This window comes from Mustela putorius, unplaced genomic scaffold (genome assembly GCF_011764305.1).
Source record: "Mustela putorius furo isolate JIRA1106 unplaced genomic scaffold, ASM1176430v1.1 tig00000174_pilon_pilon_pilon, whole genome shotgun sequence".
NCBI lineage: Eukaryota > Metazoa > Chordata > Mammalia > Carnivora > Mustelidae > Mustela > Mustela putorius.
Genome location: NW_025421304.1, coordinates 402687 through 979402, shown reverse-complemented (window position 1 = coordinate 979402; position 576716 = coordinate 402687). Strand labels below are relative to the sequence as shown.

The 576716-nt window shown below is 38.6% G+C and overlaps 10 protein-coding genes, 4 long non-coding RNA genes, 1 other non-coding gene and 3 pseudogenes across 50 annotated transcripts; 7 read left to right on the top strand and 11 right to left on the bottom strand.

The window, feature by feature from the left end:
- The first annotated feature begins 11413 nt into the window (after positions 1 to 11413).
- Positions 11414 to 97444, top strand: LOC106003388 (zinc finger protein 345). 7 transcript variants are annotated; one of them, XR_006605666.1, is made up of 6 exons: positions 22188 to 22287; positions 46852 to 47018; positions 48968 to 49056; positions 74518 to 75303; positions 76124 to 76201; positions 96295 to 97444. XR_006605666.1 is itself a non-coding variant. In XM_004764978.3 (5 exons), exons 1-5 carry the CDS (start codon positions 11461 to 11463, stop codon positions 94310 to 94312), a joined length of 3198 nt encoding a protein of 1065 aa, XP_004765035.2. In that variant the 5' UTR covers positions 11414 to 11460; the 3' UTR covers positions 94313 to 95537. The 7 variants fall into 7 exon arrangements, 4 of the variants coding, with proteins under 4 accessions (XP_004765035.2, XP_004765038.1, XP_044932487.1 ...); XR_006605667.1 differs by lacking the exon at positions 96295 to 97444 and adding an exon at positions 89920 to 89968; XM_004764978.3 differs by lacking the exons at positions 46852 to 47018; positions 48968 to 49056; positions 74518 to 75303; positions 76124 to 76201; positions 96295 to 97444 and adding exons at positions 11414 to 11488; positions 19853 to 19938; positions 31750 to 33427; positions 93034 to 95537 and having other exon boundaries at positions 22161 to 22287.
- On the bottom strand, positions 52681 to 68177 carry ZNF790 (zinc finger protein 790). Of its 3 annotated transcripts, none has more exons than XM_004764974.3 (5): positions 67828 to 68177; positions 61055 to 61139; positions 59734 to 59860; positions 59361 to 59456; positions 52681 to 55228 (listed from the first exon to the last, which is right to left on the bottom strand). In XM_004764974.3, exons 2-5 carry the CDS (start codon positions 61061 to 61063, stop codon positions 53562 to 53564), a joined length of 1899 nt encoding a protein of 632 aa, XP_004765031.3. In that variant the 5' UTR covers positions 61064 to 61139; positions 67828 to 68177; the 3' UTR covers positions 52681 to 53561. The 3 variants fall into 3 exon arrangements, with proteins under 3 accessions (XP_004765031.3, XP_044932466.1, XP_044932465.1); XM_045076531.1 differs by having other exon boundaries at positions 59734 to 59857; positions 67828 to 68176; XM_045076530.1 differs by lacking the exon at positions 67828 to 68177 and adding an exon at positions 62716 to 62766.
- Positions 97445 to 130052: 32608 nt separating the features above from the next.
- Positions 130053 to 131865, top strand: LOC101686696 (zinc finger protein 420-like). Its single transcript, XM_013062767.2, has one exon. The coding sequence runs from the start codon at positions 130206 to 130208 to the stop codon at positions 131529 to 131531; it is 1326 nt and encodes a 441-aa protein (XP_012918221.2). The 5' UTR covers positions 130053 to 130205; the 3' UTR covers positions 131532 to 131865.
- Positions 131866 to 148534: 16669 nt separating this feature from the next.
- On the bottom strand, positions 148535 to 154806 carry LOC101687183. 3 transcript variants are annotated; one of them, XR_200393.3, is made up of 4 exons: positions 154692 to 154806; positions 153885 to 153964; positions 151782 to 151913; positions 148535 to 149875 (listed from the first exon to the last, which is right to left on the bottom strand). It is a non-coding gene; the product is annotated as an uncharacterized LOC101687183 (long non-coding RNA). The 3 variants fall into 3 exon arrangements; XR_001181630.2 differs by having other exon boundaries at positions 151782 to 151904; XR_001181629.2 differs by lacking the exon at positions 151782 to 151913.
- A 137-nt stretch (positions 154807 to 154943) lies between these two features.
- On the top strand, positions 154944 to 250371 carry LOC101688321 (zinc finger protein 420). 8 transcript variants are annotated; one of them, XM_045076529.1, is made up of 6 exons: positions 154953 to 155247; positions 172133 to 172200; positions 172996 to 173122; positions 173817 to 173915; positions 183377 to 185008; positions 247461 to 250371. In XM_045076529.1, the coding sequence occupies exons 2-6, from the start codon at positions 172192 to 172194 to the stop codon at positions 249098 to 249100; spliced, it is 3507 nt and encodes a 1168-aa protein (XP_044932464.1). In that variant the 5' UTR covers positions 154953 to 155247; positions 172133 to 172191; the 3' UTR covers positions 249101 to 250371. The 8 variants fall into 8 exon arrangements, with proteins under 8 accessions (XP_044932462.1, XP_044932464.1, XP_044932463.1 ...); XM_045076527.1 differs by lacking the exon at positions 247461 to 250371 and having other exon boundaries at positions 154944 to 155247; positions 173820 to 173915; positions 183859 to 186235; XM_004764985.3 differs by lacking the exons at positions 154953 to 155247; positions 172133 to 172200; positions 172996 to 173122; positions 173817 to 173915; positions 183377 to 185008 and adding exons at positions 202759 to 203743; positions 205238 to 205288; positions 224589 to 224677; positions 226166 to 226295 and having other exon boundaries at positions 247170 to 250371.
- On the top strand, positions 191347 to 194947 carry LOC123391029. Its single transcript, XR_006605670.1, has 2 exons — positions 191347 to 193016; positions 194610 to 194947. It is a non-coding gene; the product is annotated as an uncharacterized LOC123391029 (long non-coding RNA).
- A 5785-nt stretch (positions 250372 to 256156) lies between the features above and the next one.
- Positions 256157 to 295556, top strand: LOC123391030. Its single transcript, XR_006605671.1, has 3 exons — positions 256157 to 256580; positions 291959 to 292057; positions 295052 to 295556. It is a non-coding gene; the product is annotated as an uncharacterized LOC123391030 (long non-coding RNA).
- Positions 260875 to 295974, bottom strand: ZNF570 (zinc finger protein 570). Of its 6 annotated transcripts, XM_013062775.2 has the most exons (6): positions 295556 to 295660; positions 294630 to 294815; positions 294417 to 294504; positions 289141 to 289267; positions 288722 to 288817; positions 260875 to 264136 (listed from the first exon to the last, which is right to left on the bottom strand). In XM_013062775.2, the coding sequence occupies exons 4-6, from the start codon at positions 289172 to 289174 to the stop codon at positions 262779 to 262781; spliced, it is 1488 nt and encodes a 495-aa protein (XP_012918229.1). In that variant the 5' UTR covers positions 289175 to 289267; positions 294417 to 294504; positions 294630 to 294815; positions 295556 to 295660; the 3' UTR covers positions 260875 to 262778. The 6 variants fall into 6 exon arrangements, with proteins under 6 accessions (XP_012918229.1, XP_012918226.1, XP_012918225.1 ...); XM_013062772.2 differs by lacking the exons at positions 294417 to 294504; positions 295556 to 295660 and adding an exon at positions 295896 to 295974 and having other exon boundaries at positions 260876 to 264136; positions 294630 to 294811; XM_013062771.2 differs by lacking the exons at positions 294417 to 294504; positions 295556 to 295660 and adding an exon at positions 295896 to 295971 and having other exon boundaries at positions 260876 to 264136.
- Positions 295975 to 306094: 10120 nt separating this feature from the next.
- On the top strand, positions 306095 to 356308 carry ZNF569 (zinc finger protein 569). Of its 4 annotated transcripts, none has more exons than XM_013062725.2 (7): positions 306095 to 306482; positions 308420 to 308575; positions 316875 to 316929; positions 342089 to 342269; positions 346556 to 346682; positions 347029 to 347124; positions 353227 to 356308. In XM_013062725.2, the coding sequence occupies exons 5-7, from the start codon at positions 346649 to 346651 to the stop codon at positions 355044 to 355046; spliced, it is 1950 nt and encodes a 649-aa protein (XP_012918179.1). In that variant the 5' UTR covers positions 306095 to 306482; positions 308420 to 308575; positions 316875 to 316929; positions 342089 to 342269; positions 346556 to 346648; the 3' UTR covers positions 355047 to 356308. The 4 variants fall into 4 exon arrangements, with proteins under 4 accessions (XP_012918179.1, XP_012918180.1, XP_004765048.2 ...); XM_013062726.2 differs by having other exon boundaries at positions 342089 to 342277; XM_004764991.3 differs by lacking the exon at positions 342089 to 342269 and having other exon boundaries at positions 306098 to 306482.
- LOC123391028 lies at positions 343242 to 406089 on the bottom strand. Its single transcript, XR_006605669.1, has 5 exons — positions 406035 to 406089; positions 404638 to 404713; positions 397959 to 398180; positions 344171 to 344279; positions 343242 to 343942 (listed from the first exon to the last, which is right to left on the bottom strand). It is a non-coding gene; the product is annotated as an uncharacterized LOC123391028 (long non-coding RNA).
- A 7666-nt stretch (positions 406090 to 413755) lies between these two features.
- On the bottom strand, positions 413756 to 413873 carry LOC123391052 (annotated as a pseudogene).
- Positions 413874 to 422156: 8283 nt separating this feature from the next.
- ZNF527 (zinc finger protein 527) lies at positions 422157 to 447432 on the bottom strand. Of its 5 annotated transcripts, none has more exons than XM_004776262.3 (5): positions 447228 to 447432; positions 443841 to 443915; positions 438919 to 439045; positions 438234 to 438329; positions 422157 to 424161 (listed from the first exon to the last, which is right to left on the bottom strand). In XM_004776262.3, exons 2-5 carry the CDS (start codon positions 443871 to 443873, stop codon positions 422591 to 422593), a joined length of 1827 nt encoding a protein of 608 aa, XP_004776319.1. In that variant the 5' UTR covers positions 443874 to 443915; positions 447228 to 447432; the 3' UTR covers positions 422157 to 422590. The 5 variants fall into 5 exon arrangements, with proteins under 5 accessions (XP_004776319.1, XP_012903185.1, XP_012903186.1 ...); XM_013047731.2 differs by having other exon boundaries at positions 438246 to 438329; XM_013047732.2 differs by having other exon boundaries at positions 438929 to 439045.
- A 32131-nt stretch (positions 447433 to 479563) lies between these two features.
- Positions 479564 to 512163, bottom strand: ZNF875 (zinc finger protein 875). 2 transcript variants are annotated; one of them, XM_004776263.3, is made up of 5 exons: positions 512044 to 512163; positions 511560 to 511648; positions 501767 to 501893; positions 501175 to 501270; positions 479564 to 484239 (listed from the first exon to the last, which is right to left on the bottom strand). In XM_004776263.3, the coding sequence occupies exons 2-5, from the start codon at positions 511590 to 511592 to the stop codon at positions 482564 to 482566; spliced, it is 1932 nt and encodes a 643-aa protein (XP_004776320.2). In that variant the 5' UTR covers positions 511593 to 511648; positions 512044 to 512163; the 3' UTR covers positions 479564 to 482563. The 2 variants fall into 2 exon arrangements, with proteins under 2 accessions (XP_004776320.2, XP_004776321.2); XM_004776264.3 differs by having other exon boundaries at positions 479564 to 484236.
- Positions 488655 to 488752, bottom strand: LOC123391082 (annotated as a pseudogene).
- A 9275-nt stretch (positions 512164 to 521438) lies between the features above and the next one.
- Positions 521439 to 521545, bottom strand: LOC123391085. Its single transcript, XR_006605711.1, has one exon. It is a non-coding gene; the product is annotated as a U6 spliceosomal RNA (small nuclear RNA).
- Positions 521546 to 537940: 16395 nt separating this feature from the next.
- Positions 537941 to 539328, top strand: LOC101685796 (annotated as a pseudogene).
- A 5171-nt stretch (positions 539329 to 544499) lies between these two features.
- Positions 544500 to 557022, bottom strand: LOC123391019. The gene is made up of 3 exons (XM_045076513.1): positions 556959 to 557022; positions 555312 to 555626; positions 544500 to 544828 (listed from the first exon to the last, which is right to left on the bottom strand). Exons 1-3 carry the CDS (start codon positions 557020 to 557022, stop codon positions 544593 to 544595), a joined length of 615 nt encoding a protein of 204 aa, XP_044932448.1. The 3' UTR covers positions 544500 to 544592.
- A 4354-nt stretch (positions 557023 to 561376) lies between these two features.
- Positions 561377 to 576474, bottom strand: ZNF383 (zinc finger protein 383). 6 transcript variants are annotated; one of them, XM_013047707.2, is made up of 6 exons: positions 575966 to 576474; positions 575049 to 575112; positions 572399 to 572485; positions 567404 to 567530; positions 567001 to 567096; positions 561377 to 563638 (listed from the first exon to the last, which is right to left on the bottom strand). In XM_013047707.2, the coding sequence occupies exons 3-6, from the start codon at positions 572405 to 572407 to the stop codon at positions 562443 to 562445; spliced, it is 1428 nt and encodes a 475-aa protein (XP_012903161.2). In that variant the 5' UTR covers positions 572408 to 572485; positions 575049 to 575112; positions 575966 to 576474; the 3' UTR covers positions 561377 to 562442. The 6 variants fall into 6 exon arrangements, with proteins under 6 accessions (XP_012903161.2, XP_012903163.2, XP_044931837.1 ...); XM_013047709.2 differs by having other exon boundaries at positions 572399 to 572454; XM_045075902.1 differs by lacking the exon at positions 575049 to 575112.
- Between the last annotated feature and the right edge of the window lie 242 nt (positions 576475 to 576716).

The following is a 576716-nucleotide window of genomic DNA, read 5'->3' as shown; positions in this document are numbered from 1 at the left end:
GGCTCCCAGCAAGCGGTGGAGCAACGGAGCACAAAATAGGGACTTTTAAAAGTCCGTTCTGCTGAGGGACATCGCTCCAGAGGCTAAACCGGGGTGAAGCCCATGCGGGGTCAGCGTGGCCACAGGTCCCACAGGGTCACAGAAGGATTGGGGGTGTCTGAGTGTTGCAGAGCTTGCAGGTATTAAAACGGGGAAGCCAGCTACAGAGACAGAGCTGAGCAGTGAGCTCTCAGCTCGGGGTTACCTTGTACCAGTCGCAGCCTGGATGAGCTCAGAGCGGGGCCGGAGGCCAGGGAGACAGGAGTTATTGGGTGCTATTCTCTGAGGGCGCACTGAGGAGTGGGGCCCCGAGCTCTCGGCTCCTCTGGGTCGGAGACTGGGAGGCCGCCATTTTCATTCCCGTCCTCCAGAACTCTACGGAAAGTGTTCAGGGAACAAAAGCTCCCGAAAGTGAACCCGAGCGGATTACTTAGCCCGGCCCCTGGTAAGGGCAGTGCAACTCTTCCTGGGGCAAAAACACTTGAGAATCACTACAACAGGCCCCTCCCCCAGGAGATTAACAAGAAATCCAGCCAGGACCAAGTTCACCTACCAAGAAGTGCAGGTTCAACACCAAGGAGAGCAGCAGGATTCCAGAGGAGGAGAAAGCAAAGCACGGAACTCATGGCTTTCTCCCCATGATTCATTAGTCTTGCAGTTAATTTAATTTTTTTTTCAATTTTTTTCCTTCTTCTGCTAAATTTTTTAAACTTTTACCTTTTTCTTTTTAAACGTTTTTAAACTAGTTTATCTAATACATATATTTTTTTCTTTTCTATATTTTTTCTTTATTCGTTTTCTTTTTTTTTTTTACTGTTTCTTTTTTTTCTGAACCTCTTTTTATCCCTTCTACCCACCCCCCCGCCACGATTTGGGGTCTCTTCTGATTTGATTAAAGTGTATTTTCCTGGGGTCTTTGCCACGATTTTAGTATTTTACTTGCTCCTTCATATATTCTTATCTGGACAAAATGACAAGGCAGAAAAGTTCACCACAAAAAAAAAGAACAAGAGGCAGTACTGCAGGCTAGGGACCTAATCAATACAGACATTGGCAATATGTCAGATCTAGAGTTCAGAATGACAATTCTCAAGGTTCTAGCCAGGCTCGAAAAAGGCATGGAAGATATTAGAGAAACCCTCTCAGGAGATATAAAAGCCCTGTCTGGAGAAATAAAAGAACTAAAATCTAAACAAGTTGAAATCAAAAAAGCTATTAATAAGGTGCAATCAAAAATGGAGGCTCTCGGGACGCCTGGGTGGCTCAGTTGGTTAGGCAGCTGCCTTCGGCTCAGGTCATGATCCCAGCGTCCTGGGATCAAGTCCCACATCGGGCTCCTTGCTGAGCAGGGAGTCTGCTTCTCCCTCTGCCTCTGCCTGCCATTCTGTCTGCCTGTGCTCGCTCTCTCCCCCCCCCTCTGATAAATAAATAAAATCTTAAAAAAAAAAATGGAGGCTCTCACTGCTAGGATAAATGAGGTAGAAGAAAGAATTAGTGATATAGAAGACGAAATGACAGAGAATAAAGAAGCTGAGCAAAAGAGGGACAAACAGCTACTGGAACATGAGGGGAGAATTTGAGAGATAAGTGACACCATAAGACGAAACAACATTAGAATAATTGGGATTCCAGAAGAAGAAAGAGAGAGGGGGGGGAGAAGGTATATTGGAGAGAATTAGTGGAGAGGGGAGAAGAAGGTATATTGGAGAGAATTATTGTAGAAATATTTCCTAATGTGGCAAAGGGAATAAGCATCAATATCCAGGAGGTGCAGAGAACCCCCCTCAAAATCAACAAGAATAGGTCCACACCCCATCACCTAATAGTAAAATTTACAAATCTTAGTTACAAAGAGAAAATCCTGAAAGCAGCCCGGGAAAAGAAGTCTGTAACATACAACGGTAAAAATATTAGATTGGCAGCAGACTTATCCACAGAGACCTGGCAGGCCAGAAAGAGCTGGCATGATATATTCAGAGCACTAAATGAGAAAAATGTGCAGCCAAGAATACTTTATCCAGCTAGGCTATCATTGAAAATAGGAGAGATAAAAAGCTTCCAGGACAAACAAAAACTGAAAGAATTTGCAAACACCAAGCCAGATATACAGGAAATATTGAAAGGGGTCCTCTAAGCAAAGAGAGAGCCTGAAAGTAGTAGATCAGAAAGGAACAGAGACAATATACAGTAACAGTCACCTTACAAGCAATATAATGGCACTAAATTCATATCTCTCAATAGTTACCCTGAATGTTAATGGGCTAAATGCCCCAATCAAAAGACACAGGGTATCAGAATGGATGAAAAAAAACAAAACCCATCTATATGTTGCCTACAAGAAACTCATTTCAGACCCGAAGACACCTCCAGATTTAAAGTGAGGGTGTGGAAAACAATTTACCATGCTAATGGACATCAGAAAAAAGCAAGGGTGGCAATCCTTGATCCTCAGATCAATTAGATTTTAAGCCAAAGACTATAGTAAGAGATGAGGAGGGACACTATATCATACTCAAAGGATCTGTCCAACAAGAAGATCTAACAATTTTAAATATCTATGCCCCTAACTTGGGAGCAGCCAACTATATAAACCAATTAATAACAAAATCAAAGAAACACATCAACAATAATACAATAATAGTAGGGGACTTTAACACTACCCTCACTGAAATGGGCAGATCATCCAAGCAAAAGATCAAACAAGGAAATAAAGGCCTTAAATGACACACTGGACCAGATGGACATCACAGATATATTCAAAACATTTCATCCCAAAGCAACAGAATACACATTCTTCTCTGGTGCACATGGAGCATTCTCCAGAATAGGTCACATCCTGGGTCTTAAATCAGGACTCAACCGGTATCAAAAGATTGGGATCATTCCCTGCATATTTTCAGACCACAATGCTCTGAAGCTAGAACTCAATCACAAGAGGAAATTTGGAAAGAACTGAAATACATGGAGACTAAACAGCATCCTTCTAAGAAATGAATGGGTCAACCAGGAAATTAAAGAAGAATTGAAAAAATTCATGGAAACAAATGATAATGAAAACACAATGGTTCAAAATCTGTGGGACACAGCAAAGGCAATCCTGAGAGGAAAATATATAGCGGTACAAGCCTTTCTCAAGAAACAAGAAAGGTCTCAAGTACACAACCTAACCCTACACCTAAAGGAGCTGGAGAAAGAACAAGAAACAAACCCTAAACCCAGAAAGAGAAGATAAATAATAAAGATCAGAGCAGAAATCAATGAAATAGAAAGAAACAAGAAAAAAAATGAACCAATCAATGAAACTAGGTGCTGGTTCTTTGAAAGAATTAATAAGATTGATAAATCCCTGGTCAGACTTATCAAAAAGAAAAGAGAAAGGACCCAAATAAATAAAATCATGAATGAAAGAGGAGAGATCACAACTAACACCAAAGAAATACAAACAATTATAAGAACATACTATGAGAAACTCTATGCTAACAAATTTGACAATCTGGAAGAAATGGATGCATTTCTAGAGACATATAAACTACCACAACTGAACCATGAAGAAATAGAAAACCTGAACAGACCCATAACCAGTAAGGAGATTGAAACAGTCATCAAAAATCTCCAAACAAACAAAAGCCCAGGGCCAGATGGCTTCCCAGGGGAATTCTACCAAACGTCTAAAGAAGAACTAATTCCTATTTTCCTGAAACTGTTCCAAAAAATAGAAATGGAAGGAAAACTTCCAAACTCATTTTATGAGGCCAGCATCACCTTGATCCCCAAACCAGACAAGTATCCCATCAAAAAAGAGAACTACAGACCAATATCCTTGATGAACACAGTTGCAAAAATTCTCACCAAAATACTAGCCAATAGGATTCAACAGTACATTAAAAGGATTATTCACCATGACCAAGTGGGATTTATTCCAGGGCTGCAAGGTTCATTCAACATCTGCAAATCAATCAATGTGATACAACACATTATAAAAGAAAGAACAAGAAGCATATGATACTCTCAATAGATGCTGAAAAAGCATTTGACAAAGTGCAGCATCCCTTCCTGATCAAAACTTTTCAAAGTGTAGGGATAGAGGGCACATACCTCAATATTATCAAAGCCATCTATGAAAAACCCACTGCAAATATCATTCTCAATGGAGAAAAACTGAAAGCTTTTCCGCTAAGGTCAGGAACACGGCAGGGATGTCCATTATCACCACTGCTATTCAACATAGTACTAGAAGTCCTAGCCTCAGCAATCAGACAACAAAAGGAAATTAAAGGCATCCAAATTGGCAAAGAAGAAGTCAAACTATCACTCTTCGCAGATGATATGATACTGTATGTGGAAAACCCAAAAGACTCCACTCCAAAACTGCTAGACCTTGTACAGGAATTCAGTAAAGTGTCAGGATATAAAATCAATGCACAGAAATCAGTTGCATTTCTCTACACCAACAACAAGACAGAAGAAAGAGAAATTAAGGAGTCAATCCCATTTACAATTGCTCCCAAAACTATAAGATACCTAGGAATAAACCTAACCAAAGAGGCTAAGAATCTATACTCAGAAAACTATAAAGTACTCATGAAAAAATTGAGGAATACACAAAGAAATGGAAAAATGTCCCATGCTCCTGGATTGGAAAAACAAATATTGTGAAAATGTATATGCTACCTAAAGCAATCTACACATTTAATGCAATTCCTATCAAAGTACCATCCATTTTTTTTTTCAAAGAAATGGAACAAATAATCCTAAAATTTATATGGAACCAGAAAAGACCTCGAATAGCCAAAGGAATATTGAAAAAGAAAGCCAAAGTTGGTGGCATCACAATTCCAGACTTCAAGCTCTATTACAAAGCTGTCATCATCAAGACAGCATGGTACTGGCACAAAAACAGACATATAGATAAATGGAACAGAATAGAGAGTCCAGAAATAGACCCTCAACTCTATGGTCAACTAATCTTCGACAAAGCAGGAAAGAATGTACAATGGAAAAAAGACAGTCTCTTCAACAAATGGTGTTGGGAAAATTGGACAGCCACATGCAGAAAAATGAAATTGGACCATTTCCTTACACCACACACAAAAATAGACTAAAAATGGATAAAGGACCTCAATGTGAGAAAGGAATCCATCAAAATCCTTGAGGAGAACACAGGCAGCAACCTCTTCGACCTCAGCCGCAGCAACATCTTCCTAGGAACATCGCCAAAGGCAAGGGAAGCAAGGACAAAAATGAACTATTAGGATTTCATCAAGATCAAAAGCTTTTGCACAGCAAAGGAAACAGTGAAACAGTTAACAAAACCAAAAGACAACTGACAGAATGGGAGAAGATATTTGCAAACGACATATCAGATAAAGGGCTATTGTCCAAAATCTATAAAGTACTTAGCAAACTCAACACCCAAACACAAATAATCCAATCAAGAAATGGGCAGAGGACATGAACAGACATTTCTGCAAAGAAGACATCCAGATGGTCAACAGACACATGAAAAAGTGCTCCACATCACTCAGCATCAGGGAAATACAAATCAAAACCACAATGATATAATCACCTTACACCAGTCAGAATGCTAAAATTAAGAAGTCAGGAAATGACAGATGCTGGTGAGGATGTGGAGAAAGGGAAACGCTCCTACACTGTTGGTGGGAATGCAAGCTGGTGCAACCACTCTGGAAAACAGCTGGGAGGTTCCTCAAAATGTTGAAAATAGAACTACCCTATGACCCAGCAATTGCACTACTGGGTATTTACCCTAAAGATACAAACGTAGTGATCTGAAGGGGCACGTGCATCCGAATGTTTATAGCAGCAATGTCTACAATAGCCAAACTATGGAAAGAACCTAGATATCCATCAACAGATGAATGGATAAAGAAGAGTGGTATATATACACAATGGAATACTATGCAGCCATCAAAAGAAATGAAATCTTATGCTTAGCAACATAAGTCAATCGGAGAAAGACAACTGTCATATGATCTCCCTGATATGAGGAGGTGGAGATGCAACATAGGGGGTTAAGGGGGTAGGAGAAGAATGAATGAAACAAGATGGGATTGGGAGGGAGACAAACCATAAGAGACTCTTAATCTCACAAGACAAACTGAGGGTTGCTGGGGGGAGGGGGTTTAGGAGAAGGGAGTGGGGTTATGGACATTGGGGAGGGTATGTGCTATGGTAAGTGCTGTGAAGTGTGTAAACCTGGCGATTCACAGACCTGTACCCCTGGGGATAAAAATACATTATATGTTTATAAAAAAATGTAGTTGCTATCCTTTGGATATTCATAATTGAGCAAGAAAGATGTAATCTTCTTAGGGATAAATCTGAAGTAGTGTGATAAAGGCCTCCAGAAAAATTAGATGGTATACCTCTGAAGATGTGAATGAAAGACTTTCTGGCAAGTTGCAACTTAATTTAAATCCATAGGCTCTCTAGAGGTGAATGGATTTATGCAGAAAGCTACATGCCTTACACCTCTTATTAAAATGACATGAGATGCAAAGGAAGATTATTAGGATAAGATGTTTGAAGAATATTTTGAGGAACATTATGTCTAGAAGGTATTTGGAAGCAAACAAACCCATTTAAGAAAGATATGGGAAAAAACAGCAATGAATCCTTTATCAATACATACATCACTCAGGAACTTCTAGACGTAATTTCCTATGTAGTAATCTAACATACATCTCGATCTGGGTGGTGGTTACTCTCGTATACACACAAGTGAAAAATATCTGTATACATCAGTGTGCTTTATACACTTTTGGGGGGTTTTATTGTCGTGGTTTCTCAGGCATGGACTGTGTACTCCTGTAGCTGGTACAGCTGCTACTTCCGCTGCTGTTGCTTGGTCTTCGTTCTTCTGGTCATTCAGCAGGTACGTGTCTTCTTCTTCTTCTTTTTTTAATTATGATTTTTATTTATTTATTTGATAGATATCACAAGTAAGCAGAGAGGCAGGCAGAGAGAGAGGAGGAAGCAGGCTTCCTGCTGAGCAGAGAACCCTATGTGGGTCTCCATCCCAGGACGCTGGGATCACGACCTGAGCCAAAGGCAGAGGCTTTAACTCACTGAGCCACCTGGGTGGCCAAAGCACATGTTTTCTTGAGCCATAGATCCAGGGGTTTGTACTTTCCCTTGTAGAATTCCCTGAGGTTCTCATTCTGTGTCTGGTTGATGACAGTAAGAATACAGGGGTTAGATATGGAGACAACTTAGATCTTGGAGAGCTTGGAAGCTGTGCTGCCTGTCACCTTGGTGCTGTTTATTAGGGACAGCTCTACCTTTAGGTCTCACAGCTGTTTAAGCAGCTTCTTCTTGCCACAAAGGTCTTCAACCTTAATCTTGGCCATGTCTGCACAATCCACTGCTGCTGCTGAGGGAAAGATGATGAGGCCCTTTATGCACTTTATTGTGTGTGTATTATACCTCAATTTAAATAATCAAGTGGAAGAAGAATGAGACTGTATGGTAGTTGCCTCTTTATATCTCTTCTAAGTATAACCTAATGCATATGTGTTGTGGGCACCTGGTCCTTCAACAAGGTAGGTCTGGTAATCTATGGTGTGTGTGTATTTTTGTTTGTTTGTTTTTTGGGTTTTTTTTGTTTGTTTGTTTAAGTAATCTCTGTGGCTTGACCTCAGACTTGGAGATCAAAAGTCAACCAGCTATGCCAGCCAGGTTCTTCACACTGTTCTTAATCTCATAGCAGGGAGTGATAGATTAGGGCTTTGACCTATAAAAGGAGAAAAAAAAAGGACCAAAAGTATTTATTTTTGTCTAGAGATCGTGGCCACGATTTCATCCTCTGAATACTAAGTGAGATTGGTGAGCCCTGAGAGCTCTGGAAGTTGTAATCCTGGCTAGGAAAAAGGCTGCACATGGGTAACGTGTAGTTTAGTCACTGCCAGGTGTGGTCTGTGCAGTTTTCTTAGTTCAGATGTGGAAAAACAGGCAGTTTCCCAAAGCCTTAAAGGAGCTTCTCCATGGATGAAATGGTCCCTCCTAAAGCCTGGAAAAGGAAGTCTGAACAGTCTGGTCACAAGTGCAGCTCAGCATCCCAGAAGAGAAGACTTCTGGAAATCCTGTTAAAGTGCTGACTTTTGCTTTTGTGCAGGAGAGCTTCTGCTAGAGTCCACCTGTTTTATATCAGAGTTCTCTGGAGTTTGAGAAAAGTATAGAGATATCTAAATTCCTGCTAATCTTCCCAGTGTATATATGAAGGTGGGGGGTAGGTTTGGAAAAAAAGAAAACGGGACATTTTATTAACTCCATGGCAAATTTGGTCTCATTTTTTCCTCCTTAGGGATATGGCTTCCCTGGATTCTAGGCTTCTCAAGTAGATAAACTCCAAGAGGCACTGTTTGGTTCTTGCAATTCTAAAACTATGGCTCAAGTAAGTTGGTTTTCAATGTTTAATTCTGGTTATGTGAAGAGTTTAATTTTTTACTCTGAAACTTCTTTATGTACCAGAACTGCTCCCCAGTTCCTCCCATTTTTAGAGGGATGTCATCCAGGTCCCTCCTATGTGCCCCAGTTTTCTTAATATGTGTACTAAAAAATCCCTTCATATGTGTACTAAAAAGTCAGCATATCCTCTATACACAGTCTTTGGCCTAGAGCAGAGATGGAGCAAAAATGAAGTCCCTTCAGAGAGATACTTGACCATCTCTTGTCAGATCTCCATTTGATGATAAGGAAAGGATGATCTCATTTGATGGCCCTCAGAAAAGTTGACTGGCCTCAGTTTAAGTATGTGGTGAAATCTCAGACTTTTTGAGTCCTTTAATGGTGGGTATGGAAATGATTGGAGCCTGCTTACAGATTGGTAAAGGGGTCTCTCCTGGGGATCCTGAGAGATGAAAACCTATAGCAATGTTCATTTTTTATCTGAAGAGGTACATATTTCAGGGACATGTTCGTTACTGGATTAACCTATAACAGTATTCTCTGGCTCAGGCACGAGCCAATGCGGGGCTCAGGCATGAGAAATTTGGGGAGAAATGGAAAATGGAGTAGCAAGTAAGAATATATGGTAGGATGCTTCTAAAACAACTTCCAGGAATGCCTGCCTCCAAATATTCACATCCTATTGTACTTTCTTTCTTTTAGTGTGGGTTAGATTTAGTGGCTTGCTTCTAATGAATAGAACATGGCAAGAGTGATGGGATTTCACTTTTGATATTAAAGTGATACTAAAGTTACAGTTAAAGTCTGTAACTTCCGTCTTGCTCACACATTCTGGTTCTTTGTGCTTTCTGGCTCTGATGAAGTAAGCTGCCTCCCTGTGAGCTAAGGATAATCTCTGGCTTGCCAATGAGGAACCGAGGCTCACATTCCAATAGCTATGAAGACTGAATTCTATCAATAACTGTAACAGAGAACTTTGAAACAGATCTTTCTCCATGTGAGCTTTGGCATGACTGTGGCCTCAGTTGACACCTTGATTGCAGTCTGTGAGAGATCCTGAAGATGAGCTCAACTGCAAACAGATTTCTGACCCAAACTGATTTGTTGTTATTTGAAGGCATTAAGCCTTGGGATCATTTGTTACATAGCAATAGGTAACAGAGAAGATCATCCAGATAATCACAGCAATAACACCAGAGGACAAATGTCCTGGAGCCATTTTAGAACTCTGCCTACCATACTATACACATCACACAAAGGCTATCATCCAGATTCAATTTCTTTAAGTTAGAACAACCTAAAGGAATTTCTGAAGCAATCTGAGGGAGAAGCCATTCTTGATTTCAATGTTTCCACCAACATTCTGTTGTTGTCCTATATACACGTGATTTGATAGCAATTTTTTTTAGCAACTGTAATTATAACTAGGATTTCCAAAGATTTTAGCTTGCTTTATATAGATCGAGCCAATTGTCTTTTCACATTCATAATTATTAATAATTATTTTTAAAAAAGATTTTATTTATTTGACAGACAGAGATCACAAGTAGGCAGAGAGGCAGGCAGAGAGAGGGAAGCAGGCTCCCTGCTGAGTAGAAAGCCCAATGCAGGGCTCCATCCCAGGACCCTGGGATCATGACCTGGGCTGAAGGCAGAGGCTATAACCAATGAACCACCCAGGTGCCCTATTAATAATTATTAAATATGACCTGTCACTTGTTTTGGTAAGGCCAATGACCTCAGAAAGTTTCTACATTTTTTAAAGATTTTATTTATTTATTTGACACACAGAGAGAGATCACAAGTAGGCAGAGAGGCAGGCAGGGAAGCTCAGGGGGTTAAGCTGCTGCCTTCGGCTCAGGTCATAATCTCAGGGTCCTCGGATGGAGCCTGGCATCAGGCTCTCTGCTCAGCAGGGAGCCTGTTTCCCTCTCTCTCTCTGCCTGCCTCTCTGCTTACTTGTGATCTCTCTCTGTGTCAAATAAATAAGCAAAATCTTAAAAAAAAATGAAAAATTCATTCCTCAAACTAGCCATATTTAAGAGGCTCAACAGCCATATATGGCTAGTGCCTACTGTTCTGGACAGTGCAGATACAGAACACAGAACCTAGTTGTTCAGAAAGTTCAATTGGACAGCGGTGCTCCAAAACATTACATAAATGTCAACCTCATTTTACAGGTGAGGAAACAGAAGCTTAGAGATACCACTATTACTCAGTGCTGCATGCGCTTCTTTCCCCACATTCACTGCTACAGGTGAACTCTGTGTATCATTCATTTAACAAGTTTAGAATTACATAGGAATCTATTCTAAATTCATAACCATGCAAACATAGAAAAAGCATTTTCTTTGTTAAAAGTTATAAAAATACTTAGTTGCAGACTGTCTGATTAATCCCAGACAGCAGCCTTAGAGTCAGTCACACCGTCCCCGAGACGCGCGCACAAAATCCCGAATGGATCCCACGCTTATTAAACAAACATCCCTCTCACAGTTGCAAACACCATCTGACACATGGCACACTCCCCACAGTCCCCGCATCCCCTGTAGAGGACACTTGGATATAAACACGCTTCCGTGAAGTAAGCGTCAAACCCTCAGTGCCTCTTGAGCAGAAACCTGTAGTCACAACTACTGCGACGGAGCCAGAGCTTTGGTCTGAGAAACCCAGACCCTACCTACTGGCCTTGCGCAGCTTTTCAGATCCGGACTACATTTCTCTGAAGGCATCACTACAAGACCCAATTTCTGGGAACCTCCATGGGATTTTTCTGGGGTCATGTGAGTGAAAAGGAAATAGGTCGGCTCACATCTGAGTAGCGCGAGATCCCCCACTGGAGCACGGGAGACTCACGGCGCGCCCGATTAAGGGCTGAATGTGGCCACTGCCTCTGCATCTTCTGGGATCGAGCGGGGGTCACACTTTTGACTACATTTCCCGGAGGCCACCGCGTCCCTGCGCCATTTCGTCCACTTATTCCGTTACGTCTTGATGCAAGGATCCAGTCCGCAGCGGCCAGGTGAGTGGACCGCTTCACTGGGACCCCTACGCTGCATTTGGTTTGTAGCACCCAGAAAAAAGTTGCCGCGTGGTGCTGGGAATACTGGTATGCCGGCTGGAGCTCGGTGCTGACAGGACCCAGGACGACCCTGGCTCTGGACTACATTTCTCCTGAGTCGTAGCGCTCCAGATTAATTCCTTACGGAAGTCGGCCTTGCGCTTGCCGGGTACCTGTGCCCTTCTCTGCCGCCAATATCCGCGCCGTCACTTCGGTTCCGAGCGGCAGGGGCGGGGCGTTATTAGTTTCGTTCCTTCGCCCGGGTTATAGTGGAGTGCACTTGGCACCCCTCTCCGCTGGCAAACTCAGCACCATGACTTTCGTTCCGGGAGGAGGGAATCAGGAATATGTTACCCTTAACGTTCCACCGCGCGGTATGTGTGTGTGTCCCCATCTGTGACGCCACGATAGGCTCACCTGTCGTCATCTAATGCTTTTGGCGGCTGGGATCCTTCGCACCTGTGTACTTAACCCTCCTCTGTAAGGGACAGAGTCCCTTTGGGAATCGCGCGGTTCCAGCTGCTGTAATTCCTTCGCCTTACTGTGCAGAGAGAACGTGCCTATTTTGAAACTGCCTCTATAATGAGGATTTACACCTGGAAGTGCCCTCAGAAGGGAGATCATCGTAACAGGACGCCCTTTTCTACTTGGAGAGTCCTGTGGGGAAAGCCAACCCCTTTCTCTGGCTTGAAGTTGTAGGAGATGATCCTAAATTGTTTTGTTGGCTCTGATTGTTTTTTCCGTTCTTTTAACAACAGGTCCACACAGGAAAGGAAAAATAATCTTGCACGTTTAAAAAGCTTACCTAAAATAACTTGTCATTTTCTTTCTTCCCTCAAATTTCTTACTTTTCAGGATATTGCTACCTCCATCAACAAACATCCTAAGGAGGAACCAGCCTTTCAGTGATTGGTCATTAGGCTTAGCTGTCCCCATAAATGATGACGCTGCAGGGATGAGCTCACAAAGCTAACTCCATTCTCCAACTACACTACTCCTCTCCTTTCCACCCAATGATAGATCAGCCCTTTCTAGCCTGAATTTTGATGAGAGAGAACTAGACTTTCTGGAAGAAATCTGAAGATTTTTATTTTAATTTAAAAATTTAATAAAAAATTAAAATTTATTTTAATTTGATTATGGAAATTTTAGAGCATAGAAGAAAATAGTATGAACCCCAATGTGCTCAACACCCAGCCATAATTTAAAACATTTACAAATACGCTTATATCTATCCTTTCTCCTTTTTTCTGTAGCATTTCAAGAATTACATAATTTTATCCATGTGTATGTATATGTAACCAAAACCAATATCATTTTTAGATAATATCTGTGATGTTATCCCAACTTTAAAAACAGTTAATTCCATAATAGCACATACACAGTACATATCCAGGTTTCTCCATTTCTTTCAAAGATAGGTTTTTACAATTGGTTTGTTCAAATCATGCTCCAGATAAGGTCTACACAGTGCATTCCGTTGCCAAGCCTCTTAAATTTCTATAATCTACAAGTTTCCCTTCCGTTTTTTGCTTTTATTGTATTTTAATTGGTATCACTGTTTTGTAAAAAAAAAAAAAAAACAACAACAGAACTAGGTTTTTTATAGAATATTCTACGTTTTGCTTTTGGCTAATTACTAACTTGTGGTGTCATATAATTTGTTTCCCATTGCCCCATATTTCTGTAAACAAGTAGTTAGATCTAGGGGCTTCATCAAATTCAGATCATATTTTGCATAAGCCATATATTTGGGCAAAAATAATTCATAGTTGGTGTTGTATATTTCCTATTCACATCCTGCAGCTTTTAGAGTCTGAAGTCCCACTTGTGGTGATGCTATATTGATCAATGTTCAAGTGCTGTCCACTTAATCCTTTTATAATGTTCTCCCTTCCTTTTATACCTATTAATAGAAGAAGGTATTGCGTACCCCCCCCACACGCCCTACCACAAGGGGCTAAAACTTGGTACTTAGTAGGGAAGGGTACAATGGTTTGTGGCCCTTGAAGCCACAGAGTACACAAACACATAAATACAGTATATTTGTAGTATTAAAATTTCATAGTTGGTGATAGGGAAAAAAAGGTTCTTTGGGAACTAATAATGAAAAATAAGGTTAAGAAACACTAATCTAAAGGTTATAACATCCATTTATGATTGATGGTGAAATCTGATATTCCATTAAGGATTTCACTATATCACATATAGTGATATTTATTTGTTTGTTTATTTGCTTGTTTATTTATTTATTTATAAAGGAGATGGAAGTTTATTGAATATACCAAAGGGGGTTGGTGGGCAAGACAGCAAAGCAGAGGCTGTCTGCCTACTTTTAGTGATTTTTTAAAATTCTCTCACTTCCTTCTGGATTTCTTAGTTGGGGTTCTATAAATAAGAACTTTTCTTTGTCAGCTATTTGGTTATCTTAAAATTTAGTTACATAGACAAAAATCTATTTGATTCTTTCCCTTTATGTATTAGTTTTCAGAGAAATTAGTTGGTGTCATACAACCTCCTAAAGAGTCCCAAAAGTAAGTGAGTCTGTTTATTTTGAGTACCACCTGACTCCTGCTTTTTTTTTTCATTTATTTATTTTCAGCATAACAGTATCATTATTTTTTCACCACACCCAGTGCTCCATGCAATCCGTGCCCTCTATAATACCCACCACCTGGTACCCCTACCCCCCACACCCCTGCCACTTCAAACCCCTCAGATTGTTTTTCAGAGTCCATAGTATCTCATCATTCACCTCCCCTTCCAATTTACCCCAACCCCCTTCTCTTTAACTCCCCATGCCCTCCATGCTTTTTGTTATGCTCCACAAATAAGTGAAACCATATGATAATTGACTTTCTCTGCTTGACTTATTTCACTCAGCATAATCTCTTCCAGTCCCATCCATGTTGCTACAAAAGTTGGGTATTCGTCCTTTCTGTTGGAGGCATAATACTACTCCATAGTGTAGATTTTGTTTGTTTACTTGACAGAGAGAGACACATCAGGAGAGGGAACACAAGAGGGGGAGTGGAAGAGGGAGAAGCAGAGGGGGAGTGGAAGAGGGAGAAGCAGGCTTCCCACTGAGCAGAGAGCCCTATTCGGGGCTCGATCCCAGGACCCTGGGATCATGACCTGAGGGGAAGGCAGAGGCTTAACCAATTGAGTCACCCAGGTGCCTCTGTTTTGTCCTTTTTAATAACGATTTTTAATTTTTCTCTTTTTTTCTCATTTTTAAAATGAAGCTCTTTTGGTCTTAGGAAGAGTCACTCTTTTTTTTTTTTTTTTTTTAGGTTGTCGATATCTTCTCCCAATTTATTTGTGTTTGTATTCTTTTCTCTAGGCAATTTTTAAATACAGTAAAATGTATTCATTTGACTGTAAGAAATAGAAAGGCTTTTCACCTCTCAACCTAAAAGGAACTCAACCATTTTTTCCCTTAGCATGCCTGTGCGCTGAATGTTTGACCCTTCTCAAAAAACTCATATGTTGAAATCCTAATGCCCAGAATGATAGTGTTTGGAGGTGGAGTCTTTGGGAGGTAATGAGATCATGAGAGTAAATTCCTCATGAATGAGATTAGTGCCTTTATAAAAGAAGCCCAGTGAGGATACAATAAGTCTGTGACCAAGAAGAGGGCTCTCATTTGGCCAAGCTGACTCCCTGATCTTGAACTTCCAGCCTCCAGAGCTGTGAGAAATAAATTTCTGTTGTTTGTAAGCTGCCTGGTCTGTGGTATTTTGTTATAGAAGCCCAAATGAACTAAGATTGGTATTTTTATGATTTCAGGTTTTAATACTTAGATCTCTTAAACATTTGGAGTTAATCCTGGGATGTGGTATAAAATGTGGGTCCAATTATACTTTTTTCAATAACATTAAATAATCTGTCTTTCCCTAGAGATCAAAGGTTCTACAATTCCATTAATCTGAATGTCTATTCGGGTGCCAGTAGCCAGTATTTTAGTGATAGAGATTTTTTAGTATCTTTAAAATCTTTGTTCTCTTCCTTTTTTTGGCATTTTCTGGCTATTCTTGCTTTTTTATTTTCTTGCTTAATGAATTTAAATTTAATGTGTCTATTGCCATACTTGTTAGTATTTTTATTTGGAGCATATTTAATTTACAGTTTAACTTATATATCAAATATCCCATCCATGTTCAGAGAATTAACCTCTTTAATTCAGAGAATTAACCTCATTTTAGCCCATGTGTTCTCAATAAGGGTGATACCGCTTCCTAGGGGATGAAAACTGGTGTTGGGTGGGGATGGAGCAAGGAAATCTTAGCTACAGTAATGGTTTGTGGCTCTCCGAAATGCAGTTCAGCCAACAAAATCTTTTTCTTCATTATTTACTCTCTCACTGGCGTTTCTTGGGTATCATATGAACAGCACCGACATTGAGGTGATAGAATATGTATTTTTGCAAGATAAATGCTACCACAAAAGATCAGTGCTCCAAACTGTGGCAAATAGGTGTCTGGAAATGGAGAACTTTCTTTCAAATGATGGCTCAATCTTGAAGTTGTATCACAAGAGGAGGCCTTGCATGGGCCCACTGGCTGCCTTTGATCATGCTTCTGTGTTTGACTTGGGATTTGAGGATTAAATAAAAAGAATGTTTTATTATCTATAAAGTTATTCAACATGTCTCATAAGAGACAATTTGGACTTAACTAAGGAATGACTTTGTTCAAAGGATCACTGCAGTGAGGGGAGGAAGACTTGTAATTGGGAGAACATTACACCCAATTATAGATCTGCAGGCATTTAAAAGGTCAGGCAGAAAATAATTTTCTTTTATAAGGAAGGTAAACAAGGCCAGAAAGAAGTGGATGTGGCAGTGTGGGATGAGTGGGTGGTTAGTTGTGTAGATTGTGTTCTTTGCAAGTCAGCTGCAGAGGGGTTTGAGTCATTGTTAAGAGGGTTGTTTGCATCCTGTGCTGACTCAGAACACAGGGTAGGCCTGTGAAGTTCAAGGGCCTGAGAGAAGGAGAGAAATCTGACCAAAGTTTGGTCAGGTGAAGTTATCAGGCATTTTGTCCAGATTAGTCAGTGGCGTCCAGCAGCTCAGCTAGTCATTTATGAGACAAAGAATAGCCATTTGGAGGCTCTGCCTGGCCTTGTAGGTTGGAAAACGGGGGAGGGGTCATCCTCCAGTCATATCTAAGTTATGTGGGGAAAGGAGATTCATTTGTTTCCTAATCCACAAAGATTGAGTGGGTATCTCTCATCGCGGCTATTTTTCAGGATCATAGATCTTGGGTAAATTTTAATATTGTGAAATCTATCAATTATGTCAAGCGCTGAGAAGTTAAAATGTTGACAATATAGGAATGAAGATCAAGCAACTAGTTGAAGGATTCTTCTATCTAGTAAAAGTTAAGTTCACTAAAAATTTTAAGAAATTAATTTTTCAATTGTTTTACTTTTTTCTGGAAAAGAATGGTTTGAATGATATGTTAAAAATTTGGTTACATTGTTTATATTATATACTTATATAAGTACGTATCTTACAGTATACCTGTCCTATTAAAATTTCATGGTGGAGGGGGACAGGAAAAAAAGTGTCTAAAATGGCTCTTCAGAGGAGTAATGATGGAAAAAGTTGTTGAGAAATGCTGTTCAAACCATTTGCTCAAATCTATTTTTAGGTCTTTCAGGGGTGGTTCAAGTTTTTCTTTCTTTCTTTTTTAAAATTTTTTAAAAAAAGATTTTAATTACTTATTTGACAGAGATGATAAGTAGGCAGAGAGAGAGAAGGAAGCAGACTCACTGCCAAGCAGAGAGCCCAGTGCACATCTTCATCCCAGGACCCTGAGATCATGACCTGAGCGGAAGGCAGAGGCTTAACCCACTGAGCCACCCAGGTGCCCCTCTTTCTTTATCTCTCTTTCTTTTTAAAGATTTTATTTATTTATTTGACACAGAGAGAGATTACAAGTAGGCAGAGAGGCAAGCAGTGAGAAAGAAAGGGGGAAGCAGGCTCTCCACTGAGCAGGGAGCCTGACTCGGAGCTTAATCTCAGTACTCTGAGATCATGACCTGAGCCGAAGGTAGAGGCTTAACTCATAGAGGCACCCAGGCGCTCCTCAAATTTTTCTTCTTGCACGTTTTATGCATTTCTTGTCAAGCTTGGGCCTATGTATTTCATCCTTTTTTGTGGCTATTGTTTATTATATTTTCTGTGTGATTATTGTTTTTTATATAAAGGTCATTTCTTTTCATGCTAGTTTTATATCCTGCTAATTTACTAAGTTCTCTTTTTATTTGTCGTCACTTTTTCTTTCATTGCACTCCTGGGATTTTAGGCATGCTGTCATATCTCATAGAGGGAGTTTTGCTTATTTTCTATTCTTGTTGTCTTGTTGATTTCTCTTGCCTATTTATATTGGCTAATATAATAATACAGTGATAAATGACAGTGAGAATAGTGGGTATTCTTGCCTTGTTTCTACTATTAACCTGGAAATAGTGTGCTTCAATGAAAGGCAAACAAGCATTTATTAGGATAAAAAAATTTCAATTCAGGGAGCACAAACTCAGGCAGAAACCAAATAATGTCCCACTTGGAGAGTGAAAGCAAGGATTTTTTTTTCCTACATTAGTTAAGAGAAAAAAAAGAAAAGGCTAAGCTATCCTTGGTTATACACTGAATGACTACTGATTATCTCTTTAGAAAGTCTATAACCATCAGTCTTATGATCAGACTCTGTTTTCCGGCTGACATTTCAAGCAGTTGCCTGAAACAATTGCTGTTTTGCTCAGTCTGCAGGTTTTGGGCCAGTTCAAAAGGAGAGGCATAAGACAGTTTCTCTCAAGTGGTCCGTCTGGCTTCATTTTAAAAGGCTTCATTCATGTCAGTCTTTCCAGCTATCATTAAAATAGTCATCAATTCCTATTTCTTATTGTGTTCTTATCAGAAGTGGATCATGAGTTTTGGGAAATTTGGGGGGTATTTATGAAGATAGTATGATTTTCTTCCATAGAATGATTAATATCATGGATTATATTAGTGAACGTGGTAATATCAAACCATCTTTTTATTACAGAGAAAGTCCCACTTAATTATGATAGTTTTTTAAACATGCTGTTGGGTTTTTGTTTGCTGGTATGTCAAATTTTGCATTAGTATTTGTGAGATAATAATAATATATATATATATATATTAAGATTTTATTTATTTATTTGACATAGAGAGAGAGATCACTAGTAGGCAGAGAGGCAGGCAGAGGGAGAGGAGGGGAAGCAGGCTCCCTGCTGAGCAGAAAGCCCGATGCGGGGCTCGATCCCAGGACCCTGAGATCATGACCTGAGCTGAAGGCAGAGGCTTAACCCACTGAGCCACTCAGGTGCCCCATATATTTGGTTTTTATCCCTAGTTCTTGGCACAGAGCTCCTAACACCCTTTTCTGATAGGAGTGTCTTTCATTTTTCATAACAAGCCCTGAATTTATCCTAATGAAGTGGCTAGGGGTGGGCCCCTATATTGTCTCAGAATAGAGTTGGGTTCACCAGAAAGACTGAGTGATTAGAGGATTGGAACTTTCCAACCCATCCACTGACCTCCAGGAAAGGGGTGGTTGGCCCTGGAGGTTAAGGGCCATAAAAACTCTTTCACTAGGATATTTGCACTAGGATCTTGCACTAGGAGCTTCTGGATTGGTGACACACTGAGTTGTTGTGAGGGTGGCATTCCTAGAGAGGGCATGGAAAGCTCCAAGCAGTCCCCCTGCCAATACCTTGTCCTATGCATCTTTTCCATTTGGCTGTTCCAGAGCTGTATCCTTTATAATAAATTCATAAATGTAAGTAGAATACCTTCCTGAGTTACGTGAGCTATCCTAGCAAAGTATAAAACTTAGCAGGAGATTGTGGGAGCCCCCAGTCTATAGCTAGTTTGTCAGAAGTACTGGTGGCTAGGGAGTTCAGTTTGGCTTCTGGAGTTAGGCACAGCCTTGTGGGATTGAGCCCTTAAGCTGTGGGAACAAAGCATCTCACTTTATCCTTGTATGTATGTGTGTGGGGGTGGGGGAGAGATACCTGGGGCAGCTGTGCTCCCTAGGGCTTCCTAGGTATGCCCCTATATCAGGATGTGAGATACCCTAGAAAACTAGCACTCTCTGAAGTCCTGTTCTGCATCATGGGGATTAAGGAAAAGTCTGGCCTGAATTCCTTGTGCCACAGCTATATTCCACTGGATTTGAAGGAAGGCTAAGATTTTTCCAAACTCCTTCAAAGAGGTGAGATAAAGGTAGTCCCAAGGTGCTCATTTTGTAGGCTCTGAGGCAAGCCTGACCTCATGGATTCTTTTTCCCTCTCCAGCCCTGCCTTCTCTGGACTCCACACATCTCCAGAAGAAGAAGCCAGAAAACCGATCAGTCCTGACAGTTCTAAAAAACATGCCCCATGTGAGTTGCTATTTCATTTTTCCTCCTTCAAGTGCAGTCATTTGTTGTGTGATGTGAATACCAGATTTCTTTATCTCAAAATGTTCTGCCTTCCTTAGTTCCCTAAGGGAACTGTTCCCAAATTTTTCCCATTTCAGTGACTGATCCTAGCAAAGAGATCCATTCTTCTCTAAATGCTTTCCCCCTCATCAGTGTTTAGGTGTTTTTTTTTTTTTGTTTGTTTGTTTTTTACATTTTTTTTTTGTCTTTCTTTTTAAAAAATTTTTTAATTTATTATTTATTTATTTATTTTCAGCATAACAGTATTCATTGTTTTTGCACCACACCCAGTGCTCCATGCAATCCGTGCCCTCTCTAATACCCACCACCTGGTTCCCCCAACCTCCCACCCCCCCGCCGCTTCAAACATTTTTTACATGCAAAGTCTTCTGCCAGGAACCCTAAGGAAACAGAAACGTCTCCCCTTAAGAGCAATATTAGTATAACGGTTTGGTGAGGTAGTTATATGGGACCCATAACACTGATCTCTACAAACCTAGGTTTCCCACTTGGAAATGACAGCATTTCTGCTGGATGTTCCAGGTCTCAGTATATGATGACATTTTCTGCGAGGCTTTTAAGATTGAGTCTGAGAAGGAAGAGATCTTGCCTCTTGTATAGTTTCCTGTTGATGTTGTCACAAATTTTCACAAACTTAGTGACTCGAAACAACCCAAGTTTATTATCTATAGTTTTGGAGGTCAAAGTCTGAAATTGGCTTTATAGGCTAAAATAAAGATGTTGGTAGGTCTGTGTTCTTCTGGAGGTTCTAGAGGAGAATCTATTTCCTTGCATTTTTCCAGGTCCTGTAGGCTGCCCACATTCCTTGGCTCATGGCTTCCTTCCATTTTCAGAGCCAGCAGTCATCATTCTGACATCTGCTTTCATTATCATATCTCCTTCTCTGACTCTTCTGCCTGCCTCTATCACTTAAAATACCCTTATGATTACATTGGGCCCAACCAGATAATCCAGGAAAATCTACCCATCTAACGTTCCTTAATCACATCTACATTTGTCATATAACGTTACATACTCAAAGGTTCCAGGGATTCAGATGAGGACATCTTTGTGGCAGGGGGGGCTGTTATTCTATATACCACAACTCTCTTGCTCCAGAACCAATGAAAGGATGATCAGCAGTCAGGTTTATCTTGGAGTTGGCCAGAAATGTGTTCATGGTGCCTATTACACCTAGATTGGCATCCATCAGCTTGCACAAAAGGAAGTAGAAATAAAATCTGCCAGATGCCTACTCTCTTGAAAATTGTAGATTCTTAGGGCTCAAAGACATTAGAGAATTTAATTGAAATATTCCCAAATAAGCAGATCATTTCATTCATAAAATGGAAATGTCAGTTATATTCAGTGACATAATATTGGGACTTCAAGAATTTGAATCTTCAAAAAATTCTTTTTTTTTTTTTAATATTTAAAAAAAATTGTTTGGAGAGAGAGTGTGTGTGTGTGAGTGGGAGGAGGGGCATAAGGAGAGGGAGAGAGAGAATCCCAGGACCCTGGGATCATGACCTGAGCCAAAGATCAGATGCTTAACTGACCGAACCACCCAGGTACCCCCCAACCCCCCAAGTCCAATGTTTTAGCCTACAGATTTCTTTTTTTTTTTTTTTTTAGGATTTTATTTATTTATTTGACACAAAGAGAGAGAGATCACAAGTAGGCAGAGAGGTAGGCAGAGAGAGAAGGAAACAGATTCCCTGCTGAGTGGAGAGCCCAATGTGGGGCTCTATTCCAGGACCCTGAGATCATGACCTGAGCCGAAGGCAGAGGCTTTAACCCACTGAACCACCCAGGCGCCCCAAGAACTCCTATTTATTGAGAATTTACTATTTTGGGGGATTTGAAAGCTTAATATGCATATACTATTTCATTTAATGAGAGAACTGCATTCATCTGGCCTTTTGTATTCCTGGACTTTTCTGGTTAATAGAATTATCCTATCATACATAGGAAGTTTTGTCTTCCTCTGTGCAATGGAGTGATCAAGGATCTCGTTGACACTATAGTACAGGGGCTTAATTTCCTTTAATGTTACAAGGTGTTCAGCCATGGCCCATTTACTGTGTCATCCCCTTCCTTCATGGCCTGCTCTTTTTTTCCCTCACTTTACCTCAAAGTCATTGTCATATTTTTACCAATAACACGTGGATTTGTTGTTTCAGTGGTTGGTGACTTTCAGGGATGTGGCCATCAACTTCTCTCAAGAAGAGTGGGAATGCCTTAACTCAACTCAGAGGGACTTGTACAGGGATGTGATGTTGGAGAACTACAGCAACCTGATCTCACTGGGTAAGATCATCTACAATACTCAGAACTTGACTCCCACATTTTCTGCCTGTGTCATTATGGTTTTCTGATTTTTATTCCCTAAGGAAAGGTTTGAGTTTTTTGGAGGTAGAAGTGTAATCAAAGTCAAGTAGTTCACAGCATGGCCTGCAGCAGATCAAGCACAACCCAAAGGAAATGTTGAAAGCAAAGACCTTTTTATTATTTGTTACAAGTAAGGACTCCGGGAGATCGCTCTGAAAGCACTGTCTCCCTGTGGGGTTAGTAGAGGAAGTTCTTACGCAGTGTGGCAGGGCGCTGGGACAGGGGACTCATATGTGCCCTTCTGGTTCAGTTGGACATGCCTGGCATTTCAACATGCCAGTGTGTGTATTGTATGTTCAAAACATGGCAGAAAATTCCACTCACAGGAGGATGTCTTTGTATATTTTTAAATTTAAATTCAATTAGCCAACATAAAGTACATCTTAGTATTACAGCGGGCTAAAGGTAACTTCAGGTCAGCTCAGCTAAGGCTTCTGTACAGGTCCTTAGCTCCCTTCCAGCTCAAACTGACTCTTGCGAGGGGCTATCTGGCTGGACACACTTAGCAAGGGGCTCTCAGGTGAAACACCTACTTAGGTGTCTCCTTGGCTGGAACTGGAACTGTGGATTCTACAAAACAAGACACATTCCTTCCCTGCTTTTGTCTCTTCTCCTCCTTTCTGCTGATCACTTTAAGACACATTTGTTCTTTGAATAACTTCCCCTTGCATCCTAACCAACAGAAGTCAACAGCTCCACTGTGTGCCTTCTTGTTTTTCATCCTTCAGATCTTCATGTTGTCCTCTGTCACTTCCTTCGGTGTCTCTCTTTGATGTCCAATGGCCTGGATTTGAATCTGGGACTCCTATGCCATGACCATATCACATTTCTTTTCTTTTAAGCTGGATGTTCGATCCCTAAACCAGATGTGCTTTCCTTATTGGAGCAAGGGAAGGACCCCTAGATGGTGATGAGAGCCATGATAAGAAGAAGGAGCTCAGGTGGATAAGAGCTAGTCACGTAGGAGCAGCTCTTGCTGACAATAAGACAGTTGGTCTGTGAGGTGGCCGCACTTCGAGATGTTTGTGTGAAGCTCTCTTCAAAGGCCTGTGGAAAGAAGTCTAAGGTCTCAGCAGGAAAGTGATATCAGTATGAGTTTTCAAAGGAACTTCCTTTCCAACTCACATTTACCACTCTTCCTCTCTCATATTCCCCTTTAATTATTTCCCCCTTTAGGGTTTTTTTTTTTTAAAGATTTTATTTATTTATTTGACAGAGAGGGAGATCACAAGTGGCAGAGAGTCAGGCAGAGAGAGCGGGGGAAGCAGGTTCCTTGTTGAGCAGAGAGCCCGACATGGGGCTCGATCCCAGGACCCTGAAATCATGACCCGAGCCAAAGGCAGCGGCTTAATCCACTGAGCCACCCAGGAGCCCCTTTCCCTTTTAGGTTTCTTTTTTTCATGTTCTTTTTTTTTTTTTTAAAATAAGCATATAATGTATTTTTATCCCCAGGGGTACAGGTCTGTGAATTGCCAGGTTTACACATTTCACAGCACTCACCATAGCACATACCCTCCCCAATGCCCATATCCCCACCCCCCTTCCAAACCCCCACCCCCCAGCAACCCTCAGTTTGTTTTCTGAGATTAAGAGTCACTTATGGTTTGTCTCCCTCCCAATCCCATCTTTTTTTTTTTTTTTAAGATTTTATGTATTTATTTGACAGAGAGAAATCACAAGTAGATGGAGAGGCAGGCAGAGAGAGAGAGAGGGAAGCAGGCTCCCTGCCGAGCAGAGAGCCCGATGCGGGACTCGATCCCAGGACCCTGAGATCATGACCTGAGCCGAAGGCAGCGGCTTAACCCACTGAGGCACCCAGGTGCCCCCCTCCCAATCCCATCTTGTTTCATTAGTTCTTCTCCTACCCCCTTAACCCTCCATGTTGCATCTCCACTTCCTCATATCAGGGAGATCATATGATAGTTGTCTTTCTCCAATTGACTTATTTAGCTAAGCATAATACCCTCTAGTTCCATCCACGTCGTCACAAATGGCAAGATTTCATTTCTTTTGATGGCTGCATAGTATTCCATTGTATATATATACCACTCTTCTTTATCCAGTCATCTGTTGATGGACATCTAGGTTCTTTCCATAGTTTGGCTATTGTGGACATTGCTGCTATAAGCATTTGGGTGCACATGCCCCTTCGGATCACTACATTTGTATCTATAGGGTAAATACCCAGTAGTGCAATTGCTGGGTCATAGGGTAGTTTTATTTTCAACATTTTGAGGAACCTCCAAGCTGTTTTCCAGAGTGGTTCCACCAGCTTGCATTCCCACCAACAGTGTAGGGGGGGTTCCCCTTTCTCCACATCCTCGCCAGCATCTGTCATTTCCTGACTTGTTAATTTTAGCCATTCTGACTGGTGTGAGGTGATATCTCATTATGGTTTTGATTTGTATTTCCCTGATGCCGAGTGATGTGGAGCACTTTTTCATGTGTCTGTTGGCCATCTGGATGTCATCTTTGCAGAAATGTCTGTTCATGTCTTCTGCCCATTTCTTTCTTTCTTTCTTTTTTTTTTCCCATTTATTTATTTATTTATTTATTTAAAATTTATTTTTTAGTTTCAGCATAACAGTATTCATTATTTTTGCACCACATCCAGTGCTCTCTTGATTGGATTATTTGTTCTTTGGATGTTGAGTTTGCTAAGTTCTTTATAGATTTTGGATACTAGCCCTTTAACTGATAAGTCGTTTGCAAATATCTTCTCCTATTCTGTCAGTTGTCTTTTGGTTTTATTAACTGTTTCCTTTGCTGTGCAAAAGCTTTTGATCTTGATGAAATCCCAATAGTTCATTTTTGTCCTTGCTTCCCTTGCCTTTGGCGATGTTCCTAGGAAGATGTTGCTGCGGCTGAGGTTGAAGAGGTTGCTGCCTGTGTTCTCCTCAAGGATTTTGATGGATTCCTTTCTCACACTGAGGTCCTTTATCCATTTTGAGTCTGTTTTCGTGTGTGGTGTAAGGAAATGGTCCAATTTCATTTTTCTGCATGTGACTGTCCAATATTCCCAACACCATTTTTTGAAGAGGCTGTCTTTTTTCCATTGGACATTCTTTCCTGCTTTGTCGAAGATTAGTTGACCATAGAGTTGAGGGTCTATTTCTGGACTCTCTATTCTGTTCCATTTATCTATGTGTCTGTTTTTGTGCCAGTACCATGCTGTCTTGATGATGACAGCTTTGTAATAGAGCTTGATGTCCAGAATTGTGATGCCACCAACTTTGGCTTTCTTTTTCAATATTCCTTTGGCTATTCGAGGTCTTTTCTGGTTCCATATAAATTTTAGGGTTATTTGTTCCATTTCTTTGAAAAAAATGGATGGTATTTTGATAGGAATTGCATTAAATATGTAGATTGCTTTAGGTAGGTAGCATAGACATTTTCTTAATATTTGTTCTTCCAATCCAGGAGCATGGAACATTTTTCCATTTCTTTGTGTCTTCCTCAATTTCTTTCATGAGTACTTTATAGTTTTCTGAGTATAGATTCTTAGCCTCTTTGGTTACGTTTATTCCTAGGTATCTTATAGTTTTCCCTTTTAGTTTTAATGAGGGGGCTACTTTTGGTCTCTTCCAGAGATAATTCTCTTACTTATTTTTTTAATTGGGTTTGTATTTCCAGTCAGCCAATGTTTGTGGAGAGCTTGCTGTGTTCTTAGATTAGGACGATCTCCCAGAGGAGGTAATTTTGAACTGAGGCCTGAATGAAATTAGCCATGCCAAAAAAAAAAAAAAAAGTGTGTGTTGAGGCAGATGGTGCAGAAATGCAGAGGTCCTGAGGAGATGCTGTACTTCACTTATCTGAGGATCAGCAAGAAGGTCAGTGTGGTTAGAGCAAGGAGAGTGAAAGTGGAAATTAATGATGAATTCAGAGAAATAGACGGAAAACAGATTGCATAAGGCCATAGGCCATTGCAAGGAACAAGATTTTATTCTAAGCATAAGAAGCTGTTGGAGGGAGTAAGGGATCTTTGTTTAAAGATCACTCTGGGTGCTTGTGTAGGATGAGGGTAAGAATGAAAGCAGGAAGACCAGTTAGAGGGCTACTTCAGAATTCCACATTAGAGATAACAGTGGCTTGGAATGGGGTTTAATATGTGAAGGTGATGAGAATGGGTTATATTCTGGTTATATTTGATGGTACAATTAGTAGGATTTGCTGAAGGATTGGAAATAAAAAGCCATCAGAGTTTGGAAGCCTGTAGAAGGAAGTCAAGAGTAATGCATTTGAGGGGCGCCTGGGTGGCTCAGTTGGTTAGGGCTTCAGGTCAGGTCATGATCCTGGAGTCTCAGGATCGAGTCCTGCTTTGGGCTCCCAGCTCCAGGGGGAGTCTGCTTCTCCCTCTGACCTTCTCCCCTCTCATGCTCTCTCTCACTCTGTCTTTCTCTCACATAAATAAATAAAATCCTTTTTATTTTATTTATTTATTTTTAAAGATTTTATTTATTTATTTGAGAGAGAGCATGAGTGAGGAGAAGGTCAGAGGGAGAAGCAGACTCCCCGCGGAGCTGGGAGCCCAATGCTGGACTCGATCCTGGGAGTCCGGGATCATGACCTGAGCCAAAAGTAGTCATCCAACCAACTGAGTCACCCAGGTGCCCCTAAAATCTTTTTTTAAAAAAAGAGTAATGCATTTGAGATGGCCAGTATATGTCCTTAATAGAGAAGTTAGATAAGCATTTAAAAGCCTACAGGATGATAGTCAGGACTGAGGGATAAATATGGGTTAATCTCTGGATAATGGGGTTAGATGAGATTATGGAGAGAAGTGATCTAAAAGGAAGTCAAGGTGAAGTCCAGGGACTAAACCATGGGGCATTCCAGCATTTAGTTGGGAAAAGGAAAATGATTTAGCAAAGGAAATTCAGAAGTAACATAAGTAACCTATGATCTAGGATGCAATCAGGAAGGCAGAGGGCTGGAAGCCAATGACAAACACAAGGAGGGATGACAAACACAAGTGACAGATACTGCTATGAGGTCAAGGAAGATGAAGGATGAGACCTGGCTACTGGATTTGGCAAGCCAAAGGGTACTGGTGACCCAGACAGAGTGGGTTTGGAAATGAGAGGAATAACAACTTGATTGTAGAGGATTACAAAGAGAACAGGGAAGAAATAAGCCAACAATAAAAACTATTGTGGGACAGTGACTTCACTCACCAGGCAGTGTTGAGGGCCCATTTGAGGAATTCTCAAAAGTATAAATAGAGTTTTAAAATGTATTAGAAGTTTTTTATTAATTTTTTTAAAAACTTTTTTTTTTAAAGCTTTTATTTATTTGACAGAAAGAGAGAGATCACAAGTAGGCAGAGAGGCAGTCAGAGAGAGGCAGCAGAGGCAGGCTTCCTGCTGAGCAGAGAACCCAAATGCATTGGCTCCATCCCAGGACCTGAGCTGAAGGCAGAGGCTTAACCCACTGAGCCACTCAGGCACCCCATATTAGAAGTTTGTAATAATAGTGCTATGATAATTAGGACAAATAAGTGTGAGGTGTGATTCGAGTTTGTATATGTAGTAGTATTTCAACTGCATAAAAGTGCAAGGGAAAGAGCCTGGAAGGAAATATGGCAAAGATGTTAGTTAAGAGGGTGGGAGAGAAAGGGGAAGAAAAGTATTGACAGGAAATACAGACATTTCTTTTGAGAAGTTTTACCAGGAAGGAGTACAGTAAATGAAAAAGAGCTGCAAGGTGAACCACAGAATCAAAGGAGAGGTTGTTCTTTTTTAATTTCAAGGAAGAGTCTTTAAGATGGAGATGAATATTGGAGAGATGGTACAAGAGTAAGTGATCTGGAAATATGGGTGGTAGCAATCAGAACGGATCATTACTCAAAATTGAGATTTTGGAGGTCTTGCCATAATTGGAGGTAGCAAGGTCTGTTATGTGTGTATTTGATATTAGAGAGAAATACAGGTGTAGCATTGCTGGAGTCTGTGACTGGGGACAGCTTTTCAGGAATAGCAAAGGGACATGAAGTTTCAGGGGAGCCCTGAAAGGATGTAAAGCAGGTGGGGAGGCTGAGGATAGAGGGAAGAGCATTCTTGGCAGAGGCAACAGTGTCCTGAAGGCCACAGGAGGATGGAGCTTGGTGTAATATGAGGTATCCAGAGAAGGCCCTTGTAGTTGGAGCCTAGTACAGGACAGGTGCCAGGTGTGAGTTTGGAGAGTCTGACAGGGTCTAGGCCAGAAAGAACTTTCTAGGGTTTCTAAAAATGACTCAGTGGAGGTTTTCAGGTGGCTCAGTTGGTGCATCTAACTCTTGATTTTGGCTCTGGTCATTATCTTGAGGTCCTGGGATGGAGCCATATCACTGGAGAGTCTGCTTGAGTATTCTCTCCATCTTCCTCTGCACTTGCATGCATTCTCTCTCTCTCTCTCAAATACATAAACAAATCTTTAAAAAAATGACTTGGTGGGTTATGAGCAGCATTTATTTTTATTTTTTTGGTTTTGTTTTGTTTCTTAAAGAAAATAACACAGAAGAGAACATTTTAAAAAGTATCAGAATACATCCCTGTAGCAAAGATAATTTCATGACCTATTTGTTTTATGTTTATGTATTGGATCATAATATAACATGTATTTCTTATCTTCGAATTTTGTCCCCGAAGCATTTGCAAGCTAATGAAGAATCTTGAGTAGGACAGTGAAACAATGCAATTTACATACTTAATTTACATCACTCTTGACTGCCAGTTGGAGATTAGAAGAAAGGGTCTCAGGACATGATGGAGTGGGTTATTGTTCTGCTTCAAATAGGAGGTGCCCTAGGCTTCCTCAGAGTGCTGGTAGTGGCACTGGGGATAAGGAAACAGATTCAAGGGCAATTTAGTAGATCAGTTCAGCAGGAGTTGAGGGGGGCAAGAATGAAAGAGGTCTCCCAAACTCCTGCTTTTCAGATTCCATTTTGTCATCACTTCTTATTCACTTTTCTTGTTTCTTCCATTTATTTAATACAACAAAAAGAACTGTTTAATCATGTTATTATAACTTGGAGAGCACTTGGTTCTAAACTGGATTTGTTTGATCCCTTACACTGTTCCATTAATCACCATATTCCAGTTGGGTTCTTTCCTGGTGGTATGTGGTTTTTGTAAGCCATATTGTGCTTCTCTTTCAAAAACATAGTAAAACCCAGATACTCTCATCCCAGTACATTTTGCTGACATGAGTTGATGTTAAACTGAGCTGCGTGAGGATTTCTGTTTTTGTTTATAATTTCTTTCTGCTTTTTAGCAAAAGCATGCTCCTTGGATTTCTGACTCATTTCTTTTTTTAAGAAGGATTTTAGAGTGGGGAGGGGCAGAGGAAGAGGGAGAGAGAATCTTAAGCAGGGTCCATGCCCAGCAGAGCCCAATGTGAGGCTCCATCTCACAACCCTGAGATCATGACCTGAGCTGAAATCAAGAGTCAGATGTTTAAGTAACTGTGTCACCCAGGCGCCCCTCTGATTCATTTCTAAAGACTGTTTAAACTTGATTTTGCTGGTTTATGTTGATTTTTTGCTCTTAGTACCATCCTCTGTTACATTCTACAGCCTATGCGCAGTGTCGTCAGAGACTGTGCCTCACGCTCCAGTCCTATTGGATAGCGTTCTACATTTAAAAGGGAAGGAAGACCTAAAAAAATGTGTAAAGAGAGAAAGAAAATACTGCGTATGCTTTCTGTGTTCTGGTGAATAGCTAAAAACAGGTATATTTTTTCTACACTTACAAAGCTTGAGGAGTAGGAAGATCAACATAAACAAATGAAATACAATTCCAGAATTGGCAAAATTGACACAAGAATGAGGAATAAGGTAGATGTGTAGAGATTAAGATAAAGCACGGACCAGGTAGAGTTTTCTGGGATAGTCTTCCTGAGCAGCCATTTAAGTTAGGACATTTCTGACAAAAAGGAATTGGCCATGCAGAGAGCATTTCTGGAAGATGGAACAGCATGTGAGAATCTGAAATGGGAAAGAATTTGATATGTTCCAGGAACTTTAATAAAGCCAGTAAGAGCATTGTTTCTGAAGATAGTAATGGTTCAAAATGAAGTCAGAAAGATAATCAATGAATGGATCATGCAGAGGCTTTTAGGCCGTGAACAGGAATTTGGATTTTATTTGAAGTACAAGGGGTAAACCACTGAAAGGTTTTAAGCTGTATTTTCAAATTTTTTTCCTAGACCAGAAGCATCTGGGGAGATTGATAAATGAAGGGAAATTTGCATTTTTCAAGTTGTCGATAAATATTGAGTGTCAATAATGTGCAAGTAATGGTTCTAGGTACAAAAAGTAAAGCAGAAAGTGAAGCAAAGTCATTGCTTTGACTAAGCATGGGGGAGACAGACAAGGCACCAACTTTAAAAATAATGTATCCGTTAGTGATAAATGTAATATAGGTGCAATTCTATATTAGGTATTTTGATAATGTGACATTTGAGCAGAAAACTGAAGTGAAAAACAATCTGAGGGGTTTGAAGTGGCGGGGGAATGGGAGGTTGAGGTACCAGGTGGTCGGTATTATAGAAGGCACGGGTTGCATGGAGCACTGGGTGTGGTGCAAAAATAATGAATACTGTTATGCTGAAAATAAATAAAAAATAAATAAATAAAAAGAAAGAAAACTGAAGCGAGAGAGCAGATATCTGGGGAAAGAGCATTCTAAAAGGTAAACACAGAGGCATATGCTTGGCATTTTTGAACAGCAAGGAAGCCATTGTGCTGAGAACAGAATGAATAATTAGGAGTGGTAAGAGACAATATCAGAGAAGGGCAAACTCTTGTAGAGTAAGCTCTTGTGGGCCATAATAAGTAAGGACTATTCTGAGATGTAAACTCTTAAAGATTTTTGCAGGGGAGTAATATGATATGAATTACATTTTCAAAGAATTCTGGCTTCTGTGTGAAGGTAGGGGCCAAGTTCAAAGAACAGAGACCAGTTAAGAGGCTATCACAGTGAGAGGCAGGTGGCTTGGCCTTGGGTGATAGTAGTGGATGTGGTCAGATACTTGATAAACTTTTAATAGGAGAGGTAATAGGACTTGTTGATAGATTGGATATCTACCCAGACATTTGATCGAATGTTTCCAGTTGATGGTTTTTGCAGTTATTTTATAAGCTCCCTTGGTTGGATTCTAATCTACTCCAAAGTTTAAGCACCACACACTCATGTTTCTATAATTACTTTCTTCCCTATAAACTCCCCTTATTCTATGTTTCCTCCTTGTACCTTTTATTTTAATTGCACAAAATCTTTCAGCACTGTTTCAGCCATTGTATTCTTGTAAGAACTTTTACTTTATCTATCATTTTTACTTTAGAAGTTTCATTTCTCCTTGTAAACAGAAGCAGCAGGAATTTGCTTTCTTGTTATCTTCTAGACTTGGAATCCAGTTGTGAGACCAAAAAGTCATTTCCAGAAAAGGGAGCTTATGAAATGGAATCACTGCAATGGGAGAATATGAGGAAACCTATCAGCCATAACCTTGATTACAGTGGTCTTAGAGATACAGTGGAGGGCAAAGGAATGTTTGAAGGTCAACAGAAAAGTCAGGAAGGACTTTACATGCACATGAAAATTACCTATGGTGAAAAAGCCACTCAGAGCCATTCTATGTCACCTACTCTTCAGATAAATCCTACCAAGGAAAAATTGTACAAATGTAAGGAATGTGAACAAGCTTTCAGCTACTTGCCATGCCTTACTCAACATGAGAAAAGTCATAATAAAGAAAAACACTCTGAAGTTAAGAAACATAGGAAGACCTTCAGCAAAAAGCCAACCTATATTCAACATCAGAGGATTCAGAATAGTGTAAAGCCTTATGAGTGTATGGAATGTGGGAAGGCTTTTGGTCGTAGTTCTGATCTGATTCAACATCAGAAAATTCATACTAATGAAAAACCTTACCAGTGTAAGGCATGTGGGAAGGCTTTTATTCGTGGTTCACAGCTCACTGAACATCAGAGAGTTCATACAGGAGAGAAACCATATGAATGTAAGAAATGTGGAAAAGCCTTTAGTTATTGTTCACAGTATACCCTCCATCAGAGAATTCATAGTGGTGAAAAACCCTATGAATGTAAGGAATGTGGGAAGACCTTTATTCTTGGCTCCCAGCTTGCTTACCATCAGAGAATTCATAGTGGTGAGAAACCCTATGAGTGTAAGGAATGTGGAAAGGCCTTTATTCTTGGTTCACACCTTACTTATCATCAAAGAGTTCATACTGGTGAAAAGCCTTACAGATGTAAAGAATGTGGGAAGGCCTTTTTATGTGCCTCCCAACTTAATGAACATCAGAGAATCCATACTGGTGAGAAACCCTATGAATGTAAGGAATGTGGGAAGGCCTTTTTTCGTGGCTCACAACTAACTTACCATCTGAGAGTTCATACAGGTGAGAGACCCTATAAATGCAAAGAATGTGGAAAAGCCTTTATTTCTAATTCTAATCTTACTCAACATCAGAGAATTCATACAGGTGAAAAACCCTACAAATGTAAAGAATGTGAGAAGGCCTTTATTTGTGGCAAACAACTTAGTGAACATCAGAGAATTCATACAGGTGAGAAACCCTTTGAATGTAAGGAGTGTGGAAAGGCTTTTATTCGTGGTGCATATCTTACTCAACATGAGAAAATTCATGGTGAGAAGCATTATGAATGTAAGGAATGTGGGAAGACCTTTTTTCGTGCCACACAACTTACATATCACCAGAGAATTCATACAGGTGAGAAACCCTACAAATGTAAGGAATGTGACAAGGCTTTTATTTATGGCTCACAACTTAGTGAACACCAGAGAATTCATAGAGGTGAAAAACCCTATGAATGTAAGCAATGTGGGAAGGCTTTTATTCGTGGCTCACATCTTACTGAACATCTAAGAACTCATTCCGGTGAGAAACCCTATGGATGTAAGGAATGTGGGAAGGCCTTTAGTCGTGGCTCGGAACTTACTCTACATCAAAGGATCCATACTGGTGAGAAACCTTATGTGTGTGTTCAATGTGGTAAAGACTTTAGACGTCATTCACAACTTACTCAACATATGAGGTTTCATAATTGAAAAAGCCTTGAATATGATTTAATATAAGAAAGGCTTCCAAAAAAAGAAAGAATGAAAGAAAGGAAAGAAAAGAAAAGAAAAGAAAAGAAAGGCTTCCATGTCTTCAACAATTCTAGAATGTCAGAGACCCATGTTATGTTCATAATGAATTTAGAACATCTTCTGCTTGTGCTCAAAATCGATTAATTTTTAGAAAGCTTATATTAATGAATGCGGAAGTAACTTCTGGAACCCATTAAACATTTTTAAGAATCTCTACACCTAGGAATGTAATGCTGAAGTATACCCTTTATTGAACACCATTTCTATTTCACCATTTTCTGTGCAATTGGAGAAGTTACTTAACTTCTCTATACCTCAGTTTATTTGTGTAAAATAATGTAATGATATCACGTTGATTAAATTATAAATGATTAATTGTATGCAACTCCTGATGGAAGGTATCTATTATTGCCATTATTATATGCTATTAGAGAAGTCAAATGGTAAGAATATTTTTGAGTACAGAAAGATGTAAGCATTTTATTACTATCTATCTCGTTTTTTGTTTTTGCTTTAGATTTCATTTGAGAGAAAGAGAGAGAGCACATGTGCACAAGTGAGTTTGGGGGGTGGCTGAGGGTGGAGCCTGATGAGGGGCTCAATCCCAGGACCCTGGGATCATGACCTGAGCCAAAGGCAGGTGCTTAACCAACTGAGCCACCCAGGCACACCCCTTTTTGTTTTGTTTTTACCATCTATCCCTTTTTGAACACCAGATAATTTATTCTATGTCAGAAGCTTTAGAATGTAATAAGGGCAGGAAGCTCTCCATTTTAGAGCTCATAAGTTTTGCTGCATCAGATAATAAATACTGCAAACAAATTATAGAAGAAATTCCTTCAGGGTTATAGAGCTTTTTTATAAAATCAAGGACAGTTGATTTTTCTGAAGCAAATTCCAAAAGCAGAAGTTGTTATTTTACATTTTCTAATTAATATTTTAAGGGGAAAATAATATATCAAGAAAATGATAGCCAAGTAGCTCCATTAAAATTTAAAAAATTACTAAAAGAAGAAAAACTATGTAAATTACTACTGTCTTAAATGAGAAATCAAAATTTACCAACTATAGTTTTTTCTCATTATCTGTATCTAATCCATTCCTGATAATATATTGAGTAGTACATTTTCAGAGGCCCAAATTTCAGAGTCTACATTGCATTATTTTAAATGGGAAAAATGATAATGTGTTTTCAGCCCATTCAAATGTCCTGATTAGGGGGCACCTGGGTGGCTCAGTGTGTTAAGCCTCTGCCTTCAGCTCAGGTCATGATCTCAGGGTCCTGGTATTGAGCCTCGCATCGGGCTCTCTGCTCGGCAGGGAGCCTGCTTCCCTCTCTCTTTCTCTGCCTGCCTTTTTGCCTATTTGTGATCTCTCTCTCTGTCAAATAAATAAATAAAAATCCTTCCCCCCCCAAAAAAAAACCCCACAAATGTCCTGATTAGGTTTAAATTCAACTTTAGCCATCTACTTGATTGCTCTCAAAGATTTCAGAATAATAGAAAACATTTTAAATCCAGTAAACAAGTAAATAATTAGCAGATGTGATTGTGCATGCAATGATTTTATTTTTTAAATGATTTTAAAATCATTTAAAAAATAATGTAAGGAGAGAGAAAGAAAGCATTTGAGAGAAAGCATTTGAGAGAGAAAGAAAGCATGAGCAGGGGGAGGGGGAGAGGGAGAGAGAGAAGCAGAGTCTTGCTGAGCAGGGAGCCCAACATGGGGCTTGATCCCAGGACTTGAGATCATGATCTGAGCTGAAGGGCAGATGCCTCACCTGCTGAGCAACCTAGGTGCCCCTACATGCAATGATTTTATTTCATTTTTTTTAAAGATTTTATTTATTTATTTGACAGACAGAGATCACAAGTAAGCAGAGAGGCAGGCAGAGAGAGAGGAGGAAGCAGGCTCCCTGCTGAGCAGAGAGCCTGATATAGTGCTCGATCCCAGGACCCTGAGATCATGACCTGAGCCAAAGGCAGAGGCTTTAACCCACTGAGCCACCCAGGTACCCCACATGCAATGATTTTAAACATAAAGTATGGATTATGTTTTCCTTCTACACTTCAAGAAACAGATACTATGATATAAATAATGCAATGCATTAGTACATAATGGACACAAATAATAATTAAGAAAATAAAATAATAATAATAATAGTAAAATAAAAACTACTGATAGAGTAATTGAAACAGAAGTTCCCCAAACAATACTTAACCTTTTCTACATGTGATGTGCTCTGCTGTTTTCTATTATATTGTCTGTAATAAACACTACAGTCCACTCCATTGTATTCACAACTTAATACTGTTCATTATCCCCACTCTGAAAGATACTGCTTTTATAGTTTATTGTACAAAATTATAATCCAGGGCCCCCTGGGTGGCTCAGTTGGTTGAGTGTCTGACTCTTGATTTTGGCTCAGGTCATGATCTTAGAGTTACGAGATTGAGCCCTGCATGCACACACTTTCTCTCTCTTAAGAAAAATTATAATCCAAGTGCTAATTTGCCATTTTTAAACGTATAAAAAAATTGAGAACCATCAGAACTCCCCTAATCATTAGAGTAACCACCGTGATGCTCATGCAGTTATGCATTCCCTGCTGAGATTGGACAAACTATGGCATCATTACCACATTGAATTTAAAGAAAATGTAAATAATGAAATGTAACTAAAACTTTATTTGCTACATTTATTGTAAGTCATTGGTCTGCATCTGGCATGTAACATATTTGCATATTAGCAGAATATACCCTGAGTCAAAATCTCCCAAAATATGTTCAAAACATAATAACCTCCAAATACCACTGGAGAAGAGGGGCTTGTCTCATTGCATTCTGCAGTGTATAACTGAATTCCCTTACCAGCCAGTGAATTCCACTTGAACAAGCCAAATTAAAAGGCTATGAGAAGACCTGCAATAAAGAAAATATTACCATTGTTTAACCCATTGTTTCCCAGTCCTGACCATGAATGCTTTCTCCAAAATACTTACTATCGTTGGGTTATGAGCACACTTTGAGAAAGCCATTGCTGACCAAAAGGAATAATTATGAGAGGAAATTTAAGGCATGATGGCAGTTAACTAAATTTGGTGGGTGGTATAGTACTTTTCTGTTCTACAATTAGTACACTATACAGAGTCCCACTAGCTCAAGTTTTCACAACCCTTTCCCTGTTCTCTCAGTCTAGATTGATGTAGTTAGATTTTTATTCTTTATGCTGTTGTTATGAGATTGTTTAATGTGAAACTTGAATGAATATTAATTATCTCAGTACTTTTTATTTATTTCATAAATTGTTTTCAAACTTAGGATTTCTCTGTTGAGGTAGTGGTGAAGGGAAAGGAATGTACACTAATCAAAGAATTAATAAAGACAAACAGAAGTGACTGGTACACTGCCTTAATTGCTATTTTAAGTTATATTGATACCATCCCACCCATTCAAAATTAAGTTTTATTTCCCCTACATGCATATAATTCTTAAAGGTCATTACATTTACCTTACAAAGTTCCATAACAAAGTTTACCCCATACCAAAGGAACAGTGCAAATTAAAAAGAGTCACATTCAGTATCTCCCACCCATCTTCTGTCAAAACTTTGTTTTTTATCTTGTGATGTTTCCTTCTATACTCAAATATGGTCCACATTTGAGTCTAAAAAATAGTTACGTTTTAATGGGGTAACTATCCACCGTAACTTCTTTTATTTTGTTTTGACTTTTTATTGTAGAACATTTCAAACGTAACAAAAATAAGATAGTAAAATGAACGCCATGTATCTGTCACACATTTTTATTTTTTAATTTTAAATCCAGTATAGATAACATAAAGTATTACATATTTTTAATAATCGCTCCTATTTTACCTTTCTTGTTAATCTTCCAAATGTTTTTGACTGGGATATTTTAAAGCCAAGTCTACATATTTCAGTATGTATCTTGAACAGATAAGGACTTAATATCTAGTAATTTTTCAGATATTAATGATTATAATTGGTTTATTTGAGTCGGGATTTAAAAGACATCTGCTCATTGCATTTTGTTGGTATGTCTCTTATACGCTTGCTTTTCTGACTTAAAATGCCTACAGAACAAAACGTGAACATAGTGACAGCAATGCCATCATATAGCCTTCCTATTCCCCCCAAACTGAGTGTTCAGGTTATTTCTCTGTTGCTGCAAACCACTGCAATAAATGTCCTTATATGCTTATTCTTGCACATTTGTGTTTTTATTTCTGCAGAATATATTCCTACAGATTAGACAAGTCAAATTATGTGTACATTTTAGAGTTTTAAGATTATGCCAAATTTTGAAATAGTCAGTTTACATTCTCATCATTAATGTATGAGAGTGCTCATTCCCCATACCATCACCAGGAGGAAAAAATAAGGACTTCCTTTGGAGCCACGATGGAATAGCCAATTTAAACAGAGACTGTTATCCCCAACAAAAGAGATACAAATTAAGTGAGCACTATGATTGCACCAACTTTCTACCTGGAGACACATTCTAAATAATGAGAAAAGTTATCCCAGACAGAGCATGCTGGTCAGACCATGTTGAGAAGATGGACTCAAAGAGATTGATGTGTCTGGAAGTTGCAGAATGGTTCCAGAGAGAAGGAAGCTGTGCAGAGAATTTCAGAAATGTGTGAAAGTTCCTCTTCAGTCTTTCCAAATATTAAGTACTACATGTATAGGGTGTGACTCTACAAGATGGAGCAAAGTATTATCAGAGTGCTGCAAGTTGTAAAATGCCCAGAGCTGACACAGGGCAGAGATACTCTAATTCTGACCCAGATGATCACCCATAGCATTCAGTAGATAGCCCAGAAGAGTCACACAATAGGAGTAGAGGTCAGCTATCTCTAAAGCACTTTAGACCTGTCCTAAACTGCTTTTTTAAAGTTTCAAAAGAATCAAGCAAGTAACCTAGCTGCCTACAGAGCAGAGCTCAACACTCTAAAATAAATGTAACAATAGCCATCATTCAAAAATGTGAATGTCACAATGTCCAGTATTTATATAAAGAAGGCAAAAAAGAAAAAAAAAGTAACACAAAACTAGGGAAAAAATCAATCAGTTGGCCAACTGAAATGTCAGGAGAAATGGTATCAATATAAAATTACAAAAGCTTTTATGCTCAATATGCTTAAGAATTTTTTAAAATCACAACATAATGAGGTCAGATATGGAGGATACCAAATGGAATTTCTTGAAAAGAAAAATATCTGAGAAGAAAATTTTATTGGAGATTAAACACAAAGAAAAGAAAAATTCAATGAAACTTGAAAACATACCTGGAAAAATGAAGTGCAGGGAGAAAAAGACTGAAAGAAAAGAACCTCAGTAACCTGTGGGCAAACATAAAGCAGGATACAACATATGCAAATGAGATGTCAGCAAGATGGTAGAATTGGCTGTCCTGGACCCTTTCCCCACCATCAACAATTTAGCAATTCATGGGAAAATTCCCTTTGCGAGAAATCCAGGAACTGACGAAAGGCTTCTGCACCCAGGGAGAATGCAAAGCCAGACTCATCAAAACCCAGAGAGTAATATGGGATCCCTCCCACCAGAGTCCTGATATATGGTGTAATACCGTATGATCAGTGAGAGACCATCTGGCTACAAGCTTCACCCAGGGGAGAGAAGGGGATGATTTACTCATCCTCTACCTCACATTTCCTGAAGAAGCTCAAACACTGATTTTGGTGCCAGTTGTGGAGTTTTGACAGGTTCAGTAAAATCTAATCACTGGGTGAAAATAAAGATGGTGAGTCGGGCTGGTGGATCTTAACTCTATTCAGCACAGAGCAAACAGTTGAAAAATCCTAGCCCTCAGCTTCCCCATGGGGAAGAAAAGAGTTCATCTATGTGGCCAACATCCCAATGTTGCCATAGCTGCCCAACAAACTGGTATTTGACTTAGTGTCAGGGCTCTGACAGGGCTGGCATAGTCTATCCACCTGCGGGAGAATAGAGACAATGGCTTCAACTGATAAATGCCGCAAACCTCCAATTGTAAGTCAGCACAGAGGGAGTGTGCAAAATTAATAGGTGCCCACTTCTTCCTGGGGAAAGGAAGAGTACCAATGGGTTCCCAGATAAAGATGGAGACTGGCAGAGAATTTTAAAATATGACTCAACTACATATTGGATACAAGAGATACATTTTATTTTTATTTTTTTAAAGATTTTATTTATTCAACAGTGAAAGAGAGAGATCACAAGTAGGCAGAGAAGCAGGCAGAGAGAGAGAGAGGAGGAAGCAGGCTCCCCATTGTGCAGAGAGCCTGATGCAGGGCTCAATCCAAGGACCCTGAGATCACGACCTGAGCCAAAGGCAGAGACTTAACCCACTGAGCCACCCAGGTGCCCAGGAGATACATTTTAGATTCAAATATTAAATACTAAACGAAAGGACAGAAAAAGATATACCATGCAAACAGCAACCATAACAGAACTGGAGTGGGTATACTATCAAATCAATTAGACATGAAGACAAAATTACCAGAGACAAAGAAGTACATTTTATTATCAAAAAAGGTTAATCCAGTTTTAAGGGTCAGTGACCTTGGCTGGGTTAGAGACCTGAGGGCACTGTCCTACTCCTGGAAAACAGGCAGACAAACAACGTGGATGAAGATGGCATGATTTGAGGCATGTCTAAGGAACCTGAGGGGTGGGGAGGTAATTGCTCTTGGTGTGCATCTATAACAGATGGCATTCACAGAGATGCCTCTCCAGAGACCAAAGAGCTGGCAGGTGATGTTTCCCTCCCTTGCTCCTCAGCAAAAACACAGAGAGCTACCTGACCAGGGCAGCTTAGCTCCATCACTGGCTGTCTAGCCTGCTTGCTCCAAATCCCAGACCCCTGCACTCTGGTGCAACTGCCCTTCTTGATCAAAGATGCATCTGGCCCAGTGCAGCAAGACCCTCCCTCCAAAGACCAACACAACCCCTGCCTACACCATGTTCCTAAAGTTTGCAGTTTTAAAAGTCAGCAGGCTTGGCTGGGATAGACCCAGGGGGGCACTGCTCTGCTCCTGGAGAGAAGGCAGGCAAATAACACTGAGACAGACTGTGTGACCTGAAAAATGCCTGGGATGCACAGCAGGGATATTATTTGCTCTTCTGGGAGTGCTTCTCTGAGAGCAGCAAGCATGGAGACTTCTCTCCAGGGACAAAAAAGCTGGCTAGCACCATTTTTCTCCCCCACTGCTCAGCATAAGTACAGAATGACCTGTAGTAAACAGCATAGTCCCAACACTGGCTGACTAACCTCCTTATACCAAGTCCCTGCACTTGGACAGTACTGACCTTCTTGGGAAAGTGTGCCTCAGTCCCAGTACAACAAGTCCCTTCCCCAGAACACCAGCAGAAAACGCCATCCACACCATGTCTCCTGACCACAGAGTTCTGCAAGGCATCAGTTCTATTGGAAGTAGCATCAGGTCTCATTTAACAGGTAGACCAGAGCACACCTCATTAAAATTCGCCACACTCTGGACAAGGTCCAAACACTGCCCACTGCAGGCAAGGAGAACCTCTGCAGATGCCTGGCCTGAAGGACAGAGCAGCCAAAACACAGCAACAGAGTGCATGCAGCACACACCAGAGACAGTCCCTGAAGCATCCCCACTTAACACCCCACCTACATCAATGGAGAGATCATCCAATCAGAAATTCAACAAGGAAATAGCAGCTTTGAATGACACACTGGACCAGATGAACGTATCAGATATATTCAGAACATTTCATCCTAAAGTAACAGAATACACATTATTTTTGAGTGGACGTGGGACATTCTCCAGAATAGATCACATACTAGGTCACAAATTAGGCCTCAACAAATAAAAAAAGGTTGAGATCATGTCGTGCATAATTTCTGACCATAATGCTATGAAATCTGAAATCAACCACAAGAAAAAATTAGGAAAGACCACAAATACATGGAAGTTAAAAAACATGCTACCAAACAATGAATGGATCAACCAGGAAATCAAAGAAAAAAATAAAAAAATACATGGAAATAAATGAAAATGAAAACACAATGGCCCCAAACCTTTGGAATGCAATGAAAGTGGTCTTAAGAAGGAAGCCTATGAATTGCACTACTGGGTATTTACCCCAAAGATACAGATGTAGTGAAAAGAAGGGCCATCTGTCCCCCAATGTTTATAGCAGCAATGGCCACAGTCGCCAAACTGTGGAAAGAACCAAGATGCCCTTCAACGGACGAATGGATAAGGAAAATGTGGTCCATATATACTATGGAGTATTATGCCTCCATCAGAAAGGATGAATACCCAACTTTTGTAGCAACATGGACGGGACTGGAAGAGATTATGCTGAGTGAAAAAAGTCAAGCAGAGAGAATCAATTATCATATGGTTTCACTTATTTGTGGAGCATAACAAATAACATGGAGGACATGGGGAGATGGAGAGGAGAAGGGAGTTGACAGAAATTGGAAGGGGAGATGAACCACGAGAGACTATGGACTCTGAAAAACAATCTGAGGGTTTTGAAGGGGCAGGGGGTGGGAGGTTGGGGAAGCCAGGTGGCGGATATTATGGAGGGCACATATTGCATGGAGCACTGGGTGTGGTGCATAAACAATGGATTCTATTATGCTAAAAAAAAAAAAAAAAGAAGGAAGCCTATGTAGTAATACAGGCCTACCTCAAGAAGTAAAAAAAGAAATCTCAAATAAATTACCCCACCTTATGCCAAAAAGAGCTAGAAAAAGAAGAACCAATGAAGCCTAAAGTCAGCAGAAGGGAAATAATAAAGATTAGAGGAGAAATAAATGATATTGAAACAAAAAGGAACAAATTGATAAAACCAGAAGATGACTCTGAAAAATTAATAAAATTGATAACCCCCTAACTAGACTTATTAAAAACAGAAAGGGCCTAAGAAATAAAATCATAAATGAGAGAGGAGAAATAATAACAACAACAACCAAAAAACCCCACAGAAATACAGTTACAAGAGACTATTATGAAAAACTATAGGTCAACAAATAGGACAACTTGGAAGAAATGGATAAATTCCTAAAAACACATAAACTACCAAAACTGAAACAGGAAGAAATAGAAAACTTGAACAGACTGATAACCAGCAAATAAATTGAATCAGTAATCAAAAAAAACTCCCAACAAACAAAAGTCCAGGACCAGATGGCTTTACAAGTTAATTCTACCAAACATTTATTGTTTAAAAAATAAAAATTAAATTTTATTTAAATTAAATTTTAAATTAATTTTAATTATATATATATACATATACATATATACACATGTGTGTGTGTGTGTATTTGTATGTATATATATTTTCCAAAGCTGTTTTACCATTCAAATTCCCACTGGCAGTGTATAAGATCCAGCTCCTCCTCACTCTTGCCAACATGTGATATAATCAGCTTTTTATTTTTTTTTCAAGATTTTATTTACTTATTTGACAGACAATGATCACAAGTAGGCAGAGAAGCCAGCAGAGAGAGGAAGGGAAGCAGGCTCCCCGCTGAGCAGAGAACCTGAGGTGGGTCTCTATCCCAGGACCCTGGGATCATGACCTGAACTGAAGGCAGAGGCTTTAACCCACTGAGCCACCCAGGCGCCTCTATAGTCAGCTTTTTAAATGCTAACTATACTCATAGGTGTATACTATTAGCTTATTTTGCTGTAATTTGCATTTCAGTAATAGCACGATGTTGAATATCTTTTCATGTGCTTATTTGACATCTGCATATGTTCTTTAGTTATATATCTGTTCAAATCTTTTGCTCATTTAAAAATCAGGGTAGGGGTGCCTGGGCGGCTCAGTGGGTTAAGCCACTGCCTTAGGCTCAGGTCATGATCTCAGGGTCCTGAGATCTAGTCCCGCATCGGGCTCTCTGCTCAGCAGGGAGCCTGCTTCCTCCTCTCTCTCTCTGCCTGCCTCTCTGCTTCCTCCTCTCTCTCTCTGCCTGCCTCTCTGCCTACTTGTGATCTCTGCCTGTCAAATAAATAAATTAAATCTTTAAAAAAAATAAAATATAATAAAAATCAGGGTATTTGTTTTATTATTAAGTTAAAAATTTTTTATGTTCAAATCCTTTATCAGATATGATTGGAAACTATTTCCCCCAGTTGGTGACTAATCTTTTCATTTTAATGGTTTCTATTGAAGAGTTTTCAATTTTCATGAATTATTATCAACTTGTTCTTTAAGGATCACACTTTCAGTAGAACATTTAAAAAAAAAAAAGTTCTGCCTAACCCAATGTTCTGGACGTTTGGTTTTAGGCTTTACATTTTACTTATTTTTTATATGGTGTGGCATATAAATCAAAGTTATTTTTTTGCATATGCATACCTAATTCATCCCAGCACTATTTGTTGAAAAGACTATCTTTAACCCACGAAACTGCCTTTTTGCTTTGTCACAAGTCAGTCCTCCACATATGTATGTGTCTATTTCTGGACTGTATTCTGTTCTGTTGACCTATTTGTCCATCTTGATGGCATAATACACAGTCTTGATTACTTTAACTTCATAATATGTCTTCAACTTAGATAGTCCATGTCCTTCAATTTTGTTCTTTTTCAAGATTGTTTTGCTTTTCTAGATCCTTTGCATATCTATGAATCAGTTTCCATAAAACAAAACAAAACAAAACGCTTCTTGATATTCTGGTTGGCACTTTATCAAATCTACGTGTCAATTTGGAAAGAACTGACATCGTAACAATATTGACTATTCCAATCTCTAAACATGGTGTATCTCTGTTTATTTAGGTCTTCTTTAAGTTCTCTTGGAAGTGCTTTTTAGCTTTTCTGGTATCCTTCTTTTTCCAAGTTTATCACTCAGTGTTTCACACTCTGTGATGTCATAACTGGCACTTGGTTTCTTTTGAAATTGAAGTTTCAGGGGCGCCTGGGTGGCTCAGTGGTTAAGCCGCTGCCTTCGGCTCAGGTCATGATCTCAGGGTCCTGGGATCGAGTCCCGCATCGGGCTCTCTGCTCAGCAGGGAGCCTGCTTCCTCCTCTCTCTCTCTCTCTGCCTGCCTCTCTGCCTACTTGTGATTTCTCTCTGTCAAATAAATAAATAAAATCTTTGAAATTGAAGTTTCAGATTGTTCATTGCTAGCAAAAAGAAAATTTGATTTATGTATATTAATCTGTATCCAATAACCTCACTAAACTCACTTATTAGTACTAGTAGCTTATTTGTAGATGCCATAGACATTCATTTGTTAATAAAGATAGTTATAGGTCTTCCTTTCCAATCTGGATACCCCCTCCAGGCTTTCCCCCTCTTTATTGCCCTGGCTAGAGCCTCCAGTACAATACTTAGTGGAAGTCAAGACATCTTTTTCTTTCTCCTGATCTTAGGTCTTTCAGCATTAAGTATGATGCTAGCTGTAGAATTTTCAGATACTCTTTATTGGTTGAGGAAATCCCCTTCTCTTTTTCTTAGGGGATGTCTTCTCATTAATGGATGTTAAATGTCCAATACTTATTTCCTAGATGCCAGAAATAAACTTTGCCATTAGGTGCTGCATATTTTTCTATTCCTAAAAATATTCTTGATCTTTGTTTGGAATACTGTTATTTGGAAAGTTTTATTCTTTTGGAGTTTTCTTGTAAGCATTGTTAAGTGGGATCAAAGTAGTGGTTAGTCTGTGGCAAATTTTCACCTATTAAGGTAAAATCCTCTGAGTACTCTACTTCATTATGTGAGGTCAGGTTGTCCACTTTGACTGTTGGGAGCAGGAATTACATCAGGACCTCTGTGAGTTCTGAGAATTGTTCCCTCCAATTCTTTCAGGTGGTGATATCCCCCTGGCTTCAGGTAGTTTCCTCACATAAATGTATTGATTAGTATTTAGCTGAACTTAAGGGAAATCTTCTGCTGATCTCAGGACATCTTTGGTGTTCTGTCCTGTAAACTCAGACCACATTGGCCTCATCATCCCATCATCAACAAGAGGGAACAACTGGGCTCTGCCTGGTTATCCCTCCCATTCATAAGCTGGGCAATCATAGGGCTAACCTCATGATCTTTGGATATCACTGTCCTTCACTGGAATTGGACACTTCAAGGTGTTCAGTGTTTTGAAAACCATGGTTTCACCTATAACGTTTTAGTTATTTGGCCAATTTCTCCATCTTGGCCAGTGGCAATCAACTGTTCACTCTTTTAAAGTTGACTGTTGATTAACAGAATTAATGAACTTAATGCAAATAGAGAACACTATTCCTTTATAGTTATATTTAAAATACTTTCTCTTATGAAATAGTCTTAGCTGTTTTCTAAAAATGTTATTTTTGTCTTTTGTTGTAAAGTCATCAATCCATCTGGAACACATTTTTATTGTATTATTTCACAGTTGCCCAATTGCATTCTTTTTTTTTTTTAAAGATTTTATTTATTTATTTGACAGACAGAGATCACAAGCAGACAGAGAGGCAGGCAGAGAGAGAGGGGAGGAAGCAGGCTCCCCGCTGAGCAGAGAGCCCGACGTGGGGCTCAATCCCAGGACCCTGGGATCATGACCGGAGCCAAAGGCAGCGGCCCAACCCACTGAGCCACCCAGGCACCCCACCCAATTGCATTCTTAAATGGATACTCAGTTGTTCTAGAACAATTTATTGAAGAGGTGTTTATTCCCCCGAGCTCTGCATTTCTGCCTCAATATCTCAAGTGCCCCTGTAAGCATGGATCTATTTCTCAGATCCTGTTTGGTTTCACTGGTCTATTTATCCATATATATGATACCATATTGTATTATTATCTATACACTTATGTTTTAGTGTATATTGAATGTCCTCCCACGTTGTTCTTATTCAAGTGTCTTGCTTGTTTATGACACTTTGTATTTCCATATAAACTTTTAAATCAGCTGGTTGTTTAAAAATTTTTCTGTTGTGATTTTTCTATTGAGTTTGCTTGATCTCTAGTTTGATAACTAGCAACTCTACAATATTGATTCTTCCACACATTGAGGTATACAGCTAACTTTATCCAAGTCTCTAATTTTCCCTCAATATGCTTTTATAGTTTTCTGTATAGACGTTTTAAACACTTTTTTAAAAAAAAGATTTTATTTATTTATTTGACACACAGAGGGAGATACTGAGACAGAGAGCAAGCAAAAGCAGGAGGAACAGTAGGCTCCCAACTGAGGAAGGACCCCAATGTGGGGCTCCATCTCAGGACCCTGGGATCATAACCTGAGCCAAAGGCAGTTGCTTAACCCACTGAGCCACCCAGGCACCCCAAACATCTTTTGTTCTATTTATTACTATCAGTTTTTAATGCTGTTGTAAATGTCCATTTAAAATTTTTTTTCTTTCCTTAATAGGAGAACCAAGAGAAGACTCCTACAATTTTGAAACACAAACGTCTTCCACGTGCCTACTTTTACCTTATTAAACAGCTTCTACCTTGCTGCTGGATCCTAGGAGAGACTGCATGGCTAGCCATAGGACAATATATGCCCGCACCTGTTGAATCATTCATCATTAACTGGTTGGTGATATTTGTTCTTTCAATACATGACCTTATGTCTGAACCTGCCCTTTTGACATTGGGGGCCCTTCAGGCTACTGACAAAGAGGAAAGGAAATATGTCAAGGAATGATATCCATAGATTTGCTACCCACTAACAAAAATTTATGATTACAATAGCAACTCCAAAGAGAGGGGATGAATAAAAGCTCAGATCCTTCAGGATTGGAGGTTTTTAATCAACCCAAAGAGAACTCCCAGATGAAAGTATAGTAAAATGTTGGTAGTAGATTTAGGTAGTGGGCATACAGAATTTACTGTAATATTCTTTTGGCTTTTCTGTATGTTTGAAATTTTCATAACAAAATGTTGAACAGAGAGGGAATACAATCTGAGATGCTTTTAAGGAAGAAAACATGAAACAAATATCTGAAGGAAGTATTAAATACTGATTACAATCTCAAGACTTGTTAAAAGAACTACAGTAGCTCTACATTCTTTCTTCCCTGATTGTGTGTATGAGTGTGTATGAGTGTGTGTGTGTGTGTGTGCATATTTCCTCCCTTTTCCTCTTTCTTGATCCTGATTTACATAAGGTCTTTTGATGGTGATTAAAGATAAAATATATATTGTAGCTTAAACTAGAGTGGAACTATGACTAGAGAAGAGGAATAACCACTGCAATGACTATGCGTATTCCCTTTTGGGAGAGGGTAGTTATTTTAAAAGTTTTTTTAAAAAAATTATGAACAATTTAAAACATGCACTAAAAGAAAAGAGTATAGACAACTATTGATACTTTGCTGTCATTCTTCTCCCCCTCACTTCCTCCTCTCCCACTCCTCCCCCTCCCCCAACTCCTCCTTCTTCCTTTACTCCATCCCCTAATTTTTTCTGGAGTATCTAAATGCAAATCATATCATTTCACTCACAAACCCTTTAATATGTCTGGCAAATAAAGATCTCCATTTGAAATAACTGCACTCTCTTTACCACATCCAACCACATTAACAAAATTACTTAATATCTAATACCCAATCCATGTTCAATTTTTCATGACTTCCTTAAAATATCTATTCAGTTATCTGTTCAAGGCTGGACCCAAGAACGTTCCAGGGGATTTCCAAAGAATTTCCAAAGGAAATTCTTCCTTTCTTTCCCTCCTTACAATCACACTAATTTATTGAAGAAATTTAGTTACTTGTCCTGTAGAATTTTCCACATTCTGATTTGGCCAATTGTGATCTTCACTATACCACTTAAAGGGTTTTTAAATTCATTTTATTTCCTATCAACTGGCAATTAGATCAAGAGGCTAAAATAATGCAGGTTCAATGTTGGGAAATATATCTTAAGTAGTACTTTTTACTTTCTATGGCATCGTATTAGGAGGCATATTAATACCATATTGTTCTAATTTATTTTTGCTAAGATTGGCCAACTAGTTCAGGTGTTGTCAACCTGATTACCTTTTGAAATTCCCAGTCACCCATTTATTATGGATTGTTGCTAAATCCATTATTTTATTAAAGGATGCCAAATTTAACTTTCTAATCCTGTCATTCTTTCTGAATATATTAGCTAATTATTTTATAATAAAATTTCCTCTATTTGATTATAGCCTGTACAGAAAAATCATGATAAATGCTTGGCTCTGTGTCTTATTGAAATTTCAGAATGAACTACTATGCTGGCAAACCCCATAAAGGGCTCTATCACATTTTTTCATTTTGAATTTAGGAAGTTTTACCTACAATCATGGTTTCAACCCAGTGCAATAGTTTTTGATGCTTAAATTATTCTATTTTTGGTCAGTTTCTTTTGGTTGATGATCCTATGGTCTTTGATAGCTTTATTGCTTTTAGGCACAATAAGATGTTTCATGATAACCATATATACATTTCTTCCCCTTGACCTCTCTTACGTCATTTCTTCAAGGAGCCCTTGCTTCTTTTTTTTTTTTTTAATAGAAAACAGAATTTGGAAACTACAGTCTGGATAGTTGGGGAGCTCACTCCTTCTGTGTCATGAAAGCTTTTGAATCCTTTGGCAGACAGAGGTAAGAAATACATACTTCCAATTCAAATGAAAGATTAAGATATTTTACTTCTTTATGTTTTTCTTTAAAAAAAAATCCTGAAATTAAGTTATGTAAAATGAAATTAAGTTACATAATTAATTTTGGACTCACCTAAAGTCCAATATTACTATTAACAAGACTAGGAAAGGCTATAAATATAGCATGATGTGGAATCAAATTCATTGTTTTTGATATATAGGTTTGCTGTTTCCATTTGACTTCATTTTTTAAAAAAGATTTTATTTTAGAGAGGGAAAGCACATGAATGGCGGGGTGGTAAGGGCAGAGAGAGAATCTCAAGCAGACTCCCCACTGAGTGTGGAGCATGACACAGGGCATGATCTCATAACCCTGAGATCATGACCTGGGCTGACCTCAAGAGTGGGACACTTAACCCAACTGAGCCAACTGTCCCAACTTAATTTTTAAAATAAAATATCTACATGGGTCTGAAGTCAAAATAGAAATCAAGGTATAACCAAAGATAACTATCTTTCATCCTTGCCCTCTCCTAACTGTTGTTTCATCTTGAGATTTCTTGTTGAAAGTACATGCATATACTGTATTCCTCTCTTCTTTCACAAATATTAGCATAATTACATATAATTTTGAACTTACCTATTTTTCATTTAACATATCCTGAAGATCACTCCCTAGAACATAGGTACACAATATCCCACTGTATATTCATATAATTAATTCAGCCAGTCTTTTGCTGGTCATTTGGGTTGTTTCCAGTTTGTTGCATTTACAAATAGTGTCTTTTTTTTATTTTATAAAGAGTTTTAAAAAAATTTATTTATTTGACAGAGAGATAAATCACAAGTAGGCAGAGAGGAAGCAGAGAGAGAGGGAGAAGCAGGCTGAGCAGGGAGCCTGATGTGGGGCTTGATCCCAGGACCCTGGGATCATGACCTGAGCCGAAGGCAGAAGCTTAACCCACTGAGCCATCCAGGCACCCCACAAATAGTGTTTTTTAAAAATTCCTTTGTGTATACCACATTTTGTAATTTTACCAGTGTATATTTGGGATAGAAGCAAGGTTGCTGGTCTTATGATAAATGCATGAGACTACACATGGACATTACTTGATTCCCTCCTATATGAATTGTACTATTTTCCATCTTCATCAGCAATTTGAAAGTCCTTTTCTAGTCTTGCCAATGGAGTATATAAATACACTTTTTTATTTTTGCCCATCTGATTGGGATGAAGTGGTATCTTAGTGTGTGTAACTTTCATTCTTATCTCAATTTTTAGACTCTTTAGGAATATTAGTCTGTGATATAGTTGCAAATATCTCCATTTTGTCATTCTCCTTTAACATTTAGTCCTATAAAACTACTTTTTTCCTTCTTTATTTTTCCTGGATTTTTTTTTTAAAAGAAAGCTTTATTTATTTGACACTTAGAGAGAGAGATAGCAAGAGAGGGAACACAAGCAGGGGAATTGGGAGAGGGAGACACAGGCTTCCTGCTGATTAGGGAGCCTGATGTGGGATTTCATCCCAGAACCCTGGGATCATGACCTGAGATGAAGGCAGACACTTAATGACTGAGCCACCCAGGTGCCCTTCTTCTGGATTTTTGAGACATAATTGTTGATAACTCCATTCGGGACTATAAAGGAATTTACCCATATAGTGCTAATAAAGTTTCCTTTTTTAAAAATATTTTTTACATTTAGATATCTTGATTTGTTGGGAGTTCATCTCATGTTAAACTGCCAAGGATAAATCTATTTAATTTTCTTTCCCATAAATTTTATCCAACTGTGCAAATAGTAATTATTAAAAATTCTTTCTCAAAATGATTCTAGCAGAATGGTTACTGCAAAGAAAGGTGATTAGGGAAAAACTAAGGAATGTTCTGTCATCTCTAAGGTAGACTAGAGAAGACACTATCCAAATTCACAAACATACCAATGGAAAGGGGTTCAAGAAACGTACCTGCAGCATTCAGGGAGATCCAGGAATTCACAATGGAGACAGAAGTACCCGATATGCACACAGATACTAAACTCAACACAGAAGTTAAGGTGAAAGGAAAAAGGAAAGCCCCACATTTACTGTATATGGATGTCCAAAAAGTTATTTTTCTCAATATATTCATCACCTTAAAAAAATAGTAAGCATGAATGAAAATGGGTGGTTTATTAAAAGTAATTTAAGAAAAAAATTTCATTTTTACCATGTGAGTTGAGAAATTCCACAGAAGACAATAATTTTGGAGGGAATTACTGTTCCCTAATACTATTTAGTTACTGTTAAAGAACTGAATTATAAATGTGCTAAATACATGTATATAAGCTGAACATTCTTTAACTTATGTAATACTAAAAGCTACCAAGAAGATACTCTTAGAATAAATTAAGTACTGAACTGATAAAGGTACATCTTCATCATTGCTATCTTTCAGTTTTGTGTAAACTACAGAATTATCACCCATCCATATCAGAGTTTAAATGTTCTTGGTAAATATCATATGACTACTGTGTTAGTTTTTTTCTATGTATGTTCACGAGTGAAATTATTTTGGGATTTGTTTTTCAAGGGCTACTCCGTATCTAATTTTATTATCAGAATATTGTTCATCTTTTAGCATCTACTCAGAATTTTTCCAAAGGATCTTCTGTCTTTCAGGGGGTAGCCTGTACAATTATCTGTACAATGTTCCTACATGATTTTTGAAGATTATTAAAGATTTTTTTCCAATTACTAAGTTTTTTTGGCCCCTTCCAGTTACTCTTAAAATTTAATCATTTAAAGTGTTTTCCTAGAAAACAAACCATACTCTATTTAAAAGTTGGGTCTCATAAGGTTTATATATATTTATATGACCATGAAAAATATCCTCTAAAACATATACCAGAATTCTCCTTTCTTATCATAATGGGAAGGCATTGCCAAAGCCTAGTAATAATAGTTTCCTTCAAAGAAACATTTTAACTTAAAATTTAAAAAAAAAAAACACCCTACTTTTTATTGTTCTTTATTCTATGATTTTTGCTTTATTTTCATCAAAACTTTCCATTAATTCAAATGCCCATTGGGGCACTAGCTTGTTTACCTCAGTAATCATTATTTGACAAATATTTGGACTCCACAACATGACAGGCACTGTCATAAGTGCTGGAGATATAGTGGTGACAAGGAGTAAACTGCCCTTAATTGTTTCAGTTACATACACAGAGTAATTGCCATTGAGAACTGCCATGATCATGTTCATAGGATTTGATATATGAGATTCATTATCATTCACAACTAAATAGCCTATAATTTCACTTTTGATTTGCTTATTACTTTGATAATTATTTATATATGAAGTAATCCATTTCCAAGAGGTCGGAATTCATTTGGCCATTTTCTAATTTCTAAATCTTAATTGTGGTGATAAATGAATAGGACATTTGGCTTTAGAAATTTGTTAGAGACAGATCACTTCCAAATGCCTTTGTTTTTTAAAAAAATATTTATTTGTTTGTCAGATAGAGAGTGCACAAGCAGGCAGAGAGGCAGGCAGAGAGAGAGGGGGAAGCAGGCTCCCTGCTGAGCAAGGAGCCTGATACAGGACTTGATCCCAGGACCCTGGGATCATGACCTGAGCCGAAGACAGCAGCTTAACCGACTGAGCCACCCAGGCGTCCCCTAAATGCCTTTAAAAACAAAACAAAAAACATTGCTGGGCATTCAACAACCCCACTTTTATTAAAACAATAAGGCTTTCTTTATAGTATGGATTTTTTGGTGCAGCAAACGAATACTGATTCAAAGCTTTCATCCCTTCATTCTGTTTTACTGGTTTTTCTTCAGAATTATCCTACTGTTCCATAAGACATGTATCTTATTTGCATATTTGTTTATATTCATTATACTGTCAAGGTCTTTCTCATAGAAATGGTCCAATACTAAAATTAATGATGGTCATGATGTCATTTAAGTAGTCAAGCTCATTTAACCCTTATAATCAAATAAATAAGCAAACAGACACAGATTTGAGTTACTTTCCAAAAAATACAGATAAGATTTGTTGGAACTAAGGCATACCAAAGAAGGTGAATGACATAGTCAAGGCTTTCCAAGATTAATTACATAAGAGAAATTCACCTTTGGTATAATTTTATGAAAGTGTAACAAGATTTAAATAGTGATGGAAGGTTGCCCTATGTGAGTTAGATTTAAATTCTATGCAGCATAATATCAATGATGTGGAGAATGTTTTAAAAATGATTCAGAAGAGATTCACAGTGTCATCTTATTTATAGGGTTTTACTCTGATATTCCAAATGGAAAACCATTCAGTAAATGCTTTCCTGTATTAATGCAGTTTGCATTATGAATTCTCTGCTGTTGAGTGTGTTGTGTACTCTGACAGAGTTTTTCAGTATTACTTACACTTGTGGGGTTTCTCAAAAGAAGCAATTATTGGACATCAAGTAATGAGTCATGAATAAAGACTTTCTTATATTTTTATATCATTAAGATTTTATAAGAGTGAAATAAAGTGAGAGCTTGGAGAAAATGATGTCTCAAAATTTTTATATTCATAGGATTTCTCAAAAGTGTAAATATCCTGGTGTTGAGCAAAGTCTGAGTCCTGACTAAAGGTGTTGCCATAGTCTTTCCATTGATAGAGATTATCACCATTGTGAATTTTCTGTTCAGTAAAATATGGATGGTGACCAAAGATCTGTTTACTTTCCTTACATTCATAGGATTCTGTGTCAGTATGAATTTTCTTGTGTCTTGTAAGTTGCGAACCCCAGATAAAAGATTTCCCACATTCTTTACATACATAAGGTTCCTCACCAGTATGTATTCTCTGATGTCGAGTAAGTTGTGAACCCCAGAGAAAGGCTTTTCCACATTCTTCACATTCATATGGTCTCTTTCCAGTATGGATTTTCTGATGTCGATTAAGTTCTGAGCCACGAAAAAAGGTCTTTCCACATTCCTTACATTCATAGTTTCTCTCACCAGTATGAATTTTTTGATGTCGATTAAACTCTGAGCCATGAAGGAAGGTCTTTCTACATTCCTTACATTCATAGAGTTTCCTCTCATTATGAATTTTCTCATGTTGAGCAAGATACGAGGCCCAAATAAATGTCTTCCCACATTCCTTACATTCATAAGGTTTCCTACCAGTATGAATTCGTTGATGTCGAGCAAGATGTGAACTCCAGATATAGGCTTTTCCACATTTCTCACATTCATAGGGTTTCCTGCCTACATGAACATTCTGATGTTGAGCAAGATTTGAACCACGAATAAAGGCTTTTCCACATTCCTTACATTCATGAGATTTCTCACTAGTATGAGTTCTCTGATGTTGAGTTAGGTGTGAGCCACGAGTAAAAGCTTTTCCACATTCCTTACATTCATAAGGCTTTTCACCAGTGTGAATTCTCTGATGTTTAGTAAGATGTGATCGCTGACTAAAGGCCTTCCTACATTCATTACATTCATAGGGTTTTTCTCCAGTATGAATTCTCTGATGTCGTGTAAGATCTGAGCCACAACTAAAGGCCTTCCCACATTCCTTACATTCATAAGACTTCTCGCCAGTATGAATACGCTTATGGACACTAAGTTGAGAATGAAATCTGAAGGCCTTCCCACATTCCTTACACTTAAAAGGTTTTTCACCAGTATGAATCCTCCTATGACCAGTAAGACTTGAACGCAAACTAAACGCCTTCCCACATTCTTTACATTCATATGTTTTCTTAGCAGCATGAACTGTCTGATATTGAGTAGGTTCTGAGTCAGAAAGAAAGGTTTTCTCATATTCTTCACAAAATTTCTCCCTAGTTTGAATTACTTGATGTTGAGTACAGTCTGAGCCAGAAGGAAAGGCTTTCCCACATTCTTTAAATTCATTCAGTTTCTTTCCTGTATTCTGTTTGTGATGTATGTTAAAAGCTGTGTGATCGTTAAAAGTGGCCATTTTTTCATTGGTGAGTATAACCTGCTTTAAACATTCTTCCTGATTTTCCTGTTGTGTTTCAGACTGATCTTTGCTTTCCCAATCACCCCTAAAACATAAATATTCAAGGCTGTATTTTTTACAAATTTCGAATTGAGTCAATTCTCTCTCAAAAGTGATGTTTTTTGGTGATAACTTCTTGCTCTGACATCTGGACTGCATGTCTGAAAAACAAGAAAATAAATTCATACTGTTTTACTGTCCAAAAACAAACAAAATGTCTAATGTAGATATAAAAAGTAATCATAGGGGTGCCTGGGTGGCTCAGTGGGTTAAGCCTCTGCCTTCGGCTCAGGTCATGATCTCAGTCCTGGGATAGAGCCCTGCATTGTGCTCTCTGCTCAGCAGAAACCCTGCTCCCCCCCCCACCCCGCCTGCCTCCTGTCTACTTGTTATTGCTGTCAAATAAATAAATAAAATTTTAAAAAAAGAAGAAGAAGAAAAAGTAAATCCTAAAATACATAAGGCACACAAGTGAATGACTTAACAAATTCTCAAATTCTGGGCAATATGAAAAAAGGGCAAAAAATAAATAGAAATTTAAGAGAACTAATAAAAGTTGAGGTTATTAGATATATAAAAGCTTTGTTTTACTGAAATTCATCTGAGTAGTTAAATTAAAAACATAATTATTAAAGTACCACCCAGTCATGAAACGCCAGTGTAAAGATAAGACTGTTTCACTCAGTATGGTAAATCAACCCTTAGCATATGTTAGGCATTAAGAAAATAATTCTGTAGGGGCGTGTGGGTGGCTCAGTGGGTTAAAGCCTCTGTCTTCAGCTCAGGTCATGATCCCAGGGTTCTGGGATCGAGCCCCCACATCGGGCTGTCTGCTCAGTGGGAAGCCTGCTTCCCTTCCTCTCTCTCTGCCTGCCTCTCTGCCTATAAAAAAAAAAAAAGAAAGAAAATAACTCTGTAAAAAATACATTACAAGACCAAAAAAAAAAAAAAAAAAAAAAAAAAAAAGAAAAAAGAAAGAAAGAAAGAAAGAAAAAAGAAAAGAAAGAAAGAAATGGGGAGAATTTAGGATAGAATAAAGGATCTTGCAAAACCAGGTACTGGGAGGCACAATTGGGATCATTTAATCATAGGATTAATGTCACTTCCATCTTTACTGAAATGAGTACATATACTGCTTCCATATTACTTTCTGTACAGATAGAAGGAAATAAAAGTATATCTAAACTAACTCAAAGACAAATATGCAGAAATGTAATCAGGCTTACTTAATCATATTTCAATTTGCCTTTGTACAAGCAAAGACTTCACCCTGCTTATTTCCTCCACAGTGCATAGCCAAGTTCAACTTTCTGTCACATGACTCCACCAAGTTGCTTTTGTCTTCCTAAGAATAGCTGTATTGTTCATCCATTCTGCTTTATGCTTTCAAGCCCTTCCCTAGGTCTCTTCTTTGCTGTCTATGCAAAGCCACTGAAAATATTATAAAGTATCTACAAATTTTCAAGTACTTTGGAAGATACTATGATGAATGTTTTATATAATTCTGAGCTTAAAAACAGTAATGTTGGGAAACAGAATATCAGTCTAGTATGTGGGAAGTAATCTAGTCTAGAATTAACAGAGAGTAGGAACTCAGTAACAAAGGTATGTTGCATTTAGGTTAAAGGACATAATTATGGGTGATAGTTCAAAAAAGAAAATGGTTTGAGAAGTTGCCAAGGGCAAAGAGTCTGGCATGAGCTGGGAACAAGCAGGACCACTCTGTGACTCTTTTTTTAAAAAGATTTATTTATTTATTTATTTATTTATTTGACAGAGAGAGAGATCGTAAGTAGGCAAAGAGGCAGGCAGGGTGGGGGTGGGGGCAGGAAGCAGACTCCCCACTGAGCAGAGAACCCGATGTGGGCTCAATCCCAGGACCCTGGAATCACAACCTGAGCTGAAGGCAGAGGCTTAATCCACTGAGCCACCCAGGTGCCCCTGTGACTCATTTTTTATATGTGCCAGATCTGATGAAATTGTCAGATTTCATCTGTGGTTATTTTATAAATTCTCTACCAAATCTGTATTGGATATCAAACTTACTGGTAAAATATTTTAGATGAACAAAACAAGAAAATACCTCAACTACTATTACTTGAACATACTGAAGGGCTCAGCCAATTTTTACTATTCGTATTGTACTGATACTAGCATTTGGCTTAGAGATTGACAGACCTTATCTTAGGGGCTGAGAAGATAGAGATTAGTAATCAGGGTCTGTCAACAGGGCAGTCCTAAACATTCATCGTGTTTAGATACAATGGAAGGGCTATAATCATGGAATATGGGTAAAACAGAGGTAGATATACAGGAACTATAGCTCAGTTTCAAACCATCTCAGTGACTCAGGAGGGTGATGGATTGAAAAAGCAACCAAAATGTTCATGCCTTCAGGTACCTGATAGAAGCAAATAATCCTCTATGAAGGAAGGTACTTTAGGCAATAGTTTTACCAGTTTTACCACAACGTTTTGCAAACGCTATCTGGCACAAAATTAAATAAATAACCAGATAATATGAATGCAAACAGACATAGTATACATATATATATATAATATAGTGTATATTACATATAAAATAAAATATATATATATAATATTTTCAATCTTTATAATTTAGTGATTTCCAAAATGTTCTATAAATGGATTCATTTAGCATGTGACCTTTGGCATTTTTCATTCAGCACAATATCCTGGAGATTCATTCAAGTTGTTTCGGGTATTGATAGCTCAGAAAAAGAATGATTTTAAAACAAATATAACCTCTGGAATTTAAAAACATGATTCCAATAAGGAAATAAAACTTATTTTCTTTCCTTGATATTTCAAATTAAAAACAACAACAACAAAAAACCTCCTAAATAAGCAATTAGCAAGTACTGTGGGGGAAAAAAAAAATCTCCAAGAGTATGTTATTTCAATCTGAGTCCTGCCCATAATAGAAAATTCATCAATTAGCCTCAGCTTGCCAAATATGTGCCTTGTTGCCTTGTTTCCTTTTGACAGCCAAGACTTGTCTTTTATGACATTGCACTCTCTTTGTTGTCCTCCATTAGCCTTCAACTCTCTTCTGCTGCTCACTATTCACTGTAACCAGAAGCCACTTTCACCTATTATCCTGATTTTTTTTTAAATTTTAAATTTTTATATACATATATTTTTATCCCCAGGGGTACAGGTCTGTGAATCGCCAGGTTTACACACTTCATAGCACTCACCTGATTTTTTTTTAAAAGATTTTATTTATTTATTTGACAGAGATCACAAGCAGGCAGAGAGGCAGGCAGAGAGAGAGGGGGAAGCAGGCTCCCCTCAGCAGAGAGCCCAATACAGGGCTTGATTCCAGGACCCTGGGATCATGACCTGAGACAAAGGCAGAGGCTTAACACACTGAGTGACTCAGGTGCCCCTATTATCCTGATTTTCAATTAAGCAGCCTATCAGGCCGCTCTTAATGTAGAGCCTATTTTGCCAAAATTTATGGGCATGTTCCAGTCACAGAAGAGAATACAATTTCCTTAATAGATTATTTACTCTTTGTTAACCCTTCTGATCCCAAAATGAAATTGGAAAATCAATAAATGTTGGTTAAAAGAACAAATTGCTGGGATGCCTGGGTGGCTCAGTTGGTTAAGCAGCTGCCTTCGGCTCAGGTCATGATCCCAGCGTCCTGGGATCGAGTCCCACATTAGGCTCCTTGCTCCGCAGGGAGCCTGCTTCTCCCTCTCCCTCTGACTCTGCCTTCCACTCTGTCTGCCTGTGCTCGCTCTCGCTCTCTCTCTGACAAATAAATAAATAAAATCTTAAAAAAAAAAACAAATAAATTGCTAAGTGCAGGAAATGCAGAAGCAAGGAGAATTTAGGCAAAATAAGAAAAATTTAAGATATAGTAGGTAAGATAAAAACAGGGTCAAATATTTTTTTGGGGGAAAAATTTATAAATCTCTAAATGAAGAAATTTACAAATATCTAAATAAAAAAAGAGAGAAAGAAACTGTGTTAAAGCATTGATAAATTGACTACTGGAAAAAAAAGAATGACACCTTTTTATAACATGAGGGAAAGAAACTGAAGAGCCCTGAATTGGAGTGGTATTTGGAGGTGAAGAGAAGGGCCATTTGGAAATGCATGGTGAAGAGTTCTTTGACTCTAGGTCTCAGACTGTTAGCCACAGGTTTTTATCCTTTTTGGAGACTCGAGGCCAATATTTCAGAGATGCTGTTGTCTCACTAAACATCTGGGCTCTTATCTACAGTGATGGTTTCCCTGTGATAGCTCAGCCCTCACTCACCTGGGCAAGGTCCTCCTGTCTCATCCTGAGAAACCATCCAGGGCTCTTTCCCCTTCTCCAGTAAAGAGAACACATCTGGCTGATAAATGCAAAGTCCTGATCGGAGATAAGAAATAGGAAATAACCATGTGGTAAAGATTTCAAAATCTGCATCTAGTCCCTCAGTTACGAAGGAAGAGAGACAATTATAGGAACAGCAAGAAAAAGGCATGAAGTATTTCTAAAGGATAGAGCAGATGGAGGTTCCCAAACTTACCAAGCATAAACCATTTTCCCAGAAAGAAATCAGAAATTCCCTTAGATCCTTGAAAGACAATTAAAAAATTCACAATGAAGAAATCAGAAATTTCTAGGGTCAGGTTCTGAATCTTACCCAGTGAGATCATGTTACTGTAGTTCTCCAACATCACATCTCTGTACAAATGTCTCTGTTCCAAGTCCAGACACTCCCACTCCTCCTGAGAGAAGTCTACAGCCACATCCCTGAACATCATCAACTGCTGAAACAAACAACACAAGCATCATGGTGAAATCTTTCAAAATCTTTTAGATACAAGGGGGAAGAAATGAGAAGGGCACTGTGGGAAGTATACTCACTGAGCAAAAACTGAAGTTGGCTGCCTGTCGTATGGGGGAAATGACATGGAAATTAGTGTGACTGAAGCTGAGTGCCTATATACTCTTACAGTCTTCAGTTGTTCAGTCACAACATCCTTATGACCTTCCAGTGACAAGCACCAGACAACAGGATGGCAGTCCAGAATTAAGAGTTCTTTGTTGATACCGCTGGGATGCCATGCCAGGCTTACATGACTAACTCTAGATTTATTATGTGATAAGTGCTTCCCCCCTTAGGCTACTTTTAGTTGAATTTTCTATTAGCTGAAGTTGAAAAGATTCTTAGAAGACACACTTCTTAACTGAATACCATTTTCTGTGGGACTGTATAAAATCACAGGGTTCTAGGATAAGTAGCTGACAATCAGCACATGTCTTGTTTATGATATTAATCTCGCTAGGGGCGCCTAGGTGCTCAGTGGGTTAAGCCTCTGCATTTGGCTTGGGTCGTAATGTCAGGGTCCTGGATCAAGCCCTGCACTGGACTCTCTGCTCGGTGGGGGGCCTGCTTCCCCCTCTCTCTTTGCCTGCCTCTCTGCCTGTGATCTCTCTCTGTCAAATAAATAAATAAATAAATAAAATAATATTAATCTCTCATTGATTTCCTAGCAAGATCCCTGATCTCTCTGAACTTAACCTTTCATCAATCCTCTATTTAAAAGCATGATAAAGTGCCAATGAATAAAATGAATACCAACCAACACCAAGTCTCACCTCTACTGATTGAAACACCCTATCCTACAGAATAAATAGAAGTTTTCATGTAGTGTATCCCTTTGAGCCACTCAGTTCCACCTTGTTAAGCCACAGGTTTGAAAAGATAGTCTCTACTATTTCTTTTAAGGGAAAGCATTTCTCCTCATTCAGTGCTCTGCCAAAGTATTGGGACATGGGAGGTGCTGAATGCCATGCTGGAGAGAAGAGGGACACCTAGGAAAGGCAGTGGACTGTTTCACGAATATCACTTACCACGATGAATAGTGACTCAAGTAAGCAGCTTAAGGATAAAAAATAAAAGTATTCATCCAATGTGATATAAATGATTTTAATTTTGGCGAGAGGCAATTCCAACTCACATGGGCCATGATGACTTAAAATTCCAAGAATCGATCAGTCTTCTAGACTCCTCTCCTGGTGAAGTAGAGTCCTGAGAAAGCAGAGCTAGAAGGAAGGAATCATGAGAGGTCACGTTTTCCTCAGAGCTTTCAAATGGACTAAGAATGCCATTTTCTCCCTGAATAAAGGTCAAAGTGAGTCTACAGAAATCCTGGCCCAAACCAAAACCCAAGTGACTCTCATTCTCCCTCCCTTTCAGTCCTAAGTAACCACTATTTCACTTTCTGTCTCTATAGATTTCCCTATTCTGGACTTCATATGAATGGAATCATACAATATGTGAACTTACTGTGACTAGTGTCTCTCATTTAGCATAAATGAAGGTATTGGCTTTTGTCAGATGCTTTTTCTGTATCTATTAAAATAACCATGGGATATTTGTTTTTTATTCTATTGATATGATATATCCTATTAATTGATTTTTGGATGTTAAGACAACCTTACATTCCTGGGATGTATTCCACTTGGTCATGCTGTATAATTCATTTCATATGTTGCTGGATTTGGCTTACTAGTATTTTGTTGAGATTTATTGCACTCAAATTCTTTTTTTTTTTTTTAAGATTTTATTTATTTGACAGAGATCACAAGTAGGCAGAGAGGCAGGCAGAGAGAGAGAGGGGGAAGCAGGCTACCTGCCAAGCAGAGAGCCAGATGCGGGGCTCTATCCCAGGACCCTGGGGTCATGACCTGAGCCGAAGGCAGAGGCTTTAACCCACTGAGCCACCCAGGTGCCCCTGCACTCAAATTCTTATGAGCCATGCTTTGTCTGGTTTTGGTATCTGGGTAATACCAGCCTCATCAAGTAAGTTAGGATCCTAGTTGTATTCCCTAAAAATAAAACTAAAAACTAAAAAAATAAAAAATAAAAAGTGAACTCAATAACCCAACATGGGACTCAAACTCTCACAACCCCAAGATCAAGAGGCACATGCTCTTCCCACTGTGCTAGCTAAGCACCCCTGGCATATTCTTTAACTGCAGCAGAGAAGACACTGGGGAACTCAGAACTGATAGTAGGAGTCCTTCTGAACCAGGTTATGTTCTGAACTACAAAAAAAAACCTGGCTGTTCAAAGGAACCATATTTTATTTATTTATTTCTCATTTAAATTTTAGGAGTTAAGGGGCGCCTGGGTGGCTCAGTGGGTTAAGCCACTGCCTTCGGCTCAGGTCATGATCTCAGGGTCCTGGGATCGAGTCCTGCATTGGGCTCTCTGCTCAGCAGGGAGCCTGCTTCCTCCTCTCTCTCTGCCTGCCTCTCTGCCTATTTGTGATCTCTCTCTGTCAAATAAATAAATAAAATCTTTAAAAAAAAATTTTAGGAGTTAACATACAAGGCAATATTGGCTTCTGGAATAGAAGTCAGTGATTCATCACTTATATACAATACCCAGTGCTCATCATAACAAGTGCCTTCCTTAATACCCATCACCCATCTTGCCCATCCCTCCCCCACCTCCCTCTGTCAACCCTTAGTTTGTTCTCTATCATTAAGTTTTTTATAGCTTGTTTTACTCTCCCCTTTTTTTCATTTCCCCTTCCCATATATTCATCTTTCTTTCTTTCTTAAATTCTACCTATAAGTAAAATCATATAGTATTTGTCTTTCTCTGACTTACTTCACTTAATGTAATACACTCTAGCTCCATCCATGTTGTTGCAAATGGAAGATTTCATGCTTTATGATGGCTGAGTAATATTCCTTTGTATATATAAACACATCACATCTTCTTTATCCATTCATTGGGTGATGGACATTTGGCATCTCTCCATAGTTTGGCTATTATTGATAATGCTGTTTGAATCTGTATTTCTGTATCCTTTGGGTAAATACCTAGTATTGCAATTGCTGGGTCACAGGATAGTTCTGTTTTAAACTTTTTGAGGAACCTCCATATTGTTTTCCACAATGGCTGCACCAGTTTGCATTCTCACAAACAAGGCAAGAGGGTTCCCCTTTCTCTGTAGAGAAACTGTATTTTATTATTTTATTATTTTTTAATTTTTTAAAAGATTTTATTTATTTGACAGACAGACTCAGCAAAAGAGGGAATACAAGCACAGGGAGTGGGAGACGGAGAAGCAGGCTTCCTGCTGAGCAGAGACCCTCCCCCCCAATGCGGGGCTCAATCCCAAGACCCTGGGATCATGACCTGAGCCAAAGGCAGAGGCTTAACAACTGAGCCACCCAGGTGCCCCAAGGAACTCTATTTTAAAGAAATTGTTTTTTATTGTAGTTACAGAGGAAGGAACTCTTGAGCAGAAGAAACTAAAAACTACCTTTTCACAAGGAAAGCACCAGTGATAGCTATTCTGAGATAATCTATCACCTTCCAAAAAAATAACAAAATTAGAACCATTGTGTCCCAAGATATTGTTAGATATGCTTGAAAAGAGTGCTAAAAATACCCCTATGTATGAAGAAAACTGTCTAAAAGACATCAGAGAAGATTAAAATTATTATCCAACATTCCAGTATGAGTAAAAAATAAATAATTTATGATATAATCACAGCTCTGAGGCAGGACTACATGCACAAATGTTGTAATGATTTCAGGAATGGGGAAGAAGTGAGGGAGAGACTATAAGTGAGAGTTCGTTAAATACAAAAGTGAAAGAGGACATAGGCTGAATCACTTTAGAAATGAAGAACAAATAAGCACAAGGTATGACAAATACCACAGAAAGTGCATGGACAAAGAATACAGAAACTACCCTTTTACGAAGATGGCACCGAAAAAAGTTAAGAAGGAAGCCCCTGCCCCTCCCAAAGCCGAAGCCAAAGCAAAGGCTTTGAAGGCCAAGAAAGTGGTGCTGAAAAGTCACACAAAAAAAGAAGATCCACACATCACCTATGTTCCCATGACCCAAGATTCTGCATCTTGGAAGGCAGCCCAAATACCCTCAAAAGAGCGCCCCCAGGAGAAAGAAGCTTGATCACTATGCCATCATCAAGCTCCCCATGACTACTGAGTCAGCTATGAAGAAAAGAGAAGACAACAACATGCTTGTGTTTATTGTGGATGTCAAGGCCAACAAGCACCAGATCAAACAGGCTGTGAAGAAGCTCTATGACACTGATGTGGCCAAGGTCAACACCTTCATCAGGCCTGATGGAGAGAAGAAGGCATATGTTTGACTGGCCCCTGACTATGATGCCTTGAATGTTGCCAACAAAATTGGGATCATCAAAACCGAGTCTAGCTGGCTAAATCTAAATATAGTTCTTTTTCATCATAAAAAATATATACAGAAACTAGTGAGCACAACAAAATAAAAAAAAGAAAGAGATGACAATTATTGGGAGAAAACCATGAAAGTCAGAGATAATCCAACTTACAAATAAGCAGACCCAAATCAAGGAAGAGAATATTAAAAACTACATTTTTAACATTAACAGTAATTTCCTGAGATAAAACATGAATTTACATAATGAAAGACATAGTATACTGCAGGGAAAAATGATTCAGAACTGAGTGCCAAAAATTTTAGTCTAAAACCCATGGGAAATCAAGATAAAAATATCAAGTTACCTATGAGAAAAAGGAAATTTATTTGTTAACACTTCTCCACTGCTAAATTCAGAGCCCCAAATAGTGAGGTAGGAAAATAAATGACAGAATTGAAGATTTTATATGCAGCCAAGCTGTCCTTCAAGTATAATGGATATAAGAAGTTCTATGCTGCAACAGCTTAGGGAGTATTTTTCACAAGAGTGTCTTCTAAACTACTATACGACATATTTCCACCTTAAAAGAGAGAATAGCGAAAATTTCAGAAAATTTTTGATTGTATCATCACTTGGCTGTATATCTGATAAACTTTGATAAAAAACTCATTTTACAAATATGGGGAAAATATAAAGAGCAAATGCAAACTAACACACACACACAAAAGCAATGGCATCAGGGTGGTAGAGTTGGTTACATGTCTGACTCTTGATCTCAGCTCAGGTCTTCTCCTTAGGGTTGTGAGTTCAAGAACCCCACTGGGCTCTACACTGGGTGTGGAGCCTACTTAAAAATTAAAAAAAATTAATTAAAAAAAGAAAAGCAATTTGTTTATTAAAAAAAAAAAACAGGGGCTATGATCTTGAGCATGCTAAAATACTAAAGCCTATGATTCACAATAAAAATAATGATGACTATCTAGGTACTCCTGGGTGGCTTAGTTGGTTAAGCATCCAACTCTTGATCTGTGCTCAGATCATGATCTCAGGGTTGTGAGATCGAGTCCTGCATCAGGCTCTATGCTGGGCATGGAGCCTGCTTAAGGTTTGCTTTCTGCCTCTTACCTCTCCCTCCCCTTCTCTCTAAAAATAATTATTATTATAATGATGATGATGATGAATATATATCAACTAACAGCAGCAACTTTAATAAAGCAGAAGCTACAGGTTATGTAAGATAAAACTTCATTTACAGAGTATTTTAATGCATTTTTGTCAAGCAAAGACAAATTAAGTGGAAAACAAATACTACTGACTGGACATATATTAGATCACAAAGAAAAATTGATTAACTTCCGACATTAAAAATATCATAATACGGGGCGCCTGGGTGGCTCAGTGGGTTAAAGCCTATGCCTTTGGCCCAGGTCATGATCCCAGGGTCCTGAGAGCGAGCCCTGCATCGGGCTCTCTGCTCAGCAGGGAGTCTGCCTCTCTGCCTACTTGTGATCTTTGTCTATCAAATAAAAAATATATATATCATAACGCAGTAAAACTAGAAATTACAAGCAAAGAGGGGGCCTATGTGCCTTACCTGAATTCCTCAACTTTATCAATAGGGACTGAATTCCCTTAATGTCATAGTACTCAAGACCCCTTCCATAGCACTAAGGCTAAGACACTATACCACTGTATTAGTTTTCTATCACTAAGCAACAAATTAGCATAAACACAATGGCTTAAAACAATACAAATTTATTACCTTACGCTTAGGCAGTTAGGCAAAAGTCTGAGTTTCTCACCGGGCTAAGATCAAGGTGTCAGCAGGGCTGTGTTCCTTTCTTTATGCTTTAAGGGAGAATTATTTATTTCCTTATGTTCCAGAGTCTAGAAGCCACCAACATTGGCTCCCTTCCTTCAGCCAACAATTTTATTATCTCTGATCATTCTTCTTTGATTCTAGCTCCCTCTGACTCTAAACCCTTGGGAAAGGTTTACTGACTTTATGAATCCACTGGGCCTAATTGGATAATCTAGGATAATTTCTCCATTTCAAGGTCCTTAACTTAATCTTGTATGCAAAGTCCTTTTTGCCCTTCATGTAAAGCAAAATATTCACAGGTTCCAGGGATTAGGACCCATCTTTGCAGAGAGATGACTTTGCCTACCCCAACGACCCTTAAAGCTTCTGTCCTTGGCTCCTCTCTTCCTGATGGATACTCAAAAATCCACCTCTTTCTATTCTATCACTTCCTCTCCAACAGTCTTGAACCCAACCCAGAATAAACATCAATATTCCCTATATCCATGTTTATGTCCATCATAAACCTTAGATTCTCTAATAATCTCTCTTTTCAGACACTGTACTCCCACCCAATCAGTTGGATGTACCCCCTTTTCAGCCATCCCCAAATCTTGGCACTTTTTAGTATGCTCTCCGGAATTCATAATTAACTAATAACAAACCCCTCTTCTATATCCAACTTTCATTTCTTTGAATATTCCCTTCACGTTTGGGTCTAAGGGAAACGTGGCTCTCCCCAAAGGACTCTGCAGCCTTTTCAACATCTCCTTTTCCTACCCGCACCCCCTCTACCCCCACAGCTTCTTGCCATTGGGTCTGGGGGGGAGGGTATCATCCTTGTTCTTCTTACTTTCAGACTTTTCTCTTTTTCTCCTTCTAAAAATCTCTAGTTTGGAATTTCATGCCCTGAGATTATTCATAATATACCTCACTGCTGCTGACATCTACCAAATACAGGATATTGCTCCTTGTTCTTTTGAAAACCTGAGCTCACCGCTCACTCTCAGCAACACTACTACCCTCTTTTATTCTTGCAGTTGCACTACATCCACACAGATAAGCCCTTGCTTAATCATTCTTATCTGTATTTCTACTTTTCCCTCTCTTGTGACTCATTATCACCAATATACTGCAACGTTGTCATTCCCCACCCCACCCCCACTAGCTGGTGTTCTATTTCTCTGCTCGTATTTACAGAGAAATTCTTGGGATGTGTTCTCTACACTGTCCCCTATTCCTCTCCCCACATTCTGTATTACCCGACTCAACCCAACTAATGGCCATCACAGAAACTGCTCTCCACACATTTAGGAACAAGTGTAATTGTTACTAAAGGCAATATTCTTTGTTTCTGGCTCCGCAGCTGCTGCTACCACATTTACACACACGGTCAGGCATACAGTGGTGCAGTCACAATCATATACAAGCACAGTCACACCTGAATAGTCATGACAATCACCTACAGCTCCCCTCACCATCGGGCGCATGCAAACACACACACGTACACGCCCCCAACCCTACAGCTCCTAAGCGATTACCCCCACATCCCGCTCCCGTTACAATGTAGCACAAGCACACACAGATCCCATCCTGATCGCGCGGGAGCGGACAAACACATACACAGCTCCCTACAACCTTCTTTCCCACACCCTCTTGCTGGCAAAGTCTGAGACTCAGAAACATTAGTCCCTCACTGCTCACTCAGTGAGCCTTGGCTCCTCAGGGGTCATTGCGCTTCTGAGTCTTAGACTCTCTTACCTGACCCTGCGGTCCCTACAAGAATGTTCCGCGGGCACTCGGGCGCAATGCTTCCTACGGTCCTGAAAGCGTTGGTGCGCGGACAGGAAGCTGCCTTGGCTATGGTGGACATTGAAAAATGTAGTCAGTGCCTGGACAGCCTTTCAGAGCCCAGAGCCGACAATCTCAATTCACAGGCCTTGGCTTCGGCAACGACCGTCGCCCTCATAACTGCTCACATCCGGGGAAAAGGGCTTCCATGAGCTCCAGGCCGCGTTTGGAACGCAAAACTCCACCGAGGCCTCCACGCCGCTCCTCCACAAATTTGTGTCCAAGTGTGGGAACATGGACAATAAACCAATGCGGCCGTTACCGGAAGTAGCCTTGGACGCGATGGCCCCTGGGAAATGTAGTTTAGAGTTCCAGAACTACCTCAAAGGAAGGATTAATTCTTCCCGGCTTGGGTTCGCGTTCTGGGCATCTGACTGATACCGCTTGACAGAAAGGTCCTGTTAGTGCCAAGCGACCTGCAAGTCCTTACCATTCCCCGGTCTGAGCCTTGGCCTGGCCTGGCGGATCTCTCTTATCCCACAAGCATCGATCTGGGGGTGGGATGAAGGGGCCGGATCCCAGGAGGGTCCCTTCTCTGCGAATCCTTGGGAGCTCCTTTAACCGGGGTGTAGTATCCCTTATATCTTCAAACAAATCCTTTCCTTATTCTTATCTTCCAATTGCCATTAAAGAGTATAGTTTAAATTAATATTCAAGCTTACATTGGTGTTTTGCAAATGTTGTTCATGTCTTGGCCTTTTTTTTTTTTTTTTCCCCGAAGTTACTGCTTGCCAGCTTTTAATATTTGCTTCCTTTTCCCTGATCCTTTAGATGGACAGTATGTCTAAACTTTCTGGAAGAGGAGTAACTTTTTCCAGTCCTTTCAAATTCATCCTTTAAAAATAATTTTTTGGGGCGCCTGGGTGGCTCAGTGGGTTAAAGCCTCTGCCTTCAGCTCAGGTCATGATCCCAGGGTCCTGGAATTGAGCTCTGCATCGGGCTCTCTGCTCAGCGGGGAGCCTGCTTCCTCCTCTCTCTCTGCCTGCCTCTCTGCCTAGTTGTGATTTCTCTGTCAAATAAATAAAATATTAAAAAAAATAATTTTTGAAGATTTTTTTATTGTAAAATAGGTGCAAAACATATTTTTATTGTAAAATACCTGAAGAAAAGTGCATAGAATGTGTACGGTCAGGTCAGTGTATCTCAATACTCCTGAAGAGTACATTGTTGGTATCTCAAGAAGAAATGGTCTGTGCATGCGATATTTCTGATCCCAGTCCCTAGCTGACCATTATTCCGCTTGACTATTACAGTAAAAAATATTGTAGAGGCCGCTTTTAGGCAATCAACTTGAACAATGGAAACCTGAGTAAGATAGAAGGGTCCACAGTAACTCCCTGGCTGAATACAAACAGGCCCTTCAGGAGACCCACCTGAAAAGAATCATAAGCACTAGCTGACCAATGGGTGGATACAGGTACCAGAAAAGAAAATTTCATACTTTCCATTACCTTCTCATCTTCTCCCCATAACTACAGCCCCCCAGCCTCAGAGCAGTCTGCTTTGCTGTCAATAAACTTCTATCTCCCTTGTTCTGCCTTGGGTGAATTCTTTCACTGCCTGTGCATCTGGCTTCCACCAGATTACCCCACATTTGGTGGCCCCCATTGGATTGGGGGACCCCACAAATATCTTGGTTGTTAGTTATCTATTTAGATCACTAAATTTCTTTGAAATTTATATAAGTGCAAATCAAACTGTATGAATTTATCTTGCTAGTTGTTAAAACTCTTCATTGAATTAACTTAAAACTCCACACTAAAGGCTTTGCCAAAGGAATAGTGTGCCCATTCAGGGATGAAAATTATTTTCCTCAGTTACTACTGTGTTGTGGGACCAAAAGATCAATACTCCCTCCAACGTTGAATGATTCACTAGGAGAACTCACAGTGAAACAATACAAAGCAAAATTAGCAAAGAGGAAAGATGCATGGAGTAAAGTCCAGGAAAAACCAGATGCATAGTTCCCAGGATCCTTTCCAAGTAGAGTCACACAAGATATTAATTTCCCTTGCAACAAGTTGCGACAAAACATGTGAAATGTTGCCGACCAGGGAAGAAGCTCATTAGAGACTCAGTACTTAGAGTTTTTATTGTGGGCTGGTCACATAAGCAGCTTCTACCAAGTGTGCATACGAGAATTTCAGAAGGAAAGCAGGTGTTTAATATAAACTGTGTGATTTGCACAAACAGGCATAGTGAGCCACTCTTATCAGGATGGCAGGACCTCCCTCTGGAAAACTAAATTCTAGATGCAAGCCAAGCACTAACTGTGCAAGCAAACCTTCTAAGGATAAGAATTCTCAGTTCTACTAGGTTAAGGCTTTTCTGCACCCTACTGTCCTAAACAAAATGTCTTACTTTCAACAACAACAAAAATTTTTAAGACCTATGAAAAGACAGGGGAAAAAAATCAAGATGATCCCGAGATTAAAAAAAAAAAGAACTAAACTCAGGGGTCCTTAGCTTGTTGCTGCATAACTTCAATCTTCACCTCTGTCTTTACATGGCCTTCTCTTGTATGTCTTTTCATCTTCTCTTATAAAGACATTTGAAATTGGATTTAGGTTACACACAGGTAATCCAGGTAATCTCACATAGAGATCCTTAACTTAATTTCATCTGCAAAGACCCTTTTACCAAGTAAGGTTGATGAGGGAGCAAAAGGACAAAGCTGAGGACAAAGCACAAGCTGACATGGTCCCACCCCTAACTCCCTGGTGGGATATATTGACATTCCTCAGGCACTTCTGGCTGCCCTGAAACTAAGGGAAAGGAAAAACAAATGGTTAACTGATAAAGATCACAGTTCTTCAGGACAAGATTTCCATCAATTTATAAATGTCTTAGTGATAATCAAGAAAAATCATTCTTATCAATAACCTAACTTTAAGAGACCTATAACTCAATTTCCTAGAACCCTAACATCACCTTCCCCTCCCCGAGTGATGTGGGAAACAGAGGCAAAAGGGAATGTAAACAAAATTAAATTTCTTTAGACTGGCAGCCCACCAACAAATACTTGAGATAGAAAATCCTTTTGGTAACCTCCCTTTTCCTTACCTCCCCCAACTCCCAAGTATATAATCATTCACCCCTTCCACTTGCAATGCATCCCTTTCTGCCACAGGTCCTGTCCCCATGCTTTAATAAGAATTATTTCTTAGCCATTGACTCTGGACCCCAACGTCACCCAAAACTACCTCAAGGTCACATTCACAGATCTTGGGGGTTAGGATATGGACATAGCTATGGGGTGCCACTATTCAACCCACTACAACATGTTACTATATTTAGTCTTACCCTAATAGATTTCCCTAGAATTCTCATCCTCTTGCTACTATAAATGATACCTAGGTACTGACAACATGCAAATGTTTCTCTTTAACATGGACTATCTCAGTGCTTTAGGAGATTAAAGACAAAATTCTTCATCTCCCCCTAAAGCTTGCTCATTCCATAGTTTTTTAAAAAAGATTATCTATCTATCTATTCATTTGAAAGAGAGAGAATGCTTGCGCATGCATGGCACACAGAGGGAGAGGGAAAGAATCCCAAGCAGACCCCCTGCTGCTCCTTGAATATACAGGCTTGTACCCAACCCATATCATTTATGTTTTAGTGTTTTCTCTGTTTATAAATTTGCTTTATCCAAATATGTTCAAATGTTGCTACTCCTTCCTTTTGGTTTGCTCAAATATTTTCTTCTTAGTTAAGCTTTTCCTAACTATTCTATTTAAAATTGCAATTCCCAAAATAAAATAAAATACAATAAAATTACAACACCCAGGTTGCCTGGCTATCTCAGTCAGAAAAGCATGCTACTCTTGATCCCAGGGTTGTGAGTTCAAGCCCTACATTAGGTGTAGAGATTACTTAAATAAATAAAAGTTTAAAAAATGTAATTTCTTTGGTACTATCTAATTTTTAAGCTTTCCTTATCTCTACAGAGTTTACCTTTATCTGGAATGCTATATATTTCATTTACACATTCATTGGCCACTTTCCCTGACTAGAATGTAAACTCCTTGAGGAAAGGAAATTTGGCATTTTGTTCACCGATGCTTGGAATGGAATAGAACCTGGCACAGATAAAGGACTCACTAGGTCACACTGAGCTGCTAAATGAAGAAATACAGTGTTTGACCAGAACAGGAAATAGGCACTCTCATAAATTTTTTGGTGGAAATGGAAAGTGATTCATCTTATGTGGATTGCAAATATTTATACATAACCTCTGGCCCAGCACTTCTTAAAGGAATTTGTTACAAAAGTGCATACACATCTATACAAAACCAAGTATATATATTATTCCAGAATTGTAGAAACCTGAAAACATACTAAATAGTCACTTATATGCTATTAAAGTATGACAATTTCCCTACCACAAAACACAATACCACCATACAAAAGAATAATAAATATGTATTAATATGGGATGTCTTCTAAGAAATAATAGTGAGTAAAAAAACCTAAATGTTTTATAGTATACTAACATTTGTGAAAAATAAAGATGAGGGGCTTTATATACATAGATATGTTGTTGTAAATATAGAATTACTCAAAGAATTTTATATATGAAACTAGTTAGAGTAGATGCAGATGGAAAAGAGAAATTGTTGAAAGGGAGACTTTTTTCCACTATAACCTTGTTTAAATATTTAAGATGAATGAGATAATTCCTTCACAGACAATTGTGAATAAAAAAGGTTGACTGAAAAGAGAGCTGGAGGAAAGCAGCAACCATTTTTAAGCTAGTAGCTTCAAGAGGTGATGAAAGTTGCTGAAATATGGCTATGGGAAATATGAGACAATTGGAAATGCAGATGTAAAATATAATCCTGAGTTTTAGTGATAGAAAGATAGAAAATGGAATGTAATAAAAAAAAGAAACTTCAGTGTGCAACAATACTAGTTTTGAAATACTAAAGATTAAACAATTTTTATTTATTTATTTATCAGAGAGAGAGAGAGAGAGGGCACAAGCAGGGGAGCAGCAGGCAGAGGAAGAATCAGGCTCCCCACTGAGCATGGAGACTGATGTAGGACTCTGTGGAACTTGATCCCAAGACTCTGGAATCATGACCCCAGCTGAAGGCAAATGCTTAACTGACTGAGCCAGGCATCCAAGACTGAAGATTTGTGAAGGACTGACCTCATATGTAGACTATGACAATGAAGAGAATATGGTCCTCTAGGATTACTTAAATAAAAAAGGGCACTGATGGAAGAAGAATGATAACAGAAGGATTCACATCAGCTAAGACTCAAGGAGAGTAGGGCCTATAAAGAAAAGCCTGAAAAACATTTCAGTGGTGTCAGCTCTCTCACTGAACATCTGTGTTCTGCCTTAACCCAAGCATATCTGCCTGGTTCTCAGTAACTCACTTGGAGAGAACTTCATTTACATTTCCTCTCTTCACTACCCATGGCCTCTTTTCTTGTTCCAATTTAAAGATTTTATCCAGTTTGGTGATGTGATAGCCTATATATAGGAAAATGACACAAGACTGAATTTTAATTCAAGCACCATCCCCAAAGTCACCACATAAAGAGGAATAAAGTAGATACCTTTTACCTTAAAAGGTTGAGCATATACAATTATATGGCAGAGGGCTTGAGGATACCTGAAACTTGTTATCTCAAAGCTGAATCTATTATGCTATGTAAAGGTTCTAAATATTTCAGAAATGGAAAAGAGACAACACTTTACTTTCAAAAGTTGAATTATACAGTGAGCTATCCATGTTTAATATGACCAGGTTGCTCTAGTTCGCCAGCATCACATCCCTGTACAGCATCCTCTGAACATCTTTTAATTGTGGTTGGTACTTCTGGTTGAATTGAACAATTACATCTCCGAACATTTACCCTACCAATGACTCTCAAAAAACAGAAAAGAGTAAATGGGGCAAGGTTATAGACAAAACAGGTACCCCTATAGCAAAATCTGCCCCGTTTAATACGTCATACTGATTTGTTATTCTATTCCAGAACAAATGGTTGGAATCTTTAGCGTTTATATAAAAATGCTAAAGTTATTTATTATATAAATTAAAATTTAGGTTTTCCCTCTTAAAAATCAAAGCTCCAGGAAGACACACACTATTAATAATTTGAAGAGAAAATGAGGCTTGTAGGATTCAGATTCCTCCCCCACCTCAGGAACCCATGCTGAGATGACCTACATTCAGGTAATCATGCAAATACTCATACTGGCAGGAATTCAGACGCTGTTGTCCCACTAGCTGCACTCAAGTACCTCAACCACACACACCCATGATGTAACCTTCCAGCCTCCCTAAGCCCCACATAATCTTGATCCACCACTCCGTCACACTCATCAATTTTATCCACATGCAGTTTCTTTTTCACTCAACTATCCTCCCTCCCCCCTCAACCAGTCACACACGTAATCTCACCACTGTCTCACATAGGACCTCCTTTGTCCACTTTCACATACATGACTGGTCTTGAAGATTCCTCCCTTTCAAACTCCCCAGGCTGGTTTGGTCACAGATGCTCAGGTCCCCGTTTGGGTATGTTCCTCTGACAAGGTCCGCAGCATCCTGCCTCAAGAGCATCTGTTTGTATTCCTAGGGCAAAGCGGAATTCTGAGCATCATCCCCCAAAGCACTTAAGTGCGGCCAGAGCCTCGCCTCAGTGCCTAGAGGATCCAGCTTACCTTGGCCAGGTACATCGCTAAGTCCAGGACTGCATTTCCCAGGAAGCTTAGGGCCCAGTGTGTTGCAGGGTGAGTCGTCAAAGAGCTGCCCTGGGGGCTTTGTCAACGAAAACCTGCACCAGGTAAGTTAAACAGGTAAGGAAGACTTTATTGAAGACTGTCGCAATGGAGAAGAGAGACTGAACTCAACTCAGTATTTAATAATAGCTGGGATTTTTATCCAAGGGGCACGGTGAAAGAGTCAGTGGATAGAAAACTACTAAGAGGAGCTTGGTTAAATATCAAAAGGAGGGGGATTCTTGCAGAACTAGGGTTAGCAGGTCAAGGACTGGTCAAGAGAAGGGCTGGGAGGAGGCTGACTACAGTTTGGTCGACGGAGTCCTAATCAGCTGAAACTCGCAGAAGCCTCCGTTGCTCTGCTCAGCCGGAAGACGCAGTTTTGACTGAGTCCAGGCTCTTTGCTACAGGAGAGTCCAGATATCCAGGAGATCGCTTTTAAGCAACCGGTCGCTACATCTGTACTACATCTCCCAGAGGCCTCTAGGCTCAGTGCTCCCTCCCGCGAGAACTAGCCCCTCTCCCGAGGAGTAGGCGGGATCTTCTGGCGGGTTCAGGCAAACGGCTTTGGTTGCTGCGGAGCTGTAGCGTTCGAGTAGTTTCAAGTAGAGTACAGGGGTGCTGACCCTTCGAAGGAGCCGTAGGTGAGGTGGCCTGGAGCCCGGGGTTGGCGCCGGGTGGCTGGAACCTCTGGCCCGTCCGGGGTGTGTGGGGGAGCCTGGTGAGCAGGGGAGATTGTGAGGAGGGTGTGTGTCTAAATGTGACTGTGTCTCTGTGTCAGTGTGAGCGTGTACGGAACTGTGAGGGCGGGGAGGAGGGCTTGATTTGCGGTTATGATTGTTTCATGTGTGATGAGGCTTAATTGTGTGACTGGGTTTTTGCGAGTGTAGTGTTCTTTGACCGCGTTTGTAAAGATGGGTGTCTTCTCCGTGCGTGTTAGTTTATGACCATTTGCTGAACTGTGGGTGTGGGATGCCTTAACTGTGAGATCTGTGATTGTGTTTACCCATGGCGTATGTATTTGTGATATTATTGGTGTAGGGTGCGTGTCAATTCATTGTTGTCGCTGTGTCCCCATGAAGTGTAGCAGTGGGACTGGGAGTGAGTGGGGTGCCTATGACTGCGATTGTGACTGTTCTGTTCCCGTGGTGTGTATGCTTGTGTGACCATGTGTAATCCGTTGTGTCCCCGTGGTGTGAGGTGGTGGGACTATGTGTCCGTAGAGCACTGTAGTTGTGGGGCGCCTTTGTCTGCCTTTGTGACTCCAGCGCTCCGTTCCCGGGGGACCTCTGTGGGCTCAGGGACAGAACCTGCCCAGAACTGCAGTGACCCTGCTCTTGTCTTGATGCTGGTATTGAACAGGATGCCATAGTCTTGCCTGGCTACATTTATGCGTGGCGGGGGTTGGTTGACCTGGGCTCCCAGAAGAACCTGGTATTTCCTGACTCCTGTCTTCTTCCTCAGCTCTGCTTTGATTAGCGCGCAGTGGCTTCCAGAGTGGAGTAAAGAATGGCTGTTGAACATCCACCAGGCTCCTGCAAGGTAGTTTGTTTCCCCTTGTTTCCGGAAATCCCCCTTTCTTTGGCAGGACTTGACTTGCTTTTTCTCCTGTTGAAAATTCTTTCCCATCCGGTGACTTGATCCTGGAATTTCCCCTTTGAGAATATAGGATTGGCTGCAAACCCTAAGCCTTCACAGGCAACTGATTTTCTCTTACTAATTTGTCAAGTGGTTTAATTTTCCTTATGCTTTTTTTTTAAAATGCTATTTCTTTCTATTTATAAAAATAAGACATGACTATTTTAAATAATTTTAGAAGTACATCTTTTGAAGAAAATTTCAATTCCCAGTTAAAACCAATGCTCATTTTTTGGTATTTTCTTCCTGGTCTGTTTTATGTACATATATAAAATGTGATTTTTAAAATTCATTCAGCATTTACCATTATAGCCATTTTACATAAAATTATATTTAAGTATTTTCCCACATGATTTAATATTTGAAACATTTTTAGAAGTGCATATTTATTTGAATGCCTGTGGCTTTTTTTTTTTTTTTGCTCTCAAATTAGATACAGAAATGGCATATCCTACTCATTTGTGTCATTTAATACATAATTCTAAACACTCAAAATAGGGAGTATACAACCATCTCTAAAGAAATCTCTGATATACCTTTCCACATTCACAAACAATTGTGTTCCTCTGGTGGTGGCCACTGTGATCATTTCTTTGTCTTTCATTAGAACTTTAGTGTATGAATTCCAAAATCATAGAAGGTTTAGTTTATGTGTTTTCTTTGTATGAACAGACATTCTTTTGTGCCTTTTTCATAAAAATATGAGCTTCATTCATGTTTCCTATAGCTACAGTTCATTCTTTTTCCATTGCTGTATATATATTATCTTTCATGGTAACATCACAATTTACTGTTTACCCATTCTACTTTTCATGGATATATGAATTTCTTCCAGTTTTTAACTGTTACAAGTGATGTGACTATAAATATTTTGTGCACATATTTTGGTACATGTGTGCTTGCATTTCTTTAGCATATATGCTAAAGTTGTGATTAAATTGGTAAGGAATGTAGTTTGTATGTCTTCAGTTTTACTGACAATGTCAAACTGTTCTCTAAAAATATTGAGCAAGCTTTTACTTGTATCAGCAGTTTATAAAGGTTCTTTTTGCTTCACATCTATGCCAGACCTTGGCATCATCATACTTTTAAATTTTTGCCAATTTGGTGGATGTCTAATGTTATTAATCACACAGTTAATTGGTATTTCCTTGATTGTCAATGAAAATGGACACCAATTCTTGCCCATTTGGTTGCCTTCTTTTGTAAAATGCTTGTTCAAATGTTTTTTCAATTTTTAATTGGGTTCTTTTTCTCTGATTAAAACATATGTATCTATATGTCTATATAGCTATAGATATAGATATCTATATATATGTCTTCTGTATAATAGTGACTATTTTCTTCTTCTCTGGTTTGGTTTTTCATTTTTGTGCCTTTTGATGAATAGAGGTTTAGCATTTAAATGTTATGAAATCTTTTTCCGTGGTTAATGTTTATTTAAGAAATTTTCTGCTACCTTGAGGTAATGAAGATTTTCTTATGTTCTTTCTAAAAACTCCCCAGTCTTTGACTCTAACATGTAGGTCTTTACATTACCTGGAATTGATTTCTGTAGGTAGTGGTGTAATTCCATTTTATCCCCCCGTATAGGTATTCAGTTGTTCCAGTATCAATTTTTGTAAAGTTAATCTTTTCTGCACTGATCGGTAGTGCCATTTTAGTAAAAAATGAAGTGATTATATATGTCTACATCTATTTATGGACATTATATTCTGTTCCATTGCTCAGTTTTTCTCTTCTTGCTTCGATATCATGCTATCTTATTCACAGTGATGTTGTAATATGGAGCAAATCCTCTTACCTCTTGTTCCTCAAGAGTGTCTTGGCTGTTTGTGTTCCTCTGCATTTAAATTTTTTGAAATAGCTTTGTTACATCCAAGCATCTTTTGTGATTTGGATTGAATTGTACTTTATCTATAATTGAGTAGAAATTTGGTGAATCTTCTAATAATATGAACCTCTCAGTTATTTTAGGTCTTCTTAAGGTTATTTCAACAAGATCTTGCTTATCTCCTGTAAATAGTCCTAGACAGATAGAAACCATATAATCCATTGTATAGTATTTCCCTTTTGCATTGACTGCCAGGAATCTGAGCACTTCAAATAATGATCAGTCATAGTAATAATTTTAGCCTATGTTTATGATATTGAGTACCTGTTACCTATGACAATTGTGTATGATTAGAATTTTTTATTCTGTAATTCTTAGCCTCCTCAAATACATTTTTAGAAGTGGGGATATAAAGATTAGGTATGGGGCGCCTGACTGTCTCAGTCAGTGGAGTGTGCAGCTTTTTTTTTTTAATTTAAAATTCTAATTTTTTAAAATTTAATTTTATTTTTTCAGTATGGGGTGTGCAACTCTTGATTTCGGGGTTGTGAGTTGAAGCCCCACATTGGGTGTCAAAATTACTTAAAATTAAAAAAAAAAAGAAGTGCCTGGGTGACTTAGTCAGTTAAGCATCTGTCTTCGGCTCAGGTCATGATCCAGCATCCTGGGATGGAGCCAGCATCGGGCAGGGAGTCTGCTTCTCTTTCTCCCTCTGCCTCCCAACCGTGGGCAGGGAGCCTGTTTCTCTTTCTCCCTTGCCTCACTTCCAGCTTGTGCTCTTTCTCTCTCAGTTGCTCACTCTGTCTCCCAAATAAATAAATTCTTTAAAACATTAAAAAAATATGGATAGCCTTACATATAGATATAGGTATCCATCGTCTAAAATGTTTATTTTAGTAACATTCTGGTCAAATCAGTTCTGCTTTTTATGTTACCTTTTACTATTCTTTCCATATTATATTTCCTTTTTATTTGCACTTTCCTCTTCCTCCTACTTTCTCCTGTCCTTTATCAGATAGTTTTTGCCTTTTCATCTTTGCCATCTAGTCTTATTAACTGTTTGGTTTAAATTTTGGCTTCTCCAGAATAAAAAAAAAATCATATCTCAGATTATTTTACCTGTGCTAGTCTCACTGTAACATGGTGTAAAAAGCATGGGCTCTAGTATCAGATGTGGCTTCTGTTTTCAGCTGCACCACTTGTGAGCTGTTTAACCTGTAAATGAGAGATTCTTATTCTCACTTAATATTGAGAATGAAATAACATATGTCTAGAACACTTGGTACACATCAGAAGTTCAATAAATGGGGGTGCCTGGGTGGCTCAGTGGGTTAAAGCCTCTGCCTTCAGCTCGGGTCATGATCCCAGGGTCCTGGGATTGAGCCCCGCATTGGGCTCTCTGCTCCATGGAGAGCCTGCTTCCTCCTCTCTCTCTGCCTACTTGTGATCTCTCTCTGTCAAATAGATAAATTTAAAAAAATGTTTTTTAAAAAAAGAAATTCAATAAATGTTAGCTCCCTTTCTCCTCTACTTTTCATTCTTGGGACCTCTATATCAATTACAGAATAAAGCACTTAACTAAAGGCCTTTTGATGGTTCCTAAAGGATTTTTAAAAAAATTGAGGTATAAATGACATGTAACCTTATATTAGCTTCAGAAGTACAATGTAATGATTTGGTATTTGTATATGTTTTGAAATGACCCCACAGGAAGTCTAGTTAATATCCATTACCATATGTAGTTTTATCTTGTGATAAGGATTTTTAAGATTTAGTTTATTAGCAACATTCAAATATACAGTGCAGTATTATTTACTACCCATGACTAATTTGTTTTTTTTTTTTTAAGATTATTTATATATTTATTTGACAGACAGAGATCACAAGTAGACAGACAGGCAGGCAGAGAAAGAGGGGGAAGCAGGCTCCCTGCTGAGCAGAGAGCCCAATGTGGGGCTCGATCCCAGGACCCTGGGATCACGACCTGAGGCGAAGGCAGAGGCTTAACCCACTGAGCCACCCAGGCGCCCCTGACTAATTTGTTTTATAACTGGAAGTTTGTACCTTTTGAACCCTTTACGCATTTCGCACCCCCAGCCCCAGTCTATGGCAACTACCAACCTGTTCTCTGTGTCTACAAGCTTGACTTTTATTTGTTAGTTTAAATTCCACATGTAAGTGAAAGTATATGGTATTTATTTTTTCTGGCATATTTCACTTAGCATAATAACACCAAGGTCCATCCATGTTGTCACAGATGGAAAAAATTTCATTCTTTTTATGACTGAATAATATTCCAGTAATCTTTATTCTTCCATTGCTGGTCACGCAGATTGTTTCCATATCTTGGCTATTGCAAATAATGCTGCAGTGAACATGGGGGTGCATATATCTTTCTGAATTTGTGTTTTCATTTTCTTTGGGTAAATCCTCAGAAGTGGAATTGCTGGATCATATGGTAATTCTATTTTTAATTTTTTAAGAAATCTCTATACTGTTTTCCATAGTGGCTACACCAATATATGTTCCTATCAGCATGGCAAAAGGGTTCCCTTTTCTCCATATCCTTCTCACACATTATTTCTTATCTTTTTGATAATAGCCACTCTAACAGTTGTAAGATGATATCTCATTGTAGTTTTGATTTGCATTTCCCTGATGGTTAGTAATATTGAGCATCATTTCACATACTCTTGGACATCTGTATGTCTTCTTTGGAGCAATGTAATTTAGAACCTCTGCCCATTTTTAAAATCAGAATGTTTATTTGCTATTGAGTTGTATTACTTCCTTATATATTATCATTTGCCCTCTAATCTGGTATATAATTTGTAAATATTTTCTCCCCTTCAGGAGGTTACCTATTTTGTTGATTTCCTTTGCTAGTCAGAAGCTTTTTAGTTTGATATAGTCCACCCAATTTATTTTTGCTTTTGTTGCCTTTGCTTGTGGAGTTATATCCAAAAAATCATATCTAAGACCAATGTCAAGGAGCTAACAGCCTCTCTTTCCTTCTAGGAGTTTTACGGTTTCAGGTTTTACGTTCCAGTCTTTTATCCATTATGAGTTAATTTTTTGTATAGTCTAAGATGGTAATCTAGTTTCATTCTTTTGCATGTGGCTGTCTTGTTTTTCCAACACCATTTATTTTTATTTTATTTATTACATTAATATATAATAATATATTTTTATAATTATATATTATTATATATAACATATCATAATATATTATATAATATATAATATTTAATAAATAAATAATCTTTAAAAAATAAAAGAATTCTTTCTTTAATGTGATCTTACTATGGCCACTGACCTGTAACCCATCTTTATCATGCCAGAATACATTATGAACAACTGTCAGCCTTTTACACACTTGTCTTTACTATGAGCTGTAATGGTCTCGTAGTGTTGGCATCTTATCAAGCCCATTTTGTTGAATATGGTTTGCTTACAAACTTGCCTTTATAAACAAGTATCTCCTTAGCCTAAATGCTAGTGTTTTCCTTTTTTTAAAAAAAAAAAAAGATTTTATTTATTTATTTGACAGACAGAGATCATAAGTAGGCAGAGAGGCAGGCAGAGAGAGAGCAAGGGAAGCAGGCTCCCTGCCGAGAAGATACGGGGCTCATCCCGGGACCCTGGGATCATGACCTGAGCCGAAGGCAGAGGCTTTAACCCACTGAGCACCCAGGCACCCCACACAACAAGATTTTTTTTAAACCAATCTTTCTTTTTTAAAAATTTTATTTTCTTATTTGACACAAAGAGAGAGACAGCGAGAGAGGGAACACAAGCTGGGGGACTGGGAGAGGAAGAAGCAGGCTCTTTGCAGAGCAGGGAGCCCAATGTGGGACTTGACCCCAGGACCCTAGGATTATGATCTCAGCCAGAGGCAGATGCTTAATGACTGAGCCACCCACGTGCCCCAAAACAACAAGATTTAAAATTAAATTCTGATATAATTATAATAGAGAATCAGGAACAAAAAAGTAATACATTATCTGATAATTCACTGGATGAAATGTCTAACAGAATACTTTTTATTATGATTTTGTGGACTTACACAAAATAACCATATAGCATAATAAGATAGGGATAATTGATAAATGAAAGTGCCATTTCTTTTCTTTCTTCTTATTTTTTTTTAAGATTTTGTTTATTTATTCAACAGACAGATATCACAAGTAGGCCGAGAGGCAGGCAGAGAGAGGGGAGGAAACAGGCTCCCTGCTCAGCAGAGAGCCTGATGCAGGGCTCAGTCCCAGGACTCTGAGATCATGACCTGAGCCAAAGGCAGAGGCATAACCCACTGAGCCACCCAGGTGCCCCGAAAATGCCATTTCTTGAGCCTTATTATGTGCAAGGCACTATATATAATACCTTGTAAACTGTAGATTTTTTGCCAATATTCTATAGAGGAGAAAAGTGAGTTTTAGTAGGGCAAATAATTTTCCCAAGGACATAAGTGTTGGGACCTAGATTTTAGGACCTGGATTGAAAGCTGGCTTGTCAGACTTCAGAGTTAATGATTCTTAAGCAAGATAGTTTGGATCTAAATCTCCAGGAAAGGTATAAGAAAATTAAATTAACTAACATATCATGGACAAAATGGAAGTTTATTCTCACTTAGGGAAAGGCAGTTTTCTTGAATCTTCTCTAACTCTTCTTTTCAGTTGTACTAAGAAAAACCAAAAAAGATTAGTTTCACCTAACAGTGCTGTACATGTACAATGATTCTTAATTAAACAGCATGCACATACATATATATCCAGATATGTATGTGTATATATATACATTGCTGAAGAGGAGGGAGATTAGACAGGGTTCTCCAGGGAATCAAAACCAATAGGAAAAATATATAAATATATAATAAGGAATTGTGTCATGCAATAATGGAGGTTGACAAGCCCTAAGATCTACAATCCACAATCTAGAGAACCAGAAGAGCTGATGGTAGCATTCCAGTCCAAAGGCCAGTAAGCTTGAGATCTGGAAAGTGCTGCTGTTTCAGTTGGAGTCTAAATGCAGGAAGAAAATGGATGTCCATCTAGAAAGCAGTCATGCAGGAAAAATTCCCTATATTCATTGGGGTTTCAGACTTTTGTTCTGTTCAGGCCTCAGTTGATTGTATGAGGCCCACCCACATTACGAAGGGCAATCTGCTTTACTCAGTCATTTATTCACAAGTCAGTTTACTTATTTAAATGTTGAACTCATTATAATACACCCTCACAGGGGCTCCTGGTGACTCAGCCAGGTAAGCATCTGCCTCTGGCTCAGGTCGTGATCCCTGGGTCCTGGGATTGAGCCCTGTATTGGGCTCCCTGCTCGGCAGGAGTCTGTTTCTCCCTTTCCTCCCCACTCATGCTCTCTCTCACTATCTCTCTCTCTCAAATAAATAAATAAAATCTTAAAAAAAAAACACCCTCACAGAAACAACTCAGTAATATTGACCAAAAAAATTTTTTTTGAAGGAATAACCCATATAACTATCATGCAGTTTAAAAAATACTTTGCTGTTACCTCACATCCCTCTGCCTGCCCAAAGAAAATTAATCTTTTTTTATTTCCTACTGAAGTGTAACCATTAAAAAGACTTCAGTAAAAGTATCTCCTCTGCTATTATAGACATCCATTTTACCAACTTTTTGTAACAACCTAAGGAATGTTTTATAATTTTGCCTGCTTCTAAACTTTTTATAAATTAAATCATACTGTGTGTTTTGTTAATTTTGTATTTAATATTTTAAAAATTAATTAATGTGGAATAATTCAGATGTATCTTGATTTTCACTGCTGTGTGCTAGTTCATGTCAATAGCTGTACGACTATGTCATACTTTACTGTAGTATATGTTTTTTGTGGATATTATGGTTTTCATCTATTTGGTCTTAATAAAAACTGTTGCTGTAAACATTCTAGGAAATGTTTTTCCTAGGAGTGTAATTGCTGAATCATAGGGCTTTGTATATTAACCTTAATAATAACAAACTATTTCAGAGTGGTTCTGTGAGATTCTGTTTCTAACAGCATATGTTCACCTACTGCTTCATATCTTTGCCAAGATTTGGAATCCTTACACTTTTTATCTGATGTATTTATAGTGATCTGTCATTATGGATTTAACTTATAATATCTTAATTACTAAAGAAACTACAGCTTCTCATTCCAGTTTTCTTTTGCCTTTTTTTCCCCAAAGGTTTTTCTTATTTAGGTGAATTCACATAATAGTTAACTATTTTAAAGTGTACAATTCAGTTGTAGTTAGTGTAAATTCCATGGTATTTAATCTATCTTCACAATGTTGTGCATATATCAGCTCTCTCTAGTTTCAAAGTTTTCTTCATCCCATAAAACACCTTTAGCTGTTTGAAGCACAAAACCTTTGACTTTGATGAATTAAAATGTATTTTTTATTACTTATACTTTTCAGAGTACAAGTAATATTTGTCAAGTACTTGGAAATAGTATGATTACTAAGAATAGATAGCCAATTCCAAGGTCATAAAGATTTATAAATCCCTATGTTTTCTTGAAAGAGTTTTAATATGGACAGTGGTGTGTCTCAGTTGGTTAAGTGTTTGCCTTAGGTCCTGGGATCAAGCCCTGCATTGGGCTTTCTGCTTACTGAGGAGTCTGCTTCTCCCTCTGCCCCTCTACCCTGCTTGTACCCCTGCCCTTGCACTCTCTCTCTCAAATACATAAATAAAATCTTCAAAAAAATAGTTTTATGGGTTAGCGCTTATATTTAGGTTATTGATCCATTTTTAAAAATTTTTTAAAAAACAATTAAATTTAAATTTAATTTACAATTAATTTAATTTGTAATTAAATTAATCATAATCACAATTAATGCAAATTAATGTAATTTACAATTACAATTAATTTAATTTAATTTAAACAATTAAATTTAAATTTAAATTCCATTGATCCAATTTTTTAAATTATTAAGCCAATTTTTATGAAAGAGGACTTTAAATTTTTTAAAATTCTAGTTCAATGAACATACAGTGTAATATTAGTTTCAGGTGTACAATAAATTTATTCAACAATTCTATACATTACTCAGTGCTCATCACAATAAATGTACTGTTAATCCCTTTCATCCAGGGATTAATCTGTTAATCTATTTCATCCACTATTAATCTATTTCATCCATCCTCCTGCTGATCTCTCTCCCCTGATGACCACCAGTTTGTTCTGTATATTTGAGTGTTTTTTGTCTCTTTATTCTTTCTTTGTTTCTTAAATTCCACATATGAGTGAAATCATATGGTATTTGTTTTTCACTGATTTATTTCACTTAGCATTATACTCTCTAGATCTGTCCATGTTGTTGCAAATGGCAAGATTTTATTCTTTTTTATGGCTGAGTAATATTTCATTATATGTATATATACCACATCTTTATCCATTCATCTATTGATGGACATTTGGGTTGCTTCTATAATTTGGCTGTTGTAAATAATGCTGTAATAAACATAGGGGTACATAGATCTTTTTTTCCTTTTCTTTTTTTCTTTTTAAAATTTAATTAATTTAATTTTTAAATTAATTAACATATAATATATTATTGGTTTCAGAGGTAGAGGTCAGTGATTCATCAGTCTTACATAATACCCAGTGCTCAGTACATCACATGCCCTCCTTAATGTCCATCACCCAGTTACCCTACACCCTGTTCCCCCCAAACCCGCTGGCAATCCTCAGTTTGTTCCTATGATTAAGAGTCTCTAATGGTTTGTCTCCCTCTCTGATTTTGTCTTGTTTTATTTTTTCCTCTCTCCTCTATGATCCTCTGTTTTGTTTCTTAAATTCCACCTATGAGTGAGATCACATAATTGTCTTTCTCTGACTGACTTATTTTGCTTAGCATAATACCCTCTATTTCCATCCATGTTGTTGCAAATGGCGAGATTTCATTTTTTGATAGCTGAGTAGTATTCCATTATGTATATATACCACATCTTTATCCATTCATCTGTAGATGGTCTGTGGGCTACTGTGGACATTTCTGCTATAAACATTGGGGTACAGGAGCCCTTTTGGATATCGCTACATTTGTGTCTTTGGGGGTAAATACCAACTAGTGCAATTGCTGGTTCATAGGATAGCTCTATTTTCAACTTCTTGAGGAACTTCCATACTGTTTTCCAGAGTGACTGTACCAGCTTGCATTCCCACCAACAGTGTAAGAGGGTTCCCCTTCCTCTGCATCCTTGCCAACATCTGTCCTTTCCTCACTTGTTAATTTTAGCCATTCCGACTGGTGTGAGGTGATAGATCTTTTTGAATTAGTGTTTTCATATTCTTTAGTTAAATACCCAGTAGTGGATTTACTAAATCATATGGGCATTCTACTTTTAATTTTTTTGAGGCGTCTTCATACTGTTTACCATAGTGTTTGCACCAATTTGCATTCCCACCAACAGGGCCCCAATATTCCTTTTTCTCCACATCCTCACTAATACTTGTTGTTTCTTTGTTACTGATTTTAGCTATTCTGACAGGTGTGATGTAGTATCTCATTGTGTTCTTACTTGCATTTCCCTGATGCTTAGTAATGTTGAGCATCTTTTCATGTGTCTGTTGGCCATCTGTAAGTCTTTGGAAAAATGTCTATTCATGGGTCCTGCCCATTTTTTAATTGGATTATTTGGTTTTGGGGTGTTGAGTTGTGTAAGTTCTTTATATATTTTGTATACTAGCCCTTTATTGGATATATCATTTGAAAATGTCTTCTTCCATTCAGTAGGTTGTCTTTTAGTTCTGTTGGTTGTTTTCTTGCTGTGCAGAAACTTTTTATTTTGATGTAGTTTATTTTTGCTTTTATTTTCCTTGCATCAGGAGACCAGCATCATGAAAAATGTTGCTGTGACTGATATTGGAGAAATTACTGCTTGTGTTCTCTTCTAGGATTTTTATGGTTTCTAGTCTCACATTAGGTACTTAATCCATTTTGAGTTTATTGAGGGTGAGAAAGTGGGTCCAATTTCATGAATTAATATTTTTAAGGATTTCATTTATGTGACACAGAGAGATACAGCAAGAGAGGGAACACAAGCAGAAGGAGTGGGAGAGGGAGAAGCAGGCTTCATGCAGAGCAGGGAGCCTGATGCGGTACTTGATCCCAGGACTCTGGGATCATGACCTTAGCTGAAGGCAGACACTTAAAACTGAGCCACCGAGGCAGTCCTCATGAGTTAATTTTTTATATGAAGATTGGGGGTTTGACTTCATTCTTTTGAATATGTTTATCCAGTTGTCCTAGCACCATTTGTTAAAGAAATGTTTCTTTCCTCATTGTGCGCGCTCTCTCTCTCTTAAATAAATAAATAAAATCTTTTATAAAAATTGGTTTTTTATGCCTCTCCCTCTGCTTGTGCTATCTCTCTGACAAATGAATAAATAAAATCTTTTGTAAAAAAATAAAATTGGTTTTTTATATAGGTGGCATGTAAGAATGGATAAATTTGTTAAGCATGTGAGTTCTAGTATATCTGAAAAGGGCTTTTTCAACCAGTACATTGGTTCTTTTACAGGACAGGAATTCTACTTGAAATTACTTTTCTCTAGAACTTTGTAATCATGACTTCCTGCTTAGAATATTATTGGGAACTCCAAAGCCGTTTTCATTCCTGCTCTTTTATTTATGCCCTGTTTTTAGTTTTTGAGCCTTTTATGGTTTTTTCTTTGTTCCTAGTGTCCTGGAACCTAATGTAAAATCTATCTTAGTGTGAATCAATTTTATTCTTTATGATACGTATCAAATGAGTCCATTAAATGTGGAGATTCATGTCCTTCAAGTCTGGAAAATTTCTTTTTTTTTTTTTTAAGATTTTATTTATTTATTAGAGAGAGAGAGATCACAGGTAGGCAGAGAGGCAGGCAGAGAGAGGGGGGAACAGGCTCTCCGCTGAGCAGAGAGGCCAATACGGGTTTTGATCCCATGACCCTGAGATCATGACCTGAGCTGAAGGCAGAGGCTTAACCCACTGAGCCACCCAGGCGCCCCCCCCTTTTTAAAAGATTTTATTTATTTATTTGACAGACAGAGATCACAAGTAGGCAGAGATGCAGGCCGAGAGAGAGGAGGAAGCAGGCTCCCTGCTGAACAGAGAGCCCGGTGTGTGATGTGCCGAAGGTAGAGGCTTTAATGCACTGAGCCACCCAGGTGCCCCAAGTCTGGAAAATTTCTTAAATGCTACTTTCTAAAACAATCTGTAATTTCTGTTTTCCTTGAAAATTTTCTAATATACAGCAAAATTGAGAGAACATTTCAGTGTACCCCATATACCCTATTTGGTCTTCACCTAAAATTGCCAAGTGAGACCATTGATAACATTTCACCACATTTGCTTTATCTTTCTGAACACACACTCACACATGTATTTCTCAACCTCCTCCCCTCCGAATCATTTGAAAATAAGTTGGGGACATCTGGACATTTTAAACCCTTAATACTTTTAGCATGCATCTCCTCGATATAAGGATATTTTACAAACAATAACAATGACATAGCAAATCTTTGAAAATTTGCATTAATTCATTAATATCTCCTCAAGCATTTTGTGTTCAAGTATTTCCAGTGGTTCCCCAAAATTTCTTTTTTATTTTATTTTTTTAGCTGGTGTAATGTTTTTTATTCATTTATTTGGTTACTTGTTTGTTTGACCTAGGATCCAGTCAAGATTCATGTATTATTTTGGTTGTTGGGTCTCTTTAGTCTCTTTTAATCTAGAACAGACTTTATTAATTGTTTTTAATATGACACTGAATGTTTTAGACAATTCAGGACAGTTGTCTTGTAGATTGTCTTAACAACCTCCATTTGTCTTTTGGATGGCTTTCTCATGTAAATTAGAGGCTTAGATTCAGCCTAAGTATTTGGCAAGCATACTCTGTAGGTGGTAGGATGGTATGCCTTTTATTACATTACATTGGGAGGTATAGGTTGTTGCACTATTGGTGATGTCCAGTTTTTTTTAAACTTAAGATTAAAGGTGGTGTATACTAAATTTTCCCAGTATAAAGGTATACTTTTCCCTTTATAATTAGCAAATAGTCTGTGGAGTGATACTCTGAGACCATTGAATATCCTTTTTCTTAACAACCATTCACTTTCTGGTTTTAGAATTTATGGAGAATACTTGCCTAAATCAATAATTAGAGTGGTGTTTTCAAAATGATGATTTTCAGGTTTTTTTATTCCTACTAACACCCTGAAACTTGGCAGATACTTAACACACTTTTAAAAATGATCTTTTTGGGGCGCCTGGGTGGCTCAGTGGGTTAAAGCCTCTGCCTTCTGCTCAGGTCATGGTCTCAGGGTCCTGGGATCGAGCCCCGCATCGGGCTCTCTGCTCAGCGGGGAGCCTGCATCCTCCTCTGTCTCTCTCTGCCTGCCTCTCTGACTACTTCTGATCTGTCAAATAAATAAATAAAAATCTTTTAAAAAATGATCTTTTTTCATTAGATATTGAGCTGCCTTTCATGACCTTCCAATTTTCATTTATTTTCCATTTCCATATCTTGTACTTTTTTTTTTTTAAGATTTTATTTACTTGTTTGACAGACAGAGATCACAAGTAGGCAGAGAGGCAGGCAGAGAGAGAGAGGAAGGAAAGCAGGCTCCCCGCTGAGCAGAAGGCAGGGTTCAATCCCAGGACCGTGGGATCATGACCTGAGGAAGGGAGAGGCTTTAACCCACTGAGCCACCCAGGTGCCCTTGTTGTACTTTTATTTTTTTATTTTGTTTTTAAAAAATATTTTATTTATTTGACAGAGAGAAATCACAACTAGGCAGAGAGGCAGTCAGAGAGAGAGGAGGAAGCCGGCTCCCCGCGGAGCAGAGAGCCCGATGCGGGGCTCGATCCTAGGACCCTGGGACCTCGACCCAAGCTGAAGGCAGAGGCCCTATCCCACTGAGCCACCCAGGTGCCCCCCTTGTTGTACTTTTAAAAGAGTTTTTTTTTTTTCATTTATCTTTTCATCTTTGTAATTACTTGCTTTTATTCCCACTTTATATTTTCATTTCCTAAGATCTCATTCCTTTTATGTCATCTGATTTTTTAGCATGTAAAATAACTTCTCACATCCTTCTTAGGATATTAATGGTGGCTTCTGAAATTTTTCTTCTTTTCTTCTGTAGTTTCTCTTTTAAGTTGTTTGGGACTTGTTTATTTAATCATTTTTTACATTATAGGGTTTCCTTAAATATGTTATGATATTTGCCCCTCTGTAGTTTAGAACGGACATTATGAACCTCACTTTGCTTTCTGTATGCCAACTGTACATTAGTACATAGTGCCTCCATTTCTTAAGCCTTTTTGAGGGTTCTGCAGCATAAATCATCCTCCTCTGGGTTTTCCTTTTTGTTTGATTTCATTATTGTTTGGTTTGTTGAGTTAGTCATCATTTATTTGTATGCTTTCCAACTTCAGAAGTTTTGTTGCTTCTATCTCTTCTTTAATTCTCCTTGCCTAAGCACTTGGTCCTTTTAAAAAATCCTTTTCATTGATTTCAGTGAAGAAATGGGCAGGAAAAACTGCATGTGATTGACTTGTCCTCTTTGAGAGAACAAGAGAATTCTCTTTCTAGACAAATCTTGTTTTTAAATGTTTATTTTTAAGGATAATGAATTTTGAAATTAATTTATTATATTAGGCATCCATTAAATGTATTTTGATCTTTCTTCATGTGCCAGAGTTCAAGTGGATTAAAATAACATACATTGTCTATCCTTCCTTCTTGAAGATTGGTTCTGTTGTAGCAGACATACATTAAGCAAACATTCAATATGAAATTTACAATTGTAGGAGACAAATGTGTAATCAACCTTTACCAAAATAAAAACACAAAGAATGGAAGGAAAAAGATGGGGGAAAGTGCTTTGAGAGGTAATGATAGGATGTGCATAATTAAGACTGAGTATTCAGAAAAGATATTTATTAGGATATGCCACTTAGCAGAGACCTTAACAATGTCCAGGAACTGGTAAGGCCAAGAGAGGGCAGTGGAGAAGGGAATATGGACAAATATTTAGAGCAGATGAAATCATTTTGTGTGTGTGTGTGTATGGTGGGGGGAGTGTAACAATTTAGTGCATTTGAAGAACTGAAAAGACCAGTATAGCTATAAGTTATTGTTGAGGGGAGAGAAGTATCAGGTTGAAGAGGCAGGTGGGAGGCAGATTACTGAGGAATTGTTAAGACCAAGTTAAGGCATACAGATCTTATCCTAGGGACAACAGAGAATCACTGAAACATTTTTAACAGAACAGTGCCAAGCTGAATATCACTGTAGCTGCTAAGGGTGTAAAACTGGAAAGGCAGGGCGCCTGGGTGGCTCAGTGGTTAAGCCGCTGCCTTCGGCTCAGGTCATGATCTCAGAGTCCTGGGATCGAGTCCCGCATCGGGCTCTCTGCTCAGCAGGGAGCCTGCTTCCTCCTCTCTCTCTCTCTGCCTGCCTCTCTGCCTGCTTGTGATTTCTCTCTGTCAAATAAATAAAATAAAAATCTTTAAAAAAAAAAAACTGGAAAGGCAGACAACTAAATAAAATACTGCTTTTGTATCCAAATCAAAGTCTGGGCCTGGATCATTTATTGACAGTGGAGATGGAAAGAATTTGAGGACATATTTAGGCCTACCCCAAATAATCTTGCTGTATAAGTGTTACAAGAAGAGACTAAAGCTCAAATGTTTTCATGTTTGGAGTTTGATGTATGTGCTCAGGGACTTAATTGTTATATTTAAATCCATTCTTTTTCCTAGTCTCTCTTCTGACATGCAGATCTTCCAAATTTATAGCCACTGAAAACTGTGCAGTTACCTTATACAACTTCATAAATGTATTATGTATTATGAATGATTTCAGAATCATTCAATAATAATTGGATCTGGGGTTCAGAATATATATCTATTTGCATCCTTGCAACCTGTCAACAGTATCACATTACCTATCTCTGCTCTTCCCTTCTCACAGACTTTAAAACTAGATTCTCCATTACAGTAGCTTTTGCTACTTTCTTTGTTCTCCCAAGTTTAGCCTCATAGACTTGGGTTTTACCAAATGGCATAAATAAGCCATATTCTAAACACCATAGATTCTTCCTTCTGCATTGCTCATTAGTCACATTAATCTTTAATTAGGATACTGCTATATCTGGAGTAACATTCTCTTCTATTTCCTTCAGATTATATGCAATTTATGTTTGTTACTTGATTATTTATCCTAGACTTTTCCTTCTAGTTGTAGTTTCTTAATGCTGCAAACAACCCTAAGAAATGGGTTAAATGGTAATTTCCCTCCTTTTAAAATGTATATGATGCTAGATTTATTCTTTAACAAAATTGGGGGAGAGTCTAGATGTCTTTATATTTATCAACCTCCCTGTGTTTGAAGGGGGTTTTATTTAAATCACTATTTAGGAACAACTGATTAATCTGTTTTCCTAAATATCTCCTTCATCTTCCAGTGTGACTTCTCTTTACTTTCCTTTTCTGTTTGTCAAATTGCCCAGTCATATTTGAGAATGGTATAAGCTACTCAGTTTTTATGAAAATTAGTTTCAGTTAAGTCTTTTCATTTCTATTATAAAAGTTTTTTTTTCTCCCAGAACACAAAAAAAGTGAATGTTTGCTTTTATATTTTCTTTCAGACTGTGAATCAAGGTTGAGACCAAGAAATTATTTCTGAAAAAGAATATTTATGGAATAGAATCATCCTGATGAGAGATAATGGAAAGACTTATAAAAAACAGCATTGAGTGTTCAAGTTTCAGAGGTGATTGGGAATGTAAAAGCCAGTTTGAGAGAAAACAGGAATCTCAGGAAGGACATTTCAGTCAAATGATATTTACTTCTGAAGACATGCCCACTTTCAATACCCAGCATCAGAGAATACATACTGATGAGAAACTCCTTGAATGTAAGGAATGTGGGAAGGATTTTAGTTTTGTATCGGTCCTTATTCGACATCAGCGAATTCATACTGGTGAGAAACCTTATGAATGTAAAGAATGTGGCAAGGCCTTTGGTAGTGGTGCAAACCTTGCTTACCATCAAAGAATTCATACTGGTGAGAAACCTTATGAATGTAGTGAATGTGGAAAGGCCTTTGGTAGTGGTTCAAACCTTACTCATCATCAGAGAATTCATACTGGTGAGAAACCATATGAATGTAAAGAATGCGGGAAAGCTTTTAGTTTTGGATCAGGCCTTATTCGACATCAGATAATTCACAGTGGTGAAAAGCCTTATGAGTGTAAGGAATGTGGGAAGTCCTTTAGTTTTGAATCAGCCCTTACTCGGCATCACAGAATTCACACAGGTGAGAAGCCTTATGAATGTAAGGATTGTGGGAAGGCCTTTGGCAGTGGTTCAAACCTTACTCAACATCGAAGGATTCATACTGGTGAGAAACCTTATGAATGTAAAGCATGTGGGATGGCCTTTAGTAGTGGTTCAGCCCTTACTCGGCATCAGAGAATTCATACTGGTGAAAAACCATATATTTGTAATGAATGTGGGAAGGCTTTTAGTTTTGGATCAGCTCTTACTCGACATCAAAGAATTCACACTGGTGAGAAGCCTTATGTATGTAAGGAATGTGGGAAGGCTTTTAACAGTGGCTCAGATCTCACTCAACATCAGAGAATTCACACTGGTGAGAAACCCTATGAGTGTAAGGAATGTGAGAAGGCCTTTAGAAGTGGTTCCAAGCTTATTCAGCATCAAAGAATGCACACTGGTGAGAAACCCTATGAGTGTAAGGAGTGTGGAAAAGCCTTTAGTAGTGGTTCAGACCTTACTCAACATCAGAGAATTCATACTGGTGAGAAACCTTATGAATGTAAGGAATGTGGCAAGGCCTTTGGTAGTGGCTCAAAACTTATCCAACACCAGCTAATTCACACTGGTGAAAAACCGTATGAATGTAAACAATGTGGAAAGTCCTTCAGCAGTGGTTCAGCTCTTAATCGGCACCAGAGAATACACACTGGTGAAAAACCCTATGGATGTAAGGAATGTGGGAAGAATTTTAGTACAGGCTCAAGCCTTACTCAACATCAGAAAATTCATGCTGGTGAGAAACTTTATGAATGTAAGGAATGTGGAAAGGCTTTTGGGAGGGGTTCAGAGATTCAGCAACATAAAAAAAGTCATACTGGTGAATAGCTCTGTGAATTGGAAAATTATGTTAGGATTATGTGGTTAAGGAAGGACACAGGACACATAAGAAAATGTGTATTAGGGAGAGTCACTACAAATGTAATTAAGGTACAAATGCCTTACTTATGCTTTACAACTTCATCTGAGAGAATTTATACAGGAAAAGAAAAACCACTCTGAAGATCTCTATCTATATTCATTCTTCCATTATTTTTGGAAAATTCATACTTGTGAATATTAAAAATTTTAAAACTGCTTATTGCATTTTGCCTTTATTTTAAACATTGAAAAATTCATTTGGGGGCTAACCCTGCTATTTTTGTTTACTGATCCATCTCAAAATTATTTTAAGTTATTTATTGAGGGTGTAAATTTGCCCGTCTCCCTCTTTCTCATTTGAATGCCACTTATTTAATAGCCATATCTATTTTTGTATTTTTTATTGCCTGTTTGATGGTAAGTTATATTTTTATACATATGAAGCATGGATATCACGTCAGTCTTCATTTTTTAAATTTGCATATCTGTGTTTGTATCTGTGTTCCATTTTGTTTGTGTTGTTACTGTTACTTTTAAGTATTTTTTAATATCTTGTGGCTCTGTATCTTTTGTTTTGGAGTATTGTTTTACTTGCCTTTTATAAAGTCTATACTCTTTTTACAGAATAATTCTCTATATTAATGTAGATATGAACAAAAATAGTTATCTGTAATCATACCAACCATAGACAATCATTGTCAGATTTTTGTAGCAAATTCTTTAAGACTATGTCATTGTTTTTTAAAGAAAGTGTGATTGTGCTATACTATAACCAGCCTTTAATATTCTTTGTAAATAATATTGTTACTCTTCTATTGGCTTGAAGGTATTCACCTGTCTTTATCAAGCCCCTATTTTGTTAAGTATGGAAAATTTTGCCATTATAAAGAGTTATCTTGATGGCTCCTTTTGAATGTGTCTTTTTTTTTTATTGTTCATTTCAGAGAAAATGTATGAGGTCTTTTCTGCTTTTAAAGATTTATACTATAATGTATAAGTTCTGCTTCCCTTGACCAACATTGTTGACCCTAGTTATTTTCCCAATGTTAACCAACTTATTTATTCTCCCAGATCTTTTTATATGCATATATAATGTGCTTATGGTAATGTGGGCATAATTAGCTCACTTCAGAGGCTTGTTATGTGGATTCTACAATTGTGCCTATCACATAATAAAGCTTGCTTAGTATTAGACTTTGTCATTATTATATTTTCGATTTTGTTATGGAAAAACCTGTAACTAGTATCCATGTTTTACTGAACATTAAAAACATAATGGAAAAGAGACATTCATGTAAATGAATATAAGTAAAGTTTGACCAACACCTATTTATTATGACAAGAGATAATTCATCTTAAAGAAAAATATGTGATGGTTAAGTATAAGAAGGAAAAATTCATACCAAGGTAAAAATAAAAATTCTTCATAGAAATTTGAATTTTGAGGAATGACAACAGCATCATGACAGCATAAGTCGGCTACCCTCAGTTGACCTCCCCATGATTAACAAGTAAAAGTGCCTCTGTGGTTGTTGTGGAATCCAACCCAAAAGCTAGGGGACCTACGAGGAGTCTCACCCACATTGAGTAATAAGCTGACAGTCTTTGATACAGGCTGTGAAACCAGAAGTCTGAATCAGCTCCAGCCCCTCTTAGCACAATTAAGGGCAAATGTGGAGAGTGCTGAATTAAGTAGATACTCACAAATGAGAGAGCCTTTGTAGATCTCCAGATTTCCTGAGGAGAGAGTCTAGCACTGTGTTGGAAAAAAAGAAGGAGGTGGTGGGGGGCAGGAAGGAACTTTACCAGTGCTACCCCTGCCCCAGGGTGGCATATCATGGAACTGAAGAGTCAGAAATGATTTCTTCCACAGGGGAAAACAGTGGGTGATTGCCTAGCTTCCCTACTTGTATAGGATGCTGCTGAAGAAACTTGTTTCTCTCTTGCAGCACCCACAGTATTGAGACAGTACCTGCATGACTGCGGAGAGAAGAGATGGGGCTGTAAGAATATCAGAGTGTATCAAAAGAGTACAATTCCTCCTAGCTGCATTCAGGACTCCAGGAAGAAGCCCACCACAAACCGCTGGGAAAACCTTGAGCAAGGATCCCCCACTTGGCCTGCAGGCATCCCCAGTGCCCCAAACGTTAAACCCACACTCAATTCTTCAGCTAGATCTTTGTGTATGCTCCCATGTATTGCAGTTAGGGCCAGTTTTGGTAGACCGAGACCATGCAGGTTTTCAGCAGCCAGAGTGGTGAGTTTTAAGCTTGAGAGAAGACAAAGGAGCTTAATATTTCTGCCACAAGGGGGCAAGAAGCAGGGAGCACATGTATTCCTACAGGGACAGAGAAAGTCCCAGTTATAAGCAGGACCAATAAAAAGTATATTTGACGTGAAGGTATCTAGCAATATTTGGAGGAGGTGACTGCTTCAAATGAGAAAACAGCAATGCAAAACTCTAAGAAACACGAGGAATCAATGAAACATGACATCACAGAAAGATTTCAGCAATCCTCTAGTAACTGAACTCAAAGACAGAATTCTGTGATTTACCTGATAATTCAAAATAGCTGCTTTAAAGAAACTCAATGAGCTACAATAAAACATAGAACTGAACAAGCAGGAAAGCATTATATGAATAAAATGAGAAATTCAACAAAGAGAAATAATATAAAAACAAATCTGGAGCTGAAGAATAAATGAAATGAAAAGTGCAATATAGAACATCATAAAAATCAAAGGAATAGAGGATGGGAGCTTTGAAATACCTGAGGCAGAGGAGAACAAAGAAAAAAGGAATGAAAGAGAGTAAGGAAGCCTACAAGATGTGTGGGACATCATAAAACAAACAATATAAAGAATAACTCATCTGTTAATGAATTAATATAAAAAGTAAAAAATAGTAACATCAAAAACATAAAAAGGGCAGTAAAAGAGTAGAGCTTTCCTATGTGATTAAAGTTGCTATCCATCAGCTTAAAATGGACTGTTTTATAAGACTTTTTTAAAGACTTATTTATTTTAGAGAGAGAGAATAGGGAGAGGGGCAAAGGGAGAGGGAGAGAAACAATTTTCAAGCAGACTTTTCACAGAGTGTGGAGCCTGATGCAGGGCTTGATCCCAGGACCCCAAGATCATGACCTGAGCCAAAATCAAGAGCCAGCTACCTAAATGACCAAGCCACCCAGATGCCTCTTATAACAGGTTTTATGTAAGTCTCAATAACCACAAAGCAAAAATCTGTTGGATTCACAAAAGATGAGTGAAGGGAATCAGAGCATACTGCCATGGAAAAGGAAGAGGGTAAAGAGCAATGGAACTACAAAATAAGAGAGTTACTAGTAAGATGGCATTAGTCTGCATGTTAATAATTTCTCTTAATATAAATGAATTGGCTTTACCAATCAAGAGGTGTAGAATGGCCAGATCGATAAGATTCAACTATATGCTACCTACCAAAAGGCAGTTCAGCTTTAAGGTCATACATAGGCTTTAAGTGAAGAGATGGAAAAAGATATTCCATGGAAGCAGAAAGTGGGATTGGCCTTGCAGTGTTGGCCCATACATATGTAAGATAAAATAGACTTTAAGCCAAAAATTATAATGAGACAAAGATATCATTATAAAATGATAAAGAAGTCAATTCATCAAGAAGATATAACAGTCATAAATGTTTATGCACCCAGCATTGGAACACATAAATATGTTAAGCAAATACTGACAGATCTGAAGGGAGAAATAGGCAAAATGAGAACAGTAGGGGATTTCAATACTTTAAGTAACGGATGGATCACTCAAGCAGAAAATCAATGTAGAAACATTTGACTTGAATCATACATTAGATCCCTGAACCTAACAGGCATATATAAAACATTCCAGTCAGTAGCAGCAGCAGAATACTCATCTTCTCAAGTGCATATGGAATATTCTCCAGGATAGATCATATGATAGGTCACAAAACAATTGTTAGGCAATTTAGACTGACATCATACCAATATTTTTTCCAACCACAATGGTATGAAACTAAAAATAAAATAAGAGAAAGCTGAAATTTTTACAAATATGTGGAAACTAGGCAACATATTCCTGAATAACCAATGGGCCAAGGAAGAAATGAAGAGAGAAAAAAAAATCCCCTAACAAATGAAAATGGAAACTTAATAGACATGATGCTGTAAAAGCCTTTCTTAGAGGGAAGTTTATAGCAATAAATGCATGTGTATATCTATGCCCCCAACGTGGGAGCAGCCAACTATATAAACCAATTAATAACAAAATCAAAGAAACATATCAACAATAATACAATAATAGTAGGGGACTTTAACACTCCCCTCACTGAAATGGACAGATCATCCAAGCAAAAGATCAGCAAGGAAATAAAGGCCTTAAACGATACACTGGACCAGATGGACATCACAGATATATTCAGAACATTGCATCCCAAAGCAACAGAATACATATTCTCTAGTGCACATGGAACATTCTCCAGAATAGATCACATCCTCGGTCCTAAATCAGGACGCAACCGGTATCAAAAGATTGGGATCATTCCCTGCATATTTTCAGACCACAATGCTCTAAAGCTAGAACTCAACCACAAAAGGAAGTTTGGAAAGAACCCAAATACTTGGAGACTAAACAGCATCCTTCTAAAGATTGAATGGGTCAACTGGGAAATAAAAGAAGAATTGAAAAAAATCATGGAAACAAATGATAATGAAAATACAACGGTTCAAAATCTGTGGGACACAACAAAGGCAGTCCTGAGAGGAAAATATATAGCGGTACAAGCCTTTCTCAAGAAACAAGAAAGGTCTCAGGTACACAACCTAACCCTACACCTAAAGGAGCTGGAGAAAGAACAAGAAAGAAACGCTAAGCCCAGCAGGAGAAGAGAAATCATAAAGATCAGAGCAGAAATCAATGAAATAGAAACCAAAAAAACAATAGAACAAATCAATGAAACTAGGAGCTGGTTCTTAGAAAGAATTAATAAAATTGATAAACCCCTGGCCCGACTTATCAAAAAGAAAAGAGAAAACACCCAAATAAATAAAATCATGAATGAAAGAGGAGAGATCACAACTAACACCAAAGAAATACAAACTATTATAAGAACATACTATGAGAAACTCTACGCCAATAAATTTGACAATCTGGAAGAAATGGATGCATTCCTAGAAACATATAAACTACCACAACTGAACCAGGAAGAAATAGAAAGCCTGAACAGACCCATAACCAGTAAGGAGATTGAAACAGTCATTAAAAATCTCCAAACAAACAAAAGCCCAGGGCCAGACGGCTTCCTGGGGGAATTCTACCAAACATTTAAAGAAGAACTAATTCCTATTCTCCTGAAACTGTTCCAAAAAATAGCAATGGAAGGAAAACTTCCAAACTCATTTTATGAGGCCAGCATTACCTTGATCCCAAAACCAGACAAGGATCCCATCAAAAAAGAGAGCTATAGACCAATATCCTTGATGAACACAGATGCAAAAATACTCAACAAAATACTAGCCAATAGGATTCAACAGTACATTAAAAGGATTATTCACCACGACCAAGTGGGATTTATTCCAGGGCTGCAAGGTTGGTTCAACATCCGCAAATCAGTCAATGTGATACAACACATCAATAAAAGAAAGAACAAGAACCATATGATACTCTCAATAGATGCTGAAAAAGCATTTGACAAAGTACAGCATCCCTTCCTGATCAAAACTCTTCAAAGTGTAGGGATAGAGGGCACATACCTCAATATCATCAAAGCCATCTATGAAAAACCCACCGCAAATATCATTCTCAATGGAGAAAAACTGAAAGCTTTTCCGCTAAGGTCAGGAACATGGCAGGGATGTCCATTATCACCACTGCTATTCAACATAGTACTAGAGGTCCTAGCCTCAGCAATCAGACAACAAAAGGAAATTAAAGGCATCCAAATTGGCAAAGAAGAAGTCAAATTATCACTCTTCGCAGATGATATGATACTGTATGTGGAAAACCCAAAAGACTCCACTCCAAAACTGCTAGAACTTATACAGGAATTCAGTAAAGTGTCAGGATATAAAATCAATGCACAGAAATCAGTTGCATTTCTCTACACCAACAGCAAGACAGAAGAAAGAGAAATTAAGGAGTCAATCCCATTTACAATTGCACCCCAAACCATAAGATACCTAGGAATAAACCTAACCAAAGAGGCACAGAATCTATACTCAGAAAACTATAAAGTACTCATGAAAGAAATTGAGGAAGACACAAAGAAATGGAAAAATGTTCCATGGTCCTGGATTGGAAGAATAAATATTGTGAAAATGTCTATGCTACCTAAAGCAATATACACATTTAATGCAATTCCTATCAAAGTACCATCCATCTTTTTCAAAGAAATGGAACAAATAATTCTAAAATTTATATGGAACCAGAAAAGACCTCGAATAGCCAAAGGGATATTGAAAAAGAAAGCCAACGTTGGTGGCATCACAATTCTGGACTTCAAGCTCTATTACAAAGCTGTCATCATCAAGACAGCATGGTACTGGCACAAAAACAGACACATAGATCAATGGAACAGAATAGAGAGCCCAGAAATAGACCCTCAACTCTACGGTCAACTCATCTTCGACAAAGCAGGAAAGAATGTCCAATGGAAAAAAGACAGCCTCTTCAATAAATGGTGCTGGGAAAATTGGACAGCCACATGCAGAAAAATGAAATTGGACCATTTCCTTACACCACACACAAAAATAGACTCAAAATGGATGAAGGACCTCAATGTGCGAAAGGAATCCATCAAAATCCTTGAGGAGAACACAGGCAGCAACCTCTTCGACCTCAGCCGCAGCAACATCTTCCTAGGAACATCGCCAAAGGCAAGGGAAGCAAGGGCAAAAATGAACTATTGGGATTTCATCAAGATCAAAAGCTTTTGCACAGCAAAGGAAACAGTTAACAAAATCAAAAGACAACTGACAGAATGGGAGAAGATATTTGCAAACGACATATCAGATAAAGGACTAGTGTCCAGAATCTATAAAGAACTTAGCAAACTCAACACCCAAAGAACAAATAATCCAATCAAGAAATGGGCAGAGGACATGAACAGACATTTCTGCAAAGAAGACATCCAGATGGCCAACAGACACATGAAAAAGTGCTCCACATCACTCGGCATCAGGGAAATACAAATCAAAACCACAATGAGATATCACCTCACACCAGTCAGAATGGCTAAAATCAACAAGTCAGGAAATGACAGATGCTGGCGAGGATGCGGAGAAAGGGGAACCCTCCTACACTGTTGGTGGGAATGCAAGCTGGTGCAGCCACTCTGGAAAACAGCGTGGAGGTTCCTCAAAATGTTGAAAATAGAACTGCCCTATGATCCAGCAATTGCACTATTGGGTATTTACCCTAAAGATACAAACGTAGTGATCCAAAGGGGCACGTGCACCCGAATGTTTATAGCAGCAATGTCCACAATAGCCAAACTATGGAAAGAACCTAGATGTCCATCAACAGATGAATGGATCAAGAAGATGTGGTATATATGCACAATGGAATACTATGCAGCCATCAAAAGAAAATGGAGGATTTCAAATAAACAACTTTAAATGTCAAGGAACTAGAAAAAGAAGAATAAACTAAGGCCAAAGTTAGCTTCAGAAGGAGTTAACAAAGATCAGAGCTGAAATAAGTCAAAGCAATAGAAAAGATTAGGTAAAATCTGTTTTTGAAAAAGATAAAATTGATAAAACTTTAGCTATCCTAAGAAAAAAAGCAAAAAGGGACACCTGGGGGGCTCAGATGATTAAGGGTCTAGTCTGCATTTGGCTCAGGTCATGAGCTCCAGGTCCTGGGATTGAACCCCAGGGCCCAATCAGGCTCCCTGCTCAGTGGGCAGTCTGGTTCTCCCTCTCTGTCTGCCTCTTCTCCACCCCCACTTGTACTCTCACTCAAATGAATAAATAAAATCTTAAAAAATAAAAATAAATAAAATTGTTCTAACAACACATTATAAAAAAAAAAAGAAAAGAAAAAGGAGTCAAATCAGAAATGAAAGAGGAAACATTCTAATGGATACCACAGCAATACAAAAGATCATAAGAGTCTACTATGAACACTTGTATGCTAACAAATTAGATAATGTAGAAGTGGATACATTCCTAAAAACATACGACCTGCCAAAACTGAATTATGAAGAAATTAAAAATCTGGAGAGACCAATTACTATACTAGTAAGGTGATTCAATCAGTCATCAAAAATGTCCAGTGAAGAAAAGCCAAGCACCAGATGGCTTTGCTGTTGAATTTTATCAAACATTTAAAGAATGAGTGCCAATTCTCAAACTCTTAAAAAATTGAAGAGGAAGGAATACTCCCAAGCTTATTTCACAAGGTTAGCTTTACCCTTATGCCAAAACCAGAGGACACCACAAGAAAAATCTTAGAGGCCAATTGAATATAAATGCAAAAATTCTCAAGAAAATATACTGAATTCAGTATATACTGAATTCAACAGGACATTAAAAGGATCATACACCATGATTAAGTGGAATTTATCCCTGTGATACAAGGATAGTTCAACATAGTCACATCAATAAATGTGATATATACCACATTAATAGAATGAAGAATAAAAATATGATATCTCAACAGGTGCAGAATAGCATTTGACAAAATATAACATCCTTTCATGATAAAAAACACTCAACAGATTCAGGTATAGAAGGAATATTCCTTAAACAATAAAAGCCAAATATGATAAACCCACAGCCACCATCATACTTGACAGTGAAATGTGGAAAGTTTTCCTTCCAGCTCAGGATAACACCAAGATGCCTACTCTCACCACTCCGATTCAACATAGTATTGGAATCTCTAGCCAGGGCAATCATAGGAGAAAACAAGTATAAGGCATCCAAATTGGATGAAGTGGAATTTTCTCTGTTTAGATGATATGATCTTATATCGAGAAAATCCTGAGGACTCTACCTTAAAACTGTTAAGAGCTAATAAAGTTTCAGGATACAAAACATACAGAAATGGGGCACCTGGGTGGTTCAGTGGTTTAAGCCTCTGCCTTCAGCTCATGTCATGATCTCAGGGTCCTGGGATCGAGCCCCGCATCGGGCTCTCTGTTCAGTGGGGGAGCCTGCTTTCCCCTCTCTCTCTCTGCCTGCCTCTCTGCCTACTTGTGATCTCTGTCTATCAAATAAATAAATAAAAATCTTAAAAAAAAACATACAGAAATGAGTTGTGTTTTTAGGCAGTAGCAACAAAATACCTGAAAAAGAAATTTTTAAAAATCTTATTCACAATAGCATCAGAAACAATAAAACATGTAGAAATAATTTTAACCAATGAGGTGAGCAATCAGTGTGGTGAAAACTACAAGACTGATTAAAGTAATTGAAGAAGACACAAATAAGAGATACCCCATGTTCATGGATCATAAGAATTATTATTGTTAAAATGTTCATTCTACCCAAAGCCATCTATGGATTCAATGCTGTCTCTGTCAAAATTCCACCTGGCATTTTTCACAGAAATAGAAAAACAATCCTAAAATTTATATGGAGGCACAAAAGACCATAAATAGCCCAGGTAATCCTGAGTAAGCAGTACAATGCTGAAGGCATCACACTGCCTAATTTCAAACTGTACTATAAAGCTATAGTAAATAAGACTGGTTGATACTGGCATAAAAATGGACATATAGTCCAATGGAACAGAATTGAGAACCCAGGAATAAAACCTTGCATATACAGTCAGCTAATATTTGGCAAGGGAACCTAGAATAATCAGTAGGGAAAAGATAATTTCTTCATTAAATGGTGTTGGGAAAATTGGATATTCACATGGAAAAAAATGAAATTGGACCCATATCTGTACCACTCACAAAATTAACTCAAAATCGATTAAAGACTTAAACATAAGAACTAAAACCCTAAGCATCTAATAAAACAGGAAAAACCTCTTTGACATTGGTCTTGGCAATGATTACTTGGGTATGGCATCAAAACACAAAAATTAAAAAAAAAAAAAGACTTAAACATAAGAACTAAAACCCTAAGCACCTAGAATAAAACAGGAAAAACCTCTTTGACATTGTCTTTGCAGTGATTACTTGGGTATGCCATCAAAACACAAAACAAAAGCAAAAATAAATATATGGTACTAAATAAGTAAAAGTTTCCTGCACAGCAAAAGAAAAAGTCAACAAAATGAAAAAGCAACCTATGGAATGAGAAAAAAAATTGCAAATCATATTTCAAAATAAGTTAATATTCAAAATATATAAACATATATAAACAACTCAGTGGTCAAAAAAACCCCAATAAATCTAACTAAAAAATTGGCAGAATCAAGGAGACACTTTCCCAAAGAATAGATAAGATAGGTAGCAGGTACATGAAAAGATACTCAACATCACTAATCAGGGAAAGGCAAATCAAAACCACAGTGAAATTTTCCCTCATACCTGTTAGAATGGCTATTACCAAGAAGTCGAGAGTTAACAAGTCTTGGTGAGGTTGCAGAGAAAACTAAATCCCTGTGCACTGTTGGTGAGAATGTAAATTTGTACAGCTACTATGGAAAACAATATGGAGGTTCCTTAAGAAATTAAAAATAAAACTTCCATAGGATCCAGCAATCCACTTCTGGGTATATCAAAGGAAACAAAAACTGGTATCAATAAGATATCTGTACTTCCAGATTCTTTTTTTAAAGTGCTATATTTCATATTTTAATGCTGTATTTCTTTCCTGTTTCAAGTTTTTATTTTATTATTTATTTTATTTTTATTTATTTTATTTTAAATTTTATTTTATTTTCTGTTTCAAGTTTTTATTTATTTTATTATTTATTTTATTTTCTATTTCAAGTTTTTATTTAAATCCTAAGTTAGTTAACATATAATGCAATATCAGATTCAGGAGTAGAATTTAGTGATTCATTATTTACATGTAGTATAACACTCAATGCCTTCCTTAATAGCTGTCACCTATTTCGCCCATTTCCCCACCCACCTCCCCTGTAGCAACCCTTGGTTTGTTCATTATACTTAAGAGTCTACTTTATGGTTTGCCTCTCTCTCTTATTTTTTCCTTCCCCTTTGTTCATGTTTGGTTTCTTAAATTCCACATATGTACACTTCCATATTCTTGCAGCATTATTTATAATAGCCAAGATATGGAACAACCTGAGTCAGTCAATGGATGATGAATGGATAAAGAAGAAGTAATACATATATATACAATAGAGTATCATTCATCCATGAGAAAGAAGGAAATCTTGCTATTTGTGACAACTTGGATCAACTCTGAGGGCATTATGCTAAGTGAAATAAGCCAGAGAAAGAAAAATACTATAAAACATCAGTCATATGTGGAATCGGAAATAGGCGAATTCATAGAAACAGTATAGTGGTTTTTACCACAGAATGGTGGGAAACATGCAGAGATGTTGGTCAAAGGGTAGCAACTTCCTGTTATGAGATGAATAAGTTCTAGGGATCTAATGTTCAGCATGGCAACTAAATATTGTGAGTAGATTAGTAAATGTCTCACTGCAAAAAACGCAATGGTAATTATGTTACACGATGGAGGTGTTACCTAACCCTGATGCTAATCATTTTGGAATATATGTGTATCATGTCAACATGTTGTACACCTTAAACAATATTATAAAGCTGGAATTAAGTTTAAAAATTTAAAAGCTATACAAAAATAAAATCACATATCTTTAATTAATAGGGAGAAATTATATTTTATGTATATGTGTGTGGCCTTTATTATTTTGAGGTATTTCTTCACCATACCCCACCTTGTTAGTTTTTTTTTTTTTATCAGAAATGGATGTTGAATTCTGTCAAATGCTTTTTCTGCACTTCCTGGGATGATTATATGATTTTTATCCTTTATTTTCTTTCTTTTTTTAAGATTTTTATTTATTTATTTATTTGAGAGAGACAGAGAGAGCATGAGAGGGGAGAAGGTCAGAGGGAGAGGTAGACTTCTCATGGAGCTGGGAGCCTGATGCAGGACTTGATCCGGGACTCCGGAATCATGACCTGTGCCAAAGGCCATTGCTTAACCAACTGAACCAACCAGGTGCTATATTCTTTATTTTCTTTTTTTTAAATTATCTAATTTTTTTTTTTAAATTTTCAGCATAACAGTATTCATTGTTTTTGCACCACACCCAGTGTTCCATGCAATCGTGCCCTCTCTAATACCCACCACCTGGTTTCCCCAACCTCCCACCCCCCGCCCCTTTAAAACCCTCAGATTGTTTTTCAGAGTCCATAGTCTCTCATGGTTCACCTCCCCTTCCAATTTCCCCCAACTCCCTTCTCCTTTCCATCTCCCTTTGTCCTCCATACTATTTGTTATGCTCCACAAATAAGTGAAACTGTATGATAATTGACTCTCTCTGTTTGACTTATTTCACTCAGCATAATCTCTTCCAGTCCCGTCCATGTTGCTACAAAAGTTGCATATTCATCCTTTCTGATGGAGGCATAATACTCCATAGTGTATATGGACCACATCTTCCTTATCCATTCGTCTGTTGTATATGGACCACTTCTTCCTTATCAATTCATCCGTTGTAACCTTCTTAAATTTATTAAGACTTGTTTTATGACTGTGTGTGATGTATCCTGAATAATGTTACTTATTTAAGAAGAATGGGTAATCTGCTGATGTTGGGTGAAATGCTCTGTATATGTGTGTTAGTCATTTAGTGTATTTTGTTGTTCAGTTCTGCATTTTAAAATTGACTTTCTGTCTGGATGATCTATATCCACTAATGACAGTGGAATGTTGAAGCTTCCTGTGATTGTTGTATTGCTATTTTCCCTTTAAAGATCTGTTAGTATTGGCTTTCTATATTTATATGCTTTGATATTAGGTGCATATATATTTATAATTGCTATATATTCTTGTTGTATTATCCCTTTTATCAAAATATGACATTGTCTATTGTGAACATTTGTGACTTAGAGTCTATTTTGTTGATGTAAGTATAGCCTCTCCTGCTTTGTTTTGTTGCCACGTCCATGTCTCCACATCACACTTTCAGCCAATGTATGTTCTTAATTCTGAAGTGAGTCTTTTATAGACGGCATTTATTTGGGTCTGGGTTGTTTTTTTTTTTTTTTCAGTCTGTTTTTTCAGCTACTCTATGTCTTTTGGTTGGGAAGTTTAGTCCCTCTACATTTAAAGTAATTATTATTTTTTAATTATTTTACTATTACTATCATTTAACACTACATAAAAACCAATATTATATGCTGGCCAACTGAATATAACATTTAAAGTAATTATTAATAGGCAAGGACTTTAAATTTTCTTAATATTTTGTCTTTTTTGTAGTTCTCTTATTCCTCTCTTGTTTTCTTCATTGTAGTTGATGAATTTTTCTCCGGATATGCTGTGATTCTTTTCTCTTTGTTTGGTTTACCTACTATATGTTTTTCCTTTGTGGTTACCATGAGGCTTAAATCAAATAATTTATAGTTATAATAGTTACTTTAATCTTCTAACAACTTCAATTGCATACATAACTTTACACTTTATTTCTCTCCACACACTTTATGTAATTGATGTTAAATTTTGTTTATTTTATATTGTATTTCCATTAGCAAATTTTATCTGGTTATGGTTATTCTTAATACTTATATCTTTTAACTGTTTTACTGGTGTTAAAATATACATGACACCATTACGGTATTACAGTATTTTGTCTTTGTCCTTTCCAGTGAGGTTTACATCTTCATATGCCTTTTAAAATTAGTTTCAGAGGTAGAATTTAGTGATTCATCAGTAGCATATAATACCCAGTGCTCCTTACATCAAGTGCCCTCCTTAATGTCCATCATCCAATTATCTCTCCCCCACACACACATCCCCTCCCCTTCAGCAACCCTCAGGTTGTTTCCTAGAGTTCAGCATCTCTTATGGTTTCCTTCCCTCTTAATTTTCATCTTATTTTATTTTTCCTTGCCTTTCCCCATGTTCATCCATTTTTTTAAATTCCACATATGAGTGAAATCAGATGGTATTTGCCTTTCTCTGACTTATTTTGCTTAGCATCATACCATCTAGTTCCATCCATGTCATTGCAAGTGACAAGATTTCATTCTTTTTGATTCTGTCGTGTGTGTGTGTGTGTATACATACCATATCTTCTTTATCCATTCATCTGTTGATGGACATCTCAGCTCTTTCCATAGTTTGGATATTGTGGACATTGCTGCTATAAACATTGGGGTGTCCATGCCCCTTTGAATCATTATGTTTGTATCATGTTGCTTTTAAAATTCATTTCATTAAAATTGTAAAATGTCCTTTACCATTTCTTATAAGACAGGTCTTCTGTCTTATAACACACCATCTTATAACACAGAATTTTTGTTATTTCTTGACACATTGCTTCTTCATAGATTCACACCCACCTGTTACTGCGCATGTGTGTGTGTGGGTGTTGTGTGCGCACGCGCGTGTGTGTGTGTGTTTAAGACTATTTTTTTAAGAGAAGTCTTAAGTTCACAGCAAAATTGAGAAGGTACATATATTTCCCATATACTCTCCGGCCTTACATGTATCAACACCCCCATTATCAACATCCCTCACCAGAGTAGAACATTTGTTATAACCTACATTGCCATATCATCACCCAAAGTCCACAGTTTCTGTGAGGGTTAGTTCTTGAGGTACATTCTGTGGTTTAGGACAAATATATAATGACATATATCCATTGTTATAGCATCCAGTGGAGTTATTTTCACTGCCCTAAAAATCTGTATTCTGCCCATCTCTCTCCCATTGCCTATCTCTCTCACTGCCCTAAAAATCTGTGTTCTGCCTATCTCTCTCCCATTGCCACAGCTCGTGTAATCACTGGTATTTTTACTGTCTCTAGTTTTGCCTTTTCTAGAATGTCATATAATTGGAATTATATACAGAATATAGTCTTTTTACATTGGCTAAGTCTTTCACTTAGTAAAATGCACTTAAAAGTCCTACATATCTGTTCTTGTCTTGATAGTTCATTTCTTTCTAATACTGAATAATATTGTATTTTCTCAATGTACTATAATTTATTTACCCATTCATCTATTGAAGGACATCTATTTTTTTTTTTTCCAAGTCTTGGAATTTCTGAATAAAGCTGCTATGAACCTCCATTGGCAGTTTTCTGTGCGGACGTAAATTTTTTTTTTTTTTACTCCTTTGGGTAAAAAAGGAGTACTTTTTTACTCCTTTGGGTACCCAGAAGCCCAATTTCTTGATTGTGTGTTAAAAGTATATGTTATTTTATAAGAAACGACCAAAGTATGTGAACCATTTTGCATTTCCATTAGTAATGAATGAAACTTCCTGTCATTTTTTCATTCTCACCAGCATTTGGTGTTCTCAGTGTCCAAGATTTTTTCCATTGTAATAAGTGTATTGTAGTATCTCCATGTTATTTTAATTTGCACTTCCCTGTTGACTTATGATGTAGAGCATTATTTCATGGACTTATTTTCTATCTGCATATCTTCTTTGATGAGATTTCTATTAAGGTTTGGCCCACATTTTTAAATGTGGTTGTTTATTTTCCTATTGTGTTTAAAGTGTTTTAAAAAATATTTTGGACAATAGTCTTTTTTTTTTTTAAGATTTTATTTATTTATTTGACAGAGAGAGATCACAAGTAGGCAGAGAGGCAGGCAGAGAGAGAGAGAGAGAGGAGGAAGCAGGCTCCTGCTGAGTAGAGAGCCTGATGCGGGACTCGATCCCAGGACCCCGAGATCATGACCTGAGCCGAAGGCAGCGGCTTAACCCACTGAGCCACCCAGGCGCCCTGGACAATAGTCTTTTATCAGATTGCCTTTTGCAAATTTTTTCTCCCACTCTGTGACTTGTGTTCTCATTCTCTTGAAATCATCTTTCAACAGAACAGTTTTTAATTTTAATGAAGTCCAGCTTATCAGTTATTTCTTTCATGGATCACACCTTTGGTGTTATATCTAGAAATTCATCACCAAACCCAGAATCTTCTAGACTTTCTATTATGTTAACTTCTAGGAGTTTGATAGTTTTACATTTTACATATAAATATGTTGTCCATTTTTAGTTAATTTTTGTACAAGATACTCTATCTAGATTCATTTTGCATGTGGATGTGCAATTTCCCCAGCACCATTTGTTGAAAAGTCTGTGGTTCCATTATATTTCTTTTGCCCCTTTCTCAAAGATCAGGGATTATGTGATTTTATTTATGTGCAACACTTTCTGGACTACATTGTTCCATTGATCTTTTTTTACTGAATAAATTTGAGATATAACATGCCTAAGTTTAAGGTGTACAATGTATTAGTTTCTTACATTTTTGTATTGTAATATGATGGCCAATGTAGCAATATTTATCCCATAATTATAGTATAATATTATTGTCTATATTCATTATACTGTACATTGGATTTCTGTGGCTTATTTACTACTGACTGCAAGTTTGTACCCTTAAACATCTTTGTTCTTTTTTTTTTAAAGATTTTATTTATTTGACAGAGATCACAAGTAGATGGAGAGGCAGGCAGAGAGAGAGGAGGAAGCAGGCTCCCCGCTGAGCAGAGAGCCTGATGTGGGGCTCGATCCCAGGACCCTGAGATCATGACCCGAGCCGAAGGCAGAGGCTTTAACCCACTGAGCCACCCAGGCGCCCCTTAAACATCTTTGTTCTTATCCACTCCCACCATCCCCTTGTATCCATTTTACTCTATTTTTTACACACTTAGTTTTTTAGGTTCCATATATTAAGTGATATCACACAGTAATTGTCTTTGACTTGTCTCTTTTAGAATAATGTGCCTAGGGTTCATCAATGTTGTTGCAAATAGAAGGATATCCTTTCTCACAACTGAGTAATATTCTATTGTGCGTATCACATCTATTCTATCTGTTCATTCATTGAGGGGTATTTGGGTTGGTTCCATATTTTAGCTATTGCAAACAATGCTGCAATAATCATGGGATTGAGTGTATGCAGTCAAATTCTGTTTTCATTTTCTTTGGCTGTATACCCAGCCTCTTGTTGGATTGATTCCTTTATTGTAACATAATGCCCTTCTTTGTATCTTGTTACAGTCTTTTTTCAAAAGTCTATTTTGTTAAATATAAGTATTGTTACACTGTTGTTTTTGTTGTTGTTGTTTCACTTCCATTGAAATGCAATAGATTTGTCAATGTTAATTTTCTATTCTGGTACTCTACTGAATTCATTTATCATTTCTACCATTTTTTTTGGTGGAGTCTTCAGGGTTTTCTATGTGGTATCATGTCATCTGCAAAGAGTGAAAGTTTTATTTCTTCCTTAACAACAGGATGCTTTTATTTCTGTTATCTGATTGCTGTAGCTGGGACTTCCAGTACTGTCTTGAATAAAAGTGGTAAGAGTGGACATCCTGATCTTAAAGGAAAAACTCAGTTTTTCCCCATTGAGGATAATGTTAGCTTTTTGTGAATGGCCTTTATTTTATTGAGGTATGTTCCCTCTGTCCCTACTTTGTGAGGGATTTTATCATAAATGGATGTTGTACTTCGTTAAATGCTTCTTCTACATCTAATGAACTGATCATATAGTATTTATCCTTTCTCTTTTTGATACAATATATCACATTTATTGATTTGTGAATATTGAACCACCCTTGCATCCTAGGGATAAATCCTACTTGATTGTGGTAAATGGTTTTTTTAATGTATTGTTGGATCAAATTTGCTAGTATTTGTTGAAGATTTTTACATCTCTGTTCATCAGGGATACTGGCCTGTAATTCTCTTTTTTAGTGATATCTTTGTCAGGTTTTGGTATGAGGGTAATGCTGGCCTCATAGAATTAATTTGCAAGCTTTCCTTCCTCTTCCATTATTTGGGTTAGCTTGAGAATAGTCTTCTTTAAATCTTTGGTAGAATTCACCTGTGAAACCATCTGGTCCTAGACCTTCTGTTTGTTTGGAAAATTTTTGATTAGTGATTCAATTTATTTGCTGGTAATCAGTATATTCAGATTTTCTATTTATTCCTGATTCAGTTTTGAGAGGTTCCCCTCCCTTTCCCTTCCTTCTTTTCCGTTCTCTTTTCTTTGTTTTTTTCTTTTCTTTCTTTTCTTCCTTCCTTCCCTTCCTCCCTCTCACCTACCCTGTATCCCTCCTTTCTTCTCTTCCTTCCTTCCTCTTTCTCTCTCTCCTGCTCCCTCCCTCTCACCCTCCCTCTCTTCCTTCCTTTTTTCCTTCCTTCCTTTCTCTCTTTAGCTCTCTCTCTCCCTCTCGGAGGTTATATGTTTCTAAGAATTTATCCATTTCTACTAGGTTACCCAATTTGTTGGTATGTAATTTCGTGTAATATTCTCTTACAATCCTTCGCATTTCTGTGGTGTTGGTTGTTATTTCTCCTGTTTCATTTATAATTCTTTAAGTTCTCCCTCTCTCTCCCTTCCCCCGGTCCTCCCTCCCTCCCTTTGATGACCTTGGCTAAATGTATAACAATTTTGTTGATCTTTTCAAAGAACCAGCTCTTGGTTTTATTGATCCATTATATTTGTTTGTTTGTTTGTTTTTAGTTTCTATTTCATTTATTTCTGCTCTCGTCTTATTATTTCATTTCTTCTGTTGGTTTTAGGTCTTGTTTGTTCTTTTTCTGCCTCCTTTAGGTGCAAGATTAGGTTGTTTATTTGAGATTTTTATTGCTTTTTTTTTTCATTTTTTAAAAAATTTATTTTCAGTGTAACAGTATTCATTGTTCTTTGCACCACACCCAGTGCTCCATGCAATCCGTGCCCTCTCTAATACCCACCACCTGGCTCCCCCAACTTCCAACTTCCCGCCCCTTCAGAACCCTCAGATTGTTTTTCAGAGTCCATAGTCTCTCATGGTTCACCTCCCCTTCCAATTTCCCTCAACTCCCTTCTCCTTTCCATCTCCCCTTGTCCTCCATGCTATTTGTTATGCTCCACAAATAAGTGAAACAATATGATAATTGACTCTCTCTGCTTGACTTATTTCACTCAGCATAATCCCTTCGAGTCCCGTCCATGTTGCTACAAAAGTTGGGTATTCGTCCTTTCTGATGGAGGCATAATACTCCATAGTGTATATGGACTATATCTTCCTTATCCATTCGTCCTTTGAAGGGCATCTTGGTTCTTTCCACAGTTTGGCGACCGTGGCCATTGCTGCTATGAACATTGGGGGTACGGATGGCCCTTCTTTTCACTACATCTGTATCTTTGGGGTAAATACCCAGTTGTGCAATTGCAGGGTCATAGGAAGCTCTATTTTTAATTTCTTGAGGAATCTCCACACTGTTCTCCAAAGTGGCTGTACCAACTTGCATTCCCACCAACAGTGTAAGAGGGTTCCCCTTTCTCCACATCCCCTCCAACACATGTTGTTACCTGTCTTGCTAATTTTGGCCATTCTAACTGGTGTAAGGTGGTATCTCAATGTGGTTTTAATTTGAATCTCCCTGATGGCTAGTGATGATGAACATTTTTTCATGTGTCTGATAGCCATTGTCTTGTAGATAGTATGTCTTCATTGGAGAAGTGTCTGTTCCTATCTTCTGAGATTTTTCTTGCTTCTTAAGGTAGGCCTGTATTGCTATACATTTTCCTCTAAGTACCATTTTTTCCCTGCATCCCAAAGGTTTTGGACTGTAGTTTTAATTTCAATTTGCTTTTTATTTCTTCTTTGATTTCCTGGTGGACCCATTCATTGGTTAGTAGCATGTTGTTTAATCTCCATGTATTTGTGGTCCTTCCAAATTTTTTCTTGTGGTTGACTTCATGTTTCATATCATTGTGGTCAGAAAATATGCATGGTATGATCTCAATCTTCTTGTACTTTTGTTGAGGACTGATTTGTGAACTAGTGTTAATCTATTCTGGACAAGTACCATGTACACTTGGAAAAAATATGTATTCTGCTGCTTTAGGATGAAATGTTCTGATTGTATCTGTTAAGTCCATCTGATCCAGTGTGTAATTCAAAGCCATTGTTTCTTATTTTCTGCTTAGATGATCTGTCCATTGTCCATATGTTAAAGTCTCCTACTATTACTGTATTATTATCAGTGAGTTCCTTCATGTTTGTTTCATTTTATATATTTGGGGTGTCCCATGTTGATGCATAAATATTTATAATTGTTAGTCCTTCTTGTTGAATTGTCCCCTTTATTATGATACAGTGCCCTTCTTCGTCTCTTTGTTTTAAAATCTTGTTTGTGGAGCTCCTAGGTGGCTCAGTCAGTTAAGCATCTGCCTTTGGTTCAGGCCATGATCCCTGAGTCCTGGGATCAAGCCCTGCATTGGGCTTCCTGCTCAGTGGGGATTCAGCTCCTCTCTCTCCTTCTGCTCCTCTCCCTGCTCATGATCTCTCTCTACAATAAATAAATAAAATTTTTAAAAAAAGATTTGTTTATCCAATATAAATATTGTTACTCTGGCTTTCTTTGGACAGCCACTTGCATGATAAATGGTTCTCCATCCCCTCACTTTCAATCTGCACCTGTCTTTAGGTGTAAAATGAGCCCCATGGGGGTACCTGCGTGGCTCAGTTGGTTAAATATCTGATTTTTAAAAAGATTTTATTTATTTATTTGACAGAGAGAGAGATCACAAGTAGGCAAAGAGGCAGGCAGAGAGAGAGGAAGGGAAGCAGGCTCCCTGCTGAGCAGAGAGCCTGATGCGGGACTCAATCCCAAGACCCTGAGATCATGACCTGAGCCGAAGGCAGCGGCTCAACAGACTGAGCCACCTAGGTGCCCTTAAATATCTGATTTTGGCTCAGGTCGTGGTCTTGGGGTCCTGGGATCAAGCCCGTGTTGGACTCCCTGCTCAGGAAGAAGTCCGCTTATCTCTGTTCCTCCTGCTCTGCTCCTCCCTCTGCTTGTGCTCTGTTTCTCTCTCAATTAAATAAATAAAATCTTTAAAGATAAGTAAATAAAATGAATCCCTTGTAGGCAACATATATATGGGTCTTATTTTTTTAAATCCATCCTGCACCCTATGGAGCATTTTAGTCCATTAAGTCAGAGTAATTACTGATAGATATGTATTTAGTGCCATTTTATTACTTGTTTTGTCATTGCTTCTGAGATTTTTCTCGGTTCCTTTCTTTTTTTTTTTTTTAAGATTTTATTTATTTATTTGACAGAGAGAAATTACAAGTAGATGGAGAGGCAGGCAGAGAGAGAGAGAGAGGGAAGCAGGCTTCCTGCTGAGCAGAGAGCCTGATGCGGGACTCGATCCCAGGACCCTGAGATCATGACCTGAGCTGAAGGCAGAGGCTTAAACCACTGAGCCACCCAGGCGCCCTCTCTGTTCCTTTCTTATTTTTGTCACTTTTGGTCTTTTCTTTCCACTCCAAGAGTCCCTGTTGACATTTCTTGCAGGACTGGTTTAGTGGTCATGAACTCCTTCAGTTTTTCTTGTCTAGGGGAACTCCTTCTATTCCAAATGATAGCCTTGCTGGAGACAGTATTCTTGTCTGAAGATTTTTCCCATTCAGCATGTTGAATATATCATGGCATTTGCTTCAGCTTGCTAAGTTTCTGTTGAGAGATCTTCAGCTAGACTTAACAGGTCTTCACTTATAAATTAGGGACTTCATTTGTCTTGCAGTGTTTAGGATTTTTTCTTTATCACCCTATTGTGCAAACTTAGTTACAACATGTCTTGGTGTTGGCTTGCTTTTGTTGATTTTTTAAACATTTTATTTATTTATTTGACAAACAGAGATCACAAGTAGGAAGAGAGGCAGGCAGAGAGAGAGGAGGAAGCAGGCTCTCCACTGAGCAGAGAGCCTGATGCGGGGCTCAATCCCAGGACCTTGGGATCACAACCTGAGCCAAAGGCAGAGACTTTAACCCAGTGAGCCACCCAGGCCCCCCTTGATATTAGTTCTCTCTGCCTCTTGAATCTAGATGTCTGTTTCCTTCCCCATATAGGGAAGTTTTCAGCTTTTTCTTCAAATAAATTTTCTTCCACCTTTTTTCTCCTTCTTCTGGGACTCTTATAATACAAATGTGATTACATTTGATGAACTCACTGAGTTCCCTAAGTCTATTCTTGTGTTCCTTTTCTCTTTTTTTCAGCTTCATTACTTTCCATTACTTTTTCTTCTATATCATGTATTCATTCCTCTGCTTCTCTCAGCCTGATGTTCGTTACATCATACGTGTTTCTAGTCTCTTATTGCACTCTTCATCTGTGATTAATTACTTTTTAACTCTTTCTCTCTGTTCTAAGTGTCTCATTGATGTCTTCTGTTCATTTCTCATGCCTAGTGGTGATTGTTGTTTCTCCATCAGGTATATTATTTATATCATTTCATTTACATCCCTTTCCCTGGCCTTATCTTATTCTTTCATCTGGGATAAATTTTTCTATCTTTGTGTTTTCTCTAGGCATCTGCCTTCTTGTCAATGTTAGAAAGCCAGTTATATCTTCTGCTCCTGAAAGTAATGATTTTCTGAACGAGGTCATGTAGTGCTTAGGGCCTGGTGCTTCAGGAAGATCTCTGGCATGTGCTGAGTATGCTCTGCTGTTGTGTTTTGGCTGCTCTATCCTTCAGGCCAGTCATCTGCAGAGACTCTCCTTGCCTGCAGTGAGCAGTGTTTGGCCCCTGGCCTCAATATAATAAGTTTTAATTAGGTGTGCTCTGGTGTGCTTGTGAAATCGGAACTGACACTACTTCCACCAGAACTGATGTCCTGCAGAACTCTCTGGTTGGGAGACATGGTGTCGTCTGGGGTCTGTCCTGGTCTTCTGGGGGAGGGACCAGCTGCACTAGGACTGAGGCAAGCATGACTGAGAAGGGCAGTCTCTCCCACACACAGGGGGCTCGGACTTGGTGTTTTCAAGTTGGGCAGCCAGTAGTAGAGCTGTGGTGCCTCCCATGGTTGGCTCTGTGTTTATGCTGAGGGGCAAGGGAGGGTAATGGTACTGGCCATTTGTTTATAGAGAGGTGTCTCTGTGAATGCTGTGTCTTATTGATGCACTGAGCAGAGTGAATAGTCTCCCCACTCTGTGTCCCAGGAGTTCTTCAAATCACTGTTTCTGTGCTATATGTCCCTGGGTCATTTGCCTACCTTCTCTCCAGGAATAGCACGGAGCCCACCAGACTCTATCCCAGCCAAGTCTGCTAACTTTAAAAACTCCAGGCTTTAAGCTCCACTGATTTCAAGAACTCCCAAAATTCAGCCCCTCGTTTTTCCCTAAGCCAGTGGCTTTGGGGAAACTTTATCCTTGTGTGTTCCCTTGTGTGCTCCTCTCTCTCACACTTCTTTATGATTATGGCTCCCTCCCCTCTGCAACACCAACAATCTGTTTCTCACATGAAGCATGTCTCCATACTTCTACCTTCTTCAATGTGGCCTCTTTTCTTCCTTTAGTTGTGTAGTTTGTTCTGTCCGTCTTCAGGTTGATTTCTGGAGTATTTAGGATGATTTGATAGTCATCTACTTGTGTTCATGGGACCAGGTGAGCCTAGGATTCCCCTACTATGCCACCATCTTTATCTGTCTGTGATTCTATTGAGAATTTTATCATGAATGCATGTTAGATTTTGTTGAAAGCATTTTCTGAATCTTTTGATATGATCATGGGATTGTTTTTAAAGATTTTATTTATTTATTTGCCAGAGAGAGATCACAAGTAGGTAGAGAGGCAGAGAGAGAGGGGGAAGCAGGTTTCTCGCTGATCAGAGAGCCCGATGCGGGACTCGATCCCAGGACCCTGGGATGATGACCTGAGCCGAAGGCAGAGGCTTTAACCCACTGAGTCACATAGGCACCCCGTGATCATGGGATTTTAATTTTTTAGTCTGTTCATGTGGTGGATCACATTAATTTATTTTCAAGGTTTGGACCAGCCTTTCATACCTGGGATAAATCCTATTTTGTCATGCTAAATAATTCTTTTTATATATTCTTGGATTCAGTTGCTATTATTTAGTAAGGATTTTTACATCTATGTTCATGAGAAATACTGGTCTGCAGTTTTCTTTCTTTCTTTCTTTTTTTTATAATGTTTTGTCTGGTTTTGGTGTTAGATTAATATTGGCTTCAGAATGACTTAGGAAGTAATCCTTCTGCTTTTATCCTCTGAAAGACATTATAGAGAATGGGAACAATTTCTTCCTCAATTATTTGAGCGAATACATTTGAGTGAATGTATTTGTGAATACATTTGAGTGAATACATCTGAGTCTGGTGCTTTCTGTTTTTGAAGTTTATGAATTATTGACTCAATTTCATTTATAGAATTAACACCTATTCAGATTGTCTGCTTTATCTTGTATGGGTTTTGGCATACCTTGTCTTTCCTTCTTTCTTTAAGATTTTATTTATTTATTTGACAGACAGAGAGATAGTGAGAGAGGGAACATAAGTAGGGAGAGTAGAAGAGGGAGAAAGAGGCCTTCTGTTGAGCAGGGAGCCTGATGTGGGGCTCCATCCCAAGGTCCTGGGATCATGACCTGAGCCGAAGGCAGATGCTTAATGACTGAGCCACCCAAGTGCCCCAGCATACTTTATCTTTCAAATAATTATTTCATTTCATCTATTTATCAAATCTGTATGCATAATTGTTCATAGTATTATTTTATTATCTTTTCATATTTATGCAATATGTAGTGCTATCCCCTCTTTCATTTATGATATTAGTAATTCATGTCTTCTGTATTTTTTCTTAGTTAGTCTAGCTAGAGACTTATTTATTTTATTGATCTTTAAAAAATATCCTTTGGTTTTATTGTCTTCTATGTTGATTCCCTGTTTTCAATTTCGTTGAGTTCTGCTCTCTTAGTATTTCTTTTTTTCTCCTTCCTTTGGATTTTTTAAAAGATTTTATTTATTTATTTGACAGAGAGAGAGATCACAAGTAGGCAGATAGGCAGGCAGTGAGAGAGAGGAGAAAGCAGGCTCCTCGCCAAGCAGAGAGCCCAATGCGGGACTTGATCCAAGGACCCTGAGAGCATGACCTGAGCCGAAGGTAGAGGCTTAACCCACTGAGCCACCCAGGCACCTTTCCTTTGGATTTAATTTGTTCTTTTTCTAGTTTATTAAGATGGAACTTAGATTTTTGGTTTCAGACTTTTCTTCTTCTCTAATATATATGTTAATTGCTATAAATTCCCATCTGGGCACTGCTTTTACTGCATCCCATAAATTTTGATAGTACTGTATTTTCATTTTCATTTAGTTAAAATATTTTAAAATTTCTCTTGAACATTCTTCTTTGACCTATTAGAAATATGTTGTTTAATCTTCATATATTTTTGGATTTTCTAATTAGCTTTCTGTTAGTCAATTTCTAGTTTAATACCATTGTTATTTTAGAGTAGACATTGTCTCATTTCTATTCTTTTAAGTGTTAGGGTATATTTTGTGGCCCAGAATGTGGTCTATCTCGGTGAATGTTCCATGTGAGCTTGAAAAGAAGATAATATTTTTTAATAATGCAAGCCCAGGAGTCCTTTGTGGAAAAGATTCTCAAGTATGACTTTTTGCCTATTGTACAAGTGACAAACTATGATACATTTGTGGCAAATTATAACTTATTACTAATCTCAATAAGAGAAAAACACTAACTTCATTAAGAACTGGCTAGACTATAAAAAAATAATTCATACTATAGGAACTGCAGTAAGAACTAGGCAGAAGTAGTCAACCTTATAATATTATAAAAATAATTATCAACATTATTTGAAATGTAAATGAGAACTTCCATTTTTACTTCTCATATTGGCAACAATATAGAAATTAGGTATTAGTGTGAGAATATGCTTACACGCTCCTGGTGGGCAGGGTCAATTGATAGGTACTGCCTCACTAGGGTTCAGTTGGAAATTTCCAAATGTAAGATTCAGTAGGACTTCTTCAAACTAAAAATCTTCTGTGTATCAATGGAAACAGTTGACAAAATGACAAAGCAATATATGGAATGAGAAAAAATATTTGCAAACCGTATATCTGATAAGCCATTAATATCCCAAATATATACGGATTTATATAACCCAATGGCAAAAAAAAAAAAACCCAAAAACCAAAAAACCCCCCAAATACCCTGTTTTATAAATGGGAGAAGGACCTGAATAGACATTTTCCCAGAAAAGACATAACTAATGGCCAGCTGACATATTAAAGGTGCTTAACATCAACAATCACTAGAGAAAGTTGAAGATTGCAATGAGAGATCATCTCATACCTAGGATGGCTTTTACCAAAAAGACAATAGATAAGTGTTGGTGAAGAAGTGGAGGAAAAGGAACATTTTTACACTGTTGGTTGAAATATAATGTGGTACAGCCACTATGGAATACAGTGTGGAGATTTCTCAAGAAATTAAAAATTGAACTACTATATGATTCAGCAGTCCTACCTCTGGGTACAAATACTAAGAAATCAAAATCAGTATCCTGAAGATATATCTGGACTGCCATGTTCATTTTCACTGCAGCATCATTTATAATAGCCAAGGTATGGAAACAACCTAAGTGTCCACTCATCAGTGATAAGCGATGAATGGATAAAATAGATGTGAGGTATCTTTATAGATATCTAAATAGATAGATGATAGATAGATAGATAGATAGGCAGACAGTGACATATAGTGAAGATTCAATATCTTCACTGTGACATATAGTGAAGATATAGTGAAGAAGGAAGGAAATCCTTCCACTTGCAAAAACATGGATGTTATCTAGAAGACATCATGCTAAGTGAAATTAGCCAGAGAAAAGCAAATACTGTAATGATCTCACTTATGTGTGAGATTAAAAAAAAGAGTCCAGTTCACTGAAAAAGAATAAAGTGGAGGTTGCTAAGAACTGGGTTGGAGGAGGTAGGGATATGCAGGTCAAAGGGTACAGGCCTTCAGTTATAGATGAATAAACTCTGGGAATCTAATGTACCTCATGATGATTATATTTAATCATACTGTGTTATGGACTTGAAATTTGCTGGAATAGTAGACCTTGGAGTGTCTGGTTGTTTCAATTGGTTAAGCATCTGCCTTTGGCTCAGATCATGATCCCAGGGTGCTGGGATCTGCTCAGCAGGGAGTCTGCTTCTCCCTCTCCCTCTGCCCCTCTCCCCTGCTTGTGCTCTCTCCCTCTCTTTCTCTTAAATAAATAAAATCTTTAAAAAAAAAAAGGGTAGACACACACACACACACACACACACGGTAACCATGTGAGGTGATGGATGTGTTAATTAACCCAATTGTGGTAATCATTTCACAAAGTATACATATGTCAAATCATCATGTTATACACTTTAAGCATATATAATCCATTTGTTGATTGTACGTCAATAAACTGAAAAATCTGGTTTAAATAAAATAATTACTATATGTTGGCTAACTGAATTTAAATAAAATAAATAAAAGAATAAAAAACAACAAAATAGAAAAGGTACACAGGAGATACATATTTGATTCTTTGCTTCTCTAGAAATGATTTATACAACCGTGCATTTGTGTGAATTTTGGCTGGTTAAATGACTCTAGTCAACAGTTTATTCCCAGTATTGCAAAATTTTTACATTTTAAATTTTGTTTTATTTCTCCATTTCAGGGCACTATTTTTTTTAAAAGATTTTATTTATTTACTTATTTGTCAGAGAGATAACACAAGTAAGCAAAGGGGCAGGCAAAGAGAGAGAGAAGCAGGCTCTCTGCTGAGCAGGGAGCCCAATGCGGGGCTCAATCCCAAGGCCCTAGAATCATGATCTGAGCTGAAGGCAACCGCTTAACCAACTGAGCCACCCAGGTGCCCCTTCAGGACACTATTTTGCAGAACATTGTGTTTCTATTTTCTGGTACCTTTCATGTGACCTGCTTTCTGATTGTTGAAAACATCAGGATCTTCTTTATATTCTTACTATTCCAAAATTTTATCCTCTCATACCCTTCTAAGAGTTTACTAATTATTTATAACTTGATTTTACAAGGGGGAAAGGGACACGTAAGGGTATTTCTCTTTACTGAGAATATACTATATACCAGCTAGCTGTTTAACTGGATATTCCTCTTAATTGGATTTAGTATAATTTTAAATGAGAATGGATCTTGGAATTCTCTTTGTGCACAGGAGTTTTTATCTGCAGGAGCTGGGTTATGTGAGGCCTGCTCATTGATTAACACTAACTCTAGTTTTCAACCACATCACGGGTATTGAGCCCAACCGGTTTGTGCTCCATTTCTCTCCTTCTCTGTAAAACTCGCCTTTATTTCTCCTTTTATGTTTCTCATCTTTCCTACCTCGAAGTCATTTATTTTCGTTACATGAGTGTAACTCAGAGCCTTTTTTTTTTCAGGGATTTCTGATATTCAGAGACGTGTCTATAGACTTTTCTCAGGAAGAGTGGGAATGCCTGGACTCAACTCAAAGGAATTTATACAAATATGTAATGTTGGAGAATTATAGCAACCTGGTCTCAGTCGGTAAGTATACCTTTGTCCAAAAAGTCTAGAGCCCTTTGGAACATTTTCTTCCCTTGAGAAGACTTTCTCAACTCCTTTCATATATCCTATCCATTTCTTCTCCCTGTTCCAACAGACATAACTTGAGCTTTTTAGAGTTGGGAATGTATAGCTTCATTGGACCTAAGGCTAAAGCTCCACCTTCTCTGCTTTTTTGTGGCCCTTCCAATTTATTTGCTGATCACAGAATAGGATTTGTGTCCTGGGACACCTACAACCTAAAAAGTCTCCTTTCCTCTCTTATGAGTAGGTCTTTGCATTCCTAAGCCAGATGTGATCTCGTTGTTGGAGCAAGGCAAGGAGCCTTGGAGTGTTTTTGACAGTGAGCTGACAAGAGGCTTGTACCTAGGTAAGTGACTGACGATTATATAAGGGAATGTAGGATCTAAACCTGCTGTTCAGTGAAGAGACCACATCTTTGAGATATTTGGAGGAATCGCCCCTCAAAGGCCTACAACTATTAAGAAAAGTAAAGTTATCATGAACTTCCAAATGCCCACACCTTCTCCTTGATACTATCAATGCTTCTTTTCTCTCATACTTTCTGCCTGTTCTTATAAGTGATTCTAATGAGAAACATCTACTTTTAAGTGAGATCTAATTCCCATTCCCTAGCTCTCTCTCTCTTTCCTTTTGGTCTATACACATATCACTCCTTTAAACATTTTGGTATTAAATATGTTCAGGTTCATGTATTCATTCTTTCAGCCAACATTTCATTATATTCTATGTTATAGAGAATATTTTTATTTTCTTTAAAAAATATTTATTTATTTATTTGACAGAGAGAGAGAGAGATCACAAGTAGGCAGAAAGGCAGGCAGAGAGAAGGGAGAAAGCAGGCTCTCTGCTAAGCAGAGAATCTGATGTGGGGCTCAATCCCAGGACCCTGAGATCATGACCTGAGCCGAAGGCAGAGGCTTAACCTACTGAGCCACACAGGAACCACTGAAGAATAATTTTCTGGGATATAAAATTTATAAAATATATCAGCTACTAAGAAACTTATAGCCTAGGGTTTGAGAAAAGTAGGTGATGGGGATTAAGGAGTGCATTTGCTGTGATGAGCATGGGGTATTACATGCAGGTGTTGAATCACTATATTATACACCTGAAATTAATATTACACTGCATTTTAACTCACTGGAACTTAAATAAAAAACTTTTAAAAAAATATAAAAATCTTTCAAAATGTAGAATTAATTGTAATTGTAAAATTAATTGCAGTTCAAATACCACAACAGGAAAAATGGCTAAAGATTGAAAAGTGGAAAAGCCTCACAGAGCTATAATGGTTGGAGTCCTGGGAGTGATTTCAGTCACCATGGTAGAGTTTTGGGTATAAAAGTTATGTGCTTGCAGTGGGATAGCAGAGGTTGCAAACAAGAAGAGATTGAGGCAAATATTTGAGATATTTGGAGGAATCGCCCCTCAAAGCAATTGTGTGATGCATGTAATCAACATAAAATAGAATGGGAGAGAGGGAAAAGGTCATAAAAATGGATGATTCATAATAGAGAGCACCGTAAGTACAAAAATCCTGAGGCAGGCAGTCTCATTGTGTATAAGGAGCCCAAAGGTGGCCAGTATGGGGGCAGTGAGTAAACAAAGAGGAGAGAATCTGGGATCTGTGATCAGAAAGATATATGCTGGAAAGAGTCGTTTTATAATGACCTTGTAAACTGTGGTTGAACTTTTTCTGAGTGAGATGGAAATAAGTAGATTTAAGCAGAGCTGTGACATGATTAGATTTTTATTTTTCAAAAATACTATTTTTTCCTATTTACAGAAGAGGAAACTGAGACAGAGACACTTGAAATAACCTGTCCAAGGTCAACAACTAGTAAGAGTTAGAAATAAGTTATACGTCTCTTGGCTCCTAAGCTATTTTTCCTAAGTTAAATCAAAGGGGAGTAGATATAGTGGACATGATTTCATCTGAAATGCAGGTGAACAGATAGAAGTTAGCTTTTTAAAATCAATTGTTAAGTGAGTTTTTAGGTCCCGTATATAGTCAACTATAGCACACAGACTACATGCATTTATATTACATATAAACATTAGATGCATATAAATGCATCATGAATTTTCTCTAAAACAATATATAATATACCTTCCTTTCTTAATAATCTTTTAGAAATATCAATATTATAATATGGATATACTTAGATAATGAGGTTGTCTTCCAGATTCTTCCAATTTCAATTTCTTTTTTTTTTAATATTTTATTTATTTGACAGAGAGAGACTCAGCGAGAGGGGAAGCACAAGCAGGGGGAGGGGGAGAGGGAGAAGCACGCTTCCCACTGAGCAGGGAGCCTGATGTGGAGCTTGATCCCAGACCCTGAGATCATGACCTGTGCTGAAGGCAGAGGCCTAACCCACTGAGCCACCCAAGGGCCCTCCAATTTGAATTTCTAATTGAAACTTCCTTTCTTCTATACATTCTTTTGTAAATGAATTTTTCTCATATTTTTTGATTGATTTTTTAAAAGACAATTTTAAAGGCTTTTTCCAGCCATGTATATAATGCATATGTTCGATTTTTTGCATCACCTTCAGGAATGTGTACCTTATTTTAAAAAGATTTTATTTATTTATTTGAGACAGAGAGAGAGAGACAGAGATAGTAACAGTGATAGCGAAAGAGAGCACAAGCAGGGAGGACAGGGAAAAGTAGGCTCTCCACTGAGAAGGGAACCTGCGGGGTGGGAAGGGCTCCATCCCAGAGCCCTCATGACCTGAGCCAAACAAAGGCAGTTGCATAACCAACTGAACCACCCAGGCACCCCAAATTTGCACCTTTTTTTAAAAATAATTTTTAATTTTTTATAAACATATATTTTTATCCCCAGGGGTATAGGTCTGTGAATCGCCAGGTTTTTAAAAATAAATTATTCTATGTTGTTTTAATCTTGGAATCAAGAATAATATTTTGCCTATTTTTTGTTGTTTTTCAAAATAATATTTTTAATAGTGAAAGACAAATTATCCTGTAATGTTTTACATTCAGAATTTATCTAATTGCAACCCCATGATTAGATTCACATTAAGCAATTTTATCTGATCTGATATTTAATTAAGTTTTTACACTTAAGAAAAAAAGATTTGGGGTACCTGAGTGGCTCAGTTGGTTAAGCAACTGCCTTTGGCTCAGGTCATGATTCTGGAGTCCCGGGGTGGAGTCCCACATCAGGCTCCCTGCTCGCTGGGGAGTCTGCTTCTTCCTCTGACCTCTCCCCTCTCAATCTGTCTCTCTCTCATTCTCTCTCTCTCTTAAATAAATAAAATATTTAAAAATAATAATGAAAAAATATATTTATTTTTTAGAGAGAGATGGAGCTCAAGTGGGAGGAGCAGAGGGAGAGGAAGAGAAAATCCCTAGCAGACTCTGAAGGGAGTGCAGAGCCCAATGTGCGGCTCATCTCAGGACCCTGAGATCACAACCTGAGCCAAAACCAAGAGTCAGATGCTTAATTGACTGTGCCACCTAGGCTATCCTAGGGTCATGCACTTCTTAATTCATTATACCAGGAGGCAAAGCCAAGTCTTCTCATTACATTGATGATAATTTTGATCAGGTGGTGGTTGAAGATGACTACCAGGTCTTTCATTGGAAAGGTACATTTCCCCCCTTATCACTACTAAATAATCTGTGCAGTGATACTTGGAGACTGTATAATTGTCTGTAGAAATCTTTTACCCAAAATGTTTGGTATTCATTGGTTCTTGTTCAAAACAAATTACACTGAGCTTTGGGAAAGGTGAAGTTCTAATTATATCACATCTTTTCTGCATTTATTAGTTGGTCTTGCTTTGTTTAAAAAAAAAAAAGCTTCTCCTCTCCACTTTTGTTGAGAACACTACAGATTCATTGATTCTTTTTTTTCATTGATTCTTTTAAAAATCAATATCTTATAACCAATTGTAATCATTCTTCTTTTTGATGATTAAACTGTCATTCATAGATGGCCATTGAAAGCCCCTTGCAGCTGGCTTCTGCATCCTTTTTCATGTATGCATGAGTCTTTAAAGACCTTCTTGTTTTCTGGCACAAAAATATGTTCCAATCTCATCTTGTATTTTTCTTTCCCCCAACTTGGAATAAGCCAACTCATTACGAAGAACATACATTTTAGGGATGCCTGGGTGGCTCAGTTGATTAAGCCACTGCCTTCGGTTCAGGTCATGATCCCAGGGTCCTGGAATCGAGTCCCGTATTGGGCTCCTGGCTCGGCAGGGAGCCTGCTTCTCTCTCCGCCTCTGCCTGCAACTCTGCCTGCTTGTGTGCTCGCTCTCTCTCTCTCTCTCTCTCTGACAAATAAATAAATAAATAAATAAAATCTTAGAAAAGAGCGTTTTATAACTGGATCATACTAATAACTCTAATTGAAGTCCAAAAGATAAGACTCTGTCTCACTTTTCTATGTTTGTTTTGTAACTTTTTCTTTTTTTTTTTTAAGATTTATTTATTTATTTGACAGAGAGAGAGAGAGAGATCACAAGCAGTTAGGGAGGCAGGCAGAGAGAGGAGGAAGCAGACTCTCTGCAGAGCAGAGAGCCTGATGCGGGGCTCGATCCCAGGACGCTGGGACCATGACCTGAGCTGAAGGCCGAGGCTTTAACCCACTGAGCCACCCAGGCGCCCCATAACTTTTTCTTGAACAGTGGAAAACCCTATTTCCCACAACATGAGTATATTTATTCAAGTCTTCCTTTCTAAAACCAGAGAATAGTTTCAAAATTAGTATACTAGCACAACTACTGACTGAAAAACCTACCTGAAATCATATTCAATAATTACAGTTTTCTTTTCCTTTCCTTTTCATTTTTCCCTTAGACTATGTCACACCAAGGATTTCTAGTCAGATTACAGTTCATAAAGTGGCTAGATTAATTCTTTTTTTGTGAATTTTCAACTTAATATACCATTTATCTTAACTGTTAAGTTTAGATTATTTTTAGTTTATAATTGGAATATATAAAGCACTTATATGCTTTAAAAGTCAATATAAAGATATACTTAGGGGGGCACCTGTGTGGCTCGGTGGGTTAAAGCCTCTGCCTTCAGCTCAGGTCATGATCCCAGGGTCCTGGGATCGAGCCCTGCATCGGGCTCTCTGCTCAACAGGGAGCCTGATTCCTCCTCTCTCTCTGCCTGCTTCTCTGTCTACTTGTGATCTCTGTCAAATAAATAAATAAAATCTTTAAAAACATATATATATATATATATATTTTTTTTTTTTTTAAAGTTAGGTTTGTAATCCTATCTGCTTCATTCATTGCCACTCTCTAGGTAACTTTTTGGAAAGAGGGGATTTGGGGTAGTCTGAGTAATCCTTTCAGCCTTTATTTTTTCAGAAATAGAGCATGTTCATATTTATATTCCCAATTCTCCTTCCTTCTTTTACACAAGATATTACAAAAGTGGGGGGAAGGGCAGAGGGAGAGAGAAAATCTTAAGCAGGTTCCAATCAACTTGGAGCCTGAGGCCAGCTCCATTTCATGATCCTGAGATCATGACCTAAGCTAAAATCAAGAGTTGGACACTCAACTGTCTGACCCACCCAGGCACCCTGTCCTGGTTTTCTTTTAATAATTATGAACAGATTGTTTTGGAAATCATTCCATCCAAATACATTGGCAAAAATTTTTTAAATGTGTAAAATTGACTTATCTTTCTTGGTATTATATATTGATTTTTGCCATAACTAATTATGGCAAATATAACTAATTAGTAGAGTTTCCATGCAGATAGTCATAAAATTTGTAAATATTTTCAGTTGTGCTTCTTGCTTTCCTGTGCTTGTAACGTAATGCTCCTGTCTAGTCTTATCACTGTGGCTGTACCTTTCAGGAAGTGTTCGATAGAAACAGCACGACTATGTGGTATTCATCTTTTTTCATGGTTTTTAGAGGCATAACTTTTTTTTCTTCTATAAATTAAAAAAATATTTGGAATCATTTTATATATTCAAAAAAGTTGTAAAAATAATATAGAGAGCTCCTATATTCCTCACCTAATACCAATTTCCCCTACATTTTTGTGGTATATTTGAATTTACCCATCCCCATTGTTTTCATTCCTTCCAATATAGTATACCTTTCATAAACTTCATGATTTATTCTTTCTTTGTTTTGTTTAAAGTGAGCACCTATATCTTCATATATCTCCTTATATAAATGGTAACAGCATACAGTATATATATATATAGTAATATACTATACAGCATATACTATACAGAACTACATCTTGTTCTTCTACATTAAAAATTATGAAGATTGGGGCACCTGGGTGGCTCAGTGGGTTAAAGCCTCTGCCTTCGTCTCAGGTCACGATCTCAGGGTCCTGGGATCGAGCCCCGCATCAAGCCCTGCATCGGGCTCTCTGCTCAGCAAGGAGCCTGATTCCCTTCCTCTCTCTCTGCCTGACTCTCTGCCAACTTGTGATCTCTGTCTGTCAAATGAATAAATAAAATCGTTTTTAAAAAAAGAGAAAAGAAAAAATCATGATGTACATTCAATAGGAATATACAGATACTTCTCATTTCTTTATACAGTTACTTAGAACTCTACTGTGTGCATGTACTATACTGAGTTCAAGTAGTATTAAGTTGGTGGCTATTTGGAGTCATTATAGTCATTTGCTCTTTCAAATAGCTCTGTAGTGGATAACCTTCTGCATAAACCTCTTCAGATTCTTTCCCAAAAGTATATGTTTGCATTCCTAGAATTGGAATTGCTTGCTCAAGGAAAAATGCTTACCTAATTTTGCTAGAAACTGGCAAATAGGCCTGTATGGTAGTTGTACCATTTTTATTCACTACCCTGAATGTATGAGAGAGGTTACTTACCTAAATAGCCTTCTAAAAGACTAAATTATCAGACTTTTGGGTTTTTGCCAAAGTATACTTTGAATTTATTCCAAAATTTAAGAATCACTGACTTCATCTTTTTCCGATCCCTTCCCCCCATGACTTCCTATTTCACTTTTCAATTTCTATACTTTATCTCTCAAATTGCACCACCATATAAGAACTATAAATTCTATTTGCATTATTAACATTAATTTCAATGTAATTCTGCCTTTTATAAGTTTTGTGTCTTCTTCCTCCCTCCAAAAGTGAATGTTTTATTTGTGCTTTCTTTCAGAATATATATCTAGGTGTGAGAACAAGAAATTATCTCTGAAAAAGAATGACTATAAAATAGATTCATCCCAATGGGTTATAGTGGAAGGATATACAAAGCATGGACTTAAACAGCGATCTCAGGAAAGACATTTTAGCCAAGTCTCATGTGCCTCTGAAGACATGTCCCCTTTCATTCAGCATACATCTCTCCCTCGACATCAAACATTTAATACCAAAGAGAAATCTTATGAATGCCAAAAATATAAAAATGCCTATGGACAGGACTCAAAACTTACTACACATCAAGAAGGTCATACTGGCAAGGAATTATATGACTGTAAGGAATATGGGAAGGCCCTTAATAGAACTTCAAAACTTAGTTCATATCATTCAGTGCATATTGGCATAAGACCCTATGAATATGAGGAATGTAGGAAGTCTTTGAATAGTGACTCAGAATTTATGCAACATCAGGTAATTTTTACTACAGAGAAAGCTAATGAATTTAAGGAAAGTGGGAAAGTCTTTACTAGTGCCTCACAGTTTTTTCTACGTCATAGCATTCATACAAGTGAGAAACCCTTTAAGTGTAAGGAGTGTGTTAGAGAATTTAGTAATGGTACAGCCCTTATTCGTCATCAGAGGATTCATACTGGTGAAAAACCCTATGAGTGTAAAGAATGTGGAAAGGCTTTTAGTACTAGTTCAATATTTAGAGTACATCAGAGGATTCACACAGGTGAGAAACCCAATGAATGTAAAGAATGTGGAAAAGCCTTTCGTCATTCTTCATACCTTACTCAACATCAAAGAATTCATACTGGTGAGAAACCTTATAAATGTAAGTATTGTGTTAGGGCATTTAGTAATGCTTCAGCCTTTATTCGTCATCAGAGAATTCATACTGGTGAGAAACCGTACAAATGTAAGGAATGTGGAAGAGCCTTTAGTACTGGCTCAATACTTACAGCACATCAGAGAATTCACTCAGGTGAGAAACCCTACTTATGTAAGGAATGTGGGAAGGCCTTTCGTCAGTCTTCAGACCTTACTCAACATCAAAGAATTCATACTGGTGAGAAACCCTATGAGTGTAAGGAATGTGGAAGGGCATTTCGTCGTTCATCAGAACTTTCTCGACACAAGTTAATTCATGCTGATGAGAAATTGTATGAATGTAAGGAATGTGGAAAGATCTTGAGTAGAGATTCAGTACTCATAAAGCATCAGAAAATTCACACTGATGAGAAAGCCTGGGAATGTAATGAATGTGGGAGAGTTTTCACTTGTGCAACATACCTGACCCGGCATCAGCGAATTCATACTGGTGATAAACCATATACTTGTAACAAATGTGGGAAAGCCTTTCTTCGTTCTTCAGACCTTATTCTGCATCAAAGAATTCATACTGGTGAGAAACCCTATGAATGTAAGGAATGTGGGAAGGCTTTTGCAAGAGGCTCAAATCTTAATCGCCACCAAAAAGTTCATAATGGTAAGAAATAGTATGAAAGAAAGTTTTGTAAGACATTTAGGCATATCTTTCAGGTAACATGAAATGAAAGAGAAACCACAGATATGTAATATAAGAAATCCTAAGAATTTATTGGTAAAATATAGAAATATAATAAATAGAGAATGCCTTATGTGTTTCACAGTTTAACTACCATAAGAATAAAATGAATATTGGAAGGCTTCTACCAATGGCTCATTCCTTTCTAAATTTTAAAAACTTTTTATCATGACTGGAGAAAAGTGAAAGATCTTTTTGTTGCATTTTTCTATTTTAAAATACTTTAAATCCACTTTATTTTTTTATATGGCTATATGTAGTTTGGGTTATGCATAGCTAAAACACTGTTTTATCATAAGTTATACATTAAATTTTTGAATTTATTTTGTTCTCACAAAAATTCTTTTTTTTTTGTATTTTATTTATTTATTTATTTTATTTTTTCAGTTTCCAACATTAATTGTTTATGCACCACACCCAGTGCTCCATGCCGTCCTTAATACCCACCACCAGGTTCACCCATTCTCCCACCCTCCTCCCTTCTGAAACCTTCCAAAACCATCAGAGTCCACGGTCTCTCATGTTTCATCTACCCCTCCAATTTACCCCAATTCACTTTTCCTTTCCTTCTCCTAATGTCCTCCATGTTATTCCTTATGCTCCACAAGTAAATGAAACCATATGATAATTGACTTTCTCTGCCTGACTTATTTCAGTCAGCATAATCTCTTCCAGTCCCATCCATGTTGACACAAAAGTTGGATATTCATCTTTTTTGATGGAGGCATAATATTCCATTGTATTTATGGACCATATCTTTATCCATTTGTCTGTTGAAGGGCATCTTGGCTTTTTCCACAGTTTGGCGATTGTGGCCATTGCTGCTATGAACATTGGAGACAGATGGCCCTTCTTTTCACTACATCTGTATCTTTGGAGTAAATACCAGTAGTGCAATTGCAGTGTCATAGGGTAGCTCTATTTTTAAATTTTTGAGGAATCTCCACACTGTTTTCCAAAGTGGTTGCACCGACTTGCATTCCTGCCAACAGTGTAAGAGGGTTCCGCTTTCTCCACTTCCTCTCCAACACTTGTTGTTTCCTGTCCTGTTAATTTTGGCTATTCTAACTGGTGTAAGGTAGCATCTCGATGTGGTTTTTGATTTAAATTTCCCTGATGGCGAATGATGATGAACATTTTTTCATGTGTCTGATAGCCATTTGTATGTCTTCTTTGTAGAAGTGTCTGTTCATGTCTTCTGCCCAATTTTTGTCATGATTATCTGGTTTTGGGGTGTGAATTTGAAGAGCCTATAGATCTTGGATATTACCAAAATTCTTAACACAGCACAACTTACTCAGTAACTATTTCATGATGCTATTTGTGCACAGTTTTGTGACATTTTATTATATTTTTAGCATTATAAACTTGGACTTAATGAATCTTTTTATATCCCAACATCCAATTTGAAAACTCTTCAATTGATCTTTTTATAATAAACTTTTACCTGCACATCTTTGCATCTGTACCATTTCATTTAAAATATTGTTATTTTAAGTGGTTCCAGACTGGCTCAATCAGAGGAGCATGCAGCTCTTGATCTCAGGGTTGTGAGTTTGAGCCCCATGTTGAGTGAAGAGATTACTTAAAAATAAAATCTTTTAAAAAACAAAATATCATTACTTTAAGACATATATTTAATATTGATAAAGTGATAGAATTATTTCTGTGTATAAATTAATATTTTTATTTCATAAATATGATATTTTATTATAATAATTTTTTCTAAATTTTTAAATTCTACAAAAATCCAATAGAGTTGACTTTCATCCCCCAAGGGGCTATAACTATTGTCAAATTGTTGGAACAAATCCTTTTATAAATTTATTAAAGTGTAATCACATTATTCAAATTGCCTCATAAATTGCCTTTTAATGACAAGATATGTCATATAGGACATTCCATGTGATTAAGTATATTAATAATGTTAATATATATGATTGTACCATTATTTTTACCAAGCCTTTATGGTAAAATACTATGACTGACTCCACTTTTGGTGTTTATAAGGAATGTCATTTTTAGCATCCTACTTGGCACACTGTATTTGTTTGTCTTTTTTTCATTGTTTTTGAAATAATCCATACATACCTTTTACCATGTACACATTTTAAACATGACAGATTAAACTGGCTTCCCTTTGATTGTACTGTGTTATGCCATTTTTCTCTCTTCCCTTCTGTGCAGTTTTTCCTAATGATTTTGCTCAAGTATAATGTGGGGACATTAAATTTTTTAAAAAAATTATTCATTTCCATTGCGATGTATTTCTGTTAAAAACATATTCCTATATATTGTTATACTTTATGTGAAATGGCTAGTGACTATATTCACTAGCATACTTGGGTTTTGTAAGGACCAAATGAGTTAATTTACACAAATGCTTATAATTGAAACTTTAACATACTCATTAAAATAATCCATTGTTAAGATTATTTTTTCCTTTGGCTATTTTATTATATATGGAAAGGCTTTTAACTATGGTGTATATTTGGTTTAATATCAGAAATTTAATATTAGAGAAAAATGCTAAATTTCCAGTGAATATAGCAAAGTCATCATACTTCATTCCTTCTTGGTCATGAAGAAAAAAACATAAAATGTATATGTCAAATCCTAACATTTATGTCAGCATGAAACATTATTGAAAGTGTTATTGCCCATATTGTCTGGCTGATTTAAAAATAGTACTGGATTATAGGAACATCTGACTCTTGATCCAATGCATGTTTAAACTAATATTTTGCAAAGGATGAAATATGAATAAATAGTGATTTCTTTGAATATAAAGTTTGCTGAGAATCCTACACAGGAAAACCTTAAGAGGTGGCAAAATTACTCATAGAACTTATAACTCTAAATCCAGACATATAAAAAATTTTAAAAATCCACTTATGTATTGCAACAATTAATACTTGAAATCTCATACTGGTGCTACAGGGATAAAGAGGAAGTTTCCATTTATCTGGGACTCAAACTGCCTTAATAATGGGGTTTAGCTTGGTTAGTGCAGGTGTCTCTGAGGAGGTCTGATACAGGTGGTTCTGAGAAGTTTGGAACAACTGTGAACTAAAATCAACAGTTTCTACTAGGAACTATGGCCAATAATAGAACTTATTACTTTTCTGTTGCTGCATAACAAATTGCCATGATTTTGGCAGCTTAAATCAACACACAATTATTATCTCAAAGTTTCAATGGGCATATATGAGGGCATGGCTTAGCTGGGTCCTCTGCTCAAGGTCTTACGAGGTGGCAATTGAGCTGTCAGCTGGGGTTAGTGTCTCACTGAATGCACAGGGTCATCCTCCAAGTTCACATGTTTGTTGGCAGAATTAATTTTCTTGAAGCTGTGCAATGGTGGCTTGCTTCTTCAATAGCAGCAGAAGGTATTTTTACTTTTCTCTGACCTATAGATGTTTTAAAAGCTACATCTCTCAGATCCTACGCATTCAGGATAATCTCCTTTTTGATTCACTTAAACTGTTTAGGGACCTTGATTATATCTGCCCAAATCCTTCACCTTTGCCATATAACTTAACATAATTATGGAGATGATATACTGTCCTTTTTGCCACATTTTATTCATTAGAAGCAATATATGGAGGTGTTAGGGCTGACGTACAGAGATAAGATACTAACTGCTTCAGTGGCCTCATTGCTTGTTTTTGAGGCAAGAGGAAAGCAACCATCTTTTCATTTGTGAAGGTAGGAACACACCACACAAAACAACTTTTGTTACCAGGTCTCTCGGTTCTTGTCCCAGATGTACCAAAGTATTGGGAAACCTGAGACCAGAAGGGAGAGATAGAGTTTATTGAGTAGGTAAGTATAGTACACTCAAGAGAGAAAGTGGCCTAGCCAGAGTGAGAGTGGCTATGACCTCCAGAAGCTCTAGCTGCATCCTTTTAAGCCTATTTTCTGCAAAGGTAAATTTGGCTTTGATTGACAATTTTCATTGATGGTGGTTATAGAACATTTTGGTCTCTGCATGTGCCTACCCATGATGCATTCTGTCATAATTGTTTTTACTTATACTTTTATTTATTTACAAATGTATATTTATGAGTTTCTAGTGAACTTTTGCTGTGACCTTAAGGTTACTTAACCTAAAGTGGCACCTTTTGTGTGCATGCTCAGTTCTTGGATGTCCCCTTGTGGCTTTTGAGCCAGCTCTGTGGCTAGGCCACTTGGAGGTGGCTCTGAAGGTGTGGCTGTTAACTCTTGGGGGTGGCCAGCATGTGCTTTATCCCTCCTTTCTCATGCCTAACTAGCTGCCTCACACTTTTAAGTAATTCTTTATCTAAGAAACAATCCCACATCATCTTTGACATCTTTGCTCTTTAGTGTCCAAAACATTAACAAGTAGATACATGTAGTTAGTTAAATTTAGATTTAAAGTAAATAAAATTTAAACTTCATTTTCTCTCTCATTAGGCACATTTCAAGTGCTCAACAGTTGCATGCAGCCAGTGGCCATTGTGTTGGGCAGCATATTGTAGAACATTTTTGTCTTTGCAAGAAATTATACCACACAGTCCCATGGCATAAATTATCTTTCAGTTATTGAATTATAGAAGAAAACTTGGTGTTCATTGGCTCTGCTGCATACCCTACAGTGATATCCATAGACAGGGAGAATTGGCACCAGGTACTCTGTGGCTTCATCTAGATCCAGGAGAAAAAAGTTGTATTTTATCATGCTTTTGCACATTAAACTATCATGAGAGACCAATTTGAAGTTGCCTTGGTAGAAAATTAACATAGAGAAGTCAACAAACCCATGTACAAATATTCTTTTCTAAAATTTTAAAAAAAGATTTTATTCATTTTTGAAAGAGAGTGAGAGAGCATGAGCAGGGAGTGGGAAGTGGTGGAGGGGTAGAGGAAGGAGCAGACTCCCCACCAAACAGGGAGCCTGATGCAGGACTCAATCCCAGAATTCTGGGATACTGACCTGAGCCAAAGGCAGATGCTTAACTGACTGAGCCACCCAGGCACCCTCATGTACAAATATCTTTTTTTTTTTACTTTTTTAAAAAATTTCTTTTCAGCGTAACAGTATTCATCATTTCTGCACCACACCCAGTGCTCCATGCAATCCGTGCCCTCTTTAACACCCACCACCTGGCTCCCCCAACCTCGCACCCTTCAAAACCCTCAGATTGTTTTTCAGAGTCCATAGTCTTTCATGGTTCACCTCCCCTTCCAATTTCCCTCAACTCCCTTCTCCTCTCCATCTCCCCATGTCCTCCATGTTATTTGTGATGCTCCACAAATAAGTGATACCATATGATAATTGACTCTCTCTGCTTGACTTGTTTCACTCAGCATAATCCCTTTCAGTCCCGTCCATGTTGCTACAAAAGTTGGGTATTCATCCTTTCTGATGGAGGCATAATACTCCATAGTGTATATGGACCACATCTTCTTTATCCATTCATCCGTTGAAGGGCATCTTGGTTCTTTCCACAGTTTGGCGACCGTGGCCATTGCTGCTATAAACATTGGGGTACAGATGGCCCTTCTTTTCACTACATCTGTATCTTTGGGGTAAATACCCAGTAGTGCAATGGCAGGGTCATAGGAAAGCTCTATTTTTAATTTCTTGATACAAATATTCTTTTAAAATAGAAGATCCCATAGAAAAAAAAGTGCTTTTATGGTAGTCACAAAAAAATGAGCTATGAAGAAAAAAATTAAACAGAAATGTCCATAATCATTATGTGAAATAAATAAAAATTTTCCAAAGCAATTAGAAAATGAAAAAATAAAAGGATATAACATCTGGAATTGCAGTACTGATATCATTAAGAAAAATCATAATTCCTTAGGTTATAAATGTGATGTAATCTCAATTAAAAATACCCAGGAGTTTTTTTTAGACATATGAACTAATTCTAATGGAAAAATAAAGAAATCAGAATAACCAGTAAAATTCTGAAGAAGGAGGAGAAGAATTGGATAATTGGGACCATCAGATATTAAGATGTATTATAACTCCATAATAATTAGGAGTGTAGCTCTAGCAAAAATTTAATAGAACACTAGAAGTACTTCAAAATCCAGCTATAGATCAAAGCACATAGGAAAGATAGTATATGATAATGAAGGCATTTTGGATCATTTAATACCCTTTGAATCTTGAGGAGTTAGATGTATTATATGTATATGTTATGTATAGGTTTTACAACAAATGTTTTTAGTAGCCATATGGCAAAGATAAGACAAATTTGTATCCATATTCAAACAATCTGAAAGTTCACTTAAAAATAAAAAGAGAAGGCATACTTTTAAATTGATAAGACTGTTGACTACAACCTTAAGGAAATAACATCGGGAATGGGAAAAAGTGACATCAAGTGGCCTCTGATATGATACATTGGGAAGGGCACAATGTCACCCAAGGAGTATTCTTATCAAAAATATTTAGCCTGAAGTTCAACAAGGGGAAATAATTTTCTTAAATGTGTAGAAGAACATTCTGGGGGAGAAAAGCAGTCTGGATACCAAAAATATGAAGTTTTGAGGTACAAGAGAGGTATGAACTGTTCTAGATCTAAGCAGACTAATGAGATATGCCAACTAAATGCAATGCATGACTTTTGTATGTTGGATTTTAACCAACTGAGCCACCCAGGCGTCCCTGTATGTTGGATTTTAAAAGAAACTTTAAAATCATTGTTGGGGGGCACCTGACTGGCCCAGTTGAAATAACATGTGACTCTTGATCTTGGGGTTGTGAGTTCGAGCCCCACACTGGGTGTAGAGATCACTTAAAATAAATAAAACTTAAAAGAACTGTTGAGATAATTGGGAGAAATTTGAATATGTACCATATATTAGATTATAATATTGTGTGATCAACTGCTAAATCTCCAAAGTATATTTAATGTGGTTGTATTAGACAATATTCCAATTTATAGGACATGTGTAAAATACGGACATGTCTGTAAAACATAGATTATACAATTAATGGCATTATCTAATTGGTTAGCCACATGGGAAAGAGAGAAAAAAAAATTGGATCCCTAATGTGCAGCTGCAAGCAAACTAAAATGCAGATGGATCAAAGATGTAGATTAACAATTGAAACCAAGGGGTGCCTGAGTAGCTTGGTGGGTTGAGCCTCTAGCCTTTGGCTCAGGTCATGATCTCAGGGTCCTGGGATTGAGTCCAGCATCGGGCTCTCTGCTCGGCAAGGGGCCTATTTCCCTCTCTCTCTCTGCCTGCTGCTCTGTCTGCTTGTGATCTCTCTCTCTCTCTCTCTGTCAAATAAATAAAATCTTTAAAAAAAGAATTGAAACAAAAAAACATCCTAGATAAAACCATGGAAGAAAATAATAATGTGAAATTAACTTAAAACCATGAAGACATTGTAGTAAAATCTATTTGTCTACTTTAGCATGGCAAGATATTTGAAACACTATTGAAAAAATATAAATTCCAAGCTGAGAGAATTTTTAAACAGGAAACTGTCTACATGTACCCCTGGGGCTAATAATACAGTATATGTTAATATAAAAAAGGAAAACTGTCTATATTACTTAATAACAAAAATAGATACTACAAATCATTAAGAGAAAGTATAACCAATGATCTAACAGAAACCAGGTGAGTATGAAAAAAATATAGAAGAAAAGCTGCAAAGGAATTTTTATTCCTTTGGAAAGATTTTCATCTCCTTTCCCAATAATATATATATAATTTAGAGATGTAGTTTTCACTTATCGGACTGAAAAAATAAATGTGGTATCTAATATTTTAGCCACAGGCTGGGTAAACAGGGATCTACACATGTTGCTGTTGGACAGTTAAAATGCTATAACTTAATAAGGGCAGTAGCAAATACCTATCAAAAAAAGTGGAGGTACACATTTCTCCAAAATTTTTGCAACAGATACCTGGAGACATATCCACAAGAAACAAGAATATAATTTATGGGACTAGCCTAGTAGCAAAAGAGGAGTAGGGTCAATTACCAATAATAAGTTGGTTAAACAAATTATCATACATCTTTTCAATGGACAAGATATAGTAAATTAAAAGAACAAGGTGTGTATATATTAATATGAAGTTACAAATATTTTAGGTGTGTATGATCAGTTAATACGTTTGTTAAAAGTCTACCATATTTTTCTACCATATTTATCAGACACAAACATATAAACAAGCAACCGCACACCTGTTGTCGTGGTTGGAGGGTGGTGAATGCACTGGTTGCTTGGAGAATATTGGGTGTCCAGGAGACAAGTTTGCAAGGTGTTCAGTTTTCACCTTATGTAATTTATCTTTTATTTATCATATGCAAAAATTAGTCAACCTTGGACAAAAATTTTAAATCATTTAAAAAAATCAACCTTGGCGGGGCACCGGGGTGGCTCAGTGGGTTAAACCTCTGCCTTCAGCTCCGGTCATGATCCCAGGGTTCCGAGATCGAGCCCCACATCAGGCTCTCTGCTCTGCAGGGAGCCTGCTTCCTCCTCTCTCTCTCTGCCTGCCCCTCAGCCTACTTGTGATCTCTATCTGTCATATAAATAAATAAAATCTTTAAAAAAAAACCAATCTTGGGTTGTAATCCGTTTCTACTCTCTGGCTATCACTAAACTTTTTTGACCTTGGTTTCTAAAGTCTGTATATAGAACAGAGCAATGTTTCCCCAGATGGGATCGAGTGAGCCAAGGGCATTGGCAGCCTTCTGCCTCTCAGGCAGTGGTCACTAAATAACATTAACTTCTGATTAGCAACAGTATTCTGGAGAACACTGACCCATCTCACAGCGCTGGTTCACCAAGGAGGGCAGTTGGCCCTAGGCATAGGCATTTAGAGCCAACGTGGTGCTGTCAAGGGTAGAGTGCGCTCAAAGGATTCTGGAGATTGTAGTTCAGGTCTCGCAAACGCCTCCAAGTCGCACAGGCTCGGATGCAATTTGTTAAAGAGTTTTATCTTTGGCCTTGTTGGTACTTTTGCTTGTGGCGTCCGCTGAGCTCCAATCCCTTCTTCGCACTGCCGGACTTCTTGGGGCTGAAAGGCTCACTGGTCGAATGGGCACAAGCATAACCTTGCGATTGGAGGTCGTATATCTGGTCAGCTTGTGCATTTGTTGCCGCGGAGTTACCAGCGAGCTGCGCCTTTAACATGGGAAGGTTGATTACGTGTGGGGGAGACTGGGACTGACCAGCTGTGCTTCCGGGAGCCACCGCCTTCTTGAGGACAGAGGTGCCCTCGGCTCTTTGATATGGTACCTGAATTGGGGCGCGTCTCCAGCTCAGGATCTTGATTGCGGCAGGTTTTTCTGCTCTAGGTCTAGTCTCCAGGAGGCCCTGTTCCCCAGCTGTACCAGAGACAGAAAAATGCTCAGAAGCAAGGTGGTGCCGGGTAGGGGCATTCGCGTCGGCATCTCCAGACACGGCCAGCTGCCCAGAGGCCATTCTGCTGCAGCTGGAGCCTTGGTCTCGGGCGGAATTTGTCCATTCTCTGTCCCATCCCTGTCAGTGTATCTGTGTGAAGTGGAGAGAATGGACAACGGGGAAGCAGAGGATAGGGCTATCCTTTGAACCGGGTTGTTCTGGGAATCGAGGCTCACGTTGCTCTGCTAGCCCTGCAGGGCCAGGACTCTGCCCTTTTCCAGAAGGGGAGCCCCGAGGACGACTGCACGTGGTGCAAGACTGAAAGCCAAGATCCTGGTGAGGTGATGCTTCCTTTCTGTTTCCTGAAACACAGTGCGCCTTTGCCTTCTTTATCCTGCTCTTTTCTGGATAGAAGCATCTCTTTCAGGACCTCCTGACCATTTCCTTCCACCCCATCTACTCAGCCGTGCCTAAATGCCCCCTCCGAATGGCAACAAATGTTCACGACTTTTTTTTTTTTTCTATAAGTCGTTGTTATTCCACGTGGGGTAAAGAATGTTGATAGAGAAGTGCACAGAGAGGAAAAGGAGGATATTCTTTGCTAAATGAATCTATTTTACCTGGACTATGATGTGATGAGGTCAGGTAGAGCACTTGAGTGGGAAGTGCTCTTCACATCTGGAAGATTATGATCATCTCCACAGACTGTCCAATGGGAGTTGGGTTGGTGCTGTTCAGCGTTCATAGGACCTCAGCCTCTTTGTGAATCTTTCAACAGATTTTGGGAACTCAGAAACCAGGAACATTTGTTACAGTTTAGTGATGCCTAGTTACAGGTTGGATTATACCAGAGCCCAAGTTGTTTGAAAACCTTGTTGCTAGAGCCCAGACAGGGAGAGGTCTTATTAGTGCCAAATACCAAAATGAGAAGAAAGATTAAGTCAATTAACTGCCCTCAATATTTATACTGGTATTTCCAATTATTCTCATTTTACTGTTTATGGAGGAATCAAGTGTAGCAGTCATTATTCCTTGGCTTCCCTGTGTGTTGGAGTGGCAAATTCGCTTTTCCCCACATTTCTCACCAGGATTATAATATGATTTTTACTTAATTCTATAGTATATGTGTGTAGTTATTACTGTGTAAGTATTAGAGCTGAGCCAAGTAGTATACTAAGCAGACATATTAGTTCTAGAATGATGTTTGTTTGTTTGTTTTCCTGGAACTAGTTATCTTTTAAAGTTATTTGCTCAGTTTTCCACATTTGTGTGCTAACCCATCAGAATGTGTAAAACTTAGTGTCACTTGGCTATCAATAATATTCTCCATTATGTCACGGTCATCAGTATTTTAGTTTTTCAGTACTTTCTTCTGGTTTCCTTTGTTTTACTGTTCCTGACTCCAGTGGTTGTGCTGCAGACTTGCTACATAGCTGTCATCCTGGTACTTTCCTTTCACAGTAGCACTGAATATTCTGTTCTCTCTCTCCTGTGACTCTTATTTCCCATCATCTGGATGCCCAATATACCTCTTCGATGGTTTACTCTGTGGTTTTTATGGAGCACAACCTGTTACTCTCAAGCAAAGATGCATAGGAACAGGCGGGGAATATTTGGAGCCTTTGCTTGTCTGGACTTTAAATTGGTTCTCAACCAGGAACAATTTTGCTCCTACCTGCACCCCCTCCAGGGATATTTGGCAATGACTACAGATATTTTTGTTTGTCAAAGTTGGGATGAGAGTGCTACCAGCATCTAGTGGAGGTCAGGGTTGTTGCTAAACAGCCAACAAACAGTGCATAGGACAGCACCCCCTCCCACCCCCCAGAGAAAGAACTATCCAGCCCTAAATGTCAACAAGGCTAAGTTTGGGAAACTTTGCTCTAAATATGTCTTTATATCATTTTCTAGAGTTTAATAGTGATATTTAGAAGTCCATTGCGTTTCTGATTCCTGATACTTTATGTACAACCTGTTTTTGTCTTAATTTTTTAAAGGATTGCCTATTTCTTTTATTATCAAATTTTATTCTAAGATACTTTTGTGAGGTGATCCCTTTTTCTTTGTTAGGGCTAAATGGGTCAAGAGTGAGCAGAGGGAATTACCCTCTACTGAAAATTATATACCAAGCGTTATTAGACTAAATGATGGCTTATACTATTTCACATGATAGAGAAATTTTACTTGGCTGGTCTTTGTACATCCCAAACCTGGTTGGATACTGGAAATATCTTACTGAGAATGGGTGATCTATCTTCAGGAATTGGAAAGTTTGAGAACATAAATTAAATCATACTTACATCCAGTATGTCAGTAAACAGACCCAGCCTGTTTGTTCTATTTATCCTTTCCTATAAACACTCTTATCAACTGTATGTTCACCTTTATCTTTTCTCCTCCCATGTGAAATCCTTTGTTTTTATTATAACCTTAATACACAGATTTATTTTTTCAGGGACCGATGTTCAAAGATGTATCCATGGACTTTACTCAGGAGGAACGGGAATGTCTCGATTCTGATCAGAGAGATTTGTACAGAAATGTGATTTTGGAAAATTATAACAAGCTGATATCAGTTGGTAAGCATGCCTGTCTCTAAAAATTCAGTCTTCCCTCTGGAATATTTGCTTTTCCCATTGTGCATTTCTCAGCTCCTTTCAACTATCCTATATATTCCATTTCCATGTTCCCAAAGAGAAAGCTTGAGCTCTGTAGAGTTGAAAATGTGCAGCTATGCTGGGGCTGAGGCTCCATCTTCTCTAAATAATGACCTTTCCTCTTTGATTTTGAATTCTGGGCCTCTCATAGTAAAACAGTTTACCATTTCTCTTGGAAGTAGGGCTTTGCATTCCTAAGCCAGGTATGGTATCTTTACAGGAACAAGGAAAAGAAGCCTGGATGATTGGCTGAGAGCTGACAAGGGCCTTGCTTCCAGGTGAGTGTGTGATGGTCAGGCAAGGAGAGAATATTGAAGGATGCAACCCAGCTGCTTATAAAAGAAGGAACTCTGTGAGATATTTTCTGGGACGTTTCTATCAACAGTCAAAACCTGTAAAGAAAAGTAAGACCTCTGTGCCAAATTGTTTAAATGTCCCTACGTTTACCTCTACCTCCCACTTCCATACTTCTCTTTCATGCTTCCTTCCCATTTCTAAGTGGGAAGTATAACCCTTGTGCCTCTTCAGTGACCAGGTTCTACCCTTATTTTGTATACAATTCTTACACAGTTGCCCCTCTTCTTTTGCATTTAGATTTGTGTGTCATTTTTCTCTTTAAAATTTTGAGACTTCTCTTCCCTGAACCAGTTTTCTTTTTAATTCATTATTTTATATATTTATAATTTCTGCTTCCAACCAACAGTTACCGATTTTATAATTTGTATGAGGTACGTTATTAAGTGATGGAAAGATGATAAGATTTTAAACTATTATGTTTATGGACTAAGAAAACCTATGAACATGCCGTAAATAATTTTTTAAAAGTAGAATCAACTAGGGGCGCCTGGGTGGCTCAGTGGGTTAAGCTGCTGCCTTCGGCTCAGGTCATGATCCCAGAGTCCTGGGATCAAGTCCCGCATCGGGCTCTCTGCTCAACAGGGAGACTGCTTCCCTCTCTCTCTCTCTCTGCCTGCCTCTCTGTCTACTTGTGATCTCTGTCTGTCAAATAAGTAAATAAAACCTTTAAAAAAAAAAGTGGAATCACCTACAAGGGGAGTTAAATAGGGCAGTCAGAAGAAAGATGTAAAGATGGGAAAGTCAAAAGCTCCTCTCTCTTAGATCATGGCTGCTATAACAAAGTATCAGAGAATTGGTGGCTTCTAGACACAAATTTATTTCTCACAGTTCCAGAGACTGGGAAGTTCAGGACCAAGGCTCCTACAGATAGAATGTCTGATGCAACTCCACTGGCTCATAGTTGATCATCTCGCTGTATCCTCACAGGGCAGAAAGGAGATCTCTCCGAGGTCTCTTTTCTAAGAGACAGCTTTGCCTGCATGACCTAATCACCCCCAAAGGCCCTACCTCCTAATACTCTCATCTGAGGGCTTAGAATTTCAATATATGAATTAGGGGGAGATATAAACATTCAGTGCATTATAGCCCTCACAGAGATGATGTAAGACCTGGCGCATTGGGAGAGACTGCAGTCACCCCTGTAGAGTATTGGGGATAAAAGGCAAGTGCCTGAAATCCCAAGGCAGAGAACACAGGCAAGGAGAGACTTAGGTGAAGGAGAACCTACTGAGCCACCCAGGCACCCCTGATTTGTCTTATTAATTTTTAGAATACTTCCACAATTTGTTCTTTCCCTGTAGATAAAAATATTGTCATGGGCACCTGGGTGGTTCAGTCAGTTAAGCTTCTGACTCTTGATTGCGGCTCAGGTCATGATATCGGGATGATAAGATTGAGCCTATGCTAGACTCTATGCTGGGCATGGAGTCTGTTTGAGGATTCTCTCTCTCCTTCTCCCTCTGCCCCTCTCCCCGCTCTCTGCATCTCTTAAACCAACAAATAACTAATATTTTCAATTTTTCCCCTGCTTTCCAATGGTTAGACCTTTCTTTCTTTTTTTCTTTTCTTTCTTTCTTTCTTTTTTTTTTCTTTCTGTGTGTGTGTGTGTGTGTGTGTGTGTGTGTGTGTGTATGGACGTGTCTTAATCTTACTCCAGGGCCTGTAATTTCCAGCAAATGTTAAGGAAAAGTGGGGATCATAGGGGCATCCATCTTTTTCCTACTGATTTTTTCTAGAGCACAATTTTAACTTTTCACATCACATGTGTTTTTGTCTTATGTATCTCTAGGTGTTTCTCATGAAAGTAAGAACAATCTGTTTTATTCATAGCTTATTGAGAGTTGATTTTTATGATTAGATGTTCAATTTTGTCAAATTATTTCCCTGTCTTTAGAAATAATTTTTTCTCGGGATGCCTGGCTTGCTCAGTTGGTTAAGCTGCTGCATTCGGCTCGGGTCATGATCCCAGAGTCCTGGGATCGAGTCCCACATCGGGCTTCTGGCTCGGCGGGGAGCCTGCTTCTCCCTCTGCCTCTGCCTGCTACTCTGTTTGCCTGTGCTCGCTCGCTCTCTCTGACAAATAAATACATAAAACCTTTAAAAAAAATAATTTTTTCTCATTCAGTGGTTGATACAGTAAATTTTATAATAGCAACCTTGTGTTCCTAGAATAAAACACGGTCATATTGGTTCATTTTATAGGACATTGCAGGATAGAGTTTGCTAACATTTTGTTCAGATTTTGCATGTCTATTTGGTAACTTAGATTGGCCTATAATTTTCTTTCCTCGTACAGGTTTTGGTTCATTATGTTTAAATGCTTTATTAACTTCATTAAATGAGTATAGGGGTGTTTCTTCATATACATATACTTACACATATACATGTATATACTTATGAACAGAAGCAGGGGGAGTGGGAGAGGGAGAAGCAGGCTTCTTGCTGAGCAGGGAACTGGATGTGGGGCTCCAACCCAGGACACTAGGATCATAACCTGAACCAAAGGCAGACACTTAACCACCCAGGCACCCCCATCATTGCTTTTTATAGTTGGAAAATATATTCCACTTAGTAGATGCACCATAGCTTTCAACCAGTTACCTTAGGATAGACATTTGGGTTGGTTCCAGTCATTGTTATTATAAATTGTGCTTTACTGAAGGACATTTGAGTAAATCTTGTAAAATTTATGTCAATGTATCTTTTTAAAATTTATTTTTTATTTATTTTCAGCATAACAGTATTCATTATTTTTTCATCACACCCAGTGCTCCATCTTTTTTTAAATGTCAATATATCTTGAGAGAAGAGTCATGTCACTCAGATTGCTAGTTTATAAAAGGTTAGGTAAATATGTAATTTGGCTAGGTAATGCTGAATCCACCTCCACAGTGGGTGTTACATTTTGTCATCCAGCTAGCAATGAAGATTAGTATTTCTGTTACATCAGGGAATTTACACATGTGAGGACCCCTGCCTACTTAAGGAAGGTGGGATTTTTTTTTATCATCCCTCAGATCTTACTTATCATCAGAGATTTCATGCCATTGAGAAACCTTATCAATGTATGTTATGTGGAAAAGCCTTTAGTAGTAAATCAGCCATTACTCTGCATCAGAGAATTCACACTAGTTGAGAAACCATATATATGTAGGGAGTGTAGAAAATCCTTTCATAGCAGAAAAGCCTTTCAATACTTACAGAACATCAGAGAATTCACACTGGTTAAAAAGCCTTATATGTGTAAAGAATGTGATAAAGCCTTTCATTATTCCTCAGATCTTCAAAGGCATCAGAGAATCCATGAATGTAAAACCCTATGAATGTAAGAAAAACCCTATGAATGTAAGGAATGTGGCAAGAACTTTAAGGGTGCATCATATTTTTTTTTTTTTATAAATCATAGAATTCATACTGGTGAGAAACCCTATGACCGTAAAAATTGTGCCAAGGCATTTGGAAGTAGCTCAGCCCTTAACTGACATCAGAGAGTTCATACGTGAAAAACCCTATACATATTATAAAGATTATGGAAGGGCCTTTTGTAGCAATTCAAAACTTACAGAACATCAGAGATTCAAATAGGTGAGAAACTGTTTGAATGACATGTGGAAAGACCTTTTATTATAATAGTCCTATACTTACAGAACATCAGAGAATTCACACTGGTGAGAAACTATATGTGCGTAAAGAATGTGGGAAGGTCTTTTATCACCCTTCAGACCTTAGTCAACAATGAAGAATTCATATGGGTGAGAAACCCTATGAAGTAAGGAATGTGGGAAGGCCTTTAGTAGTAGCTCTGCCATTATCTGGCATCAGAGGATTACTGGTGAGAAACCCTTTGGATGTAAGGAGTGTAGAAAGGCATTTCATCATTCCTTAAGACTTTCTCAACATCAGAGAATTTATAATGGTGAGAAACTTTATGAATTCAAAGAATGTGGGAAGGTTTTTGTTTGTAGTTCATGGACTCTGAAAAACAATCTGAGGGTTTTGAAGGGGCGGGGGGTGGGAGGTCGGGGTACCAGGTGGTGGGTATTATAGAGGGCACGGATTGCATGGAGCACTGGGTGTGGTACAAAAACAATGAATACTGTTAAGCTGAAAATAAATTAAAAAAAAATAAAAACATGGGGCACCTGGGTGGCTCAGTGGGTTAAGCCGCTGCCTTCGGCTCAGGTCATGATCTCGCGTCCCAGGATCGAGTCCCGCATCGGGCTCTCTGCTCGGCAGGGAGCCTGCTTCCTCCTCTCTCTCTCTCTGCCTACTTGTGATCTCTCTCTGTCAAATAAATAAATAAAATCTTAAAAAAAATAAATAAAAACAAACAAAAAACCAAAAACAAATTACCCATAGCAAAAGAAACCACCTGATCTTTTTTTAAGTATTTATTTAAATTCCAGCTATTTCATACAGTGTAATATTAGCTTCAGGTGTACAATTTAGTTGTTCACTGCTTACATACAACACCCAGTGCCCTCTTTAATCCCCATCACCCATTTAGCCCATCCCCCCCACCTCTCCTCTGGTAACCATCAATTAATTCACTATAGCTGAGAGTCTCTTTCTTGGTTTTCCCCTCTCCTTTTTTCCCTATGGTTGTTTGTTTTGTTTCTTAAATTCCACATATGAATGAAATCATATGGCATTTGTTTTTCTCTGACATTTCACTTAGCACACTACTCTCTAACTCCAACCACATCATTGGAAATGGCAAGGTTTCATTTTTTTTCCTGGCTGAGTACTATTCTGTCTGTGGGGACCATTTGGAAAATATCTGAGAGTAGTCTCCAGCTGACAGCCAGTTAGGAAATAGGGACTTTGGTCTCGCAACACAAGGAACTGAAATCTGCCCTCAAGAATGAGGTTGGGGGGCGCCTGGGTGGCTCTGTGGGTTAAAGCCTCTGCCTTCGGCTCAGGTCATGATCCCAGGGTCCTGGGATCAAGCCCCGAATCAGGCTCTCTGCTCAGCAGGGAGCCGCTTCCTCCTCTCTCTCTGCCTGCCTCTCTCACTACTTGTGATCTCTGTCTGTCAAATAAATAAATAAATCTTAAAAAAAAAAAAAGAATGAGGTTGGAAGTAGATTTTTTCCAGATCCACTAAATGAGAACTCAGGCCAGCTAACACCTTGATTAAGCTAAAGGGGCCAGGTGACTGCAATGGGGTATCATGGATGGCTGAGGAGTCAGTCCTAGACTACAGCTAAGTAGTTCAGTATTTTTTTCAATGCTTTTATAATAATTTTTGTTTTGTTTTGTTTCAGCTCTATCCTGAGAGGTGGACATTGGGCAGAAAGCCCCATACTTCACCAGAACCTGGATGGTGATGAGAAACTCGCAGAACAGTCTCCCAAGGTCTGACATATAGAGGCAAATGGGAGATAGTCTTATCTCTCTCCTTTAATGGTCTCCCATTCTCTCATGTTTCGGGAGAATCATAAGACATTCTGCCAAGACTCAAATAAGCTATATTTCAAGACTTTGCCTGCATGGGTGCAGGCAAGGTGGCCAAGTTGCCATGGTGGGGCTGTTCCCTACAACTCGACCCTCTGACCTTTCAGTATCCAGCTAAGCATTCTCAGGATTGTGGGCTACCCTGTGGGCTACTCTAATTAATTTTACAGATAAGGGCTTGGACCAAATATGTTCTGTTGTCCTAAGCAACATAGTGACCACAACTACAACTTCCAGTCTGGAGTCAAGTCAGCTAAATATGTCTCAGCTGCTATCAAGATCAACCTGGGAGAGGCACATTACTTTCTAAGGTGAAAATGGGTTGCTACTTATTAATTGATCATTTGTAGCATGAAATATTAGAAATTGCCCATGTATTGCCTATATTGGCCAGCAGGAAGTCCAGGGAAATACAGTCGTCATTACCACTCATCTTTGTTTAGAATCACCAATAGTCTGAAAAACAAGAAAGCAGTTAGAATAGGTTAGAGAAAATCATATCAATGTCCAGAATGATAGCCTTGTTCTGTCATCTCAGGCAGAGGCTCTTACTTTCTGAAGTCAGTAGTTGTTGGAAGGTTTATCACTTGTTTGTCAACAGTTAAGTTGAGGGGCACCTGGGTGGCTCAGTGGGTTAAGCCTCTGCCTTCAGCTCAGGTCATGGTCTCAGGGTCCTGGGATCAAGCCCCACATCGGGCTCTGCTTAGCGGGGAGCCTGCTTCCCCCTTTCTCTCTGCCTGCTGCTCTGCCTACTTGTGATCTCTCTCTCTCTCTCTCTCTGTGTCAAACAAATAAATAAAATCTTTAAAAAAACAACAAAACAAGACAAAACAAAACAACAGTTAAGTTGAGATGATGGTGGCAGTTTGGGATTAACCGGCCAGATGCGAGGCATGGATAAGAGCGGAGACAGATCGCCTGTCCTTACTTCTACCCAGACCTTAAAGGATCTAAAGTGGTTTCTACCCAATAAGAGTTGTTCCTTTTCTTCTACAAGATTGCCCTTCCCCCAGCAATCCGTGCAGCAATCACTTCATTCTTTTCCCAACCTTCCCCATGTCTTACCCCATATGGCATAACTGGTCCCTGGGTTCCTCTGCAATTTCTTTCTATACCTTGGAACATACTAGAACCACTTCCACTCTCTGATGTGTATGCCATGCCAACATTACCCTAGGAGTCATAACCTCATATTTATGATCATTGTCATCAATATCCATAATTGCCAGATCCAGCAAGGACAGCCAGGAGACAAAAGAAGTACTAGGTTAAAGTTTTCCACTCCCGTTCTCCAGAGGTAAGTGTGGGAAGGAAAATGTAGAGTGAGAAGTTAATTATGTGGATTGGGTTTCTTACAGCCTGCTCCACCTTTTCCCTCCTCTTGCTCATAATTAAACATTTCACTCATTCATTCATTCATTCATTCATTCATTTTAAATTCAATTAACCAACATATAGTACATCGTTAGTTTCAGGTGTATAGTCTGTACACATCGTATTTAAATGAAAGGTACCATTTTGGGGGAATTGCCACATTTAGAGCCCAAATTGATCATCTTAAGTGTGTGCTCCACGGAGAGTGGGGGTTGGTTGTCCAATTATCTTTTCCAATTTCTCTTTTAAGAGTCCATTCAGGGCACCAGGGTGGCTCAGTTGGTTAAGCGACTGCCTTCGGCTCAGGTCATGATCCCAGAGTCCCAGGATTGAGTCCCACATTGGGCTCCCAGCTCCATGGGGGAGTCTGCTTCTCCCTCTGACCTTCTCCCCTCTCATGCTACTTCTCTCTCTCTCTCTCTCTCTGTCTCTCAAATAAATAAATAAAGTATTTTTAAAAGCTCATTCAATCTTTCAATGGCACTTGCTGCTTAGCTATGACACGGCCATGAAAGTTCCAATGAATATCCCAGGTTGCTGCCTACTGCTGCTTTTTTGTTGTTGTTGTTGTTGTAAGGTGGCACTATTGTCCGACTGGATATGTTTAGGGAATACAAGTAGATAACTATGTAATGCTGTCCAGCTAGAGCCCTTGAATAGTATGGCCACCCATTTGCTCTATGGACAGGGATGGAAGTATTGGATGCTGAAAAGGTGTCTATTATCATCAATACTCAGCAGTACCCTTGAGTGGAAGGTAGAGAGCCCATATGGTCTATTTTCCAGGACCAACCTATTTTGGTACCCCTTGTTATGTGTCCCAGAGATCTCTCTGCTACTCAACTGCATAGTTGACAGCCTGGTCATATTTGCTGGGCTTTCTTGGCCTCATGAGCTGATATCACTGTGTCTCATTTTTGGGCTCAGTCTTGAATTATAAATTCTCATGCCCTGTGTAATGGGGTATTCAGGTGGATATGGTCCTTACCTGGGTCCTTATCTGATCATCTTGTGGATTCCCTTAATGTTCATCTTTACTAGGTCCTTTACATCCACATGGTCACAAGCAGGATGTGGGACTTGTGGAATCTGCTGCCATAACTCTTCATTCCTAAAGAGGCTAAAATTTGATCATCCAGTTGTCCCACTGCCAGGCACCACACCACATTGCCAGCCCATTGGCTACTGCCCAGGGTCAGTGAAAATGTAACAAGGTGCATTTGGGGGACTATTTTCCAGGGGAGGCACAACAGTCTACAGCTCCCCCCATTAAGCAGAATTCTCTTCGCCACACATAGTTTTAAGCAGTTTTCTTTGAATCTGCAGTGATCCACTACATCCCATCTGCAGTGATCCACTACATCCCATCTGCTTTTACCTTAGCTGATATGTGCATGAACCAGGCCCAGGAATACTCAGGAATGTTAATGTTCCAAAGCTCCTAAGAAGCCTAAGGTGCTGGTCCAGACACTGCCTCTGATATGGCTGTATCTACAGTGATGGGACTCTTGAGCAATCTGGTACGATGGGTTCAGCAAGATTCTCAAGCTTGTGTGAGGTATGGACTGCCTCCAATACCCGAACAAGCCTATCAGATGTTGTGCCTTATTTTGTTTGCTAGAGGTTTTAAGACCTACAGTTTTTCTTTAACAAGGTTAGGGCTTTTTCTTTGAGCATCAGCCCACATGGTTCCCAAGAGGCTTACTTGTGTGGTTAGCCCCAGTATCTTGTTGGGATGCTAATCTTCCAGCTCTGGTTCAGATATGGACTCATCTCATGAAAGGCAGTCTATATGCTGTCTTTAGCCCTTTCAGTCAGAATAATGCCATCAGTGAAATTGACCAGGACACCTCTGGTGATATTTCAGCCTTTTTTGAGGCCTAAGCCTATCCACTAGTGATAAATTATGGAGAATTTAGGATAGCCTGTGACAACATGATAAAATAAAGGAAGTGGAACCTGGGAAAGCAAATTGGCTCTAATCTTCAGGAGGCAATGGGATGCTGATAAGGCATTAGCAATGTGTACAATTGCAAAATAGACACCTTTGGTCTGCATTATGGATTCTGTGATTGTTATATCTAGAACTGCATGTGCCAGTATATTACTCCCACATAGAGAGGGGTAGTCCATGGTGAGGTGCCAAATAATACTGGATTTTCCCCCTGATCACTGAGGGCTATTATGTGATACAGTTTCTTTAAAAACTTCTGGCTCCATTAACTATTTGGTCATTATAGTGACCTCTGACCTCTTCTACTCCCCTGATACCCTTCCCTGGTCTCCTGTACTGCTTCACAATAACTATGTGAACATACTGGAGAGGTCTTATAGGGTCTGAGTCGTGTGTTTGTGCTACTACTATGATTCTAATTGTGGTATTTCCTTGTTGGGAACATCCCTATGATCAAGAGAATTGTTACCTGTAATTAACACCTCTATTTCCAAAGTACACTCAGCAATATTAGTTACAACCACCTGAGCTGATACTGGGCCAGAGGAACCCACCTATAAAGTTATACTGTCCAACTGGAAAAATGATTTCTAAATCCAGCTCAAGTAATTTTTCTGACCATGACCAAGGGCATTTCCTGGTATCACAGTAACTTATATTCCAAGGTCTGTAAGGGCTTAAGATGTTTGGCAAACTTGGTCACTGTCAAGTCCCCAACTTACCTGGACTAATGCATGTGGCCTTGGGTCCCTCTTCAGGATGGAGTCTAAAAATCTGCCTTTACCACTTTCCTATTCTTTTTTTTTCCCTTTCTTTCCCTTTCCTTTCTTTGCTTTTCTCTTCTCTTCTTTTTTTAAGAGAGAGAGTGTGTATGCCCATGCATGTGTGCAAGCACAAGGGGCCAGGGGCAGAGGGAGAAGGAGAGAGAGAGAATCTTAAGCAGGCTCCACACTCAGCACAGAGTCAAGAACTCCAGCTCTCAACCCTGAGATCATGACCTGAGCTGATATCAAGAGCTGGAGGCTTAACCAAATGAGCCACCCAGGCACCCCTCCTATTTCTTCTTAAAGGGGTAAGGTTTGGAAAGAGAGGCAGTACTGAAGATGTTGGATCGACACCAATACATACAACACACACCTCTGCAAGGGGATCTAAATCCTCTTGGACCTTCTCTTGTTTGTCCACAGTAAATGCTAAAGCTGGTTGAGTATCTTTGCCTGTTACAGAAGATATACAAATGTATACATCAAGGGAATTCAAAACAACCACCCACCCACCAGAAAGTTTAAAAAACAAAAGGCATACAATATTAAGTGTGCTAGGATGAGGAACAATTCGAACTATAAATCAGAGCTGGTGGAATTACAGTAGGGGAACCACTTCAGAAAAGTCTGGCAATATCTACTATAGCTAAACATATGTGTAACCTATGACCCAGCAATGCCTCTCCTGGATATATATGTAACCAAGATGACACATATACACAGCAAAAGACTACAAACAAGAATGTTCATGGAGCACTATTCTTAGTAGCCCCAAGCTGAAAACAAGCCGAGACCGTCAACAATGAGAATAAATAAACTTTACCAATTAATCTCACAAACAAAATTTGGCAAAGGAAGTCAGACTCAAGGGGTAAAAGTGTACATACAATATGCTAGCATTTATGTAAAGTTCAAAATCAGGCAAAACTATATTGTAAATCAGATGGAGACCTTTACAGGTGACAGGTGGGGACTTCGGGGATGCTACACGAGTACACAACTCTGGACAATCTATGAAAATGCATCCGGCTTTATTCTAATGATTTGGGCACTTTTTTGTATGTGACATTCAAAAACTACTTTAAACACTCAGCTTTTTTTTTTTTTTTTTTTTAAATCGTAAAACAGGCACAGCAACACAACCACACCCAAGATCATAAATCGAAGCAAACACACTTACACCAGCACTAAAACTTCCCTCTACCTCTCTCTCCTGCCCCACTAAGTCTGGCCGCAGTTAGAGCCCAGGCATTTCTCCGCTGGTCAGAGTCGGATCTCCACCTCCGCAGATCTTCCCGGCTATGCGGCGTCATCTCCCGCAGCCAGCTCCAGGCTGGGCTGGATTCTCCGTCGCCCCGCTCCGCCCTCCGGGGCTCCTAGGCGACACTACAAGTCCCAGAAGTCCCCGGGGCGGAAATAAACGTCCAGCTGAAAGCGAGTTGGGGTGACGGGTGCGCTGCGGCGACTGCGGGGTCGCAGCGATTTGTCTTAAGGGTGGAGGAGCACCCGGTTGCAGGCTGGCGCCCGGTGACGATTACTCGGGTCGAACGCTCTCGGGCGTCTTTCGTGTTCTGGACTACACTTTCCAGAGGCCTCCAGGGGTAACGTCACTTCCTTCTGAGGTGGTCGGCGCCGCTATGCTGGAGCGAACTGCACAGCGCCCCGGCGGAGGAAGCGCGGCCGGTGTGTTCGCTCCGGTGAGGCGGACGGGGAGCCTGACGCCGGGGAAGCTGACGGTGAGGCGCGTCTTAGCCCGGGCGGGGACCGAGAGTGGTCGCGTGCGGATCCTCAGGCCTTCACACATTATTGTGTGAGTGTGTGACGTAATGTGCCTGTGGGACTGCACGATTATGTGTGACCTCACAAAGGCGTGGTAATAATGTCTCCAGCTGTGTGAGTGCTTGCGAAAGCTGTGAGACTGCTTTAATTATGTCGTTGACTTTTTAAGAGTCTGGCGCCTCCCAACTGTGTCTATCCGGGAGCCGAATGGGGTGGGGGGAGCAATGATAGAGAAATGGTCACCCTGAGGCCAGTTGTGGGTTTGAAGGTTTCTGGAAGCTTGTAGTTGTGGGGTCTCTGTGGCTGGCTGCGTTGTTGCAGAAACCCAGATCGGTGGCTGGAAAGGCCAATACTCCAGAGTTTTGACTGGAAAGGAGTCAAATTGCTTTTGAGGAAGGCTGACCACTCCGGAAGAAGGCCGACTCTTGTCCAAAGCCCAGTTTCAGGTTTCTGGCCCAGAGATTTTGTTTGTTTTGCTATTTATTTTGGGTCCAGAGATTTTTAAAGGGGTTTAATCACTTAAGAGAGTGCAGTGGTCCATGACATTTCTTTTCTTTTAGAGATTTTATTTACTTATTTGACACACCGACCGAGCGAGAGAGAGCAAGCTCAAGCAGGGGGGAATGGCAGGCAGAGGAGAAGCAGGCCCCCCGCTGAGCAAGCAGCCTGATGGGGGCTCGATCCCAGGAATCTGGGATCCTGACCCGACCCGAATGAGCCACCCAGGCGCACTGGTTTGTAACGTTTCTTGATCACATGCGGACTTGATGCCAGCTATAGAGTTAATCTTGGGTCCTTGGGGGCTGTGCAAGAAATTCTAGTTCCATGGTGCTCAGAATTTCGGTAGGTTGTGCAAGAAGGTCTGGTTATTTCGTACCCAGGGGTTGCGCAAGTGTACTCCTTTTTTCTGAAAAGGAGGAAATGTCAGTCTGGGCTCAAGGAAAGGCTTTATCCCTTTTTCTTATGCTTCTTTATCCCTTACCATTTAATGGACTTGGCTTATACAGGTGATCAGAGACTAAGGGAAGAGCTGATGTTGGACAACTGAGTTTAATCCAAGGTAAATTGTTATTCTTTCATCTCTGAAGTATTTTCTGGTTTTTCACGATATGGGAATATTTGCTTGCTTTCTTTTGAAACTCCATAACAAAGATGCTTTTAGTATTTTGGTCTTTGGGCCTGGCTATTCCAAAGAATAATAATGGAATGGACCCAAAGTCTGGCCCCAAAGAGGTTATTCCACCCCATTTTGCTCCTTCTAAGATTTTGAATGATTTGAAGGAATGAAATACATCTCTCAGAGAGAAATTTGAAAGCTTTCACTTTGAGTATTTTCAATTTATTGTTTAAGAGATCATCCTCTAAGTATTTAAAAGGTTCAAAAGAGTACACAGTGAATTCTCTTTCTCAGCTGCCCCCCCCCAATACCTGCCCTCACAAGCTTTTCCTTCTTAGAAGGCAACCAGTGTGCCTAGGTTCTTGAGTACTTCCAGGGGAATTCTGTACATCCATTAGTACATGAAGGACTTCATTTATCGCTGCACAGTATTACATAATTCCATAGTTTTAAGAATTAATCCTTATTAATGAACTTTCAGCTGGCTATGAATCTTTCGCTGTTATAAACAATGGTGGGATAAATATCCTTGAATATATGTCATTTAGCCTATCAATGAGTTGGTTGGTAGAATGAATGCTAGTTTCTCAGGTGTTTATGTGTACTTTAAATTTTAATAGTTTTTGCTGTGTTGTCTCTTGCATTATCCCTTTTTTAAACAATATTTTCTGATTTTATGTTTTATTTGGGGTATTTTGCTCGTTGTTGAAAAATTAAAGGAAATTGTTAATATGCTTTTATAGGGTTTTTCAAGCTATGCGGTTGTTACCTGATTTTTATGTGTGGTAGAATCAATTTACTAAGCTCTGATCACCATTTTCCTTAACTCTTCATTGTAAAAAATTCAAACATGTACAAAAATAGACAAAACAGTAATGAATGTCTATGCACCACTTTGCTCAGCTTCAGTAATAACTGACTCATGACCGGTCTTGTTTAATTTGTATGTCTACCTACCTAGGATTATTTTGAAGCACATACCAGAAGCTGTATTGTTCCATCCATAAATGTGTGTATAAATGATAGTCTTTTAAAAACTTAATCAAATACCATTATTCTCCCTAAAAAAATAAGTAGTATTTCCTTAATATCAGATTTACAGTTGGAGTTTAGATTTCCCCACAAGGCAAATAACTTTGTTTTTAATTTCAAGATTTCTTTGAATCTGGGCCCAAATAAGATCCATGTGATCCATGTGTTGTGATTGGTTCATAAGTCTTTTAATAAAGTATTTTTAAAAATCTATAGTTTCTTTTTTTTTAATCTATAGTTTCTTATTCTTACTTATTTGAGAGAGAGAGAGAGAATTTGCATTTGGGTGGGGGGAGGGGCAGAGGGAGACAGAGAATCGGATCCCATGACCACCAGATCGTCACCGGAGCTGGAACCAAGCATCAGATGCCCAACCAATTGAGCCACCCAGGTGCCCTCATTCTTTTTTTTTCTTTTTTTAAGATTTTCTTTATTTGACAGGGAGAGAGCACGCAAGCTGGGGGAGCAACAGAGGGAGAGAGAGAAGCAGGCTCTCTGGTGAGTGGGGACCCTGATGTGGGGCTCCATTCCAGGACCCTGGCATCATGACCTGAGCCGAAGGCAGACACTTAACTGACTGAGCCACCCAGGCACCCCTGGGCACCCCTCATTCTTATTCTTTTTCTGTCTCTCCTTGGAACGTATTTGTTGAAGAAGCTGAGTGATTTGTCCAGAGTGATATTTCCCACAATATGTCATCATTAACATTTTTTTCTATATTTCTCTAGCTAGAGATTAGATGTAGAGGCTCGATCTGGTTCAGGTGGGTTCTCTCCATTTTCACCCCCCACCCTTTTTTTGGGCACAGTTACTACACTAATGCTAATGTATACTTCCATGAAGTGTCTGCTTGCCTCTTTTTGTGATATTTTCTATTATTATTTCATTGGATTGCTAAATAGTTATAGTCAAATTAATTATATTTTTATTATTTAACTGGAATAATTATATATAGTGAAAATTTTCTTTATGAACTGATTGGTTACCTTGAGGTACAGATTCCTTAAGGGAGGCAGGACAGATTTTTTTTTCTCCTAAATTACCAGTTTTTTTTTTTTTTAAAGATTTTATTTATTTATTTGACAGAGAGATCACAAGTAGGCAGAGAGGCAGGCAGAGAGAGAGGAAGAAGCAGGCTCCCCGCCGAGCAGAGAGCCCGATGTGGGGCTCGATCTCAGGACCCTGGGATCATGACCCTAGCCGAAGGCAGCGGCTTTAACCCACTGAGCCACCCAGGCGCCCCCTAAATTACCAATTTTTTTTAAAATGAGGAAGTAATGAACCATAATGAAATGATGGTTTGCTAGTATTCTTTCCTGGGTACCAGTGATTGTTATTTTTTACTCTCATTAGAAAAGTGTGGATTTTTATATACTTATATGTTTTAGTCTATTGCAGTTGTTTTATTTATGTATACTTAAATTAGTATTGTGCTGTATTTACCATTTGGAGCCTATTCGGGTTGGCTCATAGGTTCTTTTGACTTGATCTTAGTCTTTGCTTTCTTGGTTTTCAGTAGATCTTCTCAGTCAGGAGTTGATAAAATTTCTGCAAAGAGTGATATAGTTAGTGTTTTAGGTTTATAGGACACACATTCTGAGTTGCAACTACTCAAGTTTGTTGTAGAGTGAAAGCAGCCATATATAATAATAAACAGAAGGATGCGGCTAAGTTCCAATAAAACTGTATTTCCAAAATCAGACAAGTGGCATACCAAATAGGAGCAGAGTTTAAAAGGTGAAATTCAATATCTGATTTAGTGAATGCTAAAAGAATTGATTTCATTTTGGGTGCCTGGATGGGTCAGTCAATTGACCAACTGCCTTGGGCTCAGGTCATGATCCTGGAGTCCTGGGACTGAGCCCTGCGTCAGGCTCTCAGCTCAGTGGGGCGTCTGCTTCTCCCTCTGACCCTCCCACCTGTTATGCTCTCACTCTTTAACTCTGTCTCTCAAATAAATAAAATCTTTTAAAAAAAGAAATGATTTCATTTTTAGAGAGTAGGTGGCAGCTGCAATTTTTAAGCAAATGCTGCCCACATACATACCTTCATAACACACACTTAATGGAAATCAAATTTCCTATAATACCCATGAAAGAGAAATGCTGTTATTTTGTTTCCAAGCAGTTGCCAGATTTCTAATAGTATTTCTAGTCAGAACCTCACCTTTAATGTGGAAAGGGCTTTTATAGACTTGATAACTTATTCAGGATAAATAGATGGATAGATGGAATTTATTGGATTACATTTGAGAGAAAAAGAAAAACAGAAGGCTCACATTAATATGTGTTATTTTATTCTTACACATTTCTACCTTCTGTTTCTGAACTCATTGGCTGAATAATGCCCCAAATAGGACTTTTCCCATGGCAGGGATCCAGAGTACTTGAATTGTATTGAATTAAATTTAATTGAAATAAGATGTAAAGAAAGCCAAAAATCAAGCATTATTACCATGTTCTAGGTTCTTATTCATTTCCTGATTCAGGCCTCCTTCATATTAATGGAAACAGCATTTCAAGACTATATTCTAGGTACTAGGACTTTCATCGCTACTGGGTTGATCATTGTTTCTGTGACTTTACAAAGCTAGTATATATGTATCTTTTAAAAGATTAAAAAATAAATGTCACAACCCCAAAGAGCTTAGAGATATGAGTTCATGTAATGTGTTCTGGATAGGATCATGGAACAGAAAATGACAGTTCTTATTTTACATAATTTGGAAGAAATATTACGATTCTTTATTCCACACTTTATGAAGAACACTCAAAATAATAATATTCAGTGATTTGACTACTGAAAACAGTCTTCTGTTTTTGTTTGTTATCTTTGTTTATTATATTATCTTCTCGTTCTTTAGGGTATATTCCACTGGGGATATGGAATCAAATTACTATATGCTAGAGTCATTTGGAATGGTTCCTCGTGAGATGTTATGTCACAAGTTGGAATCACAGATTTGCTTGTTTTACTTTTAATTTTTAGAGATCGCTCTTTTAAAATTTAATTTTTCCTATAATTATATAAAGTAAATATGTGGCCCCAAAGTCAAATCTGCACCTCAAGGTTTAATTTTATCTCTTCCTTCACAGTTTATACTTTCTACCTATAAGTAGTCACTTTTTCTATCTTATGTTTATTCTGTCTTTTAAAATCTACTGTAAGAAAGCACATTAGTGTGCTTTAGATGTGTTTATGTACACCATAAGCAACAAAATGAAAAGTAGATAAAAGGACTTCGTCAAAATTAAAAATTTTGGTGCTTCAAACAGCACTTGTCAAGAAGGTCAAAGACAACCCACATATATTATGGGACTGAATTCTTGCAAATCATTTTTCTGATGAGGGACTTGTGCCCAGCATATATAAAGATATATTACAACCTAATAATAAAAAGTTAAGTGACTCAATTAAAAATGGCCTAAGTATCTGAATAACATTTCTCCAAAGAAGATAGATAAATTGCTATTAAGCATATGACAAGATTATCAGCATCTTTAGGGATCAGGAAAATACAAATCAAAACCACAGTGCACTATCACTCATATCGACTAAAATGGCTACAATAGAAAAGACATTGTAACAAATGTTAAGAAGGATATGAAGAGAGGTGCCTGGGTGGCTCAGTCATTAGGCATCTGCCTTTGGCTCTGTTGGTGATCCCAGGGTCCTGGGATCGAGTCCCACGTCAGGCTCCCTGCTCAGTGGGAAGCCTGCTTTCCTCTCTTCCACTCCCCTGGTTGTGTTCCCTCTCTCACTGTCTCTCTGCATCAAATAAATAAATAATATCTTAAAAACAAACAAACAAAACAAAGTGAAGAATGTGAAGAGGGACCCCTAGGTGGCATAGTGGACTCTCGTTCAGGTCATGATCTCAGGGTGGGGAGATCAAGCCCTGCGTTGGCTCCGCCCTGAGCATGGAGCCTCTACCCCCTATTCCAACTCCCGCTTACATGCATGTGTTCTCTCTCTTAAAAGGAAAAAAAAAGGTCAAGAAATTATAGAACCTTCATACAGAACTGGTGATAATATAAAATATAAAGAGAATATAAATATAAAGAGAATATGATATGGTGTGGCTGCTTTGGAAAATAGTCTGGAGGAATGATGACTAATGGTTGCAGGCTTTCTTCTGGGATAATGAAAATGTTCTAAAACTGATTGTGGTAGTGGAGTCTGTGAATATACTAAAAACCATTGGCTTGTACACTTAAAAATGTGAATTCTATGGTAAGTGAATTAAATCTCAACAAACTTTTTTTTTTACTATTTTATTTTATTAAAAAAAATTTTCTTTATTTTCAGCATAACATTATTCATTGTTTTTTCACCATACCCAGTGCTCCATGCAATCTGTGCCCTCTCTAATACCCACCACCTGGTTCCCCAATCTCCCACCCCCCACAGCTTCAAACCCCTCAGATTGTTTTTCAGAGTCCATAGTCTCTCATGGTTCACCTCCCCTTCCAATTTCCCCCAACTCCCTTCTCCTCTTTAACTCCCCTTGTCCTCCATGATATTTGTTATGCTCCACAAATAAGTGAAGCCATATGATAATTGACTCTCTCTGCTTGACTTATTTCACTCAGCATAATCTCTTCCAGTCCCATCCATGTTGCTACAAAAGTTGGGTATTCATCCTTTCTGATGGAGGCATAATACTCCATAGTGTATATGGACCACATCTTCCTTATCTATTCGTCCGTTGAAGGGCATCTTGGTTCTTTCCACAGTTTGGCGACCGTGGACGTTGCTGCTATAAACATTGGGGTATAGATGGTCCTTCTTTTCACTACATCTGTATCTTTGGGGTAAATATCCAGTAGTGTAATTGCAGGGTCATAGGGAAGCTCTATTTTTAATTTATTGAGGAAGCTAAACAACCTAGATGAAATGGATGCATTCCTGGAAAAATATAAACTCCCACAATTGAATCAGGAAGAAATCGACAATCTGAATAGACCGATATCTAGTAACGAGATTGAAGCAGATCAAAAACCTCCCAAAAAACAAGAGCCCAGGATCTGATGGATCCCCTGGGGAATTCTACCAAACTTTCAAAGAAGAAATAACACCTATTCTCCTGAAGCTGTTTCAAAAAATTGAAGCAGAAGGAAAACTTCCAGACTCTATCTATGAAGCCAGCATTACCCTGATCCCCAAACCAGGCAAAGACCCTATCAAAATGGAGTATTTCAGACCAATATCACTGATGAATATGGATGCTAAGATTCTCAACAAGATCCTAGCAAACAGGATCCAATAGCACATTAAAAAGATTATCCACCATGACCAGGTGGGATTCATTCCGGGCTACCAGGATGGTTCAACATTCACAAATCAATCAGTGTGATAGAACAAATTAATATGAGAAGAGAGAAGAACCACATGGTCCTCTCAATTGATGCAGAAAAAGCATTTGACAAAATCCAGCATCCATTCCTGATTAAAACGCTTCAAAGTATAGGGATAGAAGGAACATTCCTGAACTTCATCAAATCTATCTATTGAAAGACCCATAGCAAATATCATCCTCAATGGGAAAAAGCTTGCAGCCTTCCTGTTGAGATCAGGAATACGACAAGGATGCTCACTCTCACCACTCTTGTTCAACATAATATTAGAAGTCCTAGCAACAGCAATCAGACAACAAGGAGAAATAAAAGGTATCCAAATTGGCAATGATGAAGTCAAACTCTCTTTGCAGATGACATGATTCTTTATATGGAAAACCCAAAAGACTCCACCCCCAAACTACTAGAACTCATACAGCAATTCAGTAACGTGGCAGGATACTATGTACAGAAATCAGTGGCTTTCTTATACACTAACAATGAAAACACAGAAAGGGAAATTAGAGAATTGATTCCATTTACTATAGCACCAAGAACCACAAGATACCTGGGAACACTCATGAAAGAAATTGAAGAAGACACAAAAAGATGGAAGACCATTCCATGCTCTTGGATCGGAAGAATAAACATTGTTAAAATGTCTATACTGCCTCGAGCAATGTATACTTTTAATGCCATTCCGATCAAAATTCCACTGGTATTTTTCAAAGAGCTGGAGCAAATAATCCTAAAATTTGTATGGAACCAGAAGAGACCCCGAATTGCTCAGGAAATGTTGAAAACAAAAATAAAACTGGGGGCATCACATTACCTGATTTCAAGCTTTATTACAAAGCTGTGATCACCAAGACAGCATGGTACTGGCATAAAAACAGACACATAGACTAGTGGAACAGAGTAGAGAGCCCAAATATGGACCCTCAACTCTATGGTTCAATAATCTTCGACAAAACAGGAAAAAATATACAGTGGAAAAAAGACAGTCTCTTCAACAAATGGTGCTGGGAAAACTGGACAGCTATATGTAGAAGAATGAAACTGGACCATTCTCTTACACCATACACAAAGATAAACTCAAAATGGATAAAAGACCTCAGTGTGAGACAAGAATCCATCAGTATCCTAGAGGAGAACATAGGCAGTAATCTCTTCGATATCAGCCACAGCAGCTTCTTTCAAGATTTGTCTCCAAAGGCAAAGGAAACAAAAGCGAAAATAAACTTTTGGGACTTCATCAAAATCAAAAGCTTCTGCACAGCAAAGGAAACAGTCAAGAAAACAAAGAGGCAACCCACGGAATGGGAGAAGATAGTTGCAAATGACAGTACAGACAAAAGGTTGATATCCAGGATCTATAATGAACTCCTCAAACTCAACACACACAAAACAGACAATCATATCAAAAAATGTGCAGAAGATATGAACGGACACTTCTCCAATGAAGACATACAAATGGCTATCAGACACATGAAAAAATGTTCATCATCACTAGCCCTCAGGGAGATTCAAATTAAAACCAACAAACTTGTTTTAAAAAAATGTATGCCTTTAAGTAAAAATCAGGAAAAAAGAGTGATGGCTCTACTTCTATTCAACATTTATTTCAGATTATAAGCACTGCACTAAAACTAGAGTAAAACCATTGGAAAGCAACAGAAAATTGATTTGCTGATAATATGATTGTCTACTGGGAAACGACAAAATGTGGAAGTATTCTAAAGCTATTAAGAAAAGAAAATCAACAAAATAATATAAATTTTAAAAAGTTCAGGGACACCTGGGTGGCTCAGTTAGCATTTGGGTCATGATCCTAGTGTCATTGGAACGAGCCCCATGCCCAGCTCTCTGCTTAGCAGGGAGCCTGCTTCTCCCTCTCTGTCTGTCTGCTGGTCTGCCTGTTTGTGCTCTTTATCTCTGTCAAGTAAATAAGTAAAATCTTTAAAAAGGTAAAAAAAGAAAACCCAAAGTTCAACAACATTTATCTTTTGGAATGTTGCTAGCTTTGTTTTATTTTTTTCCTTTTTTAAAAAAAAAGATTTTATTTAGAGGGAGAGAGAGTGAACCTGAGTAGGGGAGGGTCAGAAGGAGAGGGAGAGATAATCTCAAGCACGTGCTTAACACGGATCCTGATGCAGGGCTTAATTTCATGACCCTGAGATCATGATCTGAGCTGATATCAAGAGTCAGTTGCTTAACTGACTGAGCTACCCAGATGCCCTGCTAGCTTATCTTTGAAAGGAATTATAAGGAGTGGGACAACTGGATCACTGCTTAAATGCTTCTGTAATTTCCTGGTTATTGCTAAATTCCCTTCCTTTGAGGTTGTGCATTTACTCCATCAGTATTTTACAACTATTTTCCAATAGGTCATCCAACAGAATACACTGGCAAACTTTTGGGTATTTTCCAATGACTTTGGTCTCTCACTGTAATTTTAATTAACATTTCTGTTATAGTGAGCAAAGTTGAGCATCTCCTTATATTCTTTAGTGTATTTGCATTTGTTTTTTTTTTTATTTTTAAAGATTTTATTTATTTATTTATTTATTTGACAGAGAGAGATCACAAGTAGGCAGAGAGGCAAGTGGAGAGAGAGAGGAGGAAGCAGGCTCCCTGCTGAGCAGAGAGCCCGATGTGGGACTGGATCCCAGGACCCTGAGATCATGACCTGAGCTGAAGGCAGCGGCTTAACCCACTGAGCCACCCAGGCGCCCTGCATTTGTTTTTCTATGAACTGTCCATTTATGTTGACCATTGTTCTATAGGAGTATTCATTTTCTGCTTATAAAGCTATTTTATATGTTTTTTAAAAATCTTTTCTTTGTAATATGTTCCAAATGCCTTTTCCTAGATTGTCACTTTTCTATTGCTAATGGTGTTTTCCCAATTAAAATAATTTTTTGTAGTTAAATATTATTCCCTTATTACCTATAAATTTGGTTATAGCTTGGTAAGTTTCTCTAACTCCTGAATTTTAGAAAAATCCAGGCGTCGTTACTTCTTAAATTATTTCAATTTTTACATTTTTTTTAAAGATTTTATTTACTTACATGAGAGAGAGACATAAAGAGATAGTGACAGAGAGCACGAGTGGGAAGGGGAGGGAGAAGCAAGGAGCCTGGATGCAGGGCTCGATCCCAGGACGCTGGGATCATGACCTGAGCTGAAGGCAGCGGCTTAACCAACTGAGCCACCCAGGCGTCCCTGGGTCAGTTTTTTTTTTTTTAAAGATTTTATTTATTTATTTGATAGAGAGAAATCACAAGTAGATGGAGAGGCAGACAGAGAGAGAGAGGGGAAGCAGGCTCCCTGCTGAGCAGAGAGCCCAATGTGGGACTCGACCCCAGGACCCTGAGATCATGACCTGAGCCGAAGGCAGCGGCTTAACCCACTGAGCCACCCAGGTGCCCCCTTGGGTCAGTTTTTATATGTCACAATTTTCACTGGATTTTCTCTCTATAATTTTGAAAGAATTGAAAGAAATTAGGAGGGCTTATATTTTCCCAAATGGACCTTAAAAGCCATATGAATCAACAAGGAAAACAATTAAAACTGCATATAACAGCCTATGCCTACAGCCTTATTTAGAGCTAGAGGTTACTATAAACTTCAGTTTTTATGTAAGTGGAGAAATATATATCCCAAACAGGCAGATCAACTCTGGTTTCTATCCTAGACTAAAGAGTTAGGGAGAGAAAAGCAAGGGATACATTGCAGTGTTGGGAAATGGATAAATTAATCCCATGAACATAGAGGTCCATCTTGAGTGGGAAAATGCTGACAACATGACTGATCCTATTAAACTGGAGCATTGCCTTTTGATTGAAAGGAAGATTCTTGAAAATGGTGAGTTGAAAGATGGCATTCTTAGGAAATGCCCACTCCTTGAGGAGAGGGAAGGCAACATAAAAAGAAAAGGCATGCCTTTAAGGATGATTGTGAAAGGGAAAAAGGAATCAAGTGTTGGAAACTAAATCCTTTTCAGAACCAAAAGAATGTCACAGATTCAGAAGTGACAGAATTTATGTAGCCAAGAGTTTGGCCTTGCCAAAGAGAGGTCTGGGCTTTTTACTACTTTTGGGAGGTAATCTCTGGGCCCTTGAAATGTGATACATTTGCTTGGAAGCCTTAGGTCACATATTATAATCTAACAATATGTTGTAGGGTGGGGACTGGCCACACCTGTATAGTGTTAGGGTAGTGGTTGGCCATGTGAGAAAGGACAACAGTGTTACAAAGCATGGGGGCTTTGGGTCACATGGTATCAATTGACCTGGACACAGATTAATAACGTGGTCAATTAAGGAGCCATTCCCACAGCTAGAGCTCTCATAAAAACTCAAAAATTGAGGCTCAGGTGACTTTGCATGGCTGGCAGTACTCTATGCATTTTATCACACATTGATGTCAGGAGAGAAGTACATCCTGACTCGATGAAAAAAGACATGGAAGTTCCATATTTGGTATTTCTCCCAATGTGTTTCTTCTTTAAGTTGATTTTAATTTGTATCTTTTTTTCCTATAATAAACTGTAACTGTGAGCACAGTAGCTTCCAGTGAGTTCTGAGTACTAGTGAATTTTGAGCTTGAGAGTGGTTTTAAACTCTCAGTGTCAGTTGGCTTTAGTTGGTTTGGGGAGCTTATCGTTTATGTCACGGTTGAGGGTAGTTTTCGGAGGAATTGTACTCTCTAACTTTGTAGTTAGTCAAAAACTCCTACAAAATCTTACTCCCAAAAAAGAGTCTGTTACTAAGAACATTGCACATCACAGTATCAAAGAAGAAAATGCCCTTGAACTGGGATTTCTACTAAGTTACCCCAAATCGCACATACTTCTCTAATGACATTATATCCTGGTGCAGAAAAAAATCTAAGACTTAAAACAATTAACAGAAAATAGTAGGAAATATATATATAAGCAAAACAGTCAGACAACAAAAAGAAATAAAAGATATCCAAATCGGCAAAGAAAAAGTCAAATTTTCACCCTTTGCAGACAACATGATACTCTATGTAGAAAACCCAAAAGACTCCAACAAAAAATTGCTAGAACTGATACAGGAGTTCGGCAGAGTTGCAGGATATAAAATCAACACACAGAAGTCTGCTACATTTTGATACACTAACAGTGGAGCAGCAGAAAGAGAAATCAAGGAATTGATCCCGTTTACAATTGCACCAGAAATAATAAGATACCAAGAAATAAGCCCAACCAAGGAGGTAAAAGATCTGTACTCTGAAAGCTGTAGAACACTTATGAAGGAAATTGAGGGAGACATAAAGAGATGGAAAAATGTTCCATGCTCATGGATTGGAAGAACGAATATTGTTAGAATGTCTATTCTACCCAAAGCAATCTACACATTTAATATATTCCCTATCAAAATATCATCAGCATTTCTCACAGAGCTGGAACAAACAATCCTAAAATTTGTATGGAATCAGAAAAGACCCCAAATAGCCAAAGTAATGCTGAAAAGGAGAACCAGATCTGGAGGCATCACAATTCTGGGCTTCAAGCTGTATTACAAAGCTGTAATCATCAAGGTGGCATGGTACTGGCACAAAAACAGACACATGGGACCAGTGGAACAGAATAGAGAACCCAGAGATGGACCCTCAAGTCTATGGCCAGCTAATTTTTGACAAAGCAGGAGAGAATATCCAATGGGAAAAAGTCCCTTCAACAAATAGTGTTGGGAAAATGGGACAGCCACATGCATAAGAATGAAACCGGACCACTTTCTCGCACCACATACGAAGATTAATTCAAAATGGATGAAAGATGTAAATGTGAGACAAGAATCCATCAAAATCCTAGAGCAGAACACAGACAGTAACCCTTTGGACATTGGCTCTAGCAATTTCTTACTAGATAGGTCTCCTGAGTCAAAGGAAACAAAAGCATAAATGAACTGTTGGGACTTCATCAAAATAAAACTTCTGCACAGCAAAGGAAACAATCAACAAAGTAAAAGGCAGCTTATGGAGCAGAAGATATTTGCAAATGACATATCTAGGGTTAGTATCCAAAATCTTTGAAGAACTTAACCAAACTCAACACCCAAAAAACAAATAATCCAGTTAAGAAATGGGGAGAAGACATGAATAGACCACTTTTTCAAGGAAGACACCCAGATGGCTAATAGACACATGAAAAGATGTTCAGCATCACTCATCATCAGGGAAATACAAATCAAAACTACAATGAGATATCGCCTCACACCAGCTGGAATGGCTATACTTGACAATGCAAGAAACAACAGGTGTTGGGCAAGGATGAGAAAAAAGGGGAACCCTTTTATACTGTTGGTGGGTGCAAACTGGTGTAACCACTCTGGAAAACAGTATTGAGATTCGTCAAAAAGTTAAAGATAGAGCTACTCTATGACCCAGCAATTGCACTATTACGTATTTACCCAAAGGATACAAAAATGCTGGGGTGCCTGGGTGGCTCAGTGGGTTAAAGCCTCTGCTTTTGGCTCAGGTCGTGATCCCAGGGATCCTGAGATCCAGCCCCACATTGGGCTCTTGGCTCGGTGGGAATCCTGCTTCCTCCTCTCTCTCTGTCTGCCTCTCTGCCTACTTGTGATCTCTGTCTGTCAAATAAATAAATAAAATCTTTAAAAAAAAAAACCTACAAAAATACTGATCCAAAGAAAGGGATACACGCATCTGATGTTTATTGCAGCATTATCAACAGCACCCAAATTATGGAAAGGACCAAAATGTCCATTGATTGATGAATGGATAAAGAAGATGTGGTATATATATCCAGTGGAATATTTCTCATTCATAAAAATGAATGAAATCTTGCCATTTGCAATGACACCGGTGGAGCTGATAGTATTAGGCTAATTGAAGTAAGTCAGTCAGAGAAAGACAATACCATATTTCACTCATATGGAATTTAAGAAACAAAATAGATGAACATAGGAGAAAAAGTGGAAAAGGGGGCTAACTGGAAAACAGATCGTTCACTATAGAGAACAAACTGATGGTTACTGGAGGGAAGATAGGTGGGAGGATGGGTTAAATGAGTGATGGGTATTGAGGGCATTTGTTGTGATGAACACTGGGTTTTGTATGTAAGTTACAAAATATGAAATTCTATACCTGAAACTAATATTATACTATATGTTAATTAACTGGAATTTAAATAAAAACTTGAAGGAAAAAAAAAGCTAAAACCTTGGAAACAAAGATCTCCATTACCTAGGTTAGATAATGGTTTCTTTTATATGACACCAAAAGCACAAGCAACCAAAGGAACAAAAATTATATAAATCGGATTTTAGCAAATTTAAAAACTTTTGAGCTTCAGAAGACACGATGAAATAAGTGAGATTACCATCCACAAAATGGGACCAAAATGTGCATGCAGATTATATGTTCAATTAAGGAAGTATATTTTAGGATATAGGATTTAGTGTAACTTAGGATATATGAGGAATTATTACAAAGCAACAATTAAAAAGACAACCAGATTTTCAAAATGAGTAATTTGAAAACATATTTTTCCAAAGAAGGGATAGAAATGGTTAATTTCATCAGGGAAATGCAAATCAAAATCACAGTGATATACCACTTCAAATTTACAAGAATGACTATAACCCCAAAAGGTGGTGAGAATGTGGGAAAATTGGAACTTTGACAGATTTTTGCTGGAATTGTAAGATGATGCAGGTGTTTTGGAACAGAATTGGGAAGTTCCTGAAAATGTTAAACATAGAGTTACCATATGATGCCACAAATCCATTTCTAGGTATATCTAAGAGAAATGAAATATATGTCGACACAAAAACACATAGCTAAATGTTCTCAATAGCATTACTTATAGTAACAAAAGATGTAAACAGCGCAGATGTGCATCAACTGATGAATGGGAGGAAAAGATCCATACACTGGAATGTTATTTGGCAATATGTAGGCATGAAGTTCTGATGCTTGCTGAAACATAGATGAACCTTGAAACATTATTGTATGTGAAAGAAGCCAGTCACAAAAGACACATACTGTATAGTTTCATTTATACAAAATGTGTAGAATAGGCAAATCTATAGATGCCAAGAGTAGATTAGATTAGTAGATTGTGGTTTGCAGGATCTGGGGAAATGAGAATGGAATAATAGCTAATGCTTATGGGCTTTATTTTTGGATAATGAAAGTATTCTAAAATTAGATAGTGGTGATGGTGGCACATTTCTGTGAATATATTAAAAACCATTCACTTTTATTTTTAAGAGTATGAATTTATGAAATGTGAATTTTAGGTTAGTAAGTTGTTAGAAAAAGAAATGAAGATGCTAGAGCTGGTGGGGGTAGAGAATCGTGGTGGTGGTGGTGGTGGTAGTTAAATTCATAGACCTGTTTGCTAATCAATTAAATGTTAATGTGATTAAGGCATTGAGCACATGATATGCTTGGTGGAAATTATTTCTTGTATAGCTACTTTCTTTTTTTTTTTTTAAGATTTTATTTATTTATTTGAGAGAGAGACAGTGAGAGAGAGCATGAGCGAGAAGGTCAGAGAGCGAAGCAGACTCCCCATGGAGTTGGGAGTCTGATGCGGGACTCGATTCCGGGACTGTGGGATCATGATCTGAGCCGAAGGCAGTTGTCCAACCAACTGAGCTACCCAGGTGTCCCTTATAGCTACTTTCTTAAACCATCTTTAGCTGGACATTTAGAGACAGAATGATGTTAAACGGAGTTCTAAAATTTAGCTAAGGCCATGATTCAGTGCAATAGGCAGTTGTTTTCTGTTAGAAAGTGCTTTGGACTTGTTCCTTTGTTACTGGGTAAGTGTAATGAGATTTTATGTGGCCTAAATGAAGCCTGTGTTTTGCATTCACCATGCTTTCTTGCATTGGAATGTGAGAAGGAGTCAGGAAAGCACCTGAGCTATATAGTATGTTGAGACTGGGAGAAAGAGGCAGATCTTAGTAATTAGAAAGTGTTTTTCCTAGGAATTGGCCTGTATAGATACAAATGATTTCAAAGCCTGAGGGCCCCATCAGTGTCCTTTAGGTGGGTACTACTTGGGTGAATTTGGATCAGGGTCCTCTAGGTTATAAAAGATGAACTGCTAAGGCCAGGTCAGGAAATCCTAACAACATCATGGGGATTTGGTACTGGTTTAGCATAAATTAATTCTTCTACATTTCTGTTTTCTGGAATTGGGGAAGGGGTGATGATCGTTTAGGCTTCTGCAGATTTCAGTATATATTTTGGGGTGTGGAAGGGTCCAGGCATCATGAGAAGAGGTGATACTTAACTTAGTCACTTAGAAGTAGGCCTCTTTTCATGGTTTCCTTTTTCTCCCTGTCTTCTCAGGACTGCACTTCTCCGTGAGGAGAAGCCAGAGGAGGACTCATAAGTTGCAGTTCTAAGACATGCCTTGTGTGAGTTCATGTTTCTTCTTCCCCTTTATATCAGACAGTCATTGTTTTCTAGGATATGAATGGTCAGTGTTCTTATTTACAGACTTTCTGCTTCACCATGTGTTTCTTCTCCCGCTCACTCTTATTCTAGTGAATGATGGGAATGAGTTCCAGGTCTTTCTTAACTGCCCTTCTCTTCTCTAATAGTGTTTTAGGGATCCATTTGCAAATCATGAAATGTATTTGAGGAAAGTGTAGAACCTCTCCTGTCAGAATGTGGTTTGATGAGATGGTACTACACAGAGGGAGAAGGAGAAATAGGCTTTCTCCTGAGTAGGGAGTGTGACATGGGGCTCAATCCCAGGACCCCAGGATCATGACCTGAGCTGAAGGCAGATGTTTAACTGACTGAGCCACCCAGGCACCCACTTCTTTAAAAGGACGGGGAGGAAGGAACTTTCAGTTTATTTGAGGATTTGCATGTGTTTTATGCTAACACACATTATTTCATTTAATCATAAAACTATATTTACCTGGCTTTTGTTCATTCCCTTTGCTGTTCCCAAGAGGCTATGTGATAGAGTAATAGGAATGTTCAAGAATAGTTTAGGTGCTCTGTATTTCCCACTTACTTCCCTTCTTTTACCTACCCACATTGCAAGCTTCTGTCTTCAACATATTTTTCACTGTTTTGGACCCTGTATGTAATACTTTTCTCCTCCTCTTATTACTGTGTGTTGTGTATGTGTTGTGTGTTCATTACTTTTAAATAATATTTCTTTATTTTGCCATTAACACCTGGACTTGTCATTTCAGAGATTGGTGTTGTTCAAAGATGTGGCCGTAGACTTTTCCCAGGAGGAGTGGGAGTGCCTGGACTTGGAACAAAAGGACTTGTACAGAGATGTGATGTTAGAAAACTATAGCAACCTGGTCTCACTGGGTGAGTTTGGTCCCAATAATTCGACTTCAGTCTTTGTGAAATTTAGGAACTATTTCAAGTACCTAGCTGAATTTCACCCAAGTTATTTGTGGCTTATAGACTTTAAAGTGGACAGCTCCATTGAGTACCTTTATCTTCTCTATTCTTCAAATATCCTTCCTCTGAATTTTTAAAAAAAGATTACATATTCATGGGGTGCCTGGGGGTGCTCAGTGGGTTAAAGCTTCTGCCTTCAGTTCAGGTCATGATCCCTGGGTCCTGGGATCGAGCCCCAGATTGGGCTCTCTGCTCAGCGGGGAGCCTGCTTCCTACTCTCTGCCTGTCTCTCAGCCTACTTGTGATCGCTGTCAAATAAATAAATAAATAAATCTTAAAAAAAAAAAAAAGATGATGTGTTTATTTATTTGAGCGTGAGAGAGTGACAGAGAGAGCATGTGAACGCACAAGGTGAGGGGAGGGGCAAAGGGAGAGGAAGAAGCACACTCTTCACTAAGTAAGGAGCCCAGTGCCCGGCTTGATCCCAAGACCCTGAAATCGTGACCTCAGCTAAAGGCCAGTGCTTAACCCACTGAGCCACCAAGGTGCCCCATTCTCTGAATCTTTCTGTAATTGACCTTCTTACTTCTTGAAAAATGGACTCAATTTTAATTCTGGGAAAGCATGGTATAATTATATCTTTTTCCATTCTTATAAGCAGGATTTTCCATTTCTAAAGCAGATGTGCTTTCCTTATTGAAGCAAGGGAAAGAGCCCTGGAAGGTTGTGCAGGATGTGTCAAGAAATCAGAGTTCAGGTGAGTAAGAGATGATTAAACAAGGGGAGGCCATTGTGGAGAACAGTCAAATCGCTTAATTTGTTGGCTACAGCTTTGAGATAGTAGCTGAGAAGTTCTCCTCAAAGACCAGAACAAGACCTGTGGAGTAGAAGCTTAAAGGAATACTGGAAGGCAAAATAACTTTAGCATCAGTTACCAAAGGAAACTCCTTCTTTACCCCATTTACCACTTCCTTGTTTTTCTTTCACATTCCCTTATATTTTCAAATAGGGAATAGTCCTCCTTCTCCAGTGATAACAATTTTACTTATATTTTTGATCCAGTGAGTGAGGGATAATAAAAGTTGAAAATGAAGGCCACCTGGGTGGCTCAGTTAGTTGGGCCACTGCCTTCGGCTCTGGTCATGATCTCAGAGTACTGGTATCAAGGCCTGCACTGGGCTCCCAATTCGTGGGAAGTTGGCTTCTCCCTCTGACCTTCTCTCTGCACATGCTCTCTCTCACTCACTCTCTCTTTCAAACAAATAAAATCTTTTAAAAAAAAAAGTTGAAAATGAAGAGGTGGGGCTAGGTCATGTAGGGACATGTATGCCGTGACAAAAGAATTAGGATTACATTGAAACTACAGTAGCGATTGGCTGATTTCAAGCAGGAGAGTGATGTGGTTAAACTTGTTATTTTCAAAGACAACTCTGGATACTGTATAGAAAATAAAATGGGAACGAGAGTGAAACAGAAAGACCTACCTTAGATATCTCTCCCCTTTCTCATTAGACTCCAGCCACAGGAGCCTTCATTTATTATCTCAGATACATCTAGAATCTATATATCCAGTACATGTGCTCCACCCTCTTACATCACTCACTCTGTCTGGAATGCCCTACTCATTTGACTAACTGCTCTGCTTCTTTGGGTTTCAGCCTGTATATCTCATTGCATCCTGAGAAATCTTTCTTGATCTCATTCTCAGTAATGATCTTTTAGGTTTTCTTACAGTAATTTCTGAGCTATAATCGAATAATAGTAATCCTTGTAAGACCATTCCTCTTTGGCCGCAACACCTGTAAAGGAGATCTGCAGAAATCAGTGTGCCTCTGATTTAAGTGAGCCTTCAAAATCCCATGTGCTCTTGGTAAAATATGTCTTCCGTATTAAAAAAAAAAATTGTGCTTGATGTTACACTTTCCATTCCATTACTCTGCTCTCCTTGATAGCCATGAATAAGCTATACTTCTTCACCTCCCACTCTTCCTTGCCTCTTTCATCTACAGGTATAGCCATTGCTGGATGTCTTTTCTCGTCCTCGCTAGACAGTTTTATAACACGCCCAAGAAATTATTATTTTTTTTTACAAATATTGTAATTTTTTATTTAAAAAAATTAGATTGTAATGCATTTCATACTTTAGATATAGAAGAATCCCTTTGATCTCTAGTTGATGCCAGACTCATTTAATAAATTTGGTATCTCTTAGTCTAATTTTTTAAAAAAGATTTTTAAGATTTTAAGATTTTTAAAAAATATTTTTATTATTTATGTATTTGTCAGAGAGAGAGAGAGCACAAGTAGTCAAAGTGGAAGGCAGAGAGAAGCATGTTCCCAACTAAGCAAGGAGCCCGATATGGGACTTGATCCCAGGACCCTGGGATCATGACCTGAGACAAATTAAGCAGTGGCTTAACCAACTGAACCATCCGGACATCCCAACTTAATCTAGTTTTTTATATGGATTGCCATCTCTTTACTTCTTGTTCTACCACACTGGGCCAACTCAAACTTCTTCAGTTGAAAGGAGAATACAAACATCAGGTTCCAAATTTGCTCTGGCTCCTTTCAGGGAGCTTTAGGGGAAGCCAGTGTTCTTATTTACAGAATTTTCATTTAGTCAGTATTGCTAACATTTAAAAAAGCAGCCACATAAATTTTAAAAATCTTTTTGAATAGTGAAATACACAGGAAAGTGTGTAAAACATGTGTATAGTTCAATGGATAACCACCCATTACAAGAAAGAGAACATTGCCAGGACTCCAGAAATACCCTATGAATATATATATATGACCTATGTATTCATTTCAAAAAGTATTGTTTAATTTTGTCTGTTTTTTAGAATTTTGGTGAGTGACATCATATTGTACATATTCTTTTGTGTAGTGCTCCTTTCATTCATTGTTATATTTGTGAGAGCTGCATTCATAGCTCCAGTTCATTTATTTTTGTAAGAATTCCGTTGTTTGAGTAGACCAAAATTAACTCTTGGTTATTAACTTTCAGTATATTCTTGATTAAAATTTGGGTCATTTTTAATTTGGCTATTAGGGTAATGTGACACATGTCACTTGACATATTTACTCTTATACCTGAGTGTGAGGTTCTCTGGGATTCTATCTGAGAATAAAAGTGCCAGGTCAAAAGATATGGATATTCTTGATTTTACTAGATAATGCCAAGCTATGTTCCAAAGTAATTGTACCTGTGTACACGCCTATCAATAGTATATGAGAATTTGGTTGCACCACATCCTTGAGTGCAGATTTAAAAATTTTTGCGACTCTAGTGGGTTTGTATCGGCCATTGAAATTCTGTTTCCATCTCTTTGATTACTAATGAGTTTGTGTGTGTGTGTGTGTATGTGTATTGTGTATGTATATATACATATACGTGCACCATTTAGAACTTTTCTTTTATAGATTCCTGTTCATGTCTTTGGCTTATTTTTCTATTGGTTTGTTATTTTTTCTCTTCTGGTTAGTGGGTTTTTTGGTATACTGTAGTTACTATATTTGTGTTTTAGGTGTCTTTTGCTGTGTGGCTTGGCTTTTCACTCTTTTTCTAGAACTTTAGATGAATAAAAGCTCCTAGTTTTAAAGTAGTAGAATTGTTAATCTTTTACTTTATGATGGGTATTTTTTGTGAGCTATTACAAAATATCCTTCTGGGAGCATCTGGGTGGCTCAATTGGTTGAGCATCTGACTTTTGATTTCAGCTCAGGTCACGATTTCAGGGTCATGAGATTGAGCCCTGTGCCTGGCTTCATGCTGAGCATGGAACCTGCTTAAGATTCTGTCTCTTTCCCATAGCCCAGCTAGCTCTCTCTCTCTCTCTCACAAAAAAAAAAAAAAAAAAATTCTCTGTACCTTTCATTCATGAATATATTCTTCTATACAAGTATTTTTAAAAAGATTTTTAGTGTTGCCTTCCACATTGAGGTTTTTATCCTACCTATACTTGATTTCTCTCATGATCTTCAAATAGGGGTCCAGTTTCTTATAGTTGTTTTCACAAGATTAATTGTAAAGCTTATTTTCTCCCTTACTAAATTGCTGCTTTTATGAAATACAATTTTCTTTTTTTATATGTGGGCATATTTTTGTACTTTCTATATTTAAACTTTGTGATAATACCACATTATTTTAATTATACTTGTTTTTTTTTTTAAAGATTTTTTATTTATTTATTTGACAGAGACAGATCACAAGTAGATGGAGAGGCAGGTAGAGAGAGAGAGAGAGGGAAGCAGGCTCCCCGCTGAGCAGAGAGCCCGATGCGGGACTCGATCCCAGGACCCTGAGATCATGACCTGAGCCGAAGGCAGCGGCTTAACCCACTGAGCCACCCAGGCGCCCAATTATACTTGCTTTTAATGCATCTTGCTACCTAGTGGAGAAAATATTTTCATCTTCTCTTTAAGAATGGCATGACTATTCATGGTCTTATGTCTTTCTAATTAGCTTGACAGCCCTCTCTTCTCAGATAGGTTGGAATTTTTATTAAGATTGCATTGAATTTATAGATCATTTGGGGAGAAAACTGACATGTTTACAGTATTAAGTTTTCTCATTATGTTTCCTAATAATGTCTTGATCACAGAGTTGTAGATAAAGTAGAAGTGGCCATTGTTGCACCTCCCCAGTTCCTGCAAGTCCCTCCCCTTCTGGCTAAAGTGACTTGCAGTGGATTTAAAGGGCTGGCATTCCTTTTCTCAACATGTTCATTTTTCTTTTTTCCCATTCAGGAGCCAGATGTTAAAGACTAGGACATTCAAAAACAACTACATATATAGGAAAGTTAGAAAGTGACCATGCATACTCAGGGAAAGGCTCAAAAAAGACCTGAGAAGACCTGAAGTTTATATCCAAGGGTGGTTCTCAGCTCAGAAGCCTACAATGATCAAAACAACAAAAACAGTAACAAAAATTAGCAAACCCTGAGGAAGGGGAGAGACTCTGATTTCTAGAGTTAACACATTATTATTAGAATTATATAAAATGTCCAGTGTTCTAGCAAAAAATCATAAGTTATAAGAAATAAGGAAAATATGGCCCATGAAAGGAAAAAAATTAAACCAACAGAAACTGTTCCTTAAAAAGACCTGATGATATATATGCTAGACATAGAGATTAAAACAACAGTCTTAGAGATAGCCAACTAAAGGAGTGTATGAAGAAAGTTACTAAAACTATACATGAACAGAATGGAAATATCAATAAAGCAATAGAAAACCTAAGAAGATGCCAAAAAGAAATTCTGGAGCTAAAAAGTACAAAAATCTAAATGAAAAATTCACTTGAGGGATTCAATGAGGGGTTTGAGCCAGCAGAAACAATCAGTGAACTTGAAGATAGGCTAGGGAATTATATAGTCTGAGGATTGAAAGAAGAAAGGTTCAAGAGAAGTAAATAGAGCTTAAGGGACCTTTGGGACATTATGAAGGAGCCAAACATATGCATTGTGGGAGTCCCAGAAAAAGAGATAATATTTGAAGAAATAGCTGAAAAACTTTCCAAATTTTATGAAAGGCCAACATACAAGAAGCTCAACAAACTTAACGTAGGGAGAATTCAGAGACCCACATCAAGACACATTCTAATCAAACACATTCTAATTCAAATGTCAATTCTAAAACACATTCTAATTCAAATGTCAAAGATGAAGAATCTTGAAAGCAATAAGAGAGTAGCAACTAATTACACACAAGTGATCCTCAATGAGATGACGAGATCTCATCAGAAACATTAGATATCAGAAGGTAGTGGGATTATATATTTAGAATGCCAAAAGACAAAAAACTGTCAACCAAGAATTCTATATCCAGGAAAAGTGTGCTTCAAAAGTGAGGAAAAATTAAGTCATTTTCAGATAAAAGCTGAGGGCATTTGTGACCACTATACCTGATCTGCAAGAACTGTTTATGGAAGGACACTTGACAATAGCTAGAAGCCATATAGAGAAATAAAGAACAAAGGTAAATATATGGGCAATTATAAAAGCTTTTATTGTAACAGTTGTTTGTAACTACTTTTTGTCTTCTGTATGATTTAAAAGACCAACACAATTAGTGAAAGCAACCCACAGTTATTAGTCTAAAAGCTAGTATTTATTCTAACTTGGTTTGTAGCTCCAAATCACGTTTTCTGTGTACTTTAAATGACTAATGCATTCAGAGGCAGTTTGTTTTTTAGCACAAATGTATGAAGATGTGATTTTGTGACATTGACAATCACAGGGGCGAGGACTGAGATGTAAAGGAGTAAAGTATTTGTATATCACTGAAATTAAGCTGGCATAAATTTAAATTAGTGTTACAACTTTAAAGCATGTATTTATAATTTTATAACTTTAGTGTTAGTAAATGTAACACCCCCACCAGTAATAACAAGAAAATAGCTGTACATAAAAATATATACTGTCAACCCTTGAGCAAACTGTTTAAACTGTGCAGATCCATTTATACATGGATTTTTTACAGTACAGTACTATAAATATATTTTCTCTCCCTTATGGTTTTCTTAATACATTTTTTTTCTCTAGCTTGCTTTATTGTAAAAATAGAGTATATAGTATAATATGAAATTATGTGTTAATTAGCTGTTTATGTTATCCTTGAGCTTTTGGTTAATGGTAGGCTGTTAAGTTTTGGGGTTGTCAAGAATAATACGCATATTTTTGACTGCATGGGACCCTTTAACTCCTTTATTGTTCAAGGGTCAACTGTACATAAAAGGATATGAGAAAGGAATTTAAACATTGTTCTACAAAAATCAACTAAAAGAAGTGAAAATAACGAAAAGAAGACAGTAGTAATGCAGGAAAGGAGAGACAAACTTGACTTCCTATAAACTATGGTAATCAAATGGCATCATAGTATTGGTGAAAGAATAAATATGTCCAGGGAACTGAATAGAAACCCTAGAAATGGACCTACACAAATATACTCAGGTGATCCTTGAAAATGAGCAAAGGTAATCCAATGGAGAAATGATAGTCTTTTTCATAAGGAACATACACACATTAAAAAAAAATCTAGATATGATGTTACAGCTTTCACAGAAGTGAATTCAAAATAGATCATAGTCCTTAATGTAAAAATGCAAAATTATAAAACTTTTAGAAGATAACAGAGGGAAAAATCTAGGTGATGTTGGGCTCAGAATGAGTTTTCATATAAACACCAAAAATATAATCATGAACAAAAAAGTTGAAAATTGGTTTTCATTAAATTAAAAACTTCTGTTGAGTGAAAGACAGTTAAGAGAATGAAAAGACAAGCAATGGACTGGGAGAAAATTCTTTGTAAAACAAATGTCTGATAAAGGACTTACAGATAAAATATACAAAGAACTCTTAAAACTCAAGAATAACAAAACAACCCAATTTAGATGTGGCCACGAGATCTGAACAGATGCCTCACTAGAGAAGATAAACTCATGGTAAATAAGTATATGAAAAGTGGCTCAGTGTTGTATGTCATGAGGGTATTACAAATTTAAACAACCATGAGACATAACTACATATTCCTTAGAATGACTAAAATCCAGAACACTGACAGCTTCGAATGCTATCAAGAATGTGGGCAACAGGAGCTCTCTTTCATTGTTGGTGAAAATGCAAAATGATAACAGCTACTTTGTGTGTTTGTATGTTGGTTTTTTTTTTTTTTTTTTTTTAAAGATTTTATTTATTTGTCAGAGAGAGAGAGGGAGAGAGCGAGCACAGGCAGACGGAATGGCAGCAGAGGCAGAGGGAGAAGCAGGCTCCCTGCTGAGCAAGGAGCCCGATGTAGGACTCGATCCCAGGACGCTGGGATCATGACCTGAGCCGAAGGCAGCTGCTTAACCAACTGAGCCACCCAGGCGTCCCTGTATGTTGGTTTTGTTTTAGAGAGAAAGAGTGTGAGTGGGGGTGGGGGAAAAGAGGCAGGGGAAAACAATCTGAAGCAAAGTCCACAATAAGTGCCAAGCCCAATGTGGTGCTTGATCTCATGACACTGAGATCATGACCTGAGCTGAAAGCAAGAGTCAGACACATAACTGACAGAGCCATGGAGGTGCCCCATGTACAGGCAGTTTGGAAGACAGTTTGGTACTTTCTTATGGAACTAAACATAGTCCTACTGTATGATCCAGTAATTGTTCTCCTCGATATTTACCCAAATAAATTGAAGACTTTCGTTTATACAAAAACCTGCCCATAAATGTTTATGGGAAGTTTTGTTCATAATTGCCAAAACTTGAAAACAACTAAGATGTCCTTGTGAATGGATAAACATAAATGTGGTTCATCCATACAAAGGACTATTATTCAGCAATGAAAAACAAATTAGCTGCTGGGTGATGGAAAGACATGAAGGAACCCGAAAGGAGCCAGTTTGAAGAATTTACATACTTTATGATTTCAACTATATCACATTCTGGAAAAGGTAAATAGTGCAGTTAACAAAACAATCAGTGGTTGCCTGGATTTGGGGAGGGAGGAGGAATGGTTAGGTGGAGTGCAGGGCATTTTTAAGTAAATATAAATATATGCCACATCTTCTTTATCCATTCAACACTTGATGGACATTCAGGCTCTCTCCATAGTTTGGTTATTATTGATAATGCTGATGTAAACATTGGGGGCAGGTACCCCTTTGAATCTGTATTTTTGTATCCTTTGGGTAAATATACCTAGTAATGAATGCAATTGCTGGATCAAAGGTAGTTCTATTTTTAACTTTTGAGGAACCTCCAAATTATTCTCCAAAGTAGCTGCACCAGTTTGCATTTCCACCAATAGTACAAAAAGATTCCCTTTTTTCACCCTCACCAACACCTATTGTTTCTTGTGTTGCTAATTTTAGCCACTCTGAAAGGTGTGAGGTGGTATTTCATCATGGTTTTGATTTGTATTTCCCTGATGATGAGTGATGTTGAGCATCTTTTCATGTGTTCATTAACCATCTGGGTGTCTTCTTTGGAAAAGTATTTATTTGTGTCTTCTGCCTATTTCTTAACTGGATTATTTGGTTTTTGGTTGAGTTTGGTAAGTGCTTTATAGATTTTGGATACTAACCCTTTATCAGGTATGTCGTTTGCAAATGTCTGCATATCTGCAAAAACAGGTCATTTTTGGTTCTCTTGGCTCTGTACCTATGAGTGGGATTTCTGGGTTATATGGTAACTCTATTTTGGACACATATAACCTGGCGTGAACTTGAAAGGTAACGTGGCAACTCTGTGTTAACTTTTTGAAGAAGTGCAAAACTATTTTACAAAGCAGCTGTACTGCTTTGCATTCCCATCAGCAAGCTATGAGAATTCCAGATATCCTCAAATTTGAGTATATTTTCATATGGTTAAAAGTTATTTACATTACTTTTCTATCAACTGTCCATTTTCCTAATCCATTTTTATATAGTGCTGATGTCCACTTTTATATCGTAGTCTTTTTTAAAGTGTGATTTTAGAAACTATATATTAGGTATATAATAGGCATATTGCAATTTTGCAAATATTTGTCATTTTATTTACCCTATCTTGTTTTTGACATGCCACCTTTTTTTTTTAAACTATGTTGTGGTCTTTTTAAAAAAATACTTTATTTATTTGACACAGAGAGAGAGAGATCACAACAAGCAGAGAGGCAGGCAGAGAGAGAGGGGAAATCAGGCTCTCTGCTGAGCAGAGATCCTTATGTGGGGCTGAGATCATGACCTGAGCTGAAGGCAGAGGTTTAACCTACTAAGCTACCCAGGCGCCCCTGTTGTGGTCATTTTATCAAATTATGATTAGGAAATTTTTCCCCATTCCTAGTTTATAGAAGAAGTCACCCAACTTTTATTCTAATTATTTATATGGTTTCATTTGTATAAATATGGACACCTGATCCATTTGGAATTTGTCCAACTATATTATATGAGGAGTCAATGCAATGCAGTTTTATCTTTTTTTCTATATTTCTACCCATATGTTTATCAGTTTCATTTATTAAAAAGAGTTCATGTTTTTCCCACTGATTTGAGCTGCTAGCTTTATGGTGTACTAAATTTGCACTTATAATGGTGTTGTTTCTGGATATTTCTTTTCTGCTCCATTGATTCCATTGACATCTTATGAGTATGATAGTTTGAGTCTACTCTTACTACCTTAGAGATTTTTATTTTTCAAGGAATATGAAAATAAAAATAAATAAAAATAAAATTTACTTTCTTGTTATCTTACAGACTGGGAATCCAGGTGTGAGACCAAAAAGCTATCCTCAAAGAGAGGAATTTATGAAATAGAATCATCTCAATGGGAGATAATAGAACAGCTTACAAGACATAAGTGTAAAAGTTTTCGAGATTATAGGGAATGCAAAGACCAGGTTGAAAGCCAATTAGGAAATAAAGAGGGACTTTTCAGGCAACTATTAATCACTTGTAAAGAAATTCCCAATTTTAGCCAGACTACATCCCTTACATTAAAACGAGGAATTCATTTTCCTGAGAAATTCTATGAATGTAAAGTGTGCAGAAAATACTTTATCCATGGCTTTCAACTTACAGAACATCAGCAAGATCATTCAGATGAAAAATTCTATGAATGTAAAGAATGTGGAAAGGCCTTTATTCAGAGCTCAGAACTTATTTATCATCAGAGAGTTCATGTTAAGAAACCCTATGAATGTAAAGAATGTGGAAAAACCTTTATTTGTGCCTCACAGCTTACTTATCATCAAAGAGTTCATACTGGGGAGAAACCTTATAAATGTAAGGAGTGTGGGAAGGCCTTTATTCGTGGCTCTCATCTTACCCAGCATCAAAGAATTCATACTGGTGAAAGACCCTATGAATGTAATGAATGTGGGAAGGCCTTTTTTCGTGGATCTCAACTTACTTACCATCAGAGAGTTCATACTGCGGAGAAACCCTATCAATGTAAAGAGTGTGGAAAGGCCTTTATTCGTGGCTCCCAACTTACAGAACATCAGAGAATTCATACAGGTGAGAAACCCTATAAATGTAAGAAATGTGGGAAAGCCTTTAGTTATGGCTCACAGCTTACTCTACATCACAGACTTCATACTGGCGAAAAACCCTATAAGTGTAAAGATTGTGAGATGTCCTTTATTCGTGGCTCCCAACTTACTGAACATCAGAGGATTCATACAGGTAGGAAACCACATGAATGTAAGCAATGTGGAAAGGCCTTTAACTATGGCTCACAGCTTATTCGTCATCAGAGGATTCATACTGGTGAAAAACCCTATGAATGTCAAGAATGTGGGAAATCATTTATTCGTGGCTCACAACTTACCGAACATCAAAAAATTCACACTGGTGAAAAACCTTTTGAATGTAAGGAATGTGGGAAAGCCTTTATTCGTGGCTCACATCTTACTCAGCATCAGAGGATTCATACTGGTGAAAAACCCTATGAATGTAAAGAGTGTGGTAAGGCCTTTATTTATAGCTCACAATTGACTCAACATCAGAGAATTCATACAGGTGAGAATCCCTGTGAATGTAAGCAGTGTGGGAAGATCTTTATTTGTGCCTCACAACTTACTCTACATCAGATTTCTCACTCTGGTAGGAAACCATATGAATGTAAGGAATGTGGTAAAGCTTTTATTCGTGGCTCACAGCTAACTTACCATCAGAGAGTTCATACTGGTGAGAAGCCCTATGAGTGTAATGAATGTGGGAAAGCCTTTATTCGTGGTTCACATCTTACTCAGCACCAGAGAATTCATACTGGTGAGAAACCATACAAATGTAATGAATGTGGGAAGGCCTTTAATCGTGGCTCACAACTTACTCAACATCAGAAAATTCATTCTGGTGAAAAGGCTTATAAATGTAATGAATGTGGTAAGGACTTCAGACGTCACTCACACCTTACCCAACATCATAAACTTCATAATTGAGAAAATACAAATTTATTAAATCTTTTGTCTACTCATTGGTACTCAGTTTTGGAATATCAGATAATTACAGATTATGGAGGTAGGAATCTCTCTCTACTTGTACTTGTAGGTAACTATCAGAAAATTCAAACAAGGAAAGACTAGATTAATACAATGGAGAATAAGTTTCCATCATATTTCAGTCTTTGTTATATATTAGTGAATTCATGCAAGAGCAGAACCATAGAATGTAGGGTTTTCTTGTTTTGCATCATTCTCTTGTTTAGCATGATCTGAGCCCCACTATTTACTACATGTGTGTTCCTTTGGGAAAGTTAGTTAACCCCTGTTGCTTTAGTTTTTTTCATTTGTAAAACTATCATTCTCATTATAATGGTTTAAAAGACATAAATACATATAAAGGCTTAAAGCAGTGTATAATAAGTAGATTATACTTCATAAACAGTAGTTATTATTGAACTTTTATTTTTACTTACTATTTAAAAATTTTTTTTCCTTCTGGGCTCAAGTAATCTTTCTCTTTTTTCAGTTGAAGTGTAGTTGACATACAATGTTATATTAGTTGCAGATACACACTGTAGTGATTGGACAGTTCTGCACCTTACTCAGTACTGACCACAATATCCTGGTTGCCATCTGTCTTTATACAACATTGTTACAATATTATTACTATGTTTTATTAACTATGCTGTACTTTTAGAGTACAATTTCTGGGTCTTAAATTCATGTTTCCTTTTATAAGAATTGGACAAGTTATTTTTGAAAGTGGCTTTACCATTTTATATTCACACTGGTAGCATATGACTTTCTCAGCCTTTGATGTTATCATCGCTTTTTGTTTTAGCCATTGTGATAGGTGTGTAATGATGTCTCTTCTTGATCTTAATTTGCATTCCTCTAATGGCCTAATGATCTTGAGTACCTTTTCATGTATGTGCTTGTCATCTCTCTATCCAGTTTGGTGACATACCTGTGTCTTTTACTGATCTTTGAATTGTCTTATTTTTTATTGTTGGGTTTTGAAAGAGTATTTTCTATATTTTTGATGATACTAGTCCTTCACTGTGTGGTTGTAAATAATTTTCTTTTTTTTTTAAGATTTTATTTATTCATTTGACAGACAGAGATCACAAGTAGGCAGAGAGGCAGGCAGAGACAGAGGAAGGGAAGCAGGCTGAGCAGAGAGCCCAATACGGGGCTCGATCCCAGGACCCTGAGATTGTGACCTGAGCCAAAAGCAGAGGCCTTAACCCACTGAGCCACCCTGGCACCCCAATATTTTTCTTGATGTGTAGCTTTTTTTTTTTTTCACCTTTTAGTTGGGTCTTTTGAAGAGCAAAAGTTTTCAACTTTGACAAGTTCTGCTTTATCAATTTTTCCTTTTATAGGTTTTGCTTTGGTGTCAAATCTAAAGACTCCCTGCCTACCCAGATTCCAAAGACTTTAACTGTTTTTGCATAAATTTTTATTATTTTACATGTTTTATACATAAGTCTGTAATCTGTTTTGAGTTAATTTTTCATATATGTTGTATGCTTTGGCTTAATGTTCTTAGTTTGTTTTGGCTAATGGATGTCCATTTTTACAAGCATCATTTGTTGAAAAGAGTGTCTTGCCTCCATTAAATTGCTTTTGTACTCTCTCAGAAATCTATTGAATATATTTGTGTATATCTTACTTCAAGTTTTTCTACTTCCATCCAATGATCTGTCTTTCCATCTGCCAATATCACACTGCTGTGATTACTGTCATTTTATAGCATGTCTTAATAGGATTTCTCCTACTTTATTCTTTTTCAAGCTGATTTACCTATTCTTAGTTTTTGCCATTTCAAATAAATACTAGAATAAGCTTACCTATATTTACAAAATCTTGCTGAGGTTTTAATAGGAATTCTGTTTAGAAATAATTTATATCTTTGGTAAGTCTTTTAATCCATTAATCTAGTATATCTTTCCATTTTTAGGTTATTGTTGTTAGTTTGTGTTCTCCAAAATATTCAAGTACCAACTCCCAGTACTTTTGAGTGTGATCTAATTTGGAAATAGGGTCTTTGCTGGTATATTCAAGTTAAGACAGAGATCATATTGGACTAGAGTGGGCACTGCTATAATGGCTGGTGTTCTGATAAGAAGAGGGAAATGTGGACACAAACTCACAGGGAAGGCCATGTGAAATCAGACAGATTGGAATGATGCATCTACAGGCCAAGGAACACCAAGAATTAGTAGTAACTGCTAGAAACTAGAGGGGAAAGAAAGGATCCAACCCCTGCCTTCAGATAAAACATGGCCCTGCCAATACCTTAATTTTTTACTTCTGTTCCCCAAAACTGTAGTAGATTTGTGCTGTTTGAAAACACAAAGCTTGTGGTAATTTGTGATGGCAGCCCTAGGAAATTGACATCATCTTAAAACTTTTTATTGGGATTTGTAATTTTTGGCATACAGATCTTATACATGATTTGTAAGTATATATACTTAAGTATCTCACTTTCTTTGGAAAAGTTCTAAGTAGTGTTATGTTTTTAAATCCAATTTTTACCTGTTCATCATTAGTATATACAAACTATAAAAATATATATCTGTATGTTGATCTGGTAATCTGTGACCTTGCTGCAGAACTCACCAATTCATTCTGAAAGGTTTTGTTTCATATTTTAGTAAATTCCTTGGGGTTTTCTACATAGATAATCATGTCATCTATGGACAGTGACAGTTTTATATCTTCCTTTCTAGTCTGTGTCTTTTTGTCTGTGTCTTTTCTGTCTTTCGTTTGCATTATTATGCTGGCTGTAACTGTTAGTGCTATGTTGGATAACACAGACAAGAGCAGACATCCATGTTTTTCCAAATCTTGGGGGGAAATATTCAGTCTTTCACCATGAAGTACAATGTAAGCTGTTGGCTTTATGTAGATGTTCTTTTTTAAACTGAAGTTCCCCTCTGCTCCTAACTTTTTAATTTTTATTTTTTTAAATAATTTTTTTATTATGTTAGTCACCATACAGTACATCATTTGTTTTTGATGTAGTGTTCCATGATTCATTGTGTGCATATAACACCCAGTGCTCCATGCAATACATGCCCTCCTTAATACCCATCACTGGGCTCACCCATCTCCCCACCCCCCTCCCCTCTAAAACCCTCAGTTTGTTTCTCCGAGTTTATAGTCTCTCATGGTTTGTCACCCCCTCTGATCCCCCCTGTTCATTTTTCCCTTCCTTCTCCTAATATCCTCCATGATATTCCTTGTGCTATTCCACAAATAAGTGAAACCATATGATAATTGTCTTTCTCTGTTTGACTTATTTCATTTACAATAATCTCCAGTTCCACCCATGTTGATGCAAAAGTTGGGTATTCATCCTTTCTGATGGCTGAGTGATATTCCATTATATATATGGACCACATCTTCTTTGTCCATTTGTCTGTTGAAGGGCATCTTGGCTCCTTCGACAGTTTAGCTTTTTTTAAAAATAACGAATGCATATTGGATTTTATTCAGATATATGATATGAATATATGACTTTTTTCTTCAACCTGTTTATATGGTGGATTACATGGATTGATTTTTTAATGTAAAACCAGTCCTCACATAACTAATAAATTTCACATAGTCATGTCATATAATTTCTTGTTGGAATTGATATACTAACATTTTGTTGGAGATTTTTCTTAGATTATAAAAAATAATAATTCTGTCATATTATTTTTTCCTTTCTTCCTTCCTCTCTCTCTCCCCCCTAGTCTTTGTCTAATTTTATATTGTATAATATTGGCTTAATAGAATGAGTTGGGAGGTGTTTCTTTTCTGTTTTCTGAAAGAAGTTGTATAAAATTTGTGTTCATTTTTCAGTTTGTGAAAATTTGCAAGTGAATCCTTTTGGGCCTGAGGATTTTTAGGGAGCTTTACAATTATAAATTCAGTTTCTTTAATGGTTATTCATTTATATGGCTACTTAGGTTATCTGTTTCATCATAGTTGAGATATAGTAGCTTGTGGTTTTTGAGAAACTTAGGCTAAATAGTCTTAAACACTTAAGATTTTCCAGCCTCTTCCCTCAATAAAATTTTTGACGCACATTCCCTTATAATGATAGACATATCATTATAAGAATACAAGAATGGTGTCAAATTAAACAAAAATAAAAAAATTAAAGACCAGATTCCCTTATAATGATAGATATAAATATTCTAAATAAATTATAAATAATATCTACCAATTAAAAGAATACAAAGGAATGCCATTCTTCAGGAATGTCCAAGATTTAATCTGTTATAGATTAATTAGATTTCAAAAGTCTACAAATTATATATATATATATATATATTTAGATTTTATTTATTTAAAAAATTTTTTTTAAATTTTCAGCATAAATAATATAAAGTATTCATTATTTTTTCACCACACCAGGTGCTCCATGCAATCCGTGCCCTCTATAATACCCACCACCTGGTACCCCAACCTCCTGCCCTGCTCCTGCCACTTCAAACCCCTCAGATTGTTTTTCAGAGTCCATAGTCTTAGAGATCACAAATAGACAGGCAGGCAGAGAGAGAGAAGCAGGCTCCCTGCTGAGCAGAGAGCCTGATGCGGGGCTTGATCCCAGGGCTCTGGGATCATGACCTGAGCTGAAGGCAGAGGCTTTAACCCACTGAGCCACCCAGGCACCCCTACAAATTATATTTGTAAGAGATGATTATGATGGAAAAATGATCTGATACAGCCTCAAGTTATTTTAATTCTCTCAGTGAATGGTTTTGAAATATGTGTTTTTCAGTGTTCTAAAAACAGATTACATGACCATGTGTACAAAATTTAAGTTAAAAAATTCATACAGTATTATTACCTGCAAAAGCTCTTTGAAAACACATTTTGGGGCGCCTGGGTGGCTCAGTTGGTTAAGCAACTGCCTTTGGCTCAGGTCACAGTCCCGGAGTCCCGGGATCGAGTCCCGCATCAGGCTTCCAGCTCCATGGGGAGTCTGCTTCTCCCTCTGACCTTCTTGCCTCTCATGCTCTCTCTCACTCTCTCTCAAATAAATAAATAAAATCTTAAAAAAAAAAAAAGAAAACACATTTTGGCTGAATGATTAGTAGTTGAGTTTTAAAATTAATATTTGCCTTAAAACCAATGTACTAGCATAGAATCAACTTCTGGCATTCAGAAAATCTCAATTTAATTTTATGATACATTGTTAAATGATTTCAGGGAATTTTTTTTCATCATGAAATTTTGAGGTTCTTTGATATTTTGCTTTTAGTTATTTCTTACAATATGAGAATTTGCAAATAGGACTTATTGTTGAGATAATAGCCAAGGTAAAATTAAAATAACCTTTTTAATTTTTTTAGATGTTCAAATTATCAGTGCTAGCATCCCAATAGTTCTACAAAGATTTTAATTATGATCTAATTTTTTAAATTTCCTTTTTGTTATTTGAATTATGAATTCATTGACTCTGTAAAGGTATGAAGTTCCTCCTAAAGTCATCTATTTTTTTTTAAAGGATTTTATTTTTATTTATTTGTCAGAGAGAGAGAGAGCACACAGGCAGGCAGAGTGGCAGGCAGAGGCAGAGGGAGAAGCAGGCTCCCTGCTGAGCAAGGAGCCTGATGTGGGACTCGATCCCAGGATGTTGGGATCATGACCCAAGCTGAAGGCAACCGCTTAACTGACTGAGCCACCCAGGCATCCCTAAAGTCATCTATTGAAGATACATTCTCCTAATATTTTTATTGTTATGTGTCTTATTGTTTAACAAATTTTAGGAGCACTTAGGTGGCTCAATTGTTAAGCGTCTGCCTTTGATCCCAGCATCCTGGGGTCAAGCCCCACAGGGTTGGGCTCCCTGCTCAGCGAAGCCTGCTTCTACCTTTCCCATTCCTCCTGCTTGTGTTTCCTCTCTTGCTGTCTATCTGTCTCTCTGTCAAATAAATAAAATCTTAAAAAAATTTTTTTAAACTATTGATACTCACAACTTAAATACATTGTTTATGTGCAACTTGCCAAATTAAGAGTTCAAAGGTTAGTCATTACATACCAAATAAATATTAGAGAACCATAATTCATGAGTATTTAACAGTATTGCTGTGGAGTCACAACAGCTCTCATTGTTACCAATATCACCAGTCTGTTTTGCTCAGGTTTTATAATTTATTACATCATAAATAAACCTTTCACTACTCAATGGATTGCATGATTGTCACATACAAAAAATATATTTTTTTAAAGATTTATTTGACAGAGAGATCACAAGTAGGCAGAGAGGCAGGCAGAGAGAGAAGGGGAAGCAGGTTCCCTGCTGAGCAGAGAGCCTGATGCAGGGCTCCATCCCAGGATCCTGAGATCATGACCTGAGCTGAAGGCAGAGGCTTAACCCACTGAGCCACCCAGTTGCCCTTGTTTTTATAATGATGTAACAGTACCTTGTGCTACCTTAAAATTACTTGTTTTGAATTCTTTTCCTTAGGACCATATCTCTGTGTTGAATTCTACAGATAATATGTTAGCCTAAAATTTCCTGTAGTACTTTTTAAGTAATATGATTCAGATGATATTAGAAAAAAAGATTCTGGGGGCGCCTGGGTGGCTCAGTCATTAAGCGTCTGCCTTCTGCTTGGGTCCTGATCCTGCAGTCCTGGGATTGAGGCCTGCAACGGGCTCCCTGCTCTGCAGGAGGCCTGCTTCTCCCTCTCCCACTCCTCCTGCCTGTGTTCCCTCTCTGTGTCTCTGTCAAATAAATAAATCTTAAGAAAAAAAAAAAAAGATTCTGTGGTCAAACCAGCTTGTAAATGGTGGCATATTTACATGACTTTTTGGAGCAATAAGTTCATTTTATTTTATCAGGGCTATAATAAATATTTTAGGAAAGGCATTTCTCGAAACTTTAACCCCTCATATGCGAGACTTACTTGACCATGAATCCCTTCTTATAATGTCTATTAATATCTTTTGCATGTGAACTATTTTTGTAAATGCTGCTCTAGCTACAAAAAGTAACCACAGAGGTGGAAACTCTAGACATTATAGCTGGAGGCCAACTGAGTTTATGAAAGGACAAGTTGCTTCCTCTAAACCAATCCCATTCTTTTTCTACAGATAGGACCCTTGTCCTCTTAAAAAAGGGAAATTCCTCTGTGTAACAGTCTTCCTTCACAGTCCCTTCTTACTCTTCCCTCTACCCCAATTCTTAGTTCAACTTAATGAGATATTAAAAACAAACACAAAAACAAAATAGGTTTGTGAAATCTTAAAGGCCTGATAATGAAATAAATGTCTTTATCATTGATATAGTTAGGCCATAAATAAAGTTCTAGAATTAGAGATTCTTTTCTAAGATGAATTTTATAACAAATACAAGAATAAAGATTGTCAAATGGGCCATTACGTCATTACTTTTTTCTCTACTTCTAACAGTGTTTAACTTATTCTCAAAAGAAAAGTTAGAAATTAAGTGTATTTTTATGTAGCTTTTTTTCATATTTGAATTACCCTTCTGAAATTACATAATGAATTTCCTGCAAAACAGGAAATTATATCAAATATACATATAATCTAGCTTCCTGGGACACCTGGGTGGCGCAGTTAAGACTCTGCCCACTGTCCTGGGATCAAGCCCCATGTTCCTCGGGCTCCCTTCTCACTGTGGAGTCTGCTTATCTCTTTCCCTCTGTCCCTTGCTTGTATTCTCTCTCTTAAATAAATAAAACCTTAAAAAAAAAAAAAAAGAAAATCTGACTTCTTAAGTCAGTACTTTTGTAGCTTTTGAGTACTTGAGTACTTTTTGAGTACTTTTGAAGATTTTTGTTTAAATGTACATTTTTATGTTTGTACATGTTTATACATTTTTTTTCCTTGGTTGTGAATATTTATATATTTAAACAGGGTCACTGCATGGACATCAGTCTGCAACTTTCCTGCAACATACATAATGGACATCTTTCCAGGTACATATAAATCTAACTTACTCATTTTAGTGTTATTAGCTGCAGAATACTACATATGGAGAGGTATTAAATGTTCAAGTTGTTTCTCTGTTGAACATTCATGTTATTTTGCCTTCTTTGCTATTTCAAACAATTGTCCATAAATACCATTAAACATAAATACTTGTATAGGTATGTTTTTATTTCTGTAAGATAGATTCTTACATCAGGTTTGTGGAACAAAAATAGTGTATTTTTAAAGAATATTTTATTCATTTGAGAGAGAGAGAGAGAGAAGGGAAGGGGCAGAGAATCCTCAAGCCGACTCCCCACTGAACCAGGAGCCTGAGGCGGGCCTCATTCCAGGACCCTGAGGTCATGACTTGAACCAAAATCAAGAGTTGGATATTTAGCTGACTGAGCCACCCACACACCCTTTTATTTATTGTTTTATTGGAATAGTAACATTACTTTCCAGATAAAGCACATTCAGTCCCATCAACAGTGCATCAACAGAGATGCACATTTTCCTACAATTTAATAGTAATTGGTGCTCTTTGTCAATCTAATGAGAAATATGCCATTGCTTTAATCCGAATTCATTTAAATATTGGATAGACTGAGCATGCTTTCATTTGCTTATTGGCCATTTGAATTTTTTGTAAATTACCTGTCAATAGTGTACAATTTCTAGTATTTTTCATTAATTTTTAGAATTCTTTTGTGTTTATGGGTATTTATCATGTGGGTTACAAAAACAATTTATGGTCTATCTAGTATTTTAATATACCCTTTGTTTTGTACTTTTATAGAATCAAATATCTCCATAGAACGTTTCCTACATAAGATTATTCACATTTCCCTAAATATCTTTTTTTTTTGTATTTTAAGTCTTTTCTAGCTAAATTTTCCCACCAACTTTTTGTATTGAAAATTTCTAAAAATCACAGAAAAGCTAAAATAATAGTGAAACATCCATCACATCCAAGACTGACTTAGTTAACATCTGACACACTTTATTTTTATTAACATTTCACTCCTAATTACTTCATGCATAACCTAAAAATGAGATTGTCTTAATTTTAATAGCATGGCATTAGAAAATTAAAAATAATTCCATAATTTCCCAAAGTATCTCAAAAACTGGCTTAGGGACGCCTGGGTAGCTCATTCGGTTAACCGTCCGCCTTTTGCTCAGGTCATAATCCCAGGGTCCCAGAACCCAGTCCCACATTGGGCTCCCTGCTCAGTAGGGAGCCTGCTTTTCCCTCTGCCTGCTACTCCCCCTGCTTGTGCTCTCTCTCTCTCATTCTTTCTCTGACAAATGGATCTTTAGGAAAAAAAGATCCAGCAGGGGCCACTGTGCAGACCAGACTTTGCTCGCTTGTGCATCTTGCTCTACTTCTCTGCGGCCATGTCTAACAAACCCAGTAATAGTGGAGATTGAGAAATTCAGTAAGTTGAAATTGGAAAAAGACAAAAATACAAGAGAATAATCCACTACCTTCAAAAGAAATGATTGAACAGGAGAAGCAAGCAGGTAAATTGTAATGAGGCATTGCCACTTATACGCACTGTATATTCCACAAGCATTACCTTTTTCACTTATTTTAGCTGTTCAACTTTATAAGATGCACAGAGGTTGGATCAAGTTTAAATGACTGTGCTGCCCCTTTTCACATCAAAGAATTACTGACAATGAAGGTGCCTGCCTCTCCCATCTGCCAGTCTGGCTGGCAGGGAAGAAAAAGAACTTGCATGTTAATGCAGGAAGAAGCTGGGTGGGATGACAGTGAAATCGAGAGTTTAAACAAAGCTGGTCCATGGTGTCCTGTAAGCTGTAAAATGCAATTTAATCAGAGTGCCATTTTTTTGTTTGTTCAAATGATTTTAATTATTGGAATGCACAATTTTTTAAATCTGCAATAAAAATTTTAAAACCTTTTTAAAAACTTGGCTTATAAAATGTTTTTCTAAATAAGAATCTGATCAAGGCCCTCATCTTATAATCTTTTAACTGAGAACAGTCACCACCATCACTTTCTTGTAACTTGTTTGATACTCCCATTTTTAGAATCTAGCCTTGTTAGAATGTCAGACTTTTAGGATCTGTTTCCTTATGAATAAATACAGAAGTAGTAGTTTTGGTAATAATATGATGATATGTACTTACTATAGCAAAAGGTATACTCTGCATAACATAAAGCATTAATATGTCATTATATAAGTAAAATATGTTGTCCTGGTATTACTACTGGTATTGCTGAATTTGTTTACCAATTAAGGTAGTTACTAGGCTTTTCCATTATAAACACAATTTTTAACCTTCTAATTAGTATGCAATGAATGGGATGGATAAACTCTTCTGAACAGTTCAAAAAATTTGACAAGGCACTCATGTATTATGTAGAAAGAATACATGTTAACATGTCTTTGCTTTGTATTTTTATAGTAACTATATGAAACATTAACGATAAATGTTAAAGACCCATTGTTTCTCAATCCTATCCCTGTTGTAGATTTAGTGTGTATAATTCAGCCCATATACTTACTTACTTAAGATTTTATTGAGAGTGAGCACACATTAGCAGGGGGTAGGGGCAAAGGGGAGAAGGAGAAGCAGACTCTCATTGAGTAGGGAGCCCAAGACAGGTCTCAATCTCAGGACCCTGAGATCATGACCTGAGGCAGACCACTAACTGACTGAGCTACCCAGGAGCCCCTCTAAGTGGCTTTTTTTTCCCCCCATAGACCTAGGGCCACATCTGGTCCTTGGGAAACATTCATGCATTCTTGTTCTGGATACACTTTGAGATTGTTGGCTGATAGAAGAGCAGCACTAGTTCAAGCATTCTCATGATACTTAGATTTCTCCAGAGAGTTAAGACAGCAATCCACTTTGTTCCCAGATTGTAGCAATCATATTGCCCCCTCCCAATAAGCATGAGAGATGGGCAGGCATTCTCTTCTCTCCTGGAAGATGTAAGACTCAGCACACAGAGTTTTCCCAAATTCTTTCCTCATCTCCACAACCTGATGTTTTGAATGTACTGAATATGGTATATGGGAGTTTCATAGCTTATTTTTGGCAACTTCCTTTTTGAATCCTATCAGGTGCTCTATTTTACAACTTTTTTTTTTTTAATATTTTATCTATTTGACAGAGAGCGAGAGGGAACACAAACCTCGGGAGTGGGAGAGGGAGAAGAAGGCTCCCCACCAAGCAGAGAGCCCAATGCGGGTCTTGATCCTATGACCCTGGGATCATGACCTATGCCGAAGGCAGACACCTAACAACTGAGCCATCCAAGCGCCCCAACTTTTAAAATCTTGTATCTCTTAAATTCTGAAGACTTAGAGTTTCAGCTAACATTCTTCCCTTAGTATCTTATTTAGCATCTTATTTTTCTTTAGTATCTTGTTAGATACCTTCTTACCCATAGGTATTCAGTATCTACCACACTCAGGTTCAGAAATGTGTTTCTACTTCTTCTCTACCACAAATGCTACAGTTAATATCCCTGTTGATGTCTTCTGGCTCATATGTGGAGAAGTGTCCTCTTGCATAGCGGAGAAGTAGGATAACTTTGTATGTATGTTTCTAACTGTGCCCATGAAAATTGTTTATTCTCCCCTGAGACTGATTAGCTTTATAAATGAAAGACAAGATAAACTATGTAATGAATTTTTAAAATTTTATATACTAATTTGTTTTTCCTTTGAAAGATTCAAATTTAAAGCTTAATTCGAAATTATTTCTTCTGTATATTCTAATTGCAGTTTTCTCTTCGTCTTACTAATTTATATTTTTTCCTGACTGATTTCTATCCACTTAAAGAGTTTTTCATCTTATTGTTGAGATTATTGACCTACTTTATCTGCAGTGTGGAGTAAAACAGTAGAAACAAACCAAAAAAACCAACAAACCCCACATGATTTAAACTCACTTTGGACTTAATCATTTCTTCCTGGGAGAGCGTAGCAACCTGAAATGGCCAAGGTGGGTGATGGGTGAAAAGAAGCAGTGAAAAATCAAGCTTACTTAGTAGCTCCAGACAAGTAACACTAGAAATCTCCAAATAAATAAGGTCAAGTACCCTGTGGGAGAAAAATCTTAAGTTTCATCAAAAGCCAAGAATAACCACAGTTTGGAGGCACTAATATATACAAGCATGACTGACAAAAACATATGGAGCTTCATTGTGAATTTTAAAAACAATTTTAAGATTAGAAGTATAATTCATAAGTATTCAAGGTATTTTTAAAGAACACCCTACACTTTTTCTTTTTTTAAGGATTTTATTTATTTATTTATTTGGCAGAGACATAGTGGGAGAGAGAACCCAAGCAGGGGGAGTGGGAAAGGGAGAAGTAGGCTTCCGCTGAGCAGGAAGCCTGATGCAGGGCTCGATCCCAGGACTCTGGGATCCCGACCTGAGCTGAAGGCAGACGCTTAACAACTGACCCACCCAGGCGCCCCCATACTTTTTTTTCTCATCCAATCTCAAACTTAGAGAAAAGTTGCAAATTTGGTGCAAAGAACTTTTCCCCCCTGAACCATATGAAAGTAAATTGCTGACTTAATGCCACATTAGCCTGAAGGTGCTGGGTATTTCCTACAAACAAAGACATGTCCCAAAATATAGAATCATGTATACATATAACCGAAATACAGAATCAGAATCAAGAAGTTAACATTAAAGGGCACCTGGGTGGCTCAGTTGGTTAAATGTCTGCCTTTAGTTTAGGTCATGATCCTGAGGTCCTGGTATCAAGCCCTGAGTCGGGCTCCTGGCTCAGCCAGGAGTCTGCTTCTCTGTCCCCCTCTGCCCCTCTCCCCTGCTCATGCAAATCTTAAAAAAAGAAATTAACATTAATACATTAGATCCCATCCAGGTTTTACCAAGTGTGCCAATGTCATTTGCACTAAAGAATCCAGTTTAGAATCACACACAATGTTGAAATGTCATGTCTCTTTAATCTCCTTTAGTCTGAAAGTTTTTGTCTTGCTTTGACTTTTATAATCTTGACACTTTTGATGATTGTAAGTCAGTCTTTGGAAAATGTCTCCAATTTGGTTTTCTTTGATGTTTCTGCATAAGCAGGTTATGCATTTTGGAAGGTTGCCAACAGAACTGATGGTGTGTTCTTCTCAGGGCATATCAGGAGGCACATGATGACCCATTACTGGTGCTATTCTTTTAATCAGTTAATAAGGCATATCTGCCAGCCTTCTCCACTGTAAAATTAGTCTTTTCCCCTTTGTAATTATTAAGGATTTTATGGGAGGGGATATTCTGAGACGATATAAACATCCCATCCTTCAGCAAAATTTCAGTTGATTAATTTGTATCAACATGGACATGTCATCTATTTCATTCAAAGTTTATATTACTATTAGGTTTGTCTCAGATTTGGCACATGGAAACCCCTTCAATCCAGCCTCTATGGCCTTTTTTTTTTTTTTAAGAGTTTCTTTGTTAGAATGAGCATGAGCAAGGGGGAGGGAGAATCTCCAAAAGACCCCACACCTAGCACAGATCCCGATGCAGTGCTTGATCCAAGGACCTTGACAGCAGACCTTAGCTGAAATCAAGTCAGATGCTTCTTTTTTTTTTTTTTTCAATTTCCTTTCTTTCTTTTAGATTTTATTTATTTGACAGTGAGAGAGGGAACAAGCAGGGAGAGTGGGAGAGGGAGACGCTGGCCTCCCGCCAAGCAGGCAGCCCACGTGGGCTCGATCCCAGAACCCCGAGATCATGACCTAAGCCAAAGGCAGATGCTTAACAACTGAGCCACCCAGGCGCCCCAAGAGTCAGATACTTAACCAAATAAGCCACCCAGGTGACCCTCTGTAGCCTTTTAATAACCAGTCCCTATCATTCCTGATAAGTGAATGTGTCCTCACTTTAACATAAAAGATGTTCTAGGTTCATTTTCTATTTGCTCTGCCCTAAGACTGAAATCAATCATTTCTTGAAAGAGCCCTGGTTTCTATTAATGAGTATTTGGAGGCCATGATCTGGGTACCAGCATGCTTATTGCTACTGCAGTGCCACTGTTCCCAGGCCCAAGTGCACAAAGCTAATGAATATAAATACACACACAGAGTGCATACACATATTTATATCTATACTTATTTTTATATCTATATATAATGAAAATAAGTTTGCATGAGTATAATTCTAATCTAAAATCACTGAGTTCATTCTAGTTGTATCCCTTTTCATCTGTGTAACTCCCTTCGCTGATGGAAGAAATGTTCATTTTATTATCCTTAAATATATAGTTATGTGTATATAAAATATATTTGATTAATCTTCCTGGAGATAATCAATATCTCATTGCCACTGCCATACTCTCCCTGGACAGATACTCTTCACCATGCTCAGGCCCTCACACAGTTCTGTACGGCCATCATGGCTTTACTGAGGTGTATGCCTACCATGCTCAGTTCTGCCAAATGGCTTTAGGATTAAATTGTTAGGAATAAAAAGAAAAGTAAAGATTCTTTCCCATCTAGGTCAGAGGGATGTGATGTGAAAGGGACGAAACCCACTGTTGCTGGCTTTAAAGATGGAGGGAGGGGGCCATGAGCTAAGGTATATGGCAGCCTCTAGGCTGGTGACAGTTCTCAGCTTATAGCGAACAAATGAAGAGCTCAGATCTACAGATATAACTAAATTTTGCCAGTAACCCAAATAAGCAGGAAACAGATTCTCCCCAAAGCCTCCAGAAAATAATACAGCTCTGCTGATAATTTGATTTTAGTGTGGTGAGACCCATTCTGGACTTGTGACCTATGGAACTCTTACGATAATAAATTTGTGGGGTTTTTTTTTTCCCAAGTCACAAAATTTGTGGGAATTGGTCACAGCAGCAGGGGAAGACTAATATAATGGTCATGCTTGTTTTCCTTCTCTCACTGTCAAATAAATAAATAAAATCTTTAAAAAAAAAAGTTCAAATCTTTGTGTTGACATTAAGAACACTGGTGAAACTGCCATCAAGGGTATGCATATCTGTAAAGCCACCAAGTCTCTAGAGGATGTAACTTTACAGAAGCAACATGTGCCATTCTGTCACAACAATGGTGGAATTGGTAGGTGCACCTAGGCCAAACAGTGGGGTTGGACACAGGTTTTGTGGCCTAAAAAGAGTACTGAATTATTGCATATGCTTAAAAATGCAGAGAATAATGTTGGACTTAAGGATTTAAATGTAGCTTCTCTGGTCATTATGCACATCCAGGTGAAGAAAGTCCCCAAAATGCAGTGCAGAACTTACAGAGCTCATATTTGGATTAATCTATACCTGAGTTCTCCCTGCCACATTGAGATGATCCTTCCTGAAAGAGGAGATTGTTCCTAAACCAGAAGAGGAGGTTGCACAGAAGAAAAAGATATCTTAGAAGAAACAAAAACTTGTGGCCTAGGAATCAGTTCAGTATAAAATAAATGGAAATAAAAGTACACTCACATGCATATATGCACATGTGTGCATGGATACACACACATATAACTAAAATATACCACAATGATAGCATGTAACTTGGTAGAAGCAATGATCAGTGTATTCTAACATCATTATACTACTGGGCAGGAAAAATTGTAAGTTTAGACTTTGATAAGTACGTCCTGCTAAATTAAAGATTTCGCAAAGTCACTGAAATAATGCAAACAGAATATATACCTTCCAAAAGAGGACGACATAAAAAATGGGAGAGGAGGGGCACCTGGGTGGCTCAGTGGGTTAAAGCCTCTGCCTTCATTTGGCTCAGGTCATGATCCCAGGGTCCTGGGATCGAGCCCCGCATCAGGCTCTCTGCTCCGCGGGGAGCCTGCTTCCTCCTCTGCCTGCCTCTCTGCTTACTTTGGATTTCTCTCTGTCAAATAAATAAATAAAATCTTTAAAAATAAATAAATAAATAAAATGGGAGAGGAGAACAATTTAAAGAAGGAATAATGGGGGGAAGGGGAATGAAAACATTAAAAAGTTACATATAACATATATAGTGATGTGATAAAATGGTAGAAATAAATACAAATATGTCATTAAATGGATAAATAAAATCTAATTATATGTTATTGTCAAGATACACATTAAAATAATTATACAGAAAGGCTGAAAATGAGGAAGCAGAAAAATCAGTCAAAATACTAATCAGAATAAAGTTGATGTAGCTATATTAACATTGTGTAAAATAGACTTTAAATAAAAGCATTATATTGGGGCGCTTGGGTGGCTCAGTGGGTTAAGCCACTGCCTTCAGCTCAGGTTATGATCTCGGGGTCCTGGGATCAAGCCCAACATCGGGCTCTCTGCTCAGCAGGGAGCCTGCTTCCCTCTCTCTCTCTCTGCCTGCCTCTCCATCTACTTGTGATTTCTCTCTGTCAAATAAATAAAATCTTAAAAAGCATTATAAAAAGATCAGCACAAAATCAAATATTTAAATCTCCAGTAATTTATATAAATCTAAACTTATGTGTTACTAAAAATACATACATTTAAGCCCAAATTACTGAAACTACAAGGAAAAATAACATTAGAGCCATAGTGGGAGATATCACATATTTCTTTTAGTAACTTAATTTAAGAGACAAAAACAAGTATGATTATAGAGGACCTGGACAAAAAATTTACAAACTTTAGTGCATACATTTAAAAAAGTATAATATATATAGTAACTGCAAAAGACATTATTTTTAAGGGCATCTGGGTGGCACCCAGTTCCATATATATACGACAACTTAATTTATGACTCTTGCTAAGAGGGGAAAGGATAGCCTTTTCATAATGTGAGACAACTGGTGTGTGCACACACAAAAAATTACACCCCTCTTTTGTCTTACAGAAAGAGATGGATTCTAAGAAGTTTTATGACAAAAAAAATGTGTAAGGCAAAACTTTAAGAATATAGAAAACTAAAATTATAGAAGATTTTGTTTTTTTAAAGAATTATTTTAAATAAAGAGTACACACATGCACCTGTGCCTGTGGGGGGGGAGGGGCAGAGGGAGAGAATCCTCAAGCTGACTCTCCTGGAGCCTGATACCGGTCTCCATCCCATAACCCATGAGATCGTGACCTGAGCTAAAACCAAGAGCTTTATTTTCTCTCCATTAGCCAAGATAAAATCTTCTCATGTATAAAGTTATTTAACTATTTTATTAGTCAATGGCCTTTCAACCTTACCTAGTAAAACGCTCCCATGATACAATGGGTGCCTGCTTTGCCCGGCTGTGCCAGAGGAAAAAGGAGTTAAGCTAGGCCTGACTTTAACATGTATACTTGATCCAACAGAAAACTCATGTCTAAGGGGCGCCTGAGTGGTTCAGTGGGTTAGGCCTCAGCCTTCAGCTCAGGTCATGATCTCAGGGTCCTGGGGTCCAGCCCTGCATTGGGCTCTCTGCTGAGGGGAGCCTGCTTCCCCCTCTCTCTGCCTGCTGCTCTGCCTACTTGTGGTCTCTCTCTGTGTCAAGTGAATTGAAAATAAAATCTTTAGGAAAAAAAAAAAAAGAAAGAAAGAAAAGAAAAACCATGTCTAAATTATTTGCCAGATATGGACGCCTGGGTGGCTCAGTCACTTAAGTGCCTTCGGCTCTGGTCCTGATTCCTGGGACTGAGTTTCATGTTGGGTCCTTGCTCAGCAAGGAGCCTGCTTCTCCTCTCCCTTGCCTGCCTCTCTGCCTACTTGTGCTCTCTAGCAAATAAATAAAATATTTTAAAAAATAAATTATTTGCCAGATAAATTGATTACCCCCCCCAATCAAATTAGTGTCCAAGAAAGAAACAACTTGACCATCCACCAGGAGGACCTCCCGCTCTCCCTCTCTCCTAGAGTTAAACTTCTACAGACACGAGAAGAGCACATCTGCATAACACAAATCGTCACTAGTCATCACCAGTCACGCAACCACCCTCAATTATGAACACATAATTGAGGGAGGATTGAGGGAGGTCCCTTCCTCCGTCAGACAATCCCACAGTTATGTCATTACCAGGCAGCTTCCAGTACGAGCCACCTCACACCCAACGGCAGGTAGAATCGCCCTCAGAAATACGGAAATACAACCACACACACAGCCGCCGAGGGCCTCCCAGTCAGCTTGTAACCGTCTCGCGTTATCTCACACACAAAAAGGGCCTGGCCAGGCAGAGGGGAGGTCTCTGCGAGTCCGAGGTTCCGGCTAGTCCCTGCCTCAGCCCCAGCTCCTCCACCGCACATGCCCGCCTGAGGGTCCGTCCCACCTTCTCCAGGTCTGATGAGACCCGGGAATGCCTCTCCGTAACTGCGGTCTCAGACCCTAACCGCCCCAGCAGCTTACGCCTGACGCCTGCGCACTGAGTGCAGGCGGGCACTCCCAGGAATACCAGCGGCGCAGCAGTTGCGCGAGCGCGTTTTAGCCGCGGAGTCCAAGAACCTCGCGGAGGTTTAGAAAACTGGGATAAAAAATAAATGTTTATAAAAAATAAAAAATTAAAAAAAAAAAAAAAAAAAAAACTGGGCATCTCAGCGTCCTGGCCGGCCAGGCTACCACCTTCCGGGCGTTGGACTACATTTCCCAGAGGCACCGCGTCCCCAGTGCGGCTTCATTTCCGTTTGTTCGCGCGATTTGGGGACCTCGCGTGGGGAGGGCAGCGTCTGTGGAGGAGCTTGGCTCGGCTCCGGCTGGGCGGGCGAACCCCAAATTGGGCTTGGACCCCGGGCGCCAGATCCTGGATCCTGAACCGCACCTTCTGTCGAGGTGAGGATGTCCGGAATGCCGTGGCGGAAGCGTCGCTGGGATTGCGTGTATGTTGGTCTCCAGCCGTTTTGTGCTGTGAGCCAGCCTGCCTGTTACTGATGTAGGCGAATGAACGTGTGCGACTGTGGTTTTGTGTGTAAGCGTTTGTGTGAGGGTGAGTCGTGACTCTGAGGGTGTAGTAGTACTGCTGTGACAATGTGTTTGTGACCGCGTGCTTGACTGGGAATGTGCCTATGTGACGGTGATTGTGTGTGTACCTCGTATGTGACCGGGGGTTTGCTTGTGTCTGTGAGCTGTGCGGCAGTGCTCTTGTGACAGGGTTTTTGGATGTACTTGGGTCACTTTGAGGTTGTGTATGCGACTGTGTGTTGTGTGTATCACTGAAGTTTGTGACTTTAAGATGTTATGAGAGTGTTGCTGTGACCCGGTATTTGTGACCACTTATTTCTTTGATCTGGTACTTAGTTGCATTTTTCTGTTTGATTGGATGGCTGTGTGTATGCCATATGTATGACTCTTGGGACTGTAAGTGTGTCGCTTTCATGACTGTGTGAAGATAGTAAAAGTGCTGCTGTGAAATGCTGTTTTTTGGCCTCTTGTATCCATGACAGGGTGCTTGGATGTGCTTGAGTCCTTGTGTGTATGCTGTTTATGATTGGATTTTGTTTAATATAAGAGGTGGTCTGAGGATGTAATATTAACTTGGCGATTGTGACTCTGGCTGTGTGGCCACGGAAGTCTGTGTGACTTTGTCTAGTCAATTTGTATATTTTATAGTCTGTGATCTTATGGGCGTTTAGTGAGGTACAGAGATAAAATTGGGTTTTTGTATTTGGGGGGTTCATTATGGGACTGAGTCTGTCAATGTGTCTTGAGTCCCTTTGGCTATGTCCTTACAGAACTTGACATCTTTCTCTTCTGACCTCAGTAATCCCTCTTCACACATGGCCTATACACATGGCCTGTAATGGTTCTTAGTTCACACTGGGATTGCAGATGTAGGTTTCCTTTTGGCTTCCAGGTGTCCTCTCACCTTACAGTCTTAAGAATGTTGAATGCAGGAAAGTGATAGGAAGGAAAGATGTCAGGAATTTGAGACCCTGAATGAAGACAGCTATTTTTAAGTCACAGACCTGTTCTTGACAAGATTAGAGCTGATTGCACCTTCAAAACAGGCTATATGGAAATATAATGGGGAGTAGGAATACTTCTAGAGAATGTGTTAGAGGAGTCAGTCACATACTTTAGAACTGGTAGTGCTCTGTCTCCAGTGGACAGTTTTGAATCCAGCAGTAAATTCTGGCCCAAGACAGCTGGAGTCTTGGACCTTCTATCTAAAACAGAGTACAGAATTGTTCTACTCTCTAACTTTCCTCCAGGGTAAATTAGGGATAGTTTGGGGGGCTGGGTGAGTAAGAGCATGTGTTCTAATTTAGAGTATATCCTAAGAAAGGTGTACTATCTTATGATTCCATTTTCTTTTCCTGAGAGTAGAATCCAGAGAAGGAAAAAATGGCTGTCGTACATTCAAAAGCAAAGTCCAAGGTGAGTAGATGTTTCCTCTTTGTTTCTCTAAATGCCTTTATTTTTTCAGGACGTAGGAATCTTTGTTTTCTTTTTCCTAGTTAAGCTTTCTCAAATAATGGAGGTAGCAAAACAGTTTTCTGTAGATTGGGAGCAAGGAATATGTGCAGTTAATTGAGAGAGATACTTCCCAACAGTGGTTAAATTGAGGAAGAATGGATTTGAGACTTGTTAATTTAAATAGGAGATGATATTGTGTTATTTCTGACACAGCAGCATTCTTTTTTCTCTTCCTTTTTTTTTTTTTTTTTAAGAAAGAATGGGGGCGCAGGGTATGGAGGAAGGGGAAGAGGGAGAGAGAGAATCTTCAGCAGGCTCCATGCCCAGTGCAGAACTTGAGGCGGGACTTGAATTCATGACCCTGAAGTCATGACCTGAGCCAAAATCAAGAGCCTGACATTTAATCAACAAAGCCACCCCAGGTGCCCCTGTTTGGTAGTTTTCAAACTACACAAAAGTATAATGAACCATCATAGGCCCAGCTTAAAAGTTTTCACTTGCCAATCTTATTTATTCTGACTTCAGTTTGAATTCCTTTCTAATTTTCCTTTTGATTTATGGTTTATTTAGAAATATGTTATTTAGTTTTCAGGTATTATGAGGATCTTCCAGAGATCTTTTTGTTACTGATTTCTAATTTCATTCCATTGTGTTCAGAGAATATACTTTTTATGACTTGAGTCCTTTAAAATTTATTAAGAGTAGGTTTGTGACCCAAAATGTGTGGTCTATCTTAGTAAATGTTTGGTGTGCACTTGAAAAGACTGTATTCTGCTATTGTTGGAGAGTTCCATAAATGTCACTTAGGTATAGGTTGATAGTGTTGTTGAAATCCTCTGTAGTACCTTTACTGATTTTCTATCTGTTGCATTTCTTTCTTTCTCCTCGTAATTTCTTTAAGTTTCTCCTTCATGTATTTTTAAGCTCTGTTATTAGGTATGTAAAAGTTTTAGGTAATATGTGCTGTTGGTGAATTGATTCCTTCATCATTATGAATTGGTCTTCTTTATTCCTGGTAGTAGCCTTTGCTCTGAGCATCTACTTTGTCTGATATTTAATGTTACCAGTCCAACTTTCTTTTCATTGTGTTAGCATGAAATATCTTTCACTATTCTTTTATTTTTAAACTGTTTATGTTCGATGTTGGAGTGCATTTCTTGTCAGCTGCATTTCGTTGGATCTTGTGTTTTTATCCAGTTGACAATTTCTCTTACAATTAAAGTATAAATAGACCATTTATATTTATATTATATATAATTTATATTATATTAAATATACCATTTATATTTAGTGTGATCATTGATGTGGTTTGGGTCAAATCCATCATCTTGTCCCATCTGTTCCCTATGCTTTTTTCCTTCTTTTCTCCCTTCTTTTGAATTGTGAGAGAGCTTCAAACTAACAATACTAGTATTTTTACTAATTATGTGAATACAGAAAAACAATCAAGACTTCTTGATGTTCATAGGTTATGACCTATCCTACAGTTAGGCTCATTTGTTTCATCTTGCTTTTTACTTTTAGTGATTGTGTTTTCCTGACTTTGCTTTAATTTCATTTTAAAATTCTGTAAAATATTTACTTATCTCCAAAATCAAAACTACAGAACAGTGGTGAATTCAGAGGAGGCCGATGTTCATTCCTATCCCCTTCAACCTGTTTCCTTTTTCTCTGTATAGGTAATAACTACCTGTACTTTTATTTGGTATATTCTTCTATTTTTCTTTTAAATGACATATGTTTATGTGTATGTGTTTGTATGTATACATAGGTACACATACAAGTATACATTTATTTTTTACATCTCCATTCCTAACTAAAAGGGAGTATTCTGTGTACACTACACTATACCTTTTTTTTTCTCATGTGTTTAATGTATCCTGGAGATCATTCTTAGCAGCCTACAGAGATTGTTCTTACTCTTTTATAATTATCTATTCTGTTATATGGGTGTATTAGTTTATTCACCTAGTCTTCTGTAAGTGGGCATTTGGTTTTTTTCCCCAGTATCTTGCCATTATATAATATAGCAATCAATAACAATGTATGTGGTTTCTATATGTAGATGTTTATCTTTGGGGCAAATTTCTAGAAGTGGCCTACTTTTAGTTTACTTTAATGTTTCTAGTACAAATTCTTCCTGAATCACATCTCTCAAGTAATAATGAAATGGGTGCATTTCCTTATTTTTCCCTTTCCTCATCTTTTTCTCCATTACCCAAGTTAAAAAGAGAAAGGTCTTAGAGTTTATCTTTTTATTTTTAAATATTCTTTTTTCTCAGAATTTATTGAGACTTTTTTCAGCCATTGCATGTCCTTTCTTAAAATTTCACAAAACTATTATTTCCTTGTTTTCTGATATCAAAGTAGTACATGTTTGTTGGTATGACTTAGAAAATACAAAAGAAAGAAGAAAATAACAATTACTCGAAAAAAACTCCTTTAGACTGAATCATGGTTCATATATGGAATCTATCTTTAATTTAAAGTCTTTCTTTTTTAGGGTGCCTGGGTGGCTCAGTGGGTTAAGCCGCTGCCTTCGGCTCAGGTCATGATCTCAGGGTCCTGGGATCGAGTCCCGCATCGGGCTCTCTGCTCAGCAGGGAGCCTGCTTCCTCTTCTCTCTCTCTCTCTCTCTGCCTGCCTCTCTGCCTACTTGTGATCTCTCTCTGTCAAATTAAAAAAAAAAGAAAAAATCTTTTAAAAAAAAGTCTTTCTTTTTTAAAACTTCTTCTTATAGAAAAATTCAAGCATGTATGAAACTAAGAAGTATAATGCTTCCCCATGTACCCTACCCATCCCTGTGCATCAACAAATATACATTTGTAACTAAACATGTTTCATCTATAGATCCACTGCTCCCTCTCCCCACCAAAAAAAATGGGTTATTTTGAAGTAGGTTCCAGATATGTATTTCATCCACAAATATTTTAATATGTGCATCTAAATGATAAGAACATTTTTCCTTAAAAAAATACAACCATGGAGCCTCCGGGTGGTTCAGTCGGTTAAGCATCTGACTATTATTGGTTTTGGCTCAGGTCATGATCTTGTGGTCATGGGATTGAGTCCTGTGTCTGGCTCTGAGCTCAGCTTGGATTCTGCTTCAGATTCTCTCTCCCTCTCCCTCTCTCTCAAATAAATAAATAAAATCTTTAAACCACAAGTCTCAATAAATTCTGAGAAAAAAGAATATTTAACAATAAAAAGATACACTAAGACCTTTTTTTTTTTTAAACTTGGGTAATGGAGAACCACAATATCATCACTATAAAAAAAAGACCCACCTTTAATACTTTCTTAATGTTATGAAATAACAAGTCAGTGTTCACATTTCTCCCATTGTCCATAAATATTTATTAGAATTAAGATCCAAACAATATCTATTTAGTGTAATAATGTGATATGCTTCTTAATCTTTATTTTTCTTTTCTTGCAGTTTATTCCAGAAGCAGTTTTCTCATAGAGCTACCCATATTCTGGATTCTGTATATGTGTGGTGTCATTTTACATGTTCCTGTGTTTCTTCTAAACTGGTATTTAATTCTAGAGGTTTGGTCAGGTTCAGAGTTTTTTTGTGTGTGGCTTTGCTTATTTGCTTTGCACTAATCTTTCATACTTAATGGTGAGTGCTGCATAACATTAGGTTGTTTTCCTTTATGTGATTTTAGTAGCCATTGGTTGTCTTTACTTGGAATTTATTATTTTATCAGAGTTCAAAATGATATATATTTTTTAAGATTCTATTTATGTATCTGAGAGAAAGAGAGTGAGAATGAGAGAAAGCACAAGCAGGAGGAATGGCAGAGGGAAAGGGAGAAGCAGGTTCCCCGCTGAGCAGGGTGCCTGATGTAGCTCAGTCCCAGGACCCTGGGATCATGACCTGAGCAGAAGGCAGACGTTTAACCTACTGAGTCACCCACACGTCCCACAAAATGATTCTCCAATTCTCTTATTTCTTCTGCAATTATTAGTTGGAATACTTCTATAAAGGGAACCATCCTTTCATCAATGTCTTGGTTATTCCAAAGTATAGCACATTTTAAAAAATTAGGATAAAAGCTTGCTTTTACTTATTATTTTTCAGCATCTTCCAAAGTTCATCTTATGTTTTTCTTTTAAATTATTATCATGAATTTGAAGATTTAAATATATTTGATATGTTTTATCTATTGCAGTTATTCTTATTAATACTCAGATTGTTCATCTGTGATCTATGGGATCCTCTTTACTCCCTCTGATTTGGCTCCTTTTGGATTCTGTGGCCCTGGTCCTTGAGGTGGGTGAAACCTTTTGTCTGGTACTCCATTGGCAGTGAAATGATTCCCTGTATCAGTGCTGATCCATCTGACCCTCTCTAGGTACTGTTCCATGGGGAACATGGAACAGTGGGGGAGCTGTTGCTTTCTTTGGGTTAGCTTCTTTTTGTACTAAGTGATTAGTAAGTGATTCAAAGCTTGACTGTTACTTTCACTTTGGATTGTTGTCTTAGTTTTTTTGACAACTGGCAGTTCAGCTATTTTTCAGCTCATCTTTTGATAGTTTGGTGTGGTATTCTTGACAGTGGGGTGCGTTACCAGTTTTGTCAAGGTACTTGATAGTGTTGTGTATAAATCCTCTATATCATTACTGCTATTTTTATCTACTTGTTTTGTTAGTTGCTAAGAGAAAGATGTTAAAATTTCCAAGTCTGATTGTGGATTTGTCCACTTCTTCCTTTAGTTCTCTTAGTTTTTGCTTCATATATTTTGGTGCTTTGCTGTTAAATCTCTACACAATTAGAATTTCTGTGTCTTCTTGATGAATTTATCCTCTTTGTCTCTTGTATTAGTCTTTATTTTGATCTCTGTTTTGTCTTATATTAATACAAGTACATAGGCTTTCTTTTGCTTAGTATTTATATGATATGTCATTTTACATTCTTCTTTGCCATTTTACATTCTTCTTTGTTTTTTAAGTTTTTAATTAAATTCCAGTTAGTTAACATACATTGTAATATTAGTTTCAGGTGTACAATATAGTGACTCAGCACTTCCATACGACACCTGATATTCATTTCAGCAAATGCCCTCCTTAATCCCCATCACCTGTTTTATCAGTCTCCCTACCCACCTCACTTCTGGTAACTATTAGTTTGTTCTTTACAGTTAAGAATCTATTTTTTGGGGACACCTGGATGACTCAGTGGGTTAAGCCTCTGCTTTCGGCTGGGAACATGATCTCAGGGTCCTGGGATCGAGTCCCTCATCGGGCTCTCTGTTCATGGGGAGCCTGCTTCCCTCTCTTCCTTCTCTCTCTCTGCCTTCTTCTCTGCCTACCTGTGATCTGTTTCTGTGTCAAAAAAAAGCAAATAATTTGTTTCTTGGTTTACCTCCCTCTTTTTGTTCCCCTGTTTGTTTGTTTTGTGTCTTAAATTATACATACGAGTGAAATCATATGGTATTTGTCTTTCTTTGACTGACTTATTTCATTTAGGATAATACCCTCTAGCTCCATCTGTGTTGTTGCAGATGGCAAGATTTCATTCTTTTTATAGCTGAGTGATACTCCCTTGTGTATATATACCACATCTTTATCCATTCATCAGTGGATGGATACTTGGGCTATTTCCATATTTCCATTCCAACAATAGGCTATTGTTGGTAATGCTGTTGTAAAACATCAGGGTGCATGTATCCCTTTGAATTAGTATTTTTGTATCCTTTGGATAAATAGCTAGTAGTGCAATTGCAAAAGTCATAGGGTAGTTCTATTTTTAACTTTCTGAGGAGCCTCCATACTGTTTTCCAGAGTGGCTGTGTACCACTTTGAATTTCCACCAACAGTGCATAGGGGTTCCCCTTTAACCACATCTTAGCCAACACCTAATGTTTCTAGTACTGTTGATGTTGGCCATTCTGACAGGTATGAGGTGATATGTCATTGTAGTTTTGATTTGTATTTCCCTGATGATCAGTGATACTGAATATCTTTTCATTTGTCTGTTGTCTTATATTAATACAGGTACACAGGTTTTCTTATGCTTAGTATTTGTATGATCTATCTTCTTCCACAACTTTACTCATCTGTGTCTTCGTATTTAAAGTACATTTCTTGTAAAGAACATATAGTTGAAACGGCTTTTTTTCTTGTCTTGATATTGTCTTTTAATTGGAATGGCTGGACTATTTACTTTTAAGGGAATTACCATTTAGTTTAATTCCTGCTGTGGACAGGAACTTCCCAAATATCTCTTAAGTAGTACTTGGCACATTTTCTAGTTAATTTAAATTTCCTTGTATCTTTAGCTCTGTGATGAATTTAAAGGAGACTGTGATTTTTTTATCTTTTGGATTTTTTAAAAAAGATTTTATTTATTTATTTATTTGACAGAGAGAGAGATCATAAGTAGGCAGAGAGGCAGGCAGAGAGAGAGGGGGAAGCAGGCTTCCTGCTGAGCAGAGAGCCCAATGTGGGGCTCAATCCCAGGACCCTGAACCATGACCCAAGCTGAAGGCAGAGGCTTAACCCACTGAGCCACCCAGGTGCCCCAGTGTGATTTTTTTTTTTTTTTTAATCTTATCTGAAGTAGTTTTAGTTGTTAAGATGGGCACAGTTACCTACTGAACTTCCACATCTGGAAGAAGTAGAATTTTTAATTAAATGCTTATTGAATATCTATATCATATATTTGGGGCAATGGTTCTCCCTGGAGGATGTTTTAGAAATACATCTGCATGCTTGTGAATGTTAAAATAACATTTTGAGGGTGAAGTCATCTGGCTATTGAAGGACTGAAGTAATGCATCCTGATTATAGGGTAGATGACTTTTCTATAAAGGGATAGACAGTAAATACTAAGATATCTGGGCCACATGGTCTCTGTTGCAGTTATTCAACTCTGCCACTTTAGTATGAAAGTAGGCAAAGATAATTTATTAACAACTGAGTGTAGATGCATTCTAATAAAGTTTTATTTATAAAAATAGTTGGTGGGCAGTAGTTGGCTAACTTCTAATCTAGATGCTCTGCAGTACACAGCAAATGATTGATCTATGACCTGCAAAATGGAAGACCATAGCTGGGGAAAAAAATGTGTTTATAATAATCTGGGTCTAGTACTTCTCACATAAAGCATTATTTTTTGCATGATTCTACAAACTGCTGAATTTATCTATGTTACTATTATTGCATGGTTTTACTCTTAATCTTCCAGGAATGCTTGAGAATGATTGAGAATAGACTGTACTTTGTTTTATTTAGAAATGTACTGTGACTTTTAAAGTCACAGCACTGATATCAACACTGCTTGTTAAATTTTCCTTGCCAGTATCCCATACTTGCAGAAGCCTACATTTGTAGATAATGGATTTCATTGAGCCTATGCATACCCAAACACATCACACACAAACATACATATGCATACATACATATACACATATATAGACTTTATTTCAAAATGTCAAATATAAATGAAAGTTTTCAACAATACTTAGTTCAAAACTTCTGGGGAAGATGCCAGAGTAGGAGGACCCTAAGCTCACCTTGTCTCATGGATACAAACTAGGTAACAACTACATCAGTAAAAATGAACCCAAAAATGGCCTGAAGACTGGCAGAACAGACTCTCCATAGCTAAATGTAAGGAATAGGCCACACTGAAGAGGTTAGGAGTGTAAGGATGCAGTTGGGAGCTAAAGGGACCTACAGGACTGTCTGCAGGAGGGAGGGACACTGCAAGCATGTAGAGGAGAAAACAAACAGATCCTCACACCAAGCACCCCAGGCATGGGAGCCGCAGGCACAAATCCCCTTAGTATTTGGCTTTGGATTTCATGAATCCTTGCAAACAGCGGGGCTTAACACCTGGAACTTTAAAAGTAGGCTTGGCTCTGGGAGAGCTGGGAGGGAGAGAAAACTGAGTCCCTGCCCTTAAAGAGATAGCATAACAAACGGCCCCACAGAGGTGCAGCATAGAAGCAGCAGTTTCAAAAATTCCTGGGGTATATGGGAGAGAGATTTGTTTCCTGATCCCAGAACTTGTGCTGGAGGGGCAGGGATTATTGGGAGTCATCTCCACAAACAAAAGAACTGGCAGGCACCATTTTCCTTCCCCATTCCCCAGCCTAGGCACAGATGCTTATGGGAACCAGTGCATCAGTGTTATTTGCTACATAACTTGCTAACGGTGACCATGCCCCTGCGCCCTTCTGCAGATCCACCCCTAATAGCCAAGTCTCTGCTCTAGGTCTCTTCTCGTAGACCTGTGCAAAATTTGCTAACACCCTGCAACACACATGCATACTCCTGTAGACCTGTTCTTCCAATATGCCAGACTAGAGCTTATCCAGAGTGGTGCCACAAGCTTGGCCATGTGCAAACATCCTTGACATGGGCCAGCAACCACTCCAGTGTGACTCCTACTCAGGGGAGAGGAGAAGGTAACCACACACCACAGTCCAATTGCAGCTCCAGCTGGGGGTTGGGTGTAGACATCTGGTCTGACTACAGGCCCTACCCACCAATGAAAACTTCTTAGGGGACAACACATGGAATGCGCCCTGCAGTTTGGTGCTACTTCGGCTCTGGCACATGCCCGATATGACTCAACTTAAGCCCAGTGCAGCCCCATTCTGGCCCACAAACAATGCAGGAACCAAACTTTACACACAACAGGCAGAAAGACATTGCAGACAACTGAACTGAAGGCAAAAGTGGCTCAGCTACAAAGCGGGGAACAGCATGCAACACACATAAAGGATATTCCTGATGTGCCAGATTCTGGTAATCAGGGGACATTGCACTGCAGGGTATTACAGGAATTCTTCATAAGGCCACTACTTTCCAGAGCAGGAGATGTAGCTGATTTTCCTAACATATAGAACAGACACAGAGAGTTAGACAAAATGAGGAGGCAGAAGAATATGTTCCAAATGAAAGAACAGGACAAAATCACAGCAGGAGATCTAAACGAAATGGAGATAAATAATATATACCTGATAGAGAATTTAGAGTAATGGTCATAAAGATACTCTCTTGACTTGAGGAAAGAATGGAGAACTTCACTGAGACTCTTAACAAAGACATAGAAAACATAAAAAAGAACCAGAGATAGAGAACTCAATAACTTAAATTAAAAATACATCAGGTGATGGATGACTGCGTGGCTCAGTGGGTTAAGCCTCTGTCTTTGGCTCAGGTCATGATCTCAGGGTCTTGGGATTGGGCCCTGCATTGGGCTCTCTACTCAGTGGGAAGCCTGCTTCTCCCCTCTCTCTGCCTACTTGTGATCTTTCTCTCTGTCAAATAAATAAATAAAATCTTTAAAAAAAAATACATCAGGTGGAATCAACGGTAGCCTAGAAAAAACAGAAAAACAGAGAACAGAATAATGGAAAGCAGTCAAGCTGAATAAAAGAGAGAAAATAATAATAAAAAGTGAAAATAGAGAAACTGAGCATAACCATCAAGCGTAAGTAACATTCACACTACAGAGATCCTGTAGAAGAAGAGAAAAAAGGAGGCAGAAGTTGTATTTTGAAGAAACAATAGCAGAAACTTCCCAAATCTGGGAGAGGAATTAAAAATTCCAGATCCAGCAGGCACAGAGAGCCTCCAACAAAATCAATACATGGCAGTCCACACCAAAATATATGGTAATCCAAATGGAAAAATGTAGTGATAAAGAGAGAATTTTAAAAGCAGCAAGAAAGGGGCGCCTGGGTGGCTCAGTGGATTAAGCCGCTGCCTTCGGCTCAGGTCATGATCTCAGGGTCCTGGGATCGAGCCCCGCATCGGGCTCTCTGCTCAGCAGGGGACCTGCTTCCTCCTCTCTTTCTCTCTCTGCCTGCCTCTCTGTCTACTTGTGATCTCTGTCAAATAAATAAATAAAATCTTAAAAAAAAAAAAAAAAAAAAAGCAGCAAGAAAAAAGAAAATAGTTACATATGAGGGAAAAGGTTCATATAGGCTATCAGCTGATTTTTCAGCAGAAACTTTGTAGGCCAGGAGGGAGTGCCATACAGAGTACTAAATGAAAATCCTGCAGTTAAGAATACTCAGTCTGGCAGAGCTCATTCAGAATAGAAGAGATAAAGAGTTTCCCAGACAAAAATTAAAGAAATTCATGTCCACTAAACCAGTCACGTGAAATGCTTAAAGAGACTATTTAAGTGGAAAGGAAAGACCATAAGTAGGCATAAGAAAGTAGGAAGAATAAAAGCAGTAAAAATAAGTATATCTATAAAAATCGGATTCACAAAAAGAAAAGGATGTAAAGTATGACATCATACACATAAAATGGGAGGGGAAGGAGTAAAGAATGTGTTCACACTTAAGCAACCATCAACTTAAATAGACCACTATATTCAGAAGATGTTACATACAAAGCTAATGGTAACCAAAATAAAAAACCAGTAATGGATATGCAAAAACTAAAGAGGAAGGAATCCAAGTATATCACTAAAGAAACCCAACAATGAGAGAAGAGAACAAGAGAAGAAAGGAACAGAGACCTACAAAAACAGTCATTAACAAGTAATGAGGGCACCGGGTGGCTCAGTTGGTTAAGTGACTGCCTTCAGCTTGGGTCATGATCCTGGAGTCCCAGGATCAAGTCCCACATTGGACTCCCTGCTTGACATGGAGTCTGCTTCTCCCACTGACCTCTATCTTTTCATGCCCTCTCTCTCTCTCAAATAATAAGTAAAATCTTCTAAAAAAAAAAAAAGTATTGAAATGGCAGTAAGGACATACCATTCAATAATTACTTTGTACACATACTAAATGCTGCAATCAGAAGATGTAGGATGATGGAATGAATAAAAAAAGCAGAATCCATCTGTATGCTGCCCACAAGAGACTCATTTCAGACCTAAAGACACATGCGGATTGAAAATGAAGGGATAGAGGGCCATGTGGGTGGCTTAGTAGCTTGAGTGTCCTGCCTCTTGTTTTTGGCTCAGGTCGCAATCTCAGAGTTGTGGGATTGAGCCCCACATTAGGCTCCACACTCAGCATAGAGTCTGCTAGTCCCTCTCCTCCCCCACCACTCCTCCCTCTCTGCACCTCCTTCTACTCACTCTTGCTCAGGTGAAAATCTCTCTGTAAAATCTTTTTTTTTTTTAAGTGAAGGGATAGAAAAGCAGTTATCGTGCAAATGGAAGTGAAAAGAACTTCTGTAAGTAGTAATACAGTAGTGTAAAGAACTATATAAGTAGTAATACTTACATAGGACAAAATAGATATTAAAATAACAAAGACTGTATAAAGAGACAAAGGACACTAGTAATAAAAGGAACAATGTTGGGGTGTCTGGGTGGCTTAGTGGGTTAAAGTCTCTGCTTTTGGCTTGGGTCATGATCCCAGGGTCCTGGGATTAAGCCCCGCATCGGGCTCTCTGCTCCGTGGGGAGCCTGCTTCCCCCATCACCACCTGCCTCTCTGCCTACTTGTGATCTCTGTCAAATAAATAAGATCTTTAAAAAAAAAAAAGGAACAATGCAACAAGAAAAAAAAAATATATATGTATATGTATATATTTATCAATCACACACCAAACTTGGGGGCACCCAAATACATGAAGCAGCTAATAACAAACATAAAGGAAAAGGAAGTAATTGATAGTAATACAATAATAGACTTTATCATCCCACTTAAATCATAGATCGTCCAAAAAAAAAATCAACAAGGAAACAGTGGCTTTGGAAGACACATTGGACCAGGTGGATCAAATGATATATTCATAACATTCCATCTTAAAACAGCAGAATACACATTCTTTTCAAGTGTACAAGGAATATTTTCCAGAATAGGTCACATACTAGACCCCAAAACAAGTCTCAATATATTAAAAAGATTGAAGTCCTTCTGTGCAGTTTTTCTAACCAGAGTGCTATTAAACTAATATCAACCATAGGAAAAAAAATCTGGAAAGACCACAAATATGTGGAGATTAGATAACATGCTACCAAACAATGAATGGATCAAGCAACAAATCAAAGAGGAAATTAAAAAAAAAATGGGGAAAAATGAAAATGAAAATACAATGATCTAGAATCTTTGCAATGAAGAAAAGCTGTTCATTAAGAGGGAAGTTTATAGCAATATAACCTAACTCAAGAAGCAAGGAAAATCTTAGATAAAAAACCTAAAGTTACACTTAACACAGCTAGAAAAAGAAAAAACAAAACCCCAAACCTGTAGAAGGAAGGACATAATAAAGATTATAGCACAAATAAATGAAATAGGAACTAAAAAAAACAAAACAAAACAAAACAACAACAACAACAACAAAAAAACAAAAACAAAAACAGTGAAACTAGGAACCAGTTCTTTGAATAGAGCAACAAAACTAATAGATATTTAGACTCACCAAAAAGAAAAAATGAGACAGTTCAACAAAATCAGAAATGAAAGAAGACAAATAACTGACACCACAGAAATATAAAGAATTGTAAGAGAATATTATGAAAAATTATATGCCAACAAATTGGATAACTTAGAAGAAATGAGAAATTCCTAGAAACATAAAAGCTCCCCAAACTGAATCAGGAGGAAACAAAATTTGAATAGACTGGTTGTAATGAAACTGAATCATAATCAGAAAACTCCCAATAAACAGAAGTCCAGGACCAGATAGCTTCACAGGTAAATTCTACCAAACATTTAAAAGAGTTTAAAGCTGTTCTCAAACTATCCCAAATCACAGAAGAGGAAGGAAAACTTCCAGATTCATTCTGTGAAGCCAGCATTACCCTGATACTAAAACCAGATAAAGATACCTTTCAAAAAAGTTAACTATAGGCTCATATCTCTGTTGAACATAGGTGTAAAATTCTTCAACAAACTAGTAGCAAACTGGATCCAACAATATATTTAAAAAACTGTTCACTAAGGGGTGCCTGGGTGGCTCAGTGGGTTAAAAAATTGTTCACTGTGATCCACTAGGATTTATACCCTAGATTCACGGGATGTTCAATATTCACGAATTAATCAACATCATACATCATATCAATAAGACCAAGGATAAATGCCATATAATCATTTCAATAGATAGGGAAAAAGCATGTGACAAAGTGTAATACCCATTCATGATAAAAACCTTCAGCAAAGTCAGTTTAGAGGAAATAATCCTTAACATAATAAAAGTCAAATGTGAAAAACCCACACCCAGCATACTCAGTGGCAAAAACTGGCAACTTTTCTGGTAAGATCAGGAATAAGACAAGGATGTCCACTCTCACCACTTTTATTCAACATAATACTGGAAGTCCTAGCCATAGCAATCAGACAACAAAAAGAAATAAAAGACATCCAAATTGGCAAGGAAGAAGTAAAACTTCCACTATTTATAGATGATATGATAGCAAACCTGGAAGACTCCACTAGAAAACTACTAGACTGATATATGAATTTAGTAAAGTGAGAGGATTCAAAATCAATATACAGAAATCTGTTGCATTTTTATACAGTAATAATGAAGCTTCAGAAAGTGAAGGAAACAGTCCTATTTACAATTGTACCAAAAAGAATAAAATATCTAGGAAAAATTTTAAAAAATGAAAATATAAAAAATCTAGGAAAAAATATCTAGGAAAAAACTTCACCAAGGAGGTGACAGATCTGGGAGGTGACAGAAACTTAAAATTGATGAAAAAAAAATTGAAGACAACACAAATGGAAAGATATTCCATGCTCATGAATGGAAAGAACAAATATTGTTAAAATGTCCATACTGTCCAGAGCAGTCTACAGATTTTTAAAAAATATTTATTTATTTATTTATTTTGAGAGAGTACCCAAGTCACAGGAGGACAGAGGAAGAGAGAATCCTCAAGCAGACTCCCTACTGAGCATGAAGCCTGATGTGGGGCTCCCTCCCAGGAATCTGAGATAATGACCTGAGCAAAATCCAAGAGTCATACACGCAACTGACTGAGCCACCCAGGTGTCCCCAAACTACAGATTTAAGGCAATCCCTATCAAAATACAACAGCATTTCCTCAGATTTATATGGAACCACAAAAGACCTCCATTAGCCAAAGCCATCTCGAGAAAGAAGAACAAAACTGGAGGTATCACAATTCTGGGTATCAATATATACTACAAAGCTGTAGTAATCTATGTAAAATGTGGTACTGGCAGAAAAACAGATCAGTGGAACAGAATAGAGGGCCTGGATATAAACCCACAATTATAAGTCAATTAGTCTTGGACAAAAAAAGGACAAGAATATGCAATGGAAAAAATTCTCTTCAACAAGTGGTGCTTGGAAAATTGGACAGCATACAAAAGAATGAAACTAGACCAATGTCTTACATGATACACAAAAATTTAAAAATTAGTTAATAACCTAAATGTAAGACCAGAAACCATAAAAATCATAGAGGAGAGCACAGACAGTAATTACACTGACATCAACCATGGCAACACGTTTTTAAATATGTTTCCTGAGATGGGAAACAAAAGCAAAAATAAAATATTGAGATTATTTTAGAATAAAAAGCCTCTGCACAGCCAAGGAAACACCAAAGCTAAAAGAAGATATCAAATATCTTCTCAAATGACAAATCCGATAAAGTGCTAGTATCCAAAATATAAAGACAACTTACACAATTCAACAGAAAAACCAAATAGTCCAATTAAAAAATGAACAGAAGACATGAACAGACATTTCTCTGAAGAAGACTTAGAGATGTTCACATGAAGAGATGCTCAACATTCCTCATCATGAGGGAAATGCAAGTTGAAACCACATTGAGATATCACTTCACACCTGTCAGAATAGCCAAAATAGAAAACACAGGAAACAAGTGTTAGTGAGGGTGTAGAGAAAAAGGAACCCTTGTGCATTGTTGGTGGGAATGCAAACTTGTGGAGCCATGCTGGAAAACCGTATGGAGTTTCCTTTAAAAGTTACAAATAGTAGTTTGGGGGTGGAGTCTTTTGGGTTTTCCATATAAAGAATCATGTCATCTGCAAAGAGAGAGAGTTTGACTTCTTCATTACCAATTTGGATACCTTTTATTTCTCCTTGTTGTCTGATTGCCGTTGCTAGGACTTCTAATACTATGTTGAACAAGAGTGGTGAGAGTGGGCATCCTTGTCGTGTTCCTGATCTCAACAGGAAGGCTGCAAGCTTTTTCCCATTGAGGATGATACTTGCTGTGGGTCTTTCATAGATAGATTTGATGAAGTTCAGGAATGTTCCCTCTATCCCTATACTTTGAAGCGTTTTAACCAGGAACGGATGCTGGATTTTGTCAAATGCTTTTTCTGCATCGATTGAGAGGACCATATGGTTCTTCTCTCTTTTCTTATTAATTTGTTGTATCACATTGATTGATTTGCGAATGTTGAACCATCCTTGTAGCCCAGGGATGAATCCCACCTGGTTATGGTGGATAATCTTTTTAATGTGCTATTGGATCCTGTTTGCTAGGATCTTGTTGAGAATCTTAGCATCCATATTCATCAGTGATATTGGTCTGAAATTCTCCTTTTTGGTAGGGTCTTTGCCTGGTTTGGGGATCAGGGTAATGCTGGCTTCATAGAAAGAGTCTGGAAGTTTTTCTTCTGCTTCAATTTTTTGAAACAGCTTTTGGAGAATAGGTGTTATTTCTTTGAAAGTTTGGTAGAATTCCCCAGGGAATCCATCAGGTCCTGGGCTCTTGATTTTTGGGAAGCTTTTGATCACTGCTTCAATCTTGTTACTAGATATTGGTCTATTCAGGTTGTCAATTTCTTCCTGGTTCAATTTTGGGAGTTTACTTTTCCAGGAATGCATCCATTTCATCTAGGTTGCTTAGTTTATTGGCATATAACTGTTGATAATAACTTCTGATGATTGTTTCTACTTCCTTGGTGTTCGTTGTGATCTCTCCCTTTTCATTCATAATTTTATGAATTTGAGCTTTCTCTCTTTTCTTTTGGATTAGTGTGGCCAGTGGTTTATCGATCTTATTGATTCTTTCAAAAAACCAGCTTCTAGTTTCATTGATACGTTCTACTGTATCTCTGGTTTCTACCTCATTGATCTCAGCAATAATCTTGATTATTTCCCTTCTTATGTGTGGAGTTGGTTTGATCTGTCGTGAACTCATACAACAATTCAGCAACGTGGCAGGATACAAAGTCAATGTACAGAAATCAGTGGCTTTCTTATACACTAATAATGAAAACACAGAAAGGGAAATTAGAGAATTGATTCCATTTACCAAGAACCATAGGATACCTGGGAATAAACCTAACCAAAGAAGTAAAGGATCTGTACTTGAGGAACTACAGAACACTCATGAAAGAAATTGAAGAAGACACAAAAAGATGGAAGACCATTCCATGCTCTTGGATCAGAAGAATAAACATTGTTAAAATGTCTATACTGCCTAGAGCAATCTATACTTTTAATGCTATTCCGATCAAAATTCCATCGGTATTCTTCAAAGAGCTGGAGCAAATAATCCAAAAATTTGTATGGAATCAGAAGAGACCCCGAATTGCTAAGGAAATGTTGAAAAACAACAACAACAAAAAAAACTGGGAGCATCACACTACCCGATTTCAAGCTTTACTACAAAGCTGTGATCATCAAGACAGCATGGTACTGGCATAAAAACAAACACACAGACCAGTGGAACAAAGAGCCCAGATATGGACCCTCAATCCATGGTCAAATAATCTTCAACAAAACAGGAAAAACTATACAGTGGAAAAAAAACAGTCTCTTCAATAAATGGTGCTGGGAAAACTGGGCAGCTATATGTAGAAGAATGAAACTGGACCATTCTCTTACACCGTATACAAAGATAAACTCAAAATGGATAAAAGACCTCAATGTGAGACAGGTATCCATCAGAATCCTAGAGGGGAACATAGGCAATAATCTCTTCGATATCAGCCATAGCAACTTCTTTCAAGATATGTCTCCAAAGGCAAAGGAAACAAAAGCAAAGATGAACTTTTGGGACTTCATCAAAATCAAAAGCTTCTGCACAGCAAAGGAAACAGTCAAGAAAACAAAGAGGCAACCCACGGAATGGGAGAAGATATTTTCAAATGACAGTACAGACAAAAGGTTGATATCCAGGATCTATAAAGAACTCCTCAAACTCAACATACACAAAACAGACAATCATATCAAAAAATGGGGAGAAGATATGAACAGACACTTCTCCAATGAAGACATACAAATGGCTATCAGACACATGAAAAAATGTTCATCGTCACTAGCCCTCAGGGAGATTCAAATTAAAATCACAAAACCATTCTAACTGCCTTACACCAGTTAGAATGGCCGAAATTAGCAAGGCAGGAAACAATATGTGTTGGAGGGGATGTGGAGAAAGGGGAACCCTCTTACACTGTTGGTGGGAATGCAAGTTGGTGCAGCCACTTTGGAGAACAGTGTGGAGATTCCTCAAGAAATTAAAAATAGAACTTCCCTATGACCCTGCCATTGCACTCCTGGGTATTTACCCCAAAGATACAGATGTAGTGGAAAGAAGGGCAATCTGTACCCCAATGTTTATAGCAGCAATGGCCACGGTCGCCAAACTGTGGAAAGAACCAAGATGCCCTTCAACAGACGAATGGATAAAGAAGATGTGGTCCATATACACTATGGAGTATTATGCCTCCATCAGAAAGGACGAATACCCAACTTTGCAGCAACATGGATGGGACTGGAAGAGATTATGCTGAGTGAAATAAGTCAAGCAGAGAGAGTCAGTTATCATATGGTTTCACTTATTTGTGGAGCATAACAAATAGCATGGAGGACATGGGGAGATAGAGAGGAGAAGAGAGTTGGGGGAAATTGGAAGGGGAGGTGAACCATGAGAGACAATGGACTCTGAAAAACAATCTGAGGGTTTTGAAGGGGCGGGGGGGTGGGAGGTCGGGGTACCAGGTGGTGGGTATTAGAAGGGCACGGATTGCATGGAGTCCTGGGTGTGGTACAAAAACAATGAATACTGTTATGCTGAAAATTAAAAAAAATAAGTTAGAAATAGAACTACCCTATAATCCATACTCTTAGTCTTAGGAAACAAATAGGGTTGCTGGAGGGGAGAGGGTTAGGAGGATAGGGTACTTGGATGATGGACATTGGGGAGGGTAAGTGTTGTGGTGAGTGCTGGGTGTTGTGTAAGCGATGATTCATAGACCTGTACCCCTGAAACAAATAATACATTATATGTCAATTAAAAAAAAGAACTACCCTACAATCCAGCAGTTGTGTAAGTGGGTATTTACCGAAAGAATACCAAAACACTAATTCAAAGGGATACATGTACTCCTATAGCAGCATTATTTACAATAGCCAAGATACTACCATATTATCCAGTAATTCCACTACTGGTACTTACCCAAAGAATATGAAAACACTAATTTGACAAGATTTATGCATCCCTGTATTTATTGCATTATTAATAATAGCCAATTTATGGAAGCAGCCCAAGTGTCCATTGATAGATGAATGGATAAAGAAAAGGTAGTATATGTTATATATATGTATATGTAATGGAATATTACTCAGCCATTAAGAAAGAGTGAAACATTGCCATTTACAACAACATGGATAGATATAGAGAGTATAATGTTAAATGAAATTAGAGAAAGACAAATACCATATGATTTCACTCATGTGGAATTTAAGAAGCAAAACAAAGAAAAAATAGACAAACCAAGAAATAGGCTCCTAACTATACAGAACAAACCATTGGTTACTAGAGGGGAGGTGGGTGGGACTATGTGTAAAATAGGTGAAGAGGATTAAGAGTACACTTACCATTATGAGCACTGAGTAATATATAAAATTGTCTAATCAGTATATTGTACACCTGAAACTAATATAACACTGTATGTTAACTAATCTGGAATTAAAATTTAAAACATAGCACTTAAAAAAAATGCCTTGCTGAATATTGTCATCTTATAAATCTGAATTTGTTCAAGTAGTTTTAAAGCATAAGTGTTTAGTTTTGCCTTTTAATTTATGTAACAGTTGATCATTATCTCCATTTTTGGCATAATGTATATAAATCTGTCATATTATCTATATATTTTATTTCAGAAATGGTAGAGAAGTTGCTCTAAGTATTATTGTTTGTATATAGAGAGTATTGCGTTTGATCAGGGTAATAACCACCACCTGTATGTCTCCCATAGAGTATCTTGGTGACAGGAGCTAATGACAGGAAGAAGAGAGCAAGAAAGATAATTCTAACTTACTTATTGGAGCTTTGCAAAAAGCATGGTCTCATGGTTCTGTTTTCTTCTCTCCAGCTCTGCCTTTTTCAGACTCTGTGCTTCTCTAAGCTAGGAATCCAGAGGAGGATTGATCATTTCTTGCAGCGCTAAAAACCATGGCTCAGGTAAATTGGTGGTTTTTTTGTGCTCTCTTTAAGCAGTCACTTTTTTTTACAGAGTATGTGTATGTTTGCATTTCTTATTTCTGAAATTTCCTTCCTAACCAATCCCGCTCAAGAGTGTGGTCCCCAGGGACGCCTGGGTGGCTCAGTCGGTTAAGCCGCTGCCTTCGGCTCAGGTCATGATCTGTGGGTCCCGGGATTCAGTCCCGCACTGGGTTCCTTGTTCGGCAGGGAACCTCCTTCTCTCTCCGCCTTTGCCTGCTTGTGCGCTTGCTCTCTCTTCCTGTCTGACAAATAAATAAATAAAATCTTTAAATTAAAAAAAAAAAATGTGGTCCCCAGCATTTCATTCTTGTGATAAGGACCTTCTTGAAGTTTGTCTTTCTAATCTAACCTATATTTTCATAATTATTCAAAAATAGTTTGAGCATCTCAGACTAGGAGCACTGTTACGACAGAAGCAGATTCCCTGATTTTATAAGATAGAGAAGTTTGTTAAATCATACCACATATGAGAAAACTGAACTTTTCTTGGTTAGACAGTATCATTAGTTTTGATTGGACTCTGTCTCCACACCTGGCAAGAGCTTATGTTCTGTGAGCTGTTAAGATTGGTTAGGAACATGATTAGAGACAGAGAGAGATCAGGCATCTTCCCTGGGAATCCATAATTGACAAAAAGCAATAATATAGATCATTTTGAGAATCAACATTATGAGTTAATCTTGTATGCATAAGTTTAGATTATCTTTTTATCTCTTTGTTGCTTAGAACAAGGGACGGGTACATTTTTAAGTGATAAATAGTAACAAGAAAGATTATAATTCACATGCAAAAGTTGTTGAAAATTATAAACTCCCAAAATGGGCTCCTGGCTTTTGAGATTTTTATGTAACCTAAAATGTTCAAATATGCACACTTAGTAAGTCAGACGTATACATTATATGAAGCTATTTTGCAGCCTATTAAAAATCATATTCTAAATTATTGGTAAAGAAAATGCTTATGATATATTCTGTCTGAGATGATGATGAACTGAGATTTCAATAAATTCTTTAACTATACAAATCTTACAAGGTACAGATTTTATAAGATTTTTCAGAAAAACTTCCCCAGTTATTTTTCTTACATCTTAGAGAATAAGAGAGAATGATATACAAGATACAAGCATAATTAAAGAGCGAGTAATAGAGTATTATACAGGATGCCTATGTGTGTTTTTTCTTTTAATTGGGACATTATATCTTCTTTAAGTTCCAGACATATCTGTATAATGAGATGTTCTATATACAGGAAATATCTACAGCAACAGGAATAAAGAGGAATGTATTGGCACACCAGAAGCTATGATATCTTTAGTGTCTTATTTATGTCAGTGGCTTTTTGCTGTTTTCTCCATTGCTTCTTTGTGGAGAGCTCCCCCATCATCTCCCCTCCATTGAAAAAATATTTTCTTTATTTCTACAACTAGTATTATATTTGTTGTTTCAGAGATCAGTGATGTTCAGGGATGTTGCCATTGACTTCTCTCAGGAAGAGTGGGAATACCTGGACTCTGCTCAAAGGGATTTGTATAGAGATGTGATGTTGGAGAACTATAGTAACTTGGTGTCACTAGTAGGTAAGGAAATGTACCCCTAGTATTTCAGGATTTACCTTTGGGATGGCTGCTTTCTCTGTTTTTCAGTAATTAACTGAATTGCCTCTTACTATTCTCAAAAGAATGGTTTTAAATTACTAGAAATAGTAGTATTTCAGAGGGCACATGTGGCTTCTCCATTCTGCAACTATAATTTATCTGTCTTCTGTCTGTTTGCCTTCCTGTCTTCCTCGATTATCAAGGAGCTAGATTTGAATTCTGGGGCACTTGAAATATTAAAAACAGACTATCCATTGTTACAATTTAGATCTGCTAAAGGAGCTCAAAATATTTTTTAAAAAATAGGTGCTGAAATGTATGGATTTTCTAATAGAAGGGCTTATATTATTTACATAGTAATAGGGTAGGTCAAGTCAGGTCAACACAGTCCATTACAACAAATACATTCTCTTATTTGTGTTTTATAATCTAATACTACATTTTAAGAACTTTGTATTTTACATTAAATGAATGTGCCAGGACCACCTTCTATTGGAAAAGAGCTCAGGAAGAATATATGATTGTCTAAGAAAGTTAATTGTTTTTTTTCCTGTAGACAAGAGACACACAAGTTATTTTCCAACCTAAATGATCACTTTCTTTGGATTCTTTAAGTCCCTGGAATGTAACTGTCTCTTGCCCATTCATTCTTTATGAAGTTATTGGTTGGTACACTGCCTTTCAGAGCCCAGGTCATGTGGAAAAAAAAATTTTCACTTGAAAAGAAAAGGAAGAGCTTTTCAGCACAATCTCTCTAAAGAATCACACCTAATCCCTACTTTTCCCTTTTGGTCTTTTATGGTAATCCTTCCCACTGCCAAAGGAGGGCCTTTTCCTTTCCTCCAGTGAAAACAACCCTTTTATTTGAACTTGGGAATCTGTTCCATTCTAGATTTTTTAAAAATTTAGACTTCTATCATTTTCTCCTTCTTTAAAATGTACTCATTCATTCGAAATACATTTACTAAGAGCCTATTCTTTGCCAAGAACTGTAGTAGGCACTGGAGAAATGATGATCTAGATAAGGTTCATATTCTGCCGTATTCTCATAGGAGAAATAAAAAGTAAACAAGAAAATAAAAATATATGTATGTATTTGTGTGCCTATATATATATACATATATACATTTATTTAGTAAATATAACAGTTGCAAGTAGTAATAAAGAATATGAATAAAGGTAAAGATAAAAATTAGTTCATAGGCAAATGAGCTAACCGGGGAGTATGGGTGGGCTATTTTTATAGGTAGGTTATTTTTTTTAATTCTTTTAGAGAGAGGGAAAGCACCAGCAGTGGGGGTGGAGGGACAGAGGAAGAGGGAGAGAAAGAATATCAAGCAGACTCCCTGCTGTATGTGGAGTCTGATGTGGGGCTCAGTCTCAAAACCTTGAGATCATGATCTGAGCCGAAAACAAGAATCAGATGCTTAACTGACTGAGCCACCCAGGACCCTTAGGTAGGAAAATTTTCAAAAACCTCTCTAAAGAGGTAATGTTTGAGGGAAGACTTGACTGATAAAAGGGCATGAGTCAGGCCAGTCTATGGGGGAATGGTATTGCAGCAGATGGAGTAGTAAGTGTAAAGGGCTTGGGGTAGGTGTTAACTTAGGAGGAACAAAAAACATAATTAAAGAGTGAGTGATAGAGTGATAAGAAATATAGTTAAACAACTTCAGAAAAGGAGTCCAAATTTTTTTTTTATTTTTTGAGGTGGGGCCCTCTGACTTCTGGCCAAAGAAAATGCACATCCTCTCTGAAGGAAAGTAAGAGGGCTTTAGAATTCCCCAAAATTAAGATCAACAAAAGAGGAGGTCACAAAGATCATCAAACCCACAAGGAAACAGGTCATAGGTGAGTGATAGATAATGTAAAGAAACAATAGATTACATGGCAAATGATTTGGCTTATTGGCATTATTAGATATAAATGTGAAATGTTGGTGAAATGTTTTAAGAAATAAGTGAAATAACAAAAATGACAAGCAATGAGATTTTCATAAATTTTGAAAGAGAACCAGATAGAACATTTCTAAAGGTTCTGGTTAGATTTAAAAAAAATAATAATCAGTAATAGATTGATAAATTTGCATGAAAATTGTTTTCTTTATAAAAAGACATAAAGTAAAAGATACTGGGTGAAGATATTTGCAATTCATGTTGACAACAGTAAAATTAATACCTAGGATATAAAAAGCTTTTATAGAATGAGAAAAAGGTAAATAATTTTTTTGAAGAATTGGGTAAAAGACATGCATAGGCAGTGAGGAAAAGGTTATAAATTAAGGAAGTGAATGACTTATGCTCTGAAAACTATAAAACATTGATGAAAGAAATTCAAGACAACACAAATGGAAGGATATTCCCTGCTCATGAATTGGAAAAATTAATAATTGTGAAATGTCCATGTCCATACTACCCAAAGCAAACCATAGATTCAGTGCAATGCCTAACAAAATACCAATGGCATTTTTCACAAAACTGAAACAAATAATCCTAAAATATATATGGAATCATGAAAGACCCTGAATAGGCAAAACAATCTTGAGAAAAGAACAAAGCTGGAGGTATAGTAATTTCAGATTTCAAGATATACTACAAAGTTTTAGTAAACAAAACAGTATGTACTGGCACAAAGTAGACACATAGATCAGTGGAACAGAGATCCCAGAAATAAACCCACACATACATCATTAATTAATCTACAGCAAAGGCAGCAAGAATATTCAGTTGGGGAAAAGAGAGTCTTTTGAATATGGTTCTGGAAAAACTGGACAGCTACATGCAAAAGAAGGAAAACTATAGCACTTTCCTATACCATACATAAAAATAAACATAAAATGGATTAAGACCTGAAATCATAGAACTAAAAGAATACATAGGCAATAATCTCTTGGACATCACTTTTACCAACATATTTATGAATATGTCTCCTCAGGAAGGAACACAAAAGCAAAAATAGACTATTGGGACGACATCAAAATAAAAAGCTTTTGTACACCAAAGGACACCCATGGATAATATGAAAAGACAACCTACTGAATGGAAGACAATATTTACAAGTGGTATATCTGATAAGGGGTTAATATCATTATGTTAAAGGGAAATACAAATAACCAACAGACATGAAAATGTGCTCAACCTCATTAGCAATCAGGAAATGCAAATTAAAGCCGCAGTCAGATAATGATTTCACATACCCTGGAGGGGCAAAAACTTAAGTGGTAGTACCAAGTGTTTACAACTTTTGGTGGCAGAAATGCTACAATCTTCATTTTCACAATAGCCAAAAAGTAAAAATGACCCAAATGTCTGTTGACTGATGAATAAATGAATAAAATTTGGTATCATTTTATAATGGATAATTATTTAGCAATACAGTAGCCAAAATGTGGAAATAACCCAAATGTCTACCAGCTGATGAAAGGATGAATAAAATTTGGTTTATCCTTAAGATGGAATATTATTCAGCAATAAAAAGGAGTACTGATACATGCTACAACATGGATGAACCTTGAAAACATGCTAAGTGAAAGAAGCCAGATACAAAGACTATATATTACATGATTCTATTTTTATGAAATGTCTACAATAGATCATCTATAGAAATAGAAAGTAGATTAGTGGTTGCAAGTGCATTTCGGGTAGGAGGTGAAGGTGAATGGAGAATGAGAGTAGGGAAATTGGAAATGACTACTAATAGGTACAAGGGTTTTTCTTTTTTTTTGAAGTGATAAAAATATAAAATTAGTTGTGGTGATTGTTGCAGAATTCTGTGAATATACTAAAACTTATTTAATTGTATACTTTAAATGAATGCACTGTAGGTATGTGAATTATATTTGAACAAATCTGTTGCTTTGTTTTGTTTTTTAAGTGATCCATACCTTACTGATGGCAGTATCAATTGACATAACCACTTTTTAAAAAAAAATGTGGAAGTGATTTACAAATTTGTATGCATAGCTGGGTTCTTTTAAAAATTCCAGATCCCTGGACACACTCCAGACCAATTAAATTACAGTCTCTGGACATGGGACACAAATATATTATGAAACTTCTTAGGTTGTTCAAATGTTCAGACATGTTTGGTAAGCACTATAGTATATTATCTGAGAATTTATTTTTTTATTTGAAGGTTCACTCCATTTAATTGCTATTGCCTGGATTTATTTTTCCAGGCAATATTTATTTATTTATTTATTTATTTATTTATTTTTGTCTGTTTGTTTACTCTTTTAATCTTCTGTGCTTATTTTTTATTTCTTAATCAAGATGGATTCAGCTTTGGGGTTTTTTTTGTTAATTCTATTTTCCCCCTTGTTTAATTTGGAAGACATAGACTATTTATATATCTTTAGTGGTTTTTAATTTTTTATCACATATACTGTATTGCTTTTAATGCAAGTACAGTTTTGTAGTTTTTATTAATTGCAGTGATGTTTGAAAAATATATGCATTTAATGAACATGGCCTTTTATTAATTATTAAGTGTATTAATTAATATGAAGACACTCATTCAATCCATATATGTATTTGCATACTGCTTTAGAGAAGTCTTTTTTATTTACAAGTTTTTATTTAAGTACAGTGCAACACTAGTTCCAGGTGTAGAATTTAGTGATTCATCACCCCCATAGAACACAGGGCTTATCACAACAAATCTCCTCCTTAATACCCACCACCTATTTAACCCATCCCCCTGCCCACCTCCCCTTCAGAAGCCATCAGTTTGTTCTATATGGTTAAGAGTTTGTTTCTTGGTTTGCCTCTCTTTTTTCCCCCTACTATGTTCATTTGCTCCTTAAAATCTACATATGTGTGAAATCATATGGTATTTGTCTTTCTCTCACTGACTTGTTTTGCTCAGCATAATACACTTTAGTTCCATCCATATCACTGCAAATGGCAACATTTCATTCTTTTTGATGGCTGAGTAATATTCCATATATATATATATATATATATATATATATGTATAGATATATAGATATAGATATACACACACACCACATCTTCTTTATTTGTTCATCCGTTGATGGACCTTGGGGCTGTTTCCATAATTTGGCTATTGTTGGTAAGCTGCTATAAATAGGGTGTGCGGGGCGCCTGGGTGGTTCAGTGGGTTAAAGCCTCTGCTTTCAGCTCAGGTCATGATCCCAGGGTCCTGGGATTGAGCCCCACATCGGGCTATCTACTCAGCAGAGAGCCTGCTTCCCACTCCAACCCGCCTGCCTCTCTACCTACTTGTGATCTCTCTCTTAATCTCTGTCAAATAAATAAATAAGGGGTGCATGTATCCCTTTGGATCGATATTTTTGTATCTTATGGGTAAGTACCTAGTAGTGCAATTACTGGATCATAGGGTAGTTGTATTTTTAACTTTCTGAGGAACTTCTATAGGTTTTCCACAGTGGATGCACCCATTTGTATCCCCACCAACAGTGCATGAGCATTCCCCTTTTTCCACATCCTCGCCAACACCTGCTGTTGGGAAAACTGGACAGCAACATGCAAAAGAATGAAACTAGACCACTTCCTTACACCATACACAAAAATAAATTCAAAATTGACTAAAGACCTAAATGTGAGACTGGAAACCATTAAAGTCCTGAAGGCAAACATAGGCAATAACCTCTTTGACATCAGCTATAGCAACTTCTTAGTAGATATGTCTCCTGAGGCAAGGGAAACAAAAGCAAGAATAAGCTGTTGGGACTGTATCAGAATACAAACCTTCTGTACAGTGTAGGAAACAATCAACAAAACTAAAAGGCAGCCTACAAATGGGAGAAGATATTTGCAAATGACATACCTGATAAGGGGTTATGTCCAAAATATATAAAGAACTTACCAAAATCAACACCCAAAAACCAAATAATCCGGTTAAAAAATGGGCAAGAAGATATGAATAGACATTTTTCCAAAGAAGGCATACAGATGGCTAGCAGACATATGAAAAGATGCTCAACATCACTCATCATCAAGAAAACACAAAACTACAAAGAGATATTACATCACACTGGTCAGAATAGCTAAAATTAACAACATAGGAAAACAGAAATCTTGAATGAATCATATGCCCCACTCTCACACCTGGGATTTCAAGGCAACCAGTTGAAAAATAGAAAGGACTGTGTCTACCTTGAAATAAATTGGAAGCTGTTGTGATATGGAGTTAAGGTTCTATAAGGAGATGAGATAGTGACATCTCTTATGTCACAATAGCATCATTGTCACAGAATTCTTACCAGGAGCCTACCCTCAATGTACACTCTTTCTCTGTACTTTTACAAACACTACATACCTGTGATTCCTGGTGAGTTTAAGTATTTCAGGAGTATTTGTGCCTGTCATTATTATTACTGTTTGTGCCACTTAAGGAATACATACTTAACAAAGACTAAAGTTAGTATCTCCCTTGTCCCAGAACAATATAAAGGATATATGAAGAGTCTTAGAATGCTCTAACTTTGATTAATCTTTCCTATCTAATATGTTATCTGGTATTTCAATTCTGTTTTCTTTTTAACCCCCAAAATGGGCATTATTTTTGTTTTATAATGAAAGTGTTTGCTTATAGATTTATTCAGCTGATTATCTTTTTTTTAATTTTTAAAAAAGATTTTATTTATTTATTTGACAGAGATCACAAGTAGGCAGAGAAGCAGGCGGGGGGTTGGGGTGGTCAGGGAAGCAGGCTGATGCAGGACTTGATCACAGGACCCTGGGATCACGATCTGAGCCAAAGGCAGAGGCTTTAACCCACTGAATCACCCAGGCGCCCCTCACCTGATTATCCTTTTATTTGCAAACTATTCCTCCTCTATTATACCTTCCTGATGAGATCATTTTATTTGTCATGAAATACATTAGGCAAATCCTATTGTTAGTAAACGCTCTGTTTTTATTTTTGTTATTGCAAAGTAACTTTTGTTTCACTTTCATTCCTGCTTGATGACTTAACTGGGTATAGAATTCTGTACTGACAATTATTTTTTTCTCAGCACTCTGAAGATATTATTCCACTGTCTTCTGGCTTCTGTTGTGCTCTTGAGAAGTCTGCCTTCTGTCTCATTATTGTTCCTTTTGTAAGTAATCTGTATTTTCTCTCTGGCTGCTTTTAAGGTTTTTTTCTTAAGATTTTAGTATAATTGATTATATTGTTTTATTTCTAGAGCTTTGATATTTTCTTCCTCCCTGAGATCTTACTTTTTTTTCCTTGCTTCTGTTTAGTTCCTTTCTCATGGTTTTGACTTTATATTTTACATTTCATATATTTCAGTCATTATTTTATATATATCTTTCAGCATTCAGTAATTATAGAGAACAGGTCTAATAATGCTGCTTCTGTGTAAATTATTTTTTTCTTTATTTTCATTGCAAGTCTAGGCCAAGATTGAAATGTTTCTTGTCATTTCCTTTTAGGTCCCATGGATATTTTTCCCTTGAACTATAAGCCTTGTATAGTTCTGTTTTTATGAAGAGGTTCAGTGCTGATCTCTGACATTTTGTGGGCCCATGGCTTTGTCTCTTGGATTTTATCAAAACATTAAGATAAATTCGAAGTGGCAGTTGAAGTCACCAAATGTCATGAGAGTAGCTGTGACTTCAGGGCATGTTTACCTCTAGTTTCTCAATTCACTCTGCCTCTTTTGGATCTTCTTTACTTTTTTTTTTTTTTTTAAAGCATGGAATACTTTTTTTTTCTCTTTTCAGCATAACAGTATTCATTGTTTTTGCACCACACCCAGTGCTCCATGCAATCCGTGCCCTCTCTAGTACCCACCACCTGGTTCCCCCAACCTCCCACCACCCCCACTTCAAAACCCTCAGATTGTTTTTCAGAGTCCATAGTCTCTCATGGTTCACCTCCCCTTCCAATTTCCCTCAACTCCCTTCTCCTCAAGCATGGAACACTTTTAAAAAGATATATGTCACAGGTTAGCCAGCATTTCAAGGTGTTTTCAGGAAATCTGATGCACCATTCACATATTTACAATTGTGAATCCTGTCTTTAAACATGCTGTATCTATTTTTTATATCCTTTGTAAATTTTTTTTTTTTTTTTTTCTTAAAAAATCTTTTGCATTTCTTGTTAAGCAATTTTCTCAGTACTTTATAAATACTGATACTATGCATAGGAATATTTTGTTGTATGATATTTTCTAAATGGTTAATACAAGTATATATACATACATGCACAATACAGACACATACAGATAATAAAATGTTGATTTCTGTAAGTTGATGATAATCTTACAGAAATATCTAATAATTTCCAGTGGGTGATATTGGATTTCTAGGTAGATAACTTGAGTTTTATATATGTCTTATTTCTTCCTTTTCTATTTGTACCAGTTTTTGAAAACTATAACCCATAGGAGCTGATTATTTCATAATTTGAAAACAATTCTTATCTTTTTTCAGACTTTCTTGGAAGTACTAATGTTTACTGAATATGTTTTTATAGGTTTCTGGTAAATACTCTAAATTAATTAGGTGAAAGAAGAGCCATTCTTATTTTAGAGTTTTTAATATAGGATCTCATAGATTTTCTTTTCTTTTTTAAGGTTTTATTTATTTGAGATTGAGAGAGAGTGAGCATGAGCAATGAGGGGCAGAAGGAGAGGGAGAAGCCAACCCCCTTCTAGCAGAGAGCCTGATGCAGGGCTTGATCCCAGGACCTCGGGATCATGACCTGAGCCATAGGCAGATGCTTAACTGACTGAGCCACCCAAGCACTCCTCAAGTAGATTTTCTGATGTTGAATTACTCCTGCATTTGTGGGATAAACCTTATTTAATTGTGGTGTATTAGTCCTTAAATACATAGCTAGATTCTACATTGTTAATGTCGATTTTTAAATTCTACTAATGTTGATTCATAAGATTGACTTAGTTTTCCTGAGCTCTCATTGTCTGTTATTTCAGTTAACTATGTAAAATGACTTGGGTGGATTTCCAAATTTTTGTTATGTTCAACAATTATGTATGGTTAGAATTGTGTATTCTTTAATGATTTGGATAATCTTACCAGTGATACCATCAGTCATTGGTATCAATGGCCTTTTAGGAGCATAGACATTGAATTCACATTTAAAATTCTTATGTGGTTATTGATGTATTCTCAGATTTTCCTTTTTTTTTTTTGTATTCTCAGATTTTCTTTCTTCATGGATGATTTTGTATTAATTTGATCCATTTCATCTAGTTTTTCTGATTTAATCTTGAATTATATATAGGTTTTTCTCATAAGCACTTTTCTTAATTTGGGGGATTTATGTTATTCTTTTTCCTTTTCAGTGTTTTGGGTTTGTACCCAATCTGATTTTTTTCCCCCAGCATGTCATATATTTCTATCGTTTACTTGATTTGGAAGGAATGAATGAACTTGTAGCCATTTTTATTCTTTATAAATTCTGGCTTATTCACTTTCTCATTTTTAGCTAGCTAATTCTTTTTTTGTTTTGTTTCTTCATCTTCTTGAGTTGAAATCTTAATTCTTTTGTTTTTAATTATTTCTTGTTTTCTAATAAATGCATTTAAGACTGTAAGTTTTCTGTGATTACATAATCTGAGTATCAGGATTTCACACTAGGTTGCTCTTTTGGTATTTAGTTCTAAATTTTAAGCCTTAATTGCTGTTCCTTTTATGACAAACATTATGTAGAAGTTAATTCTAGGATTATATTTTAGCTTTATTTTTACAGTTTCTAATTTTTTTTTTAAGATTTTATTTATTTATTTGACAGATCACAAGTAGGTAGAGAGGCAGGCAGAGAGAGGAGGAAGCAGGTTCCCTGCTGAGCAGAGAGTCCGATGTGGGACTCGATCCCAGGACCCTGGGATCATGACCTGAGCCGAAGGCAGAGGCTTTAACCCACTGAGCCACCCAGGTGCCCCCAAAATAGTAAATATCTTAAGTTCTAAAGAATCTCACCCCATCTTCTGTGGGCCTTACAGGTTATTATTATTGATGAAATCACAGGCATTAGTAACCTACTCTGTGTCCAGTGTCTCTGCTCTCCAGAGGTGAGAAGATGGGGCTGCAATTTCCAACCCACTGATCATATGGTTGGTTCCCCTGGCAACCAGCCTACCATCCTTAGGGGCTTTCCAAAAGTCACTTCCTTAGCATAAACTCAGCTGTGGTTGAAAGGGACTTGTTATGAATAACATTTACCTTTATCACTCAGGGAATTCCGAGAGTTTTGAGTTTGAAGTTTCCTGCCAGAAATCAGGAACAAAGACCAACTGTGTTATCTTACCACTTTACAATATCACAGTTCTCTACTATGATCTTGGATTTATTAGTTCCTTTTTCTCTGTCTATCAATTTTTGTTTACTTCAAAGCTAAGTTGTCACTTGCATAATCATGACTTCTAATTTCTCTTGCCTGACTCCAAGATGATTGTCATGATTTTACCAAGGTAACAGAAATAATCAGAGAACTTCTACAAGCTTCTGCTGCCCCACTGATCTGTCTCCCTACTCTATACTCATTGGGCCTCTTTTCCTATTATGATAAATGAACTTCATGTACCTTTATCTAAGACCAGTCCTCTACTTTTATATTAAATGCCACTTAATTCTCATCTCTTCAGGGACATTGTTGGAGCAATGTTCTGTTTTTTTGTTAGTCTTCTGCATTTATCAACTTGTTAGTATTTATTCTAATCATTTTCATCTGCACACAAACATGAAATTTCTCCCATCTCCCATCTTAAATGGATAAACAAATCTCTTGACACCCATTTCCTCTTGATATGGCCCCATTTCTCTGTTACTTTTTTTTATATAAATTTTTTTAAAAATTATTTATTTTCAGCATAACAGTATCATTATTTTTCACCACACCCAGTGCTCCAGGCAATCCGTGCCCTCTATAATACCCACCACCTGGTACCCAGACCTCCCACCCCCCCGCCACTTCAAACCCCTCAGATTGTTTTTCAGAGTCCATACTCTCGTGATTTACCTCCCCTTCCAATTTACCCCAACCCCCTTCTCTCTAACTCCCCATGTCCTCCATGCTTTTTGTTATGCTCCACAAATAAGTGAAACCATATAATAATTGACTCTCTCTGCTTGACTTATTTCACTCAGCATAATCTCTTCCAGTCCCGTCCATGTTGCTACAAAAGTTGGGTATTCATCCTTTCTGATGGAGGCATAATACTCCATAGTGTATATGGACCACATCTTCCTTATCCATTCGTCCATTGAAGGGCATCTTGGTTCTTTCCACAGTTTGGCAACCGTGGCCATTGCTGCTATAAACATTGGGGTACAGATTGCCCTTTTCACTACATCTGTATCTTTGGGGTAAATACCCAGGAGTGCAATGGCAGGGTCATAGGGAAGTTCTATTTTTAATTTCTTGAGGAATCTCCAAGACAGCATGGTACTGGCATAAAAACAGACACATAGACTAGTGGAACAGAGTAGAGAGCCCAGATATGGACCCTCAACTCTATGGTCAAATAATCTTCGACAAAACAGGAAAAAATATACAGTGGAAAAAAGACAGTCTCTTCAATAAATGGTGCTGGGAAAACTGGGCAGCTATATGAAATATAGCTGGACCATTCTCTTACACCATACACAAAGATAAACTCAAAATGGATAAAAGACCTCAATGTGAGACAGGAATCCATCAGAATCCTAGAGGAGAACATAGGCAGTAATCTCTTCGATATCAGCCACAGCGACTTCTTTCAAGATATGTCTCCAAAGGCAAAGGAAACAAAAGCGAAGATGAACTTTTGGGACTTCATCAAAATCAAAAGCTTCTGCACAGCAAAGGAAACAGTCTCTGTTACTTTTTATAACAAAACTCAAAAGAATTCTCCATGCTCCATAACTCTAGGTCATCTTTTAAAAACTGCTTCAATCAAAATTTATCCTCTTTATTCTACCAAAACTATCTTGTGAAAATCAGTAGTAACCTCTTTATTGTTAAAGCCTTTGTTAAATTAAAAGTTACCATTTACCTCCTCTCTCAACATTTGACAAAACTGATTATTCCTATTTATTTTTTTTAAGATTTTATTTATTTGTCAGAGAGAGAGAGAGAGAGTGAGCGTGAGCACAGGCAGACAGAATGGCAGGCAGAGGCAGAGGGAGAAGCAGGCTCCTTGCCGAGCAAGGAGCCCGATGTGGGACTCCATCCCAGGACGCTGGGATCATGACCTGAGCCGAAGGCAGCTGCTTAACCAACTGAGCCACCCAGGCATCCCTGATTATTCCTATTTAAAACACTTTCTTCACTTGGTCTCTGGGATTCCATATTCTCCTAATCTTTTTCTTTCCTCATTGGCTACTCCTTTTTAGTCTTCTTTTCTGGTTACTTCTCATCTGCCTGACCTCTAAATGTTCAAGTGTCCCAGTCTCAATCCTCAAACTTCTTTTTCTTTTCTTCCCTTCTCTTTCCATTTTCTTCTATATCCAAAGACTCTTCTTGGGTGATCTTATCAAATTCCATAGCTTTAAATGTCATCTAGTTATTGATAATTCTCAAATTTATTTATCTAATCTAAATATCTCCCCAGAACCCCATACTTCTACATATACCTTCCTACTCAACATCTTCTTTACAATGTCTAATAGTTCAAAACCAAACTCTTGATACTCTCTCTCAAACCTGCCTCTACTACAATGAGAAGTTCTCAGTAAATGGCATTTCTACTGTTCTGGATGCCCAGGCAAAACACTTAGAATTTTCTTTGACTTCTCTCATAGTACATGCCCAGTTGATCATCAAATCCTCGTCATCACATCTTCAAAATATATCCAGAATCCAATGACATCTCACTTTCTCCACACCTGCCTCCAGAATCATCTGGTCCAAGCCATGTGGATTATTGCTATAACCTCCTAGCTTCTATCCACCCAGCGTCTATACTTTCCCATTGACTAACTGTTGCTTTTAAAGGTTTTTTAAAATTTATTTATTTTAGTGATAGAACATGAGAGAAAAGGAGAGTGGGAGGGGAGAGGTAGAGAGAGATAATCCCCAAACATACTACCTAGCACAAGTGGAGCCCGAATTGGGGCTTGCTTTATTACTAATCTGACATATTGTCAGTCCAGGGCCTTATCTCAGATTTTTTTATTTAAGACCATTAAGTTTCATATGCAGGTGATTGAGGACAGCAGATGTCCCAAGGGTAGCTGTGGCTTCAAAGTATATTTACCTGTCTAGTTTCTGGTTCTTCATTGTGCTTTGCATTCTTTTGGGAGGCTGTTTCTCATGTTTTATTCAGTGTTTATTGGTGTTCTTCAGGAAATATGATGCACCATTTACTGTTATAGTCCTAATATATAGCAGGCCCATTACACCCACAAATTTCCTCATGCTGGGGGCACCTGGGTGGCTCAGTTGGTTAAGTGTCCAACTAAGCAAAACAAAAACATGAACCAAAAGCTCAGGTCATGATCTAGGGTAATGAGATTAAGCCCTCTCTGGGACTGTGTGCTCAGTGTAGAGTCTAGTTAAGATTGTCTGCCTCTCCTTTTCCCTCTGCCTCTCCCCTTGCTTGTGCTCTCTAAAATAAATAAATAAATAATTTTTTTCCCCTCGTGCTGTCCCAGTGACCTATTTTCTATCCCTACAATTCTGCCTTTTCTAGAATATTATATAAATGGAATAAAAATATCTAGCCTTTCTGGTCTGGCCTTTTTCACTTAGTAAAATATATTTGAGATTTATCCACAGTATTCCATGTATCTGTACTTACTGTTTATTCCTGAATAGTGTTCCATTGTGGGGAAATGCCGAAGTTTGTTGATTCATTTCACTTTTGAGGGACATCTGGGTTTCCATTTTCTTATTTGCATATAATTGACACAAATGTTGCATTAGTTTCAGGTGTACAACATACTAATATGACAACTTTATACATTATGCTATATTCACAAGTGGAACTACCATTTGTCCTGATGCATCACTGTTACAGTATCATTAACTGTATTCCTTATGTTGTGCTTTTTAGTCACATGACATTCATTCCATTAACAGGAAGCCTGTATCTTTCATTCAGCTTCATCCACTTTGCCCAACCCTCCATGTCCCTCACCTCTGCAACCATCAGTCTGTTCTCTTTATATGTAGGTCTGATCTGCTTTTTGTTTGTTTATTAATTTTTTGTAGATTCCACTTACTGAAATCATATGGTTTTATTTTTAAGATTTGATTTATTTGAGAGAGAAAGAGAGAGAGAGCGCGGGAAAGGGAGGATCAGAGGGAGAAGCAGACTCCCTACTGAGCAGGGGGCCCAGCATGGGACTTGATCATGGGACTCCAGCATCTTGAGCTAAAGGCAGTCACTTAACCAACCGAGCCACCCAGGCACCCCTGAAATCATGTTGTTTGTCTTCCTCACTCTGACGTATCTCACTTAGTATAGTAATCCCTAGGTCCATTGAGGTTGTTGCAAATGCCACAGTCACATCCCTTTGGTTGTATGATATTCCATTACATATATATATGACATCTTCCTTATCCATTCATCTGTTGTTGGGCACTGGGTTGCTTTCATATCTTGGCTGTTGTAAATAGTGCTGAAATAAACATGGGGTGCATGTATCTTTTCAAATTACTGTTTTCATTTCCTTTGAAATTATTGGTCCGTATGGTATTTTTATTTTAATTATTTAAAAAATTTTTGTTTTAATCAACTGGTGCTCATCTCAGTAAACACACTCCTTAATCCCCATCACCTATTTCATCCAGTAACCCCACCAACTTCCCCTCTGGTAACCATCAGTTTTCTATAGTTATTTCTTGGTTTGTCTGTTTCTCTCCCTTTTTCCCCTTTCCTCATTTGTTTTGTTTCTTAAATCCCACATGAGCGAAATCATATGGTGTTTGTCTTTCCCTGACTTATTTCACGTAGCATTATACTCTCTAGCTCCATCCATGTCATTGCAAAAAGCAAGGTTTCATTCTTTTTCATGGCTGGATAATATTTCTCTCTCTCTCTCTCTCTCTCTCTCTCTCTCTATATATATATATATATATATATATATATATATATTTATATATCTTTATTCATTCACTTATCAAAGGACATATAGGCTGCTTCCATATCTTGACTATTATAAGCAATGCTGCTATAAACATTGGGATGCATGTATCCCTTTGAGTTAGTGTTTTTGTATTCTTCGGGTAAACACCCAGTGGTGCAATTCCTGGGTCATAAGGTGGTTCTTTTTTTTTTTAATTTTTTGAGGAACCTCCATACTGTTTTCCACAGTGGCTATACCAGTTTGCATTCTCACCAACAGTGCATGAGAGTTCTTTTTTCTTCTCATCACCAACACCTGTTGTTTCTTGTGTTGTTGATTTTAGCCATTCCAACAAGTGTGTGGTGATATTGTAGTTTTGGTTTGCATTTCCCTAAAGATAAGTGATGATAAGCACCTCTTCCTGTGTCTCTTGGCCATCTATGTGTTTTTAGAGAAATGTTTGTTCATGTCTTCTGCCCATTTTTTACTTGGATTATTTATTTTTGACTATTAAAGTGTATAGTTCTGTATATATTTTGGATACTAACCTTTTATTGGATATGTCATTTGCAAATACCTTCTTCCATTCCAAAGGTTGCCTTTTAGTTTTGTTGATTGATTCCTTTGCTGTGCAGAAGGTTTGTATTTTGATGAGGTCCCAATAGTTTATTTTTGTTTTTGTTTCTCTTGCCACAGGGGACCCATTTAGAAAAAAGTTGCTATGGCTGATGTTAGAGAAATTACTGCCTGTGCTCTTTTCTAGGATTTTTATGGTTTCAGGTCTCACATTTAGATTTTTAGTACATTTGAATTTATTTTTGTGTATTCACTCTTTTGCATATTGCTGTCCAGTTTTCCCAAAACTCTGTTGAAGAGACTTTTTCCTATTAGATATCCTTTCCTGCTCTGTTAGAGATTCATTGACCATGTAATTATGGGTTGATTTATGGATTTTGTGTTCTTTTATTGTCTGTGTATCTGTTTTGATTACTGTAGCTTTTTAATAGATTTTGAAGTCTGGAATTGTGATGCCTTCAGCTTTGCTTTTCTTTTTCAGGGTTGCTTTGGCTATTTGAGATCTTTTGTGGTTCCATACAAATTTTAGGATTATCTGTTCTAGCTCTGTAAAAAATGCTGTTGGTATTTTGACGGGAATTACATTAAAAGTATAGATTGCTTTGGGTATTATATACTTTTTAACTGTTTATTTTTCCAATCCATGAGGACAGAATGTTTTTCCATTTCTTTGTGTCATCTTCAGTTTCTTTCATCAGTATTTTATACTTTTCAGAGTACAGGCATTTGACCTCTTTGCTTAGGTTTATTCCTAGATATCTTATTTTTGGTGTGGTTGTAAATGGGATTGTTTCCTTAATTTTTCTTTCTGTTGCTTCATTATTGGTGTATGAAATACAACAGATTTCTATAGATTGATTTTGTGTATTGCATCATTACTGCATTGGTTTATCAGTTCTATCAGTTTTTTTGGTGAAGTCTTTTGGGTTTGTTCTTTTTTAAAGATTTTATTTATTTATTTGACAGAGATCACAAGTAGGCAGAGAGAGGCAGGCAGAGACAGTGGAGGAAGCAGACTCCCTACTGACTGAGAGCCTGATGCAGGGCTTGATCCCAGGACCCTGGGATTATGACCTGAGCCGAAGGCAGAGGTTTTAACCCACTGAGCCACCCAGGCACCCCAGATTTTCTATATATAGTATCATGTCATCTGCAAATAATGAAAGTTTTACTTCTTCCATACTGATTTGGATGCAATTTGTTTCTTTTTGTTGTCTGATTACTGTGGCTAGGACTTTTAGTCTATGTTGAATGAAAGTGGTGAAAGTAGACATCCTTGTCTTGTTCCTGACATTAGGGGAAAGGCTCTTAGTTTTTCTCCATTAAGGATGATGTTAGCTGTAGGTTTTTCATATATGGCCTTTATTAAGTTGATGTATGTTCCCTGTAAACCTACTTTATGAATGGATGTTGTACTTGTCAAATGCTTTTTCTCCATCTATTGAAATGATCATAAGGTTCTTATTCTTTCTCCTCCTGGTGTGATGTATCATGTTGATTGTTTTGCAAAACTGAACTACCCTGGCAACCCAAAAATAAATCCCACATGGTCTTGGTGAATGGTATTTTTAATGTATTGTTGGATTCAGTTTGCTAGTATTTTCTTGAGGGTTTTTGCATCTGTGTTCATAAGATATATTGACTCGAAGTTCTCTTTTTTGTGTGATGTCTTTACCCGATTTTAATATCAGGCCTTATAGAATGAACTTGTAAGTTTTCCTTCCTCTTCTGATTTTGAAATAGTTTGCGAAGAATAGGTATTAACTCTTCTTTTAGTGTTTGGTAGAAATGGCTTGTGAAGCCATTTGGTTCTGGACTTGTTTGTTGGGGATTTTTTGGTTATTGTTTCCAGTTTCAGTTGTGATAGCTTATATGTTTGGTAGGTTATGTGTTAATTTGTATGTTTGTAGGAATTTATCCATTTCTTCTAGGTTGTCTAGTTTGTTAGCGTATAGTTTTTCATAATATTCTGTTAATTTTATATGGTATTTATTGTTATTTCTCCTCTCTCATTTGTAATTGTATTTCTTTGTATTCCTTCTCTCTCTTTTTTTTATAAGTCTGGCCAATTTTGTTGCTCTTTTCCAAGAACCAGCTTTATTGATCTGTTTTATGTGTGTGTGTATGTAATTGATCTGTTTTTATATATACTTATATATAATCTCTATGTTATATAGATATATATCTTTTATATAGATATATATTTATATGTACAAATATATTAAATGTGTATTTAAATATATATATATTTTGTGTAATTCTTTTTTATCTCTTTTATTCAGCTTGATTACTTTCCATTACTCTGTCTTATAGGTTAAGTTGTTCCTCTGCTTCATCCAGCCTGCTGTTCACTCCTCCAAATGTGTTTCTCATTTAATTTCTTGAGCCCTTCCTATTACGTTATTCCTTATCTCTGTTAATGGTCTCACTGGTGTTTTCCACTCTTTTGCCAAGTCTAGTGAGCATCCTTACGATCATTACTTTAAATTCTCCATCAGGCATGTTATATCTGTTTTGTTTAGATCTCTGGCCATGACCTTGTCCTGTTCCTTCATTTAGGACAAATTCCTGTTTTCTCATTTTGTCTAAGTACTCTATTCCTCTTTCTCTGTATTAAAAAAATTCAGGTAATCTCCTTTTCTTGAGGGTAGCGGCCTTATAAAAAAGAATTTCTTCTGTGTCATGCAGTGTAGTGTCCGTGTTTCCTAGGGCCTGGTGCTTTAGGGAGTTTCTCCAATGTGTGCTATGTGTGTTATGCTGACATGTCCTGGCTGCTTTATCCTTCAGGCTAGTCATCTGCAAAGCCTTTCTTTGTCTGTTATGACCAATGTTTGGTCCCTGGCCTCAGTGGTATGCATTTTAACTAGGTGTGCTCTGGTCTGCTTGTGAAATGAGACCTGTCACCATTGCCACTGGAACTGAGGCCTCACTAAACTCCTAGATAAGGAGACACAGTGTTAGTGGGGGGTTTGATCCAGTATTCTGGGGTAGGGGACCTGCCAAGTGTTACTGGGAAGGGTGGTTCCACTGTAGCCTGGTGGAGCTGGGGCTTGTTGAAAGCAAGTAGAGTAGGTAGTGTTGTTACTGTGTTGGTTCCCACAGGTGGCTCTGTGTTTATGCTGAGGGATGGGGGAGTGAAATGGCACCTGCTAATTCCTTTGTTCCTTGAGGGGTCTCTCTGTGATTGCTGCCTCTTAACTGACCTCTCCACTCTGTGCCCCAGGTACTCTTCAAATCACTATTTCCACACTGTATGCCCGTGGGCTGTTTGACCTGCCTTTTCTCCAAGAGCAGCCCCATGTCCTCCAAGCTCTCTCAGAGCCTCACACACTGACCTTTTAAACTCCGGGCGTTAATCCCCACTGGTTGCATGAACTTTCAAAATTTGGGTTCTTTCACTTTCCAAGCCAATTGCTATGGAGATTCATTTTCCCCGTGTGCTTCCCAGTGTACTAGTCTGTCTCTTACCCTTCTCCATGTCTGCAACTCCCTTCCTACCATAGCAGACTTGATCAGTTTCTCTCCCAAGCTGCATCTCCAGACTTCCTAACTTCTTTGATGTGGCCTCTTACCTACTTTTAGATATGGAGTACACATCTTCAGATCGATTTCTGGGGTACTTAAGATGATTTGATAGTTGTGTAGTTGTATTCATAGAACAGGGTGAGCCACGGGTGGTCCTACTCTGCTGCCATCTTCACCTACTCTATATTTTTATTTTTTTGAGGAACCTCCATATTGTTTTCCACAGTGGTTGCCCAATTTACGTACCCGTCAACAGTACATGAAGGTTCCTTTTCCTCTACATCCTTACCAACACTTGTTATTTCTTGTCCTTTTGTTTTTAGCATCCTAACAGGTGCAAAATGATGATAGCTCATTGTGGCTTTAGTTTGCATTTTCTTGATGACGAGTGATATTGGGCATCTGTTCATGTGTCTGTTGGCCATCTTTATGTCTTAATTGGAAAAAATGTCTGTTCGGGTCTTCTGCCCATTTTTTAATCAGGTTGCTTTTTGGTTCAGAGTTGTATAAGTTATATATATATATATCAGATATTAACCTCTTTTGGGTATATTATTTGCAAATATCTTCTATTCAATAGGTTGCTTTTTTGTTTTGTTAATGGTTTCCTTTGCTGTGCGAAAGCTATTTCGATGTTATCCCAATAGTTTATTTTTCCTTTTTGTTCCTCTTGTCTTAGGAGACATACCTGAAAAAAAAATATTGCTGTAGACAATGTCAGAAAAATTACTGCGTGTGTTCTCTTCTAGGATTTTTATGGATTCAGATCTCCTATTTAGCCCTTTAATCCATTTTGAGATTGTTTTTACGTATGGTGTTGAAAGACAGTCCATTCTATTGTGTATAGCTGTCCAGTCGTTCCAGCACCATTTGATGAAGAGACTGTCTTTTCCCCATTGTATATTCTTAACGTTCTTTGTCATAGATTAATTGACTATGTAAGTGTAGGTTTGTTTCTGGTGTCTCTATTCTGTTTTATTGTACATGTGTCTGTACCAGTACCTTTCTCTTTGGATTACTACAACTTCATAATCTACCTAGAAACCTAGATATTGTTTAATGAAACTGTATGGGTCAGGTTCTGACATGAAAGGTAAGTAGATATTAGTATAGGTCATGGTAAATAATATCTGAAAAGCACTGATGTAAGCCAGTTATTTCTTTTGGGTATTGGTTTCCTATACCAGATCCTCAGCTTATAACTCCTGCCCCAATAATCCCATGGTGAGGTGAAAATTTTGTAAGTTGAATACACCTACCAAACATCATAGCTTAGCCTATCCTACTTTAAACATGCTCATAACACTTAAAATAGTCTATAGTTCAGCAAAAGTATCTAACTTAAAGATTACTTTATGACAAAGTGTTGAATACCTCATGTAATTTTTTTATACTATACTGAAACTGAAAAGCAGAATGATTGTGTGGGTGCAGAATAGTTGTAAGTATATCACCTGTTTAACCTCACAGTCATGTGGCTTCCTGGGAGCTGTAATTTACTGTGACTGGTCAGGATCATGAGAGTATTGTACTGTATATTGATAGCTCAGGAAATTAACAAAATTCATAACTGAAGTACAGTTTCTACTGAATATATGTTGCCTTTATACTATCATAAGAGCAAAAGTTTATAGGTTGAACCATCATAAATTGGTTACCATCTATAGATATTTTCACATATAGTCTTTTCTACTATGGGTTCTCCTGAAATGACAATAGAAATGTTTGATGTTCTCTTATCTTTCAGACTTGCCTTCAAGGAGTGCAAATAAAGACTTATCTCCAAAAAATGACAATTATGAAACAGAACTATCCCAATGGGAAATGAGTGCCAGGCTTGAAAACTGTGATCTTGAGGAGTCCAGTTCCAGAGATTATTTGGAAGTCAGAGGCACATTGGAAAAACAACAAGAAAACCAGGAGGAATATTTCAGGCAAGGGATGATCATATATGAAAAAATGTCCATTTTCAATCAGCATGCTTACTTATCTCAACATACTAGGTGTCATTCTACTGAGAAACCCTATAAATGTAAAGAATGCGGGAAGGCCTTTAGACGAGCCTCACACCTAACTCAACATCATAGTATTCATACTGGTGAAAAACCCTATGAATGTAAGCAATGTGGGAAGGCCTTTAGTCGTGATTCACAGCTCATTCTTCATCAGAGACTTCATACTGGTGAGAAACCCTATGCATGCAAGGAATGTGGGAAGGCCTTTACTCAGAGCTCACAACTTATTTTACATCATAGAATTCATACTGGTGAAAAACCATATAAATGTGAAGAATGTGGGAAAGCCTTTATTCGTAGCTCACAACTTACCCGACATCAAAAAGTCCATACTGGTGAGAAACCTTATGAATGTAAAGAATGTGGGAAGGCCTTTACTCAGAACTCACAACTTACTCTGCACCAGAGACTTCATACTGGTGAGAAACTCTATGAATGTAAAGAATGTAGAAAGGTCTTTACTCAGCTCTCACAACTTATTCTACATAAGAGAATTCACACCGGTGAAAAACCTTATGAATGTAAGGAATGTGGGAAAGCTTTTATCTGTGGCTCACAGCTTTCTCAGCATCAGAAAATTCACAATGGGGAAAAGCCATATGAATGTAAGGAATGTGGAAAGGCCTTTATTCGTGGCTCTTTGCTTATGCAACATCAGAGGATTCATACTGGTGAAAAGCCCTATAAATGTGAAGAATGTGGGAAAGCCTTTATCCGTGGTTCACAACTTACTCAACACCAGAGAATTCATACGAATGAGAAGCCTTATGAATGTAAGGAATGTGGAAAGACCTTTAGTCATGGCTCACAACTTACTCAACATCAGAGAATTCATACTGGTGAGAAACCCTATCAGTGTAAGGAATGTGGAAAGGCTTTTAATCGTGGTTCACTCCTTACTCGACATCAAAGGATTCATACTGGAGAAAAACCCTATGAATGTAAAGAATGTGGGAAAACTTTTAGTCGTGGCTCAGAACTTACTCAGCATGAGAGGATTCACACCGGTGAGAAACCTTATGAATGTAAGGAATGTGGGAAGTCTTTCATTCGTGGCTCACAGCTTACCCAACATCAGAGAATTCATACTGGTGAGAAGCCGTATGAATGTAAAGAGTGTAGAATGGCCTTTACTCAGAGTTCTCATCTTTCTCAACATCAGAGACTTCATACTGGTGAGAAACCCTATGTATGTAATGAATGTGGGAAGGCCTTTGCCCGTGGCTTACTACTTATACAGCATCAGAGAATTCATACAGGGGAGAAACCATATCAGTGTAAGGAATGTGGGAAGGCCTTTATTCGTGGTTCACAACTTACTCAACATCAGCGAATTCACACTGGAGAAAAGCCTTATGAATGCAAGGAATGTGGGAAGGCCTTTAGTCATGGCTCTCAACTTACTTTACATCAGAGAATTCATACTGGTGAGAAGCCCTATGAATGCAAAGAATGCAGGAAAGCATTTACTCAGAGCTCACATCTTTCTCGACATCAGAGAGTTCATACTGGTGAGAAACCCTATCAATGTAAGGAATGTGGGAAGGCCTTTACTCGTGGTTCACAACTAACTCAACATCAGAGAAATCATATCAGTGAGAAATCTTTTGAATATAAGGAATGTGGGATAGATTTCAGTCATAGCTCTCAAGTTTATATATGAGTTACCTGATTCTTTATGATTAAGATAGCCTTCTCTGGTCACTAATCCATTATTATCAAAGAATTCCTAAAATGTGAATATGGGAGCATATTTGCCTCATAAAGTTCAGCATCAGTGAATTCTAATGGGGGAAAGATACTGTTAATGTAATCTATGTAGAAAAACTTATCATTACTGGAAACCTATTAAACTTCAGCTTATAATAATAGAGAATAATTCTGTTAATATAGTAAATATATTGAGGCCTCTGGCTGTAGAATATGTCTTTTCCAACAATATTTTGACTCTACCAGCTACTTTCCTTCATGACATTTATAATTAACCTCTGCTTTGGCTTAATCGTTTGTAAGATAGGCCTAATACTTTCCTTGTAAGATTCTTGGAAGTATTATGTGAGACATTTCATGTAAAGTTCTTAGAGCAGTGCCTTGAACATAGTATACCACAAGTATTAGCTATCATTATTAATAGTATGATTTTAGAGAATTTGCATGAGAAGAGGACACTTAGGGGTATAATGAATATTGAGAAATCTTTCATTAATATTTGACCCTGTTTGAGTGGGGGCCACTGTATGCTGTAATGAACATGAGAAAGCTTTCATTCACATCTTCTTCCATATGCTAGAAGAGGAAATTCATACTGTTGGGTGTTGCGGGGAGACAAAAATTTGTAGATTTAATCAGTGGATTGTTGAAGAGAGGTAAAGTGAATTGTAACAAGGTCCAAAAATTCATATGTCCTATCATTTTTACCATAATTAAAGAATATTATTTAAGAAATGAAAAATAATGGCTAGCCAAAATAAAATTTTCTACTAGGGAATTTCTAAAAACTTGAATGTACAGCTTTTTAATTAAACTAAAAATAAACTGATATTACTATTTTGCAGTGAAACATGACGTTCTGTCACAGACTGCTACTTCCCTACCCAATATCCATTTTTCCTTTAGAATTCTTGGCTGAAAAATGATCTCAGCCTCTTTTGCAGCTCAGCAAGATGGAAGTGGTATTTGTACATGTAGGACATTTAAGAATACCTTTCTCTCTCTGCATTTCTTTGTTTCCCTGCCTACAATGTGGACATTTAGTTTACAGCTCTGGTGATTTTATGGAGAATTTGAAAATGATTATCTGGGTACTAAGGATGATGGAGCAGAAATACAGAATGAGTCTACACCTGTACTGATCTTTTGGAACAGTTGTACCAATTCTGGTCTGTCTGCCTCCTGTATTTCTTTATATAAAATTCAAATAAACTTATTTGTTGATGTTGTTGTTATTCTGTCATTGACACTAAAATGTGAATTTTGTACCCAGAAGTCGAGTGCTATGGGTAAAGGAAATCTTAAATATGGCATTGACTTTGTGCCATCATGAATGAGAATTAACCTACTTCAGGCCAGAAAACTAAAGATTTTTGCTTTTATAGACAGGACATTTGGTCTGACTCTCTTCCAGTCTATCTTACAAGGCAGATCCTTCACCAGTTAAAGCTATAATTTTAGTAGAAATGATAGGAGTCATTCAGAATGTGTGTTGGGTGTTTCTTGCTGCTTTTGGTAATGTCCCATGAAAGATAAATTTGGTATAGACTTGGTTGCAGAGGCCACTAGCAGAGATTGAAAGCGATATTGCTTTGTTAAGAGATGTCATCTCTCCCTACAGGCATCCAATCCTGGTTGACAGTAAATTCATATATTGCTGTATCCCAGCTACTGTTTTTAGGTGTTTGGGATATATCAATGAGCAACTCTAGCAGGTGGAGATAGAATAGTTGTAGAAAAATTACAGAGTATATTAGAACATTAGTGTTATGGAGGAAAGGTCATTCAGAAGTAGTTCAGAGGAATATGAAAGTTTATTAAATGGACCATAGATAAGAAATGATTTCAGTCGAGATTGGAAGACGTGAAAGAGAAAGTGGTTATCTAAGGGAAGAGTACTGCAAACAGGAGGAAGCTAAGAACAAAGGTCCTACTTGAGGAACATCAAAGAAGCTATTGTAGAGGTCTGTGCAAGGGGGTGATTAATAGAGGAGGATAGAGAGATAACAGGGCCACATCTTATAAGTCCTTGTCAGTCACTGTAAGCATTTTGTAATTTTTTCTGGTAGAAGAGGCAGCCACGGGAATGTTTCAGCAAAGGATGTGATTTGACAAGCTGCCATTGTGTTGTTTAAATTAAAAAAAAAAAAAAGTGAAGTGGGCAAGAGGCCGTGGCCCCTTAATTCAGATGAAAGATATTAGCTTACATCATAATGGTAACAATGGTGAGAAGTGGCTGGACTCTAGATATAGGGTAAATGTGAGCAAGCAAGATTTGTTTAAGGGTTAGATATCAGATGAGAGAGAAAGGTTTCTGGGGTGACTTTGCCTCACAGATTTTGGCTTCAAACAACTGGAAAGATGGTATTCCCATCAGCTGAGATGGGAAAAGCTGCAATTCCTTCAGGTTTGTTGGGGATATTGGGGAGTTCAGTTTTGAAAACGTTGAGTTGAAATATTTTTTAGACAAAATGATAATATTGATTAGGCATTTGGATGTTTTAGCATGTACTGTTCTAGAGATTATATTAATTTGGTAAGTATTGCCTATACTTATATAAAACCATGAGGCAGAATAAGATCATTAAAGATGGGTATAGATAGAGAAAAGACTGATCCACAGTGCCTTCTAACATTAAGAATTCAAGGATAAAAGGACAGACTAGCAAAGAATGCTAAGAAGGGTGGGTGGGATAGAAGGAAAAATAGAATAGTGTGGCATTACAGAAGCTACATGAAAGTGAGTCAAAGGAAGACGATCAATGGTTGTAGATACCATTAGCAGACAACATAATATTAGATGAGACTTGACTTGAACTTATTCATATTATTGTTGATCTTGAGAAGAGTAGGGGTATTTTTGATTGTTTTGGAGTGGTTGAGTTAAGAACCTGTTGAAAAATAGAAATTGGGGACAATGAGTATAGACACAACTGCTTGGAGGTGTTTGCAGCAAAAAAAAAAAAAAAAAAAAAAAAAAGTAGCAACAGGAATTAGAGTTTCTCCAGGATGGGAGAAGTAATAGCAATTCTGTATGCTGTTTGGAATAATTGGATGGGGGGAATAATTCATAACAAAGTAGAATTACTGGAGCAATGGCTTTATGTCAGTGAGGGGATAAGATTTAACAGATGGAGGGATCATTTGGGGTAATATCCTGGAAAGTTTATTCCTGACAATAGTATGGCCAAATATGGGGTGCTGGGAAGTAAGTAGATGAGATGGGAGAAGTCTTGGAAAATGTTCTAATGCCTTCAGTGATTTCATGACCATTAAACAAGGTTAGCTGAAAATATGGGGGTGGGTGAGAAGTTTGGGGTCCAAGAGAAAAGAGATATGAAAGTCACCAAAGTGAGGTATTTAATGTGAAATATGATTGCCTGGCAACATTAAAGGGATAGAAAAATGAAAGCACAAGGGGCCAGTAAGCAAAAGAAATCAAGCTTAAAACTGTATTCACACAGGATCTTTGTATTGTAGTTAAACAAATTAGCGAATACTTGAAAGCCTAATAAGTTTCTTTTTTTAAAAGATTTTATTTATTTGACAGAGAGAGGTCACAAGTAGGCAGAGAGGCAGGCAAGAGAAGGGGAAGCAAGCTCTCTGCTGAGCAGAGAACCCCAATGTGGGGCTTGATCCCAGGACTCTGGGATCATGACCTGAGCTGAAGGCAGAGGCTTTAACCCACTGAGCCACACAGGCACCCCAAAAGCCTCTTGAGTTTTTGAGGGATATGTACTACTGTTAATGAAACCCAATCCTAGCCTGCAACAGTGTATGATTCAAATCCCCCAAACAATTCCCAGACTTTGGAACAGATCCATCAGCAATTTATGTAGTTTTCCCAATGATATGTATGAAACTATATATTTCTAGCTATACAGGCTACTAGCAGAGATTGAAAGTGACATATGTGTGTGTATGTGTATATATATCTATAGATATCGATATTGATATCTAGATATCTATAGATAGATATATACATACACACAGAGCTATATATATGAGCTATATATATACACATATATATATATTTATAGCTCAATGTAGTTTTGCTTTTTTCATTTGCTTTTTAAGAATATATAAATTGTATGTTTTATAAAAACCTGCCTTGTTTTTTTGCTTCCATATTTTGGCAATCGTTCCAGTTGCTGTTGCCACGTAACAACCACTCCAAACTTGGCTTGAGATACAGTAATAATTTATTTAGCTCACACATATGTAAAAACTTGGACAGGGCTTGGCAACAACAGCTCATCTCTGATTGACGTAGCCTTAGATGGGGTGGCTTGAAAGTTTGCTGGCTGAAGGCTGGGATCATCTGAAGATTCACGTGCTCACATGTCAGGCACTTGATTCTGGCTATCAACTGGACCTTAGGTTGGTCAGCCAGAATACCTACATATGATATCTCTATGAGGCCACTAAGCATAGTGTCTTGAGTTTCAAGAGTTTGCCCTATAAAACAAGGTGAAAGTGCATGTAATTTTTATGATCTAGCCTCATAAATCACATAACATCACTTGTGTCATACTCTATTGGTTGAGGCAGTTAAAGCTCTATGAAAGAATTGTCACATTTTAAGAAGAGCCTGTAGGATAGGATATATTGTGGCCTGTTTGGAAAATGTGGTGTACCATAAAGATCTTCCATAGCTAGCCTGAGAAGTTGCATAATTTCACTTCTGCCATTCTCTGTTTAAGGCAGCTACATTTTGATAGGAGAGTGTCATGTTGTAAGCAGAGCATATGAGGTAGGATATAGTTGAGTGAGTGGTCCTTTTTGGAAAATATATTCTGTCCCAGAGGTCCTCTCCTACATGAAATTACCTCATTTTTATGGTGGCATGTTGTTATACCTATATATTCTTTTAATGATATACCATAATTTGGGCAGACTGCCAAAATTTTCAGGTTTTTTTTCCCCGGTGTGCTTGGCTCCTCTGCTAAGTACCAAATTTTCCATTCTCTCTTGCCAGTTTTAGCCCTGTGACTAAGTGAAAGGTTATCAGAAGTGATTCATAATTTCCTTCTCATTTGCTCAAAACTTTCCATAAGAACAGGCCGCTTGGGTGGCTTAGTCAGTTAAACATCCGACTCTTTATTTCATCTTGGGTAATGACCTCAGAGTCGAGAGATCAAGCCCTGGTTGAGGCCCATGCTCAGTAGAGTCTGCTTGAGACTCTCTCCTTCTCCCTTTGTCCACCCCCCTCAAATAAATAAATCTTCCAAAATTTTTCCATAAGAGTATAGAAATAACTCCCAATTCATTATTAATTACAGTTAGTATAAACATTTAATGTGGTCATTAAGGATATTTTACTTCCAGTTCTGGACCAAGATGGAGTATACAGAAACATGAAGCTATTGTAAAAGAGTAACTATAAGATATAAAGAATTCTGAAGAGTACCCAAAGACTGAAGGAGAGTATCCAGGGAAGGATAAATTTTGAAGATGGGCCCCATCTCTAAGTCTGGGGTTCAGATTTCATTATAGAAGGTGTGGTTTCAGCTCCACTGAATGGTGGGGAATTTTGGTGGGGTGCCAGGGCTAGAGCTAATCTATACTTGTTCAGCAAGCAGGAAAAAAACCTTTGGGACACAAATGAGTTGCGATATTAACAGTAGGGGACTTTAACACAGCACTTAGATCAATGGATAGATTATCCAGCCCTCTTACACCATTGGTGGGAATGCAAGTTGGTGCAAAACAGTGTGGAGATTCCTTAAGAAATTAAAAATAGGGAAACCTGGATGGCTCACTGGGTTAAACCTCTGTCTTTGGCTCAGGTCATGATCTCAGGGCCCTGGGATCAAGCCCCACATCAGGCTCTCTGCTTCCCCCTCTCCCTCTGCCTGCTGTTCTGCCTACTTGTGATCTCTCTCCGTCAAATGAATAAATAAAATCTTAAAAAAATTTAAAAATATTGCTACCCTATGACCCTGCAATTGTACTACTGGGTATTTACCCCAAAGATATAGATATAGTGAAAAGAAGGGTCATCTGCACCCCAATGTTCATAGCAGCAATGGCCACAATTGCCACTGTGGAAAGAGACAAGATGCCCTTCAATAGACAAATGGATAAAGAAGATATGGTCCATATATACAATGGAATATTACACAGCCATCAGAAAGGATGAATACCCAACTTTTGTATCAACATGAACAGGACTGGAGGAGATTATGCTGAGTGAAATAAGTCAAGCAGAGAAAGTCAATTATCATATGGTTTCACTTACTTGTGGAGCATAAGGAATAACATGGAGGACATTAGGAGAAGAAAAGGAAAAGTGAATTGCGGTAAATCAGAGGGGGAGACGAAGCATGAGAGACTGTGGACTCTGAGAAACAAACAGGGTTTTGGAGGCAGGGGTGGGGGATGGGTGAGTCTGGTGGTGGGTATTAAGGAGGGCATGTATTGTATGGATCACTGGGTGTGGTACATAAACAATGAATCTTGGAACACTGAAAAAGAAAGAAAGATGCTTTTTAAAAGGGTAAAAAGAAAAATCAACAAAGGAAACTGACTTTGAAAGACGTATTGGACCAAATGGAGCTACGGATATATTCAGAACATTCCATCCTAAAATAGAATACACATTCTTTTTAAGTACATAAGGGAATAGATCACATATTAAGCCATAAAACAAGTCTCAACAAGTGAGAAAACACTGAGTTCATACCATGCATCTTTTCTGGGCATACCACTGTGAAACTAGAAGTTAACCACAAGAAGAAAATCTGGAAAGAGCACAAATATATGAAGATAAAAAACATGCTACTAAACAATGAGTGGATCAACCAAGAAATTAAAGAGGAAATAAAAAAAAATACATGGAGACAAGTGAAAATGAAAACATAATAGCCCCAAATCTTTCAGATGCAGCAAAAGCTATTCTAAGAGGGAAGGGTATAGCAATACAGGCCTACGTCAAGAAGGAAGAAAAATCTCAACCTAATCTTACACCTAAAGGAACTAGAAAAAGAACAAACAGAACCCCACACCAGTAGACAGAAGGAAATAATAAAGATTAGAGCAGAAATAAATAGAAACTAAAACAGAAATCAATAAAACCAGGGCCTCAAACTAAACCAATCCCTCCCATTGGTACATACCTTAGATCACAGCCCATAGCTTCACAAGTTCTTGATAGGACTTCCCCAAATGGCCCTTGTAATAAACAGTTACCCCTGCTTCCCAGAGCCTTCCCCTTGTGTGGCCCTTCTATAAGTCCCCCATGAAGCTTATATAAACCCCACTCTTTTTTATTTGAATTAAGCAGTCTGGCCCTAGCATTAGAACCCTACAACACTACCTACAGACCCTAATGAAAGCATGTACCCTAGGTTCTGCTGCACTTTCTGTGTGCATTCTGCCTGGACCTACCTGTGTGGCCCCTGGAGGCATGCTGTGTACTTCCTCCTGGACCTGTGAGTAATAAACTATATTTCAATTTCTTTTTGGCCTTTTTTGGAACCCCAGTTCACCATCCAACATTGTGGTGCTCTACTTTATAAATACTAATTTAACAAAATTAAAACAGAGATATCCTAGTAGCAACTCCCTCAGGTTTTGTTTAGCTGGAGTATCTTAATTTCTCTTTCATTTTGAGGTTAGTTGTGCCAGATATAGAACATCTGTCAGGGTTTGGTTTTTTTTTCTCTTTTGGAATGTTAAATATATAAGCTGATTTTCTTCTGACTTACATGGTTTCTGATGAGTAATCAGCTGTTAACTTTACTGAAGCACCTTTGTATGTAGCAAATTGATTGCCTCCTGCTTTCAAGAACCTTTGTCTTTGCTTGTCAATAATTTAATTGTAACACTTCTGAGTGTTGATCCCTTTGAGTTTATCATGCTTGCAGTTAATTGAGGGTCATGAAAATGTGTATTTCTTGTCTTCAGGTTTGGGAAGATTTAGGCAGTCATTTCTTCAAATATTTTTTCTGCCTCCTTCTTCCTACTTCTGGGCTCCTATTATGTATATATTGATGTGCTTGATGGTGTCAGATAGCTTTTTCAGGCCCTCTTTTTTCTTTCTGTTTCTAGTCTTCAGACTAGATAATTTCAATTGCCTTATCTTTTAAAAAAAAAGATTTTATTTATTTATTTGACAGAGAGAGATCACAAGTAGGCAGAGAGTCAGGCAGAGAGAGAGAGGGAGAAGTAGGCTCCCTGCCGAGCAGAGAGCCTGATGCGGGGTTTGATTCCAGGACCCTGAGATCATGACCTGAGCCGAAGGCAGAGGCTCAACCCATTGAGCCACCCAGGCGCCCCTCCATTGCCTTATCTTTAAATTCACTAAGTTTTCTACCTCATCAGGTCTACCAATTGGACTCATCTAGTGAATTTTTCATTTCAGCTATTGTACTTTTCAGGTCCAGAATCTCTTTTGGGTTCCTTTTTATAGTTTCTATCTTCCAATTAACATTCATTTTTGTTCATTTATTATATTCTTTTTTAAAAAGATTTTATTTATTTATTTGACAGACAGAGATCACAAGTAGGCAGAGAGGTAGGCAGAGAGAGAGGAAGGGAAGCAGGCTCCCTGCTGAGCTGAGAGCCCGATGCAGGGCTTGATCCCAGGACCCTGAGGTCATGATCTGTGCTGAAGGCAGAGGCTTAACCCACTGAGCCACCCAGGCGCCCCTCATTTATTATATTCTTGATTTACTTTAGTTTTTTGTCCAGTGTTTTACTTAGCTCATTTAGCATATTTTGGATAGCTGGTTTAATATATTTGACTAGTGATTTCAATATCTGCATTTCCTCAGTGATAGACATACTTTCCTATTTTTTAATGCTTTTCAATTTGTTGCTGAGATGTAGACATTTTGAGTAGTATAATGTTGTAAGTTTGGAAATCAGATTATTTCCCTCCTTGGGGATTGCTGATTTTTGTTGGTTGAGGACTGCAGCCATCCATTTATTTAGTGACTTCTCCAGACTATTTTTGCGAAGTTTGTATTCCATGTTGTGTGTCATCACTGATGTTTCTGTTACATAATCTCTGAGGTCAGGCAGAGATATTGATTAAAACTTCAAGAAAATATAACAATTATAATCATATGCACTGTCTTAGCTTGGGCTTCTATAAAATAATACCATAGACTGGGTGTTTTAAGCAACAGAAATGAATTTTTTTTACGATGCTAGATGCTAGAATTTGGAGGTCAGTGTCTCAATATGTCAGTTTCTGGTGAGAAATTTTTTTTTTTTTTTTTTTAGTGAAAGCTCTTTTATCGGATTGTAGATGGCCACTATCTTGCTGTATGCTCACATGATCATTTCTATGTCCAGGTGCAGAGAAAGATAGAATAAGCTCTCTGATATCTTTTCTTATAAGAGCACAAATCCTATCATGATGGTTTGTCCCTCATGACTTCCTCTTATCCTAATTATCTTCCAAAGGCCCCATCTCCTTATAGTAGGGCTTAGGGCTTCAACATATAAATTTGGGAGACACACAAATATTCACTCTATAATATGTATCTAAGAACAGACCTGCAGAATATATAAAGCAAAAAAAATGACATTATTGGGGCGCCTGGGTGGCTCAGTGGTTTGGGCTGCTGCCTTCGGCTCGGGTCATGATCTCAGGGTCCTGGGATCGAGCCCCGCATCAGGCTCCCTGCTCCGCAGGAAGTCTGCTTCCCTCTCTATCTCTCTCTCTCTCTCTGCCTACTTGTGATCTCTGTCTGTCAAATAAATAAATAAAATCTTTTAAAAAAATGACATTATTGAATATACAAACAGTTATACAATAGTACCTTGAGCCTTGACTACTCTACTTCCAATAATAAATAAACAATGAGTCACTAAATTTGACACCTGAAACTAATATTACACCTTATTTTAACTGACTGAAATTTAAATAAAAACTTGAAAACAAAACAAAATAATAAAACAATGAAATAGAAGATCAGTAAGGAAACAGAAGACTTGAACACTATATTTAAGTCAACAGACAAAACAGAATCCTCAACCTATTAATAGCAAAACACTGATTTTTGTCTTAAGTCCATGTTGAACAACCTTCAGAATAGAACATGTAATTAGCCACAAAACAAATCTTAATACATTTTAAGAAACTGAAAATACACCACATATCTTTACCAATTACAGTGGAATGAAACCTATGTGGAAATTAAGCAACATACTTTTTTGAAGTATATTAATATGCAATTAGTTCTATTAGTATCAGATGTATAAACATATAGATTCAACAATGCAATACTGTACTCAATGCCCATCACAGTAATGTAGTAACAACATTACTACAATAATATTGGCTATATTCATTATTTTGTACTTTTCATCTCTGTGACTTATTATATAACTGAAAATTTGTACCTTTTAATTCCCTTTATCTATTTAACCCACCCCTACATCCATACCATCCTCCCCTCTAAGCAAATACCAGTGCGTTCTCTGTATTTACGAGTCTCTCTCTTTCTCTCTCTTTTTTTGAAACAACATACTCTTAAGAAATCACTAGATTAAATAAGAAATCCAAAAATGAAATTATAATTTGGGATAAAAGAAAATGAACATGCATAACAAAACTTAGAGGATGTAGTGGGCCCAGTGGAATGAAACTAGAAATCAATAGTAGGAGAAGTAGAAAATCCACAAATATGAGAAAATTAAAGACTTTTAATGAGTACATCAAAGAATACTTCACAGGGGAAATCACAGATCTTGAGACAAACTGAAAAACATAACATTACAAACACTTAACAGAATGCATCCAAATCAGAGCTAAAAGAAATTTACAGCTGTAAGCATTTCTATTTAAAAAAGAATCTCAAATCAGTAATTTTACATAATATGGAATTAGAAAGAAGAACAATTTAAACCCAAAGCTGTCAGAAGAATGGAAATAGTAAAGATTAGAGCACAGATAAACAAAACAATATAATGATCAGCAAACCCAGGAGTTGGTTCCTTTAAAATAACAGCAAAATTGAAAGACTTTTGGCTAGATTGACTATTAAAACAGACAAGAGAAAGAAGACTCAAATTACTAAAACAGAAATGAAAGTAGGGACTTTACCAATTTTTCAAAAAGAAAAAGGATTATAAGAATACTATAGACAAATGTAGGCTAAGCACTCTGACAATCTTGATGAAATGGGAAAACTAGAAATAGACCCCTAGAAATACACAAACTACAAAAAGACCTACAAAAAAATAGAAAATCCAAACAGACCTAAACCAAAAAAAAAAAAAAAAAAAAAAAAAAAGAAAGAAAGAAAAAAATAAATTAAATCATTAAGCAAAAGCCTCCTAACAAAGAAAAGCCCAGGTCCAGATGGTTTCACTGGTGAATTCTTCCAAACACTTAAAGAATTAACACCAATATTCCTCAAACTCTTCCCAAAACTTGAATTAGAGGGATCACTTCCAAACTTATTCTGTGAGGTCAACATTACCTTGTTATTAAAAAACTACAGCCCAGTATCCCTTGTGAATACAGATGAATATAGATGCAAAGGTCCTCAACACAATACTAGCAATAATAATATGCTAGTGAATTCAACAACCTATTAAAAGAATTATACACTAAGACCAAATGCAATTTATCCCAGTCCTGTGAGGGTGGTACAAGCTATAAAAATCAATGTAATGTTAGGTGACAGGGTGTCTCAATTGGTTAAGCATCTAACTCTTGATCTCAGCTCATGTCTTGATCTCATGGTCGTGAGTTCAAGCCCCGCATTGGGCTCCATGCTGGGTATGGTACCTACATAAAAAAATCAATATAATGTGCTACATTAAAAGAATGAAGAGACTGTATGATCAATTATGTGTCAGCTTCTCTCTGAAGAGAATGGTGAATATAGATGGGAACACCAGTGTCATGACTGAGGTATAGCAAGGAAATAACTTGACAAGAACAAATATTTAAATGTTCTTTATTTTTTTATTATGAAAGATACAGAGAATAAGAACCTACCTATAAACCAACAACCAGTTTTATCAATTTATAAGAATTGGCCACAGTTGCTTATTTTTTAAAGAAGTAAATGATTAAAACATATCTCCCTTTGCATCCTTTTCTCAATCTCATTTTTTCCCTTCCATATGTCACTCCTGTATTGGATTTATTATTTCCATGAATGTTGTAACACTAAATCTATATGGTATTTAGCCATATACACATAGTATCAATTTGCATATTTTCAAACTTTATATAAGTGGTACCATCTCATACAAAATACTCTCCAGTTCCATTTCATTAATATTATTTTAACATGTATCCTTTTTAAAAAAAGAACAATTTTTTAAAAATGAACAATTTCAATTCAATTTGAGCCTTTAAATAACTTTAAACTCCATGAGGACATAGTCTTAGTATTGATCACTACTGTCTCCTCATATCTAAAACAGTGTCCAGCAAACAGTAGCTACTCAATATTCACTGAATGAGTGGAAACATATATTTCAAATATGTAAAAGCCTATATATATTTGCAACTTCTTTTCCTCAATCCCCTTTTTGGTTTCAATTTTACAACCACTGGTTAAAAAATTTACAAAATTTGTACTTTTTCTGTGGTATGGAACAATTTAAAACCTTAAATTTACCTAGATTCACCCAATACAATTGCCTGAGCCTGGTGTCTTTTTATGGAATAGTATGAATTTTCTATGTTTATTGTTTTTTGGAGTTAATCGTGATAGTGTTTTCTTTCCTTGATCTAAATGTGAGTTCTGTATTCTGTGTGAATCCCCATTTTCTTTATATTGATTGGTTTATCCAATTATCTTTAGAAACTTCCTAAAACTGGTTGTAGGTGTAGGTCTACTACTTGTGTCTATATTGATTACTTATCTAGAGTATGAAGACTCCCACTTATGTTTCTCAAATGCTTGGGTTTTCTCAATTCTGACCTGCTGCTTCCCAGGAATGTTCTACTTTACCCACTGAGGAATCTTATTCTAGCTGTGACGAGTGAGTTTATATATGTTGAGTATGTAGAACAGTGCCTGGTGCATAGTAGGCACTCACTACATGTAAGCTATCATGACTTATTGAAAATCTGCTGTTGTGCTATGTGAAGCACTTTACATGCAAATTTATTACTTAATATGCATCAATCTATGACAGACACTATTTCATTTAATAATCACATTTCTACAATACAGTATCCTTTATTATCCCTATTTTAAGAATTAAAGAAAACCCTGAGGTTTACATAGGTCAAACAAATTCTCAAAGTCACATAATGCCACAGTAGTGGTAGAGCTATGATTTTCCAGAATCTAAGCTTTTAGTCCTGGGAATTGCCTAGTGCTCAGAGAAGGAGACTGGAACAAAATAAGGCTGAAAGGTTTAGAACCAGATATGAAATGCCTCATAGACAATTTTAAGACTGTAGATATTAGCTTAAGAACAACAGTAAGCCCCAAAAAAGTTTTAATTGGAGGCAGTGATGTATTCTTACACTCAAAAAAAATCAGTTTGGGTCATGGTGGGAAATGAATTTAAAGGGACCAAAAGTTGATACAGGAAGACATGTTAGAAAGCTACAGCATAGTGATCCAGGTGAGATGAACTGTAGACTATGTCAACATTAGACATAGAGAAAAGAGTATAAATTCTGGAAATATTTATGAGAATGTCTAGAGGACTTGGTGATTGACTGGATTGGGTGGTGAGAGTGATTCCCCAAGATGGATTCTCTGATGATGAGCAAGGTGTGCATGCTGCCTGAAAGTTTTCTTGCATTCCTTACATTCATAAGGTCTCTCTCCAGTATGAATTCTCTGATGTTGGGCGAGGGATCCACAGTAACTAAAAGCCTTTCCACAAACATTACATTCATAAGGCTTCTCTCCAGTATGAACTCTCTGATGTTGAGTAAGGGATGAGTCATTGCTAAAAGCCTTTCCACATTTAATACATTCATAGGGTTTCTCTCCAGTATGAACTCTTTGATGTTGGGCAAGGTAGGCAATCTGGCTGAATGCTTTCCTACATTCTTGACATTTATAAGGTTTTTCTCCAGTATGAATTCTCTGATGTTGAGCAAGATGTGAATTCTGGCTGAAAGCCTTCCCACATTCCTTACATTCATAAGGTCTCTCTCCAGTATGTATTCTCTGATGTACAGTAAGGTATGCACGAAGGCTAAATGCTTTTCCACAGACATTACATTCGTATGGTTTCTCACCAGTATGAACTCTCTGGTGTTGAGCAATGGATGATCTATTGCTAAATGCTTTCCCACATTCAATACATTCATAAGGTTTCTCTCCAGTATGAACTCTCTGATGTTGAGCAAGGTAAGCAAACTGGCTAAAGGCTTTCCTACACACCTTGCATTCATAAGGTTTTTCTCCAGTATGAACTCTCAGATGTTGAACAAGGTGTGCATTCTGACTGAAGGCTTTCCTACATTCCTTACATTCATAGGGTTTCTCTCCAGTATGAATCCTCTGATGTTGAACAAGATTTGATCTCTGGCTAAAGGCTTTTCCACATTCTACACATTTATATGGTTTCTCTCCAGTATGAATTCTTTGATGAAGAGTAAGAGATGAGCTCTGGCTAAAGACTTTTTCACAGTCATTACATTTCAAGAGTTTCTTCTCTGTATAGATATTCTTGGGCTTAATGGCCATTAAATTTTTTTTAAAGCTTTTCTTATGTGTATCATGCTTATGTACTTTTTCCTCTTTGGTGATTATCTGTTGTGTATGAAGCAGTGTGTTCAGATGGAAACCTCCCCAAGATTTGTTATATTCTTGTGCTCTTTTATTAATAAGGGCTTCTTCATGAGTGATTGTCTCTTCCTTGAAACATGCCTTCTGATTAACTGACTGTTTCTCAAAATTGCCCTCACATTTCCATTCTTCTCTCAAACTAGAATACTCAAAGCCATAGCTTGTGAGTTTTTCTATTATCTTCTGTGATGACTGGGCTTCATAAATGTTCTGCTTTGAAGTTAATTCTTCAGTGTCACACATAGATTCCCAGCCTGAAAAATAATAATTAAAGAAAACGTCTTGTGCTTGCTTCAACAGTACAAATTGAAGTATATGTTACATATATAGACATATATACAGTTAGTATATGTTCATAAGTACATATACTAAAAAAAAAAAAGAAAATGTCTCCTCTATCATGTACTAGAAGAAATATTTATGAAAGTACATTCATACAGTGAAGTATGCAAATTTAATAAAGCCACAAGAAAATTGGCTTTTATAGTTCTAATGTTTGCAAGAAACAAAACAGGTCACACAGAAACTTGAGGAGGAATTATTCGAATTATAAGGAAATCAGTAAGGTAAATCTAAGAAATTTTAGAAGTGGAGGGACTAGTGGTGCCTGGGTGGCTCACTGGGTTAAAGCCTCTGCCTTCGGCTCAGGTCATGATCCCAGCATCCTGGGATCAAGCCCTGCATCAGGCTCTCTGCTCAGTAGGGAACCTGCTTCCTCCTCTCTCTCTGCCTGCCTCTCTGCCTACTTGTGATATCTGTCTGTCAAATAAATAAATAAAATCTTAAAAAAAAAAAAACAAGTGGAAGGACTTGGTTATAATTTTATGCATGTATAATTAACACAGGCACTAAAATAACTTTCATTCTTATAGTTGCTTCTTTCAAGAATATTCACTGAAACTTGTGCCATATAATCTTCTGAATTTTTTAAGATTTTACTTATTTATTTGACACACAGAGAGAGACAGCAAGAGGGAACACACGCAGGGTGAGTGGGACAGGGAGAAGTAGGCTTCCCACTGAGCAGGGAGCCCAATGCGGGGCTCAATCCCAGGACCCTGGGATCATGACCAGAGCCAAAGGCAGATGCTTAAGGACTGAGCCACCCAGGCACCCCTTGGACCTTATATTCTTAGGAGGGATAGGAAATAAATGCTAAATGAGTAAATTTAATTATATATTAGGAAGTACTATGTGCCACAGAAAATGAAAAGCAGGATAAAAGAGATTAGGAATGCTGGTGAAGCAAGAGGTAAAAATAATTAGTAAGTTAACATTTAAGCAAAGATTTGAAGCAAGCAAAGAAGTTAATCACTTAGATATATGGAGAAAGCATTCTGGGAAAAGGAAACAGCCTAAAAGTAGAAGCATGTTTTCTATGTTTGAGAAATAGCAAGTAGGCCAGTGTTACTGGAGAGGTGTAGTAGGAGATGAAGTCAGGAGATAAAAGATTATTTAAGCTTCATATGCTTTCTAAGGAATTTGGCTCTTACCTTGAGAGGGATAGAGAACTACTGAAGTGTTTGTGGAGTAAAGGAGTGATATCTATTTACAGTTTAATAAAAATACTGAAAGGTGGAAAATAGGGAAGAAGCAAGGGGACCTAAGATTTTAGTAATCCAGGTGGAGAGATGAGTAACCAGACCAAGGAGCTATCAATTCTAGGTATATTTTGTAGGAAATGCCAAGAGGATATCCTGACAGATTGGATATGAACTGTAACAGAAAAAATGAGACAAGCAAGCCTTCCAAATCTATGGTCTGAGCAATGGCAGGATGGATTAACCAACAACAGTGAAGGGGAAGGCCATGGGCACAGCAGGTTCAGGTAGAAAGATATGGAAGATCTGGAGTTCAATTTTGAATATAATAAACTTTTAAGGTATTTTTTTAGAGAATGAAATGGAAATGCTGAGAAGGCAGATGGACCCATAAGACTGAGTTTAAGATAGAGGTCTGGAATTTTAAACTAGGAATTGCCAACATATACATGGTAGTTTGTATGCGTGTGTTTCTTAAAGATTTTATTTATTTATTTACTTATAAAAGTATTTTATAATACCCTGCTGAGCAGGGAGCCCGATGCAGGGCTTGATCCCAGGACTCTGAGACCACGACGTGAGCCAAAGGCAAACGCTTAACCCACTGAGCCACCCAGGCACCCTAAATATTTTATTTATTTATTTGTCAGAGAGAGAGAGCACAAGCAGGAGGAGCAGCAGGCAGAGGGGGCTTCAACCCAGGACTTGATCCCAGGACTCTGAGATCATGACCTGAGCTGAAGACAAATGTTTAACTGACTGAACCACCCAAGCACCTGCCAACATATACGTGGTAATAAAAGAGAATACATTACCAAGAGAATGAGTGTGGATAAACAGAAGAGAAAGGAGCAAGTAATGAACAACCCTAAAGCACTCCAACATTAAGATACCTGAGAAAACAGAACAAAGTCAAAGAGATTAAGGAGTAAGTGTTAAAAAAAATGTTAAGGGGCACCTGGGTGGCTCAGTCAGTTAAGTATCTGCCTTGGGCTCAGGTCATGATCCCAGGGTGCTGGGACTGAGCCCTGAGTCAGGCTCCCTGCTCCCTGTGTTTATACTGAAAAAGAATAAAATACTAAAAAAGAATAAAATTGGGAGACCTGGGTGGCTCAGTCAGTTGAGCAACTTGCCTTTGGCTAAGGTCATGATCTCAGGGTCCTGGAATCTAATCCTGCTTTGAGATCCCTGCTCAACAGGGAGTCTGCTTATCCTTGTCCCTCTGACCCTCCTCCCTGCTTGTGCTCTATCTCAAATAAATAAAATCTTTTTTAAAAAATTAAAACCTGGAATATTAGTCAAGAAATGTCACAAAAATAGGGAGAAGTAGCAAGCTGAGACTGCTTCAGCTAGCCGGAGATCAGCTAGATAGCTTATCTAAAGATTGCAAACACCTGAAAATCCATCGGCAGATCGAAGAGAAGAAGAACAGCAATTCTGGAAACAGAAAAACAACCACTTTCTGAAAGGTAGGACCGGCGGAGAAGTGAATCCAAAGCGACGGGAAGATAGACTCCGGGGGAGGGGCCGGCTCCCGGCAAGCGGCGGAGCAACCGCGCACAAAATCAGGACTTTTAAAAGTCTGTTCCGCTGAGGGACATCGCTCCAGAGGCTAAACCGGGGCGAAGCCCACGCGGGGTCAGCGTGGCCTCAGGTCCCGCAGGGTCACAGAAGGATCGGGGGTGTCTGAGTGTCGCAGAGCTTGCGGGTATTGGAACAGGAAAGCCGGCTACAGAGACAGAGCCGACAGTAAGCTCGCAGCTCCGTGTTACCTTGAACCGGTCGCAGGCTCGGTGAGCTCGGAGCGCGGCCGGAGGTCAGGCAGACGGGAGTAACTGGGCGCTGTTCTCTGAGGGCGCACTGAGGAGTGGGGCCCTGGGCTCTCGGCTCCTCCGGGCCGGAGACCAGGAGGCCGCCATTTGTATTCCCGTCCTCTGGAACTCTACGGAAAGCGCTCAGGGAACAAAAGCTCCTGAAAGCAAACCCGAGCGGATTACTCACCCCGGCCCCGGGTAAGGGCGGTGTAATTCCGCCTGGGGCAAAGACACTTGAGAATCACTACAACAGGCCCCTCCCCCAGAAGATCAACAAGAAATCCAGCCGAGACAAAGTTCACCTACCAAGGAGTGCGGTTTCAATACCAAGGAGAGCAGCAGAATTCCAGAGGAGGAGAAAACCAAGCACGGAACTCATGGCTTTTTTCCTGTGATTTTTTTTTGGCTTGCAGTTAATTTAATTTTTTCTTTTTCATTTTTTTTTTCTCGCCTTCGGGTAAAATTTTTTTTTAACTGTTACCTTTTTCTTTTTTAACGATTTTATACTAGTTTATCTAATATATATATATTTTTTTTACATTTTTCTTAGGTGTTTTCTTTTTTTAAAAATTCTTTTCTTTTCTTTTCTTTTTTTTTTCTTTTTTCTTTCTTCCTTTTTGAACCTCTTTTTATCCCCTTTTCCCCACTCACGATTTTGGATCTCTTCTAATTTGGTTAAAGCATATCCACCCTTTTAGTATTTTACTTGCCCCTTCATTTACTCTTATCTGGACAAAATGACAAGACGGAAAAATTCAACACAAAAAAAAGAACAAGAGGCAGTACCGAAGGCTAGGGACCTAATCAATACAGACATCGGTAATATGTCAGATCTAGAGTTCAGAATGACAATTCTCAAGGTTCTAGCCGGGCTCGAAAAAGGCATGGAAGATATTAGAGAAACCCTCTCGAGAGATATAAAAGCCCTTTCTGGAGAAATAAAAGAACTAAAATCTAACCAAGTTGAAATAAAAAAAGCTATTAATGAGGTGCAATCAAAAATGGAGGCTCTCACTGCTAGGATAAATGAGGCAGAAGAAAGAATTAGTGATATAGAAGACCAAATGACAGAGAATAAAGAAGCTGATCAAAAGAGGGACAAACAGCTACTGGACCACGAGGGGAGAATTCGAGAGATAAGTGACACCATAAGACGAAACAACATTAGAATAATTGGGATTCCAGAAAGAAGAAGAAAGTGAGAGGGGAGCAGAAGGTATACTGGAGAGAATTATTGGGGAGAATTTCCCCAATATGGCAAAGGGAACGAGCATCAAAATTCAGGAGGTTCAGAGAATGCCCCTCAAAATCAATAAGAATAGGCCCACACCCCCCGTCACCTAATAGTAAAATTTACAAGTCTCAATGACAAAGAGAAAATCCTGAAAGCAGCCCGGGAAAAGAAGTCTGTAACATACAATGGTAAAAATATTAGATTGGCAGCTGACTTATCCACAGAGACCTGGCAGGCCAGAAAGAGCTGGCATGATATTTTCAGAGCACTAAACGAGAAAAACATGCAGCCAAGAATACTATATCCAGCTAGGCTATCATTGAAAATAGAAGGAGAGATTAAAAGCTTCCAGGACAAACAACAACTGAAAGAATTTGCAAATACCAAACCAGCTCTACAGGAAATATTGAAAGGGGTCCTCTAAGCAAAGAGAGAGCCTACAAGTGGTAGATCAGAAAGGAACAGAGACCATATACAGTAACAGTCACCTTACAGGCAATACAATGGCACTAAATTCATATCTCTCAATAGTTACCCTGAATGTGAATGGGCTAAATGCCCCTGTCAAAAGACACAGGGTATCAGAATGGATAAAAAAACAAAACCCATCTATATGTTGCCTCCAAGAAACACATTTTAAGCCCGAAGACACCTCCAGATTTAAAGTGAGGGGTGGAAAAGAATTTACCATGCTAATGGACATCAGAAGAAAGCAGGAGTGGCAATCCTTATATCAGATCAATTAGATTTTAAGCCAAAGACTATAATAAGAGATGAGGAAGGACACTATATCATACTCAAAGGGTCTGTCCAACAAGAAGATTTAACAATTTTAAATATCTATGCCCCCAATGTGGGAGCAGCCAACTATATAAACCAATTAATAACAAAATCAAAGAAACACATCAACAATAATACAATAATAGTAGGGGACTTTAACACTCCCCTCACTGAAATGGACAGGTCATCCAAGCAAAAGATCAGCAAGGAAATAAAGGCCTTAAATGACACACTGGACCAGATGGACATCACAGATATATTCAGAATATTTCATCCCAAAGCAACAGAATACACATTCTTCTCTAGTGCACATGGAACATTCTCCAGAATAGATCACATCCTCGGTCCTAAATCAGGACTCAACCGGTATCAAAAGATTGGGATCATTCCCTGCATATTGTCAGACCACAATGCTCTAAAGCTAGAACTCAACCACAAAAGGAAGTTTGGAAAGAACCCAAATACATGGAGACTAAACAGTATCCTTCTAAAGAATGAATGGGTCAACCGGGAAATTAAAGAAGAATTGAAAAAAATCATGGAAACAAATGATAATGAAAATACAACGGTTCAAAATCTGTGGGACACAACAAAGGCAGTCCTGAGAGGAAAATATATAGCGGTACAAGCCTTTCTCAAGAAACAAGAGAGGTCTCAGGTACACAACCTAACCCTACACCTAAAGGAGCTGGAGAAAGAACAAGAAAGAAACCCTAAGCCCAGCAGGAGAAGAGAAATCATAAAGATCAGAGCAGAAATCAATGAAATAGAAACCAAAAAAACAATAGAACAAATCAACGAAACTAGGAGCTGGTTCTTTGAAAGAATTAATAAAATTGATAAACCCCTGGCCCGACTTATCAAAAAGAAAAGAGAAAGGACCCAAATAAATAAAATCATGAATGAAAGAGGAGAGATCACAACACCAAAGAAATACAAACTATTATAAGAACATACTATGAGCAACTCTACGGCAATAAATTTGACAATCTGGAAGAAATGGATGCATTCCTAGAAACATATAAACTACCACAACTGAACCATGAAGAAATAGAAAGCCTGAACAGACCCATAACCAGTAAGGAGATTGAAACAGTCATTAAAAATCTCCAAACAAACAAAAGCCCAGGGCCAGACGGCTTCCCGGGGGAATTCTACCAAACATTTAAAGAAGAACTAATTCCTATTCTCCTGAAACTGTTCCAAAAAATAGAAATGGAAGGAAAACTTCCAAACTCATTTTATGAGGCCAGCATCACCTTGATCCCAAAACCAGACAAGGATCCCACCAAAAAAGAGAGCTATAGACCGATATCCTTGATGAACACAGATGCGAAAATACTCAACAAAATACTAGCCAATAGGATTCAACAGTACATTAAAAAGATTATTCACCACGACCAAGTGGGATTTATTCCAGGGCTGCAAGGTTGGTTCAACATCCGCAAATCAGTCAATGTGATACAACACATCAATAAAAGTAAGAACAAGAACCATATGATACTCTCAATAGATGCTGAAAAAAGCATTTGACAAAGTACAACATCCCTTCCTGATCAAAACTCTTCAAAGTGTAGGGATAGAGGGCACATACCTCAATATCATCAAAGCCATCTATGAAAAACCCACCGCAAATATCATTCTCAATGGAGAAAAACTGAAAGCTTTTTCCGCTAAGGTCAGGAACACGGCAGGGATGTCCATTATCACCACTGCTATTCAAACATCGTACTAGAGGTCCTAGCCTCAGCAATCAGACAACAAAAGGAAATTAAAGGCATCCAAATCGGCAAAGAAGAAGTCAAATTATCACTCTTCGCAGATGATATGATACTATATGTGGAAAACCCAAAAGACTCCACTCCAAAACTGCTAGAACTTATACAGGAATTCAGTAAAGTGTCAGGATATAAAATCAATGCACAGAAATCAGTTGCATTTCTCTACACCAACAGCAAAGACAGAAGAAAGAGATATTAAGGAGTCAATCCCATTTACAATTGCATCCAAAACCATAAGATACCTAGGAATAAACCTAACCAAAGAGGCACAGAATCTATACTCAGAAAACTATAAAGTACTCATGAAAGAAATTGAGGAAGACACAAAGAAATGGAAAAATGTTCCATGCTCCTGGATTGGAAGAATAAATATTGTGAAAATGTCTATGCTACCTAAAGCAATCTACACATTTAATGCAATTCCTATCAAAGTACCATCCATCTTTTTCAAAGAAATGGAACAAATAATTCTAAAATTTATATGGAACCAGAAAAGACCTCGAATAGCCAAAGGGATATTGAAAAAGAAAGCCAACGTTGGTGGCATCACAATTCCGGACTTCAAGCTCTATTACAAAGCTGTCATCATCAAGACAGCATGGTACTGGGCACAAAAAACAGACACATAGATCAATGGAACAGAATAGAGAGCCCAGAAATAGACCCTCAACTCTATGGTCAAACTAATCTTCGACAAAGCAGGAAAGAATGTCCAATGGAAAAAAGACAGCCTTTTCAATAAATGGTGCTGGGAAAATTGGACAGCCACATGCAGAAAAAATGAAATTGGACCATTCCCTTACACCACACACAAAAATAGACTCAAAATGGATGAAGGACCTCAATGTACGAAAGGAATCCATCAAAATCCTTGAGGAGAACACGGGCAGCAACCTCTTCGACCTCTGCCGCAGCAACATCTTCCTAGGAACAACGCCAAAGGCAAGGGAAGCAAGGGAAAAAAATGAACTACTGGGATTTCATCAAGATCAAAAGCTTTTGCACAGCAAAGGAAACAGTTAACAAAATCAAAAGACAACTGACAGAATGGGAGAAGATATTTGCAAACGACATATCAGATAAAGGACTAGTGTCCAGAATCTATAAAGAGCTTAGCAAACTCAACACCCAAAGAACAAATAATCCAATCAAGAAATGGGCAGAAGACATGAACAGACATTTCTGCAAAGAAGACATCCAGATGGCGAACAGACACATGAAAAAGTGCTCCATATCACTCGGCATCAGGGAAATACAAATCAAAACCACAATGAGATATCACCTCACACCAGTCAGAATGGCTAAAATCAACAAGTCAGGAAATGACAGATGCTGGCGAGGATGCGGAGAAAGGGGGAACCCTCCTACACTGTTGGTGGGAATGCAAGCTGGTGCAGCCACTCTGGAAAACAGCATGGAGGTTCCTCAAAATGTTGAAAATAGAACTGCCCTATGACCCAGCAATTGCACTATTGGGTATTTACCCTAAAGATACAAATGTAGTGATCCAAAGGGACACATGCACCCGAATGTTTATAGCAGCAATGTCCACAATAGCCAAACTATGGAAAGAACCTAGATGTCCATCAACAGATGAATGGATCAAGAAGATGTGGTATATATACACAATGGAATACTATGCAGCCATCAAAAGAAATGAAATCTTGCCATTTGCAACAACATGGATGGAACTAGAGCGTATCATGCTTAGCGAAATAAGTCAAGCAGAGAAAGACAACTATCATATGATCTCCCTGATATGAGGAAGTGGTGATGCAACATGGAGGCTTAAGTGGGTAGAAGAATAAATGAAACAAGATGGGATTGGGAGGGAGACAAACCATAAGTGACTCTTAATCTCACAAAACAAACTGAGGGTTGCCGGGGGGAGGGGGTTTGGGAGAAGGGGGTGGGATTATGGACATTGGGGAGGGTATGTGATTTGGTGAGTGCTGTGAAGTGTGTAAACCTGGTGATTCACAGACCTGTACCCCTGGGGATAAAAATATATGTTTATAAAAAATAAAAAATTTAAAAAAAAAAAAAGAAAAAAGAAAAAAAAAAAAAAAAGAAATGTCACAAAAATAATAACAACAGCTAATGATAGTAATCATTAAAAAGAATTATGTGCATGTTTTGACTTGTAAAACACCAGAAATGAGTCATTACATAAATAAAAGGTGCCTAATAGAATGTAGAATCTATGTAGAAGGGAGATTACTGTAGTATTTATACTTACTGTTTCAAATAAGAATGTATCATTTTGCAATTTTAGAATCAATTTTAGAAAGCAATAAGGGAAAATAGAAAATAATTAACCGCAGAAGAAAACTGTAACATTGACAACAAAAATGAAGAGGGAAAATAGCCTAAAAATAAACTTTACAAGAAAAAGGCAGAAGCTTTACAATTCTAATGAGGGACCCAATGCCCCCCCACCATAAATCTGCATAAAGGGAGAAGATGCATACTTTGCTTTTCTATGTGAAGAACAACGTAAAGCCATTAATTCTAAATCAATATATTACTTTCACTCATAATCAGAATTGCATTGTGAATTTTTTTAAAGATTTTATTTATTTATTTGAGAGAGAGAGACAGTGAGAGAGAGCATGAGCATAGAGAAGGTCAGAGGGAGAAGCAGACTCCCCATGGAGCTGGGAGCCCGATGTGGGATTCGATCCTGGGACTCCGGGATCATGACCTGAGCCGAAGGCAGTCGTCCAACCAACTGAGCCACCCAGGCATCCCTGCATTGTGAATTTTTAAAAAAAATTGTTTAATAAAGTATTTGGCAGAACTTTGTGGTCCATCTAAAGCCTCTATATTCCTGGAAGGAGTGTCACTGTTATTCATAGTGAGCCCCTTGGACCACACCTGATAGTTTATAACTATAGTTTATGACTCACAACATACCCCTATATAATTTTTGCTAATGTGATGATTTAGTATGGAGGCTGGCCATGCCAGAAAGACCAACCATATAACTAAAGTATTGATGCTTTGAGCCACCATGATATCAGTTTGACTTTTGGGAAGGGAAGGAGGCTGGAGATTGTATCACATTGAGGATTCAGCAATGACTCACTCAATCATGCCTACATAAAGAAACTGAAACACACAAAAACAAATAACCCTGTACAATGATGCTCTCTAGAGAGCTTATTCTTTTAAACACTGAAATGTCAGGAGGGCCCCTTCATGTTTGCAGGTCTCGGAGACCTTGCCCTTGGTGTCTCTACTTTTGGCTGGTTCTTTGTATCTTTTATTAAAATAAACTGTAATCAGGGCACCTGGGTGGCTCAGTGGGTTAAGCCGCTGCCTTCGGCTCAGGTCATGATCTCAGGGTCCTGGGATCGAGTCCTGCATCGGGCTCTCTGCTCAGCAGGGAGCCTGCTTCCCTCTCTCTCTCTCTGCCTGCCTCTCCATCTACTTGTGATTTCTCTCTGTCAGATAAATAAATAAATAAATAATCGTTTTTAAAAAAATAAAATAAAATAAACTGTAATCATAATATAGTTCTTCCCTGACCTCTGTGAACCACTGTTGTGAATTATCAAATGTGGGGGTGTCTGTGGGTACCTCCTTATCTATAGCCAGCTCGTCAGAAATGAGGGCAGCCCTGAAGATCCAAACTTGCAGCTGGTGTCTGAAATAAGCATGGTCTTGTGCAGACTGTTCTCTCAGATTTTGCAGTTTGGAAAACTGACCTTTTTAAGAATCCAGGGGTGCCTGGATGGCTCAGTGGGCTAAGCCTCTGCCTTGGGCTCAGGTCATGATCTCAGGGTCTTGGGATCGAGCCTCACACTGGGCTCTCTGCTCAGAGGGGAGCCTGCTTCCCCCTCTCTTTCTGCCTGCCTACTTGTGGTTTTTCTCTCTTTCAAATAAATAAAAAATCTTTAAAAATTTTTTAAAATCATAAAGCACATCAAAAAAGTAAACATGTATTTAGGATAGACTATGTGTTGTCCATAAAAGATGCATTAATAAAAAAAGATTGAAATCATACAAATTATCTTTCTCAATCATAATGAAATTAAACTAGGAATCAAGAGCAAAATGAAAACTGGAAAAATCCACAAATATGTGGAAGTTAAACACTTAACCAACCAAAGAAGATATCACAAGTTATCTTGAAACCCATGGAAATAAAAATATAACATACCAAAAATTATGGGATGCATCAAAAGCTGTGCTAAAAGGGAAATATATAGCTATTAATGCTTACATTAAAGAAGAAGGAGCCAAAATCAACAACCTAACTTTGCATCTTAACCAACTAGAAAAAGAGCAAACTAATCCAAAGCTAGGAAAGACTAAGCAGAGATAAGCAAAATAAACAGAAAAATAATAGAACCAGCAAAACCAAGAGATAGTTATTCAAAAAGGCAGGCAAAACTGACAAACTTTTATTTGGGTTGTCTAAGAAAAAAGAAGATTTGAATAACTAAAATCAGAAATGAAAGGTGCCACATTATTACCAATCATACAAAAATAAAAAGGATTATAAGAGTACTATGAGCAACTGCATGCCAACAAATGGAGTAAACTGGATAAAATGGACAAATTATAAGAAACATACACCCTACCAAGACTGAATCATAAAGAAATAGAAAATCTGAACAGACACATAACTAGTAAGTTGACTGTATCAGTAATCCAAAACCTTCTAACAAGAAAAGGCCTAGGACCAGATAGTGTCTTTGGTGAATTCTATCACACATTTAAAACATTCACGCAAATCCTCCTCAAACTCTTCCAAAGAAATGAAGAGGAGTGATGAATTCCAAACTCATTCTATGAGGCCAGCATTACTCTGATACCAAAGCAAGACTATAAGATACTATGAGAAAACTAGAAACCAGTATCTCTTATGAGCACTGATGTAAAAATCATCAACAAATACTAGCAAATTGAATTCAACAGCATATTATAAGGATTATACACCATAACCAAGTGGAATTTAATGCTGGACTACAAGGATGGTTCAGCAAAAATTAATGTAACACACATTAACAGAAGGAAAAATGATTATTTCAATTGGTGCAGAAAAAGCATTTGACAAAATCCATAACCCTTTCATGATAAAAAACACTCAACAAACTGGCAATAGAAAGAAACTACTTCAACATAATACAAACTATATATGAAAAGCCCATAGCTAAAATCATATTTAATGGTAAAGACTGAAAGCTTTCCTCCAAGATTTCCAGGAAAAAGGCAAGAATGCCTACCTTCACCACTTCTAGTCAGGACAGTACTGGATGTTCTAGCCAGAGCAATTAGTCAAGAAAAATAAAATTTAAAAATCCGTATTATAAAGTTAGAAGTAAAATTATGTGTTTGTAGATGACATGCTCTTCTATGTAGAAACACTAAAGACTCCACTTGCCCCCACCATCCATTTGAACTAATAAACAAATTCAGCAAAATAGCAAGATACAAAGTCAACACATCCCAATTAGTTGCATTTCTATACATGAACAATGAACAATCTGAAAATGAAATTAAAACAACTCTATTTATAATAGAATAAAATAGGAATTAATCAAAGAGGTGAGACATATATAATGAAAACCGCAAAACATTGCAGAAAGAAATCAAATAAGCTGTAAATAAATGGAGATATCCTGAATTCATGAATTAGAACATTAATATTCTAAGAAGTATATACTACCTAAAGCTATCTACAGATTCAGTACAATTCCTGTTAAATCCCAAAGATTTCTTTTTCAGATATAAGAAACAATTGATCCTAAAATTCATATGGAATCTCAATGGACCCCAAATAGTGAAAGTAATCTTGAAAAGGAAGATCAAATTTCCAGACCAAATCTGGAAAAGCAAGAACAAAGTCCCACAATTCCTGATTTCAGAAATTTCTACAGAGCTACAGTAATCAAAACAGTGTATTACTGGCATAAGGACAGACATACAGACTAATGGAATAGAAAATAGAAAGCCCAACAATAAACCCTCACATATATAGTCAAATGACTTTTGATAAGGGTGCCAACGTATATGAAAGACCCAGCAATTATCAACCTCAATAGGGAAAAACTGAGTGCTCTTCCAGTACAGTCAAGAACAAGAGAGTGATGTCCACTGTCACCACTGTTATTTTTTCAAAAAGATTTATTTATTTATTGGAGAGAGATAGAGAGAGCACTAGTGGGAGGGGTAGAGGGAAAGGAGAGAAAAACTTAAGTAGACTCCACACTGAGTGCAGAGCCCTTAAGTCCTCTTGAGCCGAGATCAAGAGTTAGATAATCAACTGAGCCATCCAGGCACTTCAGGAGACTGTTAACTACAGAGAACAAACTTAGCATGCTGGAGGAGAGATGGGTGGAGAAGATGGGCTAAATGGGTGACGGGCATTAATGAGGACAGTTGCTGTGATGAGCACTGGGTGTTATATATAAGTGATGAATCACTGAATTCTTTTCCTGAAAGTAGTACTTCACTATATGTTAACTAACTTGGATTTAAATAAAATCTTGGAAAGAAAAAAAAAAAGGAAAGAAATTTGTTGCATTTCCATACATCAATAACAAAGCAACAGAAATATAAATCAACGACTCAATCCCTTTTACAATTATACCAAAAGCCATAAGATACCTAGGAATAAACCTATCTAAAGAGGTGAAAGGCCTGAACTCTGAAAACTATAAAACACTGAAGAAAGAAATTGAATATGCTACAAAGAAATGGAAAGATGTTCCATGCTCATGGATTGGAATAACAAATATTGTTAAAATATCTACACTACCCAAAGCAATCTATAGGTTTAATGCAATCCCTATCAAAATACCAACAATATTTTTCACAGAACTAGAACAAACAAGCCTAAAATTTGTATAGAAACACAAAAGACCCTGAATAGACAAAGCAAACTTGAAAAAGCAAAGCAAAATTGGAGGCATCACAATTCTGGACTTCGAGTTATATTACAAAGCGTAGTGAACAAGACAGCATGGTACTGGCACAAAAATAGACATACAGATCAACAGAACAGAATAAAAAATCCAGAAATGAACCCACTACTATACGATCAATTAATCTATGACAGAGCAGGAAAGAATATCCAATGGAAAAAAGACAGTCTCTTCAACAAATGGTGTTATGAAAACTGGACCACTTTCTTACATCATACCCACAAAAATAAGTCCAAAATGGAAGAAAGACCTAAATATGAGATAGGAAGCTATTAAAATCCTAAAGAACATGGACAGTAACCTCTTTGACATCAGCCATAGCAACTTCTTGCTAGATGTCTCTTGAGGCAAGGGAAACAAAAACAAAAACAAACACTATTGGGACTTCATCAGAGTAAGTTTCTGCACATCAAAGGAAACAATCAACAAAACTAAAAGGCAACCTACTGAATGGGAAATGATATTTACAAATGAAGTATCTGATAGAGTTAATATTCAAAATTCTATAAAGAACTTATCACACTCAAACCCCCCAAAACAAATAATCCAATTCAGAAATGGGCAAAAGACATGTATAGACATTTTTTCCCAAAGAAGACATACAGATGCTAAGGGTGCAAAGACCATTCAGTGGGAAAGGACAGGCTTTTCAACAAACGGTGCCGAGAAAATTGGGTATCCTTATGCAAACAAAAGAGCTGGGCTCTTACTTTACATCATATACAAAAGTTTACCTCAAATGGATCAGATCTAAATGTAAAACCTAAAACTAAAATACTTTTAGTTGCCAACATCGGGAAAAATACTCAAAAATACTCATGACATTGAATTTAGCAATGATTTCTTGGTTATGATATCATAAAGCATAAGCACCAAAGGAAAAGTAAAACTGAATTTCACGAAAATTAAAATCTTTTATTTATTAAAGGTTATAATCAACAAAGTAAAAAGGCAACCCACAGAATGGGAGAAAAACATCTGCAAATCATGCATCTGAAAATGCATATATATCCAGAATATATAAAGAACTGCAACTGGACAAGAACACAACTAAAAAATAGACAAAGGACTTGAACAGACATTTTTCCAAAGAAGATATACAAATGGCCAACAAGTATGAAAAGATGTTCAACATCATTAATCATTAGGGGAATGCAAATCAAAACCACAAGATGCTACTTCATACTGATTAGGATGGCTATGATTAAAAAAGAAAGAAAGAAAGAAAAAGTAAATTACAGGTGGTAGTGAAAATGTTGGAACTGTTGGTGAGAATGTAAAATGGGAGAGCCTCCATGGAAAACAGTATGGAATTTCCTCAAAAATTAAAAATAAGATCCAGCAATTCCTCTTCTAAGTATATACCCAAAAGAATTGGAAGCAAGGTCTTAAAATAGGCGGTTGTGCTCCTATGTTCACAGGAGCATTATTTACAATACCCAAAAGATGGAAGCAACCATGTATATATATATATATATATATATATACACACACACACACACACACGCACAGTCAAATGTTATTCCACTTTTGAAAAGGAGGAAATTGGGGCGCCTGGGTGGTTCAATGGGTTAAAGCCTCTGCCTTCAGCTCAGGTCATGATCCCAGGATCCTGGGATGGAGCCCCGCATCGGGCTCTCTGCTCAGCAGGGAGTTTGCTTCATCCTCTCTCTCTGCCTGCCTCTCTGCCTACTTGAGGTCTCTGTCTGTCAAATAAATAAATAATCTTTTAAAAAAATAAATGAAAAGCTGGAAATTGTGAGACATGCTACAATGTGATTCAACTTTGAAGACATTAACCCATGTAAAATAAGCCAGTCACAAAAAGACAATTGCTGTTCACTTATATCAAGTACCTAGATTATTGAAATTCAAAGAAAGGTGGAATGGTGGTTGCCAGGGACTAGGGAAGGGGAGAATGGAGACTTAACTGTTTAATGCATATAGAGTTTCAGTCTTACAAGATGAAAAGAGTTCTATGGAAAGATTCTGGTGATTGTAGCAAAACAATATGGAAAATATACTTTAAAAATAGTTAAGAGTAAATTTTATTACAGTAGCTTACTATAAAAAATTAATGTTTTTAATATAAAACAAACGAAAAAAATCCATAATAAGGTAGAACCCTTATAAATATGCAAAATGTATTAATAATTCATTAAAAATAGACAAATGATGTGAAGACACACTTTTAACTGGGTAATAAATGCATGTAACAATATCAATCTCATGTATTCAAAGAAATGTAAATTAAGAAAATACATTATGATATTATATTTAATCTACCATGTTATCAAAAGGTATAGATGCACCCTTTTCTCATTCACATGGAGTGTATATGGGTATACAGGGTCCTGGGATCGAGCCCCACATCAGACTCTCTGCTCTGCAGGGAGCCTGCTTCCCCCTCTCTCTGCCTGCCTCTCTGCCCACTTGTGATCTCTGCCTGTCAAATAAATAAATAAAATCTTAAAAAAAAAATTAGAGACCGCAACATGGTAATGAGTTGCCAGTCCTTTTAACAGTGTCAGGATTCCTGTCCAGCAATAGAGCAGGCTGGTTAGTGTGACAAACCTGTCTGGTTAAAACAACTAAAAAACATAAGATGTTATGTAAAATACAGAAAATATCTTTTTAGATGTGTTGCAAAGCTGGCAAGACATTAAGGTAAACTTCCAGAAGTCAAAAAGACTCCAGAAGGTACTTTTAAGTAAGTAAGGGGCAACTGAAGCTAACACCCTTAGTTTAACCCTAATGAGAAAGAAGGTCTTAGCCACATCTAACTGGAGTCTTAGGAAAAGAAAATATAGAGAATAGGGAAGTGATAATATGTGAAAAAATAACCACTGATCATTACCTAGGACCTATTAAGACCTGAATGGTCAGATATCAGAACCATAATCCCAAGTAGAGCAATTAAAATGTTATTTAATTTAGATATGTCATGGTGAAAATACAGAATAACAAGGGCAAAGAGAAGGTAGTTTTTAAAAGAAGCAAGGAAGAAAATATTAATGAAAACTGACATCTTAATACCAACAATAGAAGCCAAAAAAGTATGGAGTGGTATCTCTAAGGTGCTGATAAAAATAATGGCTGTCAATTTATATGCATGAAAGCAAAATAAGTACACCAAACAAATGAATAAATTAATAATAACAAAATAGACTGTATAAATAGTATATTTATTGATAAAGGAGTTGACACAGGAAAAAGTTCTGGGATATAGAAAGGAATGATGAAAGAAGAAAATGAAACATGGGTAAATCTAAACAACACTAACTGAACAAAATAATGGTCTAAATTTGTAACTTCATAAAATGAAATGATTTATGGGATTAAAAAAACTGAAATGAGGATAAGTGAAATTAAATCATTCTAAAGTTCTTATATTTTTAAGGAAGGAAAATAAAGGTAAGGATTAATTTTAGACTTTGTTAAGGTGATTATTAATGTTAACTTTTTTTTTTAAGATTTTATTTTCAAAAAAAAAAAATCAAAAAAAAAAAAAAAAAGATTTTATTTTCAAGTAATCTCTACAGCCAAACTGGGGCTCAAACTTACAACCCTAAGATCAAGAGTCATATGTTTTACTGACTGAACTAGCCAGATGTCCCATAAATGTTAAATTTTTTAAGCTAACCAATAGAAGAATAGCAGATGGAGTAAAAGTCAAGAAACAAAATATAGGAAAATAATTTATAAAAGAAAATAAGATGGTGTAAATTAGTCCAATTCTACCAATAATACCAAAATATGTAATTATCATCATTTAGTTAAAAGATACAGATTATCAGCGTAGACTAAAAATCTCTTTAGCTATAAATACTCTTTATAAGAGAAACACAGAAAGTAAGGGAGTAGAGGAATAGAAAAACTATACCAAGGAAGTATTAACAAAAGAAGGCTAGTATAGCTACACTAATATCAAGCAATATAGTTAAGGGGAAAACCATCACTAGATTTAAAGAGGGTAACAATAATATATGGAGGAGTTTACCAGAGAAATAAAACAATTCCAAAAACATATGACCTAATAAAATACTTTTAAAATATAAAAAACCATTGTCAGAATTACCCCAAAAATTATGTATTCACCATTAGAGTTTTTGGACAAGTCTTCCTATAATTGACTTCTCAGAGATTTTTTAAAAAATCAATGATACAAAAAATAAAATCAATGATACAGAAGATTTGATCAGCAAAATTAATGAGCTAATTCAAAGGACATATATCAAATGCTATATATTGCACAACCAGAAAGATATTATTTCCTAGGACATACCAACTATTTATCAAAATTAACCACTAAGACATAAAATAAATTTTAAAGAATTTGAATTAAATAGACCATATTCTCTAACTACAGTGCAGTTAAAGAAGCAAAAACTTGAATTTGGAACCTAAAAATCCCAAGTAATTCATGGGTCTGCAAAAAAAATCAATGGAAATTAGAAAATGCTTAGATATACATGATAACAAAAATACAACCTATCAACATATCATGATATCAACATATCATATATGTGGAATATATTCCTAATATGGTCTTAAAAATTTTTATTTCTAAGTAATCACTATACCTAGTATGGGGCTTGAACTCACAATCCCAAAATCAAGAGTCACATGCTCCACTGAGTGAGCCAGTCAGGTGCCTCTGTTCATAAGTCTTAAGTGCTTAAAATAGAAAAGAGAGATCCTCAAAAACAATCAATTATCTAACTTTAAAAGTTAAAAAAAGATTGGGGCGCCTGGGTGGCTCAGTGGGTTAAAACCTCTGCCTTTGGCTTGGGTCATGATCCCAGGGTCATGGGATCAAGCCCCACATCGAGCTCTCGGCTCAGCAGGGAGCCTGCATCTCCCTCTCTCTCTGCCTGCCTCTCTGCCTACTTGTGATCTCTCTCTCTCTCTCTATCGAATAAATAAATCGTTTTAAAAAAAAGTTTAGAGGGGCACCTGGGTGGCTCAGTGGGTTAAGCCGCTGCCTTCGGCTCAGGTCATGATCTCAGGGTCCTGGGACTGAGACCCGCATTGGGCTCTCTGCTAAGTAGGGAGCCTGCTTCCCTCTCTCTCTCTCTGCCTGTCTCTCTGCCTACGTGTGATCTAGCTCTGTCAAATAATTAAATAAAATCTTAAAAAAAAAAGAATAAAAAAAGTTTAGAATAAACAAAGGAAGAAGTTTAGAAAGTTTAGAAGTTAAAAAAGTTTAGCATAAACAAACAAGGGAAGAATTAAATAATAAAGAAGATAAATAAATGAAATTTTTAAAAGAGATTTTTATTTATTTGACAGAGGGAGAGAGCACAGGCAGGGGGAACAGCAGGCAGAGGAGATGGAGAAGCAGGCTGTGAATAGAGAGCCTGATGTGGGGCTCAATCCCAGGACTCTGGGATCATGACGTGAGCCATCCAGGCACCCCCATGAAATTTTTAAAAAGATAAACTAGAGAGGATCAGTAAAGTGAAAAGTGTCTGAAAATACAAAAAAAAAAAAAAAAAAAAGAGAAATCCATGAAAAATTTTGATTCTTTTTGGAAGAAAAAAATAGGTTATAATTACAAACAATGCCAACTTTAGATAAGAGAAGATAATGGATAACTTTATATAATAAATTTGAATATTTACATAAGACATAAAAATTCTTAGAAAAATACTACAACTCCATGATTATAAGAGAAAAAGGATCTTGTAACAAATTGAATTAGTTGTTTAAATTCTTTTCATAAGAAAAATCACAGGTCAAGATGAACAAAGTTCTACCATTCAAAAAACAGAATTTTGATTTTACACAAATTATTCTAAGGAGGAAAAAAGAGGAATACCCACCAATAAATGTTAAGAGACTAATATCTTGATTCCAAAATCTGACAAGAAGAGTACATGAAGGAAAAATTGAACTTCAACATTACTCACTGATTACTGTAGATGCAAAAAACCTAAAAAATATATTGGCAAACAGCAAGTAGCCATGAATGAAAAAGAGATAAATGGGTTTGTTTCAGGTCTATAAAGTTAGTTCAACATTAAAAATGTAATATGTAATTCACCATGTTAACAGATGAAAAACTAAAAACCATCTAATCATCTACAGAGCTGGAAAAACATTTGTTAAAACATAAAAGCTTTCTTTCTTTTTTTTTTTTTTTTGAAGATTTTATTTATTTATTTGACAGAGATAGCACAAGCAGGGGGAGCTCCAGGCAAAGGGAGAGGGAGAAGCAGGCTTCCCACTGGGCAAAGAGTCCAATGTGGGGCTCAATCTCAGAACCCTGGGACCATGACCTGAGTCAAAGGCAGACGCCCAACCAACTGAGCCACCCAGATGCCTTTCAAAAGCTTTCTATAATGAAACTCTAGCAAACAGAAGCAAAAAGACCCCAAAAACCTCTAAATATCAGAGTTATTAATAACAAAATATGAAAGCACTCTCATTAAGACCAAAAGTGAGCAAGAATGCCTGCTATCATCACACAAAACTACATGAAATAAAAAGCATCCAAATCGAAAAGAATGTCTTCACTATTAGATGACATGATACTATATATAATATAAAAATCCAAAAGACTCCACCAAAAAATTGCTAAAACTGATAAATGAATTCAGTAGTGACTATAAATGTTGCAGGATACCAAATGTACAGAAATCTGTTGCATTTCCATACACCAAAAATGAAATAGCAGAGGGGTACCTAGGTGGCTCAGTGGGTTAAAGCCTCTGCCTCCGGCTCAGGTCATGATCCCAGGGTCCTAGGATCGAGCCCCGCATAGGGCTCTCTGATCAGCAGGGAGCCTGCTTCCTCCTCTCTCTCTGCCTGTCTCTCTGCCTGCTTGTGATCTCTGTCAAATAAATAAATAAAATCTTTTAAAAAAATGAAATAGCAGAAAGAGAAATTAAGAAAACAATCATATTTACAATTGCATCAAAAGTAGTAAGACACCTATAAATAAACCTAACCAAAAAGGTAAAAGACCTGGGTTCTGAAAACTATAAATACTGATGAATGAAACTGAAGATAACACAAAGAAAATATCTCGTGCTCATGGATGGGAAGAACAAAATACTGTTAAAATGTCTATATTGACCAAAGCGATCTATACATTTAATGCAATCCCTATAAAAATGCCAACAGCATTTTTCACAGTAGAGAAAATAATCCTAAAATGTGTAAGGAACCATAAAAGAACTCAAAAAGTCAAAGCAACCTAGAAAAAGCAAAGCAAAGCTGGAGGCATCACAATTCCAGACTTGAGTAATTCACAAAGCTGTCATAATCAAAAGAGTATGATACCAGGAGCACGTGGCTGGCTCAGTTGGTAGAGCATGCCACTCTTGATCTGAGTATTGTAAAAATTTGAGCACCACGTTGGGTGTAGAGATTACTTAAAAACAAAATCTTAAAAAAAAAAAACCAACAATATGGTATCAGCACAAAAACAAACACATAGATCAAAAGAACAGAGTAGAAAATCCAGAATGAAACCACAATTATATGGTCAATTTCTGACAAAGCAGGAAAGACCATCCAATGGGAAAAAGGGAGTCTCTTCAAATGTTGTTAGGAAAACTAGACAGCAATATGTAAAAGAATGAAACTAGACCACTTTTTTATGGCATACACACACCAAAAAAAAAAAAAAACACCTCAAAATAGATTAAAAACCTATATGTGAAGTCTGATGCCATAAAAATCCTACAGGAGAGCACAGACAGTAATTTCTCTGACAAAGGCTGAGCAACTTTTTTCTAGATAGGTCCTCTCAGGGATGGGAAATAAAAGGAAAAATAAATTCCTGAGACTACAACAAAATAAAAACCTTCTGAAAAAAAAATAAATAAAATCCAGCACAGCAAACAATTGAGAAAACTAAAAGTGAGGGGAGGGGCAGAGAGCGAGAGAGAAGCAGACTCTCCACTGAGAGAGCCCGACTCAGAGCTCACTCTCACAATCCTGAGATCATGACCTGAGCCAAAATCAAGAGTCAGATGCTTAACTGACTGAGCCACCCAGACCCCCCTCAGGAATATAATTTTTTTTTTAAGATTTTATTCATTTATTTGACATACAGAGTTGACAAGTAGGCAGAGAGGCAGGCAGAGAGAGAGGAGGAAGCAGGCTCCCTGCTGAGCAGAGAGTCCGACATGGGGCTTGATCCCAGGACCCTGGGACCGTGACCTAAGCCAAATCAGAGGCTTAACCCCCTGAGCCACCCAGGCACCCCTCAGGAATATAATTTTGAGTTGAAAAAAAAAAAGTCAGAATTATATGCCCCACATCTTTTCAGATGTAAAAAGTTAAAATACACAAATATCATATTTTGTTTAAGGGTAATGGCACAACTATTAAGAAAAGTCAAGAAAAGATAAGCAAAATTGTAGAATAATGGTTTCTCTGGTCAGGGGTAGGATGGGCCATGGGTGGGTAATGGTTTATCATTAGGGAGCCCTCAAAGGCCTATAATGGCATTGACAATTTCTTATTTCCTTTTTTTTAAGTAATCTCTATACCCAACATGGGGCATGCTCTACCAACTGAGCCAGCTAGGCACCCCAATAATTTTCTATTTCTTAAGCTAAGAAGTAGGTACATGGGTTTTGTTCTATTACTATTTAAACCATATACATATGCTAATATACATTCATGTATGTATGATTTATTTAGTAATAATAATTAACAAAATTTAATCATATATTCCTTGACACTACAGTTTCATATCAAATATTGTTTTTAAAAAATTGAACAAGAACATAAAAGACTAGGGAGGAATACTGGGGGGGGGTGAGTTGAGTGATACTGACAGAGATATTTACAGTAATACTCATTTTCCTTTTAACTTTAGTCTTCTGTTTTACCTAATGCTTCCTATGTCTAACTAAAACTCCTTCCTATGCCACAAACCTAAACTCTTAATTTATTCTCTCTCAAATGTTTTCTAGCGTCTCATCTGTGTTATATAGAGACCATAATCTTCTCAGTTACCCAGACTCTTTGGCCTCTCACCTCTTTCTCTGAGCTTCCTTGTGTGAGCTTTCTTCTCACATATGCCATTTATAGTTTAATATTGTATCTCTGCTACTGGCCCATCAATTGTTTGATAACTTCTACAAATACATAGTGCTCTAGAATCTTGCATGTAATCTTCAAAAATTCAATAAATGTTGATGAAAGGAATGAAAGAATGAATGAACTTACCATTAAAAGAAAAACAAGGCATTTGGAGAGACACTACTACACTACTACTACTACAATAACAACTAACAGCCTTTGAGTTCACAATATGAGAAGGGAACTGTTTAAGCACTTTAAAAGTATATCTCCAAAGACGACATACACATTGGCTAATAGACACATGAAAAAATGTTCATCACCACCAGCCATGAGGGAGATTCAAAGCAAAACCACATTGAGATACCACCTTACACCAGTCAGAATGGCAAAAATTAACAAGATAGTAAACAACATGTGTTGGAGAGGATGTGGAGAAAGGGGAAACCTCTTACACTGTTGGTGGGAATGCAAGTTGGTACAGCCACTTTGGAAAACAGTGTGGAGATTCTTTAATAAATTAAATATAGAGCTACCCTATGACCCTGCAATTGCACTACTGGGTATTTACCCCAAAGATACAGATGTAGTGAAAAGAAGGGCCATCTGTATCCCATTGTTCATTGTGGCAATGGCCACAGTTGCCAAACCGTGGAAAGAACCAAGATGCCCTTGAATGGACAAATGGATAAAGAAGACATGGTCCATATACACTATGGAGTATTATGCCTCCATCAGAAAGGATGAATACCCAACTTTTGTATCAACATGGACGGGACTGGAAGAGATTATGCTGAGTGAAATAAGTCAAGCAGGGAAAGTCAATTATCATATGGTTTTGCTTATTTTTGGAGCATAAGGAATAACATGGAGGACATGGGGAGATGAAGAGGAGAAGTAAGTTGGGGGGAAATTGGAGGGGGAGACAAACCATGAGAGACTGTGGACTCTGCGAAACAAAAGGTTTTGGAGGGGAGGGGATGGAAGGCTGGGTGAGCCTGGTGGTGGACATTATGGAGGGCATGTATTGTGTGGAGCACTGGATGTGATGCATAAACAATGACTTCTGGAGCACTGAAAAGAAATTTTTTTAAAGATTTTATTTATTTATTTGACAGAGAGAGATCACAAGTAGGCAGAGAGGCAGGCAGAGAGAGAGAGGAGGAAGCAGGCTCCCTGCTGAGCAGAGAGCCCAATGCGGAACTCGATCCCAGGACCCTGAGATCATGACCTGAGCCGAAGGCAGTGGCTTAACCCACTGAGCCACCCAGGCGCCCACTGAAAAGAAATTTTAAAAAAGAAGTATATCCCATTTTACAGATAACAAAATAAAAGTAGAGAGGTTAAGTAACTTGCCTAGAATTTTATTGCACGTAAGAATCAAGACTTGAATCTAGCCCTTTAGTTACAGCTGTCTGTACAGCTCAAAAAGTTTATCAGATTAGGAAAAGATTAAAAGACTGGAAGAGACTTATGAAACTGGGAAGGAATGGGACTCAGAATAGATAAATGAGTTTTTAGAAAGGAGGGAGCAAATTATTAAAGGAGGGACCATGAAGAATAAATGGGAGAGAACATTAAAAGGCCCAAGTTTCTAGTAAGACCTAGAACATCAGAGAACATGCCAACAAAGAATGAAGAGGTGATACCTCTAAGTCAGGCTGAGCCATCATCTCCAGAGGTTTTTGCCTGCCTATTTCCTCTTCACTCACCTGAGCACAAGCCTTTTGCCAGCTCTCTCTTCACCATCCAGGGCTCTTTCCCTTGTTCCAACAATAATATCACATTTGGCTTAGAAAAGCAAAGTCCTGCATGTATGAAAAGAAACAATCTGGTCATGCAGAGGATATCCCATAATTTATAACCAATCTGATCAACAGGGAAGAGGGAGTTTACAGTAAGCCAGAGAAAAATATATAAAGGATGTGTATTCAAATTACAGGAAAGCTGAAGCTTCCAACATAGATTAATAACAGACCCATCTACTGGCAACTTTACAAATATTAAACCATTACTTTGGCACAGCGACTTCAGCCAAGCACTGAGGATGCCACCCAAAGATTCACAATAATGGTAGCAAAGAGGCCCTTATGAGCAGAAGCTCAATTTTACAAGGATAAGATATCCTTACCTAGGGACACCAAGATCCGGTAGTTCTCCAACATCACATTACTATACAGATGCCTCTGAGAAGAATTTAGACAGTCCCACTCCTCTTGCGAGAAATCTACAGCCACATCTCTGAAGGTTACCAACTCCTGAAATGAAATAAGTGAAATAACTTCATCTCTTACCATATACACCTTACTTGTTTTGCCCTAGGTATACTGTGCTTTCCCTGATATTACATCCTCAAATCAAAATAGTCAAACACGTTCCCTCTCGGGCCTTTTGGACTTCTCAGATCATTCTGTATTAAAATAGCAAGCTCTTACTCCTGTTCTGTATTTCCCTAACCCTCCTTTGTTGTTTGCCATGGCACTTAATTATTTTGTTATTGTGTGCTCCCAACCTCCACTAAAATGTCAAGTCCAGGGGCACCTGGGTGGCTAAGTGGTTAAGCCCCTGCCTTTGGCTCAGGTCATAATCTCAGGGTCCTGGGATCAAGCCCTGAATAGGGCTCTTTGCTCAGCAGGGATCTTGCTTCCCCCTCTCTCTCTGCCTGCCTCTCTGCCTGCTTGTGTTCTCTGTCTGTCTAATAAATAAAGTCTTAAAAAAAATGTGAAGTCCATGAGGGCAGAATACATTTTTGCTTTACTCACTGTTATAGCCCTAGTTATAGGACAGTATTTGGCACACATGAGGCATTCAAATATTTGCTGAATAAACTGAATTAATGAATGATCGGTTTGAAGAGTTCAAGAAACTATGAAAGGATCAAAAATGAGACCAGGAAGTGCTGGGGTACCTGGGTGGCACAGTGAATTAAGCATCCCACTATTGGTTTCTGATCAGGTCATGATCTCAGGGTCCTGAGATTGAGTTTCATTGTCAGGCTCTGTGCTCAGCTTGTAGTCTCTCTCCTTCTGCCTCTCCCCTTGTGCATGCTCTCTTTCTCTCTCAAATAAATAAATAAATTTTTAAAAAGAGAGAGAGAGAGAGAGGGAGACCAGAAAGTTCTTGCTATATCTCTGAAAATTGTGCTAGACCAAGGACAGCAGATCATCGATTCTATTAAAATTCAAATACTTTAACCCAGAGTACTTAAAATTTTGTATAAAGAAATGGGTGGGGGTGCCTGGGTGGCTCAGTGGGTTAAGCCTCTGCCTTCAGCTCAGGTCATGATCTCAGGGTCCTGCATCGGGTTCTCTGCTCAGCAGGGAGCCTGCTTCCCCCACAACCCCCACTGCCTGCTGCTCTGTCTACTTGTGATCTCTCTCTCTCTGTCAAATTAATAAATAAAATCTTAAAAAAAAAAGAAATGTGTGTTCTTAAAATGGGCAAAGTGCTTAAAATTTGGAGCTATGCTGTGATTCAGCTGGATATTAGTTTGCTATAATGTGACTGCCTGCTGATGAAAGCTAACATGTGTTTGTGTGTGTATATAATTTTTAGAAGAGGTGAATCTGTCAAGGCAAGAAAACATTTATTGGGTATTTCATACAATTTTGTCATAGTTAAACTGTCTCTACAGAATATAAATTATTAAAGTGTTTTACAGAGGTGCCTGGGTGGCTCAGTCAGTTAAGCATCTCCCTTCAGCTCAGGTCATGATGGGATCCTGGGATCCCAGGTCCTGGGATTGAGCCTTGCTCAGCAGGGAGCCTGCTTCGCCCTCTCTTCCCTGCTTGTGCTCTCTCTTGCTATCACTGTCTCTCTCTCTCAAATAAATAAATAAAATCTTTAAAAAATTCTTTATTTTTTTCAAAGTTATTTTTTAAAATGTGTTTTACAACACTCAGTAACTTTTTCTTATTTATAATGTGAAATAGTTTGTGAATTTCTTCATCTCTGCCCTACCAATAACATCCCTCATATATTGCAATAACATCCCTCATATATTGTTCCTGTTAAGAGTTTGGTTCATATGCCATATATGCTTCCAAAAATGTTTTCCTTACCTTATATAAATATATATAATAAATGTATAACTATTTTTTAATATATGACATACACTTTTCAATGATTCTTTTTTTTTAAATTCATTTATTTGACAGACAGAAATCACAAGTAGGCGGAGAGGCAGGCAGAGAGAGAGAGGAGGAAGCAGGCTCCCCGCTGAGCAGAGAGCCCGATGCGGGGTTTGATCCCAGAACCCTGGGATCATGACCAGAGCTGAAGGCAGAGGCTTTAACCCACTGAGCCACCCAGGCACCCCTCAATGATTCTTTTAATGAAAGTTAATGAAAATAATGGCATCAACATAAGGAACTTTAAATTATTACTTTAAAATACCTGATCTCTAACAAATGATCTCTTAAAAATATTTGACCCCTCTCTCTCTCTTTCTCTACACACACACACACACACACACACACACACACACACACCATGGAATATTACTCAGCCATAAAAAAGAATTAAATCTTGCCATTTGCAACAACACGAATGGAGCTAGAGAGTATAATGCTAAGTGAAATAAGTCAGAGAAAGATAAATACCATATGACTTCACTCGTGTGGAATTTAAGAAACAAAGCAAATGAACAAAGCGGGGAAAAGAAAGATAAACCGAAAAACAGATCCTTAACTATAGAGAACAAACAGATGGTTACCAGAGGGGAGGTGGGGGGAGGCAGATAGGTGAAATAGGTGAAGGGGATTAGGAAAGCACTGGTTTTGATGCACACCCAGTAATATATAGAACCATTAGATCACTATATTGTACACCTGAAAACTAATATAGCATTGTAAGTTAACTACACTGGAATTAAAAAAAATAAAAATAAAATGTTGATCTCTAACCAAATACTTGGTTTCAAAATCCATTCATAATTATAATTAAACCAGGATGAAGAAAGTCAACCGTTCTCTTCACCTTTCTGCCTGCATAGAAATATGGCTCCTTGCTGAGAGGACTGACTACTTCCCTTGAAGCCCTGTCATGTGGTGAGTGTTTTTATTTCCCACATTCCTTGTACCACAGCACCTGGAGGTAAGGCAGGTGATGTCTCTGCTCCTTACATTTATTTTTAGACCATTACTCCTCCCACCTCCCTGAAAGACCCCTAGTTTTAAATCTCATGAAATCAGACTCCATCATCCCTCCCTGTTTTAGTTGTCTACCAGTTCCTGGGAGATACCAATACTCTGTCACTCCTTCAACACTTCAGCACCTGGCTCACTGTCACTCTCTCCAATGCTACTCCTATCATACATAATATTTGGTCATTTCAATATCTATATAAATAATCCTCCCAACAACCAGGCCTCCCAGTTCTATGTCCCTTCTTTCCTCCTGTAGTGTTGTCCTCCACACTTCAATAGTCATTCACTTCCAATGCCATGCCCCAGACTTTGTCATTACCAGTAAGTAGCAAACCCTCCCTAATCTCAACTCTCCCTTTCTGACTTCTACCTCCTATATTCCAACTTTTGTCCTCTGGTACCCCAATTAGGATAATTCTTTGACCCCACTAGAACCTACAAATCACTGACTTACCATGTTTTCACTTCCTAGCACAACCATTTGTTATAATCACCCCATGGATATACCCTGGACTTCCCTGCCCTTACCAACCTGGTTAAACCACTGCCATCTCTCAGCATACTCTATTTCTGTACCTTGAACCACTGTAATTTCCTGGAGAAAATTACACCAATCATGTTAACTGGTCTTACTTTAAATTCATGACACGAACCTCAAGAGGCCCCAAATCCTTTTATGATACATTTCTCTAGTCCATTCATGTCCCTACTCCTCTAAATGACCATTTCATACCTTCCCTCTCTCCTCAAATCTTCAATACCTTTTTTCCTCATCCTTACCAATGATCTTGCTTTCTGTTTCACTCAAAAACCAAAATCCATTCTAGGGGAATTTCTACAAACTCCCACAACATCTACACATCTATCTGCACTGTCCCAACATGCTCTAACTTGCTATATGAACAAACACTTTCTTTCTTTTTTTTTTTTTTAAAGATTTTATTCATTTATTTGACAGAGAGAGATCACAAGTCGGCAGAGAGGCAGGCAGAGAGAGAGAGAGAGGAGGAAGCAGGCTCCCTGCCGAGCAGAGAGCCCGATGCGGGACTCAATCCCGGGACGCGAGATCATGACCTGAGCCGAAGGCAGCGGCTTAACCCACTGAGCCACCCAGGTGCCCCGAACAAACACTTTCTTAGCAAAGTCTGACCCCTCCACTTGTCCACTAGCCCTCAGGTCCTCCTCCTACTCAAGCAGTGTTCCAGTAATCCCCTCTTCACTTTTCTTCATCTTCAAATTTCCCTTTCTACTGAATCTTAAACATCAGAATACAGCTATAAACCCATCTTGAAAAAAACCTTGTTGACCACACTTCAGTTACTACCCTTTCTCTTATTCCCTTACAGCTAAAATACTTGAAAGAATGTCATATACTTTCTATTGTTTCTATTCCTACCATGAAGAATCATATAATATGACTTGTGTAACAGAATCACTTTGACTGCTCTGTTGAGAATAGGCTAGAAGAGAGGAAGGGTGGAAGTAGAAAGAAAAAGTAGAAGAGCAAAGCAATAACCTAGATGAGAGATGACAGTTTGGACCAGAATGGAAGCAGTGTGGTAGTAAAAGTGGTCAACTTCTGGATATATTTTGAACATAGAACAAACCAGAACTTCATGATGGAAGACTTTTAGCTTGTGTACCTGAGACAGGGACATATGTAAAAGATTCCTAATTGGTTTCCCTATTTCTATCCTTGTCCCATTCAGTTTATTCTCAACAGCAGCCAGAGTGATTCTATTAAGTGAGAATTAGATCATGTCACTTCTGTGCCCCCAAACTTCTAATGGCTTGTTTCACTAAGTTTGAGACATTTGAGTTTGAGGTATCATTATACAACCAAATGAAGATGCTAAGTAGGTAGCTGGATATACAAGTCTGGATTTCAGGAGAGAGGTCTCGACTATATATAATTTGGTGATTGTTGCCATATAGATGGCATCTGAAGTCATGAGACAGAATGAGATTACCAAAGGAGTGAGTGTAGGTGGAGAAGAGGACCAAGGACTAAGCCTTTTTACTCAACAGGTGCTCAATAAAAATTTGTTGAGGGAATAAATGTTTGAGCAGAATCTATAATGAAGAAGTTAGTCTGTATCTTGGGGAACAGCATTCCAGGCAGAGGGAACAGCAAGTACAAGTCTATGAGTTAAGAATGTATTCAGGTAAAAAAAAAATTTTTTTTTAAATGTACTCAGCTCACTACAAGGACACTAGTGTGCCTAGAGCTGAGTGAGTGAGTTACAAATGGAGTGATTACCTGAGCTCAAAAAGTGGACCAGATTATGTACGGCCTTAAAGGCTAAGGCAAGGACTTCGGCATTTATCCTGAATGAGGTGGGAATCAGCTGCAGGAGGGATATAATAAGTGACATGATTACTCACCCAGGAAAGTTTCAGCAAGAGCAAAGTTAATATCTGTTTAGTATAAAGAGCAGTAAAATATTTCAGGAAATAGAAAACACCAACTGACCTGGTACATGGCTTTAAGAAGTCCAACAGCCATTCTTTCCTCCTCTTAGCTCTTCTCTTGGGAAATGGCAGTGTCCTCAGATGACTGAGATGGGGAAGAGAACATGAAAAACTAGGGTTTCCTTGCAGCATCCAGAATCACCAGCCTAGAATTTTTCAGCTTCTCTTTCCTTCTGTTGCACCCTTCCTTCCAACAGAGAGAAAGCATAAGGGAGAGATCTAGAAATTTGTTTGCATGCAATTTAACCCATGACTAAATCACTGCCTAATTTGTTATTTTAGCAATAGATTTTCTAGATTTTTACAAATAAAGACTCCCAAGGAATGTAATCATTTACATAAAGACACACAACTAATGAATAACAGTACCCAGTTCAAACAAAGGTCTTCCTGACTCCAGTCTTTCTTCTCTCCAATAAATAGACTAGTGCTTCTGAAACTTGGTGGCACAATGGCATCACCTGGCTAGCTTCAAAAGATACTGGTGGCACACAGTCTCACTCAGTACCCCCACCTACTCATTCTTAAAAACTACAGCGCCATCCACGGTCTTACACACAGAACAATCAGTCTGCCATGGGTATGGGCAGTCTCAACCCGTCACGCTCATCTGTAGCTCCAAGTCTCAAACACGAGGGTACCACAACCTACGTTTACACTCAAACAACTCCAGTTACAAAGAGGCCGTGGGTACTGGAACAACGGGGGACACAATACCCTCCCACCCCCACTCACAGTCTCACACTCTGTAGCACCAACCATCGACTCGCCTGCGCCCACGGTCACAGATACGACGTGCACAGTCACATCAGATGACAGCCTCACGCTGTATGACAACCAACCACCATCTCGCACCTAGAGTCACACCGAGGGCCTGGGAACCGACGTCCGGGTGACCCACAGCCCACTCCTCAGCCCATTCCCTACCTGCAGAAGTCAACTGCGGAAAGACCCCGTCCCTGCTCCGAAGGCTCGGGCAATCTCTATTCCGGCCCACCTCCTGCCTTAAGAGTCTGATGGGGACCCACCCCCGCGGGCCCGGAAAGAAGCGACTGGGCCTCCGGAGGACACAAAGGGACCGCCTGGCCCTGTGCTCGCAGGGGCCACTGGGAAATGTAGTCCAGACAAAAAAAAAAAAAAAAGCGGCGCTGCCTAGTCCGACTGCACTGGCGCGGCGCAGTTCGGGGGTTAGTAACGCAGCCCCTCTGCCCCGGGTCCTCCCCACGCCGGGCTGTTCCAGGCCCTGCAGAGGGAGCCTAAATCTCACCTCGGATCCGGTGTCCGCCAAAGGAACCGGGTCGAGCGTCAACTAGACGGACTGGGACTGAAGTGCGCAGGCACAAGTGCTTGGTCCACCTCCCTTTGCAACGGGGCGGAGAACTTAGAGACGCCGAGTAGCTGCAGGGGGTGCGGTTCGTGTGTGCGGTCCGCACAAACGGGGTGAGGGACGTGCTCCTACAGTTGAGCTGGGGTACCCGAAAAAACTGTGTGGGACAGGGAGAGCAGAGAGTAGAGTGCGCAGGTGCATTGTAATTCCACCCAGCTCCGCCTTCCCTAGGGCGTTTTTGGTTCGGAATGGGTTAGCTTGAAGATCCGAAGGGAGTGAGTCACCCTTTGTGTACGGTTCTTGTATTTGTGATTTGGTGATTATGGGTGTGAATGTGTCCCCCCCGCCCCTTACTAAAATGGCTCTTCTGCTGGGTATCTTCAAAGTTCCCTTACTCTGTCCTTTCAGATATTAATGTCACACCTCCACAAAGGCCTTCCCTGATCACACCTCTCTGACCGCCTTAATCTGATCTATACTCCCTTAGAACAATAGCGTTTGTATTTTAAATTTTTATTTATTGTCTCCCCACAAGTTCTATCACAGAACTAATTTTGTGAGTTGCTGCATGACCCTTTGATTCTGTCATTGTGTGTGTTTCTGTATAAAACTCTGGGTGTTAGGGTGGGTATGCTGGTTTTCTGTGACCATGTGTAAGGTTGTATTATTGTGTGACATTTGTGGTGTTACCTGAGAGAATGTGTTATACAGAAAGGGACTGACTGGTGGAGAGTGGGGTAAGAATGTAATAGGATAGTGTGTGTGACAGGTCCTGAGCACTAGTCTAATGGATGTGGATAGTGATTGAAGTTTTTCTCTGAGGTATCTAATTAGAAAGCACCAACTGTGTGCCAGATGCTCTTCAAGGTGCTGGGATAGACATAGACAAAATAAACTTTAAAAAATCGCTAATAGAATACTAATGAGCAGAAGGACAACCTCAAGAGGCTAAAATATATGTATGATTGAATAACAAATAGAAATCTGGATCTACACAAGGGAATGAAGAGCATTAGAGATGATAACTGTAGGGTAAATATGTAAGACATTTTTATTAATTAAATCGCACCAAAAGATAAGTTACTGTTGAAAGAAAAACAATGTAGCTTTGGATATATATGGAAATCATAGAGTAACAATAGCAGAAAGGCCAGGAGAAGAGAAGGAAGTGGAAATAAACTATGTTTATTTCCTTATAGAAGTGGAAATAAACTATCCTAAGTTTACTACATTCTTTTTTTCTTTAAGATTTTATTTATTTATTCGTCTGAGAGAGCGCACACATGAGCAGGGAAGAGGAACAGAAGGAGAGGGACAAGCCAACTCCGCGCTGCATGCAGAGCCCAACATGGGGCTCGATCTCTGAACCCTGAGATCACAACCTAACCCAAATTCAAGAGTCAGACACTTAACTGACTGAGCCATCCAGATACCCCCAAGGTTCCTACATTCTTTGTGAAGTAATATAGTATCACTTGAACAAACACTGTAACAAGTGAAAGATTTTCACTCTAAGCCCTACAGCAACCACTAACCTAACAAAATAAAAAGTTATAGCTAATAGTCCAACAAGGAAGATAAAGTGGAATCCAATTATCATAAATCACTCAATCCAAAAGAAGTTAGAGAAGGGAACAAAAACCAGATGGGAAACAAATTGCAAAATGGAAGGCTTATATCAATTATCAGACTAAATATAATTTACTGAACATCCAATTAAGAGGCCCAGAGTTTCAGATGGGATGAAAAAGTATGACTCAACCACATGCTGCCTCTGAGAAGTTAAATAGAACTCTACCAATAGTTAGAAATACAAGGATGGAAATACACCATGGTAATGCTGTGTAGAGAAAGCTGGAATAACCTCAGATTTTTCTTAGATGTGACAACAAAAGCACAAGCAACCAAAGGGAGAAAAAAAACCCAGATATATTAGACTTCCTCAAAATTAAAAACATTAACAAGAAAGGACCTTATCAAAGGACATTATCAAGAAAGTGAAAAGAGCCTACAGAATGGGTAAAAATATTTGTAAATCATGTATTTGACAAGGATTTAATATCAGTATATAAAGAACTCCTAAAGCGCAACAAGAAGACAATCCAATTAAAAGATGAGCAAAACACTTGAATTTATATTTCTCTAAAGAAGATAAAAATGGCCAATAAACACAAAGAGGCTCAATATTATTAAAAATGCAAATAAAACTATGAGATACCACTGTATACCTACTAGGATCAGTATTATCAAAATAGCAAATATTGATGAGGACATGTATAACTTAAAAGCTTTGTATGATGATGTTAAGAATATAAAATGGTGCAGCTGCTATAGAAAACAGTTCGTCAGTTCTTCTAAAGCTTAGGTTTACCATATGACCTAGCAATTCCACTCCCAAAAGAATTGAAATCAGGGGCTTGAACAGATACTTGTATTCCAGCGTTCATTATAGCATTATTCAAAATAGCCAAAAGGTGGAAACAACCCAAGTATCCATGAACAGATGAATGGATAAACAAATGTGGTATGTACATACAATGGAATGCTATTCAGCCATAAAAAGGAATAAAGTTTGAGAACACATTACTACATGGATGAACCTTGAAACAATTATACAAAGTATAAATCATACACAAAGGGACAAATATTGTATTCTGCTTAAATGAGATATTTGGATTAGGCAACTTCATAGAGAAAGAAAATAGTAGTTACCAGGAGCTGTGGGGAAGGAGGGATTGAGAGTTGATTGCTTAGTATGTTTAGTGATTATAGAGTTTCCATTTTGGATGATAAAAATTTTGGAAATAGACAGTATTGGTGATTGTACAACATTGTGAATGCACTTAATGCCACTGAATTTTACACTTAAAAAATGTTAAAATGGCAAATTTTGTTAAACATTTTATATTAATATAAAATTTAATAATGTAACATACCAAAAATTGAATTGTACACATTAAAAGTTTGAATTGTATGATAGGTGAGTTGTATCTCAATAAAGCTGTTAAAAAAAAACTGGAGTAGCTGTATTAATGTATACAACATAGATTTCAGAACAAAAAATATAGGGATAAAGAAGATCATTTCATAATAATGAAGGTCAGTTCATCAAAAGAAAATAACAATCATAAATGTTTATGCATCTAACAATACTTTCAAAATACATGAAACAACAACTGACTAAACTGGAAGAAAAAGAAAAATCCACAATGGTAAATCAGAGAGTCCAATACCACTCTCAGTAATTGCTAGAGGGGCACCTAAGCGGCTCAGTGGGTTAAAGCCTCTGCCTTCAGCTCAGGTCACATGATCCTAGGGTCCTGGAATGGAGCCCCGCATCGGGCTCTCTGCTTGGCAGGGAGCCTGCTTCCCTTGCTCTCTCTCTGCCTGCCTCTCTGCCTACCTGTGATCTCTATCAAATAAATAAATAAAATCTTAAAAAATAATAATTTCTAGAACAAGTAGAAAGAAAATAAGCTAAAACATAGAACATTTGAAAAACACTGTCATTTGAGCTAATTAATATTTACAGGGCACTACGACCAATAAATGAAAAAAAATACTCATTTTTTTCAGGAGTACATGGGGCATATACAAAGAATATATTCTGGACCACAAAACAAACCTCTTTCCAAAATGAAACTGAATTAGCAATCAATAGCTGAGGGGCACCTGGGTGGTTCGGTCAGTTAAGCATCTGCCTTTGGCTCAGGTCATGATCTGAGGGTCTCAGGATCCAGCCCCACGTGGGACTCTCTACTCAGCGGGGAGTCTCCTTCTCCCTCTCCCTCTGCCCATGCTCTCGCTTGATCTCTCTCAAATAAAAAAATCTTAAAAAAATAAATAGCTAAAAAATATGTGGATAATTCTCTAATATTTGAAAACATACGTTTTAAATAACCTGTGGATTTTAGAAAGTATTTTGACCCAAAAGAAAATGAAAACATAAAAATTATGGGATGCCACTGAAGCAGTAATCAGGAGGAAATTTATAGAATCAAATACTCTACTAGCAAAGAAGAAATCAAAGTCTTAAACCCATGACTTCATTTTCCACTTGAACATACCAGAAAAAGAGCAAATTAAACATAATGCAAGTAAGAAAAACAAAGGAAATAATAAATATCAGAGCAGAAATCGATGAAATAGAAAACTGAAAAATAAAGATAAACCAATGCAACCTAAAGGTAATTCTTTGAGAGTAATAAATATAAAATTAGCCATACTGAAGAGGAAAGAAAGGGAAATAACAAACTAATGCAAACCAGAAACGAGAGAGGTGCCATCACTACAGCTTCTAACATTAAAAGGATAATACAGTATATCACAGCAACTTTAATCCAATAAACAACTTAGATGAAATAGATTTCTTGACAGACATGAATTATTAAACCTTACTAAAGAAAGTAGTTAACCTGGGGCACCTGGGTGGCTTAGTGGGTTAAGCCTTTGCCTTTGGCTCAAGTCATGGTCTCAGGGTCCTGGGATGGAGCCCCACATGGAGCCCCACATTGGGCTTTCTGCTCAGCTGGGAGTCTACTTCCACCCCCTCTCTCTGCCTGCCTCTCTGCTTACTTGTGAATTCTCTCTCTCTCTCTCTGTCAAATAAATAAATTTAGAAGAAGAAAGTAGTTAACCTGACTAGCCCTTATATCTATTAAATAGCATTTGTAATTAAAAACCTTCCTGAAAAAATAAAAATAAAAATACCAGTCCCAGATAGCTTCACTGCTAAATTTTATTACACATTTCTATTTAATTTTAATTTCTAGTAAACATTTTAAATTCTCTTAAGCATTTGAAGAAAAAAATGATTCTATACTCTTTCAGGATACTGAAAAGAGGGGAAATCTTCTCAACTCACTCTAGGAGTTATCTAGACAAAAATACTACCCCCTCCCAAAAACCACAAACAAACATCCCTCATGAATTATTAATAAAACTTTAGCAAATTGAATCCAACAATATATAAAAATGATAATGCACAATGGCCAGGTGATGTCTGTCTCAGGAACCTAAGATTGGTTTAAGATTTGAGGCCCAGTGTAATTCACTATATTACTGAAGTAAAGGGAAAAAAGAGAAAATCAGTATTACCATCTAATAGATGCAGGGAAAGTATTTGACAAAAATCAACATCCATTTTTAATAAACACACTTACTAGGAAAAGAAAAAAACCTTCCTAATTAAAAGCTATCTAGCAGGGGCATCTGGGTGGCTCAGTGGGTTAAGCCTCTGCCTTCAGATCAGGTCATGATCCCAGGATCCTGGGATCGAGCCCCACGTCGGGCTCTCTGCTCAGCAGAGAACCTGCTTCCTCCTCTCTTTCTCTCTCTCTCTCTCTCTCTCTCTGCCTGCTTCTCTGCATACCTGAGACTTCTGTCTGTCAAATTAAAAAAAAAAATCTTAAAAAAAAAAAAAGCCATCTAGCAAAAACCTTTCAACTACCATTTCACGGAACAACACTGCATACTTTCCCTCTAAGATCAGATACAGGGCAAAGATATCCCTACTTCTATTCAATCTTTTTTTTTTTAAATTTAAATTTAAATTTTATTATTTTTATTATTTTTTAATTACATTTATTTTCAGCATAACAGTATTCATTATTTTCTCACCACACCCAGTGCTCCATGCAATCCGTGCCCTCTATAATACCCACCACCTGGTACCCCAACCTTGTATTGAAAGTTTTTGCCAGTGAAATCAGAAAAGAAACAGCATTCAGATTTGATAATGTAATGAAGAGTCTAATTCTATTTTTTGATGTTTGACTGCTCACAGATTGGAAAAAAAAAACACATTTTTTTTTTTAAACAAGACCCTTGACACAAAGGGAAAACTATCTAGGGTTCATTTCTTTTAGAGTAATTTATCCTAACTTAAAGACAGATTGCCTTACATGTAACAGCTATGTACAAAGAAGTTATAAAATTATCCTTGGTTTAACAATGATAAATGAAAAACATTAAAATTATCCAATCAAACAAGGTAAACAAGGATTTTTGTTCTGTTTTTGTTAAACAGAGCAAAATAACTTACAGAGTATATAAAGATAAAAGCTGAAAAGCATATTACTAATGGAAATGGGTATTTTCACAAAACCAGTATTTTTCCCCAGCCCATCTCCATTTGATGTTAATTAGCATTTAGGTTTTTTTTTTTTAAAGCAATATGCTCATGCACGTACACTAATTTATGTACAATAAGGGAATAGGGAAGAGGAAAATGAAAGACCAGAAAAACCATATGGTAACAGTTAAGATGTGGTGGAACCAAATTGCATTTTTCTAATTGAGGATGTCTTCTTTGTCTGGAGGAACACAGTTCTGGAGTAATGTAGCAGATCCCTTTTTAGGGATCTGTCTGCTGTTAGAACACATCAATTATATTTTCATCATCCATTTCCAACGGTGCAGATGAGTCTGTTTCACTGATTGTCTGCCTGTCAAATCAGAATCTAATTCACCTCATTAACAAACCCTATTGTTCACAGTAGGCTTTCATTTATACTAAGTATTGTATGCCCTCTTAATCTTAAAACTGCACCACAGGACCATCCTATTTCACCACCTCCAAGTGAATATGATCATTGTTCTCAATCTTGACTCATTCCTTGGGCTGTTTGCCAGCTGCATGGTGGTCTAGAGTCTCCTCAGCTGCTGCCTCACCAGGCGTGCACAGAAGGAGCATGCAAGCAGCGTGGAGAGTGGCAGAAGTTCCTGGTTTTTAAGCCTCACTCTTCCTCTTTCCTCTTGTGCCCACAAGCTCAGGTGCTCCCGCCTTTGGCACTTGCAGATTTAAACCCCACAAGTCCTGCCAATTTCAGTTCCTTGCTTTTGCAAACCATTTGCAGACTTTCTTGTGAAGCCTACCCTGCTTCTCCTAGGAAGCTTCATTATGTGAGTAATAAAACTTTCATACCCTCTTGGGATGTGTGTATGTGTGTGTGTGTGTGTGTATGTGTGATCATCAGTCTTAATATGCCAACCAAATTTTATGGGTAGTACCTGAAAATTGGAAAAGAAATGGGTATCACTATTTCCAACAATTAGGAATAGGTACCGATGTCTTTTTTCATAGGTGACATGATCATCTATGTAGAAAATCCAATGGAACCTCCAAAATTGTAGTAGAAACACTAAGTGACCTTAGCAAAGTAACAGGCTACAAGAGCAACGTACAAAAATCAATTGTATTTCTATATGCTGGCAAGGAACAACTGGAAATTAAAATTTTTAGAAATGCCATTTACAATAGCATCAAAAAATCTGAAATACTTGGGGATAATTCTGACAAAAGATTTCACTACCTTCAAAAACTACACAATATTCCTGAGAGAAATGAAAGAGGATCTAAATGGAGATATATACTGTGTTCAGGGGTCACAAGATTCACCATTTTAAGGATGTCAGTTCTTTCCAAATTCATCTGTATTTTCAACACAATTGCAATCAAAATCTCGAGGTTTTCTTTTTCCATTTCTGTGTTTTGGTATAAACTGACAAATTCCTTCTAAAACCTTTCCGAGGTGTTCACCTAAAAGAAATCGAAATCTAGTCCACACAAAAAACTTTACACAAATGTGTACAGCAGCTTTAGTTATAATGGCCAAAAGTTTAAAACAACTCATGTTCTTCAATGACTGATTGAAGAAAGTGTAGTACATTCACACTGAATACTACTCAGCAACAAAAAGGAATGAATTACTTACACATGTAACAACATATCTGAATCTCCAGGGAATTATGCTGCATGAAAAACCAATGCCTATATTACATATTTTATCATTCCATTTATTTAATATTCTTGAAAGGTTAATGAGAGAACAGATAAGGGTTGCCTGGCCTTAAAGAGGAGGCTGGGGGCAGAAATGACGTAGGGGTGGCTATAAAAAGACACATGAAATATCTTTGTAATGATGAAAATATTTTAAATCTTGACTGTGTCAATGTCAATATCCAGGTTATGATATTATATATAATATTATATATAGTTTTGGGAGATGTTGTCATTGGGAGAAACTGGATAAAGGGCACATGGGATTTCTGGATTATATCTTACAACTGTATGCAAATCTAGAATGATCTCAAGTAAAAAATTAAAATTAAAAAAAAGCTAGGCCAAAAAAGTAAATAAATTCTAAAGTGGTAGACCAAAACCCAACTACATTAAATGTAAATTCACTAAATATGTCAAATTAAAGAAGATTGTCATTATTTTAAAAATAATGCTGTTTAATAACATATGCACTTTAAAAAATAGGTTAAAAGCAAAAGGGTAGAAAGAGATAAACCATGCACTAACCAAAAGAAGGATGGTGAAACTATAGTAATATCAATATAGACCAGACAAAAAAGCAATTATTATAAGGAGAAAATTCTATAAGGGACTGTTGGATCAATCCATAAGAAAAGTTACCACAACTCAAAATATATATCATTCAATAAGAGAGCTTCAAAATCTGTAAAGCAAAGTTAACAGAAATCAAAGGAGAAATAGACAAATCTACAAGCATAAAAAAATCAGGATGCTGGACGGACACAGAACAATTAATTCTGTTCTTTTATCATCTCTAAATAAAATGATAAGCAAAAATAATTCTTTTTTTTTTTTAAGATTTTATTTATTTATTTGACAGAGAGAGATCACAGTAGGAGAGAGGAAGGGAAGAGATCACAGAGAGAGAGGAAAGGAAGCAGGCCCCCTGATGAGCAGAGAGCCAGATGTGGGACTCGATCCCAGGACCCTGAGATCATGACCTGAGCTGAAGGCAGCGGCTTAACCCACTGAGCCACCCAGGCGCCCGCAAAAATAATTCTTATAATAATTCAGTAGACAGAAAAAAATTACTATTGGTAGAGACAAAAGACAAGCAAAACTTATTTGGAGGACTTGTTCTGTCTTATGCAGTGTTTGGGAGTCTCTTGTCCCTTCTTAGATATATATTCACACTACTCTGGAAAAAAAAAATGCCCTTTATCGCCTAGTGAAAGGAAGACTATCTTCTACTGCATCCTAGAGGTAACATAGTCATGTGGCCTTTATATAGCTTCATGGTAAGCTTATGAGTCAGAATCCTCTCTGATACCTTCGACAACCACAAGGTCTTGATATTTAGCATGCTGTAGTCTGCAGCATTTTGTTCTTTGTGAACATACCATAGCAGAAAAACACTGGGTTAGTGTTGTCATAGATATTTTCTCCATTTTAGTCTCTACTGCAAAATTATTGCAGTCTTCAATTTTCATGGTCAATAGTTTTTTTAATTTTTCTGGAGTCAGAGCCAAACGCACAGGAAATGCTGAAAAAAAGAGTGAGATCTTTGGAGCAGAAGTGACATATAGCCTGCTTTGTTAGATTTTTAGGTTTTTGCTCCTGGTTATTTCTCTACTTTCCCCCGTAGACTTTCCACTCCCGACATGACCTTTCCATTTGATGGCTCCATGTCTTTGCCCTCTTCAACAGTATCTTTCTAAATTACCAGTATCACCTTTGTCCATGTAACACACACTGAATATGGAGTAACACAGAATTAAAAAGCATGGGTGTTTCAGTAATATGGATTCACAGAGCTCTAAAATTCCTCCCATTTAATATCTTGGTGACTGTGGTTTATTGGTAATCTTTAAGTTTCAATATTGTAACAGGGGCCAGTCAGAAACGCAGAAACACACAAAGAATTAACAGAAGGACAGGGTCTCTGAAAAAACCGCAGGATTCGAATCAAACGGTTACAAGAACATACACCGCGACCATGGACACACAGATGATCGCGAATTCGCATGACCCCCAAAGTCACTGGATCTCAGAGTCTCTCGACTCCGCAGACACCCTACCCCAAGTTCCACGGCCGATATCTCCCACACACGGTCACACAACGCCACTCCTCTTTTTCTGACTGCCGCCAGAAGCTTGAGACTCAAGCTGGCCCGTCTAGTCCCTCCACGGACCCCTAATTTTTTCGCCCACCTTCACCCCACTGAAGTCCGGGAGGGGCCTGGACCAGACGGAACTACACCGACTCAGCGGCGCTTCCTTCACGGATCCTGCACCATAACCCCGGGAACAGGAGACCCAGCCAACCATAAGGAGCAAGAGACTTTTCGCAGAAAATTGACTTGGCCGTGAAGACCTCTGGGAAATGTAGTTCGTATCCTAAAGTTGTGCACCCGTTCAGATTCTTCTCAGCACCAAGTTGCACTCCCGGGCTCCGAGTGGAGTGCCGGGCTCAAGCGAAGCAGCTGCAGCAAAACTCAGCTGAACCTCCTCGGCAGATCTGGACGTCCTTAAACGCAGCGGTAGATTATTCCCGCTACTCGCCGGCAGGAAAGCCGACCCGCCCCCGCCTGTGAGCCGCGGGGGCCTCTGGGAAGCATTGGCCGGCGTCTAACGGACCGAAGCTCGTGCTGCCCTCAGGCACAGCCGGCGCGGACCTTAGAGGCTCCTCAGACTCGGTCCGCACCGGCGGTGCCACTTGGGCGGCACTGAGGTGTGGAACTGTGCCTATCTCCGCGGGTTCGCTGGTGAGTCTCCGGGAGGCCGCGAGCTCTGAGTCCGGGACCCTTTGTGCTGGTTGGGAGTAGGGGCCTGCGGACCCGCTGCCTGTGGTGCTGGAGGAGGATGCCGGCGGGGCTGCACGGGTGCGGCTGGTTTCCCGAGACCGTGGGAGGGGCCCGTGAAGGACTGGGAGTGTAGCGTGATGTGACTGTTGGCCAGACATTTGTTTGCGACAGAGTGTGGCCGTGAGACCGTGTGTGAGCGGATTTGGGGGACGTGCTTTTTCTTCTGTTTCATTATGGACATGGATGCGAACGTGCGTGATGTGGGATCGTGAGTGCTTGAGAAGCTCCGTGGAGGAAAGGTAGAGCACGGCTGTGTGTGTGTGTAGATTTGTGCGGCTTTTTATACCAGGGCTTCATTTCTTTGGTTTATGGTAATTGGAAATACGTTTTTATGAGAGCTACCAATAGCCCCAACACTTTTAGTATTTATTTATCTTAAATTTTATTTTTGTGTATTAGCCTCGTTGTTTTATGTGCGTAGTAACTTCTTGTCCCTTGTCCCCGACTGCCCGCCCCAATCGCAAAATATAGAAAAGCTCAAAGAAAATAAAAATCATTCCGAATTCTGCCAGCAACTATCAAAATTTACTTACCATCTTTACCCCCTCTGTGAATACATACACACCCATTCATTTATTAACATATATGTGCATAATAGCTTGGAAATTGTTATTACACTATACATACAGTTCTGTAACCTACCTTTGTCGTTTAACAATACACCGTATCTTTCCATTTAAATTTATGTCGTTGGGCGCCTGGGTGGCTCAGTGGGTTAAGCCGCTGCCTTCGGCTCAGGTCATGATCTCAGGGTCCTGGGATCGAGTCCCACATGGGGCTCTCTGCTCAGCAGGGAGCCTGCTTCCCTCTATCTCTCTGCCTGCCTCTCCGTCTACTTGTGATTTCTCTCTGTCAAATAAATAAATAAAATCTTTAAAAAAAATAAAAAATAAAAATAAATAAATTTATGTCGTCATTTTAAAGTTTTTCATGCCATACATTTTAATACATTTACCCCTTTTGATGGGTAATTTGTTTTATCCAGTTTCTTGCCATTATGAACAATGGGTTTATCAGCAATTAGTTGTCATATGTTATAATGCGCTTTTCTAATTTGTGTGTGGGGGGGGAGGAGACAGGTTCCTGGAAGTGTAACTAATTGGGCAATATGTATGTGTTTATTAAAGAGTCCCTAAGGGGCGCCTGGGTGGCTCAGTGGGTTAAAGCCTCTGCCTTCGGCTTGGGTCATGATCCCAGGGTCGTGATCCTGGGGTTCTGGAATCAAGCCCTGCATCTGGCTCTCTGCTCAGCGGTGAGCCTGCTCCTCCCCGCCTTCTCTGCCTGCCTCTCTACCTTCTTGTGATCTCTGTCTGTCAAATAAAATCTTAAAAAAAAAAAAAAAAAAGATTCCCTAAGTCTATCCAATTATTCTCCTGTAAGGTTCAAATAATTTACACTATTATTGGCATAGTATAAGATTGCCTATATCCATACATCCTGATAACAATGGTTATCTGCTATTAGTAATTTTTGCTAACTTCATAGATACAAAATTTTCTTAATTTGCAGTTGTTTGGTTACTACTGGTCAAGCATTTTATTTTATTTATTTATTTTTTATTTTATTTATTTATTTGACAGACAAGAGATCACAAGTAGGCAGAGAGGCAGGCAGAGAGGGGGGGGGAAGCAAGCTCCCTGCTGAGCAGACAGCCCGATGCAGGGCTCGATCCCAGGACCCTGAGACCATGACCTGAGCTGAAGGCAGAGGCTCAACCCACTGAGCCACCCAGGCGCCCTTGGTCAAGCATTTTAAAAATCTTTTTTTGTGTGTGTGAATTATGTATTTCCCAAAATGTTCTTCTAAAGCAGTATTCTGTTTTCAAATTTATTTTCTAGATTCTTCAGGCATTCATTTATTCATCAACATACCATTTATTGACTGCTATCTGTGTGACAGGAACGGTTCTAGATGCTTCAGGTATAGCGCTGAACAAAAGAGAAACACTCTGCTGTCATGGTACTTACATTGTCGTGGTCCAGATAATAAATGAGGTGAGTTAAATATCACATATATTCAGCAGTGAAAAATATTAAGAGAAAAAGTAAAACAAAAACATACAGCATTTGAGAAGGGAATTAGAGTTTTAGATGGGGTAGCCAGGAAAGGCATCCTGAAAAGGTAATAATAAAGATTTGAAGGAAGTAAAGGGGCTATTTATGCATATAATTGAGGAGGCTATTTATGCATATAGTCTAGGCAGCATGGACAACAATTTAAAAAGTCTTGAGGTGGGACAAACCGTAAGTGACTCTTAATCTCACAAAACAAACTGAGGGTTGCTGGGGGGAGGGGGGGCCCAGAGAGAGGGGTGGGGTTATGGCCATTGAGGAGGGTATGTACTGTGGTGAGTGCTGTGAAGTGTGTAAACCTGGCGATTCACAGACCTGTACCCCTGGGTATATAAATACATTATATGTTTATAAAAGAATTAAAAAAATAAAAGTCTTGAGGTGGGAACATGTCTGTTACAGCAAAGAGGTTGGTGTGGCTGAAAAAGAGCAAATGAAATGAAGACTAGTGAGAAATGAGAGAAGGGAAGTGGAGGGAAGGAGGCAGATCAGGTTGAATCTTATGGGCCATATTTTGATTTTGGCTTTCACTGTGAATGAGCTGGGAAGCTGTTGGAGACTTTTGATCATGGGAGTGATCTTATCTGCTTACGATATAAGTGGATCACTTTGGCTGCTCTGATAAGAGAACTATAGGAGGAAGGCTGCAGTGGGGGGTCAAGGGCAGAAGCAGAAAGACCAATTAGGAATACAATACAGTAAGTACAATAATCTAGTGAAAAGATGATGATCTGGACCAGAGTAGTAAAAATGGTGAGAAGTCATGTATTTGATATAATTTAAAGATGGAGCTGATACAGTTTGCTGATGGAACTAATGTGGAATGTAACTGTGACAAGATAACAAAACATTTTTTAATCTGAGCAACTTGGAAGAATAGAGGTATCATTAACCGAGAAAGGAAAAACTGACTTGGGGCATAGGGAGATAGTGAGATTTCAGTTAGGAATTTAGTATATGTAGCATGGGATGTCCACTAGACATCCAAGTAGAGATATTAAGTTGGCAGTATGATATATAAGTCTGAAGTTCAAAATGATCTAAGATCTAGGTTGAAGACATAAATTTATATCATAAATAAATTTATATCATATATAAATGATATTTAAAGTGTATTTACTGAATGAGATCAGTTAGAGGGTAAGATAGATAGAAAAAGGTAGAGGGCTCAGTCCAACAAAGTCTGGGAAATGAGGAGGAACCAGCGAAGAGGATTGACAGGAGCTAGTTAGAATGGCTGGAGGGAATATAGGTGAGTTTGATTTCCTGGAAATGAAAGGAAAAATATGTGTTAAAAAGAACCGTGTCAGTCCTGCTGATAGGCAGGACTATGAAGACTGAGAAAAGAATGTTGACATTAGTAGCATGAAAGTCATTGGTGATCCTGAAGATCAGTTTCAGTGGAGTATGGAGCTAAAGAGAGAAATGGAGAAGAAAATTGGAGCTACATGGGGCATCTGGGTGGCTCAGTGGGTTAAAGCCTCTGCCTTCGGCTCAGGTCACAATCCCAGGACCCTGGGATCAAGACCCTCCTGCTGAGCATGGAGCCTGCTTCCTCCCCCCTCCCCCGCCTCTCTGCCTACTTGTGATCTCTGTCAAATAGATAAATAAAATCTTTAAAATTAATTAATTCATTTTTTAAAAAAATGGAGCTACAAAGTATGGACAACCCTTCAAGTTTTTCTCTGTAAATGGAAAAGGGAGGGAAATGGAGGGGTAGATGGAGTTGGATTTAACCAAAGTGTTGGTTTCATGAACTAATTAGGAATAGTGTGAGATGCAAGAGTATCTAAGTTGGTAGGAATTAATTATATTGATTGACTGTGAATTTTAGTCCAGATAGGTAGAAAAGTCAGGATAGGAAGGTGAGGGACAGTGGAAAATTGGTAGAACAGAGGAATGGAAGTTCTGATGGGGTTGGAGAACTGTTGGGTTGGTAGTAAGGTGGAGAGATTGGAGGATATTTGCCCTTTAGTTGTCCACTGTTTTCAAAATAGAACTGTCTTCCTTTTTACCAACATACCAGTTTAAGAAAACATGAGAGATTATCAGCTACATTTCAGTAGGGGTTACAAAATGATTTCTATCTATATCCCTTCTTCATTTACTGGCTGGAATATTTTTTTAAAGAAAAAATTTCTGTCATCAACTCTTTGGTTACATTGAGGAAAGTTTTTATAGGAAAAGTAAAATAAATTGATTCTTTCCCTTTTTAGGTTTTCAGGCTATTGAATTGATTTCTTAGCATTTCCCAGTGAATGATTATTTTACTGTTATATACACATCGATTTTGATATTGTGGTTATTTCCTTTGTGAAGCTCAAATTTTCCCATCTTTGGTTATATCTTTGAGAGGCCTCTAAGTCTTTTCAACACATCTCCAGAAGTCTTTGATAATGTTCTACATTCTGGTATGAAGGGTTATTCCAAGATCATTTTGAACATTTCCTGCCCTAGGCATGGAATCAAGCATTTCTTTATGGTCAACTAATCTACAACAAAGCAGGAAAGAATATTCAATGGAAAAAAGAAAGTCTTTTCAGTAAGAGTGTTACTTGGGTTATTTGGGTTACTTGTGTGTTAAATGGGTACTTTTTTTTTTTTTAAGGGCACAAACTACCAATATTTACTCAATAAGAAATAATCTGAATCGTATATTTATTAAGGAAATTGAATTTGTGTTTAAAAACCCATGATACTGGGGTGCCTGGGTGGCTCAGTGGGTTAAAGGCTCTGCCAGGGTCCTGGGATCGAGCCCTGCATTGGGCTCTCTGCTCAGCAGAGAACCTGCTTCCCCTTCTCTCTCTGCCTGCATCTCTGCCTACTTGTGATCTCTGTCTGTCAAATAAATAAATAAAATCTTTAAAAACAAAATAAAACAGAAAAAAACCCATGATACCAAAAGCAAACAAAAGCAAGGAAGTTAAAAACAAGTGGGACTACATAAAACTAAAAAGCTTATGCACAGCAAAGGAGACCAAGAAAATGAAAAAGCAGTCTTCTAAATGAGAGAAAATATTTACAAATCACATACCTGATAAAGGAGTTTATAAATATATATAAAACTCAGTAGCAAAAAACCCCAAACCAATTTTTAAAATGGGCAGGAGAGCTAATAGGCATTTTCCCAAAAAAGACATACATATGACCAACAGGTACATAAAAAGATAAAGTGATATTCAGCAATTAGTGATCTGGAAGTGCAAATCAAAGCCACAATGAGGTGTCACCTCACATCTGTTAGAATGACTATTATTGAAAAGACAAGGAAAAGCAAGTGTTGGCAAGGATGGGAAGAAAAAGAAACATTTATGCATTGTTGATTGGAATGTAAATTGGTAGAGCCACTATGGAAAATAGTTGAAGGTTCCTCAATAAATTAAAAATATAAATGATCCAGCAGTTGTACTTCTTATTTATCTGAAGAAAACAAAAACACTAATTTAGAAAGATTCATGTACCCCCATGTTTGTTGCAGCATTATTTACAATAGCCAAGATACGGATACAACTTAAGTGTCCCATTGATAGATGAATATGTAAAGAAAATGTGTGTGTGCATGCACATGCACATGCACATACATACATACATACAATGGGATATTATTTAGTCATAAGAAAGGATGAAATCTTGCCATTTGTGACAACATGGATGGACCTCGAGTGAAATAAGTCAGAGAAAGAGAAGTACTATATAATTTCTCTTTTATGTGTAATCTAAAAAAATAAAAAAAACAAATGTCACTCTAAAATACCAAGATCATTGATAAAGAGAACAGACTGATGGTCGCTAGAGGAAGGGCATTGGGTAGAGGATGAGAGAAATAGGTGAAGGTTGTCAAAAGGTACAAACTTACGGTTTAAACTTAAGCCCTAGGGATGTAATGTACAGCACGGTGACTATAGGTAACAATACTGTATTGCATATGTGAAAGTTGCTAAGATGGTACATCTTAAAAGTTTTCATAAAATAAAAAAAATTATTGTAACTATGTAAGGTGATAGATGTTGACTAGACTTATTTTGGTGATCCTTTCACAATGTACTCAAATATTGAATCATAATATTGTACACCTGAAACCTATATAAGGCTGTATGTCAACTAGACTTTTTTTTTTTAAATATTTTATTTATTTGACAGATCACAAGCAGGAGGAACAGAAGAGGGAGAAGCAGACTCTCTGCTTAGCAGGGAGCCTGATGCAGGGCTCGATCCCACAACCCTTGGGATCATGACCTGAGCCAAAGGCAGACAGATGCTTAACTGACTGAGCCCTTCAATTATACCTTAATAAACAAAAAGACTTTCTAAAAAGGAAAATACACACCCAGAGAATTTCACAAGTGAAATCGCGAACATCTAAGGAAGAAATCATAACAATCGTATATAAACTTTCCCAGTTTATGTGAGCTGAACACTTGCCAACTCATGTTATGAGACCACCCTTACCCTGGTACCAAAACCAGACAGAGACAAGAAAAAAAAGTGCACACTAATATTTCTTATGGACTAAAAACAAAAATCTTCAACATCGAAATGAAAAATTGAATCTAGCAATATAAAAAGGATAATATATCATGTCTAAATGGGTTCATTTTGGGAATACAAAATAATTTTTTTAAAGATTTATTTGAGAGAGAGAGCATAATCAGGGTTGGGGGGCAAAGGGAGAGGGAGAAAGAATCCTCAAGCAGACTCCCCACTGAGTGGGGAGCCCAATGTAGGGCTCAATTTCAGAAACCTGAGATCATGACCTGAGCCAAAATCAAGAGTTGGCCACTCAACTAACTGAGATACCCAGGCACCTCAAGATTAATTTTAAGTTCATTATTTGAAAATTAGTTACTGTAATTCACCAGAAGAGAGTATGATCATTTTGATAGATGCAAAAGAAGCACTTGACAAAATCCAGCATTTATTCATGAAAAAAATAATTCTCAGCAATTTAAGAACAGAAGGGAATGTTCTTTATTAAAGGTCAAAAAAAAAAAAAAACCCAAAAACAACAAACCCAAATACTAGAGCTTACATTATACTTTGTGTTGAGATAATGCTTTACCTCTAAGATTGGCAACAAAGTGAAGATGTCCTCAGACCACCATTTTTCACCGTTCTATTGGAAGTCCTAACTAGTGCAATAAAGCAAGAGAAAGACAAAGACACACAAATCAGAAAGGAAGAAATACAGCAGTTTCTGTTGGAGACAACACAACTATTAAGATAGAAAACCTCAAAGAATCTACAAAAAAGCTCCTAGACCTCTTACATGAATTTAGCATGGTTGTAGGATACATAATCAGTATATAAAGTTAAATCATTTTTATATTCCAGCAATGAACAATTGGAATTTGAAATAAAAATTTATTAGCATGCCCCAAAATAAAGTACTTAAAAATAAATCTCAGAATATGCATAGGCCTTGTATGCCAAAAATGAAAAAAACTATGATCAAAGAAATAAAACATAAGTGGAGAAATATACTATATTCATGAATTGAAAGACTCCTATTTTCATTTGATCTTTAATTTGATCTATAGATTAAACACAATCCCAGTCACGTTCCTAGCAATCTTTTTTATAGATATCAATGAAGATGGAGGTGGAACTTAAAATGGAAGGCAGAATGAGACAAATTTATTTACATGTACTATTATATAAATGTAGGACCTAACTGTGTTGAAGGTGACATAGAAGAAACCCTCTTTAAATAAGAGCTCACATTTCTTTTCATCATTTGTAAGTCCTTAATGAAAATATAATTTTTTTGAACCATCCTTCCAGTTCACATACTGCTGCTATTAGAAATTTTTTTTTTTTTTAATTTGAGAGAGAGAGCAAAGCAGGGGGTGCAGAGGAAAAGAGAATCCCAAGCAGATTCCCCACTGAATGGGAACCCAATGCAGGGCTTGATCCTAGCACCCTGAGATCATGACCTGAGCCTGATGTGGCTCTCAATCCCAGGACCCTGAAATCGAGACCTGAGCTGAAGGCAGACACTTAACCAACGAAGCCTGCTATTAGAAATTCTGTGATGAAATCCATCATGGGGCACCTGGGTGCTCTTTTGGTTAAGAAGGGAAAGAGGAAAGAGAGTAGAGGGAGTTCTGATTGGTGTCCACTCTTCAGCTAGTTGATGAATTCAGTTCACCATAAGCAATTGTTTTTAAATAAAAAAATTCTCTTTTAGTCTATACCCATGCCCACCTTTTTTTTTTTTTTAAGATTTTTATTTATTTGACAGACAGAGATCTCAAGTAGGCAGAGAGGCAGGCAGAGAGGAGGAAGCAGGCTCCCTGCCGAAAGTGAGCCCCATGAGGGGCTAGATGCCAGGACCCTGGGATCATGACCTGAGCCAAAGGCAGAGGCTTTAACCCACTAAGCCATCCAGGCACCCCCATGCCCACCTTTTAATAGACTGATGTTCACTACTAGAACTGGAACAGTCCTGACAACAGAATGTGCTGGTATGTACCTCCAGGCCCAAGGGGCTGCTATATTCAGGAGATAATATGCAGAAAAATAAAATATCACAAATTTTTCCATATCTCTTCTCCCCCAGTAAATACCTTAACTCCTGTTATCCAGTATTGTGTCACATTGTAACTCAGAGCTGCAAGGGTTACTGGAAAAGCGGGTAACAGGAAAAGGAATAGAATTATCTTCACTGTCCTGGATCAATCATGATTCATCCTTGGAAGAATGTATATTGCCATGTGAAAAAATTAAAGTTTAGTTTTCAAGGAATAAAGTGAGGACAACTGGCTATTGTTGGTAACATTATCTGCCACATATAGCCTTTTAGAATATGCTGGCTCTCTCTCCTTAGCAAGGTATCAAATTTTCTTTACAGAATTTTGCACTGTTATTGCTGGGGAACTACTGAGACACCCATTTTATTCTGCTGTTCTCTCTTTCTCTCTCTCTTTTTTTATTTGAAAGAGAGAGCGAGAGAGGGAACACAAGCAGGGGGAATGGGAGAGGGAGAGGGAGAAGCAGGCCTCGAGCTGGGCAAGGAGCCCAATGTGGGGCTAGATCCCAGAACTCTGGGCTCATGACCTGAGTGGAAGGCAGACACGTAACTGCTGAGCCACCCAGATGCCCCTCTGCTATTCTCTTTTAAGGATTGATTATAATGGTTCTAAGAATGTGGGGTTCCCAGGGTCACAGTGCTTATTAGTGGGAGAGAGACTAGAAAGCAAATCTTTGCTCCCAAGTCACTGTTCTTTCCTACTATAATTCATCTGTCCTAAAGCTTTTCTAAAAAGATGCTTTAAGAAAAAACTTCAAATGAATGACAAAAATCAATTACAATCCAACAACAACCAAAAAAATTTTTTTTACTTAGTAAAAGAAGATTAATTTTCTTTAAAGTAAAACTGGGAAAGAAACTGTGCACGGGATGGAGGAGGACATCTGCGTTGTTCATTATACACTGTAGTACTGATTGCAATGGTATGTGTTTTCTTGATTAAATTTTATTTTGGAGAAAATAATAGGTGAACTTTTATTTTAAAAACTGAAATAATGCTACTAGACTTGTAATAATATGAAAAACTGTGTCCTGTTTCTTTTTTCCCCATCCCTAATTCCTGTTTCCAACGAGAAAGCACTTTTAGCTCCTAAAGCTCCTAAGTGTGATTTCTTAAATTTCTTCAATTTTTCCAAATCACATGTTTATCTTGTTATTATTTGATACTTTACAGATTTATATGTTTATTTTTTACTATGACAAGAATTTAACTCTCTTACCACCACCAATATCTCTGATACACATCACTCAGACACACAAACTACTTCTTACTCCTTCTTTGAAATATATTACCATTTTGGGCAAATTCCCATTTAGTTGGTAATGTCTCAATACATTAAAATAACAGGTATTTTGTCAATTTCATAATTTTCTTGGTTATGTTCTTTTATGAAGCTATATAGCTTACTGTTCCTTGTGAACTGTTTTGTTCTGTTTTCTCATACAGAGTTATTGACAAATTCATGGGACATCTCCCACATATGAGCTCTTATTCTGACCCACCTTATGCCTAAGCTATGCATGATCATTCTAGTCATCCTTATACCTGTCAGCACCTCTGGTATGAATATTCTTGGCCTTTCTGCTGGATCCAAGAATCATTTACAGGGCGACCTTTAATCCACAGTGTGGGTGCAAGTTTCCGAAACCACTAAGCGTGCCTGGTCTAATGGCTTTTCTTCTCTTTCACAGCTTTGCCTTTTCAAGCCCTGTCTATTACCAGAAAGAGGAAATGACTGAATCCCAGGTAAGTTTTAAGTAGTATATTTGTTCTCTACTATATTCTGTAATGTGGTTTAAAAGGATTACAATAATCCGTACAGTAAATTGGAAAATCCTATATAGATAAACTTTTTCAGAGGAATTAAAGTTGGAAGATTAAGACCAGGAAGAGTTAAAATATGGTAATGCAGAAAGGTATTCATCTAGAGAGATTAAAGTTGGGCTTCAGTTTTCAGTTTCATTATTATAGGTGAAACAAACCAGAGCAAAAATTCATGACATAATTTGTATTGCAAATAAAAATTAAAATGAACTTTTTTTTAGGAGAAGTAAGCTCTTCTTTGGCACCTAGGTCAATGAATATATTAGAGTGTGACCTCTTATACTTGACAAATCCAGCTATTGTGATGGTCTGTTTTGGTAAAGGATAAAACAAAGTATATGTGTTAAAAAATAGCCAGCATAGGAAAGAATGCAAATGAAGATTATCAGAAAAAGGGATTAATTATCCCTTGCATGCAAAAGAAGACTACACAACAATTTTTTTTTAAATGACAGATACTGGTTACCCACAACAATATAGATAAATTCCAGAAACATTGGAGTGAGAGAAGCCAGAAACAAAAGATACGGTTCCATTTATATGCAATTTGAAAGCTGGGAAAACTAATCTCTTGTGATAGAAATCAGGATAGTAGTTACCTTAAGAGGATAGTAACTGGGAACGGGTGGGAGAAAATCTTCTGGAGTGCTGAAAATGTGGTTGTTTTGACCTGATTACATAAATATTTAAATGTATAAAAGTGTATCATGTACATTTAAGATTAGTGCATCTTAGGGGTGGCTGGCTGCCTCAGGCGAGCATGTGACACTTGATCTTGCAAGTTGTGAGTTTGAGCCCCACGTTAGTTGCAGAGATTACTTAAAATCTTAAAAAAAAAGGTTAGTGCATTTCACCACATTATTCTATATGTGTCATACATAATTTTAAAGAATACTAGAATGTCCGAAGAAATAGATGAGATATGTGTATCTCAAATGACCCTACATAATTATATTTTTCGGTGGGTATTTACTGTAGATTGGGCCACAGTCTAATAATTTCTGGTAAATTATTTTAGTCCACTGAAATGTGAACAGAGAATATGCTTTATTTGGTTTACTGATGTGTCTCCAGCCCCTAGAACATTCTGGCCTTGTATACATAGTTTTTGTGAATATCTGTGGTTTTAATGTCTTGAATCCATGGTTCCTTGTTTTTTTACTCTTAAAATAAGTGATATTGGGATGCCTGGGTGCTCACTCAGTTATACAAGTGCCTTAAGCTCATGTCATGATCTCAGGATCCTGGTATCAAGCCCTGCATTGGAGCCCCACATTGGCTTCCTGCTCAGCAGGGAGTCTACTTCTCCCTCAGCTCTTCCCCCTTATGCTCTCTCTCTCTCTCAAATAATTAAAATCTTTAAAAAAAAAAAAAGTAGTTGACGTCCACCTCCTCTTCAAGGATAATCCTTTTCCTCAGAACTTCAACTTGCATACTTTCTTTGTATCTTTCAGATTTATCCTGCTTTTCATCCTCAGGTCAAAGTTTTCATATACTGAGATATACCTTTCTTTGACTGTGTATCCGTATATAGCAGCTTCTCTATATATCCAGTTTTTTTTCTTCAAACATGTTAATTTTCAAAGTGAACACACTGTCAGTGTGTAACTTGCAAAAGCAATAGATCGAGAATTAGAACATTACCCTAATAACCATGAGATTTCTTCTGCACTTTTCTAAAGTCATTACCCCTACCCCAGGGGTAACCACTATTCAATTTCTGTCACTATAGATTATATCTGTCCGAGTTTGAACCTCATTAATATATATACTCTGTGTCTGGCTTCTTTTGCACAATACTGTGTGTGTCAGATTCATGTTGAATTATTGCATGTAGTTATAGTTTGATTAATTTCATTGCTTTATATTATTCACTTATGTGAATAAACCATAATTTTATTTATCCATTCTATTATTGATTGCCATTTAGGTAGTTTTTATTTGAGGACAATTACAAATATTACTGCTATAAGAAAATTCATAGCTGTCTTTTATTGCACGTATGTACACTTTCTTTTGTATATAAACCAAAAGTGGAATTTCTGAGTTATAGGTCGTATACATAGGTTACCTTTTATTGATACTGCCAAACGATTTCTGAAGTGACTGTCCAAAATTTCACTTTAAAAGAAAGGAAAAGTCTGTGTGTTAATATCAGGTATGGTAACAGTCGAAACAGTAAGCTCTAAACAAACAAAAAGAACAGAGCTTTAAAATGAGTGCAATAGATAATACAGATCAATGGTTTAGGACTGCTTTCTTATCAGATAACCAACAGCAAATTTACTGTAAGTAACACTGAAAATAAGAAGATATGTATTGGTAGGGAAACTTTCATTAATGTCTTAACTCATGCTAGATGAACTAGATATAAAAAATGTATCTACCAATAATAATTTGATAGAGCTAATAGATTAAGGTAGCTTATAGCCTCAAAAAAGTTACTATTCCTTATTTGGATATGAAATAACTTAAAAACTGACCATTTATTAGGCATGAATAACATTCAGTAAATTTCAAAAGTAGAAACTGTACATTTCAGTAGTTCCACAATGCAATTAAATATGAAGTTAATAACAAGAGATTCAAAAAGAAAAATATTCACATGGAAATTTTTTAACTAGCATAAACAACCCAGACCAACAGGGACTTAAAAATTTATGTTGCAGAACATCTTTTTTAAAAAATTTTATTTATTTATTTGACAGAGATCACAAGCAGGCAGAGAGGTAGGCAGAGAGAGAGCCCGCCGCTGAGCAGAGAGCCCGCCGAGGGGCTTGATCCCAGAACCCTGGGATCATGACCTGAGCCAAAGGCAGAGGCTTTAACCCACTGAGCCACCCGGGCGCCCCCATGCCCAGATGTTGCGGAACATCTTTAAAAATAAAACAATGCGCAGGGGCACCTGGATGGCTCAGTGGGTTAAGTCTCTGCCTTCGGCATAGATCTTGATCTGAGGGTCCTGGAATTGAGCCCCGCATCCTGCTCTCTGCTCAGCGGGGAGACTGCTTCCCCCTCTCTCTCTCTGCCTGCCTCTCTGCCTGCTTGTGATCTCTCTGTCAAATAAATAATTATTTTTTAAATCTTAAAAAAAATAAAACAATGCACAGAAGAAAAGCTACAGCCTGAAAAAGTGTTAATAAACGTATCAGAATGAAATGAATGAACAAAATATACCATTCTAGTCATTAGAAACAAAATGAGAAAATTTAAAAAGGAATCGGTAAGAATAAAGTTTAAGTCAGTGAGTTAGAAAAACACAAAATAATAGAACTAATAAAGAGCTGCTTTTTTCTTTTTTTTCTTCTTTCTTTATTATTTTAAAATCTAAGAAGAGGGAGGGAGAAGTGGAATAAGCAGCCACATACGCAGCTCCCCAGATTAGCAGATTTTAATCTTTTGTCATTTTTGCCTCAGGATTTTTTTTCAACAAAGTAGTCAGAATATTACAGATACTTTGTCTCACAGGCAGTCACTTTTATGAATGTTATCTATATCCATAGAGCTCATAGTTTTATATTTTTACCACATGATTTTATATATATAAACACTACTTGAAGTTGTTCTATGTTTTAGGTTTTTAAATAACTGGGAACCCGATGGACTTAGAGTTCTGCAACTCATCTTTTTTTTCATTCCACATTGTGTTTTCAGACCTATTCATGTTAGTATATGTATTTCTGACTTTACGTCCTTTTCCATTGTTTTGATTTCCTGTGTCAATCCCGCTATATCTGAATTACCATATATAGTTATAAAAATATTTATTCGATAATGCAAGTTAATCCTGCATCTTTTTCTTCTTCAGCATTGCCTTAGCTACTTGTAGCTACTTAGATTAAGGTAGCTTATAGCCTCAAAAAAGTTACTATTCCTTATTTGGATATGAAATAACTTAAAGTTATTATAACTTTAAGTTATAATTATAACTAAAGTTATAATTTCCTTATCGATTTTAGAATTAGTCTGTTTCCACAATTAAAACTGCTGACATTTTGACATCGAATTACATTAAAAAATATATTATCTGCAAGTGAACAGTTTTCTTCATTTTAAATTTTCATGCCCCCTTTTTTTCTTGCCTAATTTTGATTGCTAAATGTAGTATAATGTTGAACAGATGTGGTGGTGGGTGATCTTTGTCCTATTCTGTTTTAGGAGTATATATTCAGTAATTATGAGTAAGTATGATAATTTGGTATAGGTATTTTTGTAAATACTCTTCTGGTTCAAAGAAATTTCCTTGTATTCTTAGTCTGCTAAGAATATCAGTCATAAATTGGTGTTAAGTTTTGTCAAATACTTTTCGTGTATATATGATCTTGATCAAAGTTTTCTCCATTTTTCTGTTAATTTGGTTAATCACGAAACCAACCTTGGTGGGTGTATACTCACTTGGGTTTTTCCTGGAGAGTTAATATAGTAGTTTATAATAAGGTATGTTTGACAGACATCAGAACTTCCTTGAAAGCAGATTTTGGTAGGTTGACTTCTGGCATTAGAAGGTAGGGTGGAACCAAGATATAAGTGCCTTTGCAAACCTGTTTTATTTAGCAGTTCCTGTAGTGCCTACCACAAGTGCTCAATGAATGCTCTTTGGACAGAGATGTCCAAAACTATGAAGACGAATTTTTCCTAATGCCAGTGCGATTCTAGCATTGCCAATTTTGTGACTATAAATTCTTTAGAGAATTTGAACATTGTCAGACTCTCATTTACCTCCTCACAGCATCCATATTTTTTGTCTATTAACTTTATTCAGTGATTTCATATATATAAAGGTCACAGAATTACTGTACTACACTGAGATGTGCATTAAAAATACACTTTATTAAAAATATGTTGACATCCTTTATGAATTCTGTTTAACAGAATGAAAAAAGCTAGTTTTGTTTTTTTTAACATTTTTAAATTATTACTATTTTTTAAAAGATTTTATTTATTATTTATTTGACAGACGGAGATCACAAGTAGGCAGAGAGGCAGGCAAAGAGAGAGGGGGAAGCGGCCCCCTGCTGAGCAGAGAGCCCAATGTGGGGCTCGATCCCAGGACCCTGGGACCATGACCCGAGCTGAAAGCAGAGGCTTTAACCCACTGAGCCACCCAGGTGCCCCTAAATTATTTTTTTAATAACATATAATGTATTATTTGCCCCAGGGGTACAGGTCTGTGAATAGCCAGGCTTACACACTTCCCAGCACTCACCATAGCACATACCCTCCCCTGTCCATAGCCCAACCACCCTCTTCCCACCCCCCTACCCCTGGCAACCCTGTTTGTTTTTTCAGATTAAGAGTCTCGTATAGTTTGTCTCCCTCCCAATACCATCTTGTTTCATTTTTTCCTTCCCTACCCCCCAAACCCCCCACTATGCCTCTCAAATTCCTCATATCAGGGAGATCATATGATAATTGTCTTTCTCTGATTGACTTATTTTGCTGAGCATAATACCCTAATACCCTCTAGTTCCATTCACGTTGTTGCAAATGGCAAGATTTCATTTCTTTTGATGGCTGCATAGTATTCCATTGTATATATATGTATGTGTGTGTGTGTACACGTACATATATACATACATATGTGTGTGTGTGTGTATACTTTATCCATTCATCAGCTGATGGACATCTAGGTTCTTTCCAAACTTTGGCTATTGTGGACATTCCTGCTATAAATGTTTGGGTACACGTGCCCCTTTGGATCACTACATTTGTATCTTTAGAATATATACCCAGTAGTGCGATTGCTGGGTTGTAGGGTAGCTCTATTTTCAACTTTTTGAGTATCCTTCATGCTGTTTTCCAGAGTGGTTGCACCAGCTTGCATCCCCACCAACAGTTTAGGAGGGTTCCCCTTTTTCTGGATCCTTGCCAGCATGTGTCGCTTCCAGACTTGTTAATTTTTGCCATTCTGACTGGTGTGAGGTGGTATCTCGTGGTTTTGATTTGTATTTCCCTGATGCTGAGTGATGTGGAGCACTTTTTCATGTGTCTGTTGGCCATCTGGATGTCTTCTTTGCAGAAATGTCTGTTCATGTCCTCTGCCCATTTCTTTATTGGATTATTTGTTCTTTGGGTGTTGAGTTTGGTAAGTTCTTTATAGATTTTGGATACTAGCCCTTTATCTGATACGTCATTTGTAAATATCTTCTCCATTCTTTCCATTGTCTTTTGATTTTGTTGACTGTTTCCTTTGCTGTGCAAAAGCTTTTGATCTTGATGAAGTCCCAGTAGTTCATTTTTGCCCTTGCTTCCCTTGCCTTTGGTGGTGTTGCTAGGAAGAAGTTGCTGTGGCTGAGGTCAAAGAGTTTGCTGCCTATGTTCTCCTCAAGGATTTTAATGGATTCCTTTCTCACATTGAGGTCCTTCATCCATTTTGAGTCTATTTTTGTGTGTGGTTTAAGGAAATGGTCCAGTTTCATTCTTCTGCATGTGGCTGTCCGATTTTCCCAACACCATTTGTTAAAGAGACTGTCTTTTTTCCACTGGACATTCTTTCCTGCTTTGTCAAAGATTAATTGACCATAGAGTTGAGGGTCTATTTCTGGGCTCTCTATTCTGTTTCATTTGTCTGTATGTCTGTTTTTGTGCCAGTACCATACTGTCTTGATGATGACAGCTTTGTAATAGAGCTTGAAGTCTGGAATTGTGATGGCACCACCTTTGGCTTTCTTTTTCAACATTTCTCTGGCTATTCAAGGTCTTTTCTGGTTCCATATAAACTTTAGGATGATTTGTTCCATTTCTTTGAAAAAAAATTGATGGTACTTTGATAGGGATTGACTTAAATGTGTAGATTGCTTTAGGTAGTGTAAACAGTTTCACAATATTTGTTCTTCCAATCCATGAGCATGGGACAGAAAACTAGTTTTAATGCAATCTGTTCAAAACTTAGTACATCAGGAAATTGTTTCTTTGAGTAATTATTCAGTCATTCAGTCAGTCTGTACCCTGTCCTCTTTTAAGGTGGTGACTGAGGTATGGAAGAAGATCTTTCTGACTTGGGGAGGAAGATGTTCCCTGGTCCCTTCATAAATCTGTGCTAGCTGGTATCTACTGAATCTGATTTATCTGGCTCCTTTTTCTCGGCATTCTATAGCTGATAAATTTGTGTTATGTTTCATCTCAGTCATGGTACAAGAGCCTCTTCTTTTCAACTGTCCTCCTTTGGATCTTGCTTCCTCCATAGATTTCTTGAGTCTCTGTCATGTCCTTCAAAGAGTTGCTGGATTCCATATATCCCACAGTCTGGGGTACTCTTGTCTTCTGCAAGAGCCCTGTCATACCCTACTCAGGATGTATGCTACAATGGGAACCAGAGGCTACTTAAAGTCCTCCTAACTTGACCATGACACTTTGCCCTCCTAACTACTGTCTATCTCACTCCTCCTGAATGTGCTGGAGTTGGGGGGTTCTGAGCACACATTTAACTGCCTACCTCCCTATGCCCCAGTCTTTCTTTTCTATCCCAGGTCTCCAAGGGGAGGGAGAAGGTTTTCCTCTCCCAATTTAACCTCCGTCTTGAGTCTGTGAGTGCCAATATGAAGCCTGGCATAGTATAAAAGAAGGCCATGGAAGGTCCCAGGATATTGATGACAAAGTGCATCTATTCAGAAGTAAGAAAATTAGCCACTAGAGGAAGACTATTTTGTGCTTTTCTTTCCATATTATCTGTTTTTCATCTGGAAATAGTAGGTTCATTTCTCCAGAAACATAGAGCAGAGTACCTAGGAAAATTAAATTGACAAACCTGTGTACTCTGCATTTGGCTTGGGTTAGTCCTTTACTTGAGCTATTTTTTTTTCATGAAGATTTTAGTTAATGTTTAGTGTCACTTCCTTTGAGTCTAAGGAACTTTCTTTATTATTTTTGGTGAGGCCAGCTGCTAGCAGTGAATTCTCTGTTTAACTGGAAATATTTTTCATAATCCTTTTCTTAAGTTGAAATTCACAGAATATAAAGTAAATTATTTTATTTTTTTAAAAGATTTTATTTATTTGTTTGGCAGACAGAGATCACAAGTAGGCAGAGAGGCAGGCAGGGGGAGAGGGGAGCAGGCAGAGAGCCTGATGTGGGGCTTGATTCCAGGACCCTGGGACTATGACCCGAGCTGAAGGCAGAGGCTTAGCCCACTGCACCACCCAGGCACCCCTAGAGTAAATTATTTGAAATTGAACATTCAGCAGCATCCACTCTGCCATTCACAGTATTGTACATCTACCACCTCTACCTAGCTCCAAAGCATTTTCATCACTCTAAAATAAATCCTATGCATTAAGCATTTACTTCTCCATCCTATTCTTCCCCTAGCCCTTGGCAACAACCAGTCTGCATTTTGTCTCTATGAATTTGCCTATTCTGTATAATTCATATTGGTAGAATAATAAAATATGTTACCTTTTCTGTCTTGCTTATTTAGTATGATCATTTTATTTTTGAAAGCTCACCTTGCTAGATATATCATTATTATTTGAGGGGTACCTGGGTGGTGTAGTTTATTAAGCATCTGACTCTTGGTTTTTGCTCTGGTCATGATCTCAGGGTCATGAGATCAAGCCCTGCATCAGGATCAGGCTCTGCACTGAGCAACAGAGTATGCTGGGGACTCTCCCTCTGCCTGCCTCCCCCCACAAGCCCCCATGTGCATGTTCTCTCTCTCTTTGTTAAACAAGTAAATCTTAAAAAAAAAAGATTATTAGTAGATACTTTTTTTTTAAGTATTTTGAATATATTGTCTCAATGCCATTTGGCTTTCATTGTTTCAGATGAGAAGTCAGCTGAACAGTTCTATCGTGGTCTATAGATAATGGATTGAAACTTGTGCTGCTTTTAAGTTTTTCTCTTTACTTTTAGCATTTTTAAAGTTTTATTTTATTTTTTAAAATTTAATTTAATTTTTTTTAAAGATTTTATTTATTTGACAGAGAGAGAGATCACAAGTAGGCAGAGAGACAGGCAGAGAAAAGGGGGGAAGCAGGCTCCCTGCTGAGCAGAGAGCCTGACATGGTTTCTCAATCCCAGGACCCTGAGATCATACCCAAGTGGAAGGTAGAGGCTTAACCCACTGAGGTACCCAGGCGCCCCTTTAAGTTTATTTTTTCAGTGTTCTAAGAATCATTGTTTATGCACCATACCCAGTGCTCCATCCAATACGTGACCTCCTTAATACCCACCACCAGGCTCACCTAACCCCCCCAACCTCCTCCCCTCCAAAACCCTCAGTTTATTTCTCAGAGTCCACAGTCTCTCATGGCTTGTCTCCCCCTCTGATTTCCCCCAGTTCACTTTTCCTTTCCTTACTCCTAATCTCCTCCATGTTATTCCTTGTGCTCCACAAGTAAGTGAAACCATATGATAATTGACTCTCTCTGCTTGATTTATTTCACTCAGCGTGATCTCCTCCAGTCCTGTCCATGTTGATACAAAAGTTGGGTATTCATCCTTTCTGATGGAGGCATAATACTCTATTATATATATGGACCATATCTTCTTTATCCATTCGTCTGTTGAAGGGCATCTTGGTTCTTTCCCCAGTTTGGCGATTGTGGCCATTCCTGCTATGAACATTGGGGTACATATGGCCCTTCTTTTCACTGCATCTTTATCTTTGAGGTAAATACCCAGTAGTACAGTTGCAGGGTCATAGGGTAGCTCTATTTTTAATTTCTTAAGGAATATCCACACTGTTTTCCAAAGTGGCTACACCAACTTGCATTCCCACCAGTAGTATAAGAGGATTCTTTCTTCATATCCTCTCCTCTTGTTTACTGTCTTGTTGATTTTAGCCGTTCTAACTGGTGTAAGGTGGTATCTCAGTGTGGTTTTGATTTGAATCTCCCTGATGGCTAATGATGATGAACATTTTTTCATGTGTCAGCCATTTGTAAGTCTTCTTTGGAGAAGTGTCTGTTCATGTCTTCTACCCATTTTTTGACGTGATTATCTGTTTTTTGAGTGTTGGGTTTGAGGAATTCTTTATAGATCTTGGATATCAGCCCTTTGTCTGTAGTGTCATTTGTGAATATCTTTTCCCATTCCATGGGTTGCCTTCTTGCTTTGTTGACTGTTTCCTTTGTTTCCATGAGCAGAGAATGCTTTTCCATCTTTTTGTGTCTTCTTCAGTTTCTTTCATGAGTGTTCTGTAGTTCCTTGAGTATAGATCCTTTGCCTCTTTGGTTAGGTTTATTCCCAGGTATCTTATGGTTCTTGGTGCTATAGTAAATGGAATTGATTCTCTAATTTCCCTTCTGTATTTTCACTGTTAGCGTATAAGAAAGCAACTGATTTCTGTGCCTTGATTTTGTGTCTTGTCACATTACTGAATTGCTGTATGAGTTCTAGTAGTTTGGGGGTGGAGTCTTTTGGGTTTTCTGTATAAAGTATCATTAATCTGTGAAGAGAGAGAGTTTGACTTCTTTGCAAATTTGAATATCTTTTATTTCTTTTTGTTTTCTCATTGCTGTTGCTAGGGCTTCTAGTACTATGTTGAACAACAGTGGCAAGAGAAGGCATTCTTTTTTTTTAATTTAATTTTTTAAATAAACATATAATGTATTATTAGCCCCAGGGGTACAGGTCTGTGAATTGCCAGGTTTACACACTTCACAGCACTCACCATAACACATGCCCTCCCCAATGTCCATAAACCCACCACCCTCTCCCTCTCCCCCCGCCCCCCTCAGTTTGTTTTGTGACATTAAGAGTCTCTATGGTTTGTCTAGAGAGAGGGCATTCTTTTTGTGCTCCTGATCTCAAAGGGAACACTGTCAGCTTTTCCCCATTGAGAATGATATTCACTGTGGGTTTTTCATAGATAGATTTTATGAAGTTGAGGATTGTCCCCTCTATCAATATGCTTTGAAGGGTTTTAATCAGGAACGGATTCTGTATTTTGTCATATGCTTTTTTTTTGCATCAGAGGACCATGTTGTTCTTTTCTCTTCTCTTATTGATTTGTTCTCTCACATTGATTGATTTGTGAATGTTGAACCACCCTTGCATCCCCAGGGATAAATCCCACCTGGTCATGGTAGATAATCTTTTTAATGTACTCCTGGAGCTTATTAGCGAGGATCTTGTTGAGAATCTTGGCATCCATATTCATCAGGGATATTGGTCGAAATTCTCCTTTTTGATGGGGTCTTTGCCTGGTTTGGGGATCAGGGTTGTGCTGGCTTCATAGAAAGAGTCTGGAAGTTTTCCTTCTGTTTCTATTTTTTGAAATAGCTTGAGGAAATTAGGTATTATTTCTTCCTTTAATGTTTGGTAGAATTCACCAGGAAATCCATAGGGTCCTGGCTCTTGTTTTTTGGGAGGTTTTTGATCACTGCTTCAATCTTGTTACTAGATACTGGTCTATTCAGGTTGTCAGTTTCTTCCTGTTTCAGTCTTGGAAGTTTATATGTTTCCAGGAATGCATCCACTTCTAGGTTGCTTACCTTATTGGCATATAAATGTTGATAATAATTTTGGATGATTGTTTCTATTTCCTTGGTGTTAGTCCTGATCTCTCCCCTTTCCTTCATAATTTTATTAATTTGGATCCTCTGTCTTTTCTTTTGGATTAGTTTGGCCAGTGGTTTATTGATCTTATTGATTCTTTTTAAAGAACCAGTTTCTGGATTTGTTGATGTGTTCTACTGTATCTCGGGTCTCTAACTCATTGATCTCTGCTATAGTCTTGATTATTTCCTTTCTCGTGTGTGGGGCTGGCTTAATTTGTTGGTGATTTTCCAATTCTTTAAGGTGTAAAGAGAGCTGGTATATTTGGGATTTTTCGGTTTTTTTGAGTGAGGCTTGGATGGCTATGTATTTCCCTGTTAGGACCATCTTTGCCATATCCCATAGGTTTTTGGACCAATGTGTCTTTATTCTCACTGGTTTCCATTAATTGTTTAAGTCCTTTTTTGATTTCCTGGTTGATCCAAACATTCTTGAGCAGGTTTGTCTTGAGCTTTCAAGTGTTTGAATTCCTTCCAAACTTTTTTTTGTGGTTGAGTTCCAGTTTCAAAGCATTGTGGTTTCAGAATATTCAGGGAATAATCTCAGTCTTTTGGTATCGGTTGAGCCCTGATTTGTGACCCAGTATGTGGTCTATTCTGTAGAAAGTTCTGTGTGCACTCGAGAAGAATGAGTATTCAGTTTTAGGGTGGAATGTTCTGTATATATTTATGAGATCCATTTGGCCCAGTGTGTCATTCAAAGCTCTTGTTTCTTTATTGATTTTCAGCTTGGATGATCTGTCTATTATTGAGAGTGTTGTGTTATTATCCCCTCCAATTAATGTATTCATATCAATATGACTCTTTATTTTGATTAACAATTGGCTTATATAGTTGGCTGCTCCCATATTGGGGGCATAAATATTTACCTGTTAGATCTTCTTGGTGGATAGACCCTTTCAGAATGATGTAGTTTTCTTCTGTATCTCTGACTACAGTCTTTAGCTTAAAATCTAATTTTATCTGATACGAGAATCACTATCCCAGCTTTCTTTTGAGGTCTGTTGGCATGAAAGATGCTTCTCCATCACTTCACTTTCAGTCTGGATGTATCTTTAGGTTCCAAGTATGTCTTTTGTAGACAGCATGCGGATGGATCCTGTCATTTCATCTGATCTGCAACCCTGTACTGTTTTGTGGGAGCCTTTAGGCTGTTCACGTTGAGAGTGATTATTGAAAGTAAAGCTTTTCTTGACATCGTGTTGCCTGTGAAGTCCTTGTTTCTATAGATTGTTTCTGTAAATTTCTGTTCTGTGTCACTCTTGCGTTCTTTCTTCCTTTTATATATCCCCCTTAAGATTTCTTGTAGTGCTGGCTTGGTGGTCACATACTCTTTTCAACCTTGCCGGGCTTGTAAGCTCTTTATCTCTCCATCCATTTTGAATGTCAGTCTTGCTGGATAAAGTATTCTTGGCTACAAGTTCTTCTCATTTAGTGCTCTGAATATGCCTTGCCACCCCTTTCTGGCTTGCCAGGTTTCTGTGGACAGGTCTGACATTATTCTGATAGACCTTTCTCTGTAGGTAAGGAATCTCTTTTCCCGGGATGCCCTTAGAACCTCTTGTCTAAAATTACGATTCATGAATTTGACAATCAAGTGTCTGAAGGTCTTTCTAGATTCATTGATTTTGGTAGGTGTCCTTTCTGCCTTTATCTAGGACACGAATGCTTGTTCAATTCCCCATATTGGGGAAATTTTCTTATAAAATTTGTTCAACTCTATCTTCTATAGTCTTCTTTCTCCACTCCCTCAGGGATCCCAATAATTCTGACATTAAAACGTTTCACGGTATCATTTATTTCCCTAATTCTGTTTTCATGGCTCATGGCTTCTAAGCTGTTTGTTTCATGCCGCCTCCTGATCCTTTTTCTCTATCAGTTTGTCCTCTAGATCAATAGTTCTGTCTTCTGCCTTGGTTACCCTTGCTGTTAGAATATTTAGATTAGATAGGATCTCATTGATAGCATTTTTAACCTCTGCCAGGTTGGCTCTCACCTCTGCTCTTAGAGATTCTGTGTTGTCACTAATGGTTTTCTCCAACCTAGCCATTGCCTGGATAATTGGTACCCAGAATTCCCTTTTCGACATACTGTTTATGTCCATACCCAACAGTTCTGTGAGAAAGGGCACATTCTATGAATTTTTCCTCTATTGGGTGTTCCTCCTCCTAGATATTCTGATGAGAGATGGTTGAGGGGATGTATAGCTGAATATATGAACCACAATCCAGGCAAGGTGCACCCTGGAAAGTTTCAGAGTGATCAGAAGTCACCACCAAAAAGAAAGAAAAAAAGAGAGAAAGAGAGAGAGAGAGAGAAAAAAAGAGAGAACCTACCCAGAATGAACCCCCAAAGTAAGATTTATGAAGTATATAAACAAAAATGAACAAAGAAAAAGACCGACAAAAGTATATGATAAGAAAAAAAGAACTCAGCCAAAATGAACCCCACGAATAAGATTCGCATAATAACAGAACAAAAACAAATACACAGAAACACTGACAGACAAATAAGATGGGAGGGTAGTTATGAATCCTTGAAGTGGGCACAGAAGGTTATTTTGGTTCTTCTTGGGTGTATCTTGATATCTTTGTTAAAGGACTCAACTTTCCAGAGATAGAGGAAGATTAAAACTGGTTTATATATAGAGATATATTTTTTTAAAGATTTTATTTATTTATTTGACAGAGAGAGATCACAAGTAGGCAGAGAGGCAGGCAGAGAGAGAGAGGAAGAGGCAGGCTCCCTGCTGAGCAGAGAGCCCGATGCGGGACTCGATCCCAGGACCCTGAGATCATGACCTGAGCCGAAGGCAGTGGCTTAACCCACTGAGCCACCCAGGTGCCCCTAGAGATATTATTGAGTAGGGAAAAAGAATTACCATGAAACTTAGATCTACATGTATATTAAGGAAAAAAAAGAAAAGAAAAAGGAACAGGTATATGTATGAAAAGTTCAGTTTTAAAAGTTATGGAATATGTTGTATTAAACCTCTAGTTGTAATGGTAAGTAGGTTAAAAAAATTAAAAGAATAAGAAGCGTGAGAATGAATTTTTTTAAAAAGTTGTGTCTATGAAATAAACAGGGTTTAAGGCAATACCGGGAGCTTAATATATTGCTTTTCCCTGATGTTGGGGTTTTACAGTTTTATGTGGACCCTGTGGTGGTTTTCCTCCTGTTCTTTCAGTGTGCCTTCTGAGGGAGAGGCCTGTTGCATTGTTCTCCTGTCAGTCTTGCTTGGGTTGGGTTGCCCTGCAGGTTATTCCCTGGGCTGGGCTTTGTGGAAACCAGTTTTTCAGGCTTTTGTTCTCTGGAGGTATTTGTTTTTCTGAAGCTTTTTGCCCCTTTTCAGAAGGTCAGAGTAAAGAAAAAGAGAGAAGCCTAGACTGTTTCCCTCTGGGTGATCCAGAACACACAGACTTTACCTCTACAAACTCCACTGAACAGTGCAACCACCCACAGGCGGTTTGTACCTCCAGCAACCATCATCCTAGTGGTCACCCGAGGCACCCGCTTGTCTCTGCACCCCCGTGCCACTAAAATCGCGAGGGAGCCCGCTTCCAGTGGCTGCCTTTGCCAGGACTACTGTCTGGAGTCCAGGCCCCACCAGCGGGTGTGCTCAGACCTAGTGGTCCCTCAGTTCACCGAAGGGTGCCACCAAGGGATCCCGACCAGAGATTGTGCTGGGTTCTCTCATGTGGGGGCTGGTAGCATTCAGACCCCATGGCGGGTCACGGAAGGCTGTGGTCCTAGAGACTGCCATCTGGTGCCCACACTAGGCTCTCTCAGGTGCTGCCAGAAGGGGGAGTGAGCCCAGTTGACTGGTGGTGCAAGCAGTGGAAAGCCACGAGCTCAGGGACCTCGGACTGGAGGCTCCACTGGACTCTCTGGCAGGGGTGGTCACCTGCGGTGGCTGTCCTGGTTCCATGGGCTTAGGCCTGTGCCCGAGACCGCCCAATTCTACCAGTTGCCCCTTAGGATCTTTTGCTCTTTTTGAGTGCTTTTAACCAGACTCCAAGTTAATTCTGGTCCCCAATCACAGGGCAGTTTCATATTGGAGTATTACTTTCCAGTGGGTTGCTTCTGGTGGCTCCCTTCCCCATCTGTTTATCCTCCAATATCAGTCTGAGCGTTCCCACTCCACTTTTCCTCTCCACTGACGTCTTCTGCCCTGTGGAGATCCACAAGTGTATAATCTTATATTTCAGTCTGATTTCATGGTTGCTCAGAGTGTTCTGGTAGATATATGGCTCACTTTAGAGGACCAGTTGAAACTCCTGCTGCTCTGCCATCTTCCCCCAGGAACCAAGTTTTTATTTTATTTTAATGCTGGTATAGTTAACATACAGTGTTGTATTAGTTTCATGTGTACAATACAGTAATGCAGCAATTCTGTATATCACTCAGTGGTAATTATACATGTACTTTTAATCCCCTTCACTTATTTTACCTATCCGCCCCATCCACCTCCCCTTAGGTAACCATTAGTATGTTTTCTATAGTTAAGGACCTGTTTCTTAGTTTGTCTTTTTTATTTTTTCTTTGTTAGTTTTGTTTCTTAATTTTATATATGAGTGAAATCCTATGGTATTTGTCTTTGACTGACTTGTTTCACTTAGTATGATACCCTCTGGCTCTATCTGTGTTGCTTCAAATGGTAAGAATTCATTCTTTTTTATGTCTGAGTAGTACTCCTGTGTGTGTGTGTGTGTGTGTACTACATCGTTTTTATTCATCTATCAATAGACACTTGGGTTGCTTCCATAATTTGATTATTATAAATAATACTGCAATAAACATAGGGTTGCATATATCTTTTCAAATTAGTATTTTCTTGTTCTTTGGGTAAATACCTGGTAGTGTAATAACGATTATTTTTTTAAAAGGTTTTATTTATTTGACAGAGATCACAAGTAGGCAGAGAGGCAGGCGGAGAGAGAGAGAGGAGGAAGCAGGCTTCTTGCTGAGCAAGAGGCCGATGTGGGGCTTGATCTCAGGACCCTGGCATCATGACCTGAACCGAAGGCAGAGGCTTTAACCCACTGAGCCACCTCGGCGCTCCTTACTTTTTAATTTTTTGCAGAACCTCCATACTGTTTTCCACAGTGTTTGCAACAGTTTGTGTTCCCACCAACAGTGCATAAGGGTTTATTTTTTTTATTATTATTTTTTTACAGTGTTTTTTTTTACAGTGTTGCTAACACTTGTGCCTTCTGTTGATGCTCCCAGACTATTACTAGGGCGGCAGTATGATAATTGCTTGTAGATATCTTTCCTTTTAACCAGGGCAGGAGTCACTTTGGAGTGGTGTTGGCCTCTATAAGGGTTGCTTACACGCTGACAGGCTTGTGGCACTGCTTTGGATGGGCTTTCATTAAGCATTTTGCAGGGGGCAAATCCACAGAAGCAAGTAGGAAGAGTTCAGGAGGTATGCTATTAGCAAGGTTTGCGTGGGTCTGCTATGTAATGGGACCTGGAGCTGAGGCCTGGCTGGAAGGGGTATGTCCACAGAAGAATGTGGAAGCAGGGCACCCTGTTAGCAAGTTAGGTGGCAGCAACTGTCAGCACTGTACTGGTTCTTGTTATTCCTGGAGAAATCTCTCAAGGATCCCTGCCTTCTAGCACAATGCTCTGAGATTAGTAAACAAATCCTCCCCCCACTCCCGCCTGGTTATGATGAGGGAGCAGGAGGCTGGCTGAGGACAAAGCAAAAGCTGGCGCCTTGCACCCCTTCTTCACCCGCTCCCCTCCATATGTGTAGCATTCCTCAGGCACCCCTGACTGCCATAAAACGATAAATAGTTAACTTGCAGGGATCGCAATGGCTCCGAACCTCCTCACCCCACCGAACCTGACTTAGGTTCTGGGACTTCATCAGTTATACCCCAGAGTTTTTCACACTGCTATTTCTATGTTGTATCTCTGTAAGGGTTTTTGTGCTCTCTTTATGGGTGGGGGCTCAATTTCCTCTCACCCAGCTCTCCCAGAACTGAGCCGGCTGATTTTACAAGTTCCAGGATTTGAGTCCCACTTACTATAAGAACACCTGAAACTTAGCCCCCTTGGTTTTCAAAGCCAGTGTTCTGGGGATTCATCTGACTGGACTCCCCAGTGAGCGAGTCCGTTTCTCTCCACTTTCTGTGCCTGCGGCATCCTTCCCTCTTGAATGTGGTTCCATGGGTTTGTTTAGTTCCCAACTATGTCTCTACCCTTCCTACCCTCTTTGATGGTGCCTCTTCTCTGTATTTAGCTGTAGTGAGTTGTTCTGATGTTTCCTGGGTCATTTTCTGGGTTACACTGATGTGAATGTTCTCTAGTTGTCTTTGTAGGGTCCTCCTGCTCCACCATCTTCCCTGGAGTTCTCCTTTCAGCCTCTTGAATATGAAGTGTTTGGGTTTGACTGTCCATGTTTATCCTGCTTAGGGTTCATTGACTATTTTGGATTTGTGTATTAGGGGGTTTTTAAATATCAAACCAGGATGTTTTCAGCCATTTCTTTTAATTCTTTTTTGTCCTTTCCTCTCTTTCTGATGTTCATATATACCTATGTTCATATACTTATTGCTGCTTCACATTTCTAAGTCTGTGTTCATTTTTAAACATTTTTTTCTTTCTTCCTCAGATTGTATAGTTTCTTTTAATCTATTTCTTCTTAAGCTTGTTGATTCTTCTGGTAACTCAGATCATCATGCAACGCTGATAAAGCCTTAGCCAGTTCAGCAACCAAACATTTCCTATCAGAAGAGTCTCACATCAGGTAGAAATGGTCCAGGCTTTAATACCCTCACTGTTAGTCTTAGCTGGAAGTATCTTGGGAAGATCATGGTCTAAGCATGAACTCAATAGTAGAAGCAAAGAAAGAACAGCTGGAGGATGTCCACCAACTATGCTTCTCAAAGTTGATTCTGTTGAAGGGGATCTTAGAACATATCTCTATGGTTGCAAAGATAGTAGTTTGAAATGCTCTCTGTCTGGCATGAGCATTTTTATCTATGTAGATTTAACTATGTAGATTTAACTATTTAGGATTGCTTGTGATGGCAATCCTAAATAACAGTTGCTTAAACAGGACAGAATTTTATTTGTCCCTCATGTAGAAGTTCAGGTACCAACAAACAGATCTAGTCCTCTGTCTCCAAGGTATAGGAAACCAGAAAACTTCTATATAATTACTCTATCTCATCCTCTAATAGTTCGCTTCTGCTTCATTAGCCCAAATGTATATTTACCTGGCTGTCACATTTCCTTTACTATTCCACAGGAAAGAGGAAGACAAAAAAGGTATCACCTCATCCCTTTAAACTCACTTACCAGTAGTTACACATAATATTTCTACTTTCATCTCATTGTCTAGAATTATTATTATATAAAAATACCTTTTCCAAGGAATTTAAGAATGATAATTTATTTCAGGAGGCCATGAGCCCAGGCAAAACTTTGTAAAAGGGGAAGAATACATCCTGGAGTAAAAGAGTAATGTTCTGTGCTACGGTAGCACACTGTTAACAGATTTCTTCTTTTTCTTTTTAGAGGGTGTAGGTTTCATATTTCCTTTTATTTATTTTATTATTGGAGTATAATTGACAAACTATGCCGTTTCCTTTCAAGTGTATAGTATTTGATTCAGCAATTCTTTTTTTTTTTTTTAAAGATTTTATTCATTTACCTGACAGAGATCACAAGTAGGCAGAGAGGCAGAAGCAGGCTCCCCGCGGAGCAGAGAGCCCGATGTGGGGCTCGATCCCAGGACCCCAGGATCATGACCTGAGCCGAAGGCAGAGGCTTTAACCCACTGAGCCACCCAGGCGCCCCTGATTCAGCAATTCTTACATTACTCATTGCTCACCATGATAAGTGGTTACCACCTATCACTATACAAAAATATTATAAAATTATTCACTTTGTTTTCTGTGCTCTACTCTTCATTTTTGTGACTTATTTATTTTATAAGTGGGAGGTCACACCTCTTAATCTCCTTTATTTCACTCATTCCCTCCACACATCTGCCCTCTGGCAACCAGTAGTTCTTTGTATTTGAGTATTTTGTGGGGTCGTGGGTGTTTTTTTGGTATGTTTATTTGTTTTGTATTTTAGATTTCATATAAAGGTGAAATCAGCTGATATTTGTCTTTCCTTCTCTGGCTTATTTCACTAATACCCTCTGGATGCTTCTATATTTTTGCAAATGGCGAGATCTCATTTTTTATGGCTGATTAATATTCCATCATGTATGTTTGTATATATATTACAATTTTAAATCTATTCATCTATCAGCGGACTCTGGTATCTTGGCTATTATAAAGAAGACTGCAGTAAACACAGGGGTGCATACATTTCTTTAAAAGATTTTATTTATTTGACAGAAAGAGAGATCACAGGCAGGCAGAGCAGCAGGCAGAGGGCAGGGGAAGCAGCTCCCTGCTGAGCAGAGAGCCTGATGTGGGGCTTGATCCCAGGATCCTGAAACCAATCCCAGGATCCTGAAATCATGATCTGAGCTGAAGGCAGAGGCTTAACCCACTGAGCCACCCAGGTGCTCCTGCATATATCTTTTTGAATTAGTATTTTCATTTTGCATTTTGATGTCCAGTTTTCCCAACACCATGTGTTGAAAAGACTGTCTTAACTATTGGATATTCTTTCCTGCTTTGTCAAAGATTGACCATATAATTGTGGGTTCATTTCTGAGTCTTGTGTTCCACTGAGCCATTCCATTGTCTGTTCTTGTGTCAGTACCATACTGTTTTGATTATTACAGCTTTGGGGTTTTTTTTTAATTTAATTTTATTTTTTCAGTGTTTCTTGTTCAGTGTTCATTGTTTATGCTCAATGCCAAAGATACAGATGTAGTGAAAAGAAGGGCCATATGTTACTCCAATGTTCATAGCAGCAATGTCCACAATCACCAAACTGTGGAAACAGACAAGATTATTATAGATTTGTAATAAACCTTGAACTCCAGAATTGTGTTGCCTCCAACTTTGCTTTTGTTTTCAAAACAAAACTGGGTCTATTCTGGGTCTTTCATGGTTCTATACAAATTTTAGGATTGTTTGTTCCAGTTCTGTGAAAAATGCTGTTGATATTTTGCTAGGGATTGCCTTAAATATTTGGACTGACTTGGGGAATATAGACATTTTAACAATATTTGTTCTTCCAGTCCGTGAGCATTGAATATCTATTTCTTTGTGTCCTCTTCAGTTTCTTTCATCATTGTTTTATAGTTTTCAGAGTACAGGTCATTTACCTCTTTGGTTAGGTTTATTCTCAGGTATTTTACTGTTTTTGTGAATTTGTAAGTAGGGTTGGTTCCTTGATTTCTCTTTCTGCTGCTTCACTGTTGGAGTATAGAAATGCAACAGATTTCTGATTGATTTTGTATCCTGTGGTTTTGCTGAATTCGTTTATCAGTTCCTGCAGTTTTTTGGTGGTCTTTGGGTTTTCTCTATGTAGTATCATGTCATCTATAAATAGTGAAAGTTTTACTTCTTCCATACCAGTTTGGATGCCTTTTATTTCTTTTTGTTGTCTCATAAACTTCCAGTAATATGTTAAATAAAAGTGGTGAGAGTGGACATCCCTGTCTTATTCCTGACAGTACAGGAAAAAGCTCTGAGTTTTTACTCATTTAGGGTATTGTGGGTTTTTCATGTGTGGCCTTTTATTATGCTGAGGTATATTCCCTTTAATCCTACTTTGTTGAGTGTGTTTAGTGAATAGATGCTATACTTGGTTCAGATGCTTTTTCAGCATGTACTGAAATGATCATGTGGTTCTTAGCCTTCTTTTATTAATGTGATGTATCATGTTGATTGATTAGTGAATATTGAACTGCCCTTGCAACCCAGGAATGGTTCCCACTTCATCATGATGAATGATACCTTAAATGTATTGTTGGATTTGGTTTGCTTGTATTTTGTTGAGAATTTTTGCATCTATGTTCATCAGGGATATTGGCCTGTAGTTCTCTTTTTTAATGATGACTTTATCTGATTCAGGGTAATGCTGGCCTCATATAATGAATTTGAAAGTTTTCCTCCTTCTTCTACTTTTTGGGATAGTTTGAGAGGAATAGGTATTAACTCTTCTTTAAATGTTTGGTAGAGAGATGCCTGGGTGGCTCAGTTGGTTGGACAACTGCCTTCGGCTCAGGTCATGATCCTGGAGTCCTGGGATCGAGTCTCGCATCAGGCTCCCAGCTCCACAGGGAGTCTGCTTCTCTCTCTGACCTCCTCGCTCATGCTCTCTCTCACTGTCTCTCTCAAATAAATAAATAAACTCTTAAAAAAAAATAAATGTTTAGTAGAATTCACCTCTGAAGGCATGTGGCCCTGGACTTTGTTGGGAGTTTTTGATTACTGATTCGACTTCTTTGCTGTTTTTGTTTTTGTTTTACTATCCAGGTTTTCTATTTCTTCCTGTTTTAGTTTTGGTAGTTTATATGTTGGAGGAATTTATCCATTTCTTCCAGATTCTCCAATTTGTTGGCATATAGTCTTCATAATAATTCTCCTATAATTATATGTATTTCTGTGGTGTTCATTGTTATTTTTCCTCCCTGGTTTGTGATTTTATGTATTTGTGATTTCTGTGGTAAATTTAGCTAGAGGTTTATCAATTTTATTAATTTTTTCAATGACCCAGCTCCTGGTTTCAATTATCTTTCCTGTTGTTCTTTTAGTTTCTATATCCTTTATTTTTGTTCTGATCTTTATCATTTCCTTTCTTCTGCTGGCTTTAGGTTTCATTTGTTGTGGTTTTCCAAACTCCTAGGTATAAGGTTAGATTGTTTGAGAATTTTGTTTCTTAACGTAGGCCTGGTATCACAATAAACTCTTTTCTAACAGCTTTTTCAAAATCCCGCAAATTTTGGACTGCAGTGTTTTCATTTTCATTTGTCTCCATATATTTTTAAATTTCCTCATTGGCTTCTTTTTTGACCCATTGGTTGTTTAATAACCTGTTGTTTAGCCTCCATGTGTTTGTTTTTCCCAGTTTTTTTCTTCTGTTTTCATTTCATATTGAGGTAGAAAAGATGCTTTATGTGATTTCAGTCTTCTTATATTTATTGAGACTTCTTTTGATGTCTAAATATTATCTGTCCTGGAGAATTTTTCATGCCCCCTTGAACATAATGTGTATTCTGCTGTTTGGGGAAGTAATGTTCTGTATGTATCTGTCAGGTCCATCTTGTCTAATGTGTCATTCAGAGCCACTGTTTCCTTGTTGATTTTTTGTTTGATTGATCTATCCATTGGTTTAAGTGGGTTGTTACAGCCTTTTAATACTACTGTATTATTATCAATTTCAATTTCTCTATGTCTGTTAATGTCTTTTATATATGTATTGGGTATGTAGATATTTATAATTGTTATATCCTCCACTTGCATTTATCCCTTTATCATTATGCAGTACCCTTATTTGTCTCTTGCTAGTCTTTTTTTAAGTCTGTTCTGTTTATATAAGTATTGGTATCCTGGCATATGTTTTTTCATCTGTTCATTTTCCGTCTCTGTGTTTCCTTAGGTCTGAAGTGAATCTGTTATAGATAGCATATAGATAGGTATTGGGTTTTTTATCCATTTAGTACCTTGTGTCTTCTGATTGGAGCATTTAGTCATTACATTTAAAGGATTATTGATAGGTATGTACTTATTACCATTTTGTTGTTTTCTTACTTTTAGATCTTCTGTTTTTTCTTAAATAGATCTCTTCCTGTGTGGTTTGATGGGGTTTTTCTTGGTCTTATTCTTGGGGTCTTTTCCCTTTAGTTTTTGTGTATGTATTATAGATTTTTGATTAGTGGTTATCTTTAGGTTCATATATAACATCTTTTGTGTATAGCAGTGTATATTAAGTTGTTGCTTAAGTTTGAACACATTCTAAAAGATCTGAGTGTTTACTCTGCCTCGACATTTTATATATATAATGATGTCATATTTTACATCTTTTACTTTTGTGTCCCTTGACTAACTTTCATAGATATAATCAATGTTGCTACTTTTACGTTTTAGTTTCTGTACTGGCCTTTTAAGTGATTAATCTACTACCTTTATTATACATTTGCTTTTACGTGTGAATTTTTTTCTTAGATAATTTCCTTACCCCTAGTTTTAGCCTTTTTTTCCCACTTAAAGATTTCTTGTTAACATTTCTTATAGAGATGGTTTAATGGTGATGAGCTCCTTTAACTTTTTTTTTTTTTTTTTTTTTTTTTTTTTTTTTGGTCTGGGAAACTCTTTATCTCTCTTTTTATTCTGAATGATAACCTTGCTGGATAGAGTATTCTTGGTTGTAGGTTTTTCCCTTTCAGCACTTTGAATATTTCTTGCCACTTTCTTGTGGCCTGCAAAGTTTCTGCTGAAAAATCATCTAATAACTTTCTGAGGTTTCCCTTGTTATGTAACTTTTCTTGTCTTTTGCTGCTTTAAACTTCTCTCTGTATCAGGTTTTTTCCATTGTAATTGTGTGTCTTGGTGTGGACCTACTTGGGGTCATCTTGTTTGGGGCTCTCTGCAGCTCCTGGACATGGCTGTTTCCTTCCCCACAGTAGGGAAGTTTTCAGCTATTATTTCTTTGAAGTTTTCTGCCCTACCCCCATTCCTTCTCAGATATCTGTAATACAAATGTTATTTCTCTTAATGACGTTGCAGAGTTCCCTTAACCTATTCTTCTTCTGCATCTGCTTCTTTCTTATATCTTTCTTCTTCACTTTTCTTCTTTCTTTTCTTTTTCTCCTCCTCTTCCACTTCCTCCTCCTCCTCATTATTTTTATTTTGCATTCATTTCATTTCATTTCTTCCAGATCACTGATCCATTCTTCTGCATCCTCTAATCTGTTAATGTCCTCTAGTATTTTTTTATATCAGTTGTTGAATTCTTCAGCTCTGATTGGTTCTTTTTCATATTTTCTATGCCTTTGCTGAATTCTGAGTTCATCCACTCTTTTCTCATGTCCTGTCAGAATCTTTATGATCATTACTTTGAATTCTTTTTCAGGCATATTTCTTATCTCCATTTAGTTTAGCTTTTTAACTCTGATTTTGTCTTGTACTTCCATTTGGGACATACTCTTCTATCTCCTTTTGTCTGATTTTCTGTGTATGTTTTTTGTGTACTATGTAGGTGAGCTACATCTCCTGGTCTTGAAAGTTGAGGCTTATGTAGAAGAGGTCCTGTGGTTCCATGTAATGCAATCCCTACTGGTGACCAGAACCAGGTACTCCACTGGTGTCCCCTGTGTAGGTTTCATGCTCCCTCCTCTTGTGCCTGAACTGTATTTGCCTTCAGCCAAGCCAGCTGCAATGACCCGATTTGCTTTTTTTTTTTTTTTTTTAAATTATTTGACAGGGAGAGAGAAAGCACAAACGGGATGTGGTAGAGGGAGAGAGAAGCAGGCTTGAGCAGGGAGACACTTAACTGACTGAGCCACCAAGGCACTCCCTGCTTTGCTTTTTGTGGGCATATTGAGCAGAATTTGCTCCCTGAGTTGTGGAGGGGGCCTGGCTACCACCAACATGTGCTTATTGGTGGGTAGGGCAAACTTTTAGCCTACCTGTCTACAATTAGCCTCTCTGTCACAGCTGCAGGTGCACTGAAGGGCAGGGTTTGCTCCCTGTACAACCAACTAAGAGACCCTGCTTCATGTAAGAGACCCTGCTTCAGGAACTGCATGTGCACTGGTGTGTGCTGTTATCGGTCCTCCTCCCCAGAGCAGGAATCCATTGGGAGTGGCACATTTCTGTCCAAGGCTACCTGCCAAGGGTAAGGAGGTAGGAGCTGCTTTAGAGGAATGCCTACTGAGGTGGATGAGTTGGGTGGGGAAGGTTGGCAGGGGGATGTCGGGTTGGGGCAGGCAGTGCTAGCAGGGTAGATAGGGTTAGTGTTTGCCTGCTTCATTATTTATGTTTTTTTTTTAAGATTTTATTTATTTATTTGACAGATCTCAAGTAGGCAGAGAGGCAGGCAGAGAGAGAGGAGGAAGCAGGCTCCCCACTGAGCAGAGAGCCCGATGCGGGACTCGATCCCAGGACCCTGAGATCATGACCTGAGCCGAAGGCAGAGGCTTTAACCCACTGAGCCACCCAGGCGCCCCCATTATTTATGTTTAAAACATCAACTTTTAGGGTCGCCTGGGGGACTCAGTTAAGTGTCTGCCTTCAGCTGAGGTCATGATCCCAGGGCCCTGGGTTCAAGTCCTGCATCCTCTGTCTGACAAATAAATAAATAAAATAGAAACTTTTAAATCTGGAGATTTATGTATATAAGGTCTAGATTTCTCATTTTTAGGCTATTTTCACATTTGCAAAATTATATTCAGTATTTTCAAGATGATTTAATTATTTCTTTTTGAATTCTCTCACTCTTGAGTTGGGTGCAGTTAGGATTTTCTTGCCAAATCTGTGGTGTTTGTTTTTAAATTTTATTTACTAGTTTATTGATCCATCTTAGGAGAAATATGAGGCTGAGGCAGTATTATCAAGAATTCATCTTACATGGTTCTGTCCTTCTATGTGATTAGTGAAACTATTATGCTAGGACCAGCTTTCTGCATTGTGTTTTCTCCTCGGCCCTACTTCTTAACCAGGTGCTTTGTTCAAGCTTAGGTTGGTGATTAACCCCATTAAAGAGAATTCCCAAGAACTCCCTGAATTTCAGGATCTTAAAACTTTGGCACTTTGCTTTTTAAAAAAATATTTTTCAGCTTTATTGAGATATAATTTACATATAATATTGTGTTAGTTTAAAGTATACAGTGGTGGGTACCTGGTTGGCTCTGTCAGTAGAGTATGCTTCAGCTCTTGATCTCAAGAGTTGTGAGCTTTATGAACTTAGATAATACAATCTCCAGATTTGGAAGTTTTCAGGCATTATTTCTTTAAATAGGCTTTCTGCCTTTTTTTCTCAGTCTTCACATTCTGAGATTTTCATAATGTGAATATAGTTTTGTTTGATGATGCACCATGATTCATGTAGACTTCACTCTTTTTTTCTTCTCTGAACAGATAATTTATAGTTCTGTCTTCTAACTCACAGATTCTTTCTTCTGCTTAATCCTTTGTGTTGTTGATGCTCTTTAGTGCATTTTTGTTTCATTTATTATATTCTTCTGCTCCAGAATGTTTGGTTCTTTTTTATGATTTCTCTGAGAAATTTTGATTTTGTTCATGTCTGTTTTCCTAATATCAATATATGTTTCTGTGTTTTTTGTAGCTCTTTGGGTTTCCTTAAAACAGCTACTTTGAAATATTTACTGGGAAAATCACATTTCCATGTCTTTGAGATCAGTTACTGATAGATTATTGTGATCCTTTGGCAGTATCATGTTTCCTTGATTTTCTTCATATTCCTTGAAGTTTCTGCCTTGCTATCTTCACATCTGAAGTAGCTCTCACATCCTCCAGTCATTAACTACTTGAAAGTAGTTAATTTCTCTCCTGAAGGAAAGAAATAACTTTCATCAGCACTGCTAGGGATTCTGAGGCTTTCTTAGAACTTCTATTAATACACCTGCCCCACTGTTCTTGCTTTTTCTTGTAGCAGAATTCTTAAGCTTTTTCTTGTAGCAGAATTCTTAAGCTTGTCTACCTTCTCTTCATCCTACAGCACACTAGGTTGCTTGCTGACAGCCTCCTTGTTTTTCCAAAGGCAGCACTAAAACTCACGTTTCTGGTCTCTTCCTTGCCTGCATTCAGACTGGATCTCTGCTGTGGGGTGGGAGTTTGTGGAGATGAGGTCTGCAGAACTCTGAGGGTGCCCACGGGTGAGGGGGATCTGTAGGCAAAAAACATGGAGCAGCTCATGAGCAGTCTTCTTAGTGGAGTTTGCAACACAGTAAGATCTGGATCCCTTTAATACCTTAAGAGATTCTTTATCTGCTATTCTCCCAGACTCATTCTACCCTCCAGGCATGCAGCTCAGAATTAAGTACTCTGGATGCAGTGAAAGAGAAATAAGCCACTTTGGCTCTATCCCACGCAGCTAGGAAACCAAGTGCTCACTCATACATTCTCACTTTCCTCCATGGATAAGTTCATTGGCCATGAACATCCCTCATGGTCCTAAACTGTGCTACCTTGGGAGATAGGTGATGTGAGTAAAATCACACTGTTCTTCTTATCCCCTGTGATAAGTCCAAACTCATATTTTTTTTTCTTTCAGCAATATGCTGGGACATAAGAGAACAAAAGTTCTCTTATTCATGGGTGATTGTCTAAGACAGTATTTTCCAAAGGTCCAGGACCTCAGCCAAGAGGGGTAGATTGGTTCATGGGTCATTACAAAATCCACACCTAGAGCTGAGCTCTTAAATGCCTGTTACCCCAAGCATGAGTAGGCGAGTCTCCTCCTTAGCCTCTTGGTGTATGGTGCTCTGACAGCTCCCACAAAAGCACTTTTGTCCATAGATGGAAATCAAGTTGTTGAGTCAGGGAAACAAATGAGAGATATCTTATTCAGGCATATGGCCTTTGGTTTCTTAAACCTGTTTATTTCAAAGGTCTTGATACTTATTAGAAAGGATTCCAAAAGAGGATTTCAATCCTACAGCCTACTCTGAACCCTTTGTGTTAGTAGATGTTCATATTCATAGGGTCCTTTTAGATCTACAAATAAATTCTTAAAAACATGGATTGTGAATTAGCTCCTGGTGATTTCATCTCACCCAGTCTCTCATAGAAATTCCTCAAAGGGTAGCAAGTTTGGACAGACCTCTTTGTTCTGTTGCTGTTGAAGATTTTTTTCCTCTGTTAATCTTTTGAACATTTCAGGTTTTTTATTATTATTTTTATATTTTATTATTATTCAGGTATTATTATTTTTTATTATGTTCATTTGGCCACTGTATAGTACATCATTAGTTCTTTTTTTTTTTAAGATTTTATTTATTTATTTGACAGAGAGAGATCACAGTAGGAGAGAGGAAGGGAAGAGATCACAGAGAGAGGAAGGGAAGCAGGCCCCCTGCTGAGCAGAGAGCCCGATGCGGGACTCGATCCCAGAACCCTGAGATCATGACCCGAGCCAAAGGCAGCAGCTTTAACCCACTGAGCCACCCAGGCGCCCCATCATTAGTTCTTGATATAGTTTTTAACTAGGAAGATTGCATTATATTTCTATATACAAATCATATTGCTCTCATAAAACTTGTCACTGGTACCTCATTTCTGAACTTACTCTAAAGCTTTCTTGATACTCTTTTTTTTTTTTTTTTAAAGATTTTATTTATTTATTTATTTGTAAGAGAGAGAGAGTGAGAGCGAGCACAGGCAGACAGAGTGGAAGGCAGAGTCAGAGGGAGAAGCAGGCTCCCTGCGGAGCAAGGAGCCCGATGCGGGACTTGATCCCAGGACGCTGGGATCATGACCTGAGCCGAAGGCAGCTGCTTAACCAACTGAGCCACCCAGGCGTCCCTTGATACTCTTTTCTCATGCTTCTAGTTGTGATTCTGGTTCAGACCATTTAAAAAACTTTGTTAATCTTTTTTTAATTGTTTTTATTTATCTGTTGTTTGCTAACAAAGTTAGCATTTCTCATTTTCCCATTTTCATGGCTGCATACACTTATTATAGGCTTATGAACAAAACATCCTCATTTTTCTAAATTTCTCTTGATCTAATGAACAATACATCCAGCTGCTACTGTACTTCAAAATTGTGTATATCATTCTCTCCCTATTTCTGCTTCCACCCAAATCCAGTTTTCATCTTTGCCTACCTTAATGAGTCACAAGCATCTAGTGAGTTCCCAAGTAGTAAAGTTTTATATTCCTCCCATTTTCCACACTCAGTATAATTTGGTGCCGAAGATCTCTTTAAACCTATGGTAGGTATTTAACATACATGCTTGCTGATTCTGTGAATGAACACAGACTGATAGAATGTTGTTAATATGTTGGGTTTTTTATGTTGTTGTTTGTTTAGAAAATAACAAAACCCCATAAAATTTTAAATAATCTCTTACCTTTGGATACTCTGAGAACATGGTTCAGTATGTTTTCTACATCATTTAAAATGGATGACTTCAGATTAAGTAGGAGTATGTTGTTACAGGGAACAGTGACATTCAAAGATGTGGCTATTGACTTCACCCAGGAAGAGTGGCAGCAGTTGGATCCTGCTCAGAGGAACCTGTACCGGAATGTGATGCTAGAAAACTATAACAACTTAATCACAGTGGGTAAGGGTAGTTTCTTGTATAACTCAAATTCTGGGAGTAAAATACTTTTCCCCCAAATTTCTGAAATGTGTGGAACCTTTAAATGTTAGACTGGTTTCGCCTTGAGGTGCCTTTGCTTACATGTATATATGTGCTGCAGCTTTCAAAACAAATGGTCATCCCCCTTATGTTTCAGGGGCAGCATCCCCACAAACCATGTCCTTGTCCTTCAGAAAGCCTGGTCCCTGGGCCAGTGTCAATTCTTGAATGATTTAAAACAATTTTTTTTTTTTAGTGTTCTGAGATGTTGAATGATTTTTTTGTTCCTGGTGTTTATGCCCAAATCTTATGTTACTTCCCTTGACAGGCTGTCCATTTACCAAACCTGATGTGATTTTCAAGTTGGAGCAAGAAGAGGAGCCTTGGGTGGTGGAGGAAGAAGTGTTAAGGAGACACTATCCAGGTTAGTTAGGGAGGGAACAGACAGGTGAGGTGGGGCCAGAACTCTTTAATGGTTAACCCATGACTAGTTGACCCCTCTGAAATGTTCTCCAAATATATTTTCCTAGAGACTGTAGACTTTTAAGTAATAATAGTCTATGTGAATAATTTACTAACCTAAGATGTCTTTTCTAGATAACATTCTTCTTTCCACAGAACTTAAAGGATTAGTTGGCCTTTTTATCTGTGTGTTAGCATTTCCTAATTCATTTCCAGCTTTACTTTGACAATCATTCTGTTTCTAGCATCTTCAGTCTCTCTGCCCACTTTGTTACATAGGATTCTTTCATTTTGCATTCGCATATTCACATAACCAGTTGTTCAACTAAACTGTTGACATTTATGTTAAAAACTTTATTTTCTTCCTTCTATTATAAATGCCTTAGTATTTTATTTTGTACTTAGTTACATTTCCCACTGTATTTTTAGCTTTTGCTTTCATACTTCAGTAATGGCTACAGCTGTTTTACTCAGTAAGTTTTCAAGTCAGTGATACTTTTCTCATAGTTTTATTTTTCTGCTGCATTTGCCATGTATTTGTGCACACAGTTGTCTGCACATGTATTTATACACACACATAGACCCACATACATATACATACACATATAGGCAATATGTATATACACATATGTGCATATATTTCTAATTTGGTAGTAGATAGTGCCAAGTCTTTTTTTGCTCTCCAAAGAAACTACATTTTTATTTCTACCAGGGATTTCTGCCGACATAGTCTTAGCATTTTTAAAAACTTTCCCAATTTGATAGGTGAAAAACAATTCATGTTTGTTTGAATTTGTATTTCCTTTATTATGAGTGAAATCGAGGATGTTTTCATATGTTTAAGCTCTGTATTTCTTTATAAATGGCCTATGTCTTTTGCCTGTTTATCTGTTGAATTTTTAATTCATATGACTATATTGATGTGAGAAGCCTTTTATCTTTTGTATCTTTTTCCAGTATTTTTTCACAGTTGGACATTCCTCTTTGAGGTACTTTTGGAACCTTAAGTTTTTTTTTAATGTTCATTTAGTTAAAATAATCTTTCCTTACAAGAGATTATCCTATGATTTTTTCATTCATGTATATAGGTGAATTATGTCTTCATACTTCTTCGTAATTACTCATGCTTACATTTTTACTATGAATTTAAATAATTGTTCAAACTTTTTCAGGCTTTGGATGCATTGTTACACTGGTTTATAATTAGAATTTAAAGCCATTTCTCCTTCTTCTGGAGTACTTGTAATAGCATATAACTCCCTTAAAATTTTGGTTTATCGTACTTGTTCACCTGTTTGGACCTTGTGGGTTATTGAGGTAAAGTGCTCTTGACAGCTTTTATCCATTGTTACTTTATACTGTTCTCTATAGGTGTTTTGTATCTTTTGGCATTAGTTTTTGGTAATAGGTTATATTGTTCTAGAAAATTACCTACTTAATTCTGGTTTTCAAATTAATTTTTACAGAGTTGAACAACTTAATTTCCATAAATACTTGTTTGCTCTGTATCTGTAAAGTTTTACTATACACTGATGTTCCAAGGTAGTCTATTTCATCTGTATTTTCCAATCTATTAGTATAACATTTCCCATGATGCTCTTATTTTTGTCTTCCTTAACGCTGTAGATTTCTTAGCCAACATCATCAGATATTGATTTCCTTCATTCTCTCTACATCTCCTTCTGGGACTCCTAAAGACAGAGGCTAGATCTTTTTTCCTTCATATTTTTTTTCATTTCCTTTACTATTTTGTGTCTCCCTTTCTGTGTTGAGTTCTCAGTAATTACCTTAGATATCTTCAGATTTACTCATTCCGTCTTCAACTGTGTCTATTCATCTTTTATCTCATTTGCTTTTCTTTTTTTTTTTGGCTTTTTTTCTCCTATGTCTTTCTCACCCCTGATTTCTGTGGCTTGTTCATGTTTGTGTTTTTATCCTTTGCTTTTTTCAAGATATTCTATGTAGCTGTTCTGTTTTTTGTATCTGACAATTCTAATATTTTATGTCCTCAGGTTTAAATATATTGTTTTAATGATTTGCTTATTGTATTTGATTTTTCACATGCTTGATGACTGCTGATTGTGAATTCAGCATTTTTAAACCTTTTTGCAATAATCTTGTTGTCCTAAATTGCGGTTGCATTCTTCCAAAGATGATTCCTATGTGCTTCTGATAGATGCCAACAGCCATTACCAAGTGAAGACCAGTTGACCATTCTTTGAATATTCTGGCTTTTTGTAGGAACCTCAGTTGATCTTCTTTTCCTTATTCCTGGCCCGAAGCTTATGCTTCACTTAATAGGCTTTCATTTGTCTAGGAAGTCAAGTCAAATTCATCTTCCCACTTGCTTTCTAAAACCCTCTTGCAGACCTGATTTTGCCTAATACTTGTTTTATTCATTTTTTAGTGTATGGTATTCAGGTGTGGTTGGTGGAGTGTGTTGTGGTGGTCTTGGAGATTTATGCTACTTTATATAAGCCCAGTGATGCATCAGAATTTGTTTTACCATTAGCTTATTCTTCACTGTGAGGCTACTGTACCATAATTTCAATACTAAAAGTACTACCTAGTCTCTTTCCCCCCACATTTGCATGGTATTCTTCATTTTGCTTGGTTTTATTTTTCTCTTCTATTTCTTTCCTTGGTTCTACCACTTATTTTTTTCACCTATCCCTTTCTGTTTTCTTATTTTCACCTCATTTGTTTATATTTTCAGCTCTTGATTTATAGATTTATTATCATTAAGCTTTGCCATTTGTGGAAATAGCCAACATTTTCATTTACTGTGTGCCATAATTGTTTTAGCTGGTGCCTTTTTTCTGCTTTCTTTATATCATGTTTCTTTTATGTTTTTTCTTTTGTAATACATCTTATAGATCTGGTTTTAGCCCCTTCTCATTTTTAGTGGTAGGCTAGTTCTTCCTTGACTTGCTTTTTAAATAAAGGGTAATGTTAGGGAAAGAAAATGAGTACTCTGATCTAGAACAGGGATCATCAGAAAACTATACTATGGTTTGTAAGCCTGCCTCTTATTTTTGAAAATACAGTTTTATTAAAACATAGCCACACCCAGTCATTTACATCTTGTGTAGGATTGCTTTCACATTATAATGGCAAACTTGAATAGTTGCATCAAAGACTGTATGACCCACAAAGCCTAAAACATTTACTATCTGACACGTTAAGAAAAAAGTTTACCAATTCTTGTATATGAATACATCTGTTTTTCATATTGAAGCCCTTTATTGTTGTGGAATCAAATTCTTTTTCATTTCTCTTTGGATGTACTTTGGCAGCCTAATCTGACCTTCAACATCATTTGCTTAATGGGACTTCTCTTTTTCTCCTAAGTTACCCAAAAGGCTAGTATTTTGCCCTTTTACATGTGTAATGTGCAACCAAGTCTCTTAAGTTTACCTGCTTTACAGTTGCACAGGAATTTTCCCTTCCTTTATTATCAGTCTGGCAGAGAGGGAGAAAAATCTCCATTTTCCAACCTCGGAGCTAAGCAGCAACAGGGAACTGAATGTTATCCTTCAGTAAGTAGGTAGGTTTGTAGTTACTCTGTGCTTGAGGCAGTTCCTTTATTTTGTATCCTCTGCCTCATGTTCCTGACTTGACAGCATTTCTGCTTCCATTTTTTAAGAGAATGGTCTTCCAAGAAATTGTCTTTGTTAGTTTATGCGTTTTTCTTTATCTCACATTGGTGTGATTTTGGGTTGGATGAAATAAATTCATGTATTTATTATACCATATTTAAGCTTAATTTCTCCCTCGTTGTTTTCCCTTCTGCTCACTTTACCTACTCCCTATCCAGTCATGCTAAGTAGGCTCTTCCAATTTTATGTTCCAACCCTTTGATTGAGTTTTTATCTGCCCATTGTTTGTTCTCACTTTATTAGTGCAGTACTCAGAACAATTTTACTTACTTTTTAAAATACATAATACATGCTTATAGTATAAAAGCTCTAAAGTACAAAAGGATACATATTGAAAAATAGCTCTTCTCTTACACATTTCCTAAGGTGGTAACCCCTAGCATCATTTTCCTTTGAGCTGTATGTAACCTGTATTTTCAAATATTTTTAATGAAATTACATTGATAGGTTAGCTTGTGAATAAACGTCATTTTTGTGGTTGAATGTTCTTTTCCAGCAATGTGATTTTCTTAGTTTCCTAGGGCTGCCATAATGAAGTACCACAAACTGGGTGGCTTAGAATAACAGGAATTTATTCTCACAGTTCTGGAGGCTAGAAATCCTAAATCAAGGTGTTGCCAGGCCATGCTCCCTCTGAAATCTATAGAGGAAGGATCCTTTCTTCCCTCTTTCAGCTTCTAGCAGCCCTAGACATTCCTTGGCTTGCAATGGCACAAGGCCAGCCTATGTCTTTATTCTCACATGTTGTTCTCCCTGTGTTTGTCTGTTCACATTGCATCCTTTGTGTCAGAACACCAGTCAGATTATGAGCTACCTACTCTGGTATGACCTCATTTTAACTAATTGCATCTGCAGTGACCCTTTTTCCAACTAACTTCACATTCTGAGGTACTGGGAGTTAGGATTTCAACATATCTTTTTTGCAGTACACACAATTCAACCTGTAGCACCTTTCCATTTGATCAAATCTGTGTGCACATTTTAATTTTCTGAAAATCTTGGGATCTTATTAAATTCCCATATTTTTTCATATTTTTGTTGTGATTGTAAGTATAGTCTTTTGTTATGTTTTCTAAATAGTTCTTTGTATTTATGAATGTTATTGAAACAATTTCTAAAATACAATGAATTTAATGATTTTACTTTTATAATAATTTTTCACTTTTGATCTTGCATGTAAATTGTTTTATTCTTGACAAAAATGTTAATCTTACCTTTCCTTTCCACATTTTCTACCTCTGATTTGTCTCTCAGGGCACTACACAGTACTGTAATAATAGTGCTGATAGTACTTTTTATTATGTCAGTGCTTTGGGATTTTTCCTTTTTGGGCTTTTTTTGGCTGGGGGTAGATTTTTCTTATTAAATATAGTGCTGTTGAAGTTGCACTGTACTTTTTCCCAAGTTAAATAAGTATTCCCATTTTTTGAAAGTTTCATTGTGGAAAATTGATGTTTAGTTTTATCATTTTTAAAAATATCTTTGAAAATGATTAGATTTTAGAAGTAGATTTTTCTAATAGTAAAATAGATAGTAAAAATAGTAAAATAGTTAAAAAACAGTAAAATAGATTTTCCTAATAGTAAAACATACTTCTGTACCTTAAAACCTACACAAATATGATGTAACATATTTAATGTTCTCGAAGTCACTTTTTTTTTCCTTCTGGGTTATTTTGATGTTTTAGGTAGAATTTTTACATTGATATTCATAAGTGAAGTTGGTGTGTAGTTTGTTTTTTTGTTATCTTTTTCATGTTTTGGTATTGTTACATTTTACACACACAAAAATGGGAAATTCTCTTTTTCTATATTTATAACGTTTTTGCAAATCATGAAAGCGAATGTCCCCTAAATGTTCAAATTCCCATGTGGATCTCGGTGGGCCTTTTGGATTTGTTTTTATGGGATTGCTTTGTCATATTTTTCCATTATTTTGTGAAAGTTGGTTCATACAGGTTTTCTACCTCTTACAGGGTCAGTTTTGGTAATTTGCATTTTCCAGAAATTTATGTTAAGCAGTTTGTAAAAGCTTATTTTAATAGAGTCCTACAAAATAGTTTTATAATTAACTTCCTATTTTTTTCCTCTGTCATTTTTTCTTACTTTGTTTGTACATTCTGCACTCTCCCTTTTATTTATCCGGCAGTTCATCTGTTTTGTTTCAGATCCCATTTATAAACACAATCAAAGCTATTTGTATTCCTATTTTCCTCTACTCATATTTTTCCTGGGATCTCCCAAAGCTTCAAAAATAGGAGATCTACACACCTGAAATTTGCTTTATAATGGGGAACTAAACCGTAAACCAAGAATCAATCCCATGATAGCATATTTCCTGAAATTTTCTTCATTTTACAATATTGGAAAATTTTTCAAGTGATACTTATTTGCAATCTGTTTTAGGAGAAATGTGGGGGATTGAGCATCAGAAAATCCAGGACAGACTTTTGACACAATTTGAAGATAAATACACAAAAACACTGACTGAAGAAAAAGTCAATGAATGTCATAAGAAATTTGCAAATGCATTTTCTCTTAATTTGGACTTTTTTCCTTCCAGTCACAATCTCTATGAATATGACTTGTTTGGAAATTGTTTAGAACATAATAATTTTGACTGTCATCATAATAGAATCCTTATAAGAAAGGAACATTCTGAATTTAATGAACCTATGAAATCATTTTGCATTAATCCATCCCATCTTGCAGTAACTCCCTTTAAGTGTAATCATTGTGGGAAAGGATTCAGTCAAACTTTGGACCTCATCAGACACCTGAGAATTCATACTGGAGAGAAACCTTATGAATGTAAAAAGTGTAGAAAAGCTTTCAGCCACAAGGAAAAACTCATTAAACATCATAAAATTCATAGTAGGGAGCAGTCTTATGATTGTAATGAATGTGGGAAAGCTTTCATTAAAATGTCAAATCTCATTAGACATCAAAGAATCCATACTGGGGAGAAACCCTATGCATGTAAGGAATGTGGGAAATCGTTCAGCCAGAAATCAAATCTCATTGATCATGAAAAAATTCATACTGGAGAGAAACCATATGAATGTAATGAGTGTGGGAAAGCATTCAGCCAGAAGCAAAGCCTCACTGCACATCAGAAAGTTCATACTGGGGAGAAACCTTATGCATGTAATGAATGTGGTAAAGCCTTCCCTCGAATTGCATCCCTTGCACTTCATATGAGAAGTCACACAGGAGAAAAACCTTACAAGTGTGATAAATGTGGAAAAGCCTTCTCTCAGTTTTCTATGCTTATTATACATGTAAGAATTCATACAGGTGAGAAACCCTATGAATGTAATGAATGTGGAAAATCCTTCTCTCAAAGTTCAGCCCTTACTGTACATATGAGAAGTCATACTGGTGAAAAACCTTATGAATGTAAGGAATGTAGAAAAGCCTTCAGCCACAAGAAGAACTTCATTACACACCAGAAGATTCATACTAGAGAGAAACCTTATGAATGTAATGAATGTGGGAAAGCTTTCATTCAGATGTCAAATCTTGTTAGACACCAGAGAATTCACACTGGAGAAAAACCCTACATATGTAAGGAATGTGGCAAAGCGTTTAGCCAGAAATCAAATCTCATTGCCCATGAAAAAATTCATTCTGGAGAGAAACCCTATGAATGTAATGAATGTGGTAAAGCCTTCAGTCAAAAACAAAACTTTATTACACATCAGAAAGTTCACACTGGAGAGAAGCCTTATGATTGTAATGAATGTGGTAAAGCCTTTTCTCAAATTGCATCTCTTACTCTTCATCTGAGAAGTCACACCGGAGAAAAGCCTTATGAATGTGATAAATGTGGGAAAGCCTTCTCTCAGTGTTCACTGCTCAATTTACATATGAGAAGTCATACTGGTGAGAAGCCCTATGTATGTAATGAATGTGGAAAAGCTTTCTCTCAAAGAACTTCTCTTATTGTGCACATGAGAGGTCATACAGGTGAGAAACCCTATGAATGTAATAAATGTGGAAAAGCCTTCTCCCAAAGCTCATCCCTTACTATACATATACGAGGTCACACAGGTGAGAAACCCTTTGACTGTAGTAAATGTGGAAAAGCCTTCTCTCAAATCTCATCTCTTACACTTCATATGAGAAAACATACAGGTGAAAAGCCTTATCATTGTAATGAGTGTGGTAAGGCTTTTAGCCAAAAGTCACACCTTGTTAGACACCAGAGAATTCATACTCAGTAGAAATAGAAACACTGTGAATATTGTGAAGATGGAAAAGCCTTCAGAATTAGCATCTCCTTTCACTAAAGCCTTTTGAAGAAGTCACACAATTGTGAAACATGAGAATTCTTATACAACGTGACAAATTGTGTAACAAATAAGTTGAACATCAAAAACCTTGGTAGACCTCTGTTGATATTTATTCAGGATTCTTATTAAAATATGAAACAAGATGTCTGCTAAGAGAATATCAGCATTACAGTTGAGCTCCTTTTGTAGCCAGTATGTTAAGCAAGAAAAAGAAGATTTGGGGGGAAGGAAGAAACTATAAAAATATCACAGGAAATAGTTAATTGGATAATGTGTTGATATAAAATGTCTAAGGATAACACAACAGCATTACAAGACACACATATATATAAAGTTACAAAAAACATTTTGAAGAACATAAAGTAGGACCTGAAATTCTGAGAAAAATAACACTGTCTGAAAACACATTTTCAAAAATATAAATTCACAAATCTTTAAGGTACTTCCATTCTAAGTTTTCACTAAATTTTAAGAATTTCACAAACTGGTTTAAAATTTTGTATGAGAACATAAAGGACCACAAATAGCTGAAACAAGTGAAAAACAAGAGGAAAACACAGTTTACCAGATAGCATCACATATTTAAAGCTGGTATCTAAACAATGTGTTCTTGCTAAATAAATGAATCAGTGGAAACAAAACAAGGATTGAAGAAAGGAGATAAGGAAATTTTTTGTATGGTATTGCTATTGAAAAGTCATTGGAGAAAGAATGGCCTATTCAATAAACAGAAGATTCATTTGAACAAAAAAATGACAGTTGTTTACTTTATACTATATATACAAATAAAATCCAGATTGAAGACTAGAATATAAAAAGCAAAATTCTAAAACTCTGATGAAAATGAAATAGATTTATTACTTTAGAGTAACTGGATCACTCTAAGAACACATAAATATGAAATAGTCGTTTCTATTTTGGTGTATTGCAGACAGATAAAGGCACGAAGATACACATCTCTATGTTCATCGTGGTTTGTATTACACTAAATTGGACATAACAGATTCTCATTAGTAGAAGGATAGATTAATACCATGTAATTATTGTTATGATAGAATACAGTATTTAGAAGGTACAAATTTTACATATAGTACCTAGATCACAATATAAATATTGAGAGAAAAAAAAGCAAAATGTACAATGAAAAGATGTAACATTTGTATAAGTTTAATAAAATAATGCAAAGAACAGTACTGTGTGTTGGTCATATATTCATTTATGACATTGGTTGCCTTGGTGGAAGTGAGAGAGGTTTAGATGGAATTGTTATATTTATCTGTAAAATTTCTTTAATTAAAAAATGAAAGAATGAAAGCAAATATGGTGGTAACAAATCTGGTTGTTAAGATATGTTGCTATCTTTTGTATTCTTCTTTGGCCTTTCCTTATTTTCCCGTTTCTCTAAAATAAGAATCAAATGGGAGAAGGACACAACCTATAGAAACAACTTAAAAATTGTCTATGACCAAATACTAACATTTATAGAAGACTATCTTTACTAATACACAAACCAAACTGAATTAAGATGATACTTCGCTTACCCTCTCCTCACAATGTTAACTTAGATAATAAAAACCAGCAGTATATACATAGCATTTACTTGCTGGGAATTTTAAAATTTTTATTTTTATTTCAAACACAAATTCTCTATGTTGAAAGCAGTGAAGAAACAAAAGAAATAGTCAATTCTTGACATAACTGGCTCTTCATCTGGGGAAAAAAATCACCTACATTTGGCTTGGTTTCAGATCGAGGAGAGACTGGCCCTTCATACATACTGTAAAACATGATTAATATTCTGACAGTGTCAAGCCAAGTATAGATGCCTGTATCAGAGCAGAATATTTAGCATATCTCAACAAAGCTTTATTTGGTTTCTGAATCCTTAAATGAGGGTGCAGATGCTCGTGATTTTAGACATTGTGAGGTATGTGGCCAGCGGATATGAAAGCTCACCTCCCTGTATCAGATCTAAAATGTTTTATATTTAGACCTTTCAAATATTTATTGAACTCAAATATCCTTTTCTGTGAATAGCTGATTCATTATTTTATCTCTGTTTTCTACTGGGACTTTGAAAAGATGTCTTTATTGGGGCACCTGGGTGGTACATTTGGCTCAGCATTGGACTCTTGGTTTCAGCTCACGCTAGGATATCACGCCCTGCAACGGGCTCTGTGCTCACCTCTGAGTCTGTTTGAGATTCTCCCTCTGCCCCTCTACCTCTCTACCCTTTCCCCCACTTTCTCCAATAAATAAATCTTTTTTCTTAAAAAGATGTTTTTATTTAGAAATAATGATTTATAGGAGGTTGCCAAAATAATACTCTATAGTACTGTTTAGTTCGTGTGTCCTACATCCAGATTCCCCTAATATTAACATTTTACATAATTCAAGTATAATACCAAGTTTGACATTGGCATGATCTGTACATGTTTTCAGGTATCAGTGGTTCTACATGCACCTCGTGTATGTGTCCATGTAGTTATATATGGTTTTATCTCCTGTTGATTTCTCTGCCACCACAATCAACATACAGAACTTCCACCACCACAAAGATCCCTTGTTCTAACCCTTTGCTGTCACACCCTTAACCCCTTTGACAAGCAGTAATCTCTTCTATAATCGTGTCCTCTATCAAGAGTGTTTTACAGGGGCACCTGGGTGGCTCAGTCAGTTAAGGGTTGACTCTTGATTTGGCTCAGGTTATGATCCCAGGGTTGGGAGATCGAGCCCTGCATCAGGCTCTGTGCTGGGCAGGGAGCCTGCTTGGGAATCTTTGTCCCTCTCCCTCTGCTGCTCTCCCTGTATGCCCTGCTCGCTTTACAAAAACAACAAACAAAACAAAACAAAAAACACATTATAAATGGAATCAGGGTGCCTGAGTAGCTCAGTCAGTTACGCATCTGGCTCAAGTCATGGTCTCAGGGTCATGAGATTTTTTTCATTTGTTTTTTTAGTTGTCACATATAAGTGAAATAATACAGTATTTGTTTTTTTCTATCTGAATTACTTAGCATCATGTCCTCTAGACTCATCAGTGTTGTTGCAGTTAGCAATATTTTGGCTTTTTATGGCTGAGTAATATTGTTTTAAAGATGTCACATCTTATTTATCCATTCATCTATCCTTAGACATTTAGGTTGCTTCCGTGATGAGCATAGGGGTACATATGTCTTTTCTAATTGTGTTTTCATTTTCTACAGATAAATAGCAGTTTTATTTCCCATAGTGATACACCAATTTACATTCACACTGACAGTGATCAAGAGCTCCCTTTTCATCACATCATCACCAAACGTCTTTTTTTTTACTTGCATTTCCCTGATAGTTAAGTGATATTGAGCATCTATTCATGTGTCATCTTCCTTGGAAAAATGTGTATTCAGATTTTCTGCCCACTTTTAATCAGATTACTTTTATGTTGAGTTGTATGAGATTTTTAAATATTTTGAATGTTAACTGTTTATCAGACATACTACTGGCAAATACCTTCATTCAGTAGGTTGCCTTTCTTTTTATTTTTTTTAAAAGATTTTATTTACTTATTTGACAAGAGATTACAAGTAGACAGAGAGGCAGGCAGAGAGAGGGGAGGGGAAGAAGGCTCCCTGAGCAGAGAGCCTAATGTGGGGCTCGATCCCAGGACCCTGGGATCATGACCAGACCGAACAGAGGTTTTAACCCACCGAGCCACCCAGGCACCCTGCCTTTCTTTTTACTGATGGTCTCCTTTGCTGTACTATAGCCTTCTCGTTTATGTAATCCATTGTATATTGTTCTTTTTGTTCTCCTTGCCTAAGGAGATCAAAAAAGATATTGCTAAGACTGATGTCAGAGTTTACTGCCTTTGTTCTAGGAATCTTATGGTATCAGGTCTCAATGTAAGTCTTTAATCCATGTAAGTTTATTTTTGTATACACTATAAGAAACTGGTCCACTTATGAAAGAAACTGTCTTTCACCATTGTATATTCTTACCTCCTTTGTCATAGATTAATTGGCCATTTTAGCCTGGGTTTATTTTTGGGCTATCTATATTTTCCCATTAATGTATATTTCTGTTTTTATGCCAGGATCATCCTATTTTGATTACTATAGCTTTGTAGTATAGCTTGAAATAAGACAGTGTGATACCTTCAGCTTTGTTATTCTTTCTCAAGATTGCATTGGTTATTTGAGGTATTTTGTGATTCTCTTCAAATATTAGGATCATTTGTGCTATTTTTGTGAAAAATTCCATTGATATTTTGATAGGGATCATACTGAATATGTCGGTTGCTTTGGGTATAAATTCTTCCAATCCATGAGCACAGTATATTTCCACAAGTTTCTGCCATCTTCAGTTTATTTCATCATGTCTTACAGTTTTCAGAGTACAGGTCTTTTTCCTCTGTGGTTAAATTTATCCCTAGGTGCTTGATTCTTCTTAGTGCATTTGTAAATGAGACTTTTCTTAATTTATCTTTATGATAATTTTTAATTAGTATATAGATGGGCAAGATTTTTGTATACTAATTTTAGATTTTTGTATATTCACTTTCTATCCTGCAACTTCACTGAATTCATTTATTCTAATAGTTTTTTGGTGGAGTCTTAGGGTTTTCTATATATAAGATCATGTCATCTACAAATAGTGACCATTTAACTTCTTCCTTTCTGATTTGGATGCCGTGTTTATTTTTCTTACCTAATTGCTATGGCTAGGATTGCCAGTACTATGATGAATAAAAGTGGTGAAAGTGGGAATCCTTGTCTTGTTCCTGATCTTAGAGGAAAACTTTTAGCTTTTCTCCACAGAGTATGATGTTTGCCCTGGGTTTATCATGAATAGCTTTATTATGTTGATATACTTACCCTGATAAACACTTGGTTGAGAGTTTTTACCATAAATATGATGAATTTTTGTCATATGGTTTTTCTGGATCTATTGATGATAATATGATCTTTAGTCTCTGTTAATGTGGCATATCGCATTGATTGATATGCATGTATTGAACCATCCACTTGACCATGGTGTATGATTTCTTTGATCGTATTTATTCAGTTTGCCAGTATTTTGTTGAGGATTTTAGCATCCATGTTCATCAGGGATAATTGCTGCTAAATAATTATCTTCCTCCCTCCTTCCCTCCTTCTCTCCTCTCCCTGCCTCCTTCTCTCCAGCCCTCCCTTCCTTTTGTGGATGTCTGGTTTAGGTATCAGTGTAATGCTGGCCTTGTAGAATGAGTCTGGAAGCTTTCCTTCCCTTTTTTTCTTGACATGAGACTGTACTGGTATAATCTCCTGTTAGAACAATTTTTGCTGCATCCTATAGATTTTGAATATTGTGTTTTCATTTTTATTTGCCTCAAGATTTTTTTTTAATTTCCTCTTTGATTTCTTCATTGACCCACTGGTTGTTTAGCAGCATGTTGTTTTGTCTTCACATATTTGTGTTTTTCCAGTTTTCTTCTAATACTTGATTCATAGTTGCATTCATGTGGTTGGTAAAGATGCTTAAATGACTTCAATATTTTAAATTTATTGAAACTTGTTTTCTGCCCTAACATGTGATTTATCCTGGAAATGTTCTATGTCCACTTGAGAAGAATGTGTATTCTGGAATGGAATGTTCTGTATATATCTGATAAATCCATCTGTTCTAATGTGTTTAAAGCCAGTGCTTTTTTTTTTCTTCTATCTAGATGATCTACCCACTTATGAGAGGTGTTAAAGACCCCTGCTTTTATTATATGACTGTCAATTTCTTCCATTATGTCTGTAAATACTAGATTTATACATTTAGGTATTCCAATGTTGAACACCTAAATAAATGTAAGTGCTGTATCTTACTGGATTGATCATTTGTTATTTAATGCACTTCTATGTCTTTTGTTACACCTCAGCTTTAAAGACTATTTTGTTAAGTATTACTACCCCAGTATTATTCCATTTCCATAGAATCTTTTCCCATCCATTCTGCCTTAGTCTGTATCTTTAGATCTGAAGTGAGTCTCTTGTAGGCATTACATAGGTCTCAGGACTCTGAGATCATGACCTGAGCCGAAGGCAGCGGCTTAACCCACTGAGCCACCCAGGCGCCCGATATACCTATCTTATTTAACTATAGTTGACACACATTACATTATGTCCAAGTGTACAACATAGTGATTCAACTTCTCTATGTTATACTATGCTCACCATAAATGAAGCTATCATCTGGCACCACACAATGGTACTACATTATCACTGACTAGATTCCCTATACTATACTTTTTATTCCCATGATTTATTCATTTCATAGCTGAAAGCCTATATCTCCCCCCACTCCCCTTCATCCATTTTATCCACCTCCCCTATGGCAACCATCACCTCGTTATTTATAGGTTTGATTTCATTTTTGTTTCTTTACTCATTAATTTTGTTTCTTAGATTCCACATATGAGTGAAATTATGTCTTTGTTACTTGGTGTGACTTATTTCACAGCATGATACCTTTTAGGCCCATCCATGATGTGGCAAATGGAAAGATCTAGTATTTTATTTTTTAAAGATTTTATTTCTTTATCTGACAGAAATTACAAGTAGGCAGAGAGACAGACAGAGGTGGGGGTGGGTGGGAAGCAGGCTCCCTGCCAAGCAGAGAGCCCAATGAGGGACTCGATCCCAGGACCCTGGGATCATGACCTGAGCTGAAGGCAGAGGCTTAACCCACTGAGCCACCCAGGTGCCCCAAGATCTAGTACTTTTGTGACTACATAGTATTCCATTGTATTTTTCCGTTGTACCACATCTTCCTTATCTGTTCATCCATTGGTAATCACTTGCTTCCATATTTTAGCTGTTCTAAAATAATGCTGCCATAAACATAGGGATGCATGTATCTTTTCAAATTAGTGTTTTCATTTTATTTCAGTAAATACCCAATAGTGAAAATACTGGATCATATGGTATTTTTATTTTTAATTTCTTGAGGAGTCACAATATGGTTTTCTGCAGTGGCTGTACCAAATTCCATTCCCAGCAGCAGTGCATGAAGGTTCATTTTTCTCCACATTCTTACCAACACTTGTAATTTTTTGTCTTTTTTAGTTTAACCATTCTAACAGGTGTAAGATAATAGCTTATTGTGGTTTTGATTTTTTTGATAATTAGTGATAGCATCTTTTCATGTGTTCCATGCAACATCACTGAATTCATTTATTCTAATAGTTTTATAAGTGGGGGAGCTCTTTAGGGTTTTCATGTATATTATCATGTCATCTGCAGGTAGTGACAGTTTAAATTCTTCTTTCCAAAATGGATGACTTTTATTTCTTACTCTTCTCTAATTGCTGTGGCTAGGAATTCCAGTAATATATTGAATAAAAGTGGTAAGAATGGACATCCTTGTCTTGTACCTAATCCTAGAAAAAAAGCTCTATTTTCACCATTGTGTATGATGTAACCTGTGGATTTTTCATATATGGCCTTCACTATGTTGTGGTATGTTCCCCCTAAACATACTTTGTTGAGAATTTTTATCATGAATTCATGTTCAATTTTGTCAAATATTTTTATGCATGTATTGAGATGATCATATAATCTTCATCCTTCATCTCACATTGATTAATTTACAAACACTGAACCATCCTTTTTTCCCTGGAATAATGTCACTTCACCATGGGGAATAATCCTTTTAATGTATTGCTGAATGTAGTTTACTAATATTTTATTGCAGACTTTTCCATCTGTTTTCATCAGAGAGATTTTTGGTGGTGTCCTTGTCTGGTTTGGGTATCAGAGTAATGCTGGCTTTGTAGAATGTATTTGGAAGTTTTCCGTCCTCTTCCACCTTATGAAATAGCTTAGGAGAAGAGGTACTAATTATCCTTTAAATGTTTGTTACAAGTCCCTGAAAAAATATTTGATACAGGATGTTTATTTCTACGTAGGTTTTTGGTTTTCTGGTTTTGGTTTTGGGGTGTTTTGTGTGTTTTTGTTTTGTTTTGTTTTTTGCTTTTTAGGGGTTTGTTTTGGTTTTTTCATTTTGTTTTGTTGATTCAATTTTGTTACTAATAATTTTTTAAAGATTTTATTTATTTATTTGACAGATCACAAGTAGACAGAGAGGCAGTGGGTGCATAGATATTTATGATTACTATATCCTCTTATTGGACTAATCCTTTTATCAAGGATATTCCTTTTGTTAAAGTCTGTTTTAAAGTCTATTTTGTCTGATATTAGTATTATACAAATTTTTAAACTTTTGTTTGCCTGGTAAATACCCTTCATTTTCACTTGATAGGTGTCTTTAGATCTGAGCTGAGCATCTTGTAAGCATTACATAGGTAGGTCTTTTTTTTTTTTTATCCATTCTGCCAATCTATGTCTTTTGAGTATTTAGGCCATCCACATTTAATTGTTGATAGGTATGTGCTTGTTGCCATTTTGTTTTGTTTTTGTAGTTCTTCTCTATTCTTCTTCTCTTGCTTTCTGTGTGATTGTTGAGTCCCTCTAGTGTTATGCCTGTAATCTAACATGTAATCTATCAAAGAGAATGTTTCCTATGCAGGTCAAAACAGTGTGCTCTGTTCTTTTTGGATGTAATATCCTCTATGTGTTATGTCTATTTGGTCTAATAATTTGCTTGACGACAGTATTTCTTTATTGATTTCCTGCCTGATTAATCTATCCATTGATGTAAGTGGGGTGTTAAAGTCCCCTTCTTCTTTTTTTTTTTTTTTAAAGATTTTATTTATTTATTTGACAGAGAGAGACCACAAGTAGGCAGAGAGGCAGGCAGAGAGAGAGAGGAGGAAGCAGGCTCTCTGCTCGGGAGCCCAACGCGGGACTCGATCCTAGGACCCTGAGATCATGACCTGAGCCGAAGGCAGCGGCGTAACCCACTGAGCCACCCAGGCGCCCCAAGTCCCCTTCTATTCTTATAGTACTATCAATATATCCCTTTATGTCTGTTAGTATTTGCTTTACATATTTACTGCTCCAATGTCGAATTTTTTGTTGGATTGATCCCTTTAACATTATGCTTTGTTTTAAAGTCCATTTTGTCTGATACTAAGTATTATTTATTACCCCAGCTTTTGTTTCACTCCCATTTGGATGGTAAATGTTTTCCCATCCCTTTACTTTTAGCCTGTGTGTTTGTCTGAAGTGAGTCTCTTGTAGATAGGATATAGATGGGTCTTTTTTTTTTTTTTTAATGCATTCCACCATCCTGTGTCTTTTGAGTGGAGCATTTAGCCCATCTACATTTAAAGTAATTACTGAGAGGTATGTACATCTTGTTTTTGTACTTTAATGTGTTCCTTTCTTGTTTGTGGTGGGTGAGTTTCTATAGTGTTATGTTTGGCTTTCTTTTTGTTTCTTTTTTGGGTATCTAATATAGGTTTTGAGTCTCTGGTTACCACAAGGTTCATATATAATATCCTAAGTAAATGGCAGCATATGCAAAGTTGATGGTCATTTAATGTCAAACACATTCTTTGAAATCAACTTTAATTCCCTCCTCCAGGTTTTATTGTTTATGTTGTCATATTTTACATCTTTTATTCATAATTTTTCTTACCTCTAATTATGGCCATTTCTTTTCTTCCAGTTTTTTTCTTGTAAGGCCAGTTTGGTTCTGATACACTCCTTTAATGTCTGTCTGGGAAACTATCTCTCCTTCAAAAATGAATGATAATCTTCCTTGGTAGATTATTCTTAGTTGTAGTTGTTTTCCTTTTAGCCCTTTCAGTATATCAAACCACTCAATTATGGTCTGCGAAGATTCTGCTGAAAAATCAGCTGATACCCTTAGGGAGGTTTCCCCTGAACATATTTTGCTTCTCTCTTGCCACTTACAAAATTCTTTAACTTTTGGCATTTTAATTTTTATGTACTATGGCATGGGCCTCCTTGGGTTCATCTTGTTTGGAACTGTGGTGCTTCTTGAACCTGGATATCTATTTCTTTCCCTAACTAGGGAAGTTTTCAGGGAAGTTTTCAGTTATTATTTCTTCAAGTAAGTTTTCTGCCCTTTTCTCTTCCTTCCCCTCCTCCTCTCCTTCTCCTTCTTTTTTTTTTTTTTTTTTTTAAGATTTTATTTATTCGACAGAGAGAGATCACAAGTAGGCAGAGAGGCAGGCAGAGAGAGAGGAGGAAGCAGGCTCCCCACCGAGCAGAGAGCCTGATGCGGGGCTCGATCCCAGGACCTTAGGATCATGACCTGAGCCAAAAGCAGAGGCTTTAACCCACTGAGCCACCCAGGCGCCCCTCTCCTTCTCCTTCTTGAGAACATTTATTTCATTTGATGCCATCCAAGAGATCCTTAACCTACTCTCATTTTTATTTTTTAACCTGTCCCACCCACCCTCTTTTATTTCTCTACATGTAAAGCAGCATTTCACAAACCCTAAAGCAGAGGGATCATAAATATTTTTCTTTTATATTTGCTGGTAGGCTTCGGTGATTCCCATTATCCTCTCTTCCAGACTGATGATCCATTCTTCTGCATCCTTTCTCTAATCTATTGTTGATTCCCTTTAGTGTCTTTTTCATTTCAGTTATTGTATGCTCCAACTGTGATTGGTTCTTTTTTATGTTTTCTAAAGATTTCACTGAGTTCTTCTACTAGTCTCTTCTACTAGTCTCTCCAGCCCAATGAACATCTTCACAAATATTTATTCTTTTAAAAAGATTACTTATTTATTTGAGAGAGGGACAGTGAGAGAGCGCATGAGACGGGGGAAGGTCAGAGGGAGAAGCGGACTCCCCGTGGAGCTCGGAGCCCCATGGGGCCTGATGCAGGACTCCATCCTGGGACTTCGGGATCATGACCTGAGCCGAAGGCAGTTGCTTAATGAACTGAGCCACCCAGGAGCCCACAAATATTTTAAATTCTTTGTAAGACATATTGCTCATCTCCAATTAATTTAGTTCTTTTTTAAGGTCTTATCATGTTCTTTTGGGGTATAATCCTTTGTCACCCCATTGTGCTTGATATTCTCTGTGTGTTCCTCTGAGTTAGGCAGAACAGCTCCTTCTCCTAAACTTGAATGGTCTCATGTATGGTCATCTCCTCTGTAGACTGTGTTTGCTTGGTGACTTTCGCTGGCTGGCTGGCTGGAGCTGCGGGTTGTATGGGCTGGGGGTGGTGGGGTACTCTGTGCTGGGGCTGCCCTGACAGGATGGCTTGGGCCAAAGTGGACACACACTGGGATGGTCCTGAGGCACTCCACATAGAAGGTTCCCAGCAGGAAAGCTGATGCTGATATAAGTGCAAGGGGAGGTGTCCTGGGACCCTACACACAGACGGTATCTTGGTAGGATAGCAGAAGTTGAGTGGGTGTAAACCAGAACTCTACTCTTCAATTTTGAAAGATAAACTTGCCAGGTAGTATATGTTGGTTGTACGCTTTTTCTTTTCAGCACTTTAAATACATTGCACCATTCCCTTTGGCTCAAAAAGTATCTCCTAAAAAAAAAAAAAAAAAAAGCAACTGATAATCTAATCTTAGGGGAGTTTCCTTATATATAATGTGTTGCTTTTCTCTTGCTGTTTTTAAGGTTCTCTTTAATTGTTGACGTTTTAATTATGTGTCCTGGTGTGGATCTCTTTGCATTCATCTTGTTTAAGACTTTCTATGCTTTCTGGACTTGGTGTTTCATTTGCCAGGTTAGATAAGTTTTCAGCTGTTATTTCTTAAACTAAGGTTTCTGCCCTTTCTTCTCCTTCTGGGACTTTTATAATGTGAATGTTAGTATATTTGATATTGCCCCACAGGTCCCTCAAACTATCCTCATTTCTTAAAAAGATTATTTATTTATTTATTTGACAGAGATCTCAAGTAGGCAGAGAGACGGGCGGGGGGTGGGGTGGGTAGCAGGCTCCCTACCAAACAGAGAGCCCGATGTGAGGCTCAATCCCAGGACCCTGAGACCATGACCTGAGCTGAAGGCAGAGGCTTAACCGCTGAGCCACCTAGGCACCCCTCATTCAGCCATTTTTATGAGGTTTTGTCTTATTCTTTCATTTGAAACTTATTTTTCAGTCTCATTTAGCCTCTTTGTTTCTAGGTATTAGGCAATTCAGCTACAGCTCCCTGACTTGAAGGAATGGCCTTACATAGAGATGCCCTGTGAAGCCCTGAAGTGTAATCCTCCCTGGCCACTAGAGTCAGGTGCTCCAGGGGTATCCAGTGTATGGGTTTCACCCTCTTATCGTGATGGGGCCTTACTGCTGCATATGTGCTGGTAGGTAGGGCTGGCCCTCAGCCTGCCGAAACTGCCGTGGGCATGCTGGTGAGCAGGGTGGTCATCCTGTTGACTGCAAGGCCTAGCCAACATGCAGGGTTGTGTGGGGGCATTCAGCAGCCTCTAACCTCTGGCATTAGCAGTCTATAGGGAGAATTAAGAGCAGAATCATCAGGGCACAACAAGAAAACAAAAATACCATCCACCAGTGTCTCAGTCCCCAGGGAAAGGTCCAGGTTCCTTTTGCCTCTCCCAACAGATGCTCCAAGATTCGTAAGTGAATCTCCTTCATGTATAATTTATGCACTCTTTGGTGGTGGGAACCAAGTGAGTCTGTGTAAGCCTTTTAAGAGCAAGTATTCCTTTATCTACATTTCTATAGTTTTCCTGGACATATTCCCTGTTGGTTTTCAAGGTGAGTTGTTCTGGGGGCCTAGCTCTCCTGAATCTCTTGTTCCTCTGATAAAAATTCTATACCTTTGAGATACCTCCCAATCATGGAACACCATACCTGAGGTGTGGTTTTTCCTTAGCAAGACCATATCTGTGTTTATTCTACCCAGTTTCTAGTTCAGAGGAAGTTGTTCCCACGTGTAGTCATATATTTGTTGTGTTCATTGGAGGAAATAAGCTCAGGATCTTCCCATGCTGCCATCTTGAACCATTCTTTTAACTCTTAAATTTGAGTCATTGGTCAATTTCAAGGCCTTTTTTATAAATGGAGTCAATCAAGGGTTCATTTTAATTCTTTTACTTAGCTTAGCTAGTAGTCCCAGCACACAGCATTTTTTTTTTTTTTTTTTGAGAGAGAGAGAGATAAGGGATAAGGTCAGAGGGAGAAGCAGACACCTACCTCATGGAGCTGAGAGCCCGATATGGGACTTGATCCCAGGACTCCGGGATCATGACCTGAGCCAAAGGCAATTGCTTAACCAACTGAGCCACCCAGTCTTAAAGAGACTATCTGTACCCCCCATTGAATGGTCTTGGTATCATCAAAAATCAATAGAATATAGATGTTTGGGTTTATTTCTAGACTTGCAACTCTATTTCACTGGTCCCTACGTCTCTCCTCACATTAGTAAGTTTTGATTACTGTAGCTTAGAAGTAAATACTGAAATTGCAAAGTGAATCTTTCAGCTTTGTTTTTCCTTTTCAATATTGTTTTGGCTATTTGGGGCTTGTGAAATTCCATATGATTTTGAGGATCAGCTTTTCCAGTTTGCAAAGGAAGACTGTGAATTTTAACAGGAATTGCACTGACTCTGTACATTACTTTAGGGAATGTTGCTATTTGTCCCCAAAATTCATATGTTGAAGCCTTAACTCATTGTGTCACTGTATTTGGAGATGGGGCCTGTAAGGAATCACTTAAAGTTAAATGAAGGCATAAGGGTGGGGCCCTAATCCAATTGGAATAATGTTCTTATAAAAAGAGGAAGAGATACCAAGAAAGCACACATCCAGAGAAAAGACCTTGTGAGGATACTACAAGAAGGTGACCATCTGCACAGCAAGGAGAAAGACCTTAGGAAAAATCTGCCAACACTCTGATCTTGGATATTCAGCCTCTAGAATTGAGAGAAATGAATTTGTTTCTTTTTTTTTTTTTAATTTTTTATTTTTTATAAACATATATTTTTATCCCCAGGGGTACAGGTCTGTGAATCACCAGGTTTACACACTTCACAGCACTCACCAAAGCACATACCCTCCCCAATGTCCATAATCCCACCCCCTTCTCCCAAAAGAATTTCTGTTTCTTAAGCCAAACAGTCTGTGCTATCTTTCTATGGTAGCCCTTGTAAAGTTGCTCCCCCCCACCCCGGTGATGATAAGAAAAGAGGCTATGAGGCAAATGGATCCGAGAGATGAACTTTATTGCAAGCACCCTCGGGCAAGGTTCCATGCCTCACAGAAAGAGGGAGGAGGGGGGTAGTGAGTCAGGGAAGTCATGCTGGGAGGGAGTTGGAGAGGTTCTTTTATCGGGTTGAGGTAGGGCATAGCCTTGCACCCATTGGGTATGTGGTGATTGGAGTATATGGGGCTGGGTGATCCATGATGGCCAGTTCCCAATTTGGAAGCTCCTGGGTGGAGAGTTTCAGTCTCCGGACGGTAAAGTGGAGGCCACAGTGAGGGTGATGGGATAGTCCGCCATTTTGGAGCCCCGGTTTCCCAGCTGGCCCATCAGCCCTAGCACTCCATATGTCTTCCAATCCGTGAAAATGAAATGTGTTTATAAATTAATTATGATTTTGATTTTGTTCAGCAATATTTTGAAGTTTTCATTTCCTTAGTTGAATTTATTCCTAGGTTTTTTATTCTTTTGAATGCTACTATAAATAGAATCATACTCTTACTTTCCTTTGGGGATTGTTAATTGCTGGTGAATATAAACACAATTGATTTTTTTAATTTAATTTTTTATTTTTTATAAACATATATTTTTATCCCCAGGGGTACAGGTCTGTGAATCACCAGGTTTACACACTTCACAGCACTCACCAAAGCACAAACCCTCCCCAATGTCCATAATCCCACCCCCTTCTCCCAAACCCCCTCCCCCCAGCAACCCTCAGTTTGTTTTGTAAGATTAAGAGTCACTTATGGTTTGTCTCCCTCCCAATCCCATCTTGTTTCATTTATTCTTCTCCTACCCACTTAAGCCCCCATGTTGCATCACCACTTCCTCATATCAGGGAGATCATATGATAGTTGTCTTTCTCTGCTTGACTTATTTCACTAAGCATGATACGCTCTAGTTCCATCCATGTTGTCGCAAATGGCAAGATTTCATTTCTTTTGATGGCTGCATAGTATTCCATTGTGTATATATACCACATCTTCTTGATCCATTCATCTGTTGATGGACATCTAGGTTCTTTCCATAGTTTGGCTATTGTGGACATTGCTGCTATAAACATTCGGGTGCATGTGCCCCTTTGGATCACTACGTTTGTATCTTTAGGGTAAATACCCAATAGTGCAATTGCTGGGTCATAGGGCAATTCTATTTTCAACATTTTGAGGAACCTCCATGCTGTTTTCCAGATGGCTGCACCAGCTTGCATTCCCACCAACAATGTAGGAGGGTTCCCCTTTCTTTGCATCCTCACCAGCATCTGTCATTTCCTGACTTGTTTATTTTAGCCATTCTGACTGGTGTGAGGTGATATCTCATTGAAACACAATTTATTTTTATGTGCTGATCCTGTACCCTATAAGTTTGCTCAGTTTGTTAGCCACACCAAAAAACTAGTTATTAGAGCTATCTTAGGCTGTCATCTACAAACAGTTTTCCTTCATCCTTTCTAGTTTGGATGCTTTTAATTTTTAATTGAATATTTCTGGCTACAACTCTCAGTACCAAACTGAGTATCAGTGGTAAAAGTGGACATTCTTGTTTTGATCCTGATGTTATCAAGATTTCAGTCTTTTACTACTGGGGATGATGTTAGCTGTGGGTTTTGCATAAATGCCCTTTATCATGTTAAGGAAATTCCCTTCTTTTCCTAGTTTGCTGAGCATTATTATCCTGAAAAGGTGTTGACTTTTTTCAAATGCTTCTACATCAATTGAGAGGATGATGTGGGGTTTTACACCTCTTTGTTCCATTAATGTAGTGTTAGGTAGATTTATTTTCATAAACTGAACCACTTTGCATTCCTGGCATAAATCCCACTTTATCATGCAGAATAATCCCCTCAGTGTACTACTGGATATGATTTGTTAGTATTTTATTCAGGATTCTTTTATCTATGGCCATAAAAGACATTCATCTGTAGTTTTCATTTGTAGTGGTATTTTTGTCTAGTTTTGGTATCAAGGATAAGGCTGGTCTCACAGAAGGTTAGGAAGCATTCCCTCCTCATCTTTTGGAAGAGTTTGAGTAGGCCTGGTGTTACATTTCTTTAAATTCACTGAGGATGCCATCTGGTTCTTGACTTTTCTTTTTTGGAGATCTTGAGGTACTGATTCAACCTTTTGTTATAGGTTGCTTTAGAGTTTTCTATTTTTTTGAGTTAATTTTGGTAATTTCTGTGTATGTAGAGATTTATGCATTTAATTTACATTATTTAATTTGAGGTATAATTGTTTTTCACCTAAAATCCTTTAAAGCTTTCTTAAGAATAGTAATTTCTTTCATTTCCAATTTTAATTATTTACATTCTCTTTTTTCCTCAACAAAAGTGACAAACTGTTTATCATTTCAAAGAACCAACTTTTGGTTTCATTGATTCTCTATATTGTTTATCTGTTTTAATCTATTTTCTTCCTCCAGCTGAGAAAATGAGGAGCAAGATTAGGTTGACATTTTAAGTAGAATAAATTTCCTTCTGAGTTTTGTTTTTATTGCCTCATAAATTTTGGTATATATTGTTTTTATTGTACTTCATCTCAAAGTACTTTTTAAAATTTTTCAGTGTTCTTAAGATTGTTTAGGCACCACAGCCAGTGCTCCATGCAATGTGTGCTCACCTAACCCCCCTCCAAAACCTATAGTTTTGTTTCTTAAGAGTCCACAGTCTCTCACGGTTTGTCTCCCCCTTTGATTTCCCTCAATTCACGTTTCCTTTCCTTCTCCTAATGTTTTCTGTGTTATTCCTTATGCTCCACAAGTAAGTGAATCCATATGATAATTGACTGTCTCTGCTTGACTTATTTCACTCAGCATAATCTCCTCCAAAGTACTTTCTAATTTACATGGTGATTTCCTTGACTACCGGTAAAGAGTATGGTGTTTAATAATAATTAATATACTATATATAGTTTTCTTTCTATTATTGATGCCAAGCCTCATTCTATTGGTGAGAGAGGATACTTTGTAGTCTTTTGTTTTAAATAAGAATTGCTTTATGGCCTACCACTCGGGCTATACTGGAGAATGTTCATGAGAACATTACTGACATACTGAGAAGAATGTGTATCTGCTGTTGGTGGGTGGAGTGTCTTGGTTAGGGCTATTTGGGGTTTAATATTATTCAAGTCCTCCAGTTACTTACCGATCTTTTGTCTGTATGTTTTATCCACTAAAGAGATATTTATGTGTCCAACTATTGTTGTGGAACTATTTTTCCCTTCAATTCTGTCCATGTTTACTTCATATATTTTGAGTGTCTGGTGCATATATCTTTATCTTCTTGATGAATTGATCCTTTCATTATTATATCATTTTCTCTTTGTCTCTTGTAACAATTTTAACCTAAAACACATTTTGTATAGTAATATAGCTACCCAAGATCTCTTCTGGTTGCTATTTGCATGGAATATCTTTTTCTATAATTTGATGATGTATCTACTAGTGTCTTTGGGTCTAAAATAAGTCTCTGGCATGCAGTATATAGTTGCATTGTTTTTTCTTTCATTTTTAAAATCCATTTTGATTCTTATTTTTTAATTCCTAAGTTTAGTTCATTTACATTTAAAATGATTACTGGGGCGCCTGGGTGGCTCAGTGGATTAGGCCGCTGCCTTCGGCTCAGGTCATGATCTCAGGGTCCTGGGATCGAGTCCCGCATCAGGCTCTCTGCTCAGCGGGGAGCCTGCTTCCCTGTCACTCTCTCTGCCTGCCTCTCTGCCTGCCTCTCTGCCTACTTGTGATCTCTGTCAAATAAATAAAAAAATTAAAAAAAATTTTTTTTAATTACTGATAATGCAGGACTTGTTTTGCTGTTTTACTATTTTCCATACATGATATGATACCTTCTTATCCCAGTGTGCCATTTTTATTCCCCCTTTTTAGTATACTCTTTAAAGAGGTTACTGTGGGGATTACAGTTAACATTCTAACTTTATGCCAATCTACTTTGAATTAATGCCAAATTAGTTCAGTGACACATTACCTCTGCTCCTATCCAACTCTGTCCCAAATTTTTGTTGTAATTTCGCAAGTCACATCTTTATACATCATGTGCCCATTGACATAGATTTAGAATTGTTTTATGCATTTGTCTTAATTATGTAGCAAACAAAAACCAGAAATACAGTAATACTAGCTTTCATACATACACCTACATGGTTACCTTTGGTGGTCATCTTTATTTCTTCGTATGACTTGAGTTACTGTCTCATGTCGTTTGTCCTTTTATTTCAGCCTTTAGAACTCCTTTCACTGTTTCTTGCAGGGCAGGTCTAGTAGACAAAAATTCTCTTGCCCTTTGTTTATCTGGGAACTATATTAATATTTCCTTCATTTTCAAAGAGCAGTTTTGCCAATAAACACTTTGTTGGAAGGACTTTAATTTTTTATCCCATTGAGAAATCAGCTGTTAATTTTATTGATCCCTTGTCTGCTCTTCTCTTGCTGCTTTCAAGATATTCTTTCTTTCAGCGATTTCATTTTATTCAGTGTGGACCTCGGAGATTATCTTCCTTGAAGCTCACTGAGCTTCTTGGATGTGTAGTTTCAGGTCTTTCATAAAATTTGGGATACTCACTATTATTCACGTATATGGATGACAGTTAATGTCAGCAGCTGATTACTTCAGCTGGTGCATTTGACACCACTACCTATATATGACCCCAGGTTGGCTCTGTTTTTTTTATAATAGCACTCCAAGACTGAGCATTCCAAGACAACTGGACTAAAGCTATAGGCTTTCTATAACCTAGCTTCAGAACCTTACTTCTGCCATATTCTATTGGTCAACCAAACCATTAAGAACATCTCAGATTCAGGAGGCAAGGAATTAGATAAAGGACTCCTGGCATATTTTTAACCCATCAACGATACCTTGTTGATTCCAGGAAAGTTATTTCCACAGCAAGCAAATGACAGAGAAGAAATGTCAAGGATAGGTCTCTCACCTGCGTGGGAAGGGAAGGATTTAGCAATGTCCTACACCTGTACTAGCGGGAGGAAAACCCCTGCATTAAAGACAGAAATATAGGGAAGTCAGGGGTGAAAAAGGGAAAAAAAAAAAAAGGGCTTCCCCAGGATAAGAGAAAAAAGTGCTACTTCAGCGATGCTTCTTGGAATGGAAAGGGAGAAGAATAATGATGGCCTCCAAGAATTCAGAATATTTGAGACCCTTCTATGGCTACAGCCTCCATCATCATCACCTTCCAGGTACACTATGAGCATCCATGTGTTAAAGGCTCAGGGGAGAGAACACTGTCTGCCACTTTTTAGATATGAGAATATTCCAGATGAGGCACTTGAGGCTGCAGGTCATCTGGAATACACACAACCACATTTTTAAATGTAACTTACTAAGTAATCTTCTCATTCAGTCAAATGATTTTACTCTGAAGAATATCTAACTCACTTTTCACTAGGAATCCCTACTCACTCCCCAATAACTGTGCATCACATTTTTAATAATAATTGACCAATTCTGAGGTAGATGTTTTTCCAATTTACTTAGCTTAGATCTTTTTCCAGTTTAATTATCACACCAAGCCCATTTTACATTTAAGGAAAATGAAGCTTAAAGATATAACTTTTTTCCAAGAACATGGAGAAAATGGCACAGCTAGGAATAAATTTTGTATCTCGTTAGGGCCACAGTGTTTGCCCTTTACTATACAATGTTTTATCCTTAAGACTCAATAAAATTCATATTTGTCATAAGGATAGTCTATATGATTAATTCAGCAACTATGTCGTAATTATCCCTGATTAAGAATATACCTTCTGCCACTGTTGGTGTAAACAGGTACTTAAATGTATTTAATTTATGAAAGTCCAGTCCAAGATTGTGATGTTAGAAGATACTGAACTCACCTCCTCCACAGACAGACCAGACCTCTATTTATACATCACTTCCTCCTGAAGAAGAACTGAAGGATGACTGAACAGCTTTTGCAAAACAAAAGACAGAACAGCAAGACAGGTTGAGACATGGTAATGGAGGGAACCCCTACCCCCAATGAAGTAAACTGCAGTGGGAAAGGACAGAAGGACCAGAAGCAGATTCATCTGTCCTGGGACACAGGTAAAAAGCCATGGCTTAAAGGAGCAACTACTATAAAAAAGATCCAACACTAGGGGTGCCTGGGTGGTGCAGTGGTTTAAGCATCTGACTTTTTTTTTTTTTTTAAGTGTCTTGACTCTTGATTTTGGCTCAGGTCATGTTCTCAGGGTCATGAGATGGGGCCCCATATTGGGCTCTGTGCTCAGTGGGGCGTCTGCTTGAGATTCTCTCCCTCTGCCCCTCCCCTCCAGCTCACATGCACTTGCTTTCTCTTAAAAAAAAAAAAAAAAAAATCCACCCTGGAACTCTCTCCACCTAGGTGGGGCTGGTGAGCACCATGATTTACACAACCCCTCCATCTTGAGAGTGTAGGCTATAGCAGGGTCCAGATCCCATAGCTGGCCTGTTGCCTCAGAGAGGCGTGTGTTCCTAGCCTACACCAGCCCCAGACGCATGGGCATAGAAAGAAAGCCAAAATTTAAAAGAGCAGCTAACATATCAAAAAGCCAGCCCTAAAACTCTGCCAAATGCCGGAAAAGCTGCTGGAATTCTCTCCAGATTGGGAGAGCTGGTAAGAAACATGGTTTATACTCCCCCTCCATCTGGGTATGAATGTGAGCAGGATCCAGTACCCTAACTGGTCTGCCACTTCACTGAGCCCCAGGCCTCTAGCCCACACAGCCCCAGCTATTCCACCAAGGTAGACATGGGGCAGTGCATACCAGGACACTCCTGATCAGTGCTCACTACAGCTCCAACCATTGCATCAAGGTAACATAGGCAAAGCACCTTGGAACATTCTAGGCCCACACCACTTCACCTTTAGATGGCTTGTTCGAGCACCCCCAACAGAATAATCCAGGACTTCCTTATTAATGCCTACTTCAGCCATGCCAAAGGACTTGCTTACCTCCTTATTAATGCCTACTTCAGCCATGCCAAAGGACTTCCTGCAGACAGCTCTACCCTTCGTGGATTACCACAGGAACCAATGGCCTGTGTCAGTTTTGGTTTCAACCACTTCACCAGGGCACATGCTACAGTGAGCACCCAGGGACACCCCAGCTTGCACCTACCTCAGCTGTTCTGCTAGCTCACCCTCAGGGTAGAGAACCCTGGGACATTCCCAAATGGGATCCCGCTCAGCTTCAGCTATCCTCCCATGGAAGACTTTGAATAGAGAGCCCAGAGACCACACTGGCCCATGCCCACCTCTGCTCCATCCATCCTGCATGGGCACTATCTACACAGAACAAGAAAACCCAGACTTATACTCACTTCAGCTTCAGTTGTCCTGCCAGTGTGTCCTCTGCATATAGAACCCAAGGACCACTCCCCTCTACATCCATGTCAGCCTTTGCTGTTCCGCCAGGGTGCCCTCTGCACAGAGAGCCCAGGGACTGTGTGCCCACTTCAGCTTGTGCTATCCTCAAAGTTACCTTCTCTGTGTAGGTTCCCAGGACACCTCCCCTTGCACTTACATCAGCATCAGCTTTCCTGCCAGGAACCTTCTATGTGGAGTGCCTCAGGACCATCCCAATGTGTGTCCACTTTGGCCCCAGCCATCCTGTCAGGGCAGCCCCAGCACAGAGTACCCCACCACCCCCAGCCCATACAACCCGCAGCTCCAGCCAGCCAGTGAAAGTCACCAAGCACACACAGTCTACATGGGATGACTGTACACAAGAACCAGTGAATTCTACTAAAGAAGAGTTAATACACTTTCTCTTCAAACTATTCCCAAAAATAGAAGAGAACTGAACGTGTCCAATTCATTCTACAAGGCCAACATTATTCTGATTCCAAAACTGGACAAAGAACCACCCCCCAAAATTACAGGCCAATATTCCTGATGAACGTAGGCACAAAAATACTCAACAAACTATCAGCAAATTCTATTCAACAATATATTTAAAAGTATAGTTCTCTACAATAAAGTGGGATTTATGAATTCCAAAATTGTTCTATCTTTGCAAAAAATATACCACATTAAGAAAATGAAGGATACTGGTGCCTGGGGGGCTCAGTGGGTTAAGCTTCTGCCTTCAGCTCAGAAACTCAGCTTCATAAACTCAGGGGCCTAGGATCGAGCCCCCATTGGGCTCTCTGCTCAGCAGGGAGCCTGCTTCTCCCTCCATCTCTGCCTCCCTCTCTGCCCACTTGTGATCTGCCAAATAAATACAATCTTTAAAAAAGAAAATGAAGGTTAAAAATTATGATAATCTCAAAAGGATTTGACAAAACATAACATGCAATCATGATCAAAACAAAGTGGGTACAGAGGGAATATTACCTTGACATAGTGAAGGCCATATGTAAACAAAACCTACAGCTGACATCACACATAATGGTGAAAAACTGAAAGCCTTTCCTCTAGGTTCAGGAACAAGACAAGCATGTCTATTCTCACCACTATTATTCAACACGGTACTGGAATTCCTAGTCAAAGCAATTGGACAAGAAAAAAAATAGAAGGTATCAGTATAAGAAGTTAAACTGTCTCCATCTGCAGATGACGTGATACATAGAATACCCTAAAGATTCCACCAAAAAACTACTAGAATAAATGAATGTAGTAAAGTTGCAGGATAAAAAAATACCCAGAAACTCAACAGGAGATTGAAGAGAAGAGCAGCAGCAATTGTAGGAACAGAAAATTGACCTCTTTCTGAAAGGTAGAATGTGTGGAGAAGTGAATCCAAGCTACAGGAATATAGACCATGATGGGGGACGGGGAGGAGGGTCCACCTCCTGGCAAGCAGTGGAGCAGCGGAGCACAAAATCAGAACTTTTAGAAGTCAGCTCCACTGAGGGATGTCGCTCCAGAGGTTAAGCAGGGGGATGGAGCCCTCGTGGGGACAGTGTTCTCAGGTCCCATGGGGTCACAGAAAGATTGGGGGTGCCTACTGGACCACAAGGGGAGAATTCGAGAGCTAAGTGATATCATAATACAAAACAATATTAGAATAATTGGGATTCCAGAAGAAGAAGGAGAGGGGCAGAAGGTATACTGGATCAAATTATAGTAAAGAATTTCCCAAATATGGTCAAGGGAACAAGCATCAAAATCCAGAAGGCACAGAGAGCCCCCTCAAAATCAATAAAAATAGCTGCACACCCCATTATCTAATAGTAAAAATTATAAGACTTAGTGACAAAGAGAACATCCTGAAAGCAACTTGGGACAATTCTGTAACATACAATGGTAGAAATATTATAGATTGGCAGCAGACTTATCCAGAGACCTGGCAGGCCAGAAAGAACTGGCATGATACATTCAGAGCATTAAACAAGAAAAATATCCAGCCAAGAATACTATATCCAGCTAGGCTGTCATTGAAAGTAGGAGATAAAAAGCTTCCAGGAAAAACAAAAACTGAAAATTTGTAAACACCAAACCAGCCTTACAGGCAATATTGAAAGGGGTCCTCTAAGCTAAGAGAGAGACTAAAAGTAGTAGGCCAGAAAGGAACAGAGACAATATGTAGTAACAGTCAATTTACAGGCAATACAATGGAATTAAATTTATATCTTTCAATAGTTACCTTGAATAGGCTAAATGGGCTAAATGCCCCCAATTAAAAAACACAAGGTATCAGAATGGATTAAAAAAATACATGAATATGCTGTCTGCAAGAAACTCATTTTAGACCCAAAGACACCTCCAGACTTAAAGTGAGGAGGTGGAAAACAATTTAAGATGCTAATGGACATCAAAAGAAAACAGGGGTGGCAATCCTTAAATCAGATAACTTAGATTTTAAGCCAAAAACTATAATAAGAAATAAGGAAGGACACTATACCATACTCTAAGGGTCTGTCCAACAAGAAGATCTAACAATTTTAAATTATCTATGCCCCTAACATGGGAGCAGCCAACTATATAAACCAATTAATAACCAATTAATAACAAAATCAAATAAACACATTGACAATACTACAATGATAGTTACTACAATGATAGTAGTGGACTTTAACACCTCCCTCACTGAAATGGACAGATCATCCAAGCAAAAGATCAATAAGGAAATAAAGGCTTTAAATGACACACTGGACCAGATGGACATCACAGATATATTCAGAACATTCCATCCCAAAACAATAGAATACACATTCTTCTCTAATACACATGGAACATTCTCCAGAATAGATCACATCAGATCAAATCAGGTCTCAACCAATAACAAAAGATTGGGATCGTTCCCTCCATATTTTCAGACCACAATGCTCTGAAGCTAGAACTCAGTTACAAGAAGAAAGTTGGAAAGAACTCAAATACATGGAGGCTAAAGAGCATCCTACTAAATAATGAATGTTCATCATCACTAGCCATCAGGGATATTCAAATTAAAACCACATTGAGATACTATCTTACACCATTTAGAATGGCCAAAATTAGCAAGACAGGAAACAACGTGTGTTGGAGAGGATGTAGAGAAAGGGGAACCCTCTTACACTGTTGGTGGGAATGCAAGTTGGTGCAGCCACTTTGGAGAACAGTGTGGAGATTCCTCAAGAAATTAAATATAGAGCTTCCCTATGACCCTGCCATTGCACTACTGGGTACAGATGTAGTGAAAAGAAGGGCCATCTGTACCCCAATGTTTATAGAAGCAATGGCCACGGTCACCAAACTGTGGAAAGAACCAAGATGCCCTTCAACGGACGAATGGATAGGAAGATGTGGTCCATATACACATGGAGTATTATGCCACCATCAGAAAGGATGAATACCCATCTTTTGTAGCAACATGGATGGGATTGGAAGACATTATGCTGAGTGAAATAAGTCAAGGAGAGAGTCAAGTATAATATGGTTTCACTTATTTGTGGACCATAACAAATAACATGGAGGACATAGGGAGATGGAGAGGAGATGGGAGTTGAGGGAAATTAGAAGGGGAGGTGAACCATGAGAGACTGTGGATGCTGAAAAACAATCTGAGGGTTTTGAAGGGGTGGTGGGTGGGAGGTTGGGGGAGTCAGGTGGTGTGTATTTTGTACCACTGGGTGTGGTACAAAAACAATGAATTCTGTTGTACTGAAAAGAAAAAAAGAATGAGTCAACCAGGAAATCAAAGAAGAAATGAAAAAATTCATGGAAACAAATGACAAAACACAACTGTTCAAAGCCTTTGGGACAAAGCAAAGGCAATCCTGAGAGTAAAGTATTTAGCAATACAAGCCTTTCTGAAGAAGTAAGAAAGCTCTCAAGTACACAACCTAACCCTACATGTAAAGGAGCTGGAGAAAGAACAGCAAAGGAAGCCTAAACCCAGCAGGAGAAGAGAAATAATAAAGGTCAGAGCAGAAATCAATGAAATAGAAACCAAAATAACAGTAGAACAAATCAGCAAAAATTGGAGCTGGTTCTCTGAAAGAATTAATAAGATTGATAAACCCTGGCCAGACTTATCAAAAAGAAAAGAGAAAGGACCCAAATAAAATCATAAATGAAAGGGAAGAGATCATAACCAACACCAAAGAAATACAAACATAAGAACATATTATGAGCAACTACATACCAGCAAATTTGACAATCTGGAAGAAATGGATGCATTCCCAGAGACATATGAACTAACAAAACTGAACCAGGAAGAAATAGAAAACCTGAACAGACCCATAAACAGTAAGGAGATTGAAGCAGTCATCAAAAACCTCCCAACAAACAAGAGCCCAGGGCCAGACGGCTTCCCAGAGGATTTCTACCAAACATTTGTTTTTAAGATTTTATCTATTTATTTGACACAGAGAGAGAGATCACAAGTAGGCAGAGAAACAGGCAGAAAGAGAGGGGGAAGCCAGGGAGCAGAGAGCCTGATGCGGGGCTCAATCCTAGGACCCTGAGATCATGACCTGAGCCAAAGACAGAGGTTTAACCTACTGAGCCACCCAGGTGCCCCTCTACCAAATATTTAATGAAGAATTAATACGAGGAGGGGGACAAGATGGCGGGGGAGTAGGAGGAGGCGCCTTTTCAGCCCATACCCCAAAGTGAGCTGATAACCTACCAAAGAACTCCGATCAGCCATGAAATCAGCCTGAGATCAGAATTATACACGTCTGGATCTCTACAGGGGCAGAAGACGCCAGTGGGCAGGTAAAGCAGAATGGAAACGGTGGACTGATATTGGAAGATAAACAAAAGGGGGAAAGAGCCACCAGAGGCGACCAGTTGGAAAGTAATATCCCAATATGAGCGAGAGTGCCCTGCGTCTGGGGACCAGCATTAACTTGGAGACTGGTTGAAAGCACTCCAAAAGAGCAAAGGATCGCGGGGGAAATTGTGGGACTCGGGAATCGGGGTAGCTAGGGACAGGGACTTAAGTCCCGGGTCCCAGAACAGCCTCCCCGGGCTGAGGCAGAGAGAGTGCGGTGGAGAAACCAGCTCTTAATCCCTAAGCTGCCAGAATGCGTGGGTTCTAGTTCCTGTAAGGGGATCGGAGCCACGCCGGTTGGCAGAACACGAGAGCCCTACCACAAAGCTTGAGATACGCACACACGTCCCCCATGCTCCCCTGAGTTACAAAGGCCCGGCCGGTGCTCTTTGACCCGCGCCATTGTTTCAATGCCTAAGCCGTGTGCCCCAAACTCTCCCCTTACAGAGGTGCGCAAAAGCCCAGCCTGGTGCTTACAGACCAGCGCCCCGATCTCAGTGTCTGAGATGCGCACGCAACTCACAGCCGCCCCTGAAAGAGGTGCTCACAAGCCGGGCACTCTTAGACCCAGCAAGACCAGTCACTCCCAGCCCATGCCAGCGGCAAAATTTCAGTGTGCAATTGCTGCTTGGAACCTCTCTGGCGGTCGGGAGCTCCCAGACAGCCGCGACTGCCTTGGCTTTGGGTACAAGCAAAAGATCCTGCGCCCCCAGGGTCTGCAACTTGGAACCTGCTCTGCCAGCGGCAAAGGGGAATTTATTTAGGCTGTGCACCCAGACTGAGGCTTCTCTCTGAGAGGGAGATCAGGGTGCGGTTTGTTTTCCTCTAAAACTACAAAAACCATCAAAGACGGCCAAGGTGAGAGAAAAAAAAAAAGTGAACAAGCATAAAAACCGCCAGAGAACAAAAGCCTGAAAAAAAAAAACAGTTTCCTCAGAGCCCAACCCCTTGAGGGGGGTGGGAGGACTTAACTCAGGAAACATCATTGACTGATAACCCACGTGGCAGGCCCCTCCCCCAGAAAACAAACCAAGAAAGAGAAAAAAAAAAAGAGAGGAAAAAAAGGACTAAAAGAGAACAACCACTACTTCATAGGAAAACTTGTATTGTTCACTCGTTCCCACTATTCCGGTTCTTTGTTTTGTTTTGTTTTTTAACACATAGGTAATTTTTTTTTAACCTATTTACCGTCACAGCGAGTTGTACAGTGCATCAAATTCCATAATACCTTTCTTTTTTTTTTTTTTTTGAGGAAGGCTTTTCTCATTTTTTTAAATTTTTTATTATTTATAAACATATTTTTATATGTTTATACAGGTCTGTGAATCACCAGGAGTACAGGTCTGTGAATCACCAGGTTTACACACTTCACAGCACCCACCAAAGCACATACCCTCCCCAATGTCCATAATACCACCCCCTTCTCCCAAACCCCCTCCCCCCAGCAACCCTCAGTTTGTTTTGTGAGATTAAGAGTCACTTATGGTTTGTCTCCCTCCCAATCCCATCTTGTTTCATTTATTCTTCTCTTACCCACTTAAGCCCCCATGTTGCATCACCACTTCCTCATATCAGGGAGATCATATGATAGTTGTCTTTCTCTGCTTGACTTATTTCACTAAGCATGATACGCTCTAGTTCCATCCATGTTGTCGCAAATGGCAAGATTTCATTTCTTTTGATGGCTGCATAGTATTCCATTGTGTATATATACCACATCTTTTTGATCCATTCATCTGTTGATGGACATCTAGGTTCTTCCATAATACCTTTCTAACCTGAACTTTTTGATACATACACATATGTTTCTTTTGCATTTTTATTTTTTGAATTCCTTTTTAAAATTTTAGTTTAGTTTAGTCTAGTTTATTCCTTTTTATTTTTATCCTCTAATATTCATATAGAGTTAAACTTCAAAGTAATGGGTAAACCAATTTTTAATCCCCTTTATCTTAGGAAAGTTGAGTCCTTTAACAAAGATATCAAGATACATCCAGGAAGAATCAAAACAACCTTCTTCGCACACACTGAGAATTTATAAGAACTCTCCCATCTTCTTCGTCCACCAGTATTTCTGTGTTTTTTATGTTTGTCCTGATAGCATATAAATTTTACACTTGTGGTTCTTTTTGACGAGGTTCTTTCTTTATTTGCATATTTTGACGAGGTTCTTTCTTTATTTGCATGTATATATATTTTTTCTCTTGTCATATACATGTATCAGTCTTTATCTCTTTTTGTTTGTCTACTTCATAAATCTTACCTTGGGGCCCATCCGGGCTGAACCTTCTTTTTCATCTTCCCTATCTTTCCTGTCTCTCTCTCTCTCTTTTTTTTTTTTCCTTCTTTTCTTTTTTCTTTTCTTTTGTCTCTCGTTTGGGTGGGGAATCCTGATTGCTCAGAAGTGTTCCAGGGTGCACCTTGACTGCACCACAGTTGATACATCCAGCTACATCTGTTCAGTCATCTCCCACCAAAATGACTAGGAGGAGGAATGCCCAACAGAAGAAAAATACAGAGGATGGACCTTCTGCAACAGAGCTAACAGATATCAACATAGACAATATGTCGGAAAGAGAATTCAGGCTAACAATTATCCAGGCAATAGCTAGGTTGGAGAAAGCCATGGATGACCAAACAGAATTGATTAGGGCTGAACTGAAAGCGACCAGACAGGATGTTCACAATGTTAGGGTGGAGCTTAAAGCTACCAGGGAGGAGGTTCACAATGCTCTCAATGAGTTCCAATCTAATCTAAACTCTCTCAAAGCTAGGGTAACTGAGACAGAAGATAGAATTAGTGATCTGGGAGACAAAAAGATAGAGAGAAAGGATCAGGAGGAAGCCTGGAACAAACAGCTTAGAAACCACGAAAACAGAATCAGGGAAATAAATGATGCCATGAAGCAGGGGGAGGAGAAAGAAAAGTCTAGAAGATATAGTAGAACAAGTCCTTCATGAAAATTTTCCCAATCTCGTGAATGGAACCAGCGTTCATGTACTAGAGGCTGAACGGTCTCCACCCAAGATTATACATTCCAAAAAAACATCACGACACCTGATAGTCGAATTGAGGAATTATACTTGTAGGTATAATCTCTTGAAAGCCGCCAGGGCAAAGAGGCTCCTTACTTACAGTGGGAAGCCCATCAGAATAACGTCAGACCTGACCACAGAGGCCTGGCAAGCCAGAAGAGGCTGGCAAGATATATTCAGGGCACTAAATGAGAAGAACATGCAGCCAAGAATACTTTATCCAGCAAGACTGACATTCAAAATGGATGGAGAGATAAAGAGTTTCCAAGACCGGCAAGGCTTAAAAGACTATGCAACCACCAAGCTGACACTGCAGGAAATATTAAGGGGGGGGTTCTATAAAAGAGGAAAAATCCTAAGAATAGCATTGAACAGAAATATAGAGACAGTCTACAGAAAGAAAGACTTCACAGGTAACTCGATGTCAATAAAAATGTATCTATCAATAATCACTCTCAATGTGAATGGCCTAAATGCACCCATAAAATGGCACAGGGCTGCAGATTGGATAAAACGACAGGACCCATCCATATGTTGTCTACAAGAGACCCATTTTGAACCTAAAGATACATGCAGACTGAAAGTGAAGGGATGGAGAAGCATCTTGCATGCCAATGGGCCTCAAAAGAAGGCTGGGGTAGCGATTCTCATATCAGATAAATTAGACCTTAAACTAAAGACTGTAGTCAGAGATACAGAAGGACACTAAATAATCCTTAAAGGGACTATCCACCAAGACGATCTAACAATTGTAAATATCTATGCTCCCAATATGGGAGCAGCCAATTACTTAAGAAAACTGTTAATCAAGATAAAGAGTCATATTGATATAAATACAGTAATCGTAGGAGATCTTAACACACCTCTCTCAGAAATAGATCATTGAAACAGAAAATCAATAAAAATAAGAGCATTGAATGACACATTGGACCAGATGGACCTCATAGATATATACAGAACATTCCACCCTAAAACAACAGAATACTCATTCTTCTCAAGTGCCCATGGAACCTTCTCCAGAATAGATGCCATACTGGGTCACAAATCAGGAATCAACTGATACCAAAAGACTGAGATCATTCCCTGCATTTTCTCAGATCACAATGCTTTGAAACTGGAGCTCAATCACAAGGAAAAGTTCAGAAGGATTTCAAACACCTGGAAGCTAAAGACCACCTTGCTTAAGAATGCTTGGATCAACCAGGAGATCAAAGAAGAACTGAAACAATTCATGGAAACCAATGAGAATGAAGACACTTTGGTCCAAAACCTATGGGATACAGCAAAGGCGGTCCTAAGGGGGAAATACATAGCCATCCAAGCCTCCCTCGAAAAAATTGAAAAATCCAGAACACACCAGCTGTCTCTACACCTTAAAGAACTGGAGAATCAACAACAAATCAAACCAACTCCACACATAAGAAGGGAAATCATCAAGATTAGAGCTGATATCAATGAGGTAGAAACCAGAGGTACAGAGCTGATATCAATGAGGTAGAAACCAGAGATACAGTAGAACGTATCAATGAAACTAGAAACTGGTTTTTTGAAAGAATCAATAAGATCGATAAACCATTGGCCACACTAATCCAAAAGAAAAGAGAGAAAGCCCAAATTCATAAAATTATGAATGAAAAGGGAGAGATCACAATGAACACCAAGGAAGTAGAAACAATCATCAGAAGTTATTATCAACAGTTATATGCCAATAAGCTAAGTAACCTAGATGAAATGGATGCATTCTGGAAAACTATAAACTCCCAAAATTGAACCAGGAAGAAAATGACAACCGGAATAGACCAATATCTAGTAATGAGATTGAAGCGGTGATCAAAAACCTCGCAAAAAAACAAGAGCCCAGGACCTGATGGATTCCCTGGGGAATTCTACCAAACCTTCAAAGAAGAAATAACACCTATTCTCTTGAAGCTGTTTCAAAAAATTGAAGCAGAAGGAAAACTTCCAGACTCTTTCTATGAAGCCAGCATTACCCTGATCCCCAAACCAGGCAGACCCTACCAAAAAGGAGAATTTCAGACCAATATCACTGATGAATATGGATGCTAAGATTCTCAACAAGATCCTAGCAAACAGGATCCAACAGCACATTAAAAAGATTATCCACCATGACCAGGTGGGATTCATCCCTAGGCTACAAGGATGGTTCAACATTCGCAAATCAATCAATGTGATACAACAAATTAATAAGAGAAGAGAGAAGAACCACGTGGTCCTCTCAATTGATGCAGAAAAAGCATTTGACAAAATCCAGCATCCGTTCCCGATTAAAACGCTTCAAAGTATAGGGATAGAGGGAACATTCCTGAACCTCATCAAATCTATCTATGAAAGACCCACAGCAAATATCATCCTCAATGGGAAAAAGCTTGCAGCCTTCCCATTGAGATCAGGAACAAGGCAAGGATGCCCACTCTCACCACTCTTGTTCAACATAGTATTAGAAGTCCTAGCAACAGCAATCAGACAACAAAGAGAAATAAAAGGTATCCAAATTGGCAATGAAGAAGTCAAACTCTCTCTCTTCGCAGATGACATGATTCTTTATATGGAAAACCCAAAAGACTCCACCCCCAAACTACTAGAACTCATACAGCAATTCAGCAATGTGGCAGGATACAAAGTCAATGTACAGAAATCCGTGGCTTTCTTATACACTAACAATGAAAATACAGAAAGGGAAATAAACCTAACCAAAGAGTTAAAGGATCTTTACTTGAGGAACTAAACACTCATGACAGAAATTGAAGAAGAGAATTCCATGCCCTTGGATTGGAAGAATAAACATTGTTAAAATGTCTATACTGCCTAGAGCAATATATACTTTTAATGCCATTCCAATCAAAATTCCACTGGTATTCTTCAAAGAGCTAGAGCAAATAATCCTAAAATTTGTATGGAATCAGAAGAGACCCTGTCGCTAAGGAAATGTTGAAAAACGAAAATAAAGCTGGCGGCATCACGTTACCTGATTTCAAGCTTTACTACAAAGCTGTGATCACCAAGACAGCATGGTACTGGCATAAAAACAGACACATAGACCAGTGGAACAGAGTAGAGAACCCAGATATGGACCCTCAACTCTATGGTCAATTAATCTTCGACAAAACAGGAAAAAATATATAGTGGAAAAAAGACAGTCTCTTCAATAAATGGTGCTGGGAGAACTGGACAGCTATAAGTAGAAGAATGAAACTCGACCATTCTCTTACACCGTACACAAAGATAAACTCAAAATGGATAAAAGACCTCAACGTGAGACAGGATATCAGCCACAGCAACTTCTTTCAAGATATGTCTCCAAAGGCAAAGGAAACAAAAGCGAAAATAAACTTTTGGGACTTCATCAAAATCAAAAGCTTCTGCACAGCAAAGGAAACAGTCAAGAAAACAAAGAGGCAACCCACGGAATGGGAGAAGATATTTGCAAATGACAGTACAGACAAAAGGTTGATATCCAGGATCTATAATGAACTCCTCAAACTCAACACACACGCAACAGGCAAACATATCAAAAAATGGGCAGAAGTTATGAACAGACACTTCTCCAATAAAGACATACAAATGGCTATCAGACACATGAGAAAATGTTCATCGTCACTAGCCCTCATGGAGATTCAAATTAAAACCACAATGAGATATCACCTTACACCAGTTAGAATGGCCAAAATTAAGAAAACAGGAAACAACATGTGTCGGAGAGGATGTGGAGAAAGGGGAACCCTCTTCCACTGTTGGTGGGAATGCAAGTTGGTGCATCCTCTTTGGAGAACAGTGTGGAGATTCCTCATGAAATTAAAAATAGAGCTTCCCTATGACCCTGCAATTGCACTCCTAGGTATTTACCCCAAAGATACAGGTGTCGTGAAAAGAAGGGCCATCTGTACCCCAATGTTTATAGCAACAATGGCCACGGTCGCCAAACTATGGAAAGAACCAAGATGCCCTTCAACGGACCAATGGGTAAGGAAGATGTGGTCCATATACACTATGGAGTATTATGAATACCCAACTTTTGTAGCAACATGGACGGGACTGGAAGAGATTATGCTGAAATAAGTCAAGCAGAGAGAGTCAATTATCATATGGTTTCACTTATTTGTGGAGCATAACAAATATCATGGAGGACAAGGGGTGGAGAGGAGAAGGGAGTTGGGGTAAATTGGAAGGAAAGGTGAATCATGAGAGACTATGGACTCTGAAAAACAATATGAGGGGTTTGAAGTGGCAGGGGGGTGGGAGGTTGGAGTACCAGGTGGTTGGTATTATAGAGGGCATGGATTGCATGGAACACTGGGTGTGGTGAAAAAATAATGAATACTGTTTTTCTGTAAATAAATAAGTTAATTTATAAAAAAACATTATGCACTAAAAAAAAAAAAAAGAGGGCACTTGTGAGGAGCACTGCGTGTTACACATAAGTGATGAATCACTAAACCCTACTCCTGAAACCAATATTACACTATATGTTAACTAACTAGAATTTTAAAACTTTTTAAAAATAAAGATGTGATTGATGTGTATATGCCCACACACGGTGGAATATTCCTCAGCTATTTAAAAAAAGAATAAAATCTTGCCATTTGCAATGACATGCATGGAACTATAGAGTAGTATGCTAAGAGAAAGACAAATACCATATGCTTTCACTCATATGTGCAATTTAAAAAATAAAACAAATGAGCAAAGGGGGAAAAAAGGAGCCAGGCAAACCAAGAGATGAACTCTTTAACTATGGAGAACTGAGGGTTACTAGAATGGAGAAGGTTAGGGGGATGGGTTATATAGGTGATGGGGACTAAGAAGTATACTTACGATGAGCACCAGCTGTCGCACATTAAGTGCTGAATCACTAAACTGTACATCTGAAACTAATGTTACACTGTATTTTAACAAACTGGAACTTAAATAAAAACTTTTAAAAAAAAAGATATGGTATATACACAAGGGAATTTTACTCAGCCATAAAAAAGAACAAAATCTTGCCATTTGCAACAACATGGATGAACCTCAACATCATCATGTTAAGTGAAACCAGGTAGACAGAGAAAAAGAAATACCATATAACTTGACTGATTTGTGGAATCTAAAAATGAAACAAACAAAAAATAGAAGCAGACTCACAAATAAATATAGAAAACAAACTGTATTTGGCAACTGCCAGAGGGGGAAGTGGAGATGGATAGGCAAAATAGGTAAAGTAGATTAAGAGGTACAAACTTCCAGTTACAAAATAAATAAGTCATGAAAATGAAAAAGTACAGCATAGAGAACATAGTCAATGATATTGTAGTAAGTTTGTATGGCGACAGATGGTAACCACTTATTGTGATCTTTCATAATGTATACTGTCAAATCACTATGTTGTACATCTGAAACTAATAATTATCAACTACACTTCAACTAAAAAAATACAAAGCACACAGTGCTAAATTCAAAGAGGAAACTGATGTGATTCACATTTTCAAGAAGTGAAGCAATGAGAATTTAATACGGAATTTTCAAAAAGATTTTAAAATTAAAATTAAAAAAATAATTTTTACAAAAAAAATTTTAAGGCTGTTTTCTATAACATTTATAAGCTTTTTCATCAGTCTTTCATATAACACAAATATACACACAGTGAAACAAACTAAACCAGCACTTACTTCATATCTATTGTGATTCACGTATTTATTTTTTTATTTTTTTAAAGATTCCATTTATTCATTTGACAGAGAGACATCACAAGCAGGCAGAGAGTCAGGCAGAAAGAGAGGAAGGGAAGCAGGCTCTCCGCTGAGCAGAGAGCCCGATGCGGGACTCGATCCCAGGACCCCGAGATCATGACCCAAGCCGAAGGCAGTGGCTTAACCCACTGAGCCACCCAGGCACCCTGATTCACGTATTTAAAGACACATTTTTTTCACATTTAAAGATATCTGAAATTAGGATTCATTTAAGGCCAATGGTATGTCATAGTTTAAGTGGCAGTGATTTTTCCTCATGATTTTTCTTTCTCAAAGGTACAAAAATAAATGGTGCATCACGCTGTCGATGGCATCTTAGTTTCAATAAAATATTATATTGGTCATCAGTAGTAATATTACTATGTGGAAGAATTTATGCTGGCCAAGAGCTAAATAGGGAGACAGGATGTTTGCAAAAACACTTAGATGAATAAAAATAAAAATTTTTTAAAAGTTTAAAATGTCTATTAAGCAGTATTCTTGTGTAAAGTGAAAGCAACAAAAACCGAGATATTTGTGTTTTATTTATTACAAGGAGACACTTAAACTTAAGGACACAGTGAGTTTGAAGGGATTAGAGATGGGATAAAAGGGAATTCTGTGGACCTGAGTTTTGATAAAAATTACATCTCTGTATTTCTTTAAGACTTAGAGAGTGTGTGAGCATGTGTACCTGAGCTGGAGGAAAAGTGGGGGGTAGGGATTGGTAATCTCAGGGTGACTTCTCTCTGAGCCCAATGTGGGCTTGATCCAACGACCCTGAAACCAGGACCCAAGCTGAAAGCAAGAGTCAGATGCTTAACTGACTGAGCCACCTGGGGGTCTCGTGTTTCTTTATTTTTTAGATATGTTACAAACCAGCATGTATAATCTCAATGAAATTATTTTCAAGGCCAAACTTTACTATGATAAATATTTTTAATGCAGGAGAAGGCTTTGAGAGGGAAAAAAAAGTACCTGTCCTAGCTCTGGAGAGGGCATGAAGCCTTCTCTGAGTAAATACAGACAGACTAAACCCCATGTGAACTCAGAATAGAGTAACAGACATTTTAATTTTGAACAAAAGGAAACTTATGTACAGCGTCATAGAAGTGGCAGAATGAATAAGGATTGTGCAGACCAAGGAAATCACATGGAGAGATAAGCTTAAGTAATCAGCAGCCAGATTATCAAACAGTTGGTATATCACAGAGAGAAGCTCAGGCATCATCCAATAAGCAACAGGAAATGATAAGAGATTACACAGGACAGTGACTGTTAGGGACAGATTTTTGTACTGTGAAGTGGGAGTGCTTCTATAACAAAAGCCTAAAACTTGGTTATGGACAAGAGGCTGGAATATTCTTGAGGCGCATGTTAGAAAAAGCCTCGATGCATTAAAGAAACTACTGGTAGAAAGATACAAATTGAAAGTGGTGCTCTAGAAAACTGGAAGAATGGTGATCCTTGTTAGGAAGTGACAAAGAACTTGGCTGAACTGTGTTCTAGTGCTCTGTGGAAGGCAGAACTTGTGACTGGACAACCTTGGATATTTAGCTAAGGAGATTTCTAAGGAAAGTATTAAAGGTGCAGTGCAGCCTGGTTTCATATTGCTTATTGTAAACTGCAAGAGGAGAGAGGAGAGACAAACTGAAATTGTTAAGCAAAAAGGAACAGAACTTGGGAGGAGTCAAGATGGTGGAGAAGTAGCAGGCTGAGACGACATCAGGTAGCCGGAGATCAGCTAGATAGCTTATCTAACCATTGCAAACACCTACAAACCCAACAGGAAATCGAAGAGAAGAGCAACAATTCTACAAACATAAAATCTATCACTTTCTGAAAGGTAGGACCTGCGGAAAAGTGACTCCAAAGTGACGGGTGGAAGGGCCTCTTAGCCAGAGTGAGCCATTTTGTTGTTTATGCAGTAAACTTAGATTGACCCTGCCCCCCCAGAGGAACATACTTAGAAACAAGTCTGGGAAACCAGAAAAATATGATTGACCAGCCCCTGATAACACAGCCCATATACCAGGACGTGTCAGGTCAGGGGGAGGTAAGAGAGCCCAGAATACAAGGATGAGCCAAGCCAGGTGGAAACATCCAATCAGGAAAGCACTTCCCTAACCACCCAAGAATGTGGGCCCTGCATTTTAGACCCGAAGACACCTCCAGATTTAAAGTGAGGGGGTGGAAAACAACTTAACATGCTAATGGACATCAGAAGAAAGCTGGAGTGGTAATCCTTATATCAGATCAATTAGATTTTAAGCCAGACTATAATAAGAGATGAGGAAGGATACTATATCATACTCAAAGGGTCTGTCCAACAAGAAGGCCTAACATATTTAAATATCTATGCCCCTAACATGGGAGCAGCCAACTATATAAACCAATTAATAAAAAAATCAAAGAAATACATCGACAATAATGCAATAATAGTAGGGGACTTTAACACTCCCCTCACTGAAATGGACAGATCATCTAAGCAAAAGGTCAACAAGGAAATAAAGGCTTTAAATGACACACTGGACCAGACGGACATCACAGATATATTCAGAACATTCCATCCCAAAGCAACAGAGTATACATTCTTCTCGTGCACATGGAACATTCTCCAGAATAGACCACATCCTGGGTCATAAATCAGGTCTCAACTGGTATCAAAAGATTGGGATCATTCCCTGCATATTTTCAGACCACAATGCTCTGAAGCTAGAACTCAGTCACAAGAGGAAATTTGGAAAGAACCCAAATACATGGAGACTAAAAAGCATCCTTCTAAAGAATGAATGGGTCAACCAGGAAATTAAAGAATTGAAAAAAATCATGGAAACAAATGATAATGAAAACACAACAGTTCAAAAAATGTGGGACACAACAAAGGCAGTCCTGAGAGGAAAATATATAGTGGTACAAGCCTTTCTCAAGAAACAAGAAAGGTCTCAAATACACAACCTAACCCTACACCTACAGGAGCTGGAGAAAGAACAACAAAGAAAGCCTAAACCCAGCAGGAGAAGAGAAATCATAAATATCAGAGCAGAAATAAATGAAATAGAAACTAAAAAAACAATAGAACAAATCAACGAAACTAGGAGCTGGTTCTTTGAAAAAAATTAGTAAGATTGACAAACCCCTGGACAGACTTATCAAAAAGAAAAGAGAAAAGACCCAAATAAATAAAATCATGAATGAAAGAGGAGAGTTCACAACCAACACCAAAGAAACACAAACAAGTATAAGAACATACTATGAGCAACTCTATGCCAACAAATTCGACAATCTGGAAGAAATTCATACATTTCTAGAGACATATAAACTACCACAACTGAACCAGGAAGAAATAGAAAACCTGAACAGACCCATAACCAGTAAGGAGATTGAAACAGTCATCAAAAATCTCCAAACAAAAGTCCAGGGCCAGATGGCTTCCCAGGGGAATTCTACCAAACATTTAAAGAAGACTTAATTCCTATTCTCCTGAAACTGTTCCAAAAAATAGAAATGGAAGGAAAGCTTCCAAAGTCATTTTATGAGGCTAGCAACACCTTGATCCCAAAACCAGGCAAAGACCCCATCAAAAAAGAGAATTACAGACCAATATCCCTGATGAACACAGATACGAAAATTCCCACCAAAATACTGGCCAATAGGATCCAACAGTACATTAAAAGGATTATTCACCACCACCAAGTGGGATTTATTCCAGGGCTGCAAGGTTGGTTCAACATCCGCAAAACAATCAATGTGATACAATACATTAAAAAAAGAAAGAACCAGAACCATATGATACTCTCAATAGATGCTGAAAAAGCATTTGACAAAGTGCAGCATCCCTTCCTGATCAAAACTCTTCAAAGTGTAGGGATAGAGGGCACATACCTCAATATTATCAAAGCCATTTATGAAAAACCCACCGCAAATATCATTCTCAATGGAGAAAAACTGAAAGCTTTTCCGCTACGGTCAGGAACATGGCAAGGATGTCCGTTATCACCACTGCTGTTCAACATGGTACTAGAAGTCCTACCCTCAGCAATCAGACAACAAAAAGAAATTAAAGGCATCCAAATCGGCAAAGAAGAAGTCAAACTATCACTCTTTGTAGATGATATGATACTGTATGTGGAAAACCGAAAAGGCTCCACTCCAGAACTGCTAGAACTTGTACAGGAATTCAGTAAAGTGTCAGGATATAAAGTGAATGCACAGAAATCAGTTGCATTTATTTATACTAAAAACAAGACAGAAGAAAGAGAAATTAAGGAGTCAGTCCCATTTACAATTGTGCCCCAAACCAGAAGATACCTAGGAATAAACCTAACCAAAGAGGTAAAGAATCTATACTCAGAAAACTATAAAGTTCTCATGAAAGAAATTGAGGAAGACACAAAGAAATGGAAAAATGTTCCATGCTCATGGATTGGAAGAACAAATATTGTGAAAATGTCTATTCTACCTAAAGCAATCTACACATTTAATGCAATCCCTATCAAAATCCCATCCATTTATTTATTTATTTATTCATTCATTCATTCATTCATTTATTTGACAAAGAGAGATCACAAGTAGGCAGAGAGGCAGGCAGAGAGAGAGAGAGGAAGAAGCAGGCAGAGAACACAGGCAGCAACCTCTTTGACCTCAACCACAGCAACTTCTTCCTAGGAACATCGCCAAAAACAACAGAAGAAAGGGCAAAAATGAACTACTGGGATTTCATCAAGATCAAAATCTTTTGCACAGCAAAGGAAACAGTGAACAAAACCAAAAGACAACTGACAGAATGGGAGAAGATATTTGCAAATCACATATCAGATAAAGGGCTAGTATCCAAAATCTATAAAGAACTTACCAGGGGTGCCTAGGTGGCTCAGTGGCTTAAAGCCTCTGCCTTCGGCTCAGGTCATGATCCCAGGGTCCTGGGATCGAGCCCCGCATCGGGCTCTCTGCTCAGCGGGGAGCCTGCTTCCTCCTATCTCTCTGCCTGCCTCTCTGCCTATTTGTGATCTCAGTCTGTCAAATAAATAAAATCTTTAAAAAAAAATGTTTAAAAAAAAAAACCAGAACTTACCAAACTCAACACCCAAAGAACAAATAATCCAATCAAGAAATGGGCAGAGGACATGAACAGATATTTCTGCAAAGAAGACATCCAGATGGACAACAGACACATGAAAAAATGATCCACATCACTCGGCATCAGGGAAATACAAATCAAAACCACAATGAGATACCACATCACACCAGACAGAATGGCTAAAATTAACAAGTCAAGAAATGACAGATGCTGGCGAGGATGCGGAGGGAGGGGAACCCTCCTGCACTGTTGGTGGGAATGCAAGCTTGTGCAACCACTCTGGAAAACAGGGCGGAGGTTCCTCAAAAAACTGAAAATAGATCTACCCTAAGACCCAGCGATTGCACTACTGGGTATATATCCTAAAGATACAAATGTGGTGCTCCAAAGGGGCACGTGCACCTGAATATTTATAGTAGCAATGTCCACAATAGCCAAACTAGGGAAAGAACCTAGATGTCCAACAACAGATGAATGGATAAAGAAGATGTGGTATATATACACAATGGAATACTATGCAGCCATCAAAAGAAATGAAATCTTGCCATTTGCGACGACGTGGATGGAACTAGAGAATATTATGCTTAGCGAAATAAGCCAATCGGAGAATGACAACTATCATATGATCTCCCTGATATGAGGAAGTGGAGATGCAATGTGGGGGGGGGTTGGGGGTAGGAAAAGAAAAAATGAAAGAAGATGGGATTGGGAGGAAGACAAACCATAAAAGACTCAATCTCAAAAAACAGACTGAGGGTTGCTGGGGGGAGGGGGGATGGGAGAGGGTGGTGGGGATATGGACATTGGGGAGGGTGTGTGCTATGATGAGTTCTGTGAAATGTGTAAACCTGGCGATTCACAGACCTGTACCCCTGGGGATAAAAATACGTTATATGTTTATTTAAAAAATAAATAAATTTTAAAATTAAAAAAAAAAAACGGAACAGAACTTGAAGATCTGGAAAATCCTCAACCTATCCTTATTGCCAAAAAGTGAAAATGTGTGTTCTGGAAAGAAGACCAAGAGTGTGGCTCAACAATTAGAGAGATTACTAATGGCTTTCATCAGGCAATTCAGTTGAAGTCAGGAATAGAGATGGGATTACACCAGCGGACACACTACCAGTTGGGTAGAAAATGGAATGGGATGAAGGAAATTTGCTGGATTTCTGAGATTCTACAGGACAAGGCAATAGAGCCATCTGGCTTTGAATATATATATTAAAGAAAAAAAATGAGGTTCCAGTTCAGGATGGTAACCTTACATTTACAACTACAATAAATAAATTTCCTTTGAAATAGACTCAAAATATAGCTAAGTGACCCCACACATTGGGTGAAAAACAAAGAACCCACACTGGACCAAGTAGGAGAGCTGCGACACAATCTCACCATAAACCTCACCAAACACACAAACCACACACAAACCAAACACAGCAACCAAAATAAGGAGGGAACCTATAACTCTAAGCTTCTTCCTAAGGAGCAAAGGATTTTATTTTATTTTTTATAAAGATTTTATTTATTTCAGAGAGAGAGCACAAGCATAGACAGCGGCAGAGGGAGAAGGAGAAGTAGATTCCCCACTGAGCAGGGAGCCCGAAGCTGGGGCTCAATCCCAGAACCCTAAGATCATGACTGGAGCCAAAGGCAGACATGTAACTGACTGAGCCACCCAAGCACCCCAAGCAAAGGATTGTAACCCCACATCTGGAACACCAACTTTTCTTTTTTTAAAAGATTTTATTTATTTATTTGAGAGAGAGAGAGAGAATGAGAGAGAGAGAGAGACAGAGGATGAGAAGGGGAGAGTCAGAGAAGCAGTCTCCCCACTGAGCAAGGAGCCCGATGTGGGACTCAATCCTGGAATTCCAGGACCATGATCTGAGCCAAAGGCAGTCATTTAACCAACTGAGCCACTCAGGTGCCCCTGGAACACCAACTTTTAAGACCTACACCTAAGAGCCAAGACCCCAAAAGTTTTGAAACCAACCAAGCTTTTGTCCATGAGACTCCTGAGGCTCTAACAAACAGTTCTTCAAGGGCTTGGTCAGATGTACCATTTACCCTCACAGAGCCCAACACAAAGGCAGATGATTGAACTGCAACCATTCTTTCCGTGAAAGAAAACTGTTTATCTTAAAGCTTTAGCCTGTGGGGCAGGTTATTTTACCCATGTTTAGGGGCCTACATTACTCTCCAAATGTCAGTAAAACCTCTTGCTCAACGAGACCTCAACAGTTATTTCGTATGGTACTTTCTTGAGGCACTGACAATGACTAGAACATTCCCACCACCAGGCCAGAAAAACCCTGACAGCAACTGGAATGTCTAGAACATACCTCACTCATACCCTTCCCTGGCCATGACCACTTACCAACCCCCACGCATAATCATGATCTGCTCTCTTGCACATACCCTCCCAATCTCACCTTATAAAAATCGAGGTGTCAATCTTGCAGGCAGTTTGATTGCTGAGGCCTGAACCCGCCACCTGCCCCAGCTGCTGGCACTCCAACAAAATTTCTCCCTTTCTCTTTGCCAAACCCTCATCTCTAGAGTTATTGGCTGCTCTTGCAATGACTTTATCCAAGTTTGTTCAGCAACAGTGTTGGCAAACCCAGCCAGGAGTTATGCTGGGATTGGTCCCTCCCCTTCGGAATTCTCCAGGATGGAGCAGTTAGCCACAGCAGTGCACCAAGACTTACCATTCATTTCCTGAATCAGTGGCTGTGACAGATCGTTCAGTAACACAAAGACTGTGAAGCCCAGCAGGTACCATCTTCATACTGTTCCCTCTGCCTTGATTAGGGTCTCTGCAGTCTCCTGGAAAGGAGCCTGGGCACACCCAAGTCCCAGTTTCTGTGGGTGCCACCAGGGAATACCAGGGCTCTGGTGGCCAATGAGGCTTACATCCAGGGGTCCCAGAACTGTAACAAATAGAGAAAGAGATCTTAAGGAGCTATCCCCCAACCAGGACACATCCAGATAGGCAACAGACTACACCTCCCAGACTTTCTGTGAAAGAGGCCTAACAGCTGATCTTCATAGCTGTGACCCAAAGGCCAGGCTTCTGATTAAATACACACCTAGGCACCAATCCTCTCCAGAGATCAGGAAGGCTGGTAGGTGTCAGCTCCATGCTCTCCCTCTGCTCCACCCCAGGTCAGCACTGTCTACAGGAAAGAAGCTAGTGAACATATCTGGCACCTTGGCTTTCATGGCTGCTTCCTCTATCACCTGCCTCTGATGGCCTGGAGGGCTTGTGTTCAAGGGTTCAACAGTATAGCAGCAAACAAAGAAACAGTTCTTAACTAACCATCCCCCAGGGCTCAGTGCAGAAAGAGCAGACAGAATTACCCATCTCTGGGCGCCTGGGTGGCTCAATGGGTTAAGCTCAGGTCATGATCTCAGGGTCCTGGGATTGAGTCCTGCATGGGGCTCTCTGCTCAGCAGGGAGCCTGCTTCCCCCTCTCTCACTGCCTGCTACTCTGCCTACTTGTGATCTCTCTCAAATAAATAAATATAACCTTAAAAAAAAATACCCATCTCCCAGTCTTCTCCTGAAAGAGTAATATTTGCATACTTTAAAAGCTACTGCCTGAAGGTCTGGTTTCCAATCTTCCACTTTGGATCTCTGATGAGTGTTGGCACACCCTTAACTACTGGGAGTGAATCTGGTAACCAAAGATTTAACAGGGCAGATGATCAGAGCTAGGTCTCTTTTATCCAAATCGGCTTGTTCTCAGCATGCTCTCTGCCACCATGTTTTTATAAGAGAACATTCTTGCCTGATACCATGATAAATAAGTGTTGATTTAGTTGTTTTGCAGAGACTCAATTAATCTTCAAGAAGCCAGACAGAACTGGTGAGAACCACTCACCTCTGAACACAACAAAATGAAATTAAACTTCCTCTATTTCATTTTATTTTTTTTTAAAGATTTCATTTATTTATTTGACAGAGATCACAAGTAGGTAGAGAGGCAGGCAGAGGCGGGGGGGGGTGGGGCGCTGGGGAAGCAGCCTCCCTGCTGGCAGAGATCCTGATGTGGGGCTCAATCCCAAGACCCTGATATCATGACCTGAGCTGAAGGTAGAGGCTTTACCCACTTAGCCACCCAGGCACCCCTCATTTTCTACTTAGTAGCTGACTTTGAGTCACATAACTCCTCTACCATTTACCCAGACCCCTTTCCACTGCCTTAAAAATCCTCAACTCTCCCGGGCACATGGGTGGCTCAGTCAATTAAGCATTAAATCTTGATTTTGGCTCAGGTCATGATCTCAGGGTCATGAGATTGGGCCCCATGTCAGGCTCCATGCTCAGTGTGGAGTCGCTAGGGATTCTCTTTCTCCTTCTCCCTCTACCCCTCGCCCCCCACTCACTCTATCTTTCTCTAAAATAATAAAATCTTTTTAAAAAAATCCTTGACTCTCTCCCTTCCAGGAGTCAGATTTAAGGCTTGCTCTCCTGTTTCTTCATTTGACTTCCTCTTTTATAAACCCTTTCCTTACTGTACACTCCATATCTAACCGATTGTCTTTTGCTGTGCATTGGGCAGACGAATTTGGGTTCAGTTACAGGAGCCACTAAGAACAAAGTAAGCTACTTGGATAATAACAAAAATTTGAGACAACTAAGAGCTAGGGTATGGTTGAACAATGTTTCATGTCACAAGAGACTTAATTCAGATGTAAGGACACACACAGACTGAAAATGAAGGGATAGAAGAAGTATTCCATGCAAATGAAACCAAGAGAAAGCTGAAGTAGTGGTATTTACATCAGACAAAATAGACTTTAAGACAAAGAAATAAGAGACAAAAAGGTCATGTAACAAACAATAAAAAGGTCAGTTCAACAAGAGAATATAACATTTGTAAATATTTATACACCCAAAATAGAACACATAAATATACACAGCAAACATCAGCAGACCTAAAGGGAGAAATAGACATCAATCAGTAATAGTAGGGGTATTATACCCCTACTATTTCATCAATGGATAGATCATTCAGACAAAAAATCAATAAGGAAAAATGGGCCTTAAATGAAATGTGAACAGAAAGAACTTGTGAAACATCAGAGATAAAGCAGATGGCATGGTATGACGTGCCATTGTAGGTACTTCATAAGTGTGAATTCCTCCAACCGTTCCCCCACAAAAACCACCAAGTAAAAAATAGTATCTATGTGCAGATATTTGTTTTATAATATATTTTAAAATACTTTTTGCCATAAATACAATTTAAATACAAGTTAATTTCTGGAGAATTCTGGTTCATCACTGTGAACATAATCTAATATTTTTCCTAATGACTTTTAAAAAAATTCTTCTGTGATTATGGACTCTGAAAAACAATCTGAGGGGTTTGAAGGGGCGGGGGGGTGGGAGGTTGGGGTACCAGGTGGTGGGTATTATAGAGGGCATGGATTGCATGGAGCACTGGGTGTGGTGAAAAAATAATGAATACTGTTATGCTGAAAATAAATAAATTTAATTAAAAAAAAAAACTCTGTAATCTGGTTCAGGGTCCAAGTCCCTACTCCGTTGTGTCGGGTATACTTGGGCCCAAGCTTAAGCTTGTCAAATAAACCCTCGTGTGATTGAAAAAAAAAAATCTTCTGTGATTGATTTCAAAAAATAGGAAAAAAATTTAAATATCTACCTATGTCAAGAGAATGAGAAGGGGTGCCTGGGTGGCTTAGGTCATGGTCTCAGGGTCTCTGCCTACTTGTGATCTCTCTGTCAAATAAATAAAATCAGATCACAAGTAGTTAGAGAGGCAGGCAAAGAGAGAGTAAGAAGCAGGCTCCCTGCTGAGCAGAGAGCCGGATGTGAGGCTTGAGCCCAGGACCCTGAAATCACCACCTGAGCTGAAGGCAGAGGCTTTAACCCACTGAGCCACCCAGGCACCCAATAAATAAAATCTTTAAAAAAAAAAGAGAGAGAATGAGAAAACAAGCTATAGACTATGAGAAAATATTTGCAAAAGATATAACTGATAAAGGAGTTATCCAAAATATACAAAGACCTCTTAAAACTCAACAACCTGATTTAAAAATGGACAAAAGATATGAACAGACACCTCACCATAAAAGACATATAGACGATAAATAAGCATATGAAAAGATGCTCCACACCATATGTCTTGGGGGAAATGAAATTTAAACAAAATACCACCACACACCTATTAAAATGGCCAAAATCCAGAACACTAACAAATGCTGAAGAGGATGTAGAACAGGATCTCCTACACATTAATGGTGGTAATGCAAAACGGTACAGCCATTTGTAAGTTTGGCAGTTTCTTACAAAACCAAACATACTCTTAACAATTCACAATCCTTGGTATTTATCCAAATGAGCTGAAAACTTATGTCCACACAAAATTCTGTACACAGATATTAACAACAGCTTTATTCACAACTGCCAAAACTTAGGAATAGCCAAGATGTAATTTAGTAGGTAAATGAATAAACAGGTACATCCAGACAACAGAATATCATTCAGCACTAAAAAGAAAGATACTGTCAAGCCATGAACAGACCTGCAGGAAGCTTAAATGCATATTATTAAGTGAAAGAAGCCAATCTTAAAAGGCTACATGCAGTATAATTTCAACCATATGACACTGTGGAACAAACAAAACCATGGAGACATTAGAAAGATCAATGGTTGCCAGGGGTTGGGGGTGGGGGAGGGATGAGTAGGTGGAGCACAGAGGACTTTTAGGTCAGTGAAAATACTCCACATGATACTGTAATAATGGATACATGTCACTATACACTTGTCCAAAACCTGTACCACTGTAAGACACAAAGAGTGAACTCTAAAGTAAACTGCAGACTTTGGGTAATATGATGTGGCAATGTAGGTTCATCCACTCTGGTGGATGATGTTGATAATGGGGGAAGTTGCGCATGTGTGGGGGCAGGGGGCATATAGGAAGTCTCTGTACCTTCCTCTTAATTATGTTATGTACCTAAAACTATTATAAAAAGTGAAGACTTTTTTTTAATGTACCTAGGATTTTTAAAATGTTTTGTGAAAGTTTTCAAATATACAAAGGAAAGCAATGAACAAGCATATAATCATCACCTATATTTAATGACTGTTCATATTTAGTGAGTACCATATTTGATTTATGTATATTGCTGAACTACTTTAAATCAGATATGATGACATATAGCTCTAAATAGTTCGGGTTACATCTCTAATGAATGGCACCTCACAAAATGACACCACACTTAACAAAATTAACATAAGTCCTTAACATCATTTAATATCAAGTCTGTGTTCAACTGGAATTGTGAATAATTAAATATGATTTTAGCTATGCTTTCACTGTAGGATGCCAATTTAGGGCAAGATTAAAGGCGTTCTTAACACTTTGGGGGGTTTTATGGACTGAATGTTTGTCTTTCCAAAATTCACTTGTTGAAATTTAATGCCCAATATGACAGTATTTGGAGGTGGGGGCTTTGGGAGGCAATCATGCCATGAGGGTAAAGCAATTATGCCTTATGAATGTCACTGATTGGGCGCCTGGGTGGCTCAGTGGGTTAAGCCGCTGCCTTCGGCTCAGGTCATGATCTCAGGGTCCTGGGATCGAGTCCCGCATCAGGCTCTCTGCTCAGCAGGGAGCCTGCTTCCTCCTCTCTCTGTCTGCCTGCCTCTCTGCCTACTTGTGATCTCTCTATCAAATAAATAAATAAAATCTTAAAAAAAAATGAATGTCACTGGTACTTTTATAAGACAACAAACAGACCAGAGCACTCTCTTTGGGCTATGTGAGGATAAAGAAGGTGCCAGTCTGCAGCCTGTAAAGAGGGTCCTTACCAGAACCCAACCATGCTAGCACCCTGAATCTGGCTTTCAGACTTCCCTAAGTCACCCACTTTATGGTATTTTGTTACAGCAGTCTGAGCTAAGACAGGAGTTATATATCTCTTTTGGAATCTAATCGTGTTCCCTAGAAAAACAGCTAGGCCTCAATATGCAACGCTGTACAGACAACTCACTGTGCATACACTGAGTTCATGAACCTCTAGGAACCCATCCAGGGAGTTCCCAAACTTCAGGTTAAGGAAATCAGCTCCTTACTTGCAACTTGTAACTGTCCATTGGGCCACACCACACCCTGATGGAAAGTGTGCTGTAAAGACTGACCTAGAATCCCAGACTGCTCAACTTTAAACCAGACCCTTCAGGAATAACAGTAAACCTTGTGCTTCATCTCCCCTCAGTTCTCTGACCGAATTCCTATCCTGCTGACCCATATCTCTGCTAAAGGCCTCAATCACAAACCTTTTAAATTCCTCCTGATGCAGATGCCCCCTATCAGGTATCAGGATCTCCCTTCTGTTGGGGCCCATTCCATGTTAAACCCCTAGGGCCTGCCTGGGCCTGCTTAGCCAGAGTGACTCCATGTTGCCTAGATAGCCATTTCGTTGCCTAGGTAGCCATTATGTTGTTATGTTGCCTAGGTAGCCATTTTGTTATTTAATAAATGCCTCAGCAGTTAGTGATATCAGTTCCGGGTCACAGTCGCTAAAACACACACCTAAAATAAGGCCAGACAGGTAAAAGACATCCAATCAGCCAAAGCCACATACGTAGAGGTCTGCGGTTGTGCCCTATAAAAACTAGCCTGTAAGACCAATGGGAGTCGCTCTCTTCAGAGGCGGCCCTGGCAGGTCAGTCTGACTTCTAATGCTTGGCATAGAATAAGGCTTTGCATAACTTTCACTTTGTCTCAGTCTCGTTCCTTTGATAACGGACCCAACACCTTCTGGTCTTAAAAACTGCTATGTATGATGCAGGCAATGTTACTGTATTTCATCAAGTTGAATATACCATTGGTTAAAAAAAAAAAAAAAAGACATCCCAATTTCAGAAATGTTAAGATGCAAATGAACATGTCAGTCTTAGAACCTTACAGATTGATAAAATGGTTGGTAAACAGCTCCTACACCAACCATCCGCCAAGTAAAGAATGGAGAGAGACCAAGGAGGAAAGAGTGGGAAGTGGTGGGTGCCCAGGTGGCTCAGTCATTAAGCCTCTGCCTTTGGCTCAGGTCATGCTCCCAGGGTCCTGGAACTGAGCCCGAGATCAGGTCCCGGGGGAAAGCCTGCTTCTCCCTCTCGCACTTACCCAGCTTATGTTCCCTCTCTTGCCCTGTCAAATAAATATAAAAAATATTTATAAATATAAAAGCATTTCTTTAACCCTCCTGCCCCTTACTCAGTTCTCGCAGTAGGAAGAACTTAAGACCAAATGCCAGAGAGCCTGTTAGGACAGCAAACTTTAAACAAAATACTGAGCTTAAGTCATGAAAAACAAGATGGTGTTTGAGGAAAGACGGAAGACAGCAATTCACCTGGGCCAAGACTTCAAGGCTTAAGTGGTGCAAACTTCCCTCCGCTCCATAGGTTAGTAGTACAGAGTTCTATGGTCTGGAGGAAGAAAAACGAGACAGAAGACTTGCAGCTTCCAAACACACATGATTTGAAACTCATTCTTGCTTCTCTGGCCATGACACAAGATTCTTTAGTCCCCGCAAAAACTCCAAAAGGCGGGGGTTCAGTCCCTCAGACACCAAAGAGAGCCTACATCCCTGGTCAAAATGGCTGTATTTTCCCACAGAACTTGCCTTGGGCTCTAGGAGTTTGAGTTCACGGCTTTCTCTCCTGAACAAGGGGTGAGAGCACAGCGCCGCACCACCTGGGAGGGCGCCGGGAGAGAAGCAACGCGGATAACTCTCCCAGAAACCCGACAGAAACACTAATCAGCCGCCCACCCCTCCCACCTTAAGAAAGGCCCGGCGCTGACGTTGCCACGTGCGTCACAAAACCCAATCGGGCCCCAGTGGCCTCTGGGAAATGTGGGGGCGGGGAATGGCTGGAGCCTATCCGGCTTGAAGGACTCTGGGACTCCTCCTTCAGGAGGGCGAAGCAGGTGCTCCCAGTTATCTAACCGGCGCAGGTGGCGGGCAGAGTCGGCCCTAGGGCCAAATTCCCTCCACCTCCGGTTCCCCCCGCCGAGCTAGGGTTGGGACCTCAAGTGTTTTTGCACCGGAGAAGGAGTACTGAGGGGGTGGGGGGGAAGTGGTGGTGGTGGATGAAGGGCACCGAAATCAGAAGCGGAAAGGAATAAGCTCCAAAGTGTTTAAGAGGAGCATTTCTATGGACCCCTCCCTACCCGCGCAGCCCGGAGGTGCCTTTGTCTGGAAGCCCTGGCTGGGGGGTGGGGAGCTACTCCCAGGAGAGAGCCGCTCTAGGGATGCTCGTCCAAAGGTACCAGTGAGCCAAAGAGCTTGCAGGTCACGTTAATTTTGGCAGCCCTTTGCCTTATAACCTAGCTCAGAGGCATGGAGGTAACCTTTGGGAAACTCGGTTTTCCTGGTATCATTATGCCTCTCAGACCAGGCAGAACAGGATAAAGTTTTGTAAGAGCTGCAGAAACAGCAATGAAAAAAGTATCTGTCTCGGAGGAAGCAAAACTCCTGTCTCCCAGCTAGAAAAGCAGCAGTCGAGGAAACACTAGGCCAGGGCAAGCCACGATGCAGATACAGTTTTTCATGGATGCTGAGCTCCTGGTTGTGGGTGGGAGCATCCTGGAGACCTCCAGCAGCGAAGCTCACTAGGCTTTACCTAACCAGGTGTTACCCGAAGCAAGGCAATGGCTTCCTATGGCCGACACCCACTATATGCCCAACTTTTCTGCAAGAATTGGAAGTAGCCAGTCTATATCTTGGGACCAGAATAAGCTACATACCTGGATGGGTAGGAGAGAAAGGATTTCCTCCTCGATGACATTGAGGAGAAGGGGCTAGCAAAAGGGACAAAGAAGAAGAGGTATAAGTCATGGTGATTTCCAACCTTCATCATGGCACAAACAGAAAATGGTAACATTGGTATGGCACACTGGGCTTGTATAAGTTAGGGTGTAGATTAAGCTGATATAATAAAGACCTGAAAACGCAGTGATCTAAATATATATTTATTTCTCCCTCAAATGAGTCTAGGTAGGAGCAGTCCAAGACTGGTGGGGTAGCTCTGCTTTCCTGAACAAGTAATTTCCATCTTTGGGGAAAAGGGGAGATGTTAAAATTCTCATGATCTCCCAGCCAGTAAAGCAGGCACAAAAATGATAATCATCCCTATTTCTTTCATCTCATTGGCCAAATAAATTGGACTTGATAAAAATTAATAACTTTTGTGCATTAAAGGACATTATCAAGAAAATGAAAAGATAACCTACAGAATGGGAGAAAATCTTTGCAAATTTTGTATACAATAGGGTCTGGTATACAATGTATATAAAGAACTCTTTAAGACCCAACAACAAAAAGATAAACAGCCCAGTTAAAATTTGGGCAAAGACTTGAATAGAAATTTCTCCACAAAAGATAGACAAATGGCCAACAAATATAGGAAAAGATATTTAACATCATCAGTCATTAGGAAAATGCAAATCAAAACCACATGAGGTACCACTTCACATCTATTCAGATGGCTTAATTTAAAAAAGAAATGTAAGCATTAGTGAGGGTGTGGAGAAGCTGGAAACCTTGTACAGTGCTGCTGGGAATCTAAAAAGCTTCAGCCATGTAGAAAATAGTTGGCAGTTCCTCAAAAAGTTAAGCACAGGGGCGCCTGGGTGGCTCAGTGGGTTAAGCCACTGCCTTCGGCTCAGGTCATGATCTCAGGGTCCTGGGATCGAGTCCCGCATCGGGCTCTCTGCTCAGCAGGCAGCCTGCTTCCCTCTCTCTCTCTCTCTGCCTGCCTCTCCATCTACTTGTGATCTCTCTCTATCAAATAAATAAATAAATAATCTTAAAAAAAAAAAGTTAAGCACAAAATAATCATATGATTCAATAATTTTCCTAGCATATGCCCCCAAAGAACTGAAAAGAAGTGTATGCATGTTCTAAATAGCACCATTCACAATGGCCTAAAAGTGTAACTATCCCAAATCTCCACCAACATACTAACAGATAAACAAAATGTGGTATTTACATACAGTGGAATATTATTCAACCATAAAAAGGAATGAAGTACAGATAATGCTTACATGAGTGTACCTGCAAGCCATTACACTAAAGAAACCAGATACAAAAAATCATATAATGTATGGTTCCATCTATATGGAATATCCAAAATAGATAAATCAATAGAGACAGGATGAAGTTTAGTGGTTGACAGGCTATGAAGGGAGAGGAGAATGGGGAGAAACTGCTGAATGTGTAAGGAATTTCTTTGGAATGATGAAAATGTTTTGGACCTAGAGAGAAATGGTGGTTGCACAACACTGTGAATGTAGAAAATGCTGCCAAATGTTTACTTAAAATTGGCTAGTTTCATATTATGTGAATTTCACCTCAATAAATTATTCTTAAAATGTGAATGGTCTAAACACCCCAATTAAACAGCAGGGATTTTCATACTGAATTTTTAAAATAATTTTTAAAAACCAATTATATGGGGAGGTTGGGGGAACCAGGTGGTGGGTATTAAAGAGGGCACGGATTGCATGGAGCCCTGGGTGTGGTGCAAAAACAATGAATACAGTTATGCTGAAAAGAAATAAAAAAATATATATATATATAAAACAATTATATGCTGCCTATGAGAAACCCAGTTTAAACAGAAAGACACAGGGATGCCTGGTTGGCTCAGTTGGTAAAGTATTTGATTCTCTTGAGAGACAGGGTGTGGTGGGGGGGGGGGTTGAGGTGGGTAGGGAAGGACAAAATGAAAGAAGGTGGGATCAGGAGAAAGATAAACAATAAGAGACTCTTAATATCATAAAACAAACTGACTGGCTGCTGGGAGGTGGAGAGGTAGGGATGGGGTGGCTGGGTTATGGACATTGGGGAAGGTATGTGATATGGTGAGTGCTGTGAAATGTGTAAGCCTGATGATTCACAGACCTGTACAACTGTGGCAAATAATACATTATATGTTAATTTTTAAAAGGGGGAGGAACCTATATGATTTGTGGCCTTAAGAGTGTAAGTTCAAGCCCCATTTTGGGTGTAGAGCTTACTTGAAAAAAAAGAAACAAATAGAAAGACACAAATAAATTAAAAGTAAAAAGATGGGGAAAGATACGCTATACTAATACAAATTAAAAGAAAGCTAAAGTGGGTATATTAATATCAGACAAAATAGATTTGGGAACAAAAATGTTTTCAGGGACAAAGAAGGTTCTTTTATAATGATAAGAGGATCAACTAAGAGTACATAACAATCAACAACAACAAATGAATAAACAAGCAAAAATAAGAATCAGACCCTTACATACAGAGAATTGATAGTTACCAGTTGGGAGGGGGGTAGGAAATATGGGTAAAGGGGAGTAAGATATACAGGCTTCCAGCAAGGGATGAATAAATCCCAAGGAAAAAGACACAGCATAAGGAATATAGTCAATGACACTGTAATGTATGGAGACAGATGGTAACTACACTTCTAGCAAATTTAGCATAATATGTATAAACTTTTTGAATCACTATGTTGTACACATTAAATTAATGTAATAGTGTCAACCATGCCTCCAGAAAAAAACAAAACAAAACAAAACAAAAACAACCACACACACACACACATTTTTTTAAAAAGATTTTATTTATTTACTGGACAGAGAGAGAGATCACAAGTAGGCAGAGAGACAGGCAGAGAGAAACGGGGAAGCAGGCTCCCCGCTGAGCAGAGAGCCCGATGCAGGGCTCAATCCCAGGACTCTGAGATCATGACCCAAGCCGAAGGCAGAGGCTTTAACCCACTGAGCCACCCAGGTGCCCCCAATACACTTCCTTTTTAAAAATCTCTCTCTGGGGACACCTGGGTGGCTCAGGGGGTTAAGCCTCTGCCTTCGGCTCAGGTCGTGATCCCGGGGTACTGAGATCGAGCCCTGCATCAGGCTCTCGGCTCAGTGGGGAGCCTGCTTCCTCCTCTCTCTCTGCCTGCCTCTCTGCCTACTTGTGATCCCTGTCTGTCAAATAAATAAATTTTTTTAAATATTTTTTTTTTAAAAAGGAAGTGTATTAGGGGTGCCTGGCTGGCTCAGTCAGTGGAACATGTAACTCTTGATCTTGGGGTCATGAGTTCAAGCCCATGTTGGGCATGCAGCCTACCTTTTAAAAAATTTTTTTTAGTGTTTTAGAAAGAGATACCAAATTTATCAAAAATTTGGTTCCTATTTACATAATCCTGTAGGGTTTCTCTTTTACTTTATGTTTATGAACTCCCATTATTATGAATTATATTGCTAAATGTTGACAAATTCCCAGATATTGATTGATCTAGGCTTGCATTCTTGTAACAAACCCTATTTGGTCATAATAGATAGATGACAGATAGATAGTGATAGCAATGTAATTAAGGAAGAAAAAAAGAGTATGTAACAATTCCAAATGTTTGCATTTCCTGCAAGAGCTTCAAAACACAAAAAGCAAAAACTGCTAGAACAAAAAAAGAGAAAGAGAAATGGACAAATTCACAATTATACCCAGCAATATCAAAACAAATAGAGATGGTAGACTTGACAAATTAATGCAACAGAATAGGAATTACATGAATGTACCCAAATACATGTGGTAATTTGGTATATGCTAAAGGTGACATTTCAAATAAGTAGGAAAAGTTGGATTATTCATATATGATGCTGAGAAATGGAGTATATAATATAATGGTTAAGATTAGATTCTTGCACACACACAAAAAACCTGTAATGTAAAAAAGTGAAAACAAAAGTAATAGGAAAAATCATAGGACCATTTTTAAATTATCTGAAGATGCAGAGGGCCTTTTAAACATGAATTAAAAACTCAGAAGGTTTAAAAGAAAATACTTGTTAATTAGGTAACAAAAGTCACTTGGCAGGGCAAAAGAGGACCCTAAACAAATTTAAAAAATTTGTGAATCCTAGGTGATTTCCTTATTATATAAGTAAAAGGTTACTTTGAAATTGAGTATTGAGCAAAAGAGGGGCGCTTGGGTGGCTTGGTTAGTTGGGCAGCTGCCTTCATTCGGGTCATGGTCCTGGAGTCCCAGGATCGAGTCCCGCTCCCTGCTTGGTGGAAGTCTGCTTATCCCTCTGATCCTCTCTCCTCTCGTGCTCACTCTCTCTCTCAAATAAATAAAAAAAATCTTTTTTAAAAATAAAGATTTTTATGAATATTGAGCAAAAGATACAGTTCACAGAAAAGAAACCCAAACTTACAATAAGAAAAAAACAAATTAAAACTACAGTTGGTTAACATTTTTCAGCTATCAGATTGATAAACATCCAATAGATTAGACAAACCATAAGAGACTCAATCTCAGGAAACAAACTGAGGATTGCTGGAGTGGAAGGAGTGGGAGGGATGGGGTGGCTGGGTGATGGACACTGGGGAGGGTATGTGCTATGGTGAGCGTTGTGAATTGTGTAAGACGGATGAATCACACACCTGTACCTCTGAAACGAATAATACATTATATGTTAATAAAATAAAATATTAAAAACTAAATAATTTTAAAAATCCAATAGATTCATAGCTTGACCTAAAAGACTTGAAGTTTATACACCCCAAAGCTCAGATAGGATATACTTTTTGAATATACCTGTAACAGTTATAAAAATGGAGGTTCATTCAATTCCATTGAATCACTCAATTCCAAAGAAGCAATATATTTTAAACATATTTAAACATAAAACATAAAAGGCAGTAATCAGTACAGGATATGAGAGATAAAAGGATAGCAAAACCAAAAGATAGGATGTTGGGGTTTTTTTTTTATCCATGATCAATAAGTTATAACAACCTTTGTTAAGCCTGACAAAAAGTACAAAGATGCAAATAAGAAAATGAGTAAGAAACCAAATGAAGTTAGAAGAGTAATAAAAGAATCTTATGAATGACTATTTGCAAACATATTTGACAACCTAGGTATATGACCGTATTTCTTTAAAAAATACCAAAATTGGCATAAGAAACAGAAAGAAATTTTTTTTAAGAAACAAAAATTTAATAAACTCAATAATTTGAAATGGTATAAAACCATCTCAGAAGACAACGCCTAGAGCCCAGATGGATTTGCAAGTAAATTTTTTAAAAGACTGTATTTATTTGACAGAGATATACACAGCAAGAGAGGGAACACAAGCAGGGGGAATGGGAGAGGGAGAAGCAGGTTCCTTGCAGAGCAGGGAGCCCAATGCAGGACTTCATCCCAGGGTCCCAGGATCATGACCTGAGCTAAAGGCAGACGCTTAACAACTGAGCCACCCAGGCACCCCTAAAATTAAATTCTAACCAAACTTTTATGAATGGATTTGATGACATATTTGATAGGAGACAAACAAGGTAAGAAAAAAACCACTTGATGGAGTCCAAATGACTGAGAAGTATATGGAGATATGTTCCAGCTCACTAGAAGTCAACAATAACAATGCAAACCAAAAACATCCAAGGAAGATAATATCAAGTGTTTACCAACACATAGAAAGAGGTGCTGTTGGTGAGAATGTAAACAGAGGCAGCCACTCTAGAAAGTAATCTGGTTGTACCTAATAAAACTGCAAAAAAACAGGTGCAATATTCCAGGGTAAGTATTCTAATCTAGTCCATGTCTACAAGGGGATACATACTAGGATGTTCTTTGTGAAAGCCAGGAGTTGTATCCATCACTTCAGGGGGGAAAGAATAAATAAAACACAGTAAGTATATATTATTAGTTACTATGCAAGTGTTAGAAGTGATGAATAGCATTAGATGACCACACACCGAGAAACATGATGGATCTAAAAACCATGCAGAGTAAATGGATGTCCAGAGAAAGCCAGGTTAGCATTACTTATATCAGACAATATAGACTTTAAAACAAAGACTATACACAACAAGAGACAAGGACACTATATAGTCATAAAGGGGACAATCCAACAAGAAGACATAACAATTGTAAATATTTATAAATCCAACATGGGAGCTCCCAAATACATAAAACAATAACAAACATAAAGGAAATAATTGATAGTAATATAATAATAGTAAGGGACTTTAACACCCCTTATACAGATAAGCAGATCATCCAAACAGAAAATCAAAAAGGAAATAGTGACTTTGAATGACATAATGGACCAGATGGATTTAATAGATATATTCAGAAGATTCCATCCTAAAACAGCAGAATACACATTCTTTTCCAATGCATATGGAACACTCTCCAGAAATAGATTACGTATTAGGCCACAAAACATTCTCAAAAAATTCAGAAAGATTGAAGTCACACACCATGCATCTTTTTATCTTTTTTTTTTTTTTAAAGATTTTATTTATTTGTCAGCACAGCAGGGGGAGTGGCAGGCTGAGCAGGCAGAGGGAGAAGCAGGCTCCCTGCTCAGCAAGAAGCCCTATGAGAGGCTCAATCCCAGGACCCTGAGATCAGGACCTGAGCCGAAGGCAACAGCTTAACTGACTGAGCCACCCAGGCATCCCTCATGCACCTCTCTGACTGCAATGCTATGAAACTAGAAATGACCCACAAGAAAAAATGTGGAAAGAGCACAAATACATGGAAGCTAAATAACATGCTACTAAACAATAAATGGGTCAATGTAGAAATCAAATAAGAAATAAAAAATTACATGGAAACAAATGAAAATGAAAATACAATGGTCCAAAATATTTGGAGTTCAGTAAAAGTGGTTCTAAGTTGAAGTTCATAGCAACCACCTCTAGAAGAAAGAAAAATCTCAAAACAATCTAATCTTATACCTAAAGAACCTAGAAAAGAACAAAACCCAAACTAGCAGAAGGAAGAAAATAAAGATTAAAGCAGAAGTACATGGTCTAAAACTTAAAAACACAATAGAACAGATCACTGAAACTAGAAGCTGGTTCTTTGAAAAGATCAATTAAATTGATAAACCTCTAGCCAGACTCATCAAAAAAACCAAAAACCAGAAACCAAAAACCAAACACACAATGAGAGGATGAAAATAAAATCATTAATGAAAGAGGAGAAATAATAACCCGCACCACAGAAATACAAGCAATTATAAGATTGTGAAAAACTATGTACCAACAAAGTGGGCAACCAAAAGAAATGGGTGAAGTCCCAGAAACATATAACCTACCAAAACTGAAGCAGGAAGAAACTGAAATTTTGAACGAATCGATTACCAGCAAAGAAATTGACTCAGTAATAAAAAAAACTTCCAACAAATAGAAGTCTAGAACCAGCTGGGTTCACAGGTGAATTCTACCAAACATTTTAAAAACAGTTAATATGTAGTCTCAAAATATTCCAAAAGAAAAGAGAAAGGAAACCTTTCAAATTCATTCTATGAGGCCAACATTACTCTGATACCAAAACCAGATAAAGACACCACAAAAAAAGAGCACTACAGGCCAATATCTTGATGAATATAGATGAAAAAATTCTTAACAAAATACCAGCACACTGAATCCAACAACACATCAAAAACGTCATTTGCCACAATTAAGTGGGATTTAGTCCCAGGATACAAGGATGGTTTCCCATCAAAGTACTAACCAGGCCCGACCCTGCTTAGCTTCCGAGATCAGACGAGATCAGGCGCGTTCAGGGTGGTATGGCCGTAGACACAAGGATGGTTTAATACTTGCAAATCAAGCAACATGATATGAAACCTTACATCAGTAAGAAGGATTAAAAAAAATAAGATCATTTCAACAGATACAGAAAAAGCCTTTGACAAAGTACAACATCCATTTATGATAAAACCCCTCACAACAAAGTAGGTTTAGGTACCTCAACATAATAAAGGCCTTATATGAAAAGTATGATGGTGAACATCATACTCAATGGGGGAAAAACTGAGAGCCTTCCTCCTAAGGTCAAGAGCAAGACAAGGATATCCTCTCTCACCACTTTTATTGAACATAGTACTGGAAGTCCTAGCCACAGCAATCATACAACAAAAAGGAATAAAATGCATCCAAGTTGGTAAGGAAGAAGTAAAACGTTCACTATTTTCGGATAATAAGATACTACATATAGGAAATCCTAATAAGCCTACCAAAGAAAACCTACTAGAACTGAAAAATGAATTCAGTAAAGTTGCAGGATACAAAATCAATGTATAGAAATCTGTTACATTTCTGGGGCGCCTGGATGGCGAAGTAGGTTGAGCATCTGACTTTTCATTTTAGCTCAGGTCATGATCTCAGGGTCATGAAATCAAGTCCTGGATAGGGCTCTGTGCTCAGCACAGGATCTGCTTGGTTTCTCTCCTTCTGCCCCTCCCGCCACATTCTCTCTCAAACAAAGAAATCTAGAAAGAAAGGAAAGAAAGAAAGAAAGAAAGAAAGAAATCAATCTGCTGCATTTCTATATGCTAATAATGAAGCAACAGAAAGAGAAATTAAGAAAACAATCCCATTAACAAGTGCACCAAAAATCATAAAATAGCTAGGAATAAACTTAATCAAAGAAGTAAAAGAAATACCTATACTCTGAAAACAATAAAACACTGAGGAAAGAAACTGAAGATGACACAAAGGAATAGAAAGACATTCCATGCTCATGGACTGGAAGAACAAATATTGTTAAAACGATATTGTTAAAACAAGATTGCCTTGGGTATACACTACCCAAGGCAATCTACAGATTTAATGCAATCCCTGTCAAAATACCACAGCCTTTTTCACAGAGCTAGAACAAACAATCCATAAATGTGTATGACGCCACAAAAGATCCCAAAGAGCCAAAGCAATCCTGAAAAAGAACAAAGCAGGAAGTACCGCAATTCCAAACTCCAAGTTATATTACAAATCTGTAGTAACCATAACAGTATGGTACTGTCATAAAAACATGACACAAATCAATAGAACAGAATAGAAAATGAAGAAATAAACCCACAATTACATGGCCAATCTTCAACAAAGGAAGCAAGAATATGATATGCAAGGGATAAAAGTCTCTTCAATAAATGGTGCTGGTAAAACTGACCAGCTAATGCAAAAGAATGAAACTGGACCTTCTTCTTATACCTTACACAAAAATAAACTCAAGATGGATTCAAGACCGAAATGCAAGACTTGAAACTGAAACAATAAAAATCCTCTAAGAGAGCACAGGCAGTAATTTCCCTGACATCAGCCATAGTATTTTTAAAAAAGATTTTATTTATTTATTTGACAGAGAGACACAGTGAGAGAGGGAACACAAGCAGGGTGAGAGAGAGAGGGAGAAGCAGGCACGGAGCCTGATGCGGGGCTCAATCTCAGGACCCTGGGATCATGACCCAAGCTGAAGGCAGATGCTTAATGACTGAGCCACCCAGGTGCCCCAGCCAAAGCATTTTTCTAGATGGGTCTCCTGAGGCAAGGAAAATAGAAGCAAAGATAAACTATTGGGACTACATCAAAATAAAAAGCTTCTCCACGGTGGTGGTGGTGGGGAAATCAACAAAACTAAAAGGCAACCTACTAAGTGGGGGAATATGAGGGATGCCTGGCTGCCTCAGTTGGTAGAGTATGTGACTCCTGATCTCAGGGCCATGAGTTCAAGCCCCACACTGGGCATGGTGCCTACTTAAAGTTAAAAAAAAGAAAGACCAGAAAAAGATATTTGCAAATGAATATCTGATAAACGGTTAGCATTCAAAATATATAAAGAACTAATAAAACTGAACACCCAAAAGGCAAATAGTCCAATCAAAAAATGGGCAGAAGAATAAAATATTTTTAAAAAAAGGGCAGAAGACATGAACAGACATTTCTCAAAAGATATGCAGAGGAAGACACTGAAAACAGACACATGAAAAGATACTCAACGTTACTCATCAGAAGGGAAATGCACATCAAAACTACAATGAGATATCACCTCACACCTGTCAGAATGGCTAAAATAACAAAAAATAACAAACGTTGGCAGATGTGGAGAAAAAGGAACCTGCCTGTACTCAGTGGGAATGTAAACTGGTGCAGCCACTGCGGAAAATATGGTAAAACTACCTTCCTTATGATCCAGAAATCACACTAATAGGTATTTACCCCCCAAATACACAAACACTAATTTATAAAATCTTTTTTTTTTAAAGATTTTATTTATTTATTTGACAGAGAGAAATCACAAGTAGATGGAGAGGCAGGCAGAGAGAGAGGAAGGGAAGCAGGCTCCCTGCTGAGCAGAGAGCCCGACGCGGGACTCGATCCCAGGACCCTGAGATCATGACCTGAGCCGAAGGCAGTGGCTTAACCCACTGAGCCACCCAGGCGCCCCCTATAAAATCTTTTTAAAAAGATTTTTTTATTTGACAGACAGAGAGAGAGATCACAAGTAGGCAGAGAGAGAGGGGGAAGCAGGCTCCCCGCTGAGCAGAGAACCCGATGCAGGGCTCAATCCCAGGACCCTGAGATCATGACCTGTGCTGAAGGCAGAGGCTTAACCCACTGAGCCACCCAGATGCCCCCAAAAACACTAATTTAAAGGGATACATGCACCCCTATGTTTATTGCAGCATTATTTACAATAACCAAAATATGGAAGCAGTCCAAGTGTCCACTGAGAGATGAATATACACACACAATGGAATATCATTCAGCCATTAAAAAAAAAAAAAGAAACATTGCCACTTGCAACAACATGAATAGAGCTAGGGAGTATAATGCTAAGTGAAATATGTCAGAGAAAGATAAATACCATGATTTCACTCATATGTGGAAATTAAGAAACAAAACAAATGAGCAAAAGAAAAATAGAAAGACAAACCAAGAGAAAGACTCTTTTTAAAAAAAGTTTATTTATTAGACAGAAAGAACACAAGCAAGGGGAATGGGAGAGGGAGAGGGAGAAGCAGGTTTCCTGCTGAGCAGAGAGCCCAATGCGGGGTTCAATCCCAGGACCCTGAGATCATGACCTGAGCCAAAGGCAGATACTTAGCAACTGAGCCACCCAGGTGCCCAAAGAGACAGACTCTTTTACTTATTTTTTTTAAAGATTTTATTTATTTATTTGACAGAGAGAGATCACAGGTAAATGAAGAGGCAGGCAGAGAGAGAGAGAGGGAAGCAGGCTCTCTGCTGAGCAGAGCCTGATGTGGGACTCGATCCCAGGACCCTAAGATCATGACCTGAGCCGAAGGCAGCGGCCCAACCCACTGAGCCACCCAGGCACCCAAGAGACAGACTCTTAACTATGGAGAACAAATTGATGATTACCAGAGGGGAGGTGAGGGGCAAGGAATGAGTGAAATAGGCGATGGCCTTAAAGAGTATACTCATCATGATGAGCACTGAGCCATGTACAGAATTGCTGAATCACTGTATTGGACACCTGAAACCAATACGGTACTGTCTGGTAACTATACTGGAATTAAAATAAAAAAACTTTAAAAGGAACACAAAAGAAGAGAGATCTGAGTAAGAAAAAATGACACTTTCATAGCATAATACCATTGATATAAATTTCAAACATACAACATATGACTGATTTTATAAGGGATATCTATATATTTAAGGATGAATACGTGTGCATGCCTATGGGGGAGAGTAGGAATTGGGGATTATTTGGGAAAAAATAAACCAAGAAATGAGTGTTGTACTAAACAGTTTTGATAATGTATATGAATTGAAGTCCAAAAATATAAATGGAGATTTAAAAAACCAAGAGCCAGAACTTCCTGGACTCTGTCTTAATAGAAGACAGAGTCCAAACAACCTCAAATAGCCAGACGGCCTCTGAGACTCTGACGTGGCAGATTCACAGGGGCAGGATTTACAATTCTGTCTTACATGAACAGCTGGCTTGGGGCGTGCAATTCAAATTCCGGCTTGATTTATGATTAATCAATGTCATGTTAAATGTTACATATATTACATTCTTTCAAATATTCTTTATAAAAACAAAAGGCTGGAACTATTACTTCAGTTTTATAGATAACTAAACTAAACTAAAAAGAAGTATAATCACTTCTCAGTTTCTCCTAAAAGAGCTGCCATCCATATGATTGTCTGACTCCAACACCTCTACTTGTGCCAATAATCAAAATAGCAGATACTTTCACTACTTTTTCTGGTTAAAATATGTGATGAATTACCATGCAAATGGCTTTCTTGGGGGAGCGGGGCTTGGGTGGCTGTCATTAAGTGTCTGCCTCCGGCTCAGGTCATGATCCCAGGGTCCTGGGATCGAACCCCAATCTGACTCCAAGCTCGGCAAGAAACCTGCTTCTCCCTCTCCCACTCCCAATTTGAGTTCCCTCTCTCGCTGTCTCTCCCACTCTGTGTCAAAAAAAAAAAAAAAATCTCAAAAAAGAAAGAAAGAAAAGAAAAGAAGGAAAGAAAGCTAGCTGGCCAGGAAGATGAGTCATTTCTCAGTCACTAAAGTATCCTCACCTCATGGCTTCAAAGAATCTGCTTTTCTCCACTACATAACCCATTGTCTGTCTTGAGTTTTGTGGACAAAGAAGAAAATCTTAGTAGGGTACAGCAAATTAATATGCTAAGTAGGAACTTGAAATCAATGTGAAATCATATTCAAAAAAGGAAATATTTTCCCCAGCTGTCTCTAAAAGGAGCCCAACCATAAATGGCAGGAATTATGCCCAAAATTCATGTAAAGTCCTAGCATCCAAATATAGTAACTACTAAAAGGGCATAGAACTCTGTGGGAAATTTTTTTATATTTCACACAAAGCTTTGTATTGTTTTCTCAGGAAGAGAGATTGGAAAAACTTTTAAAAAGAAAACCTTCTGTAGCCAGAAGAGAACAAGTGGAATCATAAGGCATTTAGAGAAGCTTAGTGACATTTCCTTTTGACTCATTTACATCAGTTGAGGCAATTTTAAATTATTAACTTTCAAATGGCCACTTTAAACTTATTAAAACAGTGTTTCAAAAATCCTGAAACAACTTCATTTTATAAACAATAATTAAATTATAGTTCTTATTAGGGTGAGCTTAATATATACTTATCGAAGTAAGCTCTACCACAGAGTTGAGCTTTTTTTCCTCCTGAGCAACAGAAATGATAGAAAACAAAAAACACAGTGTATATGGACAACCCAATCTTACTTAGACTCTTTCTTAGAACCCCAAGTCTGGCTAGCAAGATCTTTGAGAAAAATTATTTCCATTCTTAAGAGGGAAAATTCTATTTCTGATTTCATATCCCTTTTTGAATACATGTGCCTGTTTTCTCCCTCCCTAAATTCCTTGCATGGTAGCTAACTTCATGATTTGGGCAAAAAACACTGAGGATGGGTCTGGAACATTCTATTATTGTCAGAAAGTAAGGATGCTTGCAAAGATGTCAGAGCAGTCTGAATTGATCCCCGGTGGCTCATTCTGACAACTGAGCACCACAATATATACATTATAATTAACTGAAATATGTTAAGATTACAAAAGGTCATGAATTCATGAGACTAAAAAGAAAAACGTTAAAATGCAGTACACAAATACAGAATGAAAGATACATATGAGAATGAATTTAGTAAGTACAAAGTTAATATTTACATGTATGGATTACATATATATACACATACATAATTCACATACATGTGGATTACCTTTCCAATAGGCATATAAGGCATACATATGTGTGTGTGTATATATACACAGTATAGATAGATCTCTTACCTATAGATATCTTACTTTTCCCAGGTTTTTCATCTCCTTAATAAAAAGTCAAATTCAAAAGAGACTTCCTTCCCTGGCCATACAATTTAAAAAAACAGTTTAAAATATGAACATTGTCTCCTACCTCTTCCTTCATCTTCTTCTCCTTAGAATTTACTCTCTTACATATTTTTTCATATATATATATATATATATATATATGTTGGTTTTCCTCAGTAGAAATTAGCTCTACTAAAAAAAAAGAAAAGCGCCTGGGTGGCTCAGTAGGTTAAAGCCTTAGCCTTCGGCTCGGGTCATGATTCCAGGGTCCTGGGATCGAGCCCCCCATCAGGTCTCTGCTCAGCATGTAGCCTGCTCCCAACACCCCCGCCTGCCTCTCTGCCTACTTGCAATCTCTGTCTGTCAAATAAATAAATAAATAAAATCTTAAAAAAAAAAAAGAAAAAGAAAAAGAAAAGCAGTGATTTCTGTCTGTGTAGTTCACAACTGTATCTCCAATGCCTACATTAGAACAAAGCCTGGCACACAGTAAGCGCTCTATACAAAATGTTTCAGTAAAACACACACACACATACCTCCTGCTTAATCAAGAGTATATAAAAGAACAATTTAAATATGACAAGCAAAAACTGCACAAACTGACATGGCAGAAAGGCATGTTCAGCAACATAAGAACCAGATTAAAAAAGGAATCCAACAGTTCCACCATCACTGGTCATACTCAATAACCAAGTAGAAAGGGTTTTGCCCATGTGTTCTAAATGAATTAGTTCACATCCTAAAGAGAATTAACTGGGGGGATGGGTGAGCCTGGTGATGGGTATTAAGGAGGGAACGTATTGCAATGAGCGCTGGGTGTTATATGCAAACAATGAATCATAGAACACTACATCAAAAACTAATGATGTACTGTATAATGACTAGCATAACACAATAAAAATAAAATAATAAAATAAAATAAGTATTTCTAGACCCCTAGGTAATATAAGAAAGAATAAAGAAATGACATGGATTTTCAGCATATCAAGTGACATTTTAGTTAAATATAATGTTTGGCAGTGTTTTATAATCGTATTTTTTTCTGTTCAAGGTTTGAAGTATTAAGTCATACTAAATCCATGGTTTCAGTCTCAAGGGAATCCGTCTTAATATTCAGGAAATTTTCAAATTTGTATTAGATAAAATATAAATTGACTAATAAAGAAATTTTAAGAGTAGTAGTCATTGCTTCACTCCACGCACACATACAAATCTTTTACTCTTTCTTAATTCATTTGTTCTGTTGTTTTTACAAATGCTTTCCAGACAATGTCCAAGATTCTAACAGCTCTAACTTTTTAAGGTGGCCCCATTATCATATCATCAGTTTACCTCTCTATACCCACTCATTTACAATAGGAATATACTGCCCTATACCCTCCTATTCCTCATTACTGTGAAGAATGGTAATAACTTATAGCCTAAGAATTCTAGGCTCTAACTGTTTCACTTTTACTATGAGTTGGAAATGTCCCATCCTTTCTGTCTGCTGGTAATATCTTTGTCTGAATCTCTAGTTCAATGAAATTATCCATAAACTTCTTAAGCCAAGCTTACAGTCTCCCCACAAAAGAAAACCTCATTTACAACTCTATTATATTCTATTACACAATATGCTTAAACCCATTCTGAAAACAGAAAATCAAATAATTCCTTTAAGATGAGGAGCCATTCATTAATGTGACAAATCCGTTATTCTCTTAGCCTGCCACTCTTTCTTTAAAGGCCTATAGTGAGTTGCCACCACAAATGATTTTAATTCCTTATGGGAAAGCCTGTGAAGGAGTTTTACTAGGTGAATTTTAAAAAATTTATCCTTATAATGAGTCTAACAAATACCAAATTAATTTTTATCAACAAGTAAAACATAATAATTCTCTCAGCTTCATGAAGGCTGTGTATTCAACTTCCAAATACTTGTTTGTTTACAGAGTTTCTCAGGATAATTGTGCCATAAAAAATTAAGGCTTTTTCAAATGTACAGCAAACATAGGGTGTATGAATCAGGACTGTAATTCCAAGAGGCAGTAATCCAATTCAAATTAAGGGGAAAAAAAAAGGAAATTTATTGGACCACAGAAATTAAAAAGTAAAAGATGGTATAGACTTCAGGCATGACTGAACTCAGAAGATCAAACAATGTCATCAGATTTGTCTCTTATCTCCATTTACCTCTGTGTTAGACTGATCTTGGGAAGGCTTTCCTCATGCGGTGACCAAAAAAAAAAAAAAAAAAAAAAAAAAAAAAAAGCTATGGTGAGTTGTTAACCTTAAAAATCCTTTAAATCCATGAAACTTGCAATTCCAGGGGAAAAAATGATCTTTTCTTATATCTGTAATAATGCCCCCCTAGTGTTTTAGTGGTGCAAACAGGGCCATCTTCCAAGTCCTTATTAACCAGACTGTGGCCAGCCTATGACCAATCCACTTCTCTCCCTAATAGTTTCATCAGAATAATTTGCACTAAGGGCGAGGTAAGTTTTAAATGGGGCACAGAATAGATCCAAAAGTAACAGATGTCTATGATTCAGGCTATTTCAAATAAAGGATGCTCATAAACTGAAGGCTTCTCCATATTTACTACATTCATAGAATCATTAACCAAAGAATTCATTGATATTTATTTAATAAGGACTGAGTGGTGACTAAATGTTTTCTTTCATACACTTGTTACAATCAGAGAGTTTCTCTATTATGAATTTTCTGATGTCGTCTAAGGGCTGAGGCACAGCTAAAATTATTACCACACTCGTTACAATGATAGGGTTTGTCTCCAGCATGAATTCTCTGGTGTAGCCTAAGGGACAAGATCTGATGGAAAGCCTTCCCACATTCATTACATTCATAAGGTTTCTCTCCAGTATGAATTCTTTGATGTTGATTAAGGTATGAGCCACAACTAAAGGCCTTCCCACATTTGTTACATTCATAGGGTTTCTCTCCTGCATGACTTCTCTTATGATGAATCAGAACTAAAGCATCACTGAAGGCTTTCCCACATTTACTGCATTCAAAAGGTCTCTCTCCGGTATGTATTCTATGATGTCGATTAAGTTGCGAGTCAGTCCTAAAAAACTTCCCACATTTGATGCATTCATAAGGCTTTTCACCTGTATGAATTCTCTGATGTTGATTAAGGTGTGAGCGATAGCCAAAAGTCTTCCCACATTCATTACATTTAAAGGGTTTCTCTCCTGTATGAATCCTTTGATGCAGAGTAAGGGCGATGCGTCTGCTGAAGGCTTTTCCACATTGATTACATTCATAGGGCTTCTCTCCAGTGTGAATTCTCTGATGCTGATTGAGGTGTGCGCTCTGTCTGAAGGCTTTGTTACATTCCTTACATTCATATGGTTTCTCTCCTGTGTGAATTCTCTGATGTTCAACAAGGAAGGCATAACGGCTAAAGGCCTTCCCACATTCACTGCATGCAAAAGGTTTCTCTCCAGTGTGGATTTTCTGATGTTGAGCAAGGTGTGCGCTCTGTCTAAAAGCTTTGTTACATTCCTTACATTCATATGGTTTCTCTCCAATGTGAGTTCTTTGATGTTCACTGAGAAAGAAGTCATGACTAAAGGCTTTTCCACAGTCATTGCATACAAACGGTTTCTCTCCAGTGTGAATTCTCTGAGGTTGAGTAAAGAATGAGTAACAGCTAAAGGCATCATCACATTCACTGAATCCACGTGGTAATTTTCCAAAATGAGTTGTTTGATGCTGAGTAAATAATGAATGGAAACTTAAGAGATTCGAAAAATCACTACTTTCAAAAGGTTTCTCCGCAGGACGAATTCCTGTATCTTTACTATGGTATGTACTCTGGTTGAATTCTTCACATTCATTATCTGTCAAAGAGTCCTTCTCAGCAGGTAATCTTTTACGTTCAATTAGGACGGAATTTGGGGGAAACATTTTATCATAAATGCCAAATTTATGTACTTGCTGTACTGTGGGAACTCTCTCTTGTGGTGAAAGTACTGATTTCAAGAGAACACTTCTCTCAGAATTATTATATTTTTTGTCCATTTTCACAGCAGAGATTTCCTTAAGGGCTGTCACTTGCCTGAAATGCCTCTCCTTTTGTTGATGCCGCGCAAATTCACCCTCATATTTCCAGGCTTCTCTGAAACTGGAATATTCAACGTCATAACTTCTAAGTCTTTCCTTTACCATCCCCTGGGATATTTCCTCTTCACCAATGTACCATTTTGGAGATAATTCCTTGATTTCATACCAAGACTCCCAGTCTGAAAAATATCAAGAAAGCAAATGTGTCCTTTTTGCCTCTGTAAGGAGAAAACTGTTCTAGAAGAAACTAAAGAATTTAATTCGGGGGATGAGGGAAGAAAGTACATGGTTTTGACACCTTTCAAATATGGCCAAGCAAATATGAAAAACATACAAAGAAAGAACAAAGAATGAAGAAAACTGATAAAGGAAGATATACGTGTTGGCGATAGGGAGAAGGTGACAGGGGAAATGTAAGGGATCAAGATGCAGACAAAGCTCAATGCTGAAAAGATAAGGAATTGAGAAAAACTGACTAGATCATAATCACAGTTTCCCTGCCTCTAGTCTTTCAAGTCTCGAATCTACTCTGCACTATCTAGTCCTATTCTTAAGACTAAAAGCTCCATGAAGGCAGGGATTGATGCTTTACCTCTTTTTCTTCTTACTATTGTATTTAGTGCTGAGGACAATGGTAGCATTTTGTTAAGTGAATGAATGCTGCCAGAAAGCCCAACAACTTTTAAGATTTTATCAGGGACCAGAAAAAAAAGTACTGTGGGCTTTTTGGTTGTTCCTGTTGTTATTGTCTAGAAGAAATCTGAAGGTCAGCTTTGCTCATCATTGAGAGAAAAATGCTGCCTACTAAATAGAAACTTGATACTTTCGGGAGAGGGTATTGTTGAGATAAGATGGAAAGAAAATTATTTTTTAAAATATGATCTCAAAGTGGCATCTGGGTGGCTCAGTCAGTTAAGTAAGTGGCTGGCTCTTGACTTTTGGCTCAGGCCATAATCTCAGGGTCCTGGGCTCAAGCCCTGTGTTGGGTTCTGTACAGAGTCTGCTTGTCCCTCTCTCTCCCCCTCTGCTTCTCCCCACACATTCTCTCTCTCAAATAAAAAATCTTAAAAAAAAAAAAATGATCTCAAAAAGAGGAAATTGAGGGGCTCCGGGCTGATTCAGTTGGTGGGGCATGCAACTCTTGATCTTGGGGCTGTAGGTTTGAGCCCCACATCGGGTACAGAGTCACTGAAAGGAATCTTTAAAAAAAAAAAAAAAAGGAAAATGAGAAAGTCCTTTTCGTGTCACACAATAATCAGCCAATATATTCAATTATACAGAATCGACTATTATGCACCCAGCATTTAGTAGAAGGGAAAAAAGTCTGAGACATGAGTCGTTTTCTCTCTCTCTCTCTCTTTTTTTTTTAAGATTTTATTTATTTGAGAGAGAGAGAGCACAAACAGGGTGCGGGGCAGAGGGAGAAGCAGACTCCCTGCTGAGCAGGGAGCCCCATGCGTGGCTCAATCCCAGGACTCTGGGATCATGACCTGAGCTAAAGGCAGACATTTAACTGTTTGAGCCACTCAGGCACCATTTTCTCTCCTTTTGTTAGATGAAACAAACAAACAAACAAACAAACAAAAACTTGGGGGGCGCCTGGGTGGCTCATTCAGCTAAGCATCTGCCTTCAGCTCAGGTCATGATCCCAAGATCCTGGGATCAAGTTCCACATCAGGTTCCTTGCTTAGCAGGGAGCCTGCTTCTGCCTCTCCCTCCCGGTACCCTCCCTGTTTGTACTGTCTATTTCTGTCAAATAAATTTTTAAAATCTTAAAAACAATTTTAAGTACGCTCCACACCCAACATGGAGCCCAATACAGGGCTCAACTAACAACTGAGATCAAGACTTGAGATGAGATCAGAGTCAGATGCTTAACTGACTGAGCCACCCAGGTGCTACCCTTCTCTCTTTTTTAAACTCTAAGGAGATAAAACTTGTACATATGAAAATTCAGTTTGACACATAATGAAGGACTGGTTAATATGATACAGATTATTAGCAGTATAAGCGTCAGGAAAACAGAAATCGAAACTCACTAATTTAGTTAAGGAATAAATTCCTGGAGAATCTGAGCTTGATTGTCAAGGCTATGATCATGCTTCCAAAATGCAGTGGTTATTCCAGTAACAGTCATTTTCATGTTTTATTTTGTTTTTTAGACAGAGAGAGAATGACAGAGAGAGAGCATGAGGTGTTGTGAGGGGGAGACGGAGAGGGAAAATCTTCAGCATGCTTCATGTCCAGCATGGGGCCTGACTGGGGGCTCAATCTCCTGACCCCGAGATCAAGAGTGGGACACTTAACTGACAGAGCCATCCAGGCCCTCCTCATTTTTACGTTCTGATATGCATGGAGATTATTTTAGAATTGCACATGTTAGCATTACATACATAGTCTTACATACATCCATAACATAGTCTCTTCCATAACAGCATCCCATCTGTTGAAAGAAAAGCCACCTGCAGGCCAGGTCAGCACAAGTTGAAAAACAAAGAATACATTATGCATCTGTATCTTTCTTCTTTCCAATACACCCTCCACCCAGGGAAAGCCCCATCCCTACCTACTCTTCCTATGCATAGCCATGGATTTTCTCTTACTTTGGGCTCTATCTCAACCAAGCCCTGAGAGGGATTTATTCACTTATTCTGTTAGGTCTACACTGTTGTTCTTTTTCTTTCTTTTTTTTTTTTTGGCAGAAATTCATTATTTCCTCACGAACTCTCCTAGAACCTTCTTTCCTATATTCATCACCCAGGGCCACTGTGTTTCCTCTTACCAAGAATAAATCTTTTCTGTATTCCAGGAAAATGGCAGCTTTATAAAGTACCTACTGTAATGCTGAGTAAAAAAAAACTGATGGGAGAAAACTACAGACATTTTCCAACATCAGGTATTCTGAGATGCCTGGAGCTCCAACAACTCTTCAGGGGGAAAAAAGAAGAAGACACTCTGTACTTAGGCAAATGAATACTATCAGGGAAGGAATTCCATATAGGGTATTCCAGGGGACAGTATAGAGTATAGCCTGGGAAAGTACAGAACAGGAAGTATGGTATATGTGGAAGACATATTCATAGTGATCGGAGTCCAGAAACACCTAAAGTCAATGGTATTAAGGTATTATGGTGGCATTCAGCAAGAAAGAAGAGAGACAATTCACCCTTATCAGTGATTAAGGGGGAAAGGGAAGTTATGGATTCAGGCAAAGTGGAAGAGATTAAATAGGCATCCATGTGTCACACTGGAAAAAACACAGGGTTTGGGGTCATAGGTGAGTTTAAATCCTATTTCTTCAACTAGGGAGCTAGTTATTCTACCTTTAACAAATTAACAAATTGATTACGCCATCTCTTGAGCCTCAGTTTCTTAGTAGGCAAAATGAGATGACCTTACAAGTGTGGTATAAGAAAAAAGCATACATTTCGGAAACAGACGTTCGTTATATGTATTCAGTGACACTTACCATAAAATGCAGCAAATTAATAGGGATTTGTTAAGTTATCATTACACCTACACCGTTAGTAGTCTCAGAAGTTACATTTATGTTCAAGAAAGGATTATGAGGGGCATTTGGGTGGCTCAGTCAGTTAAGCGCCTGCCTTCAGCTCGGGTCATGATCCCAGGGTCCTGGGATCAAGCCCCACATGGGCTCCCTGCTCAGTGGAGAGCCTGCTTCTCCCTCTCCCTCAGCCTGCTACTCTGCCTACTTGTGCTCTCTCTGTCAAATAAATAAATAAAATCTTAAAAAGGCGGGGGTGGGGGTGGGGTGAGAGGGGCGCCTGGGTGGCTCAGTGGGTTAAAGCCTCTGCCTTTGGCTCAGGTCATGATCCCAGGGTCCTGGGATTGAGCCCTGCATTGGGCTCTCTGCTCAGCGGGGAGCCTGCTTCCTCCTCTCTCTCTGCCTGCCTCTCTGCCTACTTGTGATCTCTCTCTGTCAAATAAATAAATAAAAATCTTTTAAAAAAGGGGGGGAGGGGGAATTATGAAACAGACTGATGGTCAAATGACAAGACAAACAATGGAAGAAGTAAATCCTTTGGGGTTAAAATATATCCAGGCTGGGGTGCCTGGGTGGCTCAGTCGGTAAGTGTCTGCCTTTGGCTCAGGTCATGATCACAGGGTCCTAGAATTGAGCCCCACCTCAGTCTCCTTGCTCAGCAGGAAGCCTGCTTCTCCCTCTCCCACTACCCCTACTTGTGTTTCCATTCTATCTCTCTCACTCTGTCAAATAAATAAATAAAATCTTTAAAATCTATCTATCTCTCTATCTCCAGGCAATTAAAGATGTGTAATTTCCAACTGATTATAATCTATAAATAGACAGAAGCTAAAAATCAAAGTCTGATCAACTTTGGAATCCAATCAGAACTGCACAGAAAGTAGTAAGCATAGTAAATATAACTTGGCAGAAGAAAAAGTCTTACTAGACTATAGAATCTCCCTGGAAGATTTCCTGATGAAGTAAATAATCTCCTGGCAGGAAACCTAGAAGATTCTACTAGAAAGTCTAGGAAAAAAGGACAGGACCTAAAGAGAAATCTTAAGAAGAAAGCCAAAGCCCAGAAAACGTGTTTCCATGAATAGCCTGACCAATGATCCACAGATTTACAGATTGGATCTCTATCTTTAAAAAACTGTATAGAGCTATGCTGTCCAATATGGTTACATATGGCAATTTAAATTCATTAAAATTAAAAAAAAATAATTCAGTTTCTCAATAATACCTAGCCATATTCCAAGTGCTCAACAGCCAAATGTGGCTAGTGGCTACAAAGCACAGATATAGAATATATCCATCATCACAGAATGTTCTACTAGATGTCACTGGACAAAGATCCAAAGTAACATGACAAAAATCTTACAGTTGAATGAGGAAAATACAGAAAAATAGGGGCATGAGTCTGTTAAAGGGAGAGAGAAACAGAATAGAGCTTTGGGGACGCCTGCGTGGCTCAGTTGGTTGAGCAGCTGCCTTCGGCTCAGGTCATGATCCCAGCGTCCTGGGATCGAGTCCCGCATCAGGCTCCTTGCTCTGCCGGGAGCCTGCTTCTCCCTCTGACTCTGCCTGCCACTTTGTCTGCCTGTGCTCGCTCTCTCTCTCTCTCTGACAAATAAATAAATAAATAAATAATTTAAAAACAAAAAAAAAAAAAAGAATAGATCTTTGAACAGAGAAAATGAATAGTGGTCAGAAATATCTTATAAATCTCAGTAAGCTGATGAATAGGAAAATAAAGAAAGGCACCTGGATTTAGCCAAATTAGAGGGAGCAAATGCCAGACTGCAAGTGGTAAGACATGTAAGAGAATCTGAAGTAAAGGCAATGAGTGGAGATTATAATTGGTATAAAAGCAGTTGGAAAAGAAAAGGTAGTATGGTGTACAGAAACACTGAAAAGATCCTATGAAATGGTATGAAATTATTTCAAAGGAGTTTTTTCAAAGAAGATTTAAGTAGATAAAAATATAAGACATAACTGTATAAAAAGAAAAAAATACATACACATGCTTGCTTACCCCAACATAATTTGTATCAGGTCAATTTCAATCAGAATTCCACAAGGATTTTACCTCTGAACTTATGAAATTATCTTAAAGGATGCATGGCATAGGATGAGCAATAATATAAAAGAAAATTCTAAAGAAAAAAGTTTCTAGAATCAGTAATAAAACCTAAGCATTGCATTTTATACCCTCCTTTCATTAAAATCTCTAATGAAAGGACTCAATGAAGGCAATTTGTAAAATTCTCTTTAATTATAGGGAAATGTCAAAAGAAACACACCTGAAGCACACAAATTTATAGGATCCAGTGGAGAATAAGAGTTTCGTCCTCTACCCCTTTCCTTCTCATAACCATCAGTTTGTTCTCCATATTTAGAAGTCTGATTCTGCATTTTGCTTATTCATTTTTCAAAATTTAGATTCCACATGAGTAAAATCATATGGTATTTGTCTTTCTCAGTCTTATTTCAATTAGCATAGTACCCTCTAGAGGACCATCAGTGTTGTCACAAATGGCAAAATCTTATCTTTTTATGACTGTGTAATATTCCATTGAGTATACATAGGCATCTTACTTCTCTATTTGTCTGTCAATGGATACTTATGTTGCTTCCAGATCTTGGCTATTATAAATAATGCTGCAATAAACATATGGGTGCATACATCTTTTTAATTAATGTTTTTGTTTTCTTCAGGTATATACTTACTGATGGAATTACTGGATCATATGGTATTTCTATTTTTAATTTTTTAGGCATCTCTATACTGTTTTCTGTAATCTCTGTACCAGTTTACATTCCCAATGGCAGCACACTACAGCTCCTTTTTCCTCCACATCCTAACCAATACAATGTTTTAAGTTAAAATTTTTTTGAAAAAGCAAGTTGTAGGGGCACCTGGGTGGCTCAGTGGGTTAAAGGCTCTGCCTTCAGCTCAGGTCATAATCCCAGGGTCCTGGGATTGAGCCCCGCATTGGGCTCTCTGCTCAGCAGGGAGCCTGCTTCCACCCACACACACACTCTCTCTGCCTGCCTCTCTGCCTACTTGTGATCTCTATCTATCAAATAAATAAAATCTTAAAAAAAAAAAAGCAATTTGTAAACAGATGCATATAAAAATTGTGTGTGTGTGTGTGTGTGTGTGTGTGTGTGTGTGTGATCTGTCCAAGGGAAATTCTAGAAAGATATAGATCCAACCATAAACAGTAAAGGTCTTTGGATGGTATCTCAAGAGAAGAGTATACTTCCTACTCTATTTTTTTAAAAAGATTTAATTTATTTATTTGACAGGCAGAGATCACAAGTAGGCAGAGAGGCAGGCAGAGAGAGAGAGGAGGAAGCAGGCTCCCTGCTGAGCAGAGAGCCAGATGCGGGGCTCGATCCCAGGACCCTGGGATCATGACCTGAGCTGAAGGCAGAGGCTTTAACCCACTGAGCCACCCAGTCACCCCTCTATACATTTTTTTAAAAGATTTTATTTATTTATTTGACAAGGAGAAACACAGCAAGAAAGGGAACACAAGCAGGGTAGGGGGAGAGGGGAGAAGCAGGCCTGCTGAGCAGGAAGCCCAATGTGGGGCTGAATCCCAGGACTCCAGGATCATGACCTGAACTGAAGGTAGACACTTAACGAATGAGCCACCAGGAGCCCCTACTTTATACATTTTTTAATCACTTGATTATTTTCTAATAAATACTATTTCTATTCAAAGGAAAAAGGAAAGGGGCATCTGGCTGGCTCAGTCAGTAGAGCATGAGACTCTTGATCTCAGGGTCATGAGTTCAAGCCCCACACTGGGTATAGCGATTACTTTATAAAAAGAAAAAAGAGGGTACCTGGGTGGCTCAGATGGTTAAGCATCTGCCTTATGCTTGGGTCATGATCCTGGGGTCGTGGGATCAAGTCCCATATCTGGCTCCCTGCTCAGTGGGGAGACTGCTTCTCCCTCTCCTTTTCTCTCTGTCTCTCATGAACAAATAAATAACATCTTAAAAAAAAAAAAAAAAGAAAATGGAAAAATGTTATAGAGCAGCCCTAATATTGGTTCTTAACTGTACCTTTTCAAAACAATCTACATCTTAATTGATTTGGAAATCCCTCCATGTGTCTTTCCTATGAGATTCCCTCCTAGGTATGTTCAGGATGAAAAAAAAAATATTAAATAAATAAATAAATAAATAAATAAACAAACTTAGGGCTACCTGGGTGACTCAGTCAGTTGAGCATATGCTTTTGGCTTAGGTCAGCATCTTGGGGTCCTGGGATCGAGCCCTGTGTCAGGCTCCTGGCTCAGTGGGGAGTCTGCTTCTCCCTCTCCCTCTGCCCCCACCCCTTACTTACGTTTTCTCTCTCTCTCCCCCTGAAATAAATAGACAAAATCTTTAAAAAAATTTTTTTTTAACTTAAAATACTATAGACATTTTCCCATGTCAATACAAATAAAACTACTCTATTCCAGAATGGATGAACCATAATTTTGGTAACTAGGCATCTTAATACATTTTTGCACTCCTAGCCCAAAAGCTGAGTTACTTGCTTGCCAAAATTTAGTTGTGTTCTCAACCTCATTAGTTCATTGGTTGAGAACCACATACTTTAACATTGAGTTAATAAAATGCATGCTGAAGAGAGATTTTAAAAATTTCTTTTGAATATAGTTGAAAGTTTTACATTAGTCTCAGGTGCACACCAGAACACACCTAGTTAAAACTTGCCACTTCTGGCCAAGGACTAAACACTGCAGGCAAGGAGAGCCTCTACAGATGGCTGGCCTGAAGGACAGAGCAGCCAAAACACAAAAGCAGAGCACAGAGCACACACCAGAGACACTCCCCAAAGCTCCAGGCCCCAGACACTCTTCTTCATAAAGACATTACTCTCAGGAGTAGGAAATATAATAGGTTTTTCTAATATAGAAGAAGACAGAGATTTAAAATGGATTTAAAAAGGAAAGGAAAGGAATTCATCCCAAAAGAAAGAACAAGAAAAGGTCATGGCCTGAGATCTAATCAAACAGATATAAGTAGTATGCCTGAAGAAGAATGTAAAGCAACAATCATAAGGATATTAAAAATAAAATGTCTCATGTGTGTATATATTTTATGATCCCTCATGACAATCTTTTAAAAAGAGTAATCACTTATAAATCAAGTAAGCAGCTTCTACAGTATGTTTTTGCATGCTTTTATGTTTCTTTTTAAAAAAGATTTTATTTATTTATTTATTTGAGAACGAGCACACACACACATGAGAGGACGGGAGGGGAGGGGCAGCGAGGGAATCTCAAGCAGATTCCATGCTGAGCAAGGAGCCCCACATGGGGCTCGATCTCAGAACCCTGACTGAGATCATGACTTGAACCAAAACCTAGAGCTGGACACTCAACTAACTGAGTCATCCAGGGGCCCATTTTATATTTCTATAAGATATATTTCTAAAAGAAGTATTAAATAAAACTATAAATGTGCATATTTAAAATATTAATATCCATTGTCAAACTGCCCCCCAAGGTAATTTTTATCAATTTGCATTCCTACCAGAACATAAAATACATGTCTTCAGACTAATCTATACTGACTAAAATTTTTGTCCCTATAAGTAAAGAGTACCTCATTATTTATAACTTGCAATTTTCTGATTGTAAACTAGAGCATTTTCATAAATGTGTATGTGTACTGGCTTTGCATTTTGTGGTTTCTTCTTTGGTGAATTCTTTATTTGTATTTTTTACACATATTTTAATTGCATTAGCATTTTCTTTTAAGTAGTTTATAGAAGTCCTTTATAAATTTAGGGTTTTAAGGCTTTACAGTATTTTTTTCCCCCTTGATCATCACTTTTTTTTTCAAGTCATCACTTTTTATTGTCACATGTCATCTTCATTTACAGTGCTTTCAATTAAAATTTCTGAAAACATGAAGTCAAATATCCCATTTTTCCATTATGCAGTCTGGCCTTGATATACATTTTAAGAAAGACTTTCCAAAATCCAGTATTATACAAATACTAACCTCAACTTTTAAGAAAATCTCTTTACACGACTGATTTAAAATCCAGCCACCTTGTTGGGGCGCCTAGGTGGCTTAGTCAGTCGTTAAGTGTCTGCCTTCAGCTCAAGTCCTGATCCGACGGTTGGATCAAGCCCTGTATCAGGTTCCCTGCTCAGTGGGAAGCCTGCTTCTCCCTCTCCCACTACCCCTGCTTGTGTTCCCTCTCTTGCTGTGTCCCTCTCTGTCAAATAAATAAATAAAATCTTTTAAAAAGAATAAAAATAAAAAGCCACCTTGTTATCAAATATAAAGTTCTTGTATATACTTCTGAGCTTTCTCTATTGTTCCACTGATCTCCTTCACTACCCTTATATCAGACTGATCTCCCCCATGGATAACAGGCTACATTCTTTAATATTAAAAATTAAATCAAGCAGTATATTTAATGAATAATACACATAACCATGTATGCAACTCAGAAATACAAAAATAGTTCAGCAATAGGAAATCTTCACTATAAGTTCTTACAGAATTTTTCTTCCATAAATTTTATGAAAGAAAAAAATGTAAAGGAAGAGAAAAAAAATAATTGCCTTAAAAGATGCTGAAAATATATAAAATCCAAAAGCTTTTCATGCTTAAAATATATACACCCATAGAGCTAGGAACAGAAAAAAATAGGCACATTTAAGTGAAACACCTGAAAATGTCTTGTGATATCAGAAAGAAAAAAATTTATAGCAATTATTTAACATAGATTTGGAAACTATAGTTGATAAAGTAGAAATGAAAATAAGAAAAGGCAGGAAAAGGTAACTAAAAATGTTCAAGACTGAGACGTACTCTTACAAAATAACTTTAAAATTAAAGAAAGAACTACTAGGAGACCAGAACAAAATATAAAGCTAATAATACATAAAGGAAAATATCAAGTTGGTATCAGACTTTTTCATAACACTATTCAACATTAATATTATACTATAATAAACTTATAGAAAGAACGAGATAGAACCTGGGAAGCTTTTATTTGTGTGAACTCTTTGTGAGGAAACTTCTAGAGGACAAACTTCAGGCAACCAAGAGATATCTAGAGAAATCTCAGCAAAAGGACCTCATGGAAAACACAATATATTTAACTGTAGAACAAAGATGAAATGAAAGGTTGGGACAAAAGTGACAGAAAGCATGTAAATATAATATGCCTTGACAATATAAAAAGTGTACAACTAACAAAATTTAGGAAGAGAAAGTAGGAAGTAAAACAAGCCTACTAACTGACTCATCTATACTAGGTAAAGAAACAAACTCAAAGGCTAGTTTTTAAAGTAACAGAAGGAATAAATATTGTCTACAGAAACAGAGCACTATAACACAAGAAACAAAAGAAAAAAATTCCTACTTATTACAAAACTATAGTATTAAGTAATCAAAATAAAAGGCTAGAAAAATAGATAAATAAATGTCTTTTTTAAAACTGTAAAAACCATGGGGTGCCTGTGTGGCATTAAAGCCTCTGCCTTCGGCTCAGGTCATGATCCCAGGGCCCTGAGATTGAGCTCTGCATCGGGCTCTCGCTCAGCAGGAAGCCAGCTTCCCGGCCTCTCTGTCTGCCTGCCTCTGCCTGCTTGTGATCTCTCTCTCTGTCAAATAAATAAATAAAATCTTTAAAAAAAAAAAAAACCTGTAAAAACCAGAAAATGTCATATAAAACAACAACACAGAATTAAGCGCAAACATAGAAGAAATGTACTGGACTCTCACCTATAAAATTGAAAAATGATATTCAGATTGGCACCAGAAAAACTCAATTCCATACTGTATGTAAATGTCATACTTAAAGTGATTTTAAAAATCTGAAAATAAAAGGATGAGGAAAGATCCCAAAACAGCATAAAAAGGCAAGAAACAGTTTCTCTTCTACGGTATTCATAAGACAGGCTGCTAACATCTTGATTATAGTCCTATAAGACCCATTTTTCAACTGTTGACCTCTAGCGCTATAAAATGGTAAATTCATGTTGTTTTCAGCCAGTAAATTTGTGGTAATTTGTTACAGCAGCAATAAAAACCTAATACAGAAAGCAGTCCGCTACAACCTTTCTGGAAGGGCATTTGGCAATTCCTAACAAAACTACATACACACTCAGCAATCCTACATCCAAGCATCTATTCTGAAAATACAGCCTTGACAATATGAGAAAACATACATACAAAGTTATTACTGAAGTCCTGGTCCTAATTGTAAAATAGTGCAAATATCCCAGAAGTCCACACATCAATGAGTAGTTAAATAAATTACCATAACATCCAGATAATAGAGTATTTTGTAGCTGTTAAAATGAGGAAGATGCCGGGGCACCTGGGTGGCTCAGTGGGTTAAGCCTCTGCTTTCGGCTCAGGTCATGATCTCAGGGTCCTGGGATCAAGCCCCGCATCGGGCTCTCTGCTCAGCAGGGAGCCTGCTTCCCTCTCTCTCTCTGCCTGCCTCTCTGCCTACCTGTGATCTTTCTCTCTATCAAATAAATAAAAATCTTTAAAAAATTTAAAAAAAAATGAGGAAGATGTTCATGACTAATGGAGTGTATTTATAGTTAAGTGAAAACAGCAAGATGCAAAGAGTATGTACAGTATGCTACCCCCACCCTTTTTAAAAATAAAGTGAAAACAGCAAGATGCAAAGAGTATGTACAGTATGCTACCCCCACCCTTTTTAAAAATATTTTGTTTATTTATTTGACAGAGATCACAAGTAGGCAGAGAGGCAGGCAGGGAGAGGAGGAAGCAGACTCCCTGCTGAGCAGAGAACCCAATGCAGGGCTCGATTCCAGGACCCTGAGATCATGACCTGAGCTGAAGGCAGAGGCTTTAACCCACTGAGCCACCCAGGTACCCTTTATGTAGCATACAAGGAGATACAATAAACTACATATATGTTGGCTCATTTGTACAAAAGAAACATAAAAAGGACAAATCTGAAAATAAAGAAATCCGTAATCTATAAGAAGTGGGTAAGAAAGGGGTAGGAAGACATTAGAGAACAGAATTAGGATAGTAGATATGAAGACAAACTAACATATTACTGAGGATATATTTTTCTATAGCTCTGATCCTTAAAAGCATAGTAATGTTTCAGATACAAAAATAAATATATAATTAAAACCAACCAAGTGTGGCAGGAACCCAAACAGAATACAAGTAGTAACAAATCTAAAAGAGCTAACTTAGATAACTTTGGAAAAGAGTATTTTGACTGAATACTGTAAGACTACAGATAGAAACAACCATATACAAATAATGTAATCTAGTTAGTAAATTTGTTTCTCACAGAAGAATAGCTTGGAAATTCTGAAACTACTTAATATGCATACTAAAATGGAACAAATAAGTAAATGCATTGTTTCTCATTGTCAGAAAAAGAAAGTATAGATAAGTAAAGGAGAAAGGCTAAACTAAACCCTGTGGAGTAGGACTAGAATAAAGATACTAAAATAGGGTTGCCTGGGTGACTCCATTGGTTAAACAACTGCCTTCAGCTCAGGTCATGGTCCTGGAGTCCCAGGATCAAGTCCCACATTGGGCTCCCAGCTCCACGGGGAGTCTGCTTCTCCCTCTGACCTTCTTCCCTCTCATGTTCTCTTTTACTTGCTCTCTCTCTCAAATAAATAAATAAAATCTTTTTAAAAAGGATATAAAAATAAACTGAGAATTTTAATATATAAAAAGACAGAAACAGATACAAATATAGAAATGTGAGTATACCTATGTGTATTGGGTTACACACACATATATTTTCCAGCTAATCTGCTGTGAGGGCCTCGGAACAATGACATTCTGGTAGCAAAGAGCACACATAGCACCCAGACATTGGTTTCTAAGCATCATTTCCCAATAAGGGAAACAGAGGTCCCAGGAGAAACAGCTGATTCAAGGCTAAGGCAAGGAAAACAAGATGAACCTAGAATACCTGGAACCAGGAAAGAAGGAAGTGCTCAAGAATGGATGGGGGCAGGTGCCTGGGTGGCTCAGTAGGTTGAGCCTCTGCCTTCGGCTCAGGTCATGATCCCAGGGACCTGGGATCGAGCCCTGCATCGGGTTCTCTGCTCACCGGGGAGCCTGCTTCCACCTCTCTCTCTCTGCCTGCCTCTCTGACTACTTGTGATCTCTGCCTGTCAAATAAATAAATAAATAAATAAAATCTTTTAAAAAAGAAAGAAAGTACTAAATTCTTACTTTCTTAAAAAAATATTGGATGAGGTCTAAACCTAGAAAGACAATTAAGAAACAGCAATATAAACATATTGCAGATTTGAAGGAAACATCCAAAATAAGCTGCAAAAGCAAGATCAATCCTTCTGAGAGGGAAATTGAGGAAGAAGACAAGAGACTGCCTATTTTAAGGGAAGAAGTCTTGTGCTCACTTTGGCAGCATGTATATTAAGGGAATAAGTGTTGTAAAATTACTTGACTCTTTAAACAATGTGCTTGCACAACCCTGAAAACTTTGGTAAAAATAAAAACTCTAAAATATATCTGGAAATGTATACATTTCTGACCCTAAAAAGGAAAAAAGTGGGAAGGACTAAGATTCGGGTTATATGCAGAAGAATCACAAGTGTATAATTTGATAGCAATAGGGAGAAACCCGCCCCTGCCTAGCCCATGGCAGCCTCCTCAAGTGCAGGGTAGCCTTCTCATGACCTCTTGGCCTGCCACCATACAACAGCCTTCCTTGCCCAGCTCCCGGTCACTCACCAGTATACTGACCATCTGACATCTCTTTCTGCACCATCCAAGGTTCCTTCCCTTGCTCCAATAAGGAGATCATGTTGGGCTTAGAAATGGAGAGTCCTGTTTACAGGAGAAGAAAAATGAGAGCAAGAAAGAGACAAACAGGCAGACAATCAACTTGCTATCGCCTTTCTAGGACTCAATCTCAATCTTTTGTTCATTAGGCAAGAAAAGAAATTAGAGGAAGGGCCAGAGAATGGAATGATGCTTGTATGAAGGATGAAGATGAAGCTTCTTCTGCAGTAGTGGCTCTCAAAGTGCTAAAGCACCACCACCTAGGAACTTACTAGAAATGCAAAGTCTTGGGCCCCAGCCCAGACCTACTAAGTCTGAAACCACAGTGGTTCTCGAACTTTTATGGGCATCAGAATCATTTGGAGGGCTCATTAAAACCCAGACTACTGGGCCTATTTCCTGAGTTTCTGATTCTGGAGGTCTAAGGTGGGACCTCATAATTTAACAAATTCCTACCTCATTCTACAGCAATGGGGGCTACTCATTTCTAATTCTTTGGAACTACTTCAAATTATTCCCTGGGAACAGGAAGTAGAAATTCAGCTAAGCACTTAAGATGACCTAGATATTCCCAGTGGAGGAAGCAAAAACACCCCAGAGGGAAGATTCTGAATTACGGGGGTGACATCCTTACCAAGCCATACCAAGTTCCTGTAGTTCTCCAACATGACATCTCTGTACAAATCCTTCTGAGACGGGTCCAGCCATTCCCATTCCTCTTGGGAAAAATCTAGAGCCACATCTCTGAAGGTCACCAGACCCTGAAATTAAAAAAAAAAAAAAAAAAAAAAAAAGATCTCGTTGCCAAGTACTCCCATATGGTCCTAGCAGAAAAGATGAAATTTTGCCAGAGTTCAAAGCTCTAGGTGGCCTGAGGAAAATAATTACTAGGGAGCAAGTACATGCCCAGGCTTGTCAAAACTTTTGAGAGAAAGAGAAATATTAGAAACAGACTCACCCCTTGAAAATTTCACACTTGTGAATAAAAAGAGATGTACACACAGGAAAAAAATTACTTTACGGCCTGAAACATGAGTTTATAACATGAAAGTATGTCAACAAGGCTATTTTATGTTACATATACTATGTATCAAGAAATTCTGATAGTGATGATTCCTTTTTACTCCTCAAACTGAGATACTGAATGGGTTAGAATAGTGAGGGAAGACCTTGAATTGGGGTTTAACAATAGGGTATGGTCTGAAACTTAGATTTGATATATGAGGAGAAAGTTGTAAAAAGGTGTTCTGAAGAAATAATGAAGTATATGAAGTAATTCATTTATTTTATTTTATTTTTTCTAAAGATTTCACTTATTTACTTGACAGAGATCACAAGTAGGCAGAGAGGCAGGCAGAGAGAGAGAGAGAGAGGGAGTAGCAGGCTCCCCGCCGAACAGAGAGCCCAGGGGCTTGATCCCAGGACCCTAGGGCCATGACCTGAGCTGAAGGCAGAGGACTCAACCCACTGAGCCACCCAGGCGCCCTGTATGTGAAATAATTTAGATAGAATTTTCATTGGAAGATTATATGAAAAATCCGGAAAAAAACTTTAATGTCAAAAAATAAGTTTAGGGGCACCTGAGTGGCTCAATAGGTTAAACATCTGACTCTTGATTTCAGCTCAGGTCATGATCTCAGGGTCATGGGCTGGAGCCCCACACAGGGCTCCACACTGAGTGGGGAGTCTGCTACTCTCCCTCTCCCTGCTCATGTGCTCTCTCTCTCTAAAATAAATAAAATAAAATCTTTTTAAAAATAAAATAAAGGGGCACCTGGGTGCCTCAGTCAGTTAACTGTCTGCCTTCAGCCCAGTTCATGATCCCAGGGTCCTGGGATCAAGCCCCACTCAGGAACCTACTTCTCCCTCCCACTCTGCCAGTCCTGCTTGTGTGCTCTCTTCCTCTCACTCTCTGTCAAAGAACTATATAAAATCTTTTTAAAAAATAGATCAATAAATAAAATAAACAGGTTAGCCTACCCCATTGGACTATGAGCTATACGAAGGGAAGGATCTCTGTTTTACAAGCTCTTGAATATCTGGTGTTTATAAAACCTGTCACATTGTAAGCAGTAAATATTTGCCACTCAGTGAATAAATGGTAAACTTTCCTGTAATACATCCATAGGAAGGAAGAGTACTCAAAGCTTAAAATGGCAGAGTTCCATTTTGCAGAGTATGGTCTCATTTTTTATAAAAAATCATGAAGTATCTATCAGTGCAGAGAACGGATCTAGTGCCAAAATCTCCGATGCTAGTCAAAAGCCAACCAGGAAGTGGGTTCTTCTAAACACAGCATCTGCTGTATTAACTCTTTTTTGAGCATTGGTATATTTAGTTTTCTACTTTTTGAGCTAGTTTTTGTATTTTATATTTACCTAGAAAATAATCTCTTTTGCTTGTGCTTTCAAATTAAAAGCACACTGCTGTTCATCAAATTGCAAAAAAAAAGACAAATATGGTTATTCTACACTGCAGAAATACAGATGAACGTGGCTAGAGAAAAAAGCCTCATACAACTACATACAGTTATATAACTTTCGTTTGTCCCTCTACACTTCTCTGTGTCCTGGGAGGCTGACCTGTGTTGACTGCATTAAGAGACTCCCCGACCTGACCCCATTTTCAGTTGGGTTCAGCCACATGCAAGAGATGGGAAGGAGGCAAGTGAGGCACCATATTTACTCCCCTGGCATCCTCCTTACAGCACCACCCTGTGTGGTCTGTCTCCTTTGATCCTAGGTCACAATGCCTGTCAGAGGCCCTCCCCACTCAGATCTCTCTATCTCTGGGTTCAGGTCCAAGTTTTACTGTCCGAGGGTATAGCACTATTCTTTACAGTTCTCTATACACTGATTCATAACTTGGAAACACTTCCCTTTTGATTCTTGCTGGAGCCCTGACTGATAAACACACTGATCCAATGTACTTCTAGGATATGACCAGAGAGTCCACAAAAGCACCACTACACTTCCCCCAATAAATTCACTTTCCCATTTTCCTATGACTACTTCATAGATTCTGCCTCTCTCTCAAAATACCACCAATTCCTTCCCTGTTTTCACTTTGAACTTCCTCATCTTCTTGCTTACCACAGGTCCTTGCTAAACTATATCTATACTCATATATTCTGTCTTCCCTCTGTTACTATGCATGAAACTCTAGGCTCCTATGACCATTCCCTCCACTGTCCACACAAAGACACTGTCACCTCTCTTCCTTGTATCAGGGAGATAACAGATATCCCTCTTATATTATCAGTATTTTCCACTTTCCTAAATGATTTTTATTCATATACAAACTGATACAGTATCTTTCATCTTATGGACAAATTCCCTTCCATAATTCACTGTAGTTATTGTCCAATTTCTCTACTCCTCTTAAACACAAAATCTTCCAAAGAGTTGTTTAAATCGACAATGTCTAATAGAAAAACAAAGTAAACCTCATATTAAAATTTTTCAGTAGCTACATTAAAAAAGTAAATAGATTTAATGATGGAAACAAATAAGAATAACTGCTATATTTATTGACCAATTACTACATGCCAGTAAGTGGTATAAGACACACTAATGAGCATTTTACCAATATTATCTTAAATCTCATTGTAAAACTTGTTAAAAAAATAAGAAAAAATTATGAACCCCATTTTACAGTTTAAGTTTACATTTTACAGTTTAAGACCAATTGTCATGCTGAATTACTAAGTTACATATTGCAAAAAGAAAAAACAAGGTAAGCAGAAATAAGTAAATTTAGGGGCGCCTGGGTGGCTCAGTAGGTTAAGTCTCTGCTTTCGGCTCAGGTCATGATCACAGAGTTCTGGGATCGGGCCACGAGTCAGGCTCCCTGCTCTGCCAGGAGTCTGCTTCTCCCTCTCCCTGCTCTTGTGTTCTTGCTCTCTCTCTCTCTCTCTCTTTCTCTCTAAATAAATAAAATCTTTAAAAACAAAAAAAGAAGCAAATTTAATAATATAGTTAACCCATTACATCTAAAATGTTATTTCAACATGTACTCAATGTTAAAATTATTAATGAGATGTTTTACATTCTTTTTTGTACTGAATCTTCAAAATCTGGTATATATTTTATACTTATAGTACATCTTAACTCAGAGCAGTCTTATGTGGCTACTGGGTACATTATTGGACAGCACAGGTCTCCACTCATCTCTATTCTTACCTTTTAGGCCCACTATTCCCTTGTGATCCCACTGCAATGCTTTCATCCCAACCACTCTATCAAGTAGCTATTGTCAAGAATATCAGTAGCTTCTATGTTACCAAACCCAATGGTCAGTTCATCTTCCTCACTGTCTCTCAGAAGAATTTAATTTAATTGATCATACCCTCTATGAAACACACTGTACTCCTGACTACCAGGACCCATACTCTTCTGGTTTTTCTTTTACATCAGTCCTTCTCAGTCTCTTTTGCTGGTTCCTTCTCTTCTTTTCAGCCTCTAGATACTGAATACTCAAAACTCAGTCCTTGGGCATCTTTCCTATCTAACTCACAATCCTATCCTCAAGATAATCCTATCCTGTCCTATGGCTTTAAATACACTAATGCTTCTCAAATTCACATCTGCAATCCTGACTCCAGGTATATAATCACTATTGCACTTGGATATCCAACAGGTCTCTCAAACTTACTAGATCAAGAACTCAAGTTGTGTTCCCATCTCATCATTCTGCCCTGCATCAGGCTCCCTGCTCAAAGGGAAGCATGTTTCTTCCTTTCCCACTCCCCCTGCTTGGGTTCCCTCTCTTGCTGTCTCTTTCTAATTAATTAATTAATTAATTAAATGATTTTATTTATCTGTTTGACGGAGAGAACACAAGAAGGGGGGAAGGCAGAGGGAGAAGGAGAAGCAGGCTCCCTGCTGAGCAGGACCCCGGGATCGTGACCTGAGCCGAAGGCAGACACTTTACAGACTGCGCCACCCAGGCGCCCCTTCCTTCTCCTTTTTTTAAAAAAAATATATTTTATTTATTTATTTGACAGAGAGAGAGATCACAAGTAGACAGAGCAGCAGGCGGGGGAGTTGGGGGGAAGCTGGCTCCCCACTGAGCAGAGAGCCTGATGTGGAGCTCGATCCCAGGACCCCGAGATCATGACCTGAGCCGAAGGGAGATGCTTAACGACTCCGACACCCAGGTGCCCTCTTCCTTCTCCTTCTAAAGCTCTTTCCCAGATCTTCACAAAACCTCCCCCCTACTTTCACTGAGGGTTTTCTTTGCTTAATGTCACTTCCTCAGAGAGGCCATCCTGGACCTTCTTATTTAATAGGACACTCAATAATCACACCTCTGTCCTTTATTTCATTTGTACTGAATGGCAGCACAACAAATCATGATCCATCTAAAGAGGATAGTTGTTTCCCATCACATATTTCAGCACAGCACTGAGTGAAAAATGATTTGTAGAGAGATCATAAGTAGTTAAGAGACAGAAGAGATCAGAGTGCTCACAGGGCTATTTCTGACTCTCTGAGGTCCCAAAGTCCAAAAAAATGAGGGGGAATTTCTGCAAACAAAGTGAAAACATCAACTTACCTGGGACATGGCTTTACAAAGCCCAACAGCCATCCTTCTTTCCTTCTTCAGTATTCCCTTTTGGAGAACAAAGTCCTGAGAAGAGAGAATTAAAGGGGAAAAAAAAAAATGGCAGACCACTGTGGGGTGTGTGGACCTGGCGATTCACGGACCTGTGCCCCTGGGGATAAAAATATATGTTTATTAAAAAATAAAAAATTTTAAAAAATGGCAGACCAGCCCCATGCTGCTGACCTGAGATTCACAAAGATAGAACTCTTGTCCCTTTAAGGTCTCCACAGCCTCCTTACAAGATCTCAGAAAAAAACAGAGCTGAATTTAAGCCCTAAATTCCTGATATTAAGAACATGTAGCCTCAACTCAACAAAATCTCAATGGTCAACAATGGTGGTTTATGATCTGACCCCTGACTGCCCCTTAGACTTCATTTCCTACCCTCAGCCCCCTTGGCTCATCCCACTCCAGGCACACAGGTTGCCTTACAGTTCTTCAATCACTGTGCACACTCCTTCTTCAAGGCTGTTGCCTTTGCTTTTCCTTCTTCCTGGACTCAGGAAGGCTCACTCCCTCTCTTCACATTCCTATTAGTGCTCAATTGTCACCATATCAGGGGAACCTTCCTGAAAATTCTATCTAAAGAGAATTTCCCTTCTCTTTCCCTTATCCTGATACATTTTCTTAGCATCTGACACCGTTGGACTTATTTTTTTCTCTTTATTGTTGTCTCCCCAAACAATAGTGTAGGATCTAACAGAACTATGATTCATTTTGTTCACTGATATATCTCTGGTTTTAGAATAATGCCAGGTGTTAAAATATATCTGCTATTTTTATATTATGTATATATTTATGTATTATTTTTATAATACCTTTACAGGAGCTCAAAACATATCTGCTAAATGAGTAAATAAATCTTGCTGTGCCTCCTGTAATATAAATAGCAATGTTACACATGTATGTCATTATCTTAATCTTCACAAAACTGCAAAGATAAGTATTATTAACCCCATCTTACCAACAAGTAAAATTGAGGTTCAAAAAGCTTAAACAGGGGCGCCTGGGTGGCTCAGTGGGTTAAGTCGCTGCCTTTGGCTCGGTCACGATCTCAGGGTCCTGGGATCGAGTCCCACATCGGGCTCTCTGCTCAGCAGGGGGCCTGCTTTCCTTCCTCTCTCTCTGCCTGCCTCTCTGCCTACTTGTCCTACTTGTGATTTCTGTCAAATAAATAAATAAAATCTTTAAAAAAAAAAAAAACAAACCTTAAACAACTAACTCAGTCCTAAGGTTAAAACTGCAATAAGACTTAAAAGCTGGTCCTCCTTCAAGAGCCTACAATGTCTGAACAAAATATTTAACATAACCTGGGGAATCATTGCTATACATCTACTAGAGAAGCCTCTTCAGAGCATGCAGATATTACCTTTATTACTTCACAGGAATAAAGCTTGAGGCAGGCATTGCTCATTTTTAATACAAACCAGTAACAAAGTGCACAGTCCCCTCAGGGCCAACATTTATTCATTCCGAAAATGAGCATAGTTGTGTTTGACCTAGAATTTAGGATACACAACTCCCTAATTCTAGGCTACTACTCTGCACTAGCCAACTCACTGTTTAAGAAATTTATTTCTGGGGTGCCTGGGTGGCTCAGTGGGTTAAGGTCTCTGCCTTCGGCTCAGGTCATGATCCCAGGGTCCTGGGATCGAGCCCCACATCGGGCTCTCTGCTCAGTGGGGAGCCTGCTTCCTCCTCTCTCTCTCTCTCTGCCTGCCTCTCTGCCTACTTGTGCTCTCTGTCAAATAAATAAATAAAATCTTAAAAAAAATTATTTCATTAGCACAATGCAGCTTCAAATTGTCCATAAAAGCCTTTGAAATCTGAGAGGAATCAATGAAGTATTCTCTGCATCTGGGAGCCCTATCTAGCAGCTGCATAAAAGAAATGCCTTTTTAAAATTTCTGTTTGCAAGTAACTGTGTACCGTTTGGGTAATGTTCTCCAAGTTTGAGATGAACATCGTCTCTGAAGCTGAATTTAAAGACTTGGGTTTTATATAACCCCCAGGCACATGCTGACTTTCCAATCTTTCACTCATTGGCTACATGACCTTGGGGCACATTACTCCATCTCTCAGAACATTTCTTTCCTCACTGTCAAGACAGCATGAGCCAATTCCTGGCATAAATAAGTGCTACCCTTGTCCCTGCCTACATCCTATACACACATTTGCAAAGGAAATGAGAACAAACATTTTTCTTATTAACCGAGAAAGTCAGAACTAAAATTTAGCTCACTTGGTACATAAGGAAAAGAGTCATGGATCAGCCTCTCTGAGCACCAAACATGGAAGAGCTTTGACAAAGACAAACCTAAAATCTCAAACTCCATGGCCTAAGGAGAGAAAAAGTAGGCTTTCAGATTAAGCTTTCCTCCCCCAGAGACAGTCAGTTTGGGGATGGTCTCACTACAATGTCTTTAGACTAGGTCCTGTGACTCACAAGGGGAATGGAGGAAGAAACCCATATCCTAGAGATTCCTAGTCCAAGGTCAGGGACAATCCTCTCCAAAACTCTTAGAACCCAGGGTCCAAAATTTTTCATTCTCACAATATGGGAAAGATCAAGAGAGTTTAGTGATTAAAAGCAAGGACTCTGGAGCCAAAATGCCTAGGTTCAAGACCCCGTTCTGTCACTAAAAAACTGTCTGAACTTGGGCAAGTAATTTTAATATTTCTGCGCCTACTATCACACACTAGGTCCCACACAATAAAGCTTTCTGTCTCACGTACATATAGATAAAATTTCTCACCCAGTCACACACATACACTATCCACGGTCACGCAAGCTCACTTGTAATGTCAAACACCTATGCAGTGGCATTAACACAAAGACAGATGACACAATTACCCCAACAAAGAGACAGTCCCATGCAATCTCGCACACAGTGACATACCACACTAGGTCACTCAACCTGTCATCATTACTCAGACAAATCTATACCTGCAGAGAGAAGATGGACACAGGTACACAATCACTCCTGCTGTCTTAGACATTCAAACACTGTTATATCCACAGAGACAAGTAGTCAAATATAATCTCACAAATTCATCGGCGACACACAGTGTCACACCCGCAGTCGCTCACAAACCCATATTCAGTAACACATAGTTGTACCTGCAGAAACAGACACGCACACACAGTTTTATACCTGAAACATAGAGTCGCACATAAGCACACATGCGGTGACAGACAAGATCACATTCTGTCACACAGCGGCCTCTCACATAGCTAGCTGGACAGTAACGCCCTGGTCCAATCCCTGTAGCTGCGGTTCTACCCCAAGCCCGGCCCTGACCTCCGGCTCCCGCGCGCAGCCAGGCCCAACTCACCTCCCAGCGCGGCGGGCTCTGGAAACCCGCCCAGCGACTCGGGACCCGCGACGTCCCCTCACAGAATCCCTCGCGGGGTGAAGGTGAGCAGGGACTGAGGCGCGCGGGACCCCGAGCTCAGCTGGGGAAACATCCAGCTGAACTGGACGCCGCTCAGCTTTGCCTTACGAACCCCGCGAACCACGAGTCCCAGAACGCTTTGCGCCGCGGCCTTCTTTGCTGAACTACATTTCCCAGAGGAACCCAAGGCTCTCCTCTACTCCGCGCCTGCGCAGGAGGGTGTGTAAGTAGAGAGGTGTGTGCCATCGGAGTCGAGTTCGGGCACTCAGGGGTCCCTGGGTACCGGAGTGTGAGGAAACCGTGAAGCTCCGCGCGTGCGTGACTTCAGCGTTACTGAATGCTCAGGTGTGGCGATCTGTGTGTGACCGTCGTTCGTTGCACACTTTTGTGCCTGCGCACCGCGGGGCAAAGTTTTCTGTCCGTGCAGTGAGCTTCTGCATTTAAAATCACGTCCCGTGATCGTGGGTCGTTGTGTGATGCCGAGAATGTGAGTGTTTGTGGATTTGAGAGAGGGACTGTGGCTGACTTTGGGCGACCATTTCTTTCTGTTCTTACCCTGGAAATCCAAGGAGTTTACTTGTGACACGCGTTGGGGCTTTATTTGTTTCTGGGCTTGCCTTTAGTGTCGAGCCGGTGGGAGAGGTTTCTTTGTGTGCCTTTGTGTATGACTGTCTCCAGATCTAACTGTTCGCCCGCTCCTATGCCATCCCTCAACTCCGGCCATGGGCCGGCTCACTGTTACCTTCCTTTTTTTTTTTTTTTTAAAGATTTTATTTATTTACTTGAGAGAGAGACAGTGAGAGAGAGCATGAACGAGGAGAAGGTCAGAGAGAGAAGCAGACTCCCCATGGAGCTGGGAGCCCGATGCGGGACTCGATCCCGGGACTCCAGGATCATGACCTGAGCCGAAGGCAGTCGTCCAACCAACTGAGCCACCCAGGCGTCCCATGTTACCTTCCTTTTTATACCCTTTCTCTACTTGGACCTAATGTAGTACCACAGAAGGGTAATTAGATTTCGTTAGGAGACACCCATTTGCCCCAGAGCCCTTTATGATGTGATCGCCGGATCTCTAGGGGTTCTCTTGGTACTCCTTCCACATTTTCACTTGACAGCTTCATTCAGGGCCCAACTTCAAGAAAGCCTTGTCAGTCACGACAAGAATGTGAGCCCCTGAGTGAAGTTAAAGAAAGCTACAGCTGAATGGTAGTAAAAGAGGTTTTTAAAAAACTTTTATTCAAGAACAATCGTAATAGGGGAGAAGAAACTTCAGCATAGAACTGGGCTCAATTCCAATGCAGCGAGAACAAGTAGGGTTTAAAATGTGCAAGGAACAAGTTTATGGGGGTTGGGGCAGTCTGGATGGAAAATTAAGAGGAGACATCAAGGGTAGGGGAAAATTCTTGCTAGACTGACAAACAGAATTCTTGCTGAGGGCAGTCCAGGGTGATCAGATATTGCCTGGGTGGATGAGGAATTTAATTAGATATTAAAAGTAGTCAGGTATTAAGGGCTCTGGCTAAACTAAGTTGACAGAATTCTTGCTAAAACTGGGTAATGGAAAGACAAACATTGAAACCCAAAGGTTGAAGCCTCACAATTGAGAAGAGGGTCTAGAGGAGCCTAACTAAAATTTGATCAAGGAGAAAGTATTTGGTGGTTAAAATTCTGAACAAAGCAATATTCATCCCAATCCCCAGACCCTGGAAGAACTGGAAGGTGTACTGAAGTCAAGATCTTGGTAAGTAGGGGTATGTGGAAACAAGGAGGAAGTTCTTGAATGACAACCAATCTTTGGAGAATAATCCCTCCAATCTCCCTCTAAACACACGCACACACACACCTCTAATAGCTAAAGCTAGAGAGTTTTGAACAAAAGGAGTCTGGCTAATAGGGTTGGAGTGATTTGCTATTTATTCTGTGAAAATGGTCATTGTTACTTACAAAATGAGGCAAGCACTTTTTTTTTTTTAAGACTCTATAAAGACATTTAATATTTGGGTCACTTTAATGGGGAAATGTACTAGGTAAGTGTTCTTCGGATGATAATTCTGGTTTGCTACTTGACCAGTACATGGAACAGCTCTTTCCTGGATTTGATTATAAGTGCAGGTTACAGATCATCTTGTATATGTGCTGCTGAAGCTAGTACTAGAGATCATCTTGGATATTTCATACTAATGTGCCAGAAATGTAAGACATTCCTTTCTTTTTTTTTAAGATTATTTATTCATTTATTTGACAGACAGAGATGAAAAGTAGGCAGAGAGAGGCAGACAGAGAGGAGGAAGCAGGATCCCCATAGAGCAGAGAGCCGGATGTAGGGCTCAATCCCAGGACCCTGGGATCATGACCTGAGCCAAAGGCAGAGGCTTTAACCCACTGAGCCACCCAGGCGCCCCCAAGACACTCCTTTCTTGACTGGCACAGTATACCTTCAGAGAAACTTGGAATGTGTATAACTACCTCTTCACATGTCGTAATTGATGATAGGAAGATTTTTTTGTCTTTTATTTATTTTTCCTATCTCATACCACCAAGTCCAACACTGGTTTGACTCTAGTCATCTCCAGTAGAGCAGGACAGTAGTACTCAAAGTATGGCAACGAAGTTAGTGGTTGCATTGCTAAAACAAATTGTGGCAGGACGATGTCCATCAAGATAGTATAAAAAAAAAAAGCAGAACTACACTGACAGTTTCAAACAGAATATTTAATTGCAGGAAATTTATTATACAATGTTGAATGACTGAAAGACCAAAAAGGGGATAGATTTGTAACATCAAGAAACCACTAACACCATAGAGCTTGAGGAATGAGGGGAAGGGATGGATTTACCAGATCCTAAGAGCTCTGAAGAGGAGATTCAGCCTGGCTCTTAACTGCAAAAAAGAATTTGCAGGCAAGCTACAGCCCTCTTCTGCTGCTAGAGATACTGAAAGAACCGGAAAATAAGAAGTGAGTTCCTTCTCTCTTTCCGCTTTTCAGTCTCCTTTTAATTTCTCCATTGGCAAACTATAGCAGTAAGCAAGGGAGACTGGGAAATGGCTTTGTCAGAGGTCCACCTCCAATGTCACAGAATAGAGAAGGGCACGTTTGAAGCTGAAATGATGACAGGGAAATGATTAGTATATGACACTTTTTCAATTTGCTGGAAAATAAGTTAACTCATATAATTTTCCAAGTTTCTTTTTCTTCTCAGAAACATTTATCAATGTTACTAATTCCTTATAAAGGAATCTTACTACATGACAAAAAATGGTGCATATTTAGTAACAAAATACCTTAATAAAGCAAATTCTTTGTTAAACAATTCTTTGTTAAACATAAATTCTGAAATAGCTCTTGTCTAGTTTAATATGTGGTTATATGGATGAACTCATGTTTTTACATATTTTGCTGTAGTTTTGATAATATAGATTTATATGTTTTCTAACTTTGTATTATCTAATAAAAATATTTCATGATGAACCACTAATTGCTCCCATCACTTAACAGTTCTCAATATCCTGGTGTGCCTGGGTGGCTCAGTCGGTTAAGTCTCTGCCTTTGGCTCAGGTCACAATCCTGGGATTCTGGGATTGAGTCCCACATTGAGGGAAGGGGGTCCTTGCTCAGCAGGGAGACTCCTTCTCCCTCTCCCTCAGTCCCTACTCCTGCTTGTGCTCTCTCTTTCAAACAAACAAACAAACAGTTCTCAATATCCTAACAAGTGTGAGAATCACGGTATGTGTATTTTTAAAAATAAACTATTAGGTATATTAGTCATCTATTTTTTAAATTGCGATATAACTGAAATATAATATGTTTTTTCAGTTGTACAACATAATGATTCAGTACTTGTATATATTGTGAAATGGTCACCACAATAAGTCTAGTTAACATCCATCACTATACATAGTTATAAAAGTTTTTTTCTTTTGACGGGAACTTTGGACTCTTAGCCACTTTCAAATATACACTATAGTTTTATTAACTTTAGTCACTATGCTGTACATTACATCCCCATGATCCATTTATTTTATAGGAAGCTTGTACCTTTAGACGCACCTCACCCATTTTACCTACACTCCTACCCCATGTCTGGCAACCACCAATCTGTTCTGTATCTTTGATGTGTGTGTGTGTGTGTTTAAAGATTTTATTTATTTGACAGAGAGAGAGATCACAAGTAGGCAGAGAGGCAGGCAGAGAGACAGAGGAGGAAGCAGGCTTCCCGCTGAACAGAGAGCCCAGTGCAGGCCTCAATCTCAGGACCTGAGCCAAAGGCAGTGGCTTAAACCACTGAGCCACCCAGGCATCCCTGATAAGTGTTTTTTCCTACATTTTAATTTTTAAGAAAAGTTTTTTTCAAACTAAGCCCAATGTGGGGCTTGAACTCACGACCCCAAGCATCACATGCTCTACTGACTGGGCCAGCTAGGTGCCCCTCTTTAATATGTTTGGGTTTTTTTTTAAGTTTCTTCTTATTTGAAGGCAGTTATTCTTTTTTTTTTTTTTAGATTTTATTTATTTATTTGACAGAGATCACAATTAGGCAGAGAGGCAGGCGGGGCGGGGGGAAGCAGGCTCCCCGCTGAGCAGAGAGCCTGATGCAGGGCTCGATCCCAGGACCCTGGGATCATGACCTGAGCCAAAGGCAGAGGCTTAACCCACTGAGCCACCCAGGTGCCCCTGAAGGCAGTTATTCTGAATTGAGAATAAAATAAAATTGAAGGGACACATGGGTGGCTCAGTCAGTTGAGTCTGACTCTTGGTTTTGGCTAAGATCATGATCTCAAGGTCATGGGATCGAGCCCCACATGAGGCTCTGTGCTCAGTGCAGAGTCTGCTTGAGGATTCTCTCCCTTTCCCTCAGCCCCTCTCCCCACTTGTGTGCTCGCTCTCTCTCTAAAATAAATAAAATATTTAGAAATAAATAAAATTGAGAATGAAAAAAACCAAGAATTATTTCTTGTCTTAGTTATTTTGATTGGTCACCCATATTCTTTACACTAGAATTTTTTTTATAACAGCCTAGGGAAGGATAAAGTACAAGTTTACCAGGCCTTGCTTAGCACTGCTTCCTGAGGTATCTGGAAAGAGTCCATACCCTACTATTAGTGCTAGTAAAGAACTTCCTAACACCGTAATTCATGAATGTCAAATCCAGATAAATTAAAAACCAATGGTTAATTTCTGGGAAAGAAAATTTACATTTAATGGGTAACTTACACGATCCAAGAACTGTGTAATTTCCTTTGTATATGTCATTTCATTTGTTCTTCACAATACTACAAATAAATACTCCTATCCAGTTTACAGTTGGGGGACTCAGAAGTGTGACAATTTATAAGTATGAGATAGTATGAGATAGAAGTCAAACTTCTATAAGTGAGATTGAAGTCAAACTTCTCTTTAGGATCACATGTCTGTACTAGTATACTTGATACATTTACTAAACCTGATCTTCCTTTATGAGAGCAGTGGTCTTTCAAAGGTTTTGCTACATTCCTCTTGAAACAATTTGAAAAAAAAATTACTTTTTTTTTTTTTTTTCTTAACTAGGCTCCATGCCCCGCATGGAGCCCAAAGCAGGACTTGAACTCATGAACCTAAAATCAAGACCTAAGCTGAGACAAAGTCACATTTTTAAATGGACATCTACAAGATATTCTTCATGAGTTTAAATGATGCAAAATACCATTCTAGCATATTTTCTATAGCATCACTAAACATACATAAGCTTTTTTAAAATTTAGTAATCGTGCACTGGGCCCTTTTCTTGAAGTCATTTCCATTCCACTTTCATCACTGAATTTTATCTTAATGTAATAATTGCCTATCCTTAAAAATATTACTAGTTACCTTATTTAACTTCTTGGCAACAAAAATGAAATTTTAATTTTTCCCTGTGACCTAAACACTCTATAAGTGTCAAAAAGCTTTTTAAAGATTCAGTTATTTGTCCAGTCATTTAAAGATGATGTGATGTATAGGTATATACACAATGGAATATTACTCAGCCATCAAAAGGATGAAATCTTACCATTTGCAACAACATGGATGGAATTGGAGGGTATCATGCTAAGCAAAATAAATCAATCAGAGAGAGACAATTATCATATGGTTTCACTCACATGTGTAATTTAAAGCAGAGGATTGTAAGGGAAGGAAGAGGAAAATAAGAATAGACAAAATCAGAGAGGGAGACAAACCATAAGAGACTCTTAATCAGGAAACAAACTGAGGGTTGCTGGAGGGGAGGTGGATGGTGGGATGGCATATTGTGCATCTCCCCCTGCTTGTGCTCACTCACTCTCTCTCTCTCTCAAATAAATAAAATCTTTTTAAGAAATTGTTAAAAAAAAAAAAAGTCTGGCACATGGTGTAATGAGCATTGGGTGTTACATGTAACTGATGAATCATTAAACTCTACATCTGAAACTAATAACATACTAGAAGTTAATTAATTGAATTTAAATAAGATTTTAAAAGATTCAGTCATAATTTTGGTATCCAGATGATAAAAATAATAAATATATTTAACATTCTAATAATTATCAATAATACAAAAGTTCACTTGGCCCTCCTTTGGTCAAGCCCCTTTTCTTCCTGGTAAGAAATTGATATGCAAATATACCTACATGTCCAGAGCCTACAACCTCCTTTAGACCGTGCTCTAAGTACCTGAGAATTTTCCACTTACGTAGCCTCAAGCCTGCTTCCAGAGCCTGTGCCTCTTCGGTCTCTTAAGCTCTCTCCCTTCATCTGTCCTCCAAAAGGCAAACATGCTGCCTCTGTGCACAATATGGTCAAGTGGTAGCTACATTGTGAGACTAGACAGCTTAGACATACAAGTTGGGGTGTCCACATGTGGACATGAGGCCCTTTTTGTTGTGGACAAACGTGGAGATGATTAAGAGAAGGGAGCTGGATGGGGTCCTCCATTTGTACTACTGACCCAGGTCTCTAAATATCAGTAACCGGCTTGCTGGTATCTAATCTGTTTAGAAACCACTGACCTTGTTAAGATAGAGGGCTTCGAATTAGGGTAGTAAATGTTACAGGCAATAATAAATGGTCAAAATGGGGCGCCTGGGTGGCTCAGTGGGTTAAAGCCTCTGCCTTCGGCTCAGGTCATGATCTCAGGGTCCTGGGATCAAGTCCCGCATCGGGTTCTCTGCTCAGCAGAGAGCCTGCTTCCTCCTCTCACTCTCTCTGCCGGCCTCTCTGCCTACTTGTGATCTCTGTCAAATAAACAAATAAAATCTTTTAAAAAAAGAAATGGTCGGGCGCCTGGGTGGCTCAGTGGGTAAAGCCGCTGCCTTCGGCTCAGGTCATGATCTCGGGGTCCTGGGATCGAGTCCCACATCAGGCTTTCTGCTCAGCAGGGAGCCTGCTTCCTCCTCTCTCTCTCTCTCTGCCTGCCTCTCTGCCTACTTGTAATCTCTGTCTGTCAAATAAAATAAATAAAATCTTAAAAAAAAAAGAAATGGTCAAAATGATACAATTTGAGTGTAGAAGTAACAAGAGTGGCTGAGGCTTGGATGTGAATATGAAGGAAAGACCAATACTAAATATAATGCTTCAATTTTTGTCCTGATCATTTATATGAATGATAGTCTCCTTTTTTTTTTTTTTTGAAGATTTTATTTATTTATTTGTCAGAGAGAAAGCGAGCGAGATCGAGCACAGGCAGACAGAGTGGAAGGCAGAGTCAGAGGGAGAAGCAGGCTCCCTGCGGAGCAAGGAGCCCGATGTGGGACTCGATCCCAGGACGCTGGGATCATGACCTGAGCCGAAGGCAGCTGCTTAACCAACTGAGCCACCCAGGCGTCCCGAATGATAGTCTCCTTTACTAAAATAGTAAATGATGATATGTAGCAGGTATCTAGGGTAGGGTGAGGTCATGTTAAGTTGGAGGTACTTGTTGAATGTTAAAGAGGTGATATCAAGTAGGCACTTAGACATGTGTATACCTCAGTGGGAGGGTTGGTAGTAGAGTAAGAATTTGGGATTTTTCAATTAAGATACTTTTAGCTGGCAGTTATATAAATCCCAGGTAGAAGTGGCTTTTACAATAAAAGTATTTATTTCTCCACTTGGCAAGTTCAGTTGGCTAAAAGCTGAACAATTATATCAAAAGAATTTTATATTATTTATTTTCATAGTTGATACCTTTTATCAAATGCAATTAGTTGATTAATTGGAAGGGTTAGATAGTGGGAAATTATGAAAAATGGTTTTAGTGGGAAATCATGAAAAATGATACATACTAAAAACATTTAAGTTTTATCCTAAAATCTTTAAATGAATATTCATTTATGACTTTCTTGCTTCTCTCAAGAATCATCCAGCTTGTTTTTTTTTTATCCAGCTTTTTTTTTTTTTTTTACCTAATTTTCATTGCTGCTTCTGCGTGTTGATGGATAGAACCTAATTCTCGCAGCACCTATTTAGTGCTGGCCTTGGCACATCAGCCAAATTATATTACATTATATTACATTACAGCTAGACATCATTCTGATGCCTTGAGTTCAAATCCAGAAGAAGAGCATATGGAGAGGGGAGGGAATAAAAGTGATTGAGGGAGTTACACTTCCTTGAGTGAAATATTTTGTGTAGTTTAGACTCAGAAATGTTAGCATTTCACATATTTTAAAAAAGGATAAAATTAACGAATATAGTTTTTTATTGTTATGTAACAAATAACCACAGACCCATTTATTATCTCATAATTTCTGTGGGTCAGGAATCAGGGCACGGCTAGCTAGATTCTCTGTCAGTCTCTTAGAAAGCTGAGATCAAGGTGTCAGCTGGGCTGCAGTCTCATTGGTAGGCTTGATAAAGAAAGGGTTAACCTCCAAGCTCTTTCTGATAGTTGGCAGAAATGGTTTCTTTGTGGATATAGAATTCAGGGCAGTTTGTTTCTTCAAAGCCAGCAATAAAGAGAAAATCTTTGCTTCTCAGAGCCTCTGACTTTAGGGAAGACTGAGGCCTTCTTTTAAAGATTTCCTGAATTAAGTTGGACCCTCTTAAGATAATTTACCTTTCCATTAACTCAAGGTCAACTGATTAAGGAACCTTCATTACATTTGCAAAATCTCTTCACATTCGCCATACAATTTAACATAAAAACAAGAGTGATATCACATAACCTTTGCCATATTCTGTTGGATAGAGGCTGCTCACACTCCCACTCACACACAAGGGAAAGGTATTACCCAACAGTGTGGTATTAGGAGTGAGAATCATAGGAGATACCCTAAGATGTGTTCAGAACAGCAAAGATGGAGGGAATCCCCAAATTAAATATGAACAAATTAATTCTACTTCAAATGAATAACATAACCACACTGAAGGTGGGGAAAATGGAACTAACTTGAGTAACTCTCAGGCCAAAGACAAAAAGATCTACAAAAATAATAAACTCCAGTGAGTGGGTTTGCTTATCACGGTTGTATGCATTAGCAATTCTGAAACTACTCAATGTGCATTCTAAGACTAAACAAATAAGCAAATATGGGTAATGGGGGCCAGGTTTCTAACTATAAGAAAAGGGATTTTAGGTGTGGGAAAGAGTTTAGAATGAACGCTGTGATGTTGAATTGAAGTTGGAAGCATCCATACGAACAGATTTTTTTTCCCCAGGGATAGACAGATATGTGTGTATAAATGCATAGTAGTATATGAGGGTTCCAAAAGCTGGAAACAACCCAAGTATCCATCAGCAGGTGAATGGATACGTATGTGGTATATCTATATAAGGAATTTATTCAGCCATAAAAAAATGAAGTACCAATACACGATACAACATGGATGAACCTTGAGAACACTGTGCTAAGTGAAGTAAGCCAGACACAAAAGGACAAATACTGTACAATTCCATTTATCTGAAACATCTAAATTAGCCAAATTCATAGAGAAAGAAAGTGGATTAGATATTTCTAGGGGTTAGGGAGAGCAGCGAATGGGAGTTCTTGCTTAATGGTTACAGTTTCTGTTTGAGATGATGAAAAGTTTTAGAAATACATGGTGGTGATGGTTGTACAATGTTGTGAAAATAATTAATGCCACCTAACTATACATGTTATTGTGTGTGAGGACTTTAGTGAGGGGGACAACAATAATTTTAAATATTATTTTTTGGGGCCCCTGGGTGGCTCAGTGAGTTAAGCCCCTGCCTTCAGCTCAGGTCATGATCTCAGGGTCCTGGGATTGGCCCCGCATCGGGCTTTCTGCTCAGCGTGGAGCCTGCTTCCCTCTCTCTCTCTGCCTGCCTCTCTGCCTACTTGTGATCTCTATCAAATTTAAAAAATTAATTTTTTTATTTTTAAAGTCATTTTACATTTTAAGCCATAGCTAGTGTTTTCATTTGTGTTTTAATCTGCTCTGAGGCAACTTTTATTCTTTCTAAGCTCAAGAGCAGGCCAAATTTGGCTGTTAAGTAGAGAACTCATTTAATGGGATTATTCTCTAATAGGTTTTGTATAACCTTATTTTGTATAACCTTATAACTTATTCTCTAAATAGATTTGTATAACCTGTCTCAATCCTGTTGTAGTTTACATTAAGTCATATTAATTATTTTAACTAAAGGGTAATGCCAATTGGATCCCACTTTTTCAAGCCAATTTGTAAGCACCAACGGCTCAATTTTAATTCATTACTCATTGGGTTATAATGTGCATGCCCGCGATGGTGCATTATTTATTTATTTATTTATTTTTAAGATTTTATTTATTTATTTGACAGGCAGAAATCACAAGTAGGCAGAGAGACAGGCAGAGAGAGAGGAGGAAGCAGGCTCCTGGCTAAGCAGAGAGCCAGATGCGGGGCTTGATCCCAGGACCCTGGGATCATGACCTGAGCCTAAGGCAGAGGCTTTAACCCTCTGAGCCACCCAGGCGCCCCACAATGGTGTATTTTAATGCAATGGGTGCTATAACCATGGTAGTTTATGCAAGGCAATAAATTATTAAGGTGAGAAATAAGTGTCCTCTATTTTATGTTCAGTAACTCAGCTCTAAGTTTATAGAGGAAACTTTTTTTAAATTTAGTGTGATCCCCAGGTATAACTCTAATTCGAGCCCTAGTATTGAGTAAGTCCATGAAGACTGGTCAAATCATTCATTTCAACAGATACTAAAGTTAGTTCAGCACTTAGGTAGAAGAGCAAAAGCCAGTTTTCACCTTTTGTCTTTCCAAAATATAAGCTGTTTTAGTAAAGTCTGGATTTCCAATTGGTTCAGATTCTAAACGTCTGTTTCAGTTTTTTTGTTTCCTCTCTTGTATCCAAGTTTGTCTTCCTTCCTCCCTCCCTTCCTCTTTCCTTCTTTTTTTATTTTTTTAAGTATAATTTTTTATTTTTTATAAACATATATTTTTATCCCCAGGGGTACAGGTCTGTGAATCACCAGGTTTACACACTTCACAGCACTCACCAAAGCACATACCCTCCTCAATGTCCATAATCCCACCCCCTTCTCCCAAACCCCCTCCCCCCAGCAACCCTCAGTTTGTTTTGTGAGATTAAGAGTCACTTATGGTTTGTCTCCCTCCCAATCCCATTTTCTTTCATTTATTCTTCTCGTACCCACTTAAGCCCCCATGTTGCATCACCACTTCCTCATATCAGGGAGATCATATGATAGTTGTCTTTCTCCGCTTGACTTATTTCGCTAAGCATGATACGCTCTATAGTTCCATCCATGTTGTCGCAAATGGCAAGATTTCATTTCTTTTGATGGCTGCATAGTATTCCATTGTGTATATATACCACATCTTCTTGATCCATTCATCTGTTGATGGACATCTAGGTTCTTTCCATAGTTTGGCTATTGTGGACATTGCTGCTATAAACATTCAGGTACATGTGCCCCTTTGGATCACTACGTTTGTATCTTTAGGGTAAATACCCAATAGTGCAATTGCTGGGTCATAGGGCAGTTCTATTTTCAACATTTTGAGGAACCTCCATGCTGTTTTCCAGAGAGGTTGCACCAGCTTGCATTCCCACCAACAGTGTAGGAGGGTTCCCCTTTCTCCGCATCCTCGCCAGCATCTGTCATTTCCTGACTTGTTGATTTTAGCCATTCTGACTGGTGTGAGGTGATATCGCTTTGTGGTTTTGATTTGTATTTCCCTGATGCCGAGTGATATGGAGCACTTTTTCATGTGTCTGTTGGCCATCTGGATGTCTTCTTTGCAGAAATGTATGTTCATGTCCTCTGCCCATTTCTTGATTGGATTATTTGTTCTTTGGGTGTTGAGTTTGCTAAGTTCTTTATAGATTCTGGACACTAGTCCTTTATCTGATATGTCGTTTGCAAATATCTTCTCCCATTCTGTCAGTTGTCTTTTGATTTTGTTAACTGTTTCCTTTGCTGTGCAAAAGCTTTTGATCTTGATGAAATCCCAATAGTTCATTTTTGCCCTTGCTTCCCTTGCCTTTGGCGTTATTCCTAGGAAGATGTTGCTGCGGCTGAGGTCGAAGAGGTTGCTGCCTGTGTTCTCCTCAAGGATTTTGATGGATTCCTTTCGCACATTGAGGTCCTTCATCCATTTTGAGTCTATTTTTGTGTGTGGTGTAAGGAAATGGTCCAATTTCATTTTTCTGCATGTGGCTGTCCAATTTTCCCAGCACCATTTATTGAAGAGGCTGTCTTTTTTCCATTGGACATTCTTTCCTGCTTTGTCGAAGATGAGTTGACCATAGAGTTGAGGGTCTATTTCTGGGCTCTCTATTCTGTTCCATTGATCTATGTGTCTGTTTTTGTGCCAGTACCATGCTGTCTTGATGATGACAGCTTTGTAATAGAGCTTGAAGTCCGGAATTGTGATGCCACCAACGTTGGCTTTCTTTTTCAATATCCCTTTGGCTATTCGAGGTCTTTTCTGGTTCCATATAAATTTTAGAATTATTTGTTCCATTTCTTTGAAAAAGATGGATGGTACTTTGATAGGAATTGCATTAAATGTGTAGATTGCTTTAGGTAGCATAGACATTTTCACAATATTTATTCTTCCAATCCAGGAGCATGGAACATTTTTCCATTTCTTTGTGTCTTCCTCAATTTCTTTCATGAGTACTTTATAGTTTTCTGAGTATAGATTCTGTGTCTCTTTGGTTAGGTTTATTCCTAGGTATCTTATGGTTTTGGGTGCAATTGTAAATGGGATTGACTCCTTAATTTCCCTTTCTTCTGTCTTGCTGTTGGTGTAGAGAAATGCAACTGATTTCTGTGCATTGATTTTATATCCTGACACTTTACTGAATTCCTGTATAAGTTCTAGCAGTTTTGGAGTGGAGTCTTTTGGGTTTTCCACATGTAGTATCATATCATCTGCGAAGAGTGATAATTTGACTTCTTCTTTGCCGATTTGGATGCCTTTAATTTCCTTTTGTTGTCTGATTGCTGAGGCTAGGACCTCTAGTACTATGTTGAATAGCAGTGGTGATAATGGACATCCCTGCCGTGTTCCTGACCTTAGCGGAAAAGCTTTCAGTTTTTCTCCATTGAGAATGATATTTGCGGTGGGTTTTTCATAGATGGCTTTGATGATATTGAGATATGTGCCCTCTATCCCTACACTTTGAAGAGTTTTGATCAGGAAGGGATGCTGTACTTTGTCAAATGCTTTTTCAGCATCTATTGAGAGTATCATATGGTTCTTGTTCTTTCTTTTATTGATGTGTTGTATCACATTGACTGATTTGCGGATGTTGAACCAACCTTGCAGCCCTGGGATAAATCCCACTTGGTCGTGATGAATAATCTTTTTAATGTACTGTTGTATCCTATTGGCTAGTATTTTGTTGAGTATTTTCGCATCTGTGTTCATCAAGGATATTGGTCTATAGCTCTCTTTTTTGGTGGGATCCTTGTCTGGTTTTGGGATCAAGGTGATGCTGGCCTCATAAAATGAGTTTGGAAGTTTTCCTTCCATTTCTATTTTTTGGAACAGTTTCAGGAGAATAGGAATTAGTTCTTCTTTAAATGTTTGGTAGAATTCTCCCAGGAAGCCGTCTGGCCCTGGGCTTTTGTTTGTTTGGAGATTTTTTTTTTTTTAAGATTTTATTTATTTATTTGACAGAGAGTGATCACAAGTAGGCAGAGAGGCAGGCAGAGAGAGAGAGAGGAGGAAGCAGGCTCCCTGCTGAGCAGAGAGCCCGATGCGGGACTCGATCCCAGGACCCTGAGATCATGACCTGAGCCGAAGGCAGCGGCTTAACCCACTGAGCCACCCAGGCGCCCCTTGTTTGGAGATTTTTAATGACTGTTTCAATCTCCTTACTGGTTATGGGTCTGTTCAGGCTTTCTATTTCTTCCTGGTTCAGTTGTGGTAGTTTATATGTTTCTAGGAATGCATCCATTTCTTCCAGATTGTCAAATTTATTGCCGTAGAGTTGCTCATAGTATGCTCTTATAATAGTTTGTATTTCTTTGGTGTTGTGATCTCTCCTCTTCCATTCATGATTTTATTTATTTGGGTCCTTTCTCTTTTCTTTTTGATAAGTCGGGCCAGGGGTTTATCAATTTTATTAATTCTTTCAAAGAACCAGCTCCTACTTTCGTTGATTTGTTCTATTGTTTTTTTGGTTTCTATTTCATTGATTTCTGCTCTGATCTTTATGATTTCTCTTCTCCTGCTGGGTTTAGGGTTTCTTTCTTGTTCTTTCTCCAGCTCCTTTAGGTGTAGGGTTAGGTTGTGTACCTGAGACCTCTCTTGTTTCTTGAGAAAGGCTTGTACCGCTATATATTTTCCTCTCAGGACTGCCTTTGTTGTGTCCCACAGATTTTGAACCATTGTATTTTCATTATCATTTGTTTCCATGATTTTTTTCAATTCTTCTTTAATTTCCTGGTTGACCCATTCATTCTTTAGAAGGATGCTGTTTAGTCTCCATGTATTTTGGTTCTTTTCAAACTTCCTTTTGTGGTTGAGTTCTAGCTTTAGAGCATTGTGGTCTGAAAATATGCAGGGAATGATCCCAATCTTTTGATACCGGTTGAGTCCTGATTTAGGACCGAGGATGTGATCTATTCTGGAGAATGTTCCATGTGCACTGGAGAAGAATGTGTATTCTGTTGCTTTGGGATGAAATGTTCTGAATATATCTGTGATGTCCATCTGGTCCAGTGTGTCGTTTAAGGCCTTTATTTACTTGCTGATCTTTTGCTTGGATGATCTGTCCATTTCAGTGAGGGGAGTGTTAAAGTCCCCTACTATTATTGTATTATTGTTGATGTGTTTCTTTGATTTTGTTATTAATTGGTTTATATAGTTGGCTGCTCCCACGTTGGGGGCATAGATATTTAAAATTGTTAAATCTTCTTGTTGGACAGACCCTTTGAGTATGATATAGTGTCCTTCCTCATCTCTTATTATAGTCTTTGGCTTAAAATATAATTGATCTGATATAAGGATTGCCACTCCTGCTTTCTTCTGATGTCCATTAGCATGGTAAATTCTTTTCCACCCCCTCACCTTAAATCTGGAGATGTCTTCGGGCTTAAAATGAGTTTCTTGGAGGCAACATATAGATGGGTTTTGATTTTTTATCCATTCTGATACCCTGTGTCTTTTGACAGGGGCATTTAGCCCATTAACATTCAGGGTAACTATTGAGAGATATGAATTTAGGGCCATTGTATTGCCTGTAAGGTGACTGTTACTATATATGGTCTCTGTTCCTTTCTGATCTACCACTTGTAGGCTCTCTCTTTGCTTAGAGGACCCCTTTCAAGATTTCCTGTAGAGCTGGTTTGGTGTTTGCAAATTCTTTCAGTTGTTGTTTGTCCTGGAAGCTTTTAATCTCTCCTTCTATTTTCAATGAGAGCCTAGCTGGATATAGTATTCTGGGCTGGATGTTTTTCTCATTTAGTGCTCTGAAAATATCATGCCAGCTCTTTCTGGCCTGCCAGGTCTCTGTGGATAAGTCAGCTGCCAATCTAATATTTTTACCATTGTATGTTACAGACTTCTTTTCCCGGGCTGCTTTCAGGATTCTCTCTTTGTCACTGAGACTTGTAAATTTTACTATTAGGTGACGGGATGTGGGCCTATTCTTATTGATTTTGAGGGGCGTTCTCTGAACCTCCTGAATTTTGATGCTCGTTCCCTTTGCCATATTGGGGAAATTCTCCCCAATAATTCTCTCTAGTATACCTTCTGCTCCCCTCTCTCTTTCTTCTTCTTCTGGAATCTCAATTATTCTAATGTTGTTTCGTCTTATGGTGTCACTTATCTCTCGAATTCTCCCCTCGTGGTCCAGTAGCTGTTTGTCCCTCTTTTGCTCAGCTTCTTTATTCTCTGTCATTTGGTCTTCTATATCACTAATTCTTTCTTCTGCCTCATTTATCCTAGCAGTGAGAGCCTCCATTTTTGATTGCACCTCATTAATAGCTTTTTTGATTTCAACTTGGTTAGATTTTAGTTCTTTTATTTCTCCAGAAAGGGCTTTTATATCTCTTGAGAGGGTTTCTCTAATATCTTCCATGCCTTTTTCGAGCCCGGCTAGAACCTTGAGAATTGTCATTCTGAACTCTAGATCTGACATATTACCAATGTCTGTATTGATTAGGTCCCTAGCCTTCGGTACTGCCTCTTGTTCTTTTTTTTGTGTTGAATTTTTCCATCTTGTCATTTTGTCCAGATAAGAGTATATGAAGGGGCAAGTAAAATACTAAAAGGGTGGCAACAACCCCAGGAAAATATGCTTTAACCAAATTAGAAGAGATCCAAAATCGTGAGGGTGGAGAAAGGGGATAAAAAGAGGTTCAAAAAGGAAGAAGGAAAAAAAAAGAAAAAAGAGAAAAAAAAAAGAAAAGAATTAAAAAAAAAGAAAACACCTAAGAAAAATATAAAAAAGAAAAAATATATATATTAGATAAACTAGTAAAAAATCGTTAAAAAAGAAAAAGGTAACAGTTAAAAAAAAATTTTACCCGAAGGCGAGAAAAAAAAACAAGAAATGAAAAAGAAAAAAATTAAATTAACTGCAAGACTAAAAAAAATCACAGGGAAAAAGCCATGAGTTCCGTGCTTAGCTTTCTCCTCCTCTGGAATTCTGCTGCTCTCCTTGGTATTGAAACCGCACTCCTTGGTAGGTGAACTTGGTCTCGGCTGGATTTCTTGTTGATCTTCTGGGGGAGGGGCCTGGTGTAGTGATTCTCAAGTGTCTGCCCCAGGCGGAATTACACTGCCCTTACCCAGGGCCGGGGTGTGTAATCTGCTCGGGTTTGCTTTCAGGAGCTTTTGTTCCCTGAGCGCTTTCCGTAGAGTGCTGGAGGACGGGAATACAAATGGCGGCCTCCTGGTCTCCGGCCTGGAGGAGCCGAGAGCCCAGGGCTGCACTCCTCAGTCGCCCTCAGAGAACAGCGCCAGTTACTCCCGTCTGCCTGACCTGCGCCCCGCTCCGAGCTCACCGAGCCTGCGACCGGTTCAAGGTCACCCCGAGCTGCGAGCTTACTGTCGGCTCTGTTTCTGTAGCTGGCTCTCCCGTTCCAATACCCACAAGCTCTGCGACACTCAGACACCCCCGATCCTTCTGTGACCCTGCGGGACCTGAGGCCACGCTGACCCCGCGTGGGCTTCGCCTGGGTTTAGCCCCTGGAGCGATGTCCCTCAGCGGAACAGACTTTTAAAAGTCCTGATTTTGTGCGCGGTTGCTCCACCGCTTGCCGGGAGCCAGCCCCTCCCCCCGGGGTCTATCTTCCCGTCGTTTTGGATTCACTTCTCCGCCGGTCCTACCTTTCAGAAAGTGGTTGTTTTTCTGTTTCCAGAATTGCTATTCTTCTTCTCTTTGATCTGCCGATGGATTTTCAGGTGTTTGCAATCTTTAGATAAGCTATCTAGCTGATCTCCAGCTAGCTGAAGTAGTCTCAGCCTGCTACTTCGCCATCTTGACTCCTCCTCCTTCCTTCCTCTTTCCTTCTATCTGTGCTTCCTTCCTTCCTTCCTTCTTTCTTTCCTTTATTATTATTATTTTTTTACTGGGTGGGTTGGAATAGTGGACATATTCACTCATGTTAGGGAGGCCCTCTCTAGCCTCTCATATTTATACGTTTCTTCTTGAGTACCTCAAATCAATATCATCAGGGTTCAGGACCTGCCCCAGAGTAATTGTTGAATTGACCCCTTGACTGTGCCACAGGGTTAAGATGGGTGTTTTTCACTATAACCCTGAAGATCAAAATACATTTGGCAACAGAGGCATAGGCAGCACCAGAGACATTTTGTAGGGTTCTTGTGAGCATTTTTTTTTTTATGAGTGTGATCTCAGCATGCCACATAATAATTGTTCTTGTCTGCATGAGTGACCACCCAATGTGTAGGGTATCAGTCTTCCCTCGGAGCACTCTACAGAATGGAAATAAATGCCTGGTTGAAGTTAAAATGGCAAAGATTAACAAGGCAGGAAACAACAAATGTTGGAGAGGATATGGAAAAGGGGGAACCCTCTTTACACTGTTGGTGGGAATGCAAGATGATGTGGCCACTTTGGAAAATAGTGTGGAGATTCCTCAAGAAATTAGAAATAGGGCTACCCTATGACCTGGCATTTGCACTACAGGGTATTTACCCCACAGATACAGATGTAGTGAAAAGAAGGGCCACAAGTACCCCAATGTTCATAGCAGCAATGTCCAAAATCGCCAAACTGTGGAAAGAGCTGAGATGCCCTTCAACAGACAAATGGATAAAGAAAATGTGGTCCATATATACAAGGGAATATTACACAGCCATTAGAAAGGATGAAACCCAACTTTTGCATCAACATGGGTGGGATTGGAGGAGATTATGCTGAGTGAAATAATTCAAGCAGAGAAAGTCAATTATCACATAGTTCCACTTACTTGTGGAGCATAAGGAATAACATGGAGGATGTTAGGAGAAGGAAAGGAAAAGTGAAGGTGGGGAATCAGAGGGAGAGAAGAACCATGAAATACTGTGGACTCTGGGAAACAAACTGAGGGTTTTAGAGGGGAGGGGGTAGAGGGATGGGTGACCCTGGTGCTGGGTATTAAGGAGGGCATGTATTACCTGGAGCACTGGCTGTTGTACATAAATAATGAACCGTGGAACACTGCATCAAAAGCTAATGATATATTTTATGGTAACTCACATAACAATAAAAATTTTTTAAATGCCTGGTTGAGACACACAAAGAATAATCACAGGCTAAGAGTCATTTCCCCAAGGCCATTTATCCACATTTATCCTTTGTGTGCCTCTAAGTCCCCCAAGGCCAGTATCAGTCACAACTTATGCTAGAATGCAGACACATGATTCACAGAGGCACACAGATAGATCTGTGCTGAGACACACTACCCAGGGTCACTTTAAAAGATGCCCTGAATCCCATACTCTTATTCCTAAATACCAGTAATCCAAACATCAAACTTAGGTCAGTTATATCTATAAGACAGGTTTGGTATAACTTAGCCAACGTAGCACAAAGCAGCATAGATCAAGTAGCATATGAGCCAGCAGCAGCAGTCCAAAGTATGTGCTTGCCAGCAGGCAGCAACACCAGAGAGGAAGCCAAAGCAACAGAAGGAAGACCTTTGATGATGGTGGTCATTAGCTAGGAAATCTGATCATCCTAAAGAGATGATATGGACACCCACATAATATTTATTTTGGATATCGAGACTGATGACAATAGACACCCACTGACAGGGTTTAAAAAAGCTTGTTAATCACATAATGAGGCTTACTATTGGATCTCAAACAAGTGCTAAAATGCTTGTGGGAAGCAAGGAAAGGAGACTGGCTTGGGGTTTTCATGGTTGGAGGTGAGGTTGAGCTAGGGATCCTGGCCATAGTTTGTACTTCTCACTGGGTCAAAGGAAGAAGCATTCAGGCTTTCTGTTGGGCAATAGGGGAAGATGGATTGGTGAAACCTAAAAGCTGTCCTCAGATAGACACACATATATATTGATGAAATAGAACTTAGAGTCTGGAAATAAATCCTTGTATTTATAGCTAATTTATTTTCAACAAAGTTGCCAGCCCAGTTCATTGGGGGAAAGGTAGACTTTTCAACAAATGGTGCTGGAGCAACTGTTTATCTACAAGCAGAAAGATGGATTTAGACCCATCTCTCACACATACACAAAACAAAACATACATTAACTAAAAATGGATCACAGACTAAAATGAAAAACCTAAAATTTTTATTCTTTTAGAAGAAAATATAAGATATTATCATCAAGATTTTGAGTTAGGCAGTATTTCTTAGATGCTATACCAAAAGCACAGTCCGCAGATGAAAAATTGGGCTTCAACAAAATTAGAAACTCTCATGTGTCCAAAGACCCCACCCAACAATGAAAAGCAACTGACAGGGAGAAAATATTTTCAAAACGCATATCTGATAAAGGACTATATCCAGAATTTATTAAGAATTCTTTCAACTCAGTGAGAAAACAACATCTCATGTTTATGTAAAATGTAAAAAATGGGCAATGGATATGAACAGACATTTTCTCAAAGAATATGTACCAACGGGTCTTAAATACATGAGGAGATACTCAACATCATTAGTCATTATGAAAATGCAAATTAAAACCATTTTATACCCATTAAATGGATATAAAAATGAGAGAAAATAATAAATGTTGGCAAGGAACCCTCATATACGGAAAAGTAAAATCATGAAGCCCCCTTGAAAAACAGTTAAACATAAATAATTAAACATAAAATTACCATGTAATCCATTAATTCCATTCCCAAGAAAATGAAAACATGACCAAAGTCTTATACATACATGTTGCCTAGAGATAGGGGTGGAATGGGCACTAACTGTAAGTAGGCATGAAGGATTTTGTTAGGGTCATGACAATGTTCTAAAATTGACTTATGGTAACAGTTACATTATTTGTAAAGTAAAAAGCATTGAATTGTATACTTAAATATGATGAATTTTATGATATATGATAGACACACAAAATCTCTTTGTGTGTCTCTAAGTCCCCATACGTGTGTGTTTCTCTGCTCCATTGCCCTTCTCTTTGTCCCCTCATTGCTCTCACCCCATTCCTCTGTTTCCTCTCTCAGTGGCCCCTATGACTGCTTCTTTACTTTTTCCATTTTCTTCCCTCTGTCCCACCCTCCCTGATCCACATCTCTATCTTCCTCTCTCTGTGTTTCCCCCATTTATACCTCTGTCTACTCTACCTCTCTCTGGATTCCTGTTTCTCTTTTTCCCTTTGTGAATCCCCTGGTCATTCTCTGTCCCTTGTTCACCCTCTATCCTTTTCTCTAGGTGTTCTTTGTGTCTTTCATTACATGTCAGTCATTCATACAGTCTCTTGTCTTGCCTTCCTTATATCTCAGTTTCCCCTCCCTGCTCTGCTGCCTCATTCCCCAGTATTACCTGAGACCTGTTAAGTCCTCCAGATGTCATCTAAAACTTATTTTAATATAATCTCTTCAATTCTGCCTAAAAAATGTTTCAGTCCTAATTTATACAAATGAAGGCCTTACATTTGATTTAGAGGAGCTATTCTCTCTCAAAACATTATATGCTTAATATTGTCTTACTATATACCGAGCTCTATGGTGGCTGAAGTTGCACTGATTAACAAATATCTATCCAAAGCACTCTACAAACATGACTTCCTGGTACTTATTTATATTGTATATTTTACCTTATCTAAATCAAGGAAAATAAAATCTTATGCAGTAATCCAATGTGGTTATACATGATGAATGAAGTCTGTAGTAAAATCAAGACACAAAAAGTCTTAGAGGGCTCACCTGGAATGCTATACTATTTTTAAAATTTTATTTATTCATTAGAGAGAGGAAAAGAGAGCACAAGCAGGGGGAGAGGAATAGGGAGAGGGAGAAGCAGACTCCCTGCTAAGCTGGGAGACTCTTAACCATCTGAGCCACCCATGTGCCCCTCTGAGCCATCCAGGTGCCCCAGGATACTATACTATTTTTGTCTACTTAGCTACCTATCCCAGTAAGGTTGGAAAGTCAAGGAGAAGTAGGTGGAAAAATTTCACCCATTAACTGCAACAAAAGCATGCAATGGATAAAGGATAATATTTTAAAGACTGTGCTAGAAAAACTGGATAGTCCAAAGAGAAAAAAATAGTCAACCCTTATATCACATCTTTCACAAAAATTAACTTGAGATATCTAACATAGCTAGGTGAAAATATAGGAGAATATATTTATGACTTGGAGTTAGGCAAAGACAGAAAAAGCCGTAACAATAAAAGAAAAATGTGATATATTAGATTTAATTAGATTAAAAACTTCCAATGATGTTATTAATGAAATGATTAGGCAAACCACAAGATGGGAGAAAGTATTCAAAATACACATTTTTACCAAGGACCTGTAACCAGAATATATAATAAATTCCTATAACTAAAGAATCATATAACCCTAATAAAATGTACAAAGATGTGGTGCATGTGTGTGTATGCAACTAAATATTACTTAGAAATCAAAAAATGAAATCTTATCATTTTCAATGATGTGGATATAACTAGAGGGTTTTATGCTGCTAAGCAACATAAGTCAATCAGAGAAAGACAATTACCATCTGGTTTCACGTGGAATTTAAGAAACAAAACAAAGGAGCATAGGGGTGAGAGGGACAAATAAAACAAGATGAAATCAGAGAGGGAGACAAACCCTAAGAGACTCCTATTCATAGGAAACAAACTGAGAGTTGTGGGGAGAAGGGGGTGGGAGAATGGGGTAACTGGGTGATAGGCATTAAGGAGCACACATGATATAATGAGCCCTGGGTGTTACATACAACTGATAAATCACTGAACTCTATCTCTGAAACTAATAATATGCTATATGTTAATTAACTGAATTTAAATTAAATATAATTTTAAAAAATAAAATTTTTTTTTAAAGACCCATCTATATATTGCCTCCAAAAAACTCACTTCAGACTGAAAGTCACATGAAGATTGAAAGTGAGGAAATGGAGAAACATTTATTATGCAAATGGATTTCAAAAGAAAGCTGGGGTAGCATTACCTGTATTGGACAAAATAGACTTTAAAACTAAGACTGTAACAAGAAACAAAGAAGGACACCATACAATAATAAGGGGGACAATGAGATATAACAACTGTAAATGTTTATGCACCCAACATGGGAGCACCCAAATACATAGAACAATTAATAACAAACATGAGGGAAGTAATTGATAGTAATATAATAATGGTAGGGAACCTGCAGCGCCTGGGGGGCTCAGTCATTAAGCGTCTGCCTTCAGCTCAGATCATGATCCCAGGGTCCTGGGATCAATCCCCACACCAACTCCTGCTTCGGGCTCCTTACTCAGCAGGAAGATTACGTCTCCCTCTTCCACTCCCCTTGCTTGAGTTCCCTCTCTCACTGTGTCTTTCTCTCTGTCAAATAAATAAATAAAATCTAAAAAGAAAGAAAGAAATGATACAGAAACAAACAAAAAAAGAACAGATCAGATCAATGAACCAGGAGCTGGTTATTCGAGAAGATCAACAAAACTGGTAAACCTGTAGCCAGACTCAAATAAACAAAATCATTATTGAAAGAAGAGACATAACCAATACCACAGAAATATAAGAATTTGTAAGAAATTTTATGAAAAATGATATGGCAACAAGTTGGACAACTAGAAGAAACAAATAACCTACCAAAACTGAAGCAGGAAGAAATTAAAATTTTGAATAAACCAATTACCAGTAAAGAAATTGACTCAGTGGGGTGCCTGGGTGGCTCAGTGGGTTAAGCCTCTGCATTTGGCTCAGGTCATGATCTCAGGGTCCTGGGATCGAGCCCTGCATCAGGCTCTCTGCTCAGCAGGGAGCCTGCTTCTCCCTCTCTCTCTCTGCCTGCCTCTCTGCCTACTTGTGATCTCTGTCAAATAAATAAATAAAATCTTTAAAAAAAAAAAAAAAATTGACTCAGTAATCAAAAACCTCCCAACAAACAAAAGTCCAGGATCAGACAGCTTCACAGGAGAATTCTACAAAACATTTAAAAAAGTTTTACTGTCTATTCTCAAAATATTCAAAATGAAAGAAGAGAAAGGAAAACTCCCAAATACATTCTATGAGGCCAGCACTAATTACCCTGATACCAAAACCAGATAAAGACACCACAAAAAAAGAGAACTATAGATCTATATCTCTGATGAACATAGACGCAAAAATCTTCAACAAAATATTAGCAGATCAAATTTAACAATACATTAAAAACTTCATTCAGCACAATTAAGTAGAATTTGTTCCCAGGATGCAGGGTGGTTCAATATTTGCAAATCAATCAATGTGATACAACACATCAACAAGAGAAAGGGTAAAAACCTTATGATCATTTCAATAGATGCGGAAAAATAATTTGACAAAGTACAACATCCATTCATGATAACAACCCTCAGCAAAGTAGGTTTAGAGGGAACATACCTGGACATAATAAAGACCTTATAGGAAACACCCATATCATCCTCAATGGGGGAAAACTGAGAGTTTTTCCATTAGGGTGAGGAACAAGACAAGGATGTCCACTCTCATACTTTAAAAAAATATATTTATTTAAATTCCCATTAGTTAACATACAGTGGAATCTTATTTTCAGGTATACCATATAGTGATTCAACACTTACATACAATACCCAGTGCCCATCACAACAAATGCACTCTTTAAACCCTTTTGCCACTTTTACCCAACATAATACTGGAAGTCCTAGTTACAGCAAGGAGACAAGAAAGAAATAAAAGGCATCCAAATTGGTAAGGAGGAAGCAAAACTTTCACTATTTGTAGATGACATGGTACTATATGTAGAAAACCCTAAAGACTCCACCAGAAAACTACTAGAACTGATAAATGAATTCAGTAATGTCACAAGATACAAAATCAATGTACAGAAATCTGTTATGCTTCTATAAGTGAAGCAAAAGAAAGAGAAATTAATAAAACAATCCCATGTACAGTTGCACCAAAAATAATAGAATACCTAGCAACAAACTTAACCAAAGAAGTGAAGACCTGCACTCTGAGAACAATAAAACGTCAATGAAAAAATTGAAGATGAGGGGCACCTGGATGGCTCAGTTGGTTAAGCGACTGCCTTTGGCTCAGGTCATGATCATGAAGTCCTGGGACTGAGCCCCAAATCTGGCTCCTTGCTCAGTGGAGAGCCTGTGTCTCCCTTCACCCCCACTCTCCACTCATGTGCTCTCTTACTGTCTCTCTCTCAAATAAGTAAGTAAAATCTTCTAAAAAATTGAAGATGACACAAAGAAATGGAAAGACATTCTATGCTCATGGATTGAAAGAACTGAAAGAATTAATACTGTTAAAATATCTATACTATCCAAAGCAATATACAGATTTAATGAAATCCCTATCAAAATACTAACAGCATTTTTCACAGAACTTCAAAGAACAATCCTAAAATTTGTCCAAAATCAGAAAAAAAACCCTGAATAGTCAAAGTAATCTTGAAATAAAACCCCAAAACTACCACAAATTCCAGACTTCAAGTTACAATACAAAGCTACAGCAACAAAAGCAGTATGGTACTGGCACACACACACACACACACATACATACAAAATACATAAATCAATACATCAGGATAGAAAACCCAGAAATAAACCCCCAAGCTGTCAAGTAATTACTGACCAGTAATATTCAACAAAGCAGGCAAGAATACATAATCAGAAAAAGACAGTCTCTTCAATAAATGGTGCTGGGAAACCTGGACAGCCACATGCAAAAGAATGAAATTGGACCACCTTCTTTCTCCATAAACAAAAATAAACTAAAAATGGATTAAAGACCTAAATGTGAGACCCGAAACACATAAAAATCCTTGAAGAGAGCATAGGCAGTAATTTCTCTTACATTAACCATAGCAACTTTTTTCTAGATATGTCTCCTGAGGCAAGGGGAATAAAATAAAAAATAAACTAGTGGGACCACATCAAAACACAAAGTTTCTCTATAGCAAAGGAAATGAACAACAAATCTAAAAGGCAACCAACAGAATGGGAGAGGATATTTGCAAACGACATATCTGATAATGGATTAGTATTCAAAATACATAAAGAACTTATAAAACTCAACACTCAAAAACAAAATAATCCAATTAACAAATGAGCAGAAGTCATGAGTAGACATTTTTCCAAAGAAGACATATAGATAGCCAACAGATACATGAGAAGACGCTCAACATCACTTATCATCAGGGAAATGCAAATTAAAACTATAATGAGATACCACCTCACAGCTGTCAGAATGGCTAAAATAAAAAACACAAGAAACAACTAGTATTGGTGAGGATGTGGAGAAATAGGAACCCCCTTTCATTGTTGGTGAGAATGCAAACTGTTGCAGCCATTGTGGAAAACAGTATGGAGGTTCCTCAAAAAACTAAAAATAGAACTACCCTCTGATCCAGTAGTCACACTGCGACTACAAAATACAAAAGCACTAATCCAAGGGGATATATATACTCCTATGTTTACTGCAGCATTATTTACAATAGCCAAACTATGGAAGCAGCCAAAGTGTCCATCAACTGATGAATGGTTATAGAAGATGTGATATATATATATATATATATATATATATACACACACACACACACACACGATGGAATAGTATTCAGCCATAAAAAGAATTAAATATTGCCATTTGCAATGACATGGATGCTGGAGAGTAAAATGTTAACCGAAATAAATCAGAAAAGGCAAATACCATATGATTTCACTCATATGTGGAATTTAAGAAACAAAACAAATGAGGAAAGGAAAAAAAGAGAGAGACAAAGCAAGAAACAGATTTTTAACTAAAGGAAACAAACTGATGGTCACCAGAGGGGAGGTGGGAAGCAAGAAATAGGGGATGAGGATTTAAAAGTACGTTTATCATGATGAAAATAAAATAAAACAAAATGATAGAAAAACATTTTGTTCTGAGTACCTGTTTCTTTTGGGTATATACCCAGAAATGATTTGCTAGATAAGATGGTGGCTGTATGTTTCATTTTATAGGAACTGCCAAATTATTTTCCATAGTAACTACACCATTTTACATTGCTATGAGCAATGTATGAAGATTCCCAACTTTCCACATCCTTGCCAACACTTGTTACTTTCCTTGTTTATTTATTTTAGGTATCCTAATGGGTGTGAAGTATCTTATTGTGATTTTGATTTGCATTTCCTTAATAACTAATGATGTCTACTCAAGAACTTTGCATTTATTTATTTATTTGGTGATAGGAACAAAGTTTATTTGACACTTCATGGACAGTCTCAGAAAACTACAAATTAAGTGGAAGACAGAAAAGTTTTATAGGATAATCAATAAAGAACAGGGAAGAGACAAATAGAAAATATCTGATTGGCTGGGGCCACATAGCCAACCTTCTTGGGAATGGGAAGGCCCAGAGTTGGCTTGCCATTTGGGGATTAGCTGGCTGGATTGCATTTCTTGTGCAGAGTATTCACAAGGACACAGAAATTATCCAAGTTTCAGTTTGCTGACATGGCACCCAGGCAGACACAGCTCCATCTTGGCTTAGATTACTGCCTTATTATAAAAGGCTGTAACTCAGGTACAGTAGGAAGGAAGGGATGCATAGAGTAGGGTACGAGGAAAGGGCCTGGAACTTCCATGCTCTCTCTGAGCACCAGTCTTTCCAAATCTCCATGGATTCACCCAACCAGAAGCTCTCTGAACCCCATCTGTTTCGTTTTTTATGGAGACTTCATTAATAGGCCCAATTGATGAAATCATTGTCCCTTGTTGACTGATTCAACCTCAACTTTTGCCCACTTTTTTTTTTTGTTTTTGGTTTTGCTTTTTTAGTAGTCTCTATGCCCAACATTAGGCTTGAACTCAGGTCCCAGAGATTAAAAGTCACATGATCTTACTTATTGAGCCAGCCAGGCACCCCTGCCCACTTTTAAATTGTATCCTTATTTTATTCTAAGTTGTAATAGTTCTTCATATATTCAGGATACTAAACCCTTATCAGATATATGATTTTCCAGTATTTTGTACCACTCTGTAGATTGTCATTTCACTTTCTTGATAATATCCTTTGGTGTATATTAAGTTTTAAATTTTATGAAGTTCAATGTATCTGAATTTTTTATTGCTTATACTTTTGGTGTCAAAATCTAAGAATCTATTGACAAATAGGAGGTCATGAAGATACTCCTGTTTTTTGCTAATAATATTAGTTTCTGGAGTAGAATTTAGTGATTCATCACTTCCTATAATATCCAGGGCTCGTCACAAGTGCCCTAAGGTCCTCTTTAATTTTGTAGTCTTAAAGGTTTTGTTTAATATTTTCTAGTTTTCAGTGTGCAAGTCTTTTACCTCCTTCATTAAATTTATTCTTAGGTATTTTATTCTCTTTGATATTAATGAAATGGTTTACCCACTCTCCTTTTCAGATGGTTCATTGCTGGTGTATGAAAATACAAGTGATTTTTGTTTGTTGATCTTGTATTCTGTAACTTTGCTCTATTTGCTTATTAGTAGTTTCTTTGTGGTTTTACTTCAATTTTCTACATATAGAATGATGTCTGCAATTAGAGATGGTTTAACTTAGTCCTTTACATTATAGATATCTTTTATTTCTCTCTCTCTCTCTTTTTTTTTTTTTTTTTTTTTTTTTAGAGATGGAGAGACAGCAAGAGAGGGAATACAAGCAGGGGGAGTGGGAGAGGGAGAAGCAGGCTTCCCGCCAAGCTGGGAGCCCAATATGGGGCTCGATCCCAGAATGCTGGGATCACAACCTGAGCTGAAGGCAGAGGCTTCACCCACTGAGCCACCCAGGTGCCCCTATTTCTCTTTCTTATCTACTTGTTCTGACTGTGGCTCCCAGTACATGAATAGGACACTCTACTCACAAAACAAGAATATCAAGATGAGGGTGCCTGGGTGCTCAGATGGTTGAGCATCTGCCTTTGGCTCAGGTTATGATCCTGGGGTCCTGGGATGGAGTCCCACATCAGGCTTCCTGCTCAGTGGGGAGCCTGCTTCTCCCCCTTTCATTAATAAATAAACTCATAAAAAGATATCAAGATGAAAATGAAAAGGTGAGTAAAACAAATACTACCAAGCATGCCTGGGTGGCTCAGTCAGTTAATCATCTGCCTTTGGCTCAGGTCATGATCCCAGGGTCCTGGGATCAAGTTTCACACAGGGTTCCCTGCTCAGCAGGGAGTCTGTTTCTCCTTCTCCTTCTGCCCCTCCCCACCACTCATGTGCTCTCTCTCTCACATAAATAAAAAAAATCTTTAAAAAAATATGAGATTTAAAAAAAAAAAAGCAAATACTACCAAAAAAGGTAAATGCAAACAGTACTGAGAACAGACTAATTAGAAACACTGAATGGGACTTGAGGTTGCTCCATTTTTTAAAAAAAGATTTTATTTATTTGTTTGACAGAGAGAGATCACAAGTAGACAGAGAGGTAGGCAGAGAGAGAGGAGGAAGCAGGCTCCCTGCTGAGCAGAAAGCCCGATGCAGGACTCGATCCCAGGACCATGAGATCACAACCCGAGCTGAAGGCAGAGGCTTAACCCACTGAGCCACCCCGGCGCCCACTCCATGGTTTTAAAAGAGAAAACCCATCAAGAAGACATGTTAATTTCTATAGCTCTAAACAAAATAGCTCTGAAATGTATTAAGCAAAATTTAGTGGGAATACCTAGAGAAAAGTTTCTTAACATGATCATAAATTTATTTATTATAATCACTTATAGAAATGGAAGTTATAGCTTTTTAAAAATAATTAAAGCTAATTTCTGTTGGGGTGAATACAATGGTGTTTGTTCTACTAATATTACTTATATCTACATTTACATACAAATCTAATTTTACATGTGTTAAGCATATAATATAAATTAATAAAAGACATGATCAATACAAAACAACAGATGATGCAGTAACTATATAGAGAAACATTAAAGTTTGCAACTTTTTGTGTTAACTTTGGTATAATATTGTTAAAATATACATACACACATTAAACATTTGCTTTTTAAGTAACATGAAAATTCACATAACTTGATTATATTCAAAACTAAACCTTCTGAATTAAGATGGAAGAAATCACAAAATATATTGACTATAATGATATAAAATTTTTAAAAAAATGAAACACTAGGAGATTGTAAAAATGAATGCATCCATCAAGCCATTTGTACAAATAGTAATTCTTGGCTAAAGGAGAAAAATAAAAATAAAAATTATAACCTTGACTTTCAGAAGAAAAAAGGAAAAGGGTAGAAAAGTTTTAAGTATGACTAAATAAGCTTCAAAAAGCAATAAATAAAAGTTAGCTTCAAGAGGTTAGTAATTATTAAATGCATTGAAAATGTGACTAAAAGAATAGAGCTTTTTTTAATAAAAAAAATAGAAAAATGATAGGCAAGAATATTCAGAAAGAGACATAGCTACAGGCATGGAAGAGATTAAGTAATCATACAATTTAGTTTTTGCATAAAGATTACCCAAGACGTCTCTGTTTTGTCTAGAGAGAGCTGCATACTTCAGATTGTAGGTGTTAACAAGCAATTTCTTTGCATTTATTTTGCTTATTTGGTAATTTTCTTCTGTGCCTAGTTTAAATTTAAGTTTTTTTTTTTTTTTTTTTTTAATCTCTACCAAACTCACAACCCTGAGATCAAGAGTCACATGCTCCACCAACTAAGCCAGCCAGGCACCCCATGCCTAGTTTAAATTATATAAGGCATAGATGTTAATAGTATGTTAGGTATTATAATGTGTAACTTTTTTCTGGTGTTAATGGGAAGTATTGTTTGATGTGAGATATAGACCATAAACATCTAAATATTTTTTATTTTTATTTTTTGTAAATAGGGCTGAAACTCATGACCCAGAGATCAAGAGTTGCTCTATGGACTGAGCCAGCCTGGCGACCTTTTTTTTTTTTTTTCAAGATTTTTATTTCTTTTAAAATAATTTATTTATGTATCTATTTGTTTATTTATTTAAGGTTGAGAACAGGGTCGGAGGGGAAGACAGAATCCCAAGCATGCGCCACACCCAGCATGGAGCCAGATAAGGGGCTTGATCTCACAAACCTAAGATCTTGATCTGAGGCTAAATCAAGAGTTGGACACAACCTACTGAGCCACCCAGGTGTCGCAATGTGCTCTTGCTTTTCATCTGTGAGATAAAGAAAGAAAATCTGGCCTTACACATCCAGATTTTTTAAATGAAGAAGTATTCTAATGGCCTTTTCAGGTATTTGTCAATATTATTGACACTCCACCAAAAATCAACAAGTGGTAATTTCTTAAATGTTATTGTAATGTGGAATCTGACCTTTATCTCTCTCTCTAAGATTGGTATTAATTTTAATTTTTTTTGCAGGTTTTTTTAAAGTAAACTCTATCCCCAAGGTGGGGCTTGAACTCACGACTCTGAGATCAAGAGCTGCATGCTCCACCAACTGAGCCAGGTACCCCAAGCCTCCATCTCTTAAGTTAAAATCCTTTTGTCTATCTTATACTTTAATATCACCGCAGATGATTTTGTGGCATCACACAGTAATCATTCAGAAAATACTGGTCCAAGGAGTTAGGCAGGCCTTCCAAAGGTTGACATAGTATATTATATGGTATTACAAAATCACATTAATATCATCAGTAATCTCATCACAAAAGACTAAGTATCAGAAAGCTGTCAAGTTCATGGTCATCACAGATACATTTTAATATGCTAACTTTTTTGTCTGAAAGTCAAATTAACAAAAATTACTACCAGTTTTCTTTATTGTCAGGTTTTATAAATCACTTCATTTTTGACAAGATGCTTACCAGATATACAGGTCTTCATCCATTTATTCAAAATTCATCAATTGTTTTTTCAAATAAAATGGGTGTCCATAAAAAGGTGGTTAGTTTGGCTCACAACTCAGTCATAAAAGTGCATTTCCTGGAAACAACTTTGTATTTCAGAATGAAGGAAAACTTTATGTGTCTTTCCCTCATTACATAAAATATTTAGAAGATAAATTTTAATATCCTGGCTGTAACATTATAGTTTTGCAAGACATTACCATTGGGGTAAACTGGGCAAAGAGCTCAAGGGATTTCTCCACATAATTTCTTACAAATGGATGTGGATCTAAAATTATCTCAAAATAAAAAGTATAATGAAAAAATTTTGAGGTGCCTGGGGTAGCTCAGAGGGTTAAGCCTCTGCCTTCAGCTCAGGTCATGGTCTCAGGGTCCTGGGATGGAGCCCCGCATTGTGCTCTCTGCTCAGCAGGAAGCCTGCTTCCTCCTCTCTCTCTGTCTATCTCTATGCCTGCTTGTGATCTCTCTCTCTGTCAAATAAATAAATAAAATCTTTAAAATAAAAATAGAAAAAAAATTTTGTACTCAGCATCAAGTTCAACAAAACTAATTTTAACTGTTTTATCAAGAACATTCTTAAGTGGAAGTAGCATGTTTTTACCACAAGTGTGTGTTGGTAAAGAACACAACAACAAGTAGTACAGTTTGGTGACACAATCCTGATTCAAGCTAAAGGCCCAACAGTTTTACCCACCATTGCTTTTCCACAATCAGTGCAAATTTCAGCACAACAGTAAAAATCAGGTCTTAGTGTTATAATGAAATTTGTTTTGACCATGGAGATCACCTGAAAGGGTCCCCAAACATCCTCTGACCACACTTTGAGAACCACCGATTCATAATAAGTTAAAATAGAAGAGTTATATTAAAACTTTCTGCTACCCCTTTTCTTTTACTTTTGTTTCCTTAAGTCATCTCTACATCCAATGTGGGGCTCAAACTCATGATCCCGAGATTAAGAGTCCCTGACTGAGCCTGCCAGGCACCCCTGCCTGACTGAGCCAGCCAGGCACCCCTGCCACCCACTTCTGAAACAGATTTCAGTGACCATAACAGGCTTATGGATTTGAAGTGGTATTATTTCATACTGTTCATCATCTTTTTTTCAAAATTTTCTTCATGCGGTATAGTCTATTACTTAACCATAGGAGTGGTAGGATGGGCAGTTGGGCTTGGGCACTTTTTCTGTTGGTTTTAAGCATCTAGAGCTATTATTGTAGAATATGAAATATGGGGCACCGGTAGACAGCTCGTCCAGCTTGGAAAAAAAAATAATGAAGCCACAAGATTTTGAAGATTCACATATATGAACACCATCTGATTGGCTTCCCAACTTGCACACAGGTTTTAATGCTAGGCCCAAGTGGAGAACTCAGGTTACCTGTTCCAATTCTGTCTCTTCTGAGAAGTTCTAAGCAGAGGATCTAATGCAGGTTTAAGACTCAGTATAGGTGGGGACTGGGTAGGGCCAAAGTATGGGGCCTCCTTCCACCATTTCCAGTGTCTGGTTGGTTGCTGTTCTATATACATGTCTCCCAAGGTTGGAGTCTCTTTGAATCTGTTTGAATCTTCATATACCAGCAGTGCTCTATTTCTTGTTGAGAATTTTAAATAATTTAAGGCAAAATCTTTTGGATTTATGGACTGATTATATTGAAAACTAAAATACTTCTTCTTAAAGTTAAAAAATATAAAAGATACATGTTTACTGTGGGAATCCTTATTTTTGTGACATCATTTTATGAAAAAAAAAAAATTTCAACTCTAGGATACAGAGAGATTAAAACTCTAAAAGTATTTTTCTATTGAGAAGGAGAAATGACAGCAGGCCAGGATTTATCCCAGGGAAGGAAAGAGGAGGGCAAGCTACACCAGCAGCTCCATCTAGGATAATGTTTCCTAATTCTTCACCAGGTTCTGATCACTCCACTTAAACTTAGAATTTGAACAAAAATTAAGACTCCTACACCTTGGGGTGCCTGGCTGGCTCAGTCAGTAGAGCATGTTGACTCTTAATCTCAGGGTGGTGAGTTCAAGCCCCATGTTGGGCATGGAGCCTACTTAAAATTAGAAAAAATTAAATTAAATTAAAAAGAACTCTGCACCTCATATTATCTGAGCTAGTGATTTCTTTCCTTTCAATATCCTTTGGATATTGAAACTTTGAGACCTGTTTATCTTTTCCCTCGGTTGAGAGCCAATGACTCAAACACTGAATCTTGTACTTGCTATTTTCATAATAACTTGAAATCTTGCTTCCTCACTTTCTAAGTACTCATATAAAAGTGAGTTTGTTTTTCTATTTTTTATGCAGTTCTATTCTAGATATCTGTCCACAGATGAAAAAGACATGTTACTATACAGTTCTTATATTATCCTGCCATTCCTCAAAATTTTGTTTTCCAAATAAAACTCAGAATCATTTAGTCAAGTTCCATGAAAAAAAAATTGGGCCCTGGCTCAGAATTATAAGTGAATCTATGCGACACCGCCCTTCTCAAAAAGAGAGTATTCCCAACCAGAAAAGTCATGTATTTTACAATGGCTGGAAAGATTTAAACCAAAGAATTACCTGTGGGATGTAGTATGGTAATTCAAAGAAGAATGGAAAGTAATTTCATTTTCTATTTCTGTATATGTGAGTGTGTTTTCTTCATGAAAGCACAGAACACATTTCTAGTCTAAATACGCCTAATAAAACTATTTTTAGTATGAATTCAACCTGGAAACCAGAGAGGGCCTCAGGAAATAAGCAAAAATAGATACTTCTTCCTAAAATCTACAGCTAGGATAGTCACAATTTTTCTCACCAGTTAGCTTGTTGTATAATAAAACCTTCTACCCATGCACCATCTCTGTTCCCATGAATTCACCATTTCCCAAACTCTCCCTGAAGCGGACTCTGCTGGCTCATTTTCAGGGAAACCAAGATTAAATCAGCCGTGATTTCTGTCAAGTCTCTTGTTCTCAGAAGGTTAAGACAGACATTAAGAAATGAGCTCTAGTGTTGCTGTTTCTCCAACATTAAGATTACTGTATAAAGAGTGTTCAAGTATTCTTGGGAAACGACATTAGAAAAGCCTCCATTCCCTAATTTCAACCTACTTGGAAGTACCCCCTCTATCACATTACCTGACAGATCTTCCATAACCCACCATCCCTACTAGAGAATGTCAGAGCTCTGAAAATGTGCTGGCAGCTCTCCTTCACAGGGACTAGAGATGTTGACTCTTAACCATTAGGCTCATGAACATTCCCATCACACATAAGATGTCTCCACTTTGGTGTCTGGCAATGCCTGACTTATTACTAAAGCCACACTAATGCCCTCGGTGTGACTTCTGGTATCTCAAGAAGTATGAGTCTTGGCTAAAGATTTCACTACACTCCTACATACAAGGTTTCTATCCTGAATGTGTCCTCTGATGTCTGATGAGGTTTGATTTCCGACTAAAGCATCGCCCACACTTCCTACAAATATAAGGCTTCTCTCCCGAATGTATCCTCTGATGTCTTACAAGGTGTGACTGCCGGCTAAAGCCTTGCCCACACTCCCTGCACACATGAGACTTCCCCCCTGCATGTGCCTTCTGGTGGGTGATGAGAGTCAACTTATCACAAAAGTCTTGCCCACACTCCCCGCACACCAAAGGTATGCTACCTGAGTGTGCCCTCCTGTGCCTAAAGAGATTTGGCTTCTGGCTAAATCTTTTACCACACTCTCTGCATATGAAAGGCTTTTCCCCTGAATGTGTTCTCTGGTGTGAGAGGAGGGTTGACTTATCATTAAAGCCTCGCCCACACTCCTTGCATACAAATGGCTTTTCCCCTGAGTGTGCCCTCTGGTGTGTGATAAGGGTTGATTTCCGGGTAAAGCCTCGCCCACATTCCCTGCACACAAATGGCTTCTCCCCTGTGTGTGACGTCTGGTGTTTGCTGAGGTTTGACTTCAGGCTAAAGCACTGCCCACACTCGAGGCACATATAAGGTTTAATGCCTGAGTGTGTCCTCTGGTGGGTCTTGAGGTTTGATTTCCAGCTAAAATGGCGCCCACATTCTGTGCATATGTAAGGCTTCTCTCCTGTGTGTATCCGTAAGTGTCTAATGAGGTGTGACTTCTGACGAAAGCCACGCTCACACTCCCTGCACACATAAGGCTTCTCTCCCGAATGTGTCCTCTTATGCCTGCTGAGATGTGAATGCTGGCGAAAGCCATGCCCACACTCCCTGCACACATAAGGCTTCTCCCCAGAGTGTGCCCTCTGGTGCGTGATAAGGTTTGACTTCAGACTAAAGCTCTGCCCACATTCCTTGCACATGTACGGCTTGACCCCTGAATGTGTCCTCTGGTGTGTGAAGAGGTTTGACTTCCAAGTAAAGCCTCGTCCACACTCTTTGCACACGTAAGGTTTCTCCCCTGAGTGTGTCCTCTGGTGTGTGATGAGGTTTGACTTCCAGGTAAAGCCTCGTCCACACTCCTTGCACACATGAGGCTTGTCCCTAGAGGGTGTCCTCTGGTTTTTGATGAGGACTGACATACTGCCAAAGCCCTGGCCCCACTCGGTGAACACGTACGGTGTCTCCCCTGTGTGTATCTTCTGGAGGCTGAGCAGGTTTGACTCCTTCATGAAGCCTAGCCCTAACTCCCCGTATTTGACTTCTCCCAATCCTGAGACTTTTACACCGTGCAACACTTTGTCTGTTTCCCCAAGGTCTGTCCTCTGGTCTCGGCTGGGCCCTGTGGCCGTCACTGCCCTGTCTTGCTCCACCGTTACTGGCTGTCGTTGCAGTGGGCAGGTCAACACCTTTGAAGTGCCACCCTTGCTCTCGGACAAGGGCTTGGAGTCTTCTGTCTCTTGAATTTCTGCTTTGTCACTCCAGCAGGTTTCACCAAAGAGTCGCTTCTGCTGCTGTTTTTGATCTTCTGGATAGTGTTTCCCCGGAGGGAGATGATTCCCTGCACGTAAACTTGAGAAGAGCTGAGGAAAGTGACTGAACCACACGTGCTGGCTGAGGCCTTGCTGACTAGCAAATGCCAGCGGGCAGTGGGGACAAGGTGGAATGTTTAGCTTTGATTCTGCTAAAGAAAGAATAGTTTTAGTCAGAGTACCCATGGGTAGGGTTGTCAGGGCCATTTTGCTTTGCCCATTGGTCATTTGTAATATGTTTATATCACAACCTGTGTCCCCCTCAGACACCCTCACATCATAACAAGAGCTATTTTTCATTTTACTTTATATACTATATATTTTTAAAAAATATTTATTTATTTGAGAGCAAAAGAGAGAGAGTGAGTGAGAGAAAGAGAGCATAAGCAGGATGAGGGGCAGAGGGAGAGGGAAAAGCAGACTCCCCACTGAGCAAGGAGCCTGATGTGGGGCTCGATCCCAGGATGCTGGGATCATGACCTGAGCTGAAGGCAGAGGCTTAATCAACTGAGTCACCCAGGTGTCCCTATAAATTACATTTTTAATTATATGAGTTAGCAAACTTGTTAGGTAGGCCAAATTCAGCCTGCAACCTGTTTTTGTATGGCCCACCAGACAAAAATGGATTTTACCTTTCTAAGGATTTCTTTCTAAGGAAGAGAAATAAATAAATAAATAAGCAAACAAACAAACCAGCCGACCGAGCAACAGACGGCATGTGACCTGGAAAGCTTAAAATCTTTCCTGGGTGGCCCCTTGTCCTACTGCAATGTAGAAAACTCATACCAAAAACTTATTTTTCACAATATCTGACAGAGCAAAAAGTTTGCTTTCAAAAATCAAACACACACACACACACACACACACACACACACAAAAGAAAGAAAATCAAACACATACAATACAGGGAGAAGTATTTATTCATGAAAAACACTGAGCCCCAGATAAGAAAAGCAGGAATCTAGAGCATTATTGCCTAGACCAGCTCTCACCCTTCTGATTCCCGGCTTGGTTGGTATGGCAGTTAAATTAGGACAAGTCCTAAAACGATCAGTTCTGCTCCTGTTACAGGAGCAGTCACCTGATTTGGGGGGAAGGTGAGAAACCAGTGCTAGGTGGACCTGTCAATTAATGTGGCTTAGGGAAGGCCACCAGTGACTGCTATCTGAGGTAGCAGACTTGGCAGGGGACCCCCCCCCCCCAAAACCCAAACAAAAAATAAAAGCCAAAAAAACACGAAACCAAAGAAAAACAAAAACATAGCCTGGTAGACGATCCAGAAAAGTAGCAGGGGAAAACCTGAAAGTGAGAGAGCCAGGGAGGGACTTGATAAACTCCACGCAACCCCAGGCTGTTTGCAAAAGCAGGGGAAATGGGTAGGGGCCCGAGCTATGCACATAACCCTGCCTGATACAGAGGCTATAATCAGGTACAGAGGGAACATTAGAGGGATCAGTGCAAAGTAAAAAACCAGACAAGACCTGGAAACTATCTGAAATGTGAAGGAGCTCCCCAACCCACTCATTTCTCCACTGGCAGAGGTAGGAAGCCTTACTGGCTCAGTCTTTGAACACAATCTATTGCTAATTGTTGCAGATCATGGAGCTCTGCAGATACAAGGCTGAAATCAGGAAGCCAGGATTAAAATTAAACAGAAGACTACAATAACAAATCAAGCAAGCGGAAACATCACCTTCACAAAGAAAACACATTCCATATATTTAGTCTAGAAAAGTTACTAAAAGTCACAACAACAACGTCTAGGCAGGAAACATCACCAGCTATCAGAGGGGCTACAACATCTAAAATATCCAGTTTCCAACGGAAGAGGAAAGAGGGACCCAGGGCAAGGAAAATATGCAGACAATAGAAACTGTGGCTGGGTGGCCCACATGTTGATTTATAGGGGGAAAGAGAGTTCAAAGCTGTTACTATAAATGTATTTAAAGAACTAAAGGAAACAATGTGTAAAAATTTAAAGGAAAGCATGGTAACTTAAGAAATAGAAAAAATCTCAATAAAGGATAAAAACTATTAAAAATATAAAAGGAAACTCTGGAATTAAAAAATAAAATAAATTACAAAATTACTAGGAAGGCACAATAGCATATTTGGGTTTGCAACAGAACAAATGAAGTTGAAGATAAATCAATAGAAATTACCTAAACTGAAAATCAGGTGAAAGAAAACTGAAGAAAAGTAAAGAGCCCAGAAACCTGTGGGACACAATCAGATAAGTCAGTCTATCTGTAATGGGAATGCACAAAGGAGAGAACAGAGAGAGAAAAGAGCAGAAAAAAATGTCTCAAGAAATAACTAAAAAGTCTGAAATTTGTTGAAAAACATTAGTCTATAAGTCTAAGAAGCTCAACAAACTGCAAGAAAAACATCAAGGGGGTCTGTGTGGCTCAATGGGTTAAGCCTCTGCCTTCAGCTCAGGTCATGATCCCAGGGTCCTGGGATCAACCCCTGCATTGGGCTCCCTGCGAGCGGGGGAGCCTGCTTCCCCCTCTCTCTCTGCCTGCCTCTCTGCCTACTTGTGATCTCTCTCTCTGTCAAATAAACAAATAAATAAATAAATAATTTTTTTTAAAAAGAAAAACATCAAGAGGGTGCCTGGGAGGCTGAGTCAGTTAAGCATCTGCCTCTGGCTCAGGTCATTGATCCCAGGGTCTTGGGATCAAGTCCTCCATTGGGTTTCCTTCTCACTGGGGAGTGTGCGTCTCCCTCTCCCTCTGACTCTCCCCAGACTTAAGCTTCTGCTCTCTCTCTCTCTCAAAATAAATAAGTAAATAAATAAAATCTTAAAAAAAATTTTTTTTGCCATCCTACTGTTAGACAGTAGGATGACAATAAACACATATCTTCCAATAGTAACCTTCAACATGAACGGCCTACGTGCTCCCATGAAATAGCACAGGGTTGCACACTGGACACAAAGACAGGTCCCATCCATATGCTGTCTATAAGAGACTTATTTTGAACCTAAAGACACCTCCAGAACGAAAGTGAGGGGATGGAGAACCATTTTTCAAGCCAACACACCTCAAAAGAAAGATGGAGTAGCAATTCTTATACCAGACAAACTAGAATTTAAACCAAAGACTGTAATAACAGATCCAGAGGGACACTATATCATTCTTGAAGGGTCTATCCAACAAGAAAATCTAACAATTGTAAATATCTATGCCCCCAACATGGGAAGAGCCAACTACATAAGCCAGATATTAATCAAAATAAAGAAATCAGATCAACACTAATATATTAATAGTAGGATATTTTAACACTCCACTCTCAGCACTGGATAGATCATCTAAATAGAAGATCAACAGAGAAACAAGAGCTTTGAACAACACATTGGACCAGATGGACTTCATAGATATATACAGAACATTCCACTTTAAAACAACAGAATACTCATTCTTCTCGAATGCACACAGAACTTTCTCCAAAATAGACCACATACTGGGTCACAAATCAGGTCTCGGCCAATACCAAAAGACTGAGATTATCCTTGCATGATATCAGACCACAATGCCTTGAAACTGGAACTCAATCATGAGAAAAAACTGGAAAGAATTCAAACACTTGGAAGTTAAAGAGCATCCTCCTAAAGAATGAATGGGTCAACCAGGAAATTAAAGAAGAACTTAAACAATTCATGGAAACCAGTGAGAATGAAAACACATCAGTCCAAAACCAATGGGATACTGCAAAGGCAGTTCCAAGCCTTTCTCAAAAAAGTAGAAAAATCCCAAATGCACAAGCTAACCCTACACCTAAAGAAGCTGGAGAAAGACCAGCAAATAAAACCTAAATCAAGCAGGAGAAGAGAAATAATAAAGATTAATGCAAAGACCAATGAACTAGAAACCAGGAAAACAGTAGAATAGATCAGTGAAACTAGAAGCTGGTTCTTTGAAAGAATTAGTAAAATTGATAAACCACTGGCCAAACTTACCCAAAAGAAAAAAGAAAGGTCTCCAATTAATAAAATCATGAATGAAAGGGGAGAGATTATGACTAACACCAAGGAAATAGAAACAATTATTAGAAATTACCAGCAACTGTATGCTAATAAATTAAACAACCTGAAAGAAATGGATGCCTTCCTAGAAACTTAAAATTGACCAAGACTGAAAGAGGAAGAAACAGAAATCCGAATAGACCATAACCAGTAACAAAATTGAAGCAGTGATCAAAAACTGCCCCCAAAACTGAAGTCAAGGGCCAAATGGCTTCCCAGGGGAATTCCACCAAACATTTAAAAAAAATAATTAATTAATTTTGTATTAACATATAATGTATTACTTGTTTTGGGGTACAGGTCTGTGAATCGTCAGTCTTACATAATTCACAGCGCTCACCATAGCAATACCCTCCCCAGTGTCCATCACCTAGTCACCCCATCCCTCCTACCCCTATCCCCTCCAGCAACCCTCAGTTTGTTTCCTGAGATTAAGACTCTCTTACGGTTTGTCTCCCTCCCCAGTCCCATCTTGTTTCATTTTCCCTCCCTTCCCCCCACCCCTGCCCTGCCTCTCAAATTTCTCATGTCAGAGAGATCAAAAATATGGAACGCTTCTCAAGTTTGCATGTCATTGCACATGGGCCATGCTGATCTCTGTATCGTTCCAATTTTAGTATATGTCTGCTGAAGCGAGCACTCTACCAAACATTTAAAGAAGAAATAATACCTATTCTACTGAAGCTTTTCCAAAAAATAGAAACAGAAGGAAAACTTCCGAACTCTTTCTAGGGGGCCAGCATTACCCTGATCCCAAAACCAGGCAAAGACCTCATCAAAAGGGAGAATTACAGACCAATATCCCTGATGAACATAGATGCCAAAATATTCAACGAGATCCTAGCTAATAGGATCCAACAGTACACTAAAAGGATTATTCACCACGACCAAGTGGGTTTTATGCCTGGGACGCAAGGGTGGTTCAACATTCACAAATCAAACAACGTGATAGAGTACATCAATAAAAAAAAGGACAAGAACCATATGATCCTCTCAACCAATGCAGAAAAAGCATTGGACAAAATACAATATCTGTTCCTGATAAAAACTCTTCAGATTACAGGGATAGAGTGAACATTCCTCAATATCTTAAAAACCATTTATGAAAAGCCCAGAGCAAAAGAGTACTAAAAGTTCTAGCCCCAGAAATGAGACAACAAAAAGAAATAAAAGGCATCCAAACTGGCAAAGAAGTCAAACTCTCCCTCTTCACAGATGATGTGATACTTCATGTGGAAAACCCAAAAAACTCTACCTCTAAAAATTGGAACTCATACAACAATTCAGCAATGTGGAAGGATACAAAACCAATGCACAGAAATCAGTAGCTTTTCTATATATTAACAGTTTAACCGTAGAAAGAGAAATTAAGGAATTAATTCCATTCACGATAGCAACAAAACCCATAAGATACTTAGGAATAAAGAGGTAAAGGATTTATACTCTAGAAACTACAGAACACTTATGAAAGAAATTAAGGAATACACAAAAAGATGGAAAAATATTCCGTGCTCATGGATTGGAAGAATAAACATTGTTAAAATGTCTATCCTCCCCAGAGCTATTTACACTTTCAATGCCATCCCTATTAAAATACCACTGGCATTTTTCAAAGATCTGGAACCAGAAAAATATTAAAATTTGTATGGAATCAGAAAAGACCCAAATCACCAAGAGAAGGATGAAAAAGAAAAACAAAGCGGGCATCATGCAGCCTGACTTTAAGCTCTATTACAAAGCTGTGATCACCAAGACAGCATGGTATTGGCACAAAAACAGACACACAGACCACTGGAACAGAACAGAGACTCCAGAAATGGACCCTCAACTCTAATTTCTGACAAATCAGGGAAAATATCAATGAAAAAAAGACAGTCTCTTCAATAAGTGTACTGGGAAAATTGGACAGCTACATATAGAAGAATGAAACTAGACCACTCCTTTACACCACACACAAAGATATACTCAAAATGAATGAAAGACCTCACTGTGAGACAGGAATCCATCAAAATCCTAGAGGAGAACATAGGCAGTAACCTCTTTGACATCAGCCACAGTAACTTCTTTTAAGACACGTCTCCAAAGGCAAGTGAAACAAAAGCAAAAATGAACTTTCGGGACTTCATCAAGATCAAAAGCTTCGCAAGGCAAATGCAACAGTCAACAAAACTAAGAGGCAGCCCCCAGAATGGGAGAAGATATTTGCAAATGACTTACAGATAAAGGGCTGATATCCAAGATCTACAAAGAACTTCTCAAACTCAATACTCAAAAAACAAATAACCCAGTCAAAAAAATGGGCAGAAGACATGAACAGTCACTTCTCTAAAAAACACATACAAATGGCTAACAGACACATGAAAAAATGTTCAATATCACTAGCCATCAAGGAAATTCAAATCAAAACCACAATGAGATGCCACCTTATACCAGTTAGAATGGCAAAAATGAACAAAACAGGAAACAAAAAATGTTGGTGAGAATGTGGAGAAAGCGAAACCCTCTTATACTCTTGGTGGGAATGTAAGTTGCTACAGCCACTCTGGAAAACAGTATGGAGGTTCCTCAAGATGTTAAGAATAGAGCTACCCTAGGGACACCTGCGAGGCTCAGTTGTTTGTGTGTCTATCTTTGGCTCAGGTCATGATTCCAGGGTCCTGGGATTCAGCCTCCCTGATCCGCAGGAAGCCTGCTTCTCCTTCTCCCACTCCCTCTGCTTGTACTCCCTTTCTCGCTGTCTGTCAAATAAATAAAAATCTAAAAAAAAAAAAAAAGAATAGAGCTACCCTATAACCCAGCACTTACACTACTAAGTATTTACCCCAAAGATACAGATGTAATGAAAAGAAGGAGCACATGCACCCCAATGTTCATAGCAGTAATGTCCACAATAGCCAAATTGTGGATGGAGCCAAGATGCCCTTCAACAGATGAATGGATAAAGAAGATGTAGTACAGATACACAATGGAATATTATTGAGCCATCAGAAATGATGAATACCCAACATTTGCATTGACATGGATGGAACTGAAGGGGATTATGTTAAGCGAAGTAAGTCAAACAGAGAAAGACAATTATCATATGGGTTTCACTCATATGTGGAACATGAGAAATAGCATAGGGGACCATCGGGTAAGGAAGGGAAAACCAAAAGGGAAGAAATCAGAGAGGGAAATGAACCATGAGAAACTATGAACCCTGAGAAACAATCTGGGGGTTTCAAAGGGGAGGAAGTTGGGGGGAGGAGTTACAGCATGATGGGTATTGAGGAGGACACGTACTGTGATGAGCACTGGGTGTTATAGTTAACTAATCAATCACTGAACACTGAAAAAAAAAAGTTATTTATACTAAAAAAAAAGACTCTTAACAAAAGAGAACAAATAGGGTTGAGGGAGGGAGGGAGGGGGGGGGTGGGGGATGGTCTGGATGGGAGATGAATATTAAGAAGGGCACTTGGGCGCCTGGGTGGCTCAGTGGGTTAAGCCGCTGCCTTTGGCTCAGGTCATGATCTCAGGGTCCTGGGATCGAGTCCCGCGTCGGGCTTTCTGCTCAGCGGGGAGCCTGCTTCCTCCTCTCTCTCTCTCTGCCTGCCTCTCTGCCTACTTGTGATCTCTCTCTGTCAAATAAATAAATAAAATCTTAAAAAAAAAAAAAAAAGAAGGGCACTTGTTATGATAAGCACTGGATGTTGTATGTAAGTGATGAACCACTGAATTCTACTCCTGAAACCAATACAGCACCGTATGCTAATCAACTAGAACTTAAAAAATTAAAAAAAAAAAAAATTTTTTTTTTAATCTAAAAAAAAAAAATACTTCAGGGGTGCCTGGGTGGCTAAGTTAGTTGAGCATCTGCCTTCAGCTCAGATAATGATCCTGGCATCCTGGGATGGAGCCCCACATCGGGTTCCTTGCTCAGCAGGGAGTCTGCTTCTCCTTCTCCTTCTGCCCCTCCCCCCTGCTGTGCATGCTCTCTCTTTCCCTCTCTCTCTCTCAAATAAGTAAATAAAATCTTTTTTAAAAAAGAAAAGAAAGACATAAAGAGAGCCCCAGAGAGACATATCATAGACAAATTGTTGACTATCAGAAAAAAAGATGAAAGAGAAAATCTTGAGAGCAGCAAAAGGAAAATGATTCAACATGCACAGCAGGAAACAATATGATTAGAGCTAACTTCTCCTCAGAGACAATGGAGTATGGAATGATTTATTCAAGGTGCGGAAATAAAGGTGAAAAAGCTACTAAGGAAGAATTCTATTCTCCCAGAACTATCCCTCAATAATGAAATTGATACACATGTTCACAGATTAACAAGTACTCAGAGAGTATCTGTTGCTAGCAAACATGCCTTATAAGACATACTAAATAAGACTGTCAGGCTGAAAAGAAATGACACCAGACACTAATTCAAATCCACAGAAACAAATGAGGACCACCAAAACTGGTAAGTACGTGGGTAAATATAAAAGACTACATATGTCTATTTTTCTCCTTTCTTCTCTTAATTTCTCTGAAATGCATAAAATTATTATAAAAGGTAACTGTAACACCATATTATGGGTTTTATAATATGTATATTTTACTAGAACAAAGTTAGTATTAATTAATTATGCTAAATTAGATGCATTTTTAATTCCTAGAGCTGAATTAAGAAAATAGCTACAAAATTATATATATAACATATATAATAAATAATGATAAATATATATACATATGCCAAAAAGGTAGGGGAATAAAAAAACATGAGGCATATAAAAAGCAAGTAGCAAAATGCCAGACTTAAACCATATTAAATACGAACAAACCAAACATTCTAAACAAAAGACAAAAAGTTCTTAGTTACACAACCAAAATCACAATCCATCTAAAATTTTGTTAAATTGGACATCACCAAAGTTTAAACCTTTTTTTTTTTTTTTAAGATTTTATTTATTTATTTGTTAGGGAAAGAGAGAGAGCACAAGCAGGGGGAGTGGCGGGGAGTGGCAGGCAGAGCAGGCAGAGGGAGAAGCAGGCTCCCTGCTGAGCAAGGAGCCCGATGCAGGACTCCATCCCAGGACCCCAGGATCATGACCTGGCCTGAAAGTAGACGCTTAACAGATTGAGCCACCCAGATGTCCTGAAGTTTAAAACTTTTATGCTTGAAAAGACACCATGAAGAGAATGAAAAGACAAGACACAGATTTGTCTTTTTTCTGAAACTTGATTTTAAAGTTGAAAGTATGTGAAAACCATCTATCTAATATAGGACTATGTCCAGAATATATGAAAGACTCTTACAACTCAAAAAAGAAGATAAAACAATGCAATTTAAAAATGGGCAGAAGAATTAAGTAGCTATTTTGTTAAATGCAAAGGGGGCGGGGCACCTGGGTTGCTCAGTGGGTTAAGCCTCTGCCTTGAGCACAGGTCATGATCCCAAGGTCCTGGGATTGAGCCCAGAATCAGGCTCTCTGCTCAGCGGGAAGCCTGCTTCCTCTTCTCTCTGTGCCTGCCTCTCTGCCTACTTGTGATCTCTATCAAATGAATAAATAAATAATCTTAAAAAAAAAAAAGGTATGCAAAGGGGGCGCCTGGGGGCTCAGTCGATTAAGTGTCTGGCTTTAGCTCAGGTCCTGATCTCAGGGTCCTAGGATAGAGCCCCACATCAGGCTCCCTGCTCAGCAGGGAGTCTGCTTCTCCCTCCCCACTCCTCTTCCAGCTCGTGCTCTCTTTCTCTCTCTCAAATAAATTAAAAAAAAAAAATCTTTAAAAAAAATGATGAACATCATCAGTCACTAGGGAAATGCAAATTAAAACCACAATGAAATATCACTACATACCCACTAGAATGTCTGTTATGAAAATTAGAGACAATTCCAAGTGCTGACAAGGATGTAGAAAAACATACTGCTAATAGAAAATGTAAAAATAGAAATCAGAAATGTAAAATAGAAATACTAACAGAAATGTAGAGTTACTTTGGAAAATAATTTTCCAGATTCTTAAAAGGTTAAGTATAAATATACCTTACAGCCCAGAAATTTTACACCTCCTTATCTACCCCAAAATGAAAACATAGGCCTACACTGAGACTAGTACATGACTGTTCTTAGCCATGTTATTCACAATAGCCAAAAAGCAGACACAACCTATACATCTGTCAACCTGTGAACAGGTAAACAAAATGTGCTATGTCCTTACAATGGAATATTATATGGCAATAAAAAGGAACTAGGCCACCTGGGTGGCTCAGTTGATTAAGCCTCCCATTCTTGATTTCAGCTCAGGTCATGATCTCAGGGTCGTGGGATTGGCCCCTGCTCTGTGCTGACCATGGAGTCTGCTTGGGATTCTCTTTCTTCCTCTTCCTTTCCCCTCCCCCCCAACACAGGCACACCCTCTATCTCAAAAAAAAAAAAAAAAAAGAAAGAAAGAAAAAAAAAAAAAATGGATTATTGAACCTCAAAAATATTATGCCAAATACAAAAGACTATACATTTTATGATACCATTTATAGAATATGTCCGGAAATAGAAAATCTATGGAGACAGCATATCAGTGGTTCCCCAGAGCTTGGATGGGAGCAGAGATAGATGCAAATGGGCATAAGGGAGCTTTTTGGGATGACAGCGTATTCTAAAGTTACATGGAAGTAATGACCATACAACAGTAAACATTTACAAAAAATAATGCAACTGTACACTTAAAATAACAAGACTTTATGGTATACAAATTATATCTTAATGAAGTTGTTAAAAAAATCTGTAAGACTTTATATTTCTAAAATGTCAGTGTCATAAAAGACAAAGCAAGTTTACTGAAATGATCTATATTAAGGGAGATTAAATAGGCATGACATGTAAATGCACTACTGAAACCAGGACTGGATCATTTTCTGGAGAGTTAAAAAGATATTACTGCATCTACTAACAAAATTATAATATCAGAAATAGGTATTAGATAAAATTATTGTATCAAAGTTAAATTTACTGAGGTTGGTAACTACTATGGTTATATGAGAATACAGCTCTTCTTAGAAAAAAGTTTTTTTAATTATGTTGTTAGCCACTGTATAGTACCTTTTTAAAAAAGACTTTATTTATTTATTTGGTAGAGAGAGATCACAAGTAGACAGAGAGAGGAGGAAGCAGGCTCCCGGCTGAGCAGAAAGCCCGATATGGGGCTTGATCCCAGGACCCTGGCATCATGACCTGAGGTGAAGGCAGAGGCTTTAAGCCACTGAGCCACCCAGGCGCCCCTGTATAGTACCTTTTAACAAACATACACATATGAATGCACCCACCCATATACACCCATATACCCATATACATACACATAAGTATATACACGTATATATTGAGAGAGGGAAGGAGAAGGGAGAACATGCATATAAGATACCACACAACCAAATATAAAATATTAATAGGTGATTTTATGATGCCATTTAACTTTTTTAAAAAGATTTTTCTTCTCTTTTAAAGATTTTATTTATTTATTTGACAGAGAGAAGGCACAAGTAGGCAGAGCAGCAGGCAGAGGCAGAGGGAGAAGCAGGCTCCCTGCTGAGCAAAGAGCCCAGTGTGGGACCCGATCCCAGGATACTGGGATCACAACCTGCGCTGAAGGCAGACACTTAATGAATGAGCCTCCAGGTGCCCCTAAAGATTAATCACTACATCCAACATTAATCACTATACCCAACATGGGGCTCGAACTCACATCCCCATCAAGAGTTTCATGCTTTACCAACTGAGCCGATCAGGTGCCCTAATGCCATTTTATAATAACATATATGCCATATATATTTCCATATATGTGTGTATGTAGAGGATAAAAGTGTTCTTTGTACTGTTTTTATTTTTGCAAATGTTCTGTAATTTTGAAGTAATTTCCAAATGTCAAGTCAAAAACATATTGGATGAAGACTACTTCTGAAAATGGCAGCAGACTGAATCAGTCACAAGAATCCCCTGCAGAAAACAATGATGAAACTGGATAAAATACAACAAATAATTACTTCAAGTCACTGGAAAACACCCAAAAGTGACCAGCAACTGATTGGAGTAAAGAGTTTACATTTAAAAAGCTGCAGTAAAAAGGGAGGGACTGGAATTTTCTTGTTACTAAGCACTCCCAACACACACAACCGCAGCAGAAATAGTGGTGCTTAAGGGCTTAAGGTGCCACAGGTCAGGATTCAGAGGTGGAACAGAAGCTGAAAATATGTGTTAAGAATAGAAAGAAATGGGGGTGCCTGTGTGGCTCAGTGGGTTAAAGCCTCTGCTTTCGGCTCAGGTTATGATCTCAGGGTCCTAGGATCGAGCCCCACATCGGGCTCTCTGCTCAGCGGGGAGCCTGCTTCCTCCTCTCTCTCTCTGCCTGCCTCTCTGACTACTTGTGATCTCTGTCTGCCAAGTAAATAAATAAAATCTTAAAAAAAAAAAAAAAAGAATAGAAAGAAATGGGCGCCTGGGTGGCTCGGCAGGTTAAAGCCTCTGCCTTTGGCTCAGGTCATGATCCCAGAGTCCTGGGATTGAGCCCCGCATTGGGCTCTCTGCTCAGCAGGGAGCTTGCTTCCTCCTCTCTCTCTGCCTGCCTCTCTGCCTGCTTGTGATCTCTGTAAAATAAAAAAAATTGATTAATTAATTAAAAATAAAAGAATAGAAGGAAATGGCTTCTATGCCTGGCTCAGTTGGTGAAGCGCATGATTCTTAGTCTTCGGGTTGTATGTTTGAGCCCTATGTTGGGTATGGAGATTACTTAAAAATAAAATCTTAAAAAAAAAAAGAATAGAAGGAAATGCACAGTCTCAAATCCTTGTATTAGGAAAGAAGGAAGCCTGAAAAGTAATCATGGTAAGCATCTATCTCAAAAACTTGGAAAAGAATAGCAAAATAAGTCCAAAGTAAGAATAGAAAGGAAATATTAAATACAAGTTCAGACATAATACATACAATAGATGGGATCAATAAATCAAAAATGAAAGGCAAAATAAGTAGATGAAACCATTGTCTCTATATGAAACTCCAAAGAACATACACAGGACAAATTATGGGATTAATTAAATGTCTCAGCAAGGCTGCTGGGTGTATGATCAGTATGATGAAATGAATTTTAGTTCTACATTTTAACCAGAAATTATAAAAATTTAGTTTTTAAAAACATAACTCTCAAAACAACAACAACAAAATAAGCCTATGTATAAATGTAAAGAAATATGTACATTTACATTAAAAATTGTAAAACCCAGGGTGCCTGGGTGGGTCTACCTTTGGCTCAGTCATGATCTCAGAGTCATAGGATCGAGCCCCGCATCAGGCTCTCTGCTCAGCAGGGAGACTGCTTCCCACTCTCCCTCTGCCTGCCTCTCTGCCTATTTGTGATTTCTCTCTCTGTGTGTCAATAAATAAGTAAAAATCTTTTTTTTTAAAAGATTTTATTTATTTATTTGTCAGAAAGAGAGAGAGAGAAAGCACGCAAGCAGGCAGAGAGGCAGGCAGAACGGAGAGAGAGGCAGGCTCCCTGCTGAGCAAGGAGCCCCATGCGGGACTCGATCCCAGGATCCTGGGATCATGACCTGAGCCAAAGGCAGCGGTTTAACCCACTGAGCCACCCAGGCGTCCCAATAAGTAAAAATCTTAAAAAAAAAATTGTAAGACCTAGCAATAGGTAGTAATAAAGATATATTAATAAATAAGTAAAAGAAGACACCACACTAAGAGATTGTAAAAGATGCCAACTGTGAAAGATGTCAATTCTCTCTAAATTAATGAATATATTAATACATGTATTTTACTGAATATATATATTCTATGCAACTACAACAAAATCCTGACAGGAGACTTTCTGAAATCTGACAAGCTGACTGCAAAAGCCCACTGGGCTAAAGCTACAAACACAAGAATAAGACGGGAGGACTTGCCCTACCAGACACAAAGACTTACTATAAAGCTATAGGAAATTAAAACAGTGTGATATTTGTGCAGGCATAAACAGATACTGCATTGGAATAAAACAGAGTTCAGACACTGATCCAGGCATATACTGAAATTCAAAATACGAGAGGTGGCAAGGTAAATTGGGGAAAATGATGAATTATTCATGAAATGGGGTCAAGTCTGATGGTGATGCATTTAGAAATCTATAAAAACAGATCCATATCTCTCAACACTCACAAAATCAATTCCAGACAGAACAAAGACCTAAGTTGTAGAAAGCAAAAATTTTTTTAATTTTAAGAAGAAAATCTAAATAATGTCTTTATGATCTTGACAGAGGGAAGGACTTCTTAAATCAGACAGACACATACACAGACAACATCAAAAAAGTTTGACAAATTCAAACACATTAAAAATTTATGAAATTATTATGAAAGGCCATTAAAACACTGGGTGAATTTCATAACACTTTTGAAATGAAAGTAATGGGAAACAGATCAGAGATTGCCAGAGGTTAAGGGTGGAGGGAGAGTAACATGAAGGGGTTTCTTTGGAGTGGTGGAATATCCTGTATCCTTACTGCGGATGTATCCTACATCATTCCATGTAGGTGACAAAGTTTCACAGTACTATACAACAACCACAAAAGAGTACACGTAAGAATGATAAAATCTGAGTCTGATGAAAGTCTGTAGCTGATCTAATAGTATTGTTACCAATGTCAATTTCCTGGTTTTGAAATTGGAGAAAGCTGGGTAAAGAATAGATGGGAATTTGGGGCATCAGGGTGGCTCAGTGGCTTAAAGCCTCTGCCTCCAGCTCAGGTCATGATCTCAGGGTCCTGGGATTGAGCCCCCACATCAGGCTCTCTGCTCATCAAGGAGCCTGCTCTCCCCCCGCCCCCCGCCTCTGCCTGCCTCTCTGCCTACTTGTGAATTCTGTCTGTAAATAAATAAATAAAATCTTAAAAAAAAAAAAAAAGAATAGATGGGAACTTGCTGTATTATCTTTACAAACTGAGACTTAAATTATTTTGAAATTAAACAACTTTTTATTTTTTAAAAGATTTTATTTATTTATTTACTTACTTGAGAGATGGTGGCAGAGATAGTGTGAGAGCAAGAGCAGGGAGGAGAGGGAGAAGCAGGCAGGAGCCCAACATGGGGCTCAATCCCAGAACCCTGGGATCATGACCTGAGCCAAAGCAGACACTTAACCAACTGAGCCAACCAGGAGCCCCTAAACAGCTTTTTATAAAGCAGGTAGGCAGTCCACAGATTGGAGGAAGATGGACATAATCCATTCAGCAGACAAAACAGTCATTTCCAGGATTTAAATTCTTCTACAAATGAACAAGAAAAAGAAAAGCAGGCAAAAGATCTGAACAGAGAATTCACAGGAGAGGAAACACCAATGCTAATCAACCTAAGAACATATGAAAAGATGCTCAAACTCAATGCTAATCAAATTAAAACTAGTGTGAGAGGCCATTTCATACCCAAAGGAGAGTCAGAAACATAAGTCTCTGTTATGGCAGCTTTGCAAACTAATGAAACAACTGTTGAGAGCAATTTGGCATTACCTAGGCAGGAGGAATGAGTGCACAGTCTTTGACTCAGCTACTCTACTCCTAGGCATCTATCTTAGAGAAATGCGCTTATATGCCCAAGGACACATGTATTAGAACGTATATAGTTGCAATTTTTTTAAAGATTTTGAGAGAAAGAATGTGCATAAGCAGGGGGAGGGGGAGAAGCAGACTCCAGGCTGAGCAGGGCCTGGGATCATGACCTGAGTTGAAGGCAGACACTTAACCAACCAAGCCAACCAGGTACCCCGATAGCTGCATTCTTTAATAGCCAATACTGGTAAAAACATAGATGTCCAACAAAATAAAATGGATAAATGAATTGTGTTATAACTATGCATGTAATACAATAAATACTATATAGTAGTGAAAATGAATGAACCAGAACAACATATATCAATATGGGCTCATCTCACAAACTCAGAGTCAGCAGAGAGAACAAACTATAGGAGGATATACATAATATGATGACATTAATGAAAAGTTTAAAAATATGTCAAACAGGGGCGCCTGGGTGGCTCAGTGGGCTAAGCCTCTGCCTTCAGCTCAGGTCATGATCTCGGGGTCCTGGAATCGAGCCACACATTGGGCTTTCTGCTCGGCGGGGAGCTTGCTTTCCCCTCTCTCTCTGCTCTGCCTCTCTGCCTACTTGTGATCTCTATGTCAAATAAATAAAAAAATCTTTAAAGAAAAAGAAAAAGAAAAATATGTCAAACAACACTGTAGATGGTTGAGGGATTCACACATATGAAAGAAAGCAAAAGACCATGCATGAGATTTATAACTCCTAATTTTGAAAAAACAGCTCCCTTTGGGCAGAGGTATGGGGAGGTACGGAATTAGGAACTTCAACTATTTAGGTAATGCTTTATTTCTTAAGCTGGGATGTCGGCTCATGAGCACACTTTTTAAATTATTATTCATAGCTTACTGTAATCTTAACTACTAACACTTTTTTTAAATTATGGGAATTGGAAAGGTAGAAATAATCAATTACATCTCACCTATAGGAAACTAGAAAGTATCTGAAGGGTGGCAGACTTAATGTCCACAGGACAGATGTAGTTTTTAAGATCAAGAGAAAAGGGGCGCCTGAGTGGCTCAGTGGGTTTAAGCCTCTGCCTTCAGCTCGGGTCATTGCCTCAGGGTCCTGAGATGAAGCCCCACATCAGGCTCTCTGCTCAGCAGGGGCCTGCTTCCTGCCCCCCTACCTGCCTCTTGACGTACTTGTGATCTCTTTTGTCTGTCAAATAAATAAATAAAATTTTAAAAAAAATCAAGAGAAGAGAAAGAAGCCCATGAATGAGGAAAGAACGAACATGATGAAGAAGGCAAGCCAGGTAAAGAAGGGAGGCTTCCTGGTGGAGGAAAGAGACAAGGAAACCAAGAAAGCCCCTTGCTCAACTGAAAAAGATATTCTAGAAGGTCATGCCAGGCAGACTTACCAATGATCTAGGAGGCCTGAGAAGAGCTTCTTCCCTGTACCATGTACCCTTCTTTCCTATCTTCCAAGCTGCGGACGGTCCCATCTACCCTGCGTCACACTCACCTGGACAGAGGCCCAGTGGATGTTGTCTCTCCTCTATACAGGGCTCTTCCCCTTGCTCCAGCTGAGAAATGAGTTTTGGTTTGGAAAATGGAACATCTGCTCGTGGGGGAAAAAACAAAAACAAAACAAACAAACAAACACCAAGGAGATTCTTGGTCATGGGCTCAAGGGGCCATTTCGTACGTCAGAGCCAAAATGTGTAGGGAAATCCAAAGGGTGGTACAAAGGGCCTGTAACTGTAACTGTGAACTCTCCTCAGAAGAGCTGAGTAAGTAAACATGCCTCTGGTCAGGAAAACAGCATATTAACACATATTAACACATGGTGAAGGAAAATCACCTAGGTTTCAAACAAGAAAAGCAAAAAGAGAGCCCCAGCCTTGAGAAAGAGGCATGGAAATGCAGTGTTAGGGGCAACATGAGTAAATCTCCCTGTTTTCAATTCCACTAAATCCAGATTTCCCCTGAGGGAGGGGGATTGCTGTTCCTAAGCCCAACACTAGGACAAAGCTGCTTCATGGGTAGCCTTTCCTTGTGAGTGCAGAAAATACTCTGTGGGACAGATTTTAAGTGGGGAGGGAAGCCATCCTTACCTAGTGAGACCAGGTGGCTGTAAGTCTCCAGCATTACTTCCCTGTGCAGGGTCCTCTGAGCTGGGCTCAGCAACCTCCACTCCTCCTGGGTGAAGTCCACAGCCACATCCCCGAATGCCACAAATGCCTTTAACACAAAACACACCACTGTTCATCCAGGAGTTCACCTTGTTCAGGATGAAGAATCAAAAGGCTTCCCTGTGGGAGGTAGGGATTTCTAAGACCTACTTTGGGTTATGAATAAAAGGTACCAGAATATGCCATTCCAAATTATGACATTTTGGCTTATGCCAAAATCATCATCATCATCATCATCATCGTCATCATCCATTTTGGATTATTTTGGGCTGAAGGCATTGAGAAGAAGCAGACATAAGAAAAGCTCTCTGCCCTCCCCCTACCCGACTAAAAGCAGAATATAAATTTGTGAAAGTATCTTCCCACGCTCTACCGGGAAGAGTAGAAGTTAATCTCTGGAAACAACTCTACACCCTTATAAGCCAGGAGATGGCACTGAAGGAATCCAAACAACAAACCTTACTAACTACCCCTTATCTTCGACCACTATTTGCCATCCTCATTCAAAATCCTCTTCCTTTGTCTTCTCAACTCTCTAAAAAGTCCTTGTTCTTCTGTTAAGATGTTATATGAGCCCAAGTTCTTTTTTTTTTCAAGATCTTATTTATTTAGTTATTAATTTGTCAGAGAGAGAGCACAAGCAGGCAGTGGCAGGCAGAGGCAGAGAGAGAAGCAGCCTCCCAGAAGCATGCGGAGAGAGAAGCAAGGAGCCCGTTGTGGGACCGATCCCAGGACTCTGGGATCATGACCTGAGCTGAAGGCAGCGGCTTAACCAACTGAGCCACCCAGGCATCCCATGAGCCCAAGTTCTAACCACCCCTTTGAGTTACTCATCACTGAGTGCTCCCATGTGTATCTATGATGTATGTTAATAACCTTCTGTTTGTTTTTCTCTTGTTGATCTGTCTTTTGTTGGTCTAATTTATAGGGTGCCAGCCAATGAACCCAAAATAGGTCGAGGAAAAATTATTTTCTTTTCCTTTCCCTACATGACTTTAGGGCCAAGGGTTCAAACACCATTATTCTCCTTTCTCTATCCAGCCAGCATCATTTATGCACCTACTACTGTCAACATTCTAGGCTAGCTGCTACTGGGGATGAAAGCAAAACACAAGTCCCTGCACATTAGGAGCTTTAAATCTAAGCAGGGAGAAGAGGAAGACATCACACACAGTTAAACAGTAAAAAATAATTATCTTACTGAGCTTGAAGAATATCAGAGACTATTTGGTCTAAGCATTTATGCTCTACTTACCTGAGGCAGCTGAGTCTCTTGGGGGTGAGGACCTACCAATATGTATATTTCGTAGCAGGACCCATTCCTCCACCTTGCTCATACTCCCACTGCCTTGATCCCACCTGAAGAGTGCAAGTGAATGGGTGGGAAGACTATGGACTCAAATCACACTGTCCCCAAGTAGAGTGCCCATCAGCAAATTTAGTCAACCTTTCAGCACTTCCCAAGAAAAAACAGTGCTTATGTCATAGAATTGTGCTGAGGATCAGAGAAGTTGATAAATGTAAGGACTCAAAACAAAGGACTGTTGCACACAGTTAAGCACTCAGGGAGGATTTCCCTAGCTGTTCCATGAAAATTTTTTCTTCAGGTTCTTATTCCCCTCTACTGCTTTAATGTACCCCCTTAACTCTAGATAACGTGTTATTCATTTTTATTTTCTGACTGCCTATCAGACTCTAAGTTCCATAGGCATTGTTCACTGTTATTGTCCTGGTGCCCAAAGCAGAGCCTGCAAACACCAAGCAGTCAAATATTTTTAGATGACTGAATGTGCATTTATTATTATTATTCCCCTAACGAAGTTTCAAATGCTCTTCTGCTACCTAGAAGACTTTACTTTGGAGTGTGGGAATATATAATGGCCCTTGGCATGAAGGTTTTGGTGAGATGTCTTGGCATGGAGGTGTACAGAACCCAAGCCCCAAGGAGTCTAGGGATCTAGTTCTGGGATTTTTTCCTAGCTCATTGTAGGACAGTTTTTTTGTCTTTCAAAAGAGAGCATAATCTGGGGCTCCCGGGTGGCTCAATCAGTTGTGTCTATATCTTGGCTCTGGCTTAGGTCATGATCTCAGGGTTGTGAGATCAAGCCCCACATCAGGCTCCATGCTTGGTGGGGAGTCTACTTGGGATTCTCTCTCTCCCTGTGCCCCTCTCCCTGCTTGCATACACCCTCTCTCCCTCTCTCTAAAATAAATAAATATTTTTTTTAAAAAAAGATTTTAAAAGAGGACACAATCTGCAGTCCAGATAGGGTTACTTTGAGCCATATAAAGCATTTTCCTTATATCACTTATATGTTGGATGATTTCCTATGAAAACATCAACTCATGAGCTCTGTTGAAAAAAGTCCATAGGGGTGCCTGGGTGGCTCAGTGGGTTAGGCCTCTGCCTTCGGCTCAGGTCATGATCTCAGAGTCTTGGGATCAAGCCCCGCATTGGGCTCTCTGCTCAGCAGTGAGCCTGCTTCCCCCTCTCTCTGCCCGCCTCTCTGCCTACTTGTGATCTCTCTCTCTCTCTGTCAAATAAATAAATAAAATCTTAAAAAAAAAAAGTCCATAAATCTGACTACTCACTCTGGGCTTTGCGTTGCTGCAGGGCTACAGATGGCCGAAGGTGACTCACACTAGGGGTCCATTAGCCCACCCATGTTATTCGCAGATTGCTGCAACTCCTACCTTACCCATTTCATTTAGCTACCTGCCTGGTCCCTTTGGTGATTTAATTTTTTAAAAAAAGATTTTATTTATTTATTTGACATAGAGAGAGATATATATCACAAGGAGGCAGAGAGGCAGGCAGAGAGAGAGGAGGAAGCAGGCTCCTGGCTAAGCAGAGAGCCCAATGCAGGGCTCGATCCCAGGACTCTGGGATCATGACCGGACCCGAAGGCAGAGGCTTTAACTCACTGATTTAATTTTGTATCCCTCTCAGAACACTATCCCTCCTTGAGGGATGACACTGTCTCCCAAACACAAGTGTTCTGCCCTGGCTGTGGAATGGTCTTAAAACAGGACCCCACCTTGCGTCCTCCCCCTGCCTATAGTAAGAGCAATCCCAGAAGCCAGCCCTCCATCAAAGCAATTAATTATAAATAAAGACCAGTCAGGATGAGTGAGTGCTATGGTTCTCACCCCTCATGTCTAGCTGTACTTTAGAACTAACTGTGGTGTTTTAAACTATGGACTCCTGGGTCTCTCCACAAATGGATAAAATCAGACTCTCTGGGGATAGAGCTTTTATACTTTTAAAGGCTACTAAGTAGAGTTTAAAATCACCAGGCCACAGGAATCTCAAACAGTATTTTAGTCCCGGCGGTTATTTGATTTTATAGCCTAATGCTCATAAACGTGGGCACAAATGACCCAACAGAGGCAGCCAAGTTCAGTGCATTGGCCTTGAGTGCACCTAAACCTACAGCAGCACCAGCATCTCTTAGGAACTTGTTAGAAATACAAATTCTCAGGCCCAATCTCAGAAACACTGAATCAGAATTCTAGCATGTGGGGCCCAGCAACCTGTTTTAACAAGGCTTCTCGGTGATTCTGATCTGAGAAAAGTCTGATCTTAGAAAAGTCTAAGAAATACTATGGCTTAAAGCACACTCTGGAGACAGACTGTGCTCAAATGACAGCCCTCTTTCTCCCACCACTTTGCACCAATAACTTGACATTTCTGTCTCAATTTTCTAAAAATGGGTATTAAAATATGACTTTCCTTTTAGGATTGTTATGCAACTTAAAGTTGCCAATAATAAATATCTTACAACTGTGAGGGGAATTAGTGTGATGAGGCTGACACCATGAACAGCATAGAATGGAGAAATGAAAGAATCCCAGTCCTTGATAAGCTTATGCAGGAAGAGGACCAACCCCAAAGTGTGTCCTGGCTCAGGACTTTCTCTCAGGTGGGCTCAGTTATTGTTTAGAACAGCCCAAGTGGGGTTTTCCAACAGCCAAAAGGTATAACATCCTATCTTGTAGCAATGGCCACCTAGCAATGGGCTCTCGTTTTCTACCCTTTAGGCATTCTCCTCCTATACTAACACTAGGCTTGGCCATGGGACATGCTTTAGCCAACTGGACATTGGCCACCATGATGCAAGCAGAGGTTTGGAAGGCATTTGGGTTTGGGGTTGGCCTTGTTTCTTTCTGTGCAGTCAACTTTGAGGCCAACATGTAAGTAAATGGAACTTGTCTGCTGACGAGGCCACAGAAAACCAAGGACTGAGGTACCTCAGCAGAAGACCAGCCTGTCAACCACGAGCTGTATAAGGCCATCCTGCTCCAGCTGAGCAGCCCACTGACAACAGTAAGAAGTAAGCCCAGGTAAACTGAAGGAAGAACCACTCTGCTGTGCCAAGCCTAAATGCTGACCCACAGAATTACCCACAGAAGAAAGAAATGAAATGTCAACACAATTACAAAAAACATGTGACATTAGTTATGGGAACAGGAACAGCAGAGGTTATGTGCACAATTGGGAAAAGTAGTAAACAAATTGTTAGTGGAGGCTGGAAAAGTGGTTAAGGAAACCACTAGGGCAGCCTGAGAAAGGCCATGCCTTTTAGGTACTAGCAACACTGTTACCTGTGCTCACTTGGAAAATACCTAATGATTTCCAGATCTGGCTAATGAGATCTCCAGGAACCCCCTTAAAGGCTTCAGCTGGATGCCTCTAGCTACATATGAGAACTTATAGAAAGAGCAGAGTTGAAGAAGCAACTGAGTAGTTTGTAAGCATAATTCAGGGGGAATACAGACATGGAAAAAAACAAGAACCAAAGTACCTTAAGCAACTAGCTTGTTACTGTCACATACAGACAGCCATCCCGCCCCAGCCAAACCGCCAGTGGATTGCAGCGACACGAGCATGCCCCAGTGAAGCCTGCCAAACACCCTTCTGTGCCCAGCTCAAAACACAAATAATTCATTAGCACACAATTGTGTGCTAATGAATTATTTTAAGTCAGTAAGGCTTGGGGTAGTTTGTTATGCAGCAAGGGCTAACTGATACACTGGTAAAGAAATGTCATGGTAGATGAAAAATACTTTATAACCAATATCATCCTTGACTTGCTGTGATGCTCGTGCTGTCAGAAACTTCTTAGATTTAGGGGTGCCTGGGTGGCTCAGTTGGTTAAGCCTCTGCCTTCAGCTCAGGTCCTGATCCCAGGGTCCTGGGACTGAGTCCCAAATCGAGACCTCTACTCAGTGGGGAGCCTCCTTCTTCCTCTGTCTGCTCTGCTTTCTGCTCCCCCTGCTTGGGCTCACACGCTCTCTCTCTCTCTCTCTGACAAATAAATAAAAATCTTAAAAAAAAAAAAAAAAAGAAACTCCTTAGATTTGGCAAGTATTAGATTCAGTCCTTCCATCTTTCTCTTACTCCTGGGCCTGAAATCATTACATGAAAAAGAGGATAGATTCCTCTGAACAACTCAAACAGTTATTTGTCTTCCTTTCTCCAGCCAAGCTCCTAAAAAATGACTTAATCTAAGTTAAAGGTGTAATAAGCACATTTTCAGAATTAATAACCAGAACATGATGTCAGAAACAGCAGAACACATTTGAAATGAGGAGTGTCCTAGGGTGCCTGGGTGGCACAGTTGGTTAACCATCCAACTCTTGATTTCAGCTCAGGCCATGATCTCAGGGTCATGAGACTGAGCCCCTAGTCCAGTTCCACACTCAGTGGGGAGTCTGCTTAAAGATTCTCTCCCTCTGCCCCTCCCCCTTCTCTTTTCTCTCTCTCAAATAAATAAATGTGATATGAGTCATGTTCTGAGTACCTAAGACACTGTTGTGAGCCACTGAAGAAGGGCTTCTGAACAGAAAAGTAATGTCCCGGTAATGTTTGGGGTAAAAGAGAAAGACAGAAACATGCAGTGGGAGCAAAGGACCATATCAACACATAGAAACCAACCAGGACACTCTTGTAAACATTCACATGAGAAAAGAAAAAGATCTGTGCTGGCAGTTCTACCCTGAGGATGCACAACTGCACAGCATAGCAATAAAAATGAAACGAAAACCCTGCAAAACATAAAGCAGACATCATGATGGAAGAAGGGGGCCTCAAAAACAGAAGAAATAATCAAAAGGATCAAATGTTTTAGAACAGGCAGAGTTCCAAAGCTCCAACTAGGTGAGTCCCAACTGCTTTGAAACTCACCTTATCATATTTTTGCTGTGAGAATAAATACAAATCTATAAAAGAATTTCACAAGCAAAATTGATCATAGAAGCAAAATTTACATTAATTAAAACATTGGGAATAAGTTAAATAAATAAATAAATTGGAAGGGACCCTCTTGTACCACTGGTGGGAATGCAAGCTGGTACAACCACCGTGGAAGATAGTATGAAGGTTCCTTGAAAAGTTAAAAATAAGGGCACCTGGGCGGCTCAGTCAGCGAAGAGTCTGCCTTCAACTCAGGTCATGATCCTGGAGTCCCGGGATCAAGCCCCACACTGCTCTCCCCACTCAGTGGGGAGTCTGCTTCTCCCACTGCCTCTCCCCGTACTCGTGTTCCCTCTCTCTTACATTAAAAAAAAAAAAAGTTAAAAAAATAGAATTACCCTATGATCCAGTAATCACACTACTGGGTATTTAGCCGAAAATACAAAAAAAAAAAAAAATTCAAAGGGATACATACACCCCTATGTTTATAGTAGCATTATTTACAATAGCCAAATTATGGAAGCAGCCCAAGTGTCCATCAATAGATGAATGGATAAAGAAGATGTGACATATGTATATATATATATGTCACATCTTCTTTATATATATATAAATATATATATATATATATATATATATATATATATATATATAAATGAAATATCACTGAGCCATAAAAAAGAATGAAAAGTTGCCATTTGCAACACGGATGGAGCTAGAGGGTGTAATGCTAAGCAAAATAGTCAGAGAGAAACAAATACCATATGATTTCACTCATATGTGGAATTTAAGAAACAAAATAAACGAGCAGAGGAAAAAAGAGAGAGAGAAACCAAGAAATAGAATCTTAATCATTGAGAACAAACTGATGGATACTAGAGGGGAGATAGAGGGGAGGCAGTGGGAGGAGTGAAATAGGTGATGGAAATTAAGGAGGGCATTTGTGATGAGCACTGGGTGATGTATGGAAGTGCTGAATCTCTACATTATACACCTGAGATTAATGTAACACTGTAGGTTAACTATAATGCAATTAAAAAATAATAATAAAAACAATCCCCCAAACTGGAAAATAATGGATGGGTTCATCCACTCAATGCACTACATTATAGAAATCACTTCCAGTGGTTTAAGTATTGGCTGTTCCTCCACCGATAAAATATGGGTCTGGGTAGAGAGCTGACACCAGCTTTATTTTTTTTATTTTAAAAAATGTTTAATTTATGTATTTATTTGAGAGAGACAGAGATAGCAACAGAGATTATGAGAGAGAACATGAGCAGAGGGGAGAGGGAGAAGCAGGCTCCCCAGTTGAGGAGGGAGCCTGACTTGGGACCCGATCCCAGGACCCCAGGATCATGACCTGAGCTGAAAGCAGACATTTAACGGACTGAGCCACCCAGGTGCCACTGGCACTAGCTTTAATATACTGATTTTATCATTAAGGTCTGTCAAAATGTGTTTGTGTGTGTGTGAGTGTGTGTAAAATGAAACAAAACCCCAATGGTAACAGAATCCCAAAATAAAATGGAAGGCCCACAAGTGTACAGGCTGTACCTTTACACATTACTGACTGTCACTGTCGTCCATCAAGTATTCTGCACACAGTAGACAGCAAATTTGTTCAATGGAATCAGTGAAAAAATGCTAAGGATTAGTAACATCATGTGCCTGCAAGCCCATCTCATTTGTTACAAATTCCAATTTATTCTCTCAGGCAAAGGTCCTTGACAGTGACCTAATACCCTTACTGTGTATCTGTCTAAATTGCTTTGTATAATTCAGATGTCATCCATATCAGAGTACCTAGACAGTCTACTCAAATCCTCTGAAATATGTAGTTAATTAATATGCCCTAAATAATATATCAATACAAACAACAGAAACGTCTTTGCTACTTAAGTCCTTCAAATTTATTTAAGGCTGTTGTTCCTCTATGCACTCAACATTTTGTATGTGTCGGGTACTCCTCTAGGCACAAGAAGTTTCATCTTAAACAACTTATCCATTCAAATGCTTGTACCCTTTGATCAATTCTCCCAATTTTATTTTTTTTAAGTATTAGGGGCAGGAAAAAAATCAACTCACACAAATGCCTGACTTTTCCCAGGAAATCAGAATGCTTTCCCATTAACATTATGAGTAGTGAAGAAAATACACACAAAATATTCAATGTTACCTTAGGAAATTCCCTGAACTAGATTTATTATTAATTCTTGGTACTAACACTTTCAAATGAAGGAAATAAAATGAGAAACACAGAACTCTCCAAGTTGTTTTGATAACATCCAGGCGATTGTAAATCTTTACCACAAAGGACCAGGATTAAGAATAAATCAAGATCACAGAGGAAAAAAAAAAGAATAAATTGAGGTCTCATTTCCTGTTTAAACTTTCCTTTTTTCATAAGGATAGTCAAGGAAGATCTGAAATAACCAAGTTAATGCATATCAAAACTGAGAGTAAGCCAGCCTGGCAACTTTGCTGGTGCTCAATAAATGTTAATCACATTCAGTTAAGTCCAGGTCATCATAGCCACCATTCACAGGAGTTAGAAAGTTTCCCCTTAAGTTCCTATAAATCCACGTCATTGATTTCCTTATGACAAATTCTTTCCCCAAATCCTTCAAAACCTAGATTATTCAAAGACAAAATCTATATTCCTCAGTCTGGTACTCAACCTAGCCACCGAGACTAAGAGGTGGAAAATGAAAATCCTTCAGGGGCGAGGTAGGTAATATAAATGAGGGAGGCAGGCCAAAAGTTAGCTGGTCAGTGGTTTCAATCTCAGTTTGGAAGATATTGTGGAAAGTGCACAAGTAAACTCTGCAGGACCTGTCCAAATGAAGACACTGTTCAGTGTGAATTCCCTGACACCACAGTGCAATTTGTTTTCAGAGAGGCAGGCAATCCAGAATTTCTGGTGAAATCTCCCATTGCCAGATGTGGAAAACGCTCTCAATAAAAAATTCAGCTCAGACCATCAAGCTCTCCTCTGTTCCACGTGTCTGTATCTTCACCAGCACATAGTTAAAAATCAACCTTAAATAACGCCATTAGTTACTACAATCTTCCCACACTATAGCAAGGGCAGTGTGGCCAGCCTCAGGCTAACCATACTTCCTTCTCTCCTTTCTGCTCTGCCAACTCTCCAACTTAACAAACCCTCAGGGGCCGTTCAGGGAGCCCTACTTCTTGCAGAAGCCCTCCCTAACCACTTCAGGTCATAAGCATCTCTGCTGGCCCTGTCTTGCACCCCTACCACTGGACAGTCAAGCTTGGATGTTCCTGTATTTTTATTTAAACTGCTCCGTGTGTACAACGACCACTTCGCGGATGAGAGATATGGATGGAGCGGAAAGGAACGCTGATGGGAGGACTCCCATGTAAGATGAGCCACCCCTCCTCCAGGAACAGGCGGGAACTTTGCCCAATATCAACAAGACAGCCTGCAGTGCAAGAAAAAGTAACAGATGCATCCTGATGGCAGCCAACATGGAATTTGATGAAAATTCTCACCTCTTTTTTTGCTTTCAGGAGCCCCGTGGCCATTTTCCTGGTCTCCTGAATGCTCTCCCTGGAGAAGGGCAAAGTCTCAGAAGATAGATCTGGGGATATGAAGAGAAACGAGAGCGTTCCTAGATGGAAAAGCCCCTCCCCGGGAGTCAAGGCGGGTATGTGCCGGAGTCCCACACCTAGGGGGTCAGTGTCACAGAAATCACCAGCACAATGCAATTCCCCTCCAGAGCCCTGGGAAAGGGGTTCAGAGTGACAGAGCACCCTCAAGTACAGCCCAAGCTCTGGCCAGGGAATGAAGCCCATGTCCCCCAGCAGAGGAATAAGGGTCTGTCTCTAACTCTATGGGCTGGAATGAAAAGATACTGGTCTGGAGGTGCCTACGGAAGAGCGCCCGAGTTCAGGGGCAACCTGTGTCCTCACGAGTAAAACAGGGACAAGCAGAAGGACGTGCTGACTGACAAGGCAATGACTATAGGGCACTCACAGAACGCGAGGCGCACGTTGCCGATCTCGAGGCTGACGCTCGGTAACTAAGTAAGCGCAGAACTGGGAGAACTACCCGAAGACAGAGGCTTCCCAAGCCGCCAACTAGCGAGTGGGCGGGACCCACCAACCGGAAGCGCTCCTGCCACGTCAACGCCACAGCTAGGAGAGCGCGTCGGACAGCGGAAGTGGCCGCGCGGGCCCCTGGAAAGTGTAGTCTTTGGGATGGAGAGGTTGTGGTGGCAGGGTGACTCTGACATCTTCGCGTCACATACAACGAAGTTTAGGAGCTCACTGTTAAGATGCCCAAACCGCAAGGTGTGCATGTTTTTCCTCCGAAGGCCAGTGAGATCTCGCGGACCACGAGAGTCGCAGAAATCCCCTAGGATTCTAGAAAATGTGGTCCTGGCGCCCCACCGGTGTTACGGAGGCGGATGGGACAGACTGCGCGCTGACCTTCAGCAGCGCGGGTGAGCTGGGGGGTAATCCATGTCAAGGCTCCGCCCTGTGTGCCCTTCCAGGAGCAGAAACCAGGGTCCAGATTGGAGCGAGTGGGCGCGGCTCAGGGCAAAGCTTTTGGGGGACGAAGCCGTGGAGTGATGCTCTGCTGGGACTCCGAGATAGGAGCAACACCGGCCTTGGTGCGGCAGTCCGCACAGGGAACGCCAAGGCTATTTTCTAGGAGAGCGGGATTGGCTTGGGCTAACTCCTTGCATAGCGGTGGATGGCTCTGGTCCTGTATCTCGGAGATATTTGTGGATGGGGAAGGAGGACTGAGGCCAAGAGCAAACGGCCCCCTAGTGATAGAAGTAGTAGTGTGATGAGAAAGTGTGACTTGATCCAGAAATCCCTGGGTGGTGGTGGTGGTGGTTTTTTGTTGTTGTTGTTGTTGTTTTGTTGTTTTAGAAGCCACGTGACAGGTGCCACTTAGAGGAAACTTACCAGGGTTGTGGTTGGGAGGTGGGGGCATCGGTATGAAGAGGAAACAGAACATGACAGTTTCGTTCACCATGAATTTTTTTTTTTGCATTAATTTTTATTTTCAAAGATACTACCTCAAAATGCTTATCTTGGAGTTTTTCTGGTGCCCCCTCATATTTTGCCCTCAAAGTCCCAGCTGTAGGGAAATGCATGAATAGATCTGACATTATATGAACCTCATTGGCACTTATTGGCCTGTAGTCTTGATAGGAAGTGAGGGCCTGGCTTCTGGCATTAAGTAGCCAGAAACAGGGCTTTGGGAGCTTATCCAGAATTGTTGCATTGTGAGTTATCCTTTCTTTCCTGACTTCCTTAATATCCACAATTCCCTGATATCTGAACCTCCCAAACCACACCCACAAAGCACCTCCCAGACCTATCATGATGATGCAAATATTCAAAGACTACTCTTGAATCTTCACATCCCACTCCAGAATCTCTTCCAATATCCCTTTACTTGGAAAAGTTAAAAAAAAAAAAAAAAGTTTGCATGTTAGTATCAGCCTACCCCAATAGGATGATGTTCAGGAAGGATCAGCTTTGTGCCCTATTCCAATCCTGGTGGCACAGCTCACAGAGGGTTTTATATCCATGAATGTGGAATGCTTGTTGACAGAACTCAATAAGAACCAAAATCAGGCACGGGGCTGTGAAGAGGAAACATGAAATGGAAGAACTGAGCGTGTTAGAGAAGGGATTGAGGTGCAGGGAGTGGGAGGTGGTTGGAGGTGGGATCCTGAGATAATCCAGATCCCTGCATGTAGACATGTGTGTACACAGTGAAGAGAGAGCCAGGCTGATAGGTTACCTTAAAAAGGCAAACATAATACAACAGCAGGTCAGGTGATGATGTGACTCTACGAACTTACTCCCCTTTCTTTCCTTCGGAGAAGGAAAGGGGACTGGAAGTTGAATCAGTCACTAGTGGCCAATGACTTAATCATGCCTGTGTAATGAAGCATCCATAAAAACCCCAAACAATGGGAGTTTAGAGAGCTTCCAGGTTGATGGAGATTTGGGGAGGGGGTGCACTCAGTATGAAAGTTCTGTGACCCTTCCCTGTACCTTGCCCTATGCATCTCTCCCATGTGGTTGTTCTTATATTATCTCTCTATAATAAACTGTAATCTAGTAAGTAAAATATTTCTCTGAATTCTGTGAGAATTTAGCCTGAAAGTGATCTATGACCTAGAAATTAAGGCTGAAAACAAAGGAGTAGTAATCACCTTTCAGGTCAGAAAACTAACATTAAAGTAGGATATGAGAGAGGGAAGAAATAATCAGATGAGTGTGGAGGTGGAGCATTTATGGGGATGCAGGAGGCAGGGAGGAGGGCAGTTTGTGCACAGAATCATTACAGAGAGACGGTCTTTTGGGAGGTGTGCACACAAGGATCGTGGCTAGATTGGAATATGACAGATACCCCTGAAAGGTATATTCAGGGGTTGGCATTGAATAAAAAATGGAGTCAAGTGGAGAGCCTTTCCCATCCTGCACACAGATGGGGGGAGAGCATGGATATAATCAGCAGGTGATGGGCAAATGGGGAGCAGACAAATGGGGATTGACAGCAAATAGTCCCTCAAGAGGGAGATGGGGGAAATAAGCACAATCCTGTCTCACACACACACACACACACACACACACACACACACACACACAGAAAGAGAGAGAGAGAGGAGGGAGGGAGAGAGAGAGAGAGAGAGAAGGGGGCGATGCCTGGGTGGCTCAGTCATTAAGTGTCTGCCTTCAGCTCGGGTCATGATCCCAAGATTCTGGGGCTCTCTGCTCAGCTGGAAGCTTGCTTCTCCCTCTCCCACTCCCCCTACTTGTGCTCCTTCTCTCACTGTCTCTCTGTCAAATAAATAAATCTTTAAAAAAGAAGCAAAGGTAATACAGAAAGAAAGAGGGAGGGAGGAAGGGGGAAGGGGGAAAAAAAAAGAAAGAAAAAGAAAGACACGTAACCCTTAAATCTACTAAAGTGGAAATTCGGGTTCAAGGGTAAAAAATGGCTGCACACACCTCTGCTATGTCACCTGCAGCCACAGGGTGGCAGGCAACACCTTCTGTTCCTAAAGAGTTAGCCGGAGAAGGCAGTCCCGCTGCAGAGATCAGGAGAAGCAAGGGCCTCCCAAAGGGACCTACTGGTCCCACAGTGAAACTCCAGCAGGCTGGAGGTTCCATAGTGAGAGAAAAAAACACAAAGTAAACATAATACTTATATACCTTTATAATAAACTATTTATATACATTCAAGTAGAGATGGATACAGTGACAGAAAATAAGGTAGAGAAATCATGGGAACAGCAAGTAATCACAGAGACAGAAAATAAAGTAGAGGAATCACGGAGAGTCGTAGTAATGGATAAGTAAATGATAATGTAAGGGGAGTGGACCTACATATGTAGACTGTATATGTTCACGCAAATACTTGTATTTGTGCGCCACTCAGTAGAGATGTTTACACAAGCTCCAGTCAGGTTGTGAAGTCAACAGGAGATGAAGGAAAGACAAAGCAGTTAGAGAGTATTAGTCAGACATAAACACAGCTCCTCGCCCCCTTCTGAACACGTTACTACCCCCCGCAGCAGTAGATGCCTACTCCGGCCTGGGCCACTTCTCCCACAGCCTCACAGACACGGATGTACATACCCCAGAACTCATGAGAAGCAAAAACCAGGAAGTGCAGAGGCTGTGCAAGACAGACTTCAAGGAGGAGGGATTAGAAACTCTAGGGAAGGGATTCCCAGGGGATCCAGATGGTGGCTCAAAGGCCAGGCAGTGAGCAGACATGGGTATCTGTGACTGAGTCAGCATGAACTCAAACATTGCCTGATACAAGGCTTCTCGAAAGCTGCTGCAAAAGACTCATGTGGGGGGCTTAGTAAACACAGACTGCTGGGCCTCCCCCCAAGTTTCTAATTCAGTGTCTGTATGGCACCTGAGAATCTGCATTGCTAACAAGTTTCTAGGCAACACTGATGCTGCAAGTCCAAGCCTCACACTGGGCTTTACTCTAACACCAGGTCAGGGGGAGGAATGAAAGAGCAAATTGGCCGCAGAAGGGACTTGAACCCTGGGTGTAGGGCGTTTTCTGGAAACTTCTCAAACGTAAAAACCTCCAAGATGCTGAAAGAACATTGACAGCATCATGTCTACAAATAAAATGTACCACTGAGGCAGGTAGTGACACGCCCAACCACCGGACCCACATAGACCTTCCAAAAAACCCAGAACGCTGGCACTCTGAGAACCCCTACTTTCTACCATCCCTGGTATCTGACACCATATTTCCTGATAACATTCCATTATAGCACAGAAAGGAACATCACTAATATGCCCATTTTTATGGACTTTCCTAGGTAAAAATATCCACTCGAGTAGAAATTTTTTAAAATAAATGTTTATTTTTCATTTAAAAAAATTTTATATCAGTTTAATGGAAACCCTAAAACACATAGAAAAGATATTAAAAGATGTAAAAGATATAAAAATAATTATTAAAAATAGTCAACAAGCAAAGCAATAGTTAAGAGATCTTATATTCTAAAATATATATATAGCTATATATGCTATTTTAAAAATCAAGGCAGAAACATAAGCATAAGGGGGCGACACACCTCTAAATTCATGCATTCCAGTTTTCCAGTTTAACTCTAAAATTAATCTGGAGATCTATCAAGAAAGATCTGTGAAAAAAACGGGGCAAGTGTTTAATGTAACCGATGGGACAAAGAAAATGATTATTAGTAAGTAATGCAAATAAATGCCCAACCAAGACAAAAAAGCATGGCACGTCTTATGGGGAAAGGCTGAGATGGAGGATAAAAGAAAAAAAAAAAAAAAAAACCTGTGATTCTCAAAGGAAAGTAAGACAGAAGAAATCAGGGCAGAATATTAAGACTAGAAATGAGTCTCTGTATCAGAAAAGGAATGCAACAAATGGCAAGAGAGGAAACAGAGGCAGGAGTCACAGGCTCCAGGGATGTGGAGGTCCATGAGAATAAAGGAGGCAAGAAGAGAGGTGGAGTGAGTTCATAAAATCATTCCCTAGAGCTGTGCTGTCCAATGACGCATCACATGTGGCTATTAAGCACTAGAAACACAGCTAGTCTGTCTGAATCGAGAAATGGTGTAGGGATAAAATACACTCCAGGGGCACCTGGAGAGCTCAGCCAGTTAAGTGTCTGCCTTCAGCTCAGGTCATCAGCAGGGAGCTTCTCCCTCTCCCTCTGCCTTCTGCTCCCCATGCTTGTGCTCTCTCGCTTGCTCCCTATCTGCCAAATAAATAAAATCTTAAAAAAAAATAAAAAACTATCTCCCAAGCACATACCCGCAAACTAAAGAATTTTAAAGTGTTAAGGGTCACTGTCTCAATTATCACCATGACATGAGATCAAAACCAAACCAGCAGGTGCCATATAGACCAGATGTGTCAACTGAAAATAAAGATATGCTGCGCACTGAGAAGCACTGAACTTCCCCAGTGGGGCAGCAGGGCCAGGAGGTGCCACGCCTGTATCTGCGTGTGCATTTGAATGGACCAATCACACCCTCATCCCCACAGCTCCGCTGTCCTTCACTGGCACTGCTGGGGTGGAGCTGGGAGGGGAATCCACATCCTGGTGATAACCACAGGGAAAGAGACACTTTGGGATTTTGCCCTGATCTCTGAGTGGCATTTTCTCTTCTCCCTCTGGGTTATATTTTCTTGCTGTCCACCTATCTACCATTTTGCCAGCCAAAACTGCAGCCCTCTCCTGTGCCTTTCTCAATGTGAATGTTGAAGGCTTAGTCTTAACTCTTCAATCTCTACAAGATTTCCCCACAATTCAGACCTAAAAGAATAAAAACAAGATTTGCCTGAGGAGGTCCAGCCCCCCCCCCCCTTAGGGCAACCCTTAAAGAAACATCAGCCCAGTGTCTCCCCATCTCTGCTCAACAACTCTTTGTGACCCCTCCTTCAGCAACAGAAGGCAAATTCTTACGTAGGTCCCACCTGCCTCCATGAACTGTAATACAGCACAGACACCCAGAGGATATCAATATAATTTAACATAATACAAAGTCAGAAAGGGATGTCCGTTATGAAATGTTTAAGCAATAAAGCTGCAGTGATGGGGAGGGAGGGGGAAGAGGACAGGAGTCTAGGATGGGCTGGGAAGGAGTCCAGAGAAACTCCACATCCTGGATTAGGGGGTAGGGGAAATCAGACTCTGAAGAGACAGGTAAGCCAAAATTCTATCTATGCAAACACACACAATTAAGATCATACCAGATCGAGTCAGGTGTGGTTAGGAATGACAGACACCAGAGGAAGCAATTGCAAATGTGAAGGGGTTTCTCCATAAACCCTTTGAGGGTAAAAGCCAGACACATCTCCAAGATGTGTTTATAGCAGTATTTCTTCAATTAACAAGACAAAGGCTGGAGTAGCAAGGAGGGATGGAGGCCAGGCCCTTCCCCTGGATCATCAACGTGAAGCTGGCAGCAAGTCACTCTGGAGGCTACCATTTTCCCCATGAGGAATCAAAGCCACAGAGAAGCTCATGGGTGGGTTCAAGGTCAGACAGATAATAACGATTAGATCTGAGATCTGAATGTTGGCCTCCCAGGCCTGTGCCTGATGCACAATGACTAAAAATCAATCTCAATGGTAAGTAAAAAGTATCTCTCCAAATCCCTCAGGTTATTCTTTTCTGTCAGTATTTGTTCTAAGCTGGACACCGCAGAAGAACAGGGAGAAAAGGAAAACTCAGGAAACTAAACACACTTCTAAACTAATGCATGTCAAAGAAGAAAATGCATCATACCCAAGGATAAAATTTCATTTGGCATGGGTACCTAAGCCTGCATGAGGTCTCTCATCCAAAGCTATGAAATAAATCCTACAAAAATTAAAGATCCACTGAGTAATATTTTAAAGGATTTGGGAAGGTGGTGCTATTACCTATTACTAAAAGAATCAAACCAGGGTTATAGTTTTTAAACAAACCAAAAATCCCATAACCTCCTTGACTGGCTGTTCTTTCTACAAAAACTATGTACATCTGCCCCCAAAATAATGTTAAAAATAATAGTAAATAATACTAATACTGAGGTATCAAAGTCAGGAACTTAAAAGAATTCCAAAGTAACTTGTTGTGCCTTTCACAGCAATTTCTCAAAATAAATTTTATGAAGCTTAAGCCAATCAAAACTAAACGGTTTCATTAATAGCATAAAATCCCCAAAGCCACTGTAACTGGCTGTCCTTATCACAGATGTTCCACTAAATAACACAGCTAACAAGAATTGGATTTTTTTTTTTTTTTGGAATGTTGGGGCGCTATGGTATCAATGCACTTTTTTTTTTAAGATTTTATTTATTTATTTGACAGAGATCGCAAGCAGGCAGAAAGGCAGGTGGGGGGTGTGTGGAGCAGGCTCCCCACTGAGCAGAGAGCCCCATGCGGGGATCGATCGGAGGACCCTGAGATCATGGCTTGAGCTGAAGGTAGAGGCTTAACCCACTGAGCCACCCAGGCGCCCCTCAATGCACTCTTAACCAGGAATTTATTCATTTAATAAACTTGAATCCATCCGCCAAGGCTTCACAAAGGGCGTCCTGCAAAAAACACACGCCAAGGGGCGCCTGGATGGCTCAGTCGGTTAAGCATCCGCCTTCTGCTGAAGTCCTGGGATCTCAGGGTCCTGGGATCCAGCCCTGCCTGCAACGTGCTCCCTGCTCAGTGGGGAGTCTGCTTCTCCCTCTCTCGCTGTCCCTCTCCCTGCTTGTGCTCTCTGTCAAATAAATAAATAAAATATTAAACAAACAAACAAAAAACAAAAAGCCACCTGCCAGCAAATAAACAGGGCATTTTACCTGGGTGGGCTGGAAAATGCCCTCTTTTCCTTTTAATATCAAGACCCTGCTAGTCGGAGGTGGGAAACCCTGCAGATCAGTCTCTGTGCAGGTGCCCACCAAGTCCGGTTGGAAAGCAGAAAGAGCTGTAGGTTTACTGCTTGAGTATAGAGCCCGAGTTGGGACCCTCGCCACCGCGACTGCCGAATTCCCAGGCACACAGGACTGACCCAGAGGACTTCACGCGGCGCTGGTCCCCAGCATCCCACGCTCTGGAACCACGTTCAATGCCACCTGCCTGTCCAGCTTCTTCCGGCCTCGTGTTTGCCTGTGCCTTCATTTGGAGGCAGGCCTCCAGAAACAGTGGTCAATGGGAGACACAGTTAAATACACTGGACTCCGTTTGAAAGCAACACAGGGAAAGAAAGGAAGAATGCAGGTATCTCAAATATAGACAGAGCTCCTAGCCAATGGATGTGCAAAGGAGGCGGGCTCACCTCTCGTTGACCAATAAAAAGCGTTTGCAGCCAACACGCCTACAAAGAATAACCGGTTTCTTGCGGGATTCCTGGCAGGAACGCTTGCTCTGGGCGCCTCACCCGGACTTTCAATCTTCATCTTCTTCATCTTCATCTTCTTCTTCATCTTTTTCTTCTTCTTCTTCTGGTTTTTTTCTTCTTTTTTTTTTAGGGAGAGATAGAGAGAGAGAGAGAGAGAGAGAGACTGGGAATTAGCAGGAGAGGGGCAGAGGTAGAGGGAGAAGCAGACTCCCCAGCTGAGCAGGGAGTTTGACGTAGGGCTCTATCCCAGGAACCCCAGGATCACCACCCGAGCCAAGGCACCCAACAGACTGAGCCACTCAGGTTCGCCAGGCTGTGATGAGATGTGTCTTTTCCTCAAGGTTTTAAATTGAGACACTTGGGGAGATGACAGAATTGGAGCATGGTAGAAGCTTGGGGCAGGGTGGCGGGTGGAAAGGGTGGGAGATCCATCAACTAAGGCAGTATCTTTATTTTTATACCATACATTTGCCTAATCAGGTTTCCCTCTCTGTACCAGGAGCAGCTCTCCCCTAGGGGGGGTTTTGAGGAGACATTAGTCCCCAGTCTCTGCTCCCTTGGCCTGAATTGGAATTGGTTGCAGAGCTTTCAATTTCAATGTACACATCTTGGCTAGAAGGGATGGCATCATTGGACTTTTTTTTTTTTTTTTAAAGATTTTATTTACTTATGTGAGACTGAGCATGAGAGGGGAGAAGGTCAGAGGGAGAAGCAGACTCCCTATGGAGCTTGGAGCCCGATGTGGGACTTGATACTGGGACTCCAGGTTCATGACCTGAGCCAAAAGCAGTCGTCCACCAACTGAGCCACCTAGGCACCCCATCGTTGGACTTTTAAAATATTCAATTTTCACTAAATTACATTTATCGCTCTCTTTATGGATACTGAATTTTGTTTCTTACATGCAAAAGTATTCTTATCCTTCAAATTTAAAAATATGCACTTCTTTATTTTCTTCTAATTCTGTAATAGTTTCTGATTTTTACATTTCTTTTGCAGTTGATTTTCGGGGTACAGTGTAAGGTACAGATGAATTTCCATGTCATCCTTATGCAATGGCCATGCTAACCTTCTCTATATCATCCCAATTTTAGTATATGTGCTGCAGAAGGGAGCATGGTGTGAAGTAGAGATGTAACCATTCCCCCCACCATGGATAAACAGCTGTCCACACACCAATTTTTTTTTTTAACAGAACAACCATTCTTTCCATCTCTCTTTTATGTTTGTGTTACTGTCCCAAAACCATGCTGAAGCTTTATGGGATCTAATAAGGCAAATCCTTCCATTATATAATTATCTTCCATTTTTTTTTTCTGGCTTTTCAGGACCCTTTTGTCTTCCAACTAAGAATTAGAATGAGCTGGTCAATTCTATTATTAAAAACTGATGCTAGTATTCTGATTGAGATTGCCTAGAATTTATAGATTATCTTAGAAAGAAGTGACTTTTGGGGGCAACTGGCTGGCTCAGTGGGAAGAATGTGGGGCACCTGATTCCAGGATTGTGTTATTTTTATTTGTATTGTTGTGAGTTGTTTCTAGAAAAGACCCAAAGATTCACCTCTGATTTACCTTCAGGCTCTGTCTAACCAGGAAATGAAAGTTAAGGCATAGTTGCAAAATGCTTAAGTACTGAAAGTGCGCCAAAACACACACACACACACACACACACACACACACCATCTTCTTCAAAACTAGGGGATTGTTTTTGGTTACAGGTAAAGAAAATTTCTATTGATCACTAGTTCCCCACAAACCAATAGAACAGAGACTTCCATGGCCATATATGATGAAAGATTTAGACTTTGCAAAGTTCATTCAGAAAAGTCACAAATGGACATCAACAACTATAACAAGCAGCCAAAGTAAACCCAGGGTAAGGGGGCAAATATGATCTCCAGAGTTGCCACATTATAATGTCAGGAGTTCTGGTTTTCAACAAAAAATTATCAGAAGAGAGTCTTTCAGACAGAAATTAAAATGTCACTAGACAATAACTCAATCCCATGAAGAAATAAAGAACACCAGTTAAGATAATTATATAAATAAATATAAAAATCAGTGTTCAGGTGCCTGGGTATCTCAGTTGGTTAAGCAACTGTCTTCAGCTCAGGTCATGATTCTGGAGTCCCAGGATTGAGTCCCGCATCAGGCTCCCTGTTCATCAGGGAGTCTGCTTCTCCCTCTGACCCTCTCCCTTCTAATGCTTTCTCTCTATCAAATAAATACATAAATACATAAAATATTTAAGAAAAAGTCAGTGTTCATATATTTTTGTTCTATAATTGTATTAGTTCCTATATGAATTAAAAGACAACTGTATGAAGCAATAATTATAAGTCTCTGTTGATGGCACCCAGGTATAAAAACATAATTTGTGACAATAATAAGAGGGTGGCAGAGCTATAAAGGAAGAGAGTTTTTGTATGCTACTGAGGCAAAGTTAGTATTAATTCAAGCTAGACTATTATAGGTTTAAGATGTTAACTGTAACAGAAAATCAACAAGGAAACAATGGCTTTGAATGACACACTGAACCAGATGGATTTAACAGATATATTCAGAACACTTCATCCTAAAACAGCAAATGGTTTTCAAGAGCATACGAAACATCCTCAAGAATAGATCACATCTTAGGCCACAAAACAAGCCTCAACAAATTCAAGAAGCTCAAAGTCATACCATGCATCTTTTCTGACCATAGCACTATAAACTAGAAGTCAACCCCAAGAAAAAAATCTGGAAAGATATTTTTTTTAAGATTTTATTTATTTATTTGACAGAGAGAGACACAGCGAGAGAAGGAACACAAGCAGGGGAAGTGGGAGAGGGAGAAGCAGGGAGCCTAAGCAGGGAGCCCAATGCATGACTTGATCCCAGGACCCTGGGATTATGACCCAAGCCAAAGGCAGAGGCTTAACAACTGAGCCACCCAGGCACTCCTAAAAAATAATTTCTAATACCAGAAAGTGCTTCATGGAAGAGAAAAACATGAACACCCACAAAGGATTCTTTAACTATTTCAGAAGATTGTTTTCCCATTATTTAATTAAAACAGGAAAAAGAGGGGCATCTGCGTGTCTCAGTGGGTTAAAGCCTCTGTTTTTGACTCGGGTCATGGTCCAGGGGTCCTGGGATTGAGCCCCGCATCAGGCTTTCTGCTCTTCAGGGAGCCTGCTTCCCCCTCTCTCTCTGCCAGCCTCTCTGCCTGCTTGTGATCTCTGTCTATAAAATAAATAAATAAAATCTTAAAAAACAAAACAGGAAAAAGAAACCACATAGACTGCTTCTTCCACTAGCAGGTCTGATTCACTTCAGTGATTGAAAAAGAGCAGGAAATAAAAGAGCAGATGTTCTGACAACCCATTATTCCCACCATCTAACTTTTGAAACATCACCCACACACAAAGAACAAAAGACAAACCAGCATCTCGGCCTGGCAACAAGGAGAGGTCTGAACCGGAGTGACAGGGACAGATGGTGAGGTTGTGCATGTTGGGTGAGGCTGGTGGCTCAGAAGAAGGTGCTCTGCCAGCTCTCCACCTGGGCCTCACCTGTCCTCAGCCAGGAACCTTCTCACCACCCTGACCTGTCACAACTGTCACCTGGAGGAAACACAGCCACCCCTGGAGCCAGCCCTGCCCACAGCCTCCTGAAGAATGCACTCTGCTCTCCTCCGGGACACCTGGCAGCTCTCTCCAGACCTGGAACTCTCCTGTATGCCACAAAACTCCAGGATCTGCCCTTTCCAAAATTACACTGGCCCAAGGCTTTCATGAGAGGCAGAAGGCTCCCTCCAGAATGGTGAACGCCTCCTTTCCTTTCCTCTTTTGTCCTATTTCTCTGCACTCACCTTCCCCTCTGGGCAAACAGAGCCAGCAGCACATCAATGGAGCGTGAATGTGCTCTGAGATCTGAACCTTTCACAGCAGCTCTCCGAGGACTCCTTGTGCCATCAGAAACTAGCACAGCCCATCCCGGGGTGTTTGAAAACTATCATCTACAGAACAGGAGAATGGAAAACGCTCCATTTCTACCTAGCTCTTCATGAAGCACAACATGGTTTTTTTCCTTCATTGACTTCAATTCCAGTTCGTTTCCATGCAGTGTTCATTCCTTTGCTTCAGGGGGAGAATTTCGTGATTCCTCACCTGCAGACAACAGCCGGGGCTCATCGCAAGTGCCCTTCCTGTAGCCGCCACCGAGTTACCCCTTCCCCTCGTGCCCCTGCCTCCAGCAACCCCCGTTTGTGCTCTAAAGTTGAGTCTGCCTCCTCATGTGCCTGTCCTCCTCCCACTATGGTCATCTGTGTTCTTTCTGAAACTCCAGCGGAGGGAAGTCAGTGGGTTTTGTTTTTCCTTACAGATTTTGCTTAGTTTAACCCACTCTCGGTCCACCTGCATCATTGCGGACAGAGGTTTTGTTCTTTGGGAATCTGGGTCCTGTTCCATTGTGTATCTGTCTCCCACATCTTCTTTCTCTGTTCACCAGTGAACAGACACTGGGACTCCCTGCATAGTTTCACTATTGTTATTCATGGGGCTACAAACACCACGGGGCTTGGACCCCCACTGAATGTGCATTTTTGTGTCCTTTGGGTAAATACCTAGAAGTGCGATTGCTGGATCCTAGGGTTGTTTGATTCTTAGCTTTTGGAGGAACCACCACACTCAGTTCCAGAGTGGCTGCAGCGGCCCGCACTCCCGCCAACAGTGCAGGAGGGTTCCGCTTTATGCACAACATTTCCTGCAAGCAATTCCCTAAAGAGGGACTGGGAAAACCTGTGGGATAACCTGACTCATGCAGCGACAGGCAAGCAGTTCCAGAAATCCACCCAGGGTTCCCAAGGCCAAGCCTCTTGAAGCCACTGGCATGTTTCTATCCAGGAAAATTCCCAAACACTCTCCTTCTGACTTCACCACCCCTTGAACTACAGAGAAAATACGGCATGTCCAGATATCTAGATGATCCACTGAGTGAAACTAGAAGGTCAAGCTTAACTTTTAAATCATAGAAGGCCCCTTGAAATCATTTTGAATTCTTCCTCTGCCCTCATTGTAACTCTCTGGATGAAAAGACTAATCAGTTAGGAAACACTTGTCTCTGACAAATGACAAGACACCATCCAAGTCTCTATCTGACTGCGAACAGCCACCTAACTATAGATGCTGGCCACACCACCACAATCTAGGCCCAATGGAATAAACACTATTAGATGAAAGAACACATTATATATTAAAAACACACAAAGAGTAAATCTTGTCTTCCCTTTCTAATCAAAGTGATTGCCTAGGAAAGAGATGTTCCAAGTACCTTTGTAATCCAGAAATGAAGCAGAGAAAATAGGATCCTCTGCCATGTGTTCCCTGCAGGGAAACTAAGGAACTCGGGCACCCATTCTAGACTGCTGACAGCTGCTTCATCTGACTTTGTGGCTCCACTAGAGACAAGAGAAATGCTCAGGAGGTTTGAGGATAAAGAGAAGTTTTACCTCCCATCTTAACATGGATGTGACATTGCACCGAACATACCTGTTTATTTCTCTGAAGGCTGACATCCTGGGACAAGCTGCATGACTGACTCGGAGGCTGATTTCAAAACTTTGGGTCTTGTGGAGGCAGAATGGGGAAGTGTTGTCAGGCAGGGATAAGAAGGCACCTTTGACCTAAGGCCTGCACATCTGCTCCAGTTCCTGGGAGAAGGGGAGACACATGCTAGTTTCTTAAGTAGTAATTAGTTTCATTCTAAAGTCGACTGATGCATTGTCCTTTTTGGGGAAGTGAAGTTACTCTTCCAAAAACAAAACAAACCCCCACTCAACTCATTGGTTCCAAATGCAATGTGAGTCAGGTTTGGTTTCCTCCAGGCTCCAGACCCCCACTGGGAGGTCCCTCCTGCACCGTTCTAACAGCCCATTACCACCAAACCTGGGGACACGAGGCACAATGCTGAGTTGGGGGACAACTCTAGGGATTATTATCACCACTCTTGAGCCTGGGTAAACAGACTATACAGCTCACCACTGCGTCCTGTAGAAACAAGCTGCAGTGCATCACCTCTCAGGATCTTTCACCCAGCACCTCACCACCGCCCTCAGCGCTGACAGGCTGCACTGACTCGTCTTCCAGCGTCTTTTGCAGTGCAACTTGTCACTGCCTCCAGTGGTGGCAAGCAGCATTGCCATGCCTTCCAGTGACTCTTGCTCTGCAGAGCAACTCACCACTTCCAGAGTCTCGCAATGCAGCTCACAACTACCTCCAGTGGTCTCAAGCCACACTGGCAAGTCTTCCACCATCACTCAGACTGCAACTCAGCACTACCTCCAATGGAGGAAATCCACGTTGCCTCTCCTTCCCACGCCTTGCACTGTATCTGTCCACTGCATCCATTGTCCAGATGTGCCAGCAGCCCATCTTCCAGTGTCCAGTGCACTGCAGCTCAGCACTGCCTCCCTTGGTGGCAAGCTGAACTGCCCCCTTTCAGCATCTTTTGCACTGGAGCTCAACACTGCCTCCAGTGGTGGAAAGCTGAATTATGAGACCTGCTTGATGGCATGGCAGTGCAGAATTGTGTCACTGGAAGCAGTGCTAAGCTGCATTGTGAGACCCTGGGAGAAATGGAAATGTAGGCTCCCGCCACTGGAGGCAGTGGTCAGCTGCAGTGCGAAACGCTGGAAGGAGGTTTGAGATTTCAGTCCAAATCTTGTGAGAACTCAGGCAGTTCTCATAAGATTTTTACCCAAATACTGTGAAAACTCATTCCAAATATCCTATGAATTTATTCCAAATCTCGAGAGATCTCAGTCTAAATCTCCTAAGAACTCGGGCAATTCTCAGGAGATTTCTACACAAATCTTTTTTTTTTTTAAAAAGATTTTATTTATTTATTTATTTGACAGACAGAGATCCAAGTAGGCAGAGAGGCAGGCAGAGAGAGAGGAGGAAGCAGGCTCCCCACTGAGCAGAGAACCCGATGCGGGGCTCGATCCCAGGACCCTGAGATCACGACCTGAGCTGAAGGCAGAGGCATTAACCCAGTGAGCCACCCAGGCGCCCCTCTACACAAATCTTATGACAACTCATTTCAAATATTGTGAGAACTCAGGGAAATCACACAATCTCAGTCCAAATCTCGTGAGAACTTATTTCAAATCTCAAGAGATCTCAGTGCAAATCTCCTGAGAATTCCAGCAATTCTCAAGAGATTTGGGTTGAAATCTCATGAGAACTCATTTCAGATATTCTAAGAACTCAAGGAAGTCAGGTGATCTCAGTCCAAATCTCCTGAGATCTCAGTCCATATCCTGTGAGATCTTATTTCAAATCTCCAGAGATCTCAGTCCAAATCTGATAAAAAAAAAACCTCAAAAGAGCGTTTTTTTTTTCTTTTTTAAGATCTTATTTGTTTATTTGACAGAGACACAGGGAGAGAGGGAACACAAGCAGGGATGGTGGGTGGGAGAGGGAAAAGCAGGCTTCTTCAGAGCAGGGATCCTGATGCGAGATTCAATCCCAAGACCCTTATATCATGACCTGTGCTGAAGGCAGACAACTACCAACTGAGCCACACAGGTGCCCCTGGAAAGTGTATAAGTGTGTGAGTGAGTTGTGTGTTTGTGTGTGTGTAGAAAGAGATATTAAATAACCTGCTACTATACAACAAATGAGTCAACCAGAAAATCAGAAAAGAAATTTAAAAGCACATAGAAACAAATGAAAATGAAACTACAACAGTCCAAAACCTTTGGGATACAGCAAAAGCAGTTCTAAAAGAAAAGTTTATACCAATACAGGTCTATCTCAAGAAGCAAGAAAAAATCTCCAATAAACAACCTAACCTTACACCTGAAGAAGTTATAAAGAGAACAACAAACAAAACCTAAACCAGCAGAAGGAAGGAAATAATAAAGATTAGAGCAGAAATAAATGATATAGAATTAAAAGGATAGAACATATTAATGAAAAGAGGAGCTGACTTATTGAAAAAAATCAGTAAAATTGATAAACCTCTATCCAGACTTATCAAGAAAAAAAAAAAGACAATGGATTAAAATAAAATCACAAATGGCAGAGGAGAAATAACCAACACCACAGAAATACACACAAGCATAAGAGAATATTATGAAAAATTATGTGCCAACAAATTGGACGACCTAGAGGAAATGGATAAATTCCTAGAAACATAAATTACCAAAACTGAAGCAGGGAGAAATAAAAAATGTGAACTGACCAAAAGCCAGTAAAAAAATTGAATCAGTAATCAAATAAATCCCAACAAACAAAAGTCCAAGGCCAAATGGCTTTGCAGGTGAATTCTAACAAAGATTTAAAGAAGAGTTAATACCTATACTTCTCAAACTATTCCAAACAATAGATAAGGAAGGAAAACTTCCAAATTAATCTTATGAAGGAAGCATTACTCTGATATTAAAAAGAGATAAGGACACCACACACACATAGAATTACAGGACAATATCTCTGATAAACATAGATGCAAAAATCTTCAACAAAATACTAGCAAACCAAATCAACAAAATACATTAAAAAATTATTTACCACAATCAAGTGGGATTTGTTCCTGAAAGAGTGTTTCAATATTCACAAATCAATCAACATGATACATCATATTAAAAAAAAGAAAGAGTAAGAACAATATAATCATTTCAATAGATGCAGAAAAAAGCATTTGACAAAGTACAACATCCATTCATGATAAAAACTCTGAACAAGGTAAGTTTAGAGGGGAACATATTACAATTATATGGCCAATTAATCTTTAATAAAGCAGGAAAGACTATCAACTGGGAAAAAGACAGTCTCTTCAACAAATGGTGCTGGGAAAACTGTACAGCAACATGCACAAGAATGACACTGGACCACTTTCTTATACCATATACAGAAGTAAATCTGAAGTGGGTTAAAGACCTAAATGTGACATCTGAAACCATTAAAATCCTAGAAGAAAGCACAAGCATTAATTTCTCTGACATTGGCTATAGCAACTTTTTCTAGATAGGTCCTCTGAGGGAAGAGAAACAAAAAGCAAAAATAAACTACTGAGACACCACCAAAATAAAAAGCTTCTGTGGAGTGAAGAACACAATCAACAAAAGTAAAAGGGAACCTATGGAATGGGAGAAGATATTTGCAAATGATATATCCAATAAAAGGTTAATATCCAAAATATATGAAGAACTTCTACAACTCAACAGCCAAAACACAAATAACCAATTAAAAAATGGGCTGAAGGACAGTTATTTCTCCAAAGAAGACATACAATTCACCAAAAGACATGGGAAAAGATGTTCATCATCACTCATCATCAGGGAAATGCAATCAAAATTACAATGGGAGATCACCTCACACCTGTTGGAATGGCTAAAATCAACAACACAAGAAACAGCGTTGGCAAGAATGGAGAACTGTTGGTTGGAATGCAAACTATTACAGCCACTATGGAAAACAATATGGAGGTTCCTCAAAAAATTAAAAATGGAACTACCCTAGCACCTGGGTGGCTCAGTTGGTTGGTTAAGCAGCTGCCTTTGGCTCAGGTCATGATCCCAGGGTCCTGGGATTGAGCCCCTCCTCAGGTCTCCCTGCTTGGAAGAAGTCTGCTTCTTCCTCTGCCCCTCCCCCCTACTCATGCTTTCTCTCTCTCAAATGAATAAATAAAATCCTAAAAAAAAAAAAAAAAGAACTACCCTATGACCCAGCAACCACACTATTGGGTATTTTCCCAAAGAATATAAAAACACTAATTCAAAGGGACACATGTATCCCTTTGTTTATAGCAGCATTATTTACAAGAGCAGCCCAAGTGTCCATTGATTGATGAATGGATAAAGAAGTTGGGGTGCATATATACAAAAGCTTATTATTCAGTCACGAAAGAGAATGAAATCCTGCCATATGCAACAACATGGATGGAGCTATGGAGTATAATGCTAAGTGAAATAAGTCAGTCAAAGAAAAACAAATACCATATGATTTCACTCATATGTGGCATTTAAGACTCAAATGAGCATAAGGACAAGAGAGAGGCAGGGAAAAAGAGAGAGAGAGAGAAATCAAGAAACAGACTCTTAATTATAGAGAACAAACTGTAGGTTCCCAGAGGGGAGAGGGGTAGGGGTAAGGGTCAAATAGGTGATGGGTATTAAGGAGTACAATTGTTGTGATGAGCACTAGGTAATGAATGGAAGTGTTGGATCACTATATTATATATCTGAAACTAATATAACACTGTATGTTAACTAACTGGAATTAAAATAAAAACTTTAAAAAAAAGATGTCAGCTGTAATCCCCCTTATAACCAATAAGAAAATAAGTTAAAAGTACATAGAGAAAGAAATAAAGAGGGAATCAGAATGGTACACTCAAAAAAAAAAAAATCAAAGTAAAAGGCAGTAATAAACTTGAGAACAAAATATGTATAACATAAAAAACAAATAGCATAATGGCAGAAATCCTTTATCAGTACTTATTTATTTTATTTATTTATTTTTAAAGATTTATTTGAGAGAGAGAACGCACAAGCTGGAGGGGCAGAGGGAGAAGGAGAGAAAATCTCAAGTAGACTCCATGCTGAGCACAGACCCTGAACCAGGGCTTAACCCCATGACTCTGAGAGCATGACCTGAGCCAACACCAAAAGTCAGATGCTTAACACACTGCACCCAGGTGCCCCAGTAATTAATTAATTTTGAAATATTTTTAATTTATTTGAGAGACAGAGAGCATGAGAGAGCAAGCATGAGCATGGGGGAAAGGCAGAAGGAGAAGCAGGCTCCCCGCTGAGCAGGAAGTCCAATGTTTGGCTCCATCACAGGACCCTGGGATCATGACCTGAGCTGAAGGCAAAAGCTTAACTGATTGAGTCACCCAGGTGCCCTTATTTATTTCTTAAGTAGGCTCCATGCCCAGTGCAGAGCCCAAAGCGGGGCTGAACTCAGGACTGAAATCTTGAACTGAGCCAAGATCAACAGTTGGTCACTCAACTGACTGAGCCACCCAGGCGTTCCAGTATTTAATTGTAAGTGGATTAAACTTTCCAACAAAAAGGCAGATATTGGCAGGATGGATTTTTTAAATGATCTAACTACATGCTATCTAAAAGAGACTCACTTTATTTATTTATTTTTAAAGATTTTATTTATTTATTTGACAGACAGAGATCACAAGTAGGCAGAGCAGCAGGCAGAGTGAGAGGAGGGGAAGCAGGCTCCCTGCTGAGCAGAGAGCCTGATGCAGGGCTCCATCCCAGGACTGTAAGACCATGACCTGGGCTAAAGGCAGAGGCTTTAGTCTACTAAGCCATCCAGGCATCCCTATTTATTTATTTTTAAAAATGTTATTTATTCACTTGAAAGAGAGAAAGAGCAAGCAAGGGCAAGTTGGGGGAAAGGTAGAGGGAGAGGGAGAAGCAGACTCCCTGCTGATCAGGGAGCCTGATACGGGGCTCAATTCTAGGACCCAGAGATCATGATCTAAGCCAAAGGCAGATGCTTAACCATCTGAGCCACCCAGGCACCCACACCAAGAGACTCACTTTAGACCCAAAGACACATATAGTTTCAAAGTGAAACAATGGAAAATTACATTTAGGCAGTTGGTAACTCAAAGAGATCTGAGATGGCTATAATAGCATAGAAAAGTAGACTTTAAATGAGAAAAGGTTAAAGAGACAATGAATTATATATTAATTAAAGTGTCAGTCTTCAGAAGGCACAACAATCAAAAATATATATGCAGCTAACAATAGAGCCATATAATATACAAAGCAAAACCCAATAGGATTGAATGAAGAAATAGACAATTCAACAATAATAGTTGAAGACCTCAAGCCCCATATTTATTAAAAGACACACACAGATCAACAAGGAAACATAGGACTTGAACAAGGCTGTAAACCAACTAGAACTAACAGACATATGTAAAACACTTCACCTAACGTCAGAATAAACATTATTCTCAAGTGTCATGGAACATTCTTTAGGACAGACCACATGCTAAGACAGACAGACAGACAGACAGACACACACACACACACACACACACACACACACTCCTCAGTAAATTTATAAGCACTGAAACCATATAACGTATCTTCCCTGACCAGATGGAATGAAATTAGAGATCAGTAGAGAAGGAAATCTGACTACTCACAACTACATGAAAATTAAACACAGTTTGAAACAACCAGTGGATCAATGAAATGAAAAAAAAAATCACAACAGAATTCAGACAATACTTTGAGATGAATGAAAACATAAACACATCAAAACTTCAAGGCTTCTGCTAATGCAGTACTCAGAGGAAAATTCACAGCTATAAATGGCTACATTAAAAACAAGAAAGATCTCAAATCAATAACTTGACTTTCTACCTTAAGAAACTAGAAAAAGAAGAGCAAATAAACACAAAGTAAGCAGAAGGAAAGAAATGATAAATATTAGAAAGGATATACATAAAACAAGAAATAGAAAAACAAGAGAGAATCAATAAAATAAAAAATTGGTTCCTTGAAAAGATTGACAGAACTGATAAACCATTAGATAGACTAAGAAAAATAGGTGATTCAAGTTACTAGTATCTGGAATGAAAGTTGGGACATTACTATTAAACTTGCAGAAATGAAAAAATTATAAGAGAACATTGTGAACAATTTTATAAACAAATCAGATGACTCAGATGAAGCTGACAAGTTCCTAGAAACACACAAAAAACTACCATAACCTATTCAAAAGGAGTATGTAACAGTCTTTTCATGGCAAATAAGGAAATTGAATCAGAAAGCCAGTACATTCTGTTATGGAATGAATGTTTTTGTCTCTCTCAAAATTCATATGTTCAAGTCCTAATCCCCCACATGAAGGTATTTCAAGTTGGAGTCTTTGAGAGATAACTAGGCTTAGATGAAGTCATGAGGGCAGAGTTCCAACAACAGGACTAGTACCCTTGTAAGAGGAAACCAGAGAGTGTGCTCTCTATGTGACTCTCCCTCTTCCATATGAAGATACAGCAAGGAGGCAACTGTCTGCAAATCAGAAAGAAGGCCCTCAACAGATGCTGAATCTGGTGGCACTTTGACCTTGGACTCCCCAGCTTCAGAACTATGAAAAATAAATGTTTGTTGTTTAGGCCACATCTATGGTTAATTTTACTATAGCACCCCAAATTGACTAAGAAAACCTCTAACAAATAAAAGAATCATATGGCTTCACTGGTGAATTCTACCAAAACATTTAAAGAATTATCACCAATATTTCTGAAACTCTTCCAAAAAAATTAAAAAGAAGGGAATACTTCCAAATTAATTCTATAAGGCCAGTATTACCCCAATATCAAAACCAGATAAATACATCATGGAAAACTACAGACCAACATTCTTTATGAATAGAAATGCCAAGAATCCTCAATAAAATACTAGCAAATTGAATTAAGCTGCATGCAAAAAACTTATGCACCATGACCAAGTGGGATGTATCCCAGGAACGTAAGGCTGGTTCAACATGGGAAAATCCATGAATGAAATATATTAATAGAACAAAGAAAAAAGGGCATCTGTGAAAATTAATAGCGAAAGCTTTTTCCTCTAAGACAAGGAACAAGAAAGACAAGGATGTCTCCTCTTGCCACTTCTCTTAAACATTATACTGGAAGTTCTAGCCAAGGCAAGTAGGCAAGAAAAAGAAGTAAAAGTCATCCAAATTGGAAAGAAAAAAAGCAAAACTACTTCTCTTCACAGATAATATGATCTTGTATATAGTAAACTCTAAACAATCCACTAAAAATTATTAGAAATTATAAATGAGCTCAGCAAAGTTCCAGGATACAAAATCAATGTTCAAAAGTCAGTTGTATTTCTACATATTAGTAATGAACAATCCCAAAATGAAATTTAAAACAAGAATAAGATTCTTGGGGCACCTGGGTGGCTCAGTGGGTTAAACCCTCTGCCTTCGGCTCAGGTCATGATCCCAGGGTCCTGGGATCGAGCCCCACATCGGGCCTCTGCTCAGCAGGGAGCCTGCTTCCCCCTCTCTCTCTGCCTGCCTCTCTGCCTACTTGTGATCTCTGTCAAATAAATAAATAAATTTTTTAAAAAAGAATAATATTCTTGTATACTGCAAAATATAAAACACTGTTGAAAGAAATTAAAGAAGACTTAAATAAATTGAAAGACACCCTGTGTTCATGAATTCTAAGCCTTAATGTTGTTAAGATGGCAATATTTCCCAAAGCCACTGCAGATCCAATGCAATCCCTATCAAAATCCCAATGGCTTTTTTTTTTTTTCCAGAAACAGACAAGCTGATCCTAAAATTTATATGGTATTACAAATGAGTCACAATGGCCAAAATTATCTTGAAAAAGAAGAAAATTGCAAGGACACCTGGGTGGCTCGGTTGGTTAAGCAGCTGCCTTCGGCTCGGGTCATGATCCTGGCATTCTGGGATCGAGTTCCACATCAGGCTCCTCGCTTGGCAGGGAGCCTGCTTCTCCCTCTGCCTCTGCCTGCCATTCTGTCTGCCTGTGCTTGCTCTTTCTCCCTCTCTCTCTCTGACAAATAAATAAAATCTTAAAAAAAAAAAAGAAGAAGAAGAAGAAAATTACAAGACTCGCATTTCTTGTTTTCAAAACTTACTACAATACTGCAGAATCAAACCAGTATGGTACTGACAAAGGCTAAACACGTATCAGTGAAACTGAACTGGGAAGCTAGAGATAAACCCATACATCTAAGGTCAATCAATTTTCAAAAAGTATGCAAGACTTCAGTGGGAAAAGAATAACATTTTCAACAAATGGTACTGAGACAACTGGGTATCAACTTGTGAAGGGATGAATTTGGAACCCCACCTTACACCATATACAGAACTAATTAAAAATGGGCCAAGGACTTAAATGTAAGAGCTAAAACTATGAAACTCTTAAAAGTAAATATAAGTATAAAATGTTGTGACTTTCTATTACGTAACCATTTCTTTTTTTTTTTTTTTAGATTTTATTTATTTATTGACAGACAGAAATCACAAGTAGGCAGAGAGGCAGGCAGAGAGAGAGAGAGAGGAGAAAGCAGACTCCCTGCTGAGCAGAGAGCCTGATGTGGGGCTCGATCCCAGGACCCTAGGATCATGACCTGAGCTGAATGCAGAGGCTTTAACCCACTGAGCCACCCAGGTGCCCCTATTATGTAACCATTTCTTAAAATAGAACATCAAAAGCACAAATATCAAGAAAAAAGCAAATAAATTAGACTTCATCAAAATTAAAAACTTGTAAATAAAATAAAATTTTAAAAAATTAAAAACTTGTGCATCAAAGGACATCACCAAGAGAGTGAAAATAAAACACACAGAATGGGAGACCATATTTGCAAATGACAGCAACATATAAATAATTTTTACAATTCAACAACAAAAAGATAATCCAGTTTTAACATGGACAAAGAGGGGCAGCTGGGTGGCTCAGTTGGTTAAAGCCTCTGCCCTTGGCTTAGGTCATGATCCCAGGGTCCTGGGATCGAGCCCCACATCAGGTTCTCTGCTCAGCGGGGAGCCTGCTTCCCCCACCGCCCTCCCCTGCCTGCCTCTCTGACTACTTGTGATCCTGTCAAATAAATAAATAAAATCTTTAAAAAAAATAATAAAATGGACAAAGGACTTGAAAAGACATTTCTCTAAAGAAAATATACAAATGGCCAATAAACACAGGAGAAGAAACTCAACATCATTAGTAGTTACAGAAACGTAAATCAAAACCACAAGATACCACTTCACAGCTACCAATGGGACTAGGATTTTTTTTTTAAGGCAGGGGGAGGACAGGGAATGACAACTGCTGTTGAAAATGTGGAAAAACTGGAACCCCCATACATTGCTAGTTGCAAAGTAAGATGGTATAACCACTATGGGAAACAATTTGGCAGCTCCTCGAAATGTGAAAGATGGAATGACCATATGATCCACCAATTCCACTCCTCCATATACATCCAAGAGAATCAAAAGCATATACTCAATGAAAACCTTGTACATGAATATTCATGGTAACATTTTTCATAATAGCTCTGAACTGGAAACAACTCAAATGTCCATCAACTGAAGAATAGATAAAATCTGTGCTATATCCATACAATACAATATTGTTCAGCTGTAAGAAGCAATGTAGCAGTGACACCTGCTATAACATGGATAAACCGTGGAAATATTATGGGAAGTGAAAGCAGCCATAAAAGGCCACATGCTGCATGATTCCATTTATGTCGAATGTCCAGAAAAGTTCACAGGGACAGAAAGCAAGTTAGTGGTTGCCAGAGGTAGGCAGGAGGGAAGAATGGGGAGTGACTGCCTAATGGGAAGGGGCTTTCTTTTTGGCCTGGTGAAAAGGCCCTGGAAGGAGATAGTGGTAGTGGTTAGACAACCTTGTAAATTTACTCAAAACTACTCAGCTGTGCTCTTGGAAAGGTTAAATAGTAAAGTTTATGTTACCTGAACTTTACCTCAATTACAAAAAAAAAGTTTAGGGGCACCTGGATGTTCAGTGGGTGAAAGCCTCTTGCCTTCAGCTCAGGTCATGATCTCAGGGTTCTCAGGTCAAGCCCCACGTCGGGCTCTCTGCTCAGCAGGGAGCCTGCTTCCCCCTTTCTCTCTGCCTGCCTCTCTGCCTACTTGTGATCCCTGTCTGCCAAATAAATAAATAAATCTTAAAAAGAAAGTTTAAAGCAAAGGGTGATTCCTTGAAAAAACGTTTTAAATGAATATTTATTTTTTGAAGATATATACTAGAGTATTTAGCGATGAAACAATATCATAGTCTAGGATTTGCTTTAAAATACTCCAGGATTGGGCGCCTGGGTGGCTCAGTTGGTTGGACGACCTCAGGTCATGATCCTGGAGTCCCGGGATCGAGTCCCACATTGGGCTCCCAGCTCCATGGGGAGTCTTCTCCCTCTGACCTTCTCCTTGCTCATGTCCTCTCTCACTGTCTCTCTCTCAAATAAATAAATAAAATCTTAAATAAAATAAAATACTCCAGGATTGTGTATGTAAGGGAGGAGGGTAGAATAAAGGAGACAATTCATCACGAGTAGCTAGATGATGGGGACAGGAATTTGCTTACACTGTTCTATTTCTATATTTGTTTGAAAATTTCCAGGTACATGTAAAAATCCAATGTATAATATTGTAAAATTGCATAATTATTTTCTGTATATTGACATAGAGTAAAATTTCATCATGTGTTTTAGGACTTCAATAAACTCAGTTTTTTAAAAAGTCTTAGAATACCCATCAATTCTCCTCCTAGGTTTATGCCCAAAAGGAATTAAAGTACGTCGACACAAAATATGTGTGTACCCAGATGTTCACAGCAACAGCTGAAACCTGGAAACAATCCAAATGTAAATGTCCCTCAGCAAGCAAACGGACAAAAGGCAGTTGTGTTGAGGCTGAGCTAATACCCGCGCCTGGAATCGGGTCGCAACCCCAGCCGCGCCTGCCACCTGCCACTGCCTCTGGATCATGGACCCCCGCAAAGTGAGCGAGCTTCGGGCTTTCGTGAAAATGTGTAAGCAGGATCCGAGCGTTCTGCACACCGAGGAAATGCGTTTCCTGCGGGAGTGGGTGGAGAGCATGGGGGGTAAAATACCACCTGCCACTCATAAAACTAAATCAGAAGACAGTATCAAGGAAGAAAAACCAGATAGTAAGAAGGCGGAGGAAAACATAAAGACAGATGAACCATCAAGTGAGGAGAGTGATCTAGAAATTGACAATGAAGGTGTGATTGAACCAGATACCGATGCCCCTCAAGAAATGGGAGATGAAAATGCAGAGATAACCGAGGAAATGATGGATCAGGCAAATGATAAAAAAGTGGCTGCCATTGATGCCCTAAATGATGGTGAACTACAGAAAGCCATTGACTTGTTCACAGATGCCATCAAACTAAATCCTCGCTTGGCCATTCTGTATGCCCAAGAGAGCCAGTGTCTTCATCAAATTACAGAAGCCAAATGCTGCCATTCGAGACTGTGACAGAGCTATTGAAATAAATCCTGATTCAGCTCAGCCTTATAAGTGGCGGGAAAGCACATAGACTTCTGGGCCATTGGGAAGAAGCAGCACATGATCTTGCCCTTGCTTGCAAACTGGATTATGATGAAGATGCTAGTGCGATGCTGAAAGAAGTTCAACCGAGGGCCCAGAAAATTGCTGAACATCGGAGAAAATACGAGCGAAAACGTGAAGAGCGAGAGATCAAAGAAAGAATAGAAAGGGTTAAGAAGGCTCGGGAAGAACACGAGAGAGCCCAGAGGGAGGAAGAAGCCAGACGACAATCAGGAGCTCAGTATGGCTCTTTCCCAGGTGGCTTTCCTGGGGGAATGCCGGGTAATTTTCCTGGAGGAATGCCTGGAATGGCAGGGGGGATGCCTGGAATGGCAGGAATGCCTGGGCTCAATGAAATTCTTAGTGATCCGGAAGTTCTTGCAGCCATGCAGGATCCAGAAGTTATGGTGGCCTTCCAGGATGTGGCCCAGAACCCAGCGAATATGTCAAAATATCAGAGCAACCCAAAGGTTATGAATCTCATCAGTAAATTGTCAGCCAAATTTGGAGGTCAAGCATAATGCCCTTCTGACAAATAAAGCCCTTGCTGAAGGAAAAGCAACTTCGATCACCTAATGGATGTCGCAATAATACAAACCAGTGTACCTCCGACCTTCTCATGAAGAAAGCTGGGGTGCTGTGAAGAGAATCCCTACCCCTCTGCTCCCCATGCAACTGAAACATTCTACAATGGTTTGCCATTAGGGTATTCATTCAGATAATGTTTTCCTACTAGGAACTACAAACTTTAAACACTTTTTAAACCTTAAAAATATTTAAAAACATATTAAAAGGGTGTGTTAGTCCCTAAAAAAAAAAAAAAAAAAAAAGGCAGTTGTGTTGAGTTGTGTTGTATGGAATGCTAAATGGGTGATCTCTGGTGTACATACAAGGACATGGGTGATTCCTGCAAACACTGAGTGAATGAGGTCCTGCATAAAAGACAACATGCTGTGTAATTCCACTTACATGATATTCTAGAACTTACAAAACTAATATACATTTTAGAAGTCAGGAGAGTGATTTCCTTTGTGGAGTGGCAAGCCGAAGGGAGCACGCAGACGTTCTCCAAGAAAAGCTGGAAATGTTCTGTTTCTCTAGCCAGGAGCTCCAACATGGGTGTGTTGGCTTCATGAAAATCTACTTAGCTGCACACTTATGATGTCTTTCCCACACAAACAGAAATAAGTGCCCTATACTGTTAAGCCTGACCCAGGCCCTGCATCTCAGCAGACACAGCCTGATACTCCCCCCAGCTCTGACTGAACACTTTCTCACACATGGCACAGGGATAGGGCCTCTCCCCTGTGTGCACCCCCTGGTGTCTCTTGAGGGATAAGCGGTGCCTGAAGCCCCTCCCACAAGCCCCACACCTATAAAGCCGCTCTCTGGTGTGGACCCTCTGGTGGAGGCCCAGGTCCTTGCTCCGGCCAAACTGCTTCCCACAGGCCTCACACCGGAATGGTCTCTCCCCAGTATGGATGCGCTGGGTTGACCCTCTGGCTGAAACCTTGGCTACATGTGTCACACACGTAGGCTTTGTCTCCTGCATGGTCCTGCCAGTGTCACGCCAGTGCAGAGCGTGAAGTCAAGCCCCAGTCACATACCTCGCAAGCATGGGGCTTCCTTCCTGGGCGGACGTTCTGGTGGATCTGCGGGGCTGCCACGCAGATGGAGTCCTTGCCACAGTCACGGCATCTGAAGGGCTTCTCGCCCATGTGGACACGCTGGTGGTTCGAGAGGTTGGAGCTACAGCTTAAGTCCTTCCTGCACACTTGACACATATCGGGCTTCTCACCCATGTGGACTCGTGGGTGGATGGACAGGTTAGAGTTGCAGCTGAAGTCCTTCCCGCATTCCTCACATGTGTGAGGTTTCTTTCCCACGTGGTCCTTCCTGTGCCTTCTCAGAGTGGATCATGAGTTGAAGACTCTGGAACGCTCCGTGTACTGGTAGGGCTTTTCTCTGGATAGGAGCCTGGGAAGGTTAAGGTCGGCTGTCCTTACACTGAAGGCTATTCCACGCCCATTATATGGCAAGGGCTTCTCTCCTGTATGGGTTTGCTGGTGAAGTAGGTGGTTTCTGAGCTGTCTGAAGTCTTGGCCACACTGAGAAACCCCCACACGGTAGGGTTTTTCTCTTGGAGATACTTGCCAAGGGAGAATCCCATCATTCTCATCCTTGACACCTGGGACCAAAAAATGAGATGACAAAAGTGAGCAGGGGTTTTGTCGAAGGATGCACAGTGCACCTGGACACACTCTCAGGCAGTGCTGGGAAGACCAAAAAGCTCTGTAAAGTAGAGAAATGTTGGGCTGTTGGTTTTTGTCCTCTTGACCTTGGGTTTTTCATTTTTGTTTCAGTGGTAAAAGGAACATATAGAAGGCCCTCTCCTTAGTGAGGAAATTAAGTGTTACTAAAACACTGGATTAAATTCCATGAACTACAAATGTGTTAGCTCTTTTAAAGCATAATTATCAAAAAGTTAAAAATATAACTTTTACAAGTATGAAATGAACAGGGGCACCTAGTTAGCTCAGTTGGGAGAATACACGACTCTTGATCTCAGGGTCATGAATTCAAGCCATGTGTTGGGTGTAGAGCTTAACACACACACACACACACACATCAAATATGGAGTGAACACCTGTCAAAAATTTTAATGAGGAACAAATAAGATGGTAAGGCTGATTCATAAGCATGTAAGGAGCCTGAGCATTTAATGCTCTTATAAGAAAGGTATTTGTCTCGGAGCACCTGGGTGGCTCAGAGGGTTAAGCCTCTGCCTTACGGCTCAGGTCATGATCTTAGGGTCCTGGGATCAAGCCCCGCATCTGGCTTTCTGCTCAGCAGGGAGGCTGCTTCCCCTCCTCTCCCTGCCTGCCTCTCTGCCTACTTGTGATCTCCATCTGTCAAATAAATAAAAAATAATCTTTAAAAAAAAGGTACTTGTCTCCAATCAAAAAATATTTACATATTTTCAATTGAAAACATAAAAAGTCAAATAATTTGTATTTTTAAAAAGATTTTATTTATTTATTAGACAGAGATCACAAGTAGGCAGAGAGGCAGGCATAGAGAGAGAAGGGGAAGCAGGCTCTCTGCTGAGCAGAGAGCCCAATGCAGGGCTCGATCCCAGGCCTCTGGATTCATGACTTGAGCCAAAGGCAGAGGCTTTAACCAACTAAGCCACCCAGGCATCCTAAATAATATGTATTTTTAAAACTGCTACCCATCTCTTCATGGATTTGTGGTTACTGATGGCATTTACTCCTGGCTGGCTGGTTCTCACCTGAATAGGAGCTTCTTGGCATTTCTTCCTCCACCCATACTTCATCTTCTTGTTCAAAATGGAAAATCATCTCTGGTTTGTACTGTATATGCCCTGCTTGAGGGGAAAGACTTGTGGATTAGGGCCCTGCAGTGTGACTGAAGGCCCTAACACAAGTCAGATCTAGGCTTTGGTATCTGTGAAGATCCTCTGACTGAGAAAGGTGAGTAAATCTATTGTACACCGATATCACGTTTTGTATTTACTTATACACTCATAAAAATGTGTATTTATTTCTCAAACGAGAAGTTCCAGGAATTTTGGGGAACTTCAGTAAAGAGACCCATTTGTGGGGCACCTGGGTGGCTCAGTGGGTTAGAGCCTCTGCCTTCGGCTCAGGTCATGATCTCAGGGTCCTGTGGTCGAGCCCTGCATCGGGCTCTCTGCTCGGTGGGAGGCCTGCTTCCTCCTCTCTCTCTGCCTCCCTCTCTGCCTACTTGTGATCTCTCTCTCTGTCAAATGAATAAATAAAATCTTTTTAAAAAATTAAAAAAAAAGAGAGACCCATTTGCAATATAAAACAGTAATAATGCTCAGTGTAGTGAACAGGCAGTGATGAGGTCAGGAAGTGGAGCCCCAAGTATGGTTTGAAGAAACTTGTCAAAAATGCAGACCCCATCCCAGATCCATGCAATGTTGGTGATAGAACCCATGGTTGTAGGTTTTTTGGATAACCTCGTATTTTATAGAAACGTAGCAAGAGTAACACCAAGAACCTTGACTCATCATATTCACCAGCAAGAGTAACACCAAGAACCTTGACTCATATTCACCAGCAAGAGTAACACCAAGAACCTTGACTCATATTCACCAGTTGTTAATATTCGGCCCATTTACTTTATTATTCTCTCTCCCTCCGCACACACAATTCTTTTCCAAACCATGTGAGGGAAAGTTACAGACCCCATGGCTCGCTATGACCCAATTCTTCAGTAGGTATTTCCTAAGAACGAGGACATTCTCTCCCGTAAAAACAGCAAGGTCATCAAAATCAGACTTAACATTCACACAATATTATTACTTAATCTAGCTAATTTGCAAACAATGCCAATCATCTCAATTATGTCCCTTTGGGCACTCTATTCCTGGACATTTTTTAGCATTGCATTTAGTTGTCTTTAATCTAGACAGGAACTGGCATTTCTAACAATCAGGTATTTTTCTGCACTCTCAAATCTGATATGCTCTGCCATAAGGGATCTGGAATATGACCCTAAATGCTAGTCCCCTTAGGATTTAATCCCTTGGGTTGAAGTGCTGAGAGAGCAGATGGATTTGGGAAGATGCTGTTCTCACCCAAGGAGATGAGATTCCCGTAGTTTTCCAACATCACTTCTCTGTACAGGTGTCTCTGGAAAGGGTCCAGATGCTCCCACTACTCTTGGGTAAAGTCCACAGCCACATCCTTGAATGTCACCTGCTAAAACGACAGACATAGTCATCCACACTGATACCCATTCCTATGGAGGAATGCAGCTGACATGTACCCGTGAATCCTGACAACTATAAGAAGTCCTGGCAGTTTCTAGGGTCATGATTTGGGCAAACATCCATGCACCTGCTTGCATTATATTATGTAGAAGATGGAAAAAATATATGAGATACATTTAAAGCTCTCCAGCCCTTAAAATTTCTTTGATGGGAAGACTCAAACTTCAGTCAGAGTACATGAAAAGCTACACAATTCCAGAGGTGCTGTCCACACCACATTGTACGAATTGGGAGAATAAGCTTGAGATTCACTCAGACTCCCGCTGAGCAGGGAGCCTGATACAGGGCTCAATCCCAGGACCCTGGGATCATGACCTGAGCCGAAGGCAGACGCTTAATGACTGAGCCACCCAGGTGCCCCTATTTTTTTTTTTTTTTTTGAGAGGGGAGTTGTTCTTTTATTGTTTCTGTTTACAATTTTTTTTCTAGTTTAGGTACAAATTTACACAAAATGAATTATGTGAATCTTCAGCATACGAGTGACTCTTGACAAAAGAATAGCCCTGGGTAATTGAACCATGATATAAACCATTTCTATCACTCTAGAAAGCCCCCTTATGCTGCTCCCAGTTCATTCCTGCCCCTGCTTCTTGCTCTTACAACCAGTGGTCTGCTGTCTCTATAGATTTTTAACCTGTTCTAGAAGTTCATGTAAATGGTATCACATACCATGGTACCCTTTTGTGTTTGGCTTATCCTTCTCAGCATAATGTCTTTGAGATTCATTCATGTCATTATATGCATTAGTAGTTTGTCCTTTTTTATTACTAAGTCGGTCTTAATTATATGGATTAACATATTTTGTTTATTCATTTAGCAGCTGATGGACATTTGGGTTTAGTTTGGCGCTATTATGAATAAAGCTTCTGTGAACAGTCACACTGGGGCACCAGGGTGGCTCAGTCAGTTAAGTGTCTGCCTTCAGATCAGGTCACAATCCCAGTGTCCTGGGATCAAGCCCTGCATCTAGCTCCCTGCTCAGTGGAGAGCCTGCTTCTCCCTTTCCCTCTGTCTGCCGTTCTGCCTACTTGTGCCCTCTACCTCGCTGTCAAATAAATAAATAAATAAATAAATCTTTTGCCAAAAAACACTCACGTACAGATTTTTGTGTGGACCTCATTTCTTCTGGATAAAACAAACCTACAGTGGAATGTATGGTTCAATGGTAATTGTATGTTTAATTGTATAAGAAACTCTGAAACTGCTTTCCAAAGTATAATATACCATTTTATACCCTACAAGTGATGCTCAGACAATTATTCAAGAATGAAACAGGAAGTAGAGTGATACATGTCTGGCCCAGGGCCAGCATACTATATGTGTTATATTGCCCTCCTTTCCCGAGCCTAAAAATGAGGTGTGTGGGTGATATTTCACCAGGGCGAGAAGGCAGACTCCAACTCACCTGTAATATGGGCATTTCCTCCTCTTCTGGAGGAAAGGCAGAGCCCTCAGAAGGCAGTACTGGAGAAGAAGAAAGGAGTGTGAAATGAACCTGGCTGCCCGAAGCAGACCAGCATCTTAGTTATCAAGATGGTGGAAGAGAGCACGTTACATTCAGCTGGTGACACTTGTCCTTGTTTATCTTTACCTGACATGCCCTCCCTTGGCATGTCTTTTCCTCTTTTTCTATTTTTACAGATGCCCCCCCCCAAATCAGATTCTTTCTTCTTCCAAAAATGCACCAAATACCTACTATGTGTGCCTGATGTGTGCTTTATCTCTCACCTTTCTCCTCAGATTTGAGATCACTCCAGCATCTACCTGTTCCTACATCTTGCCTTCTCTGTTATGAGGGAAATCCCTTCAGCCCCAGTGTCTCTATTGGGGGATCTCTCTTCAGCCTCTCCAAAGTCCACCTGGAATATCTGGAAGAAGTTTCCAGAAGTGTCATCATCACCACCCAAGATGGAATTCCTGGGGTGGGGTGGGGGAGCTCCTTTGTTCCTATAGGCAGGAGAGATGTCCCAGCAGCCAAGACTTCATGTTTGAACTCTCTATCTAAGCAAGAGCACAGTTATCTAAAGCACATTTAAAGTAGTAAACATTTATTAAGCACCTACTGTGTACAAGGCATGGCCCCATTTACCAGGGGTACCAGTTCTAACCTCTCCAAGACTATAGCTTCACAGACTGATCAAGTCACAGGGCAGCAAATACGGCCTCCTCTGTGAAGGTGTCCTGAACCTCTCACCTTGGGATTATAAATTGGCAATTCTCCAAAGGTAAATCTGGGAATTCTTGAATTTCTCTTTTTTACTATTAGATGAGTAAATGTTCTAAAATCCAAAAATTGTATCACTAGGGCCTATGAGAAAATGATCTCATATGCTGTTGGAACATACACAGGTACAATCTTCTTGGGGGGAACAATTTCATTTTATCCATCAAATTGAGCAGCTCTACGTTCACAGCAAAATTGTGGAGGGACAGAAATTTTCCATACACCAACCTGAGGGTCAGAAAGTAGGGATTTCAAAAGTGAATGAGGAAACTTTTAGGGGTGATAGAAACCTTATCTTATTGAGATGATATTTTTCACAAGTGTATAAAAACACCTCAAAATATATCAAATTAACACTTTAAATATGTGAAGCTTATCATGTGTGAACTAATCCTCAATACAAAAAAGTTCCATTTACTACAAAAAAGTTTTAAAGTACAAGACACCTTTGGCCCCACAATTCCAACTCTATGTGTAAGACCTGCACAAAAGCATGAAGATATGAGTGCAGAGATAATTACTGTAGCAGACATTTGTAACAGTGAAGACTTTTCTTTTTTTTTTTTTTTTTAAGATTTTATTTATTGGGGCACCTGGGTGGGTCAGTGGGTTAAAGCCTCTGTCTTCAGCTCAGGTCATGATCCTTCAGCCCAGGGTCATGGGATCAAACCCCACATCGGGCTCTCTGCTCAGCGGGGAGCCTGCTTCCCCTTCCCTCTCTGCCTGAGTCTCTGCTTCCTTGTGATCTCTGTCTAATGAATAAATAAAAAATCTTTTTAAAAATTATTTATTTATTTGACAGAGAGAGAGATCACAAGTAGGCAGAGAGAGAGGAGGAAGCAGACTCCCCACTGAGCAGAGAGCCTGACTCGGGGCTCCATCCCAGGACTCTGAGATCATGATGTGAGCCAAAGGCAGAGGCCCAACCCAATGAGCCACCCAGGTGCCATGAAGAGCTTTCAACCATCAGAAAGTACATTCACACCTGACCATACAATACTGTGCATCTGCTAAAGAATGAGGCACCTCTGTATATACTGACAAAGGTAAATTTAATAGAACTTCACAAAGAAAGTAGCCAGTCTATAAAGATGCATTTTTGTAAGTTTTTTTTTTAAAGTATGACTTTTATACATAGGGACGCCTGGGTGACTCAGTTGGTTAAAGTATGACTTTTATACATAGAAGTAAATGATCATCAATTCATTGGATGGGAAACTAGACATTGGCTAATTAATTTCATGTTTAACTTTCTACTCAGTTGTAGGTTTACAACTGTTTATAAACTGTATGTTTACAAATGTTTAACTTTTCTACTCAGCAATATCTATTACTTTTAACAGGCACTATGTTTAATAAGCAAAATGTTTTTAAACAAATACAGACTACACACTAAGAAATGAAATAACTGAATGTTAACATTCAGTTGGACAAGTCTCACGGATGTTATGCTAAGTGAAGAAGTGAGTACAAACTTCTAGAACAGGCAAAGCTAATCAGAGATAGTGGTTCCCTATGGAAAAACTTACTGGGGCGGGGCACAAAGGGAACTTTGTAAGGTGGCAGAAATATTCTATATTTATTTGGGTGGTGGTTTCTTCAATGTGCAATTATATAAAAATTCCACACTTTACCTTATTATTTGTATAATTTGTTGTATGCAATGCACATTCACTTAAAATCTTTGTACAAATTTATAAAATTACAGTGATTCTAAAAAACTCTAGTTAGCAAAGTTACACAATAACAGAGAGTCTTAAAAATTCTTTAAAGAGAAGATAATGTTATAGATTACATTAGAAAGAGGTTCGTGTTACAATGTTCGGAGAAAAAAATGCAGACTGCAGATTAAAAAAAAAAACAGATACATACACACATGTGGGTTACAAGTAAATGCAAAAGGTCTGGAAAGAGATATCAAGTTGTTTATAATGGTTACCTTTGGGGAGAAATGGGAGGTCTTTCAGTTTTTATATCTTATTCTTTTATTAAAAACTGTTGGAATTGGGAGTTCTTTATTTTTTAAGATTTTATTTATTTGACACACAGAGAGGAAGCCAGAGAGCACAAGCAGGGGGAATATCAGAGGGAGAGACTCCCCGCTGAGCAGGAAGTCTGATGTAGGGCTGGATCCCAGGACCCTCGGGTGGTGACTTGAGCCGAAGACAGACATTCAATGGACTGAGCTATCCAGGCACCCCAACTTCTTTATTTCTGTCTTTTGTAGTTTTCCAAAATTTCCTTAATTACCTTACCCTCATTAACATTTATAATAAAGGTTACAAAGCCTTTTAAAAAGTAAATACTCTTAAAGGGCCAAAGATCCCTGACAGCCTACCATTTCTTGATTTACATACTAGATTGTATTACTATTACTATCTCAAAGGCTATCATAATTTTTCTACTGTTCCTTTGTACTTCTGGCCCACTAAAAAAAAAGAAATCCAGATCTAAAATCCAAAACACACAAAGAGTGATGAATCCAAGAGTTTATTAAATGTTTACATATATTACAGATGAGATATTTTTGACACTAATTAAAGTTTGTATGTGTGTGTGTGTTTTATATATACATTTTCCAGTGACTTCTGGAACATTTATTTTTCCATAATATTCTTTTTTTAAAAAACTTATCATTGTTCTAAATACAGCTGTAACTTTAAATCACCTCTTAAAATCTAAAAAACAAATGGGTAATTTTCTTGTCCTTCAGGGAGTTTATTGCATTCTTCTTAAAGATCTTGCATGTTTTTTCCCCCTTAGGTTCAAGGAAATGAGTTTGATATTTTTCTGCTTTTGTGAATAGAATCTTTTCTCCTTCATTTATTAATTTCCTAATCAGTTATGATTATTATAAAGATTTCACTATTGTAAATTTGCTGCCTGAAGTACCACTTTCCTAAACTCCTTTTTGTTCAAGTAGCTTTTCCTTTCCAAGAATTTTTCTTTTTCTTTTTTTTTTTTTTTTAAAGATTTTGCTTATTTATTTGACAGAGAGAAAGAGCACAAGCAGGGGAATGGCAGGCAGAGGAAAAAGCAGACTCCTCGCCAAGCAGGGAGTCCAATGTGGGACTCGATCCCAGGACTCTGAGATCATGATTTGAGCTGAAGGCATCCGCTTAACCAACTGAGCCACCCAGGCACCCCTAGTTCTTTCTATGCACACAAAAGCAGCCTTGCAAGAGAGCCAGCCAACCAGCTCTCTCAGTAGAAGCTGGAATTTAAATTAAAGAACTAGACTCCTCAGCATGAGGAAAAATTTACCACAACTCTATTTTATTTTCAAAAGATTTTATTTATTTATTTGACAGAGAGATAGAGAGCACAAGTAGGCAGAGCAGCAGGCAGAGGGAGAGGGAGAAGCAGGCTCTCTGCTGAGCAGGGAGCCCAATGTGGGACTTGATCCCATGACCCTGGGATTATGACCTGAGCTGAAGGAGCCACTTAACTGACTAAGCCACCCAGATGCCCCTACCAGAACTCTTAATATGTCATTTTGTAAGTTAGAAAGTAGTTTTTTGTTGAGAAACAAAGTAAATCTATGACCTCATAGGTCTGAGCATGTTGCAGATGAGTAAGCAAATAATGAGGCTTAGCTGGGCTGAGGGACAACACCAGTACCCAGAGTTGCTACAATATATTATCTAGAATGTCCAGTTTCTTTTTTTTTTTTTTTTAAGAATTTTATTTATTATTTGACAGAGAGAGATCACAGGTAGGTAGAGAGACTGGCAGAGAGAGAGAGAGTGGGAAGCAGGCTCCCTGCTGAGCAGAGAGCCCGATGTGGGACTCGATCCCAGGACCCTGAGATCATGACCTGAGCCGAAGGCAGCGGCTTAACCCACTGAGCCACCCAGGCGCCCTAGAATGTCCAGTTTCATCACAAACGATGAGGCATGCAGGTTCACAGGAAAGTATGACCCACACCCTGCAAAAGCAGGAAATAGAAACTGCCTGTGACAATGACCAGGTGTCAGATTCATCAGAAAAAGACTTCAAAAGGGCCATACAGCCATCCTCACAGACTTAAGGGAAACCGTGATTAAAGAAGTGAAGGACTGAGTGGGGAGTGGGGGGGAATTGGGAGTTACTGTTCAATGGGTACAGAGTTTCAGTGTTGAAAGATTAAAAAGTTCTAGAGATTAGCTACACAACAATGTTCATATAGTTAACCCTACCATACTGTTCATTTAAAGACGGGTAAGATGGTAAATGTGATGTTATGTAGGTTTTTTAAGACTTTATTTTAAGCAGTTCAAGGTTCACAGCAAAATTGAGGGGAAACTACAAAGATTTTCCATATAAGCCCCGCCTCCACACATGCATGGCCTCTTTCATTCTCAACATCCCCTGTAGGTACATGCAGTATAACTGAGTAACCTCCATGGGCACATCATAATGAGCCAAAGTCCACAATTTATATCATGTTCACTCCTGATTTTGTATATTCTCTGGGTCTGGACAAATGTATAATGATATGTACCCACTATTATGGTATCATACAGAGTATTTTCACTGCCCTAAAAATCCTCTGCACTCTTCCTACCCACCACTTCCCGTCAACCCTGGTAGCCCTGGTAATCTTTTCACTGTCCTCATAGGCTTCCATATACCTTCCACATGACAGTGACAGCTGGCTTAAGAGGTCTGCCTCTTCTGTTCCAAACCCCAAATATTCCACAGTGGAGAAACCTGGTAGGCCCTACACTGGATTTTTTTTTAAGATTTTATTTTATTTTATTTTGAGAGAAAGAGAGTGCAAGTGGAAAGAGGGGCAGAGAGAGAGGGAGAGAAAGAGATTCCCAAGGAGAATCTGCACGGAACATGGAGCCCGATGCAGGCTCAATCCCAGGACACTGAGACCATGACCTGAGCCAAAATCAAAAGTCAAACACTTAACTGACTGCTGCCAACCCTACATTAATTTAGTTAAGTCATCAAAGTTAGTATCACTTGTAATGAAACAAATCAATATTATATGTTATCCGATAATGACACACTGAGGACACATCACTTCTGCATCATTTCTGCAAAAAGTGTAAAACCTAAATCTAATCAAGAAGAATGATCAAATAAATCTTAATTGAGGAACATTCTATAGAATAGCTGAGCCCGCACCCATCATAAACCAAGATCAAGAACCAATGTTCACTAGAGCGTATCATGCTTAGCGAAATAAGTCAAGCAGAGAAAGACAACTATCATATGATCTCCCTGATATGAAGAAGTGGTGATACAACATGGAGGCTTAAGTGGATAGAAGAAGAATAAATGAAACAAGATGGGATTGGGAGGGAGACAAACCATAAGTGACTCTTAATCTCACAAAACAAACTGAGGGTTGCCGGGGGCAGGGGGTTTGGGAGAAGGGGGTGGGATTATGGACATTGGGGAGGGTATGTGATTTGGTGAGTGCTGTGAAGTGTGTAAACCTGGTGATTCACAGACCTGTACCCCTGGGGATAAAAATATATGTTTATCAAAAATAAAAAATTAAAAAAAAAAAAAAAAAAAAAAAAAGAACCAATGTTCACAGCAGTAATGGCCACAGTCGCCAAACTGTGGAAAGAGCCAAGATGCCCTTTAACAGACGAATGGATAAAGAAGATGTGGTCCATATATACAATGGAATATTATGCCTCCCACCAAAAAGGATGAATACCCAACTTTTGTATCAACATGGGCGAGACTGGAGATTATGCTGCGTGAAATAAGTCAAGCAGAGAAAGTCAGTTATCATATGGTTTCACTTTCTTGCGAAGCATAAGGAGTAACACGGAGGACATTAGGAGAAGGAAAGGAAGAGTGAATGGGGGAAATAGGAAGGGGAGATGAACCATGGGAGACTGTGGACTCTGAGAAACAAACAGGATTTTGGAAGGGAGGGAGATGGGGGGATGGGTGAGCATGGTCGTGGGTATTGAGGGCATGTATTGCGTGGAACACTGGGTGTGGTGCATAAAAAATGAATGTTGGAACACTGAAAAAATAAAATGAAATTAGAGAGTCAAAAAAAAAAAGGCAGAGAAACATTAAAGAAAATGTTCCAGATTAAAGAAGACTAAAGAGGGTGCTTGAGTGGCTCAGTGGGTGAAGCCACTGCTTTCGGCTCAGGTCATGGTCTCAGGGTCCTGGGATCGAGCCCTGCATCAGGCTCTCTGCTCAGAGCCCCGCATCAGGCTCTCTGCTCAGTGGGGAGCCTGCTTCCCTCTCTCTCTCTGCCTACTTGTGATCTCTGTCTGTCAAATAAAAAAAAAAAAGAAAAGATCTTTAAAAAAAAAAAAAAATAAAAAATAAAGAAGACTAAAGAGAGGTAACAGGGGAAAAAAGCCGTAAAGAAAGTAATTAAGACAACTGGCAAATTTTAATTATGGGTTGGAGATCAGACAATAGTACTGAATCAGTGTTAAATTTTCTAAATTATACTATGGTCATTTAAGGGGCTGTTCTTGCATATAGAAGATGTGTGCCAAAGTAATTATAGGTGAAAGACATGATGTCTACAACTTCCCTCAAATGATTCAGAAAATGATAAATACATAGAGATACAATGATAAAGTAACTGTGGCCAAAAAAACCCTGGCAATTGATGAATATGAGTAAAGGCAATACTGGTGTTCTTTGTACTATTATTGCAGTTCTTCTGTAAATTTGGTGCCATTTAAATTTTAAAATCCATTGCAGTAAAAACCCAAAACCTTAACAAGGCCTACAAAGCCCTCAAGGAAGGACAGCACTTCTCAGTGTCCAAAGTAGACACTGGGGCTTGTGGAAAAGATACTGGACCATTTGTGACCTAAATTGTGACCTAAACTAATGGAAGGTTAAGGTGTGCCACAGTTCTGATGTGGTCATGGGGTAGGGTGAGTGCACGGAGGAGGGAGAGTGGGCTTTCCTCTGGAGTATCTTAAAGTTGTGCTGTGTTTCATGTTTGTCTTAGAGTCCTGATGGGCTTTGCAAGGAAGTGAACAAACACATGTCACCTGACTGGGGACGGGGACTACTGAACAAAAGAGGTTACATCCCACTCGCTGGGTGTCTTGCTGCCAGGAACTTGAGGGCCATTTTCTCCTCTTTTTACAGATCACTTTGGGCCAGCAGAGTCCAAAGAAGGCAGAATAGGGAGCTGGGAGAAATGGAAATTGAGTCACATGCCATAAATCCTCATAGCCAGCCTGTGCAGATCCAACCTCACCTAAAAGGAAAATAAAAGCATCAATAGAAAATCCAGAAATAAACCCACAATTATATGGTCAATTAATCTTTGATGAAGCAGGAAAGACTATGCAATGGGAAAAGGATGGTCTCTTCAACAAATGGTGTTGGGAAAACTGACAGCAACATGCAAAAGAATGACACTGGACCACTTTTTTACACCGTACACAAAAATAAATTCAAAATGGATTAAAGACCTAAATGGAGACCTGAAACCATAAAAATCCTAGAAAAGAGCACAGGAAGTAACTTCTTTGTCATTGGCCATAGCAATTTCTTTCTCCTCAGGCAAGGGAAACAAAAATAAAATTAAACTGTTGGGACTATATCAAAATGAGAAGCTTCTGCACAGCACAGGAAACAAAGAAAACCAAAAGGCACCTACAGAATGGGAGAAGACATTTGTAAATAACAAATCCAATAAAGGGCTAGTATCCGAGAAATCTATAAAGAACTAAATAAAACTCAACACCCCAAACACAAATAATCCAATTAACAAATGGGCAGAAGACATAAACAGCTATTTCTCCAAAGAAAACATACAGATGGCCAACAGACACATAAAAAGATGCTCAATATCACTCATCATCAGGGAAATACAAATGAACAGTACAATGAGAGAACACCTCACACCTGTCAGAATGGCTAAAACAACACAACAACAGGTGTGGTGAGAATATGGAGAAAAAAGAACCCTCTTGCTCTGTTGGTAGGAATGCAACCTGATGTCGCCACTATGGAAAACAGCAGGGAGGTTTTTCAGAAAGATAAAAATAGAACTACCTTATGATCCAGCATTCGCACTACTGGATATTTATGCAAAGAACACAAGAATACTAATTCAAACAGATACATGCTCTCTGATGTTTATAGCAGCACTATTTACAATAGGCTAGATATGAGCAGCCCAAGTGTCCATCATTTGAGGAATGGATAAAGAAGAGGCAGTATCACACACACACAATGGAATATTATTCAGCCATAAAAAAGAATGAAATCTTGCCACTAGCAATGACATCGATAGAACTACTGAGTATAATGCTAAGTAAAATAAAATAAAATCAGTCAGAGAAAAAGAAATACCATATGCTTTCACTCATATGTAGACATAAGAAACAAAACAAACAAGCAAAGGGAAAACAAAAAGAGAGCGAGAAATCAAGAAACCAACTCAATTATAGAGTAGAAACTGATGGTTACCAGAGGGAAGAAGGTTAGGGGGATGGGTTAAATCGATGATGCACATTAATGGCTGCATTTGTCCTAATGAGTGCAGGATGATGTATGGAGATGTTGGGTCACTATATTGTACACGTGAAATTAATAAAACACAGTATGTTATGTGGAATTAAAATAAAAACTTAAAAAAAAAAGCGTCAAGAACCAACATCACCTGCAAGACCATGAAGAATATAGAACACAGGTATCTTGCAATCTCTGCACTCAGAGGGGCTTTGGGGAGATACAGCCAGGCTGTGACTCAGGGGTCACCTGGGATACCAAATTCACAACTGGGGCACTCCGCCTTTAACATCTGGGCCTATAGCTTCCACTGAGACAACAAAGTGAAAACAACATCCCTATAGCCTTTCTGGCCAAGAGTATGGAGAATTCTCTTTTGCAGATACCTGTGCAGGTGATTACCAGATGAGACACTCCTGACTTTGCCATCCCCAGAGCCAAGGCTCCAGGGGAAGGTCATTTAACTCCATGGCACCTGGGAGTTCTAAGAAGCTACTGACCTCTTTGAGCTCTAGGACTTCTTAGATGCAAAGTGGGGGAGTTCTCTGGCAATCCATGGAGGGTCTGGTTTAGCCTGGTGTCCAGAACAGCCTGCCCATCCTTCTAATAACCATCTCTTGACTCACTTTTGGAAAAGCCCTCTGAGTCAGAGGTGAAGGTGGTCTCATAGGAACATCTACAACAAAAGCGGGGAAACAAGACTCTGCCGCCTTTCCTCAATGTCCAAGCTGCATTTCCAAATCCAGGGATGCCAGAACACAGCCTCACTCAGAAGACTCAAGTTCCCCACCACATACCACATCCAGGAGCAACCACTTACTACTAACTCCTCCCTCATCTCTCAAACCCCAGAAGGCACAGATCCAGCCACTTCCACAAACACCCTAGAACTGGTAGACCTAGACAGTCTCCACCCCCGACCCTCCCCACGCCGCCGTACCCTACCTCACTGTCCTCTCCCCACCAGCCTGGGGTTGCCATGACCCAGCTTCCCCCAAAACCAAAATGCCTGGAGAGATTTAACCAAGGGCTCCCGGTTTCTGCCGCCCCCCCTCCCGCCCCACCGAACCCAAGGATGCATTACAGCTCACCAACTTGGGAACACACAGTCATCCGCCGCATCTTAGTGGAACCCAGAAGCCCCCTAATGTCTCCCTCCAGACACCGCGAGCCCCGAACGTTCGGTTTTCCCCGGTTCCCCTTCACACGACCCGGGGACTCACCGCTATTCCCGCCGCCCTCGACCCGTAAAACGGGGGTACTCACCTCTCTGGGCGTCCGTCTGGAGGTCTTGGGCACCGAGGCCGCCACGAGACCTACATGTGCCGCGTTCCGGAACCAACCCAGCCCACCCGCGCTGCAGACCCAGAAGGCCCGCGGCTGGTGCCCCCGCGCTAAAGGACGCGGGGCCTACCGGCTGGACCACAACTCCCAGAAGCCCCCGCGGAGGCCGGGGGGCGCGCTCGTAGTCCCTCCCGGAGACTAGAGACCCGGGCAGGTGAACTCGCGGTCTCAGCAGGAGACGTGCCGGTGGTGCAGGCTGGAGCCAAACGCACAAAAACAGATACGTGTCTCCGCCCTCTGCAATCAGGTGTAAAAAATGCCTGAAATCACTCTATTCAGACGTAGCTGTATTTAAGCTTATATGCTTTATGTGAATATTTTTCATCATCTTAACCTGCTTTTTCAATCAAATATATATTGAACCACGAAGTGTACTTCAGCAGTATTTTGTAAATTCTACAGGCCACTTATGTAATTGTCCTGTTATCCTTAGGTTGTTTCAAATTACTGGTATTACAGCCACCATCACTTGCGTTTGGCAGAGCTCAAAGGCAGGCAGGGGAGCAGGAAAACTTTAGAGAGAAAAAAGGAAGGCTTCAGAAATACACTGGAGGTTATTGGCATAAAGAAGCATTGCATATTATATGGCTGGTTTGGGGATCGAATTTGGTTTTTTTTTCTGGTTGGTCCTGAACACAGAACAGAGGCGAGGGGTGGGGGCGGGGAGGAGCTAGCAGTCATTGTCCAAAGCCTAAATGTTGTAGGGTGATCACTGCCAAGGTTGTAGTTTGGTTTCCTGATTGGAAACTAGTTGGTTGCTACAAAGTTTGTAGATCAGAATTCTGTTGTCATATATGATCTATCATTGTCTGTTTGAATATCCAGTCTGTCCAGTTTAATGGTTTCAAACGACAGCAATAATTGATTATCTTTCATGATTACCCTGGGTCAGGAATCCTGGAACAATCTGGCTGGACAGTTCGGGCTCAAATTTTTCATGATAGCTGAACCTGAAAAATTGTGCAGAGTTCCAAAAGCCACTGGGAGCTGGTGGGACATCTCTCTTATTTAATGTAATCTTAGGGTTCTCCGTGTGTCTTTCTGTGTGGGCTAATTTGGGCTTCTTAAGAACGTGGTAGCCTTAGACATCTTACACTGCAGCTCAAGGTTCTAGGAAAAAGTCCCAAGAAAGATCCAGTTGAAAGCTATATCACTTTTCACACCTAGCCTCAGAAACACATAGCATCATTTCCACTGTACTCGCAATTTATAAGGCCCACCCAGCTTCAGTGGAAAGGGGAAACTGTCTCCACTTCCTGATGGGGAAAAGTGGCAAGTGTCTGGAAGACCAAGTGGGACCAAAAATATAGTTGCACTCATTTTTGGAAAAAGCAATTTACCATAAACTGCAAACAGATTGAAGCAGAAGAAGGCGTCTTAATTTTCACTCAGCCATAAAGACTGGACATTTTTATTACTGAGTTGAAACCATTTGTAGTAGGTAGAAGTGATTAAAAAAAAAATCATGATCTTTAAATAAATTTTACTGCGGGATCAGGGAAGATCTAGCTCCACTGAGCATATTTAAAGTGACAATGAGAGACAAAAATGAAGCTATTTTCTGTTTACTCTCCTTGTCCAAGTAGACGTCACACAGGTAACGCCCACCCAGCCCAGTCAGAGCACTGCGCATGCGCACGGGTTAGCCCACAGGCTGTGTAAGTCCCTGCGTCCACCGCGAAACCGTGGGGCCTGCAAGGACCCCCTGACAAGGCCATCCAGAGGGGAGGCTGTGCACATGGCAACAGTCTTGACAGTCTTCAGCTCCCCGGTGATGGCTATGCCTGGGAGCAGGAGCCCCAGCCCCCACACCCAAGACGCCTTTGTGGGGATGGAAAGGCTGAGGCCAGAGCGGCTCTGCAAGTCTGAAAATTGGGAGAAAAAGGTATTTGTACAAGAAAATGAAACATAGAACAAAAATAAGACTCTTAGGTTGGTCTGGGATTGGTATTGACTCTTACATCTTTACATCTTTACTTATATTTTTTACTTTTTAAATTATGATTAAGTTTTAATCTCTTATGATTATAAACTCACAGGAAGTTGCAAAAGTAGTATGTTCAGTCCTGAACCTTTCTCCCTGCTTCCCCCCAGTGACATATACTGTGATACAATATCAAAACTAGGAAACTGATTCTGTATAATACTGTTAACCAGGCTACACACCATACTCCATTTTCATCAGTTTGTACATATGCTCACATGTGTCTGTGTGTGCTGTGTGGGGCATACTGACCTCATGTACAGATTCCCGGAACCACCACCACAGTCAGTTCCATAACCTCAGATGAGCCCCATCTGCTACCCCTTAATAGCCACACCTATTCAACCCATCCATGTCCCTGTCCCCTGGCAGCTACTCACCTGCTCCCTGTCACTATAGTTTGGTCATTTTGAAGATGTCGAATAGAACCACACAAGGTGTGCCTTTTGATATTGGCTTTTTTTTTCATCAAGCACGATGCCCTTAAGTTCCAGCCAAGATATTGCACCTATCGATAGCTAACTCCTTTTTATTGATGAGTATGATTCTATTGTATATATGAGTTCTGTGTTTTCTTAGATTCTGTCTGTGTCTCTTTGGCATCTATTTACCACAAGCCCAGTTGCATTAAGTATGTTTTCTTATTTTCTGTATTCCTGATGTTTGGGCATTTGGGAGCCTTACAGTCCTGGAGAGAGATTCCCTCCCAGGCCGATCAATTCTTAGAGCTAGCAAAGGGCTTACTTAGCAAGAAGCATGTCTTTTACATATAAACCAACCAAACCAGGATCTATATATCCCAACCATCTCCTTATCTGCCTTATCTGTGCTAAATCATCCCAGGGTGAGATGCCAGGCATCTAGAGACCTCTGCTATATTAAAATTCAATTGGGCAAAACTTAAAGATCTCCCTGGCTTTATTCCACATTCCTTAATTGGGTAGCACTCAATCTAGTAGGTAAAAAGGAGTTCCAAAGAGCCATACAAAGCAAGAGATTTTATAGTCAGAAGAGAGCAGGAACAAGAAAACTGTACTAGGCAAAAAAAATAATAATAATAATAAGATTTGTTATTGCAAGGTTACTTTACTTCAGGGGCAGGATGGCTAAAATATTGTGACAACAGCAGAGGGGGGTGAGGATGTGGAGAACTAGATCACCTATGTATTGCAGTATATATAATATAATAATACAACACATCCACTCTTGAAAATAGTTCAGCAGTTTCTTATAAATCTCAAAATGCACTTACCATATGACTTAGCAATGGAACTACTTTGCATTTATCCCAGAGAACTGAAAACTGTGTTTACATAAAGTCTGTACATGAATGTTCATATTAGCTTTATTCGTTATAGCCAAAACTTGGAAATAATTCATATATCCTTGAATGGAGAAATAGTTTTTAAAATTGTGGCACATTAAAAAAAAAAACACAAATAAGGGCACCTGGGTGGCTCAGTGGGTTAAGCCGCTGCCTTCGGCTCAGGTTATGATCTCAGGGTCCTGGGTCCTCTGCTCGGCAGGGAGCCTGCTTCCCCTCTCTCTCTCTCTCTCTCTGCCTGCCTCTCCGTCTACTTGTGATCTCTGTCAAATAAATAAATAAAATCTTTAAAAAAAAAACACACACAAATAAAAAACAAAAAAAATTGTGGCATAGTTACATCATGGAATACTACTCAACCATTGGTATATGCAACAACTCAGATGGATTTCAAGGCAATTATGCTGAGGGAAAAAAAAAAAGCCAGTCACAAGAGTCTATATATTGTATGACTCCATTTATATGGCATTCTTGAAATTTAAAAAATTATCGAAATGGTGAACAGATTAATAGTCACCAGGGCTTAAGGATGTGGGAAGTTGTTTGCAAGGTTATAAAGTGGTAGCATCGGGGGGCCTGGGTGGCTCAGTGGGTTAAAGCCTCCGCCTTTGGCTCAGGTCATGATCCCAGGGATCTGGATTCGAGCCCTGCATCAGGCTTTATGCTCAGCACGGAGCCTGCTTCTCTCTCTCTGACTTCCTCTCTGCCTACTTGTGATCTCTGTCAAATAAATAAATAAAATCTTAAAAAAAAATAAAGTGATAGCATCAAGGTAGCCTTGTGGTGATTAAACAGTTTTGTATATTGTGGTGGCTATAAGAAACTTATATACATGATAAAATTATATAAGCACTGGGGCGCCTGGGTGGCTCAGTGAGTTAAAGCCTCTCCCTTCAGCTCAGGTCTTGATCCCAGGGTCCTGGGATAGAGCCCCGCATCGGGCTCTCTGCTCAGGAGGGAGCCTGCTTCCTCCTATCTGCCTACCTGTGATCTCTGTCATATAAATAAATAAAATCTTTAAAAATTAAAAAAAAAAGATTTTACACCTCTGCCTTAGTCAATTTTTTAAAAGATAGATATATAGATTTATTGATTTGACAGACCGAGATCACAATTGGGCAGAGAGGCAGGGGTGGGGTGCAGTGGGGAAGCAGGCTCCCTGCTGAGCAGAGAGCCCCATGTGGGGCTCGATTCCAGGACCCTGAGATCATGACCTGAACCAAGGCAGAGGCACCCTGCTCTAGTCAATTCTGATGTCAGTTCAATTTCTTTATAAAAATCCCCATACTTTGTCCAGATTTTCACATATGGTATAAAAATATCTATAGTATTTTACTTTGCAATAAAATTCATATACTATTATATTCACCCTTTTAAAGTATACTGTTCAGTAGTTTTTGGTATCTTCACAAAGTTGTACAACCATACACCACAAATCTCAGAACATTGTCATAACCCAGAAAGATAAAGTCCTTTAAAATATGTAGTCATTTCAATTGCACAGTATTGCTCATCTATCATCCTTATTTCCCCACACAAGTGACTAAAATGTCTACTTTTTTGTCAAATAATCAAATTTTCTATTTCAGTTTGTCGACTTTTTTCATTTATTTCTGCATAACTAAGAATGCCTTTCTCTACTCAAATTTTAGACTTGTTTTTGCTTATTTAAGCTCCTTGAGTTCTATGTTTAGTAATGACCCCTCTAGCATTTGAATATATACATGCATAATGGTTTATAAAACTTCCAATACAACATGCCATTCACAGGTTTTTCAATTGTGTGCATTTTCACATTAAATAATATGTACATTAAGGACTTAGTTCCCTAACCCATGTTAATCAATAGGGAGCACTAAGTTAAAATTCAGATATTTGACGGCTATCCTGTTGTTATGGTTTCTTCCATTCTGGTCAAATATTGTGGCCTGTATGTTTTCCGTTTTGGGAGGAACTAATTATTAGGAATCATATTCTTATCTCTTCCTGTTTTTTGACAGCTATGCTTTCAACTATTCGTCATACTCACAGGGCTTCAGACTGGCATTAATCTTGTGCAGGCATAGAAGATGGAGTCTGAAGGAAGACTATCCACAAATTCTTTTTTTCTTTTAAAATTTCATGCTGAATAATGAGTGATGAGAAAACCTTTCCTATATCTCATTACATTCATCTCTTTTTTCCATTAGGAATTCTCTTAGACAAAGGTAAACAACATGGTTAAAGTCCTTTACACAAACAGGATTTGAGTAAAGGATTTTATATTCTAGTATTCCAATATTGTACACCTGGCTGGCTCAATTGGAAGAGCGTGTGACTCTCAATCTCAGGGTCATGAATTCAAGTACCACATAGTGTATAGAGATTATTTAAATAAAAATTATTCTTTTTTTAAGTTTTATTTATTTATTTGACAGAGAGAGATCACAAGTAGGCAGAGAGGCAGGCAGACAGAGAGAGGGGGGGGAAGCAGGCTCCCTGCCAAGCAGAGAGCCCGACAAGGGGCTTGATCCCAGGACCCTGAGCCAAAGGCAGAGGCTTAACCCACTGAGCCACCCAGGCGCCCCTTAAATAAACTTTTAAAAAAGTAATCTCTACAAATAATAAAGATAACTTGAAAATGAGTGTACCAAGGAACACAGTGGACAACTTTACTAAGCATTTACTATGCAATAGGAATAGTTCTAAGCACTTTACATTTATTAATTCATTGAATCCTCACAACAAACCCACACATACAGCATGATTATCTTTAATAATACATAAGAAATAAAATGCCACTAACATATAAAAGTGAAAAGTAAAAACAAAAACTAGACGTAAACAAATTGATAACTGGTTAATTACCTTTCTAGCATGAGATTGGGGTGGATAAAAAGGAACAAAATAGTTTACAGGGAGAAAATGTGCATAATTTCAGCGATTGAAATAGGTGTTTTAAAAGAAAGAAAGGAAGATTCAAAGGTCAAAAATCAGGGCATACTTCATAACTGCAAACATTTAGATGCAAATAGAACACGAGTAATAAAATCACTTTGAAAAGTAATTAAGTATATATAACTCATTTAAAAAATCTGTATTTACTAAAATGGCAACCATATTTTTTTGGCATGATATAAAAACAGGTGAAGGGATAACACGCATGCATACCATGATTTTAAAAACAGAATCTGGGAGGTTTGCTCTATCATCTTTACAGAGTAGCCATTGATAGTTGCTATGATTACTGTTAATTTTGGTTTTTAGTTGCTGGTTTTCTGATTTTCCGTTTTATGTAAGAAAATACAAATTTGTGAAATGAAAGATTCAGAATCTTTCATTTGTGAAATGAAATGAAAGATTAATACTGACTTCAAAAACAAGGTTGTAATTCTACAATTAAAAAATACAAGGTCACACAATTTTAAACAGCATGATATTGGTGTAAGCACAAACACATAGATCAGAGAAGAAAAATAAATTCAAGCAAATATAAACAAGAATGTCTCACCAAGAAGGTAAAATAAAATAAGGGGCAAGAAAATAATTACTGAACAACTGTCCTTAGTACAAGATTGGGGGACATGGGATGGGCAAATGTCAATTTAGAATCTTAATTCATAACTTAGACTGAAATACATTTGAATTAAAAAGAAATACGAAATAAAATTTAAAAACAAAAAATAGTGAAAGTGTAACTACCAAACATGATTTTTTTGTTTGTTTGTTTAAAATATCAGTTAGGTAACAAGAGCTTTAACTTTTATTATTCATCAGTATGAGTTCCCTGATGACGAATGAGATCTGAGCCACTACTAAATGCCTTTCCACATTCCTTACAGTTATAGGGCTTTTCACCAGTGTGAATTCTCAGATGTCGCGTAAGATTTGAGCATTTATTAAAGGCCTTTCCACATTCACTACATTCATATGGTTTTTCATCTGTATGAATTCTCTGATGTTGAAAAAGTTGTGAGTTCTGAGTAAAGGCCTTCCCACATTCAAGACATTCAAAGGGTTTCTCACCAGCGTGAATTCTCTGATGTTGACGAAGTTGTGAGCTCTGGGTAAAAGCTTTCCCACATTCCTTACAATCATAGGGTTTCTCCCCAGTGTGAATTCTCTGATGATTAGTAAGCGCCGAGCCACTACTAAAGGCCTTGCCACATTCCTTGCACTCATAGGGTTTTTCACCAGTATGAATTCTCTGATGCTGAACAAGCTTTGAGCTCTGAGTGAAAGCTTTGCCACATTCTTTACATTCATAGGGCTTCTCACCTGTATGAATTCTCACATGTTGAAAAAGTTGTGAGCTCTTAGTAAAGGCTTTCCCACATACTTTACATTCATAGGGTTTTTCACCAGTGTGAATTCTCTGATGGTCAATAAGATTTGAGCAATAGCTAAAGGCTTTCCCACATTCCTTACATTCATAGGGCTTCTTACCAGTATGAATTCTCTGATGTTGAGAAAGGTATGAGCTACAACTGAAAGCCTTGCCACATTCCTTACATTCAAAGGGTTTTTCACCAGTGTGAATTTTCAGATGTCGAGTAACATGGGAGCCACAACTAAAGAATTTCCCACACTCCTTGCATTCATAAGATTTTTCACCAATATGAATTCTTTGATGTTGAATAAATTGTGAATTCTGACTAAAGACCTTTCCACATTTCTTACATTCATAGGGTTTCTCTTCATTATTAATTATTTGATGTAGAGTAAAGAATGTCTGTTGAATAAATGTGGGCATGTATTCATGAGTGAGTATTTCTTGGCTGAACTGCCCACTTTGATATCCCAGTTGTTTTTCAAAGTGGTTTCTATATTCCAAAATGTCTCTAAAACTGGAGTACTCAAAGCCATGCTTTGTAAGTCCCATTATCTCCCTCTGGCATGACTCTATTTCATAAACTTCCTTCTTCAGAGACAGTAACTTGGTTTCACACATTGATTCCAGATCTGAAAGAAAATGAAATGGTAAATATTCTTACCGCCCTACTCCCACCACCCATTTGGGAAAAGTTAAACTTTTATAATAGAAATAGGAAAATTAAAGTGAAAACAGTATTTCACAGTAAATGACATACAGTTCTCAAGTACATCTGTTTAATCTGAAAAGAGACCCCCAAAACGCACTGAAATTAATTAGATCTAATGCAGATTGTGAGGGAGGAGACTACAGAAAAAGGAACCCACAATGATTCTCAAATATTGATGTGCATCAGAATCAGAAGGGAAGGATAGTAAACATACAATACTTGGGCATATGGAAAGATTACAAGTCATACATACATGTATATAAGCATGCATGTATGTACACGTAAGAAACCATCATACTATATGTACCACAAAAAGTGGATAATTTCCTGACCTCTATTAAAGGCTTCCTGAGAGGAACAAATACACATTGGGGAAGATTTCTGGGCTCTGCAGTATGATAAAGAATAAATTTGGTCTTTGTCCCTGGTTTCTAACACAGAGCTTCAAAAACCTTTGGAATTTCCTGAGTGATAGGACTGGGTTTTGCTATGCTAATGAGGTGACTCATGGCAATACCTAGATAGTTGTAGGACTGGTCACCAGAAAGATTCAGCATGTTATTAGGGGGTTGGGACTTACAGCTACTGGACTTCTGCGGAGGAGAGAAGAGCCAGAGATTGAGTGGCCAATGACACACTCAGTCATGCCAGTGTGATTAAATACCAATAAAAACTCTGTACACCAAAGCTCAGACTTTCTGGTTGATGAACACACTTGATGCGCCAGGAAGGTGATATAACTTGACTCCACAGGGAGAGGGCATGGAACCTCTGTAAAACTATCCTCTTCTATGTCTACTGCCAATGGCCTCTCTTCCAAACCAGAATCATCTCTTACTCAGACCACTGAAGTAGCCTACCAACCCATCTCCCCACCAAGTTCTCACACTCTTTAATCCATTTGGCAACCCAAATTAACGTGGCCCGGTGTTCCACTGCTTGAAACCAAACTCCTCACACTCACTGGTAAAGACCAACTGATCTCCAATCCTGACTCACACTCCACTCTTGCTTGCTCATTGGCCCAGTAACCCCACTTTCTTTCAGTTCTGCAAACACATCAAACTTTCCCCTCCTAGAAGGGCCTTTACAGGGGGATCTTCCCTCCATCTGGAGTTTTCTTTTCTTTTCAAAGATTTTATTTATTAGAGAGAGAGAGAGCATGAGTGGTGGGGCAGGGAGTGGGGGGCAAATGGAGAGGGAGAAGCAGATGCCCCACTTAGCAGGGAGCCTGATGTGGGCCTCGATCCCAGAACCCTGGATTCATGACCTGAGCTGAAGGTAGACAAAACCAACTGAGCCACGCAGACACCCTGGAGTTTTCTTAATACATTAAATTGTAAGACCTAGCACTGAGCCTACTACTACAGTAATTCTGAAATACTGACAGCATGAATTATTTTTCAATATGTCTACATTAACAGTAAGATGATATGAAAATGTCTGTGATTTCCATTCATGTCAAAGTCACAGGAACTACTAATACTGCTATGGTTTGTTCCAAACACCACAGTAGGAAGATATGCAATTTTCAGTTTGAGTTTACTAAATATAAAGATGTATTTTTTTCTTCTTATCCAAGTTCACAGATGCCCTAAATTCTATTCAAAAGAATCCAAAGCCCATAGCCAAGGCCCACAGGACCCCAAATCATCAGCAGGTACACCCCACCTCTCACATGCACCTAGCACACAAACACACAAACACACGTACATCCTGCTACTTTGCTGATCTCCTTTCCCACAAGTCCCTCTGCTTATTCCGTTCCAGTCACAATGGTAAGAGCTAAAAAGCTCCTCATTCAGGGACTTTGTTCTTCCTTTTCCTTCTGCCTGAATCTCTTCTACCAGATACTTAACAACATTTGTTCACTCGCTTCCTGCAGGTCTTGGTTAAATTATCACCTCATCAAAGAGGCCTTCTCTAACCTCCCTTCATAACACTTCCCACTATCTGACATTAAAAACATATCTGTTTTTTCTCCCTCACCCTCTAGAACACAGGCTCCACCAGAGCAAAACTCTGAATGTTTTATTCAATGCTGTAATCCCAGCACCGGGACCAATACTTACTATATAGTAATGCTCTTCTGGAGCATTTAAGATAAGGTAACACTTTATCCTAAATCTCTCCTTCTCTGCCACCTCTTCATTTCCATTATAGGCCTTTTCATTTTCCCCAACATCGTCATCACAGGAGGTGACCGCAATCACTTGCAAGCCTCCCAACTATTCATTCAGTACAGATTTTCCACTTCTGCATATTGAGCCTCTGACTTCCCTCTGAGCTCCCTGATTCTCTTTACTAGACTCTACTTGGTGGAAATTATTCATGATATATATATATATATTTTTTTTTAAAGATTTTATTTATTTGACAGAGAGAGAGCGAGAGAGAGAGCGAGCAAGTGAGCACAGGTAGGCAGAGGGAGAGAGAGAGAGAAGCAGGCTCTCCACTGAGCAGGGAGTCCGATGTGAGGTTTGATCCCAGGACCCTGGGATCATGACCTGACCCAAAGGCAGTCGCTTAGCTGACTGAGCCACCCAGGTGCCCCCTATTCATGGATATATTTTAGCACTACTTTTCGACTCCCAAGTTCTTAATAGGTGACATGATTAGCAAACGACAGCACCTGGCAGGCTCCCTTGCACAAATCAGTAAATGAAAAACACTGGGTAAAGGAAAAATGCACAACCAACTGATAAAACAAGTCATTGGCAAGTAATATTCACGAAGACCAGCACTTGGAGGCAGGGCAGTGCATACACGCATGTGCAGGCATGCATACACACAAACCATTCAGGTGAGAGGAAGGAAAGCAGCAAGGAACTGAATCTAAAATATGGGTGAAAGTGTTTGTTTTTGTTTTTAAGATTTTATTTATTTATTTGACAGAGATTACAAGTAGGCAGAGAGGCAGGCAGAGAGAGAGAGGAGGAAGCAGGCTCCCTGCTGAGCGGAGAGCCCGATGCGGGGCTGGATCCCAGGATCCCGGGATCATGACCTGAGTGGAAGGCAGAGGCTTTGACCCACTGAGCCACCCAGGTGCCCCGGGTAAAAGTGTTTTATTGGAGGGGAAGTGAAGAGCCCCTCCTATTTGAAATTATGGCAGTTGTTGGAGAAGAGTAGCAGAAAGAGTAGTAAGTGAGAGAAGGAATGAAATGGGTCATTTGTAAACTCATTCTAAGAGGACTTGGTTTTTTCCCACAAGCCTAGACAACACCTCAAAAGTGCTGGGTTTACCTGTGGTGCCTTGCTCCTACCCAAACGCTTCTCACTCACCTGAACACAGGCCTCTTGTCAGCTCTCTGCCAACCATCCAGGGCTCTTTTCCTTGTTCCAATAAGGAGATAACTTGAGGCTTAGGAATGTAAAGTCCTGCTCACAAGAAAAGATATGGGACATGGTTATGCTGTGGGTAAACCAGATCCAGAAATCAGATCCAGTCCCTTGATGACCAAAGAGGAGATGCCACTACAGGAACAGCCAAAGAAAGAGGTCGAAGATTCTGCCACAGTCACTAGAGTTGCCCATTTCCAACTCTTCCTTTGCATTGCAGCTCAAACCACTTATTTGGGAATAGGGAGCAGAAATTCAGCCGGTAACTTGAAAAGCAGCTGGGAAATTCACTGTGGAAGAAACATGCCAGAGGAGAACTCTAAATTACTGGTATAGAAGCCCTTACCCATTGACAGCAGATTGCTATAGTTCTCCAACATCACATCTCTGTACAAGTCCCTCTGACCAGGGTCCAGGCACTCCCACTCCTCCTGTGAGAAGTCTACAGACACATCACTGAACATCACTGATCCCTGAAACAATAAACATATGTATTACTTGTGTAATAAAAGAAATAATCAGAGACTATTGCACTTGTACTATGGGGTAAAGCAAATGAATGACTGTATTGTATCACTCTTAATCAGTATATTTGGATCTTAAAAATAGATGCAGGAGTAATTAATTTTATAATAACATTTCTAGAGGGTACCTGGCTGGCTCGGTTGGTAGAGCATGTGACTCCTGATCTTGGGGTTTTAAGTCTGAGCCCCATGTTGGCTGTAGAGAATACATCCAAAAATAAAATCTTAAAGAAAATCTATGAATAAATTTAACCAAAGTTGCAAAAGACCTATGCTCTGGAAACTATAAAACACTGATGAAAGAAATTGCAGATGACAAATAAATGGAGATATTCCATACTCATGGACTGGGAGAACAAATACCATTAAAATGTCTGTAGGATCCAAAGCAATCTACAGATTTAATGCAATCCGTATCAAAATACCAACAGCATTTTTCACAGAACTAAAGCAAACACTCCTAAAGTTTGTATGGAACCACAAAAGACTGGAATAGCCAAAGCAATCTTGAAAAAATAACAAAACTGGAGTTATCACAATTTCAGGCTTCAAGTTAAATTATAAAGTTGTAATAATCAAAACAGTATGGAACGGGCACAAAAATAGACACATAGACAAATGGAACAGAACAGAAAGCCCAGAAACAAAACCACAATTGTGTGGCCAATTAATCTTTGACAAGAGAGGAAAGAATATACAATGGGGAAAAGACAGTCTCTTCAACAAACGGTGTTGGGAAAACTCAATAGCGACATGCAAAAGAATGAAACTGGACCACTTTCTTACACCATATACAAAAACAAACTGAATTAAAGACCTAAACATGAGACCTAAAATCATAAAAATCCTAGGAGAGACCACAGGCAGTAACTTCTCTGATATCAGCTGTAACATCTTTCTAGATATGTCTCCTGAGACAAGGGAAATAAAAGAAAAAGTAAACTATTGGGACTACGTGAAAATAAGAAGTTTCTGCATAGCAAAGGAAACAATCAACAAAGTTTGCAAAGGCAACCTATAGAATGAGAGAAGATATTTGCAAGTGACATATCTGACAAAGGGTTAATATCCAAAATATATAAAAAACTGATACAAATCAACATCCTAAAAACAAATAATCCAATTTTTAAAAATGGGCAAAAGACATGAACAGACATTCCTCCAAGTAAGACATACAGATGGCCAACAGATACATGAGAAGATGCTCAACATCACTGTTCATCAGGAAATGTAAATCAAAACCACAATGAGATATCACCTCACACCTGTCAGAATGGCTAAAATCAACAACACAAGAAACAACAGGTGTTGGTGAGGACATGGAGAACATGAACCCTCTTGCGCTAGGGTGGGAATTCAAACTGGTATGGCCACTGTGGAAGACAGTATGGAAGTTCCTCAAAAAACTAAAAATATAACTACTCTATGATCCAGTCATTGCATTACTGAATACAAAATATTAACTCAAAGGGATGCACCCCTATGTTTATATGGCAGCATTACTTACAATACCCAAATTATAGAAGCAACCTCAATGTCCATTGATAGGTGAAGGGACAAGGTATGGTATTTATATAGACAATGGGATATTACTCAGCCATAAAAAGAATGAAATCTTGCCATTGCAACAACATGGATGGATCTAAGGAAAATAAGCAAGTCAGAGAAAAAGACAAATACCATATAATTTCATTCATATGTCAAATTTTAAAAATGAAACAAACCAACAAAGGAAAAAAAGAGAGAGACCAAAAAAAAAAAAAAAAAGAAGAAAAAAAAAAAAAAAAAAAGACTCTCAACCACAGAGAAAAAACAAATGGTTACTAGAGCGGAGGTTGTTGGGGGATGGGTGGAATAAATGAAGGGGATTAAGAGTACACTTATCTTGATGAGCACTGAGTAATATATGGAATTGCTGAATCACTATATTGTACACCTGAAACAAATATAACATTATATGTTAACTGAACAAAAAGGGTAATCAGTTTATTTTATATTGAAAACAAACAAGTTCCTGACTCTATTTATTGAAAAGGCCTAGAAATAATAATTTATCCAGTACAAATAAACACCCCAGTGTCTACATTGTAGTCCTTAAGTATCATATTCAAATGAAAAGAACCAAGGTCCTTTGGGGAAAGAGATGATTTCAGGATTGAGTCAGAAATGCACAGGATGAGTCTGAACTATTCTATTGTATCAGAAAACAAGAGAGCTATCAAAAACTATTAGAATCATGTTACAAGGACTCAGGCACCAACTTGAAGAGCCTCTCTATGGCCAAAAACGGTATAATATGAGGATCTAATATAATGGACCTATAGATTAAAAAATTTTAAATTATGAGCTAGTAACAACAATGAATTAAAAAATCTTCTGGTCACCTTTTTAGGATTCTAAGAAACTAACTCATTATTCAAATATTCTTTCCTAGATAGACTATCCTTTAGGGTAACCAGACAGTTGATGGGAAGTTTTAATTTATAAAGAGAATTTCACCTAATCTATGAAGGAGGAATGACAGAATTAAAATATCATTCTGAAACCTCTAGTCTAGACAGTAACCATCAATGGTGGGTAACATTACAAAAAGGAACAGAACTAGATATAATGTGCCTCCTGATAGACTCACATATCACCACCTATGACATACTCATGACAAAAAAAAAAAAAAATCCCAACTGAATCTGATCAAGCATCTAGACTTAACTACCAATTTTCAGGAAACAGTTAAATGATGCCACAGAGATGCAATTGGCAAAATCCGAAGAGTGGACAACAAACCATTTTTTTTTCCTTTTCTAACAAAAACATACACAGAAAGAAAATAGATGGAAGGGGTACCTACAAAATAAGAGATTCAAAAGACCTCAGTGAACTGCAGTGCACAGTCCTTATTTGGATTCTAATTCAAATAAGCAATTAAAGAATTCAACGATTATAAAAATTTGAACACTGGCTAGATACTGATGATACTAAGAAATTACTTCTAACTTCTCTAGAGGCAATAATGGCATAATGGTTGTTCTTAAAAATAATCCTTATCTTTTAGAAATACAATTTGTATTTTCTTCAAAATAATCCTGCATATAGGAGTGAGGGCAGGGTAATGTGTAAGGAAGAAACAGGTATCAATATAAATGAAACAAGATTGACTGGGAGGTGAAGCTGAATGGTAAGTCTATGGGAGTTCTTAACTCCTCCACTTTCCTATGTCTGAAATTCATTATTATGAAAATTTTTAAAGGGGGTTGGTAGAGAATAGAATATCTGCAAGGATCTAAGCACACAAATAGCATTGCTTTAAACAAAATTGTGATATAACTGTTGTGGGATAAGGAAGTAGAGTGTGATATAGCAAATCTAAATGCACACATACCTTGCAAAAAAATAACTACAAAATGTCGAAAAATTTGATTAATCAAGATAGCAATATAGGAATATTCATTAAAATATGGATGTATTCTATTGTAAATAGCTAAAAGAGATGCAAGTATCTCCATTTAGGGAGTATCTTTATTTCTGAGATTAAAAACAACAACAAACAAACTGGTGAGTCATATGGAAATTCCTCATGACCCACATTTCCTGTTCAACTTTATTTTTTTTTTTAAAGATTTTATTTATTTATTTGACAGAGAGAGATCACAAGTAGGCAGAGAGGCAGGCAGAGAGAGAGAGAGGAGGAAGCAGGCTCCCTGCTGAGCAGAGAGCCCGATGCGGGACTCGATCCCAAGACCCTGAGATCATGACCTGAGCCGAAGGCAGCGGTTTAACCCACTGAGCCACTCAGGCGCCCAACCTGTTCAACTTTAAATTGAAATTCGTTCATGGATGCCCTAAAAGTCACAGAGACCTATAGGATCAGCTACCGAGACCACAATCTTCCAAGCTCATAAACCAGGAGGTGTCGCATTTGGAACATTTGGAACTATCAACATCATTTCCTATTCTATCTGACTGGTAAATACCGATCCGTAGAACAAACCTGTGCTTGCTCCCACCTAAGCAACTTGTACTTCTCCATCTCTTCAAGTCACTGGAAAAACTAAGTTCATTCTACAAAACTACTCTTATTTCTTTTTATAAGAATTCATTTCCTGGGGCGCCTGGGTGGCTCAGCAGGTTAAAGCCTCTGCCTTCGGCCCAGGTCATGATCCCAGGGTCCTGGGATCGAGCCCCGCATCGGGCTCTCTACTCAGTGCAGAGCCTGCTTCTCTCTCTCTCTCTCTGCCTGCCTCTCTGCCTACTTGTGTTCTCTGTCAAATAAATAAATAAAATCTTAAAAATAAAAAAAAAAAGAATTCATTTCCTTTCCATCATAGCTCCTGGGAGAGGGCTGAGAAAAGAGATGCCAGAGGAAAATATTAATGCTGGGTCAAAAGAAGAGGGCACTTAAGAATGGTGATGTATTATCTGGTTAGAGTGATGGGGAAAGGAGACCAAGGATCCTGAAGGGGAAAAGGGAACCTGATAGTCAAAAATGTTAGGAGTAGTGGGGCACCTGGGTGGCTCAGTGGGTTAAGCCGCTGCCTTCGGCTCAGGTCATGATCTCAGGGTCCTGGGATCGAGTCCCGCATGGGGCTCTCTGCTCAGCGGGGAGCCTGCTTCCCTCTCTCTCTCTCTCTCTGCCTGCCTCTCTGTCTACTGTGATCTCTCTCTGTCAAATAAATAAATAAAATCTTTAAAAAAAAAAAAAAGTTAGGAGTAGGAAAACAAATAGTCACATGACCATTAGAAAATTTTTTTCCTTTCCTTTTTTTTCTTTCTTTTTGAAACTAAATGTCAGGAAGGTAAGAAAAAAAGCATCAACTCACCTGGGCCATGGCTTTCAGTATTCAGGAGAGGATGAATCCTTCTTGGGGCTGTTTTCCTGAGAAAGGATAGTATTCTGAGAAAGCAGACTGGGGAAGCAAAGAAATGTTCTAGAAAACCACACTGGCTTTCAGCTGATCACTCCAGGTCTTATGACATAACTGCGGTCAGTGGGAGTATGGGATAAATCCTACTTCTTCAACCCCAGAAGTCCAAGGCCTTAGCTCTAGAGAAATGGATCCTGACTAGTGGATTCCAAGGAATACAGACTCCTATTCCCTCTCCTTCACCTGATTAAGCCAGGTTCTTGCGTCAGCCAAGTGATTCAGGCCAGACCTTGTCCCACTTCAGTGAACCCAAGACATAGCTGCTTTGACCGGCCTGAGGAGATCCCTCCTCTGTGGTCCTCACTCAGGTCCTCAAGCAAATTCACCCAAATGGTACCCTTTGTCCAGGAACCCAGTATGCTCTGATCAGAAGGACTAAGACTTCCCTAATGAAGTCTTCTCTCTTCTCAAGCCCAAGACAGTCTGTGAACTCCCATCCCCCCAGAACTCCTCACCTCAGCCATACACAGAGGCACTCCTCATTCTTACCCTATAGTTCAGTTCAGTTTTTCTAAAATAATAATTATAATAATAACAACAACAACAACAGCAACAACTTTGCCTATATGTTTTTGCCACATAAAACAAGGTGTAACTTTTATAACTTTTTTTTAAAAACTAAAGTTTATGGCATAAATTAGTACAGTGAAACAGACATCCTAATTACTAAAATTAGACCAATTTTGTAACTGAAAGGAACCAGAGGAATGTTTATTTTTCAACTGTGACTGAAAGACTTATCCAGAGGCAGGAAATTAACTGGCCCAGAGAAGCTTAATAGAAGTTATGGGGAAAAAATAAAGCAGTTGTTTCCTATGGAGTACTGGTTTTCTAATGGATTTAGTGGGGGAAAAAAAGATTAAATAATACTTTTGATAGTGCCTTCTCCCTGATTTTACTGTGAATGCTTCTAGTATTAGATATTAGCTTCATTGGGCATTAGGTTAGTTCTATTTTTCTTTAACCCTTTAATAACAGAAATCTGCAAACACACTCAAAAGTAGAGTTTAAACAGTATGAAAATCCTCCATGTACTAGCTTCAATAATTATCAGGTCATGGCCAACGTGGTTTTATCTAGATTCTTCTCCACTAATTTTAGGTTAGCTTTGATTTTTGTTTAAATAGCTTTACTGAGATATACTTTGCATGTTATCTAAGTCAATCACTTAAAATACATAAATTCTATTTTTTTTTTTACTATATCCATATGATCTAATTTTAGAACATTTTCACTTCTACAAAAGAAAGCCCATTAACAGGCAATCTCCTTTTTCCCCTCCTCCCTCGGCCCTAAGCAGACACAAATCTATTTTCTGCCTCTATTGACTTGTATAGCATTTCATATAAATGGAATCATATGATATGTGGCCTTTTGTGACTAGATTTTTTTCATTTATTATGTTTTCAAGGTATATCCATATTGTGGTATGTTACCAGAACTTCATTCCCTTTTATTGCTGAATAATATTCCATCGTATGGATAGGACACATCAGGGTGCTGGGATCCAGCCCTGCATCAGGTTCTCTGCTCAGTGGGGAGCCTACTTCCCCCCCCTCCCCTACTCTGACTGCCTCTCTGCCTACTTGTGGTCTCTGTCAAATAAATAAAATCTTTTTAAAAAATGTTTAGAGCAACTCTTTTAAATGAACCCAAAACAAGAAAAAAAAAATGTCCAAATATATAACTGGGGTTTATAACAATAAGGATAAGTCTAAAAAATGCAATATTGTGGTAAAAAAACAAGACTCAAAACAATATTACCCAGAACAATTTAATTTCTATAAAAGACAAAACTATATTACTTATGGATGTGTAAATATATGATAAATTGTTTGATTTTTTTTTTTTGAAACACAACAAGAAAATACATTATTCACCAAAGTCAGAATAAGGGTTACCTAAAGAGGTGAAGAGAATAAGTTTATTCTGGGGACAGGAAGAACAGAGGCTTCTGGAGGGCTGACACAAGTTTTTATTATATAGTGTTTTCCTTTATAATTCTTAAACTGTATGTCTATATTTTAAACACTTTTGTGGAAATATGTAATATTCAGGAATTTTTAACCAAGGAAAAATTAATTATATAATAGCTATAAATTTTAGTGAAAACATAAAATATGAGATGATAAATGCTTTGAGATTCTGATCTTGAAAATAATGTATACTGTACACATGAAATGTGTTAGAAGGAAATCGATCAATATATTGGCAATGGTTGTATTTGGGTGGCAGGAGTTTATTTTGCTCTCTGTAACTTCCCATTTTCCAAATTCTTTAAAATAATCATATGTACATATGTATGTGTATATGTGCATGTTTAAAAAGAAGCACAAGCTTAATACACTGGAGAAATTGAGCTATTTTCTAAATTAGCAAGTGAACACTATGTAGAAAAAAATGAAGGGAACTGTTGGGATCTGTGTGTCCACCCCTTGAGGTTCCTATCATTTTCTTTAATGGAAATTTGTCCAGGTCACATAGTTGAGTCCACATTAAACAATGCCATCCAGAAGAAAAGCTTAAAAAGGAAACCCCCTAGCACCTTTTATTTGGCTTCCTCAACATTCATTCCTCCTTCTTCCTCTGGAGACCTGAGAAGAGCAGAGCTGAGGAACGAGAAAGGAATCATGAGATGCCAGGCCTTTCTTGTGGCCCAGACTGACCAGAGCAGTAGTAGTTCTGGATTCACACCTACTCCCTCCACCACAGCCCCCCCCTCCCATGGAGAGGAGGATTGAAGAGAGGTCAGAGGCTAGGCTGTTCAGAGCATTCCTGTCTGAGCATGTCAGAAGGAAAGAAATTTCTGCTGTCCAGAACCAAAATCTTCTCTGGACCTCACACAACTACTGGGACAACACACACTGCCACCCTGGGAACAATAACAGGCACCTTCCAACTGTACACACGGTGTCACAAAAAGTTACATGTTCATACTCACACGTCCTCATAAAGTCAGACATCCAGTAGGCTCAGCGTGCTAACATTCATACAAATAAAACCACACACACACACACACACACACTCAGATAACACTCATGACCGCATAATCACAGATTCTTTACATTCCCCATCTCGTACACACAATGTCACACAAAACGAACATACACTCACAGACGACCGGTGGGGACAGCCACACCTTACACACACGGAGCGTCACAGAACCACACACCTAAAACAGGGATATCCAGCCACACCTGCAAACAGAGGTTCGCGCATGGTCAGTCGCAATGACACACCCACTACAGGGACAGACAATCACACCCCTACACAGAGCGCCGCACGGTCACATAAGGTCACGGTCGCACACATGGAACCCTGTTCCTCCCTTCCCCCAGTCTGACGAACTCTTACGCGCCAGAGACTTCAGACCCGCCCAGACCGCCCCTTCAGGCTGCTCCTCCCCAACCCACGGATGCACCTGCGCAGCCTGGTCGAGCCCCCAACGCTTAGGCCGCTCACCTTGTAATTCCCCTTGCCGGGAGGCCGAGGATCCGGCAAGCGAGCGAAGGAGCGGCCCTATTCCTCCGGAGGCCTCTGGGAAATGTAGTCCGGAAGCAGGTCGGCTCAGACAAGATGGCGTCTGGCGCTTGGATTTCCTGCGGGCGCATAAGCCTGAGCCAAGCCGATACCCCCACTCCCATCTCCAGATCGCTGCAAGGGGTCTTCTAGATCCACGCGCAGTCTCCGAGCCAGGTTCCCAGGAGAGACAGCCCACACATCCTGGAGATAAGCTCCCTCTATGGGCCCTGCTAGTGCCTAGGAGCCACATGTTTCTAAAGAAATAGAAAAATGTTGCTGCGTTCCCACGGAAGTTGATCAGAGCCGCAAGAACTTCTGGGAAATGTAGTCTAGAGGTGAAAAGGGTGAGGCCACTTCCATCGAGCTTGTCTTAGGTGACTGCACGAAGCTTGTCCACAGTGAAGAGTGGAGCCCCACCCAAGACTCTTCTGGAACTTGTATCTGTTAACCTTAAAAATAAATGTAAGTTATTTTACCACCAAAATGAGTCTGTTGGGAATAACAGAATTGCAATTCAGGAGGAGAACCCTCGGCTAAAATGGTAGACAAGTCCAGCTAACAAAGAAGAGAAACAACTCTTTCATGGAAAAGGAGGAAGTTGGAAAGTTATTTTGAGGGAAAATCCTTTGGAGAAAACCAGGGTGATGATGGTTTATCATTGGCGAAACTGCAGGGGTAGTCAATTTGTTCT

Excerpts from the sequence above, each read along its gene's own strand:
- LOC106003388 (XM_004764978.3), top strand. The coding sequence starts at position 11,461 with ATGCAAGGATCCAGTCCGCAGCGGCCAG. Across the intron at positions 22,288-31,749 it reads CAGCAACCTGATCTCACTGG|ACTTGGAATCCAGTTGTGAG; the intron begins GTAAGATCATCT and ends GTTATCTTCTAG. Across the intron at positions 33,428-93,033 it reads CAACTTACTCAACATATGAG|AATACATACTGATGAGAAAC; the intron begins GTTTCATAATTG and ends CCAGCATCAGAG.
- ZNF790 (XM_004764974.3), bottom strand. Across the intron at positions 59,457-59,733 it reads CAGTAACATGATCTCACTGG|GACTTTGCATTTATCAGCCA; the intron begins GTAAGATTCAGA and ends ATCTCCGATCAG. Across the intron at positions 55,229-59,360 it reads GACAGGAGGACCTTGCCCAG|ACATGCAGTCCAGATGTCAG; the intron begins GTGAGTGAGGGC and ends CTTGTTTTTCAG.
- LOC101686696 (XM_013062767.2), top strand. The coding sequence starts at position 130,206 with ATGTCCCCTTTCATTCAGCATACATCTCTCCCTCGACATCAAACATTT.
- LOC101688321 (XM_045076529.1), top strand. Across the intron at positions 173,123-173,816 it reads TAGCAACCTGGTCTCACTGG|CAGGATTTTCCATTTCTAAA; the intron begins GTGAGTTTGGTC and ends CATTCTTATAAG. Across the intron at positions 173,916-183,376 it reads GTCAAGAAATCAGAGTTCAG|ACTGGGAATCCAGGTGTGAG; the intron begins GTGAGTAAGAGA and ends GTTATCTTACAG.
- ZNF570 (XM_013062772.2), bottom strand. The coding sequence starts at position 294,662 with ATGGCTGTTGGACTTCTTAAAGCCATGTACCAG. Across the intron at positions 289,268-294,629 it reads TTCTTAAAGCCATGTACCAG|GAGTTGGTAACCTTCAGAGA; the intron begins GTCAGTTGGTGT and ends ATTTCATTTCAG. Across the intron at positions 264,137-288,721 it reads GGCAAAAGGCTTGTGCTCAG|GCTGGGAATCTATGTGTGAC; the intron begins GTGAGTGAAGAG and ends ATTATTTTTCAG.
- ZNF569 (XM_004764991.3), top strand. Across the intron at positions 316,930-346,555 it reads AGGAAATGACTGAATCCCAG|GGAACAGTGACATTCAAAGA; the intron begins GTAAGTTTTAAG and ends ATGTTGTTACAG. Across the intron at positions 347,125-353,226 it reads GTTAAGGAGACACTATCCAG|GAGAAATGTGGGGGATTGAG; the intron begins GTTAGTTAGGGA and ends AATCTGTTTTAG.
- ZNF527 (XM_004776262.3), bottom strand. The coding sequence starts at position 443,873 with ATGGCTGTTGGGCTTTGTAAAGCCATGTCCCAG. Across the intron at positions 438,330-438,918 it reads CAGGAACTTGGTATGGCTTG|GACTCTCCATTTCTAAGCCC; the intron begins GTAAGGATGTCA and ends TCCTGTAAACAG. Across the intron at positions 424,162-438,233 it reads GTCAGATGGTCAGTATACTG|ACTGGGAGTCTTGGTATGAA; the intron begins GTGAGTGACCGG and ends GATATTTTTCAG.
- ZNF875 (XM_004776263.3), bottom strand. The coding sequence starts at position 511,592 with ATGGCCACGGGGCTCCTGAAAGCAAAAAAAGAG. Across the intron at positions 501,271-501,766 it reads CAGCCACCTGGTCTCACTAG|ATGTTCCATTTTCCAAACCA; the intron begins GTAAGGATGGCT and ends CCCCACGAGCAG. Across the intron at positions 484,240-501,174 it reads TCCACTGGGCCTCTGTCCAG|CAGAATCAAAGCTAAACATT; the intron begins GTGAGTGTGACG and ends TTCTTTCTTTAG.
- LOC123391019 (XM_045076513.1), bottom strand. The coding sequence starts at position 557,022 with ATGCGCAGTGCTCTGACTGGGCTGGGTGGGCGTTACCTGTGTGACGTC. Across the intron at positions 555,627-556,958 it reads CGTCTACTTGGACAAGGAGA|AGGGCGGAGACACGTATCTG; the intron begins GTAAACAGAAAA and ends ACCTGATTGCAG. Across the intron at positions 544,829-555,311 it reads CCAGACGGACGCCCAGAGAG|TACTGCCTTCTGAGGGCTCT; the intron begins GTGAGTACCCCC and ends CTTCTTCTCCAG.
- ZNF383 (XM_013047707.2), bottom strand. Across the intron at positions 567,097-567,403 it reads TAGCAATCTGCTGTCAATGG|GACTTTACATTCCTAAGCCT; the intron begins GTAAGGGCTTCT and ends TCTTGTGAGCAG. Across the intron at positions 563,639-567,000 it reads GACAAGAGGCCTGTGTTCAG|ATCTGGAATCAATGTGTGAA; the intron begins GTGAGTGAGAAG and ends ATTTTCTTTCAG.